The following is a 576,716-nucleotide window of genomic DNA, read 5'->3' on the forward strand; positions in this document are numbered from 1 at the left end:
GAGCACTTAAACAAGCCCCGGGAGTTTGGCAGAAGGTTATTTTGTCCGATGAAAACAAGTTTTGGGTCTTCAAAGGCCCTAAGATTTTATGGGCACCCGGTGAGGAAATCTTGATGCATACTGTGAAGCACGGTGGTGAAGAAGCAATGATATGGGAGTGCACAGCTAGTAATAGTGTGGGCCGAATGGAAGTTATAGACTCCACCATGGACAACCTACCTTAATATATGACAAATAAATTTGAATCAAAGAGCTGAAGAATTGTGTCTTGGAAGTGACTACTATTCTACGGGATAACGACCCATTTCGAACATTTAAAGCTCATAAAGCAGAAATAGAAGAAAACACTTGGGTGAACCAATTACTTAAAAAATTGACAACATGCAGAAAGCACTGGAAAAATCTACAGAAGCGCATAAAATGATGGTGTGGTTAAATGCTTCGACTGCGAAAAAAGTGGCCATATTGCACACAACTGTAACTAGTCCAATAACCCAATTGGACGTAAACGCAAAGCTGAGGAAGGTAAAGCAAATGTCAAATCCAACCATCTTTAAACTAAGCTGAACTAAAGCCAGAGCCAGCAGATTCCACCAAAATCAGAAGCAGTTATTTGGGCAGAAGTTGTGCAAGACCAATCCGTCAGGCTCCTTGAAGCGTTCCTTTGGCAAAACGTGAAGTTGTAAGGTAGACCATACTTGAGACCATAATCGAACCACCAGCGAGTCCATGGAGCTCATCTGTAGTACTTGTGAAGAAAAACGATGGCAACATGAGGTTCTATGTGGCCTATAGTAGGTTAAATGATGTAACGAAGAACGACAGTTATCCACTTCCTAGAATCGAAGACACGCTGGACTCGTTATCAGGCATAAAATCTTTCTGAATACTTGATTTGAAAAGTGGTTACTGACATGACAAGTAACTGGTTACTGACAGTCGCAACGTCTTATCACGACCAACGGAACAGTTTACAGTTAGTGCCTGGCTGCTTGCATCGCGTATGGGAAAGCGAAGGTGATCAAAGTTCCTGAGCTCTGAAGATTGTTCCGAAAGTAAGAATTCCCGAAGCAGCACAACGATCCAAGGATATCACTGAAATCTTGGAAAATTTAAACAAAGATTTTATTGTGTTGGTTGTCGTTAATGTCGTGTTTTGAATTGTTCATCTCAGTCGGTTTCATCAAGCCATAATTCATGTATTAGGATTTTGGTTTGTATCATAAGTGGCGAAAGCCATCCTGCGGGGTCGAAAAGTTTTGCCACAGAGGATAAATTTGACGTTTTGTTATGGCGGATACTGCTGATATTGACTCTGTAGTGTATGAAAACTGGTCAGATATCGCATTCCAAAAATCCCCAGAGTTTTTGTTGTACTTTCCGTTCGAATTTAAGGAAATTAGTATCTAACAAATTTTCATATAGTATTTTTTTTTAATATTAGGGTGGTTCCCTGTTATTAGGGAATCCTTTCCTATCCTATCCTTTCAACGGATATCCTGCGGTTTTGAGGGCTTATACCACTTGTGATAGTGAATCGTATGCTTGTGGAAGACTGTGACTTCCAGACAAGATACCCTCTACATAAGTTTGTGTTTTTAACACCTGGGTTGTCAAAGAAAATTCTGACTTGGTGTTTTCTGCCAATTCGTGCAGTGTTCGCATGGCTAAATATAGATCACAGTTGACACCAAAGGTAACTGTTTTTAATTTATAGCTGCAGATTGGACTATTGGGATAATTCGCTGAAAATTTTGATCGTCTTTATGTACGACTATTTGTCTATAAATTTTTTCGACGTCTCTCTTGAATACGTATTTAAATATACGCCAATTTAAAATAAGGAGTATTAAATCTGGTTGGAGTGTGGGTCGCGTAAAAAGAATATCATTTAGGGAATTTTAGTGGATCTCGAGGCACCGAAGACAACTCTTACTTTAGTTGTGTTTTTGTCAGGCTTTACTACTGCATGATGCGGCAAGTAAAATGAGTAGTATTTGCCATTGATGATTTTGCGCATGGGCTTACTTCCTCCATGTGATCCAAATGGAGGTATTCTTAAGACACACCATCATTTTCTGGTTTGAGCTCACCATTTTTAAGTAGTTTTTTTCCATACTTTGAAACTGCTGTATTGCAGAAGTGCGAGAGTGACCTAAGACGATTGTGTTGGGAAATTGTTGTTTTAATGATAGTCGTACAACGTACCGACCATTATCTGATCTAGTAGTTGTGGCTTTGTAAAAGTCTTCTCAATACTGATCTTTAGGGGTTGTGATTGATATGGGGGAGAGTTCTTCTACCTCCCGAAATTTCTTTAATTGTGAATTGAGGTATTCATTTGATATTTTCTCAACTTGAGTTGTCATGGTGGTAACTGGTTCCGTAAGTAGCCCACTTAGGATCCAACCGAAAATAGTATTTTGTGCCAATAATGTGTTTGCCTGCCTAATAAAATGTCTATTTGAGCGGGGATGTTGCAGTTGGGATCTGCTAACTGGTGGTCTGAAACCTTTTCCCAATGGTTGCTATTTATATGATGGCAGTTGTAGCCTATTTTGCGCCCTAGACGCTACGAAGGATCGTTGTGATCCTTGGTCTTTTAACGCCCTAAGTTTAAACAGTTCTTCTCGGTGTTCGATGAAGACGACTGCGGTTGGTAGTAATGTCCTACTTTGGTTTTCGCTGCGTAGTGTTTGAGTTTTTAACGCCTTTGAGCAGCATGGTGCTTCTTGGCAATTTTGGGATTTCGCACTTCGGGATTTTCTGTTGCAACTAAATCCGTGACTCCTTTTGGGGTGAGCTGGAAAGATACAGTAAACGCAATTAAATTTACTTTCCCACTCTTTAAGTGTAAGTGCATGTGACAGGCAATTAGTATAAAGTCATTTTGCTTTTACAAAATTGTTTCGGTCGATAATGTTAAATTTTTTGAATATCTCGCAAGAATTAAGCTTATACCCCCCATAGCTCGCATGACGTTTGTTTGTACTGTTCGGATGGGAACGTTTGATTATTGAAGATGCTTCTATTTAAATTGTTGTTTGCTACTGGCTTGGGGTCTGTTGAAGCCTCTATTTAAGTCGTGGTGAACGGTTTTCGCTCCGACCATTTTTTTATCTACCCTTTCTGCGATTTCGTATTGGGTTATTAAAAAGTCTTTCTTCTGTTGCCACGTTGGGGTTTTTTTTCGAAATGACAGCGATTGCTCCCACAAAAGTAAAGATTTTTCTAGTAAAGCGGCGGTGCATATATTTACCAGTATAGGGTTCCAGCTGACTGTTGGAATATTTTAATTTTTATAAAACCGACAAGCAATTAGAAACAGTGGATTGCAGCTTTATAAATTCTTCACTTGTTTCCTTTTGAACTTTAGGCAAGTTCATTAGTATCGTTACTTGTTTTTCGACCAATATTCTTTCGTTTTCATATCTAGATTTAAGAGCTGTTTTACTATTACGCCTGCTTGCCCTTTTGTTTTGTATCGGAGGTGATACAATTTTTGTGCATTTGATAATTTTGGGTGGTTTATGTAAACTGCTGTAAACACTCGGAAGGACGACCATTGTTCATAACCACCATGACCATTCTGTGTCATATGCGGGCACCTTGAGATGGATTGTCGCTTGACTTTGTACTTGCGGCAGCTCTACTCGCTGATGTTAAGTAGGTGCCATTGCTTTAATTAGTTTTAGTTGATCGGAAGTCATTGCTTTAGTTTCTTCGCAATGGTTTAAGCAGTTTTTATATTTGGCGTAAGCCGAGGACGTAAAATTTTCTGGTAGATCTGAGTCGTTAGATTCTACGATGGCGTCATATAAAGTTGGAGACGTATTAAAAAATTGTGGAGATTTTCCTTTTTGATTTCTAATGCCGATTCAGAATTATATTTAATCCTAGAATCGAAGACACGCTGGACTCGTTATCAGGCATAAAATCTTTCTGAATACTTGATTTGAAAAGTGGTTACTGACATGACAAGTAACTGGTTACTGACAGTCGCAACGTCTTATCACGACCAACGGAACAGTTTACAGTTAGTGCCTGGCTGCTTGCATCGCGTATGGGAAAGCGAAGGTGATCAAAGTTCCTGAGCTCTGAAGATTGTTCCGAAAGTAAGAATTCCCGAAGCAGCACAACGATCCAAGGATATCACTGAAATCTTGGAAAATTTAAACAAAGATTTTATTGTGTTGGTTGTCGTTAATGTCGTGTTTTGAATTGTTCATCTCAGTCGGTTTCATCAAGCCATAATTCATGTATTAGGATTTTGGTTTGTATCATAAGTGGCGAAAGCCATCCTGCGGGGTCGAAAAGTTTTGCCACAGAGGATAAATTTGACGTTTTGTTATGGCGGATACTGCTGATATTGACTCTGTAGTGTATGAAAACTGGTCAGATATCGCATTCCAAAAATCCCCAGAGTTTTTGTTGTACTTTCCGTTCGAATTTAAGGAAATTAGTATCTAACAAATTTTCATATAGTATTTTTTTTTAATATTAGGGTGGTTCCCTGTTATTAGGGAATCCTTTCCTATCCTATCCTTTCAACGGATATCCTGCGGTTTTGAGGGCTTATACCACTTGTGATAGTGAATCGTATGCTTGTGGAAGACTGTGACTTCCAGACAAGATACCCTCTACATAAGTTTGTGTTTTTAACACCTGGGTTGTCAAAGAAAATTCTGACTTGGTGTTTTCTGCCAATTCGTGCAGTGTTCGCATGGCTAAATATAGATCACAGTTGACACCAAAGGTAACTGTTTTTAATTTATAGCTGCAGATTGGACTATTGGGATAATTCGCTGAAAATTTTGATCGTCTTTATGTACGACTATTTGTCTATAAATTTTTTCGACGTCTCTCTTGAATACGTATTTAAATATACGCCAATTTAAAATAAGGAGTATTAAATCTGGTTGGAGTGTGGGTCGCGTAAAAAGAATATCATTTAGGGAATTTTAGTGGATCTCGAGGCACCGAAGACAACTCTTACTTTAGTTGTGTTTTTGTCAGGCTTTACTACTGCATGATGCGGCAAGTAAAATGAGTAGTATTTGCCATTGATGATTTTGCGCATGGGCTTACTTCCTCCATGTGATCCAAATGGAGGTATTCTTAAGACACACCATCATTTTCTGGTTTGAGCTCACCATTTTTAAGTAGTTTTTTTCCATACTTTGAAACTGCTGTATTGCAGAAGTGCGAGAGTGACCTAAGACGATTGTGTTGGGAAATTGTTGTTTTAATGATAGTCGTACAACGTACCGACCATTATCTGATCTAGTAGTTGTGGCTTTGTAAAAGTCTTCTCAGTACTGATCTTTAGGGGTTGTGATTGATATGGGGGAGAGTTCTTCTACCTCCCGAAATTTCTTTAATTGTGAATTGAGGTATTCATTTGATATTTTCTCAACTTGAGTTGTCATGGTGGTAACTGGTTCCGTAAGTAGCCCACTTAGGATCCAACCGAAAATAGTATTTTGTGCCAATAATGTGTTTGCCTGCCTAATAAAATGTCTATTTGAGCGGGGATGTTGCAGTTGGGATCTGCTAACTGGTGGTCTGAAACCTTTTCCCAATGGTTGCTATTTATATGATGGCAGTTGTAGCCTATTTTGCGCCCTAGACGCTACGAAGGATCGTTGTGATCCTTGGTCTTTTAACGCCCTAAGTTTAAACAGTTCTTCTCGGTGTTCGATGAAGACGACTGCGGTTGGTAGTAATGTCCTACTTTGGTTTTCGCTGCGTAGTGTTTGAGTTTTTAACGCCTTTGAGCAGCATGGTGCTTCTTGGCAATTTTGGGATTTCGCACTTCGGGATTTTCTGTTGCAACTAAATCCGTGACTCCTTTTGGGGTGAGCTGGAAAGATACAGTAAACGCAATTAAATTTGCTTTCCCACTCTTTAAGTGTAAGTGCATGTGACAGGCAATTAGTATAAAGTCATTTTGCTTTTACAAAATTGTTTCGGTCGATAATGTTAAATTTTTTGAATATCTCGCAAGAATTAAGCTTATACCCCCCATAGCTCGCATGACGTTTGTTTGTACTGTTCGGATGGGAACGTTTGATTATTGAAGATGCTTCTATTTAAATTGTTGTTTGCTACTGGCTTGGGGTCTGTTGAAGCCTCTATTTAAGTCGTGGTGAACGGTTTTCGCTCCGACCATTTTTTTATCTACCTTTTCTGCGATTTCGTATTGGGTTATTAAAAAGTCTTTCTTCTGTTGCCACGTTGGGGTTTTTTTTCGAAATGACAGCGATTGCTCCCACAAAAGTAAAGATTTTTCTAGTAAAGCGGCGGTGCATATATTTACCAGTATAGGGTTCCAGCTGACTGTTGGAATATTTTAATTTTTATAAAACCGACAAGCAATTAGAAACAGTGGATTGCAGCTTTATAAATTCTTCACTTGTTTCCTTTTGAACTTTAGGCAAGTTCATTAGTATCGTTACTTGTTTTTCGACCAATATTCTTTCGTTTTCATATCTAGATTTAAGAGCTGTTTTACTATTACGCCTGCTTGCCCTTTTGTTTTGTATCGGAGGTGATACAATTTTTGTGCATTTGATAATTTTGGGTGGTTTATGTAAACTGCTGTAAACACTCGGAAGGACGACCATTGTTCATAACCACCATGACCATTCTGTGTCATATGCGGGCACCTTGAGATGGATTGTCGCTTGACTTTGTACTTGCGGCAGCTCTACTCGCTGATGTTAAGTAGGTGCCATTGCTTTAATTAGTTTTAGTTGATCGGAAGTCATTGCTTTAGTTTCTTCGCAATGGTTTAAGCAGTTTTTATATTTGGCGTAAGCCGAGGACGTAAAATTTTCTGGTAGATCTGAGTCGTTAGATTCTACGATGGCGTCATATAAAGTTGGAGACGTATTAAAAAATTGTGGAGATTTTCCTTTTTGATTTCTAATGCCGATTCAGAATTATATTTAATCGGAGAAGCTGAAAATCGGGTTCAGTATCTTATTAAACTGTCGCTCTCAGCAATGCATTTATTGTCTGTAACTCCTTTCCCCAAGTTTTTGTTTTGTAGCACCTTGCTTTGAGCCTGAAGCTTCTGCAGGTGTCCGTGGACTTTTTTCGTCTGAAATCTTTTTTGGTACTTATGGTAGTTGTGTAGATTTAGTATCTTTAGAATCTGCGTGCATTTAAAATATTTCAATTAATGAAATGATTTCTCTCAGTGTAAACTGATTGAATTTCAGCGAAAGTCGTAATTGTAACGCGTTATCTCTTTTATATAAATAAGAGAACTAGTAATTCGCTTTTTGTTTGTTTTAAATCGGATCAAATGGCGTGGTTCGTTGTTACGTTATTTATTTATTATTTTTCTCGATTGTGTTGTTTATTTCAATAATTATTAAAAATTGCAATATTTATTTTGTTATTTCTTATTTTGTGTTCGTATGCGTTGTAGGGTATACTTATAAGCGAATTAGTATGTGCCAATGAGAGCTCGTATCAGAAATCAATGCACTTTGTACATATGTATGTGAATAATTGGGAACCCAATTTATTGGACAATACACTCAACACTGTAAATAAGATATTTATACTTGTAATGCACCAAAACTCGCAATTAATGTTTAAGTGTAATTTTTATATTTTTTATTTATTCATGCACTACAAGTATGTTACTATATACATATGATATATATGTACAATACATTCGTAATTAAATTAAAAAATGTAAAGTTGACGCGCGAGGCGGCGAGGATCCAAGTATGTATCAAAAATCACTGGTGGAGCTGCCGATTAAGTTGACACCGAAAAAAAAAAGATTATGTGTAATGTCCAGTCACTGCATCGAGGTGACGTAGCGAAAAAAAGGGCTACGCGTTGAATCGTTGTTTCATCGAAAGAAAGTAGCGCACTGGATCGCGTTCGTATTGAAAGAGGTGTATCTGCTGCGGAGACCATCCTATTTGTTTGCTGAAGGGCGCGATGTTGTGGTGTGTTGAGTTGTCCTGTGTGGTGATGTATGAGTGTGGTGTATTGTAGTGGGTTATACTAGGGTTTAAACATCCTGGGCCCCCTAGGCGAATATTTTGGCTAGTATTACCCATATTGGCTGTAAATGTTGGAAGTATTTCGGCGTGCTGCTGGTGGAGTAGCCTAGGGCGCTTAATGTAAGCAAATTTATTTTGCGTGTTTATTTGATTTAGTATTTTGACGACTTGTTAATATAGTAAAAGTATATGAGTTTTTGTGTTTATAATTTTTGTTGGCGGTTATTTACCATTTATTTATTATGACTTAGTAAGGATAGCGACTCCACGCCTGGCTCAGATATGGCCAGAATGGGTGCTCCTTTGAAAACATTTGAAGAGGGATCTTGCGAGAGTGAGATTTATGATTTTTACCCACTTTTTTGAAGTGAGATTTGCAACATTTAAAGGTGTTTCCCATAAACTACCCATTTGGTGAGCGCGTAGATAGTTGCGATAAGTGCGACCTTTGCTTTTTGTAAGTCTGGGTGCGTTACTGTATCACATTGTAAGTATGGTGATCCCTTAACTTTATTTTTAAAGTTTTATATATTATATTATGAAAATGTTGACAACTATGAGGCACTCTAGTATGAGAGGTGTCGATTTTTCGACTTTCTTAGGACAATTTTGTTATATTTTATGTTAAGTACGAAGCAAGTAGTAGCGCGCCACATAATTCAAGATTTTTGAAGTAGGATTTTTGTATCATTATTGGCAAGAGCCATTCTGCGGGGTCGAAAAGTTACATATTTGTGTTTTTAAACCTGATCTTGTCAGAAGAGATTCTGACTTGCTTTTTTCTGCCAATTCGTAGAGTGTTGGAACATTGGGAATTTAGTGGTAGTCGTATGACGTACCGGCCATTATTTGATCGAGTAGTTGTGGCTTTGTGGAAGTCTTCACAATACTGATCTTTTGGGGTTGTAATTGATATGAGGGGCAATTTTTCTTCCTTAATTGTGAATTAAGGTATTCTTTTGAATTTTCGTCAACTTGAGTTGTTGATGTGGAAACTGGTTCAGTAACTAGTCCACTTAGAATCCAACCGAATATAGTATTTTGGGCTAGAAGGGTCGTTGAAATTTTTTCAACACCTTCAAGCATTATTTGCGGTATAAGGTCGCTGCCTACTATTATATCTATTTGAGCGGAGGTATTGTAGTTGAGATCTGCTAGCTTCAGGTGTGAAACCTTTTGCCAATGCTTGCTATTTGTATGATAGCTTGGAAGCATATATGTTAGCTGCGGTAAGACTATAGCTTCTGCTTTAATTCTCTTATCCGCTTGGAGGGAAATTAAGGTAAGGGGCAGATTTTATTAGAGGTTTGTACTACTCTTCTGCCCATTCCTGTAATTTCAAAGTTGGCCTTTTTCGTTAGCAATTCGAGCGAACCAGACGTACGCAAGTTTCCGCCCGTGTTTCTTCAACAAGCCGTTTTTCAATTTTTTTAATTAAATTGGTGCAAATAAGTGCAAAAGTGCAAAAGGTAAGTGCGCAAACGCAGCAATTATTTATCGAGTGCAGTATCGTGTTAATCTGTCACTCTCAGAAATGAATTTGGCAACCTGTTTTGAGCGTGTAGCTCCTACAGGTGTAGTTTGACTTTTGTCGCCATTAACCATTTTTGTTATATTATTTATATAATGTTTCAATGAATTATTAATATATAACTTTTTAATTATTTTTTCCAAGTAAACTGAATTTACTTGCGATATGATTTTGTTATTGTTAGATATATATATTTTTTTTTTTTCATGAAACCGAACTTTTAATTATTAATACTTTTTATGTCCTTATGTTGAAGAATGTAGGTACACCCTAATATGGACTTGTTTGTACGCAGTTAGGTTCTTTTGTAATTGAGAGCTCGTTGAAGAGATCAATGCGCTTTGTACATAAGTATGCACGAATTGTTGTGCGTATCTATGTATGTGCTTTTTTTTTATATGCGATTGAGAGCTCGTTGAAGAGATCAATGCGCTTTTTTTTGTATACAATCCTGCTTGTTTTTGGTTGCCAAAGAACAAGGGGTCTTGCCGGATAATTGCCTATGAGGACTATGAAAATATGTAAAATTGTATATATATATGTAACATATGTATGTAAGTATGTTGTTGAAAAAATGTTTTTTTTTTTTGTATTTTGTTTTTAATAATTTTAATTTTTAATAAATTCGTTTATCATATATTTGTTTTATCGCCGTTTGATAATATTCGAAATTTATGATAATTGTTTCTTTTTTTTTGAAATTGATATTAAATAACTTTATTAGGTCCCAAGGTAGGGTATAAAGTTCCATATATATTAATTGCCGTTTGTATATATAAATGTGTATATATACATACGTATGTATGTAGGTTCGCACAGCGAAGAGATCGCGAAAGCAAAGTAAATAATGTGCAGGTATTTTACCGCATGCACTTTGTAAATATATTTTTGTATGTATATACATATGTTTATTAAAAATATATATTTAACGATATATAGAGATGTAATATATATACGTTATTTCGATATGCATATATGTATGTTTGTTTGTTGTGTTTTTAGTTGTTTTTCTGTCTTGTTTTAGGTTTGCTATTTTGCCTTTGCTTACTTATTATATGCAATCCTGCTTATTGCTTTATTAAACACAAGGGGTATTGCTGGAGAAATTTGAAAGTATATACTTGAATTTGTTTTTGCTTTTTGTTTTTTTGATGGTGTATTTTAATACACGAAGATAAGCATAAATAGGCATAGAATTATTGTTGTTGTTAATAATATATATATATATATTTTACCGAATTGTTGTAGTTTGGTGAACGTATTTGTTATTACAGGTTCTATATATATAAAAATGTAATTTTTACATACATATATGCATGATAAAATAAAAGAATAGGAAACGTACGACTCACTATGAGGTCTGCCAAGGGGTTTTGCTTAAATTTGCTTTCCCACTCTTTAAGTGTAAGTGCATGTGACAGGCAATTAGTATAAAGTCATTTTGCTTTTACAAAATTGTTTCGGTCGATAATGTTAAATTTTTTGAATATCTCGCAAGAATTAAGCTTATACCCCCCAAAGCTCGCATGACGTTTGTTTGTACTGTTCGGATGTGAACGTTTGATTATTGAAGATGCTTCTATTTAAATTGTTGTTTGCTACTGGCTTGGGGTCTGTTGAAGCCTCTATTTAAGTCGTGGTGAACGGTTTTCGCTCCGACCATTTTTTTATCTACCCTTTCTGCGATTTCGTATTGGGTTATTAAAAAGTCTCTCTTCTGTTGCCACGTTGGGGTTTTTTTTCGAAATGACAGCGATTGCTCCCACAAAAGTAAAGATTTTTCTAGTAAAGCGGCGGTGCATATATTTACCAGTATAGGGTTCCAGCTGACTGTTGGAATATTTTAATTTTTATAAAACCGACAAGCAATTAGAAACAGTGGATTGCAGCTTTATAAATTCTTCACTTGTTTCCTTTTGAACTTTAGGCAAGTTCATTAGTATCGTTACTTGTTTTTCGACCAATATTCTTTCGTTTTCATATCTAGATTTAAGAGCTGTTTTACTATTACGCCTGCTTGCCCTTTTGTTTTGTATCGGAGGTGATACAATTTTTGTGCATTTGATAATTTTGGGTGGTTTATGTAAACTGCTGTAAACACTCGGAAGGACGACCATTGTTCATAACCACCATGACCATTCTGTGTCATATGCGGGCACCTTGAGATGGATTGTCGCTTGACTTTGTACTTGCGGCAGCTCTACTCGCTGATGTTAAGTAGGTGCCATTGCTTTAATTAGTTTTAGTTGATCGGAAGTCATTGCTTTAGTTTCTTCGCAATGGTTTAAGCAGTTTTTATATTTGGCGTAAGCCGAGGACGTAAAATTTTCTGGTAGATCTGAGTCGTTAGATTCTACGATGGCGTCATATAAAGTTGGAGACGTATTAAAAAATTGTGGAGATTTTCCTTTTTGATTTCTAATGCCGATTCAGAATTATATTTAATCGGAGAAGCTGAAAATCGGGTTCAGTATCTTATTAAACTGTCGCTCTCAGCAATGCATTTATTGTCTGTAACTCCTTTCCCCAAGTTTTTGTTTTGTAGCACCTTGCTTTGAGCCTGAAGCTTCTGCAGGTGTCCGTGGACTTTTTTCGTCTGAAATCTTTTTTGGTACTTATGGTAGTTGTGTAGATTTAGTATCTTTAGAATCTGCGTGCATTTAAAATATTTCAATTAATGAAATGATTTCTCTCAGTGTAAACTGATTGAATTTCAGCGAAAGTCGTAATTGTAACGCGTTATCTCTTTTATATAAATAAGAGAACTAGTAATTCGCTTTTTGTTTGTTTTAAATCGGATCAAATGGCGTGGTTCGTTGTTACGTTATTTATTTATTATTTTTCTCGATTGTGTTGTTTATTTCAATAATTATTAAAAATTGCAATATTTATTTTGTTATTTCTTATTTTGTGTTCGTATGCGTTGTAGGGTATACTTATAAGCGAATTAGTATGTGCCAATGAGAGCTCGTATCAGAAATCAATGCACTTTGTACATATGTATGTGAATAATTGGGAACCCAATTTATTGGACAATACACTCAACACTGTAAATAAGATATTTATACTTGTAATGCACCAAAACTCGCAATTAATGTTTAAGTGTAATTTTTATATTTTTTATTTATTCATGCACTACAAGTATGTTACTATATACATATGATATATATGTACAATACATTCGTAATTAAATTAAAAAATGTAAAGTTGACGCGCGAGGCGGCGAGGATCCAAGTATGTATCAAAAATCACTGGTGGAGCTGCCGATTAAGTTGACACCGAAAAAAAAAGATTATGTGTAATGTCCAGTCACTGCATCGAGGTGACGTAGCGAAAAAAAGGGCTACGCGTTGAATCGTTGTTTCATCGAAAGAAAGTAGTGCACTGGATCTCGTTCGTATTGAAAGAGGTGTATCTGCTGCGGAGACCATCCTATTTGTTTGCTGAAGGGCGCGATGTTGTGGTGTGTTGAGTTGTCCTGTGTGGTGATGTATGAGTGTGGTGTATTGTAGTGGGTTATACTAGGGTTTAAACATCCTGGGCCCCCTAGGCGAATATTTTGGCTAGTATTACCCATATTGGCTGTAAATGTTGGAAGTATTTCGGCGTGCTGCTGGTGGAGTAGCCTAGGGCGCTTAATGTAAGCAAATTTATTTTGCGTGTTTATTTGATTTAGTATTTTGACGACTTGTTAATATAGTAAAAGTATATGAGTTTTTGTGTTTATAATTTTTGTTGGCGGTTATTTACCATTTATTTATTATGACTTAGTAAGGATAGCGACTCCACGCCTGGCTCAGATATGGCCAGAATGGGTGCTCCTTTGAAAACATTTGAAGAGGGATCTTGCGAGAGTGAGATTTATGATTTTTACCCACTTTTTTGAAGTGAGATTTGCAACATTTAAAGGTGTTTCCCATAAACTACCCATTTGGTGAGCGCGTAGATAGTTGCGATAAGTGCGACCTTTGCTTTTTGTAAGTCTGGGTGCGTTACTGTATCACATTGTAAGTATGGTGATCCCTTAACTTTATTTTTAAAGTTTTATACATTATATTATGAAAATGTTGACAACTATGAGGCACTCTAGTATGAGAGGTGTCGATTTTTCGACTTTCTTAGGACAATTTTGTTATATTTTATGTTAAGTACGAAGCAAGTAGTAGCGCGCCACATAATTCAAGATTTTTGAAGTAGGATTTTTGTATCATTATTGGCAAGAGCCATTCTGCGGGGTCGAAAAGTTACATATTTGTGTTTTTAAACCTGATCTTGTCAGAAGAGATTCTGACTTGCTTTTTTCTGCCAATTCGTAGAGTGTTGGAACATTGGGAATTTAGTGGTAGTCGTATGACGTACCGGCCATTATTTGATCGAGTAGTTGTGGCTTTGTGGAAGTCTTCACAATACTGATCTTTTGGGGTTGTAATTGATATGAGGGGCAATTTTTCTTCCTTAATTGTGAATTAAGGTATTCTTTTGAATTTCCGTCAACTTGAGTTGTTGATGTGGAAACTGGTTCAGTAACTAGTCCACTTAGAATCCAACCGAATATAGTATTTTGGGCTAGAAGGGTCGTTGAAATTTTTTCAACACCTTCAAGCATTATTTGCGGTATAAGGTCGCTGCCTACTATTATATCTATTTGAGCGGAGGTATTGTAGTTGAGATCTGCTAGCTTCAGGTGTGAAACCTTTTGCCAATGCTTGCTATTTGTATGATAGCTTGGAAGCATATATGTTAGCTGCGGTAAGACTATAGCTTCTGCTTTAATTCTCTTATCCGCTTGGAGGGAAATTAAGGTAAGGGGCAGATTTTATTAGAGGTTTGTACTACTCTTCTGCCCATTCCTGTAATTTCAAAGTTGGCCTTTTTCGTTAGCAATTCGAGCGAACCAGACGTACGCAAGTTTCCGCCCGTGTTTCTTCAACAAGCCGTTTTTCAATTTTTTTAATTAAATTGGTGCAAATAAGTGCAAAAGTGCAAAAGGTAAGTGCGCAAACGCAGCAATTATTTATCGAGTGCAGTATCGTGTTAATCTGTCACTCTCAGAAATGAATTTGGCAACCTGTTTTGAGCGTGTAGCTCCTACAGGTGTAGTTTGACTTTTGTCGCCATTAACCATTTTTGTTATATTATTTATATAATGTTTCAATGAATTATTAATATATAACTTTTTAATTATTTTTTCCAAGTAAACTGAATTTACTTGCGATATGATTTTGTTATTGTTAGATATATATATTTTTTTTTTTCATGAAACCGAACTTTTAATTATTAATACTTTTTATGTCCTTATGTTGAAGAATGTAGGTACACCCTAATATGGACTTGTTTGTACGCAGTTAGGTTCTTTTGTAATTGAGAGCTCGTTGAAGAGATCAATGCGCTTTGTACATAAGTATGCACGAATTGTTGTGCGTATCTATGTATGTGCTTTTTTTTTATATGCGATTGAGAGCTCGTTGAAGAGATCAATGCGCTTTTTTTTGTATACAATCCTGCTTGTTTTTGGTTGCCAAAGAACAAGGGGTCTTGCCGGATAATTGCCTATGAGGACTATGAAAATATGTAAAATTGTATATATATATGTAACATATGTATGTAAGTATGTTGTTGAAAAAATGTTTTTTTTTTTTGTATTTTGTTTTTAATAATTTTAATTTTTAATAAATTCGTTTATCATATATTTGTTTTATCGCCGTTTGATAATATTCGAAATTTATGATAATTGTTTCTTTTTTTTTGAAATTGATATTAAATAACTTTATTAGGTCCCAAGGTAGGGTATAAAGTTCCATATATATTAATTGCCGTTTGTATATATAAATGTGTATATATACATACGTATGTATGTAGGTTCGCACAGCGAAGAGATCGCGAAAGCAAAGTAAATAATGTGCAGGTATTTTACCGCATGCACTTTGTAAATATATTTTTGTATGTATATACATATGTTTATTAAAAATATATATTTAACGATATATAGAGATGTAATATATATACGTTATTTCGATATGCATATATGTATGTTTGCTTGTTGTGTTTTTAGTTGTTTTTCTATCTTGTTTTAGGTTTGCTATTTTGCCTTTGCTTACTTATTATATGCAATCCTGCTTATTGCTTTATTAAACACAAGGGGTATTGCTGGAGAAATTTGAAAGTATATACTTGAATTTGTTTTTGCTTTTTGTTTTTTTGATGGTGTATTTTAATACACGAAGATAAGCATAAATAGGCATAGAATTATTGTTGTTGTTAATAATATATATATATATATTTTACCGAATTGTTGTAGTTTGGTGAACGTATTTGTTATTACAGGTTCTATATATATAAAAATGTAATTTTTACATACATATATGCATGATAAAATAAAAGAATAGGAAACGTACAATTCACTATGAGGTCTGCCAAGGGGTTTTGGGGCCAATATTGTATACCATATGTGTGTATGGTATTCTTGTGTATTGCTTTTTCCGCTTGTGGCTCTCTCCCAGTTTCTGCTTCGCTGTGCTGATTAGGCTGGTGTGGTGTTGTCCTTTTGAGATGATTATGTTTTTATACTCTCGCAACCTGTTGCTACAGAGTATAATAGTTTTGTTCACCTAACGGTTGTTTGTATCACCTAAAATTAATCGAGTTAGATATAGGGTTATATATATATAAATGATCAGGATGAAGAGACGAGTTGAAATCCGGGTGACTGTCTGTCCGTCCGTCCGTCTGTCCGTCCGTCCGTGCAAGCTCTAACTTGAGTAAAAATTGAGATATCTTTATGAAACTTGGTAGACATGTTTCATGGTACCGTGAGACGGTTGGTATTGCAGATGGGCGTAATCGGACCACTGCCACGCCCACAAAACGCCATTAATCAAAAACAAATAACTTGCCATAACTAAGCTCCGCAATAAGATACAAGACTGTTATTTGGTACACAGGATCACATTAGGGAGGGGCATCTGCAGTTAAAACTTTTTTTAAAAAGTGGGCGTGGTCCCGCCTCTAATAGGTTTAATGTGCATATCTCCTAAACCGCTAATGCTATAATAACAAAATTCACTAGAAGCAAATGTTTTTAGCACTTCTATTGACGGTGTGAAAATAGTTGAAATCGGGTGGCAACTCCGCCCACTCCCCATATAACGGTACTGTTAAAAACTACTAAAAGCGCGATAAATCAAGCACTAAACACGCCAGAGACATTAAATTTTATCTCTGAGATGGTATAAATTGGCTTAATAGGAACCGCGTTCAAAATTAGTCAGTGGGCGTGGCACAGCCCACTTTTAGGTGAAAACCCATATCTTGAGATCTGCTCAACCGATTTCGGTGCATTACGTTCTTTTCATGTTTCTATGTCATGGTGTGAAAATGGGCGAAATCGGACTACAACCACGCTTACTTCCCATGTAACACCATTTTCAATTCCATCTGATTCTTTCACTTTCCACTATGCAAATCAGGTAACAATGATTATATCGGGGTAAAACTTTGCGTGAATAATGCAATTAAAGTATGCCACCTTGCGGCCAAAAATTGTCTAAATCGAACCAAAACTGTTCAAACCCCTAAGTACTAAATATGTGGACCCCAGTGCCTATAGTTGACCTTCTACCGAAAATATCAGTCAATCCACAAAGAAATCTCAAACGAGTATATCATTTGACTTTGCGAGAGTATAAAATGCTCGGTTACATCCGAACTTAGCCCTTCCTTACTTGTTATATTTTCTATTTATTCGTGCACTACTAGTATGTTACTATATACATATGATATATATGTACAATACATTCGTAATTAAATTAAAAAATGTAAAGTTGACGCGCGAGGCGGCGAGGATCCAAGTATGTATCAAAAATCACTGGTGGAGCTGCCGATTAAGTTGACACCGAAAAAAAAAGATTATGTGTATTGTCCAGTCACTGCATCGAGGTGACGTAGCGAAAAAAAGGGCTACGCGTTAAATCGTTGTTTCATCGAAAGAAAGTAGCGCACTGGATCGCGTTCGTATTGAAAGAGGTGTATCTGCTGCGGAGACCATCCTATTTGTTTGCTGAAGGGCGCGATGCTGTGGTGTGTTGAGTTGTCCCGAGTGGTGATGTATGAGTGTGGTGTATTGTAGTGGGTCATACTAGGGTGCGCCAATTCTTGCCGAGTAGAGTGGCGTGTATGCGTAGGGGAGGCTTTTCTCATTTAAACAGTATGCAATCCTACTTGTTTTTTGGTTGCTAAGAAACAAGGGGTATTGCCGGTTATGTACCTATATGGACTTTGAATACGTATATGTATAATATTATTCACAATTTTTTGTTATTGTTATTTCTTTATTTATAAGTATATATAATATATATATATGTTTTATTTTTCGAATGCGTTTTTAGAAATTATTTAACTTTTAGTGGTACCCTAGTAGGGTACAATAATATTTACCGTACGTGCTTGTATAAGTACGTATGTATGTGCGTAAACGTAATTAGAAACAAACTAATCGTATGTGCACTACGATTCGTAAGTTGCACTCTCGGTATATAAAATAATTATGTACGTATGTATGAGAGTAAAATATTATATATTGGTAATGTACGTATATTGATTCACCAATATGACCAGTATATATGTTAAATGTATATGTTTAGATGTTAGATTTTCTTTACCATTTTCTCCCTTTGTCTGTTTTTTTTTTAGGTAAATTATGTAGAAAATGTGTATATATGTATTTGCATGCGCTTAAAACGATGAGTTTCTAACTATATAAGTATTTTATGTGCAAAATATGTAAATATGTATGTATATATATTAAGGTAAGATATATATATATTTTTTTTTGGAGAATAGTGCCTGTTTTCTTGTCTCTTTCTTTTTATTTGTTATAGGTTGCTATGGGTATATGTATATGTTATTGGCTAGATGAGTTACGCCTCCCCCCTGCACACACGCCACTGCGCGCCAACACACCACATCAACACGATCCACAACAAGACATCACAACACACAGACAACACACCACTCAGACCACCCACACATACACATCATATCACACCACAACTCTACACAATCCAACACTCAAAAGGGACTAACAGAGGACCAGAGGGCGCTTTTTCGTTAGCGAATCGAACCGACCAGACGTACGCCAGTTTCCGCCCGTGTTTTTTCAACAAGCCTTTCATATGCCGTATCCGTTTTTAATTTTTTGTTTAAATTGGTGCAAATAAGTGCATAAGGTGAGTGCGCAAGCGAAGCAATTATTTATTAGTCCTTCGAGCCATAGTGAGCGGCATTATGGAGTGAAAAAAAAACTTTAAAATCGAAAAAAAAAATAAGAATAAATTATTATATATTTGATGACTTATGTGAGAAACAAAAATACAAAGTGCTGTGAGAAACAAAAAAAGTGGCTAAACGTTTATATACACACGATAAAAAAAAAAGAAACAAACACATATAGTGCTGTGCAGTGCAGTGACACAAACATATATACATATACAAAAAAAAAGAGTACCAAAAAAAAAAAAAAAATATATATATATATGTAGAAGTGCGGTGAAGTGAAGTCACACAAACATATATACATAACAAAAAAAAAGAAGAAAAACCAACAACGTGCGCGAAATAATACGAAATTACGTACGGGCGCGAATTTCAACAAAAATACATACATAAAAAGACAGAACGGGCGCGAACTAAATAAATAAAAAAACCATACCAGTTAGCAACAACAACCACACCAGCTCACCAAAGTCACCCACCGCAGCTAAGCAGCAAAGGACTGGGCAACAGAACGAAAGGCACACGCTCAGGCACATATAGAACATTGTCCCCAAAACATACATATATCACTAAAAATTTATATACATATATATATACATACATTTTATTCGAATTATTGCGGTAAATTATTCTAGGTTTCGCGGTCTTTTCGCACTGCGTACATATATACACGCTCAGATATACAAACATACATAAGTACTTCGCTTCAAAGTCCACATTGGCAAATATTCCGCATATCCCTTGTTCTTTGTTAAACAAAAACAAATAGGATTGCTATATACATATAATATTCTAAGTCCTCATTGGCACATATTCGCAATACCCCTTGTTCTTTGACCAACAAAAACAAGCAGGATTGCGCAAACCATATTAAAACATAAAATATTACATACATACATATGTACAAAGTGCATTGATCTCTAAGACGCATAACGTCAAATACATATGTATCAGCTGATCCGCTTATAGGTATACCCTATAGGAATTACGGACACATAATACATACAAATAAAAGTAAAAATAAAAAATATTTGCGTTTAATATTAATCAATTAAATAATATTAAAGAAAAAAAAGCGATAAAACCCAAAATACGCGTAACATTATATATTCATTTCATTAAATAAAAACTCTTATTATCATAAAAGAGTTAGGTACTCATACGAGTTTAAAAACGTTATTAATTTGTTAATTTTTTTTCAAAAAAAAAAAAAAAAACCCTTATTTTCTTAAAAGAGGTTTCAAATATACATATTTTTCTTACACTGAAAATTTTTTATTTTATTTCGGCACATCTCTTAAATGAGCTCAGATTCGAAAGATTCTAAAACAACTCAGTTGCTAAAAGTTCCAAAAATGATTTCTTACGAAAGAAGTCCATGTACACCTGCAGAAGCTACACGCTCAAAGCAAGGTGCTACAAAGCAAAAAAGGGGGAAAGACATTACATACAGTAAATTCATTGCTGAAAGTGACAGTTAATAAGATACTGCACTCGATTTTCTTCTTCTCCGATTCAAGATAATTCTAAATCGGTATTAGAAATCAAGAAAGACAATCTTGACAATTTTTGGTCACGTCTCCAAGCTGCATATGACGCAATTGTAGAATCTGACGACTCAGATCTACCAGAAAATTTCAAATCTTCGGCTTACGCCAAATACGAAAACTGTTTAGACCAGTTCGAAGAAACTAAAGCAATGATTTTCGATCAACTTAAGCTAATAAAAGCAATTGCACCTACTCCACATCAGCGAGTAGAGCTGCCACAAGTACAAAGTCATGAGGCAAGTTCAGGCATCCATCTCAAGGTGCCCACATATGATACAGAAATATTTCATGGTGGTTATGAACAATCGCCGTCCTTCCGGGACATGTTTACAGCCGTTTACATAAACCACCCAAAATTAACAAATGCGCAAAAATTGTATCACCTCCGATACAAAACAAAAGGTCAAGCAGGCGTCATAGTCAAACAGTTCGCACTAAATGACGATAATTTCAATCTGGCTTGGGAAGCTCTAACAGCAAGATACGAAAATGAAAGAATATTGGTCGATAAGCAAGTAACGATACTAATGAACTTGCCTAAAATTCAGAAAGAAACAAGTGATGAATTTATTAGACTACAATCCACTGTTTCTAATTGTTTGTCGGTTTTGTCGACTCAAAATATTCCCACCGACATCTGGGACCCTATTCTGGTAAATATATGCACCGCGGCATTACCAGAAAAATCGTTACTTTTGTGGGAGCAATCGCTCTCATCTCGGAAAAAATGCCCAACGTGGCAACAGATGAAAGACTTTTTAATAACCCAATACGAAATCGCAGAAAGGGTAGATAAAAAAAATGGTCAGAACGAAAACCATTCAACACGACCTATATAGAAGCTTCCACAAACCTCAAGCCAGTAGCAACAACAATTTAAACAGAAGCTTCTTCAGAAATCAAACGTTCACATCCGAACAGTACAAGCAAACGTCATGCGAACTATGTACAGGGGGGCATACGCTCAAATCTTGCGAGATATTCAAAAAGATGAATATTATCGATCGAAACAATTTTATAGAAACAAAAAGACTTTGTACAAATTGCCTATCACATGCACATACACTTAAAGAGTGCGAAAGCAAATTTAATTGCGTTTATTGTCATAAACGACATCATTCAATGCTGCATTACAACACATTTTCCAGCTCACCCCCAATATGAAAAGAGCCACAGGTTTAGTTGCAACAGCAAATCCCGAAGTGCGAAATCCCGATAATTGCCAAGAAGCACCATGCTGCTCAAAGGCATTAAAAACCCAAACGCTACACAGCGAAAATCAAAGTAGAGTACTACTACCCACAGCAGTCGCCTCCATCGAACACCGAGGAGAACTGTTTAAACTTAGGGTCTTAATAGATTAAGGATCACAACGAACTTTCATAGCATCTAGGGCTCAAAATCATACATCTGCCAACAAAACTAGCCAATTTTGAAATCACGGGAATGGGCGGAAGATTAGTCCAAAACTCAAATAAAATCTGCCCCATTACCTTAATTTCCTCCCAAGCGGATAAGCACATACGCAGAAGCTATATTCTTACCGCAACTTACAAATATGCTTCCAAGCTATCACATAAATAGCAAGCATTGGCAAAAGGTTTCACACCTAAAGCTAGCAGATCCCAACTGCAACACTCCCGCTCAAATAGACCTTCTATTAGGCAGCGATCTCATACCACAGATAATACTCGAAGGTATTGAGAAAATTTCAAATACACTTCTGACACAAAATACTATTTTTGGGTGGATCCTAAGTGGACTAGTTTCGGAACCAGTTACCACCATGACCACTCAGATTGAGGAAATCTCAAACGAATACCTCAATTCACGATTAAAGAAATTTTGGGAGTTAGAAGAGCTCCCGCCCATATCAATCACAACCCCTGAAGATCAGTATTGTGAAGACTTTTACAAAGCCACAACTACTAGATTAGATAATGGTCGGTACGTCGTACGACTACCACTAAAACAACAATTTCCTAACACACTCGCATTAGGTCACTCTTGCACCTCTACAATACAGCAGTTTTTAAGTATGGAAAAAAACTTACTTTAAAAAGGTGAGCTTAAGCCAGAATACGATGGCGTGTTAGAAGAATACCTCCATTTAGACCACATGGAGGAAGTAAGCCGATGCGAAAAAATCATAAATGGCAAATATTACTCATTTTACTTGCCTCATCACGCAGTAGTAAAGCCAGAAAAAAAAACAACTTAAGTAAGAGTTGTCTTTAATGCATCAAGATCTACTAGCTTGGGGAATTCCCTTCAACCAGATTTAATGCTACTCATTTTAAATTCGCGTATATTCAAATACGTATTTAACGGAGACGTCGAAAAAATGTATAGACAAATAGTGGTACATAAAGACGATCAAGATTTTCAGCGAATTATTTTCCGAAAATCTCCCAATAGTCCACTCCGCGACTATAAACTAAAAACAGTTACCTTTGGCGTCAACTGTGCTCCATATTTAGCCATTCGAACACTCCACGAACTGGCAGAAAACACAAAGTCAGAATTTCCTCTGGCAACCAAAGTGTTAAAAACTCAAACGTATATAGACGATATCCTGTCTGGAAGTCACAGTCTTCCACAAGCATACGAGTCACTAGCACAAGTGACACAACCCCTCAAAACCGCAGGGTTTCCGTTAAAAAAGATAACGGCGAACCACCCTAATATATTAAAGGATATACCTAAAGAAAATCTGTTGGACACAAATTTCCTTAAATTCGAAAAAGAAAGTACTACAAAAACTATGGTGATCCAATGGAACGCGATATCTGACCAGTTTTCATACACTACAGAGTCAATATCAGCATTATCCGCCGTAACAAAACGCCAAATTTTATCCTCTATGGCAAAACTTTTCGATCCCGCAGGATGGCTTTTGCCAGTTATGATACAAGCAAAAAAAATACAATACAATACAATACATTCTAATACAAGAATTATGGCTAGATGGAACCGACTGGGACGAACAAGTAAAACCACTTCGTTTAGAAAAGTGGTCCCAGTTTGCAAACAATCTAAACGATATCTCACAGATACAAATCCCACGATGGGTAAATTATGCCCCAGAGCACAAAGTCGAACTACACGGCTTCTGTGACGCTTCTGAAAAGGCATATTGCGCAACAATATATGTTCGTACACAAAGCGACTTTGCGACTACAAGCCACTTGCTAGTAGCAAAAGCAAAAGTAGCTCCGTTAAAAACAATAAGTCTGCCACGACTTGAACTGTGCGGAGCGCTACCACTAGCAAAACTAGTATCCATGGTGCGAATGCATTTAAATATGGCAAAATACAAATTGTATCTGTGGTCCGATTCTGAAATCGTACTCGCCTGGTTAGAAAAACCACCACATGCATGGAAGACGTATATTTCCAATCGAACGTCTCAAATCCTTGACCTAGTAGGATCAGCCACTTGGCGACATGTAGCCAGTGCTGACAATCCTGCTGATCTAGGTACAAGAGGATGCAAACCCCTGCATCTTGCCACCACCACCCTCTGGTGGAATGGCCCCCGATGGTTAACAGAATCTCCCGATTCTTGGCCACAATCGCCCATGCGCAATATAATAGCCCCAGAAAGTCGAAAAATCGACTCCTTTCACACAGCAGTGGAGGATACTGACATCCTTGAGCGATTTTCATCGTTCTCCCGAGCCCTCAGAGTAATCGCCTATATGTTAAAGTTCATAGAGCGACTTAAAATTAAAGTTAAGGGAGTTCCCTCAGAGTACCCCCAATGCGATACATTGACGCACCTAGAATTGCAAAAGGCAAAGGTCGCTCTAATCGCATCAACTCAAACGCGCTACTTCAGCCACGATATAACACTATTAAGAGAATCAAAACCCATTGACAAAAGGAGTTCACTCTTAGTTCTTAACCCATTCCTAGACACGAAAGGTCTGCTTCGTGCGAATGGTCGGCTTGTCAATTCAAACCTCACGTATAATGAACGCCACCCTCTAATCATACCAGAGAAATCTCGACTTGCCACTTTACTCCTCAATTATATCCACTTACTTATGCTCCACGCAGAACATCGCCTAATGCAACATATAGTCCGCCAAGAGTTCTATATTACCCGACTTAAGCCCCAAATAAAAAAATGCATTTTCATGTGCAAGATCTGCACTCTGCATAAGCAGAAGTTGCGAACGCAGATTATGGCAGCACTTCCACCGGAACGCTGTAACTTCGCTCTGCCTTTCACAGTCACAGGTGTCGATTTTGCTGGGCCTTTTCAAATAAAGGCGTCCATGCTAAGGTCGCCCACCATAATGAAGGCTATGTGGCTGTCTTTGTCTGTTTTACGACAAAAGCAGTGCACCTCGAGCTATGTACAAATCTGACTAAGGAGGCTTTTCTCGCGGCATTTGCTTGCTTCGTCGGACGACGCGGCTTCCCCTCAAAACTAATGAGCGATAACGGCAAAACCTTCATTGGAGCCCAAAGAGCCACTGAAAAACAGTTTGTGGATTTTATTAAACAAGTATCACCTGAAATTGTTCAGAAGTATGCTCCCCAAGGCATTAATTGGCAGTTTATCCCCCCAAGCGCTCTGCATATGGATGGTTTATGGGAATCAGCTGTAAAAAGCTTCAAATCCCTCTTCAAAAAAGTAGCTGGAAATTATAAATTCAATTATGAAGAATTCACTACCTTATTAATCCGAATTGAAGCCGTTCTCAATTCACGGCCACTCACAACACTCTCGCAAGATTCCTCCGACTTCACAGCCCTAACTGCAGGGCATTTTCTCAAAGGAGCACCCATTCTGGACATATCTGAGCCAGCCGTGGGGTCGCTATCCCTATTAAATCGATGGGAAAGAATCAAAATTCTCCATCATGATTTCAGCCGCCGATGGAAGGAAGAGTACATCAAGGACCTTCATAAAAGGTACCGATGGAAAACTCCAGAAAAGGCACCAAAGCTTGGAGACTGTGTCATCATACACGATAATTGTCTACCCCCCACAGAATGGCGGCTTGGCCGCATAGAAAAAGTATATTACGGTTCTGACGGTCATATACGAGTAGTTGATCTCCGTACTCAAAGCGGAACGGTGACAAGACCGCTCGTGAAATTATGTTTTCTGCCAACCGCATCTAATGACAAAACCGCAAATAACAAACAATCCGCCGATATTACCGCGACCCAAATGAATTGGTCGTATAACTAACCAATAAACCCGCAAATGACAAAACCGTTATAAACCAACCATTCTAACCGCAATGATCGATCAAATTGACGATCCATTCCTGCCACATACCGTGGCACATTCGCCATAAATTTACATGCCACAAATGTATAATCATTCCAACTTCTTCATACAGATAAATATGGAAGTAGATATGGCAGCAACACCAACGCCAGCTGTGAGGTCCGCCATCAATGTGCCGCGCCCTGGGGCAACTCCAACACCACGAACCGCAGCGGCAATCGTTCCTGCAACCGCTCCTCGTAATGGCCCACGACCATTACCACCTTTATCAGCACCGGCAACGGTACCTCAACGCAGCCGATGCCCACTGTGTCGGCTGCAACACTGCAGCATTTTTCGAAGCATGCAGCCCCTTCAACGTCAGCAGGTTGCCCAAGCGCACGGGCACTGCCTCAACTGTTTGGCTACGGTCCATACGACGTCTGAGTGTACGTCGGTTACGCTTTGTCAAGTGTGCAATAGGCAGCACCACACCATGTTACATCGCACCCCAAAGTGGGCCGTCGGGCGACAACTCGCCCCAAGCCGCAGATCGCAGCAGAGCAGCCATCCAGATCGCCACCGGAAAACCCGTACAACTGCACTACATCGAAACTTTGAACATTTGAGGAGAGTTGTAGAAAAGTATCAAAAAGGTTGGAATACCCATATATCCTTGTTCCTGATGTCTTATCGATCTGCTGTACATTAAAAAACGGGGCATACTCCAGCAAGGATAATTTTTGGTAATGATTTTCGACTAACGATTGATTTAAAATTTGGAATTAACGCCAACGGAAGAAAGAGTGCTAAGGAAGTTAACAGCAACCTAAAAGACGGGATAAGGGATATGCATGCTATGATGAGACAGCGCACCAAAATGATGAGCCATAAAATAAAAAAGAAACAAACGTGTGACGAACATGAATACCAGAACAAATCAGAATCGACGCTAAACTGCTAGAACCAACTAGATAGATGATTTGTTAACAATCTACTATATAACGGCTGCCGAATTGTGCAGCAAACATGGTTCTAATTAGAGTGTTGCCGTGTAAAGAGCAATTAAGATATAAGTAAGAAGTTGTACAATATATGCGGATGATGAGTAGTGACGCGTTAAGATGTTTGAATTCGGAATAAAGATAAGTGCATAACCATTAAATTGGGCCTTTATGTAACAATCCAGTGATCGAACTCAAGAGTGAGTTATATGTAGGCGATTTATCGAGAAATCAGTCAATAATTTCTCCATTTTTTTGTCTCTGTACTCTCCCTGTAAGCGTTTTAACGTAAGGCATGATGAAATATATTGTAACAAAGGTATACAGGAACATATGACGGTTGAAATTCCGTTCCCACAGGAAACAAGTGTTTGGTCAGCACTATTGCGCGTGCAATATGGCCTTCAGGTGAAGAGTTGTATGGCACTTTACGTTTAATTTGAGAGTTTGGTATTATTAGGGAGGGATAGCTTCTTAGGTGCTAACTCCTCCGCCCTTAAATGCTCTTACAAAAAATCTTGAAAAATTTTGAATACCAATTTCATTTGTATTGGTTTTAGTTACATTACAATTATTTTTAAGTTTAATTTTTTTAAACATTAATATTATTTAAATTAATATTACAAAGATTTATAATATATTTATTGAGAAAAATATATTATATAATATATATTTTTTTTTAATAGATTGAAATGTATATTTTCGTTCGTTTGAAATTTTCTGATTGATTTTAATGACAATGTTTCTTCTAAATTATTATATTTATATAGTGGCTGTAATATTGCGTTTAATGGGTTTTTTTCTGTTATTATATTGCAATTGTACAATATTCGATCTATTTCTAAACTAGCATTATGATATTTTACTAAATATGTGTCATTTACCATTAAACTTTCATTAATAATTTTTATTCCATCATTAAATTGATTTAAAAATATTAAGTCGTTTAAAATTTCTTCGACCGGTTTTATATGCTCCTTATTAATTCTCGTACAATTTTCGGTTTTACTATTTAATAAATGGTTTATACATGCATCATCTGATATATCTTTTACTGCGTTGTTAGGACAAATGGATATGCTGTTATATGATTTACAATTGATATATCACTACTTATGGTACACTTTTCCGTTATGTTTTTGCGTGAGTTTTTAGAAATGTATGGTTTTGCCCTACTTATGGTACACTTTTCCTTTACGCGTCTTGTTTTTTTAAGCTATCCACTTAAAATATTGCTCGGCCCCCAGTTAGGTTTTTTTTTTATTTAATCGACAGAAAAAAAACATATATTTTTTTAAGCGAGCATAGCTTCTTTATTGATTGGTGTATGATTTTACACTAAAATCTAATTCTATTCTTACTTAACATTAAACTTAATTTCTAAGGAAGACATTCCATTCCCACAAGAAACAAGTGCTTGGTCAGCACATTTCAATTGCGCGTGCAATATGGCCTTCAGGTGAAGAGTCATATTGCACTTTATGCTTAATTTGAGAATTTCGTGTTATCAGGCGGGAATAGCTTTTTTGGTGCTAATTTATACTCTTGCTATGTTGTATTTGTTTAACAGGATGCGTTGTGTGGGCTAAACTCTGTATGGATATTTACTTGTAGTTCTCATAATATGTATGTGTGCGCATCGACGACACTACACTTGCAAACCAACCTTTAATTAATTGATTGTATGACTGATTAGCAATAAATATCGCCTACCGAACATACAAATTATATTCATAACTTTGTTAACAAATTGAAAGTAAAGAAAAAAATAAATTCACCAATAATAACGGAAGTAATGGGATATCGTTAAAACACACGAAGAAATTTACTCTTGAATTGAAGTGCTGTTGATGTCGATTCAAACAACTAATTAACCTTGGAAAAAAGGGTAAAAAATTTAACTATCAAACAATGCACGTGAAATTTACGTAAATATTTCCAACTCACAAAAATAAAATGAACGTTGTCAATTAAATTTTCGTTAAAAGTTGCAACAAACCAACAGCTCGAAAAGAAATTGGGAAAAAATTCAACCACTTTCTATTTCGTTTTTGTTGTTGATATTGTCAATTTAATCAACAATTTATCTAAAAAATTTTAACTCACTAAAAAAAAACCATTGATAACAAAGGTTATTTCCACTTCAATGTGTTTTTTCCCCAAACAAGTAAATACTTGAATTTAGTGTTATTGTATTTGGTGTTTATTAAATTAGTGTGTTTGAATACACAAATGTAAGCATATAGAAATCCATTTATTTATTCTTTTTTATATATATTTATATATGAAGATAAGTATTATTATACCGAACCGTTTTGAGCTTTTTCCGTAAATTTAAGCCTCAAATTAAAACAATTAAGAGGAGACGGGTTGAAATTTATGTGAGTGTCTGCACACAAAATTCCATTTTTCGAAAACCTATAAAATGCCATAACTTGGCACTAAAATAAGATGTAAAACTGTAATTTTTGGTACAGGGGGTTGCAGTAGCGAAAGGCACCTGTGGCTAAGAAATTTGAAAAAATGAGCATGGTCCCGCCCCCTAATAAGGTTTAACGTACATATATCCTTAACCACTAAAACTGCAATAACAAAATTCGCTTAGGACAAATCCTTTAAAAGCTCCTACCGACGTGCTAAAATGGGTGAAAATGTATTATTATCCCGTCCACTCCCCATATAATGGTTTTGTTAAAAACTACTAAAAGCGTGTTAAATCAATAACTAAATGCTTCAGAGACATACAATTGTACACTAGAGATGGTACGAAAGCTTTATGGGAACCGGTGTCAAATTTCGCCCACATATAGGTGAAAATCCATTTCTCGGGACCTGCTCAATCGCTTTAAAACCAATTCGGTATGTAATATTATCCTTACATTCCTACATTACAGTATGAAAATAAGCAAAATCAGAGAAAAACCACGCTTACTACCCATATAACACAATTTTAAATTACATCTGATTCATTCACTTTCCAGTATACAAATTAAGAACAATTAATATATCCGGATAAAACTGTGCGCAAATAGTGCCCTCAAGGTATTTCATATTACGCCCAAAATTGTCGAATTTGGACTATAACTTTTCATGAACTCAGACGTCAAGTTTGTGGACTCCAGTGCTGATGGCTGACATTTTTTCGAAAATATCGGCTACTCTGTGATATACATATGCATATAATTAAAAATCAGGGAAAACGTTTCTATAATAATATATACCTTTGTGTCAAAAATGAGTTGAATCGGATTAATATGGAGGGTAAATATACCTAAATGTATAAAGACTTTATACCACATGTATCGGACAATGTGCAGTGTACTCGTATCCATGTGCCTAAAATGGATGAAAGCCGGCAAAAACTTGCCTTAGCCCCCATGTAACCGTAATTCACGGTTTTGAAACGTTCGGCTGTGTTTACTCCATATATATAAAATTGAAAATAAGTTCTCAAGTTTACCTAAGCAATGTCAAAAATGAATTCAATCAGTCCTTCCATTTCTTTGCCCCAATGATTTTAGTACAATTTTCCCTGACTTGAAGTAAAATATAATAATAAAACTAAGGTAGTCTATGACCTACAAAATAAGTTAATAAGACATGAGATTTGATTAAAAATTTTAAAATAACTCGAAAACTTGTACAATTTGCAGAAATTGACATTTAAACACTCTTTAAGGGAAATAAAATTCTTGACCCTCTATTATGGTTTGTAGTCTTTTTTTATACTCTCGCAACTTGTTGCTACAGAGTATAATCGTTTTGTTCACCTAACGGTTGTTTGTATCACCTAAAACTAATCGAGTTAGATATAGGGTTATGTATATATAAATGATCATGATGAAGAGACGAGTTGAAATCCGGCTGACTGTCTGTCCGTCCGTCCGTCCGTGCAAGCTCTAACTTGAGTAAAAATTGAGATATGTTTATGAAACTTGGTAGACATGTTTCTTGGTAACGTGAGACGGTTGGTATTGCAGATGGGCGTAATCGGACCACTGCCACGCCCACAAAACGCCATTAATTAAAAACAACTAAATTGCCATAACTAAGCTCCGCAATAAGATACAAGACTGTTATTTGGTACAAAGGATCACATTAGGGAAGGGCATCTGCGGTTACATTTTTTTTTTTAGTGGGCGTGGTTTTACCCCTAAGAGGTTTAATTTGCATATCTCCTAAAGCTACAATAACAAAATTCACTGGGAAAAAATGTTTTTAGCACCTCTATCTACGGTGTGAAAATGGGTGACAAGCCCTTCCACTCCCCATATAACGGTACTGTTAAAGAATACTAAAAGCGCGATAAACCAAGCACTAAACACGCCAGATACATTAATTTTATTTCTGGGATGGTATGGTTTCACTTTAGGTGAAAACCAATATCTTGGACCTGCTTAACCGATTTCAACCAAATTTGGTACATAACATTCTTATTATATATCTATATTATGGTGCAAAAATGGGCGATATCGGATTACAACCACGCCTATTCTCTATATGACACCATTTTAAATTCCACTTGATTCTTTCACTTTCCACTATGCAAATCAAGCAACAATGATTAGATCGGGGTAACACTTTGCGTGAATAATACGTTTAAAGTATGCCACCTTGTGACCAAAAATTGTCTAAATCGAACTAAAACAGTTCAAGCCTCTAAGAACTAAATATGTGGACTCCAGTGAGTATAGTTGACCTTCTACGAAAATATCAGTCAATCCACAAAGAAATATCAAACGAGTATACCATTTGACTTTGCGAGAGTATAAAATGTCTGGTTACATCCGAACTTAGCCCTTCCTTACTTCTTTTTTATTGAATTTATCCTTACGCCATACAAATCAACCACCATCAGATCCTAATAAATTATCTTTGGACTAATCGGTTTAATTTACATAATCACAAAATTCTTTATCATGGTGAATATACTCTTTGAAATACTTGTATTGAGTTTCCCACTTCACCAGTCTTTTTGAATTTACCAATTTTTTGAAAATATTACTATTTCGCGAGTACTTATGTTCTCTTGGCAAAATTTGACTACTAGAGCCAGTAAAACTTGAGATGTTTGTTTTTCACGGTACGTGTTGTTTTTTGGTTCACTGTACATATACATATAAGTTGGTAAGAAACCGTTCAATTTTGAATCCGTTGAATTAAGCAACCTAACACTGCCTGAATCGCTAACTTAATTGTACGAGTATTGATTACCTAACTATTTCGGTAAACCAAAACCTCTGCATGTGGCCGTCGGGCGAATTAAAGAACTGAAATAAAAAATTTACATTTGACATTTATAAATTTTGTTACACCAAAATTAGTAATAAATAAATAAAATAAATAATTGGCGACCAACGTAGGGCCCGCGTGTTAAATAAGAGAATAAATGTAGTTTAAACAAGTAAGGAAGGGCTAAGTTCGGATGTAACCGAACATTTTATATTCTCACAAAGTCAAATGGTATACTCGTTTGAGACTTCTATGTGGATTGAATGATATTTTCGGTAGAAGGTCAACTATAGGCATTGGGGTCCACATATTTAGTACTTAAGGGCTTGAACAGTTTTGGTTCGATTTAGACAATTTTTGGTCACAAGGTGGCATACTTGAAACGTATTATTCACGCAAAGTTTTACCCCGATATAATCACTGTTGCTTGATATGCATAGTGGAAAGTGAAAGAATCAGATGGAATTGAAAATGGTTTTATATGGGAAGTAGGCGTGGTTTTAGTCCGATTTCGCACTATGACATAGAAATATAAAAAGAACATTATGCACCGAATTTGGTTGAAATCGGTTAAGCAGATCCCAAGATATTGGTTTTCACCTAAAGTGAAACCATACCATCCCAGAAATAAAATTAATGTATCTGGCGTGTTTAGTGCTTGGTTTATCGCGCTTTTAGTATTCTTTAACAGTACCGTTATATGGAGAGTGGAAGGGCTTGTCACCCATTTTCACACCGTAGATAGAGGTGCTAAAAACATTTGCTCACAGTGAATTTGGTTATTATAGCTTTAGCGGTTTAGCAGATATGCACATTAAACTTATTAGGGGCGGGACCACGCCCACTTTTTAAAAAATTGTATGCCCCTCCTAAATGTGATCCTTTGTACCAAATAACAGTCTTGTATCTTATTGCGGAGCTTAGTTATGGCAATTTATTTGTTTTTGGATAATGGCGTTTTGTGGACGTGGCAGTGGTCCGATTACGCCCATCTGCAATACCAACCGTCGCACGATACCAAGAAACATGTCTACCAAGTTTCATAAAGATATCTCAATTTTTACTCAAGTTAGAGCTTGCCCGGACGGACGGACGGACGGACAGACAGCCCCCGGATTCTCAATTAGTTTTAGGTGGTACAAACAACCGTTAGGTGAACAAAACTATTATACTCTGTAGCAACAGGTTGCGAGAGTATAAAAACTAAATAACACACTTTTAAAGCCCTTCAAATTGAAAAGTGAAAAATAATTCCTTACATAAATTGACAGAAGATATACGAAAAATATGGCGCAAACCAACCTCTTTCCTCACAAAAGCACTTTAAACTGAAAAACTGACAGAAATATTGACCGAAAAATACTTGCATTATTGAAAGAAAAATGTAGAATGCTCGATATACGAAAAATATTGCACAACCATCCCCTTTTCTCACAATAATAAAAGTATTTTTCGGTCAATATTTCTGTCAGTTTATATAATTTATATATATATATTTTCACTTTTTAGTTTGAAGTGGTTCCAAAGCGTGTTTTTTAGTTTATTTAAGCTACATATATTTTTCCCTTTTTATTTTAAACCGTACTTATTAGCCACACGTAGGGTTTTCACTTTCTTTAAGGATGCGTTTGAGTAAATTTGTTACTAAATGACAGCATGAATAGTTGATGCTTTTCGCTGCATAATTTTTGAGTACTTTTTTTAGGATGGATATTTCAAGCTTTTAACTGCATATTTTTATAGTCGTGGTACGATTTCGCCCATTTTCACAGTGTGTTAGGAATGGGTTACCTCACAAACCTAAAGCTCTTCCCTACCTGTAAAATTAAATGCTTATGGCGCGTTTATTAAGTGAGTTATTGCACTTTTTCAACATAATCGTTATGTGTATGGTTGTTATCCATTTTTCCATTTTCACAGCGTATAAAAAACGGCTAAAAGGACTTCATCCCAGCAAATTTGGTTAAGTTAGCTTTAGCGGTTTGGAAGATATGTACATTAAACCATTTAGGGGGTGAGGCTACGTCCACTTTAAAAAATTTCAGCCAATAGGTGTCCCTTGTTACCGCGATCTTCTGTACCAAATTACAGTTCTGTATCTTAATTTAGTGTTTAGTTATGGCACTTTATAGGTTTTCTTTTAACGACGTTTTGTCGGCGTGGCAGTGGTTCGATTACGCCCATCTGCAATACCGACCTCTCTTGGGTGTCAGGGAACATATATAGAAGGTTTCATCCAGAAATCTCATTTTGTACACAAGTTATCGCTTGCACAGTAAAGCAATTAAGAAACTGATGAGTTTTAAATAAAAAAAGAGACAGCAGAAACAGAAACAATCAACAAATCATGGATTTTTAAAAGAAAAAAGAAGACAACAATCCACAAACTAAGTTATTTTAAAACAAAAATCAAAAAGCTAAGGATTTTTAAATAAGAAGTCAAAAGAAACTAAATAATCTAAGAGACTTTACTACTATTCAAAGATGAGTGAAGTGATTTTGAGATTAAAATAAACAAATTATTAAAATAAAAAAAATTAATTTAAATAAAAAAAGATGTTACTATCTTCTAATAAAAGAAAAATCGGTAACTTAGATGAAGCCTTAGTGGACATAGGCCAATAGGGCATTGACAGCACAAAAGCTTAAATTTTTCCGAAAAATAGTCGCAATTCAAAACCAAGTCGCCCTAAAAAAACCAAAGATAGAAAAATACTCGTAGGTAACCATCAACTGCTTATTAAGTTGCCAGGTCACCTTGGATGCGATATAATCCCTTCTGGAATTCTATGGTTACATTGGGCCATATGTGTCATGGCGCGAGGCGGCACAAAACGGCCACGAGCTTTTTAAAAGCTAAGATGACAATGAACGCGGGGCAGCCGATGCAGTCCTCTCATCATTCAATACCGTACTATTTCAATACTATTATAGCACGCTTAGATTTTACTTATGTACGTTTGTCCCGTATATCTCATAGAGCAGGAGTTATCTACCTTAAGACGAGACTCCATGTCGGGTCTAGAATGTTATGATGAAGTCGAGAAGAAGCTAATGTTGTTAGCTAACAAAACCATAATGTCTTGTGGGAGTAACAAGGCGGATGTAATAAACGAGAAATATATGGCGGATGTCGAAAGAATTATCATTTCCAGCTTAAGAGAACCCTTATGCGACATACTTTTCGCTTCGCATCCGTCTTACCTCCCATCTACTCTTACTTTAGCTCCAGAAGTAGACTCTTATCACGAACTATATGCATTTGCAGCCAGGAATATTGAGAACAATTAAAATAAAAAAGTAACAACATCCCAAGTCTAAACAGGTAGATAATTAGCACTTAGGAGCCAACTTCGGTATATAAGAATCCGCTCTACTCAAATGGTAGGCAGAATAAACATGGACCATGACATTATTTTACTGAAAGTCACAAAGTAATCGATCAATCCTTTTCAAAATGCAAACGTCAGCCATATAGCAGGGAAGGTGAGGTATACCAAAAGAACGTTAATAGATCGAAACAGGGTTATCAGCAGGAACATCCAGAAAATTCCGGACGCTACATAGGATCAAAGATCCAACGGGTAAATCTCTTGAAGGATGAGGTTAATTCACTCGGTGAATTAGTATGCTGTGAAGAAGCGGAACAAGGGGCAGAAGATATTACTTTAGATCGACTCAATTCTTTAGGGGAAGGTACCTCTTATCCAGGATGTTAAAATCTTTAGTCGAGAAAGAAGTTAAACTCCTCTTCGATACCGGTGTGTCGAAGAGTTATGTATATGAAACCGTTACCTGCTTTCTCCTTTCACAAAAAAATGGTAAGTAAAAATATTTGGGGCAGTACCAGCAGACGTTAGGGAAGTTTTTTGAAAAATGAAGGACCACCAGATTAAATTGTTGAGGCGTGATAGAGAGAAAACAGCCTTTTCTATCAAGAATGACAAGTATGAATTCAGTCCAATGCGATTTGGATTAAAAAACACGCGGAGCATCTTCCCATGCGTGATAGATAATGTGTTAAGAGAACTCATCGGTAAAAGTTGTTTTGTGTACGTTGATGATGACTTTTCACAAAATAAAGAACTTTTTGGTTTCGCAAAGAGGAATAAAAACGAGGAACAACTTGAGAGGTAAGAGTGGTCAAGTTAAAAAAAATCAGAATTGGTTTGACTTATGAACAGAAAAAAAACCATTGAGACATTCTAGCTTCAAAAGATCTAACTCTGACGTATCCAAATTTTAGCAAAATATTTGATCTGACTACTGATGCGTTAGCACACGGTATAGGTGTAGTTCTCTCCCAGAAGGGCAAGCATATTACCATGATCTCTCGCACTTTGTCCAGTAGTGAGGAACTTTATGCCACTAACGAAAGAGTGCTTCTAGCTATCGTTAAAAATCGAGATGCTTAGTCTCATACCAAACAGTAGACGATTTGATAATACTCCTACAATAGGCCGTAAATGTAGACGTATAGCGTTTACATATTTTGCGGTTTGCCAACTTTAGCAAAACTTCAACAAATTGATTGAAATCAACCCAAAAGTCAAATTCAGACATACAGAAAAGTTTCTTAATGATATATCAGATCCAAGCGAGCAACAAGAAATTATTGCGGCCGAGCACAACAGCACACACAGGGCAGCACAAGAGAATACAAAATAAGTTTTAGAAGGCTACGGAAGACGGAGAAGAAAACTAAACAGTTTGTGGCAAATTTTTGTACCTGCTTTCAAGCAAAGTCGGACCGTCATCCTCAAGATCAAATTACTGCATAAACACCTATAGCAACATATAGTGGAGAAATTCTCCACATTGAAATACTCTCTACGGGTTCAAAGTACTTATTGACTTGCATCGACAAATTTTCGAAATTAGCGATAGTACAGTCATTTAAATCCCGCATAATAGTGGACGTGAAGCCACAACTGTTACAACTGCTCAATATGTTTTCGAGTACGAAAACTATTTTTTGTGACAATTAAAAGTCGTTAAATTCATTTAGTGTTCAAGCAATATTTTAATTTTGATATCGCGAACGCCCCACCCCTCCACAACTCATCATATGTCCAAGTGGAAAGATTTCACAGTACACTGTTAGAAATATCACGATGTCTGAACATGGATAGAAAATCGGATGATGATGAGCTAAAATTTAATATAATAGATGTATGCATTCAGTGACTAAGACTAAATCCGATATCGAAAAAAGGATGAACGGGTGGCATTACGTTTACAAACTGCCCATGATAAAGAATTTTCAACAAAAAACCAGAACAGACAAGATAGAAAATTTTCTGTAGGACAAAAAGTAATAGTGAGAACAAACAAAAGGTTGGGTAATAAGTTGACACCCCTCTATAACGAGGAAGTGGTTGAAGATGATTTAGGCACATGGGTGCTTATAAAGGGGAGGAGGGTCGCAGCATCCATAAGAACAACCTTCGCTAATCTAAAATAGTTTATAAACATTTTTTAAAAGGTTTTTGTTTGATAAATTTCAAAGGATTATCTTGGTTATGACTATATCGATATCGGTATCGACAAGACGAATTATTATTTACTCTAACGCGAATTAGATTCCGGTAATTAACGGGGACGTCATAATCTGGGAAAACTTTGGACATATGAAGCATGTAACCAACCTAGCCTTTTATGAATTACTTATGGACGAAACGATCAAACTACAGAACACACACACAGCCACATATGAGAAAACTGAAAACAGACATAAATCAGATAAATAAATTAATACATGTGGTGAATACACACTACAAGTATAGACAGGCTAGAAGCCTAATAGCATTAGGCGCCGTACTGAAATACATTGCGGGGATACCCGACCATGATGATTTCGATATACACATAAACAACTGATTGACGCACAGGACAGACAGTTTACTATTGACAGAGAAGTGCATAAGGAAATATATAATCTTAATAGCACAGTAAATAAAATGCTGTAAGCAACCAAACAGAGAGAAATCGTCTCAGGCCACTTATTCAATATAATTTCAGCAAGAAATAGGTCAATGATAACAGATCTTAATAACATTATCACATCTATACCATTTGCAAAAATTTTATTGTATAATTAAGCACTGCCCTACTGGACAGCAATGAATTAAAGTTAATAAATAAAAATGAGCACAAGATTTTAAAATCCAATAACATAATATATTATCTAATAAGATATTCAATTAAAGGTTTACCAAGATGTAAGAAAATTACTATTTTACCAGTAATTTCATAGCCACCAAACTCTCCACTTGAGGAATCTAGCAATGCAGCTAATTGCGGTACGCCTTTTAACAACCTTGCACCAATTTCGGAAATAAGCGATGATCTAGTCATCATCAATGACCAATTGGCTGTTATTGAAGAAAATAACTAAACCCCTATTATGATCAATGGTACTTACCTGGTGGTTTTCAAGGGCAGCAAGAAATTCAATGATACAATGTTTTATAACGAAAATTCAACGACGCCCCTAAAACCCGAAACTCCATGAGAACTGGGACACAGTATTCAATATTAAGTATGTCATATATAGATACGACGCAAATTAATATTTCACCAATTTTTTCACAAACGATGCTGCGACTACGACGATACACCTGCTCAATATACATCGCGTGGTCTATATCAAACTACTTCGCTGTCGTTTGGGTCCGGAGGCATGGGCATGGCTGTGAACCAACCATCAGCATATGCGGACATGCCTATAGGACATAACTACGTTAGGCTCTACGAAAAACTGCCCTCAATTGCCTATGAACCGCAAATGAACTCAACGTTAACTCATCTATCCGCATGCGTGTTTGGTCGGAGGTAACACGTTCCAACGGGTTCCGTTCATATATCCACTTATAGAGGCAACGTCTTTCAAAACGCACAATTACCTTGCGTCTCGTCTTTGGCTAATGGAGATTGATGCAGTGCTGTCGGACAACCTTCTCTCCTGCATGCAACTGTTACGGGCAACCACATGAAGGTTTTGAGCCAATCAATGATAGTGCTTGAAGACAGGTTTAGAATAATGCTGACGTGAGTTTAACCCCATCACATTAAGAGAAAGAGCCATTTTCCGTTACATTCCGGTAATATTGTATAATCCAAAAGCCATAGTGGAGATATTTGCGTTGATTGATGAAGGAGTATCATGCACATTGATGGATAGTAAGTTGGCTGAGTAGCTAGGTCTCGACGGTCCTGGTGAAGATTATTAATGGGCTTCTACAACACTGCCAAACTTTGCGTGTCTGTTGAGGTGAGGCAAGTGGAAGGTGATTATTTAATAGGTGCGCGTTGTAAAGTAGGTTGGTCAGTATACGGTCAGGATAAGCCCTCTTATCCGCCAGACGAAAATCTGCTCCACGTTTGCACCTGTACTAAGTGTGATCAGTTGCACAACCTCACGAAAACCTATAAACTCGTTGCATATCAATTCTGCTCTCAAACCGCTTATATCAAAGGCAGACGAGCGTGCATACCACATAATTGAGAAAACCGTCTTGTATGATGACAGGGTGGAGAAATGAGAAACAGGCCTCTTTTGGAAATACGACCATACATACCATCTGGAAAAGAAGATGGAAAGGAGTCCCGATCTGAAGATACTGCTCATTGGGAAAGTAAATTACTGTCTCGAAAAGGGTTGCAGCAGCCACAATGCGTGAGACCAGTCTGAAGGACGTATTGCTGAAAGGCCCCGACGACCAGTGGCTATCTGTGGAGATATTCGTGAAATGTTTTACCAAATTAGGGTGAGAGACCAGGTAGCAGAATAGTTTCTCTGGCGAAATGGCGACAGTAACAGTCGTCCTGATGTATTTGCTATGACTGTTATGACGATTGGAGCATCGTGCTGCCCGCTTTTGACAACTTATAAAAGATAAAAATGCTCTACGTTTCCAGAAGACATTTCCAACTCGTTTCCTGGTACGGATGATAAAGACGAAATAATTCGACTCGCTACTTACGTCCGCTTTATCCATTGTGAAGGCGAGGTCGAGATGCCGAACTGGCTATAGAATTCTAAACGATTTTTGAAGTGCTCTCAAGTTAGCATGAGAACGCAAACAAATGCTTCATAGAGCCAGAATCAGAACTTCAAAAGGTTCTCGATATGTGGTGGTTACCTATCAGTGACGAACTAACCTTTCTTCGCACGTTCAAGCCGGGTGTCTTCGATGAATCTACTTTTCTAATGAAACGACAATGCTTCGAGTAGTGATAACTATCTTCGATCCTTTGGGTCTGCTGGGTTTTATTGTAATCAAAGCTAATATGATATGACAAGAATTGTGGCGATCGGACGTAACTTGGGATGGAACTGTACACGAGCAGGAATGATCCGCATGGTGGAAGCTAACCTTTAGCTTTTCCACGAGTACAAAAAAAACGAAGTATTGCAGCTTCCGTATCAACCACCGGGGTAGTGATTTGCGCTGCATTACTGTAAAACAGCTTATATATTTACAACTAAGCGAAATGTCAGTTACTAAAGATAACGAAAGTAATGCAATTTATCCAAATTTCCAAAGCAAAGAGTTTGATAGCTCTATGGACGATGCACCTCTTGACAAGATGGCTGCAGGGTTCAAATGTGTTGGTACGTACCGCTATTTCATGACATTTGTTGTTAAGTGTTGTATGCTTGTAATGCGATTGGTGACAAAAACATTAAAACGAAAAGGCTCCTCCTTGAGCCATGACAGAACTGTTAAAGAATCCGACCAACAAAAAAACGGACAGTTGAATATTCGTAAATTGTAAATAGAGTGAATTACTTGAGCCAGAAGCGCAACTGAACATGACTCCAGTTATGTGCACGTTGACCTTTTGTATTGAAATTTCCTTTACCTAACAGCTCAGAGGTTTGTTTCATTATTTGTTTTACTTTTTCAACCGGTGATTAAGTTGTGGACATAAAAGTAGCGTTGAGTTATCTGAGAGCCAATGGAGTACAAAACTGCTTCATCGACCGCAAGTTGGTGGATGCTGCGAATGGCCAAGAAGGGTGCAGATTTTGTCCCATACGTAACTGTATCGAGCTTAAATAATTGTATGTCATCCTTTGGTTCGTCCCTTCAAAGTGTGCACTGCAAGTAGTTAACAGGTGCGGATCAACCGATACATATTACAAATGTCTCCTCTTAGGGCGATCGAATTTGCAAGAAAACGAGGAAGAGTGTCGGCTAACTTTGGTTGAATAGTTGGACTTGCCATCTATCGTTCTTAAAGACGCACTGTGCTATCGTTCTTAAAGACGCACTGATGTGGAATAAAATATGTGGGCATTGATGGCGTTGGCTTGAGACATGTGATGAAGTTCGAGGTATTCCTTCATAAACGATACGTATTGTAGTTTTACTTCTTCTCATGTTCGAGACGCCTACAAGAGTTAGAAACCATCGTAAAGCTTGCTCGTAGGAATCACTAAGAAGGCTAATGCAGGGCTTTGGAAGCAATTGTAATTTTAAACGATGCTTACATTGGCGATGTACTTTGGCCACCAAAAAATATACTTGCACCTATAAGAAGGTCCACATGGTGGGGTTTCTGAAACTCAGGATCAGCTAGGTTGATACCTCAATCACAGACCTCAAGTGGGTAATTGGGCTGGTAATTGGTGATTGTTGAGGTTACATCAGATTCCTAGTTTGTAGTGAAATTGTTATGTACCGACTGAATTGAAATGTTAACGTCAGAATTACCAAAAAATTGCGAATCTCCGATACCGGAGACTGCCAAAGACGATTTAGATTTTTTAATTTGTAATTGATTTGCTAATGCTAGTTGCTTGTTGCTTTAATGAGCAACGACGACACGCAGAATATTTGCATTGCTGCACCTGATGTCCTGGTTTGAGACAATTTATACAAAAATGTTCTCGTTTGGCTTCCTTCCACCTGTCACTACTTTTTACACACGCAGAATATTTGCATTGCTGCACCTGATGTCCTGGCTTGAGACAATTTATACAAAAATGTTCTCGTTTGGCTTCCTTCCACCTGTCACTACTTTTTATAGTAGTTTTAGAAACAACAAATTTATTTTTTCGATAGTTTGTATTGCTCACCTGTGTGCTTAGTGTTTTTGTTACCATAGCATGAAATACATTTTCTAAGGTTTGACATCTTCTTTGTAAGAACGTAGCCATGTCCGTCCACATGGCCAACTCGTCAGTCAGACCCGTTTCTAGCACGATGTATGTGTTTCGTGATACAATTTCTGTGCAGCGATGTACTAAAGCAAACAATAAGCTATTTGTTCGAACGTACCTAAAAAATGCAAGGCTCAAATATGCGATACTAATTGGTTCACCAGCGACCGCAGCTCTCCTGATTTGTTGTCAGGGCTCACTCTCCGGAATCCGAATAGCTCTTGAATGTGTGCCTAATAATCAAACGCGGATTATTGAATTTTTGACAAAGTAATTTGATTGCAATTATGTACCATCGCGTACGATTGTATCAAACATGCCAAAAAGGTTCGGAGCTGCAGCTGCCACAGACGATACTTTGGTTGTTTCATAACAATGACAGATGGTTGCTCTTGTAGTGGTTGATTATAGTAGACGACATTACCTGAGAATCAAACTTGTTTAACTTCCTCGTAAACGCTGCCTAACTCTTATAAGAGTGGCAGCGAATTCATCGCGAGTGCTGGCTTGATGTTGAATGCGATCGAGCTGTTCTGATCTGACTGACAACTATGCATGATCCATGGACTTACATGCATCTAAGACAAGTAGTGTTGAATTTAATTTGCGCAAAAGAACCTCACTTTTTGTTTAAGAACGAAACTTGAACTTAAACTACTTGAATATAACGTGGTAACTGTTTGCACGGAAAACATATATGTATAACACAGTTTTAACAAAACTGTTTAACCAAATTAACAGTTGAAGTTCGTGTTTTATAATCTGTGTAATTTTGCACAGCAAAATAGGAGCACAACCACGAACAACAGATATCGGGTTTTCAATAGGGATGATTTAATTTTTAAGTGTCGTTTCGGCCACTTTTAATATGCCATGATTTGTAATTTTTTTTCATTGTAATCAGTAATGTTTAAAATTTCATCAAGGAAAGATATACGCAAGAGCAACGTTTACAAATTAAATAGAATAAATTATCAAAATAATCGTTCTCCATTGCAACTTTTCATGCTCTTTTGCCATATTAAGGTCGTAATAATCGTCCAACTGTGCTCGCTATTTGTGCGGTAAATAAACGAAACTGTCGATTCTGGTGCGAAAAAATCCACAAATTATTCATGAACAACCATTACATTCACCTAAATTGACAGTTTGGTGTGGTTTTTGGTCTGAACCGAATTATTGCGATAAATGTTTGGAGATTCGATAATTCTAAGAAATTGTGACAACGAATGGCCTCCAAGAAGTTGGGATTTAACACCATTAGACTACTTCTTGTGGGGTTATTCGATGTCATAGGTATTCAGCAATAAACCAGACTCTCTTCAAGTTTGAGAAATCAATATTTAACGTGCTATTTCTGGTATACGACTTGATTTAGTGGAAAAATTACTCGAAAATATGGCTTGCCGAATTCGTACATGCAATAGAAGTCTTGGCGGACATTTGAATGATTATATATTTATAACTTAATTGTATCGATTGCAATTCATACTAAATAAAGAACATTTAAATGTCCGTATATTTTAACTATATTTTAAGACTTAGTACTAGTAAAAATATTTGTTTGGAAAAGAGCTACCGCTGATCTCCGGGAGCTCCTCTCAAAAAAGACGTTTTGCGGTGACCACTATATCTCTGAACTGGATCATCTTAAAATAAAAAACCAAACAGCTTTCGTTAAAGTAAAGTAAAGTATCTAGTATTAAGATATTTATAAATTCCAATAAAGTTATAATGGCACCTTCATCAAATTCGTTCCTGCAAAAGATGTCGTGGATGAGAATTGAATGAATGTTATATTCAGAACTTAATTTGAATTTCCTTAACAATTAGTGTGTTGTTTTTTTGTTGAAAAAATCATATTCCACTTAATGAAAAACCCTTTATAATAACCGCAAAGAATTAACCGTATGATCTGGTGATCTGTGCACGGCACTTTAAAAGGATTAATGGAAGGATATGCAATGTAACTCCACATAGTATCACGTCGGGGTCACCAAAAAAATGTTAGAACGAATAGCAATGAAAAGCGAAATATGTTAGAACAAAAGGCCAAACTCGTGCTATTTTGTTCACGTTATACAAGTGAATGAATTTTATGTAAGCAATTGTTACAAGTAATGTGTGACAGGTCGGAAATATAGGTATGCTTATTATAGTTGACCATATCACTAAATTTTTATTTTTAATTCCATTGAAGAATCTTAATTCATCATTAATAATGAAACATCTACGTGAGCAATTAATTACTGTTTTTGGAATACCAGAAGATATTTTAAGGGACCACGGCAAACAATTTAAATGCTCTCAGTTCAATAACTTTTTAAATGAGTGTAACTTTAAACACGTCTAAAATATTCAGCGGTTTATAATCCATTAGCTAACGCTTGCGAAAGAGTTCAATTATAATCGCTATACGTACATATGTACTTATGTTTCCAAGGAACAAATCAATACGGACCATTATATACCCGACATAGCACAATTCTTACTTAGGTATTATCACCAAACAATTAGGTTCTGCCTTTGTTATTCTCTTCTAGGCCAACAGATGGTCACGAACGCAGAAGATTATCCATTAATAAGAAAACTAGACTCATTTCAAAGCGAACCACTGACTTCCACGAATAAACTGAAACTCATACAGAATACTATTTCGAACAGCCTTACGAAAGCATTCGATGCTTCTGCTAAGAGATATAATTTAGACAGTTCCATATAACTTTGACCCTTGGAGAAAAAGTATACCGTATACCTCGCTGAACTGGTAATAACAGCTAAGTGATCTGAATTCTACAGAATTTTTCCGCTACAACAACAACTAAGTGACTTGAAAAATATATGCAAAGTGCGTTAAATATATTTGTAAAAATATACATAAATTATTGAAAAAATTCACTTTCCGCTCACGGATTTGTAATATTCGCGTCAAATTAAGAACATAAAAAAAAAAAACAAATTTAGTTGGGGGACCTAAACTATACATTTACCCAAAAAAAGCAAGATCAACAAGCAAAGTTTTAGAAAAGAAAAGGTGAAATTTTGGAAAAGAAAAACTAAAGTTTTACAAATAAAAAAGAAAATTTTTAAAAATTGAACCGTTGGTGAAAAAGAAGGGAATAAAAACGTAAGATGCTGACGAACGATTGAGAACGGGAAATGCAAACCGCGACAATAATTTTAATTGTAAAGGAAGGAGCATCCGAGATGAATGCTTACAAAGTGTACACACTTAGATTGCAACATATTGATTTGTATCCTTTTTCGCAAATCGTTTAATAAATAAAGCGTATTACTTGTAATACATGTTTGTCATATGCATATATTCATAGTTTCGAAGATTTGTAAAGCGTGATTTTAGTTTGATCATTTAAGTGGTCGATAGAATATAACTTTTTACACGATTTTTTTTTCTGAATATGAAAAATATGGCAAAAAGCACCTCAAGCTTTTCTCACAGTAATATACGTATTTGCCGGTTAATATTATCCTAATTAAAATCGTTTTTAACTATATGGTTTTTAGGTTATTAAACCATATTTATTATTTAGGCCCCTGAAATCATACTAAATATTGAAATGATCCTAAATATTTGGAAAAGTACAAAAACGGCAGTACTAAATATAATTTATACTTTTCTAGTTATGTTTGTTATGTATTATTAATATGTTTTTATTAGCTTAGGCATACATACATGTAATGGAACTTAGAGCTCAATCTTCACCGGTTTCCAAAAGTCTGATCAACTTTACAGACGTGTCAAGGACCAATGACAATGCAATAATTTAATAACAGTGTCCCATTACTTTAAAGGTGGGCTTAACCTTGCCCCTAAATGGTTTAATGTATATATCCAAACCGCTTAAGCTAACTCAACCAAATTTACTGAGAAGTAGTCCTTTTAGCCCTTTTTCATACGCTGTGAAAATGGGAAAAATCAGATAATAACCACGCCCACTATACTAAAAGTGCGATAACTAATGAAATAAATGCGCCGCAAGCATTAATTTTCAGAAATAAGATGGCAGGGAGGAGGTTTAAAAATTCCCTTAAAAGGTGTTGTACCAGCAAATAATTGTTGTCGCAGATATTCTGAAAACATATTTTTAATCGGAGCTTCGGACCGACTTAAAATTGAACAGTACCCTCTTACTAACTACTTGTGTGTCTTAGAAGATGTGAAGGCTGTGAGTTATAGCATGAGCGGCGGGAAGCTGATGACAATAACAGGTTTTGCGAGCAATAGCAAATAATGATGGATCACCAATTAAGCAATACCATACACATGCAACAGCAATGTAACAACAAGGATTAACAGGAAAACCCAACCATCACAATAAGAATACAAGTGCATCAACAAAACAACAATTATGTATTGTTACATATAGTGGCAGAAGGCGCTGTAAATCCACCATCAAAGAGACCTAAGGAAACCCAACAAAATAAAGGTAATAACCCAAATGACCCTCAAAGACCAAAAACACTGCCGTGGAATATTGTAGCTAGAAAAGCTAAACCGCAAATCGCAAAACCCCCAAAAACAAAACCCCAGGCGATATTAATTTCTAAGAATGGAAATCTTACTTATGCCGAAATTCTTAGGAAAATTAAGTCCGATTCTACTCTCAGCGAATTCGAAAAGAAAGTTACCCGAATTCGTAAAACACAAGGCGGTGAAATGCTGCTGCAACTAAGTGGTTCAGCAATGTCAGCCGACTCGCAGGAAACAATGAGGAAATGCCTTGGTGACCAAGCAAATATAAAACTTCTGACCCAGGAGACACTTATAGAGTGTAAAGACTTGGATGAAATTACAACCAAGGAAGAAGTACTTTATGCTCTACAGAGAGAGTTGGGTAACAACGATCTGACGATTTCAGCTATAAAGAGCCTAAGAAAGTCCTACAGAGACACTCAAACAGCGCTTATTAAACTCCCAGTTGAGAATGCCAGGAAACTGCTTCAATCCAAGAAATTAAAAGTAGGGTGGGTAATATGCCGTATCAGAGAATATAGGCAGCCACAACGCTGCTACAGATGCCTCGATTATGGCCACACAGCGAAAAGCTGCGAAAACGAGGATAGGTCCAAACTATGTAGAAGATGTGGTGAGGGTGAACACCAGGCTACGGACTGTGCCAAGAAGCCAAAATGCATGCTTTGCTTGAAAGCTGGCTCCAGTGAAACTGATCACTTTATTGGGAGCGTCAGATGCCCGGTATACAAGAAAGCGGCTCAAACTCAAAAATTAATATGAGGTGTTTACAACTTAACCTAAACCACTGTCAAGCAGCACATGACCTATTAAAACAGTCAGTGCTTGAGAAGCAGATCGATGTGGCCTTACTCAGTGAACCCTATAAAATCGTTGAAGGTGCCAACTGGACGTGCGATTCGAGGAATAAAGCGGCGATATGGAAATGCAACCCTAACTCTCCACAGCTGGAAAACCCTTACCCTTCAAATGGCTTTGTTCGAGCAACAATTAGTGATGTTAATATCTATAGTTGCTATTTGCCTCCTAGTATCAATGACGAAGAATTTAAGAACATCATCGACTGTCTAGTGACTGATGCCAGAAGTAAAACTAATCTAGTAATAGCCGGCGACTTTAATGCCTGGGCTATTGAATGGGGTTGCAAAAGAACTAATAGTAGGGGTAAAGCCTTACTAGAAGCCTTTGCTTCCCTTGACCTTGTGCTCTTAAACACCAACCAACCCACATTCAACAAAGATGGGCGGCAGTCGGTGATAGATCTGACTTTCGTCAAATCAAATCTTGTCCGTAGATCTAAATAAGTGATCATTATACCTTTAGCGATCACTATGCCATTATATTTGAAATAAATGTCGCACACATACGGCAGAATGTACCGACCCTAGTGAGATGTTCCTGGAGAACTAAAACGTTCGACCCTGACCTCTTTGAAGAGACCTTTAGGCCCACTGTGCTACAAGATAACCCACTTTCGGCAAATAGTTCCGCCTCCATAATTATGACCCATCTTAAAAAAGCATGTGACGCATCAATGTCCAAACATACACGACGCAATCATCACCCTCCAGTATATTGGTGGAATGACACAATTGCCAAACTGCGAAAAGCATGCCAGCAGGCAAGACGTTCATATCAAAGGTCACGTGGCACCCCTGACCATATACCCCTCCAAAGACTTTTCAAGGACAAGAGGAAGCTATTAAAGCAGTCCATTAAGAAAAGCAAACGAGAATGCTTTCTGAAACTCTGCGACGACGTTGAAGCTAATGCTTGGGGGCTAGCATATAAGGTGGTAATGGCAAAACTCCGTTCTCGTGGGCAAATGCCGACCTCCCCCCCAATGCTGGAAAGACTAGTATCGGTACTTTTCCCAACCCGACCACTGCATTCCCAACTTCATCAAGCGATTATAGAAGTAGCCCTAGATATACCGTCTGTTACGAACGAAGAGGTCCGAGAAGCATGTGACCGGTTAAACCCATCTAAAGCCCCGGGCCCAGACGAAATACCTAATTTAGCGCTGAAAACAGCGATATCTAAGAACACAGACCCCTTCCGAATTATGTATGACACATGCATTAAGGAAGGTTGCTTCCCTAAGCTATGGAAAAAGCAGCATCTAATATTACTGCCAAAACCAAACAAGCCTTTGACAGACCCGTCCCATTTCCGGCCACTTTGCATGTTGGACTCCGCTGGAAAAATCCTTGAGCGAATTGTATACCGACGCCTAAACAAAGCAATCGATGACGCTGGCGGTTTATCCCCGAATCAATTTGGATTCAGAAAAGCAAGATCCACCATCGACGCGGTGACCCTAGTAAAGACACTGGCCGAAAAGGCAATTAGTGGAAAACGATGGAAAGGCGGCACCATACAATATTGCATGGTCGTAACACTCGACGTTAAAAATGCTTTTAACTCAGCATCTTGGTATAGCATATTAACTGCCCTAAAAAGTTTCTCCGTGCCTCAATACCTTTACAACATAATCGTAAGCTACTTTAATGAAAGAATTCTGAGCTACGACACAAGCGACGGCTATAAGGAATATAAAGTCACCGGTGGTGTACCACAAGGATCTGTACTCGGACCGTTACTCTGGAACATCATGTACGACGGAGTACTGCGACTAAAGGTACCCAAAAATATTCACATCATAGGATTTGCAGATGACATTGCTGTTGTGGTGACAGCTAAGCACATAGAAGATATTGTTGCAATAACCAATGCAGCAATATCTTTAATAAATGATTGGCTTGAAACTAATGGACTTACCCTAGCAGAGAGCAAAACGGAAGCCGTGCTTATTACTGGCAGAAAAACCCGAGGGACTGCTACATTCAGAATAAAAAGTGCGTGTATAACTACACAACCAGCGTTGTTCTTGATGCAAGACTTTCCTTTAAAGAGCATTTAGCCTACACCTGCGAAAAAGCTTCAAAAACATGTAGAGCCTTAACCCGAATGATGCTCAATACCCGCGGACCGAAGCAAAATAGGAGAAGACTCCTGGCTGGAGTTCTGAAGTCCGTCACTCTATATGGCGCCGAGGTTTGGGGAAAAGCACTCGAAACAAAATCTTACCGACGTGGCCTTTTTTCCATTTATACCATTTGCGCACTCAGAGTATGCTCAGCTTTCCGTACAGTGTCAGAAGATGCTGCCCTTGTAATTACGGGCTTACACCCATTAGATCTCTTAGCCAAAGAGACCAAAAAGCCTGTAACGGACTTACCACCCAGAACCGTAAAAGGAAATGCCCTAGCGGAGACGGTGGAGAGTTGGCAAAGACGATGGGAAGTCAGTCAAAAAGGACGTTGGACTTTCCGACTGATTCCCAACATTGACCCATGGCTAAAAAGGCCACACGACGAGGTAGACTTTTATTTAACTCAAATCCTGACAGGGCATGGCTGTTTCAAAGCATATTTGAAACGCTTTCAACACGAAAATGATGATATATGCGATAAATGCGGTGGCGAGACAATTGAGAATGTAGAACATACGTTGTTCCATTGTCCGCAATACGAGCAAGAGAGACGATTCCTCAAGAGTGCATTCGGTATAGACCCAACCCCCGAAAACTTAGTAGACCAAATGGTGGAATCAAAAGCTAAGTGGAATGCGGTGTGCGAAATAGCCGCCAAAATCATGAAAACCCAAAGAGCCCGAGAGCAGCAGCGGAGAAGAGAACTCCAAAACTTAACGGACCACTAGAACGCGGACCCAACAAACGCACTAAAACAAAAGTAAAAAAAAGCATAAGGGATGGGTTTGGCGACAAACATTGCACGGGGCGGGTTTAATACCAACAGAGGTGGGGCCAAGTTAATGCAACTTGTTACTGAATGCATTGAGACTACTACAAACGTATGAGCACTCAACTCAACCATCCTCCCGACGGAATACTTGACGGTGGTACCGGGGAAAAAAAAAAAAATAAAAAAAAAAAAATAAAAAAAAAAGTGGCATGAATATGAAGCCAATTAGATTTTGTGCGCTTGAGTTTACGTATGCGCTTTTTACTCAACGATTATTATTTTAAATCGTTTTTATTATTATTATACTCCTGCAACAAGTTGTTACAGAGTTTAATAGTCTTGTTCACCTAACGGTGGTTCGTATCACCTAATACTAATCAAGATAGATATAGGTATATATATACAAGTATAAACAATGATCAGGATGATGAGACTAGTTGAAATCCGAGTAACTGACTGTCCGTCTATCCATCTCATTTGCGCAAGCAATAACTTAACTAAAAATTGAGATATCTCAATGAAATTTGGTACAGAGAAAAGGACGAGTTTGTAGATGGGTGTAGTCGGAATACTACCACACCCCCAAAACGCCATTAATTGAAAATTTATAACATGGCACAAATAGGCACTAAATAAAGTTACAAAATCTTTTTTAATTTGGTACAGGGGACTGCAGTAGCAAGGGGCACCTGTGGTCTAAAAAAAAAAGCCGTGACCCTGCCCTCTATTTGGTTTAATGTGGATACCTCCTAAACTAATATTCAGGATTTTGAAACATCTGGCTAACTTATGTATATAATATATATATTGCAGTAAAAAAAAACTGAGCAAAAATAGTTCCATATTAAAAAAAAAAATTTTGTTTATAAAAAAGTGGAAAAATTTCAACGTATATCTCATTTGAAAGCTGAAAAAAAATCATAAACAATAGGCCGTCTAGTCTTTTTTATAAAAAATGTTTTTTCTTCGTATACGCAAATGTTTAGAGGTATTTTTTTCAAGCGTTAAAAATTTGAAAATTCATAACTGCAAAATATTTCATATTGATTCGAAATAAACAAATAAGTAACCAATATTTTGCCTCAAAGAACACAAAAAGAAATGAGCAGCGAAAAGTAATAGTCAAGCATCGTATTTGATTAATTATTTTTTGGAAAGGGCATAGGCGAAATTGAAAACAAAATAATCATGAATAAATATAGATATATACATATTCATATGTTACATATGTTAATACATTTATGTATGCTTATTTTGTTAAGGAATCATTGAAACATACTCATTCTTCTTAAAAGGGCAAAAGACAAAGTAAGCAATAAATACAGCAGAAATCGTACTTCAGTGGCATGTAAGTATATATATCAACATTATAAAAAAAATTCGACAGTTGAACTCTCCAAACCCGTGAAGTTTTACATTTGAAACTTTCCGTTATTTTCTAAACAAATCTCGGATACGTATTAAAATGATAAGGATATCAAGACGAATTGACCTTTTAATAAATCTTTGCTCGCGTGTCCCTTGGTTTAATAAGTCACAAACTGCTGGTGCTATGCCAAACATCTTGATACAGAGTTATGTGGGATTATAGTAACGCCCACCTTTCATAAGAGTACAAACACTGTCTTCAAAAGTACTAAACTTGAAACATAATATCTCTCTAAATAAATGGGTAGAACCTTTCGTTTAAATGAAACTTAATGTATCAGCCACTTTTCGATCTACTTGAACGAAATTTGGAACATTTTATTCTCTTGATATCCTTTTGAGAAAGTTTGAAAAAGAACATGAAAAATCCCTGTACAACTACTCTTCCTACTTTTTAATTTCAATATACAAGTGCATTCCAAAGTAAACAGGACTTAAAAAAAAAGACATAACAAATGGTTTTATCGGCAAAATCAATTAATTTTATTCAAAGTAGTCTCCTTCTGCTTTAATACAGCTTTTTGCACGGTCCAAAAGCATGTCGAACGAGTGTTTTAGCTCGTTGCCCGGTATGGCCGCCAGTATGCCGGTGCAAGCCTTTTGGATGGCCTCCACGTCTGCATAACGCTTTCCTTTCATCTGCAAATGAATTTTTCTGAAAAGGTAGAAGTCGCACGGTGCCATAGCATGTGAATACGGGGAGTGGTTGATTGTCAAAATGTGATTTTTGGTCAAATAATCGGCCACAAGCTTCGATCGATGAGACGGCGCATTATCGTGCAACAAACGCCAACTTCCATCTTCGCGATATTCGGGCCGAACACGTAGAATACGGCGCACCAAACGCTTCAAAACTCTAAGGTAGAATACCGCATTAACGTTTTGGTCGGGTGGAACAAATACTTTGTGGACAATACCCTTGGAATCATAAAAACAAATCAGCATTGTCTTCACTTTTGACTTCTCCAGGCGCGATTTTTTGGGTTTCGGCTCATTTCACATTTATGTCCTCACGGCCACTTTGAAAACGTTGAAACCACTCGTGCACTCTGCTACGGGATAGGCAACCATCGCCGTAAACTTGTTTCATCAATTGAAACGTTTCGGTAAAAGTTTTACCAATTTTAAAACAAAATTGAATGTTGGCTCTTCGTTCGAAGCTCATTATCGCACCGATGACCGATGACAAAAACATACTTACACTTAAAACGCAATAACGTCACTCCCAATAGACGAAATGTCATGAAATTTTTACTGGAAGTCGATAAAGGATAGCAAATTCTAACGCACTAGTCGACATATAGATGGCGCCACAAGAGTTTGCTTTGGTACTTTTTTACTGTTTACTTTGGAACACACCGTTTATTATTTTACTTTACAATTCACATATAAATCAAGCAACAATGACAATATCGAAAAAAAAAAATTTGGACAAATAGGGCCTCCAAGGCGTAAAATTTCTTTCCTTTCAAGGTCTCAGATATTGAATATGAGATGATGTTATACTAAAAATATGAGTTTTTCTCCTCTAGTTGATTTTATGACGAATATTTCGGTTATAACGAGTTAAAAAATGTTTCATTACCTCTTATTATAATTGCAATCGAGTATGTTCTTAAGGTTGTTTATATGGAGGTTATTAAATTAATACCTTCATCAAGTAAAAATTTTTGCTTGACGTAAACTATTGTAATAACATTGTGTGTCAGACATCAATATCAATCCGTTTCCCGGAAAGGTGAAAACTTCTAGTACCGTTAACATTTCGAACGAACTTGACGTAGAGTCAGCCAGTCGACGCGATGATTCTTATCAAAGAAGGCGTGCCTCAGAAAATATGCTCACATTCAAAGATTGCTTTTGCTTTGATCTATTAGACCTAGTAAAAAAGTTGTTGGACACGATTTTATATATACTTGTATAATTTTTTTTTCATATATATAAGACTTCACATTTTTGCTCAGTTATTATATCAAATTATTATGAATATTCCTCTCGTTTATATCGTCTCCAACTATCACAGCTTTTACATGAAATGAACAATTTATTGCAGGTAAAACCATTTCAAAGGTGTAGACGTCTATATTCCTCGATTTCCTATTATTCTGTCCAATACTCCCTTTTAATTAAAACGACATCAGTTTGTCTTTTATTTAGACTGAGTGCATGCCTGCTGTAACTACTAGTAGTAAACCTTTGTTAGTTTACGTCAGTATACTCAACTCCAGGGGACTAAGGTTGTGGGCTGACTCTTTGTATTGTATTATTGGAACTTCTTATAAAAAATTTAATTGTTAGTTTTAAAATATTTTGATTGTAGAAGGTTATTGTAAATTATACGTTATTTCTCGTTATTTAACACGATTCCAAGATCTCAAAAATATATACAATCTTGGACGGTGCGATAATAAAATTCAAAAATGATACATCTATTTTCTTACTGATTATATAATTCTTTCCAAAGTTTTTAAAGAAAAACACTCACCACCTTTCGCTTTTAATACAATTGTAATTTTATTTTGTAATTAAAAGTACGGGTTTTATACACTCCCTAAATACCACAATCACTTGCGACGCAGCGCAGAGAAGAGGAAAAAATATATATAAAAACGCGGCTCCGGAGGGGGGCCGCGGTGCGGTGAAGGAGTGTGTGATGTTGCTCACCGCACATCTGACAATGGCCCCTTGACTCACATGCGGTTGTTGCATGGGTGTGCGCCAGACAATTCAGGCAGTGGCCATGTGCCTGGGCGATTTGCTGTCGTTGGACTGGTGGCATACCTTTAAATATGCCGCAATGTTGCAAGCGGTGTGGGCGACGACATAGCGGGCATCGGAGGCGATGCTGCTCCGCAGACAGCGAGGATGACGGGGTTAGTGGCCGCGTGCCACTACGAGGAGCGATTGGAGGGGCTGTGGTAGCCGTTGTTCGGGGTGCAGGATTTGCCCCAGGGCGTGGCACATTAACGGCCGAACGTATTGCTGGCGGTGGTGTTGGTGCATTTCCGTCCATAATGATCTATATGGGAAAAAGTTATTTAGATTATAAGTTTGTCGCATGATTGAGTTGGAAATTTGGGCCACGTTAAGTGGCATAAATGGGTCGTTTGGTCGATCGACCTTTTACCGGATTTAGGTTTTTTTTTTTTGATTTATTAATTTTAGCGGTTTTTGGTTCTTATCGGGTTATTATTTACGTTTGTTCGGTATTATCGGCGGTGGGTAAAAAGCATAGCTTTACGAGCGGTCTCGTTAGTGTTCCGGTTTGCGTACGGAGATCGACTACTCGGATGTGACCATCGGAACCATGGTGAAGGTTTTCTATGCGGCCAAGCCGCCATTCAGTAGGGGGGAGACAATCATCGTGTACTAGCACGCAATCTCCAAGCTTCGGCGCCTTTTCTGGAGCTTTCCAGCGGTACCTATTGTGGAGGTCCTTTAGATAATCTTCTTTCCAGCGGCGACTAAAATTGTGATGGAGAATTTTGATTCTTTCCCATCGGTTTAATAAGGATGGCGACTCCACGTCTGGCTCAGGTATGGCCAGAATGGGTGCTCCTTTGAGAAAATGCCCAGGAGTTAGGGCGGTGAAATCGGAGGGATCTTGCGAGAGGATTGTGATTGGCCGTGAATTGAGTACGGCTTCAATTCGAATTAATAAGGTCGAGAATTCTTCATAATTAAACTTGTAGTTTCCAGCTACTTTTTTGAAATGGGATTTGAAGCTTTTTACAGCTGATTCCCATAAACCACCCATATGAGGAGCGCTTGGGGGGATGAACTGCCAATTAATGCCTTGGGGTGCGTACTTCTGTACAATCTCAGGTGAGACTTGTTGGATAAAGTCCACAAACTGTTTCTCAGTGGCTCTTTTGGCTCCAATAAACATCGTCAGATTTGTACATAGCTCAAGGTGAACAGCTTTTGTCGTAAAACAAACAAAAACTGCCACATAGCCTTTCATTAAAGTGGGAGATCTTAACATTGAAGCCTTTATCTGGAAAGGCCCAGCAAAATCGACACCTGTTGTTGTGAAGGGCAGAGCAAAGTTGCAGCGTTCAGGTGGAAGTGCTGCCATTATCTGCGTTCGCATTTTTTGCTTGTACGTTGTGCAAACTTTGCACATGTAAATGCACTTCTTTATTTGAGGCTTAAGACGGGGAATATAAAACTCTTGGCGGAGTATTTGTTGCATGAGGCGGTGCTCAGCGTGTAGCATCAGTATGTGGACATAATGCAGATATAATGTGGCAAGCCGTGCTTTTTCTGGTATGATTATAGGATGTCGTTCGTTGTAAGTCAGGCTGGAGTTGACAAGCCGACCATTCGCACGAAGCAAACCCTTTGTGTCCACAAATGGATTTAGTACTAAAAGTGAGCTCTTTTTATCGATTGGCTTCGAATCTTTTAGCAATGATATTTCTCGGCTGAAGGAGCGCGTTTGCGTAGATGCGATAAGAGCGCCTTTTGCTTTTTGTAAGTGTAGGTGCGTTAATGTATCGCATTGGGGGTATATTGGAGGTGTTCCGTTAACTTCAGTTTTGAGCTGCTCTATAAATTTGATCATGTATGCAACTACTCTGAGGGCTCGGGGGAACGATGAGAATCGCTCAAGGATGTCAGTATCATCCGATGTTGCATGAAAGGAGTCGATTTTTCGACTTTCTGGGGCAATTATATTGCGCATGGGCGATTGTGGCCAAGAATCGGAAGATTCTGTTAACCATCGGGGGCCATTCCACCAGAGGGTGGTGGTGGCAAGATGCAGGGGTTTGCATCCTCTTGTACCTAGATCAGCAGGATTGTCAGCACTGGCTACATGTCGCCAAGTGGCTGATCCTACTAGGTCAAGGATTTGAGACGTTCGATTGGAAATATACGTCTTCCATGCATGTGGTGGTTTTTCTAACCAGGCGAGTACGATTTCAGAATAGGACCACAGATATAGTTTGTATTGTGCCATGTTTAAATGCGTTTGTATGATGGACACGAGTTTGGCTAGTAGTAGCGCTCCACATAATTCAAATCGTGGTAGACTTATTGTTTTTAAAGGAGCCACTTTTGCTTTTGCTACTAGTAAGTGGCATGTGGTCGCATTGTCGCTTTGTGTGCGAACATATATAGTTGCGCAATATGCCTTTTCAGAAGCGTCACAGAAGCCGTGTAGTTCGACTTTGTGCTCTGGGGCATAATTTACCCATCGTGGGATTTGTATCTGTGAGATATCATTTAGATTGCTCGCAAACTGGGACCACTTTTCTAAACGCAGTGGTTTTACTTGTTCGTCCCAGTCGGTTCCATCTAACCATAATTCTTGTATTAGAATTTTGGCTTGTATCATAACTGGCGAAAGCCATCCTGCGGGGCCGAAAAGTTTCGCCACCGAGGATAGAATTTGCCGCTTTGTTATGGCGGATGTTGCAGATATTGACTCTGTAGTGTATGAAAACTGGTCAGATATTGCATTCCATTGGATCCCCAGAGTTTTTGTTGTACTTTCCTTTTCGAATTTAAGGAAATTAGTATCTAACAAATTTTCATGTGGTATATTTTTTAGAATATTAGGGTGGTTCGCCGTTATCTTTTTCAACGGAAACCCTGCGGTATTTAAGGCTTGTATCACTTGTGATAGTGACTCGTATGCTTGTGGAAGACTGTGACTTCCAGACAGGATATCGTCTACATACGTTTGTGTTTTTAACACTTTGGTTGCCAGAGGGAATTCTGACTTTGTGTTTTCTGCCAATTCGTGCAGTGTTCGAATGGCTAGATATGGAGCACAGTTGACGCCAAAGGTAACTGTTTTTAATTTATAGTCGCGGAGTGGACTATTGGGAGATTTTCGGAAAATAATTCGCTGAAAATCTTGATCGTCTTTATGTACGACTATTTGTCTATACATTTTTTCGACGTCTCCGTTAAATACGTATTTGAATATAGGCCAATTTAAAATTAGTAGCATTAAATCTGGTTGGAGCGTGGGTCCCGTAAATAGGATATCATTTAGGGAATTCCCCGAGCTGGTGGATCTTGATGCATTAAAGACAACTCTTACTTTAGTTGTTTTTTTGTCTGGCTTTACTACTGCGTGATGAGGCAAGTAAAATGAGTAATATTTGCCATTTATGATTTTTTCGCATGGGCTTACTTCCTCCATGTGGTCTAAATGGAGGTATTCTTCTAACACGCCATCGTATTCTGGCTTAAGCTCACCTTTTTTAAGTAAGTTTTTTTCCATACTTAAAAACTGCTGTATAGCAGAGGTGGAGTGACCTAAGGCGAGTGTGTTAGGAAATTGTTGTTTTAGTGGTAGTCGTACGACGTACCGACCATTATCTGACCTAGTAGTTGTGGCTTTGTAAAAGTCTTCACAATACTGATCTTCAGGGGTTGTGATTGGTATGGGGGGGAGTTCTTCTAACTCCCAAAATTTTTTCAATTGTGAATTGAGGTATTCGTTTGAGATTTCCTCAACCTGAGTGGTCATGGTGGTAACTGGTTCCGAAACTAGTCCACTTAGGATCCACCCAAAAATAGTATTTTGTGCCAGAATTGTATTTGAAATTTTCTCAATACCTTCGAGTATTATCTGTGGTATGAGATCGCTGCCTAATAGAAGGTCTATTTGAGCGGGAGTGTTGCAGTTGGGATCTGCTAGCTTTAGGTGTGAAACCTTTTGCCAATGCTTGCTATTTATGTGATAGCTTGGAAGCATATTTGTAAGTTGCGGTAAGACTATAGCTTCTGCTTGTATGTGCTTATCCGCTTGGGGGGAAATAAAGGTAATGGGGCAGATTTTATTAGAGTTTTGAACTACTCTTCCGCCCATTCCTGTAATTTCAAAGTTGGCTTGTTTTGTTGGCAGTTGTAGCCTATTTTGAGCCCTAGACGCTATGAAAGATCGTTGTGATCCTTGGTCTATTAAGGCTCTAAATTTAAACAGCTCTCCTCAATGTTCGATGGAGACGACTGCTGTTGGTAGTAGTACTCTACTTTGATTTTCGCTGTGTAGCGTTTGGGTTTTTAATGCCTTTGAGCAGCATGGTGCTTCTTGGCAATTATCGGGATTTCGCACTTCGGGATTTGCTGTTGCAACTAAACCCGTGGCTCTTTTTGTATTTGCGTTGTTTGGGGGTGAGCTGGAAAATGTGCTGTAATGCAGCATTGAATGATGGCGTTTATGACAATAAACGCAATTAAATTTGCTTTCGCACTCTTTAAGTGTATGTGCATGTGATAGGCAATTTGTACAAAGTCTTTTCGTTTTTATAAAATTGTTTCGATCGAAAATATTCATCTTTTTGAATCTCTCGCAAGATTTGAGCTTATGCCCCCCTGTACATAGTTCGCATGACGTTTGCTTGTACTGTTCGGATGTGAACGTTTGATTTTTGAAGAAGCTTCTATTTAAATTGTTGTTGGTACTGGCTTGGGGTCTGTGGAAGCTTCTATTTAGGTCATGTTGAACGGGTTTCGTTCTGACCATTTTTTTATCTACCCTTTCTGCGATTTCATATTGGGTAGTTAGGAAATCTTTCATTTGTTGCCACGTGGGGCATTTTCTTCGTGATGAGAGCGATTGTTCCCATAGAAGTAATGATTTTTCTGGTAATGCGGCAGTGCATATGTTTACCAGTATTGGATCCCAGCTGTCTGTGGGAATATTTTGTGGCGATAAAACCGACAAACAATTTGAAACCGTGGATTGAAGTTTGATAAATTCTTCACTAGTTTCCCTTTGAATTTTTGGCAAGTTCATTAATATCGTTACTTGCTTATCGATCAATATTCTTTCGTTTTCGAATCTTGATTTAAGAGCTTCCCAAGCCAGATTGAAATTATCGTCATATAGTGCGAACTGTTTGACTATGACGCTTGCTTGACCTTTTGTTTTGTATCGGAGGTGATACAATTTTTGTGCGTTTGTTAATTTTGGGTGGTTTATGTAAACGGCTGTAAACATGTCCCGGAAGGACGGCCATTGTTCATAACCACCATGAAATATTTCTGTATCACATGTGGGCACCTTGAGATGGATGCCTGAACTTGTCTCATGACTTTGTACTTGTGGCAGCTCTACTCGCTGATGTGGAGTAGGTGCAATTGCTTTTATTAGCTTAAGTTGATCGAAAATCATTGCTTTAGTTTCTTCGAACTGGTCTAAACAGTTTTCGTATTTGGAGTAAGCCGAAGATTTGAAATTTTCTGGTAGATCTGAGTCGTCAGATTCTACAATTGCGTCATATGCAGCTTGGAGACGTTTCCAAAAATTGTCAAGATTGTCTTTTTTAATTTCTAATACCGATTCAGAATTTTCTTGAATCGGCGAAGATAAAAATCGATTGCAGTATCGTATTAGACTGTCACTCTCAGCAATGAATTTAGTGTAAAAAATGTCTTTACCCCTCTTTTGCTTTGTAGCACCTTGCTTTGAGCGTGTAGCTTCTGCAGGTGTACATGGACTTTTATCATCTGAAATCATCTTTGGTACTTTTAACAATTGAGATATTTTTGATTCTTTTGAGTCTGAGCTCATTTAAAAAGGTATGCCGAAATAAATTAAAATATTTTCAGTGTAATAAATATCTTCTTCTATCTATCTTTTAAGAAAAGAAGTTTTTTTTTTCTTTTCTTATATATATATATTTTTTTTGTTTTATGAATAAACCAAGTGAATCAATGACGTTTTTAATCTTCGTATTAACTCGTATGAATAACTGAACTCTTTTAAGAGAGTAAGAGTTTCTAATTTGATTAAGTAAGCAAAATTTCGCGTATTTAGTTTGTACCGTTCGTATTCACTCGCAATAATTTTTTTTTATTTATTTATTTAATTGATTATTATAAAACGCGAATGATTTTATTTTTAATTTGATGTGTATGTATTATTCGTCCGCAATTCCTATAGGGTATACCTATAAGCGGATCAGCTGATACATATGTACTTGTCGTTATGCGCAATTGAGAGCTCGTCTTAGAGATCAATGCGCTTTGTACATATGTATGTATGTATTATATTATATTTTGCGCAATCCTGCTTGTTTTTGTTGGTCAAAGAACAAGGGGTATTGCGAATATGTGCCAATGTGGACTTAGAATATTATATGTATATATGCAATCCTACTTGTTTTTGTTTAACAAAGAACAAGGGGTATTGCGGAATATTTGCCAATGTGGACTTTGAAGCGAAGTACGTATGTTTGTAAACCTGTGCCGGTATGTATGTAAATGCGCGTGTATATATGAAAAGACCGCGAAAAGGAGAATAATAGACCGCAGGTATTCTCGTAAAATGTATATATATATGTATCAAATTATGATCTTGTACACGTATGTTAAAAGATAAAATTGAATTTATGTATGTACATATAGGTATGTATTGCTCTTAGCAATTATATTAAATGTATTTTAATATATATATGTATATGGTTGTTGTTAGATTAAGTATATATATGTAAAAATGTATATGTGCATATGAATATGTGCTATATTGTATGTACGTATGTATATAATTTGTAACTAAATTGCATATATGTATGTATGTAAATTTCTGCTTGTTATACTCTCGCAACCTGTTGCTACAGAGTTAGATAGTTTTGTTCACCTAACGGTTGTCTGTATCACCTAAAACTAATCGAGTTTGATATAGGGTTATATATATATAAATGATCAGGATGAAGAGACGAGTTGAAATCCGGGTGACTGTCTGTCCGTCCGTCCGTCCGTGCAAGCTCTAACTTGAGTAAAAATTGAGATATCTTTATGAAACTTGGTAGACATGTTTCTTGGTACCGTGAGACGGTTGGTATTGCAGATGGGCGTAATCGGACCACTGCCACGCCCACAAAACGCCATTAATCAAAAACAAATAACTTGCCATAACTAAGCTCCGCAATAAGATACAAGACTGTTATTTGGTACACAAGATCACATTAGGGAGGGGCATCTGCAGTTAAAACTTTTTTTAAAAAGTGGGCGTGGTCCCGCCTCTAATAGGTTTAATGTGCATATCTTCTAAACCGCTAATGCTATAATAACAAAATTCACTAGAAGCAAATGTTTTAGCACTTCTATTGACGGTGTGAAAATAGTTGAAATCGGGTGGCAACTCCGCCCACTCCCCATATAACGGTACTGTTAAAAACTACTAAAAGCGCGATAAATCAAGCACTAAACACGCCAGAGACATTAAATTTTATCTCAGAGATGGTATAAATTGGCTTTATAGGAACCGCGTTCAAAATTTTAGGTGAAAACCCATATCTTGAGATCTGCTCAACCGATTTCAACCAAATTCGGTGCATAACGTTCTTTTCATGTTTCTATGTCTTAGTGCGAAAATGGGCGAAATCGGACTACAACCACGCTTACTTCCCATGTAACACCATTTTTAATTCCATCTGATTCTTTCACTTTCCACTATGCAAATCAGGTAACAATGATTATATCGGGGTAAAACTTTGCGTGAATAATGCAATTAAAGTATGCCACCTTGCGGCCAAAAATTGTCTAAATCGAACCAAAACTGTTCAAGCCCCTAAGTAGTAAATATGTGGACCCCAGTGCCTATTTTTGACCTTCTACCGAAAATATCAGTCAATCCACAAAGAAATCTCAAACGAGTATACCATTTGACTTTGCGAGAGTATAAAATGTTCGGTTACATCCGAACTTAGCCCTTCCTTACTTGTTTTTTTTTGTTTTTATGTTTTCGGTTAGGTTCTGAATTTGCCTTAGCTTACTTGGTTTGACGCAATCCTGCTTATTGCTTTGTTAAGCGTAAGGGGTATTGCTGGAAAAGTTTGCAAGTGAATACTTGAATATTTTGGTGTGTTGTTGGAAACGTAAAGTGTGTTTTTAATACACAAATGTAAGCATACAAGGAAATCACCCTATGTAATATGGCTATTTTCGATACCGGTATATATATCTATATATATATGTATATATATGTAGATATATATATATAATATGTACCAAACTGTTTTCGGCTCTTTCCGTAAATTAAACCGTAAATTGAGACAGTTTGGTGTCCGTTATATTTAAATATTAATTTCGTTTTTTATATGGAAAAAAAACGTAATTTGCCATACATATATACATGTAAATATACTCATTGAGAGGAAGCGATACAACTCACTCTGATTTCCTGCAGGGGTTGTGGGAGATATAAGTGGACGTTATAAAGTGTAGTTGTCCCAGCTGTTGGATTATATGTTTTTTTTTTGTATCGCGCCCGCTGTTGGTTTATATGTATTTTGTGGTATGTATTTTGTATCGCGCCCGCTTTTTTGATTTATGTTTTGTATTAAGCTTCGCGCCCGTTTTGTTATTTTTATTGTTTTATGTGTTTTTAATATTTATTGAACTTTTATTTATTTATTTTTTTTTTATTGTTTACCAGCATTCTAGTGTATATGCACTGCACTGCACTTATTTTGCACTTATATGTACATATGAGTAATTATACTTTGTAATTTTTTTTTTTTTTATTGTTTAACAGTATTCCAGTAATGTGGCTATATGCACTGCACTGCACTTATTGCACTTATATATGTACATATGTATTTTTCGTTTGTAACCGCACTTTGTTTTAAACTAAAGCATTTTTTTCCTTTTTTTTTTCTTAACTGCACGTACTGTTACATTACTGTAATTTTGCTTTGTTTTTTTTTTTTTTCCTTTTTTGGTAACTGCACTGTATTTCTATATGTATATGTATATCACTTAAGGTTTTTTGTTTATTTTTTATAAATGTATTTTTTTTTTTTAAACACCCATAGTGCCGTCCACTAGGGCTCGAAGGACCATATATAATTCTTTCCAATGTTTTCAAAGAAAAACACTCACCACCTTTCGCTTTTAATACAATTGTAATTTTATTTTGTAATTGAAAGTACGGGTTTTATACACTCCCTAAATACCACAATCACTTGCGACGCAGCGCAGAGAAGAGAAAAAAAAAAGTGTATAAATGCCTTTGATAGCAATTTAACTAGTTCGGATCAGATCCGCTGATGTGACGAATCCACGGATGACGGTGCTTTCGCTGCGAGTTCAAAACGAAGAAGGGGCAAGCCGATTCTAGTGTCCGTGGTTTTGTTGATGGTTGGTGGGGTGATCGCCCGGTGTGTTGTGTATCCTGGGTGGTAGGGTCGTTGTGTGAGGTGTATGTTGCGTGAGGTGAGGTGGTGAATGTTGCGAGAGGTGATGTGGTGAATGTTGCGTGTCAGTGATGTGTGAGGTGTGTTGGTGTAAGTTTTCGGGACGACGTAGGCTCATTTAGCCACTGATGTTGGGACTAAGATTTAACATGTATGTCACCTTTTCTTGTAGTTATATCTCATAATCTAAATGATTAAAAATCCCCCAATTAATTAAAATAAGCCAACATTATTTATAAATGATTAAATACATAATAAATACAAATATACAATGGGAGACTCACCAAAGAGAAATACTAATACCAGAACTGCATTCGTGCACCAACTACTAAGCAAGAGCGTATATCGTATGTGATTACCAGTATATTCACTCTTTAGGTACGAAATATGGCAGTGAAAGTGAAGCTTCAGTCCTTAAATCATGAAATATTATATTATATAAATAAATAATTGTTTGTTACATAAGAGAACAATTATTACTATTCTTAATTAAAGCTCTATTAATATGTCCTACTTTCTTTTATAATCGTACACAACGGTATTGCTATTACTGAAAGATAACTACTTTTGCTACTTTTACAGCTGACGTTCGGTCTCTTGTAGTACCTAAAGCTCCTATATAATAGATCCTAAGGCTCTTACAAATCGTCAAAGCGCTTTGAGCCTATCACAAGTTTGTTGAGACGGCTTATGTCAATTTGGGGTAGGTGTTCTGGTTCGCCTCAGTCTTTCAAAGGCTGGACAATGGAGGAATAAGTGTCTACTCGACCAGCGCCTGCTAAGCGCATTGGTCTAGTGCTAGCACACAAGACGCCAATAGCTATCTCATCGGATTTATAATTGTCAGCGATTCCGCTATGACCCGGCACCCAAACGAGTCTGATGATGAAGTAGCTTGATGCTATTTCTAGTGAGGATATATACGCTTTGACTAGTTAGCTCTGCGGCATTACTTTTACGATTTTTGATAAATGCACTGTTTCCCAAATTATTTTAATTTATTTAAATTTTAGATTTTCTTTACAATTCACTCTATTTAACAACTTCACTTAATTTAGCACATTTTTTTACTTGTAAATGGTGTTGCTCTCCCCAGAGCTCGGTTGACGAAAAAAAGGTCACGGACGGTGATCGACACTGCTGCTCACACGCAATAAAAAAATCGTGGCGTATTCCACTCTCGTTGTTCATTTTAGGGTTTGTTAGGCGGTGAATATGCGTGGATTGTGTGGTGTGTTTGATGAGGGGTTGTGGACGCGATTGGTATATGGTATGGTGTATAGTAATGTATGTTGGGTGCGATGCGTAGTGAGTGTTGTAATTATATCGCGCGATCACTCATCAAAGGTCATGTAAATATCCGGGACGCTAGGCGAATTAATTGCCTGGAAGGCGCTGCAGCTGTTACAATGCGCTGACGACGGCGCTCAATCCCGTTGAGCGTTTATGTTGCCGATGACGGCAAGGTCCCTTAAAGATTGATCATCTCTTCAATGCATGTGTTTGATAGCACAAACTGCACCGTGGAGGCCCCACGTTGGCTATTGCTCTCCACGACTACTGGAGCTATCCGGTTTGCACTCTTACATCTACTACTCTTATATGACCATAAGATCCTGGATTAACCTCTTCTATGCGACCTAGTCGCCATTCTATAGGAGAAAGACAGTATTCATTTATTATGACGCATTCTCCTACACGATTTTTAATGTGAGTGACCCTCTGGTATGGTCAGAAGTGGAGCTCCTCTGAGAAAATTATCAGGTGTTAGAACTGTAAAATCGGGGGATCTATGAGCTCCGACAAAATTTTTTTCATAGTCGCTCATAATTTTAGATGGAAATCCACGTCGTCCAACAAACCGTGCGAATGCTGCAAGAAAAGCCACTGTAGTCAGATCAAAACATAGCTCGAAGGCGTAACACATACAAAACACACCCACTTCACCCTTTAAAGGTGGAAGACTTTAACATAGAGGCCTTTATCTGGAAAGGTCCAGCAAAATCAACCCTAGTACTAGAAAAAGGTAAAGCAAAATTGCAGCGTTCAGGTGAAAGAATCGTGGCTTTAGTCGCGGGATATTAAATGCTTGTCGGACCATTTGCTGCCCGTAGCGATGTTTACCATGCATAGTTAGCTGATGGAGAAATGCTAAGTACTATGTAGTAAAACGGAATTTTTTGAGGATTATTATGGACGTGTGATTAAGGCTAGAGTTTGCCAGTCTTCCACTAGCACGGATAAATCCCTTTTAGTCGAATGTGTTCAATACGAGAAGTGAGCTTCTCTTTTCGATTTCTTACTACTGAAATAGCGGGTTTTTGTATATAATATTATATAAAACAGATCTTAGCATTCTGCAGATCTGAGTGCGTCAGTTCTTGGACAGAATAATTTGGTACTCTGTTAAGGTTTTTCTTTGAGCCTTTGTATGAATTTTAGCATATAAGCAATTACTCTTTGTGGCCTAGGAAAAGAAATCATCATCATCGTGCGTGATATGAAAACTTTCGATTTTCCGACCATCCGGAAATATTATATTGCGAACTAGAGATTTTCGTCATGATTCGTTCCACCAGAGTGTATGCTGTCGTCACTAATTTTAATAGGTTTTAAATATAAGGAAGACTTATCTACCGTGTAAAAAGAGCACTAAGCGTACATAAAACCATATCTATCTCGCTTAGTTTTAGGTGTTACAAACAGTTGTGAGGTGAACAAAACGATTATACTTTGCATCAACATGTTGCGAATGTGTAAAAATGTATAGGGATTGTAAATTGATAATTTGCTTTAGGTACTGAATTTAGTTACCGGCTTTTAAAAGTATTACTTTCACAATTGAATGGTCGTACGAATCAAAAAATTTCGCTAATATAAGTAGTCTCATCATCTCGATTTTTTAACCCTTCATGTATTTCATATAGCTGTAACATAGGTGCTTGCTGCACAAAATTCGAATAATCTTATACAAAATGTTACGACGGAAGCAAACTTAAGTCGAAGATTCATCATTAGTTAAATTAAAAATCGATAAATAATAAACCAAGTGGCTAAATTAATTGATTTATAATCATGTTATAGAACTTGTGATGACAGAATTGTTTTTACGGATGACGGAAACGTTGTTTATTTAAAAAAGAAAGTAAACCATTATACTTGACTTTTTATTTATGGAGAAACGAATGAGTCTCTAAGAAAGCCGTATGGCCTTTATAACGTTTTGGATTTATAATTTATGATAAATTATAACACAGTACAACACTCGGCTGAGTATTAGACCAAAACAATTTTTTTTTCGATAGATACGCTTATACAAAGGTATATGTGGAATCTTTATAAGAAAACCGAATAACGAAGTTCTACGTCACTACTATCTAAAAGAAGGTTGGGTTAAAATTTAGTTTACATCCGTATGTGTATCTAAAGTATCGATTTCGCAGCTTTATTTTTAATTTATCAATAAATATAAACATAATAAATTTATATTGTTAAATGTGTTAGAAGAAAGGTAATATGAACAAATTCAATTGAAACAAAAATGTTCTCTTGATATTGAACAATATACCACATGTATGTACAAAATAAATAATTAATCACATTGCGGTGACTTTCATGTATATATTTATAATTCAATAACAAAGATTTTGGTTTATAATTGCAAATTTGTTTATTTGATACTAGAAATATTTTTGTGCAGATGTGGGTGTAAAATGAGGGTTTTATTGATTAGGTTTCACTACATTTTATTACAATACATACTTATATGTAAGTACACAGTCTAAAGTTTCTGCTATCATATGTACAAGTATGTATATCCAACTTATAACCAAACTTCGAAAGTTGTTTCATAATGAGTAGTTTTTATAGTATATACATATATATATATATATATATATGTATGAGAGCTTTTGCTTCTCCTGTAAACTTATGAGAAGTGCTGATACTTTATTTTGCATTTAAGGAGACAGTGCGTATCGTATGTACAATACATATTATAAAACAAGTTAGAAATATAATATCTAGTTCGAATGCAACCGAACGTCGTACATACATATAGGTATGTGTACTCTTGCTCTTTGCAAAGGGTCAAAGACGAGGGAATAGTTTCAGTTGTTGAAAAACTTTATACTAAACAAGTAAGGACGTGCTTAGTGCCGAACATTTTATACTCTCGCAACTTGCAAGGATCAAAGCCGGTGAAATACATTCAGATACTGTAGTTTTTCATGATTGTTATGTTGATAGCAGTGACTAGTGGACATCATTATAGAAGTAAAGCTAAAAATATGTAAGTTTGAAAATTATAATTATTTCATGCGGTTTGCTAAGAGATGGCATAACTTGAATATTATTTCATTGTTCGAACAGGCGTTGAAAAGCAAAAGTCCTTCTGCGTCTTTTTCAGTATATGTCATCTACTTGGAGCACAAACAAAAAATATTATTTTTGACTTAAAGTTTTAATTAAATACAAATTTTCTCACTTAAATAAATCCTAGGCTAGTCTTTTTAAAAGCTCCGCTGAGATTTATGAATCAAAAATAAAATCTTCAGTCTCATAACTTATGTTTATATATATTTTTATATATATACTCTTCTTCCAATCGTTGATGCACTTCTAAAGTTCGATTTTTATGAAATCCTTTAGCCCTTTTAGAGATTTTCATCTATGTTTTAAAACGATGGGCTTTTCAGGTTCTCTTTAGTTTTGGAAATAGGAGAAACTCACAAAGGAGGTATACCATTAAAGATAGTAGTTTCTGAGATACGTGTATTAAACATATTGACTCCTCTCGTCAACCATATAAATTTGATCTAACTCGATCAGTTGTAAGTGTTTCATGCAAGTTTAAGTGAACAAAAGTATTATGAACGGAATACTATTATATTATCTTAGTAATGTATAATGTAGGCCATGGACCAAGTTATCATTTTTACTATAATTTATTTTATATCCAAAAAATTTATATTAAAATCAACCTAACTGACACAGATAATTTATCATATTGGTCTTGAGATAAGTTGTGGTACGTACCAGTAGCCATAATTTTTATCACCGAACCGAATGCTGATGTGGTAAAATAAAATGCGAAACATAAGAGTTTCAATATATTGGGTTAATAAGAGAAAAGTCAATCGGAGGGGTGGAAAAATTTACATAAGGACGGTAGGGCTAGACGAAGATCTTGACCAATTTAATACATATATAATACATTATACAATACAAAATATATATAAGTAAGCTGTCTGCGTTCTAGAAAACATACGCCCCTTATTTCATTAAAAAATCACCAATTCTAAACGGTATACAGTAAAGGAAAGTTTGAGCCGACGCTGGTCGACGACCAACCCCTTTGCGGCCGTGAGATCCTTCTGAACTTATGTCGAGAGCAAGAGATCTAGTGAAATACTCGCCCTCAGCAAAGTTCATCTCGTCGCTATCGTAGGAGTTCTCAATGGACAGTGTCAAATAAAATTCATGCGATACGGCTTAAAATCTTTCCCGATGTTAGTTGTCAAAGTTGTATGGAGTAGGGTGAAGGTGAAACATTCAGGCACTTTCTCCTTCACTGGTCTGGCTTTTTGCAAGACTGAGGCTGAAACATCTCCGTAATTATACCTTCTTCGAACCAGAAGACTTAGCCGAAACGAATATTAGTCGTCTCAACAAATTTGTTATAGGCTCAAAGCGCTTTGTCGATCTGTAAGGGTCTTTTTGATCCAGCTTTATAGGTATTTTTAGGTACCACAACGGACCGGCGTTCTAAGCTGTCCAAGTGAAATTCTTCTTACGATCGACCTCCCAACCTAATCTAACCTAACCTAAGATAAATAAATAAACTATTCATTCACTGTCAGGATGTTAGCACTATCATGTTTATATGAATATAAGTAATAATTGATAGTATAAATCTTGTAAGTAAACTATAAGTTTATTAACCACCAAGAACCAGAACCACAAAAACCGGTGCACCTTATCAGAATTGGTGACAAGCCGTCTATCATTAATCCGAAAATTCTATGAACTCAACGATCACAGACACTACATTACATTGTCACTCTGCAAATAAGTGATTTGGTTTAAGTGTTAGTTCCCAATAAAAAGGTATGTTTGTCGTATTATCTGCTTTTATATAAAACTAACAGTGCGGGAAATAACTGGCGCCCGAACCAGGTGAACAAAAACATTTTGGTTGAAGTTAGATAATTCCGTGTCACTAAAAAAATTATTAAAATGGATTCAGTAGTTTTGATTTATGCATTACTGCCCGCCGTGGCCCGCAAGATTAAATTTAAAGTAAAAAAATTCCCCTTTCCCTATATCATAAAGATTTCGTTCGATACACTACATTTTCCCTTATATACTTTTTAAATTTTTACCTATTTTTTTTATTTTTACAACAATTAATATATTACAGAATCTCTTTATATACAACGTTCACGGCTTTCTTGTCATTAGACGGTACAAACATGCTTTCTCTAAAGTTTACTCTTGAAAGGTCGTCGCATAGTTGGCTATGTGAAAAACAGTCAACGCTCAAATCTAAGCCTGCAACGTTGAAGGTTTGGCCCTGCGATTTATTAATGGTTTTCTCAAAACATGTCTTTACCGGAAACTGTAAACGTTTAAATTGAAAGGGAAAATCCGATGGTATCAGAGGGATTCGGGGAATCAATACATCTTCTCCGGTACCACATCCTGTGAGTATTGTGCACTCTATTATGAAAGTTTTTAGTGATTTTACCAGTAAACGCGTGCCATTGCAAAGTTTAGGTTGGTTCAGGTTTCTTAATAAAAAAAAAGGACAACCTACTTTCAAAACCATTTTGTAAGGAGGGAAACCAGACGGGTTCAAAGAGTTTAGAAATTGTGTAGGAAAATGAACAGCTTCTTCCAAATCGACAGTATCGACCGAGTAGTATATTTTCGTCGGCGCAATAATCTTTGAAAGAATCAAGTTATTTACCTTGTCTACTTGTTCATTAGTTGGTGACAGAATCGCTTTTTCTTTAAACCAAGATATTGTCTCATAACTTATGTTAACAATGTCAAGATAGACAATGTTGACTAACTCTTGGATGTGGTCTATCAAAAAACAAAGGTTTTCTAGGTTAATCCTTCCCTCTCTTTGTATTAACTCTCCATTGCCAACTTTTAGCAGCATCTCTAGAAATAGCCTGTTCTCACGTGAAGATGACGCAACCCTCATAATAGTTTTAAGCTCTAATTTACAAGTATTGACATGTGGCCAAAGGTTGGATCTCTTTAGGGAAGCATTTATTTCGTCAGCCCGTGTTCCGCGAGTCCCAACTGGTAGGATTTGACGGAAATCTCCTGAGAACAGAATTGTAGATCCCCCCATAGAAGAATTTTTGTTGCGCAAATCGCGCACCGTCCTATCCAGTGCTTTCACAGACGTCTTCTTTGGCATGGTAGCTTCGTCCCAGACTATTAATGACCAGTCACGCAACAATTTTCTTATATTTCTCGATTTAGAAGCACCACAGACGCTGTTATTATCATTGGTGCAATTTTCAGCGGGAGCCTGAATGTAGAGTGTGCGGTTCGGCCTGCTTCCAAAAGCGTAGCGGCAATGCCGGATGATTCAACAGCTAATGCAATTTTTCCGGTAGATCTCACTTTTTTCAAAAGCACATTGATAAAAAATGTTTTTTCTGTGACTCCTGGGATCAAGGAAATTAATTTCCCTTCATTGTTATCAATTGTTTATAGTAATGCAGTGAATACTTTTTTCTGATCGATGTTTAATCGTGGATCATCTTGAGCTATATTTTGTAAAAGTTTCATTTGTTCGTATGATGTTTCTCTTGTGTATTCGGCACTGTTAGTTAAATCTGAGTTAGTAGTATTAGCTGGCATCGGCAGCCCAATATCCTTGATCGATTTTCCCGAAAGTAATTGCATTACTTTGTTCAATTCAAATAATGCTCCGTCATATATGTTTTGATCATATTGTACACCATATGAGTTTAAATCTCGTCGTTGCCGAATCAGAATATCACTGGCCATATTTTCTTGAAATTTATTCCATAGATTAACAGAATCAGTTACTTAACAAAACGCTACTATACGGTACCTAAGTACCCGTTGAAAAGTCTTACAACTCTGGTTCCATGTTTAGTAACTTGGAATTCCTTCATATGTCAGTGTTTTCGCGAAATCATCTTGAGCACATAACATGAAGAATGCTGTCAATGTTGTATCCCGCGGATTATTAACAACTTCTTGTGTACTGTTCTCAGTGAAATATACTTTTTGTCCATTTTCTAAATGAACTGCAAGGTGGGAGCCCGGTCGTGCACTCCGAATGATAAAATCCTCCATACAGCTTCAGAGCTGCATATGTAACGTCCAGAGTGATATTTTTCCACTTCATTTGGTGATTTTATGCTGAAAGTGGCTTAATCACCGCTTTTATTAATTTACTTAGAAACATATTGAATTGACTTTATTGAATTGCACAACTCTACGTTGATGTGGGCATCAAACATTTTCAAAAGGAGCGGATTATAGGGAACGATCCGTCGGTTATCAATATCATGGTTTCGGACGGAAGCATTTTGCGCACTCTGTTCTGGCGATCGTCGACGATATTTGAAATATCCGTCATCGCTAGTACTTGTTTGAATTTGGAACGACTTCGGAAATTTTTTGCTGCATTATCACATACATGGAGAGTTCGGATTTAAAGTCCCGCCAAGGCCGTGTACCATATGTTTCTTTACGATATCGAACAGGATAGGATCTTCATCTTTATCCGGTATTTCAGCTGAAATTACCCTGTCAATTTGGTTTGGTCTAATTTTGTTCACTAACCAGAGCAATTAGAAGAACGAGAAGGTGCAGGTTCAACAGCGAACAATTTGTAGGATTTTATCAAGGAGTTCCCCTCACATGCACGAGAAACAAATAACATTTCTCGCTTTTATAACAGCGGTGAATCTGTACACATACGCTCTCTTAACATAACCAACCGACGAATATTGAAGAGAATATAATATGTATGCAAAACTGGGAGTATTGATATGCCATTTGAAATATATTCACTTTTATTGAGCTATTATTTATTTTTTTTTTAATTATTTTATGTAATTCATTTTTACTTTTTTATAAAAGTAAATACTTTTTATTAGTAATAATATAAAAGTATTTTGATATATTTCTTAAAATAATTCAAGTACTTAACACCATTATGGGGTCATAAAAGTACAGAATTGTGTTTTGCCGTCATCATTTTCATATCATGTGTACATGTGATACTATGTTCGCACCGAATTGAAATCCTCTTGAAAACACAATTTGTGGATTGTGGAACCAAAGTCGGTCTGACCGGCATTGTGTGCTTTCGATGAGTTTTCATTGACAGTTCACACATCTATTTGTTTACATCTGTTATGTACCCTACAAGAACAGTGACGGTCATCTGATGGGTAATATGAGAGTCATAGCTGAAAAAATTTTGTCAGCGCGTAGAACAAAGTTTCTATATTTTTCTTAAGAGCCTGAGAGCAAAAACTGATGTAAACAAACGTATGTGTGTGAGTTTGGATCTCTCTTTAACACATGGGTATTAGAAATTGATATACTGCTCACTCTCATGTCTTTTTCTGAGTCATTGCTGACCATAAATCCGTCATAGCTGAAAATTGTCAGTAATGACTGAAACGCTATCAGAAGTGAAAAATTCTGTTGCGTAGTAGATAATATAATTTTTATTTCTTTAATAAATTTCAAACTTTTAATCAAAATTAGTTATAATAATAAACTTAAATATAAAAAGGAATGCAACAAATGAATAGTTTTGAATTTAAAAATGCAAATGTAAATTAACAGTATTGACATATCAAATGTGAGTGTATTGGTGAACCCATCAGCAGTTTCTTGTAGGGTACGTTTAGGCCAATTATGGAATGTAAACAAATTGTCAACTGACATTTAGGGGTGGCGAAATATGTCTTCTAATAATATCGATTAAACTAGAGCTGGCACCGATTATAATGAGTGGAATGTATGTTTTCAAAGGGTTTTCAGCGAAAACTGTGTTTTAGTATGACAGATTTTGTATGGATGAAAACACAAGTTTTCGCGTGAAAACCTCTTTTGTCTATGAAAACACGAATTTTGTGTCGGTGCGAACATCGTATAAAGAAATATGAAAGAAAAATATTTGTAAATTTGTCTACAAACAACATATATATGTAGATATGAACCCTCATTACTTCATGTGAAATCTCCGTTGACACGGTCAACCAATGATCGCAGCTTACGTTTTTTGCTTTAATGTCAAAGAGTCAATCTGTCGAAGAACTGACGCGACGACAAAGTGTCACAACATTGTGTTGTTGGTAGAAAATCCGAGATGTGCGGAAAAAAAAACGAACGCTCGCCGATTGTCACCTCTTCCCTTGCCGCTCTAACAGCTTTGCCTACAAATCATCGTAAATATGTATGTTTATATATGAGCATGCATACATATTGACGCAGATTTGTGCGAGTCACGGAAAAATATTTTAGAATTGAAAATAAGCCACGTTTCTGCCATTCTATTGTGTACATATGACAACGCGGCCGACCGAATATATGAGACTTGTTAGTTAGAGAGTTTCTGTGCGTTTAAATGGAATACTCTGTTACTATCTGTCTTGTGGAGTTAAATTGGCGTTAATATTTTATTTGATTTTCGGCCAATTTGGGTTACATGTTGCAGTTATAAATAAATCAGGTTTGCTGTAATTTCTGACCTAAGTCATGGCGTCTTGCGATTTTTCGTGTAAATATCGAAGTCCATCTATGAATGATGAAGGTAGTATAACCAACTGTTCAATACCGTTGCGGTGTTCATTCGCCTGTAAAGCATCCTGAAGATGAACGTAATTTTTGGTTCTCAATTTAGTTTGATTATTACGGATGTAGGCCAATCTTTCAGATTCAATTTTCGCATATTGATCTACCAAGTATTGGTTTGTTAACATTCCATATCTAAGCAAAGTGTTGAAATTATTACGTCTTGTCATCATACGGTAGCAATATTAGTTCGTACATGATATTGTTTTACGGAGAGGTGTACCACCGCTTGGGTCAACTTGAGAAATATTGGGTAAAGTAAAAAGTTCGTTCGGTTTTTTATTGATTTTTCAAAAGATGATAACTTTGTGTGCATTTGTCCGATTTAAGTCAAATATGTGCCGTTTTGTTCACAAGCTTGTTGCCAACGAGATGCCAACTTCATTATACCCCTCTCGTAGAAGACGGCGTCCCTATTGCCAAAAAACTCGGAGAGCCAATTTTCAACGATTAGGCCCGTTCGCCATGGGCAGGACAAAATGGTAATCACTTGGTGCCAGGTCCGGACTATAAGGTGGGTGCATTAGGACCTCCCATCCGAGCTCCCGGAGCTTCTGGCGCGTCACCAAAGACAAGTGTGGCCTGGCGTTGTCCTGATGGAACACAATTCGGCCTCTGTTGATCAAGGATGGCCTCTTCTGGATGAGTGCTGCCTTCAAGCGGTCCAGTTGTTGGCAGTAGAGGGCCGAGTTGAGCGTTTGGCCATAGGGGAGCAGCTGGTAGTAGATGATTTCATGCTAATCCCACCAAACACATAGACACGGTCTGGGCCGCTTCCCCTAGCTTTGACCACGACCGTTTGCGCTCGATGTTGTCGCAAGTGACCCATTTTTCATCGCCAGTCACAATCCGCTTCAGAAACGGGTCGATTTTGTTGCGATTCGCAGATGGAAATTCGGTCCATCATGTTTTTTTGCGTTAGTTCGTGTGGCACCCAAACATCGAGCTTCTTTTTGAATCCAAGGTCAGGCAAATGGTTCCAAACGGTTTTTTGGCTTATCTTTAGTTCCTCAGCAATTAAATAAGTGCTCACGTGACGGTCTGTTTCCACTATTTCTAGGATTTGATCGCAATTTTCGACGACAGGCCTCCCGAGGAGGCCGGAACGGAACCTAGCAAACCACTTTTGTGCTACACGTTCGTTTACAGTATCGGGCCCATAAACTACATTAATTTATTTATCCGCTTTGGCTGCTTTTTTGCCTTGATCGAAAAAAAATTGTAAAATATAGCGAATTTTCTCTTTGCTGGTGTCCATCTTTGACGAGCGCTCACAACGTACTGAGTCAATCAATCGAAAAACTGTCAAAGACAGACTTTTAGCGCGAATAAACACGTTTTCAGCGCCGTATAGTATGACATGATGCGACACGTAACACTAATACTATGGACAATAACGCCATCTCTTAGATAAAAACCGAACGAACTTTTTACTTTACCTAATATTAATGGCATAACCATTTTCTCCACGACATAGCATTAAAGGATATGATAAGCTGTCATAAGATATGTGTAACTCTGAAACTTTTTGCAAATTATCATCACGACTATGCAATACAATATCTCTTTTGTCAAATTGCTGTCCAGCTATCACCACTGCTACTTCACTCGTGGAAGGCGCATTTGTCCTCTGTGTTTTTCAACACTAACTTTATTTGCATGGATTACGACATTAAAGTCAGGAGTATCTGCTTGAACACTCTCAATCGCAGTTTTGAAAGGCTGTGCAACACTTGAACACCGCATAGATGATTGTGTATCTGGATCTGCAACAAAATATACTTGCAGAAATTTGTGTTCATCGGGACGACGTAGTAGCAAGCTCCCAGCTAAGTGATACACTTGCCCTTAATTTTAAATTTTAAGTGTAGGCATGAACCCACGCTCAAAAACTTGCTTACTCTTAAAAGAGGTCATTTGAAAGGCGTTATTATAACGGCGTATATTGCGCATGAATTGTTTGGATTTCTGATGATCACCCGTAAGAAGAGAGTGAAGTGGTTCAGGTGGGGGGAAAATTTATTATAATTTGACTTTTCCTTGTAAGCAACATATGCCTTTCGATTCTTCCTTGAATTTTAACGCCAAACAATGTTCACACACTACTAATATAATACCTATTGATACTATATGATCGTTTTTTTAAAAAATCGAAGGATCGTAATTCATAGCAGAATTTTCTTTATTTACCCATGAATTAGTAACTCGTGCTGATGATTCTCTGGCTCTATGTATTCGATGTCTATCTCTATATCGGCTGCGGCGAACCTCACGCTCGACTGAAAATTCTCTCTCTCTCTCAGCTCTATATCTATCCCGAGCCTGACTGATATGAGCCTCAGGTTCCATTGACGATTCTTCATCTTTTGCTAAACATACTATTCTGTCGTTCACTGTTCTACGACCTATGTTCGTTCTTTCAGACATGACTTTATAATTTCTGTACAAAATTTACTCAATTCTAAATGTATATAACCTATGCACAATCATAAAAAACAAAAGACACCTATGCTATTCAGTTCTTTTTTTAACTGAAATACCTACACTTAAACTACGATTTCACTAAGTTTTGTTATTTTCTTCGCTAGGGAGCTCCGATAATAAACGCGTCCGATCGCTGCTAAATTCAAAGTGCTATATAAACGCTACATCCCGAAATTTTTAAATCTGTTATATGTTCGAAAATATTCATTTAAATCATATGCTATAAAGCTATTATGTACTAAATTAACAATGTATTTAAGGTATTTAATTGGATAAGGATCACTACTGTATTGATTAAAATCGCTTCGAAAAGTAGCCATTATTTGTCGTGAAAAGTAAATGACAAAAAAATGTTATTGTGGGATATCCATAAGAGATAGACATATACCATCGCGGAGTTTTTTGTAGACCTTTTCAATGTGTACAATACTTAGTACATTATTTTGATAAATCTCGTAGGGTTCAGCCTGCGTTTTCAATGTAAGCGGATGGATGTAATTATTTACGACATCACATTAGAAACCTCAACAAAAAAACCAGTACTTCTACACTGTTTATTGGATACAAATAAACCTTCCTCTTGAATCAGTCTATCTATTAAAAAAAACCTCATCAAAATCCGTTGCGTAGTTTTACAGATTTAAGCAACCATAGGAATATAGGGACAAAGAAACTGAGTTTATTTTATACTATGTATTGATGCATTACAACTGTATTGAGGAGTATGAAAATAAATCGTTTTTGGACCATGAATAACATTTATATACTCCCGCAACCTGTTGTTAAAGAGTATAATAGTTTTGTTCACCTAACGGTTGTTTGTAGCACCTAAAACTAATCGAGTTTGATATAGGGTTATTTATTTATATTATATAAATGATCAGGATGAAGAGGCGATTTGAAATCCGGTCACTGTCTGTCTGTCCGTCCGTTTGTGAAAGCTGTAACTTGAGTAAAAATTGAGATATCTTTATGAAACTTGGTACACATGTTTCTTGGTATCGTAAAATGGTTGGTATTGTAGATAAGCGTAATCGGACCAAAAACAATACTGTTATTTGGTATACAGGATCACAATAGGGAGGGGCATCTGCAGTTAAAGTTTTTTTTACAGTGGGTGGGGTCCCGTCCCTAATAGATTTAATGTGCATATCTCCTAAACCCCTAAAGCTACAATCTTAAAATTCACTGACAGCAAATATTTTTAGCACCTCTATCGACAGTCTGAAAATGTGTGAAATCGGGTGACAAGCCCGTCCACTACCCATGTAACGGTACTGTTAAAACTACTAAAAGCGCGATAAATCAAGTACTAAACACATCAGAGACTTTCAATTTTAACTCTGGGATGGTATGAGATGACTATAGCACCGCGTTCAAAATTAGAGAGTGGGCGTGGCACCGCTCACTTTTAGGTGAAAACCTTTATCTTGGGATCTGCTTAACCGATTTCAACCAACTTGCTATGTACCGAACATTCTTCTATATATTTTTCTATGTCATAGTGCGAAAATGGGCGAAATCGGATTACTACCACGTCTATTTCCCATATTACACCATTTTAAATTCCATCTGATTCTTTCACTTTCCACTATGCAAATCAAACAACAATGATTGTATCGGGGGAAGCCTTTGTGTGATTAATGCGTTTAAAGTATGCCTTGCGACCAAAAATTGTCTAAATCGAACTAAAACTGTTCAAGCCCTTAGGTAATGAATAAGTGGACCCCAGTACCTGTATCTGACTTTTTACCGAAAATATCGATCAATGTGTAAGATATATAATTTAAATTCATATAATAAAATAAATTAATGAAACTATCGATAATAGTATGACCTTGGATCAAAAATGGGTTGAATCGGATCAATCCTTCCTTTAATATAAAATTTTGCATTACACCTGAAGTAATTTACCGGGCTCTGATCCTTGCAAGTTGCGAGAGTATAAAATCTTCGGTACACCCGAACTTTAATCTTCCTTACTTCATTATTACTATATTTATTATATCGACATTTTTATACATGTTTAGCTTAAAAATAATAAATATTAACAACTTTAGAAATTATATTATTATATTAATTTGTATATAATATTTTTTTTACATATATCCAAATTATATTTCTTTTCTCCTTATACTATTTAATTTCTATCATATATTTATACAATAATGTCTTATGTAATAAAAAATTATGCATATAATTTAAATTTTCTTAATTAGATTATTTACATAGTTTTCTTAAAATTTTCTTAAAACTTTCTAAAAACCAATGTCAAAATTGCTATACCATTCTAATTCGATTCTATTTGAACAAAAAAAAAACTTTTGCAAGAAAGTTTGAAAACTTAAGTTCGCAATAGAGACACAAATACTCTCATGATAGCTGTGTACTGTCTCAAAACTAATTGCATTAGTATGGGAAGGATCCATGTTTCAAAATGCCCAATCAATTTGCGTACCGGCAGGTGTGGTTGAATATTGCACACCAAGCAGGGAACTAACGTTCTTTTGTGGAGCAGATTTCCTATTGTAGTTCCTGTAGACATTAAACAAATGTTAAAAGCTGCAACAATTAGCACATTTTGATTGCATAACTTAGAAGTAAGGACTTCCTGAAGTTTTACAATTAATTGTCTGACAGAGAAAGCTGAATTTCTGTAGAGAACCAGAATATTAATATTGAAACATTTAAACAAACCCGCTTTTTAAACTTTCCGGACTGAATACATTTTCTTTATAGCCTTTGGTTCTATAGAGCAAGCAATACTATGCTTTGCATATATTATAATGTCCCGTTTATTTCTGTTGCTATTTCCGTGCTATCTATCCTCAGCTCATTAATTTCAGTAAACCTTGGTATATCAAAACTTTCGTATGGATAACTCCAAGTTTCTACAAAACAAAAAATATCTGAATATAGCATCCAACAGTCACTTTTTATATTACTAATGTGAGCGTGAAGACTTCGAACATTATGGAATAAACTTTGATGTCCCTAAATACAGGATCCGATTCAGAAAATTTGTTAGGAGGAATAAAATTTTGCTATGATGAATAGACCTTCTGCAGAATTAGCTCGACTACAAGCGACATATGCTGAAGCTCTAGGCATTCTGGGTCGAGTATGAACTACGACTTTATTATATGTTACAGCCTGACTTTTATGAATAGTTATACCCTCATCCGGAACAACTGGAAACTGATTTCATTCAATTGAAATCTGTTCATTTCTTTTATATTGAAAAGATTTTAAAACTTTTTCAATTGGTGTCCAAGAACTTTCTAGAGGATGAGGCTTTTTTGAATGTGCTATCAAATCAACAGAAGGTTCCAAAAACTTAATCCACAGAATCGTTGGAAAAAAACAATGAACATAAAATTGCATAAGTTCTCGACTGCCCATTAACCAATCCATCACACGTGATTATATTCACTGCAATCAATATTTGATGAAAGTTTTTAGTGTCAATTCAGAGGGCAGTCCTTGCGTTTCAGAAGTTTTGGAAAGGTTAAATTCTTTCCAACATATTCTCATTTTCACTTATACCAATTCCTTTAACTGAGTCTTTTACAGTTGAAAGGATAGCTTCAGTTGGGATTCGACTGAGCTTATGCGCCTTGAAATTATTACAACAAATACTAAACGGTTATAGTCTAAGTTTTCTAACGGAATATCATGATAAGTTTGTTTCGCATAAAAAGATTGAACCAATAGAGAATCCACTGCAGATGCAACAAACGGAACTTCTTCTTGGTTATTAAATTCTGAAATCCAGTTCTCATTAATATGTATATTGTACTCACGATACAGAGGGGTATTTACTAGGAATTGCAAAGCTTCCATAATCTTTGCGGGGCGTATGGTATCGATCATGTAATCATGATTAAGTGAATAATCACAGCAGCCTCATCAAAGAACCTTGGTAGAGATGTCACAATATTGTTAACAGAAATTGGTATATTAACAACAGCACCTTTGAGCAAACTCTGACCTTGATATCCTATTGGACGGATTGTCATTAAAGGCAATCTAGTGATTATGAGACGTTCTTCAATTGGGGTTAAATCTTTCAAACAATCCGGTATTTCAGAAAAGTCTAGATCGTTAGCTAAACGTACTTGTGGAACGATCTTTTTAACAATCGCATTTTTGCAAGTAGCACAAAAATTGTAATTTCCATCTTCTGAAGGAAATTATTGCTTTAAAAAGAAGGCGGATGCAGCATTCAGGTGACCCTATATATTTCAGTGGGGCCTTATTTATATTTTGGAAATAAATGTTTTTGAAATCTGTTAAATTACCACTATTTTCAGTTTCTATAACATTATTTTCTCTCGTTAATCGGTTCCGTTGGGACTGTCTTTAGTTTTCAATTTGCCTATTGATTGGGTTATCTCTACTAAGGCGAACTTGACTTTGTCTAAGACGTCTCTTATTCAAAATTTCATTCCTCATACCCCTCCTACTAGGCTGTCGACGTTGTGTTTCTCAATCACGCTCCTCTCTCCTTATTTCAGGATTTCTTCTTGTATGTTCTCTTTCCATTTGATCACGAATGCGCTCTAAAGTCCTATACTCAGGATTTCTTGCGCGAAGTTCTCTATGGATTTTCTCAACGAGATCTACAAGTATGATCTCGAGTATTTCTTATTTGCTTTTCATAGCTAATTTGTGGTTCTTTCCACCTTGTTTTATGTTGAACAGTATTTACAACTTGCTCAACAGACCAAACCTCGGGGTCTTCACACCGAGTCCTATAACCACGATTTTCTCTTATTTGCTCTTCAGGGCGAATTTGTGGATCTTGCCGCCTTGTTATATGTTGAACAGCATTTACAACTTGCTCAACAGATCGAACCTCGAGATTTTCTCGGCGAGATCTATGATCTCGAGTACTTCTTATTTGCTCTTCAGAGCGAATTTGTGGTTCTTGTCGCCTTGTTCTAGGTTGAACAGTATTTATACCTTGCTCAACAGATCGTACTTCGGGATTTTCGCGACGAAATCTATGACCTCAAGTATATCTCCCTTGCTCTTCAGTATGGATTTGAGGATTTAGACGTTTTGCTCTCTGTTAAACAGTATTTAAATTTTGTTCAAAAGACCGAACCTCGAGATTTTCCCGCCTGGTTCTATGTTGATTTGTATTGATAATTTGTTCGGACAGACGTACATACATCGGAATCTAATCTACGATTAGCGTGACTTACAGTCTTGTGTATCTAGTAATATAGATTTTCTACTTAATCTAGGCATAATTAATTAATCATAAATGGCTTAATATATAAAATACTTATACATAATACTTATATAATTCTGTCCGTCCGGGTGTGAAAAGTTGGATCCCAGGTGCGGCTCTCTTTCTCTGTAATTGAGTCCTTGCTATGACTCCTTTCCTGTTCGGTGTATAGGTACTATAATATACTGGTGCACATATGCATATGTGTTTGCTCGCCACTGTATATAATAATAGTTTAAACACTGTATAACTAATACACTGAAATTAGTTTGAAGACTTTGCTGGTCAAGAAATCTAGTGTAACTGAATCTACAAACACAGTGTACTGATATTTCTTATACTCTTGCAACATGTTGCAGAGTATAATAGTTTTGATATGGTATATTTTTGTACATACAGCTTACGTACTTTTGTATCCCTATATATTACATAGATATTCTTTAACATAATAATACATAATATTTAGTTATACTTATATTTGAGAAATTAGTAGTTTATTTCATTGTATTGAAATCAAGTGCTCGGAAAGCAACTCCATGAAGGCTACAATAACTTACATATAATTAAGTATGGTACACACATATGTAGAGCAGGTATGTAGATTTTCTTCTTTCTGTCTTAATATCTAAACCCTACCCAACGGCGCTGGGTAAATCCCAAAAAGTACTTAAATGTAATTTTCTTGAGTTTACGGTTCGCCTCATGACCTTTATTTGAAAATGTGTCGCAAAACTGAAATAATAGACAGTAACATTTAAACCGATGGGGTCGCAGTTTATCTATTACCACATAAAAAGGGTTTATAGCCCTTTTGATACTACACTACTAATATTTATTTCATGTGATTTTTTCTAGAAAGATATTTTTGCTCTATACAAAGTCCAGCACTCTAAGAATCTTTTTTACATTGCTGTCTGGTATATTTCGTTATACGTTCAAATGATGGCTGAGCAAATAAACCTATCCACTAATTATCACCAAATATTAAAGGGAGTTTATGTATATAGAAATCTATATCTATCTCAATTAGTTTTAGGTGATGCAAAAAACCTTTTGGTGAACAAAACTATACTCGGTTGCAACATGTTGCGAAAGTATAAAAATGTTGCGAAAGAATTCAACATGCATTATTTGATTATTATTTGGTATCTAATTAACTTATCTTATTGATCATAGATTTATTTAGTGTCAATACTATTTTTTTCGCCGAAATGTTAACTTTAATAAAAATAAGCTATTTAACTTAAACATAAGTTAGATTTAATATGTTGGGTATATGAGGTTGCTGTTGTACCAGAGGAGCGGAAATCAGTATATTAGAATTATAGCGTTTAAACAAAGGTCTAGACCAATTTCATTCATATGCGGCGATATACCACATTATTTTTAAGAAAAATTGTCCATGTAATTTCATTAAATTGTCAAATAACGAAAAAAAGTATACCATAAGTAGTATATGTGAGCTGGGGAAATTCGTGAACCGATTTCACGCATTTTCGGCATTAAATTATCGTATATCTAATATTTTACGTTTATATAAAGCCAAACGAAAGTTTTAATTTTTTATATAAAATATGTTGGAGGTCAATATATCCCCGATAATAGGTTCTAGTGCGGAACCGAGAACTTTATATCTTGCAATTTGCAAGAATCAGGCCAGGAAACTGTTTCAAACTTTATATTAAAAAAATGTTGAGATTAAACATCCATTATTAAATGAAATCGTGATTAAATCACAATCAAATTTGGTATCTTCTTGACTTATATTAAAGGCCATAAACTTAGTCTCAGTTTTATTGCTTGAAGTAAGATATACATACATAAGTATGAATGTGATATTAACTTTACCAAAGTGCATACATTTTATATTATAAGCTTATTAAGCATTTAGATCAAGGTATATACAAATTGCATTCTAATTTAGCGTCAAACCACATAATTTTTAAGAAATCTTATCCACATAATTTCGTTAAAATATCACATTTTGATCAACTGGAACGGTTTAAAGTCAGGTGGAAAGACGGATATCATATATATTTGTAATATATATTAGAGATAGAGAAAGATATTAATTTTTACATTGCTCAGCTATACTGTTTCATTAAGGTACCTCACATACCATCACCAATCAAATGGAGTAAAGTCAGACGAGTGTTCGAAAATCCTGATATTAGTTACATGGGGCCAGGTAAATTTTTCATTCGATTTCATCCATTTTAGGCACAAAAATACCTTGTTATGAGTAAAACACACTCTCTCATTTTCATTGAGATAACTCACATATCGGCCGATATATGCGGTATAAAGTCACCCGGAAGTTCAAAAATATTTATATAAGGTATATGAGGGCTATAGGAAGTATTCGATTGAACCCCCTTTTTGACACAAACATACTATTATCGAGAGTTTTATTTATTTATTTTATAATATGAATTTCAATTAAATGTCTTACACATTGACCGATATTTTCGGTAAAAAGGCGACATAGGCACTGGGGTCAACAAATTCAGTACCTAGGGACTTGAATAGTTTTGGTTCGATTTAGACAATTTTAGGTCACAAGGTGGCATACTTTAAACGCATTATTCACGCAAAGGTTTACCCCGATACAATCATTGTTGTTTGATTTGCATACGGGAAAGTGAAAGAATCAGATGGAATTTAAAATGGTGTTATATGGGAAATAGGCGTGGTTGTAATCCGATTTCGCTCATTTTCGCATTATAGCATAGAAATGTTATATACCGAATTTGGTTGAAATCGGTTAAGCAGATCCTAAGATATGGGTTTGGGTAAGCAGATCGGTTAAGTAGCAACATGTTGCGAGGGTATAATAATTTGATAAGACCTGTAATATTAAATAGATTTCCAAATGTCACTGAAAATAGAAACATGGACGAGGCTTTATAACAACAGACTAAGAATTTTAAAAAAGAGTTATTAGGTTACCAGCTAGCTGTACTTTTGCAAAACTTTAATAGCATATCAGCAGATTTCACTTACCACAATCGCAAACAATTAACTTACGTTACCAAGAAAGAAAAGCCTTTTTGGATCTGAAAAAATAACGAAAATTGTAAAGTACATTAATACATTTTCTAGGAAACAGCAGTATTTAATTTATGGAGAAAAGGTGTAGAAAGAATTCTACAAATATACTCCGATGACGCTGAAAAATTCACTCTCAGAAATTTCACTACCCTGCTATCAACCGCGTCAAGATAGCAGGGCATGCAGAAGATGTCCTAGATAATTTATATTTTATTGCACAGAGTATTCAGAGACTTTTGCCAAGTCGATTACAAACACCTACCATTGATATTGAACAAGATTGACTCGATGGACGGGAGCAAAAATAGATATGTCAAAGTCATATAGTGACTAGTCTTGGGGCACATTTATACAAGGCTTAAGATGAGATCCACTTAGAAATAATAGAACTTGCAGATCTCTGAATGGAAGTGCACATTTGATCAAAGTTTAAAAATCAGAGTTTCAGAATGGCGTACGCCAGTAACAATAAATCCAAAATCTGAACTTCGGAATGTTCGAACCAAAACCTGTACAAGTCCCACGCATAGTAATGTCAAATAATAAATTATTTACCGGCAACCGCCACCACGTAAATAGTACGTATTAAAATAAGAACGCCTATGGCGGTAGGCAACAATGTTAATCCAATCGTATACAAATAAACAATGCAAATTTTTAGAAACAAAGTCACCTCATGGCTAAATCCCCATCATCAACAATTCCAGTAAACTGTTCCATTTTGACCAATGGACCTAACTTCAATCAAAGCCTCACTATGGAAATAGATCAAAGTATTCGATTGAGAATAGTCAATTACATAAATAGGCCACAATTCGAGTCAGCCGCCACCACTCATATATCAATTCAATACAAAAGCCGGACAAGAAAGTTCGCCTCAAAATGAATAAAGTTTCTCTGAATATATAAGGTTTGGTAGACTATGAGACCAAAGAAGGATATTAACGCAAATTACATAGTTACGTTGAACTATTTAGAATTTAGTTCTCGTCGTTGCCATATTTCGATTTAAAACGAGGTGCGGACAATCACTCAAAATAATAAAAGATACAGATTCAACGTACCATTCAACATTTATTTCGAGTCCAATCAGAGAGCAAGAACCCTTTAAAGCATTTACAATAGGAGAAATTATACCTATTACACACCACAAAGATAAAAATGTGAACCTTGGAATGCTGCCATCCCTTACATCATTTGATGGTAAAAAATGTTGAGACTATCATTAATATCATCCTCAGAACGAGTCGTTTAACCGAGGCAGAGAAAAATCTTTAGACTCATTTGTTAAAAACTACCCAAACTCTTTTTCAACTCTAATAAGAAATTAACCTACATTGCAAAGGTGTAGGCGGTAATTAGAACTACACTCATGTCCTTAAGGGATAAACCTAATAAGCAAATATAACCGTTATTGGATGACGGTAAATTCCAGCCATTCCGATCATCATTCATTCACCTGTGTGAGTGTTCCGAAAAAGCCACCTCTGGAAACCCAAATTTAGCATGGTTATAGATTATACTTGTAGAAAGCTCAACTCAGTAACAATAATAGGTAGGTAAAACATACCTTAAGTTAATAAGGTTCTCGCTGAGCTAAGTCATAATAAGATTCTCTCTGTACTAGACCTTAAAATTTGATTCCATAAAATCCCTTTAAACCATCTGATAGAAAAAAGGCCGCTTTCTCCCTTATTAACAGATAATATGTTATATAAATACTATTTCTCAAATCAAATTAGCAATTGCTAAATATTCACTTCCCAAATCTCTTAAAGACTTATTAGCTTGGCCGGCTATTATAGACGGTTTATTAGATATTACACTAAAATTGCAAGGCCACTTAGCTCTCTTTCAAGGGGGATTGACGAGTGTCCAAAAGAAAACGTTGAAGTGTTCGAAAAGATCATAAATCCATTTATATAAGTAGAGGTCATTTTACAGTGTCCCGATTTCAATGAAAAATTTCATATGATATCAGCCGCTTCAAATTTTGCTATTCGACCGATTATACCAGTATCTTAGAATTACTAGCCAATATGATTCATTCCTATGAATAATATTATTCAAAACTGAAGAAAACTAACATATGTATACAACGAAATAGAATTGCTCGCAATAATTTCGACATTGATGGCCTTCAAGAACTACCTTTACGGTAAATCAAAAGTAAAAATTTTCACAGATCAGCAACTCTTAACACATTATTTTGAAAGTTGGAACGGTACCGCGGCAATCAAAATGTTAAGGCCATATTAATAAGAATATAACTATGTGAACTCAGAGTCATCAACACAACATAGTGTCGACAGTTTATCGGAATACTTAATTCCAAGTGTTAAAAGTCAAGCTAACGACTTCAACAATCAGATATTCATTCGTAAAGGTCAAGTTACAGATTATATAATGTAGTGTCCCATTCCCGACATTGTATGGACATCTAGTAAAACAGTTCAGGTATACAATAGCAGAACTGATAAAACTACTAAACAAATGTTGCAACTCATCTGGTATTAACGGAATTCGAATCAAGCAACGGTATTTGTGCACCGGATAATATTTCAAAATCTGTACTTAGATAATTTCAAATATTTTAAGACCAGGTTTACTTAAAAAATTGTTCAAGACATCATAATAAAAGAAGAGAAGAGTTCTTCAACATCACATGACAGCACAAGAAACTAAATTTCAGTTAGCAAAGAAATTTTATTTTCCAAGAAAGAAAAATAAAATCGAAAATTAGTTAAACCATATCAGATACGTAGAGCATCGAAGTGTGGCAGACATCCTCCAAATTCCCATATCAAAGAAACATTCATACCAGCATTTCCATGTCAAAGCTTACACATAGGTATTTACTTGACACAGAAGGTATTGGTTTTAACTTCAGTGGCAAGTTCACAAAGCCTGCACAAGGAATCATTAAATCCAAATTTGTCGCAGATAGCGAGAAACTCTTAGAAGAGTTATTTTTCTTTTATGTTGTACTTACGTATGCAAAGATGGAGAACGAAAAAACGCTTAATTTTGAAACCATTATTCTCATGCTGGGAAATCAGTTTAACATTCGAATCTTTAAGACAGCGTCCTATAAGTCAATGGGCACGTTGAAATATTTTAATATACATACCTTCTCTGTTATCATGAAGCTTTAAAAACTCCTCAATAAAATTCTTATATATAATATATATTTATACAATCCATTTAGTAACAAAAAATCGACGACTTCCTTGTTTAAATTGTTACAACAAACCCCGAACTATACGATGAAAGCCGGGTGTAACCGAACATTTCCTACTCTTCCAACTTGTCAAGAGCAAAGCCGGGGGAAATACATTCAGGTTGGCTATCCTTATTTTAAAAACGTTGCAAAAGAATTAAACAGTCATTGAAATCGTGAATGGATTGCAATCAAATTTGTATATTATTAACTTATATAATATAATAGGTCATAGACTAAATTAATTTTATATTTTATTTCACCTTAGAGAAAATTATATTAAAATCATCATCAAACAAAACACATCTGACTTAAACTTTATCGAAAAGACTAAAGTTGCCCACCTAATTTCACTAAAATATCACACCTTTTGACCAAGCTCAGAGTCAGCCCGAGATCGCCCTAGGCAAATGCCAAATTCTGCGCCCCTTCTAAGCCTATTTTGCCTTAAGAACAAAATTAATAACTTTTGAAAATTATTCAGTCCAATTAAATAAAACAAAAAAGCCTCATATACTAAAAGTCTGTCAGTCTTTCTTCAAACATTGTCATAAATAAATTTAGAACCATATTTATTAACTTGTTTGAGCAACTATAATTTTAAAGTCCAGTGGAGTATTGTTATGAGCCAATACCTTGTATTTAGTTGCATAAATGTGTTGTGAGTTATTGACATTTTTATTTTTTTAATTTCAACAATGTGTATGTAAAAGTACTCAGGTGATCAATATTAAATAAAAATTCAAAAGTTTTAGTAACTTGTTTCAACTGATCGAATATTTCATCGATTGAAGGCAATACAGCATCGATAATGGCAAGATATAAACAAATTTGAAAATTTTACTTAGCATCGCGAATTGAGTAATTTTATCTCTCATAATTGAATCTTTTCTGTTTTCCCAAGTGAACTGGTGCCGTTTCTGATTCGTATGTACATACATAAAAATTTGTGATATTTTGTGTGCAAATCTACAAAATATTCGTAATCAATGATATACAAGTATATAGCAGTCAGATTAACTAGATGCTTGAAAATCCTGATATTAGTTTTATGGGGTTTAGGGCAAATTTTCCTCCATTTTGTTAATTTTAGGCTAAAAGTGGCACTATTATTAGAAATAAACGCTCTCTCAATTTAATTAAGATAACTCACATATTTGACGATACATGCGGTATAAAGTCAGCCGGAAGTTTGAAAATCTTTCTATTAGGTATATGGGGGCTAAACTACAATCATTTTTGACCCTACTCCACCCATTACTTACATAAAGGCATACTTTTATAATAAAATAAATCTCTTCGAAATTCTATAATATGTCTCATAGAATGACAGATATTTTTGATAAAAGTTCGAAACAGGATCTAGGGTCCACATCTAACAGAATAGTTTCAGTCCGATGTAGATATTTTTCGGTCATAAGGTCTTGTGGGAAGTCCACAATAATGTTCGATTTATTTACTTTTCAAAAATGATATAATGTGATTACATTCAAAAATAGTGATGACGTGCTTACAGCTGGACGATGCGTGATGAAAAGGGAAGATGGAGGTACGTCAGCATGACAGATAGTCTAGGTTGAACGTTGCCATATCTGCTTTATAAATAACTCTTGAAGAGTTGCATTTGTGATGCCACAGTCTCAAAGGCTCTAGTCGTGCAAAGTTTTAGACGCACTTTTAGTAGTTTTTAACAAAACCGTATTATTAGAAGGTGAGGCCTCGCCCACTTTTCAAAAAATTTTCAACGATTGATGCCCCTCTTCAATGGAATTCGTTGTACTGAATGTGAACCTTGTATCTTATGGAGCTTAGGTATGGTACTTTGTAGGTGTTCGATTAAAGGCGCTTGGTGGGCGTGGGACGGTTCGCTTCCGTCCAGTTGCAATACCAACTCTTCTTGGGTGCCAAGGTATGTGCCTTCGAAATTTCATCAGAATATCTCAAGTTATCGTTTGCACAGACAGACGGTCGGACGGACGGACGGAACTCGGACACTCGGAATTCAACTCGCCTCGTCATCTTGATAATTTGTATATAAGTATATAACTCCATATCAATATCGATTAGTTTTACAAAACAACCGTTAGGTGAACAAAGCTATTATAATCTGTAGCAACATGTTGCAAGAGTATAAAAATTACGCAAAAGCAAAATAGGAACATGAAACTCACAACCAAAATAGGAAGCTGATAATATCTTATGGACAAGAGCAAGAGATATTTGTCGAGCAGAACAACAAGCTAGGTCGAAACTTACTCTAAGTTACAGTAAGGGAAAACTACAGTTTTTTCCGAATCCGGCAAACTAATTCACAAAAGTAATATTAGGAGTTCTGAAATATTTTTAGCTTACTGTTTGCATTAAGTTGTAGACCATCGACTGGACTAAATCGGAAGCGCATTCGATACACTTGGTCTTCATGACATTTAGAAAATGAATTCCTCGATAATAGTCTTTATCAACCCTTGAGATCACATGGATATTCATCACACTCACGCAAGTATATTATCAATTGACCGGAGGAAGCCAAGATACTTAAAGTCATTAGGATACACTATATAAATGAAGTTATGTATGATATAAGGAATTCCGAGTGACTGTCCGTGGGTCCGTCGGTGCAAGCGATAACTTGAGTAAAAATTAAGATATTTTGATTAAACGTCGTACACGTGTTTCTTGGCATCCAAAAGGGTTGGTATTGCAAATAGGCTTTATTGCCACGCCTACAAAACGCCATTCATCGAAAATCTATAAAATTATATAACTTAGCTTCAAATTAAGATACACAACTATAGATTGATACAGGGAATCACAGTAGCGAGGGACACCTGTTGGCTAAAAATGTTAAAAAGTGTGCGTAGCCCCGCCCTGTGAGTAGTTTTTTGTTTATATCATCCAAATCACTGAATTTAAATCAATCAAACTGGTGAAACTGGTGAAAAACAGTCCACGAAAAGGTGAGTAAAATCATATATATTGAAAACTACTAAAAGTGCGATAAATCACTGAACGAATAAGCTACAAGCATTAAATTTCACAACAGATGATGTAAAAAAGCTTTATGAGAGTGTATGTTTAAAAATTGGGCAGTAGACATATGTGAAATCCTATATCTCTGGGACTACTTAAGCGATTTCAACCAAATTTGGTGTGAGCAGCTATCTAAAATCATGCCTACTTCTCATATAACACAATTTCTAATTTCATTCTTTAATTTTTCAGTGCAAAAATTAAGCCCCAATTAAGTCTGAAAATTGTTAAAATCGAATTATTCAAGCTCCCAGATACCGGAAATGCGCATCCTAGAGCGCATGGATGACTTTTTACCGAAAATACGGGTTAATGTGTGAGATAAATATTTGAAATTCAGAGAGAATGCATTTCTGATAGTAGTATGATTTTCGAACTTCCGGCAGACTTTATACCATATACATCGGTCAATATGTGAGTTATTCTAATTAAATTAGGTAATTATGGTTTTCTAATAACGGCGCATCTTTGTGTCTGAAATGAATAAAATCTCGTGGAATCCGAACCACCACCTTTATAACATCCGGTTAACTTCTACTAACACTCAAAGAGCATCTCTTTCTGTTATAGTATGTAGTAATGGCAAAAATAAAAAAAAATTGGTCAATACTACCCCGATCTCCCATAAACCTAATATACGAGTATCAATCAATATGTAAGATATCTTAGCAAAATTAACTGAACGCACAATATTGAATATACAGTAAGACCCCGCTTATTGTTGCTTGGAATAAAATAACAGAAAGGTCTTTGAAGGATTATGGACCAACATTCGGGTCGGCTTTAGTATACCGTCCCAGGCTTTCGGGGATAAAATGGGCATGGACGGATAGGGGAGATTCTCCAGATCTAGAATATATATAGATATAGCCGCGGGAAACTTATAGTTTTCGAGATATTTACGTTTAAAGTTGAAAATTTCAACCATTTAAAGTACGTATTTTTGCGATTTAAAATTAATAATACACTTATATTGTTTACTTTTATATCCACTAGCACTTCACTCATTCGTTTTTAGACATTTTTTTATATTATATGCTGCAAAAATAGCTTTATTTCAATATTTAAATCATTCTTCAATATTATTAATTTTGACAATAACAAAAGGGTTGTAAAAGTCAAAACACCAGTGTTGCCATACTAATATATTTTTCAAACGAAGAAAAATAAAATAAACAGAGAGATTATACCCTAGATAGAGGAACCAACGCAAAAAGAATTTCTGCGCGAAAAAACCTTGATACACCCCGGTGTTGGAACGACCAGGGTTGTTTTTTTGAAGCGCGGCCGAAGACTGCCAACGCAAAACAGAAGTTCTACAAGAAAAAGTAATATTGTCATAGAGGGTATAACATAATACTTAACCTCAATGCTCTCTAATAGTTTATTTATCTAGGTTTTGGATTCCTGTATTTAGGGTATTATCTGTTTTCATTTCTTTCAGTTCAATTACAAAAGATGTCGATAAGGTAACAGTGGTTATTTGACATTTTGCAACCCCTTTATAATTGTCAGAACTAATAGAATTTAACAATAATTTAAATATTGAATTAAACTATTTTTGCACTATATAATGTAAAATAAATGTGTACAAACGAATTAGTGAAGTGTTAGTGGATATAAAAGGGAAAATTATAAGTGAATTCATTTAAAATCGAAAAAATGCGCACTTTAAATAGTTGAAATTTTCAACTTTAAACGTAAATATATTCTTGATCTGAGAATCTCCTCTATCCGCTCATACCTATTTTATCCCCGAAAGACATGGACGGTATACTAAAGTTTTCCCCCCAACATTCGGCCAGATTTAAGTAAGAGCGAAGACATTGGACATTCTATCGATATGGATGAAATAGTGAAATTAGCAAAACAAACCGATTTAGATTAGGTAATTGTGGAAGACGTCGAAGAAATAGTTCAAGAAACAGCAGTTAGTCCCTCCAATGATGAGCTCAAAAAATTATATTAGACAAAAGAAACTAAAAATAACTTTCGATGGCGTTCGTTTGAAGTTTGTCCACTATAAGTTTAATTATGGACCAATTTATTGAAAATTATCTACCTTTTGACAGGAGTTCAGAAGCAAGACGGGGTGTTATAAATGCGGACAATCCCTATGGCCGGGCACCCACAAAGGCTGTTCAGCTGTTCTATACACTCCTCCACCAGGAGCGATTTAATCTCATAAGCAGAGAACGCATTCAGTGCCGCTTGACTATCGCTGAGTACGACGACACTTATTGCGATATTGCCAACGGTAACTTTAAACTTCCTACTGGAGTTTACCATATTGGTAATGCTGTCCCTTGGGAGATTAGCCAGTGGTATTTCATCACTTAAGGCCTTCAATTGATTTATATTTAGACTTAAAGACGAATTTCTTACAATTTCTATGTCAACTACTCCAGCAAAGTAATGCTTTTATTGAGAAACATCAACTTTACTGATTTGCGTTTAAGTATAATTTAATGTTATTACAGTATTAACAAATTCATACAACCAGAGCATTTGATATATCTTGTACCATGTCTATATTATTACAGTTTTAACAAATTCATATAACCAGTGCATTTCTTAAAACTTGCACTTTCTTAGATTTAGACTTAAATTCGATTTTTTTGTAAATTATATAATAATTACTTAAACAAGCTACCGCCTATTCTGACAAACGTAAGTTTTACTGATTTGTGCTAACATTAAATTTTCATGTTATTACATTTTTAACAATTTCATATAATCATAGCACCTTCATATAATCGAAGTAGCTGTAAACATGTGCAGTGTGCATAGTGAAAAGTGCTCCGTAATATCTGAAAATATTACATCAATCGTATATATAAAAGTGAAAGAATATTAAATTAATGCCTCATATAAGTTTCCTTAAAAGAAAATAATAATTCTTATAAGAAAATATAAAGGATGTACAAAGAAAAGTTCGATTAAATTTTGATATTGAACCATAATTGAATTTCGTACAACAAAGAAAGGTGTGTGCGACGTAATATTGTGAGGTGTAATAATAAAAAGCATAACAAATATTAACATTGACTGTGAATTAGACATCATAAAATGAATGAATGCATTGATAATACACGAAAATAAAAAATTACTCCGGAATTATTTGGAACATATCTTTTTTCCTGTATCGTGTACTTACAAAATGCCACCCAAAAAAGTAAATACAACACAACAGATTTGTGGTTATTGCTCAGACATAATCCGGGATAAAAGGCAGCCAAGTATTCAATGTGCGGCTTGTCGACGTTGGGTTCACTCAAAGTGCACCAACCTTTCATCCGATGAGTTTAAATCCATCGCCAACAGCCTTAAGAAAAAAGAAACAGTTTGGAATTGTGACTCATGTGCAAGTGATATTAGTGTTAAGGCATGTGATGTATTGGATTCCGATGAGGAGGCATCAGATGATCCGCCACCGTCAAAGAATATTGAAACCTTACTCAAGAGACACTTTGAACGTTTTACAACAAATTATGAACGTGAGTTCAGGGACCTAAAAAAATCAGTTGTAAGTGAAATCAAGGACTTAAGAAAAGAGATAAGCATACTGTCAAAACAAAACGTCTCGCTATCAAATCAATGTTCTGCCCTGGATGACAGACTTACATCAGTTGAAGACAAGCTAAACGTAGATATGAGGCTGCCTACCAGCCAGGAAGAGTTTTTCACTGAACTGTCGGAACGAAAACGCCGTGAAACCAACGTGATTGCCCTAAATAATTCTGAGTCTGATAAAGCTGCTGGAAAGGACCGTTTAGAGGATGACAGAACAAAGTTAGTCACAGCTTTGCCTCCCAGTCTCAAGGATGAAGCCACTGAACTCAAGTTACGTAGACTGGGTCGTCCTACACCTGGACGTACACGTCCTCTTCACATTACCACCCACAGCCGATGCACTTTCCATTATCAAATACAGACCAGCAGACGAAAACTCAGGTTTCATTTTCAAGACTGATCTAACTCCCTCTCAACAACTTCATCTGAAAAATTGGCGTCAAGAGCTTGATTCAATCGTGAAGAGTGGTGATGACAGTAACAAAATTGAATATATCCATGGTGTCCCAAGAATCGTTAAAAGAAATTTTCGACCATTCAACAAGCAAGAAAAAAGTATCTTACGTCCACCTGTGCTACCAGAACGTCAGAGGTCTGCGTACAAAACTCTCAACATTTCAAACCGCATTAGCGGCTAACCAGTACGACGTTGTATGTATTTCGGAATCCTGGCTTCACTCATCCATATGTGATGGTGAAGTCATTGATTCAACGTATAGTATTTACTGTAAAGATATTACCTTGGACACTCATTAGACTATTCAAGTCACTTGTACTACCAATTTTGGAATATGGTTCGGTAATCTGGCCTTCCTACACTAACACGACAATCGATAAAGTTGAAAAGGTCCAGCGTAAATTCTGTAAGTCACTGGCCTATAAACTATCTTCACCAAGTCACATCTGCTCTACTGATGAGGTCTACCAGTGCTACTGTATAAACAAACTGTCTTCTCGTCGACAGGTCGCTGACCTCTGCTTTTTCTACAAAGTAGTCAATAACATCACTGATGCTCATGAGATCCTAACAGGCAAATGGTAAATCATCATAAGCGGACAAAATGGATAGAGCACCTGAAGTCCTGCAACCTCTTCACCGGTGTGAGTAAGCTTTGGACCACTGTCAAGGCCCTGTCAAATCCGAGAAGACATGACGATCGGGTTGAAATTCAATTCGATGGTCATGCCTCCTCGGACCCGAAGAAGTGCGCGAGCTATTTCAGCCAACAATTTATATTTCGAAACTCCCCCAGCCACCAGCGGGAATTTCAGTGACCGCGTACGCTGATGATTGTACGATATTGACGTCGGGAAATGGAATCGATGGCATGTGTCCAAAAGTAAACAGCTACCTCTCCGATCTTTCTCGCTTCTTCTCTGTAAGGAGCCTAACACTCTCTCCCACTAAATCCACAGCGACCATCTTAACAAATTGGACGAAGGAGTACCGACTGGACCTGAATATTTCAGTCGATGGCACAAAAATTCCGACAGTAAATAATCCTAAAATTTTAGGCGTTACTTTGGACAGTCTGTGCTCTTTCACTCCTCACACGACCGCGATAACTGCACAGAGCCGCAACAAAATCTTCAAGTCGCTTGCCGGCAGCTCTTGGGGAAAAGACAAAGAAATGTTGTTGCCAACATCCAAGTCAATCGGCCGGCCGGTCCTAAATTACGCAGCCCTAATATGGTCGCCTGGATGCAGTGACACGCAGAAGAAGAAGCTGCAGACCTGTCAGAACACTGCACTCCGAACTATCATGGGATGCCTCTTGATGTCTCCAATCGAACACCTATATAGTGAGGCCCGTATGCTTCCGGTTAAGGAACACAACGAACTCCTCTCCAAGCCGTTTCTACTGGGGTGTTTTCGTAGAAACCATTAGAGAGTACGCCGACCGGACTTCGGACGCAACGAACTTCAGACAGGCACTGACCGCCATTCACAGTGGAGCCATCAACCCCTTCACAGACTCCCTCTCAGTGAATGGCGTAATAGGAGTCAAACCACCACCCCACCAAATTTTATGTTATTACAGTATGAACAAATTCCTATAACCAGTGCATTTCGAAAAATTGCACTCAAAGTCGAACTCATACTGCGATCTCGAGCAAGTCCCGTATTTAATGAAAAACATCAATTTGACTGATTTAGGCCAAAGTAAAGTTATCAGGCTATTACAGTTTTAACAAATTTATATAATCAAAGCATTTGCTATATCCTGTAAAATTTCCATGTTACTACAGTTTCAACAATATTATATAACCAGTGCATTTTTAAAAAATTTCACTTTCTTAGATTTAGACTCAAGGTCGAGTTTCTTATACATTTTATATCATTTGGGACGAGATTACCTTCGCCCTGCCAAACCCATCTGTTGTCATTTGAAGCGTTGTATATTTGGCGGCTTTATCGATTACAATGTGAAGCGGTGTGAGTTCCAACATAATTTCCTGTGCTGCTGTCGGGCACGTACGCATTGCACCCGACGCACAGATGCAGGCCAGTCGTTGCAGCTTCGATAGTTGAAGTCTCACGATCATAGTGTACATCTCATAATGCTTAGCTTTCAGCCCCAGGATTTCCCGGCAAGTCGATTGCACATCATGAGTGCTTTTGTAGCTTTGACTATGAGGGTCCACATTCTGTTTCCACCGAAGAGTGGAATCCAGAGTGAGGCCTAGATATTTGACCACATTAGTCATCTCCAACTCTCTGCTTCCAAGTTCTTGCGGCGGAGAAGGAACCTTCGTCTGGTGAACGTAAGCTATCATTTATCAGCCGAACAAGGTGGGGCAGTAGGACCTGTAATTTCGCGAACGAATCCATAGCCACCTTGATCGAGTCCAAAGGAAACAGCTGTTTTGCGACTATCCAGTGATTTTTCTTCTCACTGGTCGTATAAGTCCCGTCACATATTTTAATAGCTAATAGTGTGTCAGTCTTGCCTCTGGTCAGAGCCCTGTGCAGCCTTTCTGCCTCCGGTGTTGAGGAGACGTTTTCACAGAAGTTCCTAAAACTTTGCTGTTTTGGAGACCTAATCTCTTTGTTATAAATAAATTAATAGTTATGTCTCATTTTTATCAATCAATATTGTTTCTAACTACTATACAAGTTCTAAGTCTTTGACTAGAGAGATCCCAGATTACCTTGTTCGCATCCGTTTTGAAGCTCCTGACCTCCGCTTTATGGACCCATGGTTCCTGGATTAGTAAGATGCCCAGGTTTTTCCTCCTGAAAGTGTCTCAGGTACCATTTTATGCTGGCTCTGCTTATACCCTTCCTTCATGGGTCGCCGTGTCCACCGAGTCAACCAACTGGGGGCGGATGGGGAAGTCTGCCTCCTCTCTTTTTGCGAGCACCCTCGGTACAAGCCCGTTGCGACTAAGCCGAATCCGAGCAGCTGAGCCTGCTGGGGGAGTTTTAGTTTTGTTCGCTTCAACAGCAACAACCGCAGTAGATGTTGCCTGCTGAGCGCCGTTGCAAGAGGGCATGTCGACGTCATCATCTCTGGCATGCTCCTCCGGCGATAGGGCATCCATGAATCTAAACTTTCCCATTAACTGAACTAATGCTCTCGTTGTTGGCATTGTGCTTTGTCGTTTGCCGTAGCTGTTGTCTAGGCGTAGTTGTCATTTTGGTGGTTTTGTTTGTGCAGCTGAGCCTGCTGGGGGAGTTTTAGTTTTGTTCGCTTCAACAGCAACATCCGCAACAACCGCAGTAGATGTTGCCTGCTGAGCGCCGTTGCAAGAGGGCATGTCGACGTCATCATCTCTGGCATGCTCCTGCGGCGATAGGGCATCCATGAATCTAAACTTTCCCATTAACTGAACTAATGCTCTCGTTGTTGGCATTGTGCTTTGTCGTTTGCCGTAGCTGTTGTCTAGGCGTAGTTGTCATTTTGGTGGTTTTGTTTGTGCTATCCATCTTTGTCTTACGATCCTTAGCTCAACGCGCTGAGATGTCGGGTCAACGCTAGTAAAGGGGAACGCAAAAGTCTGCCGCGCCAGAGCCCCATGACACGGTAAGGCCACCGTTACTTCCCAATGGGGCCCGGTGTTGGAAAAGCTTCGTTAAAATACAGCCGATTTAACCTCCCAGCTCCAAATCATCCAATGTGCACGGGAGTCGCATAACCCCCTGGATTAGGAGGGGGAAGTTATTGGTTGCCGCACGCATGCTTCTAATAACCCGCATGAGCAGTGCCAAGCAGCACTGCTCACACCGGTTGCAAGGTACCGATAATGCTTTGCGACTTAAGCCCGTGCACCACGACAAGACACATTTCTTAAAAGTTTCAAAATTATATTAAAGTCTTAGCGCTAAATATGAATGGAATTGGTCCATATTTGTATGCCTGGAAAGGAAATTAATTTTTGTAAAAAATCTAACTTATTTTAGTTATTTGAAATATATTAACTGAATCTATCCACTGTACACTATACAGCGTGTTGCTGTTATTGACAGACATCCAGCCTCAGGCTTTAACATTGCTAGCAAAAAAATTAAATACACATTTGAAATTACACTAAATTTTGTTAACTTACAATTTTACGAACGTAAATAACTTGCTCACTCGTTTTTTTATTTTCCTTTTTTGGTCCTTTTGACATCAATGACAATCTTGTTTTCCCATTCGCACTCATTCAATAAGATCAAGAAATGGCATAACAAGTTTTATTCTTTTCGGGAAATTCTAAATACATAAACGTATTTTTAAATAATTCTGACCAATTTTTTCTTACCATATCGTTAATATAAAATACCTCATATGGGTGCATTGGTGTTGTAAATGAAAGAAAATTGGGTTATTGTGTTGAGACGTAAGGGGAAAGTTGTTAGCAATGGCTGGCAGGGATATGGTTCCCATCGCATAATAACATGTGTATTTTACTAATATTTCACAGTTATCATACGATTACACGAGCTATGTAGTTTCATGTTTAGGCGTTAGAGTTATAATTTTTAGAAAATAAATTATTTCTAGATGTCAACCAAATTTAAAACTAACAAAATAATAATTAAAAATTTCAACTTAGTTAGGAAAGGACTATTGCTTTATTTCAAATTGAGTTCTGCAGCAGAAAATTCTTAGACCTCGACGAGTTAACAAACAGGAGTAATAGTAACTCATTGCAAAATGAAAGATAAGTTCTAGTTTCTAGTCTCAGCGATGTTATTGACTGAATATTTATGAAATGTCACAGAGTAAGTAAATAAGATTTAAATAGCGCTTCAATAGCTTAATTTATGGTAAGATAACAAACAGGAGTAATAGTAACTCATTGCAAAATGAAAGATAAGTTCTAGTTTCTAGTCTCAGCGATGTTATTGACAGAATATTTATGAAATGTCACAGAGTAAGTAAATAAGATTTAAATAGCGCTTCAATAGCTTAATTTATGGTAAGATATGGTGTTATGTAACTTAAATTTATAAATGGCGAACTCCCATCAGTTTTCCTTAATTGTGTTTTTGGTTAGAAGTTCAGTATATTTAAGACATTATTTATTGAAAAAATGTACATACTTACAGTACCAAAAAAACTAAAAAACACGCTTTCAATTCACATTTAACCAAATACTGAACAAGTAAGGAAGAGCTAAGTTCGGGTGTAACCCAACATTTTATACTAATGCAACTTGCAGGGATCAAAGCACAGAAATACCATCAGGTGTTGGCAAAACATTATATTAAAAAAGTCAGGAAGGGCTAAGTTCGGATGTAACCGAACATTTTATACTTCGCAAAGTCAAATGGTATACTCGTTTGAGATTTCTTTGTGGATTGACTGATATTTTCGGTAGAAGGTCAAAAATAGGCACTGGGGTCCACATATTTACTACTTAGGGGCTTGAACAGTTTTGGTTCGATTTAGACAATTTTCGGTCACAAGGTGGCATACTTTAAACGTATTATTCACGCAAAGTTTTACCCCGATATAATCATTGTTGCTTGATATGAGTAGTGGAAAGTGAAAGAATCAGATGGAATTAAAAATGGTATTATATGGCAAATAGGCGTGGTTGTATTCCGATTTCGCCCATTTTCGCACTATGACATAGAAATATAAAAAGAACGTTATACACCGAATTTGGTTGAAATCGGTTAAGCAGATCCCAAGATACGGGTTTTCACCTAAAAGTGGGCGGTGCCACTCCTATACTTCCGATAAAGTTATCTCATACCATCCCAGAGATAAAATTTAATATCGCGCTTTTAGTAGTTTTTAACAGTACCGTTATATTAGGAGTGGGCGGAGTTGCTACCCGATTTCGACTATTTTCACACTGTAGGTAGGTTCTAAAAACATTTGCTTCCAGTGAATTTTGTTATTATAGCTTAAGCGGCTTAGGAGATATGCACATTAAACCTATTAGGGGCGGGACCACGCCCACTTAAAAAAAATGTAACTGCAGATGCCCCTCCCTAATGTGATCCTGTGTACCAAACAACAGTCTTGTATCTTATTGCGGAGCTTAGTTATGGCAATTTATTTGTTTTTGATTAATGGCGTTTTGTGGGCGTGGCAGTGGTCCGATTACGCCCATATGCAATACCGACCGTCTCCCGGTACCAAGAAACATGTCTACCAAGCTTCATAAAGATATCTCAATTTTTACTCAAGTTAGAGCTTGCACGGACGGACGGACGGACAGACAGTCACCCGGATTTCAACTCGTCTCTTCATCCTGATCATTTATATATATATAACTCTATATCTAACTCGATTAGTTTTAGGTGATACAAACAACCGTTAGATGAACAAAACTATTATACTCTGTAGCAACAGGTTGCGAGAGTATAAAAATGTTGCAAAAGAGTTTAACATTGTTACACAAATCGTGAATGGATTACAATCAAATTTGGTATATTACTAACTTATTTTGAAAGTCATAGATGCACCTAGTTTTACTAAATTTTATTAATTATATTAAAATCATCCTCTAATGAGATATTTCTGATATAAAGTCAATCGAAGAGGCTAAATTTAATATATTGAGTTAATGTGAAAAACGCTAACCAGGGTATCGGAATTTATTATAAGCAGTAGAGTATGAGGTTTGAACCAAGGTCTAGACCAATTCAATCTATATTGAGGGTTAAACCATTAATATAACTTATACTTTTTAAGAAAGCTTGTCCACTTAATTACATTAAAATATCACACATTTTGACCACGCTAAACAGTTAAAAGTCAGGTGGAGAGTCGGAAATCATTATATAGGCTATTATGGGGGCAGAGAATAACTCACACACTGAATCGGCATATGGCCGAATGTACTACAAGTATATGGGAGTGGGGGCAATTTGTAGACTGAGTTCACATTATTTCGGCATTAAATTATAGTATATCTACAAGTAATATTAAACGTTCGGTTAATTTTGCTAAGATATCTTACGTATAGACTGATGTATGGTATAATGGAAATTGGAATAACGAGTGGTATTATGAGCTAAATATTTATAATTTTTACTCACTACAGTGGGTGGTATACTTAAATACAGGTAGAACGCAAAGTTTGTTAACATCTCGACGCGTGATGCCGGTAAACGTGCGCAGAAGGGCTACTCTTGCAACACCGTCTGTCCCAATGACGTTTTCGGTAACACGAGCAAAGGCCATTTAGGCGGTGCTGAATTTTCGTCTTTGCTGTATATGACGTCAATCATTTCAATATTTGGGTGTGGTATACGCCACTTGCTCATTGTTGTAGAATAGTGAAATAATCTTCACTCCATCGCTTCCATCGTTGTATGTAGGTAATCTGCTGACAGTGATCTAAATGATTGCAGTTTAGAAGCGTGAGGTTAGGCTCTGGAATAGCGATAAGAATAAGTCCGGGCTTCAGTATATCAAGATCTTCTGGATTTTCTGAAAGTGGCACAAGAGGTCTTGAATTAATTACTGCTAAGATTTTACGTAATTCTTCGGAATTATGAAGCAACAGAACGATATAAGTGCTTTTTTGCCATTTTTACTGCTGCCTCCCACAGGCCACCAAAATGTGGGGATCGAGGAAGTATAAAATAACGCCAATATATTCTTTTATTGAGGAAGTAAGCGTGAACCTGGTTGCGATGATTCTCACTAAGAAATAGATCGCGTAACTCCTTCAGCTCGTTCTTGGCGCCAACAAAATTTGTAGCATTGTTTGAGCAAATGCCCCTTGGTTTGCATCAAGAAAATAGCCCGTTGAAAGATCTTTCACCAGTTCCATCCATACAGCCTTTGTCACGCAGCAAATGAAGACGCTAATATAGTATTTTTGAAGTGCTTTCTCAACTTCAACAGTAGTCTACGCCCGTAACCATAAAGGGTCGCGATGCATGGGAACGTTCTTTAGGCAAATCAACCATGATATGCTCGACGAGTCGGGGTTTTAATCAACAGCATATAATGCTTTTATATTGCATCGTAGCAAAATACTTTCCATGCTGTGCATATAGAATGTGGTAAACTTTCATCCCAATCGGGCTTGTTCCTCTACATCCTTTGCTATAGAGTTTTAGCTCTGGTAATTGTTGGGCCAATCAGACCTAGTGGGTCGTAGAAACGTTCTATGGTAGACAATACAGAATGCTTGAAAAATTTCCGGATATTTGCTGAGGTTTGTATTTTAACAAAAACACATTCTTCGATGGATGCCAAACCAGTCCTAGAGTTTTGAAAATATTGCTGGAAGCATGGAAACTAAGAAGGCTTTCCCTATAAGCGCCAGAAATTTCGTGGAACACACCTGGGTTGTTAGAGCTCCACTCTCCTAACTGAAAACGACCTTCAGAAAGTAGGTTTGTATCATTGTTTCAGGGACTAACGACATGTGACCACGGTCCACATATTACTACATGAATGAGCTATGTTTTGCATTTAAATTACGATTTCAACTAAGTTTACGTTCAATACTCTCGAATATGAGTCGAACAGTTAAATATGAATAAAGAATCCAAGCTGCGCTTAAAGGGTAAGTGAACCGAATACTCGCCCGATGATAAACGTGAATAATTATTTTTGAAATGTTCTTCGCACTCATAAAAATATTCAATTTACAAAAACCGACGTACTAAGTTGTCTAACTATGCATCGTGACCAATGCCACTTGATTATCTAATGAAATAACTTGCAAAAACAGCAGTTTTGAAAAGTTTAGGAAAAAAATTTTCATTTCTTCCAATGCCTCGTCACTGTTTCCTTTTAGATGTAAAACGTGGCAACTCAAATAAAAACATAGTTCGTCTTGAGGAAATTTATAATTATTCTGCATCCGCCTTTTGCTATGAACTACTTGTAATGATTTATGAAGGGCCCATAAGTCAAAACCATATTTCAAAGATTTCCTTGATGTTTCGCTTCCACTTTCAGTGTCGTCTGCATTTTCCATTTTATTACCGCGTTCCTTTAGACAAGAGCTTTAGAATCTACAAAACGTATTTTTTTAAACCGTGGCACAGTAGGAGAAAACGCCAATCTGGCGGCGCTTCGTTAATAACTTCGAAACTTCTGTTAAGTGTAATATTATTTATAAAATAATTATTATTAACAAATATTTTATCAATTAATTTAATAATTTCCTTGTTTTTCCTATATGTTCTTCTTTATCCAAATATTAGCTGTAAATACTCGCTTTTTTTGTAACACAAATACAATTTTTATAAAATCTTCCTTTATCACATTTTTGTTCTATTCAAGAAAATGCTGAGAAAATTATTCCGAATCAAAACATTCGAAAATACAGCTGTCAGTTACGCATTCGCATGTAAAAGAATCTACTTAACCTCATCAATTAGATGAATGTGTTTTTTAGAGACATCGAGGAACATATACGTACGTATATAACACACTAACATAATATCTTAAAAATCTTAATATATTTAAATATAAATATATGCCAATCACACCTTTCATGATTTAAAGCTTACATATATACATATGTATGTACTCATGTAAGTACAATTCAAATTCAAATCAATTTATTGAAAAAATGTACATACTTACAGTACCAAAAAAACTAAAAAACACGCTTTCAATTCACATTTAACCAAATACTGAACAAGTAAGGAAGAGCTAAGTTCGGGTGTAACCCAACATTTTATACTAATGCAACTTGCAGGGATCAAAGCACAGAAATACCATCAGGTGTTGGCAAAACATTATATTAAAAAAGTCAGGAAGGGCTAAGTTCGGATGTAACCGAACATTTTATACTTCGCAAAGTCAAATGGTATACTCGTTTGAGATTTCTTTGTGGATTGACTGATATTTTCGGTAGAAGGTCAAAAATAGGCACTGGGGTCCACATATTTACTACTTAGGGGCTTGAACAGTTTTGGTTCGATTTAGACAATTTTCGGTCACAAGGTGGCATACTTTAAACGTATTATTCACGCAAAGTTTTACCCCGATATAATCATTGTTGCTTGATATGAGTAGTGGAAAGTGAAAGAATCAGATGGAATTAAAAATGGTATTATATGGCAAATAGGCGTGGTTGTATTCCGATTTCGCCCATTTTCGCACTATGACATAGAAATATAAAAAGAACGTTATACACCGAATTTGGTTGAAATCGGTTAAGCAGATCCCAAGATACGGGTTTTCACCTAAAAGTGGGCGGTGCCACTCCTATACTTCCGATAAAGTTATCTCATACCATCCCAGAGATAAAATTTAATATCGCGCTTTTAGTAGTTTTTAACAGTACCGTTATATTAGGAGTGGGCGGAGTTGCTACCCGATTTCGACTATTTTCACACTGTAGGTAGGTTCTAAAAACATTTGCTTCCAGTGAATTTTGTTATTATAGCTTAAGCGGCTTAGGAGATATGCACATTAAACCTATTAGGGGCGGGACCACGCCCACTTAAAAAAAATGTAACTGCAGATGCCCCTCCCTAATGTGATCCTGTGTACCAAACAACAGTCTTGTATCTTATTGCGGAGCTTAGTTATGGCAATTTATTTGTTTTTGATTAATGGCGTTTTGTGGGCGTGGCAGTGGTCCGATTACGCCCATATGCAATACCGACCGTCTCCCGGTACCAAGAAACATGTCTACCAAGCTTCATAAAGATATCTCAATTTTTACTCAAGTTAGAGCTTGCACGGACGGACGGACGGACAGACAGTCACCCGGATTTCAACTCGTCTCTTCATCCTGATCATTTATATATATATAACTCTATATCTAACTCGATTAGTTTTAGGTGATACAAACAACCGTTAGATGAACAAAACTATTATACTCTGTAGCAACAGGTTGCGAGAGTATAAAAATGTTGCAAAAGAGTTTAACATTGTTACACAAATCGTGAATGGATTACAATCAAATTTGGTATATTACTAACTTATTTTGAAAGTCATAGATGCACCTAGTTTTACTAAATTTTATTAATTATATTAAAATCATCCTCTAATGAGATATTTCTGATATAAAGTCAATCGAAGAGGCTAAATTTAATATATTGAGTTAATGTGAAAAACGCTAACCAGGGTATCGGAATTTATTATAAGCAGTAGAGTATGAGGTTTGAACCAAGGTCTAGACCAATTCAATCTATATTGAGGGTTAAACCATTAATATAACTTATACTTTTTAAGAAAGCTTGTCCACTTAATTACATTAAAATATCACACATTTTGACCACGCTAAACAGTTAAAAGTCAGGTGGAGAGTCGGAAATCATTATATAGGCTATTATGGGGGCAGAGAATAACTCACACACTGAATCGGCATATGGCCGAATGTACTACAAGTATATGGGAGTGGGGGCAATTTGTAGACTGAGTTCACATTATTTCGGCATTAAATTATAGTATATCTACAAGTAATATTAAACGTTCGGTTAATTTTGCTAAGATATCTTACGTATAGACTGATGTATGGTATAATGGAAATTGGAATAACGAGTGGTATTATGAGCTAAATATTTATAATTTTTACTCACTACAGTGGGTGGTATACTTAAATACAGGTAGAACGCAAAGTTTGTTAACATCTCGACGCGTGATGCCGGTAAACGTGCGCAGAAGGGCTACTCTTGCAACACCGTCTGTCCCAATGACGTTTTCGGTAACACGAGCAAAGGCCATTTAGGCGGTGCTGAATTTTCGTCTTTGCTGTATATGACGTCAATCATTTCAATATTTGGGTGTGGTATACGCCACTTGCTCATTGTTGTAGAATAGTGAAATAATCTTCACTCCATCGCTTCCATCGTTGTATGTAGGTAATCTGCTGACAGTGATCTAAATGATTGCAGTTTAGAAGCGTGAGGTTAGGCTCTGGAATAGCGATAAGAATAAGTCCGGGCTTCAGTATATCAAGATCTTCTGGATTTTCTGAAAGTGGCACAAGAGGTCTTGAATTAATTACTGCTAAGATTTTACGTAATTCTTCGGAATTATGAAGCAACAGAACGATATAAGTGCTTTTTTGCCATTTTTACTGCTGCCTCCCACAGGCCACCAAAATGTGGGGATCGAGGAAGTATAAAATAACGCCAATATATTCTTTTATTGAGGAAGTAAGCGTGAACCTGGTTGCGATGATTCTCACTAAGAAATAGATCGCGTAACTCCTTCAGCTCGTTCTTGGCGCCAACAAAATTTGTAGCATTGTTTGAGCAAATGCCCCTTGGTTTGCATCAAGAAAATAGCCCGTTGAAAGATCTTTCACCAGTTCCATCCATACAGCCTTTGTCACGCAGCAAATGAAGACGCTAATATAGTATTTTTGAAGTGCTTTCTCAACTTCAACAGTAGTCTACGCCCGTAACCATAAAGGGTCGCGATGCATGGGAACGTTCTTTAGGCAAATCAACCATGATATGCTCGACGAGTCGGGGTTTTAATCAACAGCATATAATGCTTTTATATTGCATCGTAGCAAAATACTTTCCATGCTGTGCATATAGAATGTGGTAAACTTTCATCCCAATCGGGCTTGTTCCTCTACATCCTTTGCTATAGAGTTTTAGCTCTGGTAATTGTTGGGCCAATCAGACCTAGTGGGTCGTAGAAACGTTCTATGGTAGACAATACAGAATGCTTGAAAAATTTCCGGATATTTGCTGAGGTTTGTATTTTAACAAAAACACATTCTTCGATGGATGCCAAACCAGTCCTAGAGTTTTGAAAATATTGCTGGAAGCATGGAAACTAAGAAGGCTTTCCCTATAAGCGCCAGAAATTTCGTGGAACACACCTGGGTTGTTAGAGCTCCACTCTCCTAACTGAAAACGACCTTCAGAAAGTAGGTTTGTATCATTGTTTCAGGGACTAACGACATGTGACCACGGTCCACATATTACTACATGAATGAGCTATGTTTTGCATTTAAATTACGATTTCAACTAAGTTTACGTTCAATACTCTCGAATATGAGTCGAACAGTTAAATATGAATAAAGAATCCAAGCTGCGCTTAAAGGGTAAGTGAACCGAATACTCGCCCGATGATAAACGTGAATAATTATTTTTGAAATGTTCTTCGCACTCATAAAAATATTCAATTTACAAAAACCGACGTACTAAGTTGTCTAACTATGCATCGTGACCAATGCCACTTGATTATCTAATGAAATAACTTGCAAAAACAGCAGTTTTGAAAAGTTTAGGAAAAAAATTTTCATTTCTTCCAATGCCTCGTCACTGTTTCCTTTTAGATGTAAAACGTGGCAACTCAAATAAAAACATAGTTCGTCTTGAGGAAATTTATAATTATTCTGCATCCGCCTTTTGCTATGAACTACTTGTAATGATTTATGAAGGGCCCATAAGTCAAAACCATATTTCAAAGATTTCCTTGATGTTTCGCTTCCACTTTCAGTGTCGTCTGCATTTTCCATTTTATTACCGCGTTCCTTTAGACAAGAGCTTTAGAATCTACAAAACGTATTTTTTTAAACCGTGGCACAGTAGGAGAAAACGCCAATCTGGCGGCGCTTCGTTAATAACTTCGAAACTTCTGTTAAGTGTAATATTATTTATAAAATAATTATTATTAACAAATATTTTATCAATTAATTTAATAATTTCCTTGTTTTTCCTATATGTTCTTCTTTATCCAAATATTAGCTGTAAATACTCGCTTTTTTTGTAACACAAATACAATTTTTATAAAATCTTCCTTTATCACATTTTTGTTCTATTCAAGAAAATGCTGAGAAAATTATTCCGAATCAAAACATTCGAAAATACAGCTGTCAGTTACGCATTCGCATGTAAAAGAATCTACTTAACCTCATCAATTAGATGAATGGGTTTTTTAGAGACATCGAGGAACATATACGTACGTATATAACACACTAACATAATATCTTAAAAATCTTAATATATTTAAATATAAATATATGCCAATCACACCTTTCATGATTTAAAGCTTACATATATACATATGTATGTACTCATGTAAGTACAATTCAAATTCAAATCAAGTTAATATCATTTATCAGTAATAACATTTGCGCGCACTGCTCTATATGTACATACATACATACTTATGACATTGCTACACAAATAATGGATACACAAACCTACATTCATATATTCGTAAATATGTCACTCGCAAAAACTACAAACATTGTTCTACAAAAACAACAATCGTCACAAGTCAATATGTCAGCCAAATAGGCGAAGCCCAAATTTATAGTAAATCACACAACAACATTTTCATTCATAAACGCAGGCGTACTTTCAATAAGCAACCTCGCTTCATTCATAAAAACAGACACCCTCTCATCTCCCCGAGCATGCGTTTGCCAACAAGCATCTTTTCGCGACGATGGCAAAAGCTAAAAATCATAAATTGAACAAATTTCTGATATTCCCTCTGGAAGGGAAAAGTTGCAACCACGCAAGCCCACAAAACACAGAAAAAATTGACAAAACTGGCAACAAAGCTTTTGTCGATTTAAAATATTTTACAATTTAAATTTACAATTTTAAAATATTTTTCCGTGTCTCACAAAAATCTGCGTCAATATGTATGCATGCTCATATATAAACATACATATTTACGATGATTTGTTGGCAAAGCTGTTATAGCGGCAAGGGAAGCGGTGACAATCGGCGGCCGTTCGTTAATATTTTTTCGGCACAGCTCGGATTTTCTACCAACAACACAATGTTGTGACGCTTTGTCGTCGCGTCAGTCCTTCGACACAGTGACTCTTTGACAAGAAAACAAAAAACGTGAGCTTCGGCCATTGGTTGTCCGTGGCAACGGAGATTTCGCATGAAACAATGAGTGTACATATTTACATACATACGTTGCATATAGACAAATTAACAATTATAATGGGTACTTTCATATTTGTTTACATGCACACATAATTATACATATATAATGTATACGAATATTTGCGATCGCTTGGTCTTTTCTTATGGGGTTATGTCAAGCAAGAGGTGTACAAAATCAAAACCAGAAATCTGACTGAACTGAAGCAGTCCATTAAATAGATAATTGATGCAATCCCGAATTAGGTGTCTCATATGCGTGGTTGAGCATGAAGGAATATTTAATTGTTTAAATAAAATAAAATTTTCTATACAATAACAGAATTGAATGTAATGCATTGACTAAAAAGAAACTTATTACGGTTTAATTTTGTAGCACGATTCGTTAGCCACCCTGTATAGGAAGAATATCTTCAAATTATATACAAAGTCGTTTGCGCATTGTAAATATACGAATCTGTAAGCGTACATTTCTTAACATTGAAATTAGCATTATTTTTCTCAATTAACATTGAAAATGCTCAATTCTGCTATTTTTCAGTCCCCTGATGTTAATTGTGGACATTTGGTGAAACACGCTCATCGTTTTCAGTACCCCTTCCAAATGTGGTGAAACACGCTCATCTTTTTCAGTTCCCCTGCGAAGCATGAAATATTTTGATAATGGCCGCACTGTGAACCTTCTCTATGATATACGTTCTCTGGTATTACCACAGTTTGTGTTCCCAGAAACCATCATTGGAATGTCCATCAAGATATCCATTTGTTTTCGTGTTCGTGTTGAATTTTTTCTTTGTTGTTTCAACAATTTGTATACTTTCTCCACGAAATTGCCAGTTTTTTATTGGTAGTCTGCAGGCAATACGAATTATACCAAAAAAGATGCTTAGCCTAAATCTGTGTTTGAGTTTTTTATGCGATTGCAGTAGCTTTTGATAATCATGAGTTTACAAGTTACAAGTCGTTAAAACTACGACTTTCAGCCAAAATACTAGTAGATCCAATTTTGTACAAATACACTGCCATTACGGCTTGAAAACTCTAATGACCTGAAATTTTTTTGTTTGTACGAGTATTAGCCTGAATCTGTGAAGTTTATGTTTTAATGAAATTGCAGTAGCTCTTGCGAAGTGTGTACATACAAGTTACAAGAAAATTGAATATGATCCTAAATATAAGAATAAGTAATATTTTCCTTTTTTATGTACTGACGTTATGGCTTCATGAAATCTCTATTAACCTGAAAATGATGTTTTAGCCTGACTCTGTGAAGTTGAAGCTTGATGAAATTGCGGTAGCTTTTACCAATCATGATTATTGTAAAGGTACAATACATACGGCAAACAAATATACATGAATTTTTCCAGTTTCAGGTGGCCAATAAGCCATTGATTTGTTATCCGCCATTGAAAGTTTTTTAACCTCTTTCTGTCGAAGGTTAGAATACACAACCACAAAGTGAGCTATTTTAAGCAATTAAGGTTTTTCTTTGATGTGTACTCACTGTTTTTATTAACTTACTAAATGTATCAACTTGTGTTTGCATTACATGCTCCACGTTATCGCGGTCATGACATCGGTGTTCTAAAAATACAGCCAATGATTCCCACGATGGTAACTCGTTTATTGAATATCGTTCTTCCTATTGTGCTTTAGTTACTGTCCAATTTTTCAGTTAAAAATTGCAACACTACGCAGTCCGAGGTGACCTTGGCCGTTAACGCTTGCAGCTTGCGGACGGTAGCATCTGCTTTGTCCATCCCGAAAATCTCCCTGATATGTGCCTCATTTATTCCCAACGATCGTATGGTGTCTAAGGCAGCACACTTAAAAATGTATCCTCTATATGGGATCCGCTGAATTTAGGCAACGTTATTAGTGGCAAAAGTGAACGATTAGTATTTACTAATATAGGGTGAGAATCGTTGTTTTACGTCTTGAATGTGGAGCGATGGTAAGAAAGGCTACATTTTCCAATTTGGTGTTGTAGAGTAGCCTTCAAATTAACCAAATTTGTATCAAATTGGATGAGTCAATAGACTGTCACTGTCAATAGAATCAAAATCTTGCTCTTCCAAACTTGTTTGTGCAGCCAATAACTTTGATTTCAGCTGGTTTAATAAATCTATTACTGCCGCTAAAGCACATTCATCCATGATTTCCAATCGCTCCTATCTAAACATTGTCTGTATCTTCAATTTTAAAAAAATCACCCTGCCAATGGCGGATTGCTGACTAATAGGGCTCTCATTTACAGGAATTTCTCCACCTGGAGTACCGCTGTTATGATTTACCACCATTTGAAAATAGTTTAAGTATTAGATGATCAGCGCGGTCATGTGTAGTTGATAATCGTATGAACCGTTGATTAAAAAAGCGGCACCCTATACGGTGCTTAAATATTTCAGTTTACGGTAATAACTATTTTTAGAAGTTCACGTTACAAATCCCACTGTTTAAATTTCCAAATTTACCAGTAGCGCGTTCTAGATAATCACACTACTTTTTCGCCACGTGTTTAATGTCTCGATATTTCACTGTATGTCCATCTAATGTAATGTAAATGTGTATGTTTCAACTAATTAGTCCGATATTTAATGTAAATTTTAGGTTTTTCACTAATAAACACACACAGCGGTCACGTCGTGTTTACTAGATGTTGAGCTACCAAGGTTTTTTGTGTTTTATAAATCGGGATAATAAAACAATTATATATTATACATATGTATACTTGGTGGCTGGTGGTTTACCCGTGAATTGTTACGACTGTGCGTGTGCAGGTAGCGAATGTAAAAAATTAACTAATTTACAATGTTAAGCTTAAGCAAGGTCAAGCCCAATTGTTCTCGCGCGTATGTATGTATAAACAAGTTAAAAAGTAATGTTATGACAAGTATGCAAATTAAAGTGAAAAGATAACAATTAATATGAAATATTTATAATGTTTTCCTACCACAGTGGGTGGTATATCTGTGTATGTATAAATTTGGATAAATTTAGTATAAGTTATAAATTAAGATTGAAGTTACAAATTATTGGTAGTTCTATCGTGAGAGGAGTTGCTCCGAACAACAAGTTTTCACCTGATTTTAACCATTATAGGCACAAGCAATGACAATTTTTGTTCATATGATGGCCTATTTTAAGCGCACTATTCCTACAAAGTTTTATCCCCATTGATGCTTAATTTGCATACTGGAAAGTGAAAGAATCAGAACGAATTTAAAATTGTGTTCTATGATAAGTGGCAAGTAGGCATCCATATCGCTCATTTTGAAATGTTCACTGAAACATAGAAATATTAGGATAATATTATGTACTAACTTTGGTCGAGTAAGTCGTATGATATGAGATCCTGAATATAGGCGGTGCCACGCCCATTTTCCAATTTTGACACCGTCTTCTATTAAGACCTGTCATACCATTATGGATGTAATATTAAATGACTCTGGCGCATTTTTTTATTGATTTATTTTTATACTCTCGCAACCTGTTGCTACAGAGTATAATAGTTTTGTTCACCTAACGGTTGTTTGTATCACCTAAAACTAATCGAGTTAGATATAGGGTTATATATATATAAATGATCAGGATGAAGAGACGAGTTGAAATCCGGGTGACTGTCTGTCCGTCCGTGCAAGCTCTAACTTGAGTAAAAATTGAGATATCTTTATGAAACTTGGTAGACATGTTTCTTGGTACCGTGAGACAGTTGGTATTGCAGATGGGCGTAATCGGATCACTGCCACGCCCATAAAACGCCATTAATCAAAAACAAATAACTTGCCATAACTAAGCTCCGCAATAAGATACAAGACTGTTATTTGGTTCACAGGATCACATTAGGGAGGGGCATATGTAGCTAAAACTGTTTTTAAAAAGTGGGCGTGGTCCCGCCTCTAATAGGTTTAATGTGCATATCTCCTAAACCGCTAATGCTATAATAACCAAATTCACTGCGGGCAAATGTTTTTAGCACTTCTATTTACGGTGTGAAAATAGTTGAAATCGGGTGGCAACTCCGCCCACTCCCCATATAACGGTACTGTTAAAAACTACTAAAAGCGCGATAAATCAAGTACTAAACACGCCAGAGACATTAAATTTTATCTCTGAGATGGTATAAATTGGCTTAATAGGAACCGCGTTCAAAATTAGTCAGTGGGCGTGGCACAGCCCACTTTTAGGTGAAAACCCATATCTTGAGATCTGCTCAACCGATTTCAACCAAATTCGGTGCATAACGTTTTTTTTATGTTTCTATGTCATAGTGTGAAAATGGGCGAAATCGGACTACAACCACGCTTACTTCCCATGTAACACCATTTTCAATTCCATCTGATTCTTTCACTTTCCACTATGCAAATCAGGTAACAATGATTATATCCGGGTAAAACTTTGCGTGAATAATGAAATTAAAGTATGCCACCTTGCGGCCAAAAATTGTCTAAATCGAACCAAAACTGTTCAAACCCCTAAGTACTAAATATGTGGACCCCAATGCCTATAGTTGACCTTCTACCGAAAATATCAGTCAATCCACAAAGAAATCGCAAACGAGTATACCATTTGACTTTGCGAGAGTATAAAATGTTCGGTTACATCCGAACTTAGCCGTTCCTCACTTGTTTATTAATACATAGTTTTTAACAAATACACTGCTTAAAGGATTTAGTCATTGTAGCTTTAGTGGTTTTGGAGATTTGTACATTAAACCTATTAGAGGGTCAGCCCACGCCCATTTTTTCAAAATTTTTAACTCACAGGTGCTCTCCTGTGCCGAATTACAGTTATGTTCCTTGGTTTAGTACTGAGTTATGGCACATTTATCACACATTTTACTATATAAGATCATTATGTAAGATATAGCGAGGACTTGCCTTAGCCCGATTAAACATTTTAGTCACAAAGATACACTGTTATCAGAAAAATAAGCTTTTAAAATTTAAGATAACTCTCATATTGGCCGATATATGTGGTATAAAGTCAACAGAAAGTTCGAAAACCTTTATATTAGATTTATGGGGGCTAAAGGAAGGACTTACCGATGTGAACCAACTTTGATACAAAGATACAATCATTATCATAAAAATATTCTCCCCGAATTTCAATAATATATCTCACAAACAGAGCAATATTTTCAACAAAAAGTCAGCCATAGGCACTGGTGTCCCTATATTTGATGTCTGAGGGCTTGAACAGTTTTGGTCCGATTTTGGCAATGCTTAGGCGCAAGATGGCATACCTTTACGGCACCATTTGTGCAAAGTTTTATCTCGATATAATTGGTGATTGATATGTATACTGCAAGTGAAATCAGATGGAATTTAAAGTTGTGTTATATGCTAATTAGGCGTGGCTGTAGTCTGATTTCGCCTATTTTCGTACTGTGACATAGGAATGTTAGAATAATATTATGTACCGAATTTGGTTGAAATTGGTCTAGTAGGTCTGGCGATATATGATTTCACATCGGTTTCACGTCCATCGTCCAATTTTGACTCCGGCTCCTATAAAACCTTTTTTCACCATCCCGGGTGTAAAACTTAGTAGTTTTTAACTAAACTTTTTTATGGAGAGTGAACGAGGTTATCCAATTTCACTTATTTTCACATTGTCGTAAGTAATGTCGAAAAAATTTGTGTTGTGCACATTTGGGTGATAACTATAGCAAGAATGGTTTGGGAGATATGCAAATTAAAGCTATTAGGAGACGGGGCCACGTCCACTTTTTGAAAATTTTCAAAGCACAGGTTTCCCGCCTTAATGCGATGCCTTCGCAGTTTTTACTAAAGCTACAGCTTGCACAGACAGACGGACTTGCGGACGGACAGATGGTCATCCGGATTTCAACTCGTCTTGTTAAGTCGTATAATTATAATTTGACATATACGTATCTGGAATAGTTTTAGGTGATACAAACGATCTTTAGATGAACATATAACGTATACTTTGTACATAGCAAATGTTGCAACAGTATAAGAACGTTGCGAAAGAATTTATCATTCATATTTCGAGGAAATGGCGAAAGGATTACAAACACGTTTTATATCTTTTTATTTACACCACTTACTTAATTATTATAGGTCACCGACTCACTTAGTCTCATTATTATATTTTGCTTTATATCCGAGACATTAGTATTAAAATGAACCTTGTTAACTCAAATGAGATGTATGTGATATAAACTCAATCAAAGATGATGTCTTCTGTATATGATGAAGAAATCAACCATTGAATCGGAAATCATTATAGTGGCAATAAAGGGCTTAGACCGCGGTCTAGACCAATTTCATATTCAGAGCTAAACCACATTATGCTTTTTATTATAAAAATAATCGTTCTCCAATTGCAACTTTTCGTGCGAAGTAATAAAAATATTGCTGTCGTTCAGGCAAGTATTTCTGAAGACCACAATTTGTCGATACCAAGACGTTCTCAAGGATTGGGACTGTCTTAAACCACAACCTGGCGGATTTTGAGGACTTGGGCTTACATCCATATTTATATTACATTCCATTTGCCTTGGAACAACTTGAAAACGATAACGATTTTTTTAAGAAAATCATTTTCTCTAATGAAGCTCACTTTCATCTGATTGGTGCAGTAAATAAACTAAACTATCAATTCTGGAGCGAAGAAAATCCACAAATTATTTATGAGCAACCATTACATACACCTAAATTGACAGTTTGGTATGGGTTTTGGTCTGGTGGAATCAACGGTCCGCACTTCTTTCGAAATGAAGTAATCGATGACAACCAACTTTTTATGGACGTGCCACACAACACGTGCAACAACCGAATTGTTGCAAGAAAGGTTTGGAGATTCGATAATTTCAAGAAATTGTGACATTAAATGGCCTCCAAGAAGTTGTGATTTAACACCATTAGACTACTTCTTGTGGGGTTATTTTAAGTCAGTGGTATTTAGCAATAAATAAAAGAGAGTCTGGCTCTTTAAACTTTAGAAGTCAATATGGAATATTCTATTCGTGACATAGGACTTAAATTAGTTGAAAAAGTACTCTAAAATTGGGTTCAACGAATTCGTTATGATGTTATATTCAGAACTTAATTGTATCGATTGCACTTCACAATTAATAAAAAACATTTGAATTTCATCAACAATTAATGTGTATTTTTTAATCTTATTGGAAAACTCTTTATAATATAGTATATTACATTATATTTAATAAATTCTATGTTACTGAGACTAATACTTTAAGAGCGGTAGACTTTTTAATCATATATGTGATGTGTTTTTAATTACATACTACATTCTCACAAGAAGCGAATTAATTGTTCACATTTTCTTTTCCTTCGCAAATATAACCTTTTGGAACGCAGTGTCATAATGTTTCCTTTCTAAAGTTGTCCCACTGTCTTTTTCAAACTGGATCGATTAAAATAGAAATATGTATTTTCACATTACGAAAAAAATGCTACTGGCTCAGATTATTTCTGTAATGCATCAGTTAAATTTTCGATGTTTTATTCCAACTTCATCGAAAGACAAATGAACAATGGAACAAATTGGACTGCTGTAATCTCAGCAACTTCTGGAATTTCAAATCCGAATACGGTTGGTTGCAAATGGCAAGAAGAGGGCAAGAATATATCTATTAAATTTACTGCATGAATCTTCGTCGCATTTGGAAATTTGCAAACAATACTGGTATTTACGAACATGTTTCTAATACGATTGTGATGATTTATTTGAAATTTCAATACCTCCAGTTTGTGATTGTCTACTTTTGTCTTTAAAGATTTCGATTTCTTTCGGTGTTTCCTCTTGAGCAGATTTCTCGTGATTTGTAGAAATTTTTGCTGCGATTCATCAATAGTTTTCACCAATAATTCCGGCTGTGCATCTTTCATCTCATCTTTACAGCATTCGTTATTATTTTGAATTTCTGTGTTCTGTGTTACGGAACCAAATGCAAAACCCCTGCTCCCTGAGAAGCGTTACGCATTACTTGAACGACCCCTTATTGTTTTGTGCATACATATACCATATTATGTACATATGTACGTATGTATGTAATCTAATGTAAAAGAAAAAGAGGAAAAATGTATCTAAATCAGTACCGAATGCCATAGTAGTATTTAAAAGAAATGCATACATTCACTAAAAAGTAAAAACTTTCAGGATGATAATGCAGCTGCGACAGCGATCGGCTGACATATTCAATATTTTGGAAAAATTCTTATCTGCGAATGCACTATTTCTTTATCAATAAAAATTATATTTATATCATCATTTTCTTCTCTGTCTTCTGTTAAGTTAATCTGCTTTTCTCCATCCGTTTCATTCTTTTAAATAGTATTTGTAATGATATGCCAATAACTACAGAAAAATTATTTATATCATCATTTTCTTCTCTGTCTTCTGTTAAGTTCATCTGCTTTTCTCCATCCGTTTCATTCTTTTAAATAGTATTTGTAATGATATGCCAATAACTACAGAAAAATTTTTAAATAATTAAAATTTTTACCAATTTATTAGCGCAATTATCCTGCGTATGATCATACGTATTTACTTAAGTAGTAAATTAATTTCAATATCACTCACCGTTCGTAAAGCGAAGTGCAGAGGCGGGTGTTCGAAATAAAGCGATGTGGTCGTAACCGAATCGAAATGCTAAAAAGCGGGCGGAATCCTTCTTCTAGTCCCTTATATAATATATTGATGTCTTCATGGTGGTGTGATCGTGGTTAAGTTGTATTTGTGTGCGTGTTGGTGCATGGTGTAGTAATGTGGAATGTATGGTATGTAGGTGTGGAATGTATGGTAAGTAGGTGTGGTGATGTGGATGTAAATTGGTGTGGTATGACAGTGTCTTATGGTGAGGGGGGATTGAGTGGTCATTTAGCCATCCCGCCCATCCTAGGCAAATGATTACCCTAGTAGTCGCTGCAGCTGTTGTACCGTTGCCACAACGATGCTCAGACCCGTGGAACGAAGTTTTTGCTTTCTAGGCTGTCGACGCCGTGGTGTTACATTCCGTGGGTGTACCGCACGAGTTGAGGGTTGAGGTCCTGTTGCGCGACTTCGAAGGGTAGGTGGCCGACCGACGTCGCGCCTCGAGGTGCGATGAAGTAGCGTGTGATGTGGGCGGCTGCAAATTTGGCACAGACCCGTGGAAACACACTCTTGTGTCCCACGCGTGTGTGATAGGCAGTTTAGACAGTGCCCGTGTGCCTAGGCAACTTGCTGTCGTTGCAACGGTCGCGTACTTCTAAAAATCCCACAATGTTGCAGGCGATGTGAGCGCCGACATATGAGACATCGTACATGATGTGCCTCTGAAGGCGGCGATGATAGCGTCGGTGAAGGTCGCGTGCCACCGCGAGGAACTGGTGCTGACATCGGTGTCGTTGCAGGTGCGCTTGCAGGGGCAGTTGCAGCTGCAGATCGGGGCGTTGGGGTAGGCCCCGTGCGTGGCACGTTGGTACCCGACCGCACAGTTGGCGTGGGAGTAGTTGGCGTATCCACATCCATGTTAATCTGTATGAAAGAGTTGTTTTATTATGCAGATTTGTCATATAAAGGATATGGATGATCGTGCCACGCTATCTGGCATGAATGGGTCATCGTATTGATCTACCATTTTTTTATTAGTTATTTTTATTTTTAACGGTTATTAACGAGTTTTTCTGTTTTTGTCTTCTTGATTTGATTATTTTATTGTATTGCGGTAGTATCGGTTGATTGTTTGAGATTTGCTGTGTCGCTATTATCGGCGGTTGGGAGAAAGCAAAGCTTCACGAGCGGTCTGGTTAGCATTCCGCTTTGTGTACGAAGATCAACCACTCGTATGTGACCGTCGGAGCCGTGATGCAGCTTTTCTATGCGCCCAAGCCGCCATACGGTAGGAGGTAGACAATCATCATGGATGATGACGCAATCTCCAAGTTTTGGTTCAGAAGTCTTCCAACGGCATCGTTTATGGAGATCCTTTTTGCATTCTTCTTTCCATCGGCGGCTGAAAACGTGATGAAGATTTTAATTCTTTCCCAGCGATTTAATAAGGATAGCGACTCCACGCCTGGCTCAGGTATGGCCAGAATGGGTGTTACTTTGAGAAAGTGCCCTGGAGTTAAGGCTGTGAAATCAAAGGGATCTTGCGAAAGGATTGTAAGAGTGAGAGGCCGTGAATTGAGAACGGTTTAAATTCAAATTAATAATGTCGTGAATTCTTCGTAATTGAATTTGTAATTTCCAGCTACTTTTTTAAAGTGGGATTTGAAGCTTTTTACAGCTGATTCCCATAAACCACCAAAGAAAGAGAAAGAAGACCTTTCGTGTCGAGGAATGGGTTAAGAAATAAGAGGTGACTTCTCTTGTCAATAGGTTTTGATTCTTTCAAAAGTGATATATCACGGCTGAAGTGGCGCGCTTGAGTATATGCGATAAGAGCGACCTTTGCTTTTTGTAAGTCTAGGTGCGTCACTGTGTCGCATTGGGAATATAATGAAGTTACTCCCTTAAGTTTAATTTTGAGTCGCTCTATGAACTTGAGCATATAAGCGATTACTCTGAGGGCTCGTGGGAACGATGAAAATCGTTCGAGGATGTCAGTATCATCCACTGTTGTGTTAAAAGAGTCGATTTTTCGGCTTTCTGGTGCAATTATATTGCGCATGGGCGATTGTGGCCAAGAATCGGGAGATTCTGTTAACCATCGGGGGCAATTCCACCAGAGGGTGGTGGTGGCAAGATGCAGGGGTTTGCATCCTCTTGTTCCTAGATCAGCAGCATTGTCAGCACTGGCTACATGTCGCCAAGTGGCTGATCCTACTAGGTCAAGGATTTGAGACGTTCGATTAGAAATATACGTCTTCCATGCATGTGGTGGTTTTTCTAACCAGGCTAGTACGATTTCAGAATCGGACCACAGATATAGTTTGTATTTTTCCATGTTTAAATGCATTCGCACCATGGATACTAGTTTGGCTAGTAGTAGCGCTCCACACAGTTCAAGTCGTGGCAGACTTATTGTTTTTAGAGGAGCTACTTTTGCTTTTGCAACTAGTAAGTTGCTTGTGGTCGCAATGTCGCTTTGTGTGCGAATATATATAGCTGCGCAATATGCCTTTTCAGAAGCGTCATAGAAGCCGTGTATTTCGACTTTTTGCTCTGGGGCATAATTTACCCATCGTGGGATTTGTATCTGTTAGATATCATTTAGATTGCTCGCAAACTGGGACCACTTTTCTAAACGAAGTGGTTTCACTTGTTCGTCCCAGTCGGTTCCATCTAACCATATTTCTTGTATTAGGAAAAGGGTCGAAAAGTTTTGCCACAGAGGATAAAATTTGGCGTTTCGTTATGGCGGATAATGCTGATTTTGACTCTGTAGTGTACGAAAACTGGTCAGATATCGCATTCCATTGGATCCCCAGAGTTTTTGTTGTACTTTCCTTTTCGAATTTAAGGAAATTAGTGACCAACAGATTTTCTTTAGGTATGTCCTTTAAGATATTAGGGTGGTTCGCCGTTATCTTTTTTAACGGAAACCCTGCGGTTTTGAGGGCTTTTACCACCTGTGATAGTGACTCGTATGCTTGTGGAAGACTGTAACTTCCAGACAGGATATCGTCTACATACGTTTGTGTTTTTAACACCTGTGTTGCCAGAGGAAATTCTGACTTGGTGTTTTCTGCCAGTTCGTGGAGTGTTCGAATGGCTAAATATGGAGCACAGTTGACGCCAAAGGTAACTGTTTTTAGTTTATAGTCGCGTAGTGGACTATTGACAGATTTTCGGAAAATAATTCGCTGAAAATCTTGATCGTCTTTATGTACCACTATTTGTCTATACATTTTTTCGACGTCTCCGTTAAATACGTATTTGAATATACGCCAATTTAAAATGAGTAGCATTAAATCTGGTTGGAGCATGGGTCCCGTAAATAGAATATCATTTAGGGAATTCCCCGAACTAGTAGATCTTGATGCATTAAAGACAACTCTTACTTTAGTTGTTTTTTGTCTGGCTTTACTACTGCGTGATGAGGCAAGTAAAATGAGTAATATTTACCATTTATAATTTTTTCGCATGGGCTTACTTCCTTCATGTGGTCTAAATGGAGGTATTCTTCTAACACGCCATCGTATTCTGAATTAAGCTCACCTTTTAAAGTAAGTTTTTTTCCATACTTAAAAACTGCTGTATTGTAGAGGAGCGAGAGTGACCTAAGGCGAGTGTGTTAGGAAATTGTTGTTTTAGTGGTAGACGTGCGACGTACCGACCAGTATCTGATCGAGTAGTTCTGGCTTTGTAAAAGTCTTCACAATACTGATCTTCAGGGGTTGTGATTGATATGGGGGGGAGCTCTTCTAACTCCCAAAATTTTTTCAATTGTGAATTGAGGTATTCGTTTGAGATTTCCTCAACCTGAGTGGTCATGGTGTCCTAGTCCACTTAGGATCCACCCAAAAATAGTATTTTGTGCCAGAAGTGTATTTAAAATTTTCTCAATACCTTCGAGTATTATCTGTGGTACGAGATCGCTGCCTAATAGAAGGTCTATTTGAATGGGAGTGTTGCAGTTGGGATCTGCTAGCTTTAGGTGTGAAACCTTTTGCCAATGCTTACTATTTATGTGATAGCTTGGAAGCATATTTGCAAATTGCGGTAAGACTATAGCTTCTGCTTGTATGTGCTTATCCGCTTGGGGGGAAATTAAGGTAATGGGGCAGATTTTATTTGAGTTTTGGACTACTCTTCCGCCCATTCCCGTGATTTCAAAATTGGCTAGTTTTGTTGGCAGTTGTAGCCTATTTTGAGCCCTAGACGCTATGAAAGATCGTTGTGATCCTTGGTCTATTAAGGCCCTAAGTTTAAACAGTTCTCCTCGATGTTCGATGGAGACGACTGCTGTGGGTAGTAGTACTCTACTTTGATTTTCGCTGTGTAGCGTTTCGGTTTTTAGTGCCTTTGAGCAGCATGGTGCTTGTTGCCAATTTTCGGGATTTGCTGTTGCAACTAAACCCGTGGCTCTTTTCATATTTGCGCTGTTTGGGGAGGAACTGGAAAATGTGCCGTAATGCAGCATTGAATGATGTCGTTTATGACAATAAACGCAATTGAACTTGCTTTCACACTCTTTTAGAATATGCGAACGTGACAAGCAGTTTGTGCAAAGTTTTTTTGTTCTCACAAAATTGTTCCTATCGACAATATTTAATATTTTGAATTTAGCGCAAGATTTAAGTTTGTGCCCTCCTATACACAGTTCGCATGACGTTTGTTTATACTGTTCGGATGTGAACGATTGATTTTTAAAAAACTTCTATTTAAATTGTTATTGCTACTGGTTTGGGGTCTATTAAAGCTTCTATTGAGGTCGTTTTGAACGTTTTTTGTTCTAACTAGTTTTTTGTCTACCCTTTCTGCTATTTCATATTGGGTAGTTAGAAATTCTTTCATTTGCTGCCACGTTGGGCATTTTTTCCGAGATGAGAGCGATTGCTCCCACAAAAGTAACGATTTTTTTGGTAATGCCGCGGTGCATATATTTATCAGAATAGGGTCCCAGCTGTCTGTGGGAATACTTTGTGGCGATAAAACCGACAAACAATTAGAAACAGTGGATTGTAGTCTAATGAATTCATCACTTGTTTCTTTCTGAATTTTAGGCAAGTTCATTAGTATCGTTACTTGCTTACCAACCAATATTCTTTCATTTTCGTATCTTGCTTTTAGAGCTTCCCAAGCCAGATTGAAATTATCGTCATTTAGTGCGAACTGTTTGACTATGACGCCTGCTTAACCTTTTGTTTTGTACTGGAGGTGATACAATTTTTGTGCATTAGTTAATTTTGGGTGGTTTATGTAAACGGCTGTAAACATGTCCCGGAAGGACGGTCATTGTTCATAACCACCATGAAAGATTTCTGTATCACATGTGGGCTCCTTGAGATGGATGCCTGAATTTGACTCTTGACATTGAATTTGTGGCAGCTCTACTCTCAGATGTGGAGCAGGTGCAATGGCTTTAATTAATTTTAATTGATCCGAAATCATTGCTTTTGTTTCTTCAAACTGGTCTAAGCAGTTTTCGTACTTGGCGTAAGCCGAAGATTTAAAATTTTCAGGTAGATCTGAGTCGTCAGATTCCACTATTGCGTCATATGCAGCTTGGAGACGTGTCCAGAAATTATCAAGATTTTCCTTTTTGATTTCTAATACCGATTCAGAATTGTCCAAAATCGGCGAAGATGAAAATCGAGTGCAGTATCGTATTAGAATGTCACTCTCAGAGATAAATTTGGTGTATGAAATATATTTCACCCGTTTTTGTTTTGTAGTACCTTGCTTTGAGCGTATAGCTTCTGCAGGTGTACATGGACTCTTTTCTTCAGAAATCCTTTTAGGTACCTTTAGAGACTGTATTGTTTTGGATTCTTTTGAATCTGGGCTCATTTAGAAAATAGTGAAGTAAATTTGAAATTCCTCAGTGTCGACCGATGGAATTCAAGCTATATGCTTGTATATAACGAAACTCTTTTAAGTAAATAGAGATTTTCTTTTTCGACAAAATTAAGTTTAACTTTCGTATTTGTGTATAACCGTATACTCTTTTAGTTAATAAGAGTTTTTAATTCGATTACTTAAATACGCGGATTCACTTTTTTACATGTCGTATTTATTTTTTAATTTATTAACAATCGAACTTTTATTTATTTATCGTTTTTACGTCCTTATGTAGGGGTATGTAGGTACACCCTAATGCGTGGACTTGTAGATATGTACTTATGTACTTGAGCAATTGAGAGCTCGTTGAGGAGATCAATGCACTTTGTACCTAGGTATACACGAATTATTGTGCTGAAATGTTTGTGCGCAATCCTGCTTGTGTTTGTTTGCCAAAGAACAAGGGGTATTGGACTTTGAAGCAATTTTTAGTTGAGAATTTTTTATATTATTGTTTTTAGCCTTCTTTAACAAAAATTTTTTTTTTTATTATGGAATTATTTAATTATTTGTTGCTATTTAACCGCACCGCTTAATTAGTTTTAAAATAATCGATATTTAAATAATTAAATGAATTAAAACAAGTAAGGAAGGGCTAAGTTCGGATGTAACCGAACATTTTATACTCTCGCAAAGTCAAATGGTATACTCGTTTGAGACTTCTATGTGGATTGACTGATATTTATGGTAGAAGGTCAACTATAGGCACTGGGGTCCACATATTTAGTACTTAGGGGTTTGAACAGTTTTGGTTCGATTTAGACAATTTTTGGCCGCAAGGTGGCATACTTTAATCGCATTATTCACGCACAGTTTTACCCCGATATAATTATTGTTACCTGATTTGCATAGTGGAAAGTGAAAGAATCAGATGGAATTGAAAAAGGTGTTATATGGGAAATAGGCGTGGTTGTAGTCCAATTTCGCCAATTTCGCACTATGACATAGAAACATGAAAAGAACGTTACGCACCGAATTTGGTTGAAATCGGTTAAGCAGATCTCAAGATATGGGTTTTCACCTAAAAGTGGGCTGTGCCACGCCCACTGTCTAATTTTGAACGCGGTTCCTATAAAGTCATCTTATACCATCTCAGAGATAAAATTTAATGTCTCTGGCGTGTTTAGTGCTTGATTTATCACGCTTTTAGTAGTTTTTAACAGTACCGTTATATGGGGAGTGGGCGGAGTTGCCACCCGATTTCAACTATTTTCACACCGTCAATAGAGGTGCTAAACACATTTGCTTCCAGTGAATTTTGTTATTATAGCATTAGCGGTTTAGGAGATATGCACATTAAACCTATTAGAGGCGGGACCACGCCCACTTTAAAAAAAAAATTTTAACTGCAGATGCCCCTCCCTAATGTGATACTGTGTACCAAATAACAGTCTTGTATCTTATTGCGGAGCTTAGTTATGGCAAGTTATTTGTTTTTGATTAATGGCGTTTTGTGGGCGTGGCAGTGGTCCGATTACGCCCATCTGCAATACCAACCGTCTCACGGTACCATGAAACATGTCTACCAAGTTTCATAAAGATATCTCAATTTTTACTCAGGTTAGAGCTTGCACGGACGGACGGACAGACGGACGGACGGACAGACGGACGGACGGACAGACGGACAGACAGTCACCCGGATTTCAACTCGTCTCTTCATCCTGATCATTTATATATATATAACCCTATATCTAACTCGAATAATTTTAGGTGATACAAACAACCGTTAGGTGAACAAAACTATTATACTCTGTAGCAACAGGTTGCGAGAGTATAAAAATTGTACAGATATAGTTTGGAACTCGAAAAAAAACACAGGTTTTATCCTGAAATTTTGCGGGAACTCGACCATTTCGAAAATCCCGCAAGAACGGGAACTACGTGGGACGAACCAAAAATCTGCCGGAAGTCACTATTCCACGCGGACGAAGTCGCGGGCAAAAGCTAGTATATATATAAATGATCAGGATGAAGAGACGAGTTGAAATCCACTGTCCGTCCGTGCAAGCTGTAACTTGAGTAAAAATTGAGATATCTTTATGAAACTTGGTGGACATGTTTCTTGGTACCGTTAGACGGTTGGTATTGCAGATGGGCGTAATCGGACCACTGCCACGCCCACAAAACGCCATTAATCAAAAACAAATAACTTGCCATAACTAAGCTCCGCAATAAGATACAAGACTGTTATTTGGTACACAGGATCACATTAGGGAGGGGCATATGTAGTTAAAACTTTTTTTTTTAAAGTGGGCGTGGTCCCGACTCTAATAGGTTTAATGTGCATATCTCCTAAACCGCTTATGCTATAACAACAAAATTCACTAGAAGCAAATGTTTTTAGCACTTCTTTTGACGGTGTGAAAATAGTTGAAATCGGGTGGACACTCCGCCCACTCCCCATATAACGGTACTGTTAAAAACTACTAAAAGCGCGATAAATCAAGCACTAAACACGCCAGAGACATTAAATTTTATCTCTGAGATGGTATAAGATGACTTTATAGCACAGCCCACTTTTAGGTGAAAACCCATATCTTGAGATCTGCTTAACCGATTTCAACCAAATTCGGTGCGTACAAATACATATTTTTATACTCTCGCAACCTGTTGCTACAGAGTATAATAGTTTTGTTCACCTAACGGTTGTTTGTATCACCTAAAACTAATCGAGTTAGATATAGGGTTATATATATATAAATGATCAGGATGAAGAGACGAGTTGAAATCCGGGTGACTGTCTGTCCGTCCGTCCGTCTGTCCGTCCGTCCGTGCAAGCTCTAACTTGAGTAAAAATTGAGATATCTTTATGAAACTTGGTAGACATGTTTCAGGGTACCGTGAGACGGTTGGCATTGCAGATGGGCGTAATCGGACCACTGCCACGCCCACAAAACGCCATTAATCAAAAACAAATAACTTGCCATAACTAAGCTCCGCAATAAGTTACAAGACTGTTATTTGGTCCACAGGATCACATTAGGGAGGGGCATCTGCAGTTAAAATTTTGTTTTTTAAAGTGGGCGTGGTCCCGCCTCTAATAGGTTTAATGTGCATATCTCCTAAACCGCTAATGCTATAATAACAAAATTCACTGGAAGCAAATGTGTTTAGCACCTCTATTGACGGTGTGAAAATAGTTGAAATCGGGTGGCAACTCCGCCCACTCCCCATATAACGGTACTGTTAAAAACTACTAAAAGCGTGATAAATCAAGCACTAAACACGCCAGAGACATTAAATTTTATCTCTGAGATGGTATAAGATGACTTTATAGGAACCGCGTTCAAAATTAGACAGTGGGCGTGGCACAGCCCACTTTTAGGTGAAAACCCATATCTTGAGATCTGCTTAACCGATTTCAACCAAATTCGGTGCGTAACGTTCTTTTCATGTTTCTATGTCATAGTGCGAAATTGGCGAAATTGGACTACAACCACGCCTATTTCCCATATAACACCTTTTTCAATTCCATCTGATTCTTTCACTTTCCACTATGCAAATCAGGTAACAATAATTATATCGGGGTAAAACTGTGCGTGAATAATGCGATTAAAGTATGCCACCTTGCGGCCAAAAATTGTCTAAATCGAACCAAAACTGTTCAAACCCCTAAGTACTAAATATGTGGACCCCAGTGCCTATAGTTGACCTTCTACCGAAAATATCAGTCAATCCACAAAGAAATCTCAAACGAGTATACCATTTGACTTTGCGAGAGTATAAAATGTTCGGTTACATCCGAACTTAGCCCTTCCTTACTTGTTAAAGTAAATTTTATTATTTTAAAGAACTTCTGCATATACTACATTTTTTGTTTTATTATCTTGTGGCAGAAGAACATATTGATTTTCGCGACAACCCGATCTTGATAACGCGACATATAACTGGCCGTGCGAAAAACAGTCTTGGCGTAAATCGATCCCCACGTGTTTGAATGTTTGCCCCTGTGATTTATTTATTGTGACTGCAAAAGATAATTTAAGCGGAAATTGTATTCTTTTAAAATTGAAAGGTAAGTCGTTGGGTATCATTGGGATGCGGGGTATGAGGACTGTTTGACCAACTGCTGGACCAGTCAAAACTATTGCAACGATGAAGGTTTTGCGCAGAAATTTTACTTGAAGTCGGGTCCCGTTGCATAAATTTGGTGGTTTGAGATTTCTTAGTAAAATTATTGGGGCACCTATTTTTAACTTAAGAGAATGTGGGGGAAGGCCGCTTGGGTTCAAGGAATTGAGGAACTCCTGTGGGTAATGAACTACATCTTCTTGATCCATCACGGTATCAATGGATGTGTAGGTTACAATATCTCCTGGGAGTTTACTCAAAATGATATCATTTATTTCGTCAACGCTACTATTTCTTGCCGCCAATATTGCTCTTTGACACATCCATTGATGGTCCTTGTTTTCCATTTGGCTGATGTCAGGGTATACCTTAGTTACTAATTCCTCGATGTTATCCACTTTTACTCCTAAATCGCAATCAATTTCAATTTTATTATTAGAATGAGGTATTTTCCCGTCTCCTACAGAAAGTAATTTTGAAGGGAAAGTTATACTACCTCCCCCCAAATGTGCTCTCATATTTGTCGATAATTTTAAAATATTTACAAATTTCCATAATGGAGAACTTTTAAGGCAAGCCTTCACAATGTCTGCTCTAGTTCCCCTTACTATTACCGGTAAAGTTTGGCGAAAGTCCCCAGCAAACATAACAGTAATCCCACCCATGATTTTATCACAGCTTCTAAGATCTCTAAGAGTTCTGTCTAGAGCTTCTACGTGAGCTCTGTGTATCATGGTACATTCGTCCCAGATTATTAGACTGACGTCTTGTAAAATTTTTCCCAAAGGGCCATTTTTGCGTATAGAGCAGACGCTATCTTTCTCTAAAGACACAGGGGCAGTTTAAAAGTGGAATGAGCTGTGCGTCCACCTGCTAATAAGGTTGCAGCAATACCTGACGACGCTACTGCCAAGGCTAGCTTTCCTAGAGACCTTACTTTTGCTAATATAAGATTAGTGATCAAAAAGAAAATTCTTCCTTCATTAAAACGAACACTTTTCATGACACAAGTATACGTTGCCACCTGGTCGTTAACTAATCTTGGTTCATTTTGTGTGATATACTCATTTAATTCATTTATGTTATATGGTTTTCGCAACGCTACTTCTAACGGGTCCAGAAGCGAATTATTTCTTTATGCTGCAGGAAGCCCATAGTCGGTTAGGGATTTATCTGAAATCTCATGAATTTTATCTTCAATTATGATTAGTCCATCATTGTATATATCATCATAATATGCTAATGTCATATCCTGATTCTCATTACGCATTCTGTTTAATATATCTTCACATAAAGCATCACGAAATTTATTCCATAACTCTAATGGATCAGATGGTTGGCAAAATATAAGGATAGTGGTAAATAATTGTCTTAATTTTGTAGCTAAGCTCCAGTAAACCTAATTCCTTGCAAGCGCCTTGGTACGTTTGGAAAATAACACCATTCACGGTTCTTAGATGTTGAAATGACATTTTGAGTTGGATGAATGTTATAAACACGGCCTAAATTTGTGTCTTTTTTTACACCGGGATATCCCTCAACATCTTGCCCGCGTCTTCTTCTAGAAAATGAATTTCTTTGCCAAACGTAATACTGGGGAACTTCGTGATATAAAAGGGTTTTTGCAAAATCGTCACTTTTGCAGAGATCAAAGAACGCTGTAAGTGTCGTTGATGAAGGATTGTTCACACGATCTTGAAGATTTTCATTATTATAAAAATATACTCTTTGTCCATTTTCCAAATGAACGGCTAAATGAACTACTGCCGGAAAACGTTCATGAATAGAAAATTGGAAAATTCTCCAAAACGCCTCCGAGGAACTTATATAGCGACCATTTAGATATTTTTCTACTTCATCGTTATTACTTTGTAACGAAAATGTGGCTTGATCAGAACCTTTATGAATATACTTACACATGTATTTAATAGCTTTGACCGATTGACAAAACTCTACGTTAATGTGTGCATTGAAAATTCGTGATAGCAGTGGATTATAGGGAACCACCCAACGATTATCCACGCTCATTTCTGTACCTTTTACACGAATTATAGCTGTGTTTCCACCATTATCTGGAGACCTGCGTCTGTAGGTTGGATAACCGTCATCTCCCGTTTGTGTTTCCGAAATAAAATGCCTAGGGAACTTTTTAGAACAAACGTTTTCTTTCATACATGGTGATGTAGGATTATGAAATCCGCAAGGACCATGTATCATATTTTTTATGACAATATTATGAAGAATCGGATCTTGTTGTATGTCAGGTATTTCAGCCGATATTATTGCATCTATAGAATCTGGTTGAACTTTGTTAGCCAGCCACAATAAAATGTGGGTGTGAGGTAAACCTCTTTTTTGCCATTCTATACTGTAAACAAAGGCTTTCGATGGGCCAAAAATATTTTTCTTCGTTAATAGGTCTATCATTTTCTTGAGTTTTAAATGAAATACCCTAGAAATTAAATCATGTCTATCATAAGAATGTTGATTGGGCAATAACTCACTTTTTATTTCTGGCCATTCGGGGTTACATGTAAATGTAATGAAGAGGTCAGGTCTTCCAAATTTCCTGACATATGTCATGGCATCTTAACTTTTTTCATTCATGAATATGGGGGATCCTGTAAATGACGACGGCAATATAACGTGCTGGCCAATATTAGAAGCGTTTATATGTCCATCATTTACGACGGCATCTCTTAAATGAATGTACTCTTCTGCTCTCAATTTTTTTTGATTTCTTTTGATGAAGTCTAGCCTCTCAGAGATCATTTTTGTCGCCATATCAACACAATATTGGTTGAATAATCCTTTGAAATAATGTATACTGTTAAAGTCATTTATTCTCACCATGAATCTAAATGCATAAAACAGCATACATGCAACAGTTTTAAATGTAGCCGTAGTATTCTGCTGTGGAATATTAATACAGTATCCGTCGTTTCCAAAGGGAAACAGTAAGGGATATTGAAGCGGGTCATAAGATCTATGAATTTCAGAAACTCGTTAAAGTCGACCATCTCTCGCAGTCAATACAATATCACGGGGACCTTTGTCTTTATCTATCATAAGAACAGCTACTTCATCTACTACCGACGCATTATACCGACCTCTATGCTCATTAGGAGGTTTTACATCAGCATGAATGATAAGTTTTAAATCATTCGGTGATCTATTTTCTAGATTGTACTTAAAACTTTGAATATACGTATTATGATCATGAAGATATGTTTGGAGAACGACGATAAGATCGATTTGCAAGCTTGGGTTTAAATTTGAGCGCAAGGATACCTGATCTGCATGGGAAACAAAATATATTTGCAGGAATTCGGGTTGTGCCCCTACAGATGGAAGTAAGTCACCGATTAAATGATAAACTTGCCCTTGGACTTTAAAAGTGGGCATAAAGTTTCCCTCACGAATTTCTTTGGCACCAAATGAAGTCATCTGAAATAATGTATTATATTGTCTTGAGTGATTTAAGAAATGCTTAGATGATGGATGTGAGCCTGATATCAGTTCCTTTAAAACGGATATTGGTTCCGGAATTATAGGTATATTTACTTTGCCACCACTACAACACAGTCCAGGAGTTTCAGCTGCCCATTTTACAATCATAAGCAAAAGCAGCATTTAATAAATTATGTTGTCTGCGAGTTCTATTCCTAGTTGATCGGGCATTTTGCTGTGCTAATCGATGGGATCGTTCAGCGCTTGATTCCCGATCGCGGTTAGCCACTGTTCGGGCATTCTGTGAGGCCAAACGTTGAGAACGTTCAGCACTCGATTCCCGATCGCGGTTAGCCAATGTGCGGGCATTCTGTGAGGCCAAACGTTGAGAACGTTCAGCACTCGATTCCCAATCGCGGTTAGCCAATGTTCGGGCATTCTGTGAAGCCAAACGTTGAGAACGATCAGCACTCGATTCCCGTTGCCGATTCGCCAAAGTTTGGAAATTTTGTGAGGCTAAACGCTGCGAACGTTCAACGCTTGATTCCCTTGCACGGTTTTGTTCAGTAATTGCTCGTTGTGTAGCCAACCTGTGCATAGTTTCATTGCTGCGCAAAACTCGCAGCCGCTTTGCAGTAGCAGTCTGCCGAGAAAGCTGAGTTCTTTTTCTCGGCATTATAGTGATGAAGAAAAAACGTAGAAAATGAAAACTTAACTAAAGCGTATCTCGTAATAAAAAAAAAAGAAACGTAAGATTAAGAAGATTAATAATTAGGAACCTAATTACTTTTATTTTTAACGATTATGTCAAAAGAACAACCGTAAAATGAAAATAAGGTAAACTAACTTTATGCTTGAACTTAACCCTAATCTAATGAGAATACCTACAGGTATTATGTACCACAAAAAAAAATATTAGAAACTAAATACTATTTTTAAAACAAACAATACTATACTTATAGAAAACACATACTTATAAATTAATAATCTACATGAAAACAAAAAAGTGTTATTATTGTGTAACTAAATACTATCCTAAAACAAATAAAGTACCTACTATATAGAAAACAACTACAAAATGAAACTGTGTTTAAAAAGTAATATTACGATGATAATTATATCGCATAAACAAATTAGGGCTGCATTCAACCGTTCAGTACAATCATACTTTATTTCTCTGATATTTCTTCGTTTATCCTGGACGCCATTACGCTTCGATGTTTCCTTACGACTGGAAAAATATACTGCGTGCATTAGCCCTTTTAAACAAATACTCTTTTGAATCCCAAAAATATGGAGTAAAGAAATTTTGAATTTTTGATACATAAATATTAGGAAACTCCTGTTATAAATTTGGCCTTGAAAATATTTAGCCCTTTTAAACAAAGACTTTTGAATCCTAAAAATATTGATAAAAGAAATTATGAATTTTTGATACATAAATATTAGGAAATTCCTGTTATAAATTTGGCCTTGAAAATATTTAGCCCTTTTAAACAAAGACTTTTGTATCCTAAAAATATTGAGTAAAGAAATTATGAATTTTTGATACATAAATATTAGGAAATTCCTGTTATAAATTTGGCCTTGAAAATATTTAGCCCTTTTAAACAAAGACTTTTGAATCCCAAAAATATTGAGTAAAGAAATTATGAATTTTTGATACATAAATATTAGGAAATTCCTGTTATAAATTTGGCCTTGGAAATATTAAGCAGGTAGGTATTATGCATATTGTTCTACCACATTCATGCTAATTCATTGCAAGCAAAATGTGGGACCACCATCCCAACATAAAAATGAAATATGCAACATACTCTAAGTGTTGCGCATTCGAACGGCACAAACAGACAGAAAAACTATACTCGAGTCGCTGGACTCTTTTTGCTCGTGTGAAAGCAGAGCATGATGCAAGCGTTTACACCATAAAACATGTTCAAAACAACATCATGTTTTTAAAATTTTTTAAAAACCATCACACATGTATGTACGCCGCACATGCTTGCATACAAAAATGACCGTGTAAAGGCCGCTTACGGGAAAAATCAAATTTTCGCGGATATCATACCGTACGGTCTGTTGTAGCGGACGGTAGAAGCGGTGGTGACTGATCATTTACATTGCGCTCTCATAAGATAGGTCGCATCAGCTGATGCGGGACACGGTTTTGCGTCGGTGATTGCTTGTGCCTTGAGCCGCGCGGCATGGTATCTCGTTGAGCTACACCCCCCTCCCGGCTTGCCCGCAAGTACCGCCACTCTCCCGCCGCGCCGGCCAGCGCAGAGAGCGAGTTGGTTTTGTTTCGGAGTTATTTATCAATGTAATCTTTAAAGTTTTTTGTTGAAATTAAGTTATGTCAAAGACAATTTTATTCACAATGAAGTACTCTTAACCAACAACATATTTATTTGAATAAAGATTAATATTATTATGTTGCTACAACTTAAACAAATTATTTCGACCAAATTAGGTACCATAAAAACGGTTTTTGTGAGTTAATCTTAAAAGATAGACATATACTATCGCGGACTGTTTTTTAGATCATTAAAAGAGCAATTATTCTTTAATACATATTTTTTGTGTATCTTGAACCGTTTTCACAGCGCACGCAACGGAAGGCTTCAAAGATGAAATAATTTCTCCCGTTTTTTACACATTTACCACTATATCTTTGCTCCTATTGGTCGTAGCTTCGGAGATTAGCGCGTTCAAACAAACAAATAAACAAACAAACTCTTCAACTTTATAATATTAGTATTGATAACCCTATATCTAACTCGATTCGTTTTAGGTGATACAAACAACCGTTAGGTGAACAAAACTATTATACTCTGTAGCAACAGGTTGCGAGAGTATAAAAAGTGCAGTGGCAGAGAAAAAGCGTAAAAAAACAAAGAAGGTTCGACGAAAAGAGAGAGATGGAAGACTAGCAGAACCAGATTCACAACATGTAGCTGTTAGAGCAGCTTAACAGAAGAGAACAGCAATTAGAGCAGCTGCAAACAGCATACATACTTATAGCTGCAACTAAGACAGAGCCAACCGAAGGGGTAGAGAGAGTGTTTAAACACTTACTACATATACCGATATTTACGGATCAAGAGGACGTGACCGTGAACTAATTTTAATGCTATTAAAAATACCCTAAAAATGCGATACAAACCAGACACGGAGACGCAATAAATATATAGGAAGATAACAAGTCTCAAATCAAATTCGGTGAGTGAACTTGCTATAGAAATTCAAAATACTAAATATAAGACAGACGAATTAATTGTATATTATGAAGGGGGATCAATTTGACAGTAACAATTGAAAATAAAAAATACATCGCATTAATAGATACAGGGGCAAACATATTTTAGTGGATTCAGAGCTGAATGAATTTCGGAAATTACCACTTAAAAATTAAATTATAATCAGTAAAGTAACTAGCAAAGGGACAATTACTCATGAAGTACATACTAAGGCACCAAGAGAATTTAATTTACCTGATAATGCGTATATAAAATGGAGATCAACACCACTGAGAAATAGAAAATAGAATATTATAATAGGAATCGATTTTTTAAATCAAATACCATGTTAAATCTAGTAGAAGGAATAATTACGTTGAATGAAAAAGCATCTGAGTTTTCAAGCCAACATCTTAATTTCAAGGAAGTACCTATGTACACTAGAAGCGACAAATGAAAAAACAAAAGGTATAGAAGTACAATTAGATCATTTATATACAGAACAGTTTAAAGAAACTAAAAATTATTGAAAACATTTGAAAACCTATTGTTCAAAGAAGGAGAAATCTTGACAAGTACTACACAAATTTAACATGAAATAAGAACCACCACAGAAGAGCAAATTAACTAAAATGAAGAAGAAGTTCAAAGACAAATAAAAGAAATGGCCGAACAAGGAATAATAAGAAAAAGTAAATCGAGATATTCCAGTCCATTAATTGTTATACCTAAAAAGATGGACACCTCAGGTAAGCAGAAATACAGATTAGTAGTCGATTGAAGGAAGCTGAATGAAATAACAGTAGACGACCCACGACGTATGAACTTGTCACTCCTGCGACTAATGAACGTAATTCAACACGATTATATCAACAAAACGTTTATTTAGACGACATTTTAATAAAGTTATTTATAACCTCATTGAATGAACATATAAAAGCAATAAAAGATATCTTGCATACACTGAAAAAGAAGAATTTGACGAATCAGATAGACGAATGTAATTTAAAATGAAACCTACTCCAAATAAAATAAAATTTTTTCAAGATTTAGAATTACCACGGACAGAGCAACAAATTAAAAGTTTTCTATGTATCACCGGTTATTACCGAAAATGTATAACAAGAAAAGAAGCGCTAAGTTCGGCTGTAACCGAACATTTTAAACTTTCGCAAAGTCAAACGGCAATAATTTTTGGCAATAATGTGGAGTGTAAATTACTTCAGGCCTAACGTTTATGGTAGAAGATTTAAAATTTTAACTGACCGCCAGTCAATTAAATACCTAAATAACACTATATAAAGGAAAATATATGTCACCACGACATTAGAGATGGCTACTAAAACTAGGAGAATATCAATTCGATATTGAATATTTACAGGGTAAAGAAAACAAAGTAGCGGGGTTTTAAGTAGATTAGGAAAAGAAAACATCATGGAGGAAGAGAATCAAAGTTCAAACAATGTTTCAAACCAATAAGAAGACATTAGTCTAGAGATAAATATGGCAGATAAAATAACAATGGCTACCATACGTTCCGTTGAAAAAAGCTTAAATGACAATTTTTTTATTAAGGATGATATCGTTAACAAATACAATACCCAAATAATAATAACCAACAACAAAAAGAATTTAAGACTGTTCATAGAAAACGTATAATATTCATTGCTGAACATGATTTTGAAAATATGGAAGACATTATTCAGGAGATATACTTGTATAAGGAAAGGACAACAGGTATTTTTTCAGAATTATTAAATCACAAATACAATATAAATATCACTTTATCACGTAAGGGATAGCATACATTCATGTATAGAGGAAACTTATAACCAAATAAAAAACAAAATTTATTACCTAAAAATTAAAGAACTAGTCCAGATAGTTATAAACCAATGTGTTATATGGTAGGGATCTAATAAGACCAAAATTTTCAAATACAGAAACACCATTAGCAAAGAACGAAATAGTCCACGTAGATACTTATGTAATAAAAAGATTTAAATTTTTAACTACAATCCACAAGTTTTCAAAATAATAATAATTGTTGATAACGAATTGAAGGCAATAAAAACAAAAAAAGTTTTAACAACGAAAATGTAGAACTACATTGTAACTAAACCAAATACACACCTCGGACATTGAAAGATTTCACAATACAGTTACAGAAAAGTTTAGGATGATATACAAATTAAATATGGATTTGTCAATAAAACAAATTATTCAAAAATCAATTAGAAATTATACTAACAGATATCACTCTACAATGAAAAGTACATAATTAAGTGTGCAAAATAGTGGTGTAGATCTAGTTACTACGGACTACAACCACGCTTACTTCCCATGTAACACCATTTTCAATTCTATCTGATTCTTTCACTTTCCACTATGCAAATCAGGTAACAATGATTATATCGGGGTAAAACTTTGCGTGAATAATGCAATTAAAGTATGCCACCTTGCGGCCAAAAATTGTCTAAATCGAACCAAAACTGTTCAAACCCCTAAGTACTAAATAAGTGGACCCCAGTGCCTATAGTTGACCTTCTACCGAAAATATCAGTCAATCCACAAAGAAATCTCAAACGAGTGTACCATTTTACTTTGCGAGAGTATAAAATGTTCGGTTACATCCGAACTTAGCCCTTCCTTACTTGTTAACAATACCTTTCTGATATTTGGTGTTAAAGGTAAACTCTTCAGAATGTAAAAATAAAAGCCATAATTCCAATACTAAATACAGAATATAATAATTGTCAAAAATAAAGGAAATTTTCAGTTACGAAAATAAGATATATACATTTGAAGGTAATAAACAATTACGAGAACTACAAATGAGTGAACATTGTGTAATACAATTAAATTGTAAACTCACAAAAAACAAAGAAATGGAAATAATACTAATAGACATAAAAAAAAGTGCAACATTTTGTTATCCCTTATAGAAGCATTTAGTGATAGATGAATAGCTATTAGAATTAATTTCTTACTATTGTTATCATTGGGTACGTACCGTACGTTAACTGATATTACCTATCTTATGAGAACGCAACGTAAATGAACACTCACCACAGCTTCTACCGTCCGCTTCAACAGACCGTACGGTAGGATATCCGCGAAAATTGGAGTTTTCTCGTACGAGTGAGTGAGCTGAGAGGGAGAGAGTAATCTCTTGCAAAGCAGGGTTGTCAATGTTGATATTTTGTAGGAATTAAAAAATAAACTTGAATATATTTGAAATATTCTTAAAATAAGCAACCAAAAACACAGTCGAATGCATTTATTTATGTATAAGTAGTTAGTTGGATTTTAGTTTTGAGCTTTTACATTATGAAAAATTATATCTACAAAACTAAATGTTTGAAAAATCGTGTATACAAATTGAACATTGGCAACATTGGTCAAATGAAAACCAAAAAGAACAATTTATTTCTATGTTGCCACTACGGGCATAACTTTTGACAAATTTGGTTTGATACGGGCAGTAAGAACGGTGGGCGGAATGTATGTGACTGGTTTCAGGTTCATATATCTTCAAAAATGAAGCCGGCGATAATGTTAAAATTCCAATAAAACGGCGTTACATGTCATACAGTCAACGAAACTTATGGTGAGCGCATTATATCGCGTCGTGGGCCGGCAGCGTGGCCGACAAGATGTTGCTATGTAACACCGGTGGACTATTTTTTGTGGGGTTATATGAAGTCGCTTGTCTACGCACATTAGCCCAAGACAATTTACCCCTTTAAAAAGAATATTTGCCACGTGATTGCTACACACGACCCCAATTGCTAAAAAAAGTGGTTCAAAACTGGGCCTATCCCGGTGCGGTCACCTGCACGTAATATTTTTTAAAACATAATGGCAAAGCCATATTTTCATGATAAAGCTACATTTTTGGCCATTACATTAAATTATAAGTATTTTACGACATTGTATTTAACAAAAATTGTAGTGGAACACAACTTCCAATAGATTAGCAATTAGAAAATGTGCTATTGAGTTTAAGGTCTTCCGAGAATGGATTATTCATACGTAAGGTGGCTTCACTGTTTGGCGATGAGGGAAATATAAAAAGGGAAAATGAATTGTTGAAAACTATTACTCCAACCCGGAAAGAGATGCATTGTATATGATATATTGATGGGTAAAATTAAAGTCGGCTAAAGCTCCTGCCAAAAACATGAACTTTTTTTCACGTGAACGCCAATATGCTGTTAAAATGCAAGAGGTATGTGAATGTAGACTACAAATCACATAAATTACTATAAGATACCATGATTCGTAAAACCAAAATCTTTTTGAATAACCCACTTGCAAGCGTCTTCAACGCTCTTAATCAAACTCGCAGTAGATCGCTGGAGGTGGCGTCTATCCACTCAAGCATTTTGTATTCATCACATCCAGGCAAACCAGTACGGACCACACTACACTACTATTTTCTTTAAGAGATAGACCTTAAAATTATGAGCTTCCCAAAAAGCTTAATATTTTGAGAATGTTTGTTTGCCGCACTATTGAACGGTTTTTATAAAACTTCTACAGTGAATGACAAAAGTAAAAATTGGTTGTCCTTGAGTGATTGGAAGCATTTCAAAAACTGTTCGCGAACACGTTCGCGGAAATCCTATTAGAAAACAGAAATGTCGGAAATGGGTATATTGAACAGATCAATGTCAAGACGAGATATATACGAAAAACTTTCAAAGACGCAAAAGATGTTATTCGAAGGATTCAACGTGGTCACCATCCAACTGCTGTGATATTTTGGTTGGGAATCTCCCATAAAGACGTGAAGAGGTGTATTTAAATCTGTGAGAAAATGCTAAAAAATGGGACAAACGTTTACCAGCAGGATGTTTTAGAAGGCGTGTTAAAGCAGTTAAGTAAAATTATCTTCCATGGATAGCAAAGAATTTTCCAGCAAGATTATCGTCTGAAAGTTAAAGAACATGGTATGTTGAATACCGCACAGAAATTTGGAGAGTTTCAAAATATCTTTGGTTCGAGCAGGTTCGTCATTATGTACCAATAGAAACAGTGCAAGCTGCTATATATCAATGGCCAAATCGTTTGAGGGCTTGTGTGAAAGCGAATGGTGATCATTTCGAATAAAATGTTGTACATTGCTCATTTAATAGACTAGCAAACTAATTGAAACATTTTAATAAGAATAAAATAAGCTATTAGTAACTTTAAACCTCAATTCACACACATATATAAATTTATGTATACTCAATAATTTTCTTTGTATTTCAGTGAAGTAGTAAAATACTAATAAATGGAAAACAATATGATTAACAACGTATCCTTTTCGCAAAGGTAAGACTAAACCACCTCTAAATAAATCTTATCGTTGTTTAATTTTTATATCAATTATTAATAAAATATTTAAGTAAAACTTTTTGGCTACAAGGAAAATGTCCTTATACAGTATAATATAATATAATACCATACCTTAATCCATATTAAAGTAAATACATTTCATATGTTGGCTAAATTCATATCATATATGTATGTATGTGTTTAAATTTTTACAGGAACAACTAAGAAAAGGAAAAGTTCGGGTGCAGGTAGGAAGGAGAAGTTGTTTTATAGTCTCCTCAGCTTCTACCTCCTGACAGCTTCTACAATAGTCATTACATGGGGATCTTAGTCTACTGGCAAGTCTGCCAATTAGACAGTGGCTGGTTAGCATTCCTATTAGATATCTTATATCATTCCTTATAAATTTTAATAGTCGGCATGTGCGGCTCATATTCCATTCATGCCACGTTTGCCTACTTATTGAGTAAATTAGGTGCTGACTTCACCGAGACTCAGCAACTATGTTTTAGCATATTATAATGTGAACGAAGTTTAAGGATAATAGTATGCACCGAATTTGAGGTATAGGATTTCATATAAAGGTCAGCGGTGCTACACGCATTGTCCAAATTTTACGTTGATTCGTATGAAGAGTGCGATCTTCGCTGAGAAATTTTATGATTCTGACGTAATTATTCAGAGAGTTATCGCACTTTTAATAGTTTTCAATGTAACCATTATATGGGGAGTGAGCGCAGTTATCACCCGATTTCACCCAGGAGATATCGAAAACGTTTGTGTTGAGCCAGTCTCGTTGATATAGTTGTAAGCGGGGACAAAACCCTTTGTTAAAAACTTTCAAACAAATATGTTCCTCCCTACTGCGACTCGTTATAACAAATTACTTTAATTAATAAATTAAATTAATACTCTTACAACATGTTGATACAGAGTTAGTTTTGTTCACCTAACGGTTTGTATAACCTACAAGTAAAACTAATCGAATTATATATAAGGTTATATACATACATATAGTTATATGAATGATTAGAATGAAGACACGAGCTGAAATTCAGGTGACTGTCTGTCTGTTCGTCCGTCCGTCTGTGCAACCTGTAACTTGAGTAAAAATTTAGGTATATTTATGAAACTAGCTACACATGTTACTTGGTACCGTAAGACGGTTGTTATTGCAGATGGGCGTAATCGGACTACTGCCACGACCACAAAACGCCATTAATCAAAACTAAATAAATTGCCAGCTTAGCTCCACAATAAGATACAAGACTGTTATTTAGTATGCAGGATTACATTAGGGAGAGCCATCTGCAGTTAAAACTAAAAAAAAAGTGGGTCTGATCCCGCCACCTAATAGGAATTATAAGCATATGTCCCAAACTGCTAAAGCTGTAATAACAAAAGTCACTGAGAACAAATGCTTTTAGCGCCTCTATCGACAGTGTGAAAACGAGTGAAATCAAGTAACAACCCCGCCCACTCCACATATAACGGTACTGTTAAAAACTACTAAAAGCGCGATAAATCAAGCACTAAATACAACAGAAACATTAAATTTATCTATGGGATGGTATGAGATGACTTTATAGGAACCGTGTTCAAAATTCCACTTCGGGCGTGTTTCCGCTCACTTTTAGGTGAAAACCCTACTTCCCATATAATACGATTTTAAATTCCATCTGATTCTTTCACTTTCCACTATGCAACAACACTGATTGTATTGGCGTAAAACTTTACGCGAATAATGCTTAAAAACTATGCCATCTTGTGACCAAAAATTGTCTACATCGAATCAAAACTGTTCAAGCCCCTATGTACGGAATATGTGGACCCCAGTTGACTTTTTACCGAAAATATCGGGCAATGTGTAAGATATATAATTGAAATTCATATAATAAAATAAATAAATGAAATTGTGTCAAAAATGGGTTGAATCGGATAATACTTCCTTTAATATAAAATTTTGCCAACAATTGAAGTAATTCCAAAGGGCTTTGATCTTTGCAAGTTACGAGAGTATAAAATGTTCGGTTACACCCGAGCTAAGAACTTCCTTACTTGTTTATTTTAATTTGGGTTAAATTATACTACTTTATAGTTTTTCGGTTAACGAAATTTTGTAGGAATTAGGCAATGCTCCAATTTCGCCCATTTACAATACCAAACTTCATATAATAAGATTTCAATAATATTGAATAAAAACTTGCACCCGATGTATTAAGAGGCATATCCCACGTTAACAGCAACCAAACAATTAAAGAATTATTATTATAATATTATTTGTATTTAGTTGAACAATTTAGTTTATTATTCGAATTTTATTATGACGTTGTACACAATAAAATTCCTTAATATACATGTTTATATATTGAACAATTTATAATATAGGATCGGTAACGTATCGAAGTGTTACGCGCAGGAGCTGTCGTATAGAATTTTAGGTGTTGACGCGGCGCAGTGTAGAATTGAAAATTGAGTTGCCCGCAGGATCGCTATTACTTCGAATGAGGTGAAAAAGCTGCGCTGATCATTCCTTTTGTTAGCTGGTGTATTGGTGAGAATGTGGTGGGCATTATTAGGGTGCGCCAGTTTTTCGGAGTAGAGTGGTGTGGTTATTTACTGAGGCTTAGCTCATTTGAAAAAATATATATCAACTTTTACTCAATTTCTCTCACGTTTTAATAAACGGACGGACAGACAGTCACCCGAATTTCAATTGGCCTCGCCATCCTAAACATTTATACAATACATGTATATCTTTATATACAATACATATAAAATTGTATGTCTTTATATACATATCTGATATAATTCTTTGCTCTATGTTACTAATATATATCGGCAAAATAAAAATAAATGTTGATGTGAACAAAAAAGTTTTACAGCGTCCGCCGAAGATAATGCCGGCAAAACTAATTAAAAATGTAACGGATGTTTCTTTTTAGAGGTATAGAACTTTAAATTGCAATAAAACAATGATGGATTATTCTATTGACATTAATTTTATTTATCCGAAAGATAATCTTGTGGCATTACATTTTAAATAGGATTTATGGCATATGACCGCCACGGCTATCTCGGATGTAGTCCAATTTTCGATGACTTTTTCCAACATTTGTGGCCGTATACCGGCAATAACACGGCGAATGTTGTCTTCCAAATGGTTAAGCGTTTGTGGCTTATGCGCATGGACCAATGACTTTACATAACCCTACAGAAAGTAGTCTAGCGGTGTTAAATCACAAGATTCACAGGTCCAAAACGTAAAATTAGGCGGTCACCAAACGTGTCTTTCAATAAATCGATTGCGGAAGGAGCTGTGTGATATGTTGCGTCGTCTTGTTGGAACCACAGCTCCTGGACATCATGGTTGTTCAATTTAGGAATGAAAAAGTTAGTAATCATGGCTCTATACCGATCACCATTGACTGTAACGTTCTGGCCATCATCATTTTTGAAGAAGTACGGACCAATGATTCCACCAGCCCATAAAGCGCACCAAAGAGTCAGTTTTTCTGGATGTAACGGTGTTTCGACATTCCCTTGAGAATTAGCTTCACTTCAAATGCGCCACTTTTGTTTGTTGACGTAGCCATTCAACTAGAAGTGTGCTTCATCGCATCATACGTGCAAGCGTTGTTCAGGCGTGAGTCTATTATGATGAATTGCCAATTGTATAAAATCCTTTTATTTAAAACTCTGTGTCAAAAAAAGGCATATTCGATCAGGTGATCACGGCTGTTTCACACACATAGGAAAACAGCTGATTCATTCTGATACAATGGAATTGCCAAACCAAACTGAGAACTGATACAAGCAACCGTTAGGTGAACAAAACTATTATACCCTGTAGCAACATGTTGCAAGAGTATAAAAACAATAACCGACCGTTATCCAATGTCTAATGTCGAAGTTATTTTTTATAATATTGGAGAATCAAAATATTTTTCAACAACAGATTTAGAGTCTGAATTTCATCAGATATTGATGGAGGAAAAAGATATGGAAAAAACAGCACTTTCCGTAAATAGTGGAAAATATAAATATCTTGGAAAGCAGTTTGGACTTAAAAATGCTCCAAGTATGTTTCAGCGAATAATGAATCATGTATATATTTACGACATAATAGTATATTCGAAAACATTAAAAGAACATATATTTCATTTAAAAGACACGAGTGTTTGTACTACACACTCGAGAAAGCTCATATGAAAATATCTATAGAAAAATCAAGTTGTATAGAAACCGAATTTGAATTTTTAGGCTACGTTGTATTCTACAAAGTTATAGAAACGGATCCAAAAAAGTAGAAACCATAAAAGATACCCGTCATGACAACTCAGAGGATTAACGGGATACTATAGAAAATTTATATAAAGTTATGCAATAGCTAAACCAACAACAACATTAATAAAGGGAGAAAATGCTTGTAAAACTGTAAAACAAGCATTGCAAGAACAAATCGAATTAGTTCAAACCGATTGAAAAAAATGATTTTTAACTACTTATGCGTCTAATGTAGCTGTAGGTGCAATTTTATCTCAAGAAGGAAGACCAATAAAATATATTCTAAAAACACTAAGTTCTACGAAACAAATTTATGCAACAAACGAGAAAGAGTTATTCGCAATAGTTCGGGCTTTAAAAACATTACGCCATTGTCTATATACAGCAAAAGATATGGAAATCCACACTGATTATAAGCCATTAGCTTTTGCTATGTCCGAAAAAACCATTAATGTTAAAATGAAAAGATGGAGAGCTTTTATCGAGGTGTTTGTTAATAATTTATAAACCAGGAACAACTAATAAAGTTGCATTTGACGCATTATCAAGACAAGTATTAAATAACTAGATCAGATGAGTCGGGAGACTCAAGTGATTCACTAATAGAAACTCAAGAAATAGCCAAAACGTAAGAAAATTGCTAATTGAAAATGAAATAATAAAATGTAACAATAAATTCTATCCCATTGACTTTTATAAACTGAATTAAATTATGCTTTTTGTTTTGCTGGATCTACAAAGAAATTTAATACAAACATTATATTAAAATTCATTAAATTCAAAAGAAAAATAAAAAATATTGTTAAATAGTTAAATCAAATTAATAATCTTGCCTCAGTTTAGAATTGGGAGAGTTATCCAATTATATTACCAATAATATACATTGTACCAAAAGACATGTGTGTCAAATATGTCGCATGACACATGTGACAGATATGGTTCGCCTTAAGTGAACTCAATATACAATTCTTAGATTGTAAGATAAACCTTTACACTTGACACATATGATCCGCCTAAAGTGGACTCAACATACAATTCTTAGATTATAAGATGATACTTTCCAATTAGCACATTTGGTCCCCCTCAAGTGGAATGAAGATATACTTCTGAGAATGTAAGCTGAATCTTTGTATCTTGACTAAGGTAGGTAGAATGGCTGTGGCTGAGTGCTCCATTGTGATACCACATGAACTTAAGTCCCTAACTCTATTGTCTCCTCTCTAAACCACACCGTGCCTCTGATGAAGCCCGAAAAGTTTTATTTGTGCAACTTCTTAAACGTCATCAAGAAACCCCTGATCTAGAAGATGTTTAATAGTCTCCTCCTCTTCTACCTCTTGATAGCTTATAAAGTAGTCATTATAATCCGTTGCTAGGCTACTACCATGTCTGACTTTAAAATGAGATCTGTTTGTACTCCTACTAGAATTCTTATAACATTCCTTTTGAATATCATTAGTTTGCCTGCTTGTTGACCAAATTAGGGATTGACTCCCTCGAAACACAGCTATACTCGTACAGTCAATCCCGGTTAAGTACCACTTCGCTTAGGGGACAATCCATTTTATCTGCCTGTATCTTATTGTATCTCACGACTTTTTTTAAATACATAGAAATTCTTCCTATGTTAAGCAAATTTAATCTTATATTATATACCTATATGTATAATGCCAAATGTTGTTTGTATGTAATGTATTTGTTGCCCTTTAATGAATATTTCATATTGATAAAGAACTGCATATATTATATATTTGTTTTTATTAATTAAAAAAGGTTACATCCTTTTATTTTCAACGGATATTTTTAGCAAACAGAACGTAAGTACCATATGGAGAATGACACTTAAAAGAATCCTGCTTAATTTTTTTTAATGTCATTCCCTCTTAAGTACCACAAAAAATCTTCATCTTTGGTTGTGGCATTTAACCGAGATTGACTGTATTTACGACATATTTGCCGATTAAGAATCTTCAAGTCTTATTGTACTATGGTGCCAGCTCTGGCTAGTTCATCTGCTATACAGTTCCCAGAGGTATTACTATGTGCTGAAACCGATTGTAAGTTTATCGTGGAAAAGGATGCTATTGTAGATTCACTAAATTAAATTCAACTCTATGGGATTTCGATAATCGGTAATAATGCGAAGAAACGGGAACTTTTAAAGTATCATACAATATCCCTTGGTACTGGCGAATAATAGGAAAGATTCCTTCAGTCTAAGAGCTGACATCGCTGCCAATTGCTTACAAAACAAGTCTGTTGGCAGTAAGTGTAAAATTACGTTTAGTGTCTGACTTGGCGTTTTTCTGAGAGCTCCACTGCTAATACTGGCTATTCTTTGTATGTTTTCCATACGTCTTACCGCGAATTTCTTTTCCGTTATTGGACACCATACCAATGTACCGTAAGTTGTAATCGGCCTTACAACTGTTGTGCAGAGCCAATATCACTACCCGAGACGTTAATTACCATTTGACTTCCACCATTCTTTTACGCGTGTAAAGTGCAGTAGCTATTTCCTTTACCCTAGCATCCAAGTTTGGTGTCCATGAAAGCTTCCTATCTTAAATTAGTCCCAAGGAGCTTGCCTGATTTCCTACTGCTAGCCTGGTCCATTTAATAATGGCGGCATAATTTCTGAAATATTGTGTTTCTTAGTGAACAAACAAGTTGTGCCTTGTTCAAGTTCATTCAAGTTTAGTCCGCAGGATACGGCCCATCGCTTAATACCATTTAATATTGCCTGCATACGGTTAGCGAGGGTAATCGGGAATTTACCTCTAACTGAAATTACCACATCCAACATAGGCCACAGGATGTACCCAGGTCCACTAACATTTTGTTCTTTGTAAAGATCCATAGAAGTGGAGATAATACGCCTTCTTTGGGGGTACCTCTTTGGATCGCCACATTTTTGAAGGTCCCAGCGTTGACATTATTGACCTGCCCTTAAGCAATCAATCAGATATGCCCAAATCTTTTAGCGCGCACAGTATGGCCATCTGCTAGATATTATGGAAATATTATATTTTATGTCTACGAGGGTTATGACGGTGTAATCTTTTACCTCTAGAGATGCTTCAGTCTCTGCTACCTTCGAACTTAGTGCTGTGGACTTTCCATTAGAATACGCATGCTGCGAAACTGCCATTTTTTATCAATTAATTAATTTTCGTGCAAACCTTCCTTTCTCCACCTCCTTAAATGCACATCAGCTGTTTCTGTCACACGGTTGCTAATACCCAGTAGAGAAAATACCATAAAAGAAGAATGGCTGAACCTCTTCATGAGGAGACGCCGAGAAACAGTCTCAGCTCTTTTAGAGTAAATATAATAAGAGAACTAGAAAAAAGCAACTTACTTAAAAACGAACAAAATGCTAGAGTAACCGGAAAAAATGTGTACTACACTTTTACAGAAGTGGAAAGTTAAAAAATAAACATAAATAAAAATAAAAAACTTGATGACCGCGCTTAAATGAACGCTCGGCCAGATCGTAGGAACTCATTACCCGCATGTATTATCAAAACTGTTCGAAAAAATTCTTCTCCAAAGTCTAGCTCCGTTCTTCCTTGAGCGACAAATAATTCTTGAACATCAGTTTGGATTTCGAGCTAATCACGGTACTTTTGAAGAGGTACACATAATCGTCACTATCATTAGATCGGAAAAGAAGCAGTATTGTTCAGCTTTCTTTATTTACATATCCCAGGCATTCGATAAGGTTTGGCACGACGGGATGATCAGCAAAATAATTCGACTACTACTCGAGAACACACACAAACTTCATAAAAGCTATTTAACTGATAGAACTTTTAAGGTCAGAATGAAGGACGAATTATCCTCAACAAAAAAATCTCTGCAGGTATTCTCCAAGGAAGCATATTATTCCCTCTCCTATATTTAATTTGTACATCAGACATGCCCCAAATCCTAACACATACACATCGACATATGCAGACGACACAACTGCAGTCGCACATATACGATTTAGAAAAATTATTAATGGAGTGGAGAATAAAAGTTAATCCATCTCAGTGTGCTTCACACTTAGAACATTACTGTCCCTGTCGAAAATCACTTCAGTTACCTAGGAGTCCATTTAGACCGGCGTCTAACATGGTCCCGTCATATCCAAGCCAAATTAGCGGCCATTAAGCTAAAATCCGGGTTCTTCTATACAAGTGCAATATGTCCCAATATTGACCTACGACATTCAGCTTCGGGGCATTGCTTGCGCGTCTAATGTCCAGAAATTGCAAAGAAGACAGCCTAGACTTTCACAAAAAAGTGTTTGTGTTGAACGGGATATATTAGGAACGAAAATATCCATAGAGATCTCACCATTCCAACAATTCATGAAGAAATTAAAAAATACTCCATCAAATACGTCGGCAAGCTAACGACTCATCCCAACACCCTAGCAAGGGACCTGCTTCTATTCGAAGCCCATCAAAGGTTAAAACGAAGTGACACATTGAGCCTCGCTCGCTATATTGTAAGATTTGAATACATAAAAGTTGGCATTCTTAAAACTAGTCCTAAGATTTGAATATACTATTGTAAATTTCTTCAGGAAAGGTTCAGTAAAAAAAATTATTTCAGGGAAAAGATTTTGACAACACAAGCGAGGATTGTTCCGATACCACTATGTACTCGATGCTAGTAGTCATTTTAAGGTATCGGTGGCTAGATGAGTTACGCTCCCCCCTCTATACGCGCCACTGAGCGAGTTAACGACATAGCCGCACACCGCATACATATCTGCATACAACATGTGATATCTACACTTCACATACACATCGTACATATACATATGTACATACATATAAGTAATATTGCATATCACTAGCATAAATACACAAAATCGAAATAAGAATATGTAAACATATCTATCAGCTAACACACATTGTTAAATATAAATACTAGAGATAAGAACACATAACAATAGAAATGCACTATGAATAACAACCTAAAAATAACAATAGAAACTAATAGTTTTATCTGTTTGTAAACAGATAACTATCGACACAGCTCAATAGTATAAATAGCACTAAGATTTATGTAAACTAGCCAGTCTTAAGAATATCAATAAAGAACACATTTCGGTGCAGCTCAAAAGTATATTTCTTTCGCCTCATATCGTGTAAACGATATTAACTGGGGGCTCAACCGGGATGGCTAATATACATGCTATCCAAAGCCATATTCCGAAAGGAATAAAATAATACACTCCACAGGAAGTAAGACTTTCATCACTAAAAGCCTGAAAAAAGTGTGAAAATAAACGGCAATAATTAGAAGTAAAAATCCGAAACAGCGGATAATACTTTAAGAAATGAACCACCAGCAGATCCTGAAAAAATGGACAGCGGCGAGTTCACCAGGGTTCACAAAAGACCCTGAAATAGCGGACAACTTGCAATCCTGCAAAGATCTGAAAAAAGGTGGAACAAAGCAAAAAAGAAAGTATAGGTCCTGAAATAGCGGATAATACTTTCACCAAACTCCAAAGCAGATCCTGAAAAAGCGGACAGCGCCGAATCCAACAATAACGAAACAACAGTAATCTAAGAGAGAAGATTACATGTTTACACCTCGACTAAACGCAAGAAAAAAATTGAAAAATTGTTAAATGGCGGAATTATCCAAAAAATAGTTCAAAAAAAAGGTACCGAAAACAAGGGAAACGAAAAAAGGAAAATAGACGCTCATACGATTAAGCTACGAGATTCCCGAGGTCAATACGACTATTGAAAACTTAGGAAAAGAAAAGAGAAATCGCTTTTGGAAAAAATATCACAACTAATTTTGAAAAAATGATTTATAAAAACTAAATCATAAATAAAACATATCAAAAGAAACCCACAATAATAATTACATATATAATATAAAAAAATTAATAATAATGATAATATTAATTAAATAAAGGCACGATAATAAAAATATACTTATAAACATCAAAATTTAATGAAACAATATACAATAGTTAATAATACAATTAATTGATAAAAATAATCAATTAATGATAATAATAATATGTGATAGTACAATCAAATGTCAATCGATGTAAAAATTCCGAAGAATCATACGAAACTGAACTACGCCGACTTCAAGCCGAGTTCCTCCGACTATAGCAGATTTGAAATGAGGACATTTCATTTTAAACACCGGGGAGAGTTAAGGAACGTTGACTTATCCTAAACAAATAAACATCAAAACAACCTTATCTTCGAATGAACAGAATGTATGAAAACAACATTAAACAAAACAACCTTATCTAAGAACAATGCAAATGTATTTAATATATGTTATATGTAAAGAAACTATCAACTAGTAATAAGTAACACTAGTTAGTATAAATAGCAGTAAGATCTATGTAACAAGTTAGTCTTAAGAATATCAATAAAGAGTACACATTTCGGTGCAGCTCAAAAGTATATTTCTTTCTACTCATATCGTGTAAACGATATTAACTGGGGGCTCAACCGAACCTTTTAGCCATCACTATCCATTGAGGAAAAGGATAGGAAAAATTCCACGGGAAGAAGGACTTCCAGCACAAGATTTTTGAAAACAGTGCTTAAAATTCAAAAAAAAAATGAAAATTCCTGAAAAATCGGAATAACATCATACTGGAATCGCGAAGCAAACGACAAGCGGCATTCAATTCATCACGTGTATCTTTGGACATAAACTCCGATATGACAACACAGGAGATCGCAAGCCTGAGAGCACAAATCGCTGCTCTAACCACAACGCTCACCGAAACCCAACAAAGAGTGAATTCCTTCGCAACTCACCCATCACCTAACGTCACAGTCACCAACCAATACCAGGACTGTACACCAAACATTACCGACGCATCACAAATCAACCTAGAAGTGTTCAAAACGTTACCAATATTTACAGGTGACGCGAACCACTATAGGTCATGGAGAAAACGTGCCTGGACACACATGGAGATCATCAAGGATTACGTTACTACACCCACATATTACACGGCACTCTCAATTGTACATTCAAAAATTCAAGGAGAAGCGGCCGATATTTTAATAAACCACGACACAAAATTCAATTTTATTCAATAATAAACCGTCTTGATTACACCTATGCGGACCAGAGACCTCTGTATGTGTTGCTCGACGGAATGAAGAGATTAAAACAGGGAAAAAGGACCCTGGCAGAGTTCCATAGCGAAGTCAGCAAGTCACTTAATCTTGCACTCACTAAGGTTGAGATGGACAGCTCAGGAAATCCCTCAGCTATGAAAGAATATGCGAACCAGGAAGCTGTACGGACATTCATTCTCGGTCTGAATATACCAGTGGCACCCTCTATAGCCACAATCCAAAGGACCTAGAAACCGCTTACGCTATCGCAAGTACGATATATCATGACAATATGAACTCACAATTCGACGTTCCACAATACAATCAGCACAGACAACATAATACATCACAGTATCAATACACAAGCAGAAGATATCACGAGGAACCACAAAGGTACAAACCTAACGTGCAGGTGCAATACAATCAAACTGCACCCCGCCAACAACACCAACCAATGGATGTAGATTCATCACAGCAGTACATGAGATCCACAAATTACAACAGGAATCATCCCCCACCACAACAAAACAGCTACGACCGCCAAACACAAGGACTACCTCCAAATAACCCATTTCGCGGGGATCCACAGAAAAGGGAAAGAAATTCTTCTTCTCGAAACGTACCACAGAAGGTGCAACGTGTCAACCAAACACGCGACGAAGAATTAACATCGCTTGTACCAGAATATGAAAATGAGAAATACGAAACAGGCAGTGTTTTTTTAGGCGCATGAACGATTTGCCGTGTCTGCAACGCCACTGCAGGGATACAGGCAAACTTATCAACATCCTAATCGATACCGGAGCAACGAAAAATTATATTAGCATAAAGTGCAATATAGGTAAACCAATTAAATGAAAGCCAGTAAAAGTGAAAACCCTTCATGGTTACTCCATAACCAAATCAAAAAAAATTATTACATTATTAGAGCATAATCTTACAATTTTTGGAACAGATGCATTAGAAGAATTTAATATGCTTCTGGGTCAACAGGGACTTAGAAAAATTAAAGCAGAGATCAACCTTTTCGAGTACAAGCTCAGTTATAAATATAGGGCCAAGAAAGAAAGTGAATCTTTGCAAAAAATTAATTATACGGTTAACAGTGAAAATTATAGGGCAGAAATCGAAGAAATTATGCAAAAAAATGAAATCACAAACGAAGTGCTACCTTATACTACCGCGATACAAGCTACCATTAGGACGAACTCCGAAGATCCTATTTGGACCAAGCAATATCCGTACCCTATGTCAGATAGCGATTTCATTAACAAAGAAATTAACAAACTTTTAGAAAATGAAATAATTCAACCCAGCAAAAGTCCGTACAACTCTCCCATTTGGACAGTCGCTAAAAAAAGGTATCGATGAACAAGGGAAACCTAAGCGCAGAATGGTTGTAGACTTTCAAAAGCTAAACGCTCAAACTATTACAGATAGATACCCCATACCTGATGTGGCTATGACCATACAGAATTTAGGTAATGCAAAAGTATTTACAACTTTAGATTTAGAGTCTGGCTTCCATCAGATCCTTATTAAAGAATCTGACAGGGAAAAAACCGCCTTTAGTGTAAATAAAGCTAAATATGAATTCCTTCGTATGCCGTTCGGCCTGAAAAATGCTCCATCAATTTTTCAAAGATGTGTAGATGATACTTTGATACCATATATCGGCAAGTTCGCATACGTTTATATAGACGACGTTCTCATTTATTCTTCCTCTCCCGAAGAACGTATCGAGCACATCCGCATAATAATAAACGCGCTTCACCAGGCCAACATGAATATCTGCAACGAGAAATCTCACTTTTTCCAGGACTCTGTAGAATATTTAGGTCATATAATTAAATAAAACAGGATTACAGTTGATCCTTCAAAAATACAAACCATTAAAGATTTTCCTATTCCCATAACGCTTAAGGAACTCAGATCCTTTCTAGGCCTTGCGAGTTATTATCGAAAATTCATACAGAATTTCGCAGCCATAGTCAAGCCACTTACCACGTTCCTCAGAGGAGAGAACGGTGGCATATCCAAGAATCAAAGTGCAAAAATAAAAATCAGCTTAGACGAACGTGCACTAGAAGCATTAAACAAAATATTTATTATATAATATTTTAAAAATTGAACTCTTCCAACCAAATTTTACCAAACCTTTCGAATTAACCACAGATGCTAGCAATTACGCTATAGGAGCCGTATTATCTCAAAACCAAAAGCCCATATCATTTATTTCACGAACGCTCAGCGAAACAGAACAGAATTACTCCACGAATGAGAAAGAATTGCTCGCAATTGTGTGGTCACTACAGAAACTACGTAATTACTTGTATGGTATAGCAGATTTAATAATTTACACTGTACATCAATCATTAATCCTCTCCATATCAGAAAAAAACCCCAATACAAAAATAAAAAGATGGATATATTTCATTGAAGAATATGGTGCAAAACTCGTTTACAAACCCGGACATCAGAACGTTGTCGCTGATGCACTTTCTCGCCAGCAAATAAACAACACTGTAAATTCTGATGACTCCCAACATTCAGCACAAAGCTCCCCAACACAAAAACTCAAACGAGTAAAGAAGCCAATAAACTCCTTTAGAAATCAAATTATTGTGAATCAGTCAGAACAAAACTCCGCCGAAATATCGTCACAAAACATATTTTCTAACAGCCGACACACGCTTTTTTTTAACACAAAAACTGAATTACTAGACAGACTAAAAACTATAATTAGACCAAAAGTCACTAACGCACTTCTTATAGACGAACAAATAGTATTTTACGTAGAAAACGAGATTATCAACACATTTCCGACTGTATCAATTGTACTAGCGCAAAAATTGGTAGACGACATCACCGAAACCGAAAAACAACAACGAATCATACAAGACACACACAGACGTGCTCACAGAAACTACAAAAATAACGCACAGGAAATTTCGCTCAGATCCTACTGGCCAAACATACGTGACGCTTGTAAAAAAGAAGTACAGGATTTCGAAATTTGTCTCACAAACAAGTATGAACGCCGACCAAATAAACAGCCAATAGGTTCAGCACCGATACCGAGAAAAGTATGCGAAGACATAAACTTAGATTTATTTTTTTTGAACAATAATATACTTGTATACATTAGTTCAACCGACAAATACTCAAAATTCTGCCATTTGAGACAAATACCATCAAAGAAGGACACATACAAATACGTTGACGAGATACTATCGCAAATATACCCATACGCAAAGTTTGTAATGACTGATAACGAGCCACATTTACTGGCATATATGCACAACAAATATACAGGCGACTACAAATAACGCATACCAAAACTCCAGCCTATCATTCGACAAAAAACGGGCAAGTTGAACGGACGCATAGCACGATAATTGAACTCGCGAAAGTTTTGGCACATGAACACAGTTCGGCACCTGATGAACAGATATTCGAAGCAGTCCGACAATACAACAAAACAATCCATTCGGTAACCAACGAGAAGCCCGAGGACATATTTTTCAATCAAAGAGAGTATCCTGACATCAAGGAGTGCCTTCAAAAAAACCAAGAGAGAGTTTTGCGATCCCATAACCGCAATCGCAAACAACTGACCTATAACGAAGGAGACGTAATATATTCCAAGACGCACAGAAGGAACAAAAACGTAAAAGAATACGCGAAACACATAGTTAAAGAAGATAACGGTAAGACAATAACAACCAATAAAAGAGTTATTATACATAAGGACAATATCAGAGTAAAGGCATGTACGGAATAATATTTATCTCACTTTTCTCTATCGTACTTAGCGATAGTATAATAGATTTAACCGATAGGAAATATGTACTTGTAGAAACAGATCTTGTTTACATATATCAGGACACAGCTTTCTTATATCACATATCTAACCTTACAAAAATAATCGCGCGAAAATATAATGAAATCATCATACAATCTAGAAAACCAACCTGAAACTCAAATATTGGTGAACAAAATAGAATCTTTGAAAAATCAACTCATCCCAAATATCTATAGACCCAAAAGATCACTTAACTTCCTTGGTTCCATGTTAAAATTCATCACTGGCACACCAGACCACGATGACCTTGTAGAAATCAAAACTTCACTTAATATGCTAATAGAAAATAATAATAAGCAAAGAACAATTAATTCACAGTTCGAAAGAATACTTGAAACCCTTGATCCCATAGCAATAACCGAAAAAATTATTATATCAGAAGTTTATAATGAACTCCAATCAATAACGAACACTATAAATTTTGCAAAAACTAATAATTTTTACTCTGGCACACTAAATTTAAAAGATGTATATGAATTAATAAAGCATGAAAAGTTGGATCTTCCATTAATTAATATATTAGAGTATGCAGACATTCATATCTGTTACCTACAAGAAGCAATTATAACCATATACAAATATCCTATCCTCGAAACTAAATGCAGCCTATTTAATGTATACCCTTTAGCACATAAGCATGGTAAAATTAATTTAGACCTTAAGATCGCAAAATGTAACAATTATCAAAGAGTATCTAAATGTAAAAATTATATGAGTACCTTTATTTGTAAATCAGAACCCTCTGACAATGGTACTATAAAAATATTAGAAGACAAATCAGCCCAATGCTATACAATCCATGAGAACAATGCTCCACATCTTAGAGAATGGATATATTTTGACAGATTACCAGCATACTTGGAACAACATACATATATCAGGCCCTAAATTGATACATTTTAATGAATCCACAAACATCGATAATATCACGTACTACAATCATCAAGGACAGCTCAGAGAAATCATACACAATCAACACAGCGAAAAATTTGAAGTACTCCGTATCCTTTCCTCAAATTCAATCTACAAATTCAGTAATATCCAAAAACTCTCAACATTTTTGATACCTATTGAAGAAAACCCAGTACAGCTGACGTTCTTTATCATAATGGGATTCCTTACTTTAGTAGTCATTACTTATGGTATTGTAAATCTCTGCCGATACCACGAAAATAGAAAAGCACTTAACAGACAAAGGCAAATTGACGAGTTATACGAAATCGAAATGAACCGTCTTCAACAGCAACTCGTAGCAGCAGCGTAGCGAGGACGCTCCGTTTTAAGAGGGAGGGGAGTTAACGACATAGCCGCACACCGCATACATATCTGCATACAATATGTGATATCTACACTTCACATACACATCGTACATATACATATGTACATACATATAAGTAATATTGCATATCACTAGCATAAATACACAAAATCGAAATAAGAATATGTAAACATATCTATCAGCTAACACACATTGTTAAATATAAATACTAGAGATAAGAACACATAACAATAAAAATGCACTATGAATAACAACCTAAAGATAACAATAGAAACTAATAGTTTTATCTGTTAGTAAACAGATAACTATCGACACAGCTCAATAGTATAAATAGCACTAAGATTTATGTAAACTAGCCAGTCTTAAGAATATCAATAAAGAACACATTTCGGTGCAGCTCAAAAGTATATTTCTTTCGCCTCATATCGTGTAAACGATATTAACTGGGGATCTGCTTTGAATCGTATGCTACTTTTTCAAGCAGTTTGTATTGGAAGTCCTACTTCCCGTGGTATTTTAATTTTATCCTTCTTTAGAATCGCGGAGTTCCTGTCTTTTCAAGGATGTCTCCTGGCTTTTTTTGATAGCAAGTAAAAATTTGCCATCCCGGTTGAGCCCCCAGTTAATATCGTTTACACGATATGAGTCGAAAGAAATATACTTTTGAGCTGCACCGAAATGTGTACTCTTTATTGATATTCTTAAGACTAACTTGTTACATAGATCTTACTGCTATTTATACTAACTAGTGTTACTTATTACTAGTTGATAGTTTCTTTACATATAACATATATTAAATACATTTGCATTGTTCTTAGATAAGGTTGTTTTGTTTAATGTTGTTTTCAAACATTCTGTTCATTCGAAGATAAGGTTGTTTTGATGTTTGTTTGTTTAGGATAAGTAAACGTTCCTTAACTAGCGCCAACACACCACATCAACACGATCCACAGGAAGACTCCACCCACTAACACACACCACCCCTGCAGACATCACACCACGCAGACATCACACCACACAGACCACCCACACATACACATCACATCATACCACAACTCTACACTATCCAACACTCAAAAGGGAGTAACAATAGACCAGAAACCTTTTTTCTCACCAGCGAATCGCCCCGATCAGACGTCCGCAAGTTTATTTTTCTTTAAAGTGCAAAAAGGTGAGTGTCTAAGTGAAACGATTAAATATTGGTCCTTCGAGCCCTAGAGACGGCACTATGGGCAATTAAACATAAAAAAAAAACAGGTGCAGTGACAAAGTGCGGTGCCAAAAAGTGAACAAAAACGAAAAAAGTGCTGTGAAAAACAAAAAAAAAAAGAAACAAACACATATAGTGCTGTGCAGTGCAGTGACACAAACATATATATATAAAAAAAAAAAAAATAAAAATCAGAATATAGATAATACATAACTTAAGTGAAAGTGAAGTGGCTAAAAGTTGACATACACACGAAAAAAAAAAAAAAAAAAAAGTGCTGTGAAGTGGCTAGACACATATACACATACAAAAAAAAAAAATTTTTTAAAAACAAAAAAAAATATATATACATATATATCCATATACATATGTATGTATACATAGATAGAAGTGCGGTGCAGAGTGGCATACATATAATACATACACACATAGAAAAAAAAAAAAAAAAAAAAACCAACAACGTGCGCGAAATAATAAGAAATTAGGAACGGGCGCGAATTTCAACAAAAAAACAACAAAATTACATACATAAAAAACGGGCGCGAATTAAATAAAAAAAAACCTGCCACTCTACAACAACAACCACACCAGCTCACCATAGTCAGCGCAGCCAAGCAGCAGAGGACTGGGCCACAGAAAGAACAGCACAAGCATATGTATATGTATATAACATTGTCCCCAAAACCCCTTGGCAGAAACTCCAAAGTGAGTCGTATCGATTCCATTTAGTATATGTCTATATCTTCTTAATATATGTATGTTGAAATTTATGCCTTTGCGGTTTATTTTTTACAAAAATCCGTCTTAATAAAGGCAATAATAAACAAGTAAGGAAGGGCTAAGCTCGGATGTAACCGAACATTTTATACTCTCGCAAAGTCAAATGATATACTCGTTTGAGATTTCTTTGTGGATTGACTGATATTTTCGGTAGAAGGTACACTATAGGCAATGGGGTCCATATATTTAGTACTTAGGGGTTTGAACAGTTTTGGTTCGATTTAGACAATTTTTGGCTGCAAGGTGGCATACTTTAATTGCATTATTCACGCAAAGTTTTACCCCGATATAATCATTGTTACCTGATTTGCATAGTGGAAAGTGAAAGAATCAGATGGAATTGAAAATGGTGTTACATGGGAAGTAAGCGTGGTTGTAGTCCGATTTCGCATTATGACATAGAAACATGAAAAGAACGTTATGCACCGAATTTGGTTGAAATCGGTTGAGCAGATCTCAAGATATGGGTTTTCACCTAAAAGTGGGCTGTGCCACGCCCACTGACTAATTTTGAACGCGATTCCTATAAAGCCAATTTATACCATCTCAGAGATAAAATTTAATGTCTCTGGCGTGTTTAGTGCTTGATTTATCGCGCTTTTAGTAGTTTTTAACAGTCCCGTTATATGGGGAGTGGGCAAAGTTGCCACCCGATTTCAACTATTTTCACACCGTCAAAAGAAGTGCTAAAAACATTTGCTTCTAGTGAATTTTGTTATTATAGCATTAGTGGTTTAGGAGATATGCACATTAAACCTATTTGAGGCGGGACCACGCCCACTTTAAAAAAAAAAGTTAACTGCAGATGCTCCTCCCTAATGTGATCCTGTGTACCAAATAACAGTATTGTATCTTATTGCGGAGCTTAGTTATGGCAAGTTATTTGTTTTTGATTAATGGCGTTTTGTGGGCGTGGCAGTGGTCCGATTACGACCATCTGCAATACCAACCGTCTCACGGTACCAAGAAACATGTCTTCCAAGTTTCATAAAGATATCTCAATTTTTACTCAAGTTAGAGCTTGCACGGACGGACGGACGGACGGACAGACAGTCACCCGGATTTCAACTCGTCTCTTCATCATGATCATTTATATATACATAACCCTATATCTAACTCGATTAGTTTTAGGTGATACAAACAACCGTTAGGTGAACAAAACTATTATACTCTGTAGCAACAGGTTGCGAGAGTATAAAAAGAGCGGTTACCAAACTGTTTCTATATTTCGGTTTATTTTCCGGTAAAAACCGAAATACTGCTAACATATAAAACAGTTTGAAAAAAAAAAATATATATATATATCCAACGAACTCTTGATTGCCTAACTGCTTACCATTGTGTTCAAATACACAAAAATATCTCTAAAGCTAAATAATTCAAGTATTTACTTGCACCAATTTCCAGCAATACCCCTTATACTTAATCAAGTACAAGCAGGATTGCGTAAAATAAGCAAAGGCAAATCAAAAGCAAAAAAAAAAAAGAAAAAAACAAACAAAAGCGAAAACGTACAAAATAAATTTAAACATACATATACATATTATATTTAACATATATAAATATATACATACATACTATATTAGGTAAAAACCGTTTAAAGCATTAACATATGTATGAGAACATACAAACATACATATAATGCTAATAATTGCTGTACATACATATCACTAAAAATTTATATACATACATATATACATAAATTTTATTCGAATAACTCCGGTAAATTATTCTACGTTTCGCGGTCTTTTCGCACTGCGTACATATATTCCGCACAAATATATTACGGGAAATCCATACGTATATACATAAGTTTGACAAGAATACTTGCGGTATATTCTTTCCTTTTCGCGGTCTTTTCGCACTGCGTACATATATACACGCGCAGGTATACAAACATACATTAGTACTTCGCTTCAAAGTCCACATTGGCAAATATTCCGCAATACCCCTTGTTTTTTGTTAAACAAAAACAAGTAGGATTGCATATATACATATAATATTCTAAGTCCACATTGGCACATACTCGCAATACCCCTTGTTCTTTGACCAACAAAAAGAAGCAGGATTGCGCAAAGCATATTAAAACATAATAGATTACATACATACATATGTACAAAGTGCATTGATCTCTAAGACGAGCTCTCAATTGCGCATAACGACAAGTACATATGTATCAGCTGATCCGCTTATAGGTATACCCTATAGGAATTACGGACACATAATACATACAAATAAAAGTAAATATAAAAACATTTGCGTTTAATATTAATTAATTAAATAATATTAAAAAAACGATAAAACCCGAAATACGCGTAATATATTCATTTAATTAAATAAAAACTCTTACTATAATATCATAAAAGAGTTAGGTACTCAAACGAGTTTAAAAACGATATCAATTTGTTAAAAAAACCCTTATTTTCTTAAAAGAGGTTTCAAATATACATATATTTCTTATATTGAAAATATTTTATTTTATTTCGGTACATCTCTTAAATGAGCTCAGACTCGAAAGATTCTAAAACAACTCAGTTGCTAAAAGTTCCAAAAATGATTTCTGAAGAAAAGAGTCCATGTACACCTGCAGAAGCTACACGCTCAAAGCAAGGTGCTACAAAACAAAAACGGGTGAAAGATATTTCATACACCAAATTTATCTCTGAGAGTGACAGTCTAATACGATACTGCACTCGATTTTCATCTTCGCCGATTCAGGACAATTCTGAATCGGTATTAGAAATCAAAAAAGACAATCTTGATAATTTTTGGACACGTCTCCAAGCTGCATATGACGCAATAGTAGAATCTGACGACTCAGATCTACCTGAGAATTTTAAATCCTCGGCTTACGCCAAATACGAAAACTGCTTAGACTAGTTCGAAGAAACAAAAGCAATGATTTCTGATCAATTAAAATTAATCAAAGCAATTGCACCTACTCCACAGCCAAGAGTAGAGCTGCCACAAATCCAAAGTCATGAAGCAAGTTCAGGCATCCATCTCAAGGTGCCCACATGTGATACAGAAATCTTTTATGGTGGATATGAACAATGGCCGTCCTTCCGGGGGGACATGTTTACAGCCGTTTACATAAACCATCCAAAATTAACAAATGCACAAAAATTGTATCATCTCCGATACAAAACAAAAGGTCAAGCAGGCGTAATAGTAAAACAGTTCGCACTAAATGACGAAAATTTCAATATGGCTTGGGAAGCTCTTAAATCAAGATTCGAAAACGAAAGAATATTGGTCAATAAACAAATATCGATATTAATGAACTTGACAAAAATTCAAAAGGAAACAAGTGATGAATTCATTAGACTACAATCCACTGTTTCAAATTGTTTGTCGGTTTTATCGACACAAAATATTCCCACAGACAGCTGGGACCATATACTGGTAAACATATGCACTGCCGCATTACCAGAAAAATCATTACTTCTATGGGAGCAATCGCTCTCATCACGAAGAAAATGCCCCACGTGGCAACAAATGAAAGATTTCCTAACTACCCAGTACGAAAGGGTAGACAAAAAAATAGTCAGAACGAAAAGCGTTCAACATGAGGTAATTGGAATGCTTCCACAGACCCCAAGCCAGTAGCAACAACAATTTAAATAGAAGCTTCGTCAGAAATCAAACGTTCACATCCGAACAGTACAAACAAACGTCATGCGAACTGTGTAAAGGGGGGCATAAGCTCAAATCTTGCCAGAAATTCAAAAAGATGAATATTGTCGATGGGAACAATTTTGTGAGAACAAAAAAACTTTGCACAAACTGCTTGTCACGTTCGCATACTCTAAAAGAGTGTGAAAGCAAGTTCAATTGCGTTTATTGTCATAAACGACATCATTCAATGCTGCATTACGGCACATTTTCCAGCTCATCCCTAAACAGCGCAAATATGACAAGAGCCACGGGTTTAGTTGCAACAGCGAATCCCGAAAATTCGCAACAAGCACCATGCTGCTCAAAGGCACTAAAAACCGAAACGCTACACAGCGAAAATCAAAGTAGAGTACTACTACCCACAGCAGTCGTCTCCATCGAACATCGAGGAGAACTGTTTAAACTTAGGGCCTTAATAGACCAAGGATCACAACGATTATTCATAGCGTCTAGGGCTCAAAATAGGCTACAACTGCCAATTTTGAAATCACGGGAATGGGCGGAAGAGTAGTCCAAAACTCAAATAAAATCTGCCCCATTACCTTAATTTCCCCCCAAGCGGATAAGCACATACAAGCAGAAGCTATAGTCTTACCGCAAATTACAAATATGCTTCCAAGCTATCACATATATAGCAAGCATTGATAAAAGGTTTCACACCTAAAGCTAGCAGATCCCAACTGCAACACTCCCGCTCAAATAGACCTTCTATTAGGCAGCGATCTCATACCACAGATAATACTCGAAGGTATTGAGAAAATTTCAAATACACTTCTGGCACAAAATATTATTTTTGGGTGGATCCTAAGTGGACTAGTTTCGGAACCAGTTACCACCATGACCACTCAGATTGAGAAATCTCAAACGAATACCTCTATTCACAATTGAAAAAATTTTGGGAGTTAGAAGAGCTCCCCCCATATCAATCACAACCCCTGAAGATCAGTATTGTAAAGACTTTTACAAAGCCACAACTACTAGATCAGATAATGGTCGGTACGTCGTACGACTACCACTAAAACAACAATTTCCTAACACACTCGCCCTAGGTCACTCTCGCACCTCTGCAATACAGCAGTTTTTAAGTATGGAAAAAAACTTACTTAAAAAAGGTGAGCTTAAGCCAGAATACGATGGCGTGTTAGAAGAATACCTCCATTTAGACCACATGGAGGAAGTAAGCCCATGCGAAAAAATCATAAATGGTAAATATTACTCATTTTACTTGCCTCATCACGCAGTAGTAAAGCCAGACAAAAAAACTACTAAAGTAAGAGTTGTCTTTAATGCATCAAGATCTACTAGCTCGGGGAATTCCCTAAATGATATTCTATTTACGGGACCCACGCTCCAACTAGATTTAATGCTACTCATTTAATATTGGCGTATATTCAAATACGTATATAACGGAGACGTCGAAAAAATGTATAGACAAATAGTCGTACATAAAGACGATCAAGATTTTCAGCGAATTATTTTCCGAAAATCTCCCAATAGTCCACTCCGCGACTATAAATTGAAAAGAGTTACCTTTGGTGTTAACTGTGCTCCATATTTAGCCATTCGAACACTGCACGAATTGGCAGAAAACACCAAGTCAGAATTTCCTCTGGCAACCCAGGTGTTAAAAACACAAACGTATGTAGACGATATCCTGTCTGGAAGTCACAGTCTTCCACAAGCATACGAGTCACTATCACAGGTGGTAAATGCCCTCAAAACCGCAGGGTTTCCGTTAAAAAAGATAACGGCGAACCACCCTAATATCTTAAAGGATATACCTAAAGAAAATCTGTTGGACACTAATTTCCTTAAATTCGAAAAGGAAAGTACAAAAAAAACTCTGGGGATCCAATGGAATGCGATATCTGACCAGTTTTCATACACTACAGAGTCAATATCTGCATTATCCGCCATAACGAAGCGACAAATTCCATTCTCTTTTCGACCCCGCAGGATGGCATTCGCCAGTTATGATACAAGCAAAAATTATAAAGTTATGTTAAAGTTCATAGAGCGACTTAAAATTAAAGTTAAGGGAGTTCCCTTAGAGTACCCCCAATGCGATATATTGACGCACCTAGAATTGCAAAAGGCAAAGGTCGCTCTAATCGCATCAACTCAAACGCGCTACTTCAGCCACGATATAACACTATTAAGAGAATCAAAACCCATTGACAAAAGGAGTTCACTCTTAGTTCTTAACCCATTCCTAGACACGAAAGTTCTGCTTTGTGCGAATGGTCGGCTTGTCAATTCAAACCTCACGTATAATGAACGCCACCCTCTAATCATACCAGAGAAATCTCGACTTGCCACTTTACTCCTCAATTATATCCACTTACTTATGCTCCACGCAGAACATCGCCTAATGCAACATATAGTCCGCCAAGAGTTCTATATTACCCGACTTAAGCCCCAAATATAAAAATGGATTTTCATGTGCAAGATCTGCACTCTGCATAAGCAGAAGTTGCGCACGCAGATTATGGCAGCACTTCCACCGGAACGCTTTAACTTCGCTCTGCCTTTCACAGTCACAGGTGTCGATTTTGCTGGGCCTTTTCAAATAAAGGCGTCCATGCTAAGATCGCCCACCATTATGAAAGGATATGTGGTTGTCTTTGTCTGTTTTACGACAAAAGCAGTGCACCTCGAGCTATGTACAAATCTGACTAAGGAGGCTTTTCTCGCGGCATTTGCTCGCTTCGTCGGACGATGCGGCTTCCCCTCATAACTAATGAGCGATAACGGCAAAACCTTTATTGGAGCCCAAAGAGCCACTGAAAAACAGTTTGTGGATTTTATTAAACAAGTATCACCTGAAATTGTTCAGAAGTATGCTCCCCAAGGCATTAATTGGCAATTCATCCCCCCAAGCGCTCCTCATATGGGTGGTTTATGGGAATCAGCTGTAAAAAGCTTCAAATCCCATTTCAAAAAAGTAGCTGGAAATTATAAATTCAATTATGAAGAATTCACTACCTTATTAATCCGAATTGAAGCCGTTCTCAATTCACGGCCACTCACCACACTCTCGCAAGATCCCTCCGACTTCACAGCCCTAATTGCAGGGCATTTTCTCAAAGGAGCACCCATTCTGGCCATACCTGAGCCAGGCGTGGGGTCGCTATCCCTATTAAATCGATGGGAAAGAATCAAAATTCTGCATCATGATTTCAGCCGCCGATGGAAGGAAGAGTACATTAAGGACCTTCATAAAAGGTACCGATGGAAAACTCCAGAAAAGGCACCAAAGCTTGGAGACTGTGTTATCATACACGATGATTGTCTACCCCCCACAGAATGGCGGCTTGGCCGCATAGAAAAATTATATTACGGTTCCGACGGTCATATACGAGTAGTTGATCTCCGTACTCAAAGCGGAACGCTGACAAGACCGCTCGTGAAATTATGTTTTCTGCCAACCGTATCTAATGACAAAACCGCAAATAACAACCAATCCGCCGATATTACCGCGACGCAAATGAATTAGTCGTATAACTAATCAATAAACCCGCAAATGACAAAACCGTTATAAACCAAACATTCTAACCGCAATGATCGATCAAATTGACGATCCATTCCTGCCACACACCGTGGCACATTCGCCATAAATTTACATGACACAAATGTATAATAATTCCAACTTCTTCATACAGATCAATATGGAAGTAGATATGGCAGCAACACCAACGCCAGCTGTGAGGTCCGCCATCAATGTGCCGCGCCCTGGGGCAACTGCAACACCACGAACCGCAGCGGCAATCGTCCCTGCAACCGCTCCCCGGAATGGCCCGCGACCACTACCACTTTCATCAGCACCGGCAACGGTACCTCAACACAGCGGATGCCCACTGTGTCGACGCACACACCGGCTGCAACACTGCAGCATTTTCCGAAGCATGCAGCCACCACAACGTCAGCAGGTTGCCCAAGCGCACGGGCACTGCGTCAACTGTTTGTCTACGGTCAACACGACTCCGGAGTGTACGTCGGTTACGCTCTGCCAACTGTGCCATAGACAGCACCATACTATGCTGCACCGCACCCCAAAGCGGTCCGTCGGGCGACAACTCGCCCCAAGCCGCAGATCGCAGCAGAGCAGCCATCCGGAGCACCACCGAAGACAGGCAGCTCCACCTCCATCCAGACCGAGGCGACAGGAGGCATCAACGCGGCGTCGGCAGCCCAGGCCAACATACCGCCTCTCCACTGGCCTCAGCAGCGTTGTTGCCACGCTGCAGCAACTACAGCGGTTGCTAGGCTAAAATTCGCCTAGGGGGGGCCGGGATGGCTAGATGAGTTACGCCTCCCCCCTCCATACGCGCCACTGAGCGCCAACACACTACATCAACACGATCCACAAGAAGACTCCACCCACTAACACACACCACCCCTGCAGACATCACACCACGCAGACATCACACCACACAGACCACCCACACATACACATCACATCATACCACAACTCTACACTATCCAACACTCAAAAGGGAGTAACAATAGACCATAAACCTTTTTTCTCACCAGCGAATCGCCCCGATCAGACGTCCGCAAGTTTCCGCCCGTGTTCCTTTTTTATACGCCGTATTATTTTTCTTTAAAGTGCAAAAAGGTGAGTGTCTAAGTGAAACGATTAAATAATCGGAGTTAGTACTGGATGCTATTATAAGTACTGTAGGATGATAATCGATTCTACTCTACTTGAAAGGACTTTCCTAGCTTTATATTTCAACTTACTTTTGGTTAAAAAAAATATGCCAAATTTTATATCTAACGGAGTTATAGTTTAATAAAAAATTAATAATTACGCATATGCTTATTTTTGACATGTATGCTTGAATATACAAGTACATATGCATATATATTTTTACTGCCTCGTGCAGTCTACTGTTCAATGGAGGCTACTAGTTAAAAAATCATCTTCAAATCATCAATCAATGATCAATCAATTCATAAAAAAAGAAGTTTGTTAATGTATTCAGGTGAAAGACGATTTCTTTTTCGGAAAATTTGTTGCTTCTTTTAAAATGAGTTATCGGAGGTGTTTCCAAAAATCATAATATACCTCAGTATCTTCATCGAATTACTACTTCTTTTTTATTTCTTAGCACATGGAAGTAGATCTTTGAAATCGCTTGAATGTGGGATCAAGTATGGTAGCCATTCCAATTCCCCAATGGTACTCAATTTGACCAAAACGTTTTTGAATTTCTGAAGTAAGTGTTGCTATCATTTCTGAAAAAGCTGGTATTGAACATTTCGTTTCCTTAATTTGTGAAGTTAATTATTAGTTGGAATGATTTTTGACAACGTAACATACTTTTAAGCAGAAGTTTTCCTGGTTGCAAATTCGATAGGTTTAAATATAACTATTATTTATTTATTTATCTCAATCTTATTACCTAAAAGCATTTCGGGTCCATTCGAGTTAAACAAAATCCTTTGAGAACAAATTGAAACCATTTCTAAAAAATTTTGTAACATACTCGTATAGTACCTGCTGCAACGCCTGCTTCCATCTATTCGCGTCGATATCTATCCGAATGGTGACACTATTTCTTATCCACGAAACAATAATCTTTAACTGCATTTTATTTTAAACAAGTTTTCACAATTAAGTTGAGAGAGGCCAGATTTTCCAACCAAAAAAACTACAGCATTAACCATGTTTTGCCCATTATCAGCTACAATAAAGCGTATTTTGATTTTAGCTTCATCCCAAGTCATAAAAATCGAGTTTAATACGTCTGCGATGTTTTCTGCGGTTTGCCTCAATTTCGAATCCTTTGTAGCAAGGTTGCAGCTTTGTATAGTTACGGCGTCTAAAAAATTGAAAATGTGTAGTATATATGTAGAGTACAGTTGTGAGCCAAACAATTACGGAACTAATTATTTTCCATTATCTTCAGTTTATTTGATTTTATTTTACTTAATTTTTTTTTAATGTTTTAAATTGACAAATTTTTAAAAGTCGTACCTCTTTTATTCTATGTATACTCGTATAATTGCATTGGTCGACATAAATACTATTTGAGTATATTAGAGCTAAGGAAGATCTGGACTGAATGCATTAACGATTGGCATTGCTTAAGTATAGTTGAGAAGATGTTTTCACGCAAATTTGCGAAGATAATTCATACACTTACCCACCTATTGGGGATAAAGTCAGTTAGACTAACTAATTATATGTATGGGGTGGGTTAATTCGTGGGCCGATATTACACATTTTCGGCATTAAACTATTATATATCAAACATTATATGTTCATTTAATTTTTTTATTTTATAAATTATATTTTATGAATATACAGACTATCGGAAATTTTTAATTTTTTGAAAATGTATATGGGGACTAGTTGATAGGTTATTGCGATTTTATTAAGTTATGGTATTACAATATATTATATTATTACCAGAAACATATAATCTATGAGTTTTATAAAATACTTCACAGATGAACCAATGTATGTATAAGGTACAAAGTGAAAAGGAGGTTTGAAAATCCTTATACTGCCAAGTATTGCCCAGATTTCATCCGTTAGCACATGAATACAATGCTAGTAGAAAAAGATTATCTCTGAATTTCATTAAGATATATTACATATTGACCCACATTTGCGGTATAAAATCAACACGAAGTTCGAAAATATTTATATTAGGTATATAAAGGCTGAAGAAAGTAATGCCCCATTCAAACCATTTTTGACAGACAAGCACACTATGATCCCTTAATTTCAATAACATATCTCACAGATTGATCGATATTTTTGGTAAAAAGTTAGCGATAGGCAGTGTGGTCGGCATAATTGGCATCTGGAGGTTTAACATTTGTAGTCAGATTTTGACAATTTTAATTAATGAGGTGGCATAATTCGGCACGAGGCGTCAGCAGCGACGAATAGTATTAGTAGCATACTAGTGGTGTTATTAAATGCTCCGAACTATAGTTTTCCCGAGCATATTGTACAACAAAGTTTTAATTTTTGTTAATTCTTCCGTTAGGGCTAGTCAGCTGGGAAAGAGTTACTGTTCTAGGGTTTATTTTGGTCACTGTCATTATGGCATACTTGAGTACAACGGGGGGACACCAGGAGTACTATAACTAAAACCTAGACTACTCTTTCGTACCGTGAGATATATTTTTACATAAATGATCTGGATGACAAGACGAGTTGAATTCCGTGACTCTCTGTTCGTCCGTCCGTCTATCTGTCCTCGCAAGCGATAACTTGAGTAAAAATTGAGAAATCGCAATGAAACTTGGTACACGCGTTCCTTAGGTAGATAGGCGTAATTGAAACACTACCCCGCCCACAAAACGCCATTAATCGAGAACCTATAAAACTTCATAATTAAACACTTAATTTAGATATCAAACATGTAATTTGGCATAAGAGTTCGCAGTAGCAAGGGGTACTTGTGGGCTAAAATTTTAGAAAAAATGGGCGTGGCACTGCCCTCTAAGAAGTTTTATATACATATCTCCATAACCAATATAGCTATAATAACCAAATTCGTTCAGTATAAATCACTTAAGCATCACTACTGACACTGGACAAATTGATGAAATCGTATGATAAAAAATATCTGTCAATCTGCGGGATATGATAAAGAAACTTAGAGCGAATCTTTATCTGATATCAATTTACCAGTGTGGCCTAAAATGGGTTGAATCAGATCAATAATTCGCTTAGTCCTCATATACATAATAGAAAAATTTTCGAACTTTCGGTTAATTTTATACCGCCAATATCGGTCAAAATGCGAGTTATCTTAAAGAAATTGAAAGAGCGTGCTTTTTTTATATAACAAATGTGCATTAAATCGGTTTAAAACTTGCCCTAGCCGCCTTATAATTAATTATTTATTATACTCTCGAAACTTGTTGCTACAGAGTATAATAGTTTTGTTCACCTAACGGTTGTTTGTATCACCTAAAACTTATCGAGTTAGATATAGGGTTATGTATATATAAATGATCAGGATGAAGAGACGAGTTGAAATCCGGGTGACTGTCTGTCCGTCCGTCCGTGCAAACTGTAACTTAAGTAAAAATTGACATATCTTCATGAAACTTGGTATACATGTTTCTTGGTACCGTAAGACGGTTGGTATTGCAGATGGGCGTAATCGGACCACTGCCACGCTCACAAAACGCCATTAATCAAAAACAAATAAATTGCCATAACTCCGCAATACGATACAAGACTGTTGGTCTTGGTACAAAGGATCACATTAGGGGGCGGCATCTGCAGTTAAAATCTTTTTTAAAAGTGGGGCTAAGTTCGGATGTAACCGAACATTTTATACTCTCGCAAAGTCAAATGGTATACTCGTTTGAGATATCTTTGTGGATTGACTGATATTTTCGGTAGAAGGTCAACTATAGGCACTGGGGTCCACATATTTAGTACTTAGGGGTTTGAACAGTTTTGGTTCGATTTAGACAATTTTTGGCCACAAGGTGGCATACTTTAATCGCATTATTCACGCAAAGTTTTACCCCGATATAATCATTGTTGCTTGATATGCATAGTGGAAAGTGAAAGAATCAGATGGAATTTAAAATGGTGTTATATGGGAAGTAAGCGTGGTTGTAGTCCGATTTCGCCCATTTTCGCACTATAACATAGAAACATGAAAAGAGCGTTATGCACCGAATTTGGTTGAAATTGGTTAAGCAGATCTCAAGATATGGGTTTTCACCTAAAAGTGGGCTGTGCCACGCCCACTGTCTAATTTTGAACGCGGTTCCTATAAAGTCGTCTCATACCATCCCAGAGATAAAATGTTATGTCTCTGGCGTGTTTAGTGCTTGATTTATCGCGCTTTTAGTAGTTTTTAACAGTACCGTTATATGGGGAGTGGGCGGAGTTGCCACCCGATTTCAACTATTTTCACACCGTCAATAGAAGTGCTAAAAGCATTTGCTTCTAGTGAATTTTGTTATTATAGCATTAACGGTTTAGGAGTTATGCACATTAAACCTATTAGAGGCGGACCACGCCCACTTTTTAAAAAAAAGTTCTAACTGCAGATGCCCCTCCCTAATTTGATCCTGTGTACCAAATAATAGTCTTGTATCTTATTGCGGAGCTTAGTTATGGCAAGTTATTTGTTTTTGATTAATGGCGTTTTGTGGGCGTGGCAGTGGTCCGATGACATGTCTACCAAGTTTCATAAAAATATCTCAATTTTTACTCAAGTTAGAGCTTGCACGGACGGACGGACGGACGGACGGACAGACAGTCACCTGGATTTCAACTCGTCTCTTCATCCTGATCATTTATATATATATAACCCTATATCTAACTCGATTAGTTTTAGGTGATACAAACAACCGTTAGGTGAACAAAACTATTATACTCTGTAGCAACAGGTTGCGAGAGTATAAAAATTATCAGATTGATGAAAGGAGTTGAAATGCGAGGGATTGTCTGTCTGTCCCTCCGTCCGTTTTGTTGAAAACTACTAAAAGCGCGATGGATCAATAACTAAATGCGCCAGGGACATTAAATTTTAACCTAGTTAACCATAATTTGATGATGAGCGTGTCACCGCCTACATTTAGGTAACATAGCATATCTGTGGACCTACTTGTGAAAATGGACGCAATCGAACTGTAACTACGCCTTCTTCACATATAGCACAATGTTAAATTTCATATGGTTCTTTCACTTTCCAGTACCAAAAAGTCCAGTCCAAATTAAGCACAAATAAATATATTCAGATGAAACTTTGCACAAATAGAGCCTTTGAGGTATGCCATCATGTGTCTAAAAATTGTTAAAATCCGATCGTAACTGTTCTAGCACCACATACCAAATATGTAGACCTCAGTGCGTATGGCTTTTTGCCGAAAATATCAGTCAAGCTGTGAGATATGTTATTGAAATTCGGAGAAAATGTTTTTGGATAATAGTATGCCCTTGCGAACAAAATGAATTGAGGCAATACGTCCCTTATCGCCATATACCTAATATAAAGATTTTTAAACTTCTAGCTGAATTTGTCCCACATATTTCGGTCAATGTTAGAATTATTTTAATGAAATTGAGAGACTGTATTTGTCTAACAGCAGTGTATCATTGTGTTTAAAATGAATAAAATCGGATGAAAACTTTCCTTAGCCCCCATATAACTGAAATTTATAATTTTAAAGAATCCGCCGAACTTTATTATATTATTATATTATCCCTAATAGAATGAATTACAATATATTGGTGGACGTTTTTCACATCAACACAAAATATTAGAGTTAGCCTCTACGGTTGAGTTTATTCACATACATATATCTCATTTTTGAATGATTTTAATATAATTTTCGTTAGCGGGAGGTAAAATATAGTAATAAAACTAAGTGGGTCTATGACCTTTAAAATAAGTAAATTTGATACCAAATTTGATTGAAAGCCATTCACGATTTCGTCGAACAATGAAGTTGTTCCTTTACGCTACATGTTTTTATCTGAGAGATGGCGTTATTGTCCATAGTACTATGGTTACGTGTCGCATCATGCCATACTATATGGCGCTGAAAACGTGTTTATTCGCGCTAAAAGTTTGTCTTGACAGTTTTTCGATTGATTGATTGACTCAGTACGTTGTGAGCGCTCGTCAAAGATGGACACCAGCAAAGAGAAAATTCGCTATATTTTACAATTTTTCTTCGATCAAGGCGAAAAAGCAGCCAAAACGGCTGAAAAAATTAATTTAGTTTACGGACCCGATACTGTTAACGAACGTGAAGTGGTTTGCTAGGTTCCGTTCCGGTAATTTCGATGTCAAAGATGCACCACGCGTCGGGAGGCCTGTCGTCGAAAATTGCGATAAAATCATGGAAATAGTGGAAACAGACCGTCACGTGTGCACTTATTTAATTGCTGAGGAACTAAAGATAAGCCAGGAAACCGTTTGGAACCATTTGCATAACCTTGGATTCAAAAATAAGCTTGATGTTTTAGTGCCACACGAACTAACGCAAAAACACATGATGTTCGGTTACGACCTAACTCAGCCCTTCCTTACTTGTTTAAATATAATTTTGTCTCCTATCTTAATTAGGATTAGTGTTGGTATATTATTTCATTTAATTAAAATTATAATATTTTTTATTAATATTTTCCAAATTTTTACTATATATTTATTAAGCCTTTAGCTGTAAATTTCAATTTTTTTAAGTTAAAATATTTTGTTAACTTCGAGATTTATCAATAGCACCCATGTAGAAAAAACGTAGACAAACGGCGTGCATGATTCCGGCAGACTGGCTAACACAAAATCAAAAAAATAAATTGCATGTTAATCTACAGGTAGATGACTATCGCCTTAACTAGGATCTTTTACAAATCTTGAAAACTAAATTTTGTAGTTTCTCACTACAGCAGTACTGGTACTACATTCTATTTCAAAAAATTACTTTACCAGCGCATTCTATGAATGCTCTAGAATGGATTAATGCAAAGAAAAACACGATTTTTTAAAGCGTTACACGGGTTGACCCCCTTAAGTTATAAGCTGTACTCGTACAAGGCTATAAAATGGTTAGTAATATTTTTAATTATATCCGATCTCTGGAGGGTCCCCCAAGGTGGTGAAACGTAGAGACGTTGTATTTGTTATAAGAATCGGAAAGTCCCCAAGAAGGTGGTTAATCGCAGACCTTTTTTTAAAGATTGCTTTGGTTTTTTTATATTTATTTTGAATTGATGTTTTAGCGTAGGTTAGGTTAGAGGGTCGATCCTAAGAACGATCTCACTTGGACAGCTTAAACGCCGGTCCGTTGTGGTACCCAAAACTCCTATGAGCCGGATCAATAGACCCTTACATGTCGACAAAGCGCTTTGTGCCTATGACAAACTTGTTGAGACGGCCAATATCTGTTTCGGCCAGATCTTCTGTTCCGCCAAAAGTGTGATTGCCGAGATGTTTCAATCTCAACCTAGCAAAAGCCAGACAAAGGAGGAGAAAGTGCCGGGATGTTTGTGATTCCTCCATACAGCTTTGACAACTTCCATCAGGTAGTATTCTGAGCCACACGGCATGAGTTCCCATTGGACAGTGCCCAGTGAAAACCCCTACCATGGCGGCAAGGTGAACTTTGTTCAAGGCGAGAAGATCGCCCGACCTCCTGCGATCCACTCTCGGCCAGAAGGATCGCGCAGTCGCGCAGGAGCTGGTCGTTGACCAGCGTCTGCTGAGCGCATGCGAGGTCCATTGGTCCAGAGCCAGAATGCAAGACGTTAGTGGAGAACCAACTCGATCCCATTCCGATGTGAGCGGGGCAAGGGTACCCCCCTGGCCAGCTCATCGGCCTTGCAATTCCCAGCGATTCCGCTGTGACCAGGCTCCCAAACGAGCCTGATATTGAAGTAGCCTGATGCTAATTCTAGCGAGGACAGACACTCTTTGACTAGCTTTGAATGCACAGTTCGCGCACTCAGGGCTTGTATTGCCGCTCTGCTGTCGGAGTGAATGCTCACCTCTCTAAACAAAGCTACACTACGTGACAGTACTTCCACTGCCACCTTGATCGCGGCCACTTCCGCCTGAAAAAACGCTACAGTGGTCCGGTAGCCTGAAGCAAAGATTGACGGAGAGCTCTTTACAGAAAATCCCCCCTCCAACTTTCCCTCCTAGCTTCGACCCATCCGTGAAAAAACTCACCGCGCCTCTTCTCCAGCGGCTTCTTCCCCTCCACATCTCCCTCGTCGGGATATGAGCAGAGAAAAAGCCGCCTCGAGTGGCCGCTGTGACGCAGTGATCCAAATTTTCAGGAATGCAGGTGAAGGAGGAGAGAATTGCGGCGTGTCCCTGTTCGGACCTCTTCACAAGCCCAGCTTCTCGGAGCCTAATAGCACACCTCGCAGCAATGCACCTACCGGCAATGTCCACAGGTGCTATATTTAATATAGCGTTGAGAGCTATCGTTGGTGTGGTTCGCAGTGCACCGGAGATTCCGATGAGCGCCGCTCTTTGGACTCGCTCAAGCTTTTTAGCCAGGGTAGTCTTTTCGAGCGCCTTCCACCAGACGAACACATCATAGAACAGTATTGGTTTGACTACGGTTTCGTAGAACCAGAACACCACCTTTGGTGAGAGTCCCCACCTTTTCCCTATAGCTCCCCTGCAGCAGTATAAGGCGACCGATGCCTTCTTGACTCTCTCCTCGATGTTCGGCCTCCAAGAAAGCTTTCTATCAAGGATGAGCCCTAGGTATTTCACCTTATCAACAGGTTGAAGACGTGAACCCCCAAAGGAGGGGAGAGGCACATTTGGAATCTTATACCTCCTAGTGAATAAAACCATTTCGGTTTTACTTGGGTTGACGGCTAGGCCGCTTCTGTTTGCCCAGTTGGATACCACGTTTAGGTACCCTTCGGTGAGCTCATAGACGGTATTTAGGAATTTACCTTTAACCATAAGAACCACATCATCAGCATAGGCTATCATATTTTAGCGTAAGTTTAATCTAAATAAAACTGCTATACAAATTTTTTTACTTTTTTAATATTTTTTAATTAGAAGACAATTTAGAGAAAAACTTCCTTTCTTATCTAATACTTATATCTAATTGCACTTTTATGACATTATCACTTATAAACTATCACCTTATCACTTGAGTTTAGCAACTTACACTTAATATTATGATTTCCCTCCCTATATGTTGGGGATCAGTCAGAATGTTCATCGACCACTTCGACTATCCGGCCGATAATTTTGTTAGTGTTTCACCATCTATGCTCTGACATTTTCTTTTGGTGTTAAATTATCCATTAAAGGAGTGAATAAACTTTTTGACTAAGACGTCAAACGTGTCTAGTAAAGCGGAATATACTCTTAGTGCCCGAATGGGTTACCGAAAACCACGTCGGTAAGATTTTATTTCGTGAGCCTTTTCCCCATATTAGAGCGCCTTACAGAACGATTGACTTCCATACTTGAGCTAAAAGTTTCCCATTTTTTTACTTTGACAACACAGATCGGATCAAAACTATGTACACTATTCTAGCTTTGTAATATGTATAGACTAAGTCCAATTCCGAATTATTTAATGGTTGGATGAGTGGTTACACTTGCATCTTTTTCACTGAATGTTGCAAGCTCACGTGATTTCTTACCAATAATGAGCACGTCTACAATCTGGGTCTCTGTTAAGGACAGTTCAATTGTTTCCAGAAAATCGTTATATAACGCTATTGGGGTGCTGTGGTACACCATTCTTTTGAATCCACGCTTAGTGATGTTCCGATACCAGTACTTCGAAGTAAATACTCGAGTGCTTTCACTAAAACCGAGTATTTTTTGTACTTCGATACGTGTACAGAAGTACTTGGTGGGTATCGAGTGCATTGTACAAGTATTTACCTATAGCAAAGTTAATGAAACTCAAATATAAAATATCCTCAAAAAATAAGCATGGCAATTTCATAATTTCTTCATTTTTGTAAGAAAGGTTCGATAGAGCGCAAAAAAAGTGATTTTAGGAAAAAAGTGTGCAGAAAAGGCTTAACATTTCAAAGAAAATGGCGCCCATATCAAAAATTTAGGAACATTTCGAAAAAATTAACAAAAAGGATGCTATATGCAATCATTGCAAAAAATTTATGATAAAGTTTTGCGATAATACTTCAATCTTACATAAGCATACGTGGCGCCATAACATTGGCTTAAAAAATGTAAATACAAGTACATACAGCGAAAACATGTAAGTTTTTTCAGATCATACTATATTTTATTACTGCCTTACCACCAAAGTAAATTTTTTATGGTTTTCGTGATCTTATTTTGATTTAATCAAAACTTCATTATATAGAAGGTGGTTGTAAACACGCTGATATAATATGTTCAACAACGTTTTGTATTTTATATGTCGAGCCCTTCCATGTCGTTTCAGGTATGTGAACACTGATGGATAAAAAAACTACAAAGCCAAGTTTTCCCTTATATGTTTAGTGTTTTTTACTATTTTTTTAGTTTTCTTAATTTATTTAAAAGAATATTGTTAATACTAGTGTATAGAGTTTGTAGCTTATTTAACATGGCTATTACAATATTATTATTATCGTTGATATTTGACAACTTTTTTGGTGATTTATGTTCCTCTCATTTTCTTCCATATAAAAACAGTTCGAGCACACGTAAAACTCATTATGTTATACGAGTATACATGGAATAAAAGAAGTAATACTTTTAAAAATGTGTCAATATAATGAAAATACTTAAAAAATATAAGAAAAATAAAATCCAATAAACTGAACATAATGTGAAATAATTGGTTCCGTAATTGTTTGGTTCTCAACTATACTATACATACACATATATTGTATGTACTTATTTACACTATAACAATGAGGTCTGAGTACATTATTTTTTTTAATATTTAAAAGCATTTGTGCCGTTAGATTACTTTGAAATTATTGTACATACCAAAATTTTTATAAAGAACGGGTTATACAGTTTGCAATTCTTATCAAAACATGTCAATTATTTATTTTTTTTTTACGCATTTGAAGGTTTTCTTAGACTTATGAATCAAATTGCCCCACTTTATAAATCATCTAGTCCAAAATATTTTAAAAGCTTACTTTGCTCGAAAAAGATTCTGTTAAGACAGCATATGTATATAAATCACACTAAAAGTGCTAGCGATGTATGTATAAATACAGACATTTAGACCGATACGATTGGAAGGAGAAGTTACATACATATGTAGATGTAACATTAAATCTTTTAGGGGGCGTAAATATACAAGTACAAAGCTGCAACCTTACTACAAAGGATTTAAAATTGAGGCACACCGCAGACAACATTGCTGAAGTATTCAATTCGATATTTATGACTTGGGATTAAGTTAAAAACAAAATATGCTTTATTGTAACTGAAAATGGGCAAAACATGGAAAATGCTGTGGTTTCTTTAGTTGGAAAATCTGGCCATTTACCTTGCTTTGCTCACACTCTTAACTTAATTATTGATACTTATTTCAAATGAAGTGGAGTTAAAGAGTATTGTTTCATGGATAAGGATTAAAGTCATCAATACGGATAGATTTCGATGCGCACATATGGAAGCAGGCGTTGCTGCAGGCACTATACGAGCATGTTACAAAAAATATTAGAAATGATTTCAATTTGCTCTCAGATTTTGTTTTGATCAAGTTGAGTGCCATAGTGGTATTGCAATGGCTACCATACTTGATCCCAGATTCAAGCAATTTCAAAGATCCACTGCCATGTGCTAAGAAATCAAAAAGTAGTAGTGATTCGGATGAAGATACTGAGGTATCTTATGATTTTGGAAACACCACCGTGAACTTGTTTTAGGACAAAGAAAGCAAAGAAGTTTCTAATATTTTAGCAACTCGTCTCCCTCCTCTTAAAAGCAATCTCATTTTAGAGTGGGAAGACTTACCTTAAAAGTCCACTACCCATCACTTTATAAAATTGCTTGAAATTTATTTTGCATAGTGGCAACTTCCTTATGAGCGTCTATTTTCCAAAGCAGGGTCTAAGTTTTTTCTCGAAAGAGTTTTCCGCCTTTAACAAACTTCTTTTTTTATGAATTGATTGATTTGAAGATGATTTTTTAACTAGCCATATGATCTAATCTAATAATTTTACCTTCGCACTCACCATTTACCGCTTAAAAAATAAGGGACACAAAGAAGTCCTTTAAAGTCGTTTATTAAATAAGTTTTTAGAAAAACGGTGGTATCTGCACTCGGATGAAAAGAAGCGTGTTGCTGCGACGGACGTGTTGACAACTCGAAAAATGTAAACGACAAAGGCGCTCTGGTTCTTGGACAGTCTGTTTTGATTGTTGGGTAGTGTAGAGTTGTGGTGTGTGATGCCTGAATGGATGGTATATCTTTGTGTGTGGTGTCTTCTAGTGGATTGTGCTGATGTGGTGTGTTGGCGCTTTGCGGTGCGGTGAAGTATCGTGTGGAGCGGTCTGTTGCAGAATAGGCAGCGGATAACTTAGGTAAACTCCTATGTAGTGTGTACCGTAACCAAACAATTAAGGCAGTACCCATGAGCCTGGGTTACGCTGGCGTAGCATGGGCTGCATGCCCCTGAAAATGCTGCAGTGTTGTAGCCGATGTAGGCGGAGGATTGCAGGAAAGGAGGATGGTAGTGGTCGCGTACCACTATGAGGAGCGGTTGCCACTGTTGTCCGTGGTGCTGAAATTATCCCAGGGCGTGGCATTAATGGTGGTTAATGGCCGACCCCACAGTTGGCGTTGGTGTTGTTGACATATCCACATCCATATTTATCTGTATAAAGAGGTTATAACGGTTATACATTTGTGACATGTAAATGTATAGGCGGTTGTGCCACGTTGTGTTTCAGCAATGGGTCGTCATGTGGATCGATCGATCATTGCTTGTTAGTTTATTTGCGTATGCGTTATTGGATTGCGGGGGGGGGGGGGGGGACTCTTCCTTCCATCGGCGACTGAAATCATGATGGAGAATTTTGATTATTTTCCATCGATTTAATATGGATAGCGACTCCACACCTCCATGCTCCATTGAGAAAATTAAAATGTTGAGTGTTGCAAGTAGCCGTAAATTGATAACTGGTTCAATTCGAATTAATAATGTTGTGAATTCTTGATAGTTGAACTTGTAGTTTCCAGCTACTTTTTTGAAATAGGGTTTGAAGCTTTTTACAGCTGATTCCAATAAACATGAAGAGCGCTTGGGGGGATAAACTGCCAGATAATGCTTCGGGAAGCGTACTTTTGATAAATTTTAGGTGATACTTGTTTAATAAAATCCACAAACTGTTTTTCAGTGGCTCTTTGAGCTCCAATGAAGATTTTGCCGTTATCGCTCATTAGTTTTAGGCGGAAGCCACGTCGTCCGATAAAGCGAGCAAATGCCGCGAGAAAAGCTTTGTTGTAAAATGACATAGACAGCCACAGTCATTACGGTGGGAGACCTCAGCAAATGTTACTTTTAGATAAATAAGGTGTGTTCCCCAATATCTTGGGAACAATTTTAAAAATTTGAGCGCGATCTGTCACATAGTTTTTTTTAAGGCACTATAAACAAGTCAACCTCGAGTGTGTTTTTCGAATTTTACTATGGAAATTAACGTTGAGCAAAAAGTGTTTGTTCGAAATTTTGTTATTCCAATGGAATAAGTGCGACGGACGCAATGAAAATGTTGCAGAAGGCATATGGGGAGTCTTGCCTATCACGTGCACGTATTTTTGATTGGTATAAGTCGTTCAAGGACGGCCGTACATCGCTGGAGAACTTGCCCCTTGATCGTCGTCCAGCAACGTCAATAAACGAAGAAAACGTCGAAAAAGTAAAGAAAATTGTGTTGGAAAATCGTCGTGTGACTAAAAGAGAGATAGCTAGAGTGCTCAACATATCAAATGGATCCGCTCATAGCATTATTCACGATGTTTTGGGCATGAGACGTGTGTCTGCTCGACTTGTTCCAAAATCCAGCTCATACGTCTCGTCTTGTACGCGATTATTTGACCAAAAACAACGTAAATATTGTTCCGCAAGCACCGTATTCACCCGACATGGCACCGTGTGACTTTTTTCTTTTCCTTAAACTCAAATTGCCGCTTCGTGGAAAGCATTTTCAGTCGATTGAAGTCATAAAAGAGAATTCGAAGAAGGAACTGAAAGCCATACCTAAAGCGGCCTACCAGAAGTGTTAGGAAGATTGGAAAAAAATTTGGCATATGTGTATCGCCTCTAATGGTGACTATTTTGAAGGGGATAAAATAAATATTGAAGAATAATTAACCGTTTTTGTTGTTTGAGCCAGTCTCGTTTATATTTGAGCAGAAGGTATGTTTTTCGAAAAGATACAGTCTATCCTTATATAAATTTTAATATTATATATGTATCCACATACATACTATAACATGAATCACAAGAAATAATAATTTATTGCTTGTATACGCTTACCTTCGTATATTTAACCACACAAAATTAAAAAAAAAGAAAAAAAATATATATATATACCGGAAATGGCTCTCGTAGCCTATGCTGATGATACTGCAGAGCTTTGCTCTGGTAAAAATTGGAATGAAGTTAAAACACGCCTGAATAGATGGTTGGAGATACTAAATAAATGGCTACGAAGTAATCAATTATAACATAGACAAGTCAACATACATCACTTTTGGCAGTTATTGTGATAGTATACCTGTCAATTATATACTAAATATTAAAAACAGAGAACTCACAAGAGTAGATTATAGCAAATATCTGGGTCTGTACTTTGATACATATGAAATGGAATTTTCATGAGAACGAGCTGGCCAAAAAAGTCAGATACTTTGCTTTCCTCTTTCTCATACCTTAGTGCAAAAATATACATACTTACATACATAGATATTCATAATGCATACATATATTCGTATATACAAGCATTCTTTATACACATTATTGTCAAGCGCAATGAATACCATATATACATTTTATACATATACATTGACAAGCGAAATTTATAAACTGACAAATAAAAATTTGCACATTACAATATTTACCTATAGACAAGTGCAGATGATAAACTACCTGTACATTATCAACTCTCTCTTTATTTATTCGTACCGCGGAAATAATACGCTTATATATTATACATACATACGACATACAATCTGCCTATGCTTATGTACCCATACATTCGATATGGAAGTTTTATAAAATTGTTGAAAAAGTTTTAAAAATAAGTAGACGATCCAGCAAACAAATAAATTATTTAAAAAAAAAAAATATAATATATCAAAAAATAAAAAAAAAACGCGGTTAAACAAAAATTATTAATTTGAACAATATACGTACATACATATTAAAACATATACAATAGTAGTTGTACATCCTTTCAAAGTCCACATTGGTATATATCCCGCAATACCCCTTGTAACAAACAAGCAGGATAGCGTACATAATAAATCAAAGCATATTGATCTCTTCAACGAGCTCTCAATTGCATAAGACCATAATCACATAAGCATACATACGCACAAACAATTCGTGCATACTTTTGTACAAAGTGTATTGATCTCTTCAACGCACAAGACAATAAGTACATACTTACAGGTATTAGGGTGTACCCATATACATCAACATTCCGACATAAAAAGGTGCGATTTTTAATAATTCAATTAAATTAAGTATTGTAAAACAAACCTAACTAAAATAATAAAAATAAATAAATAAAAAAAAACATTAAACGATAATAATAAAACTAAATACCTGTTTTTATCAATGCTAACGATTCATAAGGTAATGGTAGCACCATTCTCTAGGTACAATCTGGCATCATCATTATCAGCTGACGCATTTTAGGTTCGGCATTTCTACCGTTGTTTGGGTCAGACCATTGTGAAGCACACAAGAACAACAGGAATCACCATTATCAGGTGATGCGTTTAGCTTTGGCATATCATACCATTCTACTGTTGTTTTGTCAGGCCATTTTGCCGTATGCAATAACAACTTTGTTATTTTCGTCGGTTCGCTTACATACTAATTTTCTATATAAGCATAAGTTAAGCATAAGACTAAGTTCAGTTGTTTGTCAAAGGAATTGGATGGTACTTGGAGCGTACCAAAGAAATAGTGAAAATAATAAAATAATAAGATCGTGGTTTTATTGTAGTGCAAATCCGCCATTAGAACATTGAGTGTTTAGTGCAATCCTAAACATTTTTGGTGCCTCCTGTGAGGATTGATATATAGCATTTACAGTGTTAAAGTGAATTTTGGAGTAATATGTCGGCATTAAACTTGCGTACATCAGCGCGCACCTCTATTTTGCGCATCTGGACGCAAGTTCAAGCGGAAAACTACCATCCAGACTGTGTCGAAAGTGAACAGCTCTTGGGTAGTGCCCGACAGCATTTCTCTCGTTTTATGGACAACCATTTTGCACTCGTTTCCAGCGCACATGGAGGCGAGTTGGCAGAGCATGACGATTTGCTCGCTTCAATGGAGGAGATTTTCAACAACATTTGCATCAAATTAAAACGTAAATGTCAACATCTAGCGAGATCCCCAACCAGGAGTACAGTCAGGCTCCAGACGTGCGGTTGGATCCCGTTTCAATTCCAAGCTTTGACGGACAGCCGTCAAACTGGTTAGCGTTCAAGGATTTGAGACACTAGTTTACAACAGAAGTGACTTACAGCCCACCTATAAACTGGGAAAACTGCGACAGTATGTGAAGGCAGAAAATGTTCCATTAGTAGGTGGCTTGTACACAGGTGGGTATGAAGAAGTCTGGGCTGAATTAAAACAACGTTATGACAACCCCCGTACTCTTTCGGAGCACCATGTTCAGCATCTACTAGACTTGTCGACCCATCCACCAGAATCTCGAGCTACGCTACTAAATTTTGTAGATAGTGTTCGTAATTCGTTTAGAACGCTCGAAATAATGAATGTGCCAGTAAAACAATGGGATGCTATAGCCTTACCATTGCTATTACCGAAACTACCGGTTGTTACCCGAACGGAGTAGGGAATGAGCCTAAAATCTAATGACATCCCGAAGATGGAAGACGGTATAATGTTCGTGGAACGGCGTACAGCTAACCTGCCGACATCTTCGCCCATTACCCCACACTTTTCAAGCGGACGCACATCAAGTCGTGTCGTGAAGACGCATGTGGCTATGAATTCTGGAAAAATTCTTAATCCGTTTGCAGCACCTGACAGGGCAACTAATTGCCCATCTTGTAATGAATTTCATTGCATTACGAAATGCCAAAAGTTTCGTAATCTTCAACTTGATGAACGCTGGGATCTGGTGAAACAGGCATCATTATGTTTCAATTGACTCAAGGCCGGTCATCGTAATCGTGACTGTCCATGTGGGTTGTGTCTCAACTGCCAGCAGAAACACAATACTCTCCTATGTAGCAGGCCCCATCAGAGAAGCGTTGAAGGCACTTCTACCAGATATACTCCTGGACCTCCTCCTCCTCGGCTACAGCGTCATTGGTGGCGCCCAAGGTACTTCCCCGACAACAATGACAAAAGAGCGACGTCCAGTCATTCCTCTTGCAGGGTGACCGGACTATACTCTTAGCAACGGCAAACGTGCTTCTTGCTGATTGGAAAGGTCATTTAAGGGAATGTCGCGCACTTTGCGATATTGGTTCTCAGGTGAGCTTCATTTGCGAATCATTCATAACTGTTTTGAATCTTCCTAGAAGCCCGTACAAGTGTCAAGTCGAAGGTATTGATCAAAGTCTTTCAACCCGTACAAAAGGCATTGTGCGAGTTAGTATGCAGTCCCGTGCGGATGAGAAGTTCAAGATCAGTTTTATTGCGTACATCATTGATTCAATCACGTATATGACTCCTGCCACTACTATAGACATCAGGACCAGCATCATTTAAATGGTCTTCGTTTGGCAGATCCGGCGTTCGGTATACCAGGTCACGTAGAACTACTGATTGGCGCAGATATTTGGCCTGCCCTTGTATTAAAAGATGACACTCGTCTCGGATGGGTAGTGCTTGGTCCAGTAGCATCGAACGAGTCGAAACCAGTCTTACTTTCATCTCTTGTGGACGTTCAAGATGATTCTACCACCGATAAACTTCTACGAAAATTTTGGTAAATCGAAGAACCTCTTGACAGCACCAAGGCAGAGGTGGACGAATGTGAAGAGATTTTCGCCAGAACGGTTACGAGACTTCCAAATGGTCAGTATATTGTACAGATCCCGTTTCGAAATGATGCACCTGCCCTCGGAAACTAACATCCGGCGGCACTTCGACAATTTTTGAAACTAGAGCGGATATTGGCAAACGACTACGCACTGAGGGAGAAATACGTGGAATTCATGAGGGAATACATCAAGTTGGAGGCGATAGATGGTTCTCCAGATGGCATGGGAAGCTGTTATTACATCCCTCACCATGCTGTTACGACTAAATTCAGAGTAGTGTTTAACGTATCGTGTAAAACAACCAACGGCGTATCTCTTAACGATACGCAACTAAGTGGAAAACCCCAGCTACAGGAAAATCTGGTTGACATACTTCATAGATTTCGGAGGTATTCAGTTGCTCTCGCAGCTGATATCAAAAAGATGTTCCGACAAGTAATGGTTGATTCAAGGCATCGAAAATGGCAACAGATACTTTGGAGGGAGTGCCCTAATGAACTCTTGCGTACCTATCAACTTTCGACAGTGACGTACGGTATGTCAAGCAGTCCTTTTAATACTATTAGAACATTGAGGCAGTGTGCCTATGATAATTGGGAAGTGATCGCTGACGTCAACCGGACAGCCGCAGCACGGGACAGCATCCTTCATAGCTTTTATGTTGATGATTATTTGGAAAGTGTTCGCACGACAGAACTGGCCATCAACCGTGCAACCGACGTTAATGCCATTCTTCAACAAAGTAAATTTGAATTAGATAAATGGAACTCCAACTGCGTCCAGACCAGAGAAGGAATCAGTGGCTCTAAGGCGTCTGCATCGGAGATAAATTTTAGCGATTCCAGCACAACGGTATTGGGCCTACACTGGAATCCTATTACTGATACCTTATTTTTCAAGGTTAAGGTATGTAACTTTGACACAATTCCTACTAAACGGATTGTTTTGAGTGATATTGCAAGGTTGTATGATCCATTGGGGATGCTGGCACCAGTTGTCATGACGGCCAAGATATTCGTTCAAAATCTATGGTTGGCGAAGTTGAGTTGGGATACGCCTCTACCATCTGATCTTCGTGAGACTTGGATGAAATACCGGAACAGTCTACAGGGTCTTGAAAATATCAAAATACCACGATGGCTAGGAATCAAGGGAAATTCTGTATCGACGCTGCATGGGTTTTACTTGGGGAATACCAGTGCTGACCGAAAATACCATACATCCTTGAATGCCGCAAAAACAAGAGTTGTGCCATTGAAGGAAATGACGATCCCTCGTCTAGAGCTTTCTGCAGCTGAACTACTGGTTACAACTATGAACAACATACGTCGTGCTTTGCAGTTTAAGGACGCTGCTTACACATTATGGAGCGACTCGACAATTGTTCTCCATTAGATTCGGCGACAACCCTCTTCATTGAAACAGTATGTGGCGAATAGGATAGCTTTCATATAATCAAAATCGGAAATAAACGCGTGGCAACACATTCGATCAGAATACAATCCCGCCGACTGCGCGAGCCGCGGAATTACACCGATCGCTATCAAGGGGAATGGACTCTGGTAGAAGGGACCTCCTCTCATCCACGCGGTTAATGAATCGTCATCACCGTTACCAAGTCTCACGACTGAAGAAAACCACTTTTTGAACGGAGAAAGCCGACCGTTTAGGGTGCACCTGAAGGACTTTTTGTAAAACACTACTGCCAACGTCCAGTGCAAAAGATTTGCCGTCTTATTGACCCAAATCAAGAAGTTCTGAACCTAGAAGGTTCAGCCGGGGAGGAATGTTAACGATTCATTATAAGTTCAATTAACTTGAGAGAGTTATGCTATACAATTTGGCAGCACCATTCTCTAGGTACAATCTGGCATCATCATTATCAGCTGACGCATTTTAGGTTCGGCATTTCTACCGTTGTTTGGGTCAGACCATTGTGAAGCACACAAGAACAACAGGAATCACCATTATCAGGTGATGCGTTTAGCTTTGGCATATCATACCATTCTACTGTTGTTTTGTCAGGCCATTTTGCCGTATGCAATAACAACTTTGTTATTTTCGTCGGTTCGCTTACATACTAATTTTCTATATAAGCATAAGATTAAGTTCAGTTGTTTGTCAAAGGAATTGGATGGTACTTGGAGCGTACCAAAGAAATAGTGAAAATAATAAAATAATAAGATCGTGGTTTTATTGTAGTGCAAATCCGCCATTAGAACATTAAGTGTTTAGTGCAATCCTAAACAATCAATATAATATGAAATCAAATTCTCATTCACCTAAAGTGGTATCAGGTTTCAGTCAGCAATAATAGCTCTATTTAAATCAGTTTCGACTGAAAGAACTTTTATTAATTTGGCAAATAATTCCTCATATAACAAAAATGATGAATGTTGATAAAAAGCTAGTTACACCAGCAGAAGCTACACGCGCAAGACAGGTTGCTACAAATCAAATAAAAGGCAAATATATTTCTGCCACCAAATTCATTTCTAAGAGTGACAGATTAATACGATGCTACACTCGATTTTCATCCTCATCGATTCAAGACAACTCTGAATCGCTATTGGAAATAAAAAAACAAAATCTTGACACTTCTTGGACTCGTCTCCAAGCGGCTCAGTAGTAGATTCTGATGATTCAGATCTACCACACAATTTTAAGTCATCGGCTTACGCAATATACGAAAACTGCTTGGACCAGTATGAAGAAACCAAAGCTCTGATTTCTGATCAATTAAAGCTAATAAATGCAATTGCACCTATACAAAATGAAGCCACAAATACAAAATCAAGAGGCAAGTTCAGGCATCCACCTCGAGATGTAAGCATGTGACACAGAAACATTTTATAGAGGTTATGAAGAATGAACGTTCTTCCGGAACTTGCTGTAAATGTTTACATCAACCATCCTAAACTATCAAAAGCGCAAAAATTGTATCACCTCCGATACAAAACAAAAGCTCAAGCGAGCGTAAACGTAAAACAGTTCGCACTTAATGACGCCAATTTCAATTTGGCTTGGGAAGCTCTAAAAGCAAGATATCATGAATGAATGAATATTGGTCGATAAATAAGTGACGACACTAATAAACTAGCCTAAGATTCAAATGGAAACAAGTGAAGAATTTATTAGACTACAATCCACTGTTTCTAATTGTTTGTCGGTTTTATCGACACAGAATATTCCCACAGACAGCTGGGGGTCCTATACGGGTAAACATATGCACCGCCGCATTACCAGAAAATCGTTAATTTTGTTTGGTGAAAGACTTTCTAACTACACAGTATGAAATCGCTGAAAGGGAGATAAAAAACTAATTAAAACAAAAATTGTTCAACACAACCTAAAAAGAAGCATCAATAGACCCCAAGATAGTAGCAAAAACAAATTAGTTTAGACCTTTACTGCTAAAATCCTGTAGATCAAATTTTGAACTAAACGAGCCATTCCGCCGTATATGTCATGATTTTAATTCTCATTCCACCACATTTGACTTATCTGACTCACTTTTCAAAATTAAAAAGACTTTATTGTTTTCTCTTAATGAATGAAAATGTAACAATTTATTATATTGTAACTATAAATCTTAGCTATTGAAATTTTTGTTTCTGTAGCTGAGCAGTTTTAGAACTCAACACTTAAAAACCTCTCTTGCCTTCTCTGACTTGGCTAATTCCGCACGTATGCGGATTGCGCCTCACGCGTTGGTTGGGCGGGAGGAGGGTAATCGTTGGGTTATTATTAAAAAGAATGTTCGAGAGCATATTCCCAGAATTTTTACTAAAATAACTTCTATTGATATATATGATTAAAGTGAGTTGTAATGGTTCTGCCAATAGTTTCTTTTGTTGTATTAACATATATATATTGTTAATTCTTATTCTTATATATTATATATTAATAACAGTGTTGATATAGATATAGTATATATGTGTGTACAATAAAAGAAATATATTGTAATTACAACCCATTTTACTCATTCACATAATTGCCAATTAGTTTATCATTAGACAAAAGTATTTATTTAAAAAATGGCCAAATATTTTCCCGCAATATTATTCTATTTGTTTCACTAAAACTTTTACATCATAAACTAATAGGTTAAGTTGATTTCACGATCTAACAAAACCGTTTACGTTTTTCGTTTACAATTTAAGAGCTATTTGACAGTTTTTCTATATTGCCTCTTCTCATACTATTAGAATGACGTCACGGGAATTTGGATGCGGATTTGTTTTCTATCACTCTTGATTACTGGCTTGCCGCTACTCAGCGTCGGTCGAGTTGTTTCATTATGTTTTAGTTGATGAGTGTGGACAAACAGGGATACTCTATGTACTTAAGTAGCAAAATCAGTACGAAACGAAATTTCAAGAAAGGACACAAATAATTTTGAATTACGTGCAACTAAAGTTAATTTTCTATTCTTTGTTATAAAAGCGAGAAATAAATATTTAAAACGTTAATCATAAAATCATAATATTGTATTATTTTGTTGCATTATTTCTATGTAACAGTTGTGTTATGTAACATATTGTTTTATTATATTGTATTATATGATTTCGAAAATTTTCTGTTATTAATCTACGTACTGATAAAGTATTTATTTATCATATGAATACAAGTATTTAGGGTTGTATATGCGTTATATAGGTCTACTCGGAAACTGATTCCCTAAAAATAATATCGAAATACAAAAAATTTTTTTAAATACCTAATATTTTTTCTTTGGACAGAGAAATCATTGAAAAATGTTATAAAAATGTGTTGACAGCTTTCCCGCGAATTAAAGAGTTTCGTATTATCTCATCCTTGGTGCAGATGTGTATATATAAAATTTAATGTGAAAAACATACATATATTTATCTGAATAGTTTATGGGTTCTATTGTTATAACTGACATTAGTCACAATCATGAAGAAGTATATTTGACCGGGACTGGTCCATTTAAGTCCATAACAGCTGCTTAGTAACAAATCTTGCGAATAAATAAATTTGAAAACAATTCTATTAAAGTTTACAAGAAATCTGCTATTTTAGTTTTTACTTTATTAGGTGAAGAAAGCAACGAAAAACCAGGCACCAGGGGAATCGTATGTAAAAAAATTTATAATTATGACACTTTGTGATTTATTATTATGTTTTCCCCTATAGAAATAAGGATAAGTAATAATAAAGAAAATTAATTTTTTGATTCTTTACTCACTTACCAAGAGACCTTTCTAATTATTAAAATATCGCACAGTAAGATTTTAGTTTTAATTTAATTTCTTGATTTATATCGCACAATAAGAATTTAATTTTAATTTAGTTTCTTTATCTATCTGCGAATACCTTGCTATATGACGGCGACGAAGGGGACAATCGTAAAGGACTTGCGGGTTCAACGTGGAATGGAAAAGATAATATGACTGGTTCGGAATCCAAATGACAAAAGAGCGACCACATAGAGTCAACTGTCCCTATTGTTGATATAGCATATACAATAGAATGAGCGATTGTGCCATGTTATGTAGCAAAAATCCATCGTCATATCGACTGACCGTTTTTGTTAATTCTATCATGGTGTATTAGTTTACAATCTTCAAGCTTCGGCGCCTTTTCTGGAGATTTCCAGCGGTACCTCCTGAGAAATTATGATGGAGAATTTTAATTCATTCCCATCGGTTTAATAAGGACAGCCACTCCACGCCTCGTTCAGGTATGGCCAGAATAGGTGCTGCTTTGAGAAAATGTCCTGGAGTTAGAGCTGTGAAAAACGGTTTGTGGACTTTGTTAAACAAGTTTCGCCTCCCCACATGGGTGGTGTATGAAAATCAGCGGTAAAACGCTTCAAATTACACTTCCAAACGGAAGCTGGAAACTACAAATTCAATTATGAATAATTCACGACATTAATAATTCGAATTGAAGCCGTTCTCAATTCGTGGCCACTCATAACCCTCTCCCAAGATATAAATGCACTTTATTTGAGGCTTAAGTCGGGGAATATAAAACTCTTGGCGGATTATTTATTGCATTAGGCGGTGTTCAGCGTGTAGCATTAGAAAATTAACATATAGGATGGCGTTCATTGTATGTCAGACAAGAGTTGGTCAGCCGACTATCTGCGCGAAATAGACCTTTCGCTGTGCTTATGGGCAATATTCTGGGTATTGTGTTAGCCATCGGGGTCCATTCCACCTAAGGGTGGTGGCGGCAAGGTGCAGGGGCTTGCACCCTCTTGTACTTAGATCAGCAGAATTGTCAGGCTATGTATCGCCAAGTGACTGATCCTACTGATCTACTAGGTTCCCCCCGCGGGCAGGGGAGAATTTGCCCGCGGTAAGGTATGCCTGCCGTAAGAGGCGACGAAAATCCAAATGCACTATGACTGTTATTAAACCTTGCCAAGAAATATCAGCATAGTTATGTCAGAATTTGTGCAATAATACTCAGCTTGAACTGATATTACAGACTTTAAATGAGATTCCAAATAAAAAGACATGAAGTTCAAGCGACAAATGTCACCAGTCATTGAGTTGATGGGTACCTCAACTGGCAGTAGCTTCGGCTACACAGTCTTACCGGAGACTCAACTCTGGTCCCACGGGGAACAGAATGCCCTTGGACTTCGGTCCAATCTGCTCTTTGGGTTTGGCTCTTTGTGGAGATTCGTGGTGGCTGCGATTTAAACATAAATGCTGGCAGAACTGAAAATTCAGTTCAAAAAAAGAAGTTGCACAAGCAACTGGGTTCCGTACCCGAAAACAGAAGAGGTTTTAGATCGGCCTCAAATCCTACCAAGATGGTCAGTGTGCCCATACACACTGGCCGCTGGTATCCAAATTAATACTTGCAAATAGCTCGTATTGTTTGGGGCGCTGATCAACGCATTGGTACTCGGTAATCACGTAAATCACAACGAAAGTTGATCTACTCAAGTATTTGAGACGTTAGATTGGAAATATACGTATTCTATGCATGTGGTGGTTTTTCTAACTAGGCTAGTGTAATTACGGAATCTGACTACAGATATAATTTGTATTTTGTAATATTTAAATACATTTGCATCATGGATACCAAATGATTTTACTTGTTCGTCCCAGTCTTCCGCCCAGTTATAATTCTTGTATTTGGATTTGGCTTGTATCATAATTGCCGAAAGCTATCTTGCGGGACTGAAATATTTTGCCACCGAAGACAGAATTTGTCTCTTTGTTACGGCGCATGATGAAGATATTAACTTAGTAGTGTATGAAAACTGGTCAGTCTGGTAAATAAGAGTTTACACTTTCAGTTTCGTTAAAAATTGTATATGTAACTTTAAACATTTTTTAGTTAATAACAGTTATGATTTCAAATTAAATGAGTAAAATACGCGTATTTCATAAATATTGGTAGCGCCGCGAATTATTAGTTTTGCAGTTCAACTTTATTTAATAGCTTATTAACAACCGCACTGGTTATGTATTTACAGTGTATCACTAAAGTAAGTATGCACCATGATTAACAGCCGAATATGTGAATTTATTGCCACAATAATTCGAAATTTATTTATTAAAATATATAATATATGCAAGTGCTATGCAAGGTCGACGCCGACAAATTGTCCCGTTATCGTGTCTGGCGTCATTTCGTAGGAACCAGTAAAAATCATATCACAAAAGTATGTATGCAATTCGCAAATTTATGTTTTCGAGTAGTCTTTTTGTGATTTATTTGCGAGAAAAACCATCAAAATTGTTTCGTTGTGTACATACAAACCTTTTTTAAAGTTATAAATTGAATTTTAATTAAAGTTTTTGGTATTTTGATCATGGCTCCTCGAGGCAAAGAACTTTCACAAGATATGAAGGATTTAATAATAAAATTGTACAAAGATAATAAAAGCCAACGCCAAATTGCAAAAGACGTTAATAAAAGCAACGCCACAATCCAAAAAGTTATTGAAAAATTTAAAAGAGAAGGTATTACCAACAATCAACCAAGAACTGGGCGCCCGAAAATTTTCACGGAGCGGGAACGCAGAATAATTGTGCGAAAGGTACAAAAAAACCCCAAAACAAGTTCCCCTAAAATACAGGCGGAAGTTAAAAAAGAAACTAGCAAGACTTTTAACCCTCAAACCATTCGTCGCGTATTACATAATGGCTGGTTTCCACCGTCGAAACATCCGTAAAAAGCCATTTGTAAATAGTACTAACAGAAAGAAAAGAATTGAATTTGTAAAAATGCACGAAACCAAAGACCAAAACTTTTGGAATACCGTTATTTTCTCTCACGAGAGTAAATTTAATATATCTGGTTCCGACGAACGTGAAGTATGGAGAAAAGTAAATTCAGAGCTCGATCCTCAAAACATGACCGGCACAGTTAAACATGGTGGTGGCTCATTAATGGTGTGGGGTTGTGTGGCGGCTTCTGGTGTGGGAAATCTGGTTCTTATTGACAGGATAATGGATAAAAGTATTTTACTCAACATTTTGAAGGATAATTTGAAGCAAAGTGCATTAAAATTGGGGCTTGAACGATCATTTGTCTTCCAACAAGACAATGATCCCAAGCATACAGCTCACGTTGTCAGAGAATTGCTGCTGTATAACAAACCAACGCAACTAAAAACACCACCTCAATCGCCAGGTTTGAATGTTATTGAACATTTGTGGGAACATCTTGACAGGCAAATATGGAAACTTGAAATAAAGGGCGAAGATGACTTAATGAAAGCACTCATGGAGGAATGGGGAAAGATTCCAACTTCTGTGACTCAGAACCTGGTAAACTCTATGCCATCGCGGTTAAAAGCTGTCAAAAAGAATAAAGGCTATCCAACGAAATATTAAAAGTTCATTACAACTGTAAAATTTGTTCTTAAATTCGGTTTTAGATTGAATGCACACTTACTTTTGTGACGTGATTTTAAACTTTTTGTAGATTAAGCTGATCTGGCTAAAACAAAAATTATTTCTATATAATTTTTTGCTGTAAATATGAAGATAAGACTTTGAAGAATGCATAAAATTTTTTTTTTTTTTATATTGTTACTTTTGAATTTTTTTTCGTTTGTACCATGGAAAAATCATCGCTGCATACTTACTTTAGTGATACACTGTATGTACTTGTGCAATTGAGAGCTCGTTGTAGAGATCAATGCACTTTGCACCTATGTACGCACGAATTGTTTGTGCTCTATTGTTTGTACACAATCCCGCTTGTTTGCTGCAAGGGTAATTGCAGAATATATGCCAATGTAGACTTTGAATATATAATATACGCAATCCTACTAGTTATACCCTGAACAGGGTTTATTAAGTTTGCCACAAAGTTTCCAACACCCCGAAGAAAACGTCGGAGACCCTTTAAAATATATACATAAACTGAAGACCCGCCCCGGCTTCTCCGGTGCAATGCTGATACACTACAGAAAAACTGTGAACGTTGTATACTTGTATAAAAACATAGCGGCCCGCTCCGGCTTCGCATGGGTCACTCACTGAAAAAATTATTAAAATTGATCCAGTAGTTTTGATTTATTCATTGCCCGTGGCCGGCTACGTTAAATTTAGAGTAAAACAATTCTCTTTTCCCTATATAATGAAGATTTCCTGCTATCTTTGGATTATCAAAATTCAGACACTTCATTTTTACTGTATACCTTTTAAATTTTTACCTATTTATTTTATTTTTACAACAATTAATATATTACAGAATCTCTTTATATACAACGTTCACAGCTTTCTTGTCATTAGACTGTACAAACATGCTTTCTCTAAAGTTTACTCTTGAAAGGGCGTCATATAGTTGGCTATGTGAAAAACAGTCAACGCTCAAATCTAAGCCTGCAACGTTGAAGGTTTGGCCCTGCGATTTATTAATGGTTTTTGCAAAACATGTATCTACGGAAATTGTAAACGTTTAAATTGAAAGTGTAAATCCGATGGTATCAGAAGGATTCAGGGAATCAAAACATCTTCTCCGGTACCACATTCTGGGAGTATTGTGCACTCTATTATGAAAGTTTTCAGTGATTTACCAGCAAATTCAGGTTTCTTAATAACATAACAGGACACTCTACTTTCAACACCATTTTGTGAGGACGGAGTCCAGACGGGTTCAAAAAGTTTAGAAATTCAGTGGGAAAATTAACAGCTTCTTCCAAATCGAGAACAGTATCGACCGAGTAGTATATTTTCGTTGGCACACCAATCATTGAAATGATCAAGTTATTTACCTTGTCTACTTGTTCATTAGTTGGTGACAGAATCGCTCTTTCAAAACACAAAGGTTTTCTAGGTTAGTCCTACTTTCCGTTTGTGTTAACTCTCCATTGCCAACTTTTAGCAGCATCTCTGGAAATAGCCTGTTCTCAAGTAAAGATGATGAAACCCTCATATTAGTTTTAAGCTCTAATTTATTCACAGGTGGCCAAAGGTTGGATCTTTTTAGGGAAGCATTTATTTCGTCAGCCCGTGTTCCTCGAGTCACAACTGGAAGGATTTGATGGAAATCTCCAGAGAACAGAATTGTACATCCACCCATACATCTTTTTTGACATGGTAGCTTCGTCCCAGACTATTAATGAGCAGTCACGCATCATTTTTCTTATATTACTCTGCTTAGAAACACCACAGACGTGTTATTATCATCGGGGCGATTTTCAGCGGGAGCCGGAATGTAGAATGTGCGGTTCGGCCTACTTCCAAAAGTGTAGCGGCAATGCCGGATGACGCAACAGCTAATGCAATTTTTCCGGTAGATCTCACTTTTTTCAAAAGCAGATTGATAAAAAATGTTTTTCCTGTAACTCCTGGAGCATCAATGAAATTAATTTCCCTTCATTGTTATCAATTGCTTATAATGTAATGCAGTGAATACTTTTTTCTGATCGATGTTTAATCGTGGCTCATCTTGAGCTTTATTTTGTAAAAGTGTCGTTTGATCGTATGATGTTTCTCTTATGTATTCGGCACTGTTAGTTAAATCTGAGTTAGTAGTATTAGCTGGCATCGGCAGCCCAATGTCCTTGATCGATTTACCCGAAAGTAATTGCATTACTTTGTTCAATTCAAATAAGGCTCCGTCATATATGTTTGGATCATATTGTACATCATATGAGTTTAAATCTCGCCGTCGCCGAATCAGAATAGATTAACAGAATCAGTTACTTAACAAAACGCTACTATACGGTACCTAAATATTTTAATGATGTAGCTGAACTACAAACAGCTGCTTCTGATAGTGTGTTTTCTCTAGAATTGTCTTCCAAGACCCCTATAGCTTTGCATGCTGCTTGATAAGTATTGTAAACAACACCTTGGTGTTTCTTAGGTGTACGAAGGATGTCTGGCCTTTTACAATATGCAGTAACATTCTCAGATAAAAGCATTCGCTGTTGTTGGGATGAATCACGTAGACTCTGCCAAGAGCATCCGTCTTTTTTTTACTCTGGGAAACCATCAACCGCAGTACCTTATTTTCGCCGTTGAAAAGTTTTACAACTTTGGTTCCATGTGTAGTAACTTGGAATTCTGTCATATGTCAGTGTTTTCGCGAAATCTTCTTGAGCACGTAACTTGAAGAATGCTGTCAATGTGTCCCGCGGTTTATTAACAACTTCTTGTATATTGTATTCAGTGAAATATACTCTTTGTCCATTTTGCAAATGAACTGCAAGGTGGGAGCCCAGTCGTGCACTTCGAATGATAAAATCCTCCATACAGCTTCAGAGCTGCCGATGTAACGTCCAGACTGATATTTTGCCTCTTCATTTGGTGATTTTATGCTGAAAGTGGCTTAATCACTGCTTTTATTAATTTACTTAGTAACATATTGAATTGACTTTATTGAATTGCACAACTCTACGTTGATGTGGGCATCAAACATTTTCAAAAGGAGCGGATTATGGGGAACGATCCGTCGATTATCAATATCATGGTTTCGGACGGAAGCATTTTGCGCACTCTGTTCTGGCGATCGTCGACGATATTTGGAATATCCGTTGTTTGAGTTTGGAACGACTTCGGAAATTTTTTGCTGCATTATCACATACATGGAGAGTTCGGATTTAAAGTCCCGCCAAGGCCGTGTACCATATGTTTCTTTACGATATCGAACAGGATAGGATCTTCATTTTTATCTGATATTTCAGCTGAAATTACCCTGTCAATTTGGTTTGGTCTAATTTTGTTCACTAACCAGAGAACTTAGAAGAACGAGAAGGTGCAGGTTCAACAGCGAACAATTTGTAGGATTTTATCAAGGAATTCACCTCACATGCACGAGAAACAAATAACATTTCTCGCTTTTATAACAGCGGTGAATCTGTACACATACGCTCTCTTAACATAACCAACCGACGAATATTGAAGAGAATATAATATGTATGCAAAACTGGGAGTATTGATATGCCATTTGAAATATATTCACTTTTATTGAGCTATTATTTATTTATTTTTTTAAAATTATTTGATGTTAATTCATTTTTACTTTTTTATGAGAAATATATCAAAATACTTTTATATTATTACCAATAAAGTGTTTTGATATATTTCTTAAAATAATTCAAGTACTTAACACCATTATGGGGTCATAAAAGTACAGAATTGTGTTTTGCCGTCATCATTTTCATATCATGTGTACATGTAATACTATGTTCGCACCGAATTGAAATCCTCTTGAAAACACAATTTGTGGATTGTGGAACCAAAGTCGTTCTGACCGGCATTATGTGTTTTCGATGAGTTTTCTTTGACAGTTCACACATCTATTTGTTTACATTTGTTATGTACCCTACAAGAACAGTGACGGTCATCTGATGGGTAATATGACAGTCATAGCTGAAAAAATTTTGTCAGCGCGCAGAACAAAGTTTCTATCATTTTCTTAAAAACCTTGTACAAAAACTGATGTAAACAGACGTATGTGTGTGAGTTTGCATCTCTCTTTAACACATGGGTATTCGGAATTGATTCACTATATATCTATACTACTCACTCTCATGTCTTTTTCTGAGTCATTGCTGACCATAAATCCGTCATAGCTTAAAATTGTCAGTTATGACTGAAACGCTATCAGAAGTGAAAAATTCTTTGGTGTAGTAGATAATATAATTTTTATTTCTTTAATAAATTTCAAACTTTTAATCAAAATTAGTTATAATAATAAACATAAATATAAAAAGGAATGCAACAAAATATGGAAATATAAAAATAAATTTTCACTTGATGCCATCTCCTCCTTTCAATAGCTCTGCGTACGTCTTTCTTCAATCAGTGAATAGTTTTGAATTTAAAAATGCAAATGTAAATTAACAATACTGACATATCAAATGTGAGTGTATTGGTGAACCCATCAGCAGTTTCTTGTAGGGTACGTTTAGGCCAATTATGGAATGTAAACAAATTGTCAACTGACATTTAGGGGTGGCAAACTATGTCTTCTAATAATATCGATTAAACTAGAGCAGGCACCGATTATTATGAGTGGAATGTAAGTTTTCAAAGGGTTTTCAGCGAAAACTGTGTTTTCGTTTGACAGATTTTGTATGGATGAAAACTCAAGTTTTCGCGTGAAAACCTCTTTTGTCTATGAAAACACGAATTTTGTGTCGCTGCGAACATCGTATAAAGAAATATGAACCCTCATTACTTCATGTGAAATCTCCGTTGACACGGTCAACCAATGATCGAAGCTTACGTTTTTTGCTTTAATGTCATAGAGTCAATCTGTCGAAGGACTGACGCGACGACAAAGTGTCACAACATTGTGTTGTTGGTAGAAAATCCGAGATGTGCGGAAAAAAACGAACGCTCGCCGATTGTCACCTCTTCCCTTGCCGTATGGCAAAAAATAATCATGCATATGTGAAGTGGCATTTGTATTTTTTGTTTAAAGTATTTAATTTTTCTCTTTATGTTGGTAGATACGTATTTTGTCAGAGAACGTTGTTATAAATTCCCATTTCTGTTAAAAAACAGCAAATACTACACAAAATGGTGAACTCCTTGATCTCAATTTTTCAGCTCTGTTAGCCGTCCAATCGAGCATCATACAAAATTCAATTTGCACCTTCTCGTCTATTTACGTTCTCTGCACTAACCACACCAGCAGGTGTACATGTGGCAAGCCACGTTTCTGCAATTCTATTGTGTACATATGACAACGCGGCGGACCGAATATATGAGACTTGTTAGTTAGAGAGTTTCTGTGCGTTTAAATGGAATACTCTGTTACTATCTGTCTTGTGGAATTAAATTGGCGTTAATATTTTCTTTGATTTTCGGCCAATTTGGGTTACATGTTGCAGTTATAAATAAATCAGGTTTGCTGTAACTTCTGACCTAAGTCATGGCGTCTTGCGATTTTTCGTGTAAATATCGAAGTCCATCTATGAATGATGAAGGTAGTATAACCAACTGCTCAATACCGTTGCGGTGTTCATTCGCCTGTAAAGCATCCTGAAGATGAACGTAATTTTTGGTTCTCAATTTAGTTTGATTATTACGGATGTAGGCCAATCTTTCAGATTCAATTTTCGCATATTGATCTACCAAGTATTGGTTTGTTAACATTCCATATCTAAGCAAAGTGTTGAAATTATTACGTCTTGTCATCATACGGTAGCAATATTAGTTCGTACATGATATTGATTTACGGAGAGATGTACCACCGCTTGGGTCAACTTGAGAAATATTGGGTAAAGTAAAAAGTTCGTTGGGTTTTTTATTGATTTTTCAAAAGATGATAACTTTGTGTGCATTTGACCGATTTAAGTCAAATATGCGCCGTTTTGTTCGTAAACTTGTTGCAAACTTCATTATACCCCTCTCGTAGAAGGCTGCGGCCCTATTGCCAAAAAACTCGGAGAGCCAATTTTCAACAATTAAGCCCGTTCGCCATGGGCAGGAAAAAATGGTAATCACTTGGTGCCAGGTCCGGACTATAAGGTGGGTGCATTAGGACCTCCCATCCGAACTCCCGGAGCTTCTGGCGCGTCACCAAAGACGTGTGCGGCCTGGCGTTGTCCTGATGGAACACAATTCGGCCTCTGTTGATCAAGGATGGCCTCTTCTGGATGAGTGCTGCCTTCAAGCGGTCTAGTTGTTGACAGTAGAGGGCCGAAATGAGCGTTTGGCCAAAGGGGAGCAGCTGGTAGTAGATGATTCCATGCCAATCCCACCAACCACATAGCAAAACCTTCCTGGCCGTCAATCCGGTCTTGGCCACGGTCTGGGCCGCTTCCCCTAGCTTTGACCACGACCGTTTGCGCTCGATGTTGTCGCAAGTGACCCATTTTTCATCGCCAGTCAAAATCCGCTTCAGAAACGGGTCGATTTTGTTGCGATTCGCAGATGGAAATTCGGTCCATCATGTTTTTTTGCGTTAGTTCGTGTGGCACCCAAACATCGAGCTTCTTTTTGAATCCAAGGTCAGGCAAATGGTTCCAAACGGTTTTTTGGCTTATCTTTAGTTCCTCAGCAATGAAATAGTGTGCTTTCGATGAGTTTTCATTGACAGTTCACACATCTATTTGTTTACATTTGTTATGTACCCTACAAAAACAGTGACGGTCATCTGATGGGTAATATGACAGTCATAGCTGAAAAAATTTTGTCAGCGCGCAGAACAAAGTTTCTATAATTTTCTTAAGAGCCTGAGAGCAAAAACTGATGTAAACAAACGTATGTGTGTGAGTTTGCATCTCTCTTTAACACATGGGTATTCGGAATTGATTTACTATATATCTATACTGCTCACTCTCATGTCTTTTTCTGAGTCATTGCTGACCATAAATCCGTCATAGCTGAAAATTGTCAGTAATGACTGAAACGCTATCAGAAGTGAAAAATTCTGTTGCGTAGTAGATAATATAACTTTTATTTCTTTAATAAATTTCAAACTTTTAATCAAAATTAGTTATAATAATAAACTTAAATATAAAAAGGAATGCAACAAAATATGAAAATATAAAAATAAATTTTCACTTGATGCCATCTCCTCCTCTCAACAGCTCTGCGTACGTCTTTCTTCAATCACTGAATAATTCTGAATTTAAAAATACAAATGTAAATTAACAGTACTGACATCAAATGTGAGTGTATTGATGAACCCATCAGCAGTTTCTTGTAGGGTACGTTTAGGCCAATTATGGAATGTAAACAAATTGTCAACTGACATTTAGGGGTGGCAAAATATGTCTTCTAATAATATCGATCAAACTAGAGCAGGCACCGATTATAATGAGTGGAATGTAAGTTTTCAAAGGGTTTTCAGCGAAAACTGTGTTTTAGTTTGACAGATTTTGTATGGATGAAAACACAAGTTTTCGCGTGAAAACGAATTTTGTGTCGGTGCGAACATCGTATAAAGAAATATGAAAGAAAAATATTTGTAAATTTTTCTACAAACAACATATATATGTAGATATGAACCCTCATTACTTCATGTGAAATCTCCGTTGACACGGTCAACCAATGATCGAAGCTTACGCTTTTTGCTTTAATGTCAAAGAGCCAATCTGTCGAAGGACTGACGCGACGACAAAGTGTCACAACATTGTGTTGTTGGTAGAAAATCTGAGATGTGCGGAAAAAAAACGAACGCTCGCCGATTGTCACCTCTTCCCTTGCCGCTCTAACAGCTTTGCCTACAAATCATCGTAAATATGTATGTTTATATATGAGCATGCATACATATTGACGCAGATTTGTGCGAGTCACGGAAAAATATTTTAGAAAGGTAAATATTTTAAATCGACAAAAGCTTTGTTGCCACTTTTGTCACTTTTTTCTGTGTTTTGTGGGCTTGCAGGGTTATGACTTTTCCCTTCTAGAGGGAACATAAAAAAGTTGTTCAATTTATGATTTCTAGCTTTTGCCATCGTCATGACAAGACGCTTGTAGGCAAGCGCATGTGCGGGGAGATGTGTAAGGCGTTTGCTTTTATGAATGAAACGACTTACCTTATTGCATGTGCTACAGCGTTCATGAATGAAAATGTTGTTGTTGTGTGATTTACTACAAATTTAGGAATTGTCAATTTGGCTGTCGTATTGATTTCAGGTGCTGCTCATGCTATTTGAGACAATTGTTGTTTTTGTACAACAACGTTTGTATTTTTTCTATTGGCTCACATACTTACCTTTTCACACATATAAATGTGTAAATATGTATGTAGATTTGCGTATGCATTACTTATTTTGCAATCTCATACCCATATTTGTACATACATACTTACATATAGTGACAAGTGATAATATATTATTATTGTATATTATATTGTACAAGTATAATATAACATATTGATGTGCATATGTACATACATAAATTATTAATTCTGTAACAATTCAATTTAGAAAATTATGAAAATAATAAATATCATTTTTTGCATAATATTTCACATTTTATCAATGTAGCAATTGTGCAAAAAATCATATATTATCAATTTTTCATCATAAAAATCGTTTATATGCATATGTGAAGTGGCATTTGTATTTTTTGTTTAAAGTATTTAATTTTTCTCTTTATGTTGGTAGATACGTATTTTGTCAGAGAACGTTGTTATAAATTCCCATTTCTGTTAAAAAACAGCAAATACTACACAAAATGGTGAACTCCTTGATCTCAATTTTTCAGCTCTGTTAGCCGTCCAATCGAGCATCATACAAAATTCAATTTGCACCTTCTCGTCTATTCTCGTTCTGTGCACTAACCACGCCAGCAGGTGTACATGTGGCAAGCCACGTTTCTGCCATTCTATTGTGTACATATGACAACGCGGCGGACCGAATATATGAGACTTGGTAGTTAGGGAGTTTCTATACGTTAAGATGGAAGACTCTGCTAACTATCTGTCTTGTGGAGTTAAATTGGTGTTTATATTTTCTTTGATTTTCGGCCAATTTGGGTTACATGTTGCAGTTATAAATAAATCAGGTTTGCAGTAATTTCTGACGTAAGTCATGGCGTCTTGCGATTTTTCGTGTAAATATCTAGGTCCACCTATGAATGATGAAGGTAGTATAACTAGAGAACTTAGAAGAACGAGAAGGTGCGGGTTCCACAGTGAACATTTGTAAAATTTTATCAAGGAGTTCACCTCACACGCAGGAGAAACAAATAACATTTCTCGCTTTTATAACAGCGGTGAATCTGTACACATACGCTCTCTTAACATAACCAACCGGCGAATATTGAAGAGAATAAAATATGTATGCAAAGCTGGGAATATTGATATGCCATTTGAAATACATATATTCCCTTTTATTGAACTATTATTTATTATTTTTTGAAAATTATTTTATGTTAATTAATTTTTACTTTATTGTGAGTTATTAGTAATAATTTAAACATATTTTGATATATTTCTTAAAATAATCCATGTACTTGACACCATTATGGAGTCACAAAAGTACAGAATTGTGTTTTGCCGTCAGCATTTCACATTCATGCTTCAATTTTTCTTTTAAATGCATGTTTTTACACATGTGTAATTGTACGTAAATATGTACTTATTTTTCGTTTTGGCCCATTTTACATATTTATTAAAGCAAGTGTCAATAATTGCGCCAAAATCAAAGAATTACACATTTACATATCACATACATACCAGAGAGAACTTCTAACAATTTTCTTCTTATATGTTCTATGTAAATATGTATTGAAAGCGACTAGCTTTCTTTGTTCTGCATAGGTGAAACTGTCAAGTGTCGATAATTGTGCCAAAATCAAATACATTATGTATTCATTTACATATGTTTTAAGCTTATATAAAATTGAGAAGTGTCAATAATTCCTCCAAAATCCATAAAGTTTGTGATTTTGTGCCGTTCGGTTCGGTTTTTTATTTACACGTCCGCTCGTTAATTGTTTTAATAAGTGCATTATTAAAAAATGACTAAAATTAGGGAGTGTCGCGTTCGCGGGTGTGAAAGTACCAGCGCTGGGGCACTTCGGTTATTTAATTTCCCCAATGAAAGGGAGCTGGCTGAAAAGTGGAAGGAGAATTTGAAAATTGCTCCCTCTGACCACTTTCCAACCACCTTCTCATTCTTTTGTGAGAAATACTTCGTAAAAGAGGCAGTTGGCCAAAAAAAATTGAAGAAATGTGCGGTACCAACACTGAATCTGGGTAAGTACAAATGCTTATATTTTCATATTAAATGTGTGTGTGCGTTTTGTTGTTTATTTATGGGTGCCCATATAAGTGTGCGCAGAGAACGTTAAAGAACAATAAGGTGAAAATTCTTGTATGGTCTCTAGTTTGCGTGTGTGTTTTTTTCTATGCTTGTGGGGGTCCATGTAATTTTGTGTGCATGTTTTGTACTTTGTTTATGGGTGCCCATTTAATTGTGTTTGGCACACATTAGGGATGAAAAAAATTAAATAAAAACAAGTAAGGAAGGGCTAAGTTCGGATGTAACCGAACATTTTATACTCTCGCAAAGTCAAATGGTATACTCGTTTGAGATTTCTTTGTGGATTGGCTGATATTTTCGGTAGAAGGTCAACTATAGGCACTGGGGTCCACATATTTAGTACTTAGGGGCTTGAACAGTTTTGGTTCGATTTAGACAATTTTTGGTTACAAGGTGGCATACTTTAAACGTATTATTCACGCAAAGTTTTACCCCGATATTATCATTTTTGCTTGATATGCATAGCGGAAAGTGAAAGAATCAGATAGAATTTAAAATTAAGTTATATGGGAAGTAGGCGTGGTTGTAATCCAATTTCGCACTATTACATAGAAATATGAGAAGAATGTTACGTACCGAATTTGGTTGAAATCGGTTAAGCAGATCTCAAGATATGGGTTTTTACCTAAAAGTGGGCTGTGCCATGCCCACTGTCTAATTGTGAACGCGGTTCCTATAAAGTCATCTTATACCATCTCAGAGATAAAATTTAATGTCTCTGGCGTGTTTACGCTTGATTTATCGCGCTTTTAGTAGTTTTTAACAGTACCGTTATATGGGGAGTGGGCGGAGTTGCCACCCGATTTCAACTATTTTCACACCGTCAATAGAAGTGCTAAAAAAATTTGCTTTCAGTGAATTTTGTTATTATAACATGAGCGGTTTAGGAGATATGCACATTAAACCTATTAGAGGCGGGACCACGCCTACTTTTTAAAAGAAAAATTTAACTGCAGATGCCCCTCCCTAATGTGATCCTGTGCACCAAATAACAGTCTTATATCTTATTGCGGAGCTTAGTTATGACAATTTATTTGTTTTTGATTAATGGCGTTTTGTGGGCGTGACAGTGATCCGATTACGCCCATCTGCAAAAACAACCGTCCTACGGTATCAAGAAACATGTGTACCAAGTTTCATGAAGATATTTCAATTTTTACTCAAGTTACAGCTCCTGATCATTTATATATATATAACCCTATTACTAACTCGATTAGTTTTAGGTGATACAAACAACCGTTAGGTGAACAAAACTATTATACTCTGTAGCAACAGGTTGCGAGAGTATAAAAAGTAAGGAAGGGCTAAGTTCAGATGCAACCGAACATTTTATACTTTCGCATAGTCAAATGGTATACTCGTTTGAGATTTCTTTATATAGGTATTTTAATAATTAGAGCAATCGTTCTTGTGTTTTGTTGTATACGCTTATAATTGATTTTATATAGAATGAATTACAACTGTATTGAGGAGTATGAAAATAAATCGTTTTTTGACAATGAATAACATTTTTTATTTATTTTATCGATATTATTATACATGTTTAGCTTAAAAATAATAAATATTAACAACTTTAAAAATTATATTATTATATTAATTTGTATATAATATTTACAATATTAAACATAAATTTTTATATGGATTCTTATACATGTATGCAAATTATATTTCTTTTTTCCTTATACTATTTAATTTCTATCGTATATTTATACAATAATGTCATATATAATAACAAATTATAAATATAATTTAAATTTTCTTAGTTAGATTATTTACATATTTTTCTTAAAATTGTCTTAAGAACTACTGTCAAAATTGCTATACCATTTCTTAATAAATATTTGGAAAAAAAATTAAAAACTATTGCAATAAGTCCGAAAACTTTAGTTCGAACTAAAGACACAAATACTGTCATAATAGTTGTGTTCAAAAGTAATTGCATTAATATGGGCAAAATCCATGGTTCAAAATGCCCAATCAATTTGCGTACCGGCAGTTGAATATTCCACACCAAGCAGGAAACTAAAGTTTTTTTGTGGAGCAGATTTCCTATTGCAGTCCCTGTAGACATTAAACAAATGTTAAAATCTGCAACAATTAGCACATTTTGATTGCATAACTCAGAAGTAAGGACTTCCTGAAGTTCTACAATTAAATGTCTGACACAGAAAGCTGAAATTCTATATAGAACCAGAATATTAATATTGAAACATTTAAACAAAACCGCTTTTTAAACTTTCCGGACTAAATAAATTTTCTTTACAGTTCTTTACAGTCAGTTCTTTACAGATTCTATAGAGCTAGCAATACTATGCTTTGCATATATTATAATGTCCCGTTTATTTCTGTTGGTTGTTTCCGATGTATCTGAAGATAGCATCACACAGTCGCTTTTTATATCATTAATGTGAGCATGAAGACTCTGAACAATATGGAATAAAATTTGATGTCCTGATGTTCGGGAATTCATAAAACTGAAACTTGTTGTCAGAGCTTTACTTGTGTTCAATTCCCTCAGTTCCTTGAATACAGGATCCGATTCAGAAAATTTATTAGGAGGAATAAAATTTCCTATGATGAATAGACCTTCTGCAGTAGTAGCTCGACTGCAAGCGACATATATTGAAGCTCTAGGCATTCTGGGTCGAGTATGAACTACAACTTTATCATATGTGGCACCCTGACTTTTATGAATAGTTACTTGTATTCCCTCAGCCGGAACAACTGAAAACTGATTTCTTTCAATTGAAATTTGTTCATTTCTTTTATATTGAAAAGATTTTAAAACATTTTTAATTGGTGTCCAAGAACTTTCTAGAGGATGAGGCTTTTTTGATCGTGCTATCAAACCAACAGAAGGTTTCAAAAATTTAATCCACAGAATTGTTGGAAAAGAACAATGGAAATCAATTTGCATAAGTTGTCCAGCTGCCCCATTAACCAAACCATCACACGTGTTTATGTTCACTGTAATCATATATTTGGCGGAGGTTTCTAGTGTCAATTCATAGGGCAGTCCCTGCGTTTCAGAAATTTTGAAAAGTTTAACTCTTTCCAAAATATTATCATTTTCATTTATACCAATTCCTTTAACTGAGTCTTTTGCAGTTGAAAGGAAAGCTTCTGTTGGGATTCGACTGAGCTTAAGGGCATTGAAATTATTTGTCTCTTCATTGCACCAAAATAAATGTATGGCATCATCGGGAACTTCTTCGAAATTAACTACTCGAGTTTCAATGAGTGATATGTCCTCATTTGTCATAGTACCAGATGCCATATGATTTAATGCAATTGCAAAGGCCTGATCCTCCCGTTGTCTCATTATCTCTATTAATTCAAAGTATTTAAATAACTCCCACAAAGAGGAACCAACTAAAGTGCTGTATGCATCACTGGGATTAGGAAAGAATATCCACCTATCTCCAACAGGTGAGAGTTGCTTCAAATCACCAAACACTATGATCGGTATACCACCGAAGGGGCTGTCTGTTTTGAAAATTTGTTTTAATTTCGCATCAGCAGAGCTAAACATACGAGCACCTACCATCGATATTTCATCAATTATGATTAATTTTAAATCGATAAGTCTGGAAACAATGAATTAACTGTGTCATTGCTAAGTGGCCTCAACTCTCTATTCAACTGATTAACAGGTAAAGAGAATATTGAATGAAGGGTCATTCCACCTATTCCGAATGCTGCTTTACCCGTAGGTGCGCAGAGAAGAACTTTTAAGGAACTTGGATTGGATCCAGGTGTAGAATTGTAAAGATGGTTAAGAGCTTGATGTATTGCAGATATGAAATGACTCTTTCCTACACCTGCACCGCCGCCAATGAACTTATAAAATGGGAGATTTGTTTTTAGGTGGTCAAATGTGTCAAATAGGCTCTTTGCTTAGTATTTGGACTTTGAACTAAAGAAAATAATTCCTCAACTGGAATTAAAGGGAGTAGTTTAATAAGTCTATCATTGCAATCAGATTCACTGCCATTATCTGTTGAATCTTCGCCATGCAAGTCCAGCAAATTTATACTTGGGTTTATTTCTGGGAGTGCCAACACTCTGAACTCATATTCCACGATAGGTAGTTCATTTTGAGCACCTTCGTCCAAGTCTATTTCATTATAAAGACTTTCTAGAAAATTTTCAAGTTTTCTTTGCTCGAAAACATCATATTTTCTTTGATTTTCCTCAATTATAAAACGATGTGCTATGCAAGTCTGCTCATTATCGTTTTCAATGAGATCTTGCTGTTAATTCCGCCAAGGATAGTAAAGCATTAACATTTCGCGGAAATACTCAACTCTGGGCAAATCTGGGTTAAACCTTCTATACCGAATAATACAAGGTTTGGTACGTTTTTTCAAAAAACCGCTACCGTCTTTAAGAGGCATGACAACCCCGCTTTCTGGTAAATTATCGTCTTCCCTCTCTTCTTCTTCATGATCACTATCTTGTGCTCTTTTACTAGATTTAAAATATTTATACTAAGATGCAAAATCAGCTAAACAAAGAGTTTCTAACTGATCGGATCTTTGAACATAACGGTCTAAAATACCGGCTACGAATATTTCAGTCGAACCTGAAGGAAGGTTCTGAAGTTCTGCTCTAGGTTTCACCATTCGAACACGTTTCTCAGGTCGAGAGGTATTTATAAATATTTCTGCATTACTTGCTTCCGAAAGATGGAGCCCAATGCAGCAATATACTGCTTCTTGTGCATATATTTCTGTGCCTTATATAATACGATCCTGTATTTTTCTTTTTAGAAACATTTTGGGTTTGTTAAGCTTGATCTAAGGGCTCACAAATAGTCATCAAAAGACATATTTATTCTACTATAAGAACGGAAATGTTCAAAATCTCTGAAATTAGAAATGCCTTCTGTAGTCATATTTGAATTTAAAAGGTTTTGAGTTTTGAAAAAGTTTTGCTTGTGTCTTTCTGAATTTTGACTTGTTTCTGTAAGAGGTAACAGTATTTGCGTTGAAGGCATTGGTAGATATGGTATACCAAAACGACAAAACTGTTCTCTTATTTCCCTAGTACAAGACCGACTGTGGTTATGCTTTTGATAAATCAAATAATTTTCTAAGTGGCTGATCGAACCATCTGTAGAAATATAATTGTCAATAAAACTAATGACATCAGGGAATGTCTGAGGATCTTGAAGGTTGATCCTGGGAGCATTATTAATCCAATACATGCCATGTACATGCGGGCAACCTCCCTGTTGAAACTCCACTCTCCAGTTTCTACTTTGTAACAAAATGCTCTCCAAAAATGCAGGCGTTATTTTTTAAAAGGTTAAGAATTTGTCGATAGCGGTAGTCAAAACTTCTAGCACAAGTAGCCGCGTCTGACCGAATTAAGCGATATCTATCTTGGGTTGTTAAACTGTTGGCTTCCTCTTCCGAAATATCTTTAGAATCAACAGCTTTAGAGAGGATGACCAAAAGCTCAACCCACTGAGATTCTGCAGCCGATAAAGTAATAAAGAAGGTTGGAAGCCCAAATTGGCGAATCATAGCGATTGCCGTTTTCTTCTCAGCTTCCCAGTGCGCAGGAGAGGATCTAACGCCTTTCAAAACCTAGTAACCATCATCGTGTTGAATCAAGTTTTGAACAAAGTTGTCGTTTAATAATATTCAAAACGGCGAATTTCAGAACGTATTATTTTGCTATATGTTTCAGAGCATGTAAGTTTCTGCCCAACGTATATTGTGACAACTCTTCTGAATTATTGTCTTGAATTATGTCATTTGGTCTTTGTCCTTCACCTGGCGCTATGACTAAACGGTTATAGTCCAAGTTTTCTACAGAAATATTGTCCAAAAAAGTTTCTTGACCGCCTGGGATTAGCTCGGAAGGTAAAAGACTCATGGGAATATTATTACCTGAGGGATTATCATGACAAGTTTGTGCGGCACGAAAAGATTGAACCAATCGGGAATCCTCTGCGGATGCAACAAACGGAACTTCTTCTTGGTTATTAAATTCTGAAATCCAGTTCTCATTAATATGTATATTGTGCTCACGATACAGAGGGGTATTCACTAAGAATTGCAAAGCTTACATAATCTTTGCTGGGCGTATGGTATCGATCATGTAATCATGATTGTACTCCAAACGCCTTCTTAAGTGAATTTGTATCACATGAGCCTCATCAAAGGACCTTGGTAGAGATGTCACAATATTGTTAACAGAAATTGGTATATTACCATCAGCACCTTTGAGCAAACTCTGACCTTGATATCCTATTGGACAGATTGTCATAAAAGGCAATCTAGGCATTATGAGACGTTCTTCAATTGGGGTTAAATCTTTCAAACAATCCGGTATTTCAGTAAAGTCTAGCCCGTTAGCTAAACATAGCACACACAGCAGATACATATTTCAGTAGGACCCTTATTTATATTTTGGAAATAAATGTTTTTGAAATCTGTTAAATTGCCACCATAATAATTTTCTATAACATTATATTCTCTCGTTAATCGGATTCGTTGGGTCTGTCTATCATTTTCAATTTACCTATTGCCCGGTTTATCTCTACAAAGGCGAACTTAGCTTTGTCCAAGACGTCTCTGATTCAAAATTTCTTCCCTCATACCCCTCCTACTAAGCTGTCGACCTTGTGTTTTTCTATCACGCTCCTCTCTCCTTATTTCAGGATTTCTTCTTGCATGTTCTCTTTGCATTTGATCACGAATGCGCTCTAAAGTCCTATACTCAGGATTTCTTGCGCGAAATTCTCTATGGTCCCTAGTGTTCCTACTTTGCTCATCATAACATACCTCGGGATTTTCTCGACCTACGACCTCGAGTATTTCTTATTTGCTCTTCAGAGCGAATTTGTGGATCTTGCCGCCTTGTTCTATGTTGAACAGTATTTACAACTTGCTCAACAGATCGAACCTCGGGGTCTTCGCGCCGAGATCTATGACCTCGAGTATTTCTCATTTGCTCAACAGATTGAACCTCGGGGTCTTCACGCCGAGATCTATGACCTCGAGTATATCTTATTTACTCTTCAGAGCGAATTTGTGGATCTTGCCGCCTTGTTTTATGTTGAACAGTATTTACAACTTGATCAACAGATTGAACCTCGGGGTCTTCGCGCCGAGATCTATGACCTCGAGTATTCCTTATTTGCTCTTCAGAGCGGATTATTATTATTATTAACAATAGTTTAAACACTATATTACTAATACATTGAAATTTGTTTGAATACAACACTTTGTTGATCAAGAAATCTAGTGTAACTGAAACTACAAACACAGTGTACTGATATTTATTATACTCTTGCAACATGTTGCTACAGAGTATAATAGTTTTATTATGGTATATTTTTGTACACATAGCTTACGTACTTTTGTATATTTATATATTACATAGATATTCACTAACATAATAATACAGATTATTTAGTTATATTTATATTTTAGAAATTAGGAGCTTATTGTATTGAAATTAAGTGCTCGCAAAACCCCTCCTTAAATTGCTTTTTTCTAACGCTTTTTAAAACAGGGATCTATGGTACCTATTTTGAAAGGGCTGCTCATGAAGGCTAATTAACAATAACTTACATATAATTAAGTTTGGTACACACATATGTAGAACAGGTATGTAGATTTTCTTCTTTCTGTCTTAATATCTAAACCCTACCCAACGGCGCTGGGTAATTCCCAAAAAGTACTTAAATGTAATTTTCTTGAGTTTACAGTTCACCTCTTAAAATGTGTCGCAAAACTGAAATAATAAATAATAGCATTTTAACCGATGGGGTCGTTTATCTATTACCACATAAAAAGGATCTTTAGCCCTTTTGATACTACACTACTAATATTTATCTCACGCGATTTTTTCTAGAAAGATATTTTTGCTCTATACAAAGTCCAGTACTCTAAGAAACTTTTTTACATTGCTGTCTGGTATATTTTGTTATAAGTTTAACATGATGGCTGAGAGAATATACTTATCCACTGATTCTCACCAAATATTAGAAGAAATATTTATATATAAAAAACTATATCTATCTCGATTAGTTTTAGGTGATGCAAACAACCGTTTGGTGAACAAAACTATACTCTGTTGCAACATGTCGCGAAAGTATAAAAATGTTGCGAAAGAATTCAACATTTACTATTCGATTATAATTTAGTATCGTATTAACTTATGTTATTGATCATAGATTTACTATTTTAGATAGATACTATTTTTTCTCCGAAATGTTAACTTTAACAAAAAGAAGCTATTTAACTCAAACATGGTATATGTGATACAAACTGAACCAAAGGGGTTAGATTTATTATGTGGGGTATACACTGTGGGGTATATACTTGTATTAGGTTGCTGTTGTACGAAAGGAGCGGAAATCAGTATATTATGGTTACAAGGTTTAAACAAAGGTCTAGACCAATTTCATTCATATGCAGCGATAAACCACATTATTTTTAAGAAAAACTGTCCATTTAATTTCATTAAATTATAAAATTAACAAAATAAATTATACCATAAATAGCACATGTATGCTGGGAAAATTCGTGGATCGATTTCACACATTTTTGGCATTAAACTGTTGTATATCTAATATTTTACGTTTATATAAAGCCAAACGGAAGTTTGAATTTTTTACATAAAGTATGTTGGAGCTAGGGTCAATATATACCTGATAATGGGTACTAGGGCGGAACCAAGAATTTTATACTCTTGTAATTCGCAAGAATCAAAGGCCAGGAAATTCCTTCAGGTATGGCAAAGTTGAGAAAGAATTAATCATCCATTATTAAATGAAATCGTGATTACATTACAATCAGATTTGGTATCTTCTTGACTTATATTATATTAAAGGCCATAAACTTAGTCTCAGTTTTATTGCTATATTTTAGTTTGCGTCAGCGAAAATTATATTAAAAAAAAAAAAAAACATCTTGAAGTGAGATATACATAGTATTGAATGTGATATTACTATACCAAAGTGGCTAAATTTTATATTATAAGCTTGTGTGGAAAACGTCAACCAGAGAATCGAAATTCATTATATGAAGGTGTGAGGTTTATATCAAGGTATATACTATTTTTGTTCTAATTCAGCGTCAAACCACATACTTTTTAAGAAAACTTATCCACTTAATTACATTAAGATACCACATTTTGATCAACCGGAACGGTTTAAAGTCAATAGCAAAGACATCATATATATATTGGGGATAGAGAAAGATATTAGTTTCTACATTGCTCTTCTATCCTCGAGCATAGATAACATATTTTGAAGCAATTTTATTTATAAAAAAAATTTTTAATACTCACTGACCGACATACGAAGTATTATAAGTAGTATATGGAAGTAGAGTGTAGCATTAACTTGATTTTATCAATTTTTGCCAATACTACATACTACTAAAATGCCACAGACTAATAAAATGCTCCCATTGTTTCATTAAGGTACCTCACATACCATCACCAATCACATAGAGTAAAGTCAGACGAATGTTCGAAAATCTTGATATTAGTTACATGGGGGCCAGGTAAAATTTTCACTCGATTTCATCCATTTTAGGCACAAAAATACCTTGTTAGGAGTAAAACACGCTCTCTCATTTTCATTGAGATAACTCACTTATTGGCCGATATATGCGGTATAAAGTCACCCGGAAGTTCAAACATCTTTATATTAGGTATATGAGGGCTATAGGAAGTATTGATTCGATTGAACTAATTTTTTAACACAAACATATTATTATCGAGAGTTTTATTTATTTATTTTATTATACGAATTTCAATTAAATGTCTTATACATTGACCGATATTTTCGGTAAAAAGGCAACTATAGGCACTGGCGTCAACAAATTCAGTACCTAGGGACTTGAATAGTTTTGGTTCGATTTAGACAATTTTTGGTCACAAGGTGGCATACTTCAAAGGCATTATTCACGCAAAGTTTTACCCCGATACAAACATTGTTGTTTTATTTGCATAGTGGAAAGTGAAAAAATCAGATGAAATTTAAAATAGTGTTATATTGCAAATAGGCGTGGTTGTAATCCGATCATTTTCGCACTATTGCATAGAAATATGAAAGTAATATTATGTACCAAATTTGGTTGAAATCAGTTAAGCAGATCCCAAGATATGGGTTTTCACCTAAAAGTGGGCTGTGCCACAAATACTGTCTAATTTTGAACGCGGTTCCTATAAAGTCATCTCATACCATCCCAGAAAAAATTTAATGTCTCTGGTTTAGTGCTTGATTTATCGCGCTTTTAGTAGTTTTTAACAGTTGCCACTCGATTTCAACTATTTTCACACCGTCAATAATGGTGCTTCCAGTGAATTTGGTTATTATAGCTTTAGCAGTTTAGGAGATATACACATTAAGCATATTAGGGGCGGGACCACGCCCACTTAAAAAAATTTTAACTGCAGATGCCCCTCCCTAATGTGATCCTTTGTACCAAATAACAATCTTGTATCGTATTGCGGAGTTATGGCAATTTATTTGTTTTTGATTAATGGCGTTTTGTGGGCGTGGCAGTGGTCCGATTACGCCCATCTGCAATACCAACCGTCATACGGTACCAAGAAACATGTGTACCAAGTTTCATGAAGATATCTCAATTTTTACTCAAGTTACAGTGTGCCCGGACCTACGGACGGACAGACAGTCACCCGGATTTCAACTCGTCTCTTCATCCTGATCATTTATATATATCCTTGTATAACCCTATATCTAACTCGTTTAGTTTTAGGTGATACAAACAACCGTAAGGTGAACAAAACTATTATACTCTGTAGCAACAAGTTGCGAGAGTATAAACACATTAACATAAATAATTATTTTTTTGCTTTTCACATTCGTCTCACTGTAAGTATGATCAGAGAATGTTAATGAATAGAGAAGGAGCAAATGTTAAATGAAATCTTTTTGAGTACTAATTTGAAATTCCAGATGAGGGAACATCGAAAAATATAACTTCGAATAAGAAAAATACACCACACAATGTGCGAAATGCTATAAATAGACACAACGAATATTCCTAAATGAAAAATCGTTGCGCATACCTATTTTGATTTATGTTTTCAATTTTTATGATATGAAAAAATTTATAATTATGAAAACCTTCTGAATTAAAAAGCTGTATTACCGGTAAAAACCCCAGATATTATAATAAAATAAACATTTAATAGGCTATTTTTCCAACTTATGTATGTGCGTTGCGTGAGCAATTGCTTATTGAGCAAAGGATAACAATAAAACGGTGGCTAAGCGGCCGCGTTTCCACTTTTGCGGTGGCTGAGGTCGTAAGCACAATCCGAATACGAACCTATACATTCGACTCCTAAAACTCATGAAACTGAAATTTTATTAAATTTTTTTATTTTATTAATTGGAATCTAAACATATCTCAATTCAATTACTTTAATAGCATATTTTACTTCCTGAAATAATTAAAATATTTCAGGAAAATATATTCATATGTTTAGGTTTATTAAATATTCCCTTATTATGGGTATTTACACAAATGTGATAATTACACATACATTCTTAAATACACGTACGCTGATGCTTGCTTCTTCTTGCCCCGCACAAGCAATGACTTTTGTCTACACTTTTTGCTTTTTGCGAGAAGCAAGTTGAACGATCGCCCGCAAGAAGGGGTCAGGGGCGCACTGCCACATAATTATTTCAGATAGTTTTTATTAATCGAATTTATTTTAAAAAACGATTATAGGTATGAATTTATTTGCATTTATATTTTTACGTATCTATTAATTATATTACGTCAATAAGTCATTAATGCATTAGTATTTATCAATACAAATTAAGCAACATATTAATATATATTATGAGCCCTCACTTGACACGCCTCTGTGCAGCTAACATTTGCTCCTTCTCTATTCATTGACGTTCTCTGCCAAAATGGTAATTACGATGACGGAACATCGAAAACGCGCAAGTTTGAAAATAAAATTTCACCATCCTATCAGTCGACGCAACGAACTACACGACTCTATAAGCAAAATTTATATACATAGATATGCACATGAACAAAACTTAAAATAATAAAAACGAAAGAAATTGACTTCTCACAAGAAAATATTAATAATGAGGGAAGTAATATGAAAATAGAATTAAAATATCATTCAATAATAAAGGGTTATAAAAATAAAAAAATAGTATATAAAAATATCTGATAGGGTTTGAACTTAGGCAAAATATTTCACGTTGCAAAACGGAAGTGTGCTATACAAGCAGCACCACAGAAGATATTCAAGCAAATTTGTCTAATCTGTGAACTCAAACAGCTACTGTTGTTTACTTGCTTCAAATGTTCATATATCTATATGTGAATATTCTTGAAATTGCCTTCCTTCATTCGCATGTCCAAATATATTTGCATATATTATATGTATACATATTGCAACGGATTTCTCGATAAATCGTCTAACTATAACTCACTCTTGAGCTCGATCACTGGATTGTTAAATTAAAGTCCCAATTTAATGCTATGCACTTAACTTTATTTCCAATTCCAACAACTTAACACTTATTGCTCGCTATTCGAACTTACAACTTATTGCTTATAGCTTAATTGCTCTTTACACGGCAACACTCTAATTAGAACTGTGTCTGCTGCACAGTCCGGCAGCCCTTATATAGTAAATTTTTAACAAAAGTTCGCTACTAGAACATTCTGGCAACTACGAATTCGCTGTCTAGTTGCATCTGGCAGTTTATCGTTAATTATGATTTGTTCTGATACTCGTGTTTATCGCAATATGTGCATATGTATGTCCCTAAATATGTCTTTCGCAAAAAATCCAACATTCGCGCAAGTGACAAAAAAACGTAGACGCATCATCATCGGCCTATAATATTCAAGCGAACGCGCGGCTTATTTTCTAAGTATTTCATATTACAACGACAACAAATTCATTAACAAGGAACATGTGTCTGCTTCAAAGCAATGTGCACTAGTTCATAACTCTGCGCCACGCTATTTTTTCTGTGCGCCTGGTAAACCACATTTGGTTTTCATATAGAATTCCTACCGCAAATGTGCGAAAATAAAAATTAATGAAATTGAATTTGAATTTGAAGAAGTTTCAATTTTACAATTGATCCTACCATTCCCCTCGCATTTGTATTTTGCCCACAAGCTACCTCCTCACGACGATGCTAAAAATCAGAAAATGGAGAATTTGTCTGATGTTCCCTTCAGAAAGGAGAATTTAGAAAACATGACCTCTTAGCGAGTTAAAATAATATTTTAATTTTATTCATATTATTTACTATATATGGCATTAAATTAAAAAATTTATATAAAATTGCCATTCATAAGAAATTTTTAACTACTTCTATATATTTATATGTTTACTTATTATCATTATTTCATAGTTTGTCGGTTTAGCCCATTTTATCTAAACTTCTATATATTCTATGCGCACTGCATATAGTACTTTTATAAGTTTACTTATTATCATTATTTCATAGTTTGTCGGTTTAGCCCATTTTATCTAAATACGACGCTATGAAAATGCAGCCCAATTGGTAATCGCAATATTTCAAAAGAGCATAAGTCAACTTTCAATAGCAAACCACTGCAAAAAGGACAAACGAGACAACATAGTCGACCGACATTGTCGCAAAATTGTCGATTCAAACCAATTTTGTCAACTCCGCGAAGATTTACACAATTTGGTGTCAATATGCATGCGAGCTCATATATGTATGTTTGTGGGCAAAGTCGTCATTTGTTTTTTTTCAACAACACAATGTCTGCGCGAACTCGCCGTTATTTCGTTGGCTTGCCACTATACACAGAGGCGTTCTAACTGAGGACTCTTAGTATATTATTATGTGGCTTAATTTGTATTGAAAAATACTGATGCATTTATGAATTATTTTCGTAATATAATATATATTATATATATATATAAATACACATACATATATTCATACCTATAATCGTGTTTAAACTAAATTCGATAAATAAAATATATATCTGAAATAATTATGAGGCAGTGCGACCCAATCCCTCCTTGCCTGCGATCGTTCAACTCGCAAAAAGCAAAAACTGTGGACAAAAGTCATTGCTTGTGCGGGGTATGTGTGATTATCACATTTGTGTAAATACGCATAATAAGGAAATATTCAATAAACCTAAACATATGAACATATTTTCCTGAAATATTTTAATTATCTCTGAAAGTAAAATATGCTATTTAAGTGATTGAATTGAGATATGCTAATTAATTCCAATTAATAAAATAAAAAAATTAAATAAAATTTTAATTTTATGTATTTTACGATTCGAACGTGTATGCTCGTATTCGGATTGAGCTTAACCCCTTTACGCCTACGACCTAAGCCACTATATCTATAAATGGAAACGCTACCGCTTAGCCACAGTTTTATTATTATCATTTGTTTAATAAGTATATTGCTTACGCAACGCTCATACAAAAGTTGGAAAAATTGCATATCAAAGGTTATTTTATTATGAATTCTGGGGTTTATGCCAGTAATCCTCCTTTTTAATTCAAAAGACTTTTTATAATTATAAATTTGTCATATCATAGAAATTGAAAACATAAATCTAAATAGGTATGCGCAACGATCTTTCATATAGGAATATTCGTTGTGTCTATTTATAGCATTTCGCACATTGCGTGGCGTATTTTTCTTTTTCGAAGTTATATTTTTCGATGTTCCCTCATCTGGAACTACAAATTAGTACTCAAAAAGATTTCATTTAACATTTGCTCCTTATCTATTCATTAACATTCTCTGCTTCTACAAATAAAATCGTTTTCTGATGTGTGTTCTTTGATACAATCAATATATTTAAAAACATATACATAGTACATATATATAAAGAAACGTTAAATTAATATAAAGTGATTTTATTTTATCGTTTTAGAACCTGTCTTCCATCTGAGATGATACAATGGAATGAAAGAAATATTATGTCAGTTTTGAAAAATTGCCTTGGAAAAGAGTTGAGTAAAGTTACTATGCCTGTTACTGTAAATGAGCCATTAAGCTTTTTGCAAAGAGTTTGCGAATATATGGAATACCCTGAAATATTAAATAAGGCTGCTAATGAGGAAGATCCTGCTGATCGAATCAAGCTCGTTGCAAGTAATGTATAGCACAACTTTTATAAATATGCCTATGTTTTCTCTCGGCCACTCTCACGACTCATTATGGAAAAAGATAGGCGGTATTAAAGGAAATGTAAAACATTTATAAAAATTTGTTTTTTACGTAATTAATATATTAACATAACATAATGTATGGAAATAAGATTCAGTTAAAATAATTTTCTCTGCCAATATAATTAAATTTATATAATAGTGTTATTGACATAGACTAAGACAAAAAAAAAAAGTCATAATGAAGATCGACTTAAAGCGCATTTCAGTCTCTAGTCACTATTTTGAAGTGACAAGTTACTATTCACAATACAGTCTCTAATCTTTAGTCACAAAATATTGTTTCAAATTTGTCACATGATAGTAAGTAGTAGAGCTGCAAAACTATCGATAGTCAAATCACTCGATATTTTCGATAGTTTAAAAAAATACTATCGATAATATAAATAATTTTTTGAAATCTACTTTCCTTTTGCTGGTTGGTTTGGTGCACACTTCATTTTTATGATATAATCTTTGGATTGAAAATTAAATATGAACAATAGCGAAATAAACAAATATTAATTATAACAGCTAATCGAGGGCTATGTTCGGGTGTAACCGAATATTTTATACTCTAGCAACTTGAATAAATTACAATCACATTTGGTATCTTCTTGACTTAGATCTTTTACTGTTACTCAATTTTACTACTATATATTAGTTCACTTCAGATAAATTATATTATATTAAAAACATCTTTAAATAAGATACATGTGCTATCTACCCAACCGACCAGAGGAGTCATTATATTAGGGATATGACGTTTAGACGATACATGAGATACATGTGATATCTACCCAACCGAAGACATATACTTATGTACGAGTATGTAGTTTAAATTCAAACATGCCCTCCTCTACTATCTTTTCTCTGAAAGTACGGCAAAGTTATGCCCAAGTCTACAAATTGTATGTCTGAGAATCCTTATTTATCCTAGCACACGTACGTATACGTATATTCGAAGTCCATATTATTCAGATTTACTTCTTGTATTTTGTCGAATAAAAAACTAAGAATGCATATCAAAACGAAAAACATTTAAATCCAATATGCTGCATAGTTGTACTGAGTTAAATAATGTATGTACAAAAACCAAACTACATACATATAAACTAATCAGCTAATTGGAATATTAATAAATAAATTGGGCTTTTAAAAAAAAAATTTACTTTTCAAAGAATCTAATATTAAAATCAGAAACTAATATCGAAAAAAGTAATTAATTAAAAACACATAATAACGTTAACTTCCGTTGCACCGTATCTATAATACCCTTCACAAATAAAAAAGTTTTCCACACAAGGACTTCATTTTGATCCTGTTCAGGGTATGACAAGTAAGCAAATATTTATTTCGGGTATAACCGAACCGCAAGGCGGTTAAATATTCTTAGGTGTTAACAAAACTTTTTATTAAAAAGGCCTAAGTTCGCGTGTAACCGAAAATCTTCTATCAACGGCACTTAAATATCTTCAACCAAAAGCTAATTAATATATTAAATTTGTTACATGAGGAAACAACCAACCAGAGAAATGGAAATAATTATATTAGGGATATGGAGTTAAGATCAAGGTCTGGACCGACTTCATTCATATTCAGCGGAAATCTACATTACTTTAAGAAAACATGTTCACTTAATTTCATTAAAGCATAAACCACATTGACCAACATAAACGGTTAAATCAGGTGAAAAGTCTGAATATTTAAAAAGCGTATATTGGTGTTCGGGAAAGGTCTGTATTGATTCGTAATTTTACGAAAAAAACACACACGTTCCATGCCATAAAGTCTGCTACAATAATGAAAATCATACTTGTTGTATTATATATAGGAGCTGACCTAATTCGTGGACCGTTTCACAAATTTTCGGCATTATCCAATGTTTTAAGTTTACTTAATTTCATTAAAACAACTCCCACATTGACCGTTAGATACGGTTTAAAGTCAATTAAGCTTGAAATTTTTACATAAAGTAAAGGGAGCTAAAATAAGTATTTAACTGATTTTATTAATTTTGGGTAACACTTCATATATATGTATTATTACGAGAAAAAGATCATACGTATACCGCTCAATTACTTTATGTACCAATAATTATTCTATTGGTTAAGTAAAAGGTTCGTTCGGTTTTTATCTAAGAGATGGCGTGATTGTCCATAGTACTAGTGTTACACATCATGTCATATTATACGGCGCTGAAAACGTGTTTATTCGCGCTAAAAGTGCGTCTTTGATTTGTTCGATAGATTGACTCAGTACGTTGTGAGCGCTCATCAAAGATGGACACCAGCAAAGAGAAGATTCGCTATATTTTACAATTTTTCTTCGATCAAGGCGAAAAAGCAGCCAAAGCGGCTGAAAAAATTAATTTAGTTTATGAGCCCGATACTGTAAACGAACGTGTAGCACAAAAATGGATTGATAAGTTCCGTTCCGGTAATTTCGATGTCAAAGATGCATCACGCGTCGGGAGGTCTGTCGTCGAAAATTGCGATAAAATCATGGAAATAGTGGAAACAGATCATCACTTGAGCACTTATTTATTTGCTGAGGAACTAAAGATAAGCCAGAGAACCGTTTGGAACCATTTGCATAACCTTGGATTCAAAAAGCAGCTCGATGTTTGGATGCCACACGAACTAACGCAAAAAAACATGATGGACCGAATTTCCATCTGCGAATCGCTGCTAAATCGCAACAAAATCGACCCGTTTCTGAAGCGGATTGTGACTGGCGATGAAAAATGGGTCACTTGCGACAACATCGAGCGCAAACGGTCGTGGTCAAAGCTAGGGGAAGCGGCCCAGACCGTGGCCAAGACCGGATTGACGGCCAGGAAGGTTTTGCTATGTGTTTGGTGGGATTGGCATGGAATCATCTACTACCAGCTGCTCCCCTATGGCCAAACGCTCAACTTGGCCCTCTACTGCCAACAACTGGACCGCTTGAAGGCAGCACTCATCCAGAAGAGGCCATCCTTGATCAACAGAGGCCGAATTGTGTTCCATCAGGACAACGCCAGGCCACACACGTCTTTGGTGACGCGCTAGAAGCTCCGGGAGCTCGGATGGGAGATCTTAATGCACCCATCTTATAGTCCGGACCTGGCACCAAGTGATTACCATCTTTTCCTGTCCATGGCGAACGCGCTTAATGGTGAGAAGTTGGCCTCAAGAGAGGCCTGTGAAAATAGGCTCTCCGAGTTTTTTGTCAATAGGGACGCAGCCTTCTACGAGAGGGGTATAATGAAGTTTGCAACAAGTTTACGAACAAAACGGCGCATATTGGATTTAAATCGGACAAATGTAGACAAAGTTATCATCTTTTGAAAAATCAATAAAAAAAACCCCTCGCAACCTATTGCTAATATAGTTTTGTTCACCTGATGGTTGTTTGTATCACCTAAAACTAATCGAGTTAGATATAGCGTTATGTATATGTAAATGATCAGGATGAAGAGACGAGTTGAAATCCGAGTGGCTGTCTGTCCGTCCGCACTTCTTTGCAAGCTGTAACTTAAATAAAAATTGAGATATCTTATGAAGCTTGGTACAAATGTTTCTTGGTACCGTAAGACGGTTGGTATTGCAGATAAGCGTAATCGGACCAATGCCATGCCCACAAAACGTCATTGATCAAAAACAAATAAACTGCCATATTAAAGCTCCACAATAAGATACAAGACTGTTATTTGGAATACAGGATCACATTATTGAGGGGCATCTGCAGTTAAATTTTTTTTTTTTAAGTGCGCGTATCTCCGCCCCCTAATAGGGTTAAAGGGGATATCTCCTAAACCGCTAAAGCTATAATAACAAAATTTACTGAGAGCAAATGCACGCACTCCCCATATAACGGTACTGTTAAAAACCGCTAAAAGCGCGATAAATCAGGTACTAAACACGCCAGAGACATTATTTATAATGTGAGTTATCTCAATGAAAATGAGAGAGCGTGTTTTACTCAAACTAAAGTATCGTTGTGTCAAAAATGGATGAAATCGGGAGAAAATTGTACCTAACGTCTGACTTTACTCCATATGATTAGTGATGGTATGTGAGCTACCTCAATGAAAGAGCGGGATTATTAGTCTGGGGCATGTTAGTAGTATGTGGTATTGGCAAAAATTTATAAAATCGGGTTAATACTCGGTCGGTCAGTGAGTATTAATATTTTTTTCTCAAATGAGTACACCATTTTACTTTGCGAGCGTATAAAATGTTCGGTTACATCCGAACTTAGCCCTTCCTTACGTGTTTTATTAAAAATTAACGCTGCGCTGCGAATGAGAGAAATAAAAATAGTAATGTATTTCAAAAAAAATGTGTTACATATTATATTAAATAAATTAAGTTATATACGTAGTTTCATTATTTCAGCTTTCGCTGTGTCGCTCAGTGAGTATTAATATTTTTTTCTCAAATGAGTACACCATTTTACTTTGCGAGCGTATAAAATGTTCGGTTACATCCGAACTTAGCCCTTCCTTACGTGTTTTATTAAAAATTAACGCTGCGCTGCGAATGAGAGAAATAAAAATAGTAATGTATTTCAAAAAAAATGTATTACATATTATATTAAATAAGTTAAGTTTTATACGTAGTTTCATTATTTCAGCTTTCGCTGTGTCGGCATTAGCATCAAACTGGGAACGTGTTGGTAAACCATTCAATCCACTTTTGGGAGAAACGTACGAACTGCAAAGGAAAGATTTCAAAATTTTATGCGAACAAGTATCGCATCATCCACCGATTTCTGCTTTTCATGCAGAATCTTCTTACTACAAGTTCTATGGTTCGATTAACCCAAAAATAAAGTTCATGGGAAAAAGTATAAACATCCAGCCTAAGGGAGTGGTCACTGTTGAGCTGACCAGGTAATAACTTAATATTAATAACCAATTGATTATTTTCTTAAATTAACTCGATTTAAATTTTGATAGAAAAGATCTCGTATAAATAATAACAGAAAAAATATGTGAAATACATATTTCGAAAACCTTAAGAAAAATTTCTGGGAGGGCTAAGTTAGAATATTTTAATTTTATTGGATTATGCTTTTTGACTCCGTTATAGAAAATTTAATATTTGTTATCGACATGTTTTTTTCATTCAGGTTTTATATAAATCTTTAAGTAATTTCTTTGTCTCTAATTTCAAATTTTAAATAAAGAAACTTGTTAATGTATCAAAGTACTGAGAACAAAGAACTACTCTATTAATAAATACATAAATTAAAGTTTGTTTGTTGAATGCTTTGGAATTGAATTGTATTGGTCACACTACATTTTATAATGCCACCTAAACTAATAATATTATTACTCAATTGACGGGATCCAGCTTGCACCTATTTCAATTCGGCTATGAGGAGTTTTCCGTCGGGATCTTCCTCATTCAGAAACCAATGATAATAAGGTTCCGGGTCACATCATCAAACGATTTAGCGGATGTCATGCCCTTGGCTGACTGTTTATCCTCTTTAGTGAACCTCTGTTTCTTGACTGCCGCTGCTGGCGACTCAAGCTTAAAATGGTTTAGAAACGCTTTCGCGAAATCATCTCCTGCAGCTCGTTTATAAACTCCTCATTGGTCGGCGGTTACAGCTGCACCCTTCAAAGCAGATAGGCAGACCACGCTTCACCTCATACCTCACTTTCGGTGGGTCACCGAATTTTAAAATAAGCTATTCCCACTACTAGCAACAACACTTTTACACTCCTTCCCTTGCTTTGTAGCGGTACTTTGGCTGCAGAGTTTGGTTCCGGAAAACGCTGGTGTTGTTGCCTTCCTGGAGTTAGACTTAGCTTCAGCTCCCACGAGTGAAGGGGAAAGTAGGTCCACTGGCGCATAGCCCCCACTAACCAAGTTACATTATATTATATAATATTATTACAGACCTAAGCTAGATACCTCCCAACTGTAACAGGGGCAAACTGTCCCTGCCCGTGCCCGACCTTCGTCACTGTCGTGATACTTTAGACCAGTTTGGTGCTTTGCGATACCAGGTAGAGTTCAGGTACGAAGTGCATGAGCAGTAGCCAGCCTTTAGGATACATGCGGTTGACGCGAATTTCAATAGACTCTGTGGCCTTCCAGTCGATACCTCTTCCAGTGTCTCATACAGTCAAGCCCCCAAATGTTTAAAGCGTTGCCCTGCTAATGCGGGACAAGTGCGTAAGATATGCTCCATTGTTTCCCTGGTGCCTTGCTCTTAGCATTTTCTGCAGTCATCTCGATCTGTCAGCCCCATTCTGAAGAAATTGAATTCCATGTTGAAACGTTTTTTTGTAAACTATGCGCAACCGCCACGAACTTAAACATTTTTTAACAGATCCGACTTATTTAAATATGTCATTCTTTCAAATATCATCAGCCAATTAGAGTTGCTATGTGTACACATTTTTTGTTAAAAATTAAAAAAGTTTGGTAAATTGAAATAATTTTGAATACTAAAATAAGTTTTTTAAATGTAAAACTACTTCATATCGTCTCTAATACAAAATTTTGAATTGCTTACTAGAAAATTATCAGTTAATAGCTTCTTATGAATAATATTTTAAGCCGTTTCAAAGATCTAAAGGAACTCAAACATATTGAAAAGTCTATGGCAACCAACCATTTTGAACCAACTTCGTCATCAAACATATGTTTTCAAAGTGGTCGTAACCTTGTATTTTATGCACGTTGATTAAATATTGTGTTGGTGGCATCATAAGATAGCTTTTAACCGGATAGTATCGGTTGAACAAAGTATAGATTTTGTACATACAAGAAGACATCACGCATCACATCAACTACGCAATCTACAATTTGAAACTATTGGTCAAGATCACCCAAATGCTGCATCCGTCTTCCATTTTATACAAAAAGATGGAAATTAAAACTTTTGTGCAACTCGCAAAAATTCAATTATACAATTTTCTTAAAATTTCTATATAATTTTCTGAAAGACTTAACCCCATTGAAGAACGGCTAATAATGTCTAGATTTCTTGCTATAACCATCCATCCTTTGGAATATCAAGGGCTCTACTCAAAGGTTCTGTTTTTAATAGTCTTCTCGCACAAATTAAAGGAACAAAAAAATTTATCAAATTTTTTGCCAATTTTCAACAGGCTGTATTTCAGTGAAAAATGGTCGTACAGGAAATAAAAAAACCTTGATTTTGAAGCCTGAAGACTCTAGTTTAAGAATTTTTTGGTTAAAAATTTTTTTGAGCCCCAGTAACCATGAAATTCTTGGATAAAGCACGAAAAAAATATTTTAAAAATGTTTTTCATTTTTGTTTTCGCTCTACGGGCATGAAACAAATTTTTCAAGCTAAACCAATGTATAGGTCGCATAGCCTGTTAATTCAGCTTCAATTTGATTTTTGCAGAAGTCAGATACGACCATTTGTCTTCGAGATATCGAATTTTGAATGCAAAAGAATCCTTTTTCACTCAACTGCCGATATCTCTGAAACTACTGATCGCCAGGCAAGTGGAGGGGCGGTTTCGTTTTCTTCACAAAATTTCCTACAAAAATCTGTTATGGTTGATTGAAAAAAAATTTTTTTTCCACCTGAAACGGTAACGTAAAAAAACAGCAAAAAAATGTCATTTTCTCCTTATTTGGTTAATCGACTGTGTCTTCGACAATATTGGGGCAAAAGCTTAGGTTAGAAGAAAATTTTATAGTCTAAAGTACCCCCAAGACCCCCTTAAATTTTTAGACCGATCGGTTCAGCGGTTTACCCGGACCGATTGATTGAAATTTTGAAAAAATTAAGGGAACAAGATTTTGTTTCTTAAATTTGAGCTAATCTTTTTCAAATTCAATAATTTAATTTTTTTTCGACTTTTTACTCAATTTTGAGATTTTTGAAGATTGAGTATCAAAAAAAAAATCCAAAATTTTGTTTTCAAAAATTCGAAAAATTCGAAATTTTTTTTTGATACTCAATCTTCAAAAATCTCGTCGCATATTCGAAATGCAATTTCGGATCATTCTGGCGCCAAATTCTTATCAAAGCGTTCTTTAATGCTGGCAAATTATTCAGATTCAGATAATTTTGACGCAATCGGCGGTCCAATATGTCCCAGACGTGCTCTATGGTCACGTGAGGTCGCAATATTCGGTCGATATAGCGCCTAGCATTGAGATTGTCTCGAACAATTACTAAAGGAGTTCGAGAATTCCGTGAAATTGCAGCCCACACCATCACCGAACCTCCACCGTAAGCAACTACGGGACGAATGAAACGTTGTTCATAACGTTGACCAGTACGACGCCAAGCTCGAGGTCTCCGGTCGTTACCATACAGGCAAAATCGAGACTCGTCAGAGAAAAAAACGTTGTTCCAATTTCTCATTTGCCAGTTCACATGGTCGCGAGCATACTGCTGACGAGCTCTACGATGTGCAACGGTCAACATCGGTCCACGAGCAGCAGTTCTAGCACGGAGTCCAGATTCGCGAAGACGATTTCTGACTGTTGATCGAGAAATGTTTCGCGGCTGTCGTTGTCGTTGTTGTTGACGGTTTGGGAAGTTTCGAGCGATGACGTTGGCTGGAGCAAAAGGGTCTTGGATAGCCTGTCGAATGATTGCTCGGTCATCTCGACGAGTCGTTGCTTGATGGCGACCTTGTCCAGCACGTCGTTCATTTCCGTTTGTTTCCAGAAATCGGTTGTAAGCACGAGACACAACCGAAGCACTTACACCGAGTTGTTCACCTACCTGCCGATATCTGTACCCCCCTGAACAAGAGTCACAAGCCGAGCGACTTCTGGGGCTGATAAATGTCGCCTGGGGGCCATTATGGCACGGATCAAATTTTAAAATCTGCTATCAGTAATTTCTTCTTTAAAAATATCGAAAAAGGGTTACTTTTGAAAAAAAACTGTTTTGTAACGCGTAATGGCACGAAAAAAAAATCGCTGAGAAAATAATCGTTCTTGCAGTGCCAAAATATCGAAAAAGGATTAGTAAAAAAAATCGCTGAAAAAATAATCGTTCTTTCTCAACAGAAGCGTAAATCCAGTGCAACCTCCACGTGGTATGCTTTGGATAACGCTAATGCTGGCGGTGAATCAATCATCAATCAAAACGTTTGTCAAAAACTTTGAATTTTTTAAAAACGAAAAAAAAAAATATTTTTCAAGTATTTTTAAAATTTTCAAAAAAAAAATTTCGAAATTTTCGAATTTTTGAAAAAAAAATTTTGGATTTATTTTTTGATACTCACTTTTCAAAAATCTCAAACTTGAGTAAAAAGTCGAAAAAAAAATTAAATTATTGAATTTGAAAAGGATTAGGTCTAATTTAAGAAACAAAATCTTGTTCCCTTAATTTTTTCAAAATTTCTATCAATCGGTCCGGGTAAACCACTGAACCGATCGGTCTATTAACCAAAAAACTCTTAAACTAGAGTCTTCAGGTTTCAAAATCAAGGTTTTTTTATTTCCTGTGCGACCACTTTTCACTGAAATACAGCCTGTTGAAAATTGGCAAAAAATTTGCAAAAATTTTTTGTTCCTTTAATTTATGCGAGAAGTATATATACACACACTTCTGTAAACAACATTGTAATACCTTTACCCTGTTCCTTTGAAGAGGCTCATGTGATCAAATTCACTGAAGAAGGCATTCGGAATACAATCATGATTATATTTATGGCAAGTAATGCAGAAATATTTATAAATACCTTTCGACCTGAGGAACGTGTTCGAATGGTAAAACCTAGAGCGGAACTTCAGAACCTTCCTTCAGGTTCGACTGAAATATGTAGCTATTATATTTGACCGTTATGTGAGCTCTATCCGTTTGAAACTCTTTGCTTAGCTGATTTTGCATCAGTGTATAAAATTAATCCAGTAGAAGAGCACAAGACAGTGATCCTGATTAGAAAATCTTTATAATGAAACGAACTTAGAAGAAGGTGCACAAAATTAACTGCCTTTTATGGAAAATGAGTTCAGGGTGTCAGCACCTACTGAAATAAACCCAAATATAAATTTTTTGGACTTGCATGTTGAAGATTCAACAAATAATGGCACTAAGTCTACCCACTTTAATTCCAGTTGAGGAATTATTTTCTCTAGTTTTAAGTCTACGTATAAAGCAAAGAGACTATTTGACACATTTGATGCACCAGAGTTGTCAGTTTATGAGTTCACTGGTGGCGTAGCAATTGTAGGAGACTTGACAACTAAAGCTAATTGATTTCCATTGTTCTTTGCAAGCAATTCTCTGAATAAAATTCTTGGAACCTTCTGTTGGTTTAATAGCCCAATCGAAAATGGTTCATTCTCTAGAAAGTTCCTGGGCACCAACAGAAAAAGTTCTGAAATCTTTTCAATATAAATAAATGAACACATTTCAATTGAATCAAATAATTTTCTAGCTGTTCCGTCTGAGGGAATAACTATACATTTAATAGTCGGCGTGATATAAAAGACTACCTGATATTATCTTCAGATATTTTATGTTTTATAGAAATTTGGAGTTATTCTTGTGAACATTTTAAAGTACCAGGACTTACTCTTGAGATAGATAGAACTGAATAATCAACCGAAATAAAAAGGGCATTGAAATATATGCAAAGCATAGTATTGCTAGCTCTATAGCACCAAATGTTAAAATGTTAAAATTCATTTCAATTCAAGCCTAAATCCGTCACAGTAGCTCTAATTAATTTCACTGTGATTGTGAATAACTGATGCAAAGCCTTCTACTTTCATTAAAATATATACGGAAATCTTATATACTACTTTGCTTTACAAGAGTATAAAATGTTCAGTTATATAGTTTAGTACTAAAGTGCACCACAACACTCACCCCTTTCACACGCTCCCGAAATGAAACAGAACAAATATGGTTAAAAAATGAATAAAGGCTTTTCCAACTTGCAATTTTATTTAGTCTTTCAAACTATAAAGTTGTTTAAAAATGATTTGAAAAACGAGATGAAAATATAGATATCCGGGTTGGCGCACAACAGGACTCGGCTGATGCGTATACGACGGCGATCGATCGAAAAAAAGGGCCCGTGTCCAATCGTCCATCCCTTTTGTTCGTTGGGTAGTGGTGAGATCGTGGGTGTGTTGAAGGTGTGGTGTGTGTTGGTATCCCTCGGTGAATTGTGTAAAGTTGTATGTATTGGTGTGTGGTGTTTTCAGGAGTGGATGGTAATGTTGTGGTGTGTTGGAATTTATCAGTGTTGCTTGTAAAGTGGTGTGTGGTGCGTGTGCAGGGATGTTTGCTGGGAATAATATATAATAGATAGCTCATTTAGCCATCCCGGCCCCCCTAGGCGAATGTTTAGCCTAAGAGTCGTTGTAGCTGTTGCAGCGTTGCTACAACGTTGCTCAGTCCCGTAGAGCGGCGATATTGCGGCCTAGAGTGCCGGCGCATCATTGATGCTTCGTTTCGGTGGCTCCTTAATCGGGACACAGGAGGGGCTGCTGGTCGTCGATGCTGTATTGCCCGAGTAGATAGTGGTTGTCTACTTGGAAGGCGGCTGCGCGGGGCAGGCGGCCGACCGATGTCACGTCTCAGGTTGCGATGGAGCAACGTATGATGCAACCTGCCGCATATTTGGCACAGATTGACGGACGTGCACTCCTGTGTGTTATGTGCCGCTGTCAAGCAATTGAGACAATGCCCATGAGCCTGGGCAATTTGCTGGCGTTGCATCGGTTGCATGCCTCTAAAAATGTTGCAGTGTTGTAGTCGGTGAGGGCGGCGGCAAATGATGCACCGGACGCGCTGCGGTTCCCTGTTTGCTGTTGGTGACGGTCGCGCGCTACTTCGAGGAGCGGCTGTAGGAGCGGCTGTAGGAGCGATTGCAGTTACAGATCGGGGAGCTGGAGTAACCCCAGGTCGCGGCACATTGATAGCCGACCGAATAGCAGGCGTTGGCATAGGTGCATCTGCGTCCATAGTTATCTATGTAGAAAAGATTATTGGGCCTTATAAAGTTTTAAGATATAAGTTGAAATTGGCATTCTACAACTCTTGGTAGCATGAGAGGGTCGTCATATTGATCGACTCGTTAGTTTATATACTTATATACTTATATATACGGATTGTTGTCGAGTTTGCGAGTTATTGTCTTTTCGTGTTTTTTAGTCGATTTATTGAAACGGTTATGAATTGCGCTTTCGGGATTATGATCGGTTTATCGTTTATCATTTGCTTTTTCGTTTATATCTGCGGTTGGTAGAAACCACAGCTTCACGAGCGGTCTGGTAAGCGTTCCGCTTTGGGTACGGAGATCAACTACTCTTATATGACCGTCGGAGCCATAATGTAGCTTTCCTATGCGACCAAGCCGCCATTCGGTAGGGGGTAGACAATCATCATTAATAATGACACAATCTCCAAGCTTCGGCGCCTTTTCTGGAGCTTTCCAGCGGTACCTCTTGTGGAGGTCCTTTAGATAATCTTCTTTCCATCGGCGACTAAAATTGTGATGGAGAATTTTGATTCTTTCCCATCGGTTTACTAAGGATAGCGACTCCACGTCTGGCTCAGGTATGGCCAGAATGGGTGCTCCTTTGAGAAAATGCCCAGGAGTTAGGGCGGTGAAATCGGAGGGATCTTGCGAAAGGATTGTGATTGGCCGTGAATTGAGTACGGCTTCAATTCGAATTAATAAGGTCGAGAATTCTTCATAATTAAACTTGTAGTTTCCAGCTACTTTTTTGAAGTGGGATTTGAAGCTTTTTACAGCTGATTCCCATAAACCACCCATATGAGGAGCGCTTGGGGGGATGAACTGCCAATTAATGCCTTGGGGTGCGTACTTCTGTACAATCTCAGGTGAGACTTGTTGGATAAAGTCCACAAACTGTTTCTCAGTGGCTCTTTTGGCTCCAATAAACGTTTTGCCGTTGTCACTCACAATTTTTGAAGGAAAACCACGCCGTCCGACGAAGCTCTGTCGTCAGATTTGTACATAGCTCAAGGTGAACAGCTTTTGTCGTAAAACAAACAAAAACTGCCACATAGCCTTTCATTAAAGTGGGAGATCTTAACATTGAAGCCTTTATCTGGAAAGGCCCAGCAAAATCGACACCTGTTGTTGTGAAGGGCAGAGCAAAGTTGCAGCGTTCAGGTGGAAGTGCTGCCATTATCTGCGTTCGCATTTTTTACTTGTACGTTGTGCAAACTTTGCACATGTAAATGCACTTCTTTATTTGAGGCTTAAGACGCGGAATATAAAACTCTTGGCGGACTATTTATTGCATGAGGCGGTGCTCAGCGTGTAGCATCAGTATGTGGACATAATGCAGATATAATGTGGCAAGCCGTGCTTTTTCTGGTATGATTATAGGATGTCGTTCGTTGTATGTCAGGCTGGAGTTGACAAGCCGACCATTCGCACGAAGCAAACCCTTTGTGTCCAGAAATGGATTTAGTACTAAAAGTGAGCTCTTTTTATCGATTGGCTTCGAATTGCGTAGATGCGATAAGAGCGCCTTTAGCTTTTTGTAAGTGTAGGTGCGTTAATGTATCGCATTGGGGGTATATTGGAGGTGTTCCGTTAACTTTAGTTTTGAGCTGCTCTATAAATTTGATCATGTATGCAACTACTCTGAGGGCTCGGGGGAACGATGAGAATCGCTCAAGGATGTCAGTATCATCCGATGTTGCATGAAAGGAGTCGATTTTTCGACTTTCTGGGGCAATTATATTGCGCATGGGCGATTGTGGCCAAGAATCGGAAGATTCTGTTAACCATCGGGGGCCATTCCACCAGAGGGTGGTGGTGGCAAGATGCAGGGGTTTGCATCCTCTTGTACCTAGATCAGCAGGATTGTCAGCACTGGCTACATGTCGCCAAGTGGCTGATCCTACTAGGTCAAGGATTTGAGACGTTCGATTGGAAATATACGTCTTCCATGCATGTGGTGGTTTTTCTAACCAGGCGAGTACGATTTCATAATCGGACCACAGATATAGTTTGTATTGTGCCATGTTTAAATGCGTTTGTGCGATGGACACGAGTTTGGCTAGTAGTAGCGCTCCACATAATTCAAGTCGTGGTAGACTTATTGTTTTTAAAGGAGCCACGTTTGCTTTTGCTACTAGTAAGTGGCATGTGGTCGCATTGTCGCTTTGTGTGCGAACATATATAGTTGCGCAATATGCCTTTTCAGAAGCCGTGTAGTTCGACTTTGTGCTCTGGGGCATAATTTACCCATCGTGGGATTTGTATCTGTGAGATATCATTTAGATTGCTCGCAAACTGGGACCACTTTTCTAAACGCAGTGGTTTTACTTGTTCGTCCCAGTCGGTTCCATCTAACCATAATTCTTGTATTAGAATTTTGGCTTGTATCATAACTGGCGAAAGCCATCCTGCGGGGTCGAAAAGTTTCGCCACAGAGGATAGAATTTGCCGCTTTGTTATGGCAGATAATGCAGATATTGACTCTGTAGTGTATGAAAACTGGTCAGATATCGCATTCCATTGGATCCCCAGAGTTTTTGTTGTACTTTCCTTTTCGAATTTAAGGAAATTAGTGTCCAACAGATTTTCTTTAGGTATGTCCTTTAAGATATTAGGGTGGTTCGCCGTTATCTTTTTTAACGGAAACCCTGCGGTTTTGAGGGCTTGTGTCACTTGTGCTAGTGACTCGTATGCTTGTGGAAGACTGTGACTTCCAGACAGAATATCGTCTACATACGTTTGTGTTTTTAACACCTGGGTTGCCAGAGGAAACTCTGACTTGGTGTTTTCTGCCAATTCGTGCAGTGTTCGAATGGCTAAATATGGGGCACAGTTGACGCCAAAGGTAACTGTTTTCAATTTATAGTCGCGGAGTGGACTATTGGGAGATTTTCGGAAAATAATTCGCTGAAAATCTTGATCGTCTTTATGTACGACTATTTGTCTATACATTTTTTCGACGTCTCCGTTAAATACGTATTTGAATATACGCCAATTTAAAATTAGTAGCATTAAATCTGGTTGGAGCGTGGGTCCCGTAAATAGAATATCATTTAGGGAATTCCCCGAGCTAGTAGATCTTGATGCATTAAAAACAACTCTTACTTTAGTTGTTTTTTTGTCTGGCTTTACTACTGCGTGATGAGGCAAGTAAAATGAGTAATATTTGCCATTTGTGATTTTTTCGCATGGGCTTACTTCCTCCATTTGGTCTAAATGGAGATATTCTTCTAACACGCCATCGTATTCTGGCTTAAGCTGACCTTTTTTAAGTAAGTTTTTTTCCATACTTAAAAACTGCTGTATTGCAGAGGTGCGAGAGAGACCTAGGGCGAGTGTGTTAGGAAATTGTTGTTTTAGTGGTAGTCGTACGACATACCGACCATTATCTGATCTAGTAGTTGTGGCTTTGTAAAAGTCTTCACAATACTGATCTTCAGGGGTTGTGATTGATATGGGAGGGAGTTCTTCTAACTCCCAAAATTTTTTCAATTGTGAATTGAGGTATTCGTTTGAGATTTCCTCAACCTGAGTGGTCATGGTGGTAACTGGTTCCGAAACTAGTCCACTTAGGATCCACCCAAAAATAGTATTTTGTGCCAATAGTGTATTAGAAATTTTCTCAATACCTTCGAGTATTATCTGTGGTATGAGATCGCTGCCTAATAGAAGGTCTATTTGAGCGGGAGTGTTGCAGTTGGGATCTGCTAGCTTTAGGTGTGAAACCTTTTGCCAATGCTTGCTATTTATGTGATAGCTTGGAAGCATATTTGTAAGTTGCGGTAAGACTATAGCTTCTGCTTGTATGTGCTTATCCGCTTGGGGGGAAATTAAGGTAATGGGGCAGATTTTATTCGAGTTTTGGACTACTCTTCCGCCCATTCCCGTATTTCAAAATTGGCTAGTTTTGTTGGCAGTTGTAGCCTATTTTGAGCCCTAGACGCTATGAATGATCGTTGTGATCCTTGGTCTATTAAGGCTCTAAGTTTAAACAGCTCTCCTCGGTGTTCGATGGAGACGACTGCTGTGGGTAGTAGTATTCTACTTTGAATTTCGCTGTGTGGCGTTTGGGTTTTTATTGCCTTTGAGCAGCATGGTGCTTCTTGGAAATTTTCGGGATTTGCTGTTGCAACTAAACCCGTGGCTCTTTTTGTATTTGCGCTGTTCGGGGGTGAGCTGGAAAATGTGTTGTAATGCAGCATTGAATGATGTCGTTTATGACAATAAACGCAATTAAATTTGCTTTCGCACTCTTTAAGTGTATGTGCATGTGATAGGCAATTTGTACAAAGTCTTTTCGTTTTTATAAAATTGTTTCGATCGAAAATATTCATCTTTTTGAATCTCTCGCAAGATTTGAGCTTATGCCCCCCTGTACATAGTTCGCATGACGTTTGATTGTACTGTTCGGATGTGAACGTTTGATTTTTAAAGAAGCTTCTATTTACATTGTTGTTGGTACTGGCTTGGGGTCTGTGGAAGCTTCTATTTAGGTCATGTTGAACGGGTTTCGTTCTGACCATTTTTTTATCTACCCTTTCTGCGATTTCATATTGGGTAGTTAGGAAATCTTTCATTTGTTGCCACGTGGGGCATTTTCTTCGTGATGAGAGCGATTGTTCCCATAGAAGTAATGATTTTTCTGGTAATGCGGCAGTGCATATGTTTACCAGTATTGGATCCCAGCTGTCTGTGGGAATATTTTGTGGCGATAAAACCGACAAACAATTTGAAACCGTGGATTGAAGTTTGATAAATTCTTCACTAGTTTCCCTTTGAATCTTAGGCAAGTTCATTAGTATCATTACTTGCTTATCGACCAATATTCTCTCATTTTCATATCTAGATTTAAGAGCTTCCCAAGCCAAATTGAAATTATCGTCATTTAGTGCGAACTGTTTTACTATTACGCCTGCTTGACCTTTTGTTTTGTATCGGAGGTGATACAATTTTTGTGCATTTGATAATTTTGGGTGGTTCATGTAAACGGCTGTAAACATGTCCCGGAAGGACGGCCATTGTTCATAACCACCATGAAATATTTCTGTGTCACATGCGGGCACCTTGAGATGGATACCTGAACTTGCCTCTTGACTTTGTACTTGTGGCAGCTCTACTCGCTGATGTGGAGTAGGTGCAATTGCTTTTATTAGCTTCAGCTGATCGGAAATCATTGCTTTAGTGTCTTCGAACTGGTCTAAGCAGTTTTCATATTTGGCGTAAGCCGAAGATTTGAAATTTTCTGGTAGATCTGAGTCGTCAGATTCTACAATTGCGTCATATGCAGCTTGGAGACGTTTCCAAAAATTGTCAAGATTGTCTTTTTTAATTTCTAATACCGATTCAGAATTTTCTTGAATCGGCGAAGATAAAAATCGATTGCAGTATCGTATTAGACTGTCACTCTCAGCAATGAATTTAGTGTAAAAAATGTCTTTACCCCTCTTTTGCTTTGTAGCACCTTGCTTTGAGCGTGTAGCTTCTGCAGGTGTACATGGACTTTTATCATCTGAAATCATCTTTGGTACTTTTAACAATTGAGATATTTTTGATTCTTTTGAGTCTGAGCTCATTTAAAAAGGTATGCCGAAATAAATTAAAATATTTTCAGTGTAATAAATATCTTCTTCTATCTATCTTTTAAGAAAAGAAGTTTTTTTTTTTCTTTTCTTATATATATATATTTTTTTTGTTTTATGAATAAACCAAGTGAATCAATGACGTTTTTAATCTTCGTATTAACTCGTATGAATAACTGAACTCTTTTAAGAGAGTAAGAGTTTCTAATTTGATTAAGTAAGCAAAATTTCGCGTATTTAGTTTGTACCGTTCGTATTCACTCGCAATAATTTTTTTTTTATTTATTTTTTTTTATTTATTTAATTGATTATTATAAAACGCGAATGATTTTATTTTTAATTTGATGTGTATGTATTATTCGTCCGCAATTCCTATAGGGTATACCTATAAGCGGATCAGCTGATACATATGTACTTGTCGTTATGCGCAATTGAGAGCTCGTCTTAGAGATCAATGCGCTTTGTACATATGTATGTATGTATTATATTATGTTTTGCGCAATCCTGCTTGTTTTTGTTGGTCAAAGAACAAGGGGTATTGCGGAATATTTGCCAATGTGGACTTTGAAGCGAAGTACGTATGTTTGTAAACCTGTGCCGGTATGTATGTAAATGCGCAAGTATATATGAAAAGACCGCGAAAAGGAGAATAATAGACCGCAGGTATTCTCGTAAAATGTATATATATATGTATCAAATTATGATCTTGTACACGTATGTTAAAAGATAAAATTGAATTTATGTATGTACATATATGTATTGCTCTTGGCAATTATATAAAATATATTTTAATATATATATGTATATGGTTGTTGTTAGATTAAGTATATATATGTGCATATGAAGATGTGCTATATTGTATGTACGTATGTATATATTTTGTAACTAAATTGCATATATGTATGTATGTAAATTTCTGCTTGTTTTTTTTTTTGTTTTTTTTTATGTGTTCGGTTAGGTTCTGAATTTGCCTTAGCTTACTTGGTTTGACGCAATCCTGCTTATTGCTTTGTTAAGCGTAAGGGGATTGCTGGAAAAGTTTGCAAGTGAATACTTGAATATTTTGGTGTGTTGTTGGAAACGTAAAGTGTGTTTTTAATACACAAATGTAAGCATACAAGGAAATCACCCTATGTAATATGGCTATTTTCGATACCCGTATATATATCTATATATATATGTATATATATGTAGAGATATATATATAATATGTACCAAACGGTTTTCGGCTCTTTCCGTAAATTAAACCGTAAATTGAGACAGTTTGGTGTCCGTTATATTTAAATATTAATTTCGTTTTTTATATGGAAAAAAACGTAATTTGCCATACATATATACATGTAAATATACTCATTAAGAGGAAGCGATACAACTCACTCTGATTTCCTGCAGGGGTTGTGGGAGATATAAGTGGACGTTATAAGGTGTAGTTGTCCCAGCTGTTGGATTATATGTTTTTTTTTGTATCGCGCCCGCTGTTGGTTTATATGTATTTTGTGGTATGTATTTTGTATCGCGCCCGCTTTTTTGATTTATGTTTTGTATTAAGCTTCGCGCCCGTTTTGTTATTTTTATTGTTTTATGTGTTTTTAATATTTATTGAACTTTTATTTTTTTTTTTTATTGTTTACCAGCATTCTAGTGTATATGCACTGCACTGCACTTATTTTGCACTTATATGTACATATGAGTAATTATACTTTGTAATTTTATTTTTTTTTTTTTTTTTATTGTTTAACAGTATTCCAGTAATGTGGCTATATGCACTGCACTGCACTTATTGCACTTATATATGTACATATGTATTTTTCGTTTGTAACCGCACTTTGTTTTAAACTAAAGCATTTTTTTCCTTTTTTTTCTTAACTACACGTACTGTTACATTACTGTAATTTTGTTTTTTTTTTTTTTTTTGGGTAACTGCACTGTGTTTCTATATGTATATGTATATCACTTAAGGTTTGTTTTTTTTTGTATAAATGTATTTTATTTTTTTTTTTTTTTTTTAAACACCCATAGTGCCGTCCACTAGGGCCCGAAGGACCATAAATAGTTTAGTACTAAAGTGCACCACAACACTCACCCCTTTCACACGCTCCCGAAATGAAACAGAACAAATATGGTTAAAAAATGAATAAAGGCTTTTCCAACTTGCAATTTTATTTAGTCTTTCAAACTATAAAGTTGTTTAAAAATGATTTGAAAAACGAGATGAAAATATAGATATCCGGGTTGGCGCACAACAGGACTCGGCTGATGCGTATACGACGGCGATCGATCGAAAAAAAGGGCCCGTGTCCAATCGTCCATCCCTTTTGTTCGTTGGGTAGTGGTGAGATCGTGGGTGTGTTGAAGGTGTGGTGTGTGTTGGTATCCCTCGGTGAATTGTGTAAAGTTGTATGTATTGGTGTGTGGTGTTTTCAGGAGTGGATGGTAATGTTGTGGTGTGTTGGAATTTATCAGTGTTGCTTGTAAAGTGGTGTGTGGTGCGTGTGCAGGGATGTTTGCTGGGAATAATATATAATAGATAGCTCATTTAGCCAACCCGAACTTAGCCCTTTCTTACTTCTTTGATATTTATTATAAAACTGTTCTAGATAATAAACCTCAAAGAGAAACTTTCTGATATTTATATTTGGTAATGCCAAATACGAGTATAACTAATATAACAATTTAAACCTCAGGTCGGCTAATTAACATATACTGCAAATATCTGTGAATATGGAAAATATCTTAGCAAAATTAAGTGAACGTAGAATATTAAATATTTACACTATAGTTTTACGCCGAAAATTTTTTGATTGAATTGATTTTCATTTAGGAATTTACGCCACTCTTCTTGACATTTTCAGTATACCAAATTTCGTCCCTTTGGTCGGTTTATATGTTTAAGTATATCTCATTTCAATTAATTAAGTATGTTGATTTCAATATAAGTACAATATACATATCCTATCTCGGACAGGACATACATATTATTTACTTAAAAAGTAAATTAATTTTGATTTCACTCACTATAGTGTGACAGTGTCTTACGGTGAGTGGGGATTGAGTGGTCATTTAGCCATCCCGGCCCCCCTAAGCAAATTATTAGCCTAGTAGTCGCTGCAGCTGTTGTAACGTTGCCACAACGCTGCTCAGACCATTGGAACGCCGTGGTTGCGGTCTAGGCTGTCGATGCCGTGGTGTTACATTCCGCGGGTGTACCGCACGAGTTGAGGGTCGAGGTCCTGTTGCGCGGCTTCGCAGAGTAGGTGGCCGACCAACGTCGCGCCTCGAGGTGCGATGAAGTAGTGTGTGATGTGGTCTGCTGCAAATTTGGCACAGACCCGTGGACACACCCCGTTGGTTTTGATTCTATGAGGGAACCTGGCTTTTCCAGCTGAGCTCTAAGCTACCGGGGGGGTCGGCAGGTCGCGGATAGCCGGACGGCTTGTAGTAGCAGGTTAATTGCGAAATAAATAACAACGAATAAGCAATCCCCAACGAAGAGCGGCAGGAGTGGAGGATGCGGTATAAAAGCCAGCTAAGCCGATGAAACTCCTGCGACAGAGGCGAGCCGATACCGCCTCTCTAAAATAGGTGTCCCCCTCACCATGCATGGGCGTGGTGAGTAATACAAAAATCCGGGCGCGACGGAATCACAATGAGCGGCTTCCTGGTGTTGTGGAGAGGGTGATGTGAGCTTGCTCTGCCGAAGTGTTAGCCCCGATGTGAATCAGTAACCAGCCCCTTCGGGCCTTGGTCAGGAAGTGTCCATTAGGCGCAGAACTAGTAGACTGCGTTGCTCCGGGCGAGCGCCGGTTCGTCCGTGTATTCCGGAACTGGTAAAGCGAAGGACAGGGCTCAGGGAACTGGGGTAGGGGCATCGTCTCCGAGGGTATACCCGTTCCTGTCTATTTCGACCCGCCCCCCTGCACACGATGCGCTGGTAAAACTGATTAATGGAGACAATAAATGAAAAAACAAACAACAAAAACAACAATAGCAGCAACAAAAACAACGGTACCCTTGGCAGCTCTCTTCGAAAGACGTCGATACCGAATGATCCCCATGTGGAGCAGCTGGTAAATGGCGCAGATAGAGCTGCTAGTACGAGCGACCTCTCAGAAGCAGATCCCTTTAAGAAGGCTTCGCGTCTGGCCAGATCTCCCGTAAAGGTGCTCTCTACGGATAGACCCACGCGCGCAAAATCGTCACCACCGACGCTACAGGATGGATCCACGATCGCGGAAAAGAAGGGGCAAACCAAACGGGAACATATACACCAATTGGGAGAAATGATCCACAAATTAGTGGATATGATGCGGCCGCCACAGCGTTCCATCAACAATGCCATGAGAGAATTGCTGAGCACAATCTCAAAGCTCCAAGCATGTGCGCAAGAGGATCACATAAGACAAAGGGAGTCTAGTCGAATTGTAGCAAGCCAGCATACGGTTGTTGAAGTAACGCCAAAAAGGCCACGAGAGAACAACCAAATAAACAGAAAGACGCCACCAAAAAGGACCAAAACCTTCCATGAAGAGCGGACGGGGAAAACGGTGGTTAACAAGAGTTGCGAGGAAGAAAAGAGCAATAATAAATACTCAAGAACGGAGTCGTCAACAGAAGAGGACTGGACCACGGTCAAACGGAAAGAGCAAAAGAAGAAAAATAAAAAGAATGCAAATCCCGCACCACGCATACGGCCTAATGCAATTGTCATTGCAAAAAATGGTGATATGACGTACGCTGACGTACTCCGAGCAGTAAAACATAACGGAACATTGCAAGAACTTGGCAAAAACGTCGCCCGAGTAAAGAAGACAGCCAAAGGAGAGATTTTGCTTGAACTAAAGAAGACACAAACAGGAAGCACTGAAGGATACAAGGAGGACATAGGAAAAATACTAGGCGACCAGGCGCAAATTAGAACACTGCAACAGGAGACAACAGTGGAGGTGAGTGACATGGACGATGTCACTACGAAAGAGGATATTGCAGAAGCGATCCGTCTTCAAATTAAAGAGCTTAGTCTTTTCAACGACATGTCAATAAAAAGCATCAGAGCGGCCTACGCTGGCACCCAAAAAGCAGTGATAAATCTTCCTGTGCAAGAAGCAAAATATCTTTTGCAGGCGCAAAAGATAAATATCGGCTGGACAGTATGCAGAATAAGAGAAAAGCCACAACTGAGGAAATGTTTTAGATGCTTGGAATATGGACACATGGCGAAAGCATGCAACAATACGGAAGACAGGAGTCAGTGCTGTATTAAATTCGGAGAAGCGGGCCACCGGGCCAAAACTTGTACTAACAAGCCTTTTTGTACTGCGTGCAAAAACAGTGGGAGAACGAACACTGACCACCAAATAGGAAGCCGAAGATGTCCCATATACACAGCAGCATGTAGCAAAACTAAGAAGTGAAGATCCTGCAAATAAACTTGAACCACTGCGAGGCAGCTCAGGATCTCCTAACGCAAACGGCCTATGAATACAATATTGAAGTAGCAATAATTTGTGAACAATATAAAAATAAAGGCACTAACACGTGGATCTCAGATACCACCAATAAGGTTGCAATATGGGCATGTGGAGATAAAGTGATACAAGACAAACCACTCACGCAAAATGCATACTTCACACGAGGTAAAATATGTGGGATTTATTTTTACAGTTGCTACATACCGCCAAGTATATCGCATACTGACTACGAAAAAATACTGGACGAAGTTGTGAAAGAAGCAATGACCACCACACCTAACATAATTGCAGGGGACTTTAATGCCTGGGCTCTAGAATGGGGAAGCAGAGCCACTAACCGCAGAGGCAGTACATTGCTCAAAGCCTTCGGTCTGCTAGACGTTGTACTGTTGAACACAGGGACACAAAACACTTTTGAGAAGAATGGACGTGGCTCCGTTATTGATATATCTTTTGCCAGCAGATCGTTATTGCGATCAACAGACTGGCGGGTGTCTGACACATATACCCAGAGTGATCACCTGGCAATAATGATAAATATCAACAAGGACATGGAACGGCCAAGAAGGAACCTCTGCCAACAAAAAGTACAGGCCAAAGGATGGAGGATCGAAACACTGGACGAGGATGTTTTCCAATTTATTCTTGACGAAAACCTCAATGAAACTAATGACGTAGACCAGCAGGCCAAACTTCTGGTTCATCATATTACTAAAGCTTGCGATGCCGCCATGATCAAAAAGATACATACTGCTCGGAGAAAGCCGGCATATAGGAGGAACAGTGAAATCGAAATACTGAGAAGCGATTGTCACAAAGCACGGCGCCTATGTCAGCGGAACCAAGGAAGAGGCGAATATACGGTACTACGTGATATTTTCAAGAAGAAACGAAGCAAGCTCAAAAAGGCGATAAAACAGAGCAAAAATGCCTGCTTCAAAGCTCTATGTGACAAAGTAGACGAGAACCCCTGGGGCGAAGCATATAAAATCGTAATGTCAAGGTTTGGAGGGGGCAAAGGACAAGCACCTACCTGTCCCTCATTACTCCAAAAGGTAGTTGAAACACTGTTTCCTACACAAAACCAAGAAAGTAGAGCTCTAAGCCTTGAAGAGCCAGAAGCCACAGATGCGCCAGAGGTCAATGATATGGAAGTACTACAAGCGGTGGAGCGGTTCGGAAATTCTAAAGCGCCAGGACTGGATGGTATACCGAACAGGGCTCTGAAACTCGCAGTAAAAATTAACGCATATGTATTCACGGTGTTATATACACGATGCTTGCGAGAAGGTGTCTTCCCAAAGATATGGAAAATACAACGGCTCGTACTTCTGCAGAAGACGAACAAACCGCCAGGGGAACCGAGCTCTTATCGACCACTCTGCATGATCGATACAATGGAAAAAATCCTGGAGCGACTAATCTGCGCCCGCTTAGAAGATCACCTGGAAAGGGAAACTTGCAGCCTATCCGACAACCAATGTGGTTTTCGCAGAAAACGCTCAACCGTTGATGCAATCAAGAAGCTGACAGAGATAGCAGAAAAAGCTATTGAAGGAGATAGGTGGATGTACGGCAAAAAGCAATACTGCGCTGTCATTACTTTCGATGTAAAAAACGCGTTTAATTCGGCCAGCTGGCCCCATATACTGCAAGCACTAGAAAACAAGAGAACACCATCTTATCTGCTGAAAATCATAAAGAGCTATTTATCTGACAGGCTGCTGCTCTATGAAACAGAAGAAGGACCAAAAAAATATAAAGTCACGGGTGGGGTACCACAAGGCTCTGTATTGGGTCCGATCCTGTGGAACGTACTGTATGATGGTATACTGCGTCTCCCGTTGCCTAAAGAAGTAAAGATAATCGGATATGCCGACGACATTGCAGTGACAATAGTAGCTAAAGAACTACACCAAATCCAAAATATATTTAGTGATACAGTACAACAGATAAAGCAGTGGCTAGCAAGCGCAAAACTTCAACTTGCGGAACAAAAAACCGAGGCAGTGCTTATTACAAGCAGAAAAAAACTGGAGACGGTTTCTCTTAGTATAGATGGGCATAACATCTCGACACAAATATCTTTGAAGTATCTGGGGGTAATGATAGACGCACGACTAAGTTATAAAGTCCATATCGAGAAAGTCTGCGAAAAAGCCGCCCGTGTGAATGCGGCCTTAAACAGAATAATGGCCAACATTAGACGACCAAAACAGAGCAGCAGAGCGCTCCTGGCTAAGGTTAGCCAGTCAATCATAATGTATGCCGTACCTGTATGGGGACCAGCGTTAATACAAAAAACGGTATGCCGGTTGAGTGCCATCAGAACCGTGAGTGCATTTCGTACGGTGTCAAATGAAGCTGTTAGCATTATATCAGGAATAATGCCACCAGATATAATGGCTTGTGAACTGAAACGAATTTACGATAAAAGTAAGAGTTTGGGCAGGAAGTTAACATTGGCAGAACGCAAAGAGGAAAGAAAACCCATCACACAAGAATGGCAGAATCGCTGGGACGCATCAGTCAAAGGGAGATGGACTCACCGATTAATTAGTAATGTACAAGCATGGGTGGAAAGAAAACATGGAGAAACTGACTTCTACATGACGCAGTTCCTAACAGGGCATGGGTGTTTCCGAGAGTACTTGCATAAGTACGGACATGACAATGGAGTCGCTTGCTCCTTTTGTCGTATCAGTAACGAAAATGCAAAGCATATCTTTTTTCACTGCCCAAAATTTTCAAAAGAAAGACAGAATCTGGATAAAGAAGTGGCAGACCAAATAACTCCAGATAATATAGTAGTCCTTATATGTTGGAATCGAGACATGTATGGAGCACTATGGAAAAGACGACAGCTCTGATAATCCAAGAGCTGAGAAGAGCCGAAAGACAGAAAAGCAGTGAAGCTTGAGCCGCGAATAGCGAACAAATGACGTGAGCCAAAAGGCTAAGCTGCCCCTGCGATGAAATGCCTAACGGTGGTACCGCAGGGTCTTTCACCAAAGCTGCAGGTGACGGAGTTCAGGGTTTAGTACGTAGGCGTACTGCGCCGCTAGTCCAACTTGGGACGATACTCCTGACTGGGCGTGGTCCCGAAATAGGTGTACCCCTTAGCGGCCAGTACGAACCGCATCCTAATAAATATCGGTATCTATGTAAGATTCCCCTCCGACAAGAAAGAAAAAAAAAAACACTCTTGAGTCCCATGCGTGTGCGATAGGCAGTTTAGACAGTGCCCATGCAACTTGCTGTCGTTGTAACGGTCGCATACTTCTAAAAATCCCACAATGTTGCAAGCGATGTGGGCGCCGACAAATGGGACATCGTATACGATATGCCTCTGAAGGCGGCGATGATAGCGTCGGTGAAGGTCGCGTCCACCGCGAGGAACTGTTGCTGACATCGGAGTCGTTGCAGGTGCGCTTGCAGGGGCAGTTGCAGCTGCAGATCGGGCCGTTGGGGTAGGCCCCGTGCGTGGCACGTTGGTAGCCGACCGCACAGTTGGCGTGGGAGTAGTAGGCGTATCCACATCCATGTTAATCTGTATGAAAGAGTTGTTTAATTATGCAGATTTGTCATACAAAGGATATGGATGATCGTGCCACGTTATGTGGCATGAAAGGGGTCATCGTATTGATCGACCATTTTTTTTATTAGTTATTTTTATTTTTAACGGTTATCTACGAGTTTTTCTGTTTTTGTCTTCTTGATTTGATTATTTTATTGTATTGCGGTAGTATCGGTTGATTGTTTGCGATTTGCTGTGTCGCAATTATCGACGGTTGTGAGAAAGCATAGTTTCACGAGCGGTCTGGTTAGCATTCCGCCTTGTGTACGAAGATCAAGCACTCGTATGTGACCGTCGGAGCCGTAATGTAGCTTTTCTATGCGCCCAAGCCGCCATACGGTAGGGGGTAGACAATCATCGTGAATAATGACACAATCTCCAAGCTTTGGTGCTTGTTCAGGAGTATTCCAACGGTATCGTTTATGGAGATCCTTTAGGTATTCTTCTCTCCATCGACGGCTGAAATCGTGATGGAGAATTTTGATTCTTTCCCAGCGATTTAATAAGGATAGCGACTCCACGCCTGGCTCAGGTATGGCCAGAATGGGTGTTCCTTTGAGAAAGTGCCCTGGAGTTAAGGCTGTGAAATCGGAGGGATCTTGCGAAAGGATTGTAAGAGGCCGTGAATTGAGAACGGCTTCAATTCAAATTAATAATGTCGTGAATTCTTCGTAATTGAATTTGTAATTTCCAGCTACTTTTTTGAAGTGGGATTTGAAGCTTTTTACAGCTGATTCCCATAAACCACCCATATGAGGAGCGCTTGGGGGGATGAATTGCCAATTAATGCCTTGGGGCGCGTACTTTTGTGCAATCTCAGGTGAGACTTGTTTGATTAAGTCCACAAATTGTTTTTCGGTGGCTCTTTGAGAGCCGATAAATGTTTTACCATTATCGCTCATAATCTTCGATGGAAAGCCGCGTCGACCGACGAAGCGAGCAAATGCCGCAAGAAAAGCCTCCTTCGTCAGATTAGTACAAAGCTCAAGGTGCACTGCTTTTGTCGTAAAACAGACAAAAACAGCCACATAGCCTTTCATCAGAGTGGAAGACCTTAACATGGACGCCTTTATTTGAAAAGGCCCAGCAAAGTCGACACCTGTGATGGAGAAAGGCAGAGCGAAGTTGCAGCGTTCCGGAGGAAGTGCTGCCATAATTTGTGTTCTCATCTTTTGCTTGTGCGTGATACAGATTTTGCACAAGAAAATGCACTTCTTTATTTGGGGCTTAAGTCGGGGAATGTAAAATTCCTGGCGGACCATATGTTGCATGAGGCGATGTTCGGCATGAAGCATTAATAAGTGGATATAATTGATGAGTAGTGTGGCAAGTCGAGACTTCTCTGAAACAATTATGGGATGGCGTTCGTTATACGTTAGGCTTGAATTGGCAAGCCGACCATTCACACGAAGAAGACCTTTCGTGGCGAGGAATGGGTTTAGAACTAAGAGGGGACTTCTCTTGCCAATAGGTTTTGATTCTCTCAAAAGTGATATATCGCGGCTGAAGTAGCGCGCTTGCGTAGATGCGATAAGAGTGACCTTTGCTTTTTGTAAGTCTAGGTGCGTCACTGTATCGCATTGGGAGTGTAATGAAGTTACTCCCTTAAGTTTAATTTTGAGTCGCTCTATGAACTTGAGCATGTAAGCGATTACCCTGAGTGCTCGGGGATACGATGAAAATCGTTCGAGGATGTCAGTATCATCCACTGTTGTGTTGAAAGAGTCGATTTTTCGACTTTCTGGGGCAATTATATTGCGCATGGGCGATTGTGGCCAAGAATCGGGAGATTCTGTTAACCATCGGGGGCCATTCCACCAGAGGGTGGTGGTGGCGAGATGCAGGGGTTTGCATCCTCTTGTACCTAGATCAGCAGGATTGTCAGCACTGGCTACATGTCGCCAAGTGGCTGATCCTACTAGGTCAAGTATTTGAGACGTTCGATTAGAAATATACGTCTTCCATGCATGTGGTGGTTTTTCTAACCAGGCTAGTACAATTTCGGAATCGGACCATAGATATAATTTATATTGTGCCATGTTTAAATGCGTTTGTACGATGGACACGAGTTTGGCTAGTAGTAGCGCTCCACATAATTCAAGTCGTGGCAGACTTATTGTTTTTAAAGGAGCCACTTTTGCTTTTGCCACTAGTAAGTGGCTTTTGGTCGCAATGTCGCTTTGTGTGCGAACATATGTAGTTGCGCAATATGCCTTTTCAGAAGCGTCACAGAAGCCGTGTAGTTCGACTTTGTGCTCTGGAGCATAATTTACCCATCGTGGGATTTGTATCTGTGAGATATCATGTAGATTGCTCGCAAACTGTGACCACTTTTCTAAACGCAGTGGTTTTACTTGGTCGTCCCAGTCGGTACCATCTAACCATAATTCTTGTATTAGAATTTTAGCTTGTATCATAACTGGCGATAGCCATCCTGCGGGGTCGAAAAGTTTCGCCACAGAAAATAAAATTTGGCGTTTTGTTATGGCGGATAATGCTGATATTGACTCTGTAGTGTATAAAAACTGGTCAGATATCGCATTCCATTGGATCCCCAGAGTTTTTGTTGTACTTTCCTTTTCGAATTTAAGGAAATTAGTGTCCAACAGATTTTCTTTAGGTATGTCCTTTAAGATATTAGGGTGGTTCGCCGTTATCTTTTTTAACGGAAACCCTGCGGTTTTGAGGGCTTGTGTCACTTGTGCTAGTGACTCGTATGCTTGTGGAAGACTGTGACTTCCAGACAGAATATCGTCTACATACGTTTGTGTTTTTAACACCTGGGTTGCCAGAGGAAACTCTGACTTGGTGTTTTCTGCCAATTCGTGCAGTGTTCGAATGGCTAAATATGGGGCACAGTTGACGCCAAAGGTAACTGTTTTCAATTTATAGTCGCGGAGTGGACTATTGGGAGATTTTCGGTAAATAATTCGCTGAAAATCTTGATCGTCTTTATGTACGACTATTTGTATATACATTTTTTCGACATCTCCGTTAAATACGTATTTGAATATACGCCAATTTAAAATTAGTAGCATTAAATCTGGTTGGAGCGTGGGTCCCGTAAATAGGATATCATTTAGGGAATTCCCCTAGCTGGTGGATCTTGATGCATTGAAGACAACTCTTACTTTAGTTGTTTTTTTGTCTGGCTTTACCACTGCATCTTGCGGCAAGTAAAATGAGTGGTATTTTCCGTTGATGATTTTTTCGCGTGGACTTACTTCCTCCATGTGGTCTAAATGGAGATATTCTTCACACCATCATATACTGGTTTGAGTTCGCCATTTTTAAGTAGGTTTTTTTCCATACTTTTAAACTGCTGTATTGCAGAGGTGCGAGAGTGACCTAAGGCGAGTGTGTTAGGAAATTGTTGTTTTAGTGGTAGTCGTACGACGTGCCGACCATTATCTGATCTAGTAGTTGTGGCTTTGTAAAAGTCTTCACAATACTAATCTTCAGGAGTTGTGTTTGATATGGGGGGGAGCTCTTCTAACTCCCACAATTTCTTTAATTGTGAATTGAGGTATTCGTTTGAGATTTCCTCAACCTGAGTGGTCATGGTGGTAACTGGTTCCGAAACTAGTCCACTTAGGATCCACCCAAAACTAGTATTTTGTGCCAGAAGTGTATTTGAAATTTTCTCAATACCTTCGAGTATTATCTGTGGTATGAGATCGCTGCCTAATAGAAGGTCTATTTGAGCGAGAGTGTTGCAGTTGGGATCTGCTAGCTTTAGGTGTGAAACCATTTGCCAATGCTTGCTATTTATGCCATAGCTTGGAAGCATATTTGTAAGTTGCGGTAAGACTATAGCTTCTGCTTGTATGTGCGTAACCGCTTGGGGAGAAATTAAGGTAATGGGGCAGATTTTATTAGAGTTTTGCACTACTCTTCCGCCCATTCCTGTAATTACAAAGTTGGCTTGTTTTGTTGGCAGTTGTAGCCTATTTTGTGCCCTAGACGCTATGAAAGATCTTTGTGATCCTTGGTTTATTAAGGCCCTAAGTTTAAACAGTTCTCCTCGGTGTTCGATGGAGATGACTGCTGTGGGTAGTAGTACCCTACTTTCGTTTTCGCTGTGTAGCGTTTGAGTTTTAAATGTCTTTGAGCAGCATGGCAATTTTCGGGATTTCGCACTTCGGGATCTGCTGTTGCAACTAAACCCGCTGCTCTTTTCGTAATTGGCTGTTTGGGGGTGAACTGGAAAAATTATTTATATGAAGCATGGAATGATGTCGTTTATGACAATAAACGCAATTGAACTTGCTTTCACACTCTTTTATAGTATGCGAACGTGACAAGCAGTTTGTGCAAAGTTTTTTTGTTCTCACAAAATTGTTCCTATCGACAATATTTAATTTTTTGAATTTATCGCAAAATTTAAGTTTACGCCCTTCTGTACACAGTTTGCATGACGTTTGTTTATACTGTACGGATGTGAAAGATTGAGTTTTAAAAAAACTTCTATTTAAAATGTTATTACTACTGGTTTGGGGTCTATTCAAGCTTCTATTGAGGCCGTTTTAAACGTTTTTAGTTCTAACTAGTTTTTTGTCTACCCTTTCTGCTATTTCATATTGGGTAGTTAGAAATTCTTTCATTTGCTGCCACGTTGGGCATTTTTTCCGAGATGAGAGCGATTGCTCCCACAACAGTAACGATTTTTCTGGTAGTGCCGCGGTGCATATATTTACCAGAATAGGGTCCCAGCTGTCTGTGGGAATATTTTGTGTCGATAAAACCGACAAACAATTAGAAACAGTGGATTGTAGTCTAATAAATTCATCACTTGTTTCTTTCTGAATTTTAGGCAAGTTCATTAGTATCGTTACTTGCTTATCGACCAATATTCTTTCATTTTCGTATCTTGCTTTTAGAGCTTCCCAAGCCAGATTGAAATTATCGTCATTTAGTGCGAACTGTTTGACTATGACGCCTGCTTGACCTTTTGTTTTGTATGGGAGGTGATACAATTTTGGGTGGTTTATGTAAACGGCTGTAAACATTTCCCGGAAGGACGGCCATTGTTCATAACCACCATGAAAGATTTCTGTATCACATGTGGGCACCTTGAGATGGATGCCTGAATTTGACTCTTGACATTGAATTTGTGGCAGCTGTACTCTCGGATGTGGAGCAGGTGCAATGGCTTTAATTAATTTTAATTGATCCGAAATCATTGCTTTTGTTTCTTCAAACTAGTCTAAGCAGTTTTCGTAGTTGGCGTAAGCCGAGGATTTAAAATTTTCAGGTAGATCTGAGTCGTCAGATTCTACTATTGCGTCATATGCAGCTTGGAGACGTGTCCAGAAATTATCAAGATTTTCCTTTTTGATTTCTAATACCGATTCAGAATTGTCCTGAATCGGCGAAGATGAAAATCGAGTGCAGTATCGTATTAGACTGTCACTCTCAGAGATACATTTGGTGTATGAAATATCTTTCACCCGTTTTTGTTTTGTAGCACCTTGCTTTGAGCGTGTAGCTTCTGCAGTGTACATGGATTCTTTTCTTCAGAAATCATTTTGGGTATTTTTAGCGACTGTGTTGCTTTGGATTCTTTTGAATCTGAGGTCATTTAGAAAATAAAGAAATACATTTAAAATTCCTCAGTGTCGACCGATGGAATTCAAGCTATATGCTCGTATGTAACGAAACTCTTGTAGGTAAATAGAGTTTTTTTGGACAAAATTAATTTTAACTTCCGTATGTGTATATAACCGCAAACTCATTTAGTTATTAAGAGTTTTTAATTCGAATTAAGTTTCTTAAATACGCGGATTTAGGTGTTTATAATTACTGGTCGTATTTGTTTTTTAATTTATTACCAATCGAACTTGTATTTATTTATCGTTTTTATGTCCTTATGTAGGGGTATGTAGGTACACCCTAATGCGTGGACTTGTAGATATGTATTTATGTACTTGAGCAATTGAGAGCTCGTTAAAGAGATCAATGCACTTTGTACCTAGGTGTACACGAATTATTGTGCTGAAATGTTTGTGTGCAATCCTGCTTGTGTTTGTTTGCCAAAGAACAAGGGGTATTGCTGGATATTTGCCAAAATGGACTTTAAAGAAATTTTTATTTAAGAATTTTTTTATATTATTTTATTTAGCTGTCTGCTAGCAAAAAAATTGTTTTTTTTTTTGTATTATGGAATTATTTATTTATTTGTTGCTAAGATTTAACCGCACCGTTCAATTAGTTTTAAAATGATCGATATTTAAACGATTAAATTTAATAAAAATATGTATTTGTACCCACTGTATATGGGTTATGTGAGCATAGGCATATCGTTTGCCATATGTACAAGTGTGTATGTGTGTGACTGTGCACGCGTGATATTTTTCGGCGTGAGAGAAGAGTGTGGAGAAAAATAAAAATTGTAATACGCAGGTATTTTACCGACTGCGCTTATGTTAATATATTCTGATATAATGTATATGTAAAAATATAAGAGAATGCTTAGTTATAAGATTTATCGGTAAATGCAATTTGAATATTGTTTGCCGATTGAAAGTTTATGTATGTTTGTAATTTCAGGCCTTTTTCGGCAATCGTGCAATGTGCCCCTGTGTCGAAAATACCGTGTCAGCTGACACGACCTATTTTATGAGCTCACAATGTAAATGAAAACTCACCACCGCTTATACCGTACGTAACGTAGATATCCACGAAAATTGGATTTTTCTCATTGAAATGTGTCACCTGGTTGCTCTCTTACAACGCAGGGTTGCCAGTCTCGATATTTTGTAGTAATTAAAAAATAAACTTGCATATCTTTGAAATATTCTTAACCTAACTTCAAAAAAGACATTCTACATTCGAAAATGGCGAAATTCGTAAGCTTGCCAGTGATCAACTCGTCATTATTGTCAGTTTTATGGTTTTCTAAGAAACCATGCAATACCGCCTTAAACCTGTTTAAGGATTTTTTCACTTATTTGCTAAGTAACTTCGGGAAAATATCACAACCCATATTTTTTTTTATTTGAAGGCCTACAAAGATTAAACCTTTTATTTTGGTTCCCTTCGAATTCTCGGCATTGCAACCTTTCTTGACCTTATTTCACCTCGGTACCAGTCTACAATAAAACGTCACATATTATAACCTAATTAATGTTATCAAAATAGTTAATATTTACTATACAAGTATAATAGAGGAAATTAACTTGCCATCCAGAACATATCTGCAAGAGTTCCATTTACACATGTGAAGCCCATTTTTTGTTCTGATGTTTAACAGGTATATTGAAGTAAGCTTGATACGCTTCCCAAATTAAATTTTTATCCCCATTTTAATATATTCGCTGCAAATATACCAAAACTACTCGAAGACATTTTGTACTGGCTGTTACAAGAAAACAAAATTATGAAACACGTTATTCCTCTGCAATGTACAAATACATACATAGGTCTTGTCGCACACAATAAGCGATGCAACACTATCTTCCATCTTTCGACGGTAAGAGCACGAGTTAATATTGTTTACACGATACGAGTCATTAAAAATATACTGATAATAGCTGAATCGAAATGTGTACTCTTTATTGATATTCTTAAGACTAACTTGTTACATAGCTCTTACAGCAATTTATACTAACTAGTGTGTTTACTTATTAATAGTTGATAGTTTGTTTACATACATATAACACATTGTTTGTTCTAAGATTACGTTGTTTTGATGTAACATATTATATTTTGTTTAATTTTAATACGTTGTCTTCATTCCAAGATAAGGTTGTTTTGATGTTTGTTTGCTTAGGATATTTTGATGATATACCTATTGTTATAAGTAGTACGTTCCTTAACTTCTGCGAAGACCAACATTATATGGGCGCGAAAATGAGAAATGGTCAAATCGCTTCAATTGCTTAAAAATCAAATATTATAATTTCGCTTGTATTCGTCCTTTCTCATTTCTATTTGCTTATACCAGAATATGTTAAATAATAAAGCTCATGCGCAAAACCAACAATTTTTTTGTTGTACTGTGTTATCAATTCTTAGCTACCATTACTATCCCTCTCGCAATCCTTTCAAATAACGTTGAAACCTGCATAACTCAGAATATATGAACGGCCGTTTCGCTTGATATCTTGAACTGCAGCTGTTATTTAAGCAATATATAATATATTTATACTCTCGCAACCTGTTGTTAGAGTATAATAGTTTTGTTCACCTAACGGTTGTTTGTATCACCTAAAACTAATCGAGTTTGATATAGCGTTATGTATATATAAATGATCAGGATGAAGAGACGAGTTGAAATCCGGGTGACTGTCTGTCCGCCCGTCTGTGCAAGCTGTAACTGGAATATAAATTGAGGTATCTTTATGAAACTTGGTACACATGTGTCTTGGTAATACGGTTGATTTTGCTGATGGGCGTAATCGGACCACTGCCACGCCCACAAAACGACATTAATCAAAAACAAATAAATTGTTATAACTTAGCTCCACAATAAGATACAAGACTGTTATTTGGAATACAGGATCAAATTAGGGAGGGACATCTGCAATTAAATTTTTTTTTAAATTGGGCGTGGTCTGGCCCCTAATAGGTTTAATGTGCACATCTCCTAAACCGCTACAGCTATAATAACAAAATTCACTGAGAACAAATGCTTTCAGAACCTCTATCGACTGTGCGAAATGGGTGAAATCGGGTGACAACTTCGCCCACTTCCCATATAACGGTACTGTTAAGAACTACTAACAACGCGATAAATCAAGCACCAAACACGCCAGAGTCATTTAATTTTAACTCTGGAACTTATAGGAAGAACTTAATAGAAAGCGCTTTCAAAATTATACAGTGGGCGTGGCACCGCCTACTTTTAGGTGTAAGCATATATCTTGGGTTAACCGATTTCAAGCAAATTGTACATGCCATTCTTTTTGTATATCTATGTTATTGTGCAAAATTGGTGAAATCGGATTACAACCACGCCTATTTCCCATAAAACACCATTTTAAATTCCATCTGATTCATTCACTTCCAACCGGGGTGCTTTGCGCAAATACTGCGTTTGAAGTATGCAACTTGTGATCAGAAATTGTCTAAATCGAATCAAAACTCTTCAAGTCCCTAGGTACTGAATATGTGGACCCAGTTGACTTTTTACTAAAAATATCGGTTAATTTGTGAGATATATAATTGAAATTCATATAATAAAATAAATAAATAAAACTCTCGATAATAGTATGTTTTTGTGTCAAAAATGGGTTAAATCGAATCAATACTTCCTTTAATATAAAATTTAGTCAACACCTGAAGTAATTTCTCGGGCTTTTATATTTGCAAGTTGCGGGAGTATGAAACGATCAGTTACACCCGAACTTAGAACTTCCTTACTTGTTTTTAATATATTTAATTGTTATTTCAAAAGTTGAGTTGTTTTAGCTTCACTTAAAACCTAATTCTATGACTATGATTTCAGATGGAACGAGGCCTATACGTGGAGTTATGTTAACTGCTGTGTACATAATGTACTTGTAGGTAAACTATGGATTGAACAGCTTGGAACAATGGAAATAAAGAATCATTCGAATGGTTACCGTGCTATTTTAGACTTTAAAGAAGCCGAAAGAAGTTCTTCCAAAGAGGCTAACCAAGTGTTTGGAATTGTTGAAAACGATGAGTAAGTATTATACTTTTTTAAGTTAGAGAAACCCTTGAAAATTAATTTCAAACTTATTGTCGGAGCTTATCCTTACGCCCTTTCTGTAAGCATTAATCGACATAAAAAAACTATATACATCATATTAGTTCTTTGGAATACCAATATCAATAATATTTAGTACCGAGTGACATAATGCTAATCAAAATATTCTCGTTTAATTTTAGTGAGACATTTTCTATTGAGGGATATGCGATATAAATTCAACCCAATAGACGAAAATTAATATATTGGTTGAAATTTGTCGAATGGTGGCTGAGATATGGGATTTAATCCAAGAGTCTGCGGTGCCATGCACATTGTAAACTTTCATTTTTTTGACGTGTTTCTTTAGAAAATTAAAGTTATTTTAGTAGTTTTAAACATAGCCATTGTACGGAGGTCAGCACGGTTATCATATGATTTCACCCATCATTTTCAGATCGTATGATGATATAGTATTTATAAGTGCTTTTTGCAACTTTTTTATCTAACCTTAGTTATTAGAAATGGGGATATTAACTTGAAACCTTTTTAACCACGCCCATTTTAAATCTTCTGTACTTAAATTCATTCGTAGCTTAGTTATTGCACTGTGTAGATGTTTTAACCAACTGTTAAGTGAATTCATTATAGCCTGTACAACATTTAGCGAAAGTATTAACATGTAATTTGGAGGAGTCGACAAAATCGGATCGGAATCAATAAAAAATCTGGTGTTATCTATGCCAGCTAGATTAAATGACTTATTAAAGGTTAAATTGTAGCATATTAAACATTCATTATTACACTCTTGCAACATGTTGATACAGAGTAATATATTTGATGCCATTGCGTTTCCTGAACCTCATGAGGATTTGACTCCCCCCAATAGCCACAATTTTGTTTGTTGACGAACCATTAAGCCAGAAATGGGTCTCATCTGAAAAGATGATTTTTCGATGAACACGAATTTGTGAGTTTTTGAAATGAAATGGCAAACCAAATCCGTAAACAAACATGGCCAACACGAGTTGTCAAAATCACGTAATCCCTATTTGTAGACGCTGTGGATATATGTTTAGTTTTCTATTTATGGCTGCTATTTTAGCTGTTTTATACAAGCTACAAAGTATAACAATTTTGCTCACTTAACGGTTGTTTGAATCACCTAAAACTAATTGAGATAGATATAGAGTTATTTATATATAAGAACGGCCTCTTTTCTATACAACTGCATATGAGGGAGATATTCTACGGATCATTCCAAACAACTTTGCCTGAGAGACTATGGATCTAAAACCGGTTTCGAGCCGAAGAAATTTGTATAATCCCTAACAGATAAACTTCGCTTTAAAAATCGCCACCGGGTTTAAACAGCTATCATCTCTGGTAAAGTTGTTCAGAATGATCCGTAGAATATTTTCCGCATATGCGGTTTTTCCATTTTTTTAGCTCCCTGTAAATCAACGCGCTCTAATAACATACATATATATAAATGATCACGATAGAAAGACAAGTTCAAATCCGGTTGATCTGTCTATTTGTCTATGCAAGTTGTAACTTGAGTAAAAATCAAGATATCGTCATGAAATATTGTACAAGTGTTCCTTGGTCAAATCGCAAGGATGATATTGAAGATGGGCGTCGTTGGGCTATTACACACCAACAAAATGCTAATAATCGATTTTCTTTAAAGAGCTATAACTAAGCTTCAAATTAAAATATTAAACTGAAATTTGGTACCGGGGATCGCAGAAGTAAGTGCCAAAGCGTATTGCCGCTCATAATAGGTTTAATGTATATATCCTCAAACGGTGTGAAAGTTTGTGAAATCGGCGTACAACCAGAACTACTAAATTTGCGATAGTTCATGTATAGAACACCTGTAACATTAAATTTTCCATCCTATATGGTGCGGAAAGGCTTGGCATAACCCCCCTTTAGGCAAAATTTCATATCTCAGGACCTACTCGGCCAACTTCAACAACATACGGTTCTTCAGACAATTATTCATTACGATGTGAAAATGAACGAAATCTAACAAAAACTAATCCTATTTTCAATATAACCCCATTATCAATTCCATCTAATTATTCCACTTTCAAGTTCACATATCAGGCTACAAATATCGAGAAAAAAATTGCACATTTGTATAGTGCCTCCAAGATTTTCCTTCTCATGACTGAATTGTTAAAATTAGACTATAACTGTTCAAGACCCAAATACCGAATATGTGGACCCCAGTGTAAATGGCTAAGTTTTTACAGAAAGTATCGGTCCATTTATAATATATATATTAACAAAAAAATTGTGTACAAATTTGTGTAAAATGGGGTCAAAAAGTATATACTTAATATAAAGATGTTCGAATTTCCAGTTATACCGTATATATTGGTCGATATGAAAATTATCTTAATGAAATTCAGACAAAATCTTATTCCAATAACAATGTATCTTTGATATAATGAAGAGACAGTAAGGACTAGCACTGCCAGGGACTACTACCAACGTATTCTGAGCTTTTTATACTCTCGCAACTTGTTGCTACAGAGTATAATAGTTTTTTTTACCTAACGGTTGTTTGTATCACCTAAAACTAATCGAGTTAGATATAGGATGAAGAGACGAGTTGAAATCCGGGTGACTGTCTGTCCGTCCGTCCGTCAGTGCAAGCTGTAACTTGAGTAAAAATTGAGATATCTTTATGAAACTTGGTACACATGTTTCTTGATACCGTAAGACGGTTGATTTTGTTGATGGGCGTAATCGGAGCACTGCCACGCCCACAAAACGACATTAATCAAAAACAAATAAATTGTCATAACTTACCTCCACAATAAGATACAAGAGTGTTCTTTGGAATACAGAATCAAATTAGGGAGGAACATCTGCAGTTTAAAATTTTTTTTAAAGTGGGCGTGGTACCGCCCCCTAATAGGTTTAATGTGCACATCTCCTAAACCGCTACAGCTATAATAAAAAAATTCACTGAGAACAAATGCTTTCAGAACCTCTATCGACGGTGTGAAAATGGGTGAAATCGGGTGACAACCCCGACCATTCCCCATATAACGGTACTGTTAAAAATTACTAAAAGCGCGATAAATCAAGCACTAAACAAGCCAGAGACTTTAAATTTTATCTCTGGGATGGTATAATATGACTTTGTAGGTACCATGTTCAAAATTAGGTAGTGGGCGTGGCACCGCCCAGTTTTAGGTAAAAACCCATATCTTGGGGTCTGCTTAACCGATTTGAACCAAATTCGGTACATAACATTCTTTTCATATTTCTATGTTATTGTGCGAAAATGGGCGGATTACAATCACCCCATATAACACCATTTTAAATTTCATCTGATTTTTTCACTTTCCACTATGCAAATCAAGCAACAATGATTATATCGGGGTAAAACTTTGCGTGAATAATACTTTTAAAGTATGCCACCTTGTGACCAAAAATTGTCTAAATCGAACCAAAACTGTTCAAACCCCTAGGTACTGAATATGTAGGCCCCAGTGTCCATAGTTGACCTTTTACCGAAAATATCGGTCAATCCACAAAGAAATCTCAAACGAGTATACCATTTGATTTTGCGAGAGTATAAAATGTGCGGTTACATCCGAACTTAGCCCTTCTTTACTTGTTATATTTTAAAAACAAAATTAATTAAGTATATGTATTCTGACATAAACGGTATGCGTATTTCTATGTTATTCAATTTGCAAAAGTGTCTACAGTTGTAGAAGCTGTGCTGTATTGCATAAAATGAAGCTCTCACAATATCGTTCTCGCTACCCAATTACTGGAAAATATGATCAATTAACATAAGTATGTATCTACGAGTATACAGGCGAATATAACAAAGTCAATATGTGACCAGAAAGTGATTTAGTGAAAGAATAAAGTGGATAAAAAAGGTTATAATTTAAGGTTAAATGCTTTAACATAAGTATACTGACATTAATTTTATTAACCTTATTTGGCATAGCCAATCGAATGGATGTACGCACGGATTGAAAGTACATTAAACATTTCGTCTCGTCATTCTGTTTTTTTGATACATACAAGTACATAACATTATTACTTTCTTGATTCAATTTAGATGTTGAAAACAATTCTTAATCAAAACAATTATACTGTGTGCTTAACATAGTCTTATGTAAAACAACAGACAAATCCGATTAAGCCGACGATGATTGATATCAAATGAATATAAGCATTGAAATGAAAGATTTTGAAAATATAATTACTAATTGAAGTTTGCAGGTATGTTGTATATACAAAATGTATGTTTGTTTATTTTTAGAAAAAAAGTGATATATAGGTTATTTGGAAAATGGAACGATTTTCTTAAATGTGCATCAGAAGAAGACTACCAGCTCAATATGCAGCAAAAACACGTTAACGAATCAATGTCATCCCATGACCGAAACGCCAGGAAGTTATTTTCAAAGTTGAACAGTTTTAAAATGCCATTATTTTTAGGCGCAAGTATTGAAGATGTAAGTGCGAGATACATATTTCGCATCAATTAAAAAGACGTAAATATATTAACCAACTTTTTCTAATCAGGATCAAGTTGGAACATCAGAGCTTAATTCTTTAAGCCTTAGAGAATATATTGATATATCTTCCGAAATTAAATCAGCTTTATTGTGGAAATGTAAAGAGCGACCTCTTTATAGCGCTAAGGTAAATATTTATTTATTTATATATGTACATATATCTCTTTAATAATATATTAGCACGAGATAAAGATTTGTTGCAGATTATAATAGTTTTGCTTTTATTTATATAATTAGGTATAATTTATCGTTTTATATTTTACAATAAATCCTTTGGGGACGTATACTTGTATATGTTAGTTGAACGTTGTGTTGTGGGGGAATTTCTCCTTTTTCCCTTGGCTTTGTTTTAAATTGGCGCATGGGTGTTTTTCACTTTCCGTTCACTTCGATTACAGTTTCTTTTTTTTATATTAATTTCACCTGTATGTTTGTATGTAGCTAAAAGCATCAACTGCCCATGCTGTCATTTGAATAACAAATTTACTCAAACATATCCTTAATAAAAGGGAAAACCCCACGTGTGGCTAAATGCAAGCTGCAACTTGAGTAAAAATTGAGATATTGTGATGAAACTTGGTACACGTGTTTCTTGGAAAGGGAGAATGTATTCGTAGATAGGCGTTATCGGACCACTGCCATGCCCACGAAACGCCATTAATCGAAAACCTATAAATTGCCATCACCAAGCCGAAAATTAAGATACGGAACTGTAATTCGGTACAACGAATCGCAATAACGAATTTTAAAAAGTAAGCGTGTCCCTCCTCTTATTAGGTTTAATGTGCATACATATTTCCCAAACCATTCAAGCTATATCACCTAAATTTGCACAGGACAAATCATTTCGACAGCTCTTGCGACAGGGTCAAATAGCTTAAATCGGATGATAACTAACCCCAGGGTTATTTTCGTAAGATTATAATTATACTTGTATTCCCATGTTACAGTGCTAAAATGGAAGAAATCGGGCAGCACCCCCGCCTTCTTCCCATACAACATAACTTTAAATTCGGTATAATTTTTTCACTTTCCAGTATATAAATCAAGCACCAATAAATATATCGGGATGAAATTGTGCAAAAATAGTGCTTTAAGGTATGCCATCTCAAATGGAAGTATTGTCAAAATCGGACCATAACTGTTCAATCCCCCAGATACCGAAGATGTGGACCCTAGTACCTATAGTAGACTTTTTACCGAAAATATCGGTCACTATGTAAGATATATTATATAATTGAAATTCGGAGAGAACCTTTTGCTAATAATAGTATGCCTGTGTATCAAAAACGGGTTGAAAGCGAGTCAGTGCGTTTTTCTAAAAACGGTGTATCTTTGGGACTAATATAGATAATATCGGGTGAAAGCTTGCTCTAACCCCAATATAACTAATATCAGGATTTTTAAACATCCGGTTGACCGTTGTTGAGTGCGACAGTTTTTAACATAAAGTTGTGTAACCATCTGAATGTATTTTGCCGCCTTTAATCCGTGGATGTTGCAAGAGTATAAAATGTTCGGTTCGACCTTTGCCCTTTCTCAGTTTTTTATATTTGATTTTGATGCCTAAGTTCAGCTTTAATTTTTGAGCAATTCTTCATGTCATAGTGGTTGTATTTCTGGGGCGGTTTGTTTGAAGTAGAAATTTGTCTTAGCTTAGCCCCACCTTCGTACATGGTTTTTATTTTAACCTGTTCTTCACTTGAGAGTTCAGTTTCATGAGGCTTTCTAGGCTTAAAATTAAAACTGTTTATAAAGTTGCTGTAAACTTATATCTAATTATATTTCTTACGCTTTTATTTTCAATAAGCAGCAGCAGTCTCGTGTAAATTAAACGACCTATTAGATATATCAGAGAAATAAACACTAATTAATCAATATCTTATATGTAATTATAATTAGGAACATTATTAATTGTCTAGGACATTAATTTGTCGAAAAAAACTTACCTTTACTATCAACTAATGTGTGATGTTTTGCTCCAGAGTCTGAATCGAAGCGGAATTGTCCGCATATACCTTAGACTTTACTTATACCCACAGGAAGAAGTCTAACGATCTTGGCCAATGGAACGGACCAAAATGTGAAATTATCTATTCACTGAAGTGTGCTCGTCGTGTGTGTGGCGCCGTCTTATTAAAACCAAATGTCGCCGAGATCACGAGCCTCAATTTCAGGCATCAAATAATCAGTTATCATGGCGCGATAATGGTCGCCATTGACGGTCACGGCCTCACCGGCCTTATTTTCGAAGAAATATGGACCGATGATTTCACCGGCCCACAAACCGTTTCTGGATGAAATGGCAGCACTTAAGTTGCTCTTTGTCCCAAATGCGTCCCATTGAGGCAGAAATTGGCCTCATCGTTGAACAAAATGTGGCTCGAAAACGTCGGTTCTTCTTGGAACTTTAGAGCGAAGCGATTTTTTTGGGCAGGTCTGGCGGCTTCAGTTCTTGCACAAGCTGTATTTTGTATGCTTTCAATTTAAGATCTTGACGTAAAATGCACCAAGTCGTTCCATTCGTCAGTCCGAGTTACTACAAACGGCGCCAAATCGACTCTCCACGGTCTTCGTGTACACACTACGGCCGCTATATTTTCTTCACTGCTATTCGGTCGAATATTATCCAATAATGAATGCTGGGTCTCAAGATGAGTGATAGTGTTGCGCATAGCACGCTCAGTAGGCCGATTATGTTGACCATAAGTTGATCGAAACGCGCGAAACACATTTTTGAGAGAACGTGAATTTTCGTAATAAAGTTGAAATTAAGTTGAAAAAATTACCTTTACTTAGATCACCCGTTATAATTTACTTTTTCCATTGTGTTCTTAATTTTTGGGTGCAATGTTAATATTTCGATAAATCAATCACTGTTTTTATCGAAAAATGTTATTAAAAATAAGTTTTCGAATCAATAAGCTTGGGAGTATTAAGATTTGGAATTAGTTCCGAAGAGGGGGTGAGTGTGTTACACATGTTTTCAGAAAACAAGGGTGTAATTATCTAAAACCAACTATGCAGAAATTATATTCAAAATAAATTGTTAACACGTATTCTAGAGAAGTGCAACCTGCTAAATATTTTGGTGTAACCAGGGATTCTACGCCAGTCGATCAGCTTACGATAATTATAAGATATGTACCTGATAACGGTTAAATTGTTGAAAGATGTCTGGAACTTTTACCAAATACTGGCCACAAGGCTAAGGATATTGAAGATGCTCTGCTAAAACTTGTTGAAAACAATGGTTTAGATATAATCAACTGAAGTGTCCAATCTTATGATAACGCTAGCAATATGTCAGGTTTATATTTAGGAGTGCAGTCAAAAATGATTAATCCATTAGCAGAATATATTGCTTGTGCTGCCCATTCGTTGAGTTTTGTAAGAACTTGTGCAGCTGAACCTGTAACCGAACCAGTTGACTTTTTTTCTTATTTGCAAGCCAAGAGTATGGACGCACTAAATAAGTTTGCACTCTACGTAGGGTTTGTGTAGTATGTGGTAATTTATACCCTACGTCCGAATGTAGACATAAAAAAGAGTTAAGCAAATGTCGTAAAAGGTAACACTGTGTCGGTTATGTTGAAAAGTGCTATAACTCTTTATGGGTCTGTATCAAAATTGGACAAAGGGCGTGGCACTGCCCGTTTTTCGATAAAAACTCATATCTCGAGAGCTGCTCTACCAAATTCAGCCAAATTTTTCACATAACATTATCCTGCCTTTTCTATCTTACAGTGCGAAAATGGACAAAAAACCACGCCTGCTTCCCATATAACACAACTTTAATATCGATCTTATTCTCTCACTATCCAGTAGACAAATCAAGCACCAATGAATTTATCGGGATACAACTTTTCACAAATACTGCAAAATTGGACCATAACAGTTCAACCCAGATACCGAAGATGTGGATCCCAGTGCCTATCAATGCGTAAGATACACAATTGAAATTAGGAGAGAGTCTTTTCCTGATAAGAGTAAGACTGTGTATCAAAAATGTGTTGAATTTGGTCAATATGGCCCCATATGCTCAATATACATATAATATATACATCCGCACTTCCGGACTATAATGATTTTATCATCTATCGCATTTGAGTTAATTAGGTTGAATTGTTTTTCAACAATTTTTAAGATAAGGTTTTGCAACACCTAAAAGTATTTCCCTCCTTTGATCTTTTAAACTTACACCCGAACTTAGCCTTTCCTTACTAGTTTCATAGGATTAAGTACGTTTTAAAAAGCGTTGGTGAGAGCTTAAATTTTTCGCGTTTAAAAATCCGAAACAAGGATGAAGTATGTATAAAATTCCCCAATTTGTTGGAGAGCACACACAACCAATGTTAAAACACTTCACAACTTCACTAATATTTATTTGCGTGGATAATTTAATAAATTAAATGAAAATGCGATTGTATCGTATACAAGGTTAACACGGCTTTTATATTATTGTTATAAACATATAATAATAAATTATTATGAAACTGGTCGTATTTATCTATATAACGACTTAACGCATATGCCCGAAAATAATCCGCATTACGAGTTCTCAACGGTGTCGCTTGTCGTAGTTTTTTCGCACGGGTTTGCGAATCGAAAAGTAAAATGTTGATGTGGCGCTCAGGCTCGTAGACGAAAACGAACGAACGTTGATGTGTTGTTTACGCGGCGCAGTGTGCTAACGAATGTTGATCCTCTGATATGGGGACCATCCTTTTTGTTGCTTGGCGGTGTGGGGTGTCGTCGTCTGGTGACATCTTGCTGAGTGTGGTGGTGTTATCAGGTGTGGTGTATATTATTAGTGTGCGCCAGTTTTTACCGAGTAGAGTGGTGTGTTTAGTTACTGAGGCTTAGCTCATTTAAACATCCTGGGCCCCCTAGGCGAATATTTTGCCTAGTTTTTCACATATTTACTAAAATGATATATGTACTTGTATGTATTGCGGCATGCTGTTGGTTGAGTAGCCGAGGACGCGGTGGGGTCACATGGTGATGGAGTAATGTTATATCCATATTTATCTGTAGTGTATAAAACGGCTTTGGTTTTAAAAACATATCTTGTAAGCATTTTAATATGCAAGTAGGTGCTTTAAGGTAGGTAACTTTATTTTGCTGGTTAATGAGGTTGTATTGCTTTTCGCACTTATTGTATTTGCGGTTGTTTCTTTTATAATATTATTATGATTTTTATTATTATTTGTATTCTTTGTTTAAAATTTCTTAACCATCGCCTTATTAAGGTTAGCAACGCCACGCCTGGCTCGGTATGACCAGAATGGGTGCTCCTTTGAAATCTTTGAGGGATCTTGCGAGAGTGAGATTTGTGATTTTCGCTCACTTTTTTGAAGTGGGATTTGAAGCTTTTTATTGCTGATTCCCATAAACCACCCATATGAGGAGAGCTTAGATAAATGCGACGTTTGCTTTTTGCAAATCTAGGAGCATCGCTGTATTACCTTGGATTCTATAATTTTGAGAATTTGTTATACTACTCTGATGGGCTCGGGAGAACGATAAAATCGTTCAAGGATGTTAGTATCACCCAATATTGTGTACTGAGTCGCGCATGGGCGAGTGTACGTGCGATGGAATATATATGTGTTTCATGCACATGGTGGTCTTTATAGCCAGCCTATCCGGAATTAGAGCAGCGAGATAGTTTATATTTTACCAGGCTGAAATGCTACATACGTGGATACTAATTTGGCAATACTACATAGCTCATGATTTGTGAATCAGGATTTTTGTATCATTATTGGCGAAAGCCATCCTGCGGGTCGAAAAGTCATATATGTATGTGTTTTTAATATTGGGGTTGTCAAAGGGAATTCTGACTTTATTTTATATTATCTGCCAATTCGTGGAGAGTTGGAAAATTGTGGCTTTAGCGATAGTCGTACGACGTACCGACTATTATCTAATCGAGTAGTTGCGGCTTTGCAGAAGTCTTCACAATACTGATCGTCTTGGATTGTAACTGATATGGGGGAGAGTTCTTTTAACTCCCAACATTTACTGAATTGTGAATTAATGTGTTCTTTTAATTTTCCATCAACTTGAGTTCTTGATGCGGAAACTGATTCTGCAACTACTCCACTTAGGATCCAACCGAATATAGTGTTTTGGGCTAGAAGGGTGGTTGAAATTTTTTCAGCACCTTCAAGCATTATTTGCGGTATAAGATAGCTGCCTATTACAATATCTATTTGAGCGGGGGTGTTGCAGTTGGGATCTGCTAGATTTAGGTGTGAAACCTTTTGCCAATGCTTGCTATTTATGCGATAGCTTGGAAGCATGTTAGTAAGTTGCGGCAGGACTATAGCTTCTGCTACAATTCGCTTATCCGCTTGGGGGGAAATTAGGGTAATGGGGCAGATTTTATTTGAGTTTTGGAGTACTCTTCCGCCCATTCCCGTAATTTCAAAATTCGATTGTTTTGATGGCAGTTTTAGCCTATTTTGTGCCTTAGACGCTATAAATGATCGTTGTGATCCTTGGTCTATTAAGGCCCTAAGCTTAAAAAGTTCTCCTCGGTGCTCGATGGAGACGATTGCTGTGGGTAGTAATACCCTACTTTGAATATCGCTGTGTAGCGTTTGTATTTTTAATGCCTTTGAGCAGCACGGTGCTTTTTGCAAATTTTCGGGATTTTGGTTTTTAGGAGTTGTTGTTACAACTAAACCTGTGGTTCTTTTTGTATAAGCGCTTCTTTGGGGTGAAATGGGAAATTTGCTATAATGAATAATAAAATAATGAAGCATTGTGTGGTGTCTTTTGTGACAATATAAGCAATTGAATTTACTTTTGCAATTTTTATATTTATGCGCATGTGACAAGCAATTTGTACATAATTTTTTTGATCTCACGAAATAGTTTCTTTCTTTAATTTTTAATTTTTTGAATTTCACGCAAGATTGTAGTTTATGCCCTCTTGTGCATAGTTCGCATGACGTATGATTGTTCTGTTCGGATGTGAACGATTGCGTTTTGTACAAGCTTCTGTTTAATTTGTTTTTGCCACTAGCTTGGGGTCTATTGAAGCTTCTTTTTAGGTCGTGTTGTACAATTTTTGTTTTAATTAGTTTTTTGTCTACCCTTTCAGCGATTTCGTACTGGGTAGTTAGAAAGTCTTTCATTTGTTGCCACGTGAGGCATTTCTTTCGTGATGAGAGCGATTGCTCCCATAAAAGTAACGATTTTTCTGGTAATGCTGCGATGCATATATTTACCAGAATAGGGTCCCAGCTGTCTGTGGGAATATTTTGTGTCGATAGAACCGACAAACAATTTGAAACAGTGGATAGTAGTTTAACAAATTCTTCACTTATTTCTTTTTTAATTTTAGGCAAGTTTATTAGTATCGTTACTTGTTTATCGACCAATATTCTTTCATTTTCATATCTTGCTTTTAGAGCTTCCCAAGCTAAATCAAAATTGTCGTCATTTAGTGCGAACTGTTTGACTATTACTCCTGCTTGACCTTTAGTTTTGTATCGGAGGTGATACAATTTTTGCGCTTTTGATAATTTTGGGTGGTTCATGTAAACGGCTGTAAACATGTCCCGGAAGGACGGCCACTGTTCATAACCACCATGGAATATTTCATTGGAAATCATAGCTTTTGTTTCTTCGTACTGGTCTAAGCAGTTTTCGTATATTGCGTAAGCTGATGCTTTAAAATTGTGTGGTAGATGTGAATCGTCATAATCTACTATGGCGTCATGAGCCGTTTGGAGACGAGTCCAAAAGTTGTCAATATTTTGTTTTTTTATTTCCAATAACGATTCAGAGTGGTCTTGAATCGGTGAAGATGAAAATCGAGTGCAGTATCGTGTTAATCTGTCACTCTCGGAAATAAATTTGTTGGCACAAATATCATTGCCTTTTATTTGCTTTGTGGCAACCTGGCTTGCGCGTGTAGCTTCTGCAGGTATAATTTGATTTTTATCCACATTCATAATTTTTTTTTTTTTAGTATGTTAAAATATTTGTCAAAATTTATTAAAAATTTTCTCAGTGTAAACCTTATTTACTTGCAATATGATTTTGTTGTGGTTTTATTTTGATTGTCTTGCTTTAATTAATTTAATTATTAAAAATCGCACTTTTAATTCAATAATACTTTTTATGTCCTTATGTTGATGTATTTAGGTACACCCTAATACACGGACTTGTTAATATATATTTATGTGCTCGTGAAATTGAGAGCTCGTTGAAGTGATCAATACACTTTGTATATAAGTATGCACGGATTGTTTGTGCGTATATATGTTAATTTTCTAATGCAATTGAGAGCTCGTTGAAGAGATCAATGTGCTTTTAGTTTTTTTTTGTATGCAATCCTGCTTGTTTGTTACAAGGGGTATTGCCGGATAATTGCCTATGAGGACTTTGAAAATATTATATAAAATTGTATATACCAATATATGTATACATATGTATGTATGTAAGTATGTTGTTGGTTATATTTTTTTTTTTGTATTTTGTTTTTGATAATTTTCAAATTAATTCAGTGAATTCGTTTTCACTTTACCGCTGTTAAATTACTTGCGAATTTAAAGTGTATACTTTTAGAAATTATTTTAAATTTTAATTTAATTATTCCCAGTGTAGAGGAAAATGGGATAGGCAATTCTATGCCGTATGATTTTATGTAAACGCTCGTTCGTATGTTCGCAATAAGAAGAGAGAGCGCGAGAAAAGAAATTTGTAATATGCAGGTATGTCCCGTCTGCACGTATGTATATATGTTTGTAAGTTTGTATGTAAATATGTATATCAAGAATATACAATATATAGATATAAGATGTAAGAATTAAGGAAATATGCATATATGTATGTTTTTTTTTCTTCTCTTTTTGTTTTTTATATTAGAATTTCGATTTATATTTGTGCCTTTGCTTACTTAGTTTATGCAATCCTGCTTATTGTTTTTTTTTTTTTTTTTTTTTAACATAAGGGGTATTGCTGGAGAAATGTGCAAGTATATACTTGAATTTGTTTTTTGTGTTTGTTAATTGGTGTGTTTGAATACACAAAGGTAAGCTAGTAGATAGGCATTAAATAATTAGATATTTGATTTTATGTATGTGTCTATATATTACACCAAACTGTTTTCGGTTTTCCCGTAAATTAAACCCGAAAATTGAACCAGTTTGGTAACCGTATTAAATTGTTAAACGGATTTGGTATTACAGGTATTATATAGTTATATATAAACCTATAAATTGTACATACATATGGGCATTTTCGTATAATAAATATTTAAGGAGTAAATACGCTCACTTGGTATTCCATCCATGAAAATATATAATATTATAGGTATATGTATGTTTATGAGCCTGGGCGTTTTGTTCCAAATTATTCCTTTCTCTTCTTTTGAAGTCTTCCAGCAGTGTTGTGTTATTTGTTGTTTAAACAATTTGAGTTTATGTGCTTAAATCCGCGCCCGTTTATTTTGTTTTTATTTCTGTTTTGTGTTTAAGTGCTTTTAGGTTTCGCGCCCGATATGTCTTTTAGTTTTTTTTTGTTTGCTTTTTTTTCGCCTTACCGCATTTCGTCTTACTTTTCGCCTTAGCGCATTTCCGATGGGATGCTAGGGTAAGTCTACCTCCATACACTAGTCGTTTAAAACTTATTAATCTACCTACACTTTGTAGTCGTAGGGAAATGCTTGGCATAACATTCTTAGTGAAACTTTTGAATGGAACTGTTTGCAGTTCTTTTCTCCTGTCTGAAATTAAATTTAATATCCCGGTTCGCCTTTCGAGGCAGTTTAGACCTTTACTGCTAAAATCCTGTAGACCAAATTTTGAACTAAACGAGCCATTCCGCCGTATATGTCATGATTTTAATTCTCATTCCACTTCATTTTTCAAAATTAAAAAGACTTTATTGTTTTCTCTTAATAAATGAAAATGTAACAATTTATTATATTGTAACTTTAGATCTTAGCTGTTGAAATTTTTGTTTCTGTAGCTGAGCAGTTTTAGATCTCAACACTTAAAAAACTCTCTTGCCTTTTCTGACTCGGCTAATTCCGCACGTATGCGGATTGCGCCCCTCGCGTCGGTTGGGCGGGAGGAGGGTAATCGTTGGGTTATTATTATTATACAGTTTTGTAGTTTTTGTTTTTTAAATGCACTTTGTGTTTTTAACTGTTTTGTTTCATTGCACTCTTTTCCTTGGTTTTTTTATTTTTACTATGCCAGTTTTTTACCGAGTAGAGTGGTGTGTTTAGGTACTGAGGCTTAGCTCACTTAAACAAGTATGCAATGGCTAATTGTACACAAAAGTATGGATCAAGTTTGGGTGAGTGATATGAATAGTCATTTTCAGGCAGAGTTAGGCAATTGCCTAGGGTGCAAGTGTTTTAGGGCGACATTTTGCCTAATATTATTTAACTATTTTATTTATTTGTGGCTAAATGACCACTCAATCCCCCCTCACCGTAAGACACTGTCACACTACACCAATTCACATCCACATCACCACACCTACTTACCATACATTCCACACCTGCATACCATACATTCCACATCACTACACCATGCACCAACACGCACACAAATACAACTTAATACCGATCACACCACCATGAAGACATCAACAGATATATAAGGGACTAAAAGAAGGATCCCGCCCGCTTTTTAGCATTTCGACTCGCTAGCGATCAGATCTTCGAGCACCTAACGGTTGTTTGTATCACCTAAAACTTATCGAGTTAGATACAGGGTTATGTATATATAAATGATCAGGATGAAGAGACGAGTTGAAATCCGGGTGACTGTCTGTCCGTCCGTCCGTGCAAGCTCTAACTTGAGTAAAAATTGAGATATCTTTATGAAACTTGGTAGACATATTTCTTGGTACCGTCAGACGGTTGGTATTGCAGATGGGCGTAATCGGACCACTGCCACGCCCACAAAACGCCATTAATCAAAAACAAATAAATTGCCATAACTAAGCTCCGCAATAAGATACAAGACTTTTATTTGGTACACAGGATCACATTAGGGAGGGGCATCAGCGGTTAAGAACTTTTTTAAAAAGTGGGCGTGGTCCCGCCTCTAATGGGTTTAATGTGCATATCACCTAAACCACTAATGCTATAACAACAAAATTCACTGGAAGAAAATGTTTTTATCACTTCTATGGACGGTGTGAAAATAGTTGAAATCGGGTGGCAACTCCGCCCACTCCCCATATAACGGTACTGTTAAAAACTACTAAAAGCGCGATAAATCAAGCACTAAACACGCCAGAGACATTAAGTTTTATCTCTAGGATGGTATGAGACGACTTTATAGGAACCGCGTTCAAAATTTGTCAGGGGGCGTGGCACCGCTCACTTTTAGGTGAAAACCCATATCTTGGGATCTGCTTAACCGATTTCAACCAAATTCGGTGCATAACGTTATTTTCATGTTTCTATGTCATAGTGCGAAAATGGGCGGACTACAACCACGCCTACTTCCCATATAACACCATTTTAAATCCCATCTGATTCTTTCACTTTCCACTATGCAAATCAGGCAACAATGACTGTATCGGGATAAAACTTTGCGTGAATAATGCGATTAAAGTATGCCACTTTGTGGCCAAAAATTGTCTAAATCGAACCAAAACTGTTTAAGCCGCCAAGTACTAAATATGTGGACCCCAGTGCCTATAGTTGACCTTCTACCGAAAATATCAGTCAATTAACAAAGAAATCTCAAACGAGTATACTATTTGACTTTGCAAGAGTGTAAAATGTTCGGTTGCATCCGAACTTAGCCCTTCCTTACTTGTTTTTCAATAATTTTGCCAACGGTGAGTGGAGTTAGAATTAACTTATTATTTAATTAAAAATGGTTCTTCGAGCCCTAGTGGACGGCACTATGGGTAGTTAAATATAAAAGAGAAAAAAAAATATTAAAATAACGTGAGCAAAAAATTGTAACGTGAACAACAAATAATGTGAAAAAAAAATTTAACAGTAAAAAAAAACAAAAAAGGTGCAGTGACAAAAGTGCGGTGCCAAAAAGTGAAAAAAAGGTGATGTGACAGCTATTGGAAAAAAAACAACAACCAAAGCCAGAAAGTGCAGTATTATATAGAAATATATAAATATATATAGTTGTTGTATGTGTATATAAAGAAAAAATATGGACATATATATATACATACATATGGACATACATATGGAAAAAGTGAAGTCGAGAGTTCAGTGACCCAACATATGTTCGGACACACACACGTTCATATATAACACAAAAGTGGAAAAGCGGCAAAACACATTTAATGTGTCAAAAAACAAAAACATAAAATCAAATACTTAAACACAAAAACAAACGGGCGCGAAACCAAAACCCAAAAACTCTAAACCCGGCGCGAAACCAAAAATATAAAAAAAAAAACAATATTAATCAAAAACGGGCGCGAAATTAACAATAAAATATACATACAGAGCCAAAACACAGGGAGAGAGCTGCACAACAGGCAACAGCTGGCGTCAAGGAAAAAAGGGCATACACAAAAAACCCTCAAAAAAAAAAGAAAAAACAAATACATTCTCCCCAAAATCCCCTTGAGGCGAGACAAAGTAAGTGTATCGTTTTCATTTTTATTTATTATATATGTATGTTTGGAAATCCTCTATACCATTAAAACTAAGAAAATCCGTTTTAACAGTTTTAAACCAAAACCAGTTTGAAAAAAAAAGCGGAACTAAAAATTTAAGTACTATATACTTATAATTTTTCCTAAACAAAAAATTTTAAAAAAAAAAAAAAAAATTAAATAAAACGGGAGAATATACTTATATACATATATACTTATATTTACATATATATATGTATATATATATTATATTAACAAATTATTGATTGCCTTAGTTTATGCACTTACATTTGTATATATATATATACACACAACAACCACAAAATAAAAAATAAAAATTCAAGTATTTACTTGCAAAGAATTTCCGGCAGTACCCCATAGGCTTAATAAAGCAATAAGCAGGACTGCGTAACAAAAAGTAAGCTAAAGGCACAATAACAATTACAGCAAAAAGACAAACATACAAACATACATATATATACATACGATCGGCAAACAATATGCAAATTGCATTTGCCGATAAATCTTATAACTAAACATTCACTTATATTTTTACATATATATTATATCAGAATATAGTAACATAAGCGCAGTCGGTAAAATACCTGCGTATTACAATTTTTACTTTTCTCCACATTCTTCTCTCACGCCGAAAAATATCTGGCGTGTACAGTCATACACATACACACTTGTACATACGGCATACGATCTGTCTATGCTCACATAACCCATATACAGTGGGTACAAATACAAATTTTTATTAAATTTATTCGTTTAAATATCGATCATTGTAAAACTAATTGAACAGTGCGGTTAAATCTTAGCAACAAAAAAATAAATAATTCCATAATACAAAATAAACAATTTTTTTGCTAACAGACAGCTAAAATAAATAATATAAAAAAATTCTCAAATAAAAATTTCTTTAAAGTCCATTTTGGCAAATATCCAGCAATACCCCTTGTTCTTTGGCAAACAAACACAAGCAGGATTGCGCACAAACATTTCAGCACAATAATTCGTGTACACCTAGGTACAAAGTGCATTGATCTCTTTAACGAGCTCTCAATTGCTCAAGTACATAAATACATATCTACAAGTCCACGCATTAGGGTGTACCTACATACCCCTACATAAGGACATAAAAACGATAAATAAATACAAGTTCGATTGGTAATAAAATAAAAAATAAATACGACCAGTAATTATAAAAACCTAAATCCGCGTATTTAAGAAACTTAATTCGAATTAAAAACTCTTGTTAACTAAAAGAGTTTGCGGTTATATACACATACGGAAGTTAAAATTAATTTTGTCCAAAAAAATCTCTATTTACCTAAAAGAGTTTCGTTACATACGAGCATATAGCTTGAACTCCATCGGTCGACACTGAGGAATTTTAAATGTATTTCTTTATTTTCTAAATGAGCTCAGATTCAAAAGAATCCAAAGCAACACAGTCGCTAAAAATACCTAAAATGATTTCTGAAGAAAATAGTCCATGTACACCTGCAGAAGCTACACGCTCAAAGCAAGGTGCTACAAAACAAAAACGGGTGAAAAATATTTCATACACCAAATTTATCTCTGAGAGTGACAGTCTAATACGATACTGCACTCGATTTTCATCTTCGCCCGTTCAGGACAATTCTGAATCGGTATTAGAAATCAAAAAGGAAAATCTTGATAATTTCTGGACACGTCTCCAAGCTGCATATGACGCAATAGTAGAATCTGACGACTCAGATCTACCTGAAAATTTTAAATCCTCGGCTAACGCCAAGTATTGTTATACTCTCGCAACCTGTTGCTACAGAGTATAATAGTTTTGTTCACCTAACGGTTGTTTGTATCACTTAAAACTAATCGAGTTAGATATAGGGTTATATATATATAAATGATCAGGATGAAGAGACGAGTTGAAATCCGGGTGACTGTCTGTCCGTCCGTCCGTCCGTCCGACCGTCCGTCCGTGCAAGCTCTAACTTGAGTAAAAATTGAGATATCTTTATGAAACTTGGTAGACATGTTTCCTGGTACCGTGAGACGGTTGGTATTGCAGATGGGCGTAATCGGACCACTGCCACGCCCACAAAACGCCATTAATCAAAAATAAATAACTTGCCATAACTAAGCTAATCAATAAGATACAAGACTGCTATTTGGTACACAGGATCATATTACGGAGAGGCATCTGCAGTTAAAACTTTTTTTTAAAAAGTGGGCGTGGTCCCGCCTCAAATGGGTTTAATGTGCATATCACCTAAACCGCTAATGCTGTAACAACAAAATTCACTGGAAGAAAATGTTTTTATCACTTCTATGGACGGTGTGAAAATAGTTGAAATCGGGTGGCAACTCCGCCCACTCTCCATATAACGGTTCTGTTAAAAACTACTAAAAGCGCGATAAATCAAGCACTAAACACGCCAGAGACATTAAATCTTATCTCTGGGATGGTATGAGACGACTTTATAGGAACCGCGTTCAAAATTAGTCAGGGGGCGTGGCACCGCCCACTTTTAGGTGAAACCCATATCTTGGGATCTGCTTCACCGATTGCAACCAAATTCGGTGCATATCGTTCTTTTCATGTTTCTATGTCATAGTGCGAAAAGGGGCGAAATCGGACTACAATCACGCTTACTTCCCATGTAACACCATTTTCAATGCCATCTGATTCTTTCACTTTCCACTATACAAATCAGGTAACAATGACTATATCGGGGTAAAACTTTGCGTGAATAATGCAATTAAAGTATGCCACCCTGCGGCCAAAAATTGTCTAAATCGAACCAAAACTGTTCAAACCCCTAAGTACTAAATATGTGGACCCCAGTGCCTATAGTTGACCTTCTACCGAAAATATCAGTCAATCCACAAAGAAATCTCAAACGAGTATACCATTTGACTTTGCGAGAGTATAAAATGTTCGGTTACATCTGAACTTAGCCCTTCCTTACTTGTTTTTTTATATTTTTGGTTTCGCGCCGGGTTTAGAGTTTTTGGGTTTTGGTTTCGCGCCCGTTTGTTTTTGTGTTTAAGTATTTGATTTTATGTTTTTGTCTTTTGACACATTAAATGTGTTTTGCCGCTTTTCCACTTTTGTGTTATATATGAACGTGTATGTGTCCGCACATATGTTGGGTCACTGAACTCTCGACTTCACTTTTTCCATATGGATGTCCATATCTATGTATATATATATGTCCATATTTTTTCTTTATATACACATACAACAATTATATATATTTATATATTTCTATATATTACTGCACTTTCTGGGTTTGGTTGTTGTTTTTTTTTTCCAATAGCTGTCACATCACCTTTTTTTTCACTTTTTGGCACCGCACTTTTGTCACTGCACCTTTTTTGTTTTTTTTTTCACTGTTAAACAATTTTTTGCTCACGTTATTTTAATTTTTTTTTTCTTTTTTATATTTAACTACCCATAGTGCCGTCCACTAGGGCTCGAAGAACCATTTTTAATTAATTAATAAGTTAATTCTAACTCCACTCACCGTTGGCAAAATTATTGAAAAACAAGTAAGGAAGGGCTAAGTTCGGATGCAACCGAACATTTTATACTCTTGCAAAGTCAAATAGTATACTCGTTTGAGATTTCTTTGTGGATTGACTGATATTTTCGGTAGAAGGTCAACTATAGGCACTGGGGTCCACATATTTAGTACTTGGCGGCTTAAACAGTTTTGGTTCGATTTAGACAATTTTTGGCCACAAAGTGGCATACTTTAATCGCATTATTCACTCAAAGTTTTATCCCGATACAGTCATTGTTGCCTGATTTGCATAGTGGAAAGTGAAAGAATCAGATGGCATTGAAAATGGTGTTACATGGGAAGTAAGCGTGATTGTAGTCCGATTTCGCCCTTTTTCGCACTATGACATAGAAACATGAAAAGAACGATATGCACCGAATTTGGTTGAAATCGGTTAAGCAGATCTCAAGATATGGGTTTTCACCTAAAAGTGGGCTGTGCCACGCCCATTGTCTAATTTTGAACGCGGTTCCTATAAAGTCATCTTATACCATCTCAGAGATAAAATTTAATGTCTCTGGCGTGTTTAGCGCTTGATTTATCGCGCTTTTAGTAGTTTTTAACAGTACCGTTATATGGGGAGTGGGCGGAGTTGCCACCGGATTTCAACTATTTTCACACCGTCCATAGAAGCGATAAAAACATTTTCTTCCAGTGAATTTTGTTGTTATAGCGTTAGCAATTTAGGAGATATGCACATTAAACCTATTAGAGGCGGGACCACGCCCACTTTTTAAAAAAAAGTTTTAACTGCAGATGCCTCTCCGTAATGTGATCCTGTGTACCAAATAGCAGTCTTGTATCTTATTGCGGAGCTTAGTTATGGCAAGTTATTTGTTTTTGATTAATGGCGTTTTGTGGGCGTGGCAGTGGTCCGATTACGCCCATCTGCAATACCAACCGTCTCACGGTACCAAGAAACATGTCTACCAAGTTTCATAAAGATATCTCAATTTTTACTCAAGTTAGAGCTTGCACGGGCGGACGGACGGACGGACGGACGGACGGACGGACAGACAGTCACCCGGATTTCAACTCGTCTCTTCATCCTGATCATTTATATATATAACCCTATATCTAACTCGATTAGTTTTAGGTGATACAAACAACCGTTAGGTGAACAAAACTATTATACTCTGTAGCAACAGGTTGCGAGAGTATAAAAACAATATTAATCAAAAACGGGCGCGAAATTAACAATAAAATATACATATAGAGCCAAAACACAGGGAGAGAGCTGCACAACAGGCAACAGCTGGCATCAAGGAAAAAAGGGCATACACAAAAACCCTCAAAAAAAAAAAGAAAAAACAAATACATTCTCCCCAAAATCCCCTTGAGGCGAGACAAAGTAATTGTATCGTTTTCATTATACTCTCGCAACCTGTTGCTACAGAGTATAATAGTTTTTTATACTCTCGCAACCTGTTGCTACAGAGTATAATAGTTTTGTTCACCTAACGGTTGTTTGTATCACCTAAAATTAATCGAGTTAGATATAGGGTTATATATATATAAATGATCAGGATGAAGAGACGAGTTGAAATCCGGGTGACTGTCTGTCCGTCCGTCCGTCTGTCCGTCCGTCCGTCTGTCCGTCCGTCCGTGCAAGCTCTAACTTGAGTAAAAATTCAGATATCTTTATGAAACTTGGTAGACATGTTTCATGGTACCTTGAGACGGTTGGTATTGCAGATGGGCGTAATCGGACCACTGCCACGCCTACAAAACGCCATTAATCAAAAACAAATAACTTGCCATAACTAAGCTCCGCAATAAGATACAAGACTGTTATTTGGTGCACAGGATCATATTAGGGAGGGGCATCTGCAGTTAAAGTTTTTTTTTTAAAAGTGGGCGTGGTCCCGCCTCTAATAGGTTTAATGTGCATATCTCCTAAACCGCTAATGCTATAATAACAAAATTCACTAGGAGCAAATGTTTTTAGCACTTCTATTGACGATGTGAAAATAGTTGAAATCGGGTGGCAACTTCGCCCACTCCCCATATAACGGTACTGTTAAAAACTACTAAAAGCGCGATAAATCAAGCACTAAACACGCCAGAGACATTAAGTTTTATCTCTGAGATGGTATAAGATGACTTTATAGGAACCGCGTTCAAAATTAGACAGTGGGCGTGGCACAGCCCACTTTTAGGTGAAAACCCATATCTTGAGATCTGCTTAACCGATTTCAACCAAATTCGGTGCGTAACGTTCTTTTCTTGTTTCTATGTCATAATGTGAAAATGGGCGAAATCGGACTACAACCACGCCTATTTCCCATATAACACCTTTTTCAATTCCATCTGATTCTTTCACTTTCCACTATGCAAATCAGGTAACAATGATTATATCGGGGTAAAACTTTGCGTGAATAATGCGTTTGAAGTATGCCATCTTGTGAGCAAAAATTGTCTAAATCGAGTCAAAACTGTTCAAGCCCCTAGGTAATTAATATGTTGACCCCAGTGCCTATAGCTGACTTTTTACCGAAAATATCGGTCAACATAGAACAAGGCGGCAAGATCCACAAAGAAATCTAAAACGAGTATACCATTTGACTTTGCGGGAGTATAAAATGTTAGGTTACATCCGAACTTAGCCTTTCCTTACTTGTTTTTATTTATTATATATGTATGTTTGGAAATCCTCTATACCATTAAAACTAAGAAAATCCGTTTTAACAGTTTAAAACCAAAACCAGTTTGAAAAAAAAAAGCGGAACTAAAAATTTAAGTACTATATACTTATAATTTTTCCTAAACAAAAAATTTAAAAAAAAAAAAATAAAATAAAATAAAACGGGAGAATATACTTATATACATATATACTTATATTTACATATATATATATGTATAAATATATTATATTAACAAATTATTGATTGCCTTAGTTTATGCACTTACATTTGTATATATATATACACACAACAACCACAAAATAAAAAATAAAAATTCAAGTATTTACTTGCAAAGAATTTCCGGCAGTACCCCATAGGCTTAATAAAGCAATAAGCAGGACTGCGTAACAAAAAGTAAGCTAAAGGCACAATAACAATTACAGCAAAAAGACAGACATACAAACATACATATATATACATACGATCGGCAAACAATATGCAAATTGCATTTGCCGATAAATCTTATAACTAAACATTCACTTATATTTTTACATATATATTATATCAGAATATAGTAACATAAGCGCAGTCGGTAAAATACCTGCGTATTACAATTTTTACTTTTCTCCACATTCTTCTCTCACGCCGAAAAATATCTGGCGTGTACAGTCATACACATACACACTTGTACATACGGCATACGATCTGTCTATGCTCACATAACCCATATACAGTGGGTACAAATACAAATTTTTATTAAATTTATTCGTTTAAATATCGATCATTGTAAAACTAATTGAACAGTGCGGTTAAATCTTAGCAACAAAAAAATAAATAATTCCATAATACAAAATAAACAATTTTTTTGCTAACAGACAGCTAAAATAAATAATATAAAAAAATTCTCAAATAAAAATTTCTTTAAAGTCCATTTTGGCAAATATCCAGCAATACCCCTTGTTCTTTGGCAAACAAACACAAGCAGGATTGCGCACAAACATTTCAGCACAATAATTCGTGTACACCTAGGTACAAAGTGCATTGATCTCTTTAACGAGCTCTCAATTGCTCAAGTACATAAATACATATCTACAAGTCCACGCATTAGGGTGTACCTACATACCCCTACATAAGGACATAAAAACGATAAATAAATACAAGTTCGATTGGTAATAAAATAAAAAATAAATACGACCAGTAATTATAAAAACCTAAATCCGCGTATTTAAGAAACTTAATTCGAATTAAAAACTCTTGTTAACTAAAAGAGTTTGCGGTTATATACACATACGGAAGTTAAAATTAATTTTGTCCAAAAAAATCTCTATTTACCTAAAAGAGTTTCGTTACATACGAGCATATAGCTTGAACTCCATCGGTCGACACTGAGGAATTTTAAATGTATTTCTTTATTTTCTAAATGAGCTCAGATTCAAAAGAATCCAAAGCAACACAGTCGCTAAAAATACCTAAAATGATTTCTGAAGAAAATAGTCCATGTACACCTGCAGAAGCTACACGCTCAAAGCAAGGTGCTACAAAACAAAAACGGGTGAAAAATATTTCATACACCAAATTTATCTCTGAGAGTGACAGTCTAATACGATACTGCACTCGATTTTCATCTTCGCCGATTCAGGACAATTCTGAATCGGTATTAGAAATCAAAAAGGAAAATCTTGATAATTTCTGGACACGTCTCCAAGCTGCATATGACGCAATAGTAGAATCTGACGACTCAGATCTACCTGAAAATTTTAAATCCTCGGCTAACGCCAAGTATTGTTATACTCTCGCAACCTGTTGCTACAGAGTATAATAGTTTTGTTCACCTAACGGTTGTTTGTATCACTTAAAACTAATCGAGTTAGATATAGGGTTATATATATATAAATGATCAGGATGAAGAGACGAGTTGAAATCCGGGTGACTGTCTGTCCGTCCGTCCGTCCGTCCGACCGTCCGTCCGTGCAAGCTCTAACTTGAGTAAAAATTGAGATATCTTTATGAAACTTGGTAGACATGTTTCCTGGTACCGTGAGACGGTTGGTATTGCAGATGGGCGTAATCGGACCACTGCCACGCCCACAAAACGCCATTAATCAAAAATAAATAACTTGCCATAACTAAGCTAATCAATAAGATACAAGACTGCTATTTGGTACACAGGATCATATTACGGAGAGGCATCTGCAGTTAAAACTTTTTTTTAAAAAGTGGGCGTGGTCCCGCCTCAAATGGGTTTAATGTGCATATCACCTAAACCGCTAATGCTGTAACAACAAAATTCACTGGAAGAAAATGTTTTTATCACTTCTATGGACGGTGTGAAAATAGTTGAAATCGGGTGGCAACTCCGCCCACTCCCCATATAACGGTTCTGTTAAAAACTACTAAAAGCGCGATAAATCAAGCACTAAACACGCCAGAGACATTAAATCTTATCTCTGGGATGGTATGAGACGACTTTATAGGAACCGCGTTCAAAATTAGTCAGGGGGCGTGGCACCGCCCACTTTTAGGTGAAACCCATATCTTGGGATCTGCTTCACCGATTGCAACCAAATTCGGTGCATATCGTTCTTTTCATGTTTCTATGTCATAGTGCGAAAAGGGGCGAAATCGGACTACAATCACGCTTACTTCCCATGTAACACCATTTTCAATGCCATCTGATTCTTTCACTTTCCACTATACAAATCAGGTAACAATGACTATATCGGGGTAAAACTTTGCGTGAATAATGCAATTAAAGTATGCCACCCTGCGGCCAAAAATTGTCTAAATCGAACCAAAACTGTTCAAACCCCTAAGTACTAAATATGTGGACCCCAGTGCCTATAGTTGACCTTCTACCGAAAATATCAGTCAATCCACAAAGAAATCTCAAACGAGTATACCATTTGACTTTGCGAGAGTATAAAATGTTCGGTTACATCTGAACTTAGCCCTTCCTTACTTGTTTTTTTATATTTTTGGTTTCGCGCCGGGTTTAGAGTTTTTGGGTTTTGGTTTCGCGCCCGTTTGTTTTTGTGTTTAAGTATTTGATTTTATGTTTTTGTCTTTTGACACATTAAATGTGTTTTGCCGCTTTTCCACTTTTGTGTTATATATGAACGTGTATGTGTCCGAACATATGTTGGGTCACTGAACTCTCGACTTCACTTTTTCCATATGGATGTCCATATCTATGTATATATATATGTCCATATTTTTTCTTTATATACACATACAACAATTATATATATTTATATATTTCTATATATTACTGCACTTTCTGGGTTTGGTTGTTGTTTTTTTTTTCCAATAGCTGTCACATCACCTTTTTTTTCACTTTTTGGCACCGCACTTTTGTCACTGCACCTTTTTTGTTTTTTTTTTCACTGTTAAACAATTTTTTGCTCACGTTATTTTAATTTTTTTTTTCTTTTTTATATTTAACTACCCATAGTGCCGTCCACTAGGGCTCGAAGAACCATTTTTAATTAATTAATAAGTTAATTCTAACTCCATTCACCGTTGGCAAAATTATTGAAAAACAAGTAAGGAAGGGCTAAGTTCGGATGCAACCGAACATTTTATACTCTTGCAAAGTCAAATAGTATACTCGTTTGAGATTTCTTTGTGGATTGACTGATATTTTCGGTAGAAGGTCAACTATAGGCTCTGGGGTCCACATATTTAGTACTTGGCGGCTTAAACAGTTTTGGTTCGATTTAGACAATTTTTGGCCACAAAGTGGCATACTTTAATCGCATTATTCACTCAAAGTTTTATCCCGATACAGTCATTGTTGAATGATTTGCATAGTGGAAAGTGAAAGAATCAGATGGCATTGAAAATGGTGTTACATGGGAAGTAAGCGTGATTGTAGTCCGATTTCGCCCTTTTTCGCACTATGACATAGAAACATGAAAAGAACGATATGCACCGAATTTGGTTGAAATCGGTTAAGCAGATCTCAAGATATGGGTTTTCACCTAAAAGTGGGCTGTGCCACGCCCATTGTCTAATTTTGAACGCGGTTCCTATAAAGTCATCTTATACCATCTCAGAGATAAAATTTAATGTCTCTGGCGTGTTTAGCGCTTGATTTATCGCGCTTTTAGTAGTTTTTAACAGTACCGTTATATGGGGAGTGGGCGGAGTTGCCACCGGATTTCAACTATTTTCACACCGTCCATAGAAGCGATAAAAACATTTTCTTCCAGTGAATTTTGTTGTTATAGCGTTAGCAATTTAGGAGATATGCACATTAAACCTATTAGAGGCGGGACCACGCCCACTTTTTAAAAAAAAGTTTTAACTGCAGATGCCTCTCCGTAATGTGATCCTGTGTACCAAATAGCAGTCTTGTATCTTATTGCGGAGCTTAGTTATGGCAAGTTATTTGTTTTTGATTAATGGCGTTTTGTGGGCGTGGCAGTGGTCCGATTACGCCCATCTGCAATACCAACCGTCTCACGGTACCAAGAAACATGTCTACCAAGTTTCATAAAGATATCTCAATTTTTACTCAAGTTAGAGCTTGCACGGGCGGACGGACGGACGGACGGACGGACGGACGGACGGACAGACAGTCACCCGGATTTCAACTCGTCTCTTCATCCTGATCATTTATATATATATAACCCTATATCTAACTCGATTAGTTTTAGGTGATACAAACAACCGTTAGGTGAACAAAACTATTATACTCTGTAGCAACAGGTTGCGAGAGTATAAAAACAATATTAATCAAAAACGGGCGCGAAATTAACAATAAAATATACATATAGAGCCAAAACACAGGGAGAGAGCTGCACAACAGGCAACAGCTGGCGTCAAGGAAAAAAGGGCATACACAAAAACCCTCAAAAAAAAAAAGAAAAAACAAATACATTCTCCCCAAAATCCCCTTGAGGCGAGACAAAGTAATTGTATCGTTTTCATTATACTCTCGCAACCTGTTGCTACAGAGTATAATAGTTTTTTATACTCTCGCAACCTGTTGCTACAGAGTATAAAGTTTTGTTCACCTAACGGTTGTTTGTATCACCTAAAATTAATCGAGTTAGATATAGGGTTATATATATATAAATGATCAGGATGAAGAGACGAGTTGAAATCCGGGTGACTGTCTGTCCGTCCGTCCGTCTGTCCGTCCGACCGTGCAAGCTCTAACTTGAGTAAAAATTCAGATATCTTTATGAAACTTGGTAGACATGTTTCATGGTACCGTGAGACGGTTGGTATTGCAGATGGGCGTAATCGGACCACTGCCACGCCTACAAAACGCCATTAATCAAAAACAAATAACTTGCCATAACTAAGCTCCGCAATAAGATACAAGACTGTTATTTGGTGCACAGGATCATATTAGGGAGGGGCATCTGCAGTTAAAGTTTTTTTTTTAAAAGTGGGCGTGGTCCCGCCTCTAATAGGTTTAATGTGCATATCTCCTAAACCGCTAATGCTATAATAACAAAATTCACTAGGAGCAAATGTTTTTAGCACTTCTATTGACGATGTGAAAATAGTTGAAATCGGGTGGCAACTTCGCCCACTCCCCATATAACGGTACTGTTAAAAACTACTAAAAGCGCGATAAATCAAGCACTAAACACGCCAGAGACATTAAGTTTTATCTCTGAGATGGTATAAGATGACTTTATAGGAACCGCGTTCAAAATTAGACAGTGGGCGTGGCACAGCCCACTTTTAGGTGAAAACCCATATCTTGAGATCTGCTTAACCGATTTCAACCAAATTCGGTGCGTAACGTTCTTTTCTTGTTTCTATGTCATAATGTGAAAATGGGCGAAATCGGACTACAACCACGCCTATTTCCCATATAACACCTTTTTCAATTCCATCTGATTCTTTCACTTTCCACTATGCAAATCAGGTAACAATGATTATATCGGGGTAAAACTTTGCGTGAATAATGCGTTTGAAGTATGCCATCTTGTGAGCAAAAATTGTCTAAATCGAGTCAAAACTGTTCAAGCCCCTAGGTAATTAATATGTTGACCCCAGTGCCTATAGCTGACTTTTTACCGAAAATATCGGTCAACATAGAACAAGGCGGCAAGATCCACAAAGAAATCTAAAACGAGTATACCATTTGACTTTGCGGGAGTATAAAATGTTAGGTTACATCCGAACTTAGCCTTTCCTTACTTGTTTTTATTTATTATATATGTATGTTTGGAAATCCTCTATACCATTAAAACTAAGAAAATCCGTTTTAACAGTTTAAAACCAAAACCAGTTTGAAAAAAAAAAGCGGAACTAAAAATTTAAGTACTATATACTTATAATTTTTCCTAAACAAAAAATTTAAAAAAAAAAAAAATAAAATAAAATAAAACGGGAGAATATACTTATATACATATATACTTATATTTACATATATATATATGTATAAATATATTATATTAACAAATTATTGATTGCCTTAGTTTATGCACTTACATTTGTATATATATATACACACAACAACCACAAAATAAAAAATAAAAATTCAAGTATTTACTTGCAAAGAATTTCCGGCAGTACCCCATAGGCTTAATAAAGCAATAAGCAGGACTGCGTAACAAAAAGTAAGCTAAAGGCACAATAACAATTACAGCAAAAAGACAGACATACAAACATACATATATATACATACGATCGGCAAACAATATGCAAATTGCATTTGCCGATAAATCTTATAACTAAACATTCACTTATATTTTTACATATATATTATATCAGAATATAGTAACATAAGCGCAGTCGGTAAAATACCTGCGTATTACAATTTTTACTTTTCTCCACATTCTTCTCTCACGCCGAAAAATATCTGGCGTGTACAGTCATACACATACACACTTGTACATACGGCATACGATCTGTCTATGCTCACATAACCCATATACAGTGGGTACAAATACAAATTTTTATTAAATTTATTCGTTTAAATATCGATCATTGTAAAACGAATTGAACGGTGCGGTTAAATCTTAGCAACAAATAAATAAATTTAAAAAAAAAAACACTTTTTTTGCTAACAGACAGCTAAATAAAATAATATTAAAAAATTCTCAAATAAAAATTTCTTTAAAGTCCATTTTGGCAAATATCCAGCAATACCCCTTGTTCTTTGGCAAACAAACACTAGCAGGATTGCGCACAAACATTTCAGCACAATAATTCGTGTACACCTAGGTACAAAGTGCATTGATCTCTTTAACGAGCTCTCAATTGCTCAAGTACATAAATACATATCTACAAGTCCACGCATTAGGGTGTACCTACATACCCCTACATAAGGACATAAAAACGATAAATAAATACAAGTTCGATTGGTAATAAATTAAAAAATAAATACGACCAGTAATTATAAAAACCTAAATCCGCGTATTTAAGAAACTTAATTCGAATTAAAAACTCTTATTAACTAAAAGAGTTTGCGGTTATATACACATACGGAAGTTAAAATTAATTTTGTCCAAAAAAAACTCTATTTACCTAAAAGAGTTTCGTTACATACGAGCATATAGCTTGAACTCCATCGGTCGACACTGAGGAATTTTAAATGTATTTCTTTATTTTCTAAATGAGCTCAGATTCAAAAGAATCCAAAGCAACACAGTCGCTAAAAATACCTAAAATGATTTCTGAAGAAAAGAGTCCATGTACACCTGCAGAAGCTACACGCTCAAAGCAAGGTGCTACAAAACAAAAACGGGTGAAAGATATTTCATACACCAAATTTATCTCTGAGAGTTACAGTCTAATACGATACTGCACTCGATTTTCATCTTCGCCGATTCAGGACAATTCTGAATCGGTATTAGAAATCAAAAAGGAAAATCTTGATAATTTCTGGACACGTCTCCAAGCTGCATATGACGCAATAGTAGAATCTGACGACTCAGATCTACCTGAAAATTTTAAATCCTCGGCTTACGCCAAGTAGGGTTATGTATATATAAATTATCAGGATGAAGAGACGAGTTGAAATCCGGGTGACTGTCTGTCCGTCCGTCCGTGCAGGCTCTAACTTGAGTAAAAATTGAGATATCTTTATGAAACTTGGTAGACATATTTCTTGGTACCGTCAGACTGGTATTGCAGATGGGCGTAATCGGACCACTGCCACGCCCACAAAACGCCATTAATCAAAAACAAATAAATTGCCATAACTAAGCTCCGCAATAAGATACAAGACTGTTATTTGGTACACAGGATCACAATAGGGAAGGGCATCAGCGGTTAAGAACTTTTTTAAAAAGTGGGCGTGGTCCCGCCTCTAATAGGTTTAATGTGCATATCACCTAAACCGCTAATGCTATAACAACAAAATTCACTGGAAGAAAATGTTTTTATCACTTCTATGGACGGTGTGAAAATAGTTTAAATCGGGTGGCAACTCCGCCCACTCCCCATATAACGGTACTGTTAAAAACTACTAAAAGCGCGATAAATCAAGCACTAAACACGCCATAGACATTAAGTTTTATCTCTGGGATGGTATGAGACGACTTTATAGAAACCGCGTTCAAAATTAGTCAGGGGCCGTGGCACCGCCCACTTTTAGGTGAAACCCATATCTTGGGATCTGCTTAACCGATTTCAACCAAATTCGGTGCATAACGTTATTTTCATGTTTCTATGTCATAGTGCGAAAATGGGCGGACTACAACCACGCCTACTTCCCATATAACACCATTTTAAATTCCATCTGATTCTTTCAGTTTCCACTATGCAAATCAGGCAACAATGACTGTATCGGGATAAAACTTTGCGTGAATAATGCGATTAAAGTATGCCACTTTGTGGCCAAAAATTGTCTAAATCGAACCAAAACTGTTTAAGCCGCCAAGTACTAAATATGTGGACCCCAGTGCCTATAGTTGACCTTCTACCGAAAATATCAGTCAATCCACAAAGAAATCTCAAACAAGTATACTATTTGACTTTGCAAGAGTGTAAAATGTTCGGTTGCATCCGAACTTAGCCCTTCCTTACTTGTTTTTCAATAATTTTGCCAACGGTGAGTGGAGTTAGAATTAACTTATTAATTAATTAAAAATGGTTCTTCGAGCCCTAGTGGACGGCACTATGGATAGTTAAATATAAAAGAGAAAAAAAAAATATTAAAATAACGTGAGCAAAAAATTGTAACGTGAACAACAAATAATGTGAAAAAAAAATTTAACAGTGAAAAAAAAACAAAAAAGGTGCAGTGACAAAAGTGCGGTACCAAAAAGTGAAAAAAAGGTGATGTGACAGCTATTGGAAAAAAAAACAACAACCAAACCCAGAAAGTGCAGTAATATATAGAAATGTATAAATATATATAATTGTTGTATGTGTATATAAAGAAAAAATATGGACATATATATATACATACATATGGACATACATATGGAAAAAGTGAAGTCGAGAGTTCAGTGACCCAACATATGTTCGGACACACACACGTTCATATATAACACAAAAGTGGAAAAGCGGCAAAACACATTTAATGTGTCAAAAAACAAAAACATAAAATCAAATACTTAAACACAAAAACAAACGGGCGCGAAACCAAAACCCAAAAACTCTAAACCCGGCGCAAAACCAAAAATATAAAAAAAAAAACAATATTAATCAAAAACGGGCGCGAATTTAACAATAAAATATACATATAGAGCCAAAACACAGGGAGAGAGCTGCACAACAGGCAACAGCTGGCGTCAAGGAAAAAAGGGCATACACAAAAAACCCTCAAAAAAAAAAGAAAAAACAAATACATTCTCCCCAAAATCCCCTTGAGGCGAGACAAAGTAAGTGTATCGTTTTCATTTTTATTTATTATATATGTATGTTTGGAAATCCTCTATACCATTAAAACTAAGAAAATCCGTTTTAACAGTTTAAAACCAAAACCAGTTTGAAAAAAAAGCGGAACTAAAAATTTAAGTACTATATACTTATAATTTTTCCTAAACAAAAAATTTTTTCAAAAAAAAAAAATAAAATAAAACGGGAGAATATACTTATATACATATATATTTATATTTACATATATATATGTATATATATATTATATTAACAAATTATTGATTGCCTTAGTTTATGCACTTACATTTGTATATATATATACACAAAACAACCACAAAATAAAAAATAAAAATTCAAGTATTTACTTGCAAAGAATTTCCGGCAGTACCCCATAGGCTTAATAAAGCAATAAGCAGGACTGCGTAACAAAAAGTAAGCTAAAGGCCCAATAACAATTACAGCAAAAAGACAAACATACAAACATACATATATATACATACGATCGGCAAACAATATGCAAATTGCATTTGCCGATAAATCTTATAATTAAACATTCACTTATATTTTTACATATATATTATATCAGAATATAGTAACATAAGCGCAGTCGGTAAAATACCTGCGTATTACAATTTTTACTTTTCTCCACATTCTTCTCTCACGCCGAAAAATATCTGGCGTGTACAGTACACATACACACTTGTACATACGGCATACGATCTGTCTATGCTCACATAACCCATATACAGTGGGTACAAATACAAATTTTTATTAAATTTATTCGTTTAAATATCGATCATTGTAAAACTAATTGAACGGTGCGGTTAAATCTTAGCAACAAATAAATAAATACAAAAAAAACAATTTTTTTGCTAACAGACAGCTAAAATAAATAATATAAAAAAATTCTCAAATAAAAATTTCTTTAAAGTCCATTTTGGCAAATATCCAGCAATACCCCTTGTTCTTTGGCAAACAAACACAAGCAGGATTGCGCACAAACATTTCAGCACAATAATTCGTGTACACCTAGGTACAAAGTGCATTGATCTCTTTAACGAGCTCTCAATTGCTCAAGTACATAAATACATATCTACAAGTCCACGCATTAGGGTGTACCTACATACCCCTACATAAGGACATAAAAACGATAAATAAATACAAGTTCGATTGGTAATAAATTAAAAAATAAATACGACCAGTAATTATAAAAACCTAAATCCGCGTATTTAAGAAACTTAATTCGAATTAAAAACTCTTATTAACAAAAAGAGTTTGCGGTTATATACACATACGGAAGTTAAAATTAATTTTGTCCAAAAAAAACTCTATTTACCTAAAAGAGTTTCGTTACATACGAGCATATAGCTTGAACTCCATCGGTCGACACTGAGGAATTTTAAATGTATTTCTTTATTTTCTAAATGAGCTCAGATTCAAAAGAATCCAAAGCAACACAGTCGCTAAAAATACCTAAAATGATTTCTGAAGAAAAGAGTCCATGTACACCTGCAGAAGCTACACGCTCAAAGCAAGGTGCTACAAAACAAAAACGGGTGAAAGATATTTCATACACCAAATTTATCTCTGAGAGTTACAGTCTAATACGATACTGCACTCGATTTTCATCTTCGCCGATTCAGGACAATTCTGAATCGGTATTAGAAATCAAAAAGGAAAATCTTGATAATTTCTGGACACGTCTCCAAGCTGCATATGACGCAATAGTAGAATCTGACGACTCAGATCTACCTGAAAATTTTAAATCCTCGGCTTACGCCAAGTAGGGTTATGTATATATAAATTATCAGGATGAAGAGACGAGTTGAAATCCGGGTGACTGTCTGTCCGTCCGTCCGTGCAAGCTCTAACTTGAGTAAAAATTGAGATATCTTTATGAAACTTGGTAGACATATTTCTTGGTACCGTCAGACTGGTATTGCAGATGGGCGTAATCGGACCACTGCCACGCCCACAAAACGCCATTAATCAAAAACAAATAAATTGCCATAACTAAGCTCCGCAATAAGATACAAGACTGTTATTTGGTACACAGGATCACAATAGGGAAGGGCATCAGCGGTTAAGAACTTTTTTAAAAAGTGGGCGTGGTCCCGCCTCTAATAGGTTTAATGTGCATATCACCTAAACCGCTAATGCTATAACAACAAAATTCACTGGAAGAAAATGTTTTTATCACTTCTATGGACGGTGTGAAAATAGTTTAAATCGGGTGGCAACTCCGCCCACTCCCCATATAACGGTACTGTTAAAAACTACTAAAAGCGCGATAAATCAAGCACTAAACACGCCATAGACATTAAGTTTTATCTCTGGGATGGTATGAGACGACTTTATAGGAACCGCGTTCAAAATTAGTCAGGGGCCGTGGCACCGCCCACTTTTAGGTGAAACCCATATCTTGGGATCTGCTTAACCGATTTCAACCAAATTCGGTGCATAACGTTATTTTCATGTTTCTATGTCATAGTGCGAAAATGGGCGGACTACAACCACGCCTACTTCCCATATAACACCATTTTAAATTCCATCTGATTCTTTCAGTTTCCACTATGCAAATCAGGCAACAATGACTGTATCGGGATAAAACTTTGCGTGAATAATGCGATTAAAGTATGCCACTTTGTGGCCAAAAATTGTCTAAATCGAACCAAAACTGTTTAAGCCGCCAAGTACTAAATATGTGGACCCCAGTGCCTATAGTTGACCTTCTACCGAAAATATCAGTCAATCCACAAAGAAATCTCAAACAAGTATACTATTTGACTTTGCAAGAGTGTAAAATGTTCGGTTGCATCCGAACTTAGCCCTTCCTTACTTGTTTTTCAATAATTTTGCCAACGGTGAGTGGAGTTAGAATTAACTTATTAATTAATTAAAAATGGTTCTTCGAGCCCTAGTGGACGGCACTATGGATAGTTAAATATAAAAGAGAAAAAAAAAAATTAAAATAACGTGAGCAAAAAATTGTAACGTGAACAACAAATAATGTGAAAAAAAAATTTAACAGTGAAAAAAAAACAAAAAAGGTGCAGTGACAAAAGTGCGGTACCAAAAAGTGAAAAAAAGGTGATGTGACAGCTATTGGAAAAAAAAACAACAACCAAACCCAGAAAGTGCAGTAATATATAGAAATGTATAAATATATATAATTGTTGTATGTGTATATAAAGAAAAAATATGGACATATATATATACATACATATGGACATACATATGGAAAAAGTGAAGTCGAGAGTTCAGTGACCCAACATATGTTCGGACACACACACGTTCATATATAACACAAAAGTGGAAAAGCGGCAAAACACATTTAATGTGTCAAAAAACAAAAACATAAAATCAAATACTTAAACACAAAAACAAACGGGCGCGAAACCAAAACCCAAAAACTCTAAACCCGGCGCAAAACCAAAAATATAAAAAAAAAAACAATATTAATCAAAAACGGGCGCGAATTTAACAATAAAATATACATATAGAGCCAAAACACAGGGAGAGAGCTGCACAACAGGCAACAGCTGGCGTCAAGGAAAAAAGGGCATACACAAAAAACCCTCAAAAAAAAAAGAAAAAACAAATACATTCTCCCCAAAATCCCCTTGAGGCGAGACAAAGTAAGTGTATCGTTTTCATTTTTATTTATTATATATGTATGTTTGGAAATCCTCTATACCATTAAAACTAAGAAAATCCGTTTTAACAGTTTAAAACCAAAACCAGTTTGAAAAAAAAGCGGAACTAAAAATTTAAGTACTATATACTTATAATTTTTCCTAAACAAAAAATTTTTTCAAAAAAAAAAAATAAAATAAAACGGGAGAATATACTTATATACATATATATTTATATTTACATATATATATGTATATATATATTATATTAACAAATTATTGATTGCCTTAGTTTATGCACTTACATTTGTATATATATATACACAAAACAACCACAAAATAAAAAATAAAAATTCAAGTATTTACTTGCAAAGAATTTCCGGCAGTACCCCATAGGCTTAATAAAGCAATAAGCAGGACTGCGTAACAAAAAGTAAGCTAAAGGCCCAATAACAATTACAGCAAAAAGACAAACATACAAACATACATATATATACATACGATCGGCAAACAATATGCAAATTGCATTTGCCGATAAATCTTATAATTAAACATTCACTTATATTTTTACATATATATTATATCAGAATATAGTAACATAAGCGCAGTCGGTAAAATACCTGCGTATTACAATTTTTACTTTTCTCCACATTCTTCTCTCACGCCGAAAAATATCTGGCGTGTACAGTCATACACATACACACTTGTACATACGGCATACGATCTGTCTATGCTCACATAACCCATATACAGTGGGTACAAATACAAATTTTTATTAAATTTATTCGTTTAAATATCGATCATTGTAAAACTAATTGAACGGTGCGGTTAAATCTTAGCAACAAATAAATAAATACAAAAAAAACAATTTTTTTGCTAACAGACAGCTAAAATAAAAAATATAAAAAAATTCTCAAATAAAAATTTCTTTAAAGTCCATTTTGGCAAATATCCAGCAATACCCCTTGTTCTTTGGCAAACAAACACAAGCAGGATTGCGCACAAACATTTCAGCACAATAATTCGTGTACACCTAGGTACAAAGTGCATTGATCTCTTTAACGAGCTCTCAATTGCTCAAGTACATAAATACATATCTACAAGTCCACGCATTAGGGTGTACCTACATACCCCTACATAAGGACATAAAAACGATAAATAAATACAAGTTCGATTGGTAATAAATTAAAAAATAAATACGACCAGTAATTATAAAAACCTAAATCCGCGTATTTAAGAAACTTAATTCGAATTAAAAACTCTTATTAACAAAAAGAGTTTGCGGTTATATACACATACGGAAGTTAAAATTAATTTTGTCCAAAAAAAACTCTATTTACCTAAAAGAGTTTCGTTACATACGAGCATATAGCTTGAACTCCATCGGTCGACACTGAGGAATTTTAAATGTATTTCTTTATTTTCTAAATGAGCTCAGATTCAAAAGAATCCAAAGCAACACAGTCGCTAAAAATACCTAAAATGATTTCTGAAGAAAAGAGTCCATGTACACCTGCAGAAGCTACACGCTCAAAGCAAGGTGCTACAAAACAAAAACGGGTGAAAGATATTTCATACACCAAATTTATCTCTGAGAGTTACAGTCTAATACGATACTGCACTCGATTTTCATCTTCGCCGATTCAGGACAATTCTGAATCGGTATTAGAAATCAAAAAGGAAAATCTTGATAATTTCTGGACACGTCTCCAAGCTGCATATGACGCAATAGTAGAATCTGACGACTCAGATCTACCTGAAAATTTTAAATCCTCGGCTTACGCCAAGTAGGGTTATGTATATATAAATTATCAGGATGAAGAGACGAGTTGAAATCCGGGTGACTGTCTGTCCGTCCGTCCGTGCAAGCTCTAACTTGAGTAAAAATTGAGATATCTTTATGAAACTTGGTAGACATATTTCTTGGTACCGTCAGACTGGTATTGCAGATGGGCGTAATCGGACCACTGCCACGCCCACAAAACGCCATTAATCAAAAACAAATAAATTGCCATAACTAAGCTCCGCAATAAGATACAAGACTGTTATTTGGTACACAGGATCACAATAGGGAAGGGCATCAGCGGTTAAGAACTTTTTTAAAAAGTGGGCGTGGTCCCGCCTCTAATAGGTTTAATGTGCATATCACCTAAACCGCTAATGCTATAACAACAAAATTCACTGGAAGAAAATGTTTTTATCACTTCTATGGACGGTGTGAAAATAGTTTAAATCGGGTGGCAACTCCGCCCACTCCCCATATAACGGTACTGTTAAAAACTACTAAAAGCGCGATAAATCAAGCACTAAACACGCCATAGACATTAAGTTTTATCTCTGGGATGGTATGAGACGACTTTATAGGAACCGCGTTCAAAATTAGTCAGGGGCCGTGGCACCGCCCACTTTTAGGTGAAACCCATATCTTGGGATCTGCTTAACCGATTTCAACCAAATTCGGTGCATAACGTTATTTTCATGTTTCTATGTCATAGTGCGAAAATGGGCGGACTACAACCACGCCTACTTCCCATATAACACCATTTTAAATTCCATCTGATTCTTTCAGTTTCCACTATGCAAATCAGGCAACAATGACTGTATCGGGATAAAACTTTGCGTGAATAATGCGATTAAAGTATGCCACTTTGTGGCCAAAAATTGTCTAAATCGAACCAAAACTGTTTAAGCCGCCAAGTACTAAATATGTGGACCCCAGTGCCTATAGTTGACCTTCTACCGAAAATATCAGTCAATCCACAAAGAAATCTCAAACAAGTATACTATTTGACTTTGCAAGAGTGTAAAATGTTCGGTTGCATCCGAACTTAGCCCTTCCTTACTTGTTTTTCAATAATTTTGCCAACGGTGAGTGGAGTTAGAATTAACTTATTAATTAATTAAAAATGGTTCTTCGAGCCCTAGTGGACGGCACTATGGATAGTTAAATATAAAAGAGAAAAAAAAAATATTAAAATAACGTGAGCAAAAAATTGTAACGTGAACAACAAATAATGTGAAAAAAAAATTTAACAGTGAAAAAAAAACAAAAAAGGTGCAGTGACAAAAGTGCGGTACCAAAAAGTGAAAAAAAGGTGATGTGACAGCTATTGGAAAAAAAAACAACAACCAAACCCAGAAAGTGCAGTAATATATAGAAATGTATAAATATATATAATTGTTGTATGTGTATATAAAGAAAAAATATGGACATATATATATACATACATATGGACATACATATGGAAAAAGTGAAGTCGAGAGTTCAGTGACCCAACATATGTTCGGACACACACACGTTCATATATAACACAAAAGTGGAAAAGCGGCAAAACACATTTAATGTGTCAAAAAACAAAAACATAAAATCAAATACTTAAACACAAAAACAAACGGGCGCGAAACCAAAACCCAAAAACTCTAAACCCGGCGCAAAACCAAAAATATAAAAAAAAAAAAACAATATTAATCAAAAACGGGCGCGAATTTAACAATAAAATATACATATAGAGCCAAAACACAGGGAGAGAGCTGCACAACAGGCAACAGCTGGCGTCAAGGAAAAAAGGGCATACACAAAAAACCCTCAAAAAAAAAAGAAAAAACAAATACATTCTCCCCAAAATCCCCTTGAGGCGAGACAAAGTAAGTGTATCGTTTTCATTTTTATTTATTATATATGTATGTTTGGAAATCCTCTATACCATTAAAACTAAGAAAATCCGTTTTAACAGTTTAAAACCAAAACCAGTTTGAAAAAAAAGCGGAACTAAAAATTTAAGTACTATATACTTATAATTTTTCCTAAACAAAAAATTTTTTCAAAAAAAAAAAATAAAATAAAACGGGAGAATATACTTATATACATATATATTTATATTTACATATATATATGTATATATATATTATATTAACAAATTATTGATTGCCTTAGTTTATGCACTTACATTTGTATATATATATACACAAAACAACCACAAAATAAAAAATAAAAATTCAAGTATTTACTTGCAAAGAATTTCCGGCAGTACCCCATAGGCTTAATAAAGCAATAAGCAGGACTGCGTAACAAAAAGTAAGCTAAAGGCCCAATAACAATTACAGCAAAAAGACAAACATACAAACATACATATATATACATACGATCGGCAAACAATATGCAAATTGCATTTGCCGATAAATCTTATAATTAAACATTCACTTATATTTTTACATATATATTATATCAGAATATAGTAACATAAGCGCAGTCGGTAAAATACCTGCGTATTACAATTTTTACTTTTCTCCACATTCTTCTCTCACGCCGAAAAATATCTGGCGTGTACAGTCATACACATACACACTTGTACATACGGCATACGATCTGTCTATGCTCACATAACCCATATACAGTGGGTACAAATACAAATTTTTATTAAATTTATTCGTTTAAATATCGATCATTGTAAAACTAATTGAACGGTGCGGTTAAATCTTAGCAACAAATAAATAAATACAAAAAAAACAATTTTTTTGCTAACAGACAGCTAAAATAAATAATATAAAAAAATTCTCAAATAAAAATTTCTTTAAAGTCCATTTTGGCAAATATCCAGCAATACCCCTTGTTCTTTGGCAAACAAACACAAGCAGGATTGCGCACAAACATTTCAGCACAATAATTCGTGTACACCTAGGTACAAAGTGCATTGATCTCTTTAACGAGCTCTCAATTGCTCAAGTACATAAATACATATCTACAAGTCCACGCATTAGGGTGTACCTACATACCCCTACATAAGGACATAAAAACGATAAATAAATACAAGTTCGATTGGTAATAAATTAAAAAATAAATACGACCAGTAATTATAAAAACCTAAATCCGCGTATTTAAGAAACTTAATTCGAATTAAAAACTCTTATTAACAAAAAGAGTTTGCGGTTATATACACATACGGAAGTTAAAATTAATTTTGTCCAAAAAAAACTCTATTTACCTAAAAGAGTTTCGTTACATACGAGCATATAGCTTGAACTCCATCGGTCGACACTGAGGAATTTTAAATGTATTTCTTTATTTTCTAAATGAGCTCAGATTCAAAAGAATCCAAAGCAACACAGTCGCTAAAAATACCTAAAATGATTTCTGAAGAAAAGAGTCCATGTACACCTGCAGAAGCTACACGCTCAAAGCAAGGTGCTACAAAACAAAAACGGGTGAAAGATATTTCATACACCAAATTTATCTCTGAGAGTTACAGTCTAATACGATACTGCACTCGATTTTCATCTTCGCCGATTCAGGACAATTCTGAATCGGTATTAGAAATCAAAAAGGAAAATCTTGATAATTTCTGGACACGTCTCCAAGCTGCATATGACGCAATAGTAGAATCTGACGACTCAGATCTACCTGAAAATTTTAAATCCTCGGCTTACGCCAAGTAGGGTTATGTATATATAAATTATCAGGATGAAGAGACGAGTTGAAATCCGGGTGACTGTCTGTCCGTCCGTCCGTGCAAGCTCTAACTTGAGTAAAAATTGAGATATCTTTATGAAACTTGGTAGACATATTTCTTGGTACCGTCAGACTGGTATTGCAGATGGGCGTAATCGGACCACTGCCACGCCCACAAAACGCCATTAATCAAAAACAAATAAATTGCCATAACTAAGCTCCGCAATAAGATACAAGACTGTTATTTGGTACACAGGATCACAATAGGGAAGGGCATCAGCGGTTAAGAACTTTTTTAAAAAGTGGGCGTGGTCCCGCCTCTAATAGGTTTAATGTGCATATCACCTAAACCGCTAATGCTATAACAACAAAATTCACTGGAAGAAAATGTTTTTATCACTTCTATGGACGGTGTGAAAATAGTTTAAATCGGGTGGCAACTCCGCCCACTCCCCATATAACGGTACTGTTAAAAACTACTAAAAGCGCGATAAATCAAGCACTAAACACGCCATAGACATTAAGTTTTATCTCTGGGATGGTATGAGACGACTTTATAGGAACCGCGTTCAAAATTAGTCAGGGGCCGTGGCACCGCCCACTTTTAGGTGAAACCCATATCTTGGGATCTGCTTAACCGATTTCAACCAAATTCGGTGCATAACGTTATTTTCATGTTTCTATGTCATAGTGCGAAAATGGGCGGACTACAACCACGCCTACTTCCCATATAACACCATTTTAAATTCCATCTGATTCTTTCAGTTTCCACTATGCAAATCAGGCAACAATGACTGTATCGGGATAAAACTTTGCGTGAATAATGCGATTAAAGTATGCCACTTTGTGGCCAAAAATTGTCTAAATCGAACCAAAACTGTTTAAGCCGCCAAGTACTAAATATGTGGACCCCAGTGCCTATAGTTGACCTTCTACCGAAAATATCAGTCAATCCACAAAGAAATCTCAAACAAGTATACTATTTGACTTTGCAAGAGTGTAAAATGTTCGGTTGCATCCGAACTTAGCCCTTCCTTACTTGTTTTTCAATAATTTTGCCAACGGTGAGTGGAGTTAGAATTAACTTATTAATTAATTAAAAATGGTTCTTCGAGCCCTAGTGGACGGCACTATGGATAGTTAAATATAAAAGAGAAAAAAAAAATATTAAAATAACGTGAGCAAAAAATTGTAACGTGAACAACAAATAATGTGAAAAAAAAATTTAACAGTGAAAAAAAAACAAAAAAGGTGCAGTGACAAAAGTGCGGTACCAAAAAGTGAAAAAAAGGTGATGTGACAGCTATTGGAAAAAAAAACAACAACCAAACCCAGAAAGTGCAGTAATATATAGAAATGTATAAATATATATAATTGTTGTATGTGTATATAAAGAAAAAATATGGACATATATATATACATACATATGGACATACATATGGAAAAAGTGAAGTCGAGAGTTCAGTGACCCAACATATGTTCGGACACACACACGTTCATATATAACACAAAAGTGGAAAAGCGGCAAAACACATTTAATGTGTCAAAAAACAAAAACATAAAATCAAATACTTAAACACAAAAACAAACGGGCGCGAAACCAAAACCCAAAAACTCTAAACCCGGCGCAAAACCAAAAATATAAAAAAAAAAAAACAATATTAATCAAAAACGGGCGCGAATTTAACAATAAAATATACATATAGAGCCAAAACACAGGGAGAGAGCTGCACAACAGGCAACAGCTGGCGTCAAGGAAAAAAGGGCATACACAAAAAACCCTCAAAAAAAAAAGAAAAAACAAATACATTCTCCCCAAAATCCCCTTGAGGCGAGACAAAGTAAGTGTATCGTTTTCATTTTTATTTATTATATATGTATGTTTGGAAATCCTCTATACCATTAAAACTAAGAAAATCCGTTTTAACAGTTTAAAACCAAAACCAGTTTGAAAAAAAAGCGGAACTAAAAATTTAAGTACTATATACTTATAATTTTTCCTAAACAAAAAATTTTTTCAAAAAAAAAAAATAAAATAAAACGGGAGAATATACTTATATACATATATATTTATATTTACATATATATATGTATATATATATTATATTAACAAATTATTGATTGCCTTAGTTTATGCACTTACATTTGTATATATATATACACAAAACAACCACAAAATAAAAAATAAAAATTCAAGTATTTACTTGCAAAGAATTTCCGGCAGTACCCCATAGGCTTAATAAAGCAATAAGCAGGACTGCGTAACAAAAAGTAAGCTAAAGGCCCAATAACAATTACAGCAAAAAGACAAACATACAAACATACATATATATACATACGATCGGCAAACAATATGCAAATTGCATTTGCCGATAAATCTTATAATTAAACATTCACTTATATTTTTACATATATATTATATCAGAATATAGTAACATAAGCGCAGTCGGTAAAATACCTGCGTATTACAATTTTTACTTTTCTCCACATTCTTCTCTCACGCCGAAAAATATCTGGCGTGTACAGTCATACACATACACACTTGTACATACGGCATACGATCTGTCTATGCTCACATAACCCATATACAGTGGGTACAAATACAAATTTTTATTAAATTTATTCGTTTAAATATCGATCATTGTAAAACTAATTGAACGGTGCGGTTAAATCTTAGCAACAAATAAATAAATACAAAAAAAACAATTTTTTTGCTAACAGACAGCTAAAATAAATAATATAAAAAAATTCTCAAATAAAAATTTCTTTAAAGTCCATTTTGGCAAATATCCAGCAATACCCCTTGTTCTTTGGCAAACAAACACAAGCAGGATTGCGCACAAACATTTCAGCACAATAATTCGTGTACACCTAGGTACAAAGTGCATTGATCTCTTTAACGAGCTCTCAATTGCTCAAGTACATAAATACATATCTACAAGTCCACGCATTAGGGTGTACCTACATACCCCTACATAAGGACATAAAAACGATAAATAAATACAAGTTCGATTGGTAATAAATTAAAAAATAAATACGACCAGTAATTATAAAAACCTAAATCCGCGTATTTAAGAAACTTAATTCGAATTAAAAACTCTTATTAACAAAAAGAGTTTGCGGTTATATACACATACGGAAGTTAAAATTAATTTTGTCCAAAAAAAACTCTATTTACCTAAAAGAGTTTCGTTACATACGAGCATATAGCTTGAACTCCATCGGTCGACACTGAGGAATTTTAAATGTATTTCTTTATTTTCTAAATGAGCTCAGATTCAAAAGAATCCAAAGCAACACAGTCGCTAAAAATACCTAAAATGATTTCTGAAGAAAAGAGTCCATGTACACCTGCAGAAGCTACACGCTCAAAGCAAGGTGCTACAAAACAAAAACGGGTGAAAGATATTTCATACACCAAATTTATCTCTGAGAGTTACAGTCTAATACGATACTGCACTCGATTTTCATCTTCGCCGATTCAGGACAATTCTGAATCGGTATTAGAAATCAAAAAGGAAAATCTTGATAATTTCTGGACACGTCTCCAAGCTGCATATGACGCAATAGTAGAATCTGACGACTCAGATCTACCTGAAAATTTTAAATCCTCGGCTTACGCCAAGTAGGGTTATGTATATATAAATTATCAGGATGAAGAGACGAGTTGAAATCCGGGTGACTGTCTGTCCGTCCGTCCGTGCAAGCTCTAACTTGAGTAAAAATTGAGATATCTTTATGAAACTTGGTAGACATATTTCTTGGTACCGTCAGACTGGTATTGCAGATGGGCGTAATCGGACCACTGCCACGCCCACAAAACGCCATTAATCAAAAACAAATAAATTGCCATAACTAAGCTCCGCAATAAGATACAAGACTGTTATTTGGTACACAGGATCACAATAGGGAAGGGCATCAGCGGTTAAGAACTTTTTTAAAAAGTGGGCGTGGTCCCGCCTCTAATAGGTTTAATGTGCATATCACCTAAACCGCTAATGCTATAACAACAAAATTCACTGGAAGAAAATGTTTTTATCACTTCTATGGACGGTGTGAAAATAGTTTAAATCGGGTGGCAACTCCGCCCACTCCCCATATAACGGTACTGTTAAAAACTACTAAAAGCGCGATAAATCAAGCACTAAACACGCCATAGACATTAAGTTTTATCTCTGGGATGGTATGAGACGACTTTATAGGAACCGCGTTCAAAATTAGTCAGGGGCCGTGGCACCGCCCACTTTTAGGTGAAACCCATATCTTGGGATCTGCTTAACCGATTTCAACCAAATTCGGTGCATAACGTTATTTTCATGTTTCTATGTCATAGTGCGAAAATGGGCGGACTACAACCACGCCTACTTCCCATATAACACCATTTTAAATTCCATCTGATTCTTTCAGTTTCCACTATGCAAATCAGGCAACAATGACTGTATCGGGATAAAACTTTGCGTGAATAATGCGATTAAAGTATGCCACTTTGTGGCCAAAAATTGTCTAAATCGAACCAAAACTGTTTAAGCCGCCAAGTACTAAATATGTGGACCCCAGTGCCTATAGTTGACCTTCTACCGAAAATATCAGTCAATCCACAAAGAAATCTCAAACAAGTATACTATTTGACTTTGCAAGAGTGTAAAATGTTCGGTTGCATCCGAACTTAGCCCTTCCTTACTTGTTTTTCAATAATTTTGCCAACGGTGAGTGGAGTTAGAATTAACTTATTAATTAATTAAAAATGGTTCTTCGAGCCCTAGTGGACGGCACTATGGATAGTTAAATATAAAAGAGAAAAAAAAAATATTAAAATAACGTGAGCAAAAAATTGTAACGTGAACAACAAATAATGTGAAAAAAAAATTTAACAGTGAAAAAAAAACAAAAAAGGTGCAGTGACAAAAGTGCGGTACCAAAAGTGCGGTACCAAAAAGTGAAAAAAAGGTGATGTGACAGCTATTGGAAAAAAAAACAACAACCAAACCCAGAAAGTGCAGTAATATATAGAAATGTATAAATATATATAATTGTTGTATGTGTATATAAAGAAAAAATATGGACATATATATATACATACATATGGACATACATATGGAAAAAGTGAAGTCGAGAGTTCAGTGACCCAACATATGTTCGGACACACACACGTTCATATATAACACAAAAGTGGAAAAGCGGCAAAACACATTTAATGTGTCAAAAAACAAAAACATAAAATCAAATACTTAAACACAAAAACAAACGGGCGCGAAACCAAAACCCAAAAACTCTAAACCCGGCGCGAAACCAAAAATATAAAAAAAAAACAATATTAATCAAAAACGGGCGCGAAATTAACAATAAAATATACATATAGAGCCAAAACACAGGGAGAGAGCTGCACAACAGGCAACAGCTGGCGTCAAGGAAAAAAGGGCATACACAAAAAACCCTCAAAAAAAAAAGAAAAAACAAATACATTCTCACCAAAATCCCCTTGAGGCGAGACAAAGTAAGTGTATCGTTTTCATTTTTATTTATTATATATGTATGTTTGGAAATCCTCTATACCATTAAAACTAAGAAAATCCGTTTTAACAGTTTAAAACCAAAACCAGTTTGAAAAAAAAAGCGGAACTAAAAATTTAAGTACTATATACTTATAATTTTTCCTAAACAAAAAATTTTTTCAAAAAAAAAAAAATAAAATAAAACGGGAGAATATACTTATATACATATATACTTATATTTACATATATATATGTATATATATATTATATTAACAAATTATTGATTGCCTTAGTTTATGCACTTACATTTGTATATATATATACACAAAACAACCACAAAATAAAAAATAAAAATTCAAGTATTTACTTGCAAAGAATTTCCGGCAGTACCCCATAGGCTTAATAAAGCAATAAGCAGGACTGCGTAACAAAAAGTAAGCTAAAGGCCCAATAACAATTACAGCAAAAAGACAAACATACAAACATACATATATATACATACGATCGGCAAACAATATCAGAATATAGTAACATAAGCGCAGTCGGTAAAATACCTGCGTATTACAATTTTTACTTTTCTCCACATTCTTCTCTCACGCCGAAAAATATCTGGCGTGTACAGTCATACACATACACACTTGTACATACGGCATACGATCTGTCTATGCTCACATAACCCATATACAGTGGGTACAAATACAAATTTTTATTAAATTTATTCGTTTAAATATCGATCATTGTAAAACTAATACAAAAAAAAACAATTTTTTTGCTAACAGACAGCTAAAATAAATAATATAAAAAAATTCTCAAATAAAAATTTCTTTAAAGTCCATTTTGGCAAATATTCAGCAATACCCCTTGTTCTTTGGCAAACAAACACAAGCAGGATTGCGCACAAACATTTCAGCACAATAATTCGTGTACACCTAGGTACAAAGTGCATTGATCTCTTTAACGAGCTCTCAATTGCTCAAGTACATAAATACATATCTACAAGTCCACTCATTAGGGTGTACCTACATACCCCTACATAAGGACATAAAAACGATAAATAAATACAAGTTCGATTGGTAATAAATTAAAAAATAAATACGACCAGTAATTATAAAAACCTAAATCCGCGTATTTAAGAAACTTAATTCGAATTAAAAACTCTTATTAACTAAAAGAGTTTGCGGTTATACACACATACGGAAGTTAAAATTAATTTTGTCCAAAAAAAACTCTATTTACCTAAAAGAGTTTCGTTACATACGAGCATATAGCTTGAACTCCATCGGTCGACACTGAGGAATTTTAAATGTATTTCTTTATTTTCTAAATGAGCTCAGATTCAAAAGAATTCAAAGCAACACAGTCGCTAAAAGTACCTAAAATGATTTCTGAAGAAAAGAGTCCATGTACACCTGCAGAAGCTACACGCTCAAAGCAAGGTGCTACAAAACAAAAACGGGTGAAAGATATTTCATACACCAAATTTATCTCTAAGAGTTACAGTCTAATACGATACTGCACTCGATTTTCATCTTCGCCGATTCAGGACAATTCTGAATCGGTATTAGAAATCAAAAAGGAAAATCTTGATAATTTCTGGACACGTCTCCAAGCTGCATATGACGCAATAGTAGAATCTGACGACTGAGATCTACCTGAAAATTTTAAATCCTCGGCTTACGCCAAGTACGAAAACTGCTTAGACCAGTTTGAAGAAACAAAAGCAATGATTTCGGATCAATTAAAATTAATTAAAGCCATTGCACCTGCTCCATATACGAGAGTAGAGCTGCCACAAATTCAATGTCAAGAGTCAAATTCAGGCATCCATCTCAAGGTGCCCACATGTGATACAGAAATATTTCATGGTGGTTATGAACAATGGCCGTCCTTCCGGGACATGTTTACAGCCGTTTACATAAACCACCCAAAATTAACTAATGCACAAAAATTGTATCACCTCCCATACAAAACAAAAGGTCAAGCAGGCGTCATAGTCAAACAGTTCGCACTAAATGACGATAATTTCAATCTGGCTTGGGAAGCTCTAAAAGCAAGATACGAAAATGCAAGAATATTGGTCGATAAGCAAGTAACGATACTAATGAACTTGCCTAAAATTCAGAAAGAAACAAGTGATGAATTCATTAGACTACAATCCACTGTTTCTAATTGTTTGTCGGTTTTATCGACACAAAGTATTCCCACAGACAGCTGGGACCCTATTCTGGTAAATATATGCACCGCGGCACTACCAGAAAAATCGTTACTGTTGTGGGAGCAATCGCTCTCATCTCGGAAAAAATGCCCAACGTGGCAGCAAATGAAAGAATTTCTAACTACCCAATATGAAATAGCAGAAAGGGTAGACAAAAAACTAGTTAGAACTAAAAACGTTTAAAACGGCCTCAATAGAAGCTTGAATAGACCCCAAACCAGTAGTAATAACATTTTAAATAGAAGTTTTTTTAAAACACAATCGCTCACATCCGAACAGTATAAACAAACGTCATGCGAACTCTGTATAGGAGGGCACAAACTTAAATTTTGCGATAAATTCAAAAAATAAAATTTTGTCGATAGGAACAATTTTGTGAGAACAAAAAAACTTTGCACAAACTGCTTGTCATGTTCGCATACTATAAAAGAGTGTGAAAGCAAGTTCAATTGCGTTTATTGTCATAAACGACATCATTCCATGCTTCATATAAATAATTTTTCCAGTTCACCCCCAAACAGCGCAAATACGAAAAGAGCCACGGGTTAGTTGCAACAGCAAATCCCGAAGTTCGAAATCCCGAAAATTGCCATGCTGCTCAAAGGCATTAAAAACTCAAACGCTACACAGCGAAAACGAAAGTAGGGTACTACTACCCACAGCAGTCATCTCCATCGAACACCGAGGAGAACTGTTTAAACTTAGGGCCTTAATAAACCAAGTATCACAAAGATCTTTCATAGCGTCTAGGGCACAAAATAGGCTACAACTGCCAACAAAACAAGCCAACTTTGAAATTACAGAAATGGGCGGAAGAGTAGTGCAAAACTCTAATAAAATCTGCCCCATTACCTTAATTTCCCCCCAAGCGGATAAGCACATACGCAGAAGCTATATTCTTACCGCAACTTACAAATATGCTTCCAAGCTATCACATAAATAGCAAGCATTGGCAAAAGGTTTCACACCTAAAGCTAGCAGATCCCAACTGCAACACTCTCGCTCAAATAGACCTTCTATTAGGCAGCGATCTCATACCACAGATAATGCTCGAAGGTATTGAGAAAATTTCAAATACACTTCTGGCACAAAATACTATTTTTGGGTGGATCCTAAGTGGACTAGTTTCGGAACCAGTTACCACCATGACCACTCAGGTTGAGGAAATCTCAAACGAATTACTCAATTCACAATTAAAGAAATTGTGGGAGTAAGAAGAGCTCCCCCCCATATCAATCACAACTCCTGAAGATCAGTATTGTGAAGACTTTTACAAAGCCACAACTACTAGATCAGATAATGGTCGGTACGTCGTACGACTACCACTAAAACAACAATTTGCTAACACACTCGCCTTAGGTCACTCTCGCACCTCTGCAATATAGCAGTTTAAAAGTATGGAAAAAAAACCTACCTTAAAAATATGATGGTGTGAAGAATATCTCCATTTAGACCACATGGAGGAAGTAAGTCCATGCGAAAAAATCACCAACGACAAATACCACTCATTTTACTTGCCGCATCATGCAATGGTAAAGCCAGACAAAAAAACAACTAAAGTAAGAGTTGTCTTCAATGCATCAAGATCCACCAGCTCGGGGAATTCCCTAAATGATATCCTATTTACGGGACCCACGCTCCAACCAGATTTAATGCTACTAATTTTAAATTGGCGTATATTCAAATACGTATTTAACGGAGATGTCGAAAAAATGTATATACAAATAGTCGTACATAAAGACGATCAAGATTTTCAGCGAATTATTTTCCGGAAATCTCCCAATAGTCCACTACGCGACTATAAACTAAAAACAGTTACCTTTGGCGTCAACTGTGCTCCATATTTAGCCATTCGAACACTCCACGAACTGGCAGAAAACACAAAGTCAGAATTTCCTCTGGCAACCAAAGTGTTAAAACTCAAACGTATGTAGACGATATCCTGTCTGGAAGTCATATTCTTTCACAAGCATACGAGTCACTAGCTCAAGTGACACAAGCCCTCAAAACCTCATAAAGGACATACCTAAAGAAAATCTGTTGGACACTAATTTCCTTAAATTCGAAAAGGAAAGTACAACAAAAACTCTGGGGATCCTATGGAATGCGATATCTGACCAGTTTTTATACACTACAGAGTCAATATCAGCATTATCCGCCATAGCAAAACGCCAAATTTTATTCTCTGTGGCAAAACTTCTCGACCCTTTTCCTAATACAAGAACTATGGTTAGATGGAACCGACTGGGACGAACAAGTAAAACCACTTCGTTTAGAAAAGTGGTCCCAGTTTGCGAGCAATCTAAATGATAGCTCACAGATACAAATCCCACGATGGGTAAGTTATGCCCCAGAGCACAAAGTCGAACTACACGGTTTCTGTGACACCTCTGAAAAGGCATATTGCGCCACTATATATGTTCGCACACAAAGCGACGTTGCGACCACAAGCCAATTACTAGTGGCAAAAGCAAAAGTAGCTCCTCTAAAGACAATAAGTCTGCCACGACTTGAACTGTGTGGAGCGCTACTACTAGTCAAACTAGTATCCATGGCGTGAATGCATTTAAACATGGCAAAATACAAACTATATCTGTGGTCCGATTCTGAAATCGTACTAGCCTGGTTAGAAAAACCACCACATGCATGGAAGACATATATTTATAATCGAACGTCTCAAATCCTTGACCTAGTAGGATCAGCCACTTGGCGACATGTAGCCAGTGCTGACAATCCTGCTGATCTAGGTACAAGAGGATGCAAACCCCTGCATCTCGCCACCACCACCCTCTGGTGGAATGGCCCCGATGGTTAACAGAATCTCCCGATTCTTGGCCACAATCGCCCATGCGCAATATAATTGCCCCAGAAAGCCGAAAAATCGACTCTTTCAACACAACAGTGGATGATACTGACATCCTCGAACGATTTTCATCGTTCCCACGAGCCCTCAGAGTAATCGCTTATATGCTCAAGTTCATAGAGCGACTCAAAATTAAACTTAAGGGAGTAACTTCATTATATTCCCAATGCGGCACAGCGACGCACCTAGACTTACAAAAAGCAATGGTCGCTCTTATCGCATATACTCAAGCGCGCCACTTCAGCCGCGATATATCACTATTGAAAGAATCAAAACCTATTGACAAGAGAAGTCCCCTCTTAGTTCTAAACCCATTCCTCGACACGAAAGGTCTTCTTCGTGTGAATGGTCGGCTTGCCAATTCAAGCCTAACGTATAACGAACGCCATCCCATAATTGTACTAGAGAAGTCTCGACTTGCCACATTACTCATCAATATATCCACATATTAATGCTTCATGCCGAACATCGCCTCATGCAACATATGGTCCGCCAGGAATTTTACATTCCCCGACTTAAGCCCCAAATAAAGAAGTGCATGAATTTATTGTGCAAAATCTGTGCCACGCACAAGCAAAAGATGCGAACACAGATTATGGCAGCACTTCCTCCGGAACGCTGCAACTTTGCTTTGCCTTTCTCCGTTACAGGTGTCGATTTTGCTGGGCCTTTTCAAATAAAGGCCTCCATGTTAAGGTTTCCCACTCTGATGAAAGGCTATGTGGCTGTTTTTGTCTGTTTTACGACAAAAGCAGTGCACCTTGAGCTTTGTACTAATCTGACGAAGAAGGCTTTCCATCGAAGATAATGAGCGATAATGGTAAAACATTTATCGGCGCTCAAAGAGTCACCGAAAAACCATTTGTGGACTTTATCAAACAAATCTCACCTTAGATTGTACAAAGGTACGCGCCCCAAGGCATTAATTGGCAATTGATCCCCCCAAGCGCTCCTCATATGGGTGGTTTATGGGAATCAGCTGTAAAAAGCTTCAAATCCCACTTCAAAAAAGTTGCTGGAAATTACAAATTCAATTACGAAGAATTCACGACATTATTAATTCGAAGTGAGCCGTTCTCAATTCAAGACCTCTCACTCTTACAATCCTTTCGCAAGATCCCTCTGATTTCACAGCCTTAACTCCAGGGCACTTTCTCAAAGGAACACCCATTCTGGCCATACCTGAGCCAGGCGTGGAGTCGCTATCCTTATTAAATCGCTGGGAAAGAATCAAAATTCTCCATCACGATTTCAGCCGTCGATGGAAAGAAGAATACATAAAGGATCTCCATAAACGATACCGTTGGAAGACTCCTGAACAAGCACCAAAACTTGGAGATTGTGTCATTATCCATGATGATTGTCTACCTCCTACCGAATGGCGGCTTGGGCGCATAGAAAAGCTACATTACGGCTCCGACGGTCACATACGAGTGGTTGATCTTCGTACACAGGGCGGAATGCTAACCAGACCGCTCGTGAAGCTATGCTTTCTCACAACCGTCGATAATTGCGACACAGCAAATCGCAAACAATCAACCGATACTACAGCAATACAATAAGATAATCAAATCAAGAAGACAAAAACAGAAAATCTCGTTAATAACCGTTAAAAATAACAAATAACTAATAAAAAAAAAAGGTCGATCAATACGTTGACCCATCAATGCCACATAACATGGCACGATCATCCATATCCTTTATATGACAAATCTGCATAATTAAACAACTCTTTCATACAGATTAACATGGATACGCCAACTGTGCGGTCGGCTACCAACGTGCCACGCACGGGGCCTACCCCAACGCCGCGATCTGCAGCTGCAACTGCCCCTGCAAGCGCACCTGCAACGACACCGATGTCAGCACCAGTTCCTCGCGGTGGCACGCGACCTTCACCGACGCTATCATCGCCTGCAACATTGTGGGATTTTTAGAAGTATGCGACCGTTGCAGCGACAGCAAGTTGCCCAGGCACACGGGCACTGTCTAAACTGCCTATCACACACGCATGGGACTCAAGAGTGTGTGTCCACGGGTCTGTGCCAAATTTGCAGCAGACCACATCACACACTACTTCATCGCACCTCGAGGCGCGACGTTGGTCGGCCACCTACTCTGCGAACCCGCGCAACAAGACCTCGACCCTCAACTCGTGCGGTACACCCGCGGAATGTAACACCACGGCATCGACAGTCTAGACCGCAACCACGTCGTTCCAATGGTCTAAGCACCGTTGTGGCAACGTTACAACAGCTGCAGCGACTACTAGGCTAATAATTTGTTTAGGGGGGCCGGGATGGCTAAATGACCACTCAATCCCCCCTCACCGTAAGACACTGTCACACTACACCAATTCACATCCACATCACCACACCTACTTACCATACATTCCACATCACTACACCATGCACCAACACGCACACAAATACAACTTAACACCGATCACACCACCATGAAGACATCAGCAGATATATAAGGGACTAAAAGAAGGATCCCGCCCGCTTTTTAGCATTTCGACTCGCTAGCGATCAGATCTTCGAGCACCCGCCTAAATCGACTCCTTTTTTTCAATAATTTTGCCAACGGTGAGTGGAGTTAGAATTAACTTAATAATTAATTAAAAAATTTGTTTAGGTATTTAGTTTATTTTTTAAAATAAACTATAAAATAATTAAAAAAATTATTTAATTTAATTTATTTGTATATGATTCGCTTTAACTATGCAAAAGCTAATTAAAAAGTTAAACAGGGAATTTTCTACAATAACAGCCTAATTATAATGGTGATATTGAATTGAGTGTCTCGCATTTTATTAATATTATTACGAAATTATTTGTTATTATAAATTGAAAAACAGAAATACTCGAGCCAGTAGTCTTATTAGGGCTTTCTGGGATTCCTATTTTTTCCACTTCATCATCTATCTTCAATGTTGTAGTTTGGTGACTATCTTATAGGTTCCGAGATATTTTGGTCTCAACCTAATCGCAACCCCAAACTGCGTTCCTTTGATTTCTACTAAATCACTAATCTCGTTGTTAAAGTTTCCCTCTCTATTCCTGTACTGTTTTACAATTTTCTTCCTGCTTTCCTTTATGTTTTCTTGTGCTTCCTTTCGGGCTAAATCGCGTTCAACATTTAATTCGTCTCGGTTTTCCATATCGGAGGCACAGGCGTAGACGGATCTATCTCTTCCACCCAGGTTGATAATGTCGGGTACAACCACACAAACTTCGGAAACCCGTCTGCTATAACTTAAATGTAGTTGTATTGTTTTCTGGTTTTCGGTTTGGAGCCACGTGGTCTATATGATAGGTTCCTTACGATTATTGAGACTTATCGCTTGGTATGTAATAACTCCTACTTAAAAATGTCCTTGTTTGTGTGATAACTTTATAATCTCCTCCTCCATACCCGCAGTAGTGTAAAACTTTTCTTAGGGTCCGTTCTCTAATGCTTTCCTTCACTTGAAACTATGTATCTCCCTGAGATGACTATTTCTTTTCCCTCTCGGTTAAACTTTTGAGCTTTCCACACTTTTTCTTACTCGAATTCTTGTCTATCCCTGAGGTGACAGTTTCCTCACTCTCGCGGCTACAGTTACTTTTAACCTTTTTCTCCTTGAGACGATAGTTTCCTCGCCGTCTTGGCCACATTTACTTTTCCCCACCAAGTCGTCAGCACCCGTGTCTACGAACTCTTCTACGCCCTTATTAGCTTCTTAAATTCAACATTACCTCCATTCCGATAACAGCTGCGGAATGCATATCCTGCACTCTTACTACTTCAAATTAAACTTTCATCTGATATAAAGTTGCCAATTGCTGTATTCTTACCTTTTTCTATTCCATACAGCCGTTGTTTCTCTTTCCTGAGATTCATTTCTCCTAACTTCATAAACGAATGGAACCTCAACATGCTCGAAAAACATTCCACATCGGTCAATGCGCTAAACGTGATCACGTAAGTCCCTGCATCTACAAATATATCGCCTTACCTTTTCCTACGCTGTTTCGGTTACCTACTGTATTAACACGCTCTTTCTTCACTTCCTTGACCGGTTGTTGACCTTTACACTCGGGAGCATAATGGCCCTTTTTATTGCACTTAAAACAAATTACGTTTTTTATCCCTCCTCGTGAGCATTCTCTATTTCAATTACCTTGCTGATTATATCGGTAGCATCTCTTTTAAACCTTATCTTTGATACTTGTACTTTAATTCCTACAGCTCCTCGCACAAATAACTTGACTACCCTTTAACAACTGTTTTCCATATAAGTATGTATAAACTTCTGCAAAGCTTTCCACCGTACCGTTTCCGCGACTCCGTTAAACACCTGAAACCAGTGCTACACGTTATAAGTACATTCTCTATAAAATCTGGGTATATATACCATCTCAACATCACGTAATGCAAATGACACCCTATTTACACTTCTATCTTCTGTAGTGTATACTACTACTTCATACTATTACTACTTCATCTATATCCTCCCCGAAAACCACATGTTGCAACAATCTCATTTGTAAACCTCTCATTCTCAAAACTAAGCTCAAGTTTCTTAAATTTTTCTCTAAATATGTCCACGGTCGTACATTTCACAGTCTCGGCATCCATGTTACAAAATTATTTTATTTACGCTCGTATATATATATGTACTTTATCAAATATATTATAGATGAAAAATATATGGTAATTTTTTGTCAAAATAATAAAATATTCAAATTTACGTTATTCAACACATTACAACCAAAACGTAAATACTTCTGTATTATAATGTGCATATAAGTTTAATACAAATTAATGTTAGTAAACTGCGCGCAATAAGTGGCAGCATGACGTGATGCTATTGCAAGTGTTGCCAGAAATTCACGCAGAACGTGATACTTTGACTCTTTTGCAACACTGCTGTCGTGAGTGCCATCTCGAACGCTCCTATATGTACGTATGTATGTATGGAATTATAATTACTTAAAACATCTTATCTAACTTACTCTGCTTCGTCCGTCTGCATCCGGCTCTCTGCCATTGACTGTTGCCGCTGCCGTTGACTACTTATGTGTTCTGGTGTATGTATGTAAAATAGTTGCTGCTGTTCTGTTATACTCACTTCTGCTGCTACTGTTTACTGCTTATACATACAAGGTGCGTTCCAAAGTAAACAGGACTTTAAATAAAAAGACAGTTTTATTAATTTTATTCAAAATAGTCTCCTTCTGCTTTAATACAGCTTTTTGTACGGTCCAAAAGCATGTGGAACGAGTACTTTAGCTCGTTGCCCGGTATGACCGCCAGTATGCCGGTGCAAGCCTTTTGGATGGCCTCCATGTCTGCATAACGCTTTCCTTTCATCGGCAAATGAATTTTTCCGAAAAGGTAGAAGTCGCACGGTGCCATAGCATGTGAATACGGGGAGTGGTTGATTGTCAAAATGTGATTTTTGGTCAAATAATCAGCCACAAGCGTTGATCGATGAGACGGCGCATTATCGTGCAACAAACGCGGCGCACCAAACGCTTCAAAACTCCAAGGTAGAATACCGCATTAACGTTTTGGCCGGGTGGAACAAATTCTTTGTGGACAATACCCTTGGAATCATAAAAACAAATCAGCATTTTCTTCACTTTTGACTTCTCCAGGGTTTCGGCTCATTTCTCATTTATGTCCTCACGACCACTTTGAAAACGTTGAAACCACTCGTGCACTCTGCTACGGGATAGGCAGTCATCGCCATAAACTAGTTTCATCAATTGAAACGTTTCGGTAAAAGTTTTACCAATTTTAAAACAAAATTGAATGTTGACAAAAACATACTGACACTTAAAACGCAATAACGTCACTCCCAATAGGTGAAATTTTTACTGGAAGTCGATAAAGGATAGCAGATTCTAACGCACTTGTCGGCATATAGATGGCTTCTTCCTATTGGTGCGATGTTCTCCTTTTGTTTCACTTTGAACAAAATTTTAAATTTCATTGAAGTGAAAAGTTTTAGTACGTCAAGCCGCCATTTCCTGACAAGAAAATTTTACTGTCGTGTTGTCGTGTTGTGCCTTCATCTATATGTTTCATGCACAAATCTTAAACTATGATAGCCGCGAATTGTGACCGTCCACACCTTTTTTCCCGTCCACTATTCCTGTAATCCACTATTCATATTTCGATTTGTCAACTCTCTTCGAATTCTAATCCTACATGTACGTACGTACTTATGTGCGTACATGGACATTGTTTTTAACGTAAAGAGAGTAAAAAATGTTTTCTTGACTTTCGAATCTCTACGCGTAAGCAAATGGAAGTGTAGTGTGTAGTAGTGTGGAAGAGAGAAACGTTGTACTTTTATACTACCGTTAACTTGAAGAAAAAAAACAAAACATCTTCAATACATTTAATATATTGTAACGGATTTCTCGATGAATAGTTTACTTTGTAACTCACTGTTGAGTCCGATCACTGGATTATTTAATAATAGTTCCAATTTAATGGCTATACACTTATGTTTATTTCTAATTCCAATACCTTAACGCTTTACTACTCATAAAGCGAGCTTACAACTTCTTTTTATGTGTCAATTGCCTTTTGCACGGCAACACTATAACTAGAACTGTCCTGCTTCACAATCCGGCAACCCGTATATAGTAGATATTTAACAAAACTTCGCCACTAAAACATTTTGGCAACTACGAATTCGCTGCTAGTTGATTTTAACAATTTATCGTCGATTCGTTCTATCATCCGTGTTCGTCCCAATATTTCCATTCATTCAGTGTAAATTCCGTGTAAACCAACAAGCTGTAAACAGAGATTGATAACCATGAGTAATTAAAAGAAAAAATTATGCAGTGCTGAATTTCGAAAGAGGAAAATGGTAATTGAATAAAATTAAAGACATGAAAATGTTTAAATAATAAACTATTTTTTACTGTAATACCAATTATAATCCTTCTAAATTATTATGTTAATATATCTTTAGAATTCGAGTGTTAATTTAACAAAGGATCTAAATACTATTCAAAAGGGCCTAAGAAGGGCCGAAGAATTTGGCATTTTCTTAGGGCGGTAAATTGTCTCGGGCCGGCCCTGATCACTTGTAATGAATGTTTTAAAATTTCGTACAACTTGTGGAGGAAACTAATATAGTCTGCCAATATGGCTTATAAGATGTTTATGAAACTGATTTTGTAAGAGCATATTTCAGAGACGATATGTACAAAATAAAAAATAAAAATACGCTGTCCTTAATCTTGGACGATTTATTAGATTCACAAAACACTTATGGATGTTGGATGTACCCACGAAATAAAATACACTTAACAACACTTACCTGATCTGTTGCGATCCGTCTTCGTCTGGTACTGAAATTGAACTGTAGACGTAGACTTGGGACTGAATTGGCGTCACTATCTCGGAACCATTGTTGTCGCTAATGGTAATACTATGTTCGCACCGAATTGAAATCCTCTTGAAAACACAATTTGTTGATTGTGGAACTAAAGTCGTTCTGACCGACATTGTGTGTTTTCGATGAGTTTTCATTGACAGTTCACACATCTATTTGTTTATATTTGTTATGTACCCTACAAGAACAGTGACGGTCATCTGATGGGTAATATGACAGTCATAGCTGCAAAATTTTGTCAGTTTCTATCATTTTCTTAAGAGCCTTGTTTTCTTTTTGTTTGCTTGTTTTGTTTTTTCTGAGTCATTGCGGACTATAAATCCGTCATAGCTGAAAATTGTCAGTTATGACTGAAACGCTATCAGAAGTGAAAAATTCTTTTGCGCAGTAGATATTATAATTTTTATTTCTTTAATAAATTTCAAACTTTTAATCAAAATTAGTTATAGTAATATACTTAAATATAAAAAGGAATGCAACAAAAAATATAATAAAATATCACTTGATGCCATCTACTCCTCTCAATATGTATGTATATGTACATATGTATGTTATTAGGTATGCATGTTATTAGGTTCATATAAACATTTTTTGAGAATTCCCAAAAATGAAAATTGAAAAATGTTTTGGCTTATCTTTTCCGACGCAGAATTTAGTCGAAATTTAAAAATTTGCTCCAATCAACAAGTGGATGATTCTGATGAAAACATCCAATGCAACTTAGTTGTGTTGAAGTCTATCTTAGTGTGCAAAGTAGTAGTAAGAATTAATTATTTTTAAGTCAAAAAGTTTTAATTTGACTTGAAATCAAGAAAAAAATTATTTTGTGGTTTTATGAATCACGGTAAATGTGAAACTTTTTCTCACATTATAGACATTTAACTGAAAATCGCTTCATTAATCTTTCAAAATTTTATACTTGGAAAATAGGAATGATAATGGGAAATGATAAGAGTACTTAACGATTATTTAGATGATGTACACATTTAAAAATGTTACTTTTTAAAAACTGAAAACAATATTGGTAATTGTACACTTTCACATTCAGCTGTTTTATTGGCTGTCAAAAATCGAAAAATGCATGGATTTTTATGATTTTTTTTTAAATGATCGTTTTAACGGCGGATTTATGATAAAAAATTCAAATATCAGCTAAATGCAAACACCCCGGTTTTGGACCGACCAGGGTTATTTTTTTGAGCCGCGGCCTAAGGTCGGCAGTGCCGGAAGGAGTCTATCAGTGATTATTCACAGAAACTTGGTTTTTTAATATATCCAAAGCCACGAAACTGTCGTAAAAACGAACATTTAAAAAAAAATCATGAAAATCCATGCATTTTTCGATTTTTGACAGCCAATAAAACAGGTGACCGTGAAAGTGTCCACACGAAAATAAGAGCTAGGTACCCTCACCGAATAGCAGCCTTCTGTTCTCAAAATAACTCATAATAACATTTATGAGGTATTGGGGAGCGCGTATTTCGTACAGGGCCTTGATGATATTTGCCTATTTTGCAGAATTGAATGAATTCTTCACATCCAGGGTAATTAGCGCGCAATATTCTTTGGTGCCACCTTTCCATCTTTTGCCAATTATTGCACATTTCGCAATATCAACGACTTCACTTAGTGCGTCAATAGTGGACCTCTTTTTTATAAAGCCGTATAGTCTCTCTGATAATCCGCCGGCTTTTTGGATTGCTGACTCCAAGCGGTTTCTTATTATGCTTTCGTACACTTTACCAAACAGTGTCGAGCATGCACAGAGGTCGATATGATAAAGGTTCTTCAGGTGGCTTTTTCGGTTTTGGGAATAGAACCAAACACCTTCCACGGGACGGGAAACACGCCTTCCAGTATACACGCATTGTACATTTTAACGAACAAATTGGGTCTCACAGTCATGGCTTCTTTTAGGGCTCTATTTGGTAGAGGCGCTATCAGGCGCTTTGGAGTTTTTAATTTTTTTCACAATGGCCAGTAGTTCTTCTTGTGTAACTAATAGGCTCTGTAACATCGTTACGCATAGCATAGGAAATGGTCTCATGTTCTTAGGTTGCTGCGGCATATTTTTAAATTTTGAGATACATGTTTTGTACGCGGTTCCCCAGGGGTCTATGTTTGCTTCTTCACAAAAGCTTTTTGAAACAACCTCTTTTGCTACGAGTGATTGCTGGTTTCAGGAGCTTTTTTTGGCGTTTAAATGCTTCTCTGAGGCGATTTCCATTCTCGCCTCCCTGGTTACGCTGGAAGCGATGTCTAGCTGAGTGACAGAGCTTTCTCAGCGTGGCGATTTCTTTGTTTCACCAGTACACTGGTTTGCGCTTGTTATTGTATCTCGTCCTGCGCATAGTTGCGTCGCACGCTCCAACTAGTTCCTTCTGCACAGCGGATACCAATTGGGCGGCGTCGACGCCTGGTGCCTTTGCCGCACTCCAGACGATCTCGAAAACGTCGGTATCGAACTCCTTTTGTCTCCAACTTCGTTTTCGAGAGGTTTTTCTGCTGAGGGCTTCCGTTTCTCGGGAGAACAAAACTTCAGCAATTATGGCCATGTGGTCACTATTTGTGTACCTGTCTGACACCTCCCACTTAATGTGCCTGCTAAGCGCGTCGTTAGCAAACATTAGGTCTATTACGGAAAATTTATTGCCCTTTTGAAAGGTATTTTGCGTGCCACTGTTTATTATTGTAAGGTTCGTTTGACTCAAGAATTCTAGTACAAGACGTCCACGATGATTCGTGCTTCTGCTACCCCAAGCAGTAGACCGGGCATTAAAATCTCCCGCTATTATTATCGGGGATTTGCTTTTTGTCATTAGAGACAGCTGCAGGAGAAAGTATTCGAACTCATTTATTGACGCGCTAGGGTGAGCATAGCAACTTACAAGATATATTCCATGTATGTTCGCCCATGTGAAGCCGTTTTGAGCTTCTCTGGAGCACAATGTGAAGGCTTGAAATGCTCATATATATGTATGTATATAATTATGTGTGCATGTAAACAAATATGAAAGAACGCATAATGTTTATATATTTGTCTACATGCAACATATGAATGTGAATATGTACACTAATTGTTTCATGTGAAATCTCTGTTGACACGGACAACCAATGACCGAAGCATAGAAATACAAACGAACGATCGCCGATTGTTACCGCTTCAATTGTCGGTTTAACAGCTTTGCTAATAAACATTCGTAAATATGTACAATATGTTTATGTAAGTTATACTTTTTACTCTCTCGCAACATGTTGCTACAGAGTATAATAGTTTTGTTCACGTAACGGTTGTTTGTATCACCTAAAACTAATCGAGTTAGATATAGGGTTATGTATATAGGTATAAATGATCAGGATGAAGAGACGTGTTGAAATCCGGGCGACTGTCTGTCCGTCCGTCCGTGCAAGCCGCAACTTGAGTAAAAATTGAGAAATCTTTATGAAACTTGGTACACATGTTTCTTAGTACAGTAAGACGGTTGGTATTGCAGATGGGCGTAACCGGACCACTGCCACGACCACAAAACGCAATTATTCAAAAACAAATAAATTGTCATAACTAAGCTCCGCAATAAGATACAAGACTGTTATTTGGTACACGAGATCACATTAGGGATGGGCATCTGCAGTTAAAATATTTTTTTAAGTGGGCGTGGTCCCGCCCCTAATTGGTTTAATGTGCATATCTCCTAAACTACTAAAGCTATAATAACAAAATTCACTGGAAGCAAATGTTTTTAGCACCTCTACGGTGTGAAAATGGGTGAAATCGGGTGACAATCCCACCCACTCCCCATTTAACGGTACTGTTAAAAACTACTAAAAGCGCGATAAATCAAGCACTAAACACGCCAGAGACATTAAATTTTATCTAAGGGATGGTACGAGATGACTTTATAGGAACCACGTACAAAATTAGACAGTGGGCGTGACACCGCCCACTTTTAGGTGAAAACCCATATCTTGGGATCTGCTTAACCGATTTCAACCACATTCGGTGTATAACGTTCTTTTTATATTTCTATGTTATGGTACGAAAATGGGCGAAATCGGATTACAACCACGCCTATTTTCCATATGACATCATTTTAAATTCCACTTGATTCTTTCACTTTATATTATGCAAATCAAGCAACAATGATTTTATCGGCGTAAAATTTCAAGCCCCTAGGTACTGAATATGTGGACCCCAGTACCTATAGTTGACTTTTTACCGTAAGTATCGGCCATTGTGTAAGATGTGTAATTGAAATTCATATAATAGAATAAATAAATGAAACTATCGATAATAGTATGTCTTTGTTTCAAAAATGGGTTGAATCGGATCAATAGTTCTTGTAGCCCTCGAATATCTAATATAAATATTTTTGAACTTCCGCGTGACTTTATACCGCATATGTGAGTTATCTCAATGAAAATGAGAGAGCGTGTTTTACTCATAAAAAGATCAAATCGGGTGAAATTTTTCCTTAGCCCCCATGTAACTAATATCAGGGTTTTCAAACATTCGTCTGACTTTACTCCATTTGATTGGTGATGGTATGTGAGGTACCTTAATGAAACAGTGGGAGCATTTTATTCGTTTGTGGCATGTTAGTAGTATGTGGTATTGGAAAAAATTAATGAAATCGGGTTAATACTGCCCTCAAATTCCATATACTACTTATAATGCTTTTCGTTATTCTAATCAGTTTTATGCCGAATATGTCGGTCAGTGAGTATTAATATTTTTTTTTATATATAAAATTGCTTCAAAATATGTTCTCGAGTCTCCTAATCCCAGTGATGCATACAGCACTTTAGTTGGTTCCTCTTTGTGGGAGTTATTTAAAAGAAATAACCAAATTTCAATTGAAAGAAATCAGTTTCCAGTTGTTCCGGCTGAGGGAATACAAGTAACTATTCATAAAAGTCAGGGTGCCACATATGATAAAGTTGAATTTTCTGAATCGGATCCCGTATTTAGGGAACTGAGGGCATTGGACACAAATAAAGCTTTGACAACAAGTTTCAATTTTATGATTTCCTGAACATCAGGACATCAAATTTTATTCCATATTGTTCAGAGTCTTCACGCTCACATTAATGATATAAAAAGCGACTGTTTGATGCTATCTTCAGATATTTTATGTTTTGTAGAAACTTGGAGTTATCCTTGCGAAAGTTCTGATATACCATAATTTACTCCAATTAACGAGCTGAGGATAGATAGCACGGAAACAACCAACAGAAATAAACGGGGAATTATAATATATGCAAAGCATAGTGTTGCTTGCCCTATAGAATCAAAGGTTGTAAAGAAAATTTATTCAGGCCGCAAAGTTTTAGAAGCGGTTTCGTTTAAATGTTTCAATATTGATATTCTGGTTCTATATAGAAATTCAGCTTTTTCTGGCAGACAATTAATTGTAGAACTTCAGAAAGTCCTTACTTCTGAGTTAGGCAATCAAAATGTGCTAATTGCTGGAGATTTTAACATTTGTTTAATGTCTACAGGGACTGCAATAAGAAATCTGCTCCAAGAAAAAAACTTTAGTTCCCTGCTTGGTGCAGAATATTCAACTACACTTGCCGGTACACAAATTGATTGGGCATTTTCAAACATGGATCCTTCCCATGCTAATGCAATTACTTTTGAGACAGTACACAGCTATCATGACAGTATTTGTGTCTCTATTTCGAACTAAAGTTTTCAAACTTAGTGCAATAGTTCTTCATTTTTTTTTTTTTGTTTAATATAATCGAATTGGAATGGTATAGGAATTTTGACAGTAGTTTTTAAGACAATTTTAAGAAAAATATGTAAAATATTATATATATAATTTGTTATGATATATGACTTTATAAATATATGATAGATATTAGATAGTATAGGAAAAAAAGAAATATAATTTGCATACATGTATAAGAATCCATATAAAAATTTATGTTTAATATTGTAAATATTATATACAAATTATTATAATAATATAATTTTTAAAGTTGTTAATATTTATTATTTTTAAGCTAAACATGTATAATAATATCTATATAATAAATAAAAATGTTATTCATTGTCCAAAATCAATTATAAGCGTATACAAAAAGCACAAGAACGATTTCTCATAATTTGAGTAAATTAAGTTTACAAATTGCTCTAATATTTTCACTGTGAGTGAAAATAAATAACTAAGGCAACAGTTCCTACTTCTCAGTTCGTCTGTCCGTCTGTCCGTCCGTTCGTGCAAGCTGTAACTTGAGTAAAAATTAAGATATCTTTATGAAACTTGGTACACATGTTTCTTGATACCGACAGTTGGTGTTGCAAAAATCGGACCACTGCCACACCCACAAAACGTCATTAATCAAAAACAAATAAATTGCCATAACTAAGCTCCGCAAAAAGATACAAGACTGTTATTTGGTACACAGGATCACATTAGGGAGGGGCATCTGCAGTAAATCTTTTTTTTAAGTGGGCGTGGTCCTAATATATTTAATGTGCATATCTCCTAAACCGCTAAAGCTATAATAACAAAATTCACTGGAGGCAAATGTTTTTATAACTTCTATTGACGGTGTGAAAATAGTTGAAATCGGGTGGCAACTCCGCCCACTTCCCATATAACGGTACTGTTAAAAACTACTAAAAGCGCGATAAATCAAGCACTAAACACGCCAGAGACATTAAATTTTATTTCTGGGATGGTATTAGATGACTTTATAGGAACCGCGTTCAAAACTAGACAGTGGGCGTGGCACAGCCCACTTTTAGGTGAAACCCCATTTCTTGAGATCTGCTAAACCAATTTGAACCAAATTTGGTACATAATATTCTTCTCATATTTCTAAGTTATAGTGCTAAAATGGGCGAAATCGAATTACGGCGTGAGTGTATTTCCCATATAACACCATTATAAATTCTATTGGATTCTTTCACTTTCCAGTATGGAAATCAAGCAACAATGATTGTATCGGGATAAAACTTTGCGTGAATAATGCGTTTAAAGTATGCCACCTTGTGAACAAAAATTGTCTAAATCGAACCAAAACTGTTCAAGCCATTAAGTACTAAATATGTGGACCCCAGTGCCTATAGCTGACCTTCTACCAAAAATATCAGTCAATCCACAAAGAAATCTCAAACGAGTATAACATTTGACTTTGCGAGAGTATAAAATGTTCGAATACATCCGAACTTAGCCCTTCCTTACTTGTTATATTTAACATTGTATTTTTTATCAGGATTATTGTTACGATAATAAGTAATATTACTATTATCGCCGATCATTTGAATAGGCTGACTTAGTCTTAATTTCTTTGATCTGTTGAATGTTCGCTATATTGGACTCTTAATAAAAGGACTTCTTCAATGTTTCCTGTTGCATCTGTTGATCTGATTACTGCTGGTAATGGTTTTACAAATATTTGATTTTTGTTTGTAAAATTTTTGTTTTCCACTATTACGATTGTCGTATTTTATCAAAAATGTTCCGTTTAATTCGATGATTTCATTGTCAATTCATAGGGTTCCTATATCGCTATTGATTAAGACTAGACCAGGTGAAATTTCTTCTATCGTTTCTATGTGGAGATTGTTAGTTATAGTGAAATTGGATGAATAACCTTTGAGCAGCTTTGGTATGCAACTACTTTCTGTGACCTCCTCTAAATTACTTTGTTTACATAATATTAAATTGTTTATATTCTTATAATATAATATGATTTCATACCATATATTTTCTTATTGCAAACAATAAAATCTTCATATCTTAATTTAATTGCTTTTCCCTTAAGTTTTACAGGTTTTATTGATTTACATAGTTATAATAATTGTTGACAAATTCGATGCTATTTTGACATCGCTAATTTCAATAGCTTCTACTAAGTTTAAATATGGTATATGTTTTTATACTCTCGCAACCTGTTGCTACAGAGTATAATAGTTTTGTTCACCTAACGGTTGTTTGTATCACCTAAAACTAATCGAGTTAGATATAGGGTTATGTATATATAAATGATCAGGATGAAGAGACGAGTTGAAATCCGGGTGACTGTCTGTCCGTCCGTCCGTCTGTCCGTCCGTGCAAGCTGTAACTTAAGTAAAAATAGAGATGTCTTTATGAAACTTGGTAGACATGTTTCTGGGTACCGTGAGACGGTTGGTATTGCAGATGGGCGTAATCGAACCACTGCCACGCCCATAAAACGCCATTAATCAAAAACAAATAAATTACCATAACTAAGCTCCGCAAAAAGATATAAGACTGTTATTTGGTACACAGGATCACATTAGAGAGGGACATCTGCAGTTAAAATTATTTTTAAAAAGTAGGCGGGATCCCGCCTCTAATAGGTTTAATGTGCATATCTCCTAAACCGCTAATGTTATAATAACAAAATTCACTGGAAGAAAATGTTTTTATTGCTTCTATGGACGGTGTGAAAATAGTTGAAATCCGGTGGCAACTCCGCCCACTCCCCATATAACGGTACTGTTAAAAACTACTAAAAGCGCGATAAATCAAGCACTAAACACGCCAGAGACATTAAATTTTATCTCTGGGATGGTATGAGATGACTTAATAGGAACCGCGTTCAAAATTAGTCAGGGGGCGTGGCACAGCCCACTTTTATGTAAAAACCCATATCTTGAGATTTGCTTAACCGATTTCAACCAAATTCGGTACGTAACATTCTTCTCATATTTCTATGTTATAGTGCGAAAATGGGCGAAATCGGATTACAACAACGCCTACTTCCCATATAACACCATTTTAAATTCCATCTGATTCTTTCATTTTCCACTATGCATATCAAGCAACAATGATTATATCGGGGTAAAACTTTGAGTGAATAATACGTTTAAAGTATGCCACCTTGTGACCAAGAATTGTCTAAATCGAACCAAAACTGTTCAAGCCCCTAAGTACTAAATATGTGGACCCCAGTGCCTATAGTTGAAATTCTACCGAAAATATCAGCCAATCCACAAAGAAATCTCAAACGAGTATACCATTTGACTTTGCGAGAGTATAAATGTTCGGTTACATCCGTACTTGGCCCTTCCTTACTTGTTTTCAAATGTTGCTTTAATTACATTGATTTCTTTATTTAACAACATAAATGAGTTTACAATTCCGGCCTTGGCTCATTGGATTGAATAATCCAAATTAGTTAATTCGTCTTCCAAAAATTTTAATTTTCTTTCCATATTGTTTTCTAATTCTAATTTAAGGCTATCGCTCGATTTCATTTCGTTTAGTATTACATTTGAAATGTATGTTAAGTTATTTATTCTTTCTAATTTAGATTTATTAATTATTTCTTGGTGATTATTATTGATTAAAATATTATTTATTTTATCTCCTCTCGTCTTCGTTATCTGGGGTTCCAGCCAGCCATTTCCAGGCTGTCCCAATTGAATTTATAGCTCTTTTTACCTTTCTTGGTTTAAGTAAGGATAATATGGATTGGATAGATTCTTCTTTTTGGGATAGGAAAGGGTAATTACTGGTTTTCCTAGTAACATCATTTGCTATTATGGAATGTATTTTGTTGAGTGCAAATTCGTTTTGTTCGATGTCTATCGTGTGTATTAGTCTACATGTTCCGGTCTAAACCGTTGCGGTCCCCATATCTATATCATTATGTGGCAATTGGTATAATCCAAAATTGGATTTTCTGCATTGCACAAGGCAAGCAAGATCCTGCAGAAGGAAATGAAATTCATTTTTTAATATGGCCTTTGTGAACCATACTGCTTGTGTTATGACTGTATTGTGTTTGTTTTTTATAACTATTTCATTTTTATATCGGGGGTGTTAGATTGTTTCCTAATCTTTTGTTTACTTTTACGTATATAACATCGTCACTATTGCATGATTTAAAATCTATTCTATTTCTGTTGTGGAGTTCTATGTCTTTTTCTTGTTTATTCTTGAGGTTCTGAATATTCTCTTCTTTTTCTAGTTCTATTTGATTGGGTCCTACTGTTCTTTCAAATAATACTTATACTGGTTTACGTTTAAATGGGGAATAATGGTATTTAAATAAAGATCTGTTCAAAAGGTCTTCGAAATCAGAATGGCTGTTTTCTGCTCTTGTACATCGTAATATTTCAGAGAATGTTGAGTGGAATCATTCTATTTGACCATTTATTGAACCTTTGTATGGTGGGGTTTTAAAAATTTATATACCGTATTGATTTTCTAACATGAAAGTTATTGGAGCTGAGCTTAAGGATTTTTCATTATCTACTACAATTTTTTCTGGAATTCCAAATATTGTCAAAAGATCTCTCAAAAGGGTTTTTATGTCTTCGGATGCTCTGGAAGGTACAATTTTCGCTTGAGCGTATTTTGAAAATTTATCTATTGCGGTTAACACTATTTTATTACTCGTAAAGTAAAGATCCATGTGAACGATATGATCTGGATAACTGGGAATGGGCATTGCTTTTAGAATTGGTTTTATGGGTGTCTTTCGTATTTACTTTCTTGGTAAATTTTACATTGTTTAGCGATTATTTTTATTGTAATAGACTTTCTTCTGTAAAATCTGGTTCGACTACTGTATGTCTATGATAGGAAGGAAAAATTATTTGGAATTGATATGATGAAGTTTCTAATAAGGAAATGAAAATTTGGTTCTTAAAAGCGTTAATTGGTGCGTCGGTGTAAGGTATTAATGTCTGTGTGGAACTTTCATCGCTATGATGTGTTGCTGTCATAGAGTTTATTTGTTGTGATGGCCTAGATAATGCATCTGCTACCACACAAGTTTGTATTTAGTTTCGTAGTTATATTCTTCTAGTATTGATTTCCATCTCTTTAATTAACTATTGGTATTCCTATTGCTAAGTGCATTAGTCAAAGGTTGATGGTCTGTGAAGATTTTTTTACTGCTTGGACCATAAAGATAACTTTTAAAGGTTTTTAAAGCCCATACGATGACTAAGAGTTCTTTTTCGTTTGTAACATAGTTTTCTTATGTCTTTGTCAATGTCCTTGAGATAAATGTTATCGGTTTATTGTCTTGTTCAAGTACTGCTCCTATTGCGTAATCTGAAGCGTCTGTAGTTAAATGAAATTCTTTTTCGAAGTCAGTCAGCGGAAATTAAAGACGCGCTTATGCTACAAAGCAAAGTGCGTTCGTTCATAACTCTGCACTGCGCTCTTTTTTCTGTGCGCCTGGTCAACCAAATTTGGTTTACATATGGAATTCCTACCTACCTCGTCAAATAAAAGAGTTTTCCATACAAGCATATCATTCCGATTGTTCAGTTTGTATGGCAGCTATATGCTATAGTCATCCGATCTGAATAATTTCTTCGGATATTACATTGTTGTCAAAAATAATAATCCAAGCCGAATTTGGTGAAGATACCTCGTCAAGTGAAAGAGTTTTCCCTACAAACACTTGATTCCGATTGTTCAGTTTGTATAGCAGCTACATATATGCTATAGTGGTCTGATATCGGCCGTTCCGCCAAATGAGCAGCTTCTTTGTGGAAAAAGGACAGGTGCAAAATTTTAGATCGATAGCTTAAAAACTGAGGGACTAGTTTGTATATATACCGACAGACGAACAGACAGACGGCTAAATCAACTCAGCTCATCATGCTGATCATTTATGTATATATTTTATAGGGTCTCCGACGTTTCCTTCTGGGTGTTACAAACTGCGTGGCAAACTTAATATACCCTGTTCAGGGTATAATGAATTTGAATGTCTTCAGCAAAATTTAAATTTTACAATTGATCCTACCATTCCCCTCGCATTTTTATGTTGCCCACAAGCTGCTTTCTCACTACGATGCAAAAAATCAGAAACTGATGAATTTATCTGATGTTCCCTTCAGAAAGGAGAATTGGCAACATTACCTATTAGCGAGTTGTAATATTATTTTTATTTAGTTTTTTAATATTATGCACTATATATGACATTATATTATAAAATTTATATAAAATTGCCATTCATATGAAATCTTTAACTACTTCTATATATTCTAAGCACAGTCCATATAGTACTTTTATATGTTTACTTATTATCATTATTTCATGGTTTTTCGATTTAGCCCATTTTATCTAAATACGACGGTATGAAAATACACCCCAATCGGTAGTCGTAGTATTTCAAAAGAGCATAAGTCAACTTTCAATAGCAAACCACTGCAAAAAGGAAAACGAGACAACATAGCCGACCGACATTGTCGATTCAAAGTAATTTTGTCAACTCCGGGACGATGCTCGGCGTCAATATGTATGCGAGCTCTTAGGTATGTATGTATATTTGTCGGCAAAGTTGTCATTTTGTTTTTTTCAACGTTTTGTCACATCTCAATTTTTTGCTCCGCCCCTTCTCCGCTCGAACTCGCCGTTACTTCCATTGCGTGCCATCATGTGCCACCATGGACAGAGGAATTTAAACGGAGGGTTTTATCATATTATTATATTGATTAATTTGTAATAAGAAATACTGATATCTTAGGGCTTATTTACGTAATATTATTATATTTGAGTAAAAATATAAATACACAAAAACCCATACTTATTTAATTTTTTGTTTTTAAATAAATTCGATTTTAAAAAATGTATCTGAAATAATTGTGCGGCAGTGCGCCCTGACCCTTACTTGCCTGCGATCGTTCAGCTTGCTTCTCACACAAAGAAAAAAGTTTAGACAAAAGTCATTAATTGTGCGGGCGAGAAGTAGCAAGCATCAGCGCCCAAACATATGAACATATTTTCTTAAAATATATTTTAATTATCTCAGGAAGAAAAATATACTATGAAATGGTGCAGGCGCAGTGCTGTAAGTGACGGTGTTAAGTCGAAAAATCAGAATTTGCTCTGAGGGAGAGAACCCACACAATTTGCTGAGAGTTTCTGACTTCTTTGTTTATAATTACTTGGCGGTACATTTAGTAATGTCTGCCGTAAAGCGTACTTATCTAAGCGAAAATGAAGAAGAGTTGAGTGCAATTATTATTGGATGGTTGGACCTACCATTAAAAGTTGATTTAATGAAATTTAAGAAGAAATACGTTTCGTTACATCAAATACAACTCGTAATTTTGTTATGCTTACAGGCCTCAAAACGCACTGATGCTGAATAAAATAGTGTGGCTCACTCGGGATTTTATTATTTGTTGTGCTCAAGTGACCCAGTGCTTCATACCTATTAACGAAGTTCAGATACATGTTACGAAGTTCTGGTTCTTTTAATGTTCTCCTTTCCAGAGCCTGAAACCGCCGAACAGCCTTTTGGCACATTTCGACTTGAATCCTTCTAGATGGCAATACTTAAGTTGTATTAACGAAAACTTTTCTCACTTTTCTCACTCTTTTTGCTCTGTTGTGAATTTGGTGCCACTTGTTTCTGAAGGAAGTTCATCCAGAGCTCAAATTTTTGAACTACTAAATCTATTGACGTGAAATCTTCTTTAGTTTAGCATAATGTGCTATTTACTTCGGGAGAAGGACTTAAAGTGCTTACATATTTACCAGACACAATCCACCCCAAAAAAGTTTTTTGTAGGCCACTTTTAATTTGGCCAACAGCTAACAGATCGAAAAATATTTCTACACCCAATAATATATCAATCTTTTGGGATTCTTGGAGTTCTAGATCCGCAAATTCAATATTGTGTGGAATTTTCCAACAATTAACATTGATGTTATGGTCTGGATGATTACCCGAAATACATAATCCAGAATTCCGCCGAAAATTCATAATTATTTACCCAAAACTTAATAAAGCGCGCTTAATTTTGCCCCGTCTTTCGTATTGAAAGCTCCAATTCTTATTATCGTTCTTGCGTCGAATCTGCAGTTTCTGGGCCAATTCCTCCTTCATAAAGTTTACTTGAGATCCTGAGTCCAGCAAGACTCTTGCGGGCAGGTATTCTCCAGAGCGGATCATCACAAGAATAACTGCTGTTGCCAACCTTACCCGATCAGTCACACTTGTTGTGAGAATTGCATGTATAGTTGTTGTTGGTTGCAGATGAGGTGCAGTATTGTATGGTGAGATCGATGCACACACGACACCGCACTTGAATACCGTATGTCCCTTACGAAAATAATTCATTCATAAGGACACCGATTTGACAAACTCAAATTTCAAACTCAAAGAGAGGCAGTAGGTTAAATAGTGGTCCTTTGACTTTCACTACTGACGCGCTGACCCGGCTCCTTTGTATTTGCAGCAACTAAAGCTGACTTCTTTCTATCTATATGGGACTGCTTAATATGATTCGCGCTGGCTGCTGCTATGAATTTCGGCTTCGAGTACGATGCTCCCTCCGCTGATATGTGGTAATCCAGCTGGATCGGGTGGCAGAGTCAAACTTTGTCATGATTATATTTATGATTATCGTATTTGTGATACCTTTCTCATCACCCATCGGTAGCAATGAGTCATATATAGCCGATACTTTATCGATTATAGCGGGCAATGAAGGTGCTGATGGCTTTGTGGTAATTGGCCGTTAAAAAAGTTTGGAAGTTATATTGAAACTTGCCAACACCTAAGGGTAATTTTCAACTGACATTTGAAACGTTTTTACTGTTCCCAGAGTCTCTCCAGATAGACAATTAATCAAATGGTGAAATTTTCAAACACTTAAACAAATTAATAAAATTATTAAATTCCGAATATTCTCCCTTGAATTTCATTTTTAAAAGCTCTTGCAAATCATTAATTATTCACTATGTGAATTTAATATGTCGATCCGATATTTTAATTCAATTAAATCTATAGCCATAGTTTCTCGAGAAGACCAGTTTCTCGTTTTTTCTCAAAATGCTTCTCTTTCGCTACCGTTCTTTGACGCTTTAATGACTTTAAGTCGGGTTACTTGGAGAAAGGTTGCTGATTGTTTTGTTTTGCCTTGTTAAATTTTGCTTTAATTATATCAAAACTCCCGAAAAGACGATACAAGTTGGCAACAGAACTAGAGTTAGATTTAGAATAGTATGAGGTTTGCATCGCGACCTAGGGTCTATTGTGCCCTCTCCTCCCACATGTATTCCCAAAGTCCCAGCACCCTGACACAGAAACCTGCTGGGTGCTATTGAGGTAATGTGATCCCGGTCCATATAAATTAAACCAAGGGCCTTGACCCTGTGTCTACAAATCGCTGTGTAATTTAGAACCAGGTATTCTGGTGTTTCCGGCTTCATGTCACAGAACCGGAAGGTTCCACAAGAAGCTATGCACATGTTGGATAGGTAGGTGAACCGAAAGATAACATATGCAAGAGAACAATAGAAAGTTTTTTGAAAGCGAAAAAAAATGTTTTGTTTTGAAAATTAATAATTTTTGAGTAAACGAGAAAATTTGCGAAAAACCGACCACATTGTATAAATTGTATTGACTCTGTGTTTTTTATAAAAAAGTCGCTATCGCTATCTCAAATCCTTTGATCCAACTTTCACGTCAATATGTATATAGGTGTCCTATTATTATATTATGTAAGTAAACAAATACAAATGTGTGTGAAAAGGGAAAGCTAAAGCTGAGCACCCTCTCAGCCCCTTATTTAGTGTTGTTATAATTATTTACTTTTGTGTTTTCGTATACCCTGAACAGGGTATATTAAGTTTGCCAGGAAGTTTGTAACACCCAGAAGGAAACGGTGGAGACCATATAAAAAATATATAATATATAAATGATCACCGTGACGAACTGAGTTGATTTAGCCATGTCCGTCTGTCCGTCCGTCCGTCCGTCTGTATATACGCGAACTAGTCCCTCAGTTTTTGAGATATTGATCTGAAATTTTGAACAAGTCTTTTCCTTACCAAGAAGCTGCTCATTTGTCGGAACAGCCGATATCGGACCACTATAGCATATAGCTGCCATACAAACCGAACAATCGGAATCAAGTGTTTGCATGGAAAACTCTTTCATTTGACGAGGTATCTTCATGAAATTTGGCGTGTATTATTATTTAAAGCATTAATCCTATCTCCGAAGAAATTGTATAGATCGGATGATTATAGCATATAGCTGCCATATTAACTGAACGATCGGAGTAAAGTGCTTGCATGTAAATTTTTTTTTTGACGAGGTATCTTCAGGAAATTAGGCACGAGTTATTGCTTAAGGCAACAAATTATTTTCCACAGAAATTGGTCAGATCAGATCACTATATCATATAGCTGCCATACAAATTGAACGTTCGGAATCAAGCACTACAAATATTTCACAATAATTCGCACTCGTTACCTGTTGTGAATGTGTAGGTGTTTTGCCTGCGTTCACTTCCCTAGTGCAGAGGATGCAACGGCAGCTCATTCCCACGAAGGAACCTTGATTTCGTCGACGTAGCAGCAGTGATGTACGTGGCTGTTGACGCATCAGCGATGGTGTTGGCAGCAGTGATGGCGTTACCAGCATGCCATGGTGTTAGCAGCTGAGATATTGATGCTGCAGCATTTTTTCTATACAATGGCAAAGTTTTTAACCTGGCTTTTAAACGGGTGTTCGATAAATACTTTTGTACCGGCAATTCACTTTCACCGGTATTTTAAGCAAGTGTCACTAAAAACGGTTTTGTCAAAGAAATTTTAAACAGTAATTTTGTCGTATTTAAGTTCTCTATGGTACTGTTTGAATGAGTATAAACTCCCCCTGCCAAGTACACGGTTTCACCCGGGAAAATAATGACACTCCCTAGTATAACCCACCACAATACACCACACGGGACAACACAATACACCATTACATCGCGCCTATACACCACCTCAACAAACAAAAAGAATGGTCTCCGCAGCAGATACGACACATTCGATTAGAAAATGCTACGTAAATATCTTTAGATAATTGATGAGACATTGGACAGCAGCGGTCCTGCGATTATTTTTTTTCGACATCGCCACGTCAACCCTTTTCGTGCAACACCGATCCAGTTCGCGACTTCCTTTGATCCCAATCGCCATCCATATAAATACATATTTATAAGTACATTGTAACCATCAACAATAAAATCAAAATTCGATAAAATCGTATTGGGATTCAAATAAAAAATATATTGGGTACAAGTGTAAACAGGCACTTTTATTTGTACATAGTTTTCTCCGCATTAATGATTTCAAATACTCATGTGCCTTTATTTGTGCCTTATTATCGCTTATTGTCAAATTTACGTATGTCTATGTATATTTTTACATGTGTATATACATTACAGCGGGTTGATTTACAGGATGTCAAAAAAATGGAAAATCGCGTATGCGGAAAATATTTGGTGGTTCATTCTATACAACTTTGCTTAAGAAAATATGGGTCTAAAACCGGTTTCGAGCCAGCGGTTTTCTTGGTGAAGTTCAATTTTTCGGAATTATAAAAAATGTTTCGTCAGTTTTCGAGATACCTGAATGAACTTTAATTCATGGTTCCATTTTAAGATTCTATTGATCATTTGTCGGAATCGGCCAGGTCGGACAACTATATCAGATATCTCCCATACAATGTATTATACAGTTATTTTATTCTCCGGTTGCCTGCCTTTTATTAAAAAGCTAAGAGCTCAGTGAAAATAAAGAAAATCGGACAACATACAATATTTTTAATCCGTAAAAGATAAACTTCGCTTTAAAACCATAGACATTTGATTAAATGCACTTACATTTATGTTATTATTATAAAATCGTTTAATCGTTCATTAAGTTTTTATTTGCAATAGCACTTACCACTAATTAAGAAATATATTTAAAATGGTTTTTAATTAATTTACTCAAATTTTTTCCTCAAAATAATTTATTTTGGAAAAGAACCTAAAAATGCTTAGATATTTGATTCAATTCATATGACTTTTTGTAAAGAATAAGAGTAGAAATGTATTTTTCTGGTGAATAGTCTATAGTTTAATAATCAATTACACTTCCTTTGGATGTTATAGGTTTGCAAATGCATTGTATCTACTAGTTTACTAAGGACATCAATCGGGCCAGTCCAATAAGTTGATTTCTTTGCCTTGAAAGCACTCTTTTTCTTCCTTCGACACATGTATCGGGGCATTGTTTTGCTGAAAACGGTACTCTGTTTCATTGTTTTCTATGTATGCAATCATCATCCAGCAAATCTGTTAATTTTTGTAGTAATGAAGGACATCCGCAGCTTATAATTGTACGTAAATGCACCGCATACAATTACAGAGCCCCCTCCAAAGTTGCGCTTCATTCTTTCGCCATGTTTTTTGCCGGTATTCTGCCAAGAGAAGCTCTAACCATCAGGACCTTCAAGGTTAAATTTCTTCTCGTCCGAAAATATGACGTATTCCCACTCCTTCTTCCAGTGCATATACTTTTGAGCAAACGCCAACCTTTTCTCTTTGTGCATATTCGACAAGCTTGGGCGCCCAACCGTTTTCTTCCATTTTATGCCTTCGGTTTTTCTTAAAAGACGCGCAAGGTGACGTTTGGTCACTGAAAGACACGCTATTTCTTTAATTTGCGGCTTGGGTCTCTTACCATAAATTTCACAATTTTTAAATGAATTTCATACAACTGTCCCAGATCTTCCAATTTTGAGTGCAAATTGCCGATTCGACAAGTGTTGTTCATTAAAAAAGTGATTTTTTCAATTTTTAAAGCGAACTTTATCTTTTAAGGATTATAAATGTAGTATGTTATAGTTGTCAGATTATCTTTATTTGCACTATCCTTGTTAAGTATATGTTAGAAACAGTTCACCAAATTTAGGGAGGCAACCGCAAATTAAAATAACTGAATAATTCATTGTATGGGATGTGATATAGTTGTCCGATCTGGCGGATTTCGACAACTGATCAATGGAATCAAAAAGTGCGCCTATGAATTAAATTTTATTTGGATATCTCACAATTGAGGAAGAAATTTGTATAATTCTGAAAAATTGATAATGGGTCTTACACCCATATTCTCTTAGTCAAAGTTGTTCAGAATAATCTGTATTATTTTCCCACATACGCGATATTTTAGAAAAAAAATTTACCTGCTCTGATGTACATACATACTTGTATGCATGTACGATTAATGGGCTCTTTGTTATACTCTTGGATCATATTGCTACAGAGTAGAATGGTTTTGTTTAACTACCACCTAACCACCTAACTGTTTTTTGTATTACTCAAAACTAATGGAGTTGGATATAGGGATATGTATATATTACTGGTCAGGATGAAGAAACGAGTTGAAATCCGGATGACTGTCTGTCCTTCCATTCGTCTGTGCAAGCTGTAACTTGGGTAAAAATTGCGATTTCATGATAAAGCTTGGTATACATATTTCTTGGCACCGTAAGAAGATGGGTGTAATCAGATCACTGCCACGCCAACAAAATGCCATTAATCGAAAATCAGTAAATAACAATAACTAAGTTATACAATAAGATACCAAGACTGTACAACGAATCGCATTAGAGAAGGCATCTGCAGTTTAAAAAATGTTATTTAAGTGGGCGTGACCTCGCCTTCTAATAGGTTTAATGTGCAGTGCATATCTCCTTAACCATTTTAAGTATAAGAACGAAATTCCCTGTGTATTTAAACCGTTCAGGTTGGTCAAAATGTGTGATATTTTAATGAAACTAGATTTGGTAGCTTAAACAAGAAGATACCAAATTTGATTGTCATTTATTCACGATTTCATTGAATAATGGATGTTTAATTCGTTAGCAACATTTTTTTAATTTAATATAATGTTTTGCCAGCACCTGAAGAAATTTTCCTTGCTTTGGTTCATGCAAGTTGTAAGAGTATAAAATGTTCGGTTACACCCGAACTTAGCCCTCCGTACTCGTTTTCTCGTAGTTTTGTTACCGCACTTATTTCGTTAATTTATATGCATTGTTCAAATATCTTTGAAAAATCTCCATTTCGAAAAGAAAAATTGAACACCTCCGAAAAGTTATGGATGATCTCAGCAATAAAAGAATAATAAACAGTGATCACAGCAAACTTTTGGAAATTGTATTTCTTCAAATGCACAATTTTCACACAAAGTACCTAAAAGGAATTTTTTTTTGAAGTAGAGACTTCATACTTTGCGGAATATTTCCAGGCTTGAAAATTAAAAAAAAAAGATTACAAGAAGAATAGCCCAAAATTACTTATCGTTCTATTCAAATGTTTTGTTGGAACAATACATTATAGAAAAACAACCCGAAATTTATTACCGCTTTGATTTGAAATCAACAAAAATTTAAAAAAGTACCAATTTTCTATCTAACTTCTATTTATCTATCTTTTGAAACTGAGGAAAACCCAACTGAATTGGTTGAAACAACAGAAGTAAATGAAGAAAAAGAGAACACGAATGAAGATGCACCAGAGTATCTTGAAGTAGAAACACAAAAAGAAAATTTTACTACTACTTTAAAAGACGCAAATGAAATGGAATCAATACAGCCTCACATTTTGAAGCGCTTGAAAATGAGGACGAAGTAGAAGTAATCGAAAACATTTTGAAAGACGGAGATGAAGCAAAAGAAAAAGAAGATTATGTAGATGATGGCGAACAACTAACAAGTACGGATCGAAGAGCGTCTGCATATTTTATCATAGAGTCCAGTGTTGTACTCCCATTCCTCTGATGAAGAACCAAATGAAGATGTGGAAGGTGATTCTGGTACCCCAAAACAAAAGGAAAAGTTCTCGAGTTAGTGCTAATGGTAGACAAGGCAGACTCAAATCAACGGCCGCGGCAACACCGGACTCAAAAGTCAAGCACAAGAAACGTATGGGACGTCCACCAACAAAACGCCACGAATAAAGAAATGTAAAATCAAGGTAACACCACCGTTCGATGAGAAAGAAGAATAGCCGACAGAACATATAAATAAATGTATGCATTGATAAAATAGAGTTTCTAAAAATATATTTATTGTGTTGTACAATTTAAAAAAAAGTTAAGTTATGTTAGATAAGTTAGAATTAAAATGTGTATAAAGACGAGTTAAACTAAAATAAAATTAGAATGAAAATATTATCTGCTCAATGAAGATTTTTATTTTTCTCCCACCAGCGCTAAGAGTCTAAAGATTCTTCATTGAGTTTATACATGCATACAGACGTGTCCGAAATAAAAAGCACAACTAAAGTGAACATGAATAAATTTTTGTAAAAGTTTTTTATTAAAAGTTTTTTCGACAAACAGCTGTGTAAGGTTATAGTTTTTAAAAAAATCCAAAAGTTAGTTATTATATGTACGTTAATTTTTTTATAACGTTTTTTGTTGCTTTGAGCCCGAAACAACCTGTTCGAAAAAATAAGAACACAATATAAATAGTTATACGAAAATTTATTTAATGTGAGAACTGCATTTGCCTTTAGTATTAAGTTGTTCCTACACGATTTTTAATTATTTTGGTACTTCGAGAGCACATAGAATCTTCAAAAACACGGCATCTAGAGAGGAGTATACCATAAATGCCAAGGAGTTTTTGTCACTTTTCCATAATTCTTGCAAATATTATATTTTGGCTTGTCGGCCCTTACACCCTTTCTCATATTCATCCAGGGGTGTCCGATTGGATTAAGGTGCGACAACCATGCCGACCAGTCCATATTTTTACTACGACCGGTGAGCATTGGTATATACCATATGAATATAACATATAATATATCAGCTAAAAGTAATTTTTCGCACTTCACGTCACTTATGCCCTTATTTTTGTTTTATGTTTTAATTATTTGATATATTTATCCATGTATTTTGTATTTTTTTTTTAGTTAATTATCACTGCTTATGTACATATGTTGCTTTTTCTTACTTTTTTAACTTCCACAGCACTCTTTTATAATTTTGTATATGTGTATTATTTAGTTATTTTTGAACACTTTTTTGTTATTTCTTTAAATCACTTCATACGTACTTTTATATTTAATCACTTTTTTCTTCATATGTACGGTATCTAATATGTAAGTAATCATAATGAAATTCAGAAAGGATCTCTCTCTACAATAGTGCATCCTCTTATTCTCCTCAGAGCAATAGGGAAAGCCCTAGTCCCTATATACCTAATATACGAATCTTCTAACATCCTTTATACCTTATATAATGGTCTCTATAATAGTGTATCCTATATACCTAATATACCTAATATAAGAATCTTCTGACATCCTTTATATCTTATATATTTGTCTCTTAACAAAATTCTGAGAGTCTCTATATTTGGTAAAGACACCAAATATACCAAACTGGATAAAATCGGGTCAAAAATTATAGACGTATAATTATTATAAGGTAGAGGTTAGTTGATTTATATCTGAACAAGCTCCGAACGTAGAATGCAAATGGAAATTGCATCTTAGTGATGTATGTATTTTGTTCTTTAAATTTTCATTTAAAACTTAGGTCGAACAAGAAAATAAGGGCTAAGTTCGGGTGCAACCGAACTATTTGTAATTTTCCAACTTTCAAGAATCAATGCCGGAGAAATACCATCAGGTACTCGGAAGACTTTTAATTAAAAAATGTAGCGAAATAAATCAAATTTCATTATTCGACGAACTCGTAAATGGATTGCAACCAAATTTGGTGTTTTAATAAGTTATATTATAGGTCATAGGCTCACTTAGTTTTATTGCTATATTTTACTTCGTGTCTGCTAAACTTAAATTAAAATCATCTACAAATGAGATAGATAGATAATTGGTATGAGGTTTGCACCGCGACCTAGGGTCTATTGTGCCCTAAAATCATCTACAAATGAGTCGTAAACTCAACCGGTTTGGATCAAGGTATGCACCAATTTCATTCTTATTTACCGCTAAACCACATAATTTTTAAGAAAACTTGTCCATTTAGTTCTATTACAATATCACACATTTTGACCAACCAACCAAATAACTGTCTCATTGACCAATATATTCGGCATAAGGTTTGTTTGAAATGGAATATCAATTTGTATTATGTAGTATATGAGAGTTGGAATAATTCGTAAATTCACATACTTTCGGCATTAAACTATAGTATAACAAATATGATAATTTCAATTAATTTTGCTAAGATATTTTAGATATTAGTCGATACGGTATAAAGCCAACCTAAAGTTTGAAAATCGTATATTAGGTATATGGGAGATACTACCCCTAGTACTGACCCGAATTTATCTATTTTTGGCATTACTGCGTGTTATCAACATAAAGAGATGCTTCCTAAGTTTCTTCATACTATCCTCAATGTATGGTATATGGAGTAAAGTCAACCTAATGTTTGAAAATCCTGATATTATTGTAATTAAATTAAGACAAGGACAAGTTTCCAAACGATTTTATTCATTTTAGACACAAAAGTGCACTGAAAAATACGGTCACTGACTTATATTGAGATAACACACAAATTGGCGGTATAATTTCAGCCGGAAATTCGAAACTCTTTATAGTGAGTGACATAGACTGTAAGAATAATGTCACTTTCTGAATTTGGTTCAAATTGGTCAAGTATGTCCTGAGATATTTTATAAACCTAAAGGTGGGCGGTGCAACACTGATCGTCCAATTTTGACTATTAGGGTGTAAAATGTATTGTCTTGGACGTATTTAATAATTGATTTATCACGGTTTTAGTAGTTTTTAACAAAACCGTGTGTTGGTGCTGTCGAAAGGTTTTGTCCTGTGTAAATTTGGATGATACATCTTGAATGAAATAAATTTGCAGCTTAGTTATAGCAATATATAAGTTTTCGGCTAATGGCGTTTTGTGAGATTGCCGGTATTCTGATTCGGATCATCTATAGTGCCAAAGAATAGGTGTACAAAGTCTCATCAAGTTTTTTTAATTTTTACTTAAGTTACAGCTTGCACGGACGGTATTAGAACAGCAGAGAGCAGAGCGTGCATCACCGGATAACATAATACTGCAAAAGACCTGACCACGAAAGTTCTAATGGAACTGATAAAGCCGGACGGCTGCGAAGAAGCGAAACGAGGGAAATAAACAGAGTGTAAGTACAATGAGATGCAAAAGCCAATAAGCTAAGCTTACCTTGTGAAGATATATTGAACGGTAGTCCCGCAAGGTAGATACGAAGCTGACGAAGTTCAAGGGTTTAGTACGAAGACCATAGAGTATCTACAGTCTACATTACAACCGTGGGTCAGTCTGGGCAGAGAACACAAAATTTTTCCAGTTGCTTCTATCCTTTGCGAGGTGTCGACAGTTTATCATCCCAAATGCAGAGGGCCCTTGCTTCTGTTGTCCACCCATGGGGCTTGAGTCGAAATAGCTTTTCGTTGGAGCATCATCTTCCATTGGAACGACATAACCTAACAACGCTTTTGTTGGATTTTTATGCGCTTAACTTCAATGTCGCTGTAGAGCTTATACAGTTCATGGTTCCAACTTTTTCGATATTCATCGCTCACACGGACGTCTCCAAAGATCTTGCGTAGAAGAGTTCTTTCGAATGCTTAATTGGTTTCTCATCTCGGTTCGTCAACGACCATGTTTCTGCGCCGTATGAGAGACTTAGAGACTTTTCAACTGCCTACCGATCTCAAAGTAGCACCTGTTGGCAAATGTTATTCTGAGTTAGATGTCCAGGCTTAGATTATTGGTGGAATTAATGTTGGTTCCGAGATATAACACATCGTCTTCTTACCTGCCAATAAGCCTTCTACCCTGCCTTTCCAAAATAAAGTATCCCCCGCTTAATTGACCCCTGATTAATTGATTTTCTAGCTTATTTCAATCACCTGATCGGTCAAAATTATTGCATACAAAATTTACATTTCCGGTTAATTAGTTTCTTCGCATAATTGGTCAGATATATGCTTATTGGAAACCTTACCTTTTATTTCCTCCGGTTAACTGCATAAAAAACTTTCTTTAAAAAAATAATCTGACATTGCCGCACATATGTATATACATATTTCGCATCATATGTGATAAGCAGCGGTTGACATCTTTGCAAAGCAATTAAAAACATATGTTTATTGGTGAATATATTTTGAAGGGTGCTGATGTTGAGGATCACGAAAGGAGAATGGTCCTCCATTGCCTAAGTCCATAATAGAAATTGTTTTTGTTCCTTAAGTTTATTTTTTTTTTATAAGAATGATCTCTTAGTATTTAAGTGCATTGCCTTGTTTTTGGTCCTTATATTTTTTCAGTTTAAAGTTAAAAATATTATTTAAAAATTTTTACTAAAAACTAGATAAATACTTAAAGTGGTACTTAACAAAATTAAAAAAAAGGCATTCGAGTACAAATACAGCAATATTTCTTGATGTACCTTAGGCATTCAATAAAGTGTGGCACAACGGCCTTTTATATAAAATAAAATAATTACTTTCTTTTAAATATTGGAGTCTTATTTAATGATAATTTCATATCTGATGAACGACCGATAAGGTGCTGGACACAACTCTATATATCTTATATACAGCAGATATTCCAACAGGTAATAATGCATTGACACCCACTTTTGCGGATGACAAAGCCCTAGTATGCCGTGATAAATGTCCGATAAAAGCGTCAAGGGTACTAGAGGAGCGGTAAGCTTTGATCGAAGAATCGCTGGCCAACTGACGAATAAATATAAATGAATTTACATTTTCACTATGACCAAAATGTGTCAGCCACTTAAAATGAATAACATCTTAGTACCACAAACAATTGCGATATCTTGGCATACACTTAGACAGAAGGCTGACGCTTTTAAATAAAAATTCTAAACTTGGGGTTCCTGCAGAATGTCAGAAATAAGGTTTAAAACTGTACGGGTACATTTTCATACGAAATCGCACAGACGGTGCATAGTGGAACCGAAGCCGAGCGTAAAGCTGATCAATGCGAGAAAATGGTTAAAAAAAATCCCCATCGCATTAACATTGCGCATATCATTCAGTTGAATTTTCATTGATTGATTACGCGTAATTTCGAAAATGATATTAGCATTAATGAGTGAACTTTTTCACGCCCTGTTCTATGGGATCAAAAAAAAATTAAAACATTTAGCACAGAGCTGGAAGCGAAATATTCGTCATCTGAGGAATCCATGTCTTGTACTGGGTGACTCGCGAACAGAAACAAACCGTAATAATCTTTTCTGTGTGAGTAATCGACTTACTTTTTTCATTTGGCAAATTATTATATAAATTTTTTGAAAATTAATGTTTGGGATACCGAACAGAGGGTTTGGATAGTCACGCTTAATTTATCCCGGTTAATTGGTTTCTCCGCATAATTGGTCTAAAAATGTGTTTTATTGAAAAAAATATACCTTTAATTCCCCCAGATAATTGCACAACCAATTTTCGTTAAAGAAACGGGAATCCTGTAATTGAACGAATTGTTCAGTTAAACATGTATCGGTTAATTGAACCAAAAATATGCAATTTTTGAAGTGCAATTATCCAGGGAATACTGTACATAACTCAATCTATCTCGATTAGTTTTAGGTGCTACATACAACCGTTTGATGAACAAACCCATAATACTATGTATAAACCTGTTGCGAAAGAATTCGATGTACATTATTCGACTAGTACGGGAATTTATTACAATCATATTTGGTATTTTATTAATTTATATTAGAAGTTCATATCCGAGATATTGGTATTTAAATTAACCTAGATAACTCAAATGACATTTGTACATGTGATATAAACTCTGCCTGTTTATGAAAACACTGAACATCACAAATATCGACGAATGTAAACAGTTTAAGGTCAGCTAGAAATTCGAAAATCGTTATACATCGTATATGTATATTTAGGCTAGAGGAATTATTTACCCTATTTTATCCATTTTTGGCAGTAAAACATACCATTGCTAGGAAAAGTTGATCTCTATGTTTCATTAAGATACCTCACATATTGACCTATATATAGAGTATAAAGTCAATATGAAACTGATATTTTAAATTTTTGGCAACACGACATGCTATTTCCAGATAAGCGATGGTCTTTGACTTTCATTAAAGAATCGCACAGGTTGACCGATATTTTCGGTAAAAAGTCAGCCTTAGGCACTGAGGTCCTCATATTCGGTATTTGGAAACTTGAGTTATCGTCCGATTTCGATTATTTATTTATGGTCTTTAGATCGCATACCTAATTACATTTTATATGCAAAATTTTATTTCGATAACATCATTGGCTTTCGAGTTAGGTACTACTGTGAAGTGAAGGAATCAAATGAAATTTAAAATTGTTATATATGGAAACTAGGCGTGGTTGTAGCCCCATTTCGCCCATTTTTGCAACATTACATAAGAAAGTGATACAATGTACAATATTTGGTTGCGATCGGTTAAGTAGTTTTGGATATGTAGGATTTGACCCAACGATGGACAGTGCCCATCCATTGATCAATTTTGACATCGACTCACGAATTCAACTCGTCTTGCCATCTTGATCATTTATACATAAATAATTCTATATCTATTTGGATTAATTTCAGGTGTTACAAACAACCGTTAGGTGCACAAAACTATAATACTCTGTAACAACATGTTTCGAGAATACAAAAACCGATTTCCTATTCATTGTTAAACGTACTGTAGTGGCCGTATGTATACTGCTTTCAGATTGGGGCTTGCATGGAGTCTGATCAGCGACTGCTGAACGATGTGTTGTGAAAGTAGAGAAGCTAGCTTGGCTTGCGAGCTCAGGGCATGGGCAAGGATGCACTATATATTATATTATTCATATCCTAGTGGCATGAGAGAATTTATAACTAATGAAATCCAAAGCTTACTCATACAGGGTGACTCACGAATCGTGTTACAAAAACAAACCGTATCTTTGTTTTACTGAATGATTTACTTTTATTTTTTTTTATTGTATAGCAAATTTTTTTTATTTTATATAATTAATTATTTTTAAAAATTTTGTACACTTATTGCTTGACATAACCCAATAAAAAGAAGTCTGGTGCAGTCAGGTCAGGTGATCTTGGGGACCAGCGGAAAGTGAAGTTATTTGATAATAATTTGCTTTCAAATCTTCGTTGGAGCTCCGCAATAACCAGTCTGGCTACGTGTGCAGTTGCTCCATCTAGCTTAAACCAAACGCTATTGACAGCTATATGTGTTCGTCGCAGTTCTAGGTAAAAAATGCGCACCACACAGTGACTCATTCTGGGAGAAGATCCGTCTCGGATTCAATCCATGTACGGCAATTTTGCTTATTTACACTTCCGTTTAGAACAAAATGGGCCTCATCAGACATAAACAGGCAATTTATCAAGTTATTGTTTTCCTCGGGCATTTCAATAATTTTGTGGCAAAATTCCAGGCAAATCTAGAGGGTCTAACCAGCGTGTTGCGCCGATAAGTCGAAACTCTTATATTTGACTAAATTGACTATGCAAGACCCGCAAATGTTTTTTTAACACGAGCATACGAATTTCCATGGTCATCTGAATTCCCTTTGGATGGAAATGACGAACTGCAACGCTTGGTACCGCTGCACTATACAAACCCTCCTTTCGGTAAACCGAGCATTCGTATTCAAAAAACTTAAATAACAACCTGCAAAAAAAAAACTAAAATTGGTCTTCACAGAAAAAAGTTATTACGGTTTGTTTTTGTAGCACGATTCGCGAGCCACCCTGTAGATGGCATAATAAGGCCATCAGGTTCCCCAACGATTAATGTTACCAGTTTCGAAAAATACCCCAAATAAACAAAATTATTTCTGAATTAGGGAATAATAAATACTTTTCCATATTGGCTTTAAAAAGCGGCATCCACCAAATTTCTCAGAAAAAGTCAGACATTGAGAAAATAGCCTTTTCTGTCAATAATGGTCCCCGTTAGGCCGGAAAAACTCGCATTCTATATATCGAAGGATATTAGATAATTTTCTTAGGAATTGCATACGTTAAATATGTTATCTTCATTGATGTCGTAATAGCTTTCGGCGAATATGAAGAAATACAGCTCCCGAATATTAGGAGGGGGATGGGTGCATTTAGAAAAATGTATCCATAAAAAGCGGATAATTTTTGATAGCATAGCCCCTTTCCCACTCGTTTTTGAAAGATTAGTTAGTTAGTTAATCCTCATTTGGGCCCCACAATCCTTTTACAGGTGTAAAGGGATCTAACTGCTTTCTCTGAATGAGGAAAGACATCCAATATACATTGCTTTATGACACTATATCGATAGGAAAGGAATCTATCACTACTCCACTGTCCCTTGTATACTCTGTTGTGTGGTTTTTAGAGCTGGCTGGGAAGTGAGTATCCCTTAGTAGGTCTAAAGATTCTTCACTGGATATCGTCCAGCTGAGATCTGACTTTAAATGGTACCCAATGTTATGCACTAACTGTGCTATAATTGTTCTAAGACGACACGTTTCTGCCATATTCTCGATATCATTCCAAAAAAATTTCTACGAGTTTCTTTTTGCTTTTCTTATCTCTTTTAGGTATGACTTTAAAAGGCTGTAATAGCTATTTCAATCCTCCTCTTCTTGGGATAGTTTAGGTATATCAAATTTATTTCTTCAATTCTTCTGTAATTTTTTAAGTCGAAGCCACCTCTAATGTTTGTCGGCGAGACTCCGTGAACCATTTAACGACGACGTCTAGGTCCTCTTTGTTCCTAAGTTGTAATGGTGTCATTATATCAAAACTTTTTTTTTGCTTTTGTATGTCAGGTCAGTTATTTTTTCCATGATTTCTGAAGTTGCTGGCTCTGTCTACACTTTCCTCAATTATATGTATCGGTGATCCGAAAAGACGTGTAATACTTCTTGTCGGTTTCTCGTGATACAAATTGGTATACTACTTCCGTTACATAACAGAAGCTTAGCAGCTAGTAAATAAGAAAAGAGACGCTCACCTCTTGGATTGATGTATGTGCTGTCCTATATCGTGAGGTGTGCGTTTGAGTCATATCCAAGTATTATCATGCACTTGGATATCTCGCTGTCCCTTACCAGCTTTTTTTTACCAGCTGCGATAGTAATTGCTGCTCATCGTATGTATGTTGCTGCCAAGCTGCCATATGCTTGACATCGACCAGTATTTACTTGTGCTCGTCTCCCAGCTCTCTGCTGTGGTGTTCTGGTTGCAATAGTAATATAACATAAAAACGTTAAGGTTTTTCTTAGCCATTATTCATGCCCAAACCTTAATTTCGCCATTAGCCAACTACTTTTTTAAATGAGATTTGAAGCTTTTTACAGCTGACTCCCGTAAAACATCCCTAATTAATGACTTGAGAAGGATACCTTTTTACAATTTAAAGTGAGGCTAAAAATATTTCATTAATACAATAATAATTTCAATATTTACATCGAGGTATATGAGCCACATGAAATGGCCCACGTATTTAAATTTAAGTACAAATAAAAGTAAAACAAATCATAAAATTATTAGAAATTAGTACCGTCTTTGATTTATAACTGATTTTAGCCTATTCGGAAAGACTCCACCAATTTTTTTGTGTAGTCGGGAGATATTTTTTCCCACTCCTCCATTAGGGCAGTCTTAAGATTATTTATATTTGTTATTCCGCACTTCCGGATTTCAATTTCCAATTTATGCGACAAGTTCTCAATTATGTTTAAGTTGGGAGATTGGGGAGGTGTTTTTAAGACTTTAGGGCAGTTATACAATAACCATTCTCTCACGATATGGGCCAAAAGCTTCGGATCGTTTTCTTGATACAAATTAAATTTACTCTCTATACCTAGATTATTTGCACTTTATTTTAGACTTTGTCGCAAACTATGTAAATATTGATGATTTTTCCATGTATATCAGCTTTGTGAAGAGCTCTTCTAATGGTTGTTGCACAGCATTTTGTATTAAATTATTTTCCTAACATATCTCGAAGATTTGAAGCACTTAGGCGTGCTTTTAGTTTTACTTTTTGGAGAATCCAATGCTCTTTACGTTCATTCAGCACTTTCTTACCACAATGTTTTGGTTTGTTTTCGATTAGATTTTCTTGGTTATAGTGTCTCATAGTCTTTTTAGTAACTAGGTCATTTTGAGTGGCGCGTCATTTTATAGTGTGTTGATATTTTTTTGTAAATATTGCAAATATCGCCATCTTCTTTAGTATTTTTTGATTTTTTATATTGCTTACTAATTAAGGCTTTGAGGAAAATAATAGCAACTCAAAATAAATAATAAAGGCTTAGTGTTGTAATATGATTTGAAAACTTTTCAAAGGTGGCTCATTTTGAGTTTCAATCACTGTATAATGATGCAAGTTTTGATTTTTCGGGCATAATTATTAAATGGCGTTCTTTATATTAGGTCAAGTAAAAAGTTCGTCCGGTTTTTATCTAAGAGATGGCGTGATTGTCCATAGTACTAGTGTTACACATCGTGTCATATTATACGGCGCTGAAAACGTGTTTATTCGCGCTAAAAGTGCGTATTTGATTTGTTCGATTGATTGACTCAGTACGTTGTGAGCGCTCATCAAAGATGGACACCAGCAAAGAGAAGATTCGCTATATTTTACAATTTTTCTTCGATCAAGGCGAAAAAGCAGCCAAAGCGGCTGAAAAAATTAATTTAGTTTATGAGCCCGATACTGTAAACGAACGTGTAGCACAAAAGTGGTTTGCTAAGTTCCGTTCCGGTAATTTCGATGTCAAAGATGCACCACGCGTCGGGAGGCCTGTCGTCGAAAATTGCGATAAAATCATGGAAATAGTGGAAACAAACCGTCACGTGAGCTTTTATTTAATTGCTGGGGAAATAAAGATAAGCCAGAAAACCGTTTGGAACCATTTGCATAACCTTGGATTCAAAAAGAAGCTCGATGTTTGGGTGTCACACGAACTAACGCAAAAAACATGATGGACCGAATTGCCATCTGCAAATCGCTGCAGAATCGCAACAAAATCGACCCGTTTCTGAAGCGGATTGTGACTGGCGATGAAAAATGGGTCACTTATGACAACATCGAGCGCAAAAGGTCGTGGTCAAAGCTCGGGGAAGCGGCCCAGATGGTGGCCAAGACCGGATTGACGGCCTGGAAGGTTTTGCTGTGTGTTTGGTGGGATTGGTAAGGAATCATCTAAGATCATCAGAAGAGGCCATCTTTTATCAACAGAGACCGAATTGTATTCCATCAGGACAACGCCAGGCCACACACGTCTTTGGTGACTCGCCAGATGCTCCAGGAGCTCGGATGGGAGGTTTTAATGCACCCACCTTATAGTCCGGACCTGGCACCAAGTGGTTACCATCTTTTCCTGTCCATGGCGAACGCGCTTAATGGTGAGAAGTTAGCCTCAAGAGAGGCCTGTGAAAATTGGCTCTACGAGTTTTTTGGCAATAGGGACGCAGTCTTCTACGAGAGGGGTATAATGATGTTGGCATCTCGTTGGCAACAAGTTTACGAACAAAGCGGCGCATATTTGACTTAAATCGGACAAATGTACACAAAGTTATCATCTTTTGAAAAATCAATAAAAAACTGAACGAACTTCTTACTTTACCTAATATATATAATATAAGTCGAGCTTGTAAGTCTCGGGGGAACAATGTAATTTTTTTACTATATTTGGGTGATTTGCAGTAATCTCTTTTAAAGGAAACCCTGTCGTTTTTAAGGGCTGTTATACTTGTAGCCTGTGGTAAAGACTAGTATGCTTGTGGAAGGTTGACTTCTAGACAGGATATCGATTACATACGTTTGTGTTTTTAACACCACCTTGGCAGATGAAATTCTGGCTAGATGTTTTCTGCCAATGCATGAAGTGTTCGAATGGCTAAGTATGGAGAAAAGTTCACGCCGAAGGTCACTGTTTTTAATTTATAGTGAACTGTTAGGGATTTTCGGAAAATAATTCGTTGAAAATCCTGATCGTTTTTCTGTACGACTATGTGTATTGCATACATATTTGAATATACACCAATTTAGAATGAACAACATTAAATCTGGTTGAAGCATGGATCTCGTAAAAAAAATGACGTTTTCCATACTTAAATTTTTGCTTTAGTGGTAGTCGTGCGACGTTCCGGCTATCTAGAATACTGATCTTCTGGGGTTTTAAGTGATTTTTAGAGTTCTTCTAACTTCCATAATAGTGAATTAAGGTATTGGTTTGAAATTCCCTAAACTTGAGTTTCTGAAACTTGTCCACTTAGTCTCCAACTGAAAATTGTATCATTTCTGGTATAAGGTTTCGGGGTTTGCCGTTGCAACTAAACCCGTGACTTTTCATATTTGCGCGGTTTGGGGGTAATAATGAAGCATAGAATTATGTCGTTTATAACAATAAACGCAATTAACTTTGCTTTCGCAATCTTTAAGCGTATGCGCATGTGACAAGAACTGTGTACAAAGAATTTTTGTTCTTACAAAATTGTTTTTATTGGTTATATTTAATTTTTTGAATTTCTCGGAAGGTTCTAGTTTATGCCCTTATATTTATTCTGTTCGGATGGGAACGACTGATTTTTGAATAAATTTTTATTTAAGTTTTTGTTGCTGTTAGTATAAGTTTATTGAAGACGTGTTGAATATTTATTGTTTAATATTTTTTTGTCTACCCTTTCAGCGATTTCGTACTGAAAAGTTAGAAAGTCTTTCATTTGTTGCCACTTGTTACATGTCTTTTTTGATGAAAACGATTGCTCCCACAACAATCGCGATTTTTCTAATACTGCTGCGGAGCATACCGCACACTGTGTGTGGTAATATTTTGTGTCGATGAAATATTTCAGTCAAATGCGGGCACCTTGACATGGATGCCTGAACTTGCCTTTTGAATTAGTAATTGGAGCAGCTCTACTCTCGGACGTGGAGTAAGTGCAATAGGCTTCAGTAAGTTTAGTGGATCAGAAGAAAGCTATGGCTTTTGTTTCTGGTCTAAGCAGTTTTCGTATTTAATGTAAGTAGAGGATTTAAAATTTTCTAGAAGATCTGAATCATTAGTTTCTGCTATTGCGTCATATGCAGCTTGGAAACGTGTCCAAAAATTGTCAATATAGGTTGTTAATTTCTAATACCGATTCAGAGTTGTCTTGAATCGGTGAGGATGAAAATCTAATGCAGTATTTTATCAAACTGACACTTTCTGAAACGAATTTCCCGTATCAAATGTCCCTATTTTGACTTGTAGCACTTTGTTTTCAGCGTGTATAGTAGCTTGTAAAAGTGTAAATGGACTTCTATTGTCAGAAATCTTGTTTTTAATGTGTACATATTTGGAAGTTTTAAATTCTTTTGAATGTTCGTTCATTTAGACAATATAATCTTAATAAAGTTAATTTTTTTTCAGTCTGGCTGATTAAATGAGTTAATTAGAAACTTACGTTTGAACTAATTCCAGTTGTATTTACCTTGGCCACATGTTGCTACAGAGTATTATTGTTTATTTTATCTAACGGTCGTTTATATCACATAAGACTAATCGAGTTAGATGTTGGTATACAAATCAAACATCAGAATAAAACTTTGCATAAATAGGGACCCCAAGGTGTTTCATCTTATGCCCAAATATTATCGAAATCGGACCAAACTTCTTAAAGACACCAAAAAAAAAACCTGATTTTTTACCGAAGATATCGGTCATTATTTTTTTGTTGATAGCATGCCCTTGTGCCAAAAATGGCTAAAATTGGGCCCCCATATACCTAATATAAATATCTGCAAACTTCCAGTTGACTTTATACAGCATCCATCGGTCAATATCACGATCGAGTAAACGGTATAGCCGACTTCGGTTCAAATCAAATCATGAGCACATTGCGTTGCAACCATAGGTGGCATTCGTTTGTTCATGCCTGCAGGTAAGCCACGAGTGCAAGCCAATTTTCTTGAGTAATGCAGGTTTGTTTTAAATCATGTGAGGCATGCTCGCGTAAAAACATCTGTGTCAGTATATGTTAAATAAATATTAAAAAGTAATAAACATATTTCGTAAAAATTTTGATTCCTTGATGCTTAATTTTTTTAAAGAACATCAAATAAAAAGTCAAACATCAAAATTAAATGCATTTTGTTTTATAAATATACATATGTATTAACAAACTAATAAATGTATTTGTTCATACATGTACATGTGCCCAGCAAGTATACGAGTAAATCATTGTATCAGATATGATATACAACCCGACTGTCGAAGATTTCAATCATACAAATATGAGTATGATTCATTACGGTTATTTCCTGCAAAAGCGTTCATAAACAAATCATGCACCTATAAGCTGATCGCTAGTGAACCAAATTTGTTCGTTGTCGCTGATTTGAAGACGAACGGTTTGATTCGTGTACGTGGTACAAAAGGATTACATAAGGTCTATTGTATAAATTGAGAATGGGCATGGCACCGCCCACTTATAGAGAAAATCTCATATTTCATGAACTACTTAACTAATATCGACCACATTTGGTGTACCATTATCCCAAGATTTTTATTTAATGTTGTGATAAAGAACAAAATTGGACAACAACCAGGCCTACTTTTCATTCATCACTTGACAATATATAAATCAAGCACCAATGAAGACAACGCAATAACACTTTACAAAAATAGAACGCACAGCAAGCCTCCAGATACCGAATATGTGGACCTCAGTGCCTATGTTTGACTTTATAGCGAAATTATCGGTCAAATCAGATAGACTCTTTCGAGTATTTCTATAGTAATTTTCTTTTCAGTTTATTTAGGTCAATATATGCGATATTTTAATAAATTTAAGTATTTTCTCAATAAGGTAGCTAGCTAAATGGGAATGAATGGGAGGTTTAAACCTCTAATAAATATACACGAATATTTTAAATTGTATACCTTTAGTTGAGTTTATATCTCAATTAAATTAAACAAGAATATATTAATTAGCATTATGTCATTCGGTAGCAAAAGATGTGAATATCGCTAAGCAACTTCCCCTACACTAACATGGTGTATGTACATTAGGGTGGCGCAAAAAAATTCGAATAATTTTTTTTTAAGTCTTGTGTGAAAATATGATAGTTTATCATGTTTTAAGAACCTTGTTTAAAGAACAGCTTGAAAAAATATTTTTAAGAGGTCGCTCAGAATTTTTGAAGATTTTTAAAATCACCAAAAACCGATTTTTTTTAAATCAAATTTTTGTTTCTCGTTATAGTATAATTTTATAGACCAAAAAATAATAAGTTCCTGAAAATTTCAGCTCAAAATTCGAAATTTAAAAGGTCGCTCGTAATTTTATTCAATTTATCAGTGCATTACTTTAGATTTTTTCGAGCTACCTTTTGATATTCATATTAATATTACACATAGGTATTTGACTTAAATCGGACAAATGCACACAAAGTTATCATCTTTTGAAAAATCAATAAAAAACCGAACGAACTTTTTACTTTACCTAATATTTCATATAATTTTTTCCATTTATTGAACTTTGCTGAAATTTTCAGGAACTTATTATTTTTTGGTCTATAAAATTATACTGTAACGAAAAAATAAATTTGATTAAAAAAAATTCGGTTTTGGTGATTTTTAAAATCTTAAAAAATTCTGAGCGACCTCTCAAATATTTTTTTTCGAACTGTACTTTACACAAGGCTCTTAAAACATGATAAACTATCATATTTTCACACGAGACTTAAAAAAAAAGATTATTCGCCAAACTAATGTACTTTCAGATAGATGTAGATTTGTGTAAGTTAAATTGGATTTTGCTACAGAGTATAACAGTCTTGATTACTTAACGGTTATTTGTATGACCTAAAACTAATCGAGATAAATATATAAATATTATATATAAATGATCAGTATGATCAGACGGGTTGTATTCCGGGTGAATGTCTGCCCGTCAATATGTAAGGTATTTATATCAGCAAAATTAAGAGAATGTATAGTATTTGATATACTATAGTCTGAAACTGTGTGAAATCGGATTACTAAGCTCTCATACATTATATAAAACGATTTTCATTAGCAGATTTTTGTCCAATATGTTGAGAGTATGAATGAACTTCACACATTTGCATAGAAACATGTTCTCGAGTATACTTGAGTAATGCCAACTATATAAATAGTAAATTCGGCTTTCGTCGTAACTATAAATGTATTTTGTTCAATATGTTAAGATATTAATGAAACTAAGTGCTCCACACCTTGGTCTAAGTCCCATATCTTTAATATACTGATTTCCGATCCTTTATTTTTCGAATAACAAATATTGAATTCTTTCGCAATATTTTTATGCTCTTGCCGAATGTTGCTATGGAGTATAATAATTTTGCCCGCCTAATGCACTATGAATTGAATTTTGAATTTTGTTGAAAAGCACTTATTTATTCATCAATATCTATTTTACCCCCTTCAATTTAAACCCCTGAGCGATACTAATGCGACATTGCTTTAGCTCAAAATTTAGTAATTTCGGAACAAACTCCGCTGACACACGTTTCAAGCCCAAAACATTCGCTAAAGTTGACTGGCATGAATGGCCGATAGATATGCCAACATCCTCTGCAACTTCCCTAATAGTGATTCTTTCGATGTCGCACCTCTACGATGCTCATCGTCATCAACATCTTCTCAGCTTTCTCTAAAGCGCCTGTGGCACTTATAAACACTTTTCTTAGACAAGGTGGACTCACCGAATGCAACAGTCAATATTTCGAGTGCCTTGGAGCACTTAATTTCATTTTAACGCGAAATTTAATACATATTCTTTTATCCATTTCTTTCAAAAGTCAAAAATCGAAGAACACACAAACGTTTTCTGTTGTCAAAAACAAACTACTCATCGAAATTGGCTCCTAATGCATGCACATAATAAACATATGTGTCCGATTATAACAAAAGCAAAATATCGGTAATCGAATGATGATGGGCGGTAAATATATACGTCAGCAACATTAAATTTAACATCCTATATGGCAAAGAAAGGCTTCATAGAAGCTAGTTTCAAACAAATTTGGACCCCATATACTAAATATACGAATTTCAAACCTCCGGCTGGCTTTATACTGTATATATTTGTCAAGATGAAAGATGAGGGAATTAAGAGTTTACTTACTTACATGCCACGTCGCGCTATTAAAATTACGGTAATACATGGGCTAGAAGTGATTGTGTTAAAGCAAATGCATTCGCAATACATCTAGTTGAAACCTTTCGTAAAAATGAGAGTAGTGAAAATAAGTTCCTCACATTTTCCAAGGAGAAGTTGTCATGTTCCTAAACCATCTTGTTAATTCTTACAACAGGAAATGTTGCTGTTTTCCGGATAAAAACGTCATGGCGCATCAGTCGGACACGACTTAGTAGTCTTGGCAACCCCTACACATGCTGTTCTTTGTATTCCATTAACTTTTCTGATATTATATTGTTTCTTTAAAGCTGCCCACCAAACCAGTTCTCCATATGTAAAATTGGCCTACCGATAGCCGTATACATCCACAGGACTATATTCCGAACTGTAATAGCCAGCTTTTTTAATTCGTTTCTCAATATTAATTTCCAATTCAGTTTGGTGTCGACCTCTTCCCCTAGATATTTTGCTGTGGGGGGCAGGGAAATTGTAGGATCACCGCGTGAGGAAGTTGAAATTGAGGAGTACTCTTCTTATATAACTTATTTGAGTCGCTGAGCCATTTGATGCTATAATAATTTTTTTCATAAGCATCAATTGTATCCATCTATAAACCCCATGTGTCAGAGACCCAACCAGCGTGCTCAATTTTATGTTGTTAAGAGCTCCGTCCATGTCAAGAAAGGCAGCTATTGTATACTGTTTGAAATGTAATGACTCTTCTATTACATATATCTCCCCAATATACCCCTTTTAACCTTTCACCTGACTTTAAACCATTTATGTATGGGGATCAATACGTGTGATATTTAATTGAAATTAATTGGAATACATTTTTGTAAAAGTATGTGGTTTAGCGGTTAATTGATTAAAGTTGGTTCTAAACCTTGGACCAAACCTCGTTGGCTAAATGACCCTACGTCCCGAAAACGTACACACCAACACACCTCCCACATCAACTAACACAATCTACATCACACATCAGCAACATTCACCACATCACCTCCACCATGACCACTCAAGTTGATGAAATCTCAAACGAACACCTCAATTCACAATTAAAGAAATTTTGGGAGTTAGAAGAACTTCCCCCCATTTCAATTACAACCCCAGAAGATCAGTATTGTGAAGACTTTTACAAAGCCACAACTACTAGATCAGATAATGGTCGGTACGTCCTACGACTACCACTAAAACAACAATTTCCTAACACACTCGCCTTAGGACACTCTCGCACCTCTGCAATACAGCAGTTTTTAAGTATGGATAAAAACCTACTTAAAAAAGGCGAACTCAAACCCGTATATGATGGTGTGTTGGAAGAATACCTCCATTTAGACCACATGGAGGAAGGAAGTCCATGCGAAAAAATCATCAACGGCAAATACTACTCATTTTACTTGCCGTATCATGCAGTGATAAAGCCAGACAAAAATACAACTAAAGTAAGAGTTGTCTTTAATGCATCAAGATCCACCAGCTCGGCGAATTCCCTGAATGATATGCTACGGGACCCACGTTCCAACCAGATTTAATGCTACTCATTTTAAATTGGTGTATATTTAAATAAAAATGTATAGACAAATAGTCGTACATAAAGACGATCAAGATTTTCAGCGAATTATTTTCCGAAAATCTTCCAATAGTCCACTCCGCGACTATAAATTGAAAACAGTTACCTTTGGCGTCAACTGTGCTCCCTATTTAGCCATTCGAACACTGCACGAATAGGCAGGAAACGCCAAGTCAGAATTTCCTCTGGCAACCCAGGTGTTAAAAACACAAACGTATGTAGACGATATCCTGTCTGGAAGTCACAGTCTTCCACAAGCATACGAATCACTATCACAAGTGGTAAAAGCCCTCAAAACCGCGGGGTTTCCGTTGAAAAAGATAACGGCGAACCACCCTAATATTTTAAAAAATATACCACATAAAAATTTGTTAGATACTAATTTCCTTAAATTCGAAAAGGAAAGTACAACAAAAACTCTGGGGATCCAATGAAATGCGATATCTGACCAGTTTTCATACACTACAGAGTCATGCATTATCCGCCATAACGAAGCGACAAATTCTATCCTCTGTGGCAAAACTTTTCGACCCCGCAGGATGGCTTTCGCCAGTTATGATACAAGCCAAAATCCTAATACAAGAATTATGGTTAGATGGAACCGAGTGGGGCGAACAAGTAAAACCACTTCGTTTAGAAAAGTGGTCCCAGTTTGCGAGCAATCTAAATGATATCTCCCGGATACAAATCCCACGTTGGGTAAATTATGCCCTAGAGCACAAAGTCGAACTACACGGCTTCTGTGACGCTTCTGAAAAGGCATATTTCGCAACTATATATGTTCGTATACAAAGCGACACTGCGACCACAAGCCACTTATTAGTATTAAAAGTGGCTCCTTTAAAAACAATAAGTATACCACGACTTGAACTATGTGGAGCGCTATTACTAGCCAAACTAGTGTCCATCGTACAAACGCATTTAAACATGGCACAATATAAATTATATCTATGGTCCGATTCCGAAACTGTATTAGCATGGTTAGAAAAACCACCACAAGCATGGAAGACGTATATTTCCAATCGAACGTCTCAAATCCTTGACCTAGTAGGATGAGCCACTTGGCGACATGCAGCCAGTGGTGATAATCCTGCTGATCTAGGTACAAGATGGTGCAAACCCCTGCATCTTGCCACCACCATCCTCTGGTGGAATGGCCCCTGCTGGTTAACAAAATCTCACATTTTTGGCCACAAACGCCCATGCGCAATATAATAGCTCCAGAAAGTCGAAAAATCGGCTCTTTTCATGCAACATCGGATGATACTGACATCCTTGAACGATTCTCATCGTTCCCCCGAGCCCTCAGAGTAGTTGCTTACATGATCAAATTTATAGAGCCGCTCAAAACTAAAGTTAACGGAAAACCTTCATTCGAAGCCGATGGATAAAAAGAGCTCACTTTTAGTACTAAATCCATTTCTGGACACAAAGGGTCTGCTTCGTGCGAATGGTCGGCTTGTCAACTCCAGCCTGACATACAACGAACGACATCCCATAATCATACCAGAAAAGCACGGCTTGCCACATTATACCTGCATTACGTCCACATACTGATGCTACACGCCGAGCACCGCCTCATGCAACAAATTGTCCGCCAAGAGTTTTATATTCCCCGTCTTAAGCCTCAAATAAAGAAGTGCATTTACATGTGCAAAGTTTGCACAACGTACAAGCAAAAAATGCGAACGCAGATAATGGCAGCACTTCCACCTGAACGCTGCAACTTTGCTCTGCCACTTCACAACAACAGGTGTCGATTTTGCTGGGTCTTTCCAGATAAAGGCTTCAATGTTAAGATCTCCCACTTTAATGAAAGGCTATGTGGCAGTTTTTGTTTGTTTTACGACAAAAGCTGTTCACCTTGAGCTATGTACAAATATGACGACAGAGACTTTTCTCGCGGAATGCGCTCGCTTCGTCGGACGGCGTGGTTTTCCCTCAAAAATAATTAGTGACAACGGCAAAACGTTTATTGGAGCCAAAAGAGCCACTGAGAAACAGTTTGTGGACTTTATCAAACAAGTATCACTTGAGATTGTACAGAAGTACGCACCCCAAGGCATTAATTGGCAGTTTATCCCCCAAGCGCTCCTCATATGGGTGGTTTATGGGAATCAGCTGTAAAAAGCTTCAAATCCCACTTTAAAAAAGTAGCTGGAAACTACAAGTTTAATTATGAAGAATTCACAACCTTATTAATTCGAATTGAAGCCGTTCTCAATTCACGGCCAATCACATTCCTCTGGTTAGATCCCTCCAACTTCACCGCCCTAAAACCTGGGCATTTTCTCAAAGGAGCACCCATTCTGGCCATAACTGAGCTAGAAGCGGGGTCGCTATCCTTATTGAACCGATGGGAAAGAATCAAAATTCTCCATCATAATTTTAGCCGCCGATAGAAAGAACATTATCGAAAGGACCTCCACAAGAGGTACCGCTGGAAAGCTCCAGAAAAGGCGCCGAAGCTTGGAGTACACGATGATTGTCTCCCCCCTACCGAATGGCGGCTTGGCCGCATAAAAAACCTTCACCATGGTTCCGTCGGTCACATCCGAGTAGTCGATCTCCGTACGCAAACCGGAACACTAAGTAGACCGCTCGTAAAGCTATGCTTTTTACCCACAGCCGATAATACCGAACAAACGTAAATAATAACCCATTATGCCACTTAACGTGGCCCAAATTTCCAACTCAATCAGAGACAAACTTACCTAAATAACTTTTTTCCCATATAGATCATTATGGACGGAAATGCACCAACATCAACGCCAGCAATACGTTCGGCCGTTAATGTGCCACGCCCTGGGGCAAATCCTGTACCCCGAACTACGGCTACCACAGCCCCTCCAATCGCTCCTCGTAGTGGCACGCGGCCACTAACCCCTTCAACATCGCTGTCCGCGGAGCAGCACCGCCTTCGATGCCCGCTATGTCGTCACCCACACCGGTTGCAACATTGCGGCATATTTAAAGGTATGCTACCAGTCAAACGACAGTAAATCGCCCAGGCACATGGCCACTGCCTGAATTGTCACACCCATGCAACAACCGCATGTGAGTCAAGGGCCTTTGTCAGATGTGCGGTGAGCAACATTACACACTCCTTAATCGTACCGCGAGGCGCGACAGTGGTCGAGTAACTGCCTCCCACCGCCGCGGCGTAGTCAGGCGACTCCCCAGACACGCATCAGCACGACCTCGCCCCGCGTTCCTGGCGCCCACGCAACGAAGCAATTACGCACCGTAGCCAGCTTCGGTCACCACCCCGCCGTGCCACTGGGCTGAGCAGCGTCATCTACACGCTGCAACAACTTCAGCGTCTGTTGGGCTAATATTCGCCTAGGGGGGCCGGGATGGCTAAATGAGCCTACATCGTCCCGAAAACGTACACACCAACAAACCTCCCACATCAACTAACACAATCTACAACAGCAACATTCACCACATCACCTCTCGCAACATTCACCACTTCAACCCACGCAACATACACCTCACACAACGACACTACCACCCAGGATATCCAACAGACCGGCCGATCACCCCACCAACCATCAACAAAACCAAATTACTGGAAGCGGCCGACCTCTTTTTGCGTATCAAATTCGAAGCGCACACCTCGTCAACGTGAAGATTCCCGCCGCGTATCGTGCATCAGCAGACCTGAGCCGGACAGTTCCATTTTTTCTTCGTATAATATAAGTCATTTTTATACACATTTTATTCACTTTGATTGTTCGATTAAGTTGATGCAAAATATCGATTATTTAATTTTTATTTCATAGTTGCGACACGTTATTGAAGAGTGAGTGGTGAGTGGAATAATTCCAAAGGGTTGGAGTTTAAATACTCGTATCTCTTAAACAATGATTACCGATCATCTACATATATGATGTTTCCTCATACAACTTATATTTTCAATTTAGTCTCTTTGGTTGAGTTTATACAATACAAGTATATCAAGGGTGTCAGTAGTAACGGAATATACGAGTATCTTGTGCACTGCACCGCAAAATATACGGTCATACACGGCTTAACTGACTTCGAACGTACTGTCAGCGAGCGCACGGCCTGTATTGCGGCTCTACTATTAGAGTGAATGCACAATATTTTGCAAAACCTGAACATATTTCATTTCCGTTAAGCTTTTCAAATTGTAAGAATATAAAATCTTCGGCTACACTCGAACTTAGTAATGCATTAAGTGTTTATATAAAAATTGTCGCCAACTTCATTGCAAAATTCCATTATTTTCTTTAGAGTTCAGATTTTGCTTACTGAAAACATGTATGTAATGTTTATTTAAATGTTTGGTAATTGTTTATTGATACTTGTTTAATGAACATAGTTGGTGGTTATTTAAAATGATACAAATAAGTTAACTTGACAATGATCGGTTTTCTTTTAACAAACTCCGATTGATTTATGCAACGCAACTCTTATTTCCGCTTATCCGCTTTCTCAATACTACGACTACTCTGCGACTCTTAACTTCGACTCCTAATTTCGACTAAACTCACTGCTTGATCACTCTTGCCAACTGCACTCCTGGTCCTATCAATAGTTGCCTGCAGCTTTGTCACCTGTACCATCACGCTGTCATCACCATTACTGTTTACACTCGATCATCCTGCTCAACATCGCCTGTCCCAGAAGATAAGTCATCGTATACGTTTTGTTGGGTCCTTCTTCTTGGACAGCCTTTCATATCTGCCTCTGCGTTTTGCTTTTGTTACTCTTTGTCATCCTTTTTTGTTTATAAATATCTTGAGGCTTTTGTATTTGATTCTTAGCCGTCTGTCGCACTATCTGATTCTCTTTGTCAAATTCTTCAAACATTTCATTCTCCAAAAGTTCCAATACAAGTAGTTTGTCGCTGGATTTATTTTGCATTTTTACTCCAAACATTCTCTCAAAAGGTTCTTTGTAAAGCAACTTATATGGGAACTAATAGTACTTTGCACCTTCGAAGTGAACTTATACCACTTTGAAAAATATTCGGCTGACAATTTGGCTAAAAACTGGCTGACCTGCCCATTTCCTCTGGCAACACCAGTTGTTGTTAAGACAGAGAACTTAAATGAACGAGAAGGTGCAGGTTAGACAGCGAACAATTTGTAGGAATTTATCAAGGAGTTCACCACACATGCACGAGAAACAAATAACATTTCTCGCTTTTATAACAGCGGTGAATCTGTAAACATACGCTCTCTTAATATAACCAACCGACGAATATTGAAGATAATATAATATGTAAGAAAAATTGGAATATTGATATGCCAATTGAAATTATTCCCTTTTATTGAACTATTATTTATTATTATTTTTAAATTATTTTATGTTAATTCATTTTTACTTTATTGTGAGTTATTAATAATAATTTAAAAATATGACACCATTATGGAGTCACAAAAGTACAGAATTGTGTTTTGCCGTCGGCATTTCACATTCATGCTTCAATTTTTCTTTTCAAATGCATGTGCAAAAGTAATTATGTACGTAAATATGTGCTTACATATATTATGTCGTTTGCACATTTGTATGTATATATGTACACTCAATTCTTCATGTGAAATCTCCGTTGAGACGTTTTTTGCTTTTATGTCAAAGAGTCAATCTGTCGAAGGACTGACGCGACGAAAAAGCGTCACAACGTTGTGTTGTTGGTAGAAATTCCGAAATGTGCCGAAAAATAAACGAACGCTCGCCGATTGTCATCGCTTCCCTTGCCGCTCTAACAGCTTTGCCTACAAATCATTGTAGGTATGTATGTTTTTATATGAACATGCATACATATTGACGAAAATTTTTGCCAGCCACGGAAAAATATTTTAGAATTGTGAAATATTTTAAATCGACAAAAGCTTTGTTGCCACTTTTGTCATTGTTTTCTGTGTTTGCAGGGTCGTCAATTTTCCCTTCTAGAGGGAACATCAGAAAGATGTTCAATTTATGATTTCTAGCTTTTGCCATCGTCGCGAAAAGACGCTTGTAGGCACACGCATGCTCGGGGAGATGTGTAAGGCGTTTGCTTTTATGAATGAAACGACTTAGCTTATTGATTGTGCGCCAGCGTTCATGAATGAAAATGTTGTTGGTGTGTGATTTACTACAAATTTAGGATTTGTAAATTTGGCTGCCATATTGATTTCTGGTGCTGATGCTATTTGAGACAATTGTTGTTTTTGTACTTTACTTATTTTGCGCGGTCATACGCATATTTGTACATACATACTTACATATAGAGCAGTGCGCTCACATGTATTTATTGATAATTGATAATATATTATTATATTATATAATATAACATATTGATGTACATATGTACATATATAAATTATTAATTCTGTAACAATTGAAATTAGAAAATTATGAAAATAGTAATATATTATTTTTTGCATAATCTTTCACATTTTATCAATGTAACATTTGTGCAAAAAAATCATATTTTATCAATTTTTCATCATTAAAATCGTTTATATGGCAAAAAATAATCATGCATATGTGAAGTGGCATTTGTATTTTTTGTTTGAGGTATTTAATTTTTCTCTTTACGTTGGGAGATACGTATTTTGTCAGAGAACGTTGTTATAAATTTTCATTTCTGTTAAATAACAGCAAATATTACAGAAAATGGTGAACTCCTTGATCTCAATTTTTCAGCCAACCAATCGAGCATCATACAAAATTCAATTTGCACCTTCTCGTTCATTTAAGTTCTCTGGTTCAACCTTTGCTCTGTCATTGTTGTGCGTAAATAATTTTTAGCTACTGGTGGGAGTACACGCACACATACGAAGAGCAATATCAACGTTTGGATAAATGGTTTGAAGACCTTCGGGTTTTTTACACAGCAGTGAGCACGAAACTACATAAGTACATTCTTCTGAAAATTTGTCTTCTAAATTGTCTTCTAAACTTGTAGTAGAATAAACCATTTGCAATCTTCTGGCCTTTTCTTCGACTTCAGATTTATTACCAAAAAAGTAGTGATTCTGAAATTTTCGCGACCGTTTTTTGTTGCATCTCTTCACCTGTGTTAGTCTGGCTAGGAATTAGCAGAGAATGTTAATTATTAGAAAAGGCGCAAATGTTAAATCAAATCTTTTTGTCTACTAATTTGTAATTCCAGATGAGAGAACATCGAAAAATATATAACTTCGAAAAAAAAATACACCACGCAATGTGCGAAATGCTATAAATAGACACAACGAATATTCCTAATGAAAAACGTTGTGCATACCTATTTATGTTTTCAGTTTCTATAATATGACAAAAATTTATAATTATGAAAAGCCTTCTGAATTAAAAAAAGCCTTATTACCTGTCAAATCCCCAGAATTCATAATAAGATAAACATTTAATATGCAATTTTTCCAACTCATGTATGAGCGTTGGGTGAGCAATTGCTTATTGAGCAAAGGATAACAATAAAATGGTGGCTAAGCGGCCCCGTTTTCACTTTTGAGGTGGCTGAGATCATAAGCGTGAAGGAGTTTAGCTCAAGCCGAATACGATCATATAAGATCGAATCCTAAAACTTATGCAACTTCAATTTTAATTTAATTTTTTATTTTATTAATTGGAATCTTAGCATATCTCAATTCAATTGCTTTAATAGCATATATTACTTCCTGAGATAATTAAAATTTTTCAGGCAAATATGTTCATATGTTTAGGTTTATGGAATATTCCCTTATTATGGCGGAGTTGACAAAATTTGTTTGAATCGACAACTTTACGACAATATCGGTCGGCTATGTTGTCTCGTTTGTCCTTTTTGCAGTGGTTTGCTGTTGAAAATTGACTTATGCTCTTTTGATATACTACGCTTACCTATTGCACTGCATTTTCATAGCGTCGTTTTTAGATAAAATGGGCTAAACCGAGAAACTATGAAACAATGATAATAAGTAAATATATAAAAGTACTATATGGAGTGTGCTTAGGATATATAGAAGTAATTTAAGATTTCATATAAATGGCTATTTAAATATATAAATTTAATAATTTAATGCCATATATAGTGCATAATATGAAATAAATTAAAATTCTATTTCAAATCGCTAATAAGATAATTTGCCAATACTCCTTTCTGAATGGAACATCAGACAAACTCTTTAATTTTTGATTTTTAGTACTGTCGTGAGGAAGCAGCTTGTGGGCAACATGCAAACGCGGGCGGATAGGTAGGATTTGCTGTGGTAAAATTAAAATTTTTCTCGTTCTACTGAAACCATTCAAATTCAATTTCATTCATTCACTTAACGCACTTTATCTAGGAATTCCATACGAAAACCAAATGTGGTTTTAAAGCAGACGCACATTCCTTATGAATGAATTTGCTGTCGTTGTAATATAAAGTACTTAGAAAATATGCCGCGAGTTGACTATTGGTCGATGATGCTGCGTCTATGTATTGTTTGTTACTTGCGCGAATGTTTGAGTTTTTGCGAAAGACATATTGAGGGATACGTACATATGTACATATGTGTATATATATGCAAATATGTTTGGACATGAATGAAGGAAGGCAATTTCAAGAATATTCACATATGATGATATTTTAATTATATTTTCATATTATTTCCCTCATTATTTACATTTTCTTTTCATAAGTGAATTATTTCCCTTTTTATTACTTTCATTTTTGTTCATGCGCATACCAAAATATATATATTTTGCTTATAGGGGTGTAATTCATTGCGTCGCCTGATAGGGTGGTGAAATTTTATTTTCGAACTTGCTCGTTTTCGATTTTCCCTCATCGTAATTCCCAGTTTAGCAAAGAATGTTAATGAATAGAAAAGGAGCAAATGTTAAATGCAATCTTTTTGAGTACTAATTTGTAACTCCAGATGAGGGAACATCGAAAAATATAACTTCGAAAAAGAAAACTACACCACACAATGTGCGAAATGCTATAAATACCTATTTTGATTTATGTTTTCAATTTCTAAGAAATGACAAAATTTATAATCATCAAAACCTTCTGTATTAAAAAGCTGTATTACCGGTAAAAACCCCAGATTTTATAATAAAATAAACATTTAATAGGCTATTTGTCGAACTTATGTGTGTGCGTTGCGTGCGCAATGGCTTATTGAGCAAAGGATAACAATAAAACGGTGGCTAAGCGGCCGCGGTTCCACTTTTGAGGTGGCTGACGTCGTAAGCGTGAAGGCGTTAAGCTCAATTCGTATACGAGCCTATACGTTCGAATCCTAAAACTCATGAAACTTAAATGTTATTTAATTTTTTTATTTATTAATTGGAGTCTAAGCATATTGTAGGGCTACAAAGCTTTTTTTGTAGCCACGCAAATATCGAAAAAGCGAAATATTTAAGCGAAGTTGTAACAGCGATAAAATACAAAGGGCCGATTGTGGTCAGTTATTACACTAACTTTATTTGCAAAATTCTTCTCCTTAAATAATATTCTAAGCAATATTGCAATACCGTTCAATACATAATTTCCGCTAAGTACATAGTTTCGTTTCTATTAGTGCATATATACATAAGTATGTAAGTTATTTAAAAACAATTCATAAAAGGAGAATAACCCAAGTACATACTTTACTCTATTGCTCCTTCGTATATAATGTAGTTGTTAACAAAAGAGAAATATAAAAACTAGAAAAAACGTTAACTTCGGTTGCACCGAAGCTATAATACCATTCACAAATACAAAGGCCCCACACATGAACTTGATTCCGAACGTTCAATTTGTATGGCAGCTATATGATATAGTGATCTGATCTGACCAATTTCTGCGCAGAATAATTTGTTGCCTTAAGCAAGAACTCTTGTCTAATTTCGTGACGATACCTCGTCAAATAAAAAATTGTTTCATGCAAGCACTTTTCTCCGATCGTTAAGTTAATATGGTAGCTACATGTCATAGTCATCCGATCTGAATAATTTCTTAAGATATTAAATTGTTACCTTAAATAATAATCCGTGCCAAATTTTGTGAAGATACCTAGTCAAATGAAAGAGTTTCCCATACAAGCACTAGATTCCGATTGTTCAGTTTGTATGGCAACTATATGATATAGTCATCCGATCTTTACAATTTCTTCGGAGATTTCATTAATGCCTTAAATAATGATACGTGCCTAATTTAGTGAAGATTTCTCGTCAAATGAAAGAGTTTTCCATACAAGCACTTGATGCCGATTGTTCAGTTTGTATGGCAGATATATGCTATAGTGGTCCGATATCGGCCGTTCCGACAAATGAGCAGCTTCTTGGTAAGGAAAAGACTTGTTCAAAATTTCAGATCGATATCTCAAAAACTGAGGGACTAGTTCGCGTATATACAGACGGACGGACGGACAGACAGAGATGGCTAAATCAACTCAGCTCGTCACGGTGATCATTTATATATATACTTATATGGTCTCCGCCGTTTACTTTTGGATGTTACAAACTTCGTGGCAAAATTAATATACCCTGTTCAGGGTATAAAAATGGGAACGCAGCATTGCAAGAGGCTGCTTTCATATTAAGCTTAGTACATGTTAAATGGGACTAGCTAATGTGCACAAACAAATATTCATATAATTGCGTGGACGAAAACATAGCGGTAGCATAAGTGTACAAAGCAAGCGCAAGCAAGCAATAAATAAGTAAGTATGTACACAATGCAAATACAATTATTAACTGCATTGAGGTGACTGACTTCGAAAGCTTGCCCTTGAATATTAGGCAAATAAGTAAAGAGCAAGAAATAGCAAAAATATATAGAACATATGACCGTATAATGCATTGGTTCTCAATCGGTGACCCAACATCCCGACCCCATTGAAACGCATTTCAAACAGGTAGTAGGACTAGCTTGTGAATTGGTCGCCGAATGATTCCCTTCGTTGTTCGAATGTCTACCACACGCACTTTAGAGTTCTTTCCTGGAATACAGTTTATAACTCTTCCAATATGCGATTTTTGTGGTGGTAAGTTGTCTTCATGGATGATAACCATTGAGTTGTTGCTGATGTTTGGTCGCTCCGTAAACCGTATCGTACTTGAAGTTCGTTTATGTATTCATTTGACCACCTGTTCCAAAACATCTGTTTAATGCTTGTCACCTGATACCATCGTGGTACGTTGCTGATGTTAGCTGACAATCTCCGCTCTGGGAGTGCCCTAAGTGTACTACCAATAATAAAATGCCCCGGAGTTAATACTTCATAATCATTTGGATCCGATGACATTGGTGTTATTGGACGAGAATTTAATACAGCTTCTATCTCAACCAGGACTGTTGTTAGTTCCTCATCTGTGAGTCTTGCATTTTTGATGGTGCGGTTGAGGTGACCCTTAGCCGATTTGACTGCTGCCTCCGAAATACCGCCGAAATGAGGTGCTCTTGGAGGAATAAAATTGGAATTTACAAATTCATTAGCACAATATTTTACAATTGTTTTCGGTTTTAAATAAAAATTACTTTAATTCAGCTAGTTTGTTGCAAGCATCCACAAAATTTGTTGCGTTATCGCAAAAGATGCCAGAGGGTAGACCTCTTCTTCCAATCATGCGCTTCAATGACGCTAAGAAAGCGTCCGTGGATAGATCCTATACTAGTTCGATGTGAACCGCCTTTGTCGCTAGACAAACGAAGATCCCAATGTACGCTTTATAAGGTGTTTAGACTTGAATACGCAAATATACGTTGACTGGTCCGCAGAAATCAATACCGCATCGCGCAAAAGGACGAGATGGAGTTAAACGCTCGACAGGTAACTGTCCCATTACTTGGCTCATCAGCTTTGGCTTGTAGCGTATACAATGTGTGCACGATCTGACGATACGTCTTGCTAAATCGCGCGCATTGACTATCCAAATCTGAAGTCTTATCAGTGCTACGAGTGCCTTTGGTCCTGCATGGTAGTGTTTCCGATGTAAATGACGAACGTAATGCACAACAAATTCGCATTTGTTTGGCAACAGCATTGGGCGTTTCCTTCCTTCTGGAATATCTGCTGATTCCAATCGACCTCCAACATTGTAATAACGTAACGGGCTATTTATCGTAAACTCTTTCTGTAAAAGATGAATTTCATTAGCGAAATGTATGTGTTGAATATTCCAAATTATGCAAAGAAAGGCGTGATGTAACTCTTGTGGTAAAAGTGTTAATGAGTCATTAAGATTAGCTCCATGTCGAAATTTATTGATGAAGCGAAACATCCAAGCTATTAATCTTAATCGAAGGCTGCTAGTGTAGTTACTCCGCTCATTCACAATTTCCAAAATGTAATTTGTGCTAACAATTGTATTGAATGCTGATTTTCGTTTCTAGCTATCGACAACTTCCATGTCGATATCATCGCAGCTCTTCTTTGGCCATTTATCTGAGTTTTCGTATAGAAACTTTGGTCCGGTGTACCATATTGAATTAACAAGTTCCTTTACAGTGCATCCTCTAGAGGCAACATCCGCCGGGTTACAATGTGTTGGTACATGTCTCCAATGGGCGCCTTTGGTTAAATCTTGAATTTCCGAAATTCGATTACCAACAAAAGTCGAAAGTGTTGCAGAATGCATCTTAAGGCAATGTAATACTATTTGTGAGTCTGTCCAAAGAAAAATGTTAAAAGATTTGTTAGAAATTGTTGGTTTAATTTTTGCTAAAAGACGAGCAAGAAAAAGAGCGCCGCAAAGTTCTAATTTGGGTAACGATTGTTTTTTGGTGGGTGCCACTCTGGACTTCGCAGTGAGTAGGCGAATGGTAGTAGTAGTGCCACATTTGTTGAGAACGCGAGTATATATTGCGCAGCCATATGCACGAATCGATGCGTTAATTTGTGAAAGATCCGATAAGCAGTTAAGAAATTTTTTCCAAGCAAATTCGATGTTCTGTGGCACAGATTCATCCCAATCCAACTTTAGTAGCCATATTTCTTGCAACAAAATTTTTGATGTTATAATAACAGGAACTAAAGGTCCAAGTGGGTCGTAAAGTGATGATGCAACAGAAAGGATGGAACGTTTTGTAAGTCGACCAGTCAGTGCTAGTTTTGCTTCAAATGAAAAAATAAAACAATCAAGATTTTGGTTCCATTTTAGTCCAAGTGTACTAGTGATGGATGTATCTACGTTTAGATCCTTTATAGAGTCGTCTTCTCTGAATTGATGATAATTGGAATGCCACTTTGTTAATTTAAACTGTCCTAATTCTAACAGTTGTATTACTTCTTGCTTTATCTGTGCAAGTTCGGTTAGAGTATCAGCACCAAAGAGTAGGTCGTCTACGTAGAATGGTGACTTCACGATTTTTGCGCCAATTGTCAATTGTTCTGAATGCTGCTCAGCTAGATAGAACAAACTCCGTATAGCAAGGTGCAGCAGCCATTCCATACGTTACAGTATTTAGTTGATACGTGCGAATATCTTCAGTTGGTGAACTTCTCCACAGAATATACTGGAACTTTCGATCATCTTCGTGCATTAATACTTGGCGATACATCTTGACTATGTCGGCAGTGAGTGTAAACTTGTGGAATCGAAAACGAATAAGAAGAAGAAAAAGTTCGCATTGAATTGTAGGGCCAACCATCTGAATATCGTTCAATGATTTTTGGGATGTGGTTTGACAGAAAGCGTCAAATACAACTCGAAGCTTTGCTGTTGTACTTGTTGGCTTTAGCACACAATGATGTGGTATATAATAATGCGGTTCGCTAAGATTTGGATTTTTTACAACGCTCATATGACCCAAACTCTCGTAGTCGCTCATAAATTCAACGTAGTGTGCTTTCAATTGTGGTGATATGACTCGCCCAAACATGTCGGATCATCCTTGAAAGGTAATTTGACAGCTATTCTGCCGCAAGGTCTTCTTGACACAGTTGAATTGTATATGTGATCGCAACTCTGTTGTTCACGAGTCCAAGGCTCTGGTATGGTAGTGATTTCTTCCAATTTCCACAACTTTTCCAATTTGGCATCTAAAGATTCATTGGCTAAAAATAAACAAGATGGGTTGGATATGTTGTTACTGCCCGTCTTATAGCGTCCCGAAACAATCCAGCCTAAGAGTGTTTTTTTGCATGAATGGTAAATTAGATTCAAGATTGATTTGTCCTACAGATAGAAGACTGAAGAACTTTTCTGTACCCAGCAACATGTCGATTTTCTTTAGTATATAAAATTCATCATTGGCGAGCGTTATATTGTGTGGAATATTCCATGTTGAAATATTGACTTCAGGATCTGGTTGATAAGCGATGTGCGATGTAATGCAAAAAGTCAATGGAAGTTCGAAACCAGTGACTTTCGACTTGATATTAGTTGAGGTTTTGAATTTAATATTTGTTGACGATGAACCGATGCTTTGAATCTGTATGTTTTGCTTACTTCTTGGCAGAAGCAACTTTTGCGAAAAATCATCTGTGATAAAATTTACCTGTGAACAGGAATCTAGCAGTGCTGTACCCAATCTGTAGCTCCCCGATGCATCACGAACGAAAATTTTTGCTGTTGCAAGGATGACGTTATCCAACAATGAATTATTCCTGTGTGTATGCGCAACTGCCTCTTGTGTTGTAAATACCTGAGTAGGTGTTTGTTGGACTGGAGTAGAACCGCGGTGGAGTAAACTGTGGTGTTGTCGTGCACAAACCTTGCACCTGTGTGATGATGGACAATTGGCTACTCGATGTACCTTTGATAAGCAATTGATGCAAAGTCCAATTTTCTTTTCATGTTCGAAACGTTGAGTAATGTTCAGTGACTTAAAGCGTTCGCAATTAAAAACCTGATGGTTGTTACTGGAACAGAAGTTACACGATATATTGGAGCAGGAAAATGTATAGCCTCTTGGTTGATTCCTTGATTTCGAAGAGGAGTATTTGTTAGCACGTTAAGTTGAGGACGTACTAACATGCTTGTTATCCAATGATTCCAGGTATTGGCAGTGTCTTTCCAAAACTGTGATGCAATTCTCCCATGATGGGAGCGTTCTGAAATCTAGCGACTCCTTCCACTTTTTGTTGGTCTGTTCATCAGACTTTTGCTAAATTAAATGAATAAGCATAGCTTGCGATATTTGGCTGTCGGTACCTCTCGATGTCAAGGAACCATAAATAGCTGAAGCTTTATCAATTAAACTTCTTAGCTGAATGTCATTTGGTTTCATAACTGCTGGTAAATCAAATAACGAATTTATTCCTTCCAAAAAAATTAGTGTTTTGTTATCATACCGTACCTTCAACCGTTCTAACGCCTTCGGGTAGTTTTCATTTGTCACTTGAAATGCATTTACAGTTTCTAAGGCTTGACCTTGGAGACAATTTCGCAAATGGTTGAATTTTTCAATATTAGTTAAATTGAATTCACGATCAATTATTTGCTTGAACGAGGTGATACAATTTTGATAATTCGAATACTTGCCATCAAACGTAGGAAGCTTAAGTGGTGAAATTTTGAACTTGATTGTACCACGCAAGTTGTGTCTGAAAGTGAAACGTTGTTATCTTCTGCCAGTTGCGATTGGATAATCAATTTAGTTGTGATGTAAAGTTCTTCCAGGTCAGCACGTCCTACATCATCGGCATCCAATCTTTCGATGTCAGTTTGAATTGAGGGAATCTGCTTAAAATAAGACTCCAGGATGCCCAAACGGCATTTGTATTCCGCAGCTGAAAGAACCTTTCCACCTGGTCGCAAGCTGGCGTCGACGGTATTTTTAATGCGCGTAATATTTTTCTTGGTTGTCTTAGCTCGTCCAAAGACATTGCAGAACAGGATCTTGTATATGCTTTATAGAGGCTTCAAAATTATTTTAAATAACAATACTTCTACTTCTAGTGAGTAGTTAAGCAATAAGTGATTAGTTAATTTTACCGCAAAATTTATAAAATCAAGTTATACTTATATGTGGGTATGCAACGAACATGCGAATATGAGCTACAGGCAATGGTAACGACGAGACTTAGCGATGGCAAACTGGTGTGCTGTGCTTTGTGCGAGCACATATTCAGAAAAATATGTTCATATGTTTGGGTTTATGGAATATTCCCTTATTTATGCGTATTTACACAAATGTGACAATCACACAATCACACGTACGCTGATGCTTGCTTCTTCTTGCCCCGCACAAACAACGACTTTTGTCTAAACTTTTTGCTTTTTGCGAGAAGCAAGTTGAACGATCACAAGCAAGAAGGGGTCAGGGGCGCACTGCCACATAATTATTTCAGATATATATTTTATGTATCGAATTTATTTTAAAAAAGATTGTGGGTATGAACTTATGGGTATATATTGTTTTACGATTATTATTATTATATTACGAATATAACTTATTAATGCATTAGTATTTTTCAATACAATTAAGCAACATATTAATACAATATATAAAGAGTAATCGTGGCAAGCCAACGAAATAACGGCGAGTTCGCGCGGACATTGTGTTGTGTAAAAAACCCAAATGACGACTTTGTCGACAAACATACATATAATATATAGGTACATATGAGCTCGCATACACATTGACGACGAATTTTGCTCATCTGGCGGAGTTGACAAAATTTGTTTGAATAGACAATTTTACGACAATGTCGGTCGGCTATGTTGTCTAGTTTGTCCTTTTTGCAATGGTTTGCTATTGAAAGTTGACTTATGCTCTTTTGAATTATTGCGATTACCGAATGGGCTGCATTTTCATAGCGTCGTTTTTAGATGAAATGGGCTAAATCGAGAAACTATGAAACAATGATAATACGTAAATATACTTGTAATATAATATATAAAGGGACTATATAGAGTGTGCTTAGAATATATAGAAGTAATTAAATATTTCATATAAATGGCAATTGTAAATATATAAATTTTATAGTTTAATGCCATATACCTATAGTGCATAATATGAAATAAATTAAAATAATATTTCAAATCGCTAATAGGTCATGTTGCCAATTCTCCTTTCTGAATGGAACCTCAGACAAATTCTTCATTTTTTGATTTTTAGCATTGTCGTGAGGAAGCAGCTGGTGGGCAACATGCAACAAGCAAATTGTAAAATTAAAATTTTTCTCGTTCTACTGAAACCAGTCAAATTCAATTTCATTCATTCACTTTGTCTAGGAATTCCATACGAAAACCAAATGTGGTTTACCAGGCGCACAGAAAAAATAGCGCGGTGCAGAGTTATAAACAAACTCACTTTACTTTAAAGCAGACGCACATTCCTTATGAATGAATTTGTTGTCGTTGTAATATGAAATACTTAGAAAATATGCCGCGAGTTTGCTTGAATATTATTGGTCGATGATGCTGCGTCTACGTTTTTTTGTCACTTGCGCGAGTTAACGACACCGCATACATATCTGCATACAATATGTGAACTCTACACTTCACATACACATCGTACATATAACCCAAAATATAACAATAGGAACTAATAGTTTTATCTAATAGTAAACAGATAACTGTCGATACAGCTCAATAGTAGAAATAGCACTAAGATTTATGTAAACTAGCTAGTCTTTAGAAAATCAATAAAGAGCACACATTTCGGTGCAGCTCAAAAGTATATTTCTTTCTACTCATATCGTGTAAACGATATTAACTGGGGGCGCAACCGAACCTTTTAGCCATCACTATCCATTGAGGAAAAGGATAGGAAAAATTCCACGGGAAGAAGGACTTCCAGCACAAGAATTTTGAGAAAAGTGCTTAAAATTCAACAAAAAAAATAAAAATTCCTGAAAAATCGGAATAACATCATACTGGAATCGCGAAGCAAACGACAAGCGGCATTCAATTCATCACGTGTATCTTTGGACATAAACTCCGATATGACAACACAGGAGATCGCAAGCCTGAGAGCACAAATCGCTGCTCTAACCACAACGTGCGGCATCCTCTATAGCCACAATCCAAAGGACCTAGAAACCGCTTACGCTATCGCAAGTACGATATATCATGACAATAGGAACTCACAATTCGACGTTCCACAATACAATCAGCACAGACAACATAATACATCGCAGTATCAATACACAAGCAGAAGACATCACGAGGAACCACAAAGGTACAAACCTAACGTGCAGGTGCAACACAATCAAACTGCACCCCGGCAACAACACCAACTAATGGATGTAGATTCATAAGAGCAGTACATGAGATCCACAAATTACAACAGGAATCATCCCGCAAAACAACAAAACAGCTATAACCGCCAAACACAAGGACTACCTCCAAATAACCCATTTTGCGGAGATCCACACAAAAGGGAAAGAAATCCTTCTTCTCCAAACATACCACAGAAGGTACAACGTGTCGAAATACGAAACAGGCAGTGCTTTTTTAGGCACATGAACGATTTGCCGTGTTTGCAACGCCACTGCAGGGATACAGGCAAACTTATCAACATCTTAATCGATACCGGAGCAACGAACAATTATATTAGCACAAAGTGCAATATAGGTAAGCCAATTAAAATTAAGCCAGTAAAAGTGAAAACCCCTCATGGTTACTCTATAACCAAATCAAAAATAATTATTACATTTTTAGAGCATAATCTCACATATTTTGAAACAGATGTATTAGAAGAATTTGATATGCTTCTGGGTGAACAGGGACTTAAAAAGATTAAAGCAGAGATCAACCTTTTCGAGTACAAGCTCAGTTACAAATATAGGGCCAAGAAAGAAAGTGAATTTTTGCAAAAAATTAATTATACGGTTAATAGTGAAACATATACTACCGCGATACAAGCTACCATTAGGACGAACTCCGAAGATCCTATTTGTATCAAGCAATATCCGTACCCTATGTCAGATAGCGATTTCATTAACAAAGAAATTAACAAACTTTTAGAAAATAAAATAATTCAACCCAGCAAAAGTCCGTACAACTCTTCCATTTGGACAGTCGCTAAAAAGGGTTCCGATGAACAAGGGAAACCTAAGCGCAGAATGGTTGTAGACTTTCAAAAGCTAAACGCTCAAACTATTACAGATAGATACCCCATAGCTGATGTGGCTATGACCATACATAATTTAGGTAATGCAAAAGTATTTACAACTTTAGATTTAGAGTCTGGCTTCCATCAGATCCTTATTAAAGAATCTGACAGGGGAAAAACCGCCTTTAATGTAAATGGAGCTAAATACGAATTCTTTCGTATGCCGTTCGGCCTGAAAAATGCTCCATCATTTTTAAAAGATGTGTAGATGATACTTTGAGACCATATATCGGCAAGTTCGCTTACGTTTGTATAGACGACGTTCTCATTTATTCTTCCTCTCCCGAAGAGCATATCGAGCACATCCGCATAATAATAAACGCGCTTCAACAGGCCAACATGAAGATCTCCAACAAGAAATCTCACTTTTTCCAGGTCTCTGTAGAATATTTAGGTCATATAATTAAATATAACAGGATTAGAGTTGATCCTTCAAAAATACAAACCATTAAGGATTTTCCTATTCCCATAAGGCTTAAGGAACTCAGCTCCTTTCTAGGCCTTGCGAGTTATTATCGAAAATTCATATAGAATTTCGGAGCCATAGTCAAGCCACTTACCACGTTCCTCAGAGGAGAGAACGGTGGCATATCCAAGAATCAATGTGCAAAAGTAAAAATCAGCTTAGACGAACGTGCACTAGAAGCATTGAACAAAATAAAAGAAGAACTACAAGCCCAGGTTGAACTCTTTCAACCAAATTTTACCAAACCCTTAGAATTAACGGCAGATGCTAGCAATTACGCTATAGGAGCCGTATTATCTCAAAACCAAAAACCCATATCATTTATTTTACGAACGCTTAGCGAAACAGAACAGAATTACTCCACGAATGAGAAAGAATTGCTCGCAATTGTGTGGTCACTACAGAAACTACGTAATTACTTGTATGGTATAGCAGATTTAATAATTTACACTGTACATCAATCATTAATCCTCTCCATATCAGAAAAAAACCCCAATACAAAAATAAAAAGATGGATATATTTCATTGAAGAATATGGTGCAAAACTCGTTTACAAACCCGGACATCAGAACTTTGTCGCTGATGCACTTTCTCGCGAGTAAATAAACAACACTGTAAATTCTGATGACTCCCAACATTCTGCACAAAGCTCCCCAACACAAAAACTCAAACGAGTAAAGCAGGCCTTTCTTTTAGAAATCAAATTATTGTGAATCAGTCAGATCAAAACTCCGTCGAAATATCGTCACAAAACATATTTTCTAACAGCCCATACACGCTTTTTTTAAACACAAAAACTGAATTACCAGACAGACTAAAAACTATAATTAGACCATAGGTCACTAACGCACTTCATATAGAAAATAGAAAAGCACTTAACAGACAAAGGCAAATTGACGAGTTATACGAAATCGAAATAAACCGTCTTCAACAGCAACTCGTAGCAGCAGCGTAGCGAGGACGCTCCGTTTTAAGAGGGAGGAAAGTTAACGACATTGCCGCACACCGCATACATATCTGCATAGAATATGTGATCTCTACACTTCACATACATATCGCACATATACATATGTACATACATACATATCATAGATACTTATATATAAGTGACATAGCATATCACTTATTAGATATAAATACACAAAATCAAAATAAGCATATGTTAACATATCTGTCAGCTAACACACATTGTAAAATATAAATACTAGAGATAAGAACACATAACAATAGAAATGCATTATCAATAACATAAACATACCCAAATATAACAATAGAAACTAATAGTTTTATCTGTTAGTAAACAGCTCAATAGCATAAATAGCACTAAGTTTTATGTAAACTAGTTATTCTTAAGAATATCAATAAAAAGCACGAATTTCGGTGCAGCTCAAAAGCTTATTTCTTTCTACTCATATCGTGTAAACGATATTAACTCGCGAATGTTTGAGTTTTTGGACATGCGAATGAAGATTGTACGAAATTGCTCAAATATAGTCTGTGGTGCTGCTTGTATAGCACGCTTCCTTATTGCAACGTGAAATATTTTGCCTAAGTTCAAATCTTATCAGATATTTTTATATACCCTTTTTTTATTTTTATAACCCGTTTTTATTAAATGATACTTTAATTATATTTTTATATTATTTCCCTCATTATTTACATTTTCTTTTCATAAGTCAATTATTTCCCTTTTTAATATACTCTCGCAACTTCTTGCTACAGAGTATAATAGTTTTGTTCACCTAACGGTTGTTTGTATCACCTAAAACTAATCGAGTAAGATATAGGGTTATAGATATATAAATGATCAGGATGAAGAGACGAGATGAAATCCGGGTGACTGTCGGTCCGTCCGTCCGTCTGTCCGTCCGTCCGTGCAAGCTGTAATTTGAGTAAAAATTGAGATATCTTCATGAAACTTGGTACAAATGTTTCCTGGTACGGTAAGACGGTTGGTATTGCATATGGGCGTAATCGGATGACTGCCACGCCCACAAAACGACATTAATCAAAAACAAATAAATAGCCATAACTAAGCTCTGCAGTTAAACATTTTTTTAAAGTGGGCGTGGTCCCGCCCCTAATAAGTTTAATATGCATATCTCCTAAACCGCTATAGCTATAATAACGAAAATCAGTGGGGGCAAATATTTTTAGCACCTCTATTGACGGTGTGAAAATACCCCCACTCCTCCTATAACGGTATTGTTAACAAATACTACAAGCACGATAAACCAAGCACTAAACACGCCAGAGACCTTAAATTTTATCTCTGGGATGGTATGAGATGGCTTTATTGGAACCGCGTTCAAAATTAGTAAGTGGGCGTGGCACCACCCTCTTTTAGGTGAAGCCCCATATCTTGGGATCTGCTTAACCGATTTTAACTAAATTCGGTGCATAACGTTCTTTTCATATTTATATATTATAGTGCGAGAATGGGCGAAATCGGACTACAACGACCCATATAACACCATTTTCAATTCCATCTGATTCTTTCACTTTCCACTATGCATTCAAGCAACAATGATTATATCGGGGTAAAACGTTGCGTGAATAATGCGTTTAAAGTATGCCACCTTGTGACCAAAAATACCAAAGTAACCAACTTAAACAGTACACGAAGCAAATAATGGCGAAGTTTCTGCATAGCTAGATAAGCAGCCTTTACTTCCAAAATGTAACTGTTTCGTCCTGATTCACTTGGGCTCGTCTTTTTGCTCCAATAAATTATTGGGTGCATTTAATCATCAAAATTTTGTAACAATGTGGCACCAAACCCGTCCTTCGACGTATCTGTGTGCAACTCCGTCGATGCACCTCTACAATAAATCCTTAAAACGGGGTCTTCACACAATGCAATCTTCAGATTCTCAATAGCTGCATACTCTTTAGACTCCAATTTGAAAATGGCATCCTTTTTAACAGATTGGTCAAAGGTCGCGCAATAATGGCATAGTTTTTCACAAACTTCTTGAAGAATCCCGTTAGACCCAAAAAAGATTGAACTTCTTGGGTACAGCAAACTGTTTCACGGCAATTGTTTTTTCTTTGCCAGGCCAAATCTTTCCATCTTGTACTGTATGTCCTAGGAAGTGGATTTTGTTAACAAGGAAATGACATTTCTTCCACTTTATACGTAAACAGAACTTAGCTGATTCAGATAACACCAACTTGAGTTTCTCAATACATTCGTTGTTAGTCTGGCCATATATTATAATATCATCCATGTAAAGCTGTAGAATGTTCCGTGATACAAACTCCTGAAATATGTGGTTTATGAATCTTATAAACGCCGCAGAAGAATTGCAGAATCCGAATAGCGTTCTATTGAACTCATATAAGCCTTCTTTGGTGATGAACGCAGTATATTTTCGACTTGATTCTTCTACTGGGACGTGAAAATAACTGTTCTCTAAGTCCAATAACACAAACACCTTGGCGGATTGCAGCTTCTCGAGTACATCTTCTATTATCGGCACAGGAAAGCAATCCTTCAGCACCATGCTGTTTAATTGGCGATAGTCAATACAAATTCTGTAAGTGGCGTCTTTTTTCTTCACTACGACGGTTCTGCTGGCGAAGCTGGAGGTAGATGGTCGAACGATTCCTTCTTTCAACCAATCATCAACTTGTTTTTTAACGGCTTCAGCTTCAACTGGAGGATGTCGACTTGGTTGATGGCGAAATGGTTTAATTTTGTCATCCGGGACAGCTGCACAGGTGACTCAACAAGTAGCGAGGTTGGCCGATATTCCTCTATCAGATTCCGTATCATGGGAGCAACCTGGAGAGGAGCATTCACATTACTTACAGTACAATCATAATCATGAATACTTATCTGATTAACGTCAGCTATTTCCGGGCAAGCTGACAACGACGAAAACTTAAACCCATTTGCATCCAGTGTAAATTGAAACTTTGCGAGAAAGTCATATCCCAGTAGAGCATCATCTTCTATTTTTTCATCTGCCACCACGATGAAATTTTGCACAGTCTCCATATCGTCTATTTGAACAGCTCCCGTAAATATTCCCAGCGGCACAGTGCCCGTTTTGCCCAGTCCCAACAAAGAACGACATGGACTTAACACAACATCAACTAGCTTCATGTACACAGAATGCTTCACAATCGTAACATCAGCACCCGTGTCAACCAGGCACGCAACTTCAACACCATTTAATATAATGTTCTTGAGCCGTTTGCAATCTTGAACCACTCGCACCAATTTTACTGACTGCGGGCAACTTGTTGATATATGGCTTGCAGCATCACACTTGAAGCACTTCGTTTCAACCTTACAATCTTCCTTCATATGTTCAGGCGATCCACAATTGAAGCAACGAGCCATCCTTTTATTGTTGTTATGATTTTGCTGGACGCCACTGTAGTACTGCTTTTTTCTCTTGCTCTTATTCATCAAAATTTTCATACCGCTCTTTGAGTTCATCGTAAGTTTTACAAGCATGCATTATGCAATTATATTCGGCTTTGATGCTCAATCCGTTAACTACATAACGTATTACAAACTTGATTTCAGCATTGCCCAGTGCGGCTATTTTGTTCATTTGTAAAATATATTCATGGAAACTCTCTGTTTGCAGTTTTTTCCTATTTGCCAGTTTCTCATGTCCCCCCGCACTTCCCAATTCTCGATGAAACTCTGTCAACATCACGGGTTTCAATTCGTCGTACGAACATACCAGCTCCGATTCCAAGAGCAAATCCGCTGTTTTTGTCATCTTTGACCACACTTAAGCATATTTTTGCCTCTCGTTTAGCCCATGTGCATCAGCATTTAACTCAAAATTTTCAAGCCAATTTTCGACCGGCACCGTCTCACCGTCAAAATCTGCAACAACCTTAAATTTTCAAACTCAGCAGTTGAATAATTTGTTGTAATTTACTTGGTTTTTCATCACTTCTTCTCCTTTTTCCACTTGTGCTTTTCTTTGTGTATTTATTTGTCGTGACGTTTTTGGTGTTTCACTGTCATCTGCTTTTGTTTCGTTTACATTTCTCTTTATTGCAGTCGCTTTCGAACGCAACACACTTGGCATTTGTCTGTCCGTCTTTTGCCGTTAATTTTCTTCGAACCGACACATACACAACAGTTCAGTTCAATTTTCTTACGCAATTTCACAATTAGGTAAATTCTTTGAACAGTTTCACTTTCGTTCGGCGGTTGAGTCAACAAATGTAATATTTATTGAAATGTTTAGTAATTGTTTATTGATATTTGTTTAATGAACATAGTTGGTGGTTATTTAAAATGATACAAATAAGTCAAATTGACAACGTTCGGTTTTCTTTTAATAAACTTCCATTGATTTACGCAACGCAACTCATACTTCCGACGACTATCTGACTTGACCGATCGACGATTTTCAAAGGCTATCCGACTTATCCGCTTTCTCAACAATGGTTAACTTCGACTAACTTCACTGCTCGATCACTCTTGCCAACTGCGCTCCTAGTTCTATCAATAGTTGCCTGCAGCGTTGCCACCTGTACCATCACGCTGTCACCACCATTACTGTTTACATACAAATATATTTATAATTTTTAGTTCCTTGCTCTTATGTATGTAAGCCTGATATTAATTATTTTATTTATTTTGAAAGACATGTAAATTATTTTGCATAATTTTACATTCTACGACTTAAATTAACGTTTAACTATATGCATTTTTTAGTATTATCATTTCACAGATTTCGCTATGCAGCTTAATGCTATCAACCCAAATACAACGCAACCTTTGTGTAACACCGATTCACGACTTCGCCCAGATATACGATATCTCGAAGAAGGTGATGTAACAGCCGCATCTGCTCAAAAAAACAGATTGGAAGAAAAACAACGTGATGCGGAACGATTACGGAAAGGACGAAATAATGACTCATGGAAGCCTCGGTATATAACTATAACTATAAATTACATATTATATATACACATATATATATATTTTATGTAATATACATATGTTTCATTATATATGTAGTTCAAACAATGTAAGCAAGGACCCGAGAGCTGGTTTACAGCAAAAATTAATAAACGGGATGTTGTTATATAATATTACGTCCGGAGATATGTTATTTGACCAAAATGTAAGCGGTGCCACGCCCATTCATTTTTTTTATCCTTAAATCACAAATGTCCCGTGCTACAGCAATTCCCTGTACCAAATTCCAGGTTTATATCTTAATTTAGTGCGTAGTTATAGCATTTTATAAGTTTCCGATTAATGGCGTTTTGTAGGCGTGGCGGAGGTCCGATTACGCCCGTCTACTAACTCGTCATCACTTTCTTGGTACACGGAAGATATCTTAATTATGGACAGGCAGTTACTCGGATTTCAACTCGTCTCATCATCCTAATAATTTATATATATACTTAGGTATAACTCCATATCTATCTCGATAAGTTTTGGGGTATACAAACAACCGTTAGGTGAACAAAACTGTTACACTCTGTAGCAACATGTTACAAGTGCATAAAAATGTTGGGAAAGAATTCAACATTTATTATTCGATGATATATAATATATATAATGAGTTGCTTTGCAAAACGTTAACCAGAAGCAGATCGGAATTAATGATATTAGGGATATGAGATAAAGACCAAGGTCAAGAACAAATCCATTCATGTTCAGCATTAAACTATTAGAATAATAACTATGTTAAAATAACTCAAATTATTATATGTAATACCAAATAATTTCTCATAGTATTGTCGGTAATATGCTAAAGTATATTTAATATTATACGTTCAGTTAATTTTGCTAAGATATCTTACATATTGACTGATATACATATACGCTATAAAACCAACCAAAAGTTTGAAAATCTTTTATTAGGTGTATGGGAAATAGGTGTAGTGTTGAATCGATTTTTATCTATTTTTGGCATTGATACATGTTATTAACAGATGCTCTCTGAGTTTCACTAAAGTACATCAGATACCAGCACCAATATATGATATTAGTTATCTGGGGGCTAGGGCAAGTCTTCACCCGATTTTGTACATTCAAGGCACAAAAATGCACCGTTATTAAATAGAAAACACGCTGACTTAATTTTATTAAGATTACTCAAATATTTGCGATATATGCGGCATCAAGTCAGCTGGAAGTTCGAAAATCTTTCTATTAAGTATGTGGGGGCTAAGGGAAATATTGACCCGCTTCAATCCATTTATAAAGATTTTTTAGCTTCACCTGTATGTTTGCATGTATGTATGCTTGCATGCTTGTAACTTTTTTCAGCGGCACTGAATCTGTTTGGTACTGGCAGAGAATGTTAATGAATAGAGAATGCGCAAACGTTAGCTATGCTAAAATGTTAATTACGATGATGAACATCGAAAACGCGCAAGTTCGAAAATAAAATTTCGCCATCCTATCAGGCGACGCAACGAATTACACCACTTTATAAGCAAAACGTATATACATACATATGCACAGATGTTCTTTGGTATGCTCATAAACAAAAATTGAAATAATAAAAACGAAAGAAATTGACTTCTGACAAGAAAATATTAATAATGAGGGAAATAATATGAAAATAGAATTAAAATATCATTCAATAAAAAAGGGTTATAAAAATAAAAAATAGTATATAAAAATATCTGATAGGATTTGAACTTAGGCAAAATATTTCACGTTGCAAAAGGGAAATGTGCTATACAAACAGCACCACAGAAGATATTCAAGCCAATTTGTCTAATCTGTGAACTCAAACAGCTACTGTTGTTTACTTCCTTTCAAATGTTCATATATAATATCTATATGTGAATATTCTTGAAATTGCCTTTCTTTATTCGCATGTCCAAATATATTTGCATATATGTATACATATGTACATATGTGTGTCCCTCAATATGTCTTTCCCAAAAAATCTAACATTCGCGCAAGTGACAAAATAACGTAGACGCACCATCACGGCCAATAATATTCAAGCGAACTCGCGGCTTATTTTCTAAGTATTACATATTACAACGACAACAAATTCATTCATAAGGAACATGTGTCTGCTTCAAACAAAGTGAGTTCGTTCATAACTCTGCGCCACGCTATTTTTTCTGTGCGCCTGGTAAACCACATTTGGTTTTCATATAGAATTCCTACCGCAAATGCGCGAAAATAAAAATGAATGAAATTGAATTTGAATTTGAAGAAGTTTCAATTTTACAATTGATCCTACCATTCCCCTCGCATTTGTATTTTGCCCAAAAGCTACCTCCTCACGACGATGCTAAAAATCAGATATTGAAGAATTTGTCTGATGTTCCATTCAGAAAGGAGAATTGGCAACATGATCTATTAGGGAGTTAAATTAATATTTATATTTTATTCATATTATGGACTATTTATGGCATTAAATTATAAAATTTATATAAAATTGCCATTCAAAAGAAATCTTTAACTACTTCTATATATTCCAAGCACACTGCATATAGTACGTTTATATGTTTACTTATTATCATTAGATTAGATTCGATTAGATTAATTTTGAGGTATGCAACGCGACCTATGGTCTATTGTGCCCTCACCTAAGTCATATCGTATCATCTAGGCCCAGCATGTTGATAAATTTCAAAATTCTGCTGGGTGCTAGTGAGGCGATACAATCCCTGTGTGGAAACATGGATCCCAGGGCCTTGATTACTTATCATCATTGTTTCATAGTTTCTCAATTTAGCCCATTTTATCTAAAAACGACGCTATGAAAGTGCAGCCCATTCGATAATCGCAATAATTCTAAAGAGCATAAGTCAACTTTCAATAGCAAACCAGTGCAAAAAGGACAAACGAGACAACATAGCCGACCGACATTGTCGTAAAGTTGTCGATTCAAACAAATTTTGTCAACTCCGCCAGATGAGCAAAATTCGTCGTCAATGTGTATGCGAGCTCATATGTACCTATATATTATATGTATGTTTGTCGACAAAGTCGTCATTTGGGTTTTTTAAACAACACAATGTCCGCGCGAACTCGCCGTTATTTCGTTGGTTACCACAATGCACAGAGGCGTGTGAAGTGAGGGCTCATAATATATATTAATATGTTGCTTAATTTGTATTGAAAAATACTAATGCATTAATGACTTATTGACGTAATATAATTAATAGATACGTAAAAATATAAATACAAATAAATTCATACCTATAATCGTTTTTATACTCTCGCAACCTGTTGCTACAGAGTATAATAGTTTTGTTCACCTAACGGTTGTTTGTATCACCTAAAACTAATCGAGTTGTTTTTAGGGTTATATATATATAAATGATCAGGATGAAGAGACGAGTTGAAATCCGGGTGACTGTCTGTCCGTCCGTCCGTCTGTACGTCCGTCTGTCCGTCTGTCCGTCCGTCCGTGCAAGCTCTAACTTGAGTAAAAATTGAGATATCTTTATGAAACTTGGTAGACATGTTTCATGGTACCGTGAGACGGTTGGTATTGCAGATGGGCGTAATCGGACCACTGCCACCCCCACAAAACGCCATTAATCAAAAACAAATAACTTGCCATAACTAAGCTACGCAATAAGATACAAGACTGTTATTTGGTACACAGGATCACACTAGGGAGGGGCATCTGCAGTTAAAATTTTTTTTAAAAAAGTGGGCGTGGTCCCGCCTCTAATAGGTTTAATGTGCATATCTCCTAAACCGCTAATGCTATAATAACAAAATTCATTGGAAGCAAATATTTTTAGCACTTCTATTGACGGTGTGAAAATAGTTGAAATCGGGTGGCAACTCCGCCCACTCCCCATATAACGGTACTGTTAAAAACTACTAAAAGCGCGATAAATCAAGCACTAAACACGCCAGAGTCATTAAATTTTATCTCTGGGATGGTATGAGATGACTTTATAGGAACCGCGTTCAAAATTAGACAGTGGGCGTGGCACAGCCCACTTTTAGGTGAAAACCCATATCTTGAGATCTGCTTAACCGATTTCAACTAAATTCGGTGCATAACGTTCTTTTCATGTTTCTATATCATAGTGCAAAAATTTACCATTTTAAATTCCATCTGATTATTTCACTTTCCACTATGCAAATCAGGCAACAATGACTGTATCGGGATAAAACTTTGCGTGAATAATGCGATTAAAGTATGCCACCTTGTGGCCAAAAATTGTCTAAATCGAACCAAAACTGTTTAAGCCCCTAAGTACTAAATATGTGGACCCCAGTGCCTATAGTTGACCTTCTACCGAAAATATCAGCCAATCCACAAAGAAATCTCAAACGAGTATACTATTTGACTTTGCGAGAGTATAAAATGTTCGGTTACATCCGAACTTAGCCCTTCCTTACTTGTTTTAAATAAATTCGATTAATAAAAACTATCTGAAATAATTATGTGGCAGTGCGCCCCTGACCCCTTCTTTCTTTCGATCGTTCACCTTCTCGCAAAAAGCAAAAATTGTAGACAAAAGTCATTGCTTGTGCGGGGCAAGAAGAAGCATGCATCAGCGTACGTGTATTTAAGAATGTATGTGTGATTATCACATTTGTGTAAATACGCAATTGAATTGAGATATGCTTAGATTCCAATTAATAAAATAAAAAAATTAAATTAAATTTCAGTTTCATGAGTCTTAGGATTCGAACCTATAGGTTCGATTTCGGATTGCGCCTAACCCCTTCCCGCTTACGACCTCAGCCACCACACATGTGGAACCGCGACCGCTTAGCCACCGTTTTATTGTTATCCTTTGCTCAATAAGCGATTGCTCACGCAACGCACATACATAAGTTGGAAAAATAGCCTATTAAATGTTTATTTTATTATAAACTCTGGGGTTTTTACCGGTAATACAGCTTTTTAATTCAGAAGGTTTTCATGATTATACATTTTGTCATATTATAGAAATTGAAAACATAAATCAAAATAGGTATGCGCAACGATTATCCATTTAGAAATATTCGTTGTGTCTATTTATAGCATTTCGCACATTGTGTGGTGTATTTTTCTTTTTCGAAGTTATATAATATTTTTCGATGTTCCCTCATCTGGAATTACAAATTAGTAATCAAAAAGATTTAATTTAACATTTGCTCCTTCTCTGTTCATTAACATTCTCTGCTAAAATGTTAATTACGATAAGGGAACATCAAAAACGCGCAAGTTCGAAAATAAAATTTACCACCCTATCAGGCGACGCAATGAATTACACCTCTATAAGCAAAATGTATATACATACATATGCGCAGATGTTTTTTGGTATGCGCATGAACAAAAATTAAAGTAATAAAAAGGGAAATATTTTACTTATGAAAAGAAAATGTAAATAATGAGGGAAATAATATTAAAATAGAATTAAAATATCATTTAATAAAATAGGGCTATAAAAAAAAGAGTATATACAAATATCTGAGAGGATTTGAAATTAGGCAAAATATTGTACACGTTGCAATAAGGAAGCGTGCTATACAAGCATCACCACAGACATTATTCGATCAATTTCGTCTAATCTGTGAACTTAAACAGCTATTGTAGTTTACTTGCTTCAAATGTTTATATGTCTATATGTGAATATTCTTGAAATTGTCTTCCTTCATACACATATGTACATATGTACGTATGTCCCTCAATATGTCTTTCGCAAAAACTCAAACATTCGCGCAAGTGACAAACAAAACGTAGACGCAGCATCATCGACCAATAGTCAACTTGCGGCATATTTTCTAAGTACTTACTATTACAGCGACAACAAATTCATTCATAAGGAATGTGCGTCTGCTTTAAATCAAAGTGTGTTCGTTCATAACTCTGCACCGCGCTATTTTTTCTGTGCGCCTGGTAAACCACATTTGGTTTTCGTATGGAATTCCTAGACAAATTAAGTGAATGAATGAAATTTAATTTGCATGCTTTTAGTAGAACGAGAAAAATTTGAATTTTACAATTTTACCACAACAGCAAATCCTACCTATCCCCCCGCGTTTGCATGTTGCCCACAAGCTGCTTCCTCACGACAGTGCTAAAAATCAAAAATTAAAGAATTTGTCTGAGGTTCCATTCAGAAAGGAGAATTGGCAACATGTCCTATTAGCAATTTGAAATATTATTTTAATTTATTTCATATTATACACTATAATAATAATAACCCAACGATTACCCTCCTCCTGCCCAACCGACGCGAGGGGCGCAATCCGCATACGTGCGAAATTAGCCGAGTCAGAAAAGGCAAAAGAGTTTTTTAAGTGTTGAGATCTAACTGCTCAGCTATAGAAACAAAAATTTCAACAGCCAAGATTTAAAGTTACAATGTAATAAATTGTTACATTTTCATTTATTAAGAGAAAACAATAAAGTCTTTTTAATTTTGAAAAGTGAGTCAGATAAGTCAAATGTGCTGGAATGGCTCGTTTAGTTCAAAATTTGATCTACAGGATTTTAGCAGTAAAGGTCTAAACTGCCTCGAAAGGCGAACCGGGATATTAAATTTAATTTCAGACAGGAGAAAAGAACTGCAAACTGTTCCATTCAAAATTTTCACTAAGAATATTATGCCAAGCATTTCCCTACGACTAGAAAGTGTAGGTAGATTAATAAGTTTTAAACGACTAGTGTAAGGAGGTAGACTTACCCTAGCATCCCATCGGAAATGCGCTAAGGCGAAAAGTAAAAATTGTTTTTGAACCGACTCTAACTTGTCAGAATGGATTTGGTAGCTAGGGTTCCATACCACAGAGCCATATTCCAATATAGGTCTAACCAAAGTTGTTTTAGTAATATACGGATCTCTAAATTCTTTAGACCAACGTTTAACAAAACTGAGGACAGCTTTTGCTTTCAAGACCATGGTATCAATATGAAGACTGAAATTAAGCTTAGGGTCCATATTAACACCCAAATCAACATAGTTTAAAACTTGCTCTAGAATATGATGTTTTATTACATAAGAAGAGGGGTGCACAGATCTACGGGAAAAGCACATCTGACATTTATTGAGATTCAATGGCAAATCATTTCTCTCACACCATGCAACCAAATTATTTAAGTCTGTTTGCAACCGACACCTTTCTTCAGTTGAAGTGTATGATTTAAAAAGCTTTACGTCGTCAGCGTATAATAAAATTTTTGAGAATTCTATTACTGAAGAGATATTGTTAATAAACAACAAGAACAGAATCGGGCCAAGATGACTACCTTGCGGAACACCTGAAGAAACATTAATTGTATCTGAAGGTGTATCCTCAAATATCACTCGTTGTGTTCTATTATAAAGATAAGAAGATACCCATTGAAGGAATCTTGGCTGAAAACCCAGCAGATCAAGTTTATGTATGAGAATCCCTAAAACCCAATGATACATTTACAAATTCAAGTAAGTTTGTTATATTATGTTATTCCCTTTACGAAATCCATGCTGAGATGAGGAAATTAACGGAGAAATCGAAAAGGTTATATGGTCAGTGATGATAGCTTCAAAAAGTCTAGGTATAACTGATAGTTTTGCGATACCTCTATAGTTTTCAATGTTGGATCCACTTTTATGCAAAGGAACTATGAATGACTGTTTCCATATTGAAGGAAATATACCGTGTTTATCAGAGGAATTAAATATCCTTGTCAAAGGCAAGTCAATATATTTGGCACTATTTTTTAGGAAGCATGAGGGTATCATGTCTGGGCCATAACTAAAAGATGATTTTAACTTATTTAAATTAAGTGGAACGTCTTCTTTAGAAATAATTGGAGCGTAAATTAAAGTATTCGAACACATCACGTACTGATAAGAAAAAATTTTGGAAGAATTATTACAGTAGTTTGACTTGAAAAATTCTGCAAACATATTGGATATAATATCATTGTCACTTGAAATGATACATTTGTATTTCATCGCGGACGGAAATTTGCAAATCCTGCGTTTGGAGTTGACGAAATCATAAAACGATTTTGAATTACTTACAATATTCTTTTTTACTTTATTTAATTAATTAGGCTCGAGTTTTTCTGTTTTTCAATTTATATAACTCTTTCGAAAACCACGGACTTATACTTTTACTTTTATTAACAATTACTATTGGAACATACTTTTCAAATAATTTCGTAATAATGTTATTAAAATGAGAGACACTCAATTCAATGTCACCATTATAAAAAGGCCATGTTATTGTAGAAAGTTCTGTATTTAACTTTTTAAAATTAGCTTTTGCAAAGTTAAACCGAGTACAGAAGCACGAAGTTTGATGATTATTATCCCGTACATTGCCTGAGATTTCGACAGATATTTCCAAAGCAGGATGATATGAGTCCTCTGGTAGAACAAGAGGATTACTCTGAATAACGGAACACTTTGAAGAGGTATCAACGTATACTAAATCTAAGCATTTACCAAATTTATTCGGAATCAAATTAATTTGGTTCAGACCCAACTCGGACATTTTTTCGAAAAACTCATTAAAACATGACGGATTGCAAATCGACACGATATAGTCATCGAAAGGTTTCCACGAAGCACACGGTAAATTGAAATCACCTAATACAACTATTGAATCTGCATTATTTGCCATCGAGGTAGCACTATTTATTAAAGAAGTATGCTGCATTTATACAGATAAGTCCGAATGGGGTGGTATATAAGATAGGGCTAAATAAATACAGCAACTATTAACGTATACTCTAATACATTTAAACTCAATACATTGAGTCGGTCCCTGAAACAAGAACATTTTCAGATGGGATAGAGGAATGCACGGCAAATAGAACACCTCCACCGATTTTGTTCAGTCGATCACATCTAAAAATTTAAAATTAAAAAAATTTGAAATCTCATTATCAAAAATGTGAGGTTTTAACCAAGTTTCTGTAAATCCAATTATATGGAAATTAAAATTGGAACTGTTCAAATACAAGTTGGTTAATTTTGTATTAGGACCTCTAACATTTTGATAATAAATGCTTAGCGAATTGCTACCAATCTGTTTTTTATATCGGTGGTTGCTTTTGGTAATTTAACAATGTTTTACTCATACTTCTAAGTTTAGGCTTAATTTCGCGTACTAAAGCCCCAGGTGTCCAGAATGAACTATCTAACATCTCTTTGAATGTTTCAAGAGATACGTCTATTTTAAACGATGATATACTTCTATCATAATTGAAGTTAAATTTACGGATATTGGTATCATCGATTTTTAAACGTGACGAAATGTAAGACTTAATATCCTCCACCAAGGTCTCTTGGGCAAGTCTAGAAATAAATATAGACTTTTTAGGTGGAATAACTACCAAATTTTTAACCGATGCCACTAAGTTAATAGGGGAAGCCTCTGGAATTGTGACACACTTATTACTATTAGATAGAGCTTTTGGAGAATTGAGCTCTTTGGAAGTTGACGGCTTAGCACCTTGAAGGCAAGGAGAATAGAGATTTATTAGGTCATTGGGAGGAGACGTTCTTTTCTGTACTGAATAACTAATTGTTACTTCATCGGAAGGACGTTTACGCTTAGGAGCAGGTTTAGAGGATTCGTGAGAATCATTCAGGCACTTAAAAGATTTGAATAATTTTTCATAGTGCCTAAATTTTTCAGTGAGGGTTACAAACACTCTACCGATTTCGTTAAAGCCATTGCGTGTCTCCCTATAAACTTTAAATAGATCGATTTCAATAGATCTACAATTTAAACAGGACCAACGCAATCCTTTACAGTCGAGAATAGAATCTAAGATTCTACCTGTCAGTCCAGCACATTTAATATGGGCAAGCCCATCACAAAGCCAGCATGAAACGTAGCGATCTTACTCGCCTTTAATGTTACAATTGGGGAAGTTACAAGACATAATAAACAACAAGAATGAAAATCAAATAAAAGAGTAAGTAGAACAAAATTTAATAGATATATAATAAATTAGTGTGTTAATAAAATATTAATAATAATAAATTCAATTAAGAGCAAACACAAAAATAATGGCAATTTTTTTATCAAAGTTTAGAAGCACTGTAGCAAATAAAAAGCTAAACGCAACACAGCTGTGAATAAAGAAGTAAATGAGATAAATAATGTGAGTAAATAGAACAAAATGAAACAAAAAGCTGACTCGGCACCAAAAATTCGAAAGTTTAAACTTTTTAATACTGCACAAAACTTAGGAACATTTAATATTATCTTGCAATCCGAGTTAAATCACTAAAAATTGTATTAAATCAGAAAAAAAAAATCAATTAAACTTGAAGAATTTATAAAATAAAAACACAAAAAATCACAGCCAAAGAACTACAGCTTAAGAGCTTGAAGTGTTGCCACCATCTGGCATTAAATTATAAAATTTATATATTTAAAATTGCCATTTATATGAAATCTTTAATTACTTCTATATATTCTAAGCACACTCCATATAGTACTTTTATATTTTATATTTACTTATTATCATTGCTTCATAGTTTCTCGGTTTAGCCCATTTTATCTAAAAACGACTATGAAAATGCAGCGCAATAGGTAAGCGTAGTATATCAAAAGAGCATAAGTCAATTTCAATAGCAAACCATTGCAAAAAGGACAAACGAAACAACATAGCCGACCGACATTGTCGTAAACTTGATAATTCAAACAAATTTTGTCAACTCCGCCAGATGCTCAAAATTCGGCGTCAATATGTATATATGTATGTTTGTCGACAAAGTCGTCATTTGGTTTTTTCAACAACACAATGCCCGCGCGAACTCGCCGTTATTTCGTTGGTTACCACCATGCACAGAGGCGTGTCAAGTGAGGGCTCATAATATATATTAATATGTTGCTTAATTTGTATTGAAAAATACTAATGCATTAATGACTTATTGACGTAATATAATTAATAGATACGTAAAAATATAAATACAAATAAATTCATACCTATAATCGTTTTTTTAAATAAATTCGATTAATAAAAACTATCTGAAATAATTATGTGGCAGTGCGCCCCTGACCCCTTCTTTCTTTCGATCGTTCAACTTGCTTCGCAAAAAGCTTCTCGCAAAAAGTCATTGTTTGTGCGGGGCAAAAAGAAGCAAGCATCAGCGTACGTGTATTTAAGAATGGATGTGTGATTATGACATTTGTGTAAATACGCGTAATAAGGGAATATTCCCTAAACCTAAACATATGAACATTTTTTCCTGAAATATTTTAATTATCTCAGGAAGTAAAATATGCCATTAATGTAATTGAATTATGATATGCTAAGATTTCAATTAATAAAATAAAAAATTAAATTAAAATTGAAGTTGCATGAGTTTTTGGATTCGAACTGATTAAAGGTGCTTTCCAAAGTAAACAGGCCTTTAAAAAAAAAGACAGAACAAATGGCTTTATCAGCAAAATCATTTAATTTTATTCAAAATAGTTAAAAGCATGTCGAACGAGTGTTTTAGCTCGTTCCCCGGTATGGCCGCCAGTATGCCGGTGCAAGCCTTTTGAATGGCCTCCACGTCTGCATAACGCTTTCCTTTCATCGGCAAATGCATTTTTACGAAAAGGTAGAAGTCGCACGGTGTCATCAAATGAATACGGGTTGATTGTTAAAATGTGATTTTTGGTCAAATAATCGGCCACAAGCGTCGATCGATGAGACGGCGCATTATCTTGCAACAAACGCCAACTTCCATCTTCGCGATATTCGGGCCGAGCACGTCAAATACAGCGCACCAAACGCTTCAAAACTCGAAGGTAGCGCGATGTTTTGGGTTTCGGCTCGTCCGGCGCCTTTCATTCAGCACTCTGGCGTTTCGTTTCGGGATCATATTGAAAACACCACGTTTCGTCACCAGTCACAATCTTGTAAAGGAAGTTCGGGTCTTTTTTTGCCTCTTTACTGCTGTCCTTCGAATGTTGAACATACTGACACTTAAAACGTAATAACTTCACTTCCAATAGATGAAATGTCATGAAATTTTTACTGAAAGTCGATAATGGATAGCAGATTCTAACGCACTTGTCAACATATAGATAGCGCTATGAGTTTACTTTGTTACTTTTTTACTGTTTACTTTGGAACGCACCTTGTATGATCGTATTCGGATTGAGCTTAACTCCTTCACGCTTATGACCTCAGCCACCTCAAAAGTAAAAACACGGCCGCTTAGCCACCATTTTATTATCATCCTTTGCTCAATAAGCTCACGCAACGCACATACATAAGTTGGAAAAATTGCATAATAAATGTTTATCTTATTATGAATTCTGGGGTTTTACCGGTAATACAGCTTTTTAATTCAGAAGACTTTTCATAATTATTAATTTTGTCATATAATAGAAATTGAAAACATAAATCAAAATAGGTATGCACAACTATTTTTCATTTAGGAATATTTGTTGTGTCTTTTTATACCATTTCGCACATTGCGTGGTGTATTTTTCTTTTTCGAAGTTATATTTTTCGATGTTCCCTTATCTGGAATTACAAATTAGAACACAAAAAGATTTGATTGAGCATTTGCGCCTTCTCTATTCATTAACATTCTCTATCTATGCTGTCATTTGAATAACAAATTTACTCAAACGCATACACATTACATACAGTTCGAATTTTCAAAAAATCGATTTTTTTCCTTAATGTACATATTAGGTCAAGTAAAAAGTTCGTTCGGGTTTTCATTGATTTTTCAAAATTTTGATGACTTTGTGTACATTTGTCCGATTTAAGTGAAATATGCGCCGTTTTGTTGGTAAGCTTGTTGCCAACTTCATTATACCCCTCTCGTAGAAGGCTGCGTCCCTATTGGCAAAAAACTCGGAGAGCCAATTTTCACAGGCCTCTCTTGAGGCCAACTTCTTACCATTAAGCGCGTTCGCCATGGACAGGAAAATATGGTAACCACTTGGTGCCAGGTTCGGACTATAAGGTGGGTGCATTTGGACCTCGCATCCGAGCTTCTGGCGCGTCACCAGAGACGTGTCTGGCCTGGCGTTGTCCTGATGGAACACAATTCGGCCTCTGTTGACTAAAGATGGCCTCTTCTGGATGACTGCTGCCTTCAAGCGGTGCAGTAGTTGGAATTAGAGGACCGAAAGGGAGCGTTTGGCCATAAGGGAGCAGCTCATAGTAGATAATTCTTTGCCAATCCCACTAAACACACAGCAAAACCATTCCGTTAGTTCGTGTGGCACCCAAACATCGAGCTTTTCTTTGAATCCAAGGTTATGCAAATGGTTCCAAACGGTTTTCTGGCTTATCTTTAGTTCCTCAGCAATTAAATAAGTGCTCACATGACGGTCTGTTTCCACTATTTCCATGATTTTATCGCAATTTTCGACGACAGGCCTCCCGACGCGTGGTGCATCTTTGACATCGAAATTATCGGAACGGAACCCAGCAAACCATTTTTGCGCTACACGTGCGTTTACAGTATCAAGCCCATAAACTAAATTAATTATTTCAGCCGCTTTGGCTGCTTTTTCGCCTTGATCGAAGAAAAATTGTAAAATGTAGCGAATTTTCTCTTTGCTGGTGTCTATCTTTGACGAGCGCTCACAACGTACTGAGTCAATCAATCAAAAAACTGTCAAAGACAAACTTTTAGCGCGAATAAACACGTTTTCAGCGCCGTATAGACCGTATGACATGATGCGACACGTAACACTAGTACTATGGACAATAACGCCATCTCTTACATAAAAACCGTACCTAATATTTAAGAATACACACAAAATTTCATATCGTTCCGGTGAATATTTTCGAAGTTACACGCAATTTTGAAACGGTGTTTCAGAGTGCTTGAAAGTACAAGGCCAGAGTGGCAGCGACTACCTGGACGCTGTCCCTTTTATGCACCAGCTTATTGCAAATGCTCCCTTCTAATGTATTTAGATGTGTAAATCAACGGTTTGATGGTTTTTTTTTTATACCTGAAATGTAAATTTTTATTTTTAGACCCCTAAACTGGAAAATATTTAAGAGTTGTTGTCAGTATATGCAACTAAGCCTAGCAGTAAACTTGTGAGTTTGTTTATATATTTGTGGGTAATTTTTCGTGAAAATAAAGTCTTCCAGAGAAATTAGAAAATCTTTTAGCATTCGTAAGTCGAGAACAAAAAAGCGCGAAAATGTATCTAATCCAAAAACAGTTGAAAGGGATGAAAGTAGCTTCAGTGCCTCGGCGAAAAAATGTAAATAACAGGAAATCTCAGTTATACGTGATTCGCCTGTTGAGTATCGCATTTTAAATTTTATAACAGTATTTTCAGGGATTTCTGAATATGGGAATGTAAGATCTGTGACGGAATTGTCAAGTTTCAAACTGCTTCTGAACGAAGACTTGGTCTTAAAATTGTTTTGCTGTGTGATAAGTGTGCAGAGCGTAAATAGTAAATTTAAGTCCTTTTGTCGCGCACTCTTATGAAATAAATCGACGATTTTTATTTGTCATGAGAGTGCATACCTGAGATGGCATACCTCAAAAGTACTATTCGTTCAAAGTTTTATCCCGATTTACTAATTGGGGCTTGATTTGTACACTAGAAAGTGAAAGAATCAGATGAAAGTTAAAATGGTTTTATATGGGAAGTATATGGGTTTTCATCTGAATTCGCGCATTTCTGCACTGTAACATCGAAATATTAAAATATTCGTAAATATTGAATTTGGTCCAGTGGGTCCAGAGATATGTGATTTCACTTAAATGAGGACAGTGCCACGACCATCATCCAATTTTGACACTTGCTAATATAACGCCCTTTTGTGCCATTCTGTTCATACCGTTATATGGAGAGTGGTTATTATCCATTTCCGCAGAGTGAAGAGGTAATAAAATAACTTCTTTTCAGCAAGTTTGGTTCATACATATATCTTCAGCGGTTTGAAAAGAGGTGTACATTAAACCTATTAGAGGGCGGGACCACGTCCACTTTTTAACAATTTTCAAACCACTCGTTATTGCGATTCTTCGTACCAAATTATAGTTTTGTATCTTAATGTCCGGCTTAGCTATGGCAATTTATAGATTTGTGATTAATGGAAGTTTGTAGGGCGTGGCAGTCGTCCGATTACGCCCAACAATTAACTGATCCTTTCTTCTGTACCAAGCTTTATCAAGATATCTTAATTTTTACTAAGCTTTAGCTTGCACGGACAGACGGATGGACAGACAAACCCTCAGATTTTAACTAGTCTCGTAATGCTGATCATATATTTATATAATTATATATATAAACTATTTCGATTAGTAACATATTTTGCAAAATGTTTATATGAGTAATAATAGTTTTGTTCACCTTACGGTTGTCTGTATCATGTAAAACTTATCGACATAGATATGGAGTTATATATATAAATGATCAGGATGATGAGACGAGTTGAAAGCCGGGTCTGTCTGTCTGTAACTTTAGTAAAAATTGAGATATCGTAATGAAACTTTGTACAAGTGTTCCTTAGTAAAAAAGGGAGACCGCTATTGTAGATTGACGTGATTTGACCACCACCACGCCTACAAAACGCCATTAAACGAACATCTATAAAGCGCCATAGCTAGGCACTAAATTGAGATATAGAACTTCAGTTTGGTACAGGTATCGCAGTAGCAAGGGGCTCCGTCCTCTTGTAGGTTTAATGTAAATATCTTCTAAACCACTAAAGCTTCAATGATGTTAAAAACAATGTACAAGGTGCGCTCCAAAGTAAACAGGACTTTAAAAAAAAAGACAGAACAAATGGTTTTATCGGCAAAATCAATAATTTTTTTCAAAATAGTCTCCTTCTGCTTTAAAACAGCTTTTTGCACGGTCCAAAAGCATGTCGAACGAGTGGTTTAGCTCGTTGCCCGGTATGGCCGCCAGTATGCCGGTGCAAGCGTTTTGGATGGCCTCCACGTCTGCATAACGCTTTCCTTTCATCGGCAAATGCATTTTTTCGAAAAGGTAGAAGTCGCACGGTGCCATATCAAATGAATACGGGAGTGGTTTATTTTTAAAATGTGATTTTTGAATAAATTCTTTGTGGGCAATACCCTTGGAATTATAAAAATAAATTTGCATTGTCTTCATTTTTGACTTCTCCAGGCGCGATTTTTTGGGTTTCGGCTCATTTCTCATTTCTGTCCTCATGACCACTTTGAAAATGTTGAAACCACTCGGTCACTCTGCTACGGGATAGGCAACCATCGCCGTAAACTTGTTTCATCAATTGAAACGTTTCGGTAAAAGTTTTACCAATTTTAAAACAAAATTGAATGTTGGCTTTTTGTTCGAAGCTCATTTTCGCAACGATGTCAAAAACATACTGACACTTAAAACGCAATAATTTCACTTCCAATAGATGAAATGTCATCAAATTTTTACTGGAAGTTGATAAAGGATAGCAGATGCTAACGCACTAGTCGACATATAGATGGCGTTTACTTTGTTACTTTGGAACGCACCTTGTATTAAAAGCGGGATTAATCAATAAATGAATGCGCCAGAGTTATTAAGTCTAACAGCCTGGATCGTATGACAGGGCTTAATAGGAGACGGTGTCAAAATTGGCTGATGGGCGTGACACCGTCCATATTTAGGCGAAACCTCATATCACAGGACCTATTCGACCAATTTTAATCAAAGTCGGTATATAATATTTTTCTGATGTTTTAGTGCGAAAATGAGCGAAATGGAAGCCTACTTCCTTCTTCCCACAATTTAACCTTCCTTCTGATTATTTTACTTTTCAGTATTTAAATCAAGCACCAATGAACGTATGCGGAAAAAACTTTGCAGGAATAGTGAGCTTAAAGGTGGCCACCTCATGAACTAAAATTGTCAAAATCGGACTACACATGTTCAAGCCCCCAGGTACCGAGTACGTTCATACAAAAACCATTTAATCAAAAATTATAGTTTCCTGATAACAGTATGCCTGTTTGTTGGATGAAGTCTTTCCTTAGCCGTCGTATACCTAATATAAAGATTTTCGAACTTTCGGTTTATTTCATATTGCTATATCGGCCAATATGTGAGTTATCTTAGTGAAAATAAAAGATTGTGTTTCACTAATAACAATGTGTATTTTTGCGTATAATGGTTAAAATCGGGTGAAAATTTGATGTCCGGAGCAGCTCCTCTTACGATAAAACTACTAATAATTTGTAGAAACAATCTTAAATCATAAGTTATGTATACACAAGTCAACCAAATTCGCTTTAACAGACCGTACGGTAGGATATTTGCGAAAATTGGATTTTTTCCGTAGAAACGAGTGTGCTGAGAGTGAGAGGGCAATACTTGCAACGCAGTAATTAAAAAATGAACTTGAATTTATTTGAAATATTCTTAAAATAACTCAAAATCACAGTCGAATACACTTATTTATAAATAGGATAACTATTTTCAATAGTTGGATTTTAGTTTTAAGCCTTTACATAATGAAAAATTGTAACAAAAAATCTAAGTGTGTGAAAAATTGTGTATACAAATAGAACAATGGCAACATTGGTGAAATGAAAACAAAAGAGAACACCTGATTTCTGCGTTGCAACTATGGGCATAACTTTTGACAAATTTGGTTTGATACGGGTGGTAAATACGAAAGGGAGGGATGTCGGTGACTGTTTGTGCTATTAAGCCTTTCATTGTAAATCAGTTCAGTTTTAACCATTGTATAAGCCTACAAGTAACCAAAGAATCAGCTGTTTTCCTAAGTGTGTGACACAGCTGAGCTCACCTGATCGAATTGTCCTTTTTTGACTCAGAGGTGTAAATAAAAGGCATGTAGTTTAACAACTTGTATGTGAACATGTATTTGTAATGGAGAATATTAATAAAAAAATTTCAAGAATATTTTCGAAACAAAAGGTTATTATATATTTACTGCTTTTTTCACCACCTCTGAGGTTGTAATATAAGCGCGTGACCGATCTTTTTTGGGTGTTCGGTTCCCCAGGAGGCCTATCGTCACCCATAAAATATATGCAGTTCTAAAACAATCTACTTTTCGTAACAAATGTAACTCGAAAAGGTATATACTTTAAATCAGGTACAAGTTCATGAATATTAATTACATTAACAATATAAGTTGAAATATTCAACTTGATTTAAACAAACACGAAAAAAAATATATAAAAGTCAGAAACAATTCAATTGTATTCATGAACAAATATAATTGAATACAATCTATTTGTATAAATTTTATCAAAAATAAAAGTAATAGAACAAAAAATGAGGTACAATTCAGAAACAACAATAATAATAAGCAAACTTATATACCAATTAATAAATAATATTAACAAAATATTCTTAATCACCTACAGCGATATGCTTATTAAATGTAAATTTAATCTTTAGGAATCTTAATAATAGAAAACTATTTGAATATGTTATAAAAACATTCTTAAAGTTATAAATTTTAAAACATAACACGGCAACACACTATAGCAGATTTGAGTCATTTTGACGTTTTAGTAGTAGAGTATTAGTTGGCAACCCGTACCCAGTGTGACTTTAGTAGTAGAATATAAGTAGGCAATCCGTACCAAGTGTCACTTTAGTAGTAAAATTTTTGATTCAACCCGTACCAAGTGGGATATTTTTGCGTGTGTATTAGTGAAAATCTTAAGATTGGTTACTTGTAGATTTATAGAATGGTTTTAACCAGGGATAATGGGATGCCCATCTCTTTCCAGTGTGAGAGCGCCTCAAAATTAGCGTTTTTTATAACATTTTCCATTGTAGCCAGATGGTAAAAAATAATAATTTTTGGGAATTTAAATTAAAATACCCATCATTTATTAAGATTAAATATTATTATACATGTATCCGTTAAACATATGCAGAACTTTTTATACTCTTTTTTTTTGTGATTTTGTGATTTATTAAACAATTGATCTTTGAACTTTCAATACGGAATCAAAAGAATAAATGTATTAGCTCTCAATTAATAAATGTTTTTAAAAATTTTCAACTGAAAATCAATACCACTTAGCATGACATCACAAAAGATATCATCACATACATTTCAATTTCGCGTTTTCTTTCATTTTCATTGTTTTCTAATTTTTGTTAGTGATCTTCAACAGCAGCACAAATCTCTCTGTTTACATATTTTTCTGTAGGATTTTAATCTGGCCGTCCCTCTTTTTCCAATTGCTAAACGTCAGACCTACTGAACTTTGACAGTTGCTTGAGTTCAGTAGGTTTTGACGTTTATCAATTGCGCTCTCATTTCCAGTGAGAGACGAGTTGGGCATCTCCTTATCTCTGGTTTTAACATTCGCTCCACCTTCCACTCGTTGTAATACATATATATATATATTTTAATAAACCATGTTTATTATCGCGATTCATTCATCGCTGTAAAAAAGCTTGGTAGCTCAATACCCTCCTATAATTAATATCATGATTTTCGAACGTCTTGCTGACTTTAGTCGATATAAATATTTATATTGGTGACGGAGAGTGAGTTACCTTAATGAAACTCAAAGACATGTTATTAGTATGGGGCATGTTAAAAGTCATAGTAAGTCAATACTAGCCCTATATCTCCCACATACGTAATAAAAGATTTTTAAACTTTCCGTTGGCCTTTTACAATAGATTAGCCAATATGTAAGTTATCTTAGTAAAATTAACTGAACGTATGAGATTGGATTATAATTAAATTATAGTTTAATGCCGAAAATATGTGAATTTAGTCTTCGAATTACCCGATAACCATATATTTATAATATATTTTTAAATTGCTTAAATATATATGATCTCAAGGATACCTCAACAATGTCAAAATTAATGCATTCAGGCTGTCCATTTCTCTGCCCTCATAATGGCCTGTATAATGATTTCCGACTTTCCACCAGACTTTAAACCGTACTGGTTGGTCAAATGTGTGATGTTTTAATCAAATTAAGTAGACAAATTTTCTTAAAAATTATAAAATTGTTTTAAGGATTTACCTCTGAATATGAATAGAATTGGTGTAGACCTTGATTCAAGCCTTCTATCCCTAATATAAAGAGTTTTGATCCCATTATTGAGGGTTTCCACATCAACTTAATATTTTAAATTTAACCTCTTTGGTTGAGTATATCTAAAATTAATTTCGTTGACGTGAAGTGAAATATATTGTATTAATACGCCTAAGTGGGCCTTCAATAAAAGTTAATAAGATACCAAATTTGATTGTAATAATCCATTCACGATTTCGTCGAATAATGAATGTGGAATTCATTTGCAACATTTTTATACTCACGCGACGTGTTGCATCTGACGGGGGTTGGTTTGCAGATGGGCGGAATCGAACCACTGCCACGCCCATAAGGCGCCATTAATCAAAAACCTATAAAGTGCCATAAGTAGACACTAGATTGAGATACAAAACTATTATTTAGTGCAGAGGATCGCAATAGCAAGGGACATCTTTGGACGAATTTTTTTTAAGTGGGCGTGGCCCCGCCCCCTAAAAGGTTACATATACAAATCTGCATAACAGCGAAAATATTTCAACCAAATTCGTTGACAAGAAGTATTTTTAGCACTTATTCATACGCTGTGAAAATTAGTGAAATCATATATTAACCGCGCCCACTCCCCATATAACGGTTACGTTGAAATCTGCTAAAAGTGCGAAAACCCACTCAATAAGTTGTGAGACAGGCATTAAATTTCACAACTAAGTTGGTAGGAAAGGGCTCTTTAGCACCCGGTTTTCAAATCGAGCCTAAACTGTTGAAATCCCTTAATACCGAATATGTGAACGCCAGTGTCTATAGTTGACTTTTTACGAAAAATATTGGTCGATGTGTCAGATATATAATTGAAATTCAGAGAGAACCCTTTCCTGATAATAATATGTCTGAAAGTCAAAAATGGTTTGAATTGGGTAATTACTTTCCTTAGCCTAATATAACGATTTTCAAACTTCCGGATGACTTTATACCGCTTATATCACTTAATATGTGAGTTATCTCAGTAAAAATGAGATACTGTGTTTTTCTAATAACAGCGTATTTTTGTGCCTGAAATGGATAAAATTGGGTGAAAACTTGACCTAGCCTCTATATAACTAATATCAGAATTTTCTAACATCCGGCTGACTTTACTCCATATAGGTTGGCGTTGGTATGTGAGGTAACTTAATAAAACCCAGGGGGTATTTTGTTAATACTTGGTATGTTAATAGTAGATGGTATTGGCGGAAATAGATAATCAGGTCAATACTACCCGCAACTCCCATATACTACATACATATGTATAAATATTGATTTTCGTTTTTATAACCAAATTTTATGGCGAATGTGTCGTTCAGTGTGTGTGCTATATGGTATACCATATTTAAAAAATTGTTTGAAAATATGTTCTCAAGTATACCTAAGAAGCGAATGTCAAGGCTGGTGTCGAGTGAATGTCAACTAAAAGTTATTATAGGTACATATATTGAAAGTTTAATATAATATGTGCCATACATGAAAATTTAACTTCATTATATTTATATTTTCGCAACATGTTTAGCATTATTTTCCAATTAGCAAAAATAATTAAAATCGTGATTGTGATTCTAAGACATAAAACATATCGTCGACGGACGGTGAACAGTTTTTAAGGTCAGCTCGCAATGTGAGTTTGCTGATATATAAAATGAAATTGCTGTTCTTTCAAAAATGGTTGGAGCAAAGCGAACTCGTTCGCACCACCAGAAGTATCCACTTATCTTGAACAGGTCATTTCAGATAATTCGGTATTAGAACTCAGCAACAATTCCATAAAAAAACCTGTGGTCGTCACCTTTACCTTTACGACATATCTGCAAAAATAAATATCTTATCACACTTAAGTCCTGAAATCTCTACCATTGGCAATACTGGAGCCATGTGACGGCTACATAGCGTTGAACACTAACTCAATCACCAGTTATCTCAATAGGTATACAGAAAGCATTTATCAGGTGCCAATTCAAAAAGATTACGACTCCATTTTGGGTTTTTTTAATAAAAAAAAAAAAGATTTTCGAGGCTTAAATTAAACATTTCCGTATCAAGATGATATTGCATCCTTACAAAATCGGTTGCTGAATAGAAGCAACATTGTCGTATAGTATTTAACCATGTAAGGTTAAGAGCATTTCCGGGTATCTCAACTTCAGCTATTGTATAATAGTGGATACATTTTACGAGACTAACTATGAAATGACTATTGACCTATTCTTGTTGCTAGGATAGCCATTCGATACAACAAAAGCTTTTTCCAATGCAGGAGACAATTTGTAGATATGCATATCGACATCGATCAGTTTACTTGATAAGTAACTATTAAAATACCTTGGAATATAGTATTTTAAAACAACACCTTATCATCCACAATGCAATGGATTAATTGAACGATGGCCGTATACAGAAAAATTTGCTATTTTATGTCATAAGGTATAACAGCAGATGTCTTATTTTTCTCTTATTCTATTTAGACCGTGTTCGACTTATAATGGCGTCAACGGCTCTATTGAAATTGCTATATGAAATATTATTGCGATAACTCTTATAACTTTCATTCGATCAACGTAGCAATTAAAATCAAACATAAACTTTAATTGAAACCAATCAGAAACTTTACTAGAACTAAGCGGCATGAGAACTGTTTATGCCTTCTCATAAGCTCAAATATTGCAATAGTGCCTTTATTCACGACGACTGTCACCGTATCTGGACCATTCAAAGTTTTGAGTTGGGTACTTAAATATTGTATATTGAAATGAAAATAACCGCAATAAAATTGAAGTTTCCAACGATCGTCTGAAGCAGTGAACAGCAGCCCATATCCCGCGGGCACTATTATTTGTTAATTGTTCATAATTATTTATTTTTTTATTAATAATTATTTACAATACTGGTGAAATTATAAATAACTTTGTTGTTAGTTGGAACATCAGCTTTAGAAAATATTTAGCACACAATTTTCATTCAAAAACAATTAGGGCATTCACAATGTCATATTGTACAATATCATATCGTCATATTGTCTTATTTATTTATGACTGTCATATCAACACTGTTGTTGTTTCCCATACAAAATTGAGATACGACAAATACAACACGGCGAGGTATGTTTTTTGAGTGTGCTATTCTATCAGCTGTATCAGTTTACTTTTTTTATTGTTGACGTTTAAGTGTCTAAAATTAATAAATTAAATACATTTCATCAATTTCTCTAATAATATGCAAGGAAGCCACGATATTCAGGTAAATTAAGTTGAAGAAAAGTGAAATATGAAAATATTTGGTTGTTTCTGTGGTTGGAAATGATTTTATTGCAGTGTAAACCAAAACGCCGCAGTTTCAACATAAAGAAAATTTTCACAAAAAGAAGCTTTAATTTTATTATTGTCACTTTCTCATAACATTCTTGTATTCTTAATTTTTCACTACCAGTGAAGTGTAGAAATTTTACACAATATGACATACAACGATTAAAGGGTGCTCACAAGCGTCGTATTTTTGAGACTATTGAAATACGACATAAGGCATAGCTTGTGAATTGCCTAAATTTAAAGGAAACCAGTGATGCTCCAATTTACACTTGAACTGAAAAACGTAAAGGATCAGTAAATTGTACCACTGGAACAGTTGAATCGCTCTCCACACGCATATACTCTCAGAAAATAAAACGTTTAAATGGATTTGAATGCCGACCACTGGAATAATGCTACAAACAGTCACCGATTTTCCTCCCTTCCGTATTTACCACCCGTATCAAACCAAATTTGTCAAAAGTCATGCTCGCAGTTTCAACCTAGAAATAAGTTGTTCTCTTTTATTTTCATTTCAACAATGTTGCCATTGTTCTATTTGTAAACACGATTTTTCATCACACATTTACTTTATTAGTTATAATTTTTCATAATGTAAAATCTCAAAATTAACAAGTAAGGAAGGGCTAAGTTCGGATGTAACCGAACATTTTATACTCTCGCAAAGTCAAATGGTATACTCGTTTGAGATTTCTTTGTGGATTGGCTGATATTGTCGGTAGAAGGTCAACTATGGGCACTGGGGTCCACATATTTAGTACTTAGGGGTTTGAACAGTTTTGGTTCGATTTAGACAATTTTTGGTCACAAGGTGGCATACGTTAAACGTATTATTCACGCAAAGTTTTACCCCGATATAATCATTGTTGCTTGATATGCATAGTGGAAAGTGAAAGAATCAAGTGGAATTGAAAATGGTGTTATATGGGAAATAGGCGTGGTTGTAGCCCGATTTAGCCCATTTTCGCAATATAACATAAAAATATGAAAAGAACGTTATGCACCGAATTTGGCTGAAATCGGTTAAGCAGATCCCAAGATCTGGGTTTTCACCTAAAAGTGGGCTGTGCCACGCTCACTGTCTAGAGATAAAATTTAATATCTCTGGCGTGTTTAGTGCTTGATTTATCGCGCTTTTAATAGTTTTTAACAGTACCGTTATATGGGAAGTGGGCGGAGTTGCCACCCGATTTCAACTATTTTCACACTGTAGGTAGAGGTTCTAAAAATTTGCTTCCAGTGAATTTTGTTATAATAGCATTAGCGGTTTAGGAGATATGCATATTGAACCTATTAGAGGCGGGACCACGCCCACTTTAAAAAAAAATTTTAACTGCAGATGCCCCTCCCTAATGTGATCCTGTGTACCAAATAACAGCCTTGTATCTTCTTGCGGAGCTTAGTTACGATTACGCCTATCTGCAGTACCAACCGTCTCACGGTACCAAGAAACATGTCTACCAAGTTTTATAAAGATACCTCAATTTTTACTCAAGTTAGAGCTTGCACGGACGGACGGACGGACAGACAGTCACCCGGATTTCAACTCGTTTCTTCATCCTGATCATTTATATATACATAACCCTATATCTAACTCGATTAGTTTTAGGTGATACAAACAACCGTTAGGTGAACAAAACTATTATACTCTGTAGCAACAGGTTGCGAGAGTATAAAAATAGTTTACCTATAAATTTTTAAATAAGTTTATTCGACTGTGATTTTCAGTTATTTTAAGAATATTTCAAATATATTTAAGTTCAATTTTTAATTACTACAAAATATCGAGATTGGCAACCCTGCGTTGCAAGAGATTGCTCTCTCACTCTCAGCTAACTCGTTTCTACGAAAAAAATCCAATTTTCGCGGATATTCTACCGCACGGTCTGTTGAAGCGGTGGTGACTGTTCATTTACATTGCGCTCTCATGGCACAAACAGTCACATTAGATAGGTCGTTTCAGCTGATTCGGTCCACGGTTTTCTATCGGTGACTGTTTGTGCCATGAGAGCGCAATGTAAATTAACAGTCACCCTCGCTTCAACAGACCGTACGGTAGGATATCCGCGAAAATTTGATTTTTCCCGTAGAAACGAGTCAGCTGATTGATCTTTTGCAACGCAGGGTTGCCAGCTTTAGTAACTTGAATTAATTAAAAATAAACTTGAATATATTTGAAATATTCTTTAACTAACTCAAAATGACAGTCGAATACACTTAATTATAAAGAGGTAGACTATTTTTAGTAATTGGATTTTGGTTTTGATGTTTCACATTATCAAAAATTATAAGTTTAAAACGAAAAATTAATATATTTAGTGGAAGATCGATGGGAGCTTTATGACAAAAGTATCCCGTATTATAGATTTTTGTCGAATAATAGGTTGTGGAAACAAATTGGGAAGGAGATGCATACAAGTGGTAAGTTTGAATTTGTTATTTACGAAATAGCATTCTTTAAAACATTTATTATTATTATTATTATAAAGGAGAGGTTTACCGAAGAAGATGGCTGGCGCTTCGCGATCGATTCGGTAGAGAAGTTAGGAAGGATATAGCACCATCAGGCAGCGGAGCTGAATTTTATAAGCAGTAACACTTAATGGAAACGATGCAATTTTAAAACCATATATAGTAAAACAACCGTAAGCTTTTGCGTACAATATGAATAAACATATATATATTTAAATTTTTAATTAACAAAAGGTATATTTATAGAATAAGATGTTCGCAAAGTATTTGCGCAAGCATTTTGCCATCGACATCGCGATCACCTGTGGAAGCTATACAAGTGCCCACGCCTTCACCCCCTCTTACATTCAACACTGTGGTAGTATCGTTATCATCAGCATCGCCTCCTTTCACAGTCTCAGAACAATTACAAAATCATTTCAAGAGAACAGCGAAGTGGACAAAAAAATGTTGGAAGTAATAGATTTATTTAAAAATAAAAATGGTCAAAAAGTGAAGAAGAGAACAGAAGTCCGGCTTTGAAATCGTTCAGCAATTTGATGGTCACGGCTATGCAAAAAATGTTGGAAGTAGCTTTCGAGGTCCAACAGCAGCCGGATTAGATTGTTGGATTTTCTTTTTTTATGTTAATTTAAATATTTATATAATATTTTGAAATGTTATGTAATAGTAAATGCGATATTTATGATTTGTATTTATGTTATAGCATACATTTTTATATAAGTCAATTGTGGTAAGTCAATATGGTAAAGATCCGTCATAAATAAAATAGGTAGCGTGTCTGTCTCGTAAGTTAAACGCATATAAAGGACCTTTACGCACGAAAGCTCTCATTGGTCGTAAAGAGTCGTAATTTTCGTCCTCTCTACGCCATTTACCGACATGAACGATTCTATCTCCCTTAACTCGATCTACATAGTTTTCCGGACAGTACCAACGATTGTGATCATTTCACATTAAAAATATATGCAAGCCAACACTATTTTTTCAGAATTTTCTGAATTACATTCATTTTACAAATGTAAAGAAAAGAGAACAGCTGATTTCTACGTTTTCACTACGGGCACAAATTTTGACAAATTTGTTTTGACATGGGCGATAAGTACGGGAAGGAGGAATGTCGGTGACTGTTTGTGCTATAAGGCAGTGATCGGCACGAGAGAAACTGTGACTGTGTAGGTGAGCACGAAATTGAAGACTCCCAATGAGAACTCTGCTACCTTAAATTTTGTTAATTTATTTCATTATTTTTTTTAAACAATTGCTTTCATGCTTTCTGATTCATTTTATATATTGCACTATTTAAATAACTACATTGGACCCTAAAACGGTCAAAATGTAATTCATAACACCACAAAGTGTTCATAATGCCAAAAAATTTCGTGTAGGGCACATTTCCCTTAGCGACATGATCACACGAGACGTTGTTTCGCACGATAGAATGTAAGCGTGGGAAGTTACCTTACAGAATTGTGCTATGAAATGCCGACCAGTGGTCTAAAGTCAATTTTTATCACCTCAGCCCTTCGGCCGTCAAGTAGGAGAGTACTTTAGCAGTACCACCGACTCTATTACTTTTCATTTCAAAATGCAACCTTAAAGACAATAGCAGTAATTCTCTGCATATACTCGTATATACATACATTTAATAATTTTGAATTATCATTTCAATTGATCTCATATGATATCTTTCAGATTAAATTATATTTCTTTCTCATATTTCTACTTGTGACATTGGCAATATATACATATGTGTGTACGTATATATTAGTTGAAAGGTTATGATTCTAGGCTTGATATTTATTATTCATTTCTTTCAGATGGTTCAAATTCGATGTTAATCCCTTAACAAAACATGAAGACTGGACTTACACTGGAGGTTATTGGGAGCGAAGCTATGAAACTACATCCCAAATTTTTTAACGAAATGTGTAAACATGTGTACTAGTACTTGTGTAAAACTGTTACTAATGAGTAATGCTTATTTAGTTTAAAATAAATTAAAGGGTGTCACAAAGAAGTGTGGATGGCTTAATTTGAAAATGATCGTGTTCACCCAACTTTTTGCTTGCGTAGTAAGATAGGGAACACACTTGTGATCCACACGTCAATAGTAAGTGGTTATTTTATTTTGCACGTAACTATGACCCGGAAATGTGATTTTGCAAATTATAAAAACAGTAATAATAAACCACAATGCGTGTTTTCACCAAACCCATTCCTATACACAAGAAAAAGTTATTTGATCTATTCACAGCACAAAATGTAACACTCCGTTTCTACATTATAATATTTTTTAAATATGCTAAGTCATTAACTAATCTCATTGAAAAGTATATAAGTAAAGAGCTAAGAAGGAAGAAGTGAACGAAAACACTACACGTCCATGAAGCAACGAAATCGATTCTAGTGTCGAAGATATGTAGACATTAAACATACCCATTGGAGTGGTGTCATCAACCAATGAGATGAGCTTGGATCTCAAGTATACTCCCTCTCAGTCCGGCAGAATCGAAAAATAGTTATTTCCGATTCCTACTTGAATATTAACATCATTTCTTTCAACGTCAATCGGGCAAAATACAAGCCCTTTTCAAGCTGGAGACATCAAATAAAAATCTTTACGGAGACGGTTTTTAAGACAGTAAGCATTTGAAGTCGAATCTTCGGTTTCGTAAGCAATACACTGAGACAAGTGTTTTTTGCTTCAATTTGTTATTGCTCGCACACATTTTCGGCATGATGTCGTGCGCTGATTTATCCAATGTCAATCACTCATATACAGAACTAGCACAAAAAATATATACGAGGTATGTTCAAAGGAAAAGGTGTATTCTGAACTTTTTTTAAAAGTACTTATTTATTCATTAATATCTATTTTGTCTCCTTCAAAGTAATCCCCCACGGATATAATACATTTGTACCAACGCCTTTTCCAATCCTCGAAGCACTTCTGAAATGCGTTTTCCGGTATGGTCATCAACTTTTTCTTTGATTCTGATTTGATCTCTTCAATTGAGGCAAAACGCTTTCCTTTCATTGGTTTCTTCAGTTTTGGGAATAGGAAAAAGTCGCAGGCAGCCAAATCTGGTGAATACGGAGGTTGAGGCATGATTACGTTACGCCAACATCCCCTGCAACTTCCCTAATAGTGATTCGACGATTTTCAAGAACAATTTTTTCACTGTTTCGATGTTTTCTTCGCTTGTTGACGTGGTCGCACCTCCAGGATGCACATTATCATCAACATCTTCTCAGCCTTCTGTAAAGCGCTTGTACCACAAACAAACTGTTAATCAATATTGGCTTTTAATGCAAGCACATAATAAACATATGTGTCCGATTATAACAAAAAACAAAATAACGATAATCGAATGTACGCAAACCGGGAAAAATCAAAACTCACTTTTTCTTTTGAAAAAACCTGGTATATGTATTATAAACAGATAATCTATTGCAATGTGAGACGATCGTTATTATCTTATCTGAATGCAAGCCATTTTTACACGCACACGTGGTTTGTTTATAAAAACTGGTTTCAAATATTAATGTTCTGAAATTTCTGAATGCAATAGCACTAACTATACCACGTAACTCAGTTTCCATTCTATTACATTAAATATTGGTAATAATTAATTAATGAATAGTTTACCAAGCTTTTAAAATTTGATTTCAAAATAAGTGCTGATTCATAGTCTATACAACAAAATATTTAGTTTAAAAATTAGCACATAGCGTTGGGAAGGTTGATTACTGTGGAAAAAATTTATAACATACAGCCTGTGAAAGAACTGAGCTGCTCGACCTTCCCCAGCGACATCGCTTCGCTCTATGGGCTTTGGAAAAGTTCCAAGAACATCCGACGTTTTCGATCCAAATTTTGTGCATCGATTAGGCCAATTTCTGGCTCAATGGGTTTGTAAACAAACAAAATTGCCACATTTGGAACGAAGAGAAACCTAAAGATCTTCAGTAGCTTCCATTTCATCCAGAAAAAAACAACGGTTTGATGCGGTTTGTGGGCCGAGAATCATCGGTCCATATTTCTGCAATATTGATGCGGGTGATAAAGTAACCGTCAGGGGCGATTGTTATTGCGCCATGATAACCGACTTTTTGATTCTTAAATTTGAAGCTCGTGATTTCGCCGACATTTCGTTTCAACAAGACGGCGCCACTTCCCACACATCGCAACAATCAATGGATTTATTGAGAGAACACTTCGGTGAGCAGACAATTTCACGTTTTTTGCCGGTCGATTCGCCACCAAGATTGTGTGATATCACACCGTTAGACTTTTTCCTGTTTGGATATGTAAAGTTTAAGCCCAAAGCGTGTCATTCGCCAGTTACCAGTCGAAGTGCTCGAACGAGTCATCGAAAATTGGACTCATCAGATGAACCATCTGAGACGTGGCCGCAGCCAATATTTGAAAGAGATAATCTTCAAAAAATAAATGCCAAAGAATGTTCTTTCGAATGATAATAAACATTCCCCATTAGATTAAAATTTTCTTTGTGTTTTACTTTAAAAAAGTAGAGAGCCTGGAAATGGATCACCCTATACAAGTTGTCAGGAGTCAACAAGATCGGCTGAGCCTGTAAACTACTCTCCGTTTGCAACGGCAATAGCGGGTGGCCTACGTCACGGCATTCCTCCTCCTTCCTCCACGTTCACTGCAACAACTCACCGTATTCACTAGCTAACGGTAGGACAAGCGTTATGTTTGGTTTTTGGTATAGCAGTTTAAGTGAGTACTCACTGGACTAGACAACACCATCCGAAAGTAAATAAATATATTAAATATATCAAAAGTTGAAATATTTACTGGCGTTCAACGGGGGCCTACGTGCTGTGGAAAGAATCCTTGAGATTTTCAATTCATTAACGTCGAATAGAATAAACTATTTGAGTTTTTTATACGAAGTTATGGTCGAATTGTAAAACAAATGTTTAATCTCTTCGACTAAAATAATTGAGGCTAATTGGTTATCAGTAGCGGTTTATCAAATATTTTTGTTTAAGTACACAGTCACCGAATAAAGTCTACATACCCTCCTGAAAAGTCCAGTTCTGAGCCATCTATACACAGTTAGAATCCGTATTTTCAAAAAAAAAAAGCATTGATGATAATATTTACACACAAGGAAAAAAGTCTATATACACCTTTTGATTTTGCGATTTTGATTTTGGAAACGAGTGCTTTTTAAGTATAATATTTTAGTAAGTGATGGTCAATCGAGAATTTTTAAGGAAACCAAATACACTTAGTTTTGTTTTTACACCGTCGATTGATTCTAGAAAAAACCGTGTAAGAAAAGACATTGATCCTTCCCCTAAATTTGTGCTATTTACAATTGTTCTGACTAGTAAACTTGATTGTATCCACAGAAACTGAATTCCTCTTAGTTTAAGATATGAACATATTTCGCAAAAATTTAATTTGACAATCAATCTTAAACCGTCAGATTGAACAAAGCATAGAGAGTGGTTTGTATATAATGCCTCCAGACAACTAAAATTAGAACCACAGTCGCCAGACATAAATCCGATTTAACATATTTGGGACGTTCTTAAACCTTAAAAACAATCCCTACCCAAGCTTGGGCTAAAAATTCTTTCGATCTAACTGAAAATTTGTAGACTTCAATGCTCCGACGTCTCTAAACAGTGATTGCTGTCCAAGGTGATCATGCCAAATAATAAGATTCAAAAACAAAAATATTTTTGGAAGGAAATTTTAAAATTTTTGTAATAGCTGTATGAAGACTTTTTCCCTGGTGATTTTTTATGCTTTATTATACCCTGAACAGGGTATATTAAGTTTGCCACGAAGTTTGTAACACCCAGAAGGAAACCCTATAAAATGTACACATAAATGATCAGCATGATGAGCTGAGTTGATTTAGCCATGTCCGTCTGTCTGTCTGTCTGTCTGTCCGTATGTCCGTCTGTCTGTATATATACAAACTAGTCCCTCAATTTTTATGCTTACAAAAAAGTTGCTCATTTGTCGGAACGGCCGATATCGGACCACTATAGCATATAGCTGCCATACAAACTGAACAATCGGAATCAAGTGCTTGTATGGGAAACTCTTTCATTTGACGAGGTATCTTCACGAAATTTGGCATGTATTATTATTTAAAGCATTAATCTGATCTCCGAAGAAATTGTATGGATCGGATGACTATAGCATATAGCTGCTATATTAACCGAACGATCGGAGTAAAGTGCCTGCATGGAAATTATTTTATTTTATGAGGTATTATAGCTTCTGCGCAACCGAAGTTAACGTTTTTACTTTTGTTTTTAGTATTATTGCAGTGAAAACCTGTTTTCGTAACAACACGGGTGTATGTAGACTTTTTTCCTTGACTGTAAACCAATTTATAGTGGGGCCTCTTTGGCTTTGCAGAACAGCGTTTAATATGTTTTTCATTGAAAAAACTTATTTTTTGTGAAATCTTTTTAAAAAGATCCCTTTCGTGGAGTAAAGCTTTTTTAAGGTTCATTTTTTCTCGTCCTTGTTCATCCCATAAATTCTCTATGGAGCTCAAATTGAGCAAATGGGAAGCAGAATGGAGTTATTGCGGAACGTCATATAGTGGACATTCCTTAACAATTTGACAATATGTTTTTAGTCATTGTCGAGTTAGAAGTACCAACCCTCTGCAAGCTCCATTTTATGCGTGGATTGGTCTTTTAATAAATTCAAATATACAACCCCACACCATTACGAAACCGCCTCCGTTTTTGACGGTGGAGAGCAAGTCTTTTTTAAAAATAATAACACTTATTTGTTTTTGCGCTATACATTTGGTTTTACGTCAGAACCAAACAAGTTGAAGTTTATTTTGAATCGATGGTTTATATCTTAACTAGACTTACCAACAAATTTCATAAAATTGCAAAATTTCACTTAATAAAGCTACATAATGATACTCCAATACATTGAAGGAATTAACGCGGAAACTAACTCATACACAACGTGCAAGTCAAAGAAAGGGATGAACGATCACACCTTTACAGGAATTTGGGTTAGAATTGTAAATTGGGCCTTAAGAAACTCATTATATGTGGTTTAAAAATCGTAGGTAGAGATAACTTTTAAAATAAAATCCAAATTAATAAATTTAACTATTGTAATTTTTACACTTTAATTAGATGTTGGATGCGTTAAAAGGAATGTTGCGGAAATATTTAGATAAGGGAAGAATTTCTAATATTCTGGAATGCCGGATGCACATAACCTCAGGTATTCATACATGCGGCCGATATTCAGAATTTTTGACGCCACGGTTTTCCATTATTTTAGCAAAATTAAGAACCGTGAAAAATATTTTTAAAGGAATTATGAAATTGAAACATAGTATGTGAACATTCTGTTGTGATCGAATTTCACAACATACATACATATACCATGTACATACTCATACATATGTACAGAGGAATTAGTCCGCCTACAGTGCGTATAAATGAGTATTACGTTAATTAATATCTGATAGGAGAGCAACATTAAAGGCTTAACGGGCTATGTCAACAAATCACCATAGTTAAACATAAACTAGTGTGGTTAAATGAGCTAAGCCTGCTCATTGCGCTCAGTTTAATGCACAGGTCGTCACCACATCAGCTAATTCGATCACCAGTTTTATTCGTTTTTACTTAAATTCGACAGCGATCAAGCGCGCTACATTTTATTCGTTTAAAAAACTTCCATCGAGTGAATATAAATAGAAAATAATGAAAGTTCAAAGTGGATTATTGAGGAATAAAGTACTCTACCTAAAATTCTTTTATGGTAAGTATAAATTTCTTGATCTCATATTACTTTAGTATGTATGAACCAAAACCAAATTTTTGGTGCAAAAGAAAAGAAAAAAATACAAAATTGTACTAAAAATCACTGAATAATTTCAGAAATTTAAATTTAATTTTCACACTGGATTTACTTTGCGGAAAGTTTAATTTATATATTTGTATGTGCAATAGATATTTTAATTGAAATGTGTAATAAGTCAGAATAAATATTAACAGTAGTTATCAGTGCAGTTGATAATATATGAGTTGATCATTATGAGACTTTCAGTTTGAGTAAAGAAGAAGAAAACATTTCCCATGCAAAAGTGGAATACGCATTATTTTTTAACTTGCTATTGACTCAACTAGTAGGATGTGCACACACAAGGAAAACAAAAACAAAAAAGCGTAGAATAATAATTAAGCAGCACAAAAGAACGAAGAAGGGATGGTTGGAAGAGACGGCGTAGAGCAAAGCGCGGTGAAAATCTCTGCAGCAAAATGCAAAAGTGCAAGCAAGAACAGGGACGTAGCTGCGCAGCTTGGTGATAAGTGTGACGAAACTTTTAAGTGTCATTCAAATATAAGAAAATTCCTAAAATCGTAATTTGCATTATATGTGAATATGTTTATCACGAAGGAGATTTCAACAGATTTAAAAAAAGGTTTTTACGTGGGTAAGCGATTGATTGTGTGTCCGGATCATGGTGATGTAGACATAACCTCATCCGAACACGCCCCGCTGGATGAAAACTCAAGAAAAATAATAGCATATATAAAACAGCACGAAGATCTTAAGTTATGTTTGAGCAGCAGTGTAATGTTAGATACATCAAGCTCACAAGATCTTCTTAATAAAACAGTGAGAAACAATGAGGATGAACAGCTCCTAAATGCCAAGGTTGAAATTGAACTGCTACGTGATTTAAATCAAGAATTGAGATTATTGACTGAATTACTGGAAATAAATAAAGCACAAGTAAACAAATGTAAGTCGTATGCGGAAATTTTAAAAGAAGATAAGAAAGAAAGAGTGTTTGAAAAAGTTCCAGCAATTGTAGTTAAGACCAAGAATAAAGAAACGGATAAAAACTATGCTCAACTAGTTAAAAAAAAATATTTCTACTAATACAAGTGCTCAAATAATAAATGTAGTGACAACAAAATCGGGTGCAGTGATAGTTAAGTGTAAAAGCAAGCAAGATGTCACAAGAACCAAAGACCTATTGACTGAAAAACTTGGTGAAAATTTAAAGTGGTACAGGAGAAAATGAATGCTCCCAAAATCAAAATTTTTGATATAGATAGGGACATGAACAAAGAAGAACTAATTGATGATATTTTTAACAGAAACTGACTTTACTAATAGGAAGAAAAAACGTAGCTTAATTCTTGAAGTGTCTTCTAACATTTATCTCAGTGCGATGTTCCAATAAAGTTACCTATGTTGGCCATAAGAACTGTCGTGTGTTTGATGCTTTTGACTGGAGTATGTGCTTTAAATGTGGCCGGACCAATCACAGCCACAAAAAATGTAACAATGAATCAGCTTGTCTAATTTGTGCAGGAAAGCATGATACTAGAGAATGCACCAGCACCATGAAATCATGTATAAACTGTGTTTATTACAATAAACATTTTAATAAAAACAACCCCACTTATCATGCGACAACGGCAACTAAACAGTATAATATGTATTGTAAACCACATGTTATAGTGGAATTTAATTAAACATAAATTATATTCATTAAATGGTTATAGCATACATTATAATCAAAGCAGTATAAACAAGGCAGATGGAGTAATAATGTATGTCTCAAATGCTCTAAAACACTCCACATCCGTAGATCCTATCGGACGTTGCAATTTTCTCTCTACATGTATAAGTATTAACAATCATTTAAATTTAAAGGTAACTGGAATTTACAGATGTCATGACATCCCTAAGGATGAATTTATTAACAATTTAAAAATATATATGGATACTTATTCTAAGATTAACAAGTAAGGAAGGGCTAAGTTCGGATGTAACCGAACATTTTATACTCTCGCAAAGTCAAATGGTATACTCGTTTGAGATTTCTTTGTGGATTGACTGATATTTTCGGTAGAAGGTCAACTATAGGCACTGGGGTCCACATATTCAGTACTTAGGGGTTTGAACAGTTTTGGTTCGATTTAGACAATTTTTGGCCGCAAGGTGGCATACTTTAATTGCATTATTCATGCAAAGTTTTACCCCGATATAATCATTGTTACCTGATTTGCATAGTGGAAAGTGAAAGAATCAGATGGAATTGAAAATGGTGTTACATGGGAAGTAAGCGTGGTTGTAGTCCGATTTCGCCCATTTTCACACTATGACATAGAAACATGAAAAGAACGTTATGCACCGAATTTGGTTGAAATCGGTTGAGCTCCACTCCACATCCGTAGATACTATCGGGCGTTGCAATTTTCTCTCTACATGTATAAGTATTAACAATAATTTAAATTTAAAGGTAACTGGAATTTACGGATGTCATGACATCCCTAAGGATGAATTTATTAACAATTTAAAACAAGTAAGGAAGGGCTAAGTTCGGATGTAACCGAACATTTTATACTCTCGCAAAGTCAAATGGTATACTCGTTTGAGATTTCTTTGTGGATTGACTGATATTTTCGGTAGAAGGTCAACTATAGGCACTGGGGTCCACATATTTAGTACTTAGGGATTTGAACAGTTTTGGTTCGATTCAGACAATTTTTGGCCGCAAGGTGGCATGCTTTAATTGCATTATTCACGCAAAGTTTTACCCCGATATAGTCATTGTTACCTGATTTGCATAGTGGAAAGTGAAAGAATCAGATGGAATTGAAAATGGTGTTACATGGGAAGTAAGCGTGGTTGTAGTCCGATTTCGCCCATTTTCACACTATGACATAGAAACATGAAAAAAACGTTATGCACCAAATTTAGTTGAAATCGGTTGAGCAGATCTCAAGATATGGGTTTTCACCTAAAAGTGGGCTGTGCCAGGCCCACTGACTAATTTTGAACGCGGTTCCTATAAAGCCACTTTATACCATCTCTGAGATAAAATTTAATGTCTCTGGTGTGTTAAGTGCTTGATTTATCGCGCTTTTAGTAGTTTTTAACAGTACCGTTATATGGGGAGTGGGCGGAGTTGCCACCCGATTTCAACTATTTTCACACCGTCAATAGAAGTGCTAAAAACATTTGCTCCTAGTGAATTTTGTTATTATAGCATTAGCGGTTTAGGAGATATGCACATTAAACCTATTAGAGGCGGGACCACGCCCACTTTTTAAAAAAAGTTTTAACTGCAGATGCCCCTCCCTAATGTGATCTTGTGTACCAAATAACAGTCTTGTATCTTATTGCGGAGCTTAGTTATGGCAAGTTATTTGTTTTTGATTAATGGCGTTTTGTGGGCGTGGCAGTGGTCCGATTACGCCCATCTGCAATACCAACCGTCTCACGGTACCAAGAAACATGTCTACCAAGTTTTATAAAGATATCTCAATTTTTACTCAAGTTAGAGCTTGCACGGACGGACGGACGGACAGACAGTCACCCGGATTTCAACTCGTCTCTTCATCCTGATCATTTATATATATATATAACCCTATATCTAACTCGATTAGGTTTAGGTGATACAAACAACCGTTAGGTGAACAAAACTATTATACTCTGTAGCAACAGGTTGCGAGAGTATCAAAATCATATATTAGTTGGAGATTTCACTATAAATTTAAATGATGTAGACTATCACTCATATCTACTATTATCAAGTGTTTTAGATATGAATTATGTACCGTTTTTTAATAATACCACCAGACCTTATAGTGAGGATTGATCATGTATAGATAATATGTTCGTTAAAACAAATATTCCCAACGTAAAGTCAATTACATATTGTATAAACAAATGATCACTGATCATTATATATTGTTTTTGTCATTAAATACGTATAAATTATTAAAGCATAAAGAACCTAAGAATTATCTCAGTTATAAAATACTGCAGAAAAATAGTAAAAATGTACTTTGGGAAGACATATTAAATATACAGGATCCAAATATTGCTACTAATAGTCTCATAGCTAAAATTTAAAATTTGATAAAAAATGCTCTTGTTAAACCAAAACACAACAAGCGTAAATTTAAACAGTGTAAAAATTGGATTACGATTGGCATAATGAAGTCATGTCGTACTAAAGAGAAGTTATATAATAAATGAAAAAAACTAAAAATAATATAGAACTAATAACAAATACAATACTTACTGTAAAAAACTAGACAAAGTAATGAAAATTACTAAGTGGAATTATGAGAGTAATTCGATAAATAGTAAATCTAATTGTCGTAAAGATTTATGGAATTACGTAAATCATAAATTAGGTAAAAATGAAAAGGCATCCAAAGATATAGACTACTTAATCGAACATGATGTGATGATCACTAACTCTGCAGAAATTGCTAATACTTTTGTAAATTTTTTTTAGTAATGTAGGTATAGATTTAGCTGCTAAAATGAAAAAAACAGATAACAGTACGATTTCTAATATAGAAAATAATGCTAAGTCAATTTGACCAGCCAACTGATGAACAGGAAATTAAAAAAGTAATCAGAAACCTAAGAGACAAAGCTGGCGGCGCTGATGGAATTAACACTAAAGTCTTAAAAATAATAAGTAAATTTATTAGTAAACCATTGGAATTTATCTTTAATAACTTTATGACTTTGGGAATATGGCCAATTGGATTAAAATGTGCAGAAATCCTACCAATTCATAAATCATTAGACAAACAAAAAACTAATAACTATCGTCCAATATCCTTAATTTCTTATATAGCAAAAGTTTTTGAAAAAATTATTCATAAACGAATTTATATCTTCATAACAAACTCAAAAATTATCGCGAAAAACCAACATGGCTTCTTAAAAAATTAAGGCACTAAGGATGCAATTGTAGCAATTACCAGTTTTATATACACTAATATTGATAAAAATAATTCAACAGTGATAGCTTTCCTGGATTTAGCGAAAGCTGTTGATACAGTAGATAATGTTTTATTGCTGGATAAATTATATACTTGTAGATATGGAATCAGAGGAATCGCTGTTGATTTAATTCGTGACTACCTTGAAAACAGATATCAAGTAGTTAAAGTTAACGGGGTAAAAAGCAAATAATGTAAAGTTCAAGTAGGGGTGAGGCAAGGTCTTGGGACCACTGATTTTTCTTCTATATGCAAGTGATATCTTAAAGGAACTACCTGAAACCTGTTTGGCAGCTTATGCAGATGATACATTAGGTAAATGTATAGGTAGGTCAATCTTGGCCGGAAGCTCAATCACAACTGAATGTGCAGTTAAGTTTAATAGGGAATTGGATATGTAATAATTACTTAACTCTAAATGTTGAAAAAACTAACTATATAACTTTCGGTTCATCTAAAGACAGTATTTCAGAAAGTTTTGAGTTAAAAATTTATGATAAGACCATTAAAAGAACTGATAATTGTAAATACTTAGGTATATATTTTGATAGTCACATGAGATGGGATATTCATATCAAAGAAGTCATAAAAAAAACTAAATATTTTCTATTTATATCAAAGTTTAAAAATATAATGAACAAGAAAGCACAAAAAACAATTTATTATGCATTATTCGATAATATAGTCAACTATGGAATTATTGCCTGGGGAGGTATTTTTAAGAATGTTACAAAATTGTTAATAAAAATACAAGATAAATTAATTAATCATTTATGTGATAAAAATTAGAGAACACCCGTACTGGGTATTAAAAAGAAATTTATTTCTGAGTCACTATGTATATTATTCCGATTGTAGAGACCTTATTAATGAATATAAAGGTAAGGCTAGAGCTAAACCGTTACAGTCACCAAAAATTAATAAAAATATATCTTACAAAGACTCGATATATATCGCAATTAAATACTACAATATGTTAACGCTGAGTCTAAAGTTGTTAAATATTGAAAATAAAGCAAGCAAAAAGAAAATAACTGAGTGGATTGTAGACACTGATATTTAAAAACACTATGTTTTCTTGCGTTTTTCATTATAAATGACAGTGATACATAAATTAGTACTTAATTATAATAAACTAATATTACCAGGACTATGTACAGGTGTTTTGTAACACCTCTATAGGTGCATACTTTGTATGTAATATGTACTTTGTATCCTGGGACAAATAAATAAAAATATGTATACAAGATTTACCTTCTTATAACTTGTCAGCTCTCAGAGCAGTTTATATAGTAACATGAAACGTTTTATAAGCAACTTTATTAATGTTTTTGTGTTTTTCGTCGTTGTTCATGTTTTGTTTTAAAAATAAAACCAAAGATTATTTCATAAAAATGAAGTATACAAAGCCAAGGTCTCTTAATTTAAACCAGCGAAAACTAAGTAGGTTTTGAGGGGAAAAACTATCGATACAATCGATAGTAATTTTTTAAACTCTCGAGTGGTACAACTATCGATAGTTTGGCAACTCTACGTTTTTGTTTGTATTAATCTCTCAAACACTCTTGTACAGGTTCTAAATGCACTGACGCAATATCAAAGTTTTCGCAATTTCAATAGAAGAGGATTTCGTGGAATTTCTGCCAAAATTTGGGCTTTGCACGTGATAAAAGCTTAGACGGCCGACCGCACTTCGGCTAGCTTTGAATTCTTTCCGTTAGATTATTATTCCGATTTATGGTTTGACGGGTTGATTTTGAAAATTCTACTGGTTTTCTATCTCACTTAAATATGTTTTGTCTTTATGACAATTTATAACTAGTTGTCGTACGTCAACACTAATTTCTTTACTCATATAAAAAAAATGCACCGTTCAGGAAGGAAATTCGCTTATTTACAAATAACGGTGCACTGTGGAAGTAGTTGGTAGAACCGCAAGTTAGAGGGTTGCATTTTATCCATATTTTAGAATTGCCATATGTGGACTCTCTGTGTTTTAAAAACTCTTTATATGAAATATTTTTAATAAATACGAAAAAATTAAAAAAAAAGCCAAAACTTTTTACTCTTAACTGGAATTCGTGTGGAGTGTATTGTGTTGTTATATTGCACATAAATTGATCCGAACTGCACTTTTCCGAGTGGCGACTTCATTTTGAGTAATTTTATTGATTTTGTTTATTTTGAAAAAATTGTAACATTGCAACGTTTCGTTTCAATTTGATATTTATTGGAGTGCTGTGGCATACACAATATTTCTTGTTTTTCCATCTTATGCGTAAACGAATAAATCAGAATGTTTTCCGACGGCAGAGAGCTGCCCATATGAGAAGAATGTATTCTTCAAATCCACACACTTGCACGGATAGTCCTTGTGGTGTGTTGATAGTGGCCATGACCCGAGAGCTGCAACTTTTACAGGTCGGTGTGCCTGAGTTTTGCGGCTGAATCATTTGCTATTCCTTTAACTTTTGAATTTGAGTAAATTTTCGCACATAAGCGACTACTCTTAGTGCTCTAGGAAATAAATAAAATCGGTCTAATATATTATCATCACCTTAAGTGATATTAAAATTGCAATTTTCCTGCTTTTGGGAGGTATTATATCGCGAGCGAGAGATTCTGGCCAGAAGTCGTGGGATTCTGGCAGCCACATTGGACCGTTCCAGGAGGTGCAGTACTCGTGAGGTAAAGCGGTATATCGCGAGCGAGAGATTCTGGCCAGAAGTTGTGGGATTCTGTCAGCCACATTGGACCGTTCCAGCAATTGCGGTACTCGTGAGGTAAAGCGGTTTGCAGGCTTTTGTCCCAAGATTTGCTGGATGATCTGCTTTTGACACATGTTGCCGTTTTGCTAAGGATATAAGGTATATATAGGCTGGTTTTTTAAACAAGTTAATACGATTTCTGAGTCTGACCAAAAATAGGTTCATTGAGGATCGGTTTGAACAATTTAAATAAATTTTTCTCACAGAAGTCGTACTACATTCCTGCTAGGGGCGAAATTTACCCATCGAGGGGTTCGAATTTCTGATATATGTGTAAATTTTTAGCAAATTAAACCCGTTTTGTATAACGAATAGGTTTCTATTGCTTATTCCATTCAGTACCATCTTTTGATATTTTTTCATATGGTAAGCCCACTCTTCTTTATCAGACTTTTTTCCATGCTTAGGAAATGCTGAACTGCAGCCTATAACCATAGTTTCATAGAATGGGATTCGCACAACATTACAATCATGTTAGTTTAGAGTTGTTGCGGATTTGTAATATTCTTCCCATGCCTGGTCCTCTCTGAAGGCTGGGTGATCTGAGGTAATTCTTCTACACCCGAAAACTTTCTCAGTTGGTTATTTAAAAATTCCTTTGAAAAGTTTTTAACTTGAGTTGCGAGAAAGCTAATTTTTTATGACAATGAGTGATGTTGTCGTTAACAATACACGCAGTTGAATATGCTTTCACAATCTTTTGTCACATGAGAATTAAACATACAATTTATGACTAGGGTTTAAATAAGTTAAAGGAAAGTGTCGCTGCACAAATATTTACTGGGATAGTTCCCCATGATTCTGTAGTAACTGTAGGATATACTCTTTGAAATTATGGGCTTATTCCTTTTTGAATTTTTGGAAAATTCATTAACCTTCCTATTTCGTAATTCAAGTTATCTCAAGTTGTAAATACTTTTTGAAACGTAAACGGATCAGTGGTGGCCATTTGGCCGACTTTTGGTTCAAATCGTAAATTGCATAAAATTATCCCCATAACTAAGAAACCGAACCCATTTTAACCCAACTTGAATGTTTTATTTCATTTTAACAACTCATTGTTCTTGTGTAGGCCCTGTAGAATCGGGTTTAAGTTTAAAAATTGTGTTTACAATAACTAAACTTGATGATTATCTTCTCGTTTAGAGTTATTGTGTATATATTTTGATGACGTGTGTGACAATCTTTAGTCAAAAGTAATAAGGAGGAATAAATTTTAGGAAAAACTCCAAAAAGTATTTACAACTTGAGGTAACCTAAATGACGAGTTGGTAGACGCATATTGTTCTGAGAAAAAATTTGAAAGTAATTCACCATCCGGCCTTTTGAAACTCTTACGGACGAACAAGTTTTTCTTTAATTTTCCAAAAGAGGGGATAGCATATCAAATATTCGTCATATTAGTTGTGTGTGGAAATAGGCTGAATAATCCAGATCTCGGAATTAGTTGAATGCTTGGATTGTGAAGATTTTATTATTTAGTTTGCGGGAAAAAAGTAAGACGTGTTGGCATTTAAAAAAAGACAGATTCGAACCCACAATTCGTCAGCAGGGATCTAGTCTATTTATTTAAATTCAAATATTGTTTGGCAGATGATTTTATTCGTTATTGGATCGTTGAATTTTGATTTTGTTGAGATAATATGAAAGGATTTACTACAACTTACCCTTCTTAAGCAATTATTTTGTGTGCCGACATTAAGATTTATTTACGTATAAAACTGTAAATTATTTTATTATTCACTTATAATTCAACAATGAATTAAAGTCTTATAACGATTTTTATCACATTTTATGTAAGTTTAATATAGGGTGGATTTTTTACAGTTGCCCAGGGCGCCATTTTAGGTAAATCCGGCCCAAATCACGAGCACAAAAGCATGTTGTCAAACGATGAATGTGTTATTTTGGCTTGGGATGCACTAGTCGAAAAATACAAACATAAAAAAAGTATTGGTAGATAATGAAATAGGAAGGTTAATGTATTTTCCTTTAGAGCGTGTCAAATCAAACAAAGCAGTGCCAATCCTTATGTGAAAGTTGTAAAGGGGTCATAGAGCTAGATCTTTCGAGAAATTAAAAAAAAATCCTAAATTGTCTGTTGAATTCTCATGTGACAAAAGATTATGAAAGCAAATTCAACTGCTTCTATTGTCAACGACAACATCACTCATTGCTTAATTTCACCAATTTTCAAAATATAAAGACAACCAAAACGGATAATCCCAAAATCTCGAATACCAAAAATAGGGCGGAACAACCATGTCGCTCAAAAGCAATAAAAATGCAAACTTTTAATTCAGAAAATTAAAACAAAAATACCAACTGCGGTCTTCAAAAATTAGCTCTTTCGCAACTCAAGTTAAAAGCTTTTCAAATGAATATTTAAATAACCAACTGAGAAAGTTTTCGGGTGTAGAAGAAATGGAATTAGCAATAGAAACCTATTCGTTATACAAAACGGGTTTAATTTGCTAATAATTTACACATACTTATATTAGAAATTCGAACCCCTCAATGGGTAAATTTCGCCCCTAGCAGGAATTTAGTACGACTTCTGTGAGAAAAATTAATTTAAATTGATCAAACCGATCCTCAATCAACCTATCTTTGGTCAGACTCAGAAATCGTATCACGCAAAGTTTTACGCCGATATAATAATTATTGCTTGATTTCCATACTGGAAAGTGAAAACATCAGATGGATTTTAAAATGCTGTTATATGGGAAATAGGCGTGGTTGTAATCCGTTTTCGCCAATTTTCGTACTATAATATAAAATATGAGAAGAATATTATGTACCGAATTTGGTTGAAATCGGTTAAGCAGATCCCAAGATATGTGTTTTCACCTAAAAGTGGGCAGTGCCACGCCCACTGACTAGTTTTGAACGTGGTTCCTACAAAGTCATCTCAGTCACAGACAGTCACCCGGATTTCAACTCGTCTCTTTATCATGATCATTTATATATACATAACCCTATATCTAACTCGATTAGTTTTAGGTGATACAAACAACCGTTAGGTGAACAAAACTATTATACTCTGTAGCAACCGGGTGCGAGAGTATAAAAAGTAAGGAAGGGCTATGTTCGGATGCAACCGAACATTTTATACTCTTACATAGTCAAATGGTATACTCGTTTGAGATTTCTTTATATATTTTAATAATTAGAGCAATAGTTCTTGTGTTTTGTTGTATACGCTTATAATTTATTTTATATAGAATGAATTACAACTGTATTGAGGAGTATGAAAATAAATCGTTTTTTGGCAATGAATAATATTTTTTATTTATTTTATCGATATTATTATACATGTTTAGCTTAAAAAAAATAAATATTAACAACTTTAAAAATTATATTATTATATTAATTTGTATATAATATTTACAATATTAAACATAAATTTTTATATAGATTCTTATACATATATCCAAAGCCTATTTCTTTTCTCCTTATACTATTTAATTTCTATCATATATTTATACAATAATGATTTATATAATAAAAAATTATACATACAATTTAAATTTTGTTAATTAGATTATTTGCATATTTTTCTTCAAATTGTCTTAGAAACTACTGTCAAAAATGCTTGACCATTTCTTAATATATATTTGAAAAGAAAATTAAGAACCATTGCAATAAGTACTGTCTCAAAAGTAATTGCATTAACATGGGAAGGATCCATGTTTGAAAATGCCCAATCAATGTGTGTACCGTCAGGTGTAGTTGAATATTCTACACCAAGCAGGGAACTAAAGTTTTTTTCTTGAAGCAGATTTCCTATTGAACTCCCTGTAGACATTAAACAAATGTTGAAATCTCCAACAATTAGCACATTTTGATTGCATAACTCAGAAGTAAGGACTTGGTGAAGTTCTACAATTAAATGTCTGACAGAGAAAGCTGAATTTCTGCATAGAACCAGAATACATTTAAACAAAACCGCTTCTAAATTTTTGCGGCCTGAATAAATTTTCTTTACAGCCTTTGGTTCTATAGAGCTAGCAATACTATGCTTTGCATATATTATAATGCCTTGTTTATTTCTGTTGCTTGTTTCCGTGCTATCTATCCTGAGCTCGTTAATTGGAGAAAATCCTGGTATATCAAAGTTTTCTCACGGGTAACTCCAAGTTTCTACAAAACATAAAATATCTGAAGATAGCATCAAACAGTCGCTTTTTATATCATTAATGTGAGCATGAAGACTCTGAACATTATGGAATAAAATTTGATGTCCTGATTTTCGGGAATTCATAAAACTGAAACTTGTTGTCAGAGCTTTATTTGTGTTCAATTCCCTCAGTTCCTTAAGTACAGGATCCGATTCATAAAATTTATTAGGAGGAATAAAATTTCCTATGATGAATAGACCTTCTACAGTAGTAGCTCGACTGCAAGCGACATAAGTATATTGAAGCTCTAGGCATTCTGGGTCGAGTATGAACTACAACTTTATTATATGCACTCTGACTTTTATGAATAGTTATTCTCTCAGCCATGAACAGCAAGCATATGCATCCAGTATATATTGGATATCCATATTTGCTCTATGGAGTTCCAAAATCAGAGGATTATAAGCGTTTCTAAAACGATCCTGTAATATTCTTTTTAGAAAAATTTTGGGTTTTGTTAAACTTGACCGAAGGGCTAACAAATAGTCTTCAAAAGGCATATTTATTCTACTATCAGACAAGAAGTGTTCAAAATCGTTTAAATTAGAAATGTCTTCTGTAGTCATATTTGAATTTAAAACGTTTTGAATTTTGAAAAAGTTTTCCTTGTGTCTTTCTGAATTTTGACTTGTTTCTGTAAGAGGTAACAGTATTTGCGTTGAAGGTATTGGTGAATATGGTATACCAAAACGACAAAACTGTTTTCCTCTTATTCCCTAGTACAGGACCGACTGTGGTTATGCTTTTGATAAATCAAATAATTTTCTAAGTGGCTGATCGAACCATCTGTAGAAATATAATTGTCAATAAAACTAATGACATCAGGGAATGTCTGAGGATCTTGAAGGTTGATTTTGGGAGCATTATTAAGCCAATACATGCCGTGTACATGCGGGGAACCTATCTGTTGAAACTCCACTCTCCAGTAAAAATTTGTAACAAAATGCTCTCCAAAAATGCAGGCGTTATCTTTAAAAATCTTAAGAATTTGTCGATAGCGGTAGTCAAAATTTCTAGCATAAGTAACCGCGTCTGACCGAATTAAGCGATATCTATCTTGGGTTGTTAAACTGTTTTCTTCCACTTCCGAAATATCTTTAGAATCAACAGCTTTAGAGAGGATGACCGAAAGCTCAACCCACTCAGATTCTGTAGCCGATAAAGTGATAAACAAAGTTTGAACCCCAAATTGGCCAATCATAGCGATTGTCTTTTTCTTCAGCTTCCCAGTGCGCAGGAGAGGATCTAACGCCTTTCAAAACCTTGTAACCATCATCGTGTTGAATCAAGTTTTGAACAAAGTTTTCGTTTAATAGATTTTGGGCCGTAACTCGGTTGCGACTGAAAACTTTTTAAGGCAAATGGATATACTATTCTTAATTTGTAGCAGTTCTAATTTTTTGTAATCATAGCACAACTTTGGAATGGTACACGCTCTTCTGTCAAAACGGCGAATTTCAGAACGTATTATCTTGCTATACGTTTCAGAGCATGTACGCTTCTGCCCAACGTATATTGTTCCAAATGGCAACTCTTCTGAATTATGTCAATTGGTCTTTGTCCTTCACCTGGTACTATAACTAAACGGTTATAGTCTAAGTTTTCTACAGGAATATTGTCCAAAAGAGTTTCTTGACCGCCTGGATTTAGCTAGGTAAAAGACCCGTGGGAAGTTTGTGCCGCATGACAAGATTGAACCAATCGGGAATCCTCTGCAGATGCAACAAACGAAACTTCTTCTTGGTTATTAAATTCTGAAATCCAGTTCTCATTAATATGTATATTGTGCTCACGATACAGAGGGGTATTCACTAAGAACTGCAAAGCTTCAATCATCTTTGCGAGGCGTATGGTATCGATCATGTAATCATGATTGTATTCCAAACGCCTTCTTAAATGAATTTGTATAACATGAGCCTCATTAAAAGTCCTTGGTAGAGATGTCACAATATTGTTAACAGAAATTGGTATATTAACAACAGCACCTTTGAGCAAACTCTGACCTTGATATCCTAACGGACGGATTGTCATAAAAGGCAATCTAGGCATTATGAGACGTTCTTCAATTGGGGTCAAACCTTTCAAACAATCCGGTATTTTAGGAAAGTCTAGACCGTTAGCTAAACATATTTTTGGAACGTTCTTTTTAACAATCGCATTTTTGCAAGTAGCACAAAAATTGTAATTTCCATCTTCTGAAGGCAATTTTTGCATTAAAAAGAAGGCGTATGCAGCATTCGGGTGACCTTGCGCAATAGTTTCGAAATTTAATTTGCGAACTTGGTGTGAAAACCATAAGCCGCCACAGCACACACATATTTCAGTAGGGCCCTTAGTTATATTTTGGAAATAAATGTTTTTGAAATCTGTTAAATTGCCACGATTATCAGTTTCTATAACATTATTTTCTCTCGTTAATCGGATTCGTTGGAACGGCCTTTGGTTTTCAATTTGCCTATTGAGTGGGTTATCTCTCCGAAGGCGAACTTGACTTTGTCTAAGACGTCTCTGATTCAAAATTTCTTCCCTCCTACCCCTCCTACTAAGCTGTCGACACTGTGTTTCTCTATCACGCTCCTCTCTCCTTATTTTAGGATTTCTTCTTGCATGTTCCCTTTGCATTTGATCACGAATGCGCTCTAAAGTCCTATACTCAGGATTTCTTGCGCGAAGTTCTCTATGATTCTAGTGTTCCTACTTTGTTCATCATAACGTACCTCAGGATTTTCTTGACGAGCTCTATGACCTCGAGTATTTCTTATTTGCTCTTCAGAGCGAATTTGTGGATCTTGCCGCCTTGTTCTATGTTGAACAGTATTTACAACATGGGGTCTTCGCGCCGAGATCTATGACCTCGAGTATTTTTTATTTGCTCTTCAGAGCGGATTTGGGGATTTAGACGTCTTGCCCTATGTTGAACAGTATTTAAATTTTGTTCAAAAGACTGTACCTCGAGATTTTCCCGCCTGCATCTATGTTTATTTGTATTGATAATTTGTTCGGACAGACGTACATCGAAATCTAATCCACGATTAGCGTGACTTACAGTATCTTGTGACTGCTCACTATCTCTATATAAAGAGTTTGCACGAAGATTCTGAAGACGACTTAGTAATACAGATTTTCTACTTAATCCAGGCATAATTAATAAATAATAAATGGCTTAATATATAAAATACTTATATAATTCCGTCCGTCCGGGTCTGAAAAGTTGGATACTAGGTGCTGCTCTCTTTCACTGTAATTGAATCCTTGCTATTACTCCTTTCCTGTTCGGTGTATAGGTACTATGGTATACTGGTGCACATATGTATATGTGTTTGCTCGCCACTGTATATAATACGGTTTTGCTTTCCAATGTATATAACAATAGTTTCAACACTATATAACTAATATACTGAAATTAGTTTGAATACAGCACTTTGTTGGTCAAGAAATCTAGTGTAACTGAAACTACAAACAGAGTGTACTGATATTTATTATACTCTTGCAACATGTTGCTACAGAGTATAATAATTTTATTATGGTATATTTTTGTACACATAGCTTACGTACTTTTGTATACCTATATATTACATAGATATACACTAACATAATAATACAGATTATTTAGTTATATTTATATTTTAGAAATTAGTAGTTTATTTCATTGTATTGAAATTAAGTGCTCGGAAAACCCCTCCGTAAATTGCTTTGGTCTAACGCTTTTTAAAACAGGGATCTATGGTACCTATTTTGAAAGGTCTGCTCATGAAGGCTAAATTAACAATAACTTACATATAATTAAGTATGGTACACACATATGTAGAACAGGTATATAGATTTTCTTCTTTCTGTCTTAATATCTAAACCTTTCATAAGCTGCCAACGGCGCTGTGCAAATCCCAAAAAGTACTTAAATGTAAGAGTTTACACTACATTACATTAGGTTCACCTAATGACCTTCATATTAAAATGTGATGTAAAACTAAAATAATAGACAGTAGCATTTTAACCGATGGTGTCGCAGTTTATCTATTACCACATAAAAACGATCTTTAGCCCTTTTAATACTACACCAATAATATTTATCTCACGCGATTTTTTTTAGAAAGATATTTTTGCTCTATACAAAGTCCAGGACTCTAAGAAACTTTTTTACCTTGTTTTCTGGTATTTAATATTTTGTTATAAGCTCAATATGATAGCTCAAAAAATATACTTATTTACTGATTCTCACCAAATATTAGAAGAATTACTTGTCTATAGAAATCTATATCTATCTCGATTAGTTTTAGGTGATGCAACCAACAGTTTGGTGAACAAAACTATACTCTGTTGCAACATGTTGCGAAAGTATAAAAATGTTGCGAAAGAATTCAACATTTATTATTCTATTATTATTTGGTATCTTATTAACTTATGTTATTGATCATAGATTTACTATTTTAGATCGATACTATTTTTTTCCGAAATGTTAACTTTAACAAAAAGAAGCTATTAAACTCAAACATGGTATGTGATTTAATATGTGGGGTATATGAGGTTGTTGTTGTACAAAAGGAGCTTAAATCAGTATATTATGGTTACAAGGTTTAAACAAAGGTAGACCAATTTCATTCATATGCAGCGTTTTTTTTTAAGAAAAACTGTTCATTAAATTTCATTAAATTATAAAATTAACGAAAACAATTTTACCATAAGATTATACCATAAGTAGTACATGTATGCTGGGGAAATTCGTGGATCGATTTCACACATTTTCGGCTTTAAACTGTTGTATATCTAATATTTTACGTTTATATAAAGCCAAACGGAAGTTTGAATTTTTTACAATACATAAAGTATGTTGGAGCTAGGGTCAATATTTACCCGATAATGGGTACTAGGGCGGAACCAAGAATTTTATACTCTTGTAATTCGCAAGAATCAAAGGCCAGGAAATTCCTTCTGGTGTGGCAAAGTTGAGAAAGACTTAAACATCCATTATTAAATGAATCGTGATTACATTACAATCAAATTTGGTATCTTCTTGACTTATATTAAAGGCCATAAACTTAGTCTCAGTTTTATTGCTATATTTTAGTTTGCGTCAGCGAAAATTATATTAAAAAAAAAACAAAAAACATCTTGAAGTGCAGTATACATAGTATTGAATGTGATATTACTATACCAAAGTGGCTAAATTTTATATTATAAGCTTGTGTGGAAAACGTCAACCAGAGAATCGGAATTCATTACATGAAGGTGTGAGGTTTAGATCAAGGTATACACTATTTTTGTTCTAATTCAGCGTAGCACATAATTTTTAAGAAAACTTATCCACTTAATTACATTAAGATATCACATTTTGATCAACCGGAACGGTTTAAAGTCAATAGCAAAGACATCATATATATATTGGGGATAGAGAAAGATATTAGTTTCTACATTGCTCAGCTATCCTCGAGCATAGTTAACATATATTGAAGCAATTTTATATATAAAAAAAATTTTTAATACTCACTGACCGACATACGAAGTATTATAAGTAGTATATGGAAGTAGAGTGTAGCATTAACTCGATTTGATCAATTTTTGCCAATACTACATACTACTATCATGCCACAGACTAATAAAATGCGCCCACTGCTTCATTAAGGTACCTCACATACCAATACCAATCATATGGAGTAAAGTCAGACGAATGTTCGAAAATCTTGATATTAGTTACATGGGGGCCAGGTAAAATTTTCACCCGATTTCATCCATTTTAGGCACAAAAAGACCTTGTTATGAGTAAAACACGCTCTCTCATTTTCATTGAGATAACTCACATATTGGCCGATATATGCGGTATAAAGTCACCCGGAAGTTCAAACATCTTTATATTAGGTATATGAGGGCTATAGGAAGTATTGATTCGATTGAACCCATTTTTTTAACACAAACATATTATTATCGAGGGACTTATTTATTTATTTTATTATATGAATTTCAATTAAATGTCTTACACATTGACCGATATTTTCGGTAAAAAGGCAACTATAGGCACTGGCGTCAACAAATTCAGTACCTAGGGACTTAAATAGTTTTGGTTTGATTTAGACAATTTTTGGTCACAAGGTGGCATACTTCAAAGGCATTATTTACGCAAAGTTTTACACCAATACAGTAATTGTTGTTTGATGTGCATAGTGGAAAGTGAAAAAATCAGATGAAATTTAAAATGATGTTATATGGGAAATAGGCGTTGTAATCCGATTTCGCCCATTTTCGCACTATAGCATAAAAATATGAGAAGAATATTATGTACTGAATCGGTTAAGCAGATCCCAAGATATATGGTTTCACCTAAAAGTGGGCGGTGCCACGCCCATTGTTTAATTTCGAACGCCCCCTATAATGTCAGCTCATACGATCCCCGTGTTAAAATTAAATGACTCTGGCGTGTTTAGTGCTTGATTTATCGCGCTTTTAGTAGTACGGTTAACAGTACCGTTATATGGGGAATGGGCGGGTTTGTCACCCGATTTCACCCATTTTCACACCGCCAATAGAGGTGCTAAAAATATTTGCCCTTAGTGAATTTGGTTATTGTATCTTTAGCGCTTTAGGAGATATGCTCATTAAACTTATTAGGGGCAGGACCAATCCCACTTAAAAAAAAAAATTTAACTGCGGATGCCCCGGATGGCAATTTATTTGTTTTTGATTAATGGCGTTTTGTGGGCGTGGCAGTGGTCCGATTACGCCAACCCGTCTTACGGCATCAAGAAACATGTGTACCAAGTTTCATAAAGATATCTCAATTTTTACTCAAGTTACTGCTTGCGCAGACGGACAGATAGTCACCCGGATTTCAACTCGTCTCTTCATCCTGATCATTTATATATATATTATATATAACCCTATATCTAACTCAATTAGTTTTAGGTGATACAAACAACCGTTAGGTGAACAAAACTATTATACTTTGTAGCAACATGTTGCGAGAGTATAAAAAGAGTTTTTAAACACAGACAGTCTACATACGGCAATTGTAAGATATGGGTAAAATGCAACCCTCTATACGTGCGGTTCTACCAACTACCTCCACAGTGTACCGTTATTTGTAAATAAGCAAATTGTCTTCCTGAACGGAGAATTTTTTTTTTATATGAGTAAAGAAATTAGTGTTGACGTACGACAATTAGTTATAGATTGTCATATAGACAAAACATATTTAAATGAGATAGAAAAAAAGTAGAATTTTCAAAGTGAACCCGTCAAACCATAAATCGGAATAATAATGTAACGAAAAGAATACAAAGCTAGCCGAAGTGCGGTCGGCCGTCTAAGCTTTTATCACGTGCAAAGCCCAAATTTGGCAGAAATCCTCTGCTATTGAAATTGCGAAAACTTTGATATTGCCTCAGTGCATTTAGAAACTGTACGAGAGTGTTTGAGAGATTAATACAAACAAAAACGTAGAGTTGCAAAACTATCGATAGTTGTACCACTCGATAGTTTTGATAGTTTAAAAATTTACAACAAAAGAAAACATAGTATTTTTAAATATCAGTGTCTACAATCCACTCAGTTATTTTCTTTTTGCTTGTTTTATTTTCAATATTTAACAACTTTAGACTCAGCGGTAACATTTTGTAGTTAAATACTACTGCGATATATATCGAGTCTTTGTAAGATATATTTTTATTAATCTTTGGTAACTGTAACGGTTTAGCTCTAGCCTTATCTTTATATTCATTAATAACCTCTCTACAATCGGAATAATGACAACATAGTGACTCATAAATAAATTTCTTTTTAATACCCAGTACAGGTGTTCTCTCATTTTTATCACATAAATGATTAATTAATTTATCTTGTATTTTTATTAACAAGTTTGTAACATTCTTATAAATACCTCCCCAGGCAATAATTCCATAGTTGACTATACTATCGAATAATGCATAATAAATTGTTTTTTGTGCTTTCTTGTTCATTATATTTTTAAACTTTGAGGATATAAATAGAAAATATTTAGTTTTTTTATGACTTCTTTGATATGAATATCCCATCTCATGTGACTATCAAAATATATACCTAATATATATTTACAATTATCAGTTCTTTTAATGGTGTTATTATAAATTTTTAACTCAAAACTTTCTGAAATACTGTCTTTAGATGAACCGAAAGTTATATAGTTAGTTTTTTCAACATTTAGAGTTAAGTAATTATTACACATCCAATTCCCTATTAAACTTAACTGCACATTCAGTTGTGATTGAGCTTCCGGCCAAGATTGACCTACCTATACATTTACCTAATGTATCATCTGCATAAGCTGCCAAACAGGTTTCAGGTAGTTCCTTTAAGATATCATTTGCATATAGAAGAAAAATCAGTGGTCCCGAGACCTTGTCTCACCCATACTTGAACTTTACATTATTTGCTTTTTACCCCGTTAACTTTAACTACTTGATATCTGTTTTTAAGGTAGTCACGAATTAAATCAACAGCGATTCCTCTGATTCCATATCTACAAGTATATAATTTATCCAGCAATAAAACATGATCTACTGTATCAACAGCTTTCGCTAAATCCAGGAAAGCTATCACTGTTGAATTATTTTGATCAATATTAGTGTATATAAAACTGGTAATTGCTACAATTGCATCCTTAGTGCCTTTATTTTTTAAGAAGCCATGTTGGTTTTTCGCAATAATTTTTGAGTTTGTTATGAAGTTATAAATTCGTTTTTGAATAATTTCTTCAAAAACTTTTGCTATATTAGAAATTAAGGATATTGGACGATAGTTATTAGTTTTTTGTTTGTCTAATGATTTATGAATTGGTAGGATTTCTGCACATTTTAATCCATTTGGCCATATTCCCAAAGTCATAAAGTTATTAAAGATAAATTCCAATGGTTTACTAATAAATTTACTTATTATTTTTAAGACTTTTGTGTTAATTCCATCAACTCCCCCAGCTTTGTCTTTTAGTATTGTATAATATTTAGTTTTCAGTTCTATATTATTTTTAGTTTTTTTCCATTTATTATATAACTTCTCTTTAGTACGACAGGACTTCATAATGCCAACCGTAATCCAATTTTACAAATTTACGCTTGTTGTGTTTTGGTTTTACATGAGAATTTTTTATCTTTTAGTAGCAATATTTGGATCCTGTATATTTAATATGTCTTCCCAAAGTACATTTTTACTATTTTTCTGCAGTATTTTATAACTGAGATAATTCTTAGGTTCTTTATGATTTAATAATTTATACGTATTTAATGACAAAAACAAAATAAATTGATCAGTGATCATTTGTTCATACAATATGTAATTGATTTTACGTTGGGAATATTTGCTTTATTATCTATGTATACATGATCCATCCTCACTATAAGGTCTGGTAGTATTATTAAAAAACGGTACATAATTCACATCTAAAACACTTGATAATAGTAGATATGAGTAATAGTCTACATCATTTAAATTTATATTGAAATCTCCAACTAATATATGATTTTTATACTCTCGCAACCTGTTGCTACAGAGTATAATAGTTTTGTTCACCTAACGGTTGTTTGTATCACCTAAAACTAATCGAGTTAGATATAGGGTTATATATATATAAATGATCAGGATGAAGAGACGAGTTGAAATCCGGGTGACTGTCTGTCCGTCCGTCTGTCCGTCTGTCCGTCTGTCCGTCCGTCCGTGCAAGCTCTAACTTGAGTAAAAATTGAGATATCTTTATGAAACTTGGTAGACATGTTTCATGGTACCGTGAGACGGTTGGTATTGCAGATGGGCGTAATCGGACCACTGCCACGCCCACAAAACGCCATTAATCAAAAACAAATAACTTGCCATAACTAAGCTCCGCAATAAGATACAAGACTGTTATTTGGTACACAGGATCACATTAGGGAGGGGCATCTGCAGTTAAAATTTTTTTTAAAAAAGTGGGCGTGGTCCCGCCTCTAATAAGTTTAATGTGCATATCTCCTAAACCGCTAAAGCTATAATAACAAAATTCAGTGGAAGCAAATATTTTTAGCACTTCTATTGACGGTGTGAAAATAGTTGAAATCGGGTGGCAACTCCGCCCACTCCCCATATAACGGTACTGTTAAAAACTACTAAAAGCGCGATAAATCAAGCACTAAACACGCCAGAGTCATTAAATTTTATCTCTGGGATGGTATGAGATGACTTTATAGGAACCGCGTTCAAAATTAGACAGTGGGCGTGGCACAGCCCACTTTTAGGTGAAAACCCATATCTTGAGATCTGCTTAACCGATTTCAACCAAATTCGGTGCGTAACGTTCTTTTCATGTTTCTATGTCACAGTGCAAAAATGGGCGAAATCGGACTACAACCACGCCTACTTTCCATATAACACCATTTTAAATTCCATCTGATTATTTCACTTTCCACTATGCAAATCAGGCAACAATGACTGTATCGGGATAAAACTTTGCGTGAATAATGCGATTAAAGTATGCCACCTTGTGGCCAAAAATTGTCTAAATCGAACCAAAACTGTTTAAGCCCCTAAGTACTAAATATGTGGACCCCAGTGCCTATAGTTGACCTTCTACTGAAAATATCAGCCAATCCACAAAGAAATCTCAAACGAGTATACTATTTGACTTTGCGAGAGTATAAAATGTTCGGTTACATCCGAACTTAGCCCTTCCTTACTTGTTAATCTTAGAATTAGTATCCATGTATAATTATGCTCTCGCAACCTGTTGCTACAGAGTATAATAGTTGTGTTCACCTAACGGTTGTTTGTATCACCTAAAACTAATCGAGTTAGATATAGGGTTATATATATATAAATGATCAGGATGAAGAGACGAGTTGAAATACGGGTGACTGTCTGTCCGTCCGTCCGTCCGTCCGTGCAAGCTCTAACTTGAGTAAAAATTGAGATATCTTTATGAATCTTGGTAGACATGTTTCTTGGTACCGTGATTCGGTTGGTATTGCAGATGGTCGTAATCGGACCACTGCCACGCCCACAAAACGCCATTAATCAAAAACAAATAACTTGCCATAACTAAGCTCCGCAATAAGATACAATACTGTTATTTGGTACACAGGATCACATTAGGTGGGGGCGTCTGCAGTTAAATTTTTTTTTTTACGTGGGCGTGGTCTCGCCCCTAATAGATTTAATGTGCATATCTCCTAAACCGCAAATGCTATAATAACAAAATTCACTGGAAGCAAATGTTTTTAGCACTTCTATTGACGGTGTGAAAATAGTTGAAATCGGGTGGCAAATGTGCCCACTCCCCATATAACGATACTGTTAAAAACTACTAAAAGCGCGATAAATCAAGCACTAAACACGCCAGAGACATTAAATTTTATCTCTGAGATGGTATAAACTGGCTTTATAGGAACCGCGTTCAAAATTAGTCAGTGGGCCTGGCACAGCCCACTTTTAGGTGAAAACCCATATCTTGAGATCTGCTTAACCGATTTCAACCAAATTCGGTACGTAACATTCTTCTCATATTTCTATGTTATAGTGCGAAAATTGGCGAAATCGGACTACAACAACGCCTACTTCCCATATAACACCATTTTAAATTCCATCTGATTCTTTCACTTTCCACTATGCATATCAAGCAACAATGATTATATCGGGGTAAAACTTTGAGTGAATAATACGTTTAAAGTATGCCACCTTGCGGCCAAAAATTGTCTAAATCGAACCAAAACTGTTCAAACCCCTAAGTACTAAATATGTGGACCCCAGTGCCTATAGTTGACCTTCTACCGAAAATATCAGTCAATCCACAAAGAAATCTCAAACGAGTATACCATTTGACTTTGCGAGAGTATAAAATGTTCGGTTACATCCGAACTTAGCCCTTCCTTACTTGTTTTAAATTGTTAATAAATTCATCCTTAAGGATGTCATGACATCCGTAAATTCCAGTTACCTTTAAATTTAAATTATTGTTAATACTTATACATGTAGAGAGAAAATTGCAACGCCCGATAGTATCTACGGATGTGGAGTGGAGCTCAACCGATTTCAACCAAATTCGGTGCATAACGTTCTTTTCATGTTTCTATATCATAGTGTGAAAATGGGCGAAATCGGACTACAACCACGCTTACTTCCCATGTAACACCATTTTCAATTCCATCTGATACTTTCACTTTCCACTATGCAAATCAGGTAACAATGATTATATCGGAGTAAAACTTTGCATGAATAATGCAATTAAAGTATGTCACCTTGCGGCCAAAAATTGTTTAAATCGAACCAAAACTGTTCAAACCCCAAAGTACTAAATATGTGGACCCCAGTGCCTATAGTTGACCTTCTACCGAAAATATCAGTCAATCCACAAAGAAATCTCAAACGAGTATACCATTTGACTTTGCGAGAGTATAAAATGTTCGGTTACATCCGAACTTAGCCCTTCCTTACTTGTTTTAAATTGTTAATAAACTCATTCTTAGGGATGTCATGACATCCGTAAATTCCAGTAACCTTTAAATTTAAATTATTGTTAATACTTATACATGTAGAGAGAAAATTGCAACGCCCGATAGTATCTACGGATGTGGAGTGTTTTAGAGCATTTGAGACATACATTATTACTCCATCTGCCTTATTTATACTGCTTTGATTATAATGTATGCTATAACCATTTAATGAATATAATTTATATTCAATTAAATTCCACTATAACATGTGGTTTACAATACATATTAGACTTTTTAGATGCCGTTGTCGCATGATCAGTGGGGTTGTTTTTATTATGATACACACAAATATATTATACATGATTTCATGGTGCTGGTGCATTCTCTAGTATCATGCTTTCCTGCACAAATTAGACAAGCTGATTCATTGTTACATTTTTTGTGGCTGTGATTGGTCACTTCAAGAATTAAGCTACGTTTTTTCTTCCTATTAGTAAAGTCAGTTTCTGTTAAAAATATCATCAATTAGTTCTTCTTTGCTCATGTCCTTTTCTATATCAAAAATTTTGATTTTGGGAGCATTCATTTTCTCCCGTACCACTTTAAATTCTCACCTAGTTTTTCAAGCAGTAGGTCTTTGGTTCTTGAGACATCTTGCTTGCTTTTACACTTAACTATTACTGCACCCGATTTTGTTGTCACTACATTTTTTATTTGAGTATTAGTAGAAATATTTTTTTTTAACTAGTTGAGCATAGTTTTTATCCGTTTCTTTATTCTTGGTCTTAACTACATCCGCTGGAACTTTTTTAAACACTCTTTCTTTCTTATCTTCTTTTAAAATTTCCACGTACGACTTACATTTGTTTACTTATGCTTTATTTATTTCCAGTAGGTCAGTCAATAATTTGTTTTTAGATTTCAATTCTTGACTTAAATCACTTAGCAGTTCAATTTCAACCTTGGCATTCAGGAGCTGTTCATCCTCATTGTTTCTAACTGTTTTATTAAGAAGATCTTGTGAGCTTGATGTATCTAACATACACTGCTGCTCAAACATAACTTAAGATCTTCTTTTTCGTGCTGTTTTATATATGCTATTATTTTTCTTGAGTTTTCATCCAGCGGGGCGTGTTCGGATGAGGTTATGTCTACATCACCATGATCCGGACACATAATCAATCGCTTACCCACGTAAAAACCATTTTTAAATCTGTTGAAATCACCTTCGTGATAAACACATTCACATATAATGCAAATTACGATATTAGGAACTTTCATATTTGAATGACACTTAAAACTTTCGTCGCACTTATCACCAAGCTGCGCAGCTACGTCCCCGTTCTTGCCTACACTTTTGTATTTTGCTGCAGAGATTTTCACTGCACTTTGCTCTACGCCGTCTCTTCCAACCACCCTTTCTTCGTTTTTTTGTGCTGATTTCATTATTATTCTACGCTTTTTTGTTTTTGTTTTCCTTGTGTGTGCACATCCAGCTAGTTGAGTCAATAGCAAGTTGAACAAGTAAGGAAGGGCTAAGTTCGGATGTAACCGAACATTTTATACCCTCGCAAAGTCAAATGGTATACTCGTTTGAGATTTCTTTGTGGATTGACTGATATTTTCGGTAGAAGGTCAACTATAGGCACTGGGGTCCACATATTCAGTACTTAGGGGTTTGAACAGTTTTGGTTCGATTTAGACAATTTTTGGCAGCAAGGTGGCATACTTTAATTGCATTATTCACGCAAAGTTTTACCCCGATATAATCATTGTTACCTGATTTGCATAGTGGAAAGTGAAAGAATCAGATGGAATTGAAAATGGTGTTACATGGGAAGTAAGCGTGGTTGTAGTCATTACATTATAATCAAAGCAGTATAAATAAGGCAGACGGAGTAATAATGTATGTCTCAAATGCTCTAAAACACTCCACATCCGTAGATACTATCGGGCGTTGCAATTTTCTCTCTACATGTATAAGTATTAACAATAATTTAAATTTTAAGGTAACTGGAATTTACGGATGTCATGACATCCCTAAGGATGAATTTATTAACAATTTAAAACAAGTAAGGAAGGGCTAAGTTCGGATGTAACCGAACATTTTATACTCTCGCAAAGTCAAATGGTATACTCGTTTGAGATTTCTTTGTGGATTGACTGATATTTTCGGTAGAAGGTCAACTATAGGCAGTGGGGTCCACATATTTAGTACTTAGGGGTTTGAACAGTTTTGGTTCGATTTAGACAATTTTTGGCAGCAAGGTGGCATACTTTAATTGCATTATTCACGCAAAGTTTTACCCCGATATAATCATTGTTACCTGATTTGCATAGTGGAAAGTGAAAGAATCAGATGGAATTGAAAATGGTGTTACATGGGAAGTAAGCGTGGTTGTAGTCCGATTTCGCCCATTTTCACACTATGACATAGAAACATGAAAAGAACGTTATGCACCGAATTTGGTTGAAATCGGTTGAGCTCCACTCCACATCCGTAGATACTATCGGGCGTTGCAATTTTCTCTCTACATGTATAAGTATTAACAATAATTTAAATTTAAAGGTAACTGGAATTTACGGATGTCATGACATCCCTAAGGATGAATTTATTAACAATTTAAAACAAGTAAGGAAGGGCTAAGTTCGGATGTAACCGAACATTTTATACTCTCGCAAAGTCAAATGGTATACTCGTTTGAGATTTCTTTGTGGATTGACTGATATTTTCGGTAGAAGGTCAACTATAGGCACTGGGGTCCACATATTTAGTACTTAGGGATTTGAACAGTTTTGGTTCGATTCAGACAATTTTTGGCCGCAAGGTGGCATGCTTTAATTGCATTATTCACGCAAAGTTTTACCCCGATATAGTCATTGTTACCTGATTTGCATAGTGGAAAGTGAAAGAATCAGATGGAATTGAAAATGGTGTTACATGGGAAGTAAGCGTGGTTGTAGTTCGATTTCGACCATTTTCACACTATGACATAGAAACATGAAAAGAACGTTATGCACCGAATTTAGTTGAAATCGGTTAAGCAGATCTCAAGATATGGGTTTTCACCTAAAAGTGGGCTGTGCCACGCCCACTGACTAATTTTGAACGCGGTTCCTATAAAGCCAATTTATACCATCTCAGAGATAAAATTTAATGTCTCTGGCGTGTTTAGTGCTTGATTTATCGCGATTTCATCTATTTTCACACCGTCAATATAAGTGCTAAAAACATTTGCTTCTAGTGAACTTTGTTATTATAGCATTAGCGGTTTAGGAGATATGCACATTAAACCTATTAGAGGCGGGACCACGCCCACTTTTAAAAAAAAAGTTTTAACTGCAGATGCCCCTCCCTAATGTGATCCTGTGTACCAGATAACAGTCTTGTATCTTATTGCGGAGCTTAGTTATGGCAAGTTATTTGTTTTTGATTAATGGCGTTTTGTGGGCGTGGCAGTGGTCCGATTACGCCCATCTGCAATACCAACCGTCTCACGGTACCAAGAAACATGTCTACCAAGTTTCATAAAGATATCTCAATTTTTACTCAAGATAGAGCTTGCACGGACGGACAGACGGACTTCATCCTGATCATTTATATATGTATAACCCTATATCTAACTCGATTAGTTTTAGGTGATACAAACAACCGTTAGGTGAACAAAACTATTATACTCTGTAGCAACAGGTTGCGAGAGTATAAAAATAATGCGTATTCCACTTTTGCATTGGAAATTTTTTCTTCTTCTCTACTCAAACTGAAAGTCTCATAATAATCAACTCATATATTATCAACTGCACTGATAACTACTGTTAATATAATATTTATTCTGACTTATTACACATTTAAATTAATATATCTGAATAAATTTGTATTTAATAGTTTCCCACTTTAGCAGCACTCACCACTTTTATAGTTATAAGTAATTAAAATGCGCTATTTAGTTTAGTATTCGAATTTTATTATTAAATTTTGCACAATAAAATTCTTTAAGGATAAGTTTATATAAAGTTATCGGTTCGAAAAAAGGAATAGCGCGGGATCGCTTTCTAATTGAATGAGATGTATCTGCTGCGGAGACCATCCTTTTTGTTTGCTGAGGTGGTGTACAGGCGCGATGCTGTGGTGTGTTGTGTTGTCTCGTGTGGTGATGTATGAGTGTGATGTATTGTAGTGGGTTATACTAGGGGGGTCGGCTTTAGTTTAGCATCCCACGTTTTCAGGGTTAAGAGGGGTATGGTTGGATAGAGGAGACCAGATCACGAATATACTTATAGTTTTCGAGATATTTGCATTTTAAGTTGAAAATTTAGCAAATTTTATTTTACAATTTCTCGATTTATGGTTAACTTTTCTTTTATATTATGCACTTATTATACACTAACACTTCACTTCAATATTTCTACATACTTATTTTAAATTAAATATTTAAGTATTTGCTTTAAATAAGCATTTAATTTTTACACAATTTTGGTTATATGAACAATAACAAATGGGTTCCATGTTGACAGTTAACAAGTGTTGAAAAGTTAACCATAAATCGAGAAATTGTAAAATTAAATTTGTGAAATTTTCAACTTAAAATGCAAATATCTCGAAAACTACAAGCTTCCGGCGGCAATATATTCGTGATCTGGAGAATCTCCTCTATCCAACCATATCCGTCTTAACCCTGAAATCGTGGGATGCTAAACTAAAGTTTTCCCTACTAAGGTTCGCCAGTTTTTACCGAGTAGAGTGGTGTGTATGTATAGGAGAGGCTTATCTCATTTAAACATCCTGGGCCCCCTAGGCGAATTTTTGGTCTAGTATTACACGTAGTCGGCGTACTGCTGGTGGAGTAGCCTAGGGCGTGGCATACATGCTGTAAACGTTGAAAACGGCTTTGGACTTAAAACTTATTTGGTATATATTGAGGTGTGCTTACGGTAAAGAATTTTACTGATTTTTAGGAGTAGTCATGTTGATCTACTTGAATTTGTTGTTGATTTTACAACACATGGTGTTTCCTCTTTTTTTACATTTTACGGAATTATTAGTAAGGACACAATCTCCAAGGTTTGGCGTTATTTGGCCTCTTGTTGAGGTCCTTTAAATATTATTTTTTCCATCGGCATCATTAAGGATAGCGATTCCACGCTTGGCTCAGGTGTGGCCAGAATGGGTGCTCCTTTGAGACCTTTGAAGAGGCATCTTGCGAGAGTGAGATTTGTGATTTTCGCTCACTTTTTTAAAGTGGGATTTGAAGCTTTTTATAGCTGATTCCCATAAACTACCCATATGAGGAGCGCTTAGATAAATTCGACGTTTGCTTTTTGCAAATCTAGGAGCATCCCTGTATCACCTTGGGAGTATGGTGATCCCTTAATTTTATTTTTGTGTTGTTCTATAAATTTGAGAATTTATTATACTACTCTGATGGGCTCGGGAGAACGATAAAATCAAGGATGTTAGTATCATCCAACATTGTGTACTGTGTCAATTTTTCTAGGAGAATTATGTCGCGCATGGACGAGTGTACGTGCGATGGTATATTTATATATGTGTTTCATGCACACGGTGGTCTTTCTAGCCAGCCTATTCGGAATCGAAGCAGTGAGATAGTTTATATTTTACCAAGTTAAAATGCTACATACGTGGATACTAATTTGGCAATACCACATAGCGCATGATTTTTGTATCATTATTGGCGAAAGCCATCCTGCGAGGTCGAAAAGTTATATATGTATGTGTTTTTAATATTGGGGATGTCAAAGGAAATTCTGACTTTATTTTATTTTATTTTTCTGCCAATTCGTGAAGAGTTGGAAACTTGTGGCTTTAGTGCTAGTTGTACGACGTACCGGCCATTATTTGATCAAGTAGTTGTGGCTTTGGGGCCGTCCATATATTACGTCATTCTAAATTAGGGGGGGAGGTTGGTCTGAAAAGAAATTTCTTCCAGCACACCTAGTAAAATACTAGCTGCCCGCCCCGGCTTCGCCCGTGGTACTTACATGTATTATACATATAAACCTTCTTTAAGAATCAGTCTATCTATTTAAAAAAAAACCGCATCAAAATCCGTTGAGTAGTTTTAAAGATCTAAGCATACTAATAAACACAATACTTAAATAATAACTACAACATTACATAATTAATAAAAGTACATATTAATACTATACTTATACTTAAATATATGTCTCATACTATGGAAAGATAATGTTCTTGTGATATTTTGCAAGTATTTAATGGTATTAATTATTGAACTCATTATTTATTTATTTATTTATTTATTTATTACAAGGTCAAGGCATGTCTACATTATTTTTTTAAACTATAAGCCTGCGCTCGCTTCATCATTAAGAAATGACGATAGGATGATTTTAGGGGGGGGTCTAAAATCTGAAAAAATCGATGACGTAATTTATGGACGGCCCCTTTGTAGAAGTCTTCAGAATACTGATCTTCTGGGATTGTTATGAGAGGGCGTTTTTCTAACTCCCGAAATTTCCTTAATTGTGAATTAAGAGATTCTTTGAAATTTTCGTCAACTTGAGTTATTCATGTGGAAACTGGTTTTGTAACTAGTTCACTTACAATCCAACCAACTATAGTGTTTTGGGCTAGAAGTGTGGTTAAATTTTTTTCAACACTTTCAAGCACTATTTCCGGAATAAGATCGCTGCCTACTATTATATCTATTTGAGCGTTTAGGTGTGAAACCTTTTGCCAATGCTTGCTATTTATGTGATAGCTTGGAAGCATGTTAGAAAGTTGCGGTAGGACTATAGCTTCTGCTACAATTCGTTTGTTTTGATGGCAGTTTTAGCCTATTTTTGCCTTAGACGCTATGAAGGATTTATAGAGTTCTCCTCGATATTCGATGGAGATGACTGCTGTGGGTAGTAATACCCTATTTTGTATTTTGGTGTGTAGCGTTTGAGTGTTTTGTACCTTTGTTTTGTACCTTTGTGCAACATGGTGTCTTTTGGCAATTTTCGGGATTTGCTTTTGCAATTAAACCCGTGGTTCTTTTCTTATAAGCGCTGCTTTGGGGTGAGCTAGGAAATGTGCTATAATGAAGCATTGAGTGGTGTCTTTTATCACAACAGAAGTCTTTTTGATCTGACAAAATTATTTCGTTCGTTAACTTTTAAGTACTTAAACTTCTCGCAAGATTGTAGTTTATGCCCTCTTGTACATAGTTCGCATGACGTATGTTTATTCTGTTCGGATGTGAACGATTGCGTTTTGTAAAAGCTTCTGTTTAATTTGTTTTTGCTACTAGCTTGGGGTCTATTGAAGCTTTTTTTTAGGTCGTGTTGAACAATTTTTATTTTAATTGGTTTTTTATCTACCCTTTCAGCGATGGGTAGTTAGAAAGTCTTTCATTTGTTGCCACGTGGGGCACTTCTTTCGTGAAGAGAGCGATTGCTCCCATAAAAGTAACGAATTTTCTGGTAATGCGGCGGTGCATATGTTTACCAGTATAGAGTCCCAGCTGCTTGTGAGAATATTTTGTGTGAATTGTAGTCTAATAAGTTCTTCACTTGTTTCTTTTTGAATTTAAGGAACGTTTATTAGTGTCGTTACTTATTTATCAACCAATATTCTTTCAAATCTTGATTTTAGAGCTTCTCAAGCCAAATTGAAATTGTCGTCATTTAGTGCGAACTGTTTTACTATTGCGCCTGCTTGACCTTTAGTTTTGTATCGGAGGTGATACAGTTTTTGCGCTTTTGATAATTTCGGATGGTTGATGTAAACGGCTGTAAACATGTCCCGGAAAGATGGCCATGCTTCATAGCCTCCATGAAATGTTTCTGTGCCACATGCTGGCACCTCGAGGTGGATGCATGAACTTGCCTCTTGATTTTGTACTTGTAGCAGCTCTACTCTCGGATGTGGAGTAGATGCAATTGCTTTTATTTGCTTTAACTGATCGGAGATCATAGCTTTTGTTGCTTTGTACTGGTCTAAGCAGTTTTCATAACTGGCGAAAGCCGAGGTTTTAAAATTTTGTGGTAGATCTGATGACTCAGTTTCTACTATGGCGTCATATGCAGCTTGGAGACGTGACCAAAAATTGTCAAGATTGTCTTTTTTGATTTCTAATACCGATTCAGAATTGTCCTGAATCGGCGAAGATGAGAATGTAGTGCAGTATCTTATTAAACTGTCACTTTCCGAAATTAATTTGGTGTAAGAAATGTCTCTACCTCTTTTTTGTTTTATTGCACCTTGCTTTAAGCGTGTAGCTTCTGCTGGTGTGCATGGACTTTTTTCGTCCGAAATCATTTTTGGTACTTTTAGAGACTGTGTTGTTTTTGAATCTTTTGAGTCTGAGCTCATTTAGAAATTGTATAAAATAAATTAAAAATTCCTCAGTGTCGACTGATGAATAATTCAGGAAATTTCTTCGTCTATAGAAATGTAGAACGAAAGCTCTTTTTAGTGAATAGAGTTTTCCACTTTGAACAAAATTAATATTAATTTTCGTATATATGTATAACCGTAAACATTTTGTTTGTTAATTGGCGTTCTTAATTTGAAATAAATAACTGAAATACCCGGATTTAGTTGTTATAGATACCAGTTCGTATTTATGTTTAATATTATTTTAGTTAACAATTTATTGAATAAATTTGTTATCTATTTTATTTTTTATTTTTTGATTTCCTTATTTAGGGGTATGTAGGTACACCCTAATACGCGGACTTGTATGTATGTATTTATGTGCTCGTGAAATTGAGAGCTGGTTGAAGAGATCAATACATTTTGTAGAGAACTATGCGCTTTTAGTTGTTTTTTGTACGCAATCCTGCTTGTTTGTTACAAGGGGTATTGCGGGATGAATGCCAATGTGGACTTTGAAAAGATGTACAAATGCGTATTTACTTATGTTATTGTATTTTTTTTTGAGAGATTTTTTGGTTTGCGTTTTAATAAACAATATAATTAGGAAAATTGCATATATACTATTTTTACGACAATGTTAATTTATTTGGAATATGAAAATCACTTGTGATCAGTGAATGTTTAAAATTTTAATAGTTTTATATTACCGAGCGTAAGGTAGAAGGGCAGATTCTTCTTCAGGTACTTGTGCAATTATGTTTCTATGTTATTATACTTATGTTAAAATAACTATATATAAAATAGGTATGCAAATATGTATGTTTGGTTTGTTTTGTTACATGTTTGCGCCTTTGCTTATTTTCCGCAATCCTGCTTGTACTTGATAAAGTATAAGGGGTATTGTCGGAAATAGGTGCAAGTAATTACTTGAATTTGTTTTTTGTGTTTGTTAATAGGTGCGTTGGAGTACACAAAGGTAAGGTTGTAGTTAGGCAAAGGGTTAATATTAATTTCTTTTTTGTTTTAATATATAAGTATGTATTTTGAAATATTATATATGTTATACTAGACTGTCTTCGGTTTTTCCCGCAAAAAAAAACTCGAAACTGTGACAGTTTGGTAACCTTTTTTTTGATAAACGTATTTGTTATTACAGGTTCTATATATATAAAAATGTAATTTTTACATATACATGCATGATAAAATAAAAGAATAAGAAACGATACGACTCACTTTATGCTCCCTCAAGGGTTTTTTGAGGGCATAATATATATGTATGTACGTGTGTGTATTCCTTTGTTGTCAATTCCGTTTTCTCCGCTTTTAGTTGTGCCTGGTTTTGGTCTCGCAACCTGTTGCTACAGAGTATAATAGTTTTGTTCACCTAACGGTTGTTTGTATCACCTAAAACTAATCGCGTTAGATATAGGGTTATATATATATAAATGATCAGGATGAAGAGACGAGTTGAAATCCGGGTGACTGTCTGTCCGTCCGTCCGTCCGTGTAAGCTGTAACTTGAGTAAAAATTGAGATATCTTTATAAAACTTAGTAGACATGTTTCTGGGTACCGTGAGACGGTTGGTATTGCAGATGGGCGTAATCGGACCACTGCGACGCCATTAATCAAAAACAAATAAATTACCATAACTAAGCTCCGCAATAAGATATAAGACTGTTATTTGGTACACAGAAGCAAATTAAGGAGGGGCATCTGCAGTTAAATTTTTTTTAAAAAGTAGGCGTGGTCACGCCTCTAATAGGTTTAATGTGCGTATCTCCTAAACCGCTAATGCTATAATAACAAAATTCACTGGAAGCAAATATTTTTAAAATATCTACCTACAGTGTGAAAATAGTTGAAATCGGACTACAACCACGCCTACTTCCCATCTAACACCATTTTAAATTCCATCTGATTCTTTCACTTTCCACTATGCATATCAAGCAACAATGATTATATCGGGGTATCCACAAGGAAATCTCAAACGAATAAACCATTTGACTTTGGCGAGAGTATAAAATGTTCGGTTACACTTTTAATGCACTTTTAATATTTATGTGTATATGTATATATTTTTGTTAAAAGAAAAATTTTGTAAATATGTATATTTTTTTCCTTGAACTGCACTTTTGTGAAACTGCACTGCATGTATGTAAGTTTAGTTTTTTTTATTGTAAAACCAAAGGTGTCATTCGGTATGGCTCGAAGGACCATGAATAAATTTGTATTTAATAGTTTCCCAGTTTAGCGGCACTCACCACTTTTGTAGTTATTAGTAATTAAAATGCGCTATTTAGTTTAGTATTCGAATTTTATTATTAAGTTTTGCAAAATAAAATTCTTTAAATATAAGTTTATATATAGTTATCGGATCGCTAAAGCGGTCGGCGCGTGCGAGGCCATGCGAAAAAAGGAATAGCGCGGAATCGCTTTCTAACTGAATGAGATGTATCTGCTGCGGAGACCATCCTTTTTGTTTGCTGAGGTGGTGTACAGGCGCGATGCTGTGGTGTGTTGTCCCGTGTGGTGATGTGTGAGTGTGATGTATTGTAGTGGGTTATACTAGGAGCGCCAGTTTTTACCGAGTAGAGTGGCGTGTATGTGTAGGGGAGGCTTATCTCATTTAAACAATATCTATTGCACATACAAATATATAAATTAAACTTTCAGCAAAATAAATCCAGTGTGAAAATTAAATTTAAGTTTTTGAAATTATGCAGTGATTTTTAACACAATTTTGTATTTGTTTTTTTTACCATAAAATACGTTTCGGTAGAGTACTTTATTCCTTAATAATCCACTTTGAACTTTCACTATTTTCTATTTATTTTCACTCGATGGAAATTTTTTTAAACGAATAAAATGTCGCGCTTGATCGCTGTCGAATTTAAGTAAACGCGAATAAAACTGCTGATCGAGTTAGCTGATGTGGTGATGACGTGTGCATAAAACTGGGCGCGATGAGCAAACTTAGCTCATTTAACCACACTAGTTTATGTTTAACTATGGTGATTTGTTGACATAGCCCGTTAAGCCTTTAATGTTGCTCTCCTATCAGATATTAATTAACGTAATACTCATTTATACGCACTGTAGGCGGACTAATTCCTCTGTACATATGTATGAGTATGTATATGGTATATGTATGTATATTGTGAAATTCGATCACAACAGAATGTTCACATAATATATTTCAATTTCATAATTCCTTTAAAAATATTTTTCACGGTTCTTAATTTTGCTAAAGTAATGGAAAGCCGTGGCGTCAAAAATTCTGAATATCGGCCGCATGTATGAATAACTGAGGTTATGTGCATCCGGAATTCCAGAATATTAGAAATTCTTCGCGTTAATTCCTTTAATGTATTGGAGTATCATTATGTAGCTTTATTAAGTGAAATTTTGCAATTTTATGAAATTTGTTGGTAAGTCTAGTTAAGATATAAACCATCGATTCAAAATAAACTTCAACTTGTTTGGTTCTGATGTAAAACCAAATGTATAACGCAAAAACAAATAAGCGTTATTATCAAAAAGACTTGCTCTCCACCGTCAAAAACGGAGGCGGTTTCGTAATGGTGTGGGGTTGTACGTCAACAACTGAAGTTGGAAATTGGTGGGTATGGTGTATCTGAATTTATTAAAAGACCAATCCACGCATAAAATGGAGCTTGCAGAGGGTTGGTACTTCTAACTCGACAATGACTAAAAGCATATTGTCAAATTGTTAAGGAATGTCCACTATATGACGTTCCGCAATAACTCCATTCTGCTTCCCATTTGCTCAATTTGAGCTCCATAGAGCATTTATGGGATGAACAAGGACGAGAAAAAATGAACCTTAAAAAAGCATTACTCCACGAATGCGATATTTTTTAAAAGATTTCACAAAAAATATGTTTTTTCAATGAAAAACATATTAAACGCTGCTCTGCACAAAATATTGATTTACAATCAAGGAAAAAAGCCTACATACACCCCTTGATTTTACGTTTTTGGCAAATTTGTTACGAAAAAAGGATTTAATTGCAATAATACTAAAAACAAAACAAAAAATAAAACATAAAAAATCACCAGGAAAAAAGTTTTTATACAGCTACCACAAAAATTTTAAAATTTCCTTCCAAAAATATTTTTGTTTTTGAATCTTATTATTTGGTATGATCACCTTGGACAGCAATCACTTCTTAGAGAAGTCGGAGCATTGAAGTCTCCAAATTTTCAGTTACATCGGAAGAACTTTCAGCCCAAGCTCGGGAAAGGATAGTTTTTAAGGTTTAAGAACGTCCCAAATATGTTAAATCGGATTTATGTCTGGCGACTGTGGTTCTGAATTTAGTTGTCTGGAGGCATTATATACAAACCACTCTCTAGCAACGTGTTACCTGGGCCTTGGATCGTTGTCTTGTTGAAAAATTCAATACAAAAACTATCCACAGTTGCTTCAAATGGTGTTCCAATATGTTTTTTTAAACATAGCGGTCCATAGTACCCTCTATAAAAACCAAACGTCCAACTCCAGATGAGGCAATTGCATTCCAAACCATAGCGCTGCCACCTTCATGTTTGCCTGCTTTTTTAATTCTCATTATGCTTTGTTCAATTTGACCGTTTAAGATTGATTGTCAGATTAAATTTTTGCGAAATATGTTCATATCTTAAACTAAGAGGAATTCAATTTCTGTGGATACAATCAAGTTTACTGGTCAGAACAATTGTAAATTTAAAATTTAGGGGAAGGATCAATGTCTTTTCTTACACGGTTTTTTCTAGAATCAATCTACGGTGTAAAAACAAAACTAAGTGTATTTGGTTTCCTTAAAAATTCTCGATTGACCATCACTTACTAAAATATTATACTTAAAAAGCACTCGTTTCCAAAATCAAAATCGCAAAATCAAAAGGTGTATATAGACTTTTTTCCTTGTGTGTAAATATTATCATCAATGCTTTTTTTTTTGAAAATACGGATTCTAACTGTGTATAGATGGCTCAGAACTGGACTTTTCAGGAGGGTATGTAGACTTTATTGGGTGACTGTGTACTTAAACAAAAATATTTGATAAACCGCTACTGATAACCAATTAGCCTCAATTATTTTAGTCGAAGAGATTAAACATTTATTTTACAATTCGACCATAACTTCGTATAAAAAACTCAAATAGTTTATTCTATTCGACGTTAATGAATTGAAAATCTCAAGGATTCTTTCCACAGCACGTAGGCCCCCGTTGAACGCCAGTAAATATTTCAACTTTTGATATATTTAATATATTTATTTACTTTCGGATGGTGTTGTCTAGTCCAGTGAGTACTCACTTAAACTGCTATACCAAAAACCAAACATAACGCTTGTCCTACCGTTAGCTAGTGAATACGGTGAGTTGTTGCAGTGAACGTGGAGGAAGGAGGAGGAATGCCGTGACGTAGGCCACCCGCTATTGCCGTTGCAAACGGAGAGTAGTTTACAGGCTCAGCCGATCTTGTTGACTCCTGACAACTTGTATAGGGTGATCCATTTCCAGGCTCTCTACTTTTTTAAAGTAAAACACAAAGAAAATTTTAATCTAATGGGGAATGTTTATTATCATTCGAAAGAACATTCTTTGGCATTTATTTTTTGAAGATTATCTCTTTCAAATATTGGCTGCGGCCACGTCTCAGATGGTTCATCTGATGAGTCCAATTTTCGATGACTCGTTCGAGCACTTCGACTGGTAACTGGCGAATGACACGCTTTGGGCTTAAACTTTACATATCCAAACAGGAAAAAGTCTAACGGTGTGATATCACACGATCTTGGTGGCGAATCGACCGTCTCAAAACGTGAAATTGTCTGCTCACCGAAGTGTTCTCTCAATAAATCCATTGATTGATGCAATGTGTGGGAAGTGGCGCCGTCTTGTTGAAACGAAATGTCGGCGAAAGCACGAGCTTCAAATTTAAGAATCAAAAAGTCGGTTATCATGGCGCAATAACGATCGCCCCTGACGGTTACTTTCTCACCGGCAGAAATATGGACCGATGATTCTCGGCTCACAAACCTCATCAAACCGTTGTTTTTTTCTGGATGAAATGGAAGCTATTGAAGCCCTTTAGGTTTCTCTTCGTTCCAAATGTGGCAATTTTGTTTGTTTACAAACCCATTGAGCCAGAAATTGGCCTAATCGATGCACAAAATTTGGATCGAAAACGTCGGATGTTCTTGGAACTTTTCCAAAGCCCATAGAGCGAAGGGATGTCGCTGGGGAAGGTCGAGCAGCTCAGTTCTTTCACAGGCTGTATTTTATACATTTTCTCCACAGTAATCAACCTTCCCAAAGCTATGTGCTAATTTTTAAATTAAATATTTTGTTGTAAAAGGTGTAACATTATTTAAACTTGATTTCCGAAAGTGTAAGAAAGCAATGCACGTATAGACTATGAATCAGCACTTATTTTGAAATCAAATTTTAAAAGCTTGGTAAACTATTCATTAATTAATTATTACCAATATTTAATAGGTATAATAGAATGGAAACAGAGCTACGTGGTATAGTTAGTGCTATTGCATTCAGAAATTTCAGAACATTAATATTTGAAACCAGTTTTTATAAACAAACCACGTGTGCGTGTAAAAATGGCTTGCATTCAGATAAGATAATAACGATCGTCTCACATTGCAACAGATTATCTGTTTATAATACATATACCTGGTTTTTTCAAAAGAAAAAGTGAGTTTTGATTTTTCCCGGTTTGCGTACATTCGATTATCGTTATTTTGTTTTTTGTTATAATCGGACACATATGTTTATTATGTGCTTGCATTAAAAGCCAATATTGATTAACAGTTTGTTTGTGGTACAAGCGCTTTACAGAAGGCTGAGAAGATGTTGATGATAATGTGCATCCTGGAGGTGCGACCACGTCAACAAGCGAAGAAAACATCGAAACAGTGAAAAAATTGTTCTTGAAAATCGTCGAATCACTATTAGGGAAGTTGCAGGGGATGTTGGCGTAACGTAATCATGCCTCAACCTCCGTATTCACCAGATTTGGCTGCCTGCGACTTTTTCCTATTCCCAAAACTGAAGAAACCAATGAAAGGAAAGCGTTTTGCCTCAATTGAAGAGATCAAATCAGAATCAAAGAAAAAGTTGATGACCATACCGGAAAACGCATTTCAGAAGTGCTTCGAGGATTGGAAAAGGCGTTGGTACAAATGTATTATATCCGTGGGGGATTACTTTGAAGGAGACAAAATAGATATTAATGAATAAATAAGTACTTTTAAAAAAAGTTCAGAATACACCTTTTCCTTTGAACATACCTCGTATATATCTTTTGTGCTAGTTCTGTATATGGGTGATTGACATTGGATAAATCAGCGCACGACATCATGCCGAAAATGTGTGCGAGCAATAACAAATTGAAGCAAAAAACACTTGTCTCAGTGTATTGCTTACGCAACCGAAGTATTCGACTTCAAATGCTTACTGTCTTAAAAACCGTCTCCGTAAAGATTTTTATTTGATGTCTCCAGCTTGAAAAGGGCTTGTATTTTGCCCGATTGACGTTGAAAGAAATGATGTTAGTATTCAAGTAGGAATCGGAAATAACTATTTTTCGATTCTGCCGAACTGAGAGGGAGTATACTTCAGATCCAAGCTCATCTCATTGGTTGATGACACCACTCCAATGGGTATGTTTAATGTCTACATATCTTCGACACTAGAATCGATTTCGTTTCTTCATGGACGTGTAGTGTTTTCGTTCACTTCTTCCTTCTTAGCTCTTTACTTATACACTTTTCAGTAAGATTAGTTAATGACTTAGCATATTTAAATAATATTATAATGTAGAAACGGAGTGTTACATTTTGTGCTGTGAATAGATCAAATAACTTTTTCTTGTATATAGGAATGGGTTTGGTGAAAACACGCATTGTGGTTTATTATTACTGTTTTTATAATTTGCAAAATCACATTTCCGGGTCATAGTTACGTGCAAAATAAAATAACCACTTACTATTGACGTGTGGATCACAAGTGTGTTCCCTATCTTACTACGCAAGCAAAAAGTTGGGTGAACTCGCGGCCACTACACGATCATTTTAAAATTAAGCCATCCACACTTCTTTGTGACACCCTTTAATTTATTTTAAACAAAATAAGCATTACTCATTAGTAACAGTTTTACACAAGTACTAGTACACATGTTTACACATTTCGTTAAAAAATTTGGGATGTAGTTTCATTGCTTCGCTCCCAATAACCTCCAGTGTAAGTCCAGTTTTCATGTTTTGTTAAGGGATTAACAACGAATTTGAACCATCTGAAAGAAATGAATAATAAATATCAAGCCTTGAATCTTAACCTTTCAACTAATATATACGTACACACATATGTATATATTGCCAATGTCACAAATAGAAATATGAGAAAGAAATATAATTTAATCTGAAAGATATCATATGAGATCAATTGAAATGATAATTCAAAATTATTAAATGTATGTATATACGAGTATATGCAGAGAATTACTGCTATTGTCTTTAAGGTTGCATTTTGAAATGAAAAGTAATAGAGTCGGTGGTACTGCTAAAGTACTCTCCTACTTGACGGCTGAAGGGCTGAGGTGATAAAAATTGACTTTAGACCACTGGTCGGCATTTCATAGCACAATTCTGTAAGGTAACTTCCCACGCTTACATTCTATCGTGCGAAACAACGTCTCGTGTGATCATGTCGCTAAGGGAAATGTGCCTGTTAACACCACCACTTACTTGTCACTTTATTCCGCAAATGAGAAGCGTATGTTTCTTCGTTTCAAAATTATTCACAAGCTTTTATTTTGATAATTGCAATAATTACAAATTATTTTGATAATTGCAAACTCAACGCACTCCTTGGTCGCATACCAGTGGAGAGGTAATAAAACGTGGTTGATAGCCGGGATAGATTGATACGCGCGCCAAAGAAATGGTGTTTCGTACTCGACAGTCGCTGAGAGAAGAGGCTGTCAGCTTCGAGGACAGATGTTTTGTTCGGTGTGTTGTGTAGAGATCCTTGTGTGGTATGTGTGCCAGTGTTGTCTTTTGTGTGGTGTGTCTGAGTTCTTCGGGGCGGGAATTGTAACTCATTTAGCCATCCCGGCCCCCCTAGGCGAATGTTCAGCCTAGCAGTCGCGGTAGCTGTTGCAACGTTGCCACAACGTTGCTGAGTCCGGACGTGCGGCGATAGTTCGGCCTACGCCTGGTCGGTGCTACGTTGTGCTGACGCCATGGACGGGACTCCGATCGGGGTGCCGTTCTTCGGCGACGTGCCACACGATTGGCTTGCTGCGGTCGGTTTGCGCCGCGGATCCGTGGGGCAGGCTGCCGACTGACCTCTCGCCTCGGAGTACGGTGAAGCAACGTGTGATGCTGCCTGCCACACATTTGGCACAAAACACCGGAGTCGCATTCCTGCGTCGTGTGTGTATGTGCCAGACAATTGTTGCAATGCCCATGCGCCTGGGCAACCTGCTGGCGTTGTGTCGGCGACATGCCCTTGAAGAGCCCACAGTGGGGGCATCGGATGCGATGGGGCGCCTCAGGTGGAGACGGAACGGCTGCGGATGCTCGAATACTATTACGAGCGGTGGTTGACGGTGCGGTTGCGGCTGGTGTTCGGGGCGCCGCGGTTGGCATAATCCCAAGGCGAGGCACAGTGATGACCGATCGCATTGTTGGCGTTGGGGTGGAATGCATTTCAGTATCCATATCTATCTGTATGGAGAAAAAGGCGTGATTAGTTACGATTTAGTGGTATAGAGTATGGATATCTTTCTATATGTAACCAACTTTATTTGGTTTGGTGATCGTATTAGTCTACCCATTATTTTGTTAGTATATATGATTGTAATCTGTCATATTATATTTGCGGTTTTTTATTTCTGTTTTCGATTATTTAGACGGATATTTCGATTTTTTTCTTGTAGGTATTATTAAACGGATGGTTTACTACATGCGTTTTCGCTATTATTTGAGATTGGCAGGAAGCATAGTTTAACGAGCGGTCTGGTTAGCGTTCCGTATCGAGTACGGAGGTCAACTACTAGTATATGACCGTCGGAACCATGATGTAGCTTCTCTATGCAACCAAGTCACCATTCTGTAGGGGGAAGACAATCGTCATTAATTAAAACCAAATCTCCAAGCTTTGGCGCCTTTTCGGGAGTTTTCCAGCGGTACCTTTTATGAAGGTCCTTTATATACTCCTCCTTCCATCGGCGGCTGAAATCATGATGGAGAATTTTAATTCTTTCCCATCTATTTTGTAAGGATAGCGACTCCACGCCTGGCTCAGGTATGGCCAGAATGGGTGCTCCTTTTAGAAAGTGCCCTGGAGTTAGGGCTGTGAGATCTGAGGGATCTTGCGAGAGTGTCGTTAGTGGCCGTGAATTGAGAAGAGCTTCAATTCGATTTAATAAGGTCCAGAATTCTTCATAATTAAACTTGTAGTTTCCAGCTACTTTTTTGAAGTGGGATTTGAAGCTTTTTACAGCTGATTCCCATAAACCACCCATATGAGGAGCGCTTGGGGGGATAAACTGCCAATTAATGCCTTGAGGTGCGTACTTCTGTACAATCTCAGGTGAGACTTGTTTGATAAAGTCCACAAACTGTTTCTCAGTGGCTCTTTTGGCTCCAATAAACGTTTTGCCGTTGTCACTCATTATTTTTGAAGGAAAACCACGCCGTCCGCCGAAGCGAGCGAGTGCCGCGAGAAAAGTCTCTGTCGTCAGTTTTGTACATAGCTCAAGGTGAACAGCTTTTGTCGTAAAACAAACAAAAACTGCCACATAGCCTTTCAATAAAGTGGGAGATCTTAACATTGAAGCCTTTATCTGGAAAGGCCCAGCAAAATCGACACCTGTTGTTGTGAAGGGCAGAGAAAAGTTGCAGCGTTCAGGTGGAAGTGCTGCCATTATCTGCGTTCGCATTTTTTGCTTGTACGTTGTGCAAACTTTGCACATGTAAATGCACTTCTTTATTTGAGGCTTAAGACGGGGAATATAAAACTCTTGGCGGACTATTTGTTGCATGAGGCGGTGCTCGGCGTGTAGCATCAGTATGTGGACGTAATGCAGGTATAATGTGGCAAGCCGTGCTTTTCTGGTATGATTATGGGATGTCGTTCGTTGTATGTCAGGCTGGAGTTGACAAGCCGACCATTCGCACGAAGCAGACCCTTTGTGTCCAGAAATGGATTTAGTACTAAAAGTGAGCTCTTTTTATCCATCGGCTTCGAATGAAGGTGTTTCGTTAACTTTAGTTTTGAGCTGCTCTATAAATTTGATCATGTAAGCAACTACTCTGAGGGCTCGGGGGAACGATGAGAATCGTTCAAGGATGTCAGTATCATCCGATGTTGCATGAAAAGAGCCGATTTTTCGACTTTCTGGAGCAATTATATTGCGCATGGGCGTTTGTAGCCAATAATGTGAGATTTTGTTAGCCAGCAGGGGCCATTCCACCAGAGGATGGTGGTGGCAAGATGCAGGGGTTTGCACCATCTTGTACCTAGATCAGCAGGATTATCACCACTGGCTGCATGTCGCCAAGTGGCTCATCCTACTAGGTCAAGGATTTGAGACGTTCGATTGGAAATATACGTCTTCCATGCATGTGGTGGTTTTTCTAACCATGCTAATACAGTTTCGGAATCGGACCATAGATATAATTTATATTGTGCCATGTTTAAATGCGTTTGTACGATGGACACTAGTTTGGCTAGTAATAGCGCTCCACATAGTTCAAGTCGTGGTATACTTATTGTTTTTAAAGGAGCCACTTTTAATACTAATAAGTGGTTTGTGGTCGCAGTGTCGCTTTGTATGCGAACATATATAGTTGCGAAATATGCCTTTTCAGAAGCGTCACAGAAGCCGTGTAGTTCGACTTTGTGCTCTGGGGCATAATTTACCCAACGTGGGATTTGTATCTGTGAGATATCATTTAGATTGCTCGCAAACTGGGACCACTTTTCTAAACGAAGTGGTTTTACTTGTTCGTCCCAGTCGGTTCCATCTAACCATAATTCTTGTATTAGGATTTTGGCTTGTATCATAACTGGCGAAAGCCATCCTGCGGGGTCGAAAAGTTTTGCCACAGAGGATAGAATTTGTCGCTTTGTTATGGCGGATTATGCATATATTGACTCTGTAGTGTATGAAAACTGGTCAGATATCGCATTTCATTGGATCCCCAGAGTTTTTGTTGTACTTTCCTTTTCGAATTTAAGGAAATTAGTATCTAACAAATTTTTATGTGGTATATTTTTTAAAATATTAGGGTGGTTCGCCGTTAACTTTTTCAACGGAAACCCTGCGGTTTTGAGGGCTTTTACCACTTGTGATAGTGATTCGTATGCTTGTGGAAGACTGTGACTTCATACGTTTGTGTTTTTAACACCTGGGTTGCCAGAGGAAATTCTGAGTTGGCGTTTCCTGCTTATTCGTGCAGTGTTCGAATGGCTGAATAGGGAGCACAGTTGACACCAAAGGTAACTGTTTTCAATTTATAGTCGCGGAGTGGACTATTGGGAGATTTTCGGAAAATAATTCGCTGAAAATCTTGATCGTCTTTGTGTACGACTATACATTTTTATTTAAATATACGCCAATTTAAAATGAGTAGCATTAAATCTGGTTGGAACGTGGGTCCCGTAGCATATCATTTAGGGAATTCCCCGAGCTAGTAGATCTTGATGCATTAAAAACAACTCTTACTTTAGTTGTTTTTTTGTCTGGCTTTACTACTGCGTGATGAGGCAAGTCAAATGAGTAATATTTGCCATTTATGATTTTTTCGCATGGACTAACTTCCTCCATGTGGTCTAAATGGAGATATTCTTCCAACACATCATCATATACTGGTTTGAGTTCGCCTTTTTTAAGTAGGTTTTTTTCCATACTTCGAAACTGCTGCATTGCAGAGGTGCGAGAGTGACCTAAGGCGATGGTGTTGGGAAATTGTTGTTTTAGTGGTAGTCGTACGACGTACCGACCATTATCTGATCTAGTAGTTGTGGCTTTGTAAAAGTCTTCACAATACTGATCTTCAGGGGTTGTGATTGATATGGGGAGGAGTTTTTCTAACTCCCAAAATTTTTTCAATTGTGAATTGAGGTATTCGTTTGAGATTTCCTCAACCTGAGTGGTCATGGTGGTAACTGGTTCCGAAACTAATCCACTTATGATCCACCCAAAAATAGTGTTTTGTGCCAGAAGTGTATTTGAAATTTTCTCAATACCTTCGAGTATTATCTGTGGTATGAGATCGCTGCCTAATAGAAGGTCTATTTGAGCGAGAGTGTTGCAGTTGGGATCTGCTAGCTTTAGGTGTGAAACATTTTGCCAATGCTTGCTATTTATGTGATAGCTTGGAAGCATATTTGTAAATTGCGGTAAGACTATAGCTTCTGCTAGTATGTGCTTATCCGCTTGGGGGGAAATTAGGGTAATGGGACAGATTTTATTTGAATTTTGGACAGCTCTTCCGCCCATTCCCGTGATTTCAAAATTGGCTAGTTTTGTTGGTAGTTGTAGCCTATTTTGAGCCCTAGACGCTATGAAAGATCGTTGTGATCCTTGGTCTATTAAGGCTGTAAGTTTAAACAGCTCTCCTCGGTGTTCGATGGAGACGACTGCTGTGGGTAGTAGTACTCTACTTTGATTTTCGCTGTGTAGCGTTTGGGTTTTTATTGCCTTTGAGCAGCATGGTGCTTCTTGGCAATTTTCGGGATTTAGCACTTCGGGATTTGCTGTTGCAACTAAACCCGTCTTTTCATATTTGCGCTGTTTGTTGTTTTGCAATTAAATTTGCTTTCGCACTCTTTAAGTGTATGCGCATGTGACAAGCAGTTTGTACAAAGTCTTTTTGTTTTTACAAAATTGCTTCGGTCGATAATATTCAATTTTTTGAATCTCTCGCAAGATTTGAGCTTATGCCCTCCTGTACATAGTTCGCATGACGTTTGTTTGTACTGTTCGGATGTAAACGTTTGATTTTTGAAGAAGCTTCTATTTAAATTGTTGTTGCTACTGGCTTGGGGTCTGTGGAAGCATCTATTTAGATCATGTTGAACGGGTTTCGTTCTGACCATTTTTTTATCTACCCTTTCTGCGATTTCATATTGGGTAGTTAGGAAATCTTTCATTTATTGCCACGTGGGGCATTTTCTTCGTGATGAGAGCGATTGCTCCCACAAAAGTAATGATTTTTCTGGTAAAGCGGAGGTGCATATATTTACCAGTATTGGGTCCCAGCTGTCTGTGGGAATATTTTGGGTCGATAGAACCGACAAGCAATTATAAACAGTGGATTGCAGTGTTATAAACTCTTCACTTGTTTCCTTTTGAATCTTAGGCAAGTTCATTAGTATCATTACTTGCTTATCGACCAATATTCTCTCATTTTTATATCTAGATTTAAGACCTTCCTAAGCCAAATTGAAATTATCGTCATTTAGTGCGAACTGTTTTACTATTACGCCTGCTTGACCTTTTGTTTTGTATCGGAGGTGATACAATTTTTGTGCATTTGATAATTTTGGGTGGTTCATGTAAACGGCTGTAAACATGTCCCGGAAGGACGGCCATTGTTCATAACCACCATGAAATATTTCTGTGTCACATGCGGGCACCTTGAGATGGATACCTGAACTTGCCTCTTGACTTTGTACTTGTGGCAGCTCTACTCGCTGATGTGGAGTAGGTGCAATTGCTTTTATTAGCTTCAGCTGATCGGAAATCATTGCTTTATTGTCTTCGAACTGGTCTAAGCAGTTTTCATATTTGGCGTAAGCCGAGGACTTAAAATTTTCTGGTAGATCTGATTCGTCAGATTCTACTATGGCGTCATATGAAGCTTGGAGACGTATCCAAAAATTGTCGAGATTTTCTTTTTTGATTTCTAATGCCGATTCAGAATTATCTTGAATCGGAGCAGATGAAAATCGAGTGCAGTATCTTATCAAACTGTCACTCTCAGCAATGAATTTACTGTATGTAATGTCTGTCCCCCTCTTTTGTTTTGTAGCACCTTGCTTTGAGCGTGTAGCTTCTGCAGGTGTAAATGGACTTTTTTCGTCCGAAATCATTTTTGGTACTCTTAATAATTGTGTAGATTTAGAATCTTTCGAATCTGCGTTCATTTAAAAAAAACAAAATTCAATTAATCAAATGATTTCTCTCAGTGTAAACTGATTAAATTTAAGCGAAATTCGTAATTTTAACGCGTAATCTCTTTTATCTAAATAAGAGAATTAGTAAATCGGTTTATTTTTTTTTTTTTAATCGGATTAAATAAGATAGCGTGTTTCGTTGTTATGGTATTTATTTATTATTTATCTCGATTGTATTGTTTATTTCAACAATTATTCAAATTGCAAAATCTATTTTTATATCTTTATTGTGGTTGTATGCGTTGTAGGGTATACCTATAAGCGAATTAGTATATGTCAATGAGAGCTCGTATAAGAGATCAATGTACTTTATACATATATATGCAATCCTACTTGTTTTTTGTTTGCCAAACAACAAGGGGTATTGCTGACTATGTGCCCAAATTGGACTTTGGAATATATTGAATTAAATTGTATAGAAGCAACGTACGTTATATTGTTCACAATTTTTTATTATTGTTATTAATTTATTTATAGAAATATAAATACATATTTTAATTTAATTTTTTTTTGTTAAGAATTCGTTTTGTGAAGTTCTTTAACTTGTAGTGGTACCCTAGTAGGGTATAATAATTTGTCCCGTACTTGTATAAGTACGTATGTAAACGAGCGGACGTAGTTTCTCAGTTACGAAAAAGCGCATAAACGTAATTAGCAACAAAGTAATCGTATGTACACTACGATTCGTTAATATGCACTCTCGGTATTGGATGTAAATATGTACGTATGTATAAGAGTAAAATAATGTGCGTATATTTTATATGTTTAAAAATTTTGTATTTTCTTTACCTTTCTCTCTCTTCTCCTTTTTTTTTGTAGGTAAAATATGTTAATATATTGCATGCGCTCAAAATTATAAGTTGCTAAAAATTTTGGTATATATTGTGCAAAATATGTAAATATGTATGTAATGAGAGTCTTGGCATATAGGTAAGCAATTCTTAAATTTTTTTTTTGTTTTTTGAGAATATTCTTCTTATATCTCTTTTTATTCGTTATATGTTGCTATGTGGGTATATGTATTTGTTTTTTTTTTTTTGTTTTGTTTTTTATTTGCCTTTGCTTACTTGTTTTAGGCAATCCTGCTTATTACTTGATCAAGCATAAGGGGTATTGCCGGATAGTTTTGCAAGTAGAGTACTTGAATTTGATATATATGTATATATCATATATAATATTTGTGTTTTGGATTTGGAATATTTGTGTTAAACACGAAGGTAAGCTTTCCTAGGCAAAAAAAAATAAATATATATATTTAGATATATACATATATATATTATATATATATATATATAATATATATATATAATATATATATATAATATATATATGTATATTATGTGTCTACATTTTTTTTGGTAAAACCCTAAATACCGCTAATAAAACAGTTTAGCAACCGTTTTTGATAACCGTAATAAATATACATATACCCCTCAGTAGTGAGGTACAAAACGGAATCGATACAACTCACATGAATATCCGTCAAGGGATTGTGGGGAATATAGCCTGTTTTTGTATGTGGATGCCTGTAGGTGTATCCAATCCTTTCCTGGGATGTGGGTCCTTGAGGTTTTTGATTGGTTTTTCTTGTATTATTTTCGCGCCCATTTTATGTTAATATGTATATACATATATATGAGTTTTGATAAGCGCCCGTTTTCAGTTGATTGTGTTTTGTTTTTCCGCGCCCGTTTTTTTTTTTGTTCACTGCACTGTTAGTTATGCCCCAAAAGCATATGTATATTTTTTAGTTTTTGTGGTCACTGCACTTTTTATGCACCATAGGCATATGTATATATATATTTTTATTTATTTTTTTTGTTGTTGTGGTCATTGCCACAAAAAGCATATGTATATATATATATTTTTTTTTTCTTGTTGTTGTGGCCACTGCACTGTTTCATGCACCAAAGCATATGTATATGTACATATATATATATACATATATATTTTTTATTTTTTTTGTTTTTCTCGTCACTGCACTTTTTTTTTGTTTTTTTTTCACTGTTTGTTCATTTTTTTTTCCGTTCACTTTGTCACTGTATTCCGCAAATGAGAAGCGTACGTTTCTTCGTTTCAAAATTATTCACAAACTTTTATTTTGATAATTGCAATAATTACAAATTATTTTGATAATTGCAATAATTACAAATTATTTTGATAATTGCAATAATTACAAATTATTTTGATAATTGGGGTCGGCTTTAGAATAACGTCCCACGCTTTCGGGTATAAAATGGGTATGGGCGGATAGAGGAGATCCTCCAGATCAAGAATATATATAGATATAGCCGCGGGAAACTTATAGTTTTCGAGATATTTACGTTTAAAGTTGAAAATTTCAACTATTTAAAGTACGTATTTTTGCGATTTAAAATGAATTATACACTTATATTTTTCACTTTTATATCCACTAACACTTGACTAATTCGTTTTTAGAAATTTTTTTTTATATTAGATGCTGCAAAAATAGCTTTATTTCAATAATTAAATCATTCTTCAATTTTATTAATTTTGACAATAACAAAATGGTTGTGAATGTCAAAACATCAGTGTTGCCATACTAATATATTTTGTAAACGAAGAAAAATAAAATAAACAGAGACATTGTATCCTAGATACAGGAAACGCAAAAAGAATTTCTGCGCGTAAAAACTTTGGTACACCCCGGTGTTGGACCGACCAGGGTTATTTTTTTAAAGCGCGGCCGAAGACCGCCAACGCTAAAAGCAGTTCTGCGCGAAAAATATTTTGATACACCCCGGTGTTGGACCGACCAGGGTTATTTATTTTGAAGCGCGGCCGAAGGCCTCCAACGCAAAAAGGAGTTCTGCGCAAAAAAACCTTGATACACCCCGGTGTTGGACCGACCAGGGTTATTTTTTTAAAGCGCGGCCGAAGGCGCGCAACGCAAAAAGAAGTTCTGCGCGAAAAATATTTTGATACACCCCGGTGTTGGACCGACCAGGGTTATTTTTTTTTAAGCGCGGCCGAAGGCCGCCAACGCAAAAAGAAGTTCTACAAGAAAAAAGTAATATTGTCATAGAGGGTATAACATAATACTTAACATCAATGCTTTGTAATAGTTTATTTCTCTAGGTTTTGGATTCCTGTATTTGGGGTATTATCTGTTTTAATTTCTTTCAGTTCAATTACAAAAGATGTCGATAAGGTAACACTGGTTATTTGAAATTTTGCAACCCTTTTGTTATTGTCAGAATTAATAGAATTTAACAATAATTTAATTATTGAATTAAACTGTTTTTGCACTATATAATGTAAAATAAATGTGTACAAACGAATTAGTGAAGTGTTAGTGGATATAAAAGTGGAAAATATAAGTGTGTAATTCATTTTAAATCGCAAAAATACGTACTTTAAATAGTTGAAATTTTCAACTTTAAACGTAAATATCTCGAAAACTATAGGTTTTTATATATAATCTTGATCTGTGTTGTCTTTTGTGTGGTGTGTCTGAGTTCTTCGGGGCGGGAATTATAACTCATTTAGCCAGTGCGCTACACGAAATTTTTTGGCATTATGAACACTTTGTGGTGTTATGAATTACATTTTGACCGTTTTAGGGTCCAATGTAGTTATTTAAATAGTGCAGTATATAAAATAAATCAGAAAGCATGAAAGCAATTGTTTAAAAAAAATAATGAAATAAATTAACAAAGTTTAAGGTAACAGAGTTCTCATTGGGAGTCTTCAATTTCATGCTCACCTACACAGTCACAGTTTCTCTCATGCCGATCACTGCCTTATAGCACAAACAGTCACCGACATTCCTCCTTTCCGTACTTATCGGTCATGTCGAAACAAATTTGTCAAAATTTGTGCCCGTAGTGAAAACGTAGAAATCAGCTGTTCTCTTTTCTTTACATTTGACATTTCTTACAATTTTTGTAATCAAGTCGACAGCAACATGGAAGTAGACGATATTGATGAAATGTTTTTAAGTTTGTGCGAATTGTACACATTGTATAAAAGGTATAAAAACCAAAAAAACAGAGACGGTATAAAATACGCCCAATCAATAAGGACTGGGCCACCGTTCGTTGGTTTTATTGTAAGTTGATTATATATGTGCTTTTATTATAATTGTCAGCTATTTGTCACAAGGCGTATCGGTGCAGAGTAATGCATGGAGTTGTAAATTAGAGAAGACAACAGTGCGGGAAATCATATTAGCGACGTGTAAGGTAATCTGGCGGTTGCTTTCCCCAGTTTATGTAAGTGAGCCCACATAATCTCAATACAAGGATATCGGTAAAGATTTTTTAAATATATGGAACATTCCGAATTTTGTCGGTGCAATAGATGGCAAGCACGTTGCTATTAAGTGTCCGGTCAATTCCAATTCGATGTTTTACAATTATAAAAAGTTCTATAGCGTCGTTTTGATGTCAACATGTGATGCGAAATATACGTTCACATCAGTTAGTATTGGCAGTGATGGAAGTCAAAGTGACAGAGATACAGTCTATAAAATTGTTTATTGTACGAGTATAATGAACTTTCATTAATCTCTGCCTTTGTCACCTCCTTTTGCCATTGTCTGATGTGTCACCAGAACCTTTTCCACACTTTTTCGTTGAAGATGTTGCATTTCCGTTACGAAGTATGCGGCCTTATCCCGGATTAAATCTTACAAACACCAAGCGCATTTTTAACTATCGACTGTCACGCGCTCGTAAAGTCATACAAAATGCGTTTGGAATATTGACTGCTCGTTGGAGAATTTTGAAAACGACGATTGAATGTAATTCAGAAAATTCTGAAAAAATAGTGTTGGCTTGCATATATTTTTAATGTGAAATGATCACAATCGTTGGTACTGTCCGGAAAACTATGTAGATCGAGTTAAGGGAGATAGAATCGTTCATGTCGGTGAATGGCGTAGAGAGGACGAAAATTACGACTCTTTACGACCAATGCGAGCTTTAGTGCGTAAAGGTCCTTTATATGCGTTTAACTTACGAGACAGACACTCTAGCTATTTTATTAATGACGGATCTTTACCATACCAGAACAACATAGACATTACCTTAGGTGGATCATATGTATAATATTAAAAAATAACTAAAAAATTTTCATGAATTCTTAAATTTATATATTTATTTCTTTTCTTAATTAATTTTAAAACATAAACATTACACATGTATATGTAGTTACTATTAAATAATAAATATAAATGAATACATAACTAAATCTCTATTAACAAATATTAAAAACAGAAAATTAAATTAACTAACTTCAAAACAAACACATTGACTTACATAAAAATGTATGCTATAACATAAATACAAATCATAAATATCGCATTAACTATTACATAACATTTTAAACTATTACATAAATATTTAAATAAACATAAAAAAAGAAAATCCAACAATCTAATTCGGCTGCTGTTGGACCTCGAAAGCTACTTCCAACATTTTTTGCATAGCCGTGACCATCAAATTGCTGAACGATTTCAAAGCCGGACTTCTGTTCTCTTCTTCACTTTTTGACCATTTTTATTTTTAAATAAATCTATTACTTCCAACATTTTTTTGTCCACTTCGCTGTTCTCTCTAAATGATTTTGTAATTGTTCTGAGACTGTAAAAGGAGGCGGTGCTGATGATAACGATACTACCACAGATTCCGCTGTGACCAGGCACCCTAACGAGTCTGATGTTGAAATAGCCAGATGCTATCTCTAGTGAGGACAGACACTCCTTGACTAGCTTTGATTGCACGGTTCGCGCACTCAATGCTAGTATTGCCGCCCTACTATCGAAGTGGATGCTCACTTCTACAAACGAGGCTGCACTACGCAGCAGTACTTCTACCGCCACCTTGATAGCAGCCATTTCCGCCTGAAAAACACTACAGTGGTCCGGTAGCTTGAAGCTAAGATTTACGGAGAGCTCCGTGCAGAAAACCCCCCTCCAACTTTCCCTTCTAGCCTTGATCCATCCGTGAAAAAGCTCACCGCGCCTCTTCTCCAGCGGCTTCTTCCCATCCACATGTCCCTCGTTGGAATATGAGCGGAGAAGGAGCCGCCTCGAGTGGTCTCAGTGACGCAGTGATCTAAATTTTCCGGAATGCAGCTGAAGGAGGAAAGAATTTCGGAGTGTCCTTGTTGGGACATTCGTTGTTTGGATTCCGACGCGAATAGACGTGCGTGCGCATCGTTGTGATTAGTGATTTTCGGTGATTTTTCGGTATTTTCTTTTGAGCGATATTTGTTTACGCGTTAGCATAAGCACCGTTGCTTGTCGAGTGTGTGAAATTGTTGCTACAATTTCTTGCGGAATTTCGCTTTGTGCGAGTATTCGCGTTTTGTTGATAGTGTTTGGGTACGTGACCGCGAGTGTGTTTTTTCGTGCAAGGGCACAATTGGCGCGTTTTTTGGGCATTTTTCGGTGGAATAGCGGTAAAAACATATTTTTTAATATTGTGTACAGTACCTTAGGTGCTACCGCAACGTGGTCGTTCACGTTGTTGTTGGTGGGGGACTTTTTGCATAGCCCCAGTTTAGTGCCGTATTGTTGGTATTCTTTGCCGGCAGAGTCGCCTATTTGGAGTGTTGTGTTGGGCATCTGGTGTTCAGTTGGCCAGTTTCAGCAGGTTCTGAGCAGGATTGCTCAAAAGGTACCAGCGTCTGTCCAGTGCTGAAGTGAGTGTACCGTGTGCAGACAAACGGTCGTAGCAGTGTGCGTTTAACCCACGGATCGGTTCGGTCCAGCGCCACATCGGTCGACTCGCGGCCGTTACGGGGACATTGATCCGTCCGGCGGTCAATTTGAGTGACCTCTGTCCAGGCCTTTTGGCTGGAGTTGTGGGCTGTACCCTAGCGAGAACGCATTAATCGTCCGCTTGGGTCGTCGCTGCTATAGAGCGGGTCTGCGCTAGAGATACTTTCTCCAGCGCGTTCAGTTGCACGTACTTGGCGAGCGGCTGTTTTCGGCATCTGTTGAACTAGTGCCATCTGCGTCAGTGGTAAGTTCGGCGGATCAGCCTACCAAAGGGCGTCCGAAGGCAAGAATGCCTCCACCACGGAGGAGGAGGGTTAAATCCCTCGCTGGGAGCGAGGAGTCCGGTCCATCGGTGGTAACGGTGGACACTTCGGGTGACGAGATGGTGGGGCCATCGGTAAGGTCCCCGCCACGGCGGAAGGCGCGTTTGGGGTCGCCGGTAGAAACGGGGGGTGATGAGGGTGGGAGCGGTAGTGGTAGCGGTTGCGGTAACGGTGACACCGCTGAAAAAGCGGCTGTTCACCCCGCAAAGTCGGGCGAGGGCGAAGTGGGTGTTGCGTGCGTTGATACGGGCGCGAAGAAAAAGGGCGCTAGCAAAATGAGCGTGAGCACGGGCGGCGCGAGCAACCGTGGAGCTCTTAAGGGGGGTGTTGTTGTCGGGGGTGGTGCGGTTAGCCATGTCGCGGCTATTAAGAAAATTTCGGCGGAGCTTAGCGAAGTAGTTTTTGGGGCCGAAAATTTCGCTATAGGGACCGTGAAGGGGCTGATGGAGCTTGCCTCGAAGTACGAGGCACTTCTGATGACGGTTGTAGCCAAGAATGCCCATCTTCGCGGTCAAGTTGACGCCCTTAGAGGAGGCTGTGGGGGACACTCCTCGCCGCCGAGCAGGTCAATGCCGGCTTCATCGGCACCGATGCCTCCGCCCCCAGCACCTGTACTGGAGGCGATTGCACCGGTGGCGCAGAAGCCTGTTGAGACCTGGTCCGTTGTGGTTAGGAGTAAGGGGCCTGCAGCTTCCTCTGAGGAAGTCATTAAAAAAGTAGTTAAGGAGGTGGGTCCTTCCCTGGGGGTAAGGATCCACGAGGTTAGGCCAATTAAGGGTGGTGGGGCGGTTATCCGCACTCCCTCTGTTTTAGAGAGGGAGAAAGTTGCGACGAACGCGAAATTCGGGGAGGTGGGGTTGGACGTGACTGTCAACCGGAAGTTGGGTCCTCGGGTTGTAGTCCAGGGCGTTCATACGGAGATCTCCCATGATGAGTTCATGGAAGAGTTACTCCGGCTGAACCTTCAGGATTTCAGCCCGGCGTCCCAGAGGTCTGACGTAAGGATGGTCAGTCGCCCCTGGAAGGTGGCCCCTGATGGTAGCACCAATGTCGTCCTTGAGGGTACGGACAAAATGATGTCCGCCCTCCTGGAGGCAGGTAGGTGCTACATCAAGTGGTTCTCCTTCCGGGTGCGACCGGATAGCCCCGTTGCTGGCTGCTTCCGGTGTATGAGTTTCGACCATAGAGTGGCTGTGTGTAGGGCCAAATCAGATGTCTGCCGGAGGTGCGGTCAGGAAGGCCACAGAGCTGCCAGTTGCGTCAATGCACTCCATTGCCGCAACTGTGCATTCAAGGGTAGACCAGCTGGGCATCTTATGATGTCGGCTGTCTGCCCCATATACTGTGGCATTGTTGAGCGCGCCCTCGCCAGACACTGATGGGGGGAATAATACAGTTAAACTGCCAGGGGGCGTATGCCGTAATGTGTGAGTTGGGGGGGTGTATGACTGAGGGGAGGTGCGGCATTGCCTTACTCCAGGAGCCCTACGCCACCAATGGTGTGGTTCGGGGTCTTCCTGGGAGTTTCAGGGTCTTCATGGACCTTGGGGCTAATGCTGCAATTGTTGTGAGTGATCCCAACTACGATTGTGTATTTGTGGATTCCTCACAACTGGGTGTATCCCGGCATTCGTCTGGATATCAAAGCCACAGTCGAGGCGAGGCATTAAGTGAATGGGTGGTGGCTAAAAACCTCCACATTGTGAATGAGCCGAGTGAATGGTACACGTTTGATGGGCCTGGGGGCGTGAGTGACATTGACGTGACGCTTATGAATCAGGCAGCAGATAGGGCGTTCGTAGCTAGATGGGAGGTTAAGGGAGGGTGGGGATTGAGTGATCATAATTTGATCCAAATTATGGTTACTCCCAAATCCCCTCCCTCGCTGTATGAGAGTCCATTGCGGCGATGGCGTACCTCTGGTATCGACTGGAACCAATATGGACGATCTGTCAGGGAAGCGGTATTGGGTATACCGCTTAAAGCGTTTGAGGATTTGGGGGTTGATGAGCAGATTGCTCGTCTTTATGAGGTAGTGTGGGGGGTAAATGATAGGGTACTTAGAAAGTGTGAAAGTTTAATGGTTAGGAAAATTAGGTGGTGGACGCATGAGCTAACCTTGAAGAGGAGGACTGTCAGGCGATTGAGGCGAAAGTTTCAACGCGCTCGGCGGTCCAATTCTGACAGGTTGTCCCAGCTTAGGCATGAATTTAGTTGTGCGGTTAGGGAATGCAAGGATATGTTGATTAAAATTAAAGAGCAGGAGTGGAGGAATTTTGTAGGGGAAAATAGGGACGACCCGTGGGGTCAGGTCTATAGGATCTGCCGGGGTCGTAAGAGGGAGGATATCACCTCTCTTCGCGTTGGTGACACTGTGTTATCAACGTGGAGAGAGTGTGCGGGGGCTTTGTTAGGAGCGTTCTTTCCGGAGGTTCAGGTACCTCAAGCACAAGAGGTACCTGTCCCTCCATTAGATGATGGAGAGTTGGGGTACGGCTTTGGCCTGGTCAGGTCTAAACGGTCCCCAGGTTTTGATGGTTTGAACGGAGAGATGTGTAAAAGCTTGTGGAAGTTCATTCCTGAATACTTGGAGTGCGTGTGGGAGGATTATTTTCCACGCGAGTGGAAAATTGCTAGGGTTGTACCTCTCCTGAAGTCCCCTGATAAGATCAGGAGTGATCCTCGCTCTTATCGGGGCATCAGTCTCCTTCCAGTACTTGGAAAAGTGCTAGAAAGAGTTATGGTGGAACGGCTTCAGGAGCTAACGCGGGGTATGTGGTCGGATAGACAGTATGGGTTCAGGAAAGGACGCAGTGTAGAGGATGCGTGGTTCTACGTTCAGGGTGCTGTTAGGGAGAATGTCAACAAATATGTCCTTGGCATATTTGTTGACTTCAAGGGGGCATTTGATTACCTAAGCTGGGATCGAGTGTTGCAACGGCTGGAGGAGCTTGGCTGTCCGGAAATTACTCTTTGGCGGAGTTACTTTTCGGACAGAAAAGCCTCTCTAGTCGGAGTGAATGGGAGTGTGGAGATCGGAGTGGTTCGTGGCTGCCCGCAGGGATCCATCTGCGGTCCATATATTTGGAACCTCATGATGGACTCTCTGCTTGGACAGCTCGAACCCCTCTGTAAATGTTGTGCGTATGCGGACGACCTTCTCCTTCTGGTTGAAGGTCGATCGCGATTTGAGTTAGAGCGGGCGGGAGGACAATTTTTAGAAATTGTAAATAGTTGGGGTTTAGGTGTGGGGGTAGACATATCGATGGACAAAACGGTGACAATGCTGCTTAAGGGCAGATTGTCGCCGGTTCGTCCACCGATTGTCAAGGTGAATGGGGTCAGCATCAGGTATGTGACGCAAGTCAAATACCTGGGGCTGACCATGAGTGAAAGAATGTGCTTTACTCCACACTTAGCGATTCTGAAGGAGCGACTGCAGGCGGTCGTAGGCAAAGTGCGACGCATCTTGAGGAGCGATTGGGGCCTTGGACGCCGTGCTGTTCGCACCATATACCGTGGTCTATTTGTGGCTTGTGCCACTTATGGAGCCGCAATATGGTGGGAATCAGCGATGACGGTCTCTGGTCGCCGAAAACTCCTCTCGGTGCAACGTTGCATGATGCTTGCATGTTTGCCTGTATGTCGCACCGTTTCAACGGATGCGATGCGGGTTTTACTAGGTGCACCCCCTCTTGACCTGATTGTTGTACAGCGAGCTGTTGCATTCAGGTTAAGAAGGGGCTTGAGTGTGTCATTGCTGCGGAATGATTGGATTTCCGATGATGATGTGGAGAGGGAGGGATTTCTAGGGAGCAAGAGGCTTCTAGATGATAGGGTTAGGAGTAGGTGGCAAGACCGTTGGGACAATAGTCCTAACGGTCGGGTGACTTATGAGTACATCCGGGATGTTAGGTTCGTTGAGGGTAACCCAGACTTCAGATTTTGTCTGAGTCTGGGTTTTTTGTTAACGGGGCATGGGCCTCTGAATGCATTTTTGCATCAGAGGCACCTTTCTGATAGGTCGGGGTGTTTGTGTGGGGCGCGTCGTGAAGACTGGGTTCACTTGATCGCGGAGTGCCCGATGTACTCGGACATTAGGGATCTAGGGGGTATGGGGATTAGCTGGACTGATGGACGGTTAGATGTTAGCGGTGTGATCTCCACTAGTCGGAATGCCGAACAGTTAGGGTCGTTTGCGCGTGAATTGTTTAGGCGGCGGAGGCGTTTAACTGTGCGTTAGGGTTAGCTTCTTGTGTGAAAGGTGTGTGCGTGTAATGTGCGTATGGGGTTCAACCCTTGGTTACCAGTCCAGAGCTGTATGGAGGCTCAACTGGTAGTAGCCCCGGCTACGAGGTCTGACCGGAGACTTAATTCTGGTACCACGGGGAGCAGGGGCCCTTGGAGTTCGCTCCAACCTGCTCGTGCGGACTGGCCCTTCGGGGAGTATCGTGGTGGTTGTGGTTTATACCCAAATGCGGGAAGAACTGACGCTTTGTCAGTTCAATGTGGAGTTGCATTGCAACCGGGTGCCGGACCCAAAGTACGGCAGAGGTTTTAGATAGGCCTCGAACCTTACCAAGGTGTGTAGTGTGTCCATTCCACACTACCAATCGGTACTGAAATATGCCTAGCATTTTCGGGGCGCTGATCAACGCATTGTATTGATACGCTGTGCTTTTGAGCGCCGTGAGATAAGGCCGTCGACGGCAGGTACTCACGTTAAACACACCGGACGTTGTCCTTGTTGGGACCTCTTCATAAGCCCAGCTTCCCTGAGCCTTAGAGCACACTTCGCAGCAATGCACTTACCGGCAATGTCCACAGGTGCTATGTTTAAAATAGCATTAAGAGCTATTGTAGGTGTGGTCTATTCACTTTTCTGGTTGTCTTGGCACCACCCCACACCGCTGCGACAGTTCTGTCGCTAAGAAGACTAAAAATAAGGTGCTTGAGGTTCGATTCCACCTCAAGGGCTTTAACCACTGTCTCTGGTCGCACGTTATTGAAGGCGCCCTCGATGTCGAGAAAGGTGCCCACTGCAAATTCCTTGTGTAACAGCGCTATCTCCAGCCACTACATCATGCAAAGCAGTGTCGACCGACCTGCCCTTGATATAGGCATGCTGCGCCCGTAACAGTTGACCCCTCGGTATTCTGTTCCTAATGTACAGATCCATAAGCCTCTCCAATGTTTTCAACAGAAACGAGGATAGGCTGATGGGTCTAAAATCGAAAAAAAAGTAACCTTAAACTGTCTCCAGACCTTCGGGATATGGCCCAGTCTAACACAATTCGCGTAGATGGGGGCCAGCCAGCTGCATGACATCTTCACCGTACATTGTAGCTGCGCTGGAATAATGCCATCGGGCCCCGGGGACTTTAAGGGTTTGAAGGATTTCAATGCCCAGGTAAGGTGACGATCGTCCAGAACTTCTTCAGCAGAGTGATTTAGTGGGAAATGAGCATCCAGGAGTAGCTTCAACGACTGCTCGCTGCTCATTGTCCAACTGCTATCTGCTTTTTTTTAGATACCCCACTGGAGCAGAATTTTTTGCAAGAATGCGCCTGAACCGTGAGGACTCATGGCAGCCCTCCACACTCAACTCGGACTTGTAAATGGCCAGTCCGGCCTTGTACAACGCCCAGTCGTCACTAGAGCCAGTTTTACGGGCTTTGTTGAAAAGTCTTCTGCTCTAAGATCTGATCTCTGTTAGCTCCGAAGTCCACCAAGGGGATTTCCCTTTGATTTTCTGAGTTTTCAGAGGACAGGAGCTGTCAAGAGTAGTTCTACTAACAGAGCTGAAAACCTCGACGAGCTCATCGACCGCATCCGCAGATAGGATCGAATCCCTATCGAGTGGGGTTAAAAGAGCTGATCGAAGCTTCCTGCAGTACAGGACCCAGTTGGTATTTCTGAAATTTCTATAGGTTTTGAGCTCCGGGCGTAAGGCTTTCAAGCTGAAACCAATATATTTATGATCGGAGAAGGAGTGGTCGTCTAGAACCCTCCATTCCGAAATCAAGGGAGCAATTTCCTTAGAGGCTAGCGTAACGTCAAGGACTTCCGCCCTGCTAGCAGTCACAAAGGTAGAGCTGTTCCCCCTATTACATATATAAAGATCTACACTAGAAATAAAATCAAAAAGTGACTCACCTCTTGCGTTGATGTCCGAGCTCACCCAGACGGTGTGCCTTGAATTTGCATCCGAGCATATTAAGACTGCGGCTCCTTTGCCTCTGCCAGAGCCCTTCCCAGCAGGTACGGAGGTGGCTCCACCTCGTCGTCGTGCGGCATGTAGGCTGAGACAAGCCAGAGTTCTCCAAAACTTGCTGAAATTAGGCAAAAGAAAAACGTTATGTTTGTTTCTGATCAACAAGCAGGCTCTGATTCTGCCTATGCTGTTTGCCGCCAGGAGCTTGTGGCTTTTTGTCCTTGAACCAGAGATACCGTTGCTGCTCAGCCACGGTTCCTGGATAAGGACAACGTCGGCTTCGTCCCGTCCTAGACGAAGCAATAGGTCGGCGGAGGATCCTCTCCTGCAGTGCGAGTTCCGCACCATCATCCGTGCCATCGACTCCAGCCTACTCGAACAGGCGCTCTAGACTAAAAGCGGATCCAACGTCGCCTGACGATCCGCCCCCCGTGCTCGCCACATCCGAGAGGAAGGGGTCGTTGTCCATTTTCGATTGGGTCGCTCTTCCACTCTCTTCCACCTCAGCTGGAGGAAGCGGGCCATCAGCCCTGGCTTAAGTAGGGAGAATCCTAAGGACGACCCTCTCGAAGCCATAGCTTATGGCCCCCTTTGCAATGCTGAGAGGAGCAAGGAACTCCTTGTTTAGGAGTATCAGCGCTTGCCGATATGGTTCCTCGGTCCTCTCCAGCCTAACAACCTTCCAGTCTTGGGTGGGAAGAGAAGCATTGCAGTACCGCAATATCTCTTTGATCTCGGTCGGGGTAGAGGGTTCGGCCGGAAGCCAGACACAAGCACGAGGTCCTTCCAACCTTCCCGACCGTTCGTCGGCACACCTTATGAGTTTGTGTAGGCCGAGGTTCCACCCTTCACTTTCACATCTTAAAAGCGCGATAAATCAAGCACTAAACTCGCCAGAGACATTAAATTTTATCTCTGGGATGGTATGAGATGACTTTATAGGAACCGCGTTCAAAATTAGACAGTGGGCGCGGCACCGCCCACTTTTAGGTGAAAACCCATATCTTGGGATCTGCTTAACCAAGTTCGGTACATAACGTTCTTTCCATATTTCCATGTCATAGTGCGAAAATGGGCGAAATCGGACTACAACCGAGGCATTTTCCCATATAACACCATTTTCAATTCCATCTGATTCTTTCACTTTCCACTATGCATATGAAGCAACAATGATTATATCGGGGTAAAACTTTGCGTGAATAATACGTTTAAAGTATGCCACCTTGTGACCAAAAATTGTCTAAATCGAACCAAAACTGTTCAAGCCCCTAAGTACTAAATATGTGAACCCCAGTGCCTATAGTTGACCTTCTACCGAAAATATCAGTCAATCCACAAAGAAATCTCAAACGAGTATACCATTTGACTTTGCGAGAGTATAAAATGTTCGGTTACATCCGAACTTAGACCTTCCTTACTTGTTTATTTATTATATCGATATTATTATACATGTTTAGCTTAAAAATAATAAATATTTAACTTTAATAATTATATAATATTTTTATATTAATTTGTATATAATATTTAATTATATTAAACATAAATTTTTATAAAGATTCTTATACATATATCCAAATTATATTTCTTTTCTCCTTATAATATTTAATTTCTATCATACATTTATACAATGATGTCATATATAATATAATAACAAATTATACATATAATTTAAATTTTCTTAATTAGATTATTTACATATTTTTCTTAAATTTGTCTTAAAAACTACTGTCAAAATGCTGTACCATTCTAATTCGCTTATATTTAAAAAAAAAATTAAAAACTATTGCAATAAGTCCGAAAACTTTAGTTCGAAATAGAGACACAAATACTGTCATGATAGTTGTGTACTCTCTCAAAAGTAATTGCATTAACATGGGAAGGATCCATGTTTGAACATGCCCAATCAATTTGTGTACCGGCAGGTGTAGTTGAATATTCTGCACCAAGCAGGGAACTAAAGTTTTTTTCTTGGAGCAGATTTCTTATTGCAGTCCCTGTAGACATTAAACAAATGTTAAAATCTCCAGCAATTAGCACATTTTGATTGCCTAACTCAGAAGTAAGGACTTCCTGAAGTTTTACAATTAATTGTCTGACAGAGAATGCTGAATTTCTATATAGAACCAGAATATTAATATTGAAACATTTAAACAAAACCGCTTCTAAAACTTTGCGGCCTGAATAAATTTTCTTTACAGCCTTTGATTCTATAGGGCAAGCAATACTATGCTTTGCATATATTATAATTCCCCATTTATTTCTTTTGGTTGTTTCCGTGCTATCTATCCTCAGCTCGTTAATTGGAGTAAATTCTGGTATATCAAAACTTTCGCAAGGATAACTCCAAGTTTCTACAAAACATAAAATATCTTAAGATAGCATCAAACAGTCGCTTTTTATATCATTAATGTGAGCGTGAAGACTCTGAACATTATGGAATAAAATTTGATGTCCTGATGTTCGGGAAATCATAAAATTAAAACTTGTAAAAGCTTCATTTGTGTTCAATTCCTTCAGTTCCCTAAATACGGGATCCGATTCAGAAAATTTGTTAGGAGGAATAAAATTTCCTATGATGAATAGACCTTTAGCAAAAGTAGCTCGACTACAAGCGACATATATTGAAGCTCTAGGCATTCTGAGTCGAGTATAAATTACAACTTTATCATATGTGGCACTCTGACTTTTATGAATAGTTACTTGTATTCCCTCAGCCGGAACAACTGGAAACTGATTTCTTTCAATTGAAATTTGTTCATTTCTTTTATATTGAAAAGATTTTAAAACTTTTTCAATTGGTGTCCAAGACTGTCTGGAGGATGAGGATTTTTTGATCGTGCTATCAAACCAACAGAATGTTCCAAAATTTAATCCACAGAATTGTTGGACAAGAACAATGGAAATCAATTTGCATAAGTTGTCCAGCTGCCCCATTAACCAAGCCATCACACGTGTTTATTTCACTGTAATCATATATTTGGCTGATGGTTTTAGTGTCAATTCATAGGGCAGTCCCTGCCTTTCAGAAGTTTTGAAAAGTTTAACTCTTTCCAAAATATTATCCTTTTCACTTATACCAATTCCTTTAACTGAGTCTTTTACAGTTGAAAGGATAGCTTCAGTTGGAATTCGACTGAGCTTAAAGGCATTGAAATTATTTGTCTCTTCATTTGACCAAAATAAATGTATGGCATCATTGGGAATTTCATTGAAATGAACTACTCGAGTTTCAACGAGTGATATGTCCTCATATGTCATAGTACCAGATGCCATATGGTTTAATGCAATTGCAAAGGCCTGATTCTCCCGTTGTCTCATTATTTAATCAAAGTATTTAAATAACTCCCACAAAGGAGAACCAACTAAAGTGCTGTATGCATCATTGGGATTAGGAGAGAATATCCACCTATCTCCAACAGGTGAGAGTTGCCTCAAATCACCAAACACGATGATCGGTATACCACCGAAGGGGCTGCCTGTTTTGAAAATTTGTTTTAATCTCGCATCAACAGAGCTAAACATACGATCACCTACCATCGATATTTCATCAATTATGATTAATTTTAAATCGATAAGTCTGGAAACAATGAATTAACTGTGTCATTGCTAAGTGGCCTCAACTCTCTATTCAACTGATTAACAGGAGAATATTGAATGAAGGGTCATTCCACCTATTCGGAATGCTGCTTTACCCGTAGGTGCGCAAAGAAGAACTTTTAAGGAACTTGGATTGGATCCAGGTACACCTGCACCGCCGCCAATGAACTCATAATATGGGCGATTTGTTTTTAGCTGGTGCATCAAGTCTATTTCATTATAAAGACTTTCTAGAACATTTTCAAGTTCTCTTTGCTCAAACACAACATATTTTCTTTGATTTTCCGCAATTATAATACGATGTGTTATGCAAGTCTGCTCATTATCATTTTCAATGAGATCTTGCTGTTCATTCCGCCAAGGATAGTAAAGCATTAACATTTCGCGAAAATAATCAACTCTGGAAAAATCTGGGTTAAACCTTCTATACCGAATAATACAAGGTTTGGTACGTTTTTTCACAAAACCGCTACCGTCTTTAAGAGGCATGACAACCCCGCTTTCTGGGAAATTATCGTCTTCCCTCTCTTCTTCTTCATGATCACTGTCTTGTGCTCTTCTACTAGATTTAAAATATTTATACCTAGATGCAAAATCAGCTAAACAAAGAGTTTCTAACCGATCGGATCTTTGAACATAACGGTCTAAAATACCGGCTACGAATATTTCAGTCGAACCTGAAGGAAGGTTCTGAGTTCCGCTCTAGGTTTTACCATTCGAACACGTTCCTCAGGTCGAGAGGGATTTATAAATATTTCTGCATTACTTGCTTCCGAAAGATGGAGCCCAATGCAGCAATATACTGCATCTTGTGCAGATATTTCTGTGCCTGATATAAATTTGTGACCTATGTGTTTAAGTTTTTGCTTAATAGTATAATTTCCAGCATTTACCTCTGATATAGCTTTATTTAAGAGCCTAGAAATTCCTCTGTTAGACTTGTTAATATAATTAATTATATATGAACAGCAAGCATATGCATTCAGTATATATTGGATATCCATATTTGCTCTATGGAGTTCCAAAATCTGAGGATTATAAGCGTTTATAAAACGATCCTGTAATTTTCTTTTTAGAAAAATTTTGGGTTTTGTTAAACTTGACCGAAGGGCTAACAAATAGTCTTCAAAAGGCATATTTATTCTACTATCAGACAGGAAGTGTTCAAAATCGTTTAAATTAGAAATGTCTTCTGTAGTCATATTTGAATTTAAAACGTTTTGAATTTTGAAAAAGTTTTCCTTGTGTCTTTCTGAATTTTGACTTGTTTCTGTAAGAGGTAACAGTATTTGCGTTGCTATTGGTGAATATGGTATACCAAAACGACAAAACTGTTGTCCTCTTATTTCCCTAGTACAAGACCGACTGTGGTTATGCTTTTGATAAATCAAATAATTTTCTAAGTGGCTGATCGAACCATCTGTAGAAATATAATTGTCAATAAAACTAATGACATCAGGGAAGGTCTGAGGATCTTGAAGGTTGATGCTTATACATGCCGAGTTGGCTAATCATAGCGATTGCCTTTTTCTTCTCAGCTTCCCAGTGCACAGGTGAGGATCTAACGCCTTTCAAAACTTTGTAACCATCATCGTGTTGTATCAAGTTTTGAACAAAGTTTTCGTTTAATAGATTTTGGGCCGTAACTCGGTTGCGACCTGAAAACTTTTTAAGGCAAATGGATGTATTATTCTTAATTTGTAGCAGTTCTAATTTTTTGTAATCATAAAACAACTTGGGAATGGTACACGCTCTTCTGTCAAAACGGCGAATTTCAGAACGTATTATCTTGCTATACGTTTCAGAGCATGTACGCTTCTGCCCAACGTATATTGTTTCAAATGACAACTCTTCTGAATTATGTCAATTGGTCTTTGCCCTTCACCTGGCGCTATAACTAAACGGTTATAGTCTAAGTTTTCTACAGGAATATTGTCCAAAAGAGTTTCTTGACCGCCTGGGTTTAGCTCTGAAGGTAAAAGACCCGTGGGAATATTATTACCTGAGGAATTATCATGAGAAGTTTGTGCCGCATGAAAAGATTTAACCAATCGGGAATCCTCTGCAGATGCAACAAACGGAACTTCTTCTTGGTTATTAAATTCTGAAATCCAGTTTTCATTAATATGTATATTGTGCTCACGATACAGAGGGGTATTCACTAAGAACTGCAAAGCTTCAATCATCTTTGCGAGGCGTATGGTATCGATCATGTAATCATGATTGTATTCCAAACGCCTTCTTAAGTGAATTTGTATAACATGAGCCTCATTAAAAGTCCTTGGTAGAGATGTCACAATATTGTTAACAGAAATTGGTATATTAACAACAGCACCTTTGAGCAAACTCTGACCTTGATATCCTAACGGACGGATTGTCATAAAAGGCAATCTAGGCATTATGAGACGTTCTTCAAATGGGGTCAAACCTTTCAAACAATCCGGTATTTTAGGAAAGTCTAGACCCTTAGCTAAACATATTTTTGGAACGTTCTTTTTACAATGGCATTTTTGCAAGTAGCACAAAAATTGTAATTTCCATCTTCTGAAGGCAATTTTTGCATTAAAAAGAAGGCGTATGCAGCATTCGGGTGACCTTGCGCAATAGTTTCGAAATTTAATTTGCGAACTTGGTGTGAAAACCATAAGCCGCCACAGCACACACATATTTCAGTAGGGCCCTTAGTTATATTTTGGAAATAAATGTTTTTGAAATCTGTTAAATTGCCACGATTATCAGTTTCTATAACATTATTTTCTCTCGTTAATCGGATTCGTTGGAACGGCCTTTGGTTTTCAATTTGCCTATTGAGTGGGTTATCTCTCCGAAGGCGAACTTGACTTTGTCTAAGACGTCTCTGATTCAAAATTTCTTCCCTCCTACCCCTCCTACTAAGCTGTCGACACTGTGTTTCTCTATCACGCTCCTCTCTCCTTATTTTAGGATTTCTTCTTGCATGTTCCCTTTGCATTTGATCACGAATGCGCTCTAAAGTCCTATACTCAGGATTTCTTGCGCGAAGTTCTCTATGATTCTAGTGTTCCTACTTTGTTCATCATAACGTACCTCAGGATTTTCTTGACGAGCTCTATGACCTCGAGTATTTCTTATTTGCTCTTCAGAGCGAATTTGTGGATCTTGCCGCCTTGTTCTATGTTGAACAGTATTTGCAACTTGCTCAACAGATCGAACCTCAGGGTCTTCACGCCGAGATCTATGACCTCGAGTATCTCTTATTTGCTCTTCAGAGCGAATTTGGGGATCTTGCCGCTTTGTTCTATGTTCAACAGCATTTAAAACTTTCTCAACATATCGTACCTCGGGACTTTCTCGACGAGATCTATGACCTCGAGTATTTCTTATTTGATCTTTAGAGCGAATTTGGGGATCTTGCCGCCTTGTTCTATGTTGAACAGTATTTAACTTTTGTTCAAAAGACCGTACCTCGAGATTTTCCCGCCTAGTTCTATGTTGATTTGTATTGATAATTTGTTCGGACAGACGAACATCGGAATCTAACCTACGATTAGCGTGACTTACAGTATTTTGTGACTGCTCACTATCTCTATATAAAGAGTTTGCACGAAGAACTCTCATACGTCTTCTATTCTGAAGACGACTTAGTAATACATATTTTCTACTTAATCTAGGCATAATTAATTAATAATAAATGTATTAATGTATAAAATACTTATAGATAATACTTATATAATTCAGTCCGTCCTGGTGTGAAAAGTTGGATCCTAGGTGCTGCTGTCTTTCACTGTAATTCCTTGTAAGTCCTTGTTGTGACTTCTTTCCTGTTTGGTGTATAGTTACTATGGTATACTGGTGCACATATGTATATGTGTTTGCTCACCACTGTATATAATAATACTTTAAACACTGTATAACTAATACATAAAAATTAGTTTGAATAAAGCACTTTACTGGTAAAGAAATCTAGTGTAACTGAAACTACATACACAGTATACTGATATTTATTATACCCTTGCAACATATTGCTATAGAATATAATAGTTTCGTGATGGTATATTTTTGTACCCACAGCTTACGTACTTTTGTATGCCTATATATTACTTTTATATTCACTAACTAATTATAAAATACATAATATTTAGTTATATTTATATTTTAGAAATTAGTAGTTTATTTCATTGTATTGAAATTAAAAACTCGGAAAACCCCCCCTTAAATTGTTTTTGTCTAACACTTTTAAAACAGTACCAATTTTGAAGGGTCTGCCCATGAAGGCTAAATTAACAATAACTTACATATAATTAAGTATGGTATACACATACATAAGCTGCCAACGGCGCTGGGTAAAAATGTAATTTTCTTGAGTTTACAGTTCACCTCATGACCTTCATATTAAAATGTGATGTAAAACTAAAATAATAGACAGTAGCATTTAAACCGATGGGGTCGCAGTTTATCTATAACCACATAAAAAGGGTCTTTAGTCCTTTTGATACTAAACTACTAATATTTATTTAATGCGATTTTTTCTAGAAAGATATTTTTGCTCTATACAAAGGCCAGCACTCTAAGAAACTTTTTTACATTGTTGTCTGGTATATTTTGTAATAAGTTCAACATGATGGCTGAGAAAATATACCTATCCACTGATTATCACAAAATATTAGAAGAAATATATGTATATAGAAATCTATATCTATCTCGATTAGTTTTAGGTGATACAAACAACCGTTTGGTGAACAAAACTATACTCTGTAGCAACATGTTGCGAAAGTATAAAAATGTTGCGAAAGAATTAAACATTTATTATTCGATTATTATTTGGTATCTAATTAGCTTATATTATTGATCATAGATTTATTTAATGTCAATATTATTTTTTTCTCCGAAATGTTAACTTTAATAAAAAGAAGCTATTTAACTCAAACATAATATATTATATGTGATATAAGCTGAACCAAAGGGGTAAGATTTAATATGTGGGGTATATGAGGTTGCTGTTGTACCAAAGGAGCGAAAATCAGTATATTAGGGTTATAAGGTTTAAACAAAGGTCTAGACCAATATCATTCATATGCAGCGATATACCACGTTATTTTTAAGAAAAATTGTCTTTTTAAATTCATTAAATTATCAATTTAACGAAAAAAATTATACCATAAGTAGTATATGTGAGCTGGAAAATTCGTGGACCAATTTCGCCAAACAGAAGTTTTAATTTTTCACGTAAAATATGTTAAAGATAGATTCAAAGGCCAGGAAATTCCTTCAAATCTTATATTAAAAAAATGTTGAGAAAGTATTAAACATGCATTATTAAATGAAATAGTGATTTAATTATAATCAAATTTGGTATCTTCCTGACTTATATAAAAGGGCATAAGCTTAGTCTCAGTTTTATTGCTTGAAGTGAGATATACATAAGTATGAATGTGATATTAACTCTACCAAAGTGGCTAAATTTTATATTATAAGCTTATGTGGCAAACGTCTACCAGAGAATCGGAATTCATTATATGAAGGTGTGAGGTTTAGACCAAGGTATATACTAATTTCATTCTAATTCAGCGTCAAACCACATAATTTTTACGAAATCATATCCACTTAATTTCGTTAAAATATCACATTTTGATCAATCGGAACGGTTTAAAGAAAGGTGGAAAGACGGAAATCATATATATATTGTGGATAGAGAAAGATATTAAATTTGACATTGCTCAGCTATACTCGAGAACATATTTTGAAGCAATTTTATATATAAACAAGTAAGGAAGGGCTTATTTCGGATGTAACCGAACATTTTATACTCTCGCAAAGTCAAATGGTATACTCGTTTGAGATTTCTTTATGGATTGAGTGATATTTTCGGTAGAAGGTCAACTATAGGCACTGGGGTGGGTTAGGGGCTTGAACAGTTTTGGTTCGATTTAGACAATTTTTGGTCACAAGGTGGCATACTTTAAATGTATTATTCACGCAAAGTTTAACCCCGATATAATCATTGTTGCGTGATATGCATAGTGGAAAGTGAAAGAATCAAATATAATTTAAAATGGTATTATATGGGAAATATAGCCGTGGTTGTAATCCAATTTGATCCATTTTCGCACTATAACATAAAGATATGAAAGGAATGTTATGTTCCGAATTTGTTTGAAATTGGTTAAGCAGATCTCAAGATATGGGTTTTTTACCTAAAAGTGGGCTGTGCCACGAACACTGACTAATTTTGAACGCGGTTCCTATCCAGTCATCTCATGCCATCCCAGAGATAAAATTTAATGTCTCTAGCGTGTTTAGTGCTTGATTTATCGCGCTTTTAGTAAATAGTTTTTAACAGTATCGTTATATGGGGAGTGGGCGCATTTGCCACCCGATTTCAACTATTTTCACACTGTAGGTAGAGGTTCTAAAAACATTTTCTTCCAGTGAATTTTGTTATTATAGCTATAGCGGTTTAGGAGATATGCACATTAAATCTATTAAGGGCGAGACCACGCCCACGTAAAAAAAAAAATTTAACTGCAGATGCCCCTCCCTAATGTGATCCTGTGTACCAAATAACAGTCTTGTATCTTCTCGCGGAGCTTAGTTACGATTACGCCCATCTGCAATACCAACCGTCTCCCGGTATCAAGAAACATGTCTACCAGGTCTCATAAAGATATCTCAGTTTTTACTCAAGTTAGAGCTTGCACGGACGGACGGACAGACAGTCACCCGGATTTCAACTCGTCTTTTCATCCTGATCATTTATATATATATAACTCTAACTCGATTAGTTTTAGGTGATACAAACAACCGTTAAGTGAACAAAACTATTATACTCTCTAGCAACCTGTTGCTAGAGTATAAAAAGTAAATTGTGTGAAATCGTGTATACAAATAGAAGAATGGCAACATTGGTGAAATGAAAACAAAAGAGAACAACTTATTTCTACGTTGTAACGGCATTCTAATCCATTTAAACGTTTTATTTTCTGAGAGTGTAAGCGTGTGGAGAGCGACTCAACTGTTCTAGTGGTACATTTTACTGATCCTTTACGTTTTTCAGTTCAAATGTAATTTGGAGCATCACTGGTTTCCTTTAAATTAGGCAATTCACAAGCTATGTCTTATGTCGTATTTCAATAGTCTCAAAAATACGACGCTTGTGAGCACCCTTTAATCGTTGTATGTCATATTGTGTAAAATTTCTACACTTCACCAGCTGGTAGTGAAAAATTAAGAATACGAAAATGTTATGAGAAAGAGACAATAATAATATTAAAGCTTCTTTTTGTGAAAATTTTCCTGCAATAAAATCATTTCCAACCACAGAAACAACAAAATATTTTTATATTTCACTTTTCTAATAAGTGTTAAGTTGTTGGAATTAGAAATAAAGATAAGTGCCATTAAGTTGGGACTTTTATTTAACAATCCAGTGATCGAAATCAAGAGTGAGTTACAAGGTAGACGATTTATCGAGAAATCCGTTACAATATATATATATGTACATTAAAACAATGAAGTCTGAGTATAATATTTTTTTTTCTTTATTTAAAAGTATTGGTACAGTTATATTACTTTAATTGTAAATTACATACCTTAACTTTTATAAAAAACGGGTTTTAAAGTTTTCAATTCTAAATCAATCAAAATCTCTCAATTATTTGAATTGCTTATTACTTTACGCAGCTGAAGGTTTTCTTAGACTTATGAAGCAAATTGTTCCACTTTATAAAGTTCCGACTCCAAAATATTTTAAAAGCTTACTTTGCTCGAAATAAGATACTGTTAAAACAGCATAAATATATGTATAAATCGCATTAAAGGTGCTAGCGATATGTGTATAACTACAAACATTTGGACTGACACGATGGCAGAGAGAAGTTACATTGGTGTAACATTACATATTTTAGACGGCGTAAATATTCAAAGTTGCAACATTGCTACAAAGGATTTAAAATTGAGGCACACCGCAGATAACATTACAGACGTATTAAATTTGATTTTTATGAGTTGGGATGTAAGAAAAAGTAAAATACGCTGGATTGTAACTCATAATGAGCAAAACATGGTAAATACTGCAGTTTCTAACTAAGGGTATTGTTTTATGGATAATAAATAGTGTATATACGGATAGATCGCGCACAGATTGAAGCAGGCGTTGCTGCAAAAATTTTTGATCGAGTTGAGTATCATAGTAATATCGCATGGCTGGATGAAGATATCTTATGATTTTTGGAAATACCACCGCGAGCTTATTTTAGGACACAAGAAGCAAAGAGAAAATATCGATAAAGTTTCTACTCGAAATTTATTTTTCAAAGTGGCAACGTCAGTTCCTTTTGAGCGTCTATTTTCCAAAACAGGGTAAATTCTCTTTATTTAAACGGTATGTCCGAAGATGATTTTTTTAACTAGCTATTTCGTAAAGCAAAATCCATTCAACATTAGCCTGCACGAGGCAGTGAAAAATTGCAAATAAGCATATGTAGAATAATTAATTTTTATATTAAATTATAACTCTGTTACATATACAATTTGGCATTGTTTTTTTTAACTGAAAATAAGTTGGAACTTAAAGCTGAGAAAGTATTGTCATGTACAAATTAGAATCGAGTACTATCTCCTATTATTTATGGTAAATTGAGTACTATATCGAGTACATAGTGGTATCGGAATATCACTACCAATAACAAAACATGTGTTACCATTTTAATCTATAATGACATCATGTATACCACAAAGCTAAGTACGTCTTGTAGCAACCAACGCAGAAATAATGTAGTTTTACTAATGTATAAATAGAGCTGTAACATAATGTATAGCGTCCTTATATCATTGTATAAGCCTACAAGTAGCCAAAGAATCAGCTGTTTTCGTATGTGTGTGAAACAGCCGTGATCACCTGATCGAATATGCCTTTTTTTGACACAGAGTTTTAAATAAAAGGTTTAGTGTAACAATTTGCACTTAAAATGGAAATATCTGGAAAACTATACGTTTCCGGCGCCAATAGTTATATATATTCGTGATCTGGAGAATCTCCTCTATCCAACCATACCCGTCTTAACCCTGAAATCGTGGGATGCTAAACTAAAGTTTTGCCATTGCTTTTCCTCACCACCTCTGAGGTTGCAATATAGGCGCGTTACAGACCTTTTTTGGGTGTTTGTTTCCCCAGGACTAATCCGGTAAACTAAGAATTTAAATATTCAACAGACAAAGAATTTTTACTCACAAAAACATAAACATGTAAGTTAAAAAAGATAAAATTGGAAACATTTAATAATATTTCAATACAATAAATAATAATTTAAATAATACTATGTAAATTTAATCTTAAGGAATTAAAACAACCAAAAAATATTTGAATATGGAATAAAAACATTCTTAAAGTTATTAATTTTAAAACATAACACGGCAACACACTAGAGCAGATTTCTGTCATTTGAACGTTTTAGTAGTAGAATATTGGTTGGCAACCCGTACAAAGTGTGATAACAAAATAGCTTCTCAATGTGCAGCATTGTGTAAATAGTGATAGTTTACTTCTTATATGTTTTCATGCCAAGATATACTGATTCAGTCTACTAACTTCTTGTGTCTTCCCTTTTCATCTGATAAGATCAGTCTTGATGTATTCAACTTCCTTTTCATTTTGTAGAACGTATAATAATTCAACGCCATTACTATTTTAAACTTCAGTAATCCTAACTGTTCTCAAATAGAATGTTGGTTGCGTTGAATTACAATATTTTTTAATAATTAGTCAAGATTCTCTCCTTCAATCACTTTTAGTTCATTAATTTATTTTAGGGAAAGTGCAAGCTGTAACTTAAATAAAAATTATGATATCTTGATGAAATTTGCTACACAAAATTCTTGGCACCTTAAGAGATTCAATATTGTTGATGGGCATAATCAGACCTTTGCCACGCCTACAAAACGCCATTTTTCGAAAACCTATAAATTGCCATAACTAATCCGAAAATTAAGATACCAAATTGGTATTTAATACAACGAATCGCATTAGAGAGGGGCATGTGGTGTTTGAAAATCTTTAAAAAGTGGGCGTAGCCCCGACCCTTAATAGGTTTAATGTATATATCTCTGAATACATTCAAGCTATATCCCCCAAATTTGGACAAGATAAAGCCTTTCGACACGTTTTACGACAGTGTAAAAATAGGTGAAATCGAATCATAATCCCGCTCACTCCCCATGTAACAGTTTTGTTAAAAACTACTAAAAGTGCCATAAATCAGTATCTAAATGCGTCAGGGACATTAAATTTTACATCCGGGATGGTTCTAGAGAGATTGAATGAGAAAATTGAAGAATGAGCCCATCTTTAGGTGAAATCAAGTATCTTTGCACCTCTTCGAGGAATTTGAAATTCGGTACGTAACATTTCTATATTACAGAGTGAGTATGGGCGAAATCACCCACGACTTCGTTCCATATAACACAGCTGTATATTATCTCTAACTCTTCAAGTTTCGGCATAAAACTTTGCCCCAATAGTACCTTTAAGTCATGAAGTCAAGTCTAAAAATTGTCAACATCGGACCATAACTGGTCAAGCCCCCAGACCGAATATGGGGACCCAAAACATTGGATGTACTATAGTTTATAATGTGAGTTTTATCTACGCATTACCCCAACTCTCGTATAGGTATGCATATTATATATAATAATTTTCGTTATTCTAACAAACCGAGTTAAAATCTGGATGACTGTCTGTCCGTCCGTCCGTCCGTACGTCTGTCCATACGAAAATGAGTAAAAATTGAGATATCGTAATGAAACTAGATACACGTGCTTCTTGGCAGAAAACGAGATGGTAGATGGGCGTGATCGGAACACTGCCACGCCCACAAAACGCTATTAAACGAAAACTTCTAAAGAGCCCTAATTCAGCACTTAACTAAGATGCACAACTGTAATTTGGCACAGGGGATCGCAGTAGCAAGGATTAGTTGTGGGCTAAAAATTTTGAAAAAATTATCTTGGCCTCGCTCTCTAAAAGGTTTAATGTACATATATCCTAAACTACTTAAGATACGATAACTGAATTCGAAAAAACCCCTTGGGGACCCTATCGGCACTGTTAAACTAGAGACCCTTGCCCTCTTCCATATCTCAGGATCTACTCGCCCGATATCGAGCAAATTTGATATGTAATATTATCTCGCCATTCTATATCTCATTGCGACTACTACTATGCCTACTTTCCATATAACACAATTTTAAATTCCACTTGAATCATTCACTTTTCAGTATACAAATCAAAACTTTGCAAAAATAATGCCTTTAAGGTGTGCCAAATCAGTATAAAAATTGTCAAATACTTGTCTTAGCCCCTATCCAAGTACCTAATAGAAAGTTTTTCTAACTTCGGGCTGACTTTATACTGACTTTTAAACAACAAAATTTACTTTGTAAACAAATTTCGACTCTGTGTGTTTAAATGATACAGTCAATTATTGCAGTTTTGCGACACATTTTAATATGAAGATCATAAATTGAACTGTATTCTCAACAAAATTACATTTAAACAGATAGATACAAAATATTTTTTGTGGTTTTAACGAAAACGGTGGATTTACCCAGCGCCGTTGGTAGCTAAATGATTTAGGTATTGCGACAGATACTTACATACGTGATCTGCATTTATAAATATGATAATCTTAAGACCTTTCAAAGTAGGTAGATCTCACTGGTTTAGGACAAAAGCCATTTACGGAATGATTTTCCGAGCACTTAATTTCAATGAAATTAAATAAATTATTAATTTTTAAGAAATATATGTACATATATAACTAAATATATGTTATTATACATAGTATGTATACAACAGTATACAGCATACAAAAGAACGTATGTTGTGCGTACACAAATATACCAAGTTATGAATACACTGTTTTTGAACACTTAGTTACGCTAGATTTATTAAGCAGGGAAGAAGTAACTTTATTCAAATATTATTTATGATATATGTATATTGTGTTTGTGAGAAGTCAAATTTAAATAGCTTACTTAATAATATTATTATATATACACATATATATATTGTGTTTGTGACATCATAATATTAACCGGAAGAATAACTACCCTAAAAATTATTCAATTACGCCGAAAGCAGAGCAATATCAGAACCATTACCATTATCAAATACAAGGTACGTTCCAAAGTAAACAGGACTTTTAAAAAAGAGACAGAACAAATGGCTTTATCGGCAAAATCAATTAATTTTATTCAAAATAGTCTCCTTCTGCTTTAATACAGCTTTTTGCACGGTCCAAAAGCATGTCGAACGACTGTTTTAGCTCGTTGCCTGGTATGGCCGCCAGTATGCCGGTGCAAGCCTTTTGAATGGGCTGCATAACGCTTTCCTTTCATCGGCAAACGCATTTTTCCGAAAAGGTAGAAGTCGCACGGTGCATATCAGGTGAATACGGGAAGTGGTTGATTGTTAAAATGTGATTTTTGGTCAAATAATCGGCCACAAGCGTCGATCGATGAGAGGCGCATTATCGTGCAACAAACGCCAACTTCCATTTTTGCAAATGTAGGATTCCAGCAAAGTAGGATCTTTATAATGCAAAAACTAGCAGAAATGCTATTGCCAAAAAAATCATTTCAAAAATAAGTTTATTAAAAGGGCTATACTTTCCTGAAATAGCAGGTTGCTTAAAAGCTTTAACCCCAATTGAAGAACGTCTTATGATGCCTAGATTGCTTTTATTGAAAATCCGTCTTTTGGGATATCAAGGTCATTCCTGGTAAAAATATTGTGACATCTCTAACGAGGTTCTTTAATTAGGCTCATGTGATACAAATTTACTTAATAAGGCGTTTGGAATACAATCATGATTATATGACTGATACAACACGCCCTGCAAAGATTATGGAAGCAGTTCTTGTGCCACCTGCGAAAGCATTTTTCCTGCTGGTTTCTGTTGTCCTTCCTTGTATTTCTGGCAGGTCACACTGGCGTACGTAACGGCTAATGTCGCGGAACATCCCTGGCCAGCAATATCGGTTAGCCACCTGGGCTACTGTCCGGCGTATACCCATATGTCCGGCGCTCGGTATATCGTGGTTCTCTTGCAGGACTCTTAGGCGGAAGGGTTTAGGCACACATATCTTCCAGGGTACAGCCTCTTCATCCTGGGATCGACACGGAATGTGTCGATAGAGTTGGCCATCCTTTTCAATGTAGTCCGCGCATTTCTCGGGGCTTCGGTACTTCTCCTACTCGCTTTCGCCACTAGTTGCATTGTGGCGCTTGTCTTATGGTCTCTAGTGGCTGCCGGGACAGTGCGTTCGCTACTAGGTTGAGTTTCCCTTTGCGATACTTGATGTCGAAGGTATGTTGCTGTAATTCTAAAGCCCATCGTGCTATACAACCGGAGGGGCTTTCTATGGAATTCAGCCACTTCAGTGACATTTGATCCGTTATCACCTTGAATTTATATCCCTCTAGGTAGGGACTCATTTTCCGGAATCCCAAGACTATGGCGAGTCACTCCTTTTCGGTTGCCGAATAGTTGGTCTGCGCTTTATTCAGTTTGCGCTTAGCGTAAGCTATTACGCGTTCACCTCCTTCTAGTTTCTGTGCTATCACTGCACCAAGGCCGATGTTGCTAGCGTCCGTCTGCAAGGTAAATGTCTGGCTGAAATCCGGACACGAGAGGACAGGAGCCTCTGTTAACTTGTGCTTGATGCTTTCAAATGCTTATTGTTGCTCAGTTCCCCATTTCCAGTGTCTCCGTTTCTTTAAGAGGGCAGTGAACGGCTGGCTCATCGTCTCGAAGTCTGGTACAAAGCGGCGAACTAGGAGGTTATCCCAAAATATTAGCGTACTTATTTTACGCTAGTTACGGGCTTCAGCTCCTGAATGGCTGCTACTTTCTCGGGCTTTTGTCACTGATCACGTGACCTAAATAAAAAAAACTCGAATTTCTAGGGATTGATTCGAAGGTTGGCTAGCTGTAACCTCTGCAGTACCTTTCGTAAATTCTGTATGTGTTCCTCAAACGTAGAGCCTATGACGATTATGTCGTCAAGGTAGGCGAAGGCGTGTGGTTCCATCTCAGGGCCTATGACCTGGTCGAATACTCTCTGGAACGTCGCAGGTGCTGAATGTAAGCCGAATGGCATGACGCGCCATTGGAATAGGCCACGCCCATGTACGATGAAGGCTGTATATGATGGCTGTCTTGCTCTAGGTGTCTGCCAGTAGCCGTTCTTGAGGTCCAGACTACTCATATACCTTGCTTGTCGTAACTTGTCTAATATGTGTTGTATGTGGTTGGGCGTTTAGTTGCCGATAATCCACGCATAAACGCCACTTACCGTTTTTCTTCCGGGCCAATACAATCGGCGCGTTGTGTGGGCTGTGAGACGGTTCGATGCATCCCGTCGACATCAACTCATCGATCTCATCTGTAATGATAGCTTGCATCGCTGGATTTCGTGGAAAATATCGTTGCTTGATGGGGCGGATGTCGGTCATAGTGATTTTATGCTCCGCCACTGTCGTCACTCCACTCCTGGCTTCAAATTTTTGAAGCTCCTCCGCTAAGAAGTCGCGTATGCGGACCGCTTCCTTTCTCTTGTTGGTGGTCGATCTAGGCTGGACTCTATTAATCCTCCTGCACTTTAGCTTACGTCTTTTGTTGCACTTCGTCCTACTGGATTTTAGTAGTCGGCTTTTTGGTGTAGTTGGGATTGCGTTGTCTACCATTTCTGATGGCATGGTGTAGAAGGCCGCTAAATGCTGAGCATCTACCGCTGTCAGCACTACCTGGTGACCTCCGCAGGACAACTTAGCTCCCATGCACCCCAGTGTATCTAGTCCGAGTATGACGTCATCAATTGCACCGGGCATAACATGTAAGACTGCAGGAGCGATTACTGTCCGAGTTGGATGTTGGTCCTTATGGCGTCGTAAATCTTGCTGGTGCGGCCGTCGGCCATTTTTATTTGCATGGCTGCGGTTACCTTTTTACCACTCCCGGTTGCGTCCATACGTTCTGCAAGTCGTGACAATACGAAACTTTTTGAGGCGCCGGTGTCGATGACGGCTTCCGCCAAGCCTGATTAAGGCGTATAAACGGCCGCGCTTGTGATGCATAATTACTGCCGGTTCGGCGCTGAGTTCTGTGGGTCCGCCGCGTCTTTCCCCTGGCGGAACTTTCGGCCGTTTCCCTGGCGTCGGCCGCAACATTCTGTGGTGGTCCGGCCGAGTTGTATTTCTTACCTCGTGGTCAACTATGATGTGTCTCGTCCTCTTGCGGCGAGATGTCTCTACTGTTCGTCGATGTCGTTCATGGATTCCTTCGTACTCTTCTGCCAGCGTGATAAGTTCAGCTAGTGTCTCGAAATCTTCACGCGGATTGTAGAGTAGATAATCGGTGCGGCTATTTCGAAAGATTCTTTCCAATCGCTGCTCCTGGTTATATCCAGCGTGTCTCATTAGGTTCTGCATAGCGAGAACGTAATCTTTATATATTTCGCGAACGTGTTGTCTTCGTTGGCGTATGTCATTTTCGAGGCGTTCGAAGTAACGTGCTGGTAAGAAGAAACGCAAAAAATTTCTTTTGAAGGTGGTCCAACTCCTCCAATGTTCGTTTTTGTTGCGATACCATTGGAGAGCGGTACCGCGCAGAAAAAGGGGCATGGTTCTTGGAAGAAGGTCTGTGTCTATCATGTATACTTCAGAGGGTTGGAACCGTTCGATGAACGCTAATGGGTGTCTCCCGCTGTCGTACTTTACGGACCACTTCCTCACCTGGTCGATGATAGGTGCGAATGTAACTATCTGGTTCTGTTGAAGTGACATACCGTTATTCGGCGTGATTATTGGTGTCGACTGTCGTCGTGATGATTCCGCGAATATGTCCGCGGTTCCTCTGCCTTGATCTGGTGGATGTGGTGTCTTTTGATCGCCTTCGTCTCGTAAAGCGAACTCATTTGCTTTGTATGCAGCTTCCATTTTTTAAATTTTCCCGTGTATTTCGGAGTCCACGTGCGCCTTGGCTGCCAGTGCAGTTATGCGCTTCCGAATCTCCCGCGTGGTGCCTATGTGGTCACCCCAAATTTTCCGCGAAGGAAATTAGTTGCTCCTTAGATACGTTGTCCAACCACATAATATCTGTAATTTTCCGTGGTAAATCTCTTCCTGATGTTATACGATTTACAGGGTCCCTGCTCGTGCGCCAATTGTAACGAAGCTTTTTTTGCTGTCCCTGCTTCTTGTGATTTGCTGAGGTATACTCGTCGTGTCCAGGGTTCGTTACTATATATTTGTAAACTATGGGACTCTTTACAAATCGTATTTTATTTAATTTCCGTACATCTACAATTTCTCCTGCGTTTACTTTACTGTACAAAATGATGTTTTCCGCGTTGTAGTGGCGTCACCCGAGGATAGCGCTATGGTAGAGTAGGGGTTTGAGTGGTTCTTTAGCGCGTCACTATCACGCAGAACTACCGACTTCTTCACGCGTGACTTCCAGCCTTCGTACGGTAAAGAGTGAACTGCCTGCCAGAGGATCGACTCACTGCGAGACATTCACTCCTTGCCCCAGTAGCGTCATCCGCCTCTCAGCGTTCGGGGGGTGCTAAGCGACTTAGGTGGACTTACCTTGGCGTCCTGTGGTGAGGATATCCGACTGATACGGGCTACAACGACGATTCTGCCGCTGATGGTGTAGGCCTCGACGGCGATTCTACCGCTGCATGCGTTGACGCTCGAGTGTGCTATGACGACGCTCGGGTGTCTCTGCCAGCGCTCGTGTAGGCTTGGACGACGATGTACTGCTGCGTGTGTTGCTGTGAAAAACTTATCCCGGACCACAGGAGACTGTGTTGGCGACCGAAAGTTAAGGGTTGAGTCGGTCAGAGGATCAACTCACTACCGAGCTCACCCTTAACAAACGGCATTCACAACTTAAGACACTTAGACTAGAGGATGGACTCACTACTGAATCTAGTTTCGTACGTGTGATCGCTGTTACAGTCCTGTGCTGACTGCCTGAGCTTTCTGCCAAGCCGTGTGTTGCTTGCTCGCGCGTTTCCAACTTTGGGATGGCGTGTGCGGCTAGAAGTGGCGTGGTTTTTCCATTGCAGACCAATACTTGTTGTATTGCTTACGTGGCGTGATTTTACCATATCGTGTATACGTGCTTGCTATGTTTCGTTTTTCCTTCTTCTTGTATCATACACAGTTGTTTAACAGGGTGCGTCTTCATGCGTTGTGTGGGCTAAATTCCGTATGGATATAGTTCTCACACTGTCTATGCTGCATAGTCTGACAGCCCTGATATAGTCGATTTTTAACAAAACATCGCTTCTAGAACATTCTGGCAACTACGAATTCGCTAACTAGTTGCTTCTGGCAATTTATCGTCGACTCGATTTTGTTCTATTATCCGTGTTCGTCACAATATCTACATACGTATGTATGGTACAATTGTACGCCAAACAATGACGGAACCAATTATTTTCCAATATGTTCAATGTTTACTTAATTTTATTTTTTTTAATTATAATTTATTATCTATGTATACAACATAATAAGTTACAAGTGTGCTCGAATCTATTTTTATATGGAAGAAAATGAGAGGAACATAAATCACCAAAAAAATTGTCAAATATCAACGATAATAATAATATTGTAATAACCATGTTAAATAAGCTTCAAACTCTATACACTAGTATTAACAATATTTTTTTAAACAAATTAAGAAAACTAAAAAAAAAGTATTAAACACTAAACCTAGTATAGGGGAAAACTTCGCTTTGCAGTTGTTTTATCCATCAGTGTAAAAACGTTGAGATCACATACCTGAAACTACATGAAGGCCTTCATGTCTCGGCATGTAAAATATAAAACGTTGTTGAATATATCAGCGTGTTTACAACCATATTCTACATACATAATGAAGTTTTGATTAAATTCAAAATAACACCACCAAAACCAGAAAAAACTTACCATGGTGTGATACTATTTTCGAAAAGGCAGCGCGAATTGGAGCGTGGTGGAATAAATAAACCGGTATTTTGTGTCCTGGTTAACTATCGCTCGGGCTATGAAACAATTAAAAAGCAATAATATATAATATGATTAGGGAAAACATACAAATTTTCGATTGTATTTAAATTTTCCAAGCCAATGGCGCTTTGCGTGCAAGTGTTATCCCAAAACTTTATCACACATTCGCAATGAATGCAATGAAAATTTTCGATATGTGCGCCATTTTCTTAAAAAGTGGAAGCCTTTTCTGCACCCTTATCTTAAAATGACTTCTTCTTGCAATCTATCGAACGTTTCTTACAAAAATGACGAAATTTTGAAATACATATTTATAGAACCATATATATATCTTGAAAAATCAAATGAGGGAAAAGATGAGAAATTGTGCATATTTTTCATACAATTTGCTTCAAAAAGAGAATAAGAGAAGAGGAGCAAACAAAATTAATTAAGCGTTGCCATGCTTATATTTTGCCACGAATAAATAATTTTACAATGTACTTGATACCCACCAAGTACTTGTGCACACGTATCGAAGTACAAATAATAATCGGTTTTAGTAAAAGAATCGAGTATTTATTTCGAAGTACTGGAACATCAGTAGTTGTTAGGTCAATTTTTCTGAGTAGTCGAAGTATTAACAGAGAATGTGGATTATAGAGAAGGTTCACAGTGCGGCCATTATCAAAATATTTCACTTTCGCAAGGGAACTGAAAACGACGAGCGTGTTTCACCACAGAACACATTTAATCAGAGAATGTTAATATATTGAGAGCTCATAAGAGCCTGTAGCCCGAATCTGCCAACTGGAGGATGGAGATTCGTCAGGGCCTTGGACGACCCCGCAACGGAAAATGGTGTGGAGACGAAACGAGCCACAATGCAGATTATGTTGCTTCTAACGAAGGAATCCGTAGAACCGCTAGCGAAAAGTGGCGGAGAGATCAACTACGAATTCACAAAAGTGAAGGTCATGACCTACAAGTCAGACGCCGATGCAGGAGAAAACTTGACATCGGAATCGGAGTGCGAAGTCGAGGAAGATCCAGTGGAGTCCTCGAGCGACGCAGAGAACACAGCTCTAAACTTTACACTGAGAGTGACTCTCATGATGATGTAGAGAAGACACAACTAATGCGTCTTCTCCAAATTAATCTACAGCACAGCAAACTAGCGTTTCTAGCCCTAGTTAACCGCATGGCAGAAGAACGGCCTGACTTCGTCCTCATTCAGGAGCCATGGGTTAATGGAGGGTGTATTTGCGGTCTGAGGACACCGGTATATAATTTAGGCGCGGATGGTTGTGTAGGTAAGCCTAGGACATGTATATTGGCTAGCAAAAAGCTTAATGTTAATTATACAGTTACAATAGTAACGACACTACAGTAGTAAGCTGGGAGACGGGCGAAAAGCAATACCGGCTGGCATCATGCTACATGCCATACGACGAGGTAGCAGTACCATCGCAGCTGTTCAAAGAGCTGGTACGAGACACCGAAGCATCCAAGTGTTCGATTATACTTGGGTACGACTCCAATGCGCACCACATACTATGGGGAAGCACGGATATTAATAAAAGGGGTGAGTTGCTCTTTAATTATTTAATAGAAAGTAAGCTTTTGTTATGCAACAAAGGTAGTACGCCAACATTTATAACCAGAAACAGACAGGAAGTATTAGATATAACACTGGTATCCGAAGAACTGGTGGATAAAATAACACATATTGGAGGAGCATTCCTTCTCAGATCACCGCTACATTGAGTATATAATTGAAGAAAATGTAGTTAGGGAAGAGAAATTTAGGAATCATAGAAAAACGAACTGGCAGATGCACATGCAGGAGCTAAAAAATCGAATTCCTTTGAGTCCACCATTTCAACCGGAAAAGAAAGAGGACCTAGACATCCTCGTTAAACAATTCACAGATTCTTGTCGTCAAGCACTAGAGGTGGTTTGTCCATTAACGTACAGTAAGTGAAGAATTAGACCTTCTTGGTGGTCTACCATACTTAAGAACATGCAGAAAAATTACAGGAAGCAATTCAATTTTGCCAAATTATCCCAAAAAGATAGAGAGTGGGATAGCTACCATAACCACCTACGGACATACAAAAAGGAGGTAAGAAAGGCAAAAAGAAATTCGTGGAAATCTTTTTGTAATGACATCGAGAATACGGCAGAAGCGTCTCGACTGAGAAATATAATGACACATGGATACTCACTTCTCAGACAGTTCCGAGAACCTCATACGGGAGCATATACTGGAGAGTGAAGTGGGCTCAGAGTCCCCTCCGCTAGACATAGTGTCAGATAGTAATGTTTTAAGGGCAATAGGCAGCTTCAAGCCTTATAAAACACCGGGACCAGACGGATTATTCCCGGCTCAGTTACAGCAGTCCCTGAGCTACACAATAAACTGGTTAACAACCATGCTTAGAGGGGCACTGAAATTAAACTATATTCCCTCGATATGGAGGGAAGTCAAGGTGATATATATACCAAAGGCTGGCAAAAGCTCACACATTAATCCAAAGGATTTTAGACCAATTAGTCTCTCATCATTTCTTTTAAAAACGCTGGAGAAACTAATAGAAATACATATAAGGGACAAACTAAACCCAGGTAAAATGGCAGTTTCACAGCAGGTGTACTCGAAGGGTAGATTAACCGAAACGGCATTAAGCTCAGTGGTAACAGAGATTGAAAAGTCTCTGGAAATAAAAGAATACACCCTCGTAGCCTTCCTAGACATAGAAGGTGCCTTCAACAACATCCAGCCGAAAGCCGTATTGAACGCGCTAAAAGATCTGGGCATCTCTGAGCCTCTCCGGAAATTAATTGAACAGATTCTCTTGGGCAGGTCAATTATTTCAACGCTGGGAGCTTCAACGATGCTCAGATCTGTCCGAAGGGGTACACCCTAAGGAGGCGTGTTATCCCCACATCTCTGGATCCTGAAAATGAATAAAATGCTTGTGGGTCTAGAAAAGAAGGGGGTACATGTTGTGGCCTACGCTGATGATGTGGCAGTCTCGGTTAGGGGCAAGTTCCCGAACACCGTCGCTAGCCTTATGCAGACAATATTAAACGATATTAATTGATGGGCCGTATCATGCGGACTGAATTTAAATGCTAGCAAGACAGAACTAGTATTGTTCACTAAGAAACACAGTACTCCAGAAATCACGCCGCCCTTTTTAAATAGCACCAGGCTAACGATAGGAGATAAAGCAAGCTACTTGGGACTAATTTTGGACAGGAAGCTTTCTTGGAAACAAAACTTGGAAGCGAGGGTAAAGAAAGCAGCTACAGCGCTTTACACGTGTAAAAGAATGGTGGGGCCAGATAGGGACTGACACCTCGGGTGGCTCACTGGCTGTACACAGCAATTGTAAGGCCGATCATGACCTACGTATATTAGTATGGTGGTCAATTATAGAAAAGAAATATGCGATTAGAAGCATGGAAAGTATACAAAGAGCAGCTAGTATTTGCATCAGTGAAGCTCTCAGAACTACGCCGAGCCAGGCACTCAACATAATTTTACACTTGCTACCAACAGATCTGTATTGCAAGCAAATGGCAGCGAAATCAGCTCTAAGACTGAGGGAATACTCCGCCAGCAACAAGGGGCATACTATGATAGTCAGAAAGTTCGCGTTTCTTCCCATAACTACGGATTTTCGCAATCCTATGGAGCTGAACTTAAATCCGGTCCTCAATATTGCCTTCCCCTCCAGAGATAAGTGGGAAAGGGACGTAGTGGACAAGGAAGCAGGGATAAGCTTCTATACGGATGGTTCCAAACTGGATAACCGAGTAGGCGGCGGTGTCTTCTCGGCTAAACTAGATACCAAAATCGCCTTGCGGTTACCAAGCGGAGGTCACTGCAATTAATGAAAGCCTTCTTGTACTAACAAGAAGTGTAATCACAACAAGAAGTGTATTTATATATACAGACAGCCAGGCGGCTTTGAAATCTCTGATGTCTCATAGGATTTCGTCGAAGACAGTGAAATATTGCCATGATCTTCTAGCGGATCTGTCATCCTATTTCACGGTAAATCTGCAATGGGTCCCAGAACACAGTGACATCCCTGGGAACTGCGTGGCAGATGAACTAGCCAGAACAGGCACTACCCTACAACTAGATCCTGGTAAGGAGGACATAAATATGCCTCTGGCTACTTGTAGATACTTAATCGACAAACATGTCATTAATATAGCCGAGTGTCAGTGGAATCGGATAACTGACCTGCTCAACTAGCAGGCAAACGTGGCAAGAATGGAATATGAGCCGCACATGCCGACTGTTAAAATTCAAGAGGAATGATATAAGAACTCTAGTAGGAGTACTAACAGGCCACTGTCTAATAGGCAGACATGCAAGTAGACTTGGCACGCCATATAACGACTATTGTAGAAGCTGTCAGGAAATTGAAGAGGAGGAGACCATTAAACATTTTCTATGCGATTGCACAGCACTCTATAGGAAAAGAATCGCAACCATTGGTCGTGGGTTTCTTGACGACGTCTCGGAGGTTGCACAGAAGTACGGGGTGGTTCAGAGAGGAGCCAATAGAGTGAGGGGACCACAGTGGGCCTCCTAAAGGCCTAGGTGTGTCGAATGACAGCCACCTTACCTACCTACCTACCTAATATATTAAGAAGGCGCAAATGTTAAAAAGTACTTATTTGAGCTATTCACAAGTGGGAACATCGAAAAATACAACTTCGACTCTTTTGAAATAACGGAGAAAATGCTATAAATAAACACAGCGAATGTTCTTAAATGAATTATGCACATGCTGATTTACTTTTGCATATTACCAAAAATCATAATTTTTGTATTTTAAAATAATCCTTCAAATTATATAAGAGGATTATTGGTTAACGCCGCAGAATTAACAACAAAATAAGTAATTAATAGATAAATTCTTCAACACATTTTTGTGCTTTGCATGAACAATATCTAATATGCAAAGGATAACAATAAAACAATGGCTAAGCGGCCGCGGTTTCCCATCTGCGGTGGCTCAAGTCGTAGGCGTGAAGCAGTTAAGGTCAATCCGAATACGATCATATAAGGTCGAATCCTAAAACTCATGCAACTTCAATTTTAATTTATTATACCCTGAACAGGGTATATTAAGTTTACCACGAAGTTTGTAACACCCAGAAGGAAACGTCGGAGACCCTATAAAATATATATATAAATGATCAGCTTGATGAGCTGAGTTGATTTAGCCATGTCCGTCTGTCTGTCTGTATATATACAAACTAGTCCCTCAGTTTTTATGCTATCGATCTGAAATTTTGCACCTGTCCTTTTCTAACAGCTGCTCATTTGTCGGAACGGCCCATATCGGACCATTATAGCATATAGCTGCAATACAAACTGAACAATCGGAATCAAGTCTTTGTATGGAAAAATATTTCATTTGACGAGGTATCTTCATAAAATTTGGCAGGGATTATTATTTGAGGCAACAATGTAATCTGCGAAGAAATTATTGAGATCGGATGACTATAGCATATAGATGCCATACAAACTGAACAATCGGAATGAAGTGCTTCTATGGAAAACTCTTTCATTCGACGAGGTATCTTCACTAAATTTGGCATGTATTATTATTTAAAGCATTAATCTAATCTCTAAAGAAATTGTATAGATCAGATGACTATAGCATATAGCTGCCATATTAACTGAACGATCGGAGTAAAGTGCTTGCATGTAAAATTTTTTTATTTGACGAGGTATCTTCACGAAATCAGGCACGAGTTACTGTTTAAGGCAACAAATTATTCTCCACAGAAATTGGTCAGATCAGATCACTATATAATATAGCTGCCATACAAATTGAACGTTCGGAATCATGTTCTTGTAAGGGGCCTTTGTATTTGTGAAGGGTATTATAGCTTCTGCGCAACCGAAGTTAACGTTTTTTCTTGTTTTTTATTTTATTAATTGGAATCGTAGCATATCTCAATTCAATTAGTTTAATAGCATATATTACTTCCTAAAAAATAAAAATATTTCAGGAAAATATGTTCATATGTTTAGGTTTATGGAATATTACCTTATTTATTCGTATTTACACAAATGTGACAACCACACAATCACACGTACGCTGATGCTTGCTTCTTATTGCCCCGCACAAACAATGACTTTTGTCTACATTTTTTACTTTTTTGCGTAAAGCAAGTTAAACAATCGCAAGCAAGAAGGAATTTCAGATATAATTTATTAATCGAAATTATTTTAAAAAAGTTTAGATTAGTATGAATTTATGTTTATATATATTTTTACGTAAATATTATAATATTGAGTAACTAAGCACTAAGATAACAGAATTTTCTATACAAATTAAGCAATATAATATTATGATACAATCCACCGTTGAAACGCTTTTGACCATGATGGCCCACAGTGAAAGTAACGGCGAGTTGGCGCGTAGACGGGGTGGAGCAAAAAATTGAGTTCTGACAAAACATTGAAAAAAACGAAATGACAACTTTGCCGACAAACATACATACAGACGAGCTCGCATACATTTTCACGCCGGATTTTGCGCACAGTCGCGGGGTTGACAAAATTTGTTTGAATGGACAATTTTGCGACAATGTCAGTCGGCTATGTTGTCTCGTTTTCCTTTTTACAGTGGTTTGCTATTGAAATTTGACTTATGCTCTTTTGAAATACTACGACTACCGATTGGGCTGCATTTTCATGCCATTGAATTTAGATAAAATGGGCTAAATTGAAAATCAATGAAATTATAATATTAAGTAAACGTGCATAAGAACCATATGAAATGTGCTTAGAACTAATATAAGTAATAAGGAATTTCATATAAATGGTAATTTTATATAAATTTTATAATATAATGTCATATATAATATAACGAGTAATATGAAGTAAATTTAAAATATATTTCAAGTCGTTAATGTTGTCATGTTTTCAATTCTCCTTTCTAAAGGAACATCAGACAAATTCTTCAATTTTTGATTTTTAGCAAATGTTGTGAGGAAGCAGCTTGTGGGCAACTTACAAATGCGAGGGGATGGTAGGATATTCAGTGATACACATTATAAAATTAAAATTTTGCTCATTCTTCAATTTTACTGAACCTATTCTAATTTAATTTCATTAATTTTTATTTAAACTTCATTTTCGTGCATTTGTGGTAGCAAATCCATATGAAAACCAAATTTGGTTGACCAGACGCACAGAAAATAGAGCGCAGTGCAGAGTTATAAACGATCGCACTTCGTTTTGTAGCATACGCGCGTTCCTTATAAATGAATTTGTTGTCGTTGTAATATGAAATACTTAGAAAATATGGTGCGAGTTTGCTCGAATCTTATTGTTCGATGATGGTGCGTCTGCGATTTTTTTTGTAGCTTGCGTGAATGTTTGATTTTCTTACAAAAGGCATATCTTGGGGCATACATGCATACATATGTACATCTGTGTACATATATGCAAATATATTTAGACATGCGAATGGAGGAAAGGCAATTTTGGGAATATTCAAATTGATTATTTAAAGCAAGTAAAAAATGAAACTGTTCACACATTAGACTAATATTGTGTTTGTGGTGTTGATTGTATAGCACGGCTCCTTATTGAAAATTTACATAAAATATATTGCCTGAGTGCTAATCCTATCACAGATGTTGTTTTATTTCTGATTTAATTTTTATAAACCGTTTTTATTGAATTTTCTTTAAATTTAATTTTTGCCTCATTATATATATTAGCTGTTACTTTAAAAGGTGGTAAAAATTTGCTTGGTTCCTTGTTAAAGGGGTGTAGTTTGTTGAGTTCGATTATCATGAGGGAAAGGTACCTTTGTGTCATGGTGTAAATGAACTTTCGAACTTGCGCATTTTCGATGTTCCCTTTTAATCCTTTACATTTTAGCACAGCTAACATTTGCTTCTTCTCTATACATTAACATTCTCTAAAATGTCACCACACCTATCAATTTACGCAACGAACTACACCACTCTATAAGCAAAATGTATATACATACATATTCACAGATGTACTTTGGTATGCGCATAAACAAAAATTGAAATAATAAAAACGAAAGAAATTGACTTCTGACAAGAAAATATAAATAATGAGGGAAATAATATGAAAATATAAATTAAATTATCATTTAATAAACTAGAGAGAGGGAGAGAACCAAATGTCCAGATGGATTTTAGCCCACACAACACATGAAGACGCACCCTGTTAAATAAAATCAACGCAACGAGTATTGGGCCGCAACGGAAAAATCACGCCACTTTTAGCAACACACGCCATCCTAAAGCAACATGTTGCGACACAACAGTTAAATCACGCCACGCAAGCAACACATCGAGTATTGGGCTGCAACGGGAAAATCACGCCACTTCTAGCAACACACGCTATCCTAAGCATCATGTTGCGAACGGGCAAGCAAGCAACACACGGCTTGGCGGAAAGCAAGCAGGCCGATCATCAGTCATTCAGGACAGGACTGTGACAGCGAGCACAACGCTGGACGGGTGATCGGAGAATATCTTCTACGGTAGCACGCGAGCAGCGGTGGAATCGGGGTAAGCCTACGCGGGCGCTTGCAGAAACGTCCGGGCGTCATCGCGGTAGCACCAACGAGCGTCAATTCACGCAGCGGTGGAGTCGCTGTCGAGGTCATCATCGGAGCAGGACACGGAATGTAAGTCATCCCGGGACGCGTAGCACACCCAGAGCAGTATACTAACTATTCAACGGGAGCGCGGAAAGGCAGACGACGTTTTCCGGCGGTAAGGAGTGAATGTCTCGCAGTGAGTCGATCCTCTGGCAGGCATTTCACTCCTTAACGTACGAAGGCCGGAAGTCACGCGTGAAGTGGGTAGTGAGTCGGGTGACGCTCCTACAACGCGGATCCAGAGATTGTGTAATTGAAAGTGGAATGAACGCCAGCATCGGGTGACGCTCCTACAACGTGGATCTAAATACATACAATACAGAACCAGATGTTTACATTCGCACCTATCATCGACCAGGTGAGGAAGTGGTCCGAAAAGTACGACGGCGGGAGAGACCCATTAGCGTTCATCGACCGATTGGAAGAGCTCTCCTAAGTATACATGATAGACACAGACCTTCTTCCAAGAACCATGCCCGAGTTACTGTGCGGTGCCGCTCTCCAATGGTATCGCAACAACAACGAACATTGGAGGAGTTGGAGTACCTTCAAAAGGGATTTTTTGCGATTCTTCTTACCAGCACGTTACTTCGAACGCCTCGAAGATGACGTACGGCAACGAAGACAACACGCGCGGGAAAAGTACAAAGACTACGTCCTCACTATGCAGAACCTAATGACACACGCTGGATATAATCAGGAGCAGCGATTAGAAAGGATCTTCCGAAATAGCCACACTGATTATCTGCTCTACATTTGGCGTCGAGATTTCGAGACACTAGCCGAACTTATCACCCTGCAGAAGAGTACGAGGGCATTCATGAAGGACATCGGAGAACTGTAGAGACGGCGCGCCGCGAGACGACGAGACACATCATAGGTGACCACGAGGTAAGAAGTACATCTCGGCCAGACCATCCACCCGTCCAGATATTTTGCTGGGAGCCCCGAAAGATATTTTGCTGGGAGTGTGGTCGAGCGGGGCGCTAACCGAAGAATGTTGCGGCCAACGACAGGGAAACGGCCGAGTGTTCCGCCAGTGGAAAGGCGCGACGGACCCACAGAACTTAGCGCCGACCCGCCAGTAATTATGTATTATGTATGGCCGGTTGTACGCCTATATCGTCACGACTTGCAGAACGTATGAACACGACCAGGAATGGTAGGAAGGTAACCGTAGCCATGCAAATACAAATTGCCGACGGTACCACCAGCAAGATTTACGACGCCGTTGAAACCAACATCCAACTCGGAAAGTCATCGCTCCAAGCAGTGTTACATGTTATGCCCGGTGCGATTGATGACGTCATACTCGGGTTAGATACACTGGGGAGCATGGAAGCTAAGATATCCTGCGGAGGTCATCAGGTAGTGCTGACAACGCCAGACGCTCAGCATTCAGCGGCCTCCTACACCATGCCACCAGAAAAGGTAGGCAACGCAACGCCAACTACACCAAATAGCCGACTACAAAAATCCAGTAGAACGAAGTGCAACAAAAGACGTAAACTAAAGTGCAGGAGGATTAATAGAGTCGAGCCTAGATCGACCATCAACGAGAGAAACGAAGCGGCCCGCATACGCGACTTCTTAGCAGAGGAACTTCAAAAATTTGAAACCATGAGTGGAGTGACGACAGTGGCGGGGCATAAAATCACGATGACCGACAACCGCCCCATCAAGCAGCGATATTTCCCACGAAATCCAGCGATGCAAGCGGTTATCAACAACGAAATCGATGAGCGGCTATCGAAGAGATGCATCGAGCCGTCACACAGCCCACACAGCGCGCCGATTGTATTGGCCCGAAAGAAAAACGGTAAGTGGCGTCTATGCGTGGATTATTGGCAACTCAACGCCCGATCAGTACCCGACGCATACCCCTTACCTAGGATACAACACATCTTGGACGAGTTACGACGAGCAAGGTATATTAGTAGTCTGGACCTCAAGAACGGCTACTGGCAGATACCTTTGGAGCAAGGCAGCCGCACATACACAGCCTTCACCGTACCTGTTCGTGGCCTATTCCAATGGCGCGTCATGCCATTCGGCTTACACTCGGCACCTGCGACGTTCCAGAGGGTACTCGACCGGGTCATAGGTCCAGAGATGGAACCACACGCCTTCGCCTACCTCGACGACATAATCGTGATAGGCTCTACATTCAAGGAACATATACAGAATCTACGAAAGGTACTGCAGAGACTACAGCAGGCCAACCTTCGTATCAATCCTGAGAAATGCGAGTTTTTTAAAAAGGAACTTCGGTATTTAGGTCACGTGATCAGTGACAAAGGCATCCACACCGACCCCAAGAAAGTAGCAGCAATACAGGAGCTGAAGCCGCCAACTAACGTAAAATAAGTACGCCAATATCTTGGGATAGCCTCCTGGTATCGCCGCTTTGTACCCGACTTCGCGACGATGAGCCAGCCGCTCACCGCTTTATTAAAGAAAGGAAGACACTGGAAATGTGGAGCTGAACAACAAGAAGCGTTTGAAAGCATCAAGTGTAAGCTAACAGAGGCTCCGGTCCTCGCATGTCCAGATTTCAGCCAGACATTTACCTTGCAGACGGACGCCAGCAACATCGGCCTTGGTGCAGTGCTAGCACAGAAACTAGAAGGAGGTGAACGCGTAATAGCTTACGCTAAGCGCAAACTAAATAAGGCGGAGACCAACTATTCGGCAACCGAAAAGGAGTGCCTCGCCATAGTCTGGGGTATCCGGAAAATGAGACCCTACCTTGAGGGATATAAATTCAAGGTGATAACGGATCACATGTCGGTCGTATAGCACGATGGGCTTTAGTGTTACAGCAACATACTTTCGACATCGAATATCGCAAAGGGAAACTCAACCTAGTAGCGGATGCACTGTCCCGTCAGCCGCTAGAGACCATGAAAACGAGTGGCGAAAACGAGCAGAGGAAGTACGCGCGAACCCCGAGAAGTACGCGGACTACATGGAAAAGGATGGCCAACTCTATCGCCATATTCGGTGTCGATCCCAGGATGAAGAGGCTGTACCCTGGAAGCTATGTGTGCCTAAACCCCTCCGCCTAAGACTCCTGCAAGAGAACCACGATATACCTAGCGCCGGACATATGGGTATACGCCGGACAGTAGCCCAGGTGGCTAACGGATATTACTGGCCAGGGATGTTCCGCGACATTAGCCGTTACTTACGCCAGTGTGAGTCTTGCCAGAAATACAAGGAAGGTCAGCAGAAACCAGCAGGAAAGATGCTTTCACAGGTAGCACTAGAACCGTTTGCCACAGTTTGGTCTGACTTCATTGGACCTTGACCGCGATCCACACATTGAAATACTATGTTACTAGTATTCTTCGACCGCTTCAGCAAGTGTGTAGAGTTAGTCCCCATGAGGCGCGCTACAGCAGAAGGACTTCGTCGCGCATTTAGAGAACGAATCCTTACAAGATTTGGCGTCCCGAAGATTATTATTTCGGACAACGGCGTGCAATTTACTAGTACGCTGTGGCAACACTACCTTAAGGAACTAGGGGTACGCCAGCAATTCACCCCACCTTACACCCCTCAAGAGAATCCCACGGAACGAGCCAATCGGACAATTAAACGAATTATTGCACAACTCAGTAAGGCCCGACACCAGCGATAGGATGATTTTCTCCCAGAGATCGAGCTCGCAATGAACACCAGCATTTCGACATCCACGGGATATAGCCCAGCATTCCTCGTACAAGGACGAGAGCCGCGACTGCCAAAGGCACTCTTCGACGAAGTTAATATCGGCACTGACATCCAAGACGGCTGAGGAAAAGTCCAATAGGATGCAGGAAGCCTTCAAAATTGTTCGGCAAAATATAGAGAGGGCGACAACGGATCAAGCCTGGCATTATAACCTGAGACGCAAAAAATGGACCCCCGTGATCGGAGAACTAGTTCTCGCGAAAGAACATCACCTCTCTAAAGCCACTGAGGGCTTCGCCGCAAAGTTAGCCCCGAAGTACGAGGACCCTTATCAAATTTTCAGGTATGCCTCACCATTGATCGTAGAACTTCGAAAAATTGATGGTGGAAAGGAGAAAACGGTGAACATCAGCGAATTGAAACCGTACCACATGGCTGTAACAGTTAAAAAAAAAAAAAATAATAATAATAATAGAAAATATTTAAATGAGCAAATTGGTGACCAACCGAGCCAGTTACATTCATTCAACCGCGAGCTGTCAGCAAGGCATGACGTACCGGACATTTTAAAGAAGGTAAAATTAAAATAAAAGATATGAATAACGACGAGAAGTGGGAAAATAGTTTGAAGCGGTTCCGTGAACGGATGGAGGAGGAGAAGGTAAAGCTCCCCAGGACACAGGCAGCAGCCAGCCCCACAGGCACTAGAAGTGCTAGCTAAGCGCGTGCAGACGCTATGCACGCGGCGTCGCGACACCTAAAACTGATACATGTCGCGACAGCGACATTCGAAGCCAACGCTAGCACCGCCAACGTATCCAAGGCACAAACCCACTACAACTGCACGAACAACACAAGCCACCATGAGACGCACTATCGCGGCCCACGTAGCCACGCGCCATGCATCGTCGGCCGAATGGTTGTTCAGAAAATAAGTAAACCAAATCACGAAGAAATGCACGGGAATCCAACGAGTAGAAGAACATCAAACGACAGCAGCAAGATTAGTAATGATACGTCTAGCTCAGACGATACCACGGTACCACGACAATCACCGGTGATCGAACTCTCCTCGGACCAGGAGAATACCAAACCTGAGAGGGATAGGGTGGAACTGACCTTGCCACGGGGACAAGGTGGAGTCTCCCTGTACCGAGCGGACTTACTCTCCCTAGAAGATGGATCCTGGCTAAAAGACACCCTGATCGACGCCTGGGCGAAGCACCTGGAGACCGAATTTGGACCGACAATTCACGATACTCAGCGAGGGAGGGGGATTTGGGAGTAACCACAATTTGGATCAAATTATGATCACTCAATTCCCACCATCCCTAAACCTCCCAACTAGCTACGAACGCCCTATCTGTAGCCTGATTCATAAGCGCCACGTCAATGTCACTCACGCCCCCAGGCCCATCAAACGTGTACCATTCACTCGGCTCATTCACAATGCGGAGGTTTTTAGCCACCACCCATTCACTTAATGCCTCGCCTCCACTGTGGCTTTGATATCCAGACGAATGCCGGGATACCTTACTAAACAACATCGAAGACGAGGCATTCGCATCCAGCCCTAGGATAAATGGGCTACTACTCGCAAGTAGTAGTAGCTTATCCATGTAGCTCAGGTAGGGCTCTAGGGGCTCGCTAAATTTGCAGTACAAACTAGCTACAATCAGCCTACCGAACTACCCCTCTATCGCGACACATACACTCAGTTGTGAGGAATCCACAACTACACAATCGTAGTTGGGATCACTCACAACAATTGCAGCATTAGCCCCAAGGTCCGTGAAGACCCTGAAACTACCAGGAAGACTTCAAACCACACCATTGGCGGCGTAGGGCTCCTGGAGTAAGACAATGCCGCACCTTCCCTCAGCCATACACCCCCCCAATTCACACATTACGGCATACGCCCCCTGGCAGTTTAACTGTATAGTCCCCCCCATCAGTGCCTGGCGAGGAAGCGCTCAACAATGCCACAGTATATCGGGCAGACAGCGAACATCATAAGATGCCCAGCTGGTCTACCCTTGAATGTCCAGTTGCGGCAATGGAGTGCATTGACGCAACTGGCAGCTCTGTGGCCTTCCTGACCGCACCTCCGGCAAACATCTGATTTGGCCCTACACACAGCCACTCTATGGTCGAAACTCATACACCGGAAGCAGCCAGCAACGGGCCTATCCGGTCGCACCCGGAAGGAGAACCACTTGATGTAGCACCTACCTGCCTCCAGGAGGGCGGACATCATTTTGTCCGTACCCTCAAGGATGACATTGGTGCTACCATCAAGGGCCACCTTCCAGGGACGACTGACCATCCTCACATCTGACCTCAGGGACATCGGGCTGAAATCCTGAAGGTTCAGCCGGAGTAACTCTTCCATGAACTCATCATGGGAGATCTCCGTGTGAACCCCCTGGACCACAACCCAAGGACCCAACTTGCGGTTGACAGTCACGTCTAACCCCACCTCCCCGAATTTCGCGTTCGTCGCCACTTTCTCCCTCTCTAAAACAGAGGGAGTGCGCATAACCGCCCCACCACCCTTAATTGGCCTAACCTCGTGGATCCTTACCCCCAGGGAAGGACCCACCTCTTCAACCACTTTCTGTATGACTTCCTTAGAGGAAGTTGCAGGCCCCTTACTCCTGACCACAACAGACCAGGTCTCAACAGCCTTCGGCGACACCGGTGCAATCGCCTCCAGTACAGGTGCTGGAATCAGAGGCATCGGTGCCGATGGAGCCGGCATTTCCCTGCTCGGCGGCGAGGAGTGTCCCCCACAGCCTCCTCTAAGGGCGTCAACTTGACCACGAAGATGGGCATTCTCGGTTACAACCGTCATCAGAAGTGCCTCGTACTTCGAGGAAAGCTCCATCAGCCCCTTCGCGGTTCCTATAGCGAAATTTTCGGTCCCAAAAACAACTTCGCTAAGCTCCGCGGAAATCTTTTTTATGGCCGCGATATGGCCCACCGCGCCACCCCCGGCAATAATAGCGCTACCTTTAGCAGAGTCACCTCTGCCCGGACTACCCTTACTCGCGCTCGCCTTATTTGCGCCCGTCTTTGCCGCGCCCGCGTCCCCACGCACGAGACCAACTTCACCAGCGCCCGATTTCTGCGCGCCCACATAAACGCTTGCAACGCTCTTTTCACCCTCGCCCGACTTTGCGGGGTGAACAGCCACTTTTTAAGCGGTGTCACCTTTACCGCAACTGCTACAACTACCGCTCCCGCCCTCTTCACCCCCCGTTTCTCCCGCCGACCCCAAACGCGCCTTCTGTCGTGGCGGGGACCTTACCGATGGCCCCACCGTCTCGTCTCCCGAAGTATCGACCGTAATGGTTGATGGCCCCAACTCTTCGCTCCCAGCGAGGGACTTAACCCTCCTCCTCCGTGGTGGAGGCATCTCTACCTTCGGACTTCGCCTTTCGGTAGGCTGATCCGCCAAGCGTACCACTGACGCAGATGGGACTCGTTCAGACAAGACCCCGAAACAGCCGCCGGTACCTGTTGAGCAATCCTGCTCAGGACTTGCTGACACTGACCAACTGGTCGCCAGATGCCCAACACAGCACTCCAAACAAGCAGTCCAGCCGGCAAACAATGCCAACAACACAGCACTAAACTGGAACTGTATGGAGAGTCCCACAACAACAACAACCACTTTGCGGTAGTACCTATAGGTACAGTACACAATATTAAAAATATGTACTTACCGCTATTCTATAAACCCACGCCAAAAACTGTCCAAAAAACGCGCAATTCGTGCCCTAGCACGAAAAACCACACACGCGGTCCCGTAACCGAGCAAAAACAATTACCAACGAATATTCGCATTCATGAAGGACATCGGAGAACTGTAGAGACGGCGTGCCGCGAGATGACCAGACACATCATAGGTGACCACGAGGTAAGAAGTACATCTCGGCCAGACCATCCACCCGTCCAGTCCGCATCAGCACTTTCACAACAGCGTCACACGGTTTCTCAACACGATACGACGGTAAACGCGCATCACGAACAACCATCCACGAAGAAAACCTTTATGCCTGGAAACACATGCAGGAGATGTGGCCAGGAAGGACACTACGCTAGGAGGGGCCGTAATCCCAGAAAGATATTTTGCTGGGAGTGTGGTCGAGCGGGTGCGCTAACCGAATAATGTTGCGGCCAACGACAGGGAAACGGCCGAGTGTTCCGCCAGTGGAAAGGCGCGACGGGCCCACAGAACTCAGCGCCGACCCGCCAGTAATTATGCGTAAGGAACGCGGCCGGTTGTACGCCTTAATCAAGCTTGGCGGAGAACCGGCGGAAGTCGTCATCGACACCGGCGCCTCAAAAAGTTTCGTATCGTCACGACTTGCAGAACGTATGAACACGACCAGGAATGGTAGGAAGGTAACCGTAGCCATGCAAATACAAATGGCCGACGGTACCACCAGCAAGATTTACGACGCCGTTGAAACCAACATCCAACTCGGACAGTCATCGCTCCAAGCAGTGTTACATGTTATGCCCGGTGCGATTGATGACGTCATACTCGGGTTAGATACACTGGGGAGCATGGAAGCTAAGATATCCTGCGGAGGTCATCAGGTAGTGCTGACAACGCCAGACGCTCAGCATTCAGCGGCCTACTACACCATGCCACCAGAAAAGGTAGGCAACGCAACGCCAACTACACCAAATAGCCGACTACAAAAATCCAGTAGAACGAAGTGCAACAAAAGACGTAAAATAAAGTGCAGGAGGATTAATAGAGTCGAGCCTAGATCGACCATCAACGAGAGAAACGAAGCGGCCCGCATACGCGACTTCTTAGCAGAGGAACTTCAAAAATTTGAAACCATGAGTGGAGTGACGACAGTGGCGGAGCATAAAATCACGATGACCGACAACCGCCCCATCAAGCAGCGATATTTCCCACGAAATCCAGCGATGCAAGCGGTTATCAACAACGAAATCGATGAGCGGCTATCGAAGAGATGCATCGAGCCGTCACACAGCCCACACAGCGCGCCGATTGTATTGGCCCGAAAGAAAAACGGTAAGTGGCGTCTATGCGTGGATTATTGGCAACTCAACGCCCGATCAGTACCCGACGCATACCCCTTACCTAGGATACAACACATCTTGGACGAGTTACGACGAGCAAGGTATATTAGTAGTCTGGACCTCAAGAACGGCTACTGGCAGATACCTTTGGAGCAAGGCAGCCGCACATACACAGCCTTCACCGTACCTGTTCGTGGTCTATTCCAATGGCGCGTCATGCCATTCGGCTTACACTCGGCACCTGCGACGTTCCAGAGGGTACTCGACCGGGTCATAGGTCCAGAGATGGAACCACACGCCTTCGCCTACCTCGACGACATAATCGTGATAGGCTCTACATTCAAGGAACATATACAGAATCTACGAAAGGTACTGCAGAGACTACAGCAGGCCAAACTTCGTATCAATCCTGAGAAATGCGAGTTTTTTAAAAAGGAACTTCGGTATTTAGGTCACGTGATCAGTGACAAAGGCATCCACACCGACCCCAAGAAAGTAGCAGCAATACAGGAGCTGAAGCCGCCAACTAACGTAAAAGAAGTACGCCAATATCTTGGGATAGCCTCCTGGTATCGCCGCTTTGTACCCGACTTCGCGACGATGAGCCAGCCGCTCACCGCTTTATTAAAGAAAGGAAGACACTGGAAATGGGGAGCTGAACAACAAGAAGCGTTTGAAAGCATCAAGTGTAAGCTAACAGAGGCTCCGGTCCTCGCATGTCCGGATTTCAGCCAGACATTTACCTTGCAGACGGACGCCAGCAACATCGGCCTTGGTGCAGTGCTAGCACAGAAACTAGATGGAGGTGAACGCGTAATAGCTTACGCTAAGCGCAAACTGAATATGGCGGAGACCAATTATTCGGCAACCGAAAAGGAGTGCCTCGCCATAGTCTGGGGTATCCGGAAAATGAGACCCTACCTTGAGGGATATAAATTCAAGGTGATAACGGATCATATGTCGCTGAAGTGGCTGAATTCCATAGAGAGCCCTTCCGGTCGTATAGCACGATGGGCTTTAGAATTACAGCAACATACTTTCGACATCGAATATCGCAAAGGGAAACTCAACCTAGTAGCGGATGCGCTGTCCCGTCAGCCGCTAGAGACCATACGACAAGCGACGACGGTGGCGCCACAATGCAACTGGTGGCGAAAACGAGCAGAGGAAGCACGCGCGAACCCCGAGAAGTACGCGGACTACATGGAAAAGGATGGCCAACTCTATCGCCATATTCCGTGTCGATCCCAGGATGAAGAGGCTGTACCCTGGAAGCTAAGTGTGCCTAAACCCCTCCGCCTAAGAGTCCTGCAAGAGAACCACGATATACCTAGCGCCGGACATATGGGTATACGCCGGACAGTAGCCCAGGTGGCTAACCGATATTACTGGCCAGGGATGTTTCGCGACATTAGCCGTTACGTACGCCAGTGTGAGTCCTGCCAGAATTACAAGGAAGGTCAGCAGAAACCAGCAGGAAAGATGCTTTCACAGGTGGCACTAGAACCGTTTTCCACAGTTTGGACTGACTTCATTGGACCCTTACCGCGATCCACACATGGAAATACTATGTTACTAGTATTCTTCGACCGCTTCAGCAAGTGTGTAGAGTTAGTCCACCGTCTCGTCTCCCGAAGTATCGACCGTAATGGTTGATGGCCCCAACTCTTCGCTCCCAGCGAGGGACTTAACCCTCCTCCTCCGTGGTGGAGGCATCTCTACCTTCGGACTTCGCCTTTCGGAAGGCTGATCCGCCAAGCGTACCACTGACGCAGATGGAACTCGTTCAGACAAGACCCCGAAACAGCCGCCGGTACCTGTTGAGCAATCCTGCTCAGGACTTGCTGACACTGACCAACTGGTCGCCAGATGCCCAACACAGCACTCCAAACAAGCAGTCCAGCCGGCAAACAATGCCAACAACACAGCACTAAACTGGAACTGTATGGAGAGTCCCACAACAACAACAACCACGTTGCGGTAGTACCTATAGGTACAGTACACAATATTAAAAATATGTACTTACCGCTATTCTATAAACCCACGCCAAAAACTGTCCAAAAAACGCGCAATTCGTGCCCTAGCACGAAAAACCACACACGCGGTCCCGTAACCGAGCAAAAACAATTACCAACGAATATTCGCATTCATGAAGGACATCGGAGAACTGTAGAGACGGCGCGCCGCGAGATGACGAGACACATCATAGGTGACCACGAGGTAAGAAGTACATCTCGGCCAGACCATCCACCCGTCCAGTCCGCATCAGCACTTTCACAACAGCGTCACACGGTTTCTCAACACGATACGACGGTAAACGCGCATCACGAACAACCATCCACGAACAAAACCTTTATGCCTGGAAACACATGCAGGAGATGTGGCCAGGAAGGACACTACGCTAGGAGGGGCCGTAATCCCAGAAAGATATTTTGCTGGGAGTGTGGTTGAGCGGGTGCGCTAACCGAATAATGTTGCGGCCAACGACAGGGAAACGGCCGAGTGTTCCGCCAGTGGAAAGGCGCGACGGACCCACAGAACTCAGCGCCGACCCGCCAGTAATTATGCGTCAGGAACGAGGCCGGTTGTACGCCTTAATCAAGCTTGGCGGAGAACCGGCGGAAGTCGTCATCGACACCGGCGCCCCAAAAAGTTTCGTATCGTCACGACTTGCAGAACGTATGAACACGACCAGGAATGGTAGGAAGGTAACCGTAGCCATGCAAATACAAATGGCCGAAGGTACCACCAGCAAGATTTACGACGCCGTTGAAACCAACATCCAACTCGGACAGTCATCGCTCCAAGCAGTGTTTCATGTTATGCCCGGTGCGATTGATGACGTCATACTCGGGTTAGATACACTGGGGAGCATGGAAGCTAAGATATCCTGCGGAGGTCATCAGGTAGTGCTGACAACGCCAGACGCTCAGCATTCAGCGGCCTCCTACACCATGCCACCAGAAAAGGTAGGCAACGCAACGCCAACTAAACCAAATAGCCGACTACAAAAATCCAGTAGAACGAAGTGCAACAAAAGACGTAAACTAAAGTGCAGGAGGATTAATAGAGTCGAGCCTAGATCGACCATCAACGAGAGAAACGAAGCGGCCCGCATACGCGACTTCTTAGCAGAGGAACTTCAAAAATTTGAAACCATGAGTGGAGTGACGACAGTGGCGGAGCATAAAATCACGATGACCGACAACCGCCCCATCAAGCAGCGATATTTCCCACGAAATCCAGCGATGCAAGCGGTTATCAACAACGAAATCGATGAGCGGCTATCGAAGAGATGCATCGAGCCGTCACACAGCCCACACAGCGCGCCGATTGTATTGGCCCGAAAGAAAAACGGTAAGTGGCGTCTATGCGTGGATTATTGGCAACTCAACGCCCGATCAGTACCCGGCGCATACCCCTTACCTAGGATACAACACATCTTGGACGAGTTACGACGAGCAAGGTATATTAGTAGTCTGGACCTCAAGAACGGCTACTGGCAGATACCTTTGGAGCAAGGCAGCCGCACATACACAGCCTTCACCGTACCTGTTCGTGGCCTATTCCAATGGCGCGTCATGCCATTCGGCTTACACTCGGCACCTGCGACGTTCCAGAGGGTACTCGACCGGGTCATAGGTCCAGAGATGGAACCACACGCCTTCGCCTACCTCGACGACATAATCGTGATAGGCTCTACATTCAAGGAACATATACAGAATCTACGAAAGGTACTGCAGAGACTACAGCAGGCCAACCTTCGTATCAATCCTGAGAAATGCGAGTTTTTTAAAAAGGAACTTCGGTATTTAGGTCACGTGATCAGTGACAAAGGCATCCACACCGACCCCAAGAAAGTAGCAGCAATACAGGAGCTGAAGCCGCCAACTAACGTAAAAGAAGTACGCCAATATCTTGGGATAGCCTCCTGGTATCGCCGCTTTGTACCCGACTTCGCGACGATGAGCCAGCCGCTCACCGCTTTATTAAAGAAAGGAAGACACTGGAAATGGGGAGCTGAACAACAAGAAGCGTTTGAAAGCATCAAGTGTAAGCTAACAGAGGCTCCGGTCCTCGCATGTCCGGATTTCAGCCAGACATTTACCTTGCAGACGGACGCCAGCAACATCGGCCTTGGTGCAGTGCTAGCACAGAAACTAGATGGAGGTGAACGCGTAATAGCTTACGCTAAGCGCAAACTGAATATGGCGGAGACCAATTATTCGGCAACCGAAAAGGAGTGCCTCGCCATAGTCTGGGGTATCCGGAAAATGAGACCCTACCTTGAGGGATATAAATTCAAGGTGATAACGGATCATATGTCGCTGAAGTGGCTGAATTCCATAGAGAGCCCTTCCGGTCGTATAGCACGATGGGCTTTAGAATTACAGCAACATACTTTCGACATCGAATATCGCAAAGGGAAACTCAACCTAGTAGCGGATGCGCTGTCCCGTCAGCCGCTAGAGACCATACGACAAGCGACGACGGTGGCGCCACAATGCAACTGGTGGCGAAAACGAGCAGAGGAAGCACGCGCGAACCCCGAGAAGTACGCGGACTACATGGAAAAGGATGGCCAACTCTATCGCCATATTCCGTGTCGATCCCAGGATGAAGAGGCTGTACCCTGGAAGCTATGTGTGCCTAAACCCCTCCGCCTAAGAGTCCTGCAAGAGAACCACGATATACCTAGCGCCGGACATATGGGTATACGCCGGACAGTAGCCCAGGTGGCTAACCGATATTACTGGCCAGGGATGTTTCGCGACATTAGCCGTTACGTACGCCAGTGTGAGTCCTGCCAGAATTACAAGGAAGGTCAGCAGAAACCAGCAGGAAAGATGCTTTCACAGGTGGCACTAGAACCGTTTTCCACAGTTTGGACTGACTTCATTGGACCCTTACCGCGATCCACACATGGAAATACTATGTTACTAGTATTCTTCGACCGCTTCAGCAAGTGTGTAGAGTTAGTCCACCGTCTCGTCTCCCGAAGTATCGACCGTAATGGTTGATGGCCCCAACTCTTCGCTCCCAGCGAGGGACTTAACCCTCCTCCTCCGTGGTGGAGGCATCTCTACCTTCGGACTTCGCCTTTCGGAAGGCTGATCCGCCAAGCGTACCACTGACGCAGATGGAACTCGTTCAGACAAGACCCCGAAACAGCCGCCGGTACCTGTTGAGCAATCCTGCTCAGGACTTGCTGACACTGACCAACTGGTCGCCAGATGCCCAACACAGCACTCCAAACAAGCAGTCCAGCCGGCAAACGATGCCAACAACACAGCACTAAACTGGAACTGTATGGAGAGTCCCACAACAACAACAACCACGTTGCGGTAGAACCTATAGGTACAGTACACAATATTAACAAGTAAGGAAGAGCTAAGTTCGGATGTAACCGAACATTTTATACTCTCGCAAAGTCATAATCGATATAATCATTGTTACCTGATTTGCATAGTGGAAAGTGAAAGAATCAGATGGAATTGAAAATGGTGTTACATGGGAAGTAAGCGTGGTTGTAGTCCGATTTCGCCCATTTTCGCACTATGACATAGAAACATGAAAAGAACGTTATGCACTGAATTTGGTTGAAATCGGTTGAGCAGATCCCAAGATATGGGTTTTCACCTAAAAGTGGACTGTGCCACGCCCACTGTCTAATTTTGAACGCGGTTCCTATAAAGTCATATTATACCATCTCAGAGATAAAATTTAATGTCTCTGGCGTGTTTAGTGCTTGATTTATCGCGCTTTTAGTAGTTTTTAACAGTACCGTTATATGGGGAGTGGGCGGAGTTGCCACCCGATTTCAACTATTTTCACTCCGTCAATACCGCTAAAAACATTTGCTTCTAGTGAATTTTGTTATTATAGCATTAGCGGTTTAGGAGATATGCACATTAAACCTATTAGAGGCGGGACCACGCCCACTTTTTAAAAAAGTTTTAACTGCAGATGCCCCTCCCTAATGTGATCCTGTGTACCAAATAACAGTCTTGTATCTTATTGCGGAGCTTAGTTATGGCAAGTTATTTGTTTTTGATTAATGGCGTTTTGTGGGCGTGGCAGTGGTCCGATTACGCCCATCTGCAATACCAACCGTCTCACGGTACCAAGAAACATGTCTACCAAGTTTCATAAAGATATCTCAATTTTTACTCAAGTTACACCCGGATTTCAACTCGTCTCTTCATCCTGATCATTTATATATATATAACCCTATATCTAGCTCGATTAGTTTTAGGTGATACAAACAACCGTTAGGTGAACAAAACTATTATACTCTGTAGCAACAGGTTGCGAGAGTATAAAAATATGTACTTACCGCTATTCAATAAACCCACGCCAAAAACTGTCCAAAAAACGCGCAATTCGTGCCCTAGCACGAAAAACCACACACGCGGTCCCGTAACCGAGCAAAAACAATTACCAACGAATATTCGCACAAAGCGAAATTCCACGGAGATCGCAACAACAATTTTCACATACCCGCCAAGCAACGGTGCCATCTCACTCGCGTAAACAAATACCGCACAAAAGAGAATCGAAAAAATCACTAATTAATCGCAACGATGCGCACGCACGTCTATTCGTGTCGGAATCCAAACAACGAATTACGGGTTATGGACAGCAGATTCCTGGACGAGGGGCAGGGTCACCCATGCAACCACGGCCTGGCGTGAATTCCTCCAGTGGGAATATAAGGAAAGGTACGGCCAGGAAAAACTCAATTTCCGGTAACTCCTTTGAGAGATGCCACAACAAGAAAATACGGACGATTGCGGCATTTACATACTGGAGACAATGAAGCGAGTCATGCGCTATGTAGGACGAGGTGAAGGAGCGCCCGGATGCATCTCAGAGCCTTTCACAGCGGCGATGGCAGCACAGAAGCGCGCTCACATGTTAGCTACTTTCAGACACCATCAAGACGCAACGACGACCAATGACGCAGAAGTAACAAATTCACCAACTTTATCACAACCACCCGCGGAGGTACAGCTTTCCCCAGAAGGCATAAAAGTACCCATTAACGACGCACTCGGAACAGGACTCGAGGCCTTCCCACAAATCGCCGAAAGAGTCAGGAGAAGCCTCATAGACCTCACGACCGGCACAGGAAAGCACCGGCTGAAATTTAGTACCACCAGATATCAAGTGGCTATGTATCGGTGGGGCGTACACATTCTTAGGAAGCCAACATCAATGAAAACAGCCGCAAAACCCGACTAAGGAAAAAAAAAATCCAGGAAAATTACAAATTTATAACGTGAATAAATTGAATTTTTTATATTATTATATCAAAAAAAAAAATTTTTAGTCTATACTTAAAGTAAGAAGAAAAACAAAAACTAGTTCATAAGTCTATGAAATTGGAGAAAGATAATTGTATTAGAACGTGAAGATTATACAAGAATTAAAAGAAGGTTAAAGCAAAAATAAAAAAAAATAAAAACGAAAAAAGGTATATATAACCAAGAAAATGTGTAATGTAATTTAAGACTTGAATTTAAGAAATATTGTAACTTAGATTAAATTTTGCATCTAATCTGATGCAAAACTCACCGAAGTGTGGGGGAAGTGTGAGAACTAAATGTCCAGATGGAATTTAGCCCACACAACACATGAAGACGCACCCTGTTAAATAAAATCAACGCAACGAGCAAGCAACACACGGCTTGGCGGAAAGCAAGCAGGCCGATCAGCAGTCATTCAGGACAGGACTGTGACAGCGAGCACAACGCTGGACGGGTGATCGGAGAATATCTTCTACGGTAGGACGCGAGCAGCGGTGGAATCGGGGTAAGCCTACGCGAGCGCTTGCAGAAACGTCCGGGCGTCATCGCGGTAGCACCAACGAGCGTCAATTCACGCAGCGGTGGAGTCGCTGTCGAGGTCATCATCGGAGCAGGACACGGAATGTAAGTCATCCCGGGACGCGTAGCACACCCAGAGCAGTATACTAACTATTCAACGGGAGCGCGGAAAGGCAGACGACGTTTTCCGGCGGTAAAGAGTGAATGTCTCGCAGTGAGTCGATCCTCTGGCAGGCATTTCACTCCTTAACGTGCGAAGGCCGGAAGTCACGCGTGAAGTGGGTAGTGAGTCGATCCTCTGACCTGCTCCACGCTTGGCATCGCGGCCGCTGTCACTGCCCTCCGTAATTCCGCGTGATAGTGACGCGCTAACGGGTTACGTGAACCACTACCCTGTCGAAACGCCAGCATCGGGTGACGCTCCTACAACGCGGATCCAGAGATTGTGTAATTGAAAGTGGAATGAACGCAAGCATCGGGTGACGCTCCTACAACGTGGATCTAAATATTGAGCGATTGAAAGTGGATCTACATATTGTGTAATTGGAAGACAGAAAAATGACGATTTGTAAAGAGCCTCACAGCTTACAAATTTATTGTAACGAACCCTGGACATGGCGAGTATACCTCAGCAAACCATAAGAAGCAGGGGCCAGCAAAAAGCTTTGTTACAGGGTTATAATAATAAACAAGTAAGGAAGGGCTAAGTTCGGATGTAACCGAACATTTTATACTCTCGCAAAGTCAAATGGTATACTCGTTTGAGATTTCTTTGTGGATTGACTGATATTTTCGGTAGAAGGTCAACTATAGGCACTGGGGTCCACATATTTAGTACTTAGGGGTTTGAACAGTTTTGGTTCGATTTAGACAATTTTTGGCAGCAAGGTGGCATACTTTAATTGCATTATTCACGCAAAGTTTTACCCCGATATAATCATTGTTACCTGATTTGCATAGTGGAAAGTGAAAGAATCAGATGGAATTGAAAATGGTGTTACATGGGAAGTAAGCGTGGTTGTAGTCCGATTTCGCCCATTTTCACACTATGATATAGAAACATGAAAAGAACGTTATGCACCGAATTTGGTTGAAATCGGTTGAGCAGATCTCAAGATATGGGTTTTCACCTAAAAGTGGGCTGTGCCACGCCCACTGTTAGGTTGTAGTCCGATTTCGCCCATTTTCGCACTATGATATAGAAACATGAAAAGAACGTTATGCACCGAATTTGGTTGAAATCGGTTGAGCAGATCTCAAGATATGGGTTTTCACCTAAAAGTGGGCTGTGCCACGTCCACTGTCTAATTTTGAACGCGGTTCCTATAAAGTCATCTTATACCATCTCTGAGATAAAATTTAATGTCTCTGGCGTGTTTAGTGCTTGATTTATCGCGCTTTTAGTAGTTTTTAACAGTACCGTTATATGGGGAGTGGGCGGAGTTGCCACTTGATTTCAACTATTTTCACACCGTCAATACCGCTAAAAACATTTGCTTCTAGTGAATTTTGTTATTATAGCATTAGCGGTCTAGGAGATATGCACATTAAACCTATTTGAGGCGGGACCACGCCCACTTTTTAAAAAAAGTTTTAACTGCAGATGCCCCTCCCTAATGTGATCCTGTGTACCAAATAACAGTCTTGTATCTTATTGCGGAGCTTATTTGTTTTTGATTAATGGCATTTTTTGGGCGTGGCAGTGGTCCGATTACGCCCATCTGCAATACCAAACGTCTCACGGTACCAAGAAACATGTCTACCAAGTTTCATAAAGATATCTCAATTTTTACTCAAGTTAGAGCTTGCACGGACGGACGGACGGACAGACAGTCACCCGGATTTCAACTCGTCTCTTCATCCTGATCACTTATATATATATAACCCTATATCTAGCTCGATTAGTTTTAGGTGATACAAACAACCGTTAGGTGAACAAAACTATTATACTCTGTAGCAACAGGTTGCGAGAGTATAAAAATATGTACTTACCGCTATTCAATAAACCCACGCCAAAAACTGTCCAAAAAACGCGCAATTCGTGCCCTAGCACGAAAAACCACACACGCGGCTCCGTAACCGAGCAAAAACAATTACCAACGAATATTCGCACAAAACGAAATTCCACGGAAATCGCAACAACAATTTCCACACACCCGCCAAGCAACGGTGCCATCTCACTCGCGTAAACAAATACCGCACAAAAGAGAATCGAAAAAATCACTAATTAATCGCAACGATGCGCACGCACGTCTATTCGTGTCGGAATCCAAACAACGAATGACGGGTTATGGACAGATTCCTGGACGAGGGGCAGGGTCACCCATGCAACCACGGCCTGGCGTGAATTCCTCCAGTGGGAATATAAGGAAAGGTACGGCCAGGAAAAACTCAATTTCCGGTAACTCCTTTGAGAGATGCCACAACAAGAAAATACGGACGATTGCGGCATTTACATACTGGAGACAATGAAGCGAGTCATGCGCTATGTAGGACGAGGTGAAGGAGCGCCCGGATGCATCTCAGAGCCTTTCACAGCGACGATGACAGCACAGAAGCGCGCTCACATGTTAGCTACTTTCAGACACCATCAAGACGCAACGACGACCAATGACGCAGAAGCAACAAATTCACCAACTTTATCACAACCACCCGCGGAGGTACAGCTTTCCCCAGAAGGCATAAAAGTACCCATTAACGACGCACTCGGAACAGGACTCGAGGCCTTCCCACAAATCGCCGAAAGAGTCAGGAGGAGCCTCATAGACCTCACGACCGGCACAGGAAAGCACCGGCTGAAATTTAGTACCACCAGATATCAAGTGGCTATGTATCGGTGGGGCGTACACCTTCTTAGGAAGCCAACATTAATGAAAACAGCCGCAAAACCCGACTAAGGAAAAAAAAACCTAGGAAAATTACAAATTTATAACGTGAATAAATGAATTTTTTATATTATTATATCAAAAAAAAAAAAAATTTAGTCTATACTTAAAGTAAGAAGAAAAACAAAAACTAGTTCATAAGTCTATGAAATTGGAGAAAGATAATTGTATTAGAACGTGAAGATTATACAAGAATTAAAAGAAGGTTAAAGCAAAAACAAAAAAAAAAAAAACGAAAAAAGGTATATATAACCAAGAAAATTTGTAATGTAATTTAAGACTTGAATTTAAGAAATATTGTAACTTAGATTAAATTTTGCATCTAATCTGATGCAAAACTCACCGAAGTGGGGGGGAAGTGTGAGAACTAAATGTCCAGATGGAATTTAGCCCACACAACACATGAAGACGCACCCTGTTAAATAAAAGCAACGCAACGAGTATTGGGCCGCAACGGGAAAATCACGCCACTTTTAGCAACACACGCCATCCTAAAGCAACATGTTGCGACACAACAGTTAAATCACGCCACGCAAGCAACACATCGAGTATTGGGCTGCAACGGGAAAATCACGCCACTTCTAGCAACACACGCTATCCTAAGCATCATGTTGCGAACGGGCGAGCAAGCAACACACGGCTTGGCGGAAAGCAAGCAGGCCGATCAGCACTCATTCAGGACAGGACTGTGACAGCGAGCACAACGCTGGGCGGGTGATCGGAGAATATCTTCTACGGTAGGACGCGAGCAGCGGTGGAATCGGGGTAAGCCTACGCGAGCGCTTGCAGAAACGTCCGGGCGTCATCGCGGTAGCACCAACGAGCGTCAATTCACGCAGCGGTGGAGTCGCTGTCGAGGTCATCATCGGAGCAGGACACGGAATGTAAGTCATCCCGGGACGCGTAGCACACCCAGAGCAGTATACTAACTATTCAACGGGAGCGCGGAAAGGCAGACGACGTTTTCCGGCGGTAAGGAGTGAATGTCTCGCAGTGAGTCGATCCTCTGGCAGGCATTTCACTCCTTAACGTTGGAAGGCCGGAAGTCACGCGTGAAGTGGGTAGTGAGTCGATCCTCTGACCTGCTCCACGCTTGGCATCGCGGCCGCTGTCACTGCCCTCCGTAATTCCGCGTGATAGTGACGCGCTAACGGGTTACGTGAGCCACTACCCTGTCGAAACGCCAGCATCGGGTGACGCTCCTACAACGCGGATCCAGAGATTGTGTAATTGAAAGTGGAATGAACGCCAGCGAACGAACGCCTGGACATGACGAGTATACCTCAGCAAACCATAAGAAGCAGGGGCCAGCAAAAAGCTTTGTTACAGGATTATAATAATAAACAAGTAAGGAAGGGCTAAGTTCGGATGTAACCTAACATTTTATACTCTCGCAAAGTCAAATGGTATACTCGTTTGAGATTTCTTTGTGGATTGACTGATATTTTCGGTAGAAGGTCAACTATAGGCACGGGGTCCACATATTTAGTACTTAGGGGTTTGAACAGTTTTGGTTCGATTTAGACAATTTTTGGCCGCAAGGTGGCATACTTTAATTGCATTATTCACGCAAAGTTTTACCCCGATATAATCATTGTTACCTGAATTGCATAGTGGAAAGTGAAAGAATCAGATGGAATTGAAAATGGTGTTACATGGGAAGTAAGCGTGGTTGTAGTCCGATTTCGCCCATTTTCGCACTATGACATAGAAACGTTATGCACCGAATTTGGTTGAAATCGGTTGAGCAGATCTCAAGATATGGGTTTTCACCTAAAAGTGGGCTGTGCCACGCCCACTGTCTAATTTTGAACGCGGTTCCTATAAAGTCATCTTATACCATCTCAGAGATAAAATTTAATGTCTCTGGCGTGTTTAGTGCTTGATTTATCGCGCTTTTAGTAGTTTTTAACAGTACCGTTATATGGGGAGTGGGCGGAGTTGCCACTTGATTTCAGCTATTTTCACACCGTCAATAGAAGTGCTAAAAACATTTGCTTCTAGTGAATTTTGTTATTATAGCATTAGCGGTATAGGAGATATGCACATTAAACCTATTAGAGGCGGGACCACGCCCACTTTTTAAAAAAAAGATCTAACTGCAGATGCCCCTCCCTAATGTGATCCTGTGTACCAAATAACAGTCTTGTATCTTATTGCGGAGCTTAGTTATGGCAAGTTATTTGTTTTTGATTAATGGCATTTTGTGGGCGTGGCAGTGGTCCGATTACGCCCATCTCCAATACCAACCGTCTCACGGTACCAAGAAACATGTCTACCAAGTTTCATAAAGATATCTCAATTTTTACTCAAGTTAGAGCTTGCACGGACGGACGGACGGACAGACAGTCACCCGGATTTCAACTCGTCTCTTCATCCTGATCATTTATATATATATAACCCTATATCTAACTCGATTAGTTTTAGGTGATACAAACAACCGTTAGGTGAACAAAACTATTATACTCTGTAGCAAAAGGTTGCGAGAGTATAAAAATATGTACTTACCGCTATTCAATAAACCCACGCCAAAAACTGTCCAAAAAACGCGCAATTCGTGCCCTAGCACGAAAAACCAAACACGCGGCTCCGTAACCGAGCAAAAACAATTACCAACGAATATTCGCACAAAACGAAATTCCACGGAAATCGCAACAACAATTTCCACACACCCGCCAAGCAACGGTGCCATCTCACTCGCGTAAACAAATACCGCACAAAAGAGAATCGAAAAAATCACTAATTAATCGCAACGATGCGCACGCACGTCTATTCGTGTCGGAATCCAAACAACGAATGACGGGTTATGGACAGCAGATTCCTGGACGAGGGGCAGGGTCACCCATGCAACCACGGCCTGGCGTGAATTCCTCCAGTGGGAATATAAGGAAAGGTACGGCCAGGAAAAACTCAATTTCCGGTAACTCCTTTTAGAGATGCCACAACAAGAAAATACGGACGATTGCGGCATTTACATACTGGAGACAATGGAGCGAGTCATGCGCTATGTAGGACGAGGTGAAGGAGCGCCCGGATGCATCTCAGAGCCTTTCACAGCGGCGATGGCAGCACAGAAGCGCGCTCACATGTTAGCTACTTTCAGACACCATCAAGACGCAACGACGACCAATGACGCAGAAGTAACAAACTCACCAACTTTATCACAACCACCCGCGGAGGTACAGCTTTCCCCAGAAGGCATAAAAGTACCCATTAACGACGCACTCGGAACAGGACTCGAGGCCTTCCCACAAATCGCCGAAAGAGTCAGGAGGAGCCTCATAGACCTCACGACCGGCACAGGAAAGCACCGGCTGAAATTTAGTACCACCAGATATCAAGTGGCTATGTATCGGTGGGGCGTACACATTCTTAGGAAGCCAACATTAATGAAAACAGCCGCAAAACCCTACTAAGGAAAAAAAAACCTAGGAAAATTACAAATTTATAACGTGAATAAATGAATTTTTTATATTATTATATCAAAAAAAAAAAAATTTAGTCTATACTTAAAGTAAGAAGAAAACCAAAAACTAGTTCATAAGTCTATGAAATTGGAGAAAGATAATTGTATTAGAACGTGAAGATTATACAAGAATTAAAAGAAGGTTAAAGCAAAAACAAAAAAAAAAAAAACGAAAAAAGGTATATATAACCAAGAAAATTTGTAATGTAATTTAAGACTTGAATTTAAGAAATATTGTAACTTAGATTAAATTTTGCATCTAATCTGATGCAAAACTCACCGAAGTGGGGGGGAAGTGTGAGAACTAAATGTCCAGATGGAATTTAGCCCACACAACACATGAAGACGCACCCGGTTAAATAAAAGCAACGCAACGAGTATTGGGCCGCAACGGGAAAATCACACCACTTTTAGCAACACACGCCATCCTAAAGCAACATGTTGCGACACAACAGTTAAATCACGCCACGCAAGCAACACATCGAGTATTGGGCTGCAACGGGAAAATCACGCCACTTCTAGCAACACACGCTATCCTAAGCATTATGTTGCGAACGGGCGAGCAAGCAACACACGGCTTGGCGGAAAGCAAGCAGGCCGATCAGCACTCATTCAGGACAGGACTGTGACAGCGAGCACAACGCTGGGCGGGTGATCGGAGAATATCTTCTACGGTAGCACGCGAGCAGCGGTGGAATCGGGGTAAGCCTACGCGGGCGCTTGCAGAAACGTCCGGGCGTCATCGCGGTAGCACCAACGAGCGTCAATTCACGCAGCGGTGGAGTCGCTGTCGAGGTCATCATCGGAGCAGGACACGGAATGTAAGTCATCCCGGGACGCGTAGCACACCCAGAGCAGTATACTAACTATTCAACGGGAGCGCGGAAAGGCAGACGACGTTTTCCGGCGGTAAGGAGTGAATGTCTCGCAGTGAGTCGATCCTCTGGCAGGCATTTCACTCCTTAACGTGCGAAGGCCGGAAGTCACGCGTGAAGTGGGTAGTGAGTCGATCCTCTGACCTGCTCCACGCTTGGCATCGCGGCCGCTGTCACTGCCCTCCGTAATTCCGCGTGATAGTGACGCGCTAACGGGTTACGTGAACCACTACCCTGTCGAAACGCCAGCATCGGGTGACGCTCCTACAACGTGGATCTAAATATTGAGCGATTGAAAGTGGATCTACATATTGTGTAATTGGAAGACAGAAAAATGACGATTTGTAAAGAGCCTCACAGCTTACAAATTTATTGTAACGAACCCTGGACATGGCGAGTATACCTCAGCAAACCATAAGAAGCAGGGGCCAGCAAAAAGCTTTGTTACAGGGTTATAATAATAAACAAGTAAGGAAGGGCTAAGTTCGGATGTAACCGAACATTTTATACTCTCGCAAAGTCAAATGGTATACTCGTTTGAGATTTCTTTGTGGATTGACTGATATTTTCGGTAGAAGGTCAACTATAGGCACTGGGGTCCACATATTTAGTACTTAGGGGTTTGAACAGTTTTGGTTCGATTTAGACAATTTCACATTATTCACGCAAAGTTTTACCCCGATATAATCATTGTTACCTGATTTGCATAGTGGAAAGTGAAAGAATCAGATGGAATTGAAAATGGTGTTACATGGGAAGTAAGCGTGGTTGTAGTCCGATTTCGCCCATTTTCGCACTATGATAAACATGAAAAGAACGTTATGCACCGAATTTGGTTGAAATCGGTTGAGCAGATCTCAAGATATGGGTTTTCACCTAAAAGTGGGCTGTGCCACGCCCACTGTTAGGTTGTAGTCCGATTTCGCCCATTTTCGCACTATGATATAGAAACATGAAAAGAACGTTATGCACCGAATTTGGTTGAAATCGGTTGAGCAGATCTCAAGATATGGGTTTTCACCTAAAAGTGGGCTGTGCCACGTCCACTGTCTAATTTTGAACGCGGTTCCTATAAAGTCATCTTATACCATCTCTGAGATAAAATTTAATGTCTCTGGCGTGTTTAGTGCTTGATTTATCGCGCTTTTAGTAGTTTTTAACAGTACCGTTATATGGGGAGTGGGCGGAGTTGCCACTTGATTTCAACTATTTTCACACCGTCAATACCGCTAAAAACATTTGCTTCTAGTGAATTTTGTTATTATAGCATTAGCGGTCTAGGAGATATGCACATTAAACCTATTTGAGGCGGGACCACGCCCACTTTTTAAAAAAAGTTTTAACTGCAGATGCCCCTCCCTAATGTGATCCTGTGTACCAAATAACAGTCTTGTATCTTATTGCGGAGCTTAGTTATGGCAAGTTATTTGTTTTTGATTAATGGCATTTTTTGGGCGTGGCAGTGGTCCGATTACGCCCATCTGCAATACCAAACGTCTCACGGTACCAAGAAACATGTCTACCAAGTTTCATAAAGATATCTCAATTTTTACTCAAGTTAGAGCTTGCACGGACGGACGGACGGACAGACAGTCACCCGGATTTCAACTCGTCTCTTCATCCTGATCACTTATATATATATAACCCTATATCTAGCTCGATTAGTTTTAGGTGATACAAACAACCGTTAGGTGAACAAAACTATTATACTCTGTAGCAACAGGTTGCGAGAGTATAAAAATATGTACTTACCGCTATTCAATAAACCCACGCCAAAAACTGTCCAAAAAACGCGCAATTCGTGCCCTAGCACGAAAAACCACACACGCGGCTCCGTAACCGAGCAAAAACAATTACCAACGAATATTCGCACAAAACGAAATTCCACGGAAATCGCAACAACAATTTCCACACACCCGCCAAGCAACGGTGCCATCTCACTCGCGTAAACAAATACCGCACAAAAGAGAATCGAAAAAATCACTAATTAATCGCAACGATGCGCACGCACGTCTATTCGTGTCGGAATCCAAACAACGAATGACGGGTTATGGACAGATTCCTGGACGAGGGGCAGGGTCACCCATGCAACCACGGCCTGGCGTGAATTCCTCCAGTGGGAATATAAGGAAAGGTACGGCCAGGAAAAACTCAATTTCCGGTAACTCCTTTGAGAGATGCCACAACAAGAAAATACGGACGATTGCGGCATTTACATACTGGAGACAATGAAGCGAGTCATGCGCTATGTAGGACGAGGTGAAGGAGCGCCCGGATGCATCTCAGAGCCTTTCACAGCGGCGATGGCAGCACAGAAGCGCCCTCACATGTTAGCTACTTTCAGACACCATCAAGACGCAACGACGACCAATGACGCAGAAGTAACAAATTCACCAACTTTATCACAACCACCCGCGGAGGTACAGCTTTCCCCAGAAGGCATAAAAGTACCCATTAACGACGCACTCGGAACAGGACTCGAGGCCTTCCCACAAATCGCCGAAAGAGTCAGGAGGAGCCTCATAGACCTCACGACCGGCACAGGAAAGCACCGGCTGAAATTTAGTACCACCAGATATCAAGTGGCTATGTATCGGTGGGGCGTACACATTCTTAGGAAGCCAACATTAATGAAAACAGCCGCAAAACCCTACTAAGGAAAAAAAACCTAGGAAAATTACAAATTTATAACGTGAATAAATGAATTTTTTATATTATTATATCAAAAAAAAAAAAATTTAGTCTATACTTAAAGTAAGAAGAAAACCAAAAACTAGTTCATAAGTCTATGAAATTGGAGAAAGATAATTGTATTAGAACGTGAAGATTATACAAGAATTAAAAGAAGGTTAAAGCAAAAACAAAAAAAAAAAAACGAAAAAAGGTATATATAACCAAGAAAATTTGTAATGTAATTTAAGACTTGAATTTAAGAAATATTGTAACTTAGATTAAATTTTGCATCTAATCTGATGCAAAACTCACCGAAGTGGGGGGGAAGTGTGAGAACTAAATGTCCAGATGGAATTTAGCCCACACAACACATGAAGACGCACCCGGTTAAATAAAAGCAACGCAACGAGTATTGGGCCGCAACGGGAAAATCACGCCACTTTTAGCAACACACGCCATCCTAAAGCAACATGTTGCGACACAACAGTTAAATCACGCCACGCAAGCAACACATCGAGTATTGGGCTGCAACGGGAAAATCACGCCACTTCTAGCAACACACGCTATCCTAAGCATCATGTTGCGAACGGGCGAGCAAGCAACACACGGCTTGGCGGAAAGCAAGCAGGCCGATCAGCACTCATTCAGGACAGGACTGTGACAGCGAGCACAACGCTGGGCGGGTGATCGGAGAATATCTTCTACGGTAGGACGCGAGCAGCGGTGGAATCGGGGTAAGCCTACGCGAGCGCTTGCAGAAACGTCCGGGCGTCATCGCGGTAGCACCAACGAGCGTCAATTCACGCAGCGGTGGAGTCGCTGTCGAGGTCATCATCGGAGCAGGACACGGAATGTAAGTCATCCCGGGACGCGTAGCACACCCAGAGCAGTATACTAACTATTCAACGGGAGCGCGGAAAGGCAGACGACGTTTTCCGGCGGTAAGGAGTGAATGTCTCGCAGTGAGTCGATCCTCTGGCAGGCATTTCACTCCTTAACGTGCGAAGGCCGGAAGTCACGCGTGAAGTGGGTAGTGAGTCGATCCTCTGACCTGCTCCACGCTTGGCATCGCGGCCGCTGTCACTGCCCTCCGTAATTCCGCGTGATAGTGACACGCTAACGGGTTACGTGAACAACTACCCTGTCGAAACGCCAGCATCGGGTGACGCTCCTACAACGCGGATCCAGAGATTGTGTAATTGAAAGTGGAATGAACGCCAGCGAACGAACGCCTGGACATGACGAGTATACCTCAGCAAACCATAAGAAGCAGGGGCCAGCAAAAAGCTTTGTTACAGGATTATAATAATAAACAAGTAAGGAAGGGCTAAGTTCGGATGTAACCGAACATTTTATACTCTCGCAAAGTCAAATGGTATACTCGTTTGAGATTTCTTTGTGGATTGACTGATATTTTCGGTAGAAGGTCAACTATAGGCACGGGGTCCACATATTTAGTACTTAGGGGTTTGAACAGTTTTGGTTCGATTTAGACAATTTTTGGCCGCAAGGTGGCATACTTTAATTGCATTATTCACGCAAAGTTTTACCCCGATATAATCATTGTTACCTGATTTGCATAGTGGAAAGTGAAAGAATCAGATGGAATTGAAAATGGTGTTACATGGGAAGTAAGCGTGGTTGTAGTCAGATTTCGCCCATTTTCGCACTATGACATAGAAACGTTATGCACCGAATTTGGTTGAAATCGGTTGAGCAGATCTCAAGATATGGGTTTTCACCTAAAAGTGGGCTGTGCCACGCCCACTGTCTAATTTTGAACGCGGTTCCTATAAAGTCATCTTATACCATCTCAGAGATAAAATTTAATGTCTCTGGCGTGTTTAGTGCTTGATTTATCGCGCTTTTAGTAGTTTTTAACAGTACCGTTATATGGGGAGTGGGCGGAGTTGCCACTTGATTTCAGCTATTTTCACACCGTCAATAGAAGTGCTAAAAACATTTGCTTCTAGTGAATTTTGTTATTATAGCATTAGCGGTATAGGAGATATGCACATTAAACCTATTAGAGGCGGGACTACGCCCACTTTTTAAAAAAAAGTTTTAACTGCAGATGCCCCTCCCTAATGTGATCCTGTGTACCAAATAACAGTCTTGTATCTTATTGCGGAGCTTAGTTATGGCAAGTTATTTGTTTTTGATTAATGGCATTTTGTGGGCGTGGCAGTGGTCCGATTACGCCCATCTGCAATACCAAACGTCTCACGGTACCAAGAAACATGTCTACCAAGTTTCATAAAGATATCTCAATTTTTACTCAAGTTAGAGCTTGCACGGACGGACGGACGGACAGACAGTCACCCGGATTTCAACTCGTCTCTTCATCCTGATCACTTATATATATATAACCCTATATCTAGCTCGATTAGTTTTAGGTGATACAAACAACCGTTAGGTGAACAAAACTATTATACTCTGTAGCAACAGGTTGCGAGAGTATAAAAATATGTACTTACCGCTATTCAATAAACCCACGCCAAAAACTGTCCAAAAAACGCGCAATTCGTGCCCTAGCACGAAAAACCACACACGCGGCTCCGTAACCGAGCAAAAACAATTACCAACGAATATTCGCACAAAACGAAATTCCACGGAAATCGCAACAACAATTTCCACACACCCGCCAAGCAACGGTGCCATCTCACTCGCGTAAACAAATACCGCACAAAAGAGAATCGAAAAAATCACTAATTAATCGCAACGATGCGCACGCACGTCTATTCGTGTCGGAATCCAAACAACGAATGACGGGTTATGGACAGATTCCTGGACGAGGGGCAGGGTCACCCATGCAACCACGGCCTGGCGTGAATTCCTCCAGTGGGAATATAAGGAAAGGTACGGCCAGGAAAAACTCAATTTCCGGTAACTCCTTTGAGAGATGCCACAACAAGAAAATACGGACGATTGCGGCATTTACATACTGGAGACAATGAAGCGAGTCATGCGCTATGTAGGACGAGGTGAAGGAGCGCCCGGATGCATCTCAGAGCCTTTCACAGCGGCGATGACAGCACAGAAGCGCGCTCACATGTTAGCTACTTTCAGACACCATCAAGACGCAACGACGACCAATGACGCAGAAGCAACAAATTCACCAACCTTATCACAACCACCCGCGGAGGTACAGCTTTCCCCAGAAGGCATAAAAGTACCCATTAACGACGCACTCGGAACAGGACTCGAGGCCTTCCCACAAATCGCCGAAAGAGTCAGGAGGAGCCTCATAGACCTCACGACCGGCACAGGAAAGCACCGGCTGAAATTTAGTACCACCAGATATCAAGTGGCTATGTATCGGTGGGGCGTACACATTCTTAGGAAGCCAACATTAATGAAAACAGCCGCAAAACCCGACTAAGGAAAAAAAACCTAGGAAAATTACAAATTTATAACGTGAATAAATGAATTTTTTATATTATTATATCAAAAAAAAAAAAATTTTAGTCTATACTTAAAGTAAGGAGAAAAACAAAAACTAGTTCATAAGTCTATGAAATTGGAGAAAGATAATTGTATTAGAACGTGAAGATTATACAAGAATTAAAAGAAGGTTAAAGCAAAAACAAAAAAAAAAAAAACGAAAAAAGGTATATATAACCAAGAAAATTTGTAATGTAATTTAAGACTTGAATTTAAGAAATATTGTAACTTAGATTAAATTTTGCATCTAATCTGATGCAAAACTCACCGAAGTGGGGGGGAAGTGTGAGAACTAAATGTCCAGATGGAATTTAGCCCACACAACACATGAAGACGCACCCGGTTAAATAAAAGCAACGCAACGAGTATTGGGCCGCAACGGGAAAATCACGCCACTTTTAGCAACACACGCCATCCTAAAGCAACATGTTGCGACACAACAGTTAAATCACGCCACGCAAGCAACACATCGAGTATTGGGCTGCAACGGGAAAATCACGCCACTTCTAGCAACACACGCTATCCTAAGCATTATGTTGCGAACGGGCGAGCAAGCAACACACGGCTTGGCGGAAAGCAAGCAGGCCGATCAGCACTCATTCAGGACAGGACTGTGACAGCGAGCACAACGCTGGGCGGGTGATCGGAGAATATCTTCTACGGTAGCACGCGAGCAGCGGTGGAATCGGGGTAAGCCTACGCGGGCGCTTGCAGAAACGTCCGGGCGTCATCGCGGTAGCACCAACGAGCGTCAATTCACGCAGCGGTGGAGTCGCTGTCGAGGTCATCATCGGAGCAGGACACGGAATGTAAGTCATCCCGGGACGCGTAGCACACCCAGAGCAGTATACTAACTATTCAACGGGAGCGCGGAAAGGCAGACGACGTTTTCCGGCGGTAAGGAGTGAATGTCTCGCAGTGAGTCGATCCTCTGGCAGGCATTTCACTCCTTAACGTGCGAAGGCCGGAAGTCACGCGTGAAGTGGGTAGTGAGTCGATCCTCTGACCTGCTCCACGCTTGGCATCGCGGCCGCTGTCACTGCCCTCCGTAATTCCGCGTGATAGTGACGCGCTAACGGGTTACGTGAACCACTACCCTGTCGAAACGCCAGCATCGGGTGACGCTCCTACAACGTGGATCTAAATATTGAGCGATTGAAAGTGGATCTACATATTGTGTAATTGGAAGACAGAAAAATGACGATTTGTAAAGAGCCTCACAGCTTACAAATTTATTGTAACGAACCCTGGACATGGCGAGTATACCTCAGCAAACCATAAGAAGCAGGGGCCAGCAAAAAGCTTTGTTACAGGGTTATAATAATAAACAAGTAAGGAAGGGCTAAGTTCGGATGTAACCGAACATTTTATACTCTCGCAAAGTCAAATGGTATACTCGTTTGAGATTTCTTTGTGGATTGACTGATATTTTCGGTAGAAGGTCAACTATAGGCACTGGGGTCCACATATTTAGTACTTAGGGGTTTGAACAGTTTTGGTTCGATTTAGACAATTTCACATTATTCACGCAAAGTTTTACCCCGATATAATCATTGTTACCTGATTTGCATAGTGGAAAGTGAAAGAATCAGATGGAATTGAAAATGGTGTTACATGGGAAGTAAGCGTGGTTGTAGTCCGATTTCGCCCATTTTCGCACTATGATAAACATGAAAAGAACGTTATGCACCGAATTTGGTTGAAATCGGTTGAGCAGATCTCAAGATATGGGTTTTCACCTAAAAGTGGGCTGTGCCACGCCCACTGTTAGGTTGTAGTCCGATTTCGCCCATTTTCGCACTATGATATAGAAACATGAAAAGAACGTTATGCACCGAATTTGGTTGAAATCGGTTGAGCAGATCTCAAGATATGGGTTTTCACCTAAAAGTGGGCTGTGCCACGTCCACTGTCTAATTTTGAACGCGGTTCCTATAAAGTCATCTTATACCATCTCTGAGATAAAATTTAATGTCTCTGGCGTGTTTAGTGCTTGATTTATCGCGCTTTTAGTAGTTTTTAACAGTACCGTTATATGGGGAGTGGGCGGAGTTGCCACTTGATTTCAACTATTTTCACACCGTCAATAGAAGTGCTAAAAACATTTGCTTCTAGTGAATTTTGTTATTATAGCATTAGCGGTATAGGAGATATGCACATTAAACCTATTAGAGGCGGGACCACGCCCACTTTTTAAAAAAAAGTTTTAACTGCAGATGCCCCTCCCTAATGTGATCCTGTGTACCAAATAACAGTCTTGTATCTTATTGCGGAGCTTAGTTATGGCAAGTTATTTGTTTTTGATTAATGGCATTTTGTGGGCGTGGCAGTGGTCCGATTACGCCCATCTGCAATACCAAACGTCTCACGGTACCAAGAAACATGTCTACCAAGTTTCATAAAGATATCTCAATTTTTACTCAAGTTAGAGCTTGCACGGACGGACGGACGGACAGACAGTCACCCGGATTTCAACTCGTCTCTTCATCCTGATCACTTATATATATATAACCCTATATCTAGCTCGATTAGTTTTAGGTGATACAAACAACCGTTAGGTGAACAAAACTATTATACTCTGTAGCAACAGGTTGCGAGAGTATAAAAATATGTACTTACCGCTATTCAATAAACCCACGCCAAAAACTGTCCAAAAAACGCGCAATTCGTGCCCTAGCACGAAAAACCACACACGCGGCTCCGTAACCGAGCAAAAACAATTACCAACGAATATTCGCACAAAACGAAATTCCACGGAAATCGCAACAACAATTTCCACACACCCGCCAAGCAACGGTGCCATCTCACTCGCGTAAACAAATACCGCACAAAAGAGAATCGAAAAAATCACTAATTAATCGCAATCCAAACAACGAATGACGGGTTATGGACAGATTCCTGGACGAGGGGCAGGGTCACCCATGCAACCACGGCCTGGCGTGAATTCCTCCAGTGGGAATATAAGGAAAGGTACGGCCAGGAAAAACTCAATTTCCGGTAACTCCTTTGAGAGATGCCACAACAAGAAAATACGGACGATTGCGGCATTTACATACTGGAGACAATGAAGCGAGTCATGCGCTATGTAGGACGAGGTGAAGGAGCGCCCGGATGCATCTCAGAGCCTTTCACAGCGGCGATGGCAGCACAGAAGCGCGCTCACATGTTAGCTACTTTCAGACACCATCAAGACGCAACGACGACCAATGACGCAGAAGTAACAAATTCACCAACTTTATCACAACCACCCGCGGAGGTACAGCTTTCCCCAGAAGGCATAAAAGTACCCATTAACGACGCACTCGGAACAGGACTCGAGGCCTTCCCACAAATCGCCGAAAGAGTCAGGAGGAGCCTCATAGACCTCACGACCGGCACAGGAAAGCACCGGCTGAAATTTAGTACCACCAGATATCAAGTGGCTATGTATCGGTGGGGCGTACACATTCTTAGGAAGCCAACATTAATGAAAACAGCCGCAAAACCCTACTAAGGAAAAAAAAACCTAGGAAAATTACAAATTTATAACGTGAATAAATGAATTTTTTATATTATTATATCAAAAAAAAAAAAATTTAGTCTATACTTAAAGTAAGAAGAAAACCAAAAACTAGTTCATAAGTCTATGAAATTGGAGAAAGATAATTGTATTAGAACGTGAAGATTATACAAGAATTAAAAGAAGGTTAAAGCAAAAACAAAAAAAAAAAAAACGAAAAAAGGTATATATAACCAAGAAAATTTGTAATGTAATTTAAGACTTGAATTTAAGAAATATTGTAACTTAGATTAAATTTTGCATCTAATCTGATGCAAAACTCACCGAAGTGGGGGGGAAGTGTGAGAACTAAATGTCCAGATGGAATTTAGCCCACACAACACATGAAGACGCACCCGGTTAAATAAAAGCAACGCAACGAGTATTGGGCCGCAACGGGAAAATCACACCACTTTTAGCAACACACGCCATCCTAAAGCAACATGTTGCGACACAACAGTTAAATCACGCCACGCAAGCAACACATCGAGTATTGGGCTGCAACGGGAAAATCACGCCACTTCTAGCAACACACGCTATCCTAAGCATTATGTTGCGAACGGGCGAGCAAGCAACACACGGCTTGGCGGAAAGCAAGCAGGCCGATCAGCACTCATTCAGGACAGGACTGTGACAGCGAGCACAACGCTGGGCGGGTGATCGGAGAATATCTTCTACGGTAGCACGCGAGCAGCGGTGGAATCGGGGTAAGCCTACGCGGGCGCTTGCAGAAACGTCCGGGCGTCATCGCGGTAGCACCAACGAGCGTCAATTCACGCAGCGGTGGAGTCGCTGTCGAGGTCATCATCGGAGCAGGACACGGAATGTAAGTCATCCCGGGACGCGTAGCACACCCAGAGCAGTATACTAACTATTCAACGGGAGCGCGGAAAGGCAGACGACGTTTTCCGGCGGTAAGGAGTGAATGTCTCGCAGTGAGTCGATCCTCTGGCAGGCATTTCACTCCTTAACGTGCGAAGGCCGGAAGTCACGCGTGAAGTGGGTAGTGAGTCGATCCTCTGACCTGCTCCACGCTTGGCATCGCGGCCGCTGTCACTGCCCTCCGTAATTCCGCGTGATAGTGACGCGCTAACGGGTTACGTGAACCACTACCCTGTCGAAACGCCAGCATCGGGTGACGCTCCTACAACGCGGATCCAGAGATTGTGTAATTGAAAGTGGAATGAACGCCAGCGAACGAACGCCTGGACATGACGAGTATACCTCAGCAAACCATAAGAAGCAGGGGCCAGCAAAAAGCTTTGTTACAGGATTATAATAATAAACAAGTAAGGAAGGGCTAAGTTCGGATGTAACCTAACATTTTATACTCTCGCAAAGTCAAATGGTATACTCGTTTGAGATTTCTTTGTGGATTGACTGATATTTTCGGTAGAAGGTCAACTATAGGCACGGGGTCCACATATTTAGTACTTAGGGGTTTGAACAGTTTTGGTTCGATTTAGACAATTTTTGGCCGCAAGGTGGCATACTTTAATTGCATTATTCACGCAAAGTTTTACCCCGATATAATCATTGTTACCTGAATTGCATAGTGGAAAGTGAAAGAATCAGATGGAATTGAAAATGGTGTTACATGGGAAGTAAGCGTGGTTGTAGTCCGATTTCGCCCATTTTCGCACTATGACATAGAAACGTTATGCACCGAATTTGGTTGAAATCGGTTGAGCAGATCTCAAGATATGGGTTTTCACCTAAAAGTGGGCTGTGCCACGCCCACTGTCTAATTTTGAACGCGGTTCCTATAAAGTCATCTTATACCATCTCAGAGATAAAATTTAATGTCTCTGGCGTGTTTAGTGCTTGATTTTTCGCGCTTTTAGTAGTTTTTAACAGTACCGTTATATGGGGAGTGGGCGGAGTTGCCACTTGATTTCAGCTATTTTCACACCGTCAATAGAAGTGCTAAAAACATTTGCTTCTAGTGAATTTTGTTATTATAGCATTAGCGGTATAGGAGATATGCACATTAAACCTATTAGAGGCGGGACCACGCCCACTTTTTAAAAAAAAGATCTAACTGCAGATGCCCCTCCCTAATGTGATCCTGTGTACCAAATAACAGTCTTGTATCTTATTGCGGAGCTTAGTTATGGCAAGTTATTTGTTTTTGATTAATGGCATTTTGTGGGCGTGGCAGTGGTCCGATTACGCCCATCTCCAATACCAACCGTCTCACGGTACCAAGAAACATGTCTACCAAGTTTCATAAAGATATCTCAATTTTTACTCAAGTTAGAGCTTGCACGGACGGACGGACGGACAGACAGTCACCCGGATTTCAACTCGTCTCTTCATCCTGATCATTTATATATATATAACCCTATATCTAACTCGATTAGTTTTAGGTGATACAAACAACCGTTAGGTGAACAAAACTATTATACTCTGTAGCAAAAGGTTGCGAGAGTATAAAAATATGTACTTACCGCTATTCAATAAACCCACGCCAAAAACTGTCCAAAAAACGCGCAATTCGTGCCCTAGCACGAAAAACCAAACACGCGGCTCCGTAACCGAGCAAAAACAATTACCAACGAATATTCGCACAAAACGAAATTCCACGGAAATCGCAACAACAATTTCCACACACCCGCCAAGCAACGGTGCCATCTCACTCGCGTAAACAAATACCGCACAAAAGAGAATCGAAAAAATCACTAATTAATCGCAACGATGCGCACGCACGTCTATTCGTGTCGGAATCCAAACAACGAATGACGGGTTATGGACAGCAGATTCCTGGACGAGGGGCAGGGTCACCCATGCAACCACGGCCTGGCGTGAATTCCTCCAGTGGGAATATAAGGAAAGGTACGGCCAGGAAAAACTCAATTTCCGGTAACTCCTTTTAGAGATGCCACAACAAGAAAATACGGACGATTGCGGCATTTACATACTGGAGACAATGGAGCGAGTCATGCGCTATGTAGGACGAGGTGAAGGAGCGCCCGGATGCATCTCAGAGCCTTTCACAGCGGCGATGGCAGCACAGAAGCGCGCTCACATGTTAGCTACTTTCAGACACCATCAAGACGCAACGACGACCAATGACGCAGAAGTAACAAACTCACCAACTTTATCACAACCACCCGCGGAGGTACAGCTTTCCCCAGAAGGCATAAAAGTACCCATTAACGACGCACTCGGAACAGGACTCGAGGCCTTCCCACAAATCGCCGAAAGAGTCAGGAGGAGCCTCATAGACCTCACGACCGGCACAGGAAAGCACCGGCTGAAATTTAGTACCACCAGATATCAAGTGGCTATGTATCGGTGGGGCGTACACATTCTTAGGAAGCCAACATTAATGAAAACAGCCGCAAAACCCTACTAAGGAAAAAAAAACCTAGGAAAATTACAAATTTATAACGTGAATAAATGAATTTTTTATATTATTATATCAAAAAAAAAAAAATTTAGTCTATACTTAAAGTAAGAAGAAAACCAAAAACTAGTTCATAAGTCTATGAAATTGGAGAAAGATAATTGTATTAGAACGTGAAGATTATACAAGAATTAAAAGAAGGTTAAAGCAAAAACAAAAAAAAAAAAAACGAAAAAAGGTATATATAACCAAGAAAATTTGTAATGTAATTTAAGACTTGAATTTAAGAAATATTGTAACTTAGATTAAATTTTGCATCTAATCTGATGCAAAACTCACCGAAGTGGGGGGGAAGTGTGAGAACTAAATGTCCAGATGGAATTTAGCCCACACAACACATGAAGACGCACCCGGTTAAATAAAAGCAACGCAACGAGTATTGGGCCGCAACGGGAAAATCACACCACTTTTAGCAACACACGCCATCCTAAAGCAACATGTTGCGACACAACAGTTAAATCACGCCACGCAAGCAACACATCGAGTATTGGGCTGCAACGGGAAAATCACGCCACTTCTAGCAACACACGCTATCCTAAGCATTATGTTGCGAACGGGCGAGCAAGCAACACACGGCTTGGCGGAAAGCAAGCAGGCCGATCAGCACTCATTCAGGACAGGACTGTGACAGCGAGCACAACGCTGGGCGGGTGATCGGAGAATATCTTCTACGGTAGCACGCGAGCAGCGGTGGAATCGGGGTAAGCCTACGCGGGCGCTTGCAGAAACGTCCGGGCGTCATCGCGGTAGCACCAACGAGCGTCAATTCACGCAGCGGTGGAGTCGCTGTCGAGGTCATCATCGGAGCAGGACACGGAATGTAAGTCATCCCGGGACGCGTAGCACACCCAGAGCAGTATACTAACTATTCAACGGGAGCGCGGAAAGGCAGACGACGTTTTCCGGCGGTAAGGAGTGAATGTCTCGCAGTGAGTCGATCCTCTGGCAGGCATTTCACTCCTTAACGTGCGAAGGCCGGAAGTCACGCGTGAAGTGGGTAGTGAGTCGATCCTCTGACCTGCTCCACGCTTGGCATCGCGGCCGCTGTCACTGCCCTCCGTAATTCCGCGTGATAGTGACGCGCTAACGGGTTACGTGAACCACTACCCTGTCGAAACGCCAGCATCGGGTGACGCTCCTACAACGTGGATCTAAATATTGAGCGATTGAAAGTGGATCTACATATTGTGTAATTGGAAGACAGAAAAATGACGATTTGTAAAGAGCCTCACAGCTTACAAATTTATTGTAACGAACCCTGGACATGGCGAGTATACCTCAGCAAACCATAAGAAGCAGGGGCCAGCAAAAAGCTTTGTTACAGGGTTATAATAATAAACAAGTAAGGAAGGGCTAAGTTCGGATGTAACCGAACATTTTATACTCTCGCAAAGTCAAATGGTATACTCGTTTGAGATTTCTTTGTGGATTGACTGATATTTTCGGTAGAAGGTCAACTATAGGCACTGGGGTCCACATATTTAGTACTTAGGGGTTTGAACAGTTTTGGTTCGATTTAGACAATTTCACATTATTCACGCAAAGTTTTACCCCGATATAATCATTGTTACCTGATTTGCATAGTGGAAAGTGAAAGAATCAGATGGAATTGAAAATGGTGTTACATGGGAAGTAAGCGTGGTTGTAGTCCGATTTCGCCCATTTTCGCACTATGATAAACATGAAAAGAACGTTATGCACCGAATTTGGTTGAAATCGGTTGAGCAGATCTCAAGATATGGGTTTTCACCTAAAAGTGGGCTGTGCCACGCCCACTGTTAGGTTGTAGTCCGATTTCGCCCATTTTCGCACTATGATATAGAAACATGAAAAGAACGTTATGCACCGAATTTGGTTGAAATCGGTTGAGCAGATCTCAAGATATGGGTTTTCACCTAAAAGTGGGCTGTGCCACGTCCACTGTCTAATTTTGAACGCGGTTCCTATAAAGTCATCTTATACCATCTCTGAGATAAAATTTAATGTCTCTGGCGTGTTTAGTGCTTGATTTATCGCGCTTTTAGTAGTTTTTAACAGTACCGTTATATGGGGAGTGGGCGGAGTTGCCACTTGATTTCAACTATTTTCACACCGTCAATAGAAGTGCTAAAAACATTTGCTTCTAGTGAATTTTGTTATTATAGCATTAGCGGTATAGGAGATATGCACATTAAACCTATTAGAGGCGGGACCACGCCCACTTTTTAAAAAAAAGTTTTAACTGCAGATGCCCCTCCCTAATGTGATCCTGTGTACCAAATAACAGTCTTGTATCTTATTGCGGAGCTTAGTTATGGCAAGTTATTTGTTTTTGATTAATGGCATTTTGTGGGCGTGGCAGTGGTCCGATTACGCCCATCTGCAATACCAAACGTCTCACGGTACCAAGAAACATGTCTACCAAGTTTCATAAAGATATCTCAATTTTTACTCAAGTTAGAGCTTGCACGGACGGACGGACGGACAGACAGTCACCCGGATTTCAACTCGTCTCTTCATCCTGATCACTTATATATATATAACCCTATATCTAGCTCGATTAGTTTTAGGTGATACAAACAACCGTTAGGTGAACAAAACTATTATACTCTGTAGCAACAGGTTGCGAGAGTATAAAAATATGTACTTACCGCTATTCAATAAACCCACGCCAAAAACTGTCCAAAAAACGCGCAATTCGTGCCCTAGCACGAAAAACCACACACGCGGCTCCGTAACCGAGCAAAAACAATTACCAACGAATATTCGCACAAAACGAAATTCCACGGAAATCGCAACAACAATTTCCACACACCCGCCAAGCAACGGTGCCATCTCACTCGCGTAAACAAATACCGCACAAAAGAGAATCGAAAAAATCACTAATTAATCGCAATCCAAACAACGAATGACGGGTTATGGACAGATTCCTGGACGAGGGGCAGGGTCACCCATGCAACCACGGCCTGGCGTGAATTCCTCCAGTGGGAATATAAGGAAAGGTACGGCCAGGAAAAACTCAATTTCCGGTAACTCCTTTGAGAGATGCCACAACAAGAAAATACGGACGATTGCGGCATTTACATACTGGAGACAATGAAGCGAGTCATGCGCTATGTAGGACGAGGTGAAGGAGCGCCCGGATGCATCTCAGAGCCTTTCACAGCGGCGATGGCAGCACAGAAGCGCGCTCACATGTTAGCTACTTTCAGACACCATCAAGACGCAACGACGACCAATGACGCAGAAGTAACAAATTCACCAACTTTATCACAACCACCCGCGGAGGTACAGCTTTCCCCAGAAGGCATAAAAGTACCCATTAACGACGCACTCGGAACAGGACTCGAGGCCTTCCCACAAATCGCCGAAAGAGTCAGGAGGAGCCTCATAGACCTCACGACCGGCACAGGAAAGCACCGGCTGAAATTTAGTACCACCAGATATCAAGTGGCTATGTATCGGTGGGGCGTACACATTCTTAGGAAGCCAACATTAATGAAAACAGCCGCAAAACCCTACTAAGGAAAAAAAAACCTAGGAAAATTACAAATTTATAACGTGAATAAATGAATTTTTTATATTATTATATCAAAAAAAAAAAAATTTAGTCTATACTTAAAGTAAGAAGAAAACCAAAAACTAGTTCATAAGTCTATGAAATTGGAGAAAGATAATTGTATTAGAACGTGAAGATTATACAAGAATTAAAAGAAGGTTAAAGCAAAAACAAAAAAAAAAAAAACGAAAAAAGGTATATATAACCAAGAAAATTTGTAATGTAATTTAAGACTTGAATTTAAGAAATATTGTAACTTAGATTAAATTTTGCATCTAATCTGATGCAAAACTCACCGAAGTGGGGGGGAAGTGTGAGAACTAAATGTCCAGATGGAATTTAGCCCACACAACACATGAAGACGCACCCGGTTAAATAAAAGCAACGCAACGAGTATTGGGCCGCAACGGGAAAATCACGCCACTTTTAGCAACACACGCCATCCTAAAGCAACATGTTGCGACACAACAGTTAAATCACGCCACGCAAGCAACACATCGAGTATTGGGCTGCAACGGGAAAATCACGCCACTTCTAGCAACACACGCTATCCTAAGCATCATGTTGCGAACGGGCGAGCAAGCAACACACGGCTTGGCGGAAAGCAAGCAGGCCGATCAGCACTCATTCAGGACAGGACTGTGACAGCGAGCACAACGCTGGGCGGGTGATCGGAGAATATCTTCTACGGTAGGACGCGAGCAGCGGTGGAATCGGGGTAAGCCTACGCGAGCGCTTGCAGAAACGTCCGGGCGTCATCGCGGTAGCACCAACGAGCGTCAATTCACGCAGCGGTGGAGTCGCTGTCGAGGTCATCATCGGAGCAGGACACGGAATGTAAGTCATCCCGGGACGCGTAGCACACCCAGAGCAGTATACTAACTATTCAACGGGAGCGCGGAAAGGCAGACGACGTTTTCCGGCGGTAAGGAGTGAATGTCTCGCAGTGAGTCGATCCTCTGGCAGGCATTTCACTCCTTAACGTGCGAAGGCCGGAAGTCACGCGTGAAGTGGGTAGTGAGTCGATCCTCTGACCTGCTCCACGCTTGGCATCGCGGCCGCTGTCACTGCCCTCCGTAATTCCGCGTGATAGTGACGCGCTAACGGGTTACGTGAACCACTACCCTGTCGAAACGCCAGCATCGGGTGACGCTCCTACAACGCGGATCCAGAGATTGTGTAATTGAAAGTGGAATGAACGCCAGCGAACGAACGCCTGGACATGACGAGTATACCTCAGCAAACCATAAGAAGCAGGGGCCAGCAAAAAGCTTTGTTACAGGATTATAATAATAAACAAGTAAGGAAGGGCTAAGTTCGGATGTAACCGAACATTTTATACTCTCGCAAAGTCAAATGGTATACTCGTTTGAGATTTCTTTGTGGATTGACTGATATTTTCGGTAGAAGGTCAACTATAGGCACGGGGTCCACATATTTAGTACTTAGGGGTTTGAACAGTTTTGGTTCGATTTAGACAATTTTTGGCCGCAAGGTGGCATACTTTAATTGCATTATTCACGCAAAGTTTTACCCCGATATAATCATTGTTACCTGATTTGCATAGTGGAAAGTGAAAGAATCAGATGGAATTGAAAATGGTGTTACATGGGAAGTAAGCGTGGTTGTAGTCCGATTTCGCCCATTTTCGCACTATGACATAGAAACGTTATGCACCGAATTTGGTTGAAATCGGTTGAGCAGATCTCAAGATATGGGTTTTCACCTAAAAGTGGGCTGTGCCACGCCCACTGTCTAATTTTGAACGCGGTTCCTATAAAGTCATCTTATACCATCTCAGAGATAAAATTTAATGTCTCTGGCGTGTTTAGTGCTTGATTTATCGCGCTTTTAGTAGTTTTTAACAGTACCGTTATATGGGGAGTGGGCGGAGTTGCCACTTGATTTCAGCTATTTTCACACCGTCAATAGAAGTGCTAAAAACATTTGCTTCTAGTGAATTTTGTTATTATAGCATTAGCGGTATAGGAGATATGCACATTAAACCTATTAGAGGCGGGACCACGCCCACTTTTTAAAAAAAAGTTTTAACTGCAGATGCCCCTCCCTAATGTGATCCTGTGTACCAAATAACAGTCTTGTATCTTATTGCGGAGCTTAGTTATGGCAAGTTATTTGTTTTTGATTAATGGCATTTTGTGGGCGTGGCAGTGGTCCGATTACGCCCATCTCCAATACCAACCGTCTCACGGTACCAAGAAACATGTCTACCAAGTTTCATAAAGATATCTCAATTTTTACTCAAGTTAGAGCTTGCACGGACGGACGGACGGACAGACAGTCACCCGGATTTCAACTCGTCTCTTCATCCTGATCATTTATATATATATAACCCTATATCTAACTCGATTAGTTTTAGGTGATACAAACAACCGTTAGGTGAACAAAACTATTATACTCTGTAGCAAAAGGTTGCGAGAGTATAAAAATATGTACTTACCGCTATTCAATAAACCCACGCCAAAAACTGTCCAAAAAACGCGCAATTCGTGCCCTAGCACGAAAAACCAAACACGCGGCTCCGTAACCGAGCAAAAACAATTACCAACGAATATTCGCACAAAACGAAATTCCACGGAAATCGCAACAACAATTTCCACACACCCGCCAAGCAACGGTGCCATCTCACTCGCGTAAACAAATACCGCACAAAAGAGAATCGAAAAAATCACTAATTAATCGCAACGATGCGCACGCACGTCCATTCGTGTCGGAATCCAAACAACGAATGACGGGTTATGGACAGCAGATTCCTGGACGAGGGGCAGGGTCACCCATGCAACCACGGCCTGGCGTGAATTCCTCCAGTGGGAGTATAAGGAAAGGTACGGCCAGGAAAAACTCAATTTCCGGTAACTCCTTTTAGAGATGCCACAACAAGAAAATACGGACGATTGCGGCATTTACATACTGGAGACAATGGAGCGAGTCATGCGCTATGTAGGACGAGGTGAAGGAGCGCCCGGATGCATCTCAGAGCCTTTCACAGCGGCGATGGCAGCACAGAAGCGCGCTCACATGTTAGCTACTTTCAGACACCATCAAGACGCAACGACGACCAATGACGCAGAAGTAACAAACTCACCAACTTTATCACAACCACCCGCGGAGGTACAGCTTTCCCCAGAAGGCATAAAAGTACCCATTAACGACACACTCGGAACAGGACTCGAGGCCTTCCCACAAATCGCCGAAAGAGTCAGGAGGAGCCTCATAGACCTCACGACCGGCACAGGAAAGCACCGGCTGAAATTTAGTACCACTGGCTATGTATCGGTGGGGCGTACACATTCTTAGGAAGCCAACATTAATGAAAACAGCCGCAAAACCCGACTAAGGAAAAAAAACCTAGGAAAATTACAAATTTATAACGTGAATAAATGAATTTTTTATATTATTATATCAAAAAAAAAAAATTTTAGTCTATACTTAAAGTAAGGAGAAAAACAAAAACTAGTTCATAAGTCTATGAAATTGGAGAAAGATAATTGTATTAGAACGTGAAGATTATACAAGAATTAAAAGAAGGTTAAAGCAAAAACAAAAAAAAAAAAAACGAAAAAAGGTATATATAACCAAGAAAATTTGTAATGTAATTTAAGACTTGAATTTAAGAAATATTGTAACTTAGATTAAATTTTGCATCTAATCTGATGCAAAACTCACCGAAGTGGGGGGGAAGTGTGAGAACTAAATGTCCAGATGGAATTTAGCCCACACAACACATGAAGACGCACCCTGTTAAATAAAAGCAACGCAACGAGTATTGGGCCGCAACGGGAAAATCACGCCACTTTTAGCAACACACGCCATCCTAAAGCAACATGTTGCGACACAACAGTTAAATCACGCCACGCAAGCAACACATCGAGTATTGGGCTGCAACGGGAAAATCACGCCACTTCTAGCAACACACGCTATCCTAAGCATCATGTTGCGAACGGGCGAGCAAGCAACACACGGCTTGGCGGAAAGCAAGCAGGCCGATCAGCACTCATTCAGGACAGGACTGTGACAGCGAGCACAACGCTGGGCGGGTGATCGGAGAATATCTTCTACGGTAGCACGCGAGCAGCGGTGGAATCGGGGTAAGCCTACGCGGGCGCTTGCAGAAACGTCCGGGCGTCATCGCGGTAGCACCAACGAGCGTCAATTCACGCAGCGGTGGAGTCGCTGTCGAGGTCATCATCGGAGCAGGACACGGAATGTAAGTCATCCCGGGACGCGTAGCACACCCAGAGCAGTATACTAACTATTCAACGGGAGCGCGGAAAGGCAGACGACGTTTTCCGGCGGTAAGGAGTGAATGTCTCGCAGTGAGTCGATCCTCTGGCAGGCATTTCACTCCTTAACGTGTGAAGGCCGGAAGTCACGCGTGAAGTGGGTAGTGAGTCGATCCTCTGACCTGCTCCACGCTTGGCATCGCGGCCGCTGTCACTGCCCTCCGTAATTCCGCGTGATAGTGACGCGCTAACGGGTTACGTGAACCACTACCCTGTCGAAACGCCAGCATCGGGTGACGCTCCTACAACGTGGATCTAAATATTGAGCGATTGAAAGTGGATCTACATATTGTGTAATTGGAAGACAGATAAATGACGATTTGTAAAGAGCCCCACAGCTTACAAATTTATTGTAACGAACCCTGGACATGGCGAGTATACCTCAGCAAACCATAAGAAGCAGGAGCCAGCAAAAAGCTTTGTTACAGGATTATAATAATAAACAAGTAAGGAAGGGCTAAGTTCGGATGTAACCGAACAATTTATACTCTCGCACAGTCAAATGGTATACTCGTTTGAGATTTCTTTGTGGATTGACTGATATTTTCGGTAGAAGGTCAACTATAGGCACGGGGTCCACATATTTAGTACTTAGGGGTTTGAACAGTTTTGGTTCGATTTAGACAATTTTTGGCCGCAAGGTGGCATACTTTAATTGCATTATTCACGCAAAGTTTTACCCCGATATAATCATTGTTACCTGATTTGCATAGTGGAAAGTGAAAGAATCAGATGGAATTGAAAATGGTGTTACATGGGAAGTAAGCGTGGTTGTAGTCCGATTTCGACCATTTTCGCACTATGACATAGAAACGTTATGCACCGAATTTGGTTGAAATCGGTTGAGCAGATCTCAAGATATGGGTTTTCACCTAAAAGTGGGCTGTGCCACGCCCACTGTCTAATTTTGAACGCGGTTCCTATAAAGTCATCTTATACCATCTCAGAGATAAAATTAAATGTCTCTGGCGTGTTTAGTGCTTGATTTATCGCGCTTTTAGTAGTTTTTAACAGTACCGTTATATGGGGAGTGTTCGGAGTTGCCACCCGATTTCAACTATTTTCACACCGTCAATAGAAGTGCTAAAAACATTTGCTTCTAGTGAATTTTGTTATTATAGCATTAGCGGTCTAGGAGATATGCACATTAAACCTATTAGAGGCGGGACCACGCTCACTTTTTAAAAAAAAGTTTTAACTGCAGATGCCCCTCCCTAATGTGATCCTGTGTACCAAATAACAGTCTTGTATCTTATTGCGGAGCTTAGTTATGGCAAGTTATTTGTTTTTGATTAATGGCGTTTTGTGGGCGTGGCAGTGGTCCGATTACGCCCATCTGCAATACCAACCGTCTCACGGTACCAAGAAACCTGTCTACCAAGTTTCATAAAGATATCTCAATTTTTACTCAAGTTAGAGCTTGCGCGGACGGACGGACGGACAGACAGTCACCCGGATTTCAACTCGTCTCTTCATCCTGATCATTTATATATATATAACCCTATATCTAACTCGATTAGTTTTAGGTGATACAAACAACCGTTAGGTGAACAAAACTATTATACTCTGTAGCTACAGGTTGCGAGAGTATAAAAAAAGAATATAAAAAATATCTGATAGGATTTGAACTTAGGCAAAATATTTTACATTGCAATAAAGAATTGTGCTATACAAGCAGCACCACAGACGATATTTGAGCACGTTTGTCTAATCTGTGAACTCAAACAGCTATTGTTGTTTACTTGCTTCAATGTTCATATGTCTATATGTGAATATTCTTGAAATTGCCTTCCTTCATTCGCATGTCCAAATATATTTTCTAAGTATTTCATATTACAACGACAACAAACTCATTCATAAGAAACATGCGTCTGATTCAAAACAAAGTGCGTTCGTTCATAACTCTGCGCCACGCTATTTTTTCTGTGCGCCTGGTAAACTACATTTGATTTTCATGAAATTGAATTTGAATGTCTTCAGTAAAATTGAAGAAGTTTCAATTTTACAATTAATTTTACCATTACCCTCGCATTTGTATGTCGTCAACAAGCTGCTTCCTCACGACGATGCTAAAAATCAGAAATTGAAGAATTTGTCTGATGTTCCTTTCAGAAAGGAGAATTGGTAACATGACCTATTAGCGAGTTAAAATAATATTTAAATTTTTTTCATATTATGCACTATTTATGGCATTAAATTATAAAATTTATATAAAATTGCCATTCATAAGAAATCTTTAACTACTTCTATATATTCTAAGCACACTGCATAGAGTACTTTTATATGTTTACTTATTATCATTATTTCATAGTTTCTCAATTTAGCCCATTTTATCTAAAAACGACGCTATGAAAATGCAGCCCATTCGATAATCGCAATAATTCAAAAGAGCATAAGTCAACTTTCAATAGCAAACCATTGCAAAAAGGACAAACGAGACAACATAGCCGACCGACATTGTCGTAAAATTGTCTATTCAAACAAATTTTGTCAACTCCGCCAGATGAGCAAAACTCGGCGTCAATATGTATCCGAGCTCATATGTATATGTTTGTCGACAAAGTCGTCATTTGGGTTTTTTCAACAACACAATGTCCGCGCGAACTCGCCGTTATTTCGTTGGCTTGCCACCATGCACAGAGGCGTGTCAAGTGAGGACTCTTTATATATTGCATTAATATGTGGCTTAATTGTATTGAAAAATACTAATGCATTAATGACTTATTTTCATAATATAATAGTAATAATCGTAAAAATATAAATACACATAAGTTCATACCTATAATCGTTTTTAAAATAAATTCGATAAATAAAATATATATCTGATATAATTATGTGGCAGTGCGCCCTGACCCCTTCTTGCTTGTGATCGTTCAACTTGCTTCTCGCAAAAAGCAAAAAATGTAGACAAAAGTCATTGTTTGTGCGGGGCAAGAAGAAGCAAGCATCAGCGTACGTGTGATTGTGTGATTGTCACATTTGTGTAAATACGCATAAATAAGGGAATATTCCATAAACCCAAACATATGAACATATTTTCCTGAAATATTTTAATTATCTCAGGAAGTAAAATATGCCATTAATGTAATTGAATTATGATATGCTTAGACTCTAATAAATAAATAAAAAAATTAAATAACATTTAAGTTTCATGAGTTTTAGGTATCGAACGTATAGGCTCATATTCGAATTGAGCTTAACTCCTTCACGCTTACGACCTCAGCCACCTCAAAAGTGGAACCGCGGCCGCTTAGCCACCGTTTTATTGTTATCCTTTGCTCAATAAGCAATTGCGCACGCAACGCACATACATAAGTTCGAACAAGTAAGGAAGGCTAAGTTCGGAGGTAACCGAACCTTTTATACTCTCGCAAAGTTAAATGGTATATTCGTTTGAGACTTCTTTATATATTTTAATAATTAGAAGTAGGAACTGTTGCCTTAGTTATTTACTTTTCACTCACAGTGAAAATAATTAGAGCAATTTGTAAACTAAATTTACTCAAATTATGAGAAATCGTTCTTGTGCTTTTTGTATACGCTTATAATTGATTTTATATAGAATGCATTACAACTGTATTGAGAAGTATGAAAAGAAATCGTTTTTGAACAATGAATGACATTTTTTATTTATTATATCGATATTATTATACATGTTTAGCTTAAAAATAATAAATATTAACAACTTTAAAAATTATATAATATTATTATATTAATTTGTATATAATATTTACAATATTAAACATAAATTTTTGAAGATATTCTTATACATATATCCAAATTATATTTATTTTTTCCTTAAACTATTTAATTTCTATCATATATTTATACAATAATGTCATATATACTAACAAATTATATATATAATTTGAATTTTCTTAATTAGATTATTTACATATTTTTCTTAAAATTGTCTGAAAAAAAAAATTAATAACTATTGCACTAAGTCAGAAAACTTTAGTTCGAAATAGAGACACAAATACTGTCATGATAGATGTGTACTGTCTCAAAAGTAATTGCATTTACACGGGAAGGATCCATGTTTGAAAATGCTTAAACAATTTTTGTACCGGCAGGTGTAGTTGAATATTCTGCACCAAGCAGGGAACTAAAGTTTTTTTATTGGAGCAGATTTCTTATTGCAGTCCCTGTAGACATTAAACAAATGTTAAAATCTCCAGCAATTAGCACATTTTGATTGCCTAACTCAGAAGTAAGGACTTCCTGAAGTTCTACAATTAATTGTCTGACAGAGAAAGCTGAATTTCTATATAGAACCAGAATATTAATATTGAAACATTTAAACAAAACCGCTTCTAAAACTTTGCGGCCTGAATAAATTTTCTTTACAGCCTTTGGTTCTATAGAGCTAGCAATACTATGCTTTGCATATATTATAATGCCCCGTTTATTTCTGTTGGTTGTTTCCGTGCTATCTATCCTCAGCTCGTTAATTGGAGTAAATCCTGGTATATCAAAATTTTCGCACGGATAACTCCAAGTTTCTACAAAGCATAAAATATCTTAAGATAGCATCAAACAGTCGCTTTTTATATCATTAATGTGAGCGTGAAGACTCTGAACATTATGGAATAAAATTAGATGTCCTGATTTTCGGGAAATCATAAAATTAAAACTTGTTGTAAAAGCTTCATTTGTGTTCAATTCCCTCAGTTCCCTAAATACGGGATCCGATTCAGAAAATTTGTTAGGAGGAATAAAATTTCCTATGATGAATAGACCTTTAGCAAAAGTAGCTCGACTACAAGCGACATATATTGAAGCTCTAGGCATTCTGAGTCGAGTATGAACTACAACTTTATTATATGTGGCACCTTGACTTTTATGAATTGTTGTTCCCTCAGCCGGAAAAACTGGAAACTGATTTCTTGAAAAATTGAAATTTGTTCATTTCTTTTATATAGAAAAGGTTTTAGAACTTTTTCAATTGGTGTCCAAGAACTTTCTAGAGAATGAGGCTTTTTTGATTGCTATCAAATCGAGAGAAGGTTCCAAAAATTTAATCCACAGAATTGTTAGAAAAGAACAATGGAAATCAATTTGCATAAATTGTCCAGCTGCCCCATTAACAAAGCCATAACACGTGTTAATGTTCACTGTAATCATATATTTGGCGGAGGTTTTTAGTATCAATTCATAGGGCACTCCCTGCGTTTGAGAGGTTTTGAAAGGTTTAACTCTTTCCAAAATATTATCATTTTCATTTATACCAATTCCTTTAACTGAGTCTTTTGCAGTTGAAAGGAAAGCTTCTGTTGGGATTCGACTGAGCTTAAGGGCATTGAAATTATTTGTCTCTTCATTGGACCAAAATAAATGTATGGCATCATCGGGAACTTCTTCGAAATTAACTACTCGAGTTTCAATGAGTGATATGTCCTCATTTGTCATAGTACCAGATGCCATAGGATTTAATGCAATTGCAAAGGCCTGATCCTCCCGTTGTCTCATTATCTCTGTTAATTCAAAGTATTTAAATAACTCCCACAATGGGGAACCAACTAAAGTGCTGTATGCATCATTGGGATTAGGAGAGAATATCCACCTATCTCCAACAGGTGAGAGTTGCTTCAAATCACCAAACACTATGATCGGTATACCACCGAAGGGGCTGCCTGTTTTGCAAAATGTGTTTTAATCTCGCATCAACAGAGCTAAACATACGAGCACCTACCATCGATATTTCATCAATTATGATTAATTTTAAATCGATAAGTCTGGAATACAATGAATTCACTGTGTCATTACTAAGTGGCCTCAACTCTCTATTCAACTGATTAACAGGTAAAGAGAATATTGAATGAAGGGTCATTCCACTTATTCCGAATGCTGCTTTACCCGTAGGTGCGCAAAGAAGAACTTTTAAGGAACTTGGATTGGATCCAGGTGTAGAATTGTAACGATGGTTAAGAGCTTGATATATTGCAGATATCAAACGACTCTTTCCTACACCTGCACCGCCGTCAATAAACTCATAAAATGGGAGATTTGTTTTTTGGTGGTGCATCAAATGTGTCAAATAGGTTCTTTGCTTAGTATGTAGACTTTGAACTAAAGAAAATAATTCCTCAACTGGAATTAAGGGGGTAGTTTAATAAGTCTAATATTGCAATCAGATTCAGTACCATTATCTGTTGAATCTTCGCCATGCAAGTCCAGCAAATTTATATTTGGGTTTATTTCTGGAAGTGCCAACACTCTGAACTCATTTTCCACGATAGGTAGTTCATTTTGAGCACCTTCGTCCAAGTCTATTTCATTATAAAGACTTTCTAGAACATTTTCAAGTTCTATTTGCTCAAAAGCATCATATTTTCTTTGATTTTCCTCAATTACAATACGATGTGTTATGCAAGACTGCTCATTATCGTTTTCAATGAGATCTTGCTGTTCATTCCGCCAAGGATAGTAAAGCATTAACATTTCGCGGAAATACTCAACTCTGGCCAAATCTGGGTTAAACTTTCTATACCGAATAATACAAGGTTTGGTACGTTTTTTCACAAAACCGCTACCGTCTTTAAGAGGCATGACAACCCCGCTTTCTGGGAAATTATCGTCTTCCCTCTCTTCTTCTTCCTGATCACTGTCTTGTGCTCTTCTACTAGATTTAAAATATTTATAACTAAATGCAAAATCAGCTAAACAAAGATTTCTAACTGATCGGATCTTTGAACATAACGGTCTAAAATACCGGCTACGAATATTTCAGTCGAACCTGAGGGAAGGTTCTGAAGTTCCGCTCTAGGTTTTACCATTCGAACACGTTCCTCAGGTCGAGAGGTAATTATAAATATTTCTGCATTACTTGCTTCCGAAAGATGGCGCCCAATGCAGCAATATACTGCTTCTTGTGCAGATATTTCTGTGCCTGATATAAATTTGTGACCTATATGTTTAAGTTTTTGCTTAATAGTATAATTTCCAGCATTTACCTCTGACATAGCTTCATTTAAGAGCCTAGAAATCCCCCTGTTAGACTTGTTAATATAATTAATTATATATAAACAGCAAGCATATGCATCCAGTATATATTGGATATCCATATTTGCTCTATGGAGTTCCAAAATCAGAGGATTATAAACGTTTCTAAAACGATCCTGTAATTTTCTTATTAGAAAAATTTTGGGTTTTGTTAAACTTGACCGAAGGGCTAACAAATAGTCTTCAAAAGGCATATTTATTCTACTATCAGACAAGAAGTGTTCAAAATCGTTTAAATTAGAAATGTCTTCTGTAGTCATATTTGAATTTAAAACGTTTTGAATTTTGACAAAGTTTTCCTTGTGTCTTTCTGAATTTTGACTTATTTCTGTAAGAGGTAACAGTATTTGCGTTGAAGGTATTGGTGAATATGGTATACCAAAACGACAAAACTGTTTTCCTCTTATTTCCCTAGTACAGGACCGACTGTGGTTATGCTTTTGATAAATCAAATAATTTTCTAAGTGGCTGATCGAACCATCTGTAGAAATATAATTGTCAATAAAAATAATGACATCAGGGAATGTCTGAGGATCTTGAAGATCCAATACATGACGTGTACATGCGGGGAACCTCTCTGTTGAAACTCCACTCTCTAGTAAAAATTTGTAACAAAATGCTCTCCAAAAATGCAGGCGTTATCTTTAAAAAGCTTAAGAATTTGTCGATAGCGGTAGTCAAAATTTCTAGCATAAGTAACCGCGTCTGACCGAATTAAGCGATATCTATCTTGGGTTGTTAAACTGTTGGCTTCCTCTTCCGAAATATCTTTAGAATCAACAGTTTTAGAGAGGATGACCAAAAGCTCAACCCACTGAGATTCTGCAGCCGATAAAGTGATAAAGAAGGTTGAAAGCCCAAATTGGTGAAGCATAGCGATTGCCTTTTTCTTCTCAGCTTCCCAGTGCGCAGGTGAGGATCTAACGCCTTTCAAAACTTTGTAACCATCATCGTGTTGAATCAAGTTTTGAACAAAGTTTTCGTTTAATAGATTTTGGGCCGTAACTCGGTTGCGACCGGAAAACTTTCTAAGGCAAATGGATGTACTATTCTTAATTTGTAGCAGTTCTAATTTTTTGTAATCATAGAACAACTTTGGAATGGTACACGCTCTTCTGTCAAAACGGCGAATTTCAGAACGTATTATCTTGCTATACGTTTCAGAGCATGTACGCTTCTGCCCAACGTATATTGTTCCAAATGACAACTCTTCTAAATTATTATCTTGAATTACGTCAATTGGTCTTTGTCCTTCACCTGGCGTTATAACTAAACGGTTATAGTCTAAGTTTTCTACAGGAATATTGTCCTAAAGAGTGTCTTGACCGCCTGGATTTAGCTCTGAAGGTAAAAGACCCGTGGGAATATTATTACCTGAGGGATTATCATGAGAAGTTTATGCCGCATGAAAAGATTAGACCAATCGGGAATCCTCTGCAGATGCAACAGACGGAACTTCTTCTTGGTTATTAAATTCTGAAATCCAGTTTTCATTAATATGTATATTGTGCTCACGATACAGAGGGGTATTCACTAAGAACTGCAAAGCTTCCATAATCTTTGCGGGGCGTATGGTATCGATCATGTAATCATGATTGTATTCCAAACGCCTTCTTAAGTGAATTTGTATAACATGAGCCTCATCAAAGGACCTTGATAGAGATGTCACAATATTGTTCACAGAAATTGGTATATTAACAACAGCACCTTTGAGCAAACTCTGACCTTGATATCCTAACGGACGGATTGTCATAAAAGGCAATCTAGGCATTATGAGACGTTCTTCAATTGGGGTCAAACCTTTCAAACAATCCGGTATTTTAGGAAAGTCTAGACCGTTAGCTAAACATATTTTTGGAACGTTCTTTTTAACAATCGCATTTTTGCAAGTAGCACAAAAATTGTAATTTCCATCTTCTGAAGGAAATTTTTGCATTAAAAAGAAGGCGGATGCAGCATTCAGGTGACCTTGCGCAATAGTTTCGAATTTAAAATTTAATTGTGAAAACCATAAGCCACCGCAGCAAATACATATTTCAGTAGGGCCCTTATTTATATTTTGGAAATAAATGTTTTTGAAATCTGTTAAATTGCCACGATTATCATTTTCTGTAACATTATTTTCTCTCGTTAATCGGATTCGTTGGGACTGTCTTTCGTTTTCAATTTGCCTGTGGACCAGGTTATCTCTACAAAGGCGAACTTGACTTTGTCTAAGACGTCTTTGATTCAAAATTTCTTTCCTCATACCCCTCCTACTAAGCTCTCGACATTGTGTTTCTCTATCACGCTCCTCTCTCCTTATTTCAGGATTTCTTCTTGCATGTTCCCTATGCATTTGATCACGAATGCGCTCTAAATTCCTATACTCAGGATTTCTTGCGCGAAGTTCTCTATGATCCCTAGTGTTCCTACTTTGTTCATCATAACGTACCTCAGGATTTTCTCGACGAGATCTATGACCTCGAGTATTTCTTTTTTGCTCTTCAGAGCGAATTTGGGGATCTTGCCGCCTTGTTCTATGTTGAACAGTATTTGCAACAGAGTATAGTTTTGTTCACTAAAGAGTTGTTTGCATCACCCAAAGTGATAGATATAGATTTCTATGTACATATATTTCTTCTAATATTTGGTGATAATCAGTGGTTAGGTATATTTTCTCAGCCATCATGTTGAACTTATTATAAAATATACCAGTCAACAATGCTAAAAAAGTTTCTTAGAGTGCTTGACTTTGTATAGAGCAAAAAAATCTTTCTAGAAAAAATCGCATTAAATAAATATTAGTAATGTAGTATCAAAAGGGCTAAATACTCTTTTAGTGTGTTTATAGATAAACTGCGACCATCGATTTACATGCTACCATCTTTTATTTCAGTTTTGCGGCACATTTTAATATGTAGGTCATGAGGTGAACTGTAAACTCAAGAAAATTACATTTTTACCTAGCGCCGTTGGCAGCTTATGAAAGGTTTAGATATTAAGACAGAAAGAAGAAAATCTACATACCTGCTCTACATATGTGTATACTAGACTGCTTTTTTTTTTTTAAACTATTTTTTTTTTTTTGGATCCAATGGTGTAATTTTGTTAGAAATACCAAAAAAAAAATTCCCTAAAAATTTGGGACTTTAATTTTAATATTAAGTACTAGACCTAGGCCTGTAAAGATTTCCCATATAAAATACACGTAAAACTTGATTTTTTTTCTTTTTTATTTTATAACTCAGCGGCAGTTGATGGGATTATCTCACCCGTCATTAGGTATTCCTCTGAATTGAACGCTCTCCAAAAGTCTCCATTGCGGTAAAGTTATAACTTGCACCTGCGGGGTAGTACGGGCCCCCAAACCTAATTTATTTATATTATATATATATATATATAATAATATTAATACTCTTAGAGATACAGAGATTTTAAGTTGAAGTGAAATTAATTTCACTATAAATTGTCATTTAAATCACCAAATATTTATATTTTACATTGCAAACGATTGAAAAATTGTATTATTGAACATTTTGATGCTGAAATAAAAAAAATTTTTTGGAAATTTTCAAATTTTTTTTCCTCTTACTAAAAATTTTATGTCAACTCTCTCCTGGTTTTTTTTATCTGTTAATCATCTACTGCATTAAATACCAAGGCATTGTATGTTATTACTCGACCTCACCTGAGTTTTACAAATTTGCCGTTTAATTGCAGCGCTTTCTTTGTTATCGCGTTCGAGTTCCGCGAGAGTAAGAACAAAGCTTCGCGACTACTGAGCGGTCTAACGTCGTTAAACGTTTTTTGCATTAAATTTGAGGTTAGGTAAACTAATTGTGCTAAAAAAATGTGTGAACAAGATAATAAAAGTATTCTCATTATTTAATTAAATGAATTGTTTTTTTTTTTAATGAAAATTATACTTGAAAATAGTCATTTTTATTAACAACTATTTATTTTGATGAAAAATTCATAATTTATAACAAAAAGCTGATAATTTAACAATTAAGCTCAGAAATCCATAAAAATTCCATACCACTTCAACTTAAAATCTCTGTATCTCAAAGAGTATTAATATTATCGATTTGGTGAGACAAAGACTTTTTTGTAGGAAATTAAATTTCCTACAATTTTGTTATTTACAATTTTTCTGTAGCTAGTGGTTTTTACGAGATAATTCCAAAAAAACGCGATTTTCATGGAAAAAATAGGTTTGGGGGCCCGTACTACCCCGCAGGTGCAAGTTATAACTTTACCGCAATGGAGACTTTTGTAGAGCGTTCAATTCTGAGGAATACCTAATGACGGGTGAGATAATCCCATCAACTGCCGCTGAGTTATAAAATTAAAAAGAAAAAAAATCAAGTTTTACGTGTATTTTATATGGGAAATCTTTACAGGCCTAGGTCTAGTACTTAATATTAAAATTAAAGTCCCACATTTTTAGAGAATTTTTTTTTGGTATTTCCAACAAAATTTCACCATGGGATCGAAAAAAAAAATAGTTCAAAACTGATATTTTCGGTAAAAGGTCAACTATAGGCACTGGGGTCCACATATTTAGTACTTAGGGGTTTGAACAGTTTTGGTTCGATTTAGACAATTTTTGGCCGCAAGGTGGCATACTTTAATTGCATTATTCACGCAAAGTTTTACCCCGATATAATCATTGTTACCTGATTTGCATAGTGGAAAGTGAAAGAATCAGAGTTAATTGAAAATGGTGTTACATGTGAAGTAAGCGTGGTTGTAGTCCGATTTCGCCCATTTTCGTACTATGACATAGAAACATGAAAAGAACGTTATGCAAAAATTTGGTTGAAATCGGTTAAGCAGATCTCAAGATGTGGGTTTTCACTTAAAAGTGGGCTGTGCCACGCCCACTGTCTAATTTTGAACGCGGTTCCTATAAAGTCATCTTATACCATCTCAGAGATAAAATTTAATGTCTCTGGCGTGTTTAGTGCTTGATTTATCGCGCTTTTAGTAGTTTTTAACAGTACCGTTATATGGGGAGTGTTCGGAGTTGCCACCCGATTTCAACTATTTTCACACCGTCAATAGAAGTGCTAAAAACATTTGCTTCTAGTGAATTTTGTTATTATAGCATTAGCGGTCTAGGAGATATGCACATTAAACCTATTAGAGGCGGGACCACGCTCACTTTTTAAAAAAAAGTTTTAACTGCAGATGCCCCTCCCTAATGTGATCCTGTGTACCAAATAACAGTATTGTATCTTATTGCGGAGCTTAGTTATGGCAAGTTATTTGTTTTTGATTAATGGCGTTTTGTGGGCGTGGCAGTGGTCCGATTACGCCCATCTGTAATACCAACCGTCTCACGGTACCAAGAAACATGTGCATCAAGTTTCATAAAGATATCTCAATTTTTACTCAAGTTTCAACTTGCACAGACGAACAGACAGTCACCCGGATTTCAACTCGTCTCTTCATCCTGATCATTTATATATACATAACCCTTTATCTAACTCAATTAGTTTTAGGTGATACAAACAACCGTTAGGTGAACAAAACTATTATACTCTGTAGCAACAGGTTGCGAGAGTATAAAAAAAAAAGCAGTCTAGTGTATACCATACTTAATTATATGTAAGTTATTGCTAATTTAGCCTTCATGGGTAGACCCTTCAAAATAGGTACCATGGATCCCCCTGTTTTAGAAAGCGTTTAACAAAAGTAATTTACGGAGGGATTTTCCGAGAACTTCAATTCAATACAATGAAAGAAACTACTAATTTCTAAAATATATATATAACTAAATATTATGTATTATTATGTTAGTGAATAGCTAAGTAATATATAGTTATACAAAAGTACTTAAGCTGTACCTACATGTTGCAAGAGTATACTAAATATCAGTACACTGTGTTTGTAGTTTCAGTTTCACTAGATGTCTTTACAAGCAAAGTGCTTTATTCAAACTAATTTTAGTGTACAGTGTATAGTGACGAGCAATAGCATAGCAAGGAATTACAGTGACAGAGAGCAGCACCTAGGATCCAACTTTTAACACCCGGACGGACTGAATTATATAAGTATTATCTCTAAGTATTTTATATATTATTTTTTATATATATATATTATTTTATATATTATATACTAATTAATTATGCCTAGATTAAGTAGAAAATCTATATTACTAAGTGGTCTTCAGAATAGAAGACGTATGAGAGTTCTTCGTGCAAACTCTTTATATAGAGATAGTGAGCAGTCACAAAATACTGTAAGTCACGCTAATCGTAGATTAGATTCCGATGTACGTCTGTCCGAACAAATTATCAATACAAATCAACATAGAACCAGGCGGGAAAATCCGCAAATTCGCTCTGAAGAGCAAATAAGAGATACTCGAGGTCATAGGTATCGGCGTGAAAACCCGGAGGTTCGATCTGTTGAGCAAGTTGCAAATACTGTTCAACATAGAACAATTTATTTATTATTACAATTAATTCATCTTCTTGACTTATTTGCAAGTTTTGTTTATTAGGTAATGGCGTAATTAATTTTACATTTTCTTTAAAAATACTTCTTGGGATTTGTATAGCGAATATTAATGCTTTCTCTTTGTATGCCACAACTCCTATTTTGGCTATTTTTCAATTTATAGAAATCAATATCGAACACATCTATTTCTTCTTTTGTTAACATTCCAGGATGTATCAAATTGTTTTTAGCCGCAGCTATATTATCCTGAATTTCATGCATTTTCCTTTCAATATACCTTAGTTTGCTCATTGGATCATTGTACTTTCCTGCTTCTTGGATTTAATGGATCTAATTTTTGCTTTCGTAATTCGGAAATACGGTTCGTCCTTGTGTCGTACTCTTTTGTAGTTTTTTATTGGCCCTGACGATCTCAGTTCTTCGTCGTCTTCTCTGTACCTATTTCTTTCTTGTATTATGTTTTGCTTCACCTGGTCTATTGTTTTTTTTTAAATAGTGGATCTATACTATTTTTTGCGTTATTGGGTGTACATTTAATGGTTGAGGGATATCGGTCATTATAGTTACCTATAACGATCTGTATCCTAATTTCTGTTGAGAGACTTGGATCATCAATTCCTGTTAGTTTCTCTAACAGGGTTAAGTGCAACCTCTTAATGTCTGCATTACCTGTGTGGGAGTTTGGTTTTCTTAGGTGTACCTCTACTCCTTCTGCATTTAAGAAATGTATCAACAGTTCGGCCCTGAATTCATTGTCCAGTATGATTTGTCTTGGTTTTCCAAATTTCGTGATGAGAGTTCTTCGTGCAAACTCTTTATATAGAGATAGTGAGCAGTCACAAAATACTGTTATTAAGATCCCTTAAATTCGCTCTGAAGAGCAAATAAGAAATAATCGAGGTCATAGGTCTCGGCGTGAAGGCCCCGACGTTCGATCTGTTGAGCAAATTGCAAATACTGTTCAACATAGAACAAGGCGGCAAGATCCGCAAATTCGCTCTGAAGAGCAAATAAGAAATACTCGAGGTCATAGGTCTCGGCGTGAAGACCCCGAGGTTCGATCTGTTGCAACATGTTGCGAAAGTATAAAAATGTTGCGAAGGAATTCAACATTCATTACTCGATTATTATTTGGTATCTTAGTAACTTATGTTATTGATCATAGATTTATTTTGTGTGAATACTATTTTTTTCTCCGAAATGTTAACTTTTATAAAAAGAAGCTATTTAACTCAAACATGGTATATGTGATATAAACTGAACCAAAGGCGTTAAATTTAATATATGAGGTATATGAGGTTGCTGTTGTACCAGAGGAGCGGAAATCAGTATATTAGGGTTATAAGGTTTAAACAAAGTCTACACCAATTTCATTCATATGCAGCGATATACATTATTTTTTAGAAAAACTGTCCATTTAATTTCATTAAATTATCAAATTGACGAAAAAAATTATACCATAAGTAGTACATGTGAGCTGGGAAAATCAAAGACCAGAAAATTCCTCCAAACCGTATATTAAAAAATGTTGAATTAAACATCCATTATTAAATGATATCGTGATTAAATTACAATCAAATTTGGTATCTTCTTGACTTATATTAAAGACCATAAACTTAGTCTCAGTTTTATTGCTTGAAGTGAGATATACATAAGTATGAATGTGATATTAACTCCACCAAAGTGGCTAAATTTTATATTATAAGCTTAGGTGGCAAACGTCAACCAGAGAATCGGAATTCATTATATGAAGGTGTGAGGTTTAGACTTATTATATACTAATTTAATTCTAATTCAGCGTCAAACCACATAATTTTTAAGAAATCTTTTCCACTTAATTTCGTTAAAATATCACGTTGATCAACCGGAACGGTATAAAGTCAGTGGAAAGACGGAAATCATATATATATTGTGGATAGAGAAATATATTAATTTTGGCATTGCTCAGCTATACTCGAGAACATATTTTGAAGAAATTTTATATATAAAAAAAAATATTAATACTTACTGACCGACATATTCGGTATAAAACTGGTTAGAATAACGAAAAGCAATATAAGTAGTATATGGAATTTGAGGGTAGTATTAACCCGATTTTATAAATTTTTTCCAATACCACATACTACTAACATGCCACAGACTAATAAACTGCTCCCACTGTTTCATTAAGGTACCTCACATACCATCACCAATCAAATGGAGTAAAGTCAGACGAATGTTCGAAAATCCTTATATTAGTTTCATAGGGGCTAAGGAAAATTTTCACCCGTTTTGATCTTTTTATGAGTAAAACACGCTCTATCATTTTCATTGAGATAACTCACATATGCGGTATAAAGTCACGCGGAAGTTCAAATATATTTATATTAGATATATGAGGGCTACAAGAACTAGTGGTCCGATTCAACCTATTTTTGAAACAAGGACAAACTATTATCGATAGTTTCATTTATTTATTCTATTATATGAATTTCAATTATATATCTTACACAATGGTACTGGGGTCCACATATTCAGTACCTAGGGGCTTGAACAGTTTTGGTTCGATTTAGATAACTTTAAGTCCCAAGGTGGCATACTTTAAACGTATTATTCGCGCAAAGTTTTACCCCGATATAAACATTGTTGCTTGATATGCATAGTGGAAAGTGAAAGAATCAGATGGAATTGAAAATGGTGTTATATGGTAAATAGGCGTGGTTGTAGTCCGATTTCGCTCATTTTCGCACTATAACATAGAAATATGAAAAGAACGTTATGCACCGAATTTCAAATCGGTTAAGCAGATCCCAAGAGATGGGTTTTCACCTAAAAGTGGGCGGTGTCACACCCACTGATTAATTTTGAACGCGGTTCCTATAAAGTCATCTCATACCATCCCTGAGATAAAATTTTATGTCTCGGGCGTGTTTAGTTCCTGATTTATCGCGCTTTTAGTAGTTTTTAACAGTATCGTTACATGGGGAGTGGGCGGGGTTGTCACCCGATTTCACCCACCGTAGGTAGAGATGATAAAAACATTTGCTTCCAGGGAATTTGGTTATTATGGCTTTAGTAGTTTAGGAGATATGCACACTAAACCTATTAGGGGCGGGACCACGCTTACTTAAAAAAAAATTTAACTGCAGATGCCCCTCCCTAATGGGATCTCGTGTACCAAATAACAGTCTTGTATCTTATTGCGGAGCTTAGTTATGACAATTTATTTGTTTTTGATTAATGGCGTTTTGTGGGCGTGGTAGTGGTCCGATTACGCTCATCTGCAATACCAACCGTCTTACGGTACCAAGAAACATTTGTACCAAGTTTCATCAAGATATCTCAACTTTTACACAAGTAACAGCTTGCACGGACGGCCAGACGGACGGACAGACAGTCACCCGGATTTCAACTCGTCTCTTCATCCTGATCATTTATATATATATAACCCTATATCTAACTCGATTAGTTTTAGGTGATACAAACAACCGCTAGGTGAACAAAACTATTATACTCTGTAGCAACAGATTGCGAGAGTATAAAAATTAAAACGATACACTCACTTTGTCTCGCCTCAAGGGGGTTTTGGGGAGAATGTGGTTTTCTTTTTGAGGTTTTTGTTTTTTTTTTTTGGTTCCTTCTTTCCCAACTTATATTTTTCGATGTTCCCTCATCTGGAGTTACAAATTGGTACTCAAAAGACTTCTTTAACATTTGCTCCTTCTCTATTCATTAACATTCTCTGCTAAAACGTTAATTACGATGAGGGAACATCGAAAACGTGCAACTTCGAAAATAAAATTTCACCACCCTATCAAGCGGCGCAACGAACTACACCACTCTAGAAACAAAATGTATACACATACATATGCACAGATGTTCTTTGATATGCCCATAAACAAAAATTGAAATAATAAAAACGAAAGTAATTGACTTCTGACAAGGAAATATAAATAATAAGGGAAATAATATGAAAATAGAATTAAAATATCATTTAATAAAAAATAGTTATAAAAATAAAAAAAAGGAGTAAATAAAAATATCTGATAGGATTTGAGCTTAGGCAAAATATTTCACATTGCAATAAAGATGTGTGCTATACAAGCAGCACCACAGACAATATTTAAGCCACTTTGTCTAATCTTTAAACTCAAACAGCTATTGTTGTTTACTTGCTTAAAATTTTCATATATCTATATGTGAATATTCTTGAAATTGCCTTCCTTCATTCATGTCCAAATATATTTGCATATATATACACATATGTACATATGTACGTATGTCCCTCAATATGTTTTTCGCAAAAACTCAAACATTCGCGCAAGTGACAAACAATACATAGACGCAGCATCATCGACCAATAGTCAACTCGCGGCATATTTTCTAAGTACTTTATATTACAACGACAACAAATTCATTCATAAGGAATGTGCGTCTGCTCTAAAGCAAAGTGCGTTCGTTCATAACTCTGCACCGCGCTATTTTTTCTGTGCGCCTGGTAAACCACATTTGGTTTTCGTATGGAATTCCTAGACAAAGTGCGTTAAGTGAATGAATGAAATTGAATTTGAATGGTTTCAGTAGAACGAGAAAAATTTGAATTTTACAATTTTACCACAGCAAATCCTACCTATCCCCCAGCGTTTGCATGTTGCCCACAAGCTGCTTCCTCACGACAGTGCTAAAAATCAAAAATTAAAGAGTATTTATTTAATTAATAAATTAATTTTTACTTCACTCACCTTTAGCAAAAAATAATTAAAAAGGAAAGAGAGTCGATTTCGGCGGGTGCTCAAGGAACTAATCGCTAGCGAGTCGATGCAAAAAAGGGGAGCTTGATCCTTCTTTTAGTCCCTTATATATCTGTTGATGTGTGTCATGGTGGTGTGATCGGTGTTAAGTTGTATTTGTGTGCGTGTTGGTGCATGGTGTAGTGATGTGGAATGTATGGTATGTAGGTGTGGAATGTATGGTAAGTAGGTGTGGTGATGTGGATGTGAATTGGTGTAGTGTGACAGTGTCTTACGGTGAGGGGGGATTGAGTGGTCATTTCGCCATCCCGGCCCCCCTAGGCAAATTATTAGCCTAGTAGTCGCGGCAGCTGTTGTAACGTTTCCACAACGCTGCTCAGTCCATTGGAACGACGTGGTTGCGGTCTAGGGTCATCGTATTGATCGACCATTTTTTATTAGTTATTTGTTATTTTTAACGGTTATTAACGAGTTTTTCGGTTTTTTGCTTATTGATTTGATTATTTTAGGATTGCGGTAGTATCGGTTGATTGTTTGCGATTTGCTGTGTCACTATTATCGGCGGTTGGGAGAAAGCATAGCTTCACGAGCGGTCTGGTTAGCATTCCGCTTTGTGTACGAGGATCAACCACTCGTATGTGACCGTCGGAGCCGTAATGTAGCTTTTCTATGCGCCCAAGCCGCCATTCGGTAGGAGGTAGACAATCATCATGGATGATGACACAATCTCCAAGTTTTGGTGCTTGTTCAGGAGTCTTCCAACGGTATCGTTTATGGAGATCCTTTATGTATTCTTCTTTCCATCGACGGCTGAAATCGTGATGGAGAATTTTGATTCTTTCCCAGCGATTTAATAAGGATAGCGACTCCACGCCTGGCTCAGGTATGGCCAGAATGGGTGTTCCTTTGAGAAAGTGCCCTGGAGTTAAGGCTGTGAAATCGGAGGGATCTTGCGAAAGGATTGTAAGAGGCCGTGAATTGAGAACGGCTTCAATTCGAATTAATAATGTCGTGAATTCTTCGTAATTGAATTTGTAATTTCCAGCTACTTTTTTGAAGTGGGATTTGAAGCTTTTTACAGCTGATTCCCATAAACCACCCATATGAGGAGCGCTTGGGGGGATGAATTGCCAATTAATCTCAGGTGAGACTTGTTTGATAAAGTCCACAAATTGTTTTTCGGTGGCTCTTTGAGAGCCGATAAATGTTTTACCATTATCGCTCATGATCTTCGATGGAAAGCCGCGTCGACCGACGAAGCGAGCAAATGCCGCAAGAAAAGCCTCCTTCGTCAGATTAGTACAAAGCTCAAGGTGCACTGCTTTTGTCGTAAAACAGACAAAAACAGCCACATAGCCTTTCATCAGAGTGGGAGACCTTAACATGGACGCCTTTATTTGAAAAGGCCCAGCAAAGTCGACACCTGTGATGGAGAAAGGCAGAGCGAAGTTGCAGCGTTCCGGGGGAAGTGCTGCCATAATCTGTGTTCTCATCTTTTGCTTGTGCACAAGAAAATGCACTTCTTTATTTGGGGCTTAAGTCGGGGAATGTAAAATTCCTGGCGGACCATATGTTGCATGAGGTGATGTTCGGCATGAAGCATTAATATGTGGATATAATTGATGAGTAGTGTGGCAAGTCGAGACTTCTCTGGAACAATTATGGGATGGCGTTCGTTATACGTTAGGCTTGAATTGGCAAGCCGACCATTCACACGAAGAAGACCTTTCGTGTCGAGGAATGGGTTTAGAACTAAGAGGGGACTTCTCTTGCCAATAGGTTTTGATTCTCTCAAAAGTGATATATCGCGGCTGAAGTAGCGCGCTTGCGTAGATGCGATAAGAGTGACCTTTGCTTTTTGTAAGTCTAGGTGCGTCACTGTATCGCATTGGGAGTGTAATGAAGTTACTCCCTTAAGTTTAATTTTGAGTCGCTCTATGAACTTGAGCATGTAAGCGATTACCCTGAGTGCTCGGGGATACGATGAAAATCGTTCGAGGATGTCAGTATCATCCACTGTTGTGTGAAAAGAATCGATTTTTCGACTTTCTGGGGCAATTATATTGCGCATGGGCGATTGTGGCCAAGAATCGGGAGATCCTGTTAACCATCGGGGGCCATTCCACCAGAGGGTGGTGGTGGCGAGATGCAGGGGTTTGCATCCTCTTGTACCTAGATCAGCAGGATTGTCAGCACTGGCTACATGTCGCCAAGTGGCTGATCCTACTAGGTCAAGTATTTGAGACGTTCGATTAGAAATATACGTCTTCCATGCATGTGGTGGTTTTTCTAACCAGGCTAGTACAATTTCGGAATCGGACCATAGATATAATTTATATTGTGCCATGTTTAAATGCGTTTGTACGATGGAGACGAGTTTGGCTAGTAGTAGCGCTCCACATAATTCAAGTCGTGGCAGACTTATTGTTTTTAAAGGAGCCACTTTTGCTTTTGCTACTAGTAAGTGGCTTTTGGTCGCAATGTCGCTTTGTGTGCGAACATATATAGTTGCGCAATAAACCATTTCAGAAACCATCACAGAAGCCGTGTAGTTCGACTTTGTGCTCTGGGGCATAATTTACCCATCGTGGGATTTGTATCTGTGAGATATCATGTAGATTGCTCGCAAACTGGGACCACTTTTCTAAACGCAGTGGTTTTACTTGGTCGTCCCAGTCGGTACCATCTAACCATAATTCTTGTATTAGAATTTTAGCTTGTATCATAACTGGCGAAAGCCATCCTGCGGGGTCGAAAAGTTTCGCCACAGAGGATAGAATTTGCCGCTTTGTTATGGCAGATAATGCAGATATTGACTCTGTAGTGTATGAAAACTGGTCAGATATCGCATTTCATTGGATCCCCAGAGTTTTTGTTGTACTTTCCTTTTCGAATTTAAGGAAATTAGTATCTAACAAATTTTCATGTGGTATATTTTTTAGAATATTAGGGTGGTTCGCCGTTATCTTTTTCAACGGAAACCCTGCGGTTTTGAGGGCTTTTATCACTTGTGATAGTGACTCGTATGCTTGTGGCAGACTGTGACTTCCAGACAAGATATCGTCTACATATGTTTGTGTTTTTAACACTTTGGTTGCCAGAGGAAATTCTGACTTTGTGTTTTCTGCCAGTTCGTGGAGTGTTCGAATGGCTAGATAAGGAGCACAGTTGACGCCAAAGGTAACTGTTTTTAATTTATAGTCGCGGAGTGGACTATTGGGGGATTTTCGGAAAATAATTCGCTGAAAATCCTGATCGTCTTTATGTACGACTATTTGTCTATACATTTTTTCGACGTCTCCGTTGAATACGTATCTGAATATACGCCAATTTAAAATTAGTAGCATTAAATCTGGTTGGAGCGTGGGTCCCGTAAATAGGATATCATTTAGGGAGTTCCGCGAGCTAGTAGATCTTGATGCATTAAAAACAACTCTTACTTTAGTTGTTTTTTTGTCTGGCTTTACTACTGCGTGACGAGACAAGTAAAATGAGTGATATTTGCCATTTATGATTTTTTCGCATGGACTTACTTCCTCCATGTGGTCTAAATGGAGATATTTTTCCAACACACCATCATATACTGGTTTGAGTTCGCCTTTTTTAAGTAGGTTTTTTTCCATACTTTGAAACTGCTGTATTGCAGAGGTGCGAGAGTGACCTAAGGCGATGGTGTTGGGAAATTGTTGTTTTAGTGGTAGTCGTACGACGTACCGACCATTATCTGATCTAGTAGTTGTGGCTTTGTAAAAGTCTTCACAATACTGATCTTCAGGGGTTGTGATTGATATGGGGGGAGTTCTTCTAACTCCCAAAATTTTTTTAATTGTGAATTGAGGTATTCGTTTGAGATTTCCTCAACCTGAGTGGTCATGGTGGTAACTGGTTCCGAAACTAGTCCACTTAGGATCCACCCAAAAATAGTATTTTGTGCTAATAGTGTATTTGAAATTTTCTCAATACCTTCGAGTATTATCTGTGGTATGAGATCGCTGTCCAATAGAAGGTCTATTTGAGCGGGAGTGTTGCAGTTGGGATCTGCTAGCTTTAGGTGTGAAACCTTTTGCCAATGCTTGCTATTTATGTGATAGCTTGGAAGCATATTTGTAAGTTGCGGTAAGACTATAGCTTCTGCTTGTATGTGCTTATCCGCTTGGGGGGAAATTAGGGCAATGGGGCAGATTTTATTTGAGTTTTGGACTACTCTTCCGCCCATTCCCGTGATTTCGAAATTGGCTAGTTTTGTTGGCAGTTGTAGCCTATTTTGAGCCCTAGACGCTATGAAGGATCGTTGTGATCCTTGGTCTATTAAGGCCCTAAGTTTAAACAGCTCTCCTCGGTGTTCGATGGAGACGACTGCTGTTGGTAGTAGTACTCTACTTTGAATTTCGCTGTGTAGCGTTTGGGTTTTTACTGCCTTTGAGCAGCATGGTGCTTCTTGGCAATTTCCGGGATTTTGCATTTCGGGATTTGCTGTTGCAACTAAACCCGTGGCTCTTTTCATATTTGCGCTGTTTGGGGGTGAGCTGGAAAATGTGCTGTAATGCAGCATTGAATGATGTCGTTTATAACTACACAGTTTTTTTTATTTTTATAACTATTTTTTATTAAATGATATTTTAATTCTATTTTCATATTATTTCCCTTATTATTTATATTTCCTTGTCAGAAGTCAATTACTTTCGTTTTTATTATTTCAATTTTTGTTTATGGGCATATCAAAGAACATCTGTGCATATGTATGTGTATACATTTTGTTTCTAGAGTGATGTAGTTCGTTGCGCCGCTTGATAGGGTGGTGAAATTTTATTTTCGAAGTTGCGCGTTTTCGATGTTTCCTCATCGTAATTAACATTTTAGCAGAGAATGTTAATGAATAGAGAAGGAGCAAATGTTAAAGAAGTCTTTTGAGTACCAATTTGTAACTCCAGATGAGGCAACATCGAAAAATATAACTTCGAAAAAGAAAAATACACCACACAATGTGCGAAATGCTATAAATAGACACAACGAATATTCCTAAATGACTAATCGTTGCGCATACCTATTTTAATATATGTTTTCAATTTCTATGATATGACAAAATGTATAATCATGAAAACCTTCTGAATGAAAAAGCTGTATTACCGGTAAAAAGCCCAGATTTTATAATAAAATAAATATTTAATAGGCTATTTTTATACTTTCGCAACATGTTGCTACAGAGTAAAATAGTTTTGTTCACCTAACGGTTGTCTTTTTGTTCTCACAAAATTGTTCCTATCGACAATATTTAATTTTTTGAATTTATCGCAAGATTTAAGTTTATGCCCTCCTGTACACAGGACGTGAACGATTGATTTTTAAAAAAACTTCTATTTAAATGGTTATTGCTACTGGTTTGGGGTCTATTAAAGCTTCTATTGAGGTCGTTTTGAACGTTTTTAGTTCTAACTAGTTTTTTGTCTACCCTTTCTGCTATTTCATATTGGGTAGTTAGAAATTCTTTCATTTGCTGCTACGTTGGGCATTTTTTCCGAGATGAGAGCGATTGCTCCCACAAAAGTAACGATTTTTCTGGTAATGCCGCGGTGCATATAGTTACCAGAATAGGGTCCCAGCTGTCTGTGGGAATATTTTGTGTCGATAAAACCGACAAACAATTAGAAACAGTGGATTGTAGTCTAATGAATTCATCACTTGTTTCTTTCTGAATTTTAGGCAAGTTCATTAGTATCGTTACTTGCTTATCGACCAATATTCTTTCATTTTCGTATCTCGCTTTTAGAGCTTTAGAGCCAGATTGAAATTATCGTCATTTAGTGCGAACTGTTTTACTATGACGCCTGCTTGAACTTTTGTTTTGTATCGGAGGTGATACAATTTTTGCGCATTTGTAAATTTTGGGTGGTTTATGTAAACGGCTGTAAACATGTCCTGGAAAGACGGCCATTGTTCATAACCACCATGAAAGATTTCTGTATCACATGTGGGCACCTTGAGATGGATGCCTGAACTTGCTTCATGACTTTGGATTTGTGGCAGCTCTACTATCGGATGTGGAGCAGGTGCTATGGCTTTAATTAATTTTAATTGATCCGAAATCATTGCTTTTGTTTCTTCAAACTGGTCTAAGCAGTTTTCGTACTTGGCGTAAGCCAAGGATTTAAAATTTTCAGGTAGATCTGAGTCGTCAGATTCTACTATTGCGTCATATGCAGCTTGGAGACGTGTCCAGAAATTATCAAGATGTTCCTTTTTGATTTCTAAGACCGATTCAGAATTGTCCTGAATCGGCGAATATGAAAATCGAGTGCAGTATCGTATTAGACTGTCACTCTCAGAGATAAATTTGGTGTATGAAATATCTTTCACCCGTTTTTGTTTTGTAGCACCTTGCTTTGAGCGTGTAGCTTCTGCAGGTGTACATGGACTTTTATCATCTGAAATCATCTTTGGTACTTTTAACAATTGAGATGTTTTTGATTCTTTTGAGTCTGAGCTCATTTAAAAATTGTATGAAATAAATTCAAAATTCCTCAGTGTCGACTGATGGATAATTCAGGAAATTTCTTCGTATATAGAAATCTGAATGAAAGCTCTTTTTAGTGAGTAGAGTTTTCCACTTTAAACAAAATTAAGATTAATTTTCGTATATATGTATAAGCGTAAAAATTTTTTTTGTTAATTAGCGTTTTTAATTTGAAAATAACTGAAATACCCGGATTCAGTTGTTATAGATACCGGTGCGTATTTATTTTTAATTTAATTTAACAATGTATTGAATAAATTGTTTATCTATTTTATTTTTTATTTTTTGATGTCCTTATTTAGGGGTATGTAGGTATACCCTAATGCGTGGACTTGTAGTTATGTATATATGTACTTGTGCAATTGAGAGCTCGTTGAAGAGATCAATGCACTTTGTACCTAGGTATACACGAATTAGTGTGCTGAAATTATTGTGCGCAATCCTGCTTGTGTTTGTTTGCCAAAGAACAAGGGGCATTGCGGGATATTTGCCAAAATGGACTTTGAAGCAATTGTTAGTTGAGCATTTTTTATA

The 576,716-nt window shown here is 37.2% G+C and overlaps 1 protein-coding gene, 1 long non-coding RNA gene and 2 pseudogenes across 6 annotated transcripts; 2 read left to right on the top strand and 2 right to left on the bottom strand.

The window, feature by feature from the left end:
- The first annotated feature begins 67,277 nt into the window (after positions 1-67,277).
- On the top strand, positions 67,278-409,479 carry LOC106625350 (oxysterol-binding protein-related protein 1). 5 transcript variants are annotated; one of them, XM_070109229.1, is made up of 11 exons: positions 67,280-67,383; positions 135,376-135,803; positions 141,080-141,142; positions 212,735-212,829; positions 220,132-220,352; positions 225,026-225,284; positions 256,419-256,619; positions 260,929-261,124; positions 261,195-261,314; positions 381,479-381,696; positions 409,280-409,479. In XM_070109229.1, exons 5-11 carry the CDS (start codon positions 220,151-220,153, stop codon positions 409,380-409,382), a joined length of 1,299 nt encoding a protein of 432 aa, XP_069965330.1. In that variant the 5' UTR covers positions 67,280-67,383; positions 135,376-135,803; positions 141,080-141,142; positions 212,735-212,829; positions 220,132-220,150; the 3' UTR covers positions 409,383-409,479. The 5 variants fall into 5 exon arrangements, with proteins under 5 accessions (XP_069965331.1, XP_069965327.1, XP_069965330.1 ...); XM_070109226.1 differs by lacking the exon at positions 212,735-212,829 and having other exon boundaries at positions 67,279-67,383; XM_070109227.1 differs by lacking the exons at positions 67,280-67,383; positions 212,735-212,829 and adding an exon at positions 109,604-109,632.
- LOC118682705 (uncharacterized) lies at positions 97,428-100,322 on the bottom strand. The gene is made up of 5 exons (XR_004978496.2): positions 100,109-100,322; positions 99,890-100,038; positions 99,763-99,835; positions 98,492-99,699; positions 97,428-98,386 (listed from the first exon to the last, which is right to left on the bottom strand). It is a non-coding gene; the product is annotated as an uncharacterized lncRNA (long non-coding RNA).
- On the bottom strand, positions 231,262-232,330 carry LOC138856887 (uncharacterized; annotated as a pseudogene).
- Positions 409,480-415,887: 6,408 nt separating the features above from the next.
- LOC138856942 (uncharacterized) lies at positions 415,888-468,270 on the top strand (annotated as a pseudogene).
- The last annotated feature ends 108,446 nt before the right edge of the window (positions 468,271-576,716 follow it).

The sequence above is a fragment of the Bactrocera oleae genome, chromosome 4 (assembly GCF_042242935.1).
Source record: "Bactrocera oleae isolate idBacOlea1 chromosome 4, idBacOlea1, whole genome shotgun sequence".
Classification (NCBI taxonomy): domain Eukaryota; kingdom Metazoa; phylum Arthropoda; class Insecta; order Diptera; family Tephritidae; genus Bactrocera; species Bactrocera oleae.

Coding starts and splice junctions, on each gene's coding strand:
- LOC106625350 (XM_070109226.1), top strand. CDS start 141,102: ATGGAAAACAATATGATTAACAACGTATCCTTTTCGCAAAG. Junction 256,620..260,928: donor GGAATTGTTGAAAACGATGA/GTAAGTATTATA, acceptor GTTTATTTTTAG/AAAAAAAGTGATATATAGGT. Junction 261,125..261,194: donor TAGGCGCAAGTATTGAAGAT/GTAAGTGCGAGA, acceptor TTTTCTAATCAG/GATCAAGTTGGAACATCAGA.